Source organism: Erinaceus europaeus, chromosome 1 (genome assembly GCF_950295315.1).
Source record: "Erinaceus europaeus chromosome 1, mEriEur2.1, whole genome shotgun sequence".
NCBI classification, from domain to species: domain Eukaryota; kingdom Metazoa; phylum Chordata; class Mammalia; order Eulipotyphla; family Erinaceidae; genus Erinaceus; species Erinaceus europaeus.
The window spans coordinates 174174431-174701189 of NC_080162.1; the positions used below are offsets into that span (position 1 = coordinate 174174431).

At 40.1% G+C, this 526759-nt stretch overlaps 2 protein-coding genes and 1 non-coding gene across 11 annotated transcripts; 2 read left to right on the forward strand and 1 right to left on the reverse strand.

Annotated features, from left to right (window-relative positions):
- Nucleotides 1–29439: 29439 nt before the first annotated feature.
- Nucleotides 29440–29574, reverse strand: LOC132542939 (U11 spliceosomal RNA). The gene has a single exon (XR_009553909.1). It is a non-coding gene; the product is annotated as a U11 spliceosomal RNA (small nuclear RNA).
- Nucleotides 29575–34957: 5383 nt separating this feature from the next.
- Nucleotides 34958–264454, forward strand: TPD52 (tumor protein D52). Of its 7 annotated transcripts, none has more exons than XM_060199690.1 (8): nucleotides 34958–35330; nucleotides 134986–135101; nucleotides 140770–140918; nucleotides 143692–143793; nucleotides 144879–144905; nucleotides 150016–150057; nucleotides 152049–152097; nucleotides 157898–159583. In XM_060199690.1, exons 1-8 carry the CDS (start codon nucleotides 35312–35314, stop codon nucleotides 158015–158017), a joined length of 624 nt encoding a protein of 207 aa, XP_060055673.1. In that variant the 5' UTR covers nucleotides 34958–35311; the 3' UTR covers nucleotides 158018–159583. The 7 variants fall into 7 exon arrangements, 6 of the variants coding, with proteins under 6 accessions (XP_060055673.1, XP_060055662.1, XP_007520216.1 ...); XR_009552033.1 differs by lacking the exons at nucleotides 34958–35330; nucleotides 144879–144905 and adding exons at nucleotides 111047–111308; nucleotides 145971–146068 and having other exon boundaries at nucleotides 157898–157982; XM_007520154.3 differs by lacking the exon at nucleotides 34958–35330 and adding an exon at nucleotides 111050–111308.
- Nucleotides 264455–413392: 148938 nt separating this feature from the next.
- Nucleotides 413393–417617, forward strand: HEY1 (hes related family bHLH transcription factor with YRPW motif 1). Of its 3 annotated transcripts, none has more exons than XM_007520158.3 (5): nucleotides 413393–414004; nucleotides 414278–414353; nucleotides 414508–414603; nucleotides 414841–414922; nucleotides 415842–417617. In XM_007520158.3, the coding sequence occupies exons 1-5, from the start codon at nucleotides 413916–413918 to the stop codon at nucleotides 416420–416422; spliced, it is 924 nt and encodes a 307-aa protein (XP_007520220.1). In that variant the 5' UTR covers nucleotides 413393–413915; the 3' UTR covers nucleotides 416423–417617. The 3 variants fall into 3 exon arrangements, with proteins under 3 accessions (XP_007520220.1, XP_007520221.1, XP_007520223.1); XM_007520159.3 differs by having other exon boundaries at nucleotides 413713–414004; nucleotides 414508–414591; XM_007520161.3 differs by lacking the exons at nucleotides 413393–414004; nucleotides 414278–414353; nucleotides 414508–414603; nucleotides 414841–414922 and adding an exon at nucleotides 414934–415365.
- Nucleotides 417618–526759: the final 109142 nt, after the last annotated feature.

The following is a 526759-nucleotide window of genomic DNA, read 5'->3' on the forward strand; positions in this document are numbered from 1 at the left end:
CATTGTAGCACAATTTGTAATAGCCAAACCCTGGAAGCAACCCAGATGTCCAACAACAGATAAATGGCTGAGTAAGTTGGGGTATATACACATAATGGAATACTACTCAGCAATTAAAGATGGCGATTTCCCTTTCTTCACTTCATCTTGGATGGAACTTGAAGGAATCATGTTAAGTGAGATAAGCCATAAAGAGAAGGAAGAATATGGGATAATCTCATTAATAGACAGAAGTTGAAAAATAAGAACAGAAGGGAAAACACAAAACAGAACTTGGTAAAAGACTCTGGGGTGGGGGGAGGGTTCAGGTTCTGGAACATGATGGCAGAGGAGGGCCTAGTGGGGATTGAATTGTTATGTGGAAAACCGAGAAATGTTACAAATGTACAAACTATTGTATTTTATTATTGACTGTAAACTATAAATCCACCAGTAAAAAGAGAGAGAAAGAGAGAGAGCTATCATTCAAGAGAATCCTGTGATTCTGGAAATAAAAAGGGAACCTGTTATGGTAATTAAAAAAAGAAAGGAAAGAAAGAAAAAAACAGTGGTACCAATAACATGGTTGCCACCTCATTTCAGTTTCTAAATATTTTCAATACTACCTTCTTCCTAACCAGGGTCAAAATCCAGGCCATTATCTCAATATTCCCTCCCCCACACCAGCACTATCTGCTCTCCTGTGACTTAATATTAACAGCTCACCAAATCATGAATGGGAGTCCATGGCCATTATGACAAGCAAGTTTTATATAAAGATTGGCAGTGTGTCAGGAAGTGGCATTTTTAAAACAGATTATATATTATAGTCACTGTGGGACTAACTTCTGACATTAGAGAAACAACTTGTGAATTGGTGTAACTTCCTCAGAGGAAATTCTCTTGAGAATGTCTTGCAAATTGTACTGAGACAGCCAGGGGAGCTGGTGCCTGAACTAGTGGGAGAAAGTCTTTTGTTTACAGTGTAAATTGCCATTATTTCATTCCTACATGTCCAGATTCCTACTGAGCAGTAGAAAGATGAGTAAGTAAAAAGGAATAAAGTAAAAAAGGGGAGATGAAGCACTGTAAGTAAAGGGAAGGAAATTGAATATATGAAACCATTAATATCTAGAGACCTAGAAGAGACTAAAAAGGTAAAAGGTTGCATGGTTCAAGATAGTATTTCCAAATTCAAATTAAAGAATTTTTAAAAAAATTAAAGATTTTAATTGTTTATTAATGAGAAAGGTAAGAGAGAGAGAAAGAACCAGCTATCATTGGTACAAGTACTATTGGGGATTGAACTTAGGACCTTATATTTGAGAGTTTAATGCTCTATCCACTGTGCCAGGCAATGGCACAGAATTAATATTTTTAAGTAATTTAAATTGTAGAGTAAAAATAAACTGATCATCTTTAGCCAAAAACTATGTGTAATAGGCAAGTAACACATGTACATAATAGGACACATGAATATTTCAATGTATCTTAATATTTTACCAACATACTTCAATAGTACATTATTAAATATAAAATTAGAATATGCAACAGAATTTATCCTACATTAGGTCACATAAATGAGTAACAATGAATATTCAGAACAGTATTTCACAATAAAAAAATTAGGCAAATTAAATTCCTTTGACAAGGATTTAGTAGTCATCAATTCAGTCCTCACACTAAGCTTAGCCTGTTACCTGTGCCTAAGGTCCCATCCCTTCTCACAGTTTGAATACCTTGTCTGTTGCTATACTCTCATTGACATTACTGATTTGTTCCTGTTTGTATGCCATGATTGCCATTTAAAATAGCATAGTTTTGCTCAGGTTAGCCTTTTTTTACAATTATTTCATCTTTCTACTTAACGTTATAGAAAATTTTTAATTATATATTTATTTTTAATTTTTATTAGTGATATGATAATGATCAACAATATTGTAGAATAAGCAGGGTACAATTCCACACAATTCTCACCACATTTCTCACCTCATCTGTTCTATTGTAAGTTCTCCTACTCTTTATCCCTCTGGGAGTATGAACCAAAGATCTCTGTGGGGTACAGAAGGTGGAATGTCTGACTTCTGTAATTGCTTCTCTGCTGGATATGGGCATTGACCAGTCGATCCATACCTCCAGCCTGCTTCTGCCTTTCCCTAGTGGGAGGTGGGGTTCCAGGACTCATTAGTGAGTTCATCTACTCAGAGAAGTCAGGTGAATGTCACGGTAGCACTGCAACTTGGTGGCTGACAAGTATTAAGATTTAAAGCAGAACAAATTGTTTAATAATCATGAACCTAAAGGTAGGAATATAGCAGATGAAATTTGGTGTCTTCATGTTAGAAGGAGCTAGGAAGTCTATTTTAAGTGTCTCTCTCAGATGCATTTGTTTATTTACTTTCCTCTGTGAATATCTTTTAGTATCCAAAAACCAAGATGTGCCTCTGTATCAAGATTACAGAGATAGGCAGAAGTCTTTGTATTTTTAGGAGTACAATTTGCACCTCTTCAAAACTGACGTAACCATACCTCTATGCCACCAAAGTGCCAGTCTCCCTCCACTGTAGAACTTTGGGTCTTTCCCATCTCACTCTGTGGTATTCTGCAGTCTGAGACTAAAGGTTTGTTGATTTTAAGATTTATTTCATTTATTGCACATAAGTTAGGAAGAGAGCTTCACATAATAAAGAGAAACCAGGGGGCAGGGTGGTGTCACACCTGGTTGAACGCACATGCTACAATGAGCAAGGACCCTGGTTCAAGCCCCTGTCTCAATTTGCAGAAGGAAAGTTTTGCAAGTGGTGAAGCAGGGCTGCAAGTGTTTCTCTGTTTCTGTTCCTCCCTATAATCCCCTTCCCTCTCGATTTCTGGTTGTCTATATTTAATAAATAAAGATAATAAAAATAATAATGAAAAAGAGAGAGATGTCAGAGTACCAATCAAGTATATATGGCACAACTAGGAGCCTCAAACACACAAGTCCTACACTCTACCAACTGAGTCATTTTCCTGGAATTTAGGGTTTGATTATATGTAGCTTAGTTCTCTAGTCTTGTTTCTTTCTATCTTCTAAGTTAGGGACATCGTTCAGTGTTTATCTCTCTCCATCTGGCTTATTTCAGTTACTATGATTCCCTTCAGCTCCATCCGTGTTACAGTAAATAACAAGTAAATTTTGTCTTTTCTTATAGGTGAGTTGTATTCCATTGTGTAAATAAATATTCCTTTTCTATTTTTAGGTATTATTTTCACTTGTAATATACTTGAATGTATGTGTAGTTTGAAAACTATAAGGTAGGGTGAAGGAAGGTTACATAGAATTATGGATTTTAGCATGATATTCTTTAAAAAATATATATATATATATTTTATAGACCACTGCTCAGCTCTGACTTATGGTGGTATGGGCGACTAAACCTGGAACCTCAGGCATAGTGTCTATTTACATAACCATTGTGATATCTTCCCCACCTTTAAAAAATTTTTTTTTAATTTTATTTATTTATTAATAGAGATAAAGAAATTGAGAGGGAAGGTGAAGATAAAGAGGGATAGAGGCAGAAAGACACCTGCAGCTCTTCTTCACCACTCATGAAGCTTTTCCCCTGCAGACGGGGACCAGGGGCTTGAACCTGGGTCCTTGCTCACTGCAGTGTGTGTGCTTAACCAGGTTTGCCACCACCAGCCCCCCCAAACAATTTTTTTTTATTCAAAGTAGTATTTCATTAAAGCATTACATATGTTTCAGGTATAGATAATTAGAAAAGTATCTATAGATACTGCATTAATTTCACCACTAAAAGTTTACTTTTTTTTTTTTTTTTGGTCTAAATAGTGAAATGCTGACTTTGTTGTTTTATAAAATGGAAAAGGAATGATGGGTAAATATAAAATTATTTTTTGCAAGTACAACAATGATAATATTTCTGCAAGAACACTGTTAACTATATTGCTAGTTCTATAAGGAAAAAAAAGGCAACCTAGAAGGAAAAAAGCTTTCTGAATTAATGGCTTTATTAGGGAAGTAATGATTTACAAGACAGTTGTTGTCATATGAATACAATTTCTTATCTCCCCATGGTCCAAACTCTGTCTGTGAAGTACCTTTTGTACTACTGGAATGCCCAAGTCAATGAATTCAGTATTGATTTACTTCAAAGGCCTTAAGGCTTGAAGCTTTGAGAGAGAATAAAAAGAATGAAAGAACGATTTTTCATAGACTATATCAAGCCTCCAGGCATAGTAAATGTAAAAGCACATCAGAGACATCTTTGTTTCTTGCAAAAACATGTGGAAAACAACTCTGTGACCACAGTGGAAAGGTATATTACAGATTAATGAGAAGAATTTCAATTTAACCATTTCCATAAAAGTAAACCCAGACCACAATATTGTGACCACTGTCAGTAACACCGGGCATGTGGCGTCTCTTACCCTTTGAGCTGCGCACTGTGCCCTGTGTAACTGTGCAGGTCCTAGCTCTTAGCCTGCTCACACTGGGCATCGATAGCTCATGACTGACTGTTGAAGTAATGGGATACATCATATTAGTCTAAATGTCTTTTTGACAATATCCAACACTATTTATTCAGCCATGCTTAATTCCATTGTCTCTCTCCCTTTCTTCTTCTCCCCAACCCTTCCTCCCTTCCTCCCTTCCTTCCTCCCTTCCTTCCTCCCTTCCTTCCTTCCTTCCTCCCTCCCTTCTTTTCTCCCTTCTTACCTTTCTTATTTCCTCTCTTTTTCTCTCTCTTTCTTTGTCTCTTCCTTTCTTTCACTTTTTCACATATAAAGTTTTTCCACCTGCATGATTCCATCTCTCCCAGTAGACTTCTTCTTTAGAGAAGGAGAGAGACAGAGAAAGAATAACAAAGGAGAGACAACACAGCACTGCTCCACCATTTTTGAAGCCCTCACTCTGCATGGTGTTCCCATATGGAGGGTGGGGTCTCCACACCAGATCCTTCTGCTTGGGAAAGTATGCACTGTATCATCTCCCAGCCCATACACATTTTTGTTGTCTTTGTTTATTTGCTCTTGTTTTATTTGTTTACTTGTAGTCACTGAGGAATCATCACTCCAGGTCAACTTTTTCAGCTAGAAAGACAGAGAAGGACAGAGTAAAAGACACCACAGCACCAATGATTCCTTCAATGCACTTGAGGCTGGACTAGAACATGGGTTATGCCCATGATCAAGTAAATGCGGCATCTAAGTGAACTATCCTACAGGCTCCCAGTCCATGCATGTTATTTATTAGGAGTCCCTGTTTGCAATTACAGAGGTAAGTAGGATAGTAAAAAGTAATGAATTCCAGACTGTTTTGTTGTTGAAGCCACTTAAAACTTTTCTCAGTATAAAATATCCCTTCAGCATAAATTTAAAAGTGTGTCAATAGTTGATAGAAATAATACTTATCAAGTTCATACTCTATGCCAAGCAATGTGCTATGTCTTACATAAAATTTAAGTAATCTTTAGATGAGTATATTATTATTGCTTCACAGATGAGAAGACTATGTAAACTTTCTTAATGCTTGTAATATATATAACATTTTCTTGTTTGTACTGGAGGAAAAGAAAGATTTAAAAATCATCTTACAATTCTTTTTTTTTTTTTACCAGAGCACTGCTCAGCTCGGGTTTATGGCAGTGTGGGGGATTGAACCTGGGACTTGAGAGCCTCAGACATGAAAGTCTCATAACAATTATGCTTTGCCCCCACCTTCATCTTACAAATTCTTCATTGTGCATCAGGATTCCCTCTATTCTTCAAATGTAACAAATACTCCTAAAAACATTAACATTTTTTCAATTACAATAGTCTAATTTAAGTGCTTCTCAATTAACCCAATTCTTTGAGAAATTATAGTTTTGAGAGCCAGACTAAGAACACTGCATAATGGTTATGCAAAAGACTTTCAAGCTTGAGGCTCAGAGATAGAGGTTCAATTCTTTCCCAACTCCCACTCTGCCCCACACTCCCTCACAGCCCTGCCCCCACAAACCATAAGCCAGAGCTGAACTGTGCTCTGGTTGAAAAAACATGAGTACCACTTTGTATCTGAAAAGAGAATTCTAAGTTAGTGCTTCATTAATAATGTTTATTTATTTATCTATTTATTGTTTGTTTACCAGAGCATTGCTCATCTGTGGTTTATGATAGTGTGGGAGATTGAACCTGGGACTTTGGAACCTCAGGCATGAGAGTCTCTTTGCAAAACCATTATGCTATCTAGCCTCCAATAATGTTTTTATATTTGAACAAAAGTTGCTTAAACTTAAAAAGACACCAAGGCCCTACATTTTTTAAATGTTAAGTATACATGAAATAAATAATTATGATCTTTATCATGGAAAATATATAAACCATGCTAAAACTATGCCCAATTTCAAATTTTTCAAAAAATTTCCAGTCTACACACATACTTTTGAAATATTGGTAATAGGAAGATACTTTACTATCCAAACCAGGACACTTTTGAGAGTAAAAGAAGCTATTATCAGTAATTTCACCAATACAATCACAACGAGCAAGATTATACTGGGGAACCTGGGCATGTGGTCACACTAAGACAATTTACTTTTATAATCTTTAAGGTATTTAATAAAATACTCATACTGAGAATATATATAAGGCAAAATCATGCTGATGTCAAATAAACATCTGTCACTTGACAGTTTTTGATATTCATCATTGATATTTTGATATTTATTTTGGTTAAGTCCTTCAAAAACTCCTATGTCTGAAGCTCTATTCCCCAATGGTAGGGTATTTGGAAGTGCAATCTTTGAGAGTAATTGAATTATAAAGGTATATTCCTCCTGATGAGATTAGGGTGCCCATACTACCAAGTGCAAGGACCTGCTCAAGGATCCCACTCATGAAGATTTCCCCCTGCAGGTCAGGGTGGGCATCTCAAACCCAGATCTTTGCCACCACGCGGCCCCACATCCCTCACTGTTTTACACCTTTGCCACCTTCATGGTCTGTATCTCCCTTTCTCTTTTAACTGGTTTCCTGTTCTTTCTCTATCCATTTTCCAATCTACAACTGGAGAGACACTTCTAAAAGTAAAACAGGAGTGGGACGAATCTGAGCTACTTCCTAGGCAGAGCCCTCAGCACTCAGAGATCGCTTACAGTGAGGGATGTGGGCTATGGTGGATACTGTGACTATGAATATAAGGGTGCATTGGTTAAGTGTTTGTATGTCTTTCGGGTAAATACTTGAGTGGTTTTGTTGGATCACAAGGTAGTTCCTTTTATATTTGTTTAAGGACTCGCTTTACAGTCTTCTAGAAGGGGCAGCACCAGTTTGCATTCCCACCAGCAGTGTAATAGAGTTCCCCTTTCTCCACAACCTTGCCAACAGCTACCATTTCCTGTTTTGTTGATGTAGGCTATGCTCACAAGTGCTGTTCTCACAGGTGAACTGTTAGTGTAACTTTAAATTACATTTCTATAATGATAAGTGAAGTGGAACTTTTTTCCCCATATTTCTGGGCCATGTGTTTTCTTTCTTTAGAAAACTGCCTATTCAGTTCTCTGGCCCACTTTTTTTATTGGGTTGCTTTTTTTTTTTTTTTTTTTTTTGCTGAGTTGTACCAGTTCTTTATAGATGTTTGTTATCAATCACTTGTCTAATGTATGGTGTGAAAATATCTTCTTCCAACTACTGGGCTGCCTGTTTATCCTTATATAGTTTGCTTTCAGTATGCAGGAGTGTTTTAGTTTGGTATAGTCCCATTTACTTTTGTTTCCATTTCTTTTTTTTTTTATTATTATTTAAGAAAGGAGACATTAACAAAACCATAGAATAAGAGGGGTACAATTCCCATAACCCGATCTGCACATCCCACCCCCTCCCCTGATAGCCTTCCCATTCTCTATCTCTCTGGGAGTATGGATCCAGGGTCGTTGTGGGTTGCAGAGGGTGGAAGGTCTGGCTTCTGTAATGGTTTCCCTGCTGAACATGGGCGTTGACTGGTCGATCCACACTCCCAGTCTGCCTCTCTCTCTCTTTCCCTAGTAGAGTGGGGCTCTGAGGAAGTGGAGCTCCAGTACACACTGATGGGGTCGTCTATCCAGGGAAGTCTGGTCAGCATCTCGCTGGCATCCGGAACCTGGTGGCTGAAAAGAGAGTTAACATACAAAGCCAAACAAATTGTTGAACAATCATGGACCTAAAGACTGGAATAGTGCAGATGAAGTGTTGGGGGTATTCCCTGCATGCTCTTGTGTACTTCTGCTTTCAGGTATATATTTTTCCCCTAGTTTATGGGCACAGGTGAACCTATGCTCCATCTCAGGAGACCTGGACTATATCTAGGTTTGGGGACTTTATTGGGGAGTGGAACACCTGGAATGGAATTAGAGAATACTATGAAAGGAAAGGTCTCACCCGGTGATGAAGTTGAAGGGTTGTCATTCCACACTTGAAGTCTCTGGTCACAGTCTGAAGTGAAGCACGCTGGGGTGGCACTCGTTGTGTTGACTAGGTTGCGATCCGCGGATGCAATATTATTTGATTTGAATTGAGAGCAGCATGCAGAAAAGTGGGCCCCACCCTAAGGTTCCAGGACTGGGGAGATATAGGCTCTATAGTGGAAATGTGAGGTTCCTGTTGTCTTAGGGTGCAAGAAGACAATGGATAGTTATTGTTATCGTCACATTATTTGGTGATAGGGTTAACTTTGGAAAGTCCCTTTGATAGGGTTTGGGGTAGAGTACCAAGCATCTTGTATACAGCTGTGCTGTCGGTTGCTTCTGTTTCTTGTTTCCATTTCATATGCTCATGGGCTTGAATCTCCAAATACATCTTCCATGTTAAGATACTGAAATGTTTCACAGATATTTTCTTCTATATATCCTAGAGTCTAATATCCAGATCTTTGAATCATCTTGATCTGATTTTTTACATTGTGTTAAATAATGATTTAGCTTTATTTTTTCTATATGTGGCCATTAAATGTTCCAACACCATTTGTTGTGTTCTTTTTCCCATTTAGTAGTTTTGGCCCTGTATTATATATCAGGTGATTATAAATGTGTGGGCTTATTTCTGGTCTCTCAATTCTGGGCTTGTTGTTGTTGTTTTGCTTCCAGGGTTATCGCTGAGGCTCAGGGCCAGCACTGTGAATCCACTGTTCCTGGAAGCTATTTTTCCCATTTTGTTGTCCTTGTTGTTGCCCTTGTTGTGGTTGCTATTGTTGTCATAGCTGTTGTTGTTGTTGGATAGGACAGAGAGAAATAGAGAAAGGAGGGGAAGAACAGATAGGAGGAGAGAAAGATAGACACCTGCAGACCTGCTTCACCACTTGTGAAGTGACCCCCCTGTAGGTGGGGAGCTGGGGGCTTGAACCAGGATCCTTACACAAGTCCTTGCACTTTGTGCCATGTGCACTTAACCCACTGTGCTACACCCAGCCCCTTCAATTCTGCTTTATTGATCTTGGTGTCCATTTTTATTCCAGTATGATGCTGTTTTGATTATTACTGCTTTTTTAGTATAGACTCAAGTTGGGTTGTGACACTTTGAATTTTTTTCTCAGAATTGCTTTTGTTATTTGTGTTTTTTTATGATTCCACACAATTTTTATTTTTGGTAGAGTACTTTTCTGCTTTAGGGATTAGTGTGATATTAGTCTTATAGGAGTGGATCCCATCTTCAATTTTTTGCAACAATTCGAGCGAAATTAATATTAGTTCTTCTTTGAACAGCTTAGAGAATGTACTTGTAAAACCATTTGGACTTGGGCTTTATTCTTGGGGAGATTTTTGATTACTCATTCAATTTTTACATTATGACTAACCTGTTTAAGCTATCAGCTTCCTCTAAAATTGGCAGGCGGTACTTAGGAAAAAAAAAATCTTAGGAATTTATCCATTATCTAGTTTATTTGCATAAAGGTGTTCTTAATATCCTCATATAATTTTCTGTATCTCCCCATCTTCAATTGTTATTTCACCTCTCATTCCTGATTGGTTTGTTTGTTTTGTTTTTTCCAGAGTACTGCTCAGCTCTAGTTTACAGTGGTGTGGGAATCATTCCTGATAGTTTTTATCAAAGCCCCCCCCCCCCCCCGTGTGTGTGTGTGTGTGTGTGTGTGTGTGTGTGTGTGTTTCTCTCTCTCTCTCTCTCAGTAAGTCCAGCAGGCAGTTATCTATTTCGTTTACCCTTTCTAAGAACCAGATCTTGGTTTCAGTAATCTTCTGAATCATCTTTCTGGTTTCTATTTCATTAGTTTTAGCTCTGATTTTGACTATTCCCTCCTCCTGTTGGATTTAGGTCTCTTTTCTGCTTTTCTTTAAGTTGCTTCAGTTGTGATGTTAGACAGCGTATTAGAGATCTTTGCTGTTTGTTAATGTGGCCCTGTTTTGCTATAAACTTTCCTCTTAGAACTGCTCTTGCTGTTCCCCCACAAGGGCTGATAGCTGGTCTCTTCATTTTCGTTCTTCTCCAAGCAGTTTTTAAGTTCTCTTTGATTTCTTTTTTTTTTTTTTAATTTTTTATTTAAGAAAGGATTAGTGAACAAAAACATAAGGTAGAAGGGGTACAACTCCACATCTCTTTGATTTCTTCAGTGACCCCAGTGTTATTCAAAATCATATTGTCTAGTTACAGAGCTTGAAGGACACCTTAAAAACAACTCAGGCTCAGGTAGCAGGCCTAGAAAATAGACTATACCACATCTAGGAGAGAATGTCAGTGCTGTGGGATTTGTGAATTCAAAGATATTGGAAAGGACATATTTAGAAAAAAATGAAGCAAGCCTGTATGAAACTTCATATTTCATTAGAATAAAACAAATATAAGAATTGTAGGGATTCCTGAGAAAGAGAAGAAAGGCATAGTAAACATATACATAAATAAGATTAAAAGTGTTGATTCTTTCAACAATCTAGTGACTTATGATAGGTAATTTTTACTATTTCATGCTACTGCTTATAACCCTGAGACACACAAGCTACATTCCCTTTTTTATTAGTGCTTTAATAATAATTTACAAAATTGCACGTCAACAGAGGTATAATTCCATACCATTCCCACTATCGTCAGCTTTCTAAATCTCCAGTCCCTCCATTGTAAACCACTGCAGTTCTCCCAACTTTGTAGACATGGGTTAATTTTTATCTCTACAGCTATTTGTATAGATTTGTACATAGTTGCCTCCTTTTTCTTCCAGGTCCAGTCCTCTCTTTTTCTTCAAGCCATTCATGACCCTGTTACTACATCCAAATATTCTTCCCTGTTTCCTCCTTTCTCTGCGGGTTCTGATGGAGCCCTCTTATCCTCTTCCTCCTATCACTTCTCCCCCACTGGGAGTATGGATCATAATTATTTTTGGGGCAGCTGGGTGGTAGCAGCAGGTTAAGCACACGTGGTACAAAGCACAAGGACTGGCATAAGGATCCCAGTTCAAGCCCCCAGCTTCCCACCTGCAGAGGAGTCACTTCACAAGTGGTGAAGCAGGTCTGCAGATGTCTATCTTTCTCTCCCCCTCTCTGTCTTCCCCTCCTTTCTCCAGTTCTCTCTGTCCTATCCAACAACAACGACATCAATAACAACAATAATAACTACAACAATAAAACAACAAGGGCAACAAAAGGGAATAAATCAATATTAAAAATTTAAAAAATATATGTTCACACGTATCCATAAACTAGGGCAAAATATATACCTGAAAGCAAAAGTACACAATAGTCTGCAGTGAGTACCCCCCAACACTTCATCTGCACTATTCCAGCCTTTAGGTCCATAATTGTTCAACAATGTTTGGCTTTGTATGTTAATTCTCTTTTCAGCCACCAGGTTCCAGATGCCAGCATGATGCCGACCAGACTTCCCTGGACAGACGACCCCACCAATATTTCCTGGAGCTTACCTTCCCCAGAGCCCCACCCTACTAGGGAAGGAGAGAGGCCGGCTGGGAGTATGGATTGACCAGTCAATGCCCATGTTCAGCGAGGAAGCAATTGCAGAAGCCAGACCTTCCACCTTCTGCAACCCATAATGACCTTGGGTCCATACTCCCAGAGGGATAAAGAATAGGAAAGCTATCAGGGGAGGGGATGGGATACGGAGATCTGGTGGTGGGAGTTGTGTGAAATTGTACCTCTCCTATCCTACAGTTTTGTTAATGTCTCCTTTTTAAAATAAATTAATTAATTAATTAAAAAATTTTAATTGTTTTTGGGGTGCAAAAGATGGAATTTGTCCAGTTCCACTGGACTTGGGCATTGGCAGTTCGATTTATACCCCTAGACAGTGTCTACCTTTCTCAAGGCACATGTCTTATGATCAAAATTCCATGTCATGTTCATTACACTAGACTTTGAGTGTGTGCTTCCCACCATTGCTTCATAAATGATTTGTAGACTGTTTCCAGCAGTGTCTCAGCTGTGGTCAACTGGAAAGTGTGCTCTTGGGAGAGTGAATCCAGAAATAGTACCTTGAGCTCTGGAGGTATATTGTAGTCAAAAGCCAGATCTTGATATATATATTTGTGTTCATTGCCAAAAGTTGGAAACTTATTACCTACAATAGCCAAAATTTGTAAATAACCTAGGTACCTACTGACACACACACACACAACTGGATAGAGATATGGTAAATATACATACTTGACTATACAAAAAATATCCAAAAAACTGATATCCTGTTTTATGTAGTAACAATACATAATGATATTAAGTTTTGTGAAATAAGTCAGACAGAGAAAGATAAACTCAGTGTAATTTTGCTCATCTATGGTACATAAACAAAGGAATGAACTAAATAAAACAAAATAAACTTTTGGACAATTAGACCAAATTACTGTTTATCACAAGAAAAGGCACAGAGGACTTAGTAAACTGGGGAGAAGGGTCCAGCAATCTGATGATGGATGGAATTAAACTTCTAGTTGTGAACATAATGTAGCTATACAGATGTTGATATATAATTATGCTCACCTGAAACTTACATAGTGTTATAAACCAGTGTTACTTCAATTTTATAAAGCTGGATCTTCTTATGCTGTACCTTAGGTCTCCATAGAGGGAACGGAAACTGCTTGTAAGAGGTTTGGAGTAAAATTTTGCAGAAAGTCACTGAGCATTACAAGATGCTTGAAACTGTACTCTGTGTAATAGCTGTAAGAGCTTCCCATAATTATGGCTGGCTCTTGTATTTTATTTTCAATTGCACTGGTGTAAAAAAGGAAATAAACAGCACTTTCTTTGAAGTTATTATTATTATTATTATTACAAACAGAGAACTTTTTTTCCAAGTATAGTAGCCTGTGCTCATTTGTTTCCAGGATTTTTCTTTATACAATGTAAATTCATTCCCATAACCTTGAGGTAATTATAGTTAAGTCAGTTCCTTTCCCTTGTAACTATTTACCAGTTCCTATTCTTTTTCCAAAGTCATACATAATTAGTCACATAAACATACTGAGTCCTTCATTTTTCATGTAGATTTACATGCTTTTTAAAAAAAGATGTGGATAAATTGCTCAGAGAACTCCTATTTTTTGTATTCACTTGTCTATGATTATGTGTTATTATATGTCCCTATTTACATTGCCTGTATGTTTAAATTTTCATTTTTTTCTATTTATTATTATTATTTATTTATAAAAAAGGAAACACTGACAAAACCATAGGATAAGGGATACAACTCCACACAATTCCCACCATCAGAACTCTGTATCCTATCCCCTCCCCTGATAGCTTTCCTGTTCTTTAACCCTCTGGGAGTATGGACCCAAGGTCATTGTGGGATGCAGAAGGTGGAAGGTCTGGCTTCTGTAATTGCTTCCCCGCTGAATATGGGTGCTGCAGGTCAATCCATACTCCCAGCCTGCCACTAGGGAAAGGTAGAAACAGACTGGGGAGTATGGATTGACCTTCGAGTGCCCATGTCCAGCAGAGAAGCAATTACAGAAGCCAGCACTCCCACTTTCTGCATCTCAAAAAGAATTTTGGTTCATAGTCCCAGAGAAGTAGAAGTAAACAATAGGGAAATAAACCAGAGGGTTCTGTACCCCCATTCCATCAGGACCCTAAGCGTTTATGACCAGGATTCTAGTCTTTATACCACCAATGGAGGGGAAGTACCAGAAGAAGCCAGGCACTTTTTTTCTCTTATCTGAGAGAGAGAAGAAAAAAAGGAAAAACACTTGGAAGACACTTGGTAGCTGTAGGAGTCAACTAGAAAGGAGTGAAGGCAGAACTATTGGACATAGATATAGATAGTTAACTCTATCAGTGACCTTGGGAGAACTATTGCAGTTTCCAATGGAGGGGATGGGACACAGAACTCTAGTGGTGGGAACTGTATGGAATTATACCCATATTATCTTAAAACTTTGTAAAACAATATTAAATCACTAATAAAATATTTTTAAAAGTTGAAAAAATAAAGGAGGAGAGAAATGAATATTTCTTCAAAATAAAGTGAAATACAAAATTCAATGGCTTGAATTTCAAAACAGTTTTTAAAAAATGAAGATTTATCAGAATATTTACACAGCTGAGAGAGCAATTGACTCTGCAAGAAAGAAGGTACAAATGGAGACGTGTGTGTGTGTGTGTGTGTGTGTGTGTGTGTGTGTGTGTGTGTGTGTGCTGGCAGTCCCTGTCCCTACCACTGCTGCTCTGCAGTGAGCGCAAGGTCTTTTCCTTTCTAAGTCACACCTACACCTGTTACTACCTCCAAATCTCCTTCATTTTTTCCTCTTCTCTCTGTGTGGAAGTTGGGCATTACATTGACACCCCAACATGTTGTGACCTGTACATGTACATTAGAGACAACTATAGGGAGTCGGGCAGTAGTGCAGTGGGTTAAGCACAGGTGTCGTAAAGTGCAAAGACTGGCATAAAGATCCTGGTTCAAGCCCCCCGCTTTCCACCTGTAGGGAGGTTGTCTCACAGGCAGTGAAGTAGGACTGCAAGTATCTTATCTTTCTCTCCTCCTCTTTGTCTTCTCCTCCTCTCTCCATTTCTCTCTGTCCTATCCAACAACAATGACAACAACAACAATAATAACTACAACAATAAAAAATATATTGGAAAAAAAGAAGAAAAAAAGTAGAGACAACTATAAGAAACCTTCAGACATTTAAGAAAAAAATCACCAGTGGATCATGTAGACTTTAGACAACATCGTGGATATCAACTTCCTTTTCTTTCTGTAAGATTTAGTTTGTATTTTATTTTTAAAATAGAGATGAAGGGAGGAAGAGAGAGAGAGAGAGAGAGAGAGGGAGAGGGAGAGGGAGAGGGGAGGGGGAGGGGGAATGAGAGGGGGAAGGAGAGGGAGAGGGAGAGGGAGAGGGAGAGGGAGAGGGAGAGGGAGAGGGAGAGAGAGAGAGAGAGAGAGAGAGAGAGAGAGAATGCCAGCACCAAAGCTTCATTCAATATGGTGAGTCTGGGCTGGAACCTTGGTTTGCACACATGGCAAATCAGCACAAGTGAGCTATTTTGCTAGTCTCAGTGATTTTTTTTTTAAATGAGATTTTGTTTTTCTTGAAAACTTTTCAGAGGGATAATTAATTTACTATTGATGTTCACCATGTGGAAATATTTCTCTATGATGCAATCCATCTAATTAGAAAAAAGGTGATGTTTGTAATTACCTAATATGGACAACATCTGAGAGCAAAGGCTTCTGGAGTGACCCATGTAGCCTCCGAACTGGCTTGTAGGCTATGAGGTTCCCTGTCAGTTTGAATAATTGAGACTTACATTAATTTTAGAGGGACATTTCTAATTTCTATCAGTCCAACCTCTCCAGTTTTTTAAAAATATTTTTTATTCTTTTTCCCCTTTTGTTGCCCTTGTTGTTTATCATCATCATTGTTGTTGTTATTATTGTTATTGTTGTCATCATTGTTGGATAGAACAGAAAGAAATTGAGAGAGGAAGGGAAGACAGAGAGGGGGAGAGAAAGATAGACACCTGCAGACCTGCTTCACCACCTGTGAAGTGGAACACCTTGCAGGTGGGGAACCAGGGCCTTGATCCTGATGCTAGTCCTTGTGCTTTTTGCCATGTGCACTTAATCCACTGTCCCATTGCCTGGCTCCCTAAAAAATATTTTTAAAAGATTATTTATTTATTTATTTATTTATTTATTTATTTGAAAGGTAGGAGGAGAGAGAGAAAGAACCAGACATCACTGGTATATGTGCTGCCGGGTTTGAACTCAGGATTTCATACTTGAGAGTCCAATGCTTATCCACTGCACCACCTCCTGGACCATCTGTTCAGTTTGCACATACAAAGGTGGGCATTTTAATTATTTTAGAATATAAATGGGGAGGGAGAATGCATTCAATGGTGTCTTTAGTTTGTTTTCCCTCAGAGGTACAGAAACGAGGGTCATCTCTTGCTATTTCCAGCAAACTTCCTAAAAGGAGTAAAGGAAATTGTGATCATCTGGTGATTAGAGCAACCAGGTGACTTTGCTAGATACCACAGTCAGGTATATTTAAGGCACTTGCAATGGTTTGAAAGTGCTTTTGCCAGGAACACTCTTATCTTCTAAAAGTTAATGATCAGTAAGTTCCTTCTTGCACGTCTTAAGTTGATACCCTAATTTATTCCTCCAGAAAATCAGTGTGTCCATTTCAGTATCCGTAACACTACTGTTTCTTCTATTATCCTCTATACCTTTCATCTATTTTCTTTTTTTCAATTTTATATAGCTTTTATTTATACAAAGTGTTTTTTTTTAAACTTTTTATTTATAAAAGGAAACATTGACTAAACCATAGGATAAGAGGGGTACAACTCCACACAATTCCCACCACCAGAACTCTGTATCCCATCCTCTCCCCTGATAGCTTTCCTATTCTTTATCCCTCTGGGTGTATGGACCCTAGGTCATTATGGGTTGCAGAAGGTGGAAGCTCTGGCTTCTGTAATTGCTTCTCCGATGAACATGGGCATTGGCAGATCTATCCATACTCCCAGCCTGTCTCTCTCTTTCCCTAGTGAGGAAGGGCTCTGGGGAATTGGAGCTCCAGGACACATTGGTGGAGTTGAGTTGTCTGTCCAGGGAAGTCTGGTCGGCATCATGCTATCATCTGGAACCTGGTGGTTGACAAGAGCGTTAACATACAAAGCCAAACAAATTGTTGACCAGTCATGGACCTAAATGCTGGAATAATGCAGATGAAGAGTTGGGGTGTCCTCCATTTTGTAGATAGCTAGTAGGCATATTTTAGTTAAATTTCAAAGGGCCTGTGGCTATACTAGTTTTCTTGTGTTTTTTTTGTTTTTTTTTTTTTCCTTTTTCTTTTTTCCCCTGAGCCTGAAATCTGATATGCATGTGGATCCAAGTTATTGTCTGGGGAGATGATGTCATGGCTGGAAAAAGGACCAGAAATCTGAATCAGGGAAGAGAGTAGCTCCCTAATATGGGAAAGGGATATAAATACTGTTGACTATAAACCCCATCAATTTGATGTGATCTGGGGCCCATATCCAGCTTAGGAGCCTATGTGATCTCTGCATCCCTGTAGATCTGAGCTCACATTCTGTGGTCATGAGTAGGAACATTCCAGGCTGCCCCAAAATCAGGACCCATCTTCCTCAGGTGTAGCATAGAGTATGCTGTCCATCCTCCCTTCGAAGGATGGAACATTCTCTACCATTGTTGATCCAAGTTGAGGGCAAGGTCCTATGGGGGCCCACAAAGGGGTCTATTGTCTTGTTCCTGACAGAAATAACCAGTGACAATGGAGAGAGGTATTTATTTGAGGTCCAGACCCATCAAGTCTGTTTCGGAGACTCAGGACTCCCCGATTAAGGGCCCAGCTGGTGGAATGGCCTGATAGTGATTAAAGAGTCATCGTTAAAGTATGCCAGTCTCTTGCCCTTATTCAGCTTTTGCAGTCCTTTCTTTGCTAAGGTTAGCTTTGTAGTGAATGAGAGAAGTATAATAGGAAGTAGGTGAGGAGGGTATCTAAGTCTAAGTGGACACTATTTCATTATGAACTTGATACTGACTCACTAAAGACTTGTGTATTTTTGCTTTCAGGTATATATTTTGCCCTAATTTATAAATACATGTGAACATATGCTGTATCTTATGGGACCTGGCCTATATCTAGGTTTTGGGACTTTGTTAGGAAGTGAACCTCTAGGAATGGAATTAGAGAATACTATGAAAGGAAAGGTTTCACCCGAGTAATGAGGGTGAAGGGTTGACATTCCATGCCTGATGTCTCTGGACACAGTCTGAAGTGAAGCATGCTGAGGTGGTACTCGTTGCATTGATTAGGTTGACATCAGTGGATGCAATATCATTTTGCCTGACTTGAGAGAAGCATGCAGGGAAGTGAGCACCACCCCCAGAGGTTCCTGGACTGGGGGAAATATAGGCTCTATAAAGGAAGTGGGAGGTTCCTGCTGTCTTAGGATTTAAGAAGACAATAGATAGTTATTGCTATAATCACATTATTTGGAAAAATAATACTTTGAAAAATCCCTTTGTTAGGATTTGATGTACCATATACAACATCACCTTAATTTGTGTCCTTTGACATTATTTGTACATAGCTATGCCACCAGTTGCTTCTGTTCTCCCTGGGCTAAGCTTTTAAGAGTCCACATATCAAAGACAGCCTATGTAATAAAAAGACTCAGTCTGTGCTTTAAAAAGTTTGAGACATCCAATAAGTTTTTCCCCTCTCATATTACTTAAATAGTGATTTATATGACTACAGATTAATAGGAGTGCACATAAACACCATTCCGACCACCAAAAGATTGTGTCCCACCTCCCGCCCCCCTCCCCATGAAGCTGAACATCCACCCTCACCCTCAACCCAGGGTTTTTTTTTTTTTACTTTGGTGTCCTACTCCAAGCTTTTGTCTATTTTCATCTATAACTTTCATCAAGAAAGGTTAGATGATTTGGGGGAGATAGCATAGGGGTTATGCAAAGAGACTCAAACAGGGGTTATGCCTGAGGCTCCAAAGTTCCAGCTTCAATCCCATACACTACCATAAACCAGAACTGAGGACTGCTGTGGTAAAAAGAAAAAGAAAAAAAAAAGGATGACTATGATTTTTAAAATCATCTTATTGAAGAAATGTTGATTTACAAGGCTATATATTTTTAAGAGTAGTATTAGAGTCACAGAAAATTTGAGACAAAATATTTAGTTTCCTTATATACCTTCTACCCTGACACATGCATTACTTCCCTTACTATAATCATTTTTATGGGGGTGATTAATGGTTTACAGTAAATCATAAATACAGTTGTTGGTACATGTGTAAAATTTTTCAGTTTTCTGCAAGACACTCTAGCCTCCATCCTCTCCCCCTCCCCCACCTAGGACCTCCTCTACTATGTTAAGTGAGATAAGCCAGAAAGGGAAGTATAGATATAGAGTGACATACTCATAGAAGTTGAGAAATAAGAACAGAAAGCAGAACTTGGTTTGGGTTTGGTGTATTGTACCAAAGTATAATCATATTTGCACAAAACTTCGAGGCCCATTATACCCACTACTTTGACCCACATGTTTAATGTAGGGGACACAATAGATGCTGCGCTCAAATAAGTAGTTATTATCTTTACAATATTGTTCATGTCAATCTAAAGAGATAGGTGGCATTTTCTCATATAAATTCAAGATACCACAATGACCAGGCCAGCCACATTCTTCAATAATATGCCATTTACATTTGACCTATGAGGCTTGGCACACCCTGTCTTTAATTATCTTTGAGTCCATATTTGTCTCCCTCAAAAATGAGACTATTAGGGGAAGAGTCACAGAATCTAGGTCAGGCATCTTGTTTCTAGAGGGGCAATAATTGCTTCCAGCTTATTCTTTTCAGAGGGGCAACAACTCCAAAAGTCCAACAAGTGCCTCTATACAGAAGCTGCTTCCTTTTGTCACAGCTCCAGTTGGCAAGTCATCAGAGAAACTTCTGCATTAAAATTGTTATTAGAGCTATAAGATTATAAGGAAGCTGCTCTTCTGGCTCTTCTCCATTAAGATAATCCCCTCTGAACTTAATGATCACTTACAGTGCAAGTGTGTGAAATATTAATACCAATATGGCTGCTGAGGAAATGACTCAACTGGTAGAGCTTTGAACTTGCTTGCTTGAGATTTCCAGCTCAGTCCCCAATACTCTCAACTGCAGTGTGTTCTGGTTTCCTTCTATCTTCTGTCTCATGTGAAACTCTCTATTAGATATAAACAATAAATAAATCTTTAAAAAAGTTTAATTATCTTTATTTATTGGATAGAGACAGACAGAAATCAAGAGGAAGGGGGAGATAGAGAGGGAGGGACAGAAACATCTGCAGCCCTGCTTAACCACATGCAAAGCTTTCCTCCTGCAGGTAGGGATCGGGGGCTTGAATCCACATCCTTGTGCACTGTAACATGTGTGCTCAACTAGGTGATAGGGGCACCACCTGGCCCCTATCTATAAAATATACCAATTATGCATCGTTAAAGAGAAACAGCACAACAGTACTCAGTATATGTAAAAGATCACACTCACTTATTTTATCTACTTTAAGCCATACCCAATCCACATTAGTTCAATATAAACCCATTGTACTTATACTTGAATCCAACTTCACTCCTGTTATTTGCAATTATATAAACCAGTAATTTCCTTTTTTATACAGACTCTATAGAAAGTTGAGTTTTAAACTGCTTACAATCAAGAATACAGTAGAAACTCAATTGTGTTGAGAAGCATGGTTTTAATATTTAAAGTCATGTGTAGTCAATCACTAAAAAAGTTTTTCTTAGTCACATGAGTGATATGGTCAGCATATTGACATTCTCTGGTTGTTTCTTTAGCCAGAAATAGGCATGAAAAAACGGGAAGTTGTCAATCACTGACCAAGTCCTTCCTGACTGTTTTGGGATATTTGCTCAGAGGTTATAATTTGATTTCTTGGAGTGGTTATGGTTCAGAACTCAATTGTTACACGCTATTTGATCATTATCAATTTCGATATTCAGTCTCTCAGGTCTTTTATTTGGTCACTTCCTCACTTTGGAGAAGTTGTTCAACTCAGAATGCTTGAGATCCATCTTTACCAGTTGGGGATTGTACAGTTGTTTGCATAGCAGGTATATTGAGAGTTTTTCTTTTTTAACTTTTATTTGTATAATAATACTAAACACCTAGCAGTGAATGTTTGAGATGATACATTTAAAATTCTGGAGAAGGATCCAGCTGAGGCACAGCCTGTTGGGTACACACATTATAAGGTGCAAGGACAAGGTTCCACCCCCAGATCTCCACCTGCAGGGGAAGCTTCATAAACACTGAAGTAGTGCTGCAAATCTCTCTCTTGTTCTTTCCTGATTTATCTCCAATTTCTCTTCTCAATTTATGTCTCTCCTATGAAAAAAAAAATAGCTGTGGGGGCCGGGCGGTAGTGCAGCGGGTTAAGCACACATGGTGCAAGGACTAGTTTGAGCCCCCTGCTCTTCACCTGCAGGGGGAGTCTAACAAGTGGTGAAGCAGGCCTGCAGGCATCTATCTTTTTCTCCCCCTCTCTGTCTTCCCCTCCTCTCTCAATTTCTCTCTGTCCTATCCAACAACAATGACAGCAATAAAAATAACAATAGCAATAACAACAATAACAATGGGCAACAAAAGAGGAAAAATAGCCTCCAGGAGTAGTGGATTTGTAGTGCAGACACTGAGCCCCAGCAATAACCCTGGAGGCAAAAAATAAATAAATAAATAGTTATGAGGGGCGGTAGATTCATCACGCAGGCACTGAATCTTGGAGATAACCTTGATAATAATAAAAACAAATGCTGGAGAAAGAATACAGAAAACCCACACCATGAACGTTATGACTAAACCCAGAAAAATTAATGTTATCTGTAAAATGTTTCAAAACCAGGAACCAGGATTTCCCAGTGCCAGAAAAGAGAGCAAATCCTGTAGGCCTTGAAGGATGAGCTTTGGAAGTCAAGTAGTTTTATCTGTTCAGATGGTACATAGTATGTTTATCTTGTTTGCTTCATTGATATTATATTCACCAAGAAGCATTAGTAAGGATGTAAATGACCCCAGAAGCTAAACCGAGAATCTAGAGCTATGGTATTGTTTATTACTAATGAGTGATATCAATAATATATACATTAATTTTTCAATAATATATATATTTTTCTTGCTGCCAAGGTTATCTTTGGGGCTCTGGACTGGCACAATTCTACCTCTCCTGGTGGACTCCTTTTCTCCCTTCCTTCTTTCCTTTCTGTCTTTCTTTTTCTTTCTTTCTTTTATTTTTTAAGATATAGGGTAAGAGGTTTGACCTGCCAACGCCCATGTTCAGTGGAGAAGCAGTTACAGAAGCCAGACCTTCCACCTTCTGCACCCCACAATGATCCTGGGTCCATAACCCAGGATAATCCTGGGTCCATAACCCCAGAGGGATAAAGAATAGGAAAACTAGCAAGGGAAGGGATTGAATATGGAGCTCTAGGGGTGGGAAATGTGTGGAAATGTACCCCTCTTATCTTATGGCCTTGCCAATGTTTCCATTTTATAAATTAAAATGAAGATATAGGCTAAGAGATAGGAAAGGAGAGAGACATCATAGCACTGCTCCACTGCTCTCAAAGCTTCCCACTTGCAGGTGCTGGGCTTCTATGTCCTTGTACATGGTACAGTGTGTGCTTTATACCAGATGAGTTATCTCCCTGTCCCCTTAGTCTACACATTTTGACCCTAGACCTATCTATTTATTGGAACTACATCAGGCTTAAAATAGGAAATGATCCTGTCTGGTTTCTTATGTGTGTGTTTTCTTGAATTATTTGTGTTGATCCATTAATTCACAATTAATTCACAAATGCTGTGCAGATGATGTATTCAGAGCTCTAAACTAAAAGAGACATCTATGGTGAGTTAGGCTCTGATGTTTGGTAAATATATGATTTTTAGTATGTATGTATGTATTTATTTAATGGATGAGAAAAAAAGGAGGAAAGAAAGAAAGAACCAGACATTACTCTAGCACATGTGTTGTTATAGATTGAACTCAGTACTTCATACTTGAGAGTTCAATGCTTTATCCACTGTGCCACCTCCCATATCACAGTACCTTTTTTTTAAAAAAATTTTATTTCCTTTATTTTAATGAGAGAGACAGAAACCAGAGCACGGCTCAGCTGAGAATTAACTCTCAGATCTCAGGCATGGGATTCTTTTACATAACCATTATGCTGTCTTCCCAGCCCAAGTAAGTTTGCTTATCTCTGTGCATCTCAATGTCCTGATTTGCAAAATATCATTCTGTTACCTCAAAGTTGTAGAAAAAATTGTAGTGTGTAACCTCTTCTTGACCTTTGGCTTCATTAAAATGTCAATATTGAATATAATAAAGTGTGACTTCAGGACATGTGTTTGTTTTCTTTTAAGTGCAGAATTTAAAACCTTAAAGAAAACATTGAGAACCGTGAAAAATGTTTTTCACAGCATTCATTCATAGGATTCTCTAAATCCTTGAATAATGGGGAACACTTGGATGATTTACTAGTGGAGATTGAAAAGAGACTATTTTTCATTCCTGAGTGGGAACAGTAGCACTCCAGTAGGCAATTTCATATCTGCAACTAATGGTTTTCTTTGATGCCTCCCTCTTCTTCAGTATTTTCCCTGGGGAGGAAGTAAGTAAGAGCATAAGTGAAGGAAAGAGGGAATCTCTTTAATGATCCATCATTTTAATTTTGGCACTTTTGTGGAGGAAGGGCGCTTACCCTCTTGTGTATCTTATGATTTACAATTGAATACATGAAACAGCTTAGATATTTTCTTTCTTTCATGATTTGAAAAGGAAAACAGGTTAAAACACACTGGGATTAAAATACTTTACACTATAAGTGAAGCCCCTCCTCCTCCTCCTCCTCCTCCTCCTCTCTATCCTCCTTCTCCTTCTTCTTCCCCTCCTCCTCCTTCTCCTTCTTCTTCTCCTTCTTCCCCTCCTCCTCATTTTTGTGGAAATTCTTTAAATAGATATGAATGATAATGTCATAGTATATCATTACAATTCATTAAAAGTACATTTGATTTTTTTTGAGGAAGGTTCTAGATCAAGGTACATGCTACCAGGAGAGCTATCTTCCAGCCTCCTTTTACACACACACACACACACACACACACACACACACACACACACACACACACACACACTTTTATTTTGTTAGCTCTGACTGGAAATCATATCCTGTAGTATAGGGAAATATGTCACTTCATTGATGATTTGCTTCTTTCTGTTTCTTCTGTCTCTCTCAAGCCCTTTCTTGGAAATTGGACCTATTAGTCAGTCTCCTAATGTTTTCATATTTTTCTCACCTGTTTCCCAGGAACTTATTATTTTTTTGTTCAACTTCCCAGAAAATTTAATAGATTTTATATTCCAAATCATTCATGGAGTGAATTAAAATTAGTATGAATGTTTGATTTTTATAGCTAAGGGTCAGAAATTTAGTATGCTTTTGTGCTATCCGAAGGATGATGTTCCTTTCTGGAAGCTCCTGGGAAGAATCTTTCCTTAAATTACTAAAGCTGTTGGCAAATTCCAGTTTCATGTATTTAGAACTGATGGTCCTATTTTCTTGATAACTGCCAGTAAGGACTCCTCCAGCTTCTGAGATCATTCACATAACAAAGAGCCCCAGAATACCAGAGTTTCTTGCCTCCTGATCTAATAAGTATAGGGCCATAAGATTAGGGTGCCAAGGCTTCAGCACAACCCATCTTTCTGCTCCCCAGCATGAATTTTTCTTTTTTTCCCCCAGGGTTTTAAAGCTTTATTTCAACAAATCTCTCTTTATCTTTCTCTTTCTCTCCCTCTCTCTGTTCTTCTTTCCCCTTCCTTCTTCCCTCCTCCCCCCATTTTTGCTCCCTTCCTTCTTTCTTTCCTTCCTCCCTTCCTTCCTTCCTTCCTTCCTTCCTTCCTTCCTTCCTTCCTTCTTTCCTTCCTTCCTTCCTTCCTCCCTTCCTTCCTTCCATTGTCACCATTGTTATCACTGGGCTCAGTGCCAGTACTATGAATCCACAGCTCCCAGACACTTTTTTTCCCTTTATATTTTTGTTTGTTTGTTTGTTTGTTTTTTACTTTATAGAACAGAGAGAAATTGAGAGGGAATGGGGAGATAGGGAGAGAGAAAGATAAACACCTACAGACCTGCTTCACTGCTTGTGAAGATTCTTCCCTGCAGGTGGGAGGGGTGGGGGATCAAACCTGGACCCTTCTGCATAGTGATATGTATGCTCAGCCTAGTGCCCCACTGCCCCGCCTCCCAAGTCTCTGTTTTCTATCCCTAAGGAGCTAATTGTATGCTCCATGACAGTTACATGAGTTATGAGAGGCTGAACTCAATGATGTGAAGAAAAGAGTATAAATAAAAATTTTAAAGGAATATGTCCTTGCAATTTATATATATGTTAAAAAATAAAAACATAATAAAGTCTATTAATTAGACCCAAGGATAATTTAAATAAGTAATAAGTCTAAGTCACACATTATGATAAGAAAATTGCTTTAATGACTGCAATGAAATAAAGCAACTTCTGCAGTTGTTGGTATGCTTATAATTCTGCTTCTAAGACCCCTTCTGTTTTGATCATCACATTAGGTTCACTTGTATTGCTTAACGCTGTGGTCTATTTACATAATCACTGCTTTACCTGAGACCTGCCCTGCCTACAGGGCATTGGTTTAATCCCCACTGGTTAGATGCAAGCTTGATATGAGTGCTTTTTCCCTCTCCCCACCCCCTATCCTATGTACTTCCTCTTCCTGACACTTCCGCCTCAGGAGATAGAAAGGAACAGGATTTTCTAATGAATAGAGATTAGATTGATTGCACTGCATTCTCGCTCATCAGTAAAGATTGAACTGTGTTTCCAGCTCAGCCATGAGTCCCTGTTTGTCCATCTCCTGCCCGTGAAGCTAGCCCAGCATGCAGTGATAAAGTTATTACAAGTTTTATGTTTCTTTCTTTCTTTTTGCTAAATGGATAATTTATATCTTTCATCCTTCATCAGCTGTGCCCTGACTCTGTCCCACATTTGCTGAGAAATTGTGTTTTCTGAGAACTCAACAAGCGTAAAGCAAATGTCAGCCACACACCTAATTACTATCTGTGCTGTGGACCATTCCAGTTGATACAAACTTGTTACACAGCTCTCTAGAGTTTAACTTTTGATTGGGAGGTCATTAAAATATGTAAATAAGAATACACATTTATTTTTTTATATATACAATTATTTATTTTCCCTTTTGTTGCCCTTGTTTTTTTTAATTGTTGTTGTAGTTATTGTTGCTGTTATTGATGTTATCGTTAGACAGGACAGAGAGAAATGGAAAGAGGCGGGGAAGACAGAGAGGGGGAGAGGCAGATAGACACTAGCAGACCTGTTTCACCTTCTGTGAAGTGATTACCCTGCAGGTGGGAAGCTGGGGCCTGAAACCCGGATTCTTAAGCCTGTTCTTGCTCTGCGTGCCATGTGTGCTTAATCTGCTTCGTTACCGCCCTACTCCCAAATATATTTATTTATAATAACATTTAAAAATATTTAACCAGCACGAAGATGCTGCATTTCAGTATGTGCTTCCTGGAGACCGCAGGTGTAGATGCGAGGGCCTTCAGAAACTAGCAGGATGAATGTGGGCATGGGGCAAAGCGAAGTAAACCCCAACACTAGAGTGATGAACAGCTGGGGCACCTGGCTGGCCTCCGTCATCTTGGTGGGACTGCTGCACGTGATCCTACTCAGCATCCTCTTCATCAGTATTCCTGTTGTCTGGACTCTGCCCAATGTCATACATAACTTGGCTATCTATGTCTTCCCAGATATGGTGAAAGGGACACACTTTGAGACAGGCATAGCAAGTCAAAGAAATTTAAGTAACAAACAGGCGTGTGATGCTTTAAGTGATTACTACTTTTTTTTTTTTAACATCATTACCCTGTTCATTCTGTGACTGTGTTTTTTTTCTTGAACAGCAGGCATAGGCATTAATTAAAAGAAACGAAATGATTAAAGCTATCTTTTATGGCTAGTGCTATTCATACTCGAGATTTTTGCTTATCTTAAGAATCTAACAATATTCCTCTATCTTTTCTTCTAGGAGTTTTATCATCTTTCTTTTTGTATTTTTATCTCTTGATATATCTTCACTTAATTTTTGTGTACAGTTGAAGCAGGAATCAAAGTTTATTTTTCTCCATATGGACATCCAATTGACTCAAGATGATAGTACCATTATTTCTTGCACTGTGTTTCCTGCACTTTTATTACCACTTTCTCTTTTCTTTTCTTTTCTTTTTTTTTTTTCTTGCCACCAGGGTTATTGATCGGACTTGTCCCTCCATGGCAAATTCACCATTTTCAGCAGCCATTTCCCCCTTTTTCTCTCATCCCCATTTCTTATTATTTTTTCTTTACTTTTTTTTTCTTTTCTCTTCTCTTCCTTTTTAAAAAAATTATTTTATTTATTTATTTATTTGGTTTTGAGTGAGATGAAGAGAGAGAAAGACACAGAGAGAAACGCCAGAGCACTGTTCATCTCTGGCTTATGGTGGTGCGGGGGATTGAACCTGGGACTTTGGAGCTTCAGGCATGAGAATCTCTTTGCATAACCACTATGCTATCTACCCCCCCGCCCCTTCTTTCCCTTTTTTTCTTTCTTCCTTTAGTTGTCTCTTTCTTTCCTTCTGAGTTCTTGTGCAGGGTAATGTGTATGCTTTGTCTACCAGGTGTGTTACCACCAGATAGATCCTTATTTCTTTTTATGTGCTGGGGATTGAAACTAGAACTTCATATATGCAAAGCATATTCTCTACTACTACAAAATCATAAGATTTCTGGGATACAATGTCACACTAACACATGGTAAATACAAGTCACCATATTGCCCACCAAAGTTTATGCACAGTACTCTTTTAAAAATGTGTTTTTAGTTTCTTGAGAGAAAGACAAGAGCACTTTCCAGCTTGCATAATGTGCTTGTGATTGAACCTAAAATCCTTGGGACCTCCGGGTGGGACCTCAGGCATGAAGTCTAGGGTGAGATTTCCCAGACCCTTGTACATATTCTTTTTTAAAAGTATTTTTATTTTACTTTATTTTATTATTATTTTAATAAGGAGTGAGAGGAAGAGAGAGAGAGAACAGAGAGAAAGATACAGAGAGAGAGAGAGAGTGACCCCTGAACAGACTCTTGAAGATAGCAGAAATGCATAAGAACAATAATATTAGAGAATTCAGATGGGGCTGGGTGGAGGTGGTGGCAGTGGCACACCTGGTTAAAAGAACACATGATACAAGCATAAAGACCTGCTCAAAGTTCCGAATCAAGCCCCCACTTCCCACCTGCAGGTAGGACACTTCGTAAGCAGTGAAGTGGGTCTGCAGGTGTTTATGTTTCTCTCTATCCTGTCACATAAAATATAAAAGAAAAAATGAAAGGAAAAAAAATGGCCCCAGGGAGAGATTGATTTGTAGTGCCTGCACCTGTTGGTATGCTTCTAAAAACCCCTTCTGTTTCATTAGTTTAATACCCCCTGCTTAACACTGCATTCTATTTACATAACTACTGTATTCTATTTACATAACCACTGCAGGGCATTGGTTCAATCCCCACTGGTTCATGATATGTTTTTGCTCCGCCCCCTCTCCTTGTCACACTCTGATTTTCACCAGTCACCTTTCTCTCCACCCTCTCTATGTCACATCCTGTTCACACCCTACTTGGGAAGTATATATAAAGACAACATTGTTCGTTTTAGTTAGTTTTTAGCTTAGCTTGGTATAGATTGCGCTGCGTCCTGCATGAATAAAGAGATACTGTGTACAACCCAGCCATGAGTCCCAGGTCGTCTGTTACCCGCCCGTGAAGCCAGCCCAGTGAAAACAACATGCACCTAAGCCCAGCATTAAATAACACTTAATGTGGCAAAAGAGAGAGAGAGAGAGAGAGAGAGAGTTCAGGTAATTAAAGAGAACTTGATTCTCTCTGCTTCCTAGCTGTTTCCTATGACATAATTTGACACTGAATTCAAAGTAGCTTTAAAAAAATACAAGGAACATTAAATGGTCTATGGCTTTTCTTAATTTAGCAAAAATCAATAATGTGAAATTGGTTCCTGTTAATGTTTAGGGATTTACATGTCAAAGTTCCATTAGTATTAAGTACTCTTTTCTGCCAATAGTTGTTTTTACACATTTTTATAGTTGTCTGTTTCATTTAAAAATGAGAATATATAATTTGGCCATAGAATTTTCTTATGTAATTAGAAGTTGATTATCTGACATTGAATCAAGATTTCTCCAAAGCCTTTTCTTTCTCTTTCTTCCTTTCTTTTTCCTAGACTTTAACTAGTATATATACCTAGTTTACTTCTCTCATTTAAGCATCTTTCTCATGGATTATTATTTCTTTTGGTGGGGGAGGGACACAGAGGTCACTGATCATCAGCTGCCTAAAAACCAAAACAGTATGCTTCAAAAATTTTTTGATATCGGTTCTACATGCAGAGCAAATGAGCTATCCTACGTGTGTCACTCACAAAAAGCAGACATTTTTTACTATGGCTTCTTTGTCAAATTCGTGGAATCACATACCTTTAGTTGTTGGACTAATTACTGATCCAGAAAAGGTAGATAATTAGATAACAAAAGATTAGGTCCCTGTTAAGTTTTTCAGATAAACAGTGAATAGCCCTTGTTTAAATATTATTTTGCAAAGACATGTCACAAAAATTGAAGAGGACCTTCTTATACAGAAATTGCTGTTAATCTAAAATTGAAATTGAACTGAGTTCCTCATACTTTGTTAGGCAATTCCAGATCTAGGCTACTAGCAACTCCGTTTGGACTTGGACTTTAGAGACTGCCTACTGGTATCTCTCCTCAGGCTGAGGAGTCTTTGGCACCAAATGGGCATACCTATCCCTACACTCAATTTTGCAGCCCATGCACTAGGTGCCTACATTCTAAAAGCTCCTATTTAAATTGCCCAGAACTCTGTTTTCAGGACCTTCAGCATTTCCTCTCAGAATAGTAATTTGGAGTGTAAATCTAGGCTAAGGTATGACCCTGGTGGTCTAATGGGAAAGGGTGGGCAAAGACAGGATATGTAACTAATGTGTTCACCTTTGCATACAATAGAGCATAGTGGACCCAGATAAGTGTATGATAAAGACTAAGACAAAAGCTCAGTTAGGAGAGAGGGGGGAAAAAGGTCTATTTGTGCTTTTGCTTCAGACCTTATAGATATGATAGGCCTAGAGAGGGTATTTTGAAAGCTACACATTTTCTCTGTTCTTGTCCGACTATCCACTGAGAGATGGTACAACAGAAAAGAGAAAGTGAGTTTTCCACTTAAAATGTAGACTTTATATTTCTTTCTGTCTCCTATCAATATTTTCATGTGTCTCAACTAATCTGCTCTTGGAGAAATTTCACCAATGGACAGACAGTCTGGAGAAAGAAACATTTAGAAATCAATGTCACCACCAACTACAAAGTAAATGCAATGTCTCTCTTCTGTACTGAGCCTTTTAAGGGATGATTCAGCTAAGTGCACCCAGGTGTTCTGTTTAAGTGCTAGCTAGTCAGCCCCCAGAGATTCCTCAGAGTGCCAAAACATAAGCTCTGTTCATTTTAGAAATAACACCGTGTTAAGTTGTAAGTGCAGGTTCTGTTTGTCAGGGGAATAAAAAAAAAAAAAAGTAGAAGAAAGACACAAGAGAAATACCATGTTTAAGTGACCTGTAACATGAATAATACTTATTTAATCTCACCAAGAAGATTAATATTTGCCTAAAGTTCAGAATTGTATGAAGCCTCCATCGCCAGCACATGTGAGAAAAGGATCTTTCTTTTTTTAATGGCAAGTTGTATCAGTCAGCATTACATTTGGCTTTCTATAAAAAGAAACCAATTACAGTGGCTTGAAAATGTGAGGTGACTATTTTTCTTTTGTATGAAGCTCCATGATACTAATGAAAACCCAAGTTCTTTCTGTCTTTCTGCCTTACCATCCTCAACTTGCAGTTTTCTTCTTAGTGCTTTAGGGATAGCTATTTCCCCTACAATCAGGAAGCATAAGACAATTTCTTGGAGGCCCCAACTTGCAAACTTTGCTCATATGTCAATGGTCATTTATGTGTCAGAGAACCACAACCAGCTGCAAGGGAGTCCAGTGTTTTGGATCAGTGTTACAATCCCAAACATTACTCAATTCCTTTATTCTATTTTATTTTATTTTATTATTTATTTATTTATTTATTTTTACCAGAGCACTAATGAGCTCTAGCTTATGGTGATGTGGTGAAATGAACCTGAGGCTTTGGGGTCTCAGGCATGAGAGTCTTTTTGCTAACCATTATGCTAACTGACCCCCCACACACGATTTCTTATAGGAAGGAAAATAAGAAAGCTAGATGTTAACTCTCACAAGACTAGACATGGACCTTCCATATGACCCAGTAATTCCTCTCCTGGGGTTATACTCCAAGGACTCCATAACACCCAGCCAAAAAGAGGTGTGTACTCCTGTGTTCATAGCAGCACAATTCATAATAGCTAAAACCTGGAAGCAACCAAGGTGCCCAACAACAGATGAGTGGCTGAGAAAGCTGTGGTATATATACACAATGGAATACTATGCAGCTATCACGAACAATGAACCCACCTTCTCTGACCCATCTTGGACAGAGCTAGAAGGAATTACGTTAAGTGAGCTAAGTCAGAAAGATAAAGATGAGTATGGGATGATCCCACTCATCAACAGAAGTTGAGAAAGAAGATCTGAAAGGGAAACTAAAAGCAGGATCTGACTAAATTGAAAGTAGGGCACCAAAGTAAAAACCCTGTGGTAAGGGGTAGACATGTGGCTCCTGGGCTGGTGGGGGGTGGGGGTGCATGGGTGGGATGGGACACAGTCTTTTGATGGTGGGAATGGTGTTTATGTACACTTCTAGTAAAGTGAAGTCATATAAATCACTAGTTAATTAATATGAAAGGGGGAAAATTAATTGTATGTCTCGAAGTTTTTAAAACACAGACTGAATCTTCTTAATATATAGGCTATGTAGTTGATATGCGGACTCTCTCAAAAGCCTAGACCAAGTAGATCAGAGGCAACCATTGGCACAGCTATTTACAAGATACTGGGTACTATACAGCAAACCCTAACAAAAGGACTTTTCAAAGTTAACCCAATTGCCAAATATTGTGATGATAACATTAACTATCCATTGTCTTTTTGAACCCTAAGACAGCAGGAACCTCACATCTCCACTATAGAGCCTATATTTCTCCCAGTCCTGGAACCTTAAAATAGGGCCCATTTTCCCGCATGCCTCTCCCAATCCATATCAAATAATATTGCATCAGCTGATCGCGACCTAATCAATGCAACGATTGCCACCTTAACATGCTTCAGCTCAGACTGTCTAGAGACTTCAGGTGTGGAATGACAACCCTTTAGCTTCATTACTCGGGTGAGACCTTTCCTTTCATAGCATTCTCTAATTCCATCCCAGGTGGATCACTTTCTAACAAAGTCCCAAAACCTAGATATACACCAGGTTCTGTGAGAGAGAGCATATGTTCACACGTATCCATAAACAAGTGCAATATATACCTGGAAGCAGAAGTACACTAGAGTTTGCAGTGAGTACCCCCCCAACACTTCCTCTCCACTATTCCAACCTTTGGGTCCATGATTGTTCAACAATTTGTTTGGCTTTCTATGTTAACTCTCTTTTCAGCTACCAGGTTCCAGATGCCATCAGGATGCCGGCTAGGCTTCCCTAGACTGAAGACCCCACCTATGTGTCCTGGAGCTCCACTTCCCCAGAGACCCACCCTACTAGGGAAAGAGAGGGCAGACTGGGAGTATGGACTGACCAGTCAACGTCCATGTTCAGCAGGGAAGCAATTACAGAAGCCAGACCTTCCACCTTCCACAACCCACAATGACCCTGGGTCCATGCTCCCAGAGGGATAGAGAATGGGAAAGCTATCAGGAAGGGGGTGGGATATGGAGATTGGGTGGTGGGAATTGTGTGGAGTTGTACCCCTTCTACCCTATGGTTTTGTTAATTTATCCTTTCTTAAATAAAAAATTAATTAAAAAAAAGAAAATTAACAAAAAAAGAAAGCTAGATGTTGGGTAACCTATTAGCAGTCTCTTTTGTAGATGCAGAAAAGTATGTACATTCTGCATAAAACAAGACACTATTTCTTCCAGCAATCAAATTAAATAGCTATAAATAGGATAAATATTTTAATCAATACATTTTATTTATATTTACTTATTTATTTTTACCAGAGCTCAGCTCTGGCTTATGGTGGTACTGGAGATTGAACCTGGGAGCTAAGATCCTCAGGTACTAAAGCCTTTTTGCATAACCATTATGCTGTCTCCCCAGTTCTGGTTCTTTGTTAATTTATGTGGTCCTGGAAGGGTCCATTGTGTAGGAGTGATACCGCTGAGCCACTGCCCTAATTATTCTATATTTTCAGAAAAAGAGACTAGGAGAGAGGGACAGGGGTATACCAATGCATAGGTCTATCATCCATGGAGTTTAACCTGTTCTCCACATCCAAACCCCACTCCTGCCCTCCTGGAGTTTAAAAGTTGTAACCTAATAGTTGTGAAAAGTAAACCTATAGCTGTAGCAAGTTAGCCAGAGAAATGAGAGCCCAGGGTGAGTATAACAAAAGCACAGCCAAGTGCAGTTTAGGTAGGAGGAATCTGAGGAGAGATCTCATCCGGTTAGTGTAAACAGAAAGAGCTTCAGAGAGAAGACATTTGGAGATGCAAGCAGAAAGGACGACCGCTTTAAATAAAACTCAACAGAGCTACAAAATATGGAAGTGCTTCAGGTAACTATGGATAGTTTTAAAACATTGATAAAAAGCCTAGCGAATGTAAACTACTATGTAACACGCGGAGGTAAAGAAAAGGTCCAAATCTCCACACAGGACGAAAAAAGAGTTGCCTCAATTTTGTAGTCACCTGACATATAAAATTGAGATGCCACTGTGTAAGGGTACAAAGAGACTTCATGGCAGATAACTAAATAAATGCAAAGCGCCTTGAAAATGGATGGTTGTGAGGGCTGAGCGGTAGCTTAGTGGATTAAGCGCACACGGTGCAAAGCTCAAGGACCAAACTAAGGATCCCGGTTCAACCCCCCCGGCTCCCCACCTGCATGGGGGGGGGGGTAGACAGGCAGTGAAGCCGGTTTGCAGGTGTTTTGCTCTCCCCGTCTTTCCTTTCTCTCTGGATTTCTTTCTGTCCTGTCCAATAATAGAAATAGCAATAATAACAATAACAATGGAAACAAAAATGGGAAAAATGGCCTCCAGGAACAGTGTCTTCATGGTACAGACACTTCATGGTGCAAGGTTATCCAGAGATAACCCTGGAGGCAACAAAACAAAAGAAAGAAAGAAAGAAAGAAACAAAATAGATGGTTGTGGTAGTCACTGAAAGTTTTATTACAGGAACCTAATACTGTTAACGCATTTTCTAAAGAACCTTGTTTTAATTTACCCTTTGGTTAATTAAAATCACGTAATCGTTAAGTATTTCACTTCAGTGCTCTCCTCAATCTTGCCCTCAAAACAATTTCATTCATTTTACATGAATCTTCCCAATTTGTCACCCAAAATTCCTGTGAAAAGACAACAGGGCATAATTTTTCAAGAGACTATATGTAATTCTCTCGGCTTCTAGATCAATAAACTAGAAATAAGGTATTTTTGTGATAGAAGAATATGAAGATTATAATGTTCATTGACATTTCTAAATAAACTTTCCGCTTTTCTACTCAAGTCCAGAAGAACAGGTGCTCCTGGAGGCGGAGAAAGGGCCCCTTCAATGCTGGGGGGGGGGGCAACTTTTGGTATTAGAAATAATGTGAATGTGGAAAATGCAAACGCCATCTCGGTCCCCCAGCAGCTTCCATGGTGGCGTCCATGTCCTTGCAGTCCCCGCTCTCTCCTCGCCGCAGGTTTCCTGCGGGTGCCCAGGACGTCTCGCCCTGCCCCGCTGCTGGGGCGCCGCCCGCCTGCGCCGACGTGGCGGAGCGCACAGGTCGACCGGGTCAGGTGGTTGGGTGACGCCCCGGGAAAGCGCTCCCAGCCGCAGGCTGGTGGCTACGCCGCGCCCGACGCCTCCGGGGGAGGGGACTTCGCGGGCGGAGGCGAGGAGGAGCGCGGCGCGGCGCGGCGCGGCGCGGTGGTGGGCGGGCGATCGGAGCAGGAACAGGCTGCGGACAGCAGAGATACCGAGGACTGGAGCCATGGACCGCAGCGAGCAAGGTGAGGGAGCGGGCAGCGCCCGCGGAGCAGCCCTGGGATGGGGCGCAGGGGCGCAGGGGCGCAGGGGCGCAGGGGCGCACGCGGTAGTTCTGATTCGGAGAAGGGGTCGGGCAGCTGGACAGAGCGCGGCCCGGCGCGGAGCAGGTGCGGAGCGTCACTGGCCGCCTGCACAGCAGGTGCAGAACCTCCGGCGCTCGCGCAGCAAGTTGCATTTCCCGGATTTGGATCTGGCTCCCTGGGGCTGCCCTGCTGGAGGCTCTGGTGGCTGGAGCTGGCAGATGGAGGAGAGAGAGAGGGGGGGGGGGAGGGAGGAGAGACTGAGGTGTGTGTGTGTGTGTGTGTGTGTGTGTGTGTGTGTGTGTGTGTGTGACACAGACAGAAACCTAGTTGCGAATTGTGATGCGCTTTGGGTATTAGAAGGGTCAACTGTCCTGCTTGCTAGTCCCAATGACTGATGGAAACTGAGGAACTGGATGGTTTCGCCCCTTAAGATGGACACTTTTCCTTCTCTCCCCCCCCTGTACCCTCCCCCCCATGACTTTTCTGCCCTCTTCTAGTTAACGTGGTTGATGATACTGGGTAATATTTGGTCCTATGGCAATGGTTTTGGTCGCAGATTTCACATGGTAAGCCTTCCCCCAACTGCGTGGTGGGGTCTATGGGTTTATTTAGGTGGGTGGGGGTTGGGGTGGAAGGTTTCCTGCTAAAGGCTATCTTTTACCCAGTAAGGTGAAACCAACCCCAAAACATCTTTAGTCTTGTTTTAGGTGTGGATATATTTATTTTGTGGAAATAGTACCTTAGGTGAATTTTACTTCCACTATGGTTGTTTTCAAGAGATGTGAAATGTAATTGTAGGGCATGGCTTTCTGATTTAAATATTAATGCATCCTAGAGATCTTTGCTGATAATAATCCAGTAATTGTAATACATTCTTTAGAAAAGAATATGTAAATGGTAAAATAAAAACCCAGTTATGTTAAGATACTTATAGAACTAGGGATTAGGAATTGCTTCTGTATTGAGTTCTAACCCAAGTCTGTCTGTTTCTCTTTCTTTTTGCTGAGAGCATTCATGCTTATGTGTTTTTATGTATATAAAGCCATCTTTCATATAAACTATTTTGCCTTGATGCACTGTAAGAAAAAACTGTGGAGCCTTCCAGCCTTCCCTTTCTTCCTACTCCTGAACTTAACCCCATGCTTAACATATGAGTGCTTATATTATAAATACCGGTAAAATATTCAATATGTATTTTACACATATAAACATTCTCACATACTGTCTAAATCTTAAAGTTCTTGAGGTTAAAATCATAGACTTCATTTTTGTTCATAGTTGGGTAAAATGGTGGTTTGGGTACAGCAGACATAAATGTTTTTAGTCAAGAAATTCATCAGACTTAAAGGTACTGTTAGGAGAAGATCTGGAGACCATAAATAAGCTTCATTCTGTCTGCATTTTAATGGGAGTGATAGAATTGTCAAACATATGAACATGGATATTTGTAAATGTCTCACGTTATCATATTTAACATGATGTTTTTAGAATAATTGCTTGGCATATGTCAGGCTAGATTAATTGCTGTGCTCGATTTAGGTGAATGCAGTGACAGGTTTTTATTAGATTTTTGTATTCTAATTTGCCTGGTAAGAATCACAGCCTTAGCTTGCTATGACTGGTTTCTGCTTTGTATGTGCTTTAAAAATTCTTTAGGCTGTAAGTGGAATCTCCAATCTGGAGTTATTTTCCTAGGTCAAAGTATTTGTTAATCTTGTTAGTTCTTGCTTTTGATTGTCTTTCCTAGAGGGTAAGTGAAATCCATCCTCTTAATGTGAAGAGTCTGGGGATTCTGCTCACAGTGAAAAATGAGCCACTTGCCCTGGGAAGGTCAGCTGGCCCAGTTTTACTGTGTTAAAAGCCATGTGGCCATTCCTTCCACTTTTGGTTCCATCTCTTAATTTCTTTTCCCTTTTCTGTGTTTATGTCCCCATAGTATGTTCTCAGAAATGTGTGTTGATTGCCTGAGATGAAAGGGCAAAGTGACTAAGAGCCTTCTCCATCTGTGGGCACCTCTGATATCTTTCCAGGTTGGATTTTTGCTTCCTCCTTCTGTTCCTTTCCTCCCCTCCTCTCTATTTTTCAAGAAGCAGAACCCTGTGGTTAGGCAGAGAGTATTTCTGGTTAGGATATGTTCGACTTGGAGGCTAAGTGCAGCCTTGGTCTTTGATCTATAAGCGTAGATGCTTCCTATTGTTTGAAACTACAAGGTGATTCCTGGTCTAAAGTTGTTGTTTTCGACGGGTTATGTTGTTTTCGCCGGGCTGGCTTCATGGGTGGGTAACAGACGACCAGGGATTCATGGTTGAGCTGTAGGCAGTATCTCTTTATTCATGCAGGACGCAGCACAATCTAAGCCGAGCTAAGCTAAACTAAAGGTACCGTAAAACTCACAATGCTGTCTTTATATATACTTGCGAAGTAGGGTGGAAACAGGATGTGACATAGAGAGGGTGGAGAGAAAAGTGACTGGTGAAAATCAGAGTGTGACAAAGAGGGGGCAGATTAGGCGAGAATCCTATCACTGAACCACAAATGCCCTGGAGGGAGGGTGGAACTTGTTAACAGTGGTTATGTAAATAGAATGAAGTGGTTATGTAAATAGAATAGTGTTAAGCAGGGGGGATTTAAACCAAATGAAACAGAAGGGGTCTCATGCATACCAACATAAAGTGAGAAAGGAGGAACTTTCCGTTGTAAACCTGCATGTTCACTAGCAAGTCATGTTGACTAAAATAAAGTTTGTAAGAACTCTGGTTCTCTCTCTGTTAAAAAACTTTTACTATTTATTTTATTTGATAGAACAGAGAAAAACTGAGAGGAAAGGGGGAGAGAGAGAGAAAGAGATACCTGCTTCACTTCTCATGACCCTGAAGCTTTCCCGGTGCCAGTGGGGATGAGAATTTGAACCCTGGTCCTTGTGCACAGTAATCCTTCACTTAATCAGTGTGCCACCGTCTGGTTTCCTGTGGTTATCTCTTATGACTATGATTTTTGTTAAGTTCTCCACATCAAATCAGAAAACCTTAGGATTTAACTTTGTTGTTTACATGCATGGAGCTTGTTATATTTTTCCTTGCAAATCTAGATGCGAAATTATGCTTTTTTGTATAAATGCATTTATCTGTTGAACTCCTTTTCCATATAAAATTGTTCAACTCTATCCTCTGCCTACTTTATTTAACTGTGTTATAAAGTTGTACAAGGTGAAACTTTTTAATTTTAATTTATTTTTTAGTTAATTTTTTTTATTTTTGAGAGAGATGCAGAGAGAGACACACAGAGAGAAACACCAGAGCACTGCTCAGCTCTGGCTTCTGATGGTGTGGGGGATTGAACCTGGGACTTAGGAGCCTCAGGAATGAGAGTCTGTTTGCATAACCATTATGCTTCTCCCCTGCCCACTTTTAAATGTTTAATCATGTATTCTGCTCTTTAATATAAAGCCCAGAAATCTTGTTTCTCTCCACCTTCTCCTATAACCAGACTTTGAACAAAACTACTCTGCTTGTGTTGAAAGCTTAGTCAGTATCTAATGGCTTAAGACAGTCCTCATACCACTTAGTGACTCTCTGATGCTTCTAATGGTTAAGCTCAGCACCGTACATTTAATGTGTTTGGTATTTCCTTTGAAAGTGTAGTGCAACCTGCTAAATGGACCATACAGTGTGTAAAAAACCTCCTGCCTATCCTCCATGGGGCTGAATAAATATTTATATTCCTAGTACTCTCATATGTTAGTGGTAATCTGTTGTTTAGCACCGTTATATTGAAGTGACAGTCACCTAGCTATTAGGCAATTTATCTGTTTGGATTAAAAAAAAATGTTGCTACCGAAACTTTGTTAATTAAGAGGGGGCGAGAAGAAAGCTGCTGGAATGCACACACACACACACACACACACACACACGTGTTTATTTTTATTTTTTTTTGTGTGTGTGTATGTGTGGGGGAGGGCTGCAAGAAATTGTCCACATATCACCATAATTTCAGTGTTATAATTATACCTTAGACATAACAAAAATGCTAATGGTTTCTTATTAAAAAATAGACTTCAGAGTAAAAACTACATATCGGTAATGGGTTATTTAGAGGTCGCTTACTCAGGTTCTAGTGTCTGGTCAAGTTTTGCTTTCCATATGGTGCTCTTGTCTTTGTTTGCGCTCATATACTTCCTGCATTTATTTTTATGCAGCAGCCTGCATAGTCCCTAGGGGAAAAGTTAAGTGGTAGGCAGGGTTGTTATCTTTCAGCAAGGTTTTAAAACAGAATAATGTATGCATACAATAAGAACAAATATACTCAGCTCAAATTAAAAAAAAAAAGAATACCAACAACCTCTGAGTTTCTGTGCTGCTGATCCTTTTGTTCTTGGCCAAGTGTTTTATTTTCTTTCTTTCTTTCTTTTTATTTATTTATTTATTATTTATAAAAAGGAAACATTGACAAAACCATAAGATAAGAGTGGTACGGCTCCATACAGTTCCCACCATAAGAACTCTGTATCCCATCCCCTCCCCTGATAGCTTTCCTATTCTTTATCCCTCTGGGAGTATGGACCCAGGGTCATTGTGGGATGCAGAAGGTGGAAGGTCTGGCTTCTGTAATTGCTTCCCTGCTGAACATGGGCATTACAGGTTGATTCATACTCCCAGCCTGCCTCTCTCTTTCCCTAGTGGGGTGGGGTTCTGGGGAATCAGAGCTCCAGGACACATTGGTGGGTTTGTCTGTCCAGGGAAGTCTGGTTGGCATCATGCTAGCATATGGAACCTGGTGGATGAAAAGAGAGTTAACATATAAAGCCAAACAAGTTGTTGACTAAATATGAACCTAAAGGCTGATAAAGTGCAGATGAAGAGTTGGGGAGGAGGTCTCCATTTTGTAAATAGCTAGTAGGCATATTTTAGTTATATTCCAAAGGTCCTGTGATAATAATAGGTTTTTTTTTTTTCCCCTGAACCTGAAATCTGATATGCAGGTGGATCCAAGTTATTGTCTGGGGAGATGATGTCATGGCTGGAAAAGTACCAGAAAGCTGGATCAGGGAAGAGAGTAGCTCCCTAATATGGAAAAGGGGTATAAATATTGTTGACTGTAAACTCCATTGGTTTGATGTGATCTGGGGCCCATATTCAGCTGAAGAGGCTATGTGGCCTCTGAAGCACTGTTTATTTGTTTTCTTTGATCATTTCTGCTTTTATTGTTGACTTGTAAAATCTTTCTTGTGAGATTCTTCCAATTTTTATTCCAACAGGGTGGGTAACAGTTGTACAGAATTCACAATTTTAGCAATATGTTTTATTAGAAAAAATGTCCAAAGCATCTTAACTGTTTAATGGCACTTAAGACAAGAATGTAGAATTTAAAAATCATTTAAGTCATGCATGAGTTAAGAAAGACTAGAAGGTTGTTTATTTAGGAAAGACCAGAAAAGGTAGGTGGAGAAAAAGAAAATAAAATCATCTATAACTCTACTCTGAGAAATCACTATTAATATATTGATTTATGCCCACCCATATATTTCTCCTTGTAAACCACAAAATAATTTCTTAGTGAATGCTTGATTTTATTTACTTTTTTCTTTACGGGGGGGGGGTAATGGTTTACAGTAAATACAGTTGTTGCTACATGGGTACTTTTTTTTCAGTTTTCTGCAGAACACTCACCCTCAGCCTAGGTCCTCCTCCACCATCATTAACCAGGGCTTGAAAGCCCTGCTCCCTTCCCAGAGTCCTTTAGTTGGTGCAATACACCAAATCCAGTCTAAGTTCTACTTTGTTTCTCCTTTCTGTTCTTATTTCTCAACTTCTGACCATGAGTGAGATCACCCCATATTCAGTCTTCTCTTTCTGACTTACTCACTGCACATGATTCCTTCAAGCTCCATCCAGGATGAGGTGAAGAATGCAAACTCGTCATTCTTAATTGCTGAGTAGTATTCCGTTGTGTATATATATCACAATTTACTTAGCTGCTCAATCTGCTGGACATCAAGGTTGCTTCCAAGTTTTGGCTATTACAAGTTGTGCTGCTACAGACATAGGTACATACAGATCTCTCTGGATGAGTGTGTTTGGTTCCTTAGGATATATCTCCAAGAGAGGAATTTCTGGGTCATAGGGTAGGTCCACTTCTACCCTTCTGAGAGTTCTCCAGACTGCTCACCCTAGGGGTTGAACCAATTTACATTCCCACCAGCAGTGCAAAAGGGTTTCTTTCCCCCAGCAACCTCTCCAACATTTGTTGTTACTAAGTGAATGTTTTGTTTTTATAACATATGCTTTAAAGAAAACTCAGTTTATTTAAAAAAAAATACACTTCCCTAAGATGATTTTACAGTGTTACTAGATTGTGAGTGCACAGAGATACAAAAGTCAAAGTTGTACAATGTAAATCTTTCTCTCCATTCCTGTTGCTTGGAGTATAATTTCTCTTGGGTGCCAAATTAACCACAGATACCAACTTATTTTCCTCCCATCCAGAAAGCTTCTGTATTTATGTTATACATGCAGATTTAAAAATATATTGCTGGGTAGACCTGTAACTGTATGTAGAGCAGATTGCTCAGTACTTTTCCTCTTTCGTTGTATACAGTATTTTTTTTTTTTTTTTATTTTTTGTCTCCAGGGTTATTGCTGGGCTCAGTGCCTGCACTAGAATCCACTGCTCCTGGAGGCTGTTTTTTTCCTTTTTGTTGCTCTTGCTGTTTATTGTTGTTGTTATTATTATTGTTGTTGTCGTCATTGCTGTCATTGTTGGATAGGCAGAGAGAAACCAAGAGAGGAGGGGAAGAGAAAGATAGACACCTGCATACCTGCTTCACCACTTCTGAAGCGACCAACCTGCAGATGGGGAGCCAAGGGCTCAAACCGAGATCCTTTCACCTATCCTTGCGCTTCATGCCACATGTGCTTAACTCGCTGTGCTATCGCCCGACCCCCATATACAGTGTTTTCTAGAGATTATTTAGCATAATGCTATATAAAGATATTTTTTTTTCTTTCCTCATTGGAGCTTCATTACACTGGGTTAATATTCACACACACCACCACCACCACCACCACCACCACCACCACCACCACCACCACCACCACCACCACCGACCATCGACCAAGTTTCCTCTATTATGTTGGGGACTGGGTTAAGTCTGGGTCTTCCTCTCTCCAAGTGAAATCTTTTTTTCAGGCCCAAGAGACTTCATTTATAATGAAAATGTTCCAGGTTATATACCATAGTAAATAGTGATTTTTTCCTTTTTCTCCAGCCACATTTAGGTTTCCTCCCATATTTTGCTATTAAAATCAAGCTGCAGCAAAAACATTTGCATGCAAGTGTTTCATAAATGTGCCAACATGTCTGTAGGAACATGTCTTAGAAGAATATGACTGTTCACTTTGGATAGTGCTAAATGCTGTTCTGCAAAATTGGTGCCAGCTATACTCTGCCATCCATTTGTGCGCAGTGGCTTCCCTACGTCATGCAGCCAGGGTGCTGCCATGCTTCTGCATCTTTGCTTATCTGGTGGGGAAATAGGAGTTCTCAGGATTGTGCTTTATTATGCAGTTTTATTAATATGGAGCTGGCTGCTCTTCTTTTTCTATGTATAATATATACTTTTAAAAAAATACTTGATCATATGCTTGGCCAGGTTTTCTTCTCCTCCTCCTCCTTGTTTTATTTGGAGAATGTAATTCTGTCCTGTCCATAATATGAATTGCTTAAATCTATCTTCCCATAGTAAGTCGTTCCTTTATTGTATAGTGATTTCTTTCCAAGCAGAAATACTAATCATGGCTATTTTTATTTCTGGCGTTCAGATTTTGAGTCATTCCTAGAAATGCCCTCCTCACTTAAAGTTTATGGTTTTATTTATTTATTTATTTTACACTTAAGCCTATCATCCATCTGGAGTTTATTTTGATACTAAGTATGAGGCTAACAATAGTTAGCACAATAGTTACCTTAAATACAAGTCTTTAAGGTAATTATTGTGCTAACTATTGTGTTGTCATAAAAGTTGTGACACGTTTACATGGAAAAACAGAAAAAAAAATACGTCGTGACTTTTCTGGGAACTCAGTACCTGGACCTGTATAACTGATCTCTAGAATTTTTCTATTTTATATGACTAAAATTATTCATCGAACAACAATTTTACACCCCCCCCTCCATAACCAGTAATTTACTTTATCTGTGAATTTGACTGCATTGTCTCTTATAGGTAGAAACATGCAGTCTTTTTATCTTATGATTGACTTATTTCACTTACCATAACTTAAGGTTCATTCATACTGTATATCACAGGACTTTCTTCTTGAAGGCTGCATGATATTCCATTGCATGTATATGTCACATGCTTATTGTAAGGCATATTTATTTATTTATTTATGAAATGCTTTTCATTATTATTATTATTATTATTATTATTATTATTATTTTTTTTTTTTATCCAAACCATGGTGTAAGGTGGTGCCAAGGATTGAACCTGGATTGGGTCCTGTGGATGGAGACCTTAAACCTGACCTTCAGCCTGGATAATAAGTATATTGAAATGACATTAGCTCAAGGGTGCCCTTCAGCCCCGTTAGAACAGATCAGACAAGAGATATCTAGTCAGTCAATCTGTTGATAAACACAAAGATGTAAACAAAATGAATTTGTGTTTCTAAAAAAAAATCTTCTTAAAGATTTTCTTTTACATGAGATAGTTTCAGGAGAAGCCAGAGCACCTATCTGACACATGTCTGGGAGGCTCAGGTATACAGCTCATGAGCTGTCTCTCTCTCTCTTTCTTTTTTTAATTTCTTTATTGGGGAATTAATGTTTTACATCCGACAGTAAATACAATAGTTTGTACATGCATAACATTTCCCAGTTTCCCATATAACAGTACAACCACCTTTAGGTCCTCTGTCATCCTTCTTAGACCTGTATTCTCCCCGCCACCCACCCACCCCAGAGTCTTTTACTTTGGTGCAATACTCCAATTCCCATTCAGGTTCTACTTGTGTTTTCTCTTCTAATCTTGTTTTTCAACTTCTGCCTGAGAGTGAGATCATCCCATATCCATCCTTCTGTTTCTGACTTATTTTGCATAACGTGATTTTTTCAAGCTCCATCCAAGATGGGCTGAAACTGGTGAAGTCACCATTTTTTATAGCTGAGTAGTATTCCATTGTGTATATACACCACAACTTGCTCAGCCACTCATCTGTTCTTGGACACCTGGGTTGCTTCCAGGTTTTGGCTATTACAAATTGTGCTGCCAAGAACATTATGTGTACACAGATCTTTTTGGATGGGTGTGTTGGGTTCCTTAGGATATATCCTCAGAAGAGGAATTGCAGGATCATAGGGTAGGTCCATTTCTAGCCTTCTGAGAGTTCTCCAGACTGTTCTCCACAGAGGTTGGACCAATTGACATTCCCACCAGCAGTGCAGAGGATTCCTTTGACCCCACAACCTCTCCAGCATTTGTTGCTACTACTTTTTCTGATGTATGACATTCTCACAGGAGTGAAGTGGTATCTCATTATTGTCTTTATTTGCATTTCTCTGACAGTCAAAGACTTGAAGCATTTTTTCATGTGTTTCTTGGTCTTCTGGAACTCTTCTGTGGTGAAATGTAAGGGCTATTTAGATTGCTTCCACCTGTTGGTGGTTATAAGCAGACTGTGTATATATATATATATATAGCTCTTAATAGATCTTGGTTTCACTTTTTTTTTTTTTTTGCCTCCAGGGTTATTGCTGGGGCTCGGTGCCTGCACTATCAATCCACTGCTCCTGGAGGCTATTTTTTCTCTTTTGTTGCCCTTGTTTATCGTTGTTGTTGTTATTATTGTTGTTATTGCTGTCATTGTTGTTGGGTAGGACAGAGAGAAATGGAGAGAGGAGGGGAAGATAGAGAAGGGGAGAGAAAGATAGACACCAGCAGACCTGCTTCACTGCCTGTGAAGTGATGCCCCTGCATGTGGGGAGCTTGGGGCTCGAACCAGGATCCTTATGCTGGCCCTTGTACTTTGCGCCATGTGCGTTTAACCCACTGTGCTACCACCCAGCACCCTGGTTTCACTTCTTTTAGGTATATAACTCTACAGGAAAGTAGGATTGATGATCCATATGATAGTGCTGTTTCCAATTTCCTAAGGAACCTTCATAACTGTCCTTCATGGTGACTGAGTAGCAGCGCTGTTTTCTGTTCCCACCATTATTTCTCTGCATCTTTGGGAATACTTGCTACTCTAGGCTTTTTTTTTTCTTTGAAATTATTATTTATGTGCCGCGGACCACCACAGTGGATGAGCAGCAGGAGGGTCAGGGGTCTCGAAGGCAACCTCCCCAGTGGGTCAGGAGTCGGCGCGAGGGAGAACAGATAGACACCACACTCTATTGGAGGGTGAATCTGGACTCATTTTAATAGTGAAACTGCATTAGCTTTTATACTTTTTTCAGGTTACATTCAGGTTGCCTAAACAACCAGCTCATAAGGAAGTAGCAATAAGCATCATAGTCTTGTGGCTTTGGCAGGCTACATGTTACTCTTCAATAACTGTAAAGAATGGTATAATGCTTAGTATCGCTCTGTTCTCAGGGGAGGTCATACCCAGAATTGTTTTTGACTTTTGCGGAGGGCTCTTTCTATCATTAATCTTCTATGGGGGGAATATGGATCTTTGCCTAGTCGTGGACCACTGCTCATCTAGGTCTGGTACAGTTTAACTATTAGTCTTTCTTTGTTTCAATACGTCAACTTATACCAGGTAGGCCTCAATCTCTGCATTCTTTCTTTGAGGGGCAGGTCATAACACGACTTCTTTTTCCGTCTATGCTGACCCACCTTCCCCACTTTCATAATGTAACTTTCAAATAAGCCCCTGTGTAAGGGAGAGGGGGTGCTTCTGACTCTCCATTCCCACCAGGCACTGCCAAAGCATTATTAATCAGTTGTGACAGTATAATTATTTGTAGCAATAACGGGGAGAATGCGTCGTCCCATTCTTACCCTTTCTGCCCAGCTTCCTTGAAGTCTGAACACAGGTCCAGAGGAGATGACCCTGTCAGGCTCCCTGGTGATCGTGTTGGGGTGCCGCATTTATGCACTTATTAATTTTAATCACTTGATTGGGAAGCTGTTGCCATTCACACTGCCCAGGCTCAAACCTGACCCCTACCTCACTGGGAGAAAATGTGGTGCCGTGATATCTTTTCTCTCTGTTTCTCTACCTCTGTCTCTTTCTATCTGAAAAAGTCAAACTGTAGTGGTGAAATTCTCATGACAACAAAAAAATGAATGAGTGAACGAATTAATTAATTAATTAAAAAAGAATTATGACTTTTATCAGTGTGGAAAAAAAATCTACCTTTTCCATTTAGAATTGTTGTTCATGTACTACATAGTTTATAGATGACTGACAGTCATTTGTAGTCCTCTTAGGATTGCTTGCTACTTACTCATGTTTTCTATTTGGGATCTTAATGTGTGTTGGGATTTTCTCCCCCCCCCACTTCTTCATTTTAAATATCTGTGTTTCATTGGAGATGTTTATTCAATTTTTTTTTTAGAATTTCCATTTTGGTTATGTCAGATTATTCTGTGTTATTTTTACAAATAAAATACAGCATTATAACTATTCTGTAGGTGACATTTAAAACAATTATTTATTTATTTTTATAAGAGAGGAAGAAGAAGAGAGAGAGAGCAAGACTAGAGCACTGCTCAGCTCTGGCATTTTGTCAGTGCCGGGGGTTAAACCTGGGTCCTTTGGAGCCTCAGGCATGCAAATCCTGTGGGTTAACACAGAGCTGTTTCCCTGGCCCTCTTAGTGACTTTTACTTTGTTTTCTTTAGTAACTTAATATGGTTCTTAGCAGTTTTCTACACTTCCTTCTCTGTTTTTATGTTTTCTCTCTTTAGATACTTTTTAAAAATTCATTTATTTTCCCTTTTGTTGACCCTTTTTGTTGTTGTTGTTGTTGTTATTGATGTCATCGTTGTTGGATAGGACAGAGAGAAATGGAGAGAGGAGGGAAAGACAGAGAAAGGGAGAGAAAGATAAACACCTGCAGACCTGCTTCACCTCCTGTGAATCGACTCCCTTGCAGGTGAGGAGCCAGGGGCTCGCACCGGGATCCTTACGCTAGTCCTTGCACTTTGTCCTTGTGCTTTGTGCCACGTAAGCTTATCCTGCTGCTCTACTGCCAGACTCCCTCTTTAGATACTTTTATAATAAGCACTAAGAATATTGGTTTCGAGGAGGCTTATTAACTTTACAGGCATCAACTTCTAGGCATGGCATTTTGTTGTTACAGTCATGAAAAGGTAAATGTCAGTTTAAAGAAAGCATATAAAATGTGACCTAGATAATATTTTGGATTGAGAATTTCCTTAGTAGGATTAAACTTTACCAAGTGCATTCTGAGCTTTGTTGGGTGTGATATTGTATGGAAGAGGAGTTAATGAAGCAATTAGTAGGGCTGGATGAATAGAAACAATATTTTATTTGATCAGTTGGGATCTTCACTTGATTATAAATAAAATGTCATTAGAACAGCAGCTTGCTCTTTACATTTGTAACCTTAGCACTCAGTGTGTTTGTGGTGATATTCCACAGATACCTGTCTTGTTGCACAAACATTAGTTGGAAAGATCTCTAGCATGCATTGAACCAAGTGGGATTAGATGGAAAAGACTATGAATTAGATAGTGAACTCACAAGGAGACTAGGGTATATGTTCTACATATGCTTCTAGTTTTATAATAATCATAGAAAATATGATCTGTTCAGAAGAGAATACACAAGTAGAACCTGAACTGGAATCGGTGTATTGCACCAAACTAAAAGACTCTGGGGTGGGTGGGGTGCGTGGGGAGAATACAGATCCAAGAAGGATGACAGAGGACCTGGTGGGGGTTGTATTGTTATATGGAAAACTGGGAAATGTTATGCATGTATAAACTATTGTATTTACTGTCGAATATAAAATACTAATTCCCCAATAAAAAAATATCTGTAAGAAGAAACCCAAGTTGGCGTTTTACTTCTTACACATGCTCACACAGAAGAGAAGTGTTTTCCCCAGTATTACTGGGTGTAGTGTTTAGTAATTGCTTTTACAAATACATTTTTTAATGATGGTTCTATCAAAGTTAGTTACTTGCTTTTAATGTGTCTTGAACTTGGGCATGATGGTCTCAAGAGACTCCCCCACCATCATGCTGTTGGAAAGGGCAAGGTAATGTGCTGACCATCAATGGGAAATGCTTGTTACTGGTTATCTAGATGAACATATTTAAAGGGAAAATGTAAACATTTTGCCCGTCTGAGGCATTTCCCAAAGAGATGATCAACCTCTTATGTTGCTGTCTGTTCAGTATATATCACTCTTGGTAAAGCAGTTTATTAAAACTGAGGGTGATGATGCTGATAACACCTGACTGTTGTGAGTGGGCTCTTAGCTAACTTGTCTATGCGTTATCTCCTTTTTGTCTTTGAATGTCCCAGCTGGTAGGCCTGGTATTACTTTCACTGTATATATGTGGAAACAGAAACTGAATGATCACTTCCCCGTTCAAACTCTGCTGCATGTAGAGAGTGCCACAGAGGTTCACTCCGTTTAAGTCTCTGAGAGGATGCCATGGAATCCAAGATAAAAAATTAAACTCTTATTTACCAGTGAGTTTAAAAGTCTAAGGACACTTTATTCCCGGTTATGGATATTTGCCTTTCAACCAAATAAAACACAATTGGCATGTGTAGGGACACACCCTTATTACCATGTTCCAATTGTTTAGCTTTCCAGCTGGGGTTTTAGTGGGCCACCTTTCAGTTCTTCTGTTACAGCAGTACCAACATTTGTTGAGTTATTTCTATATGCTTGCTTTTGTTCTAAAAGCTTTTTAAGTTTCATTTTTGAAAATCATTACAAAAGCCCACTTTTGCTCATAACATTCCTGCTTTACCACTGAAGGAACAGGTGTGAAGGAATGGAGCAATAATTTCCCCAGGGAAAGTTACTATGACACAGACCAATCTGGGTTTTTTTTTTTTTTTTTTAGTGGGGAAAATAAAATATATTTAATACTTAAAATGCAAAACCAATTATTTCATTGCGAATAACTTGATAAACAGTGTTGACTTTTTAAATTTATAACTTCCATTTGCAAAATTTAAAATTTACAATAGATTAAGCCTTATAGCTTGAAGAATGAAATGGGTAAACTGTAGATATCAAGTTGATGGTAATAAAGAATGAATTATTTTAAGAGGCATTAGAAATAGTGAGTACATGAATTCTGAATTTTTTTTTTTTTAGTATTTTATTTAATTTTGATTTATAAAAAGAAAACACTGACAAAAACCATAGGATAAGAGGGGTACAACTCCACACAATTCCCACCGCCAGAACTATCCCATCTCCTCCCCTGAGAGCTTTCCTATTCTTTATCCCTCTGGGAATATGGACTCAGACGACCCCACCAATGTGTCCTAGAGCCCCGCTTCCCAAAAGCCCCACCCCACTAAGAAAAGAGAGAGACAGACTGTGAGTATGGATCGACCTGTCAACGCCCATGTTCAGCGGGGAAGCAATTACAGAAGCCAGACCTTCTACCATCTACACCCCACAATCTGGGTTTTAAGTCTGCAACTTTTGGATATAGAGTGCATGCTCTTATGCAATACAGTACACCTCCTTAAAGTTACATACAATCTCCCTTTGCTTTTCAAAAGTATTATTCAAGACAGCAGCTTGGTGCCACAATGGAAGAATGTACTGAATTGGGGGAACAGCACAAAAGTTATGCAAAAATACTTTTATACCTAAAACTCTGAGATCCCAGATTCATGACCTTAAGCCAGAGCTGATCAGTGCTATGATAAACAAAAAAAATAAATAAAAGAAAGGGAGTATTAAGACATATATCTGCCCACACCAGAATAAAGTGGTTCTGTCTGTATGCATCAAAAGCAATTGCATCTAAGAAAACTAATGGGCTTGAACTTCCATTTGGCCTAAAAATTTGGGCTTCATTATTTCCTAGCCCAATGACACTGAGTAGTCTCTAAAACTCCTTTCAGGCTGATAGTGGCTCAACTATTTGTAAAAATAAAATAACATTCTGTGGGTATACCTGATGTTGAAAAGGTACAGATTCTGAAATTGGATATTAGATATTTCTGTCAGATGCTTACTCATGGTTCCCAATTCAAATAAGATATTTTATTTGGAGGGGGGCAGAGCCAAGATGGCAACTTGGAAAGAACACCAGGCTTGAGCTCCAAAAAGAAGTGGCTTATAATCTGGGATTCTCTGGAGAGGGTAGGATATCTGGCACATCCGTGAAAGGGTGGACAGGGTGACATCAAAAAAGAGTCCTTGGCAAACAGAGGCCAAATGGACAAAGAAAGTAAAAATCTTTGGCTTTACTATTTTTGAACTCACCCCCCCCCCCAACTAGCCCCATGGGGCTGGCCAGCTGCTCCTAGCAGGCTTCCTATGGAGCTATTTTCTTTTACCAAGATTCCTGGCTCAGCAGGGGTGTCATTCCAGGCCCTTTCCTTTTTCTTTTCCTTCTCTCTCTCTCTCTCTTTTTTTTTAAGTGGCTGGAGCTCTATTTGAGTGACAGAATATCTGACCAATAAGAGCCTCAGTCCTCCCTGGGAAAGACTACCTAGAGGTTTTTTTTGTTTGTTTTTTTTTTTTTTTGCTATTTCTTGTAATTAGTTGTCTTTGCTCAGGCTGCGTGCAGCCACTCTGGAGTGGTCTAAGCTACAGACTGACTGATAGGGGTTTTTTACTCTGTTTTATTATTACTATCATTATATATGCATGTCCCTTTTCCCTCCTCTTCAGGTTGACCAAAATTAACTGCTGTTGCTTTTTACATAGATAGGTGACTGGGTGTCCTATCCATGATGAGAGGAACTTGCCTCTCTCTCCTTCTTCTCTCCACCCTCCTTTTTCTCTCCTCCTAGCTAATTCAAAAAACAACAACAGAAAAGAAAAAACACAACTCTTTCCTTTCACTGCTCCTCTTCTCCTTCTCCTTCTTCTTTCCTACATTCTTTTGCTTTCTGAATTCAGTGACACTCGTTTGTGAATTATTTTGTGGAAGAAATCTGACTTGGAGTGAATTCTGTGTGTGTGTGTCTGTGCGTGTGTATTTCTACTTTCCTGTCTCCTCTTGCTATCCCTAGAATTTATAGTGGATAGTAGATTTGCATAATTGCCTACTCTTGCTTCCCCTTTTTCCCTTTCTCTTTCTTTCTATTTTGATTTTGTTTGCTATTTTTTCTTGGACTGGAGGTGTTTGGCTCACTGGTATTGGTTGAACTTCATCAATTCTTGCTTCAGTTGCTATTATAATTTCTGAGGTTTGTGACTACATTTGTGAAAATTCTTTAGTATAGTGTGGCTAATACTCAAAACACAACAACTGAAGAATGACAGAACAGAAGAATACAAACCACATCAATAAAAATAATATGGTTAAATCAAGAGCAAATAAAGCTTCTACCACAATGAGTCAGGACAGGAGCCTAGAAGAAACTCCAAATCAGTCAAAAGTAACCATAGATAAGAAAAGTATGCAGTCCTTTTTATAAGTAAATAAGTAAAAAAAAAAAAAAAAGAAGAAGAAAGAAAGGTATGAAGGAAGGAGTTGGGCAGTAGCGCAGCAGGTTAAGCACAGGTGTCACAAAGCATAAGGACCAGCTTAAAGATCCCGGTTCGAGCCCCCAGCTCCCCACCTGCAGGGGAGTCGCTTCACAAGTGGTGAAGCAGGTCTGCAGGTGTATAACTTTCTCTCCCCCTCTATGTCTTCCCCTCCTCTTTGCATTTCTCTCTCTCCTATCCAACAATGATGACAATAATCAAACAAGGGCAACAAAAGGGAATAAATAAATAAATAATTATTTTTAAAGAAAAGTATGCAGGCAGTAGTAAACCTAATAATCACAGAAATGAAGACAATTATGGAGGAAGGTGCTACTAGAATTAGGGAAACGACAGATGAGATCCTCAAGGAAAATACTAGCTACCTCAAGGTAATTAGAGAACTGAAAGCTGAAATAGCTGAGCTAAAAGACCAATGAGCAGAACAGACTAATACTATAACTGAACTGAAGAAAGAAGCTGAGGGAAAGGAAAGCAGATTAACAGAAGCAGAAAACAGAATTAGTCAGACAGATGATGAGTTAGAGAAAAATAAGAAAGAGGTAAAAAAGCTAAAAAAGACATTTTATTTCTTTTTTTTTCAAATGATTTAATATTTTGAGCCTAATCATGGTCGTTAATTTCTTTTTTCTTTTACTTTTTATATTATAGAATTACATGTCGACAGGGGTTTGAATCCACACCATTCCCACCACCAGAGTTCTGAATCTTCATTCTCCCCACTGCAGTCCACCACTGTTCCCCTAAAATTGTAGACATGGGCCAACCATCTTCTCTACAACTATCTGTCCACATTTATACATAGTTGCCCCTTCTTTTTCTGATTTAATCCTCTCTTCCCTTCTAAGCCACTCATAACATCGTTGCTACCTCCACATGTCCCTCTCCTTTTCCTTATGTCTCTCTGGGTGCTGATGGAGCTGGAGTGCAGGGCCCTCTTGTCATCATCCTATCACTTCTCCCACACTGGGAGTATGGATCAAGGTTGTTTTGGGGGAGCAAAAGGAAGGAGTTCTGGCATCTATAGCTATTTCTCCACTGAGCATGGGCATTGACAGGCCTGTTTCTGTCTTTCCCTAGTGAACCAGAGCTCTGGTGATACGAGGGTCCAGGACACAAAAGGTCATGAGACATTTTATTTCTATGGAAACAAATATGCTCTGATACCGACTCACATGGCAGGCCAGAGAAACAAGGCCACAACTAGATCTTCTAATGATCTTCTTCTATAAGGACTGTGTAATTATGACCCAGGAGGAAGTGAGTAACTAATTCTTAGTCATCAGAAAAAGGGTTTTCATAGCAAACGGCTTTGAACCTGGACTTGAGGGCTAAGTAGGAATTTAAAAAATTTATTCATTTATTTATTTATTTATTGGATAGAGACAGAAATTGAGAGGAGGGGGGAGAGAGGGAGAGAGACAGATAGACACCTGCAGCACTGCTTCACCACTTGCAAAGCTTCCCCCCCTGCAGGTGGGGACAGTGGATCGAACCTGGGTCCTTATGCACTGTAACATGTGCACTCAAACAGGTGTGCCACCACCTGGCCCCTAGGAATCCTTGTAAGTGGTGAGGGAAAAGGGTGACAAAGGGAATTTATGAAGATGATTCAACATGTGCAAGGGCACAAAGATATAAAAAGGCAGAATAAAGGTGTTAGAGGGTCTTCAGAAATATCCATTGGCTGGCATTTGATGGTCCACTAGGATAGTGTGAGTCATTCTATGCACTGGTATCAGGAAGTGGCTCTGAGCTTTTGGATGATAAGCGGGTGGTAAGTGTGTGAGAATTCTGTTTTAGACTCTTGTCTGATGGTGAAGTAGAAGACACCAGCCCACAAGGTAGGGGCTTGTGTGTGTGCAGACTACCAGTGAGAAGGTGACGGAGGATAGAGATGCTGGATTACTGAGAGAAGAGATTGGATTGGTCAGATGACAGAGGCAGGCTGGGAGAGGATTCCAGGAAAAACAAAGAGTGGATACGGACTCTCAGAATGAATGGAGAACGAACTGAGAGCAAAAATAAAGAAGAGCACTTGTAGGGCAGGAATTCTGAATATAGATTGTGACATATCACATTGAGGGTACATTCTGGTTATTCAAAACTTTGTGTTAAGAAAGAAAGAATTAGGGCTGGGCAGATAGAACAATGGTTATGCAAAAGATTTTCATGCCTGAAGCTCTGAGGTTCCAGGTTCAGTTCCCTATACCACCAAAAGTCAGTGCTAAATAGTATGCTAGTCTCTGAGTATTTCCCTCTGTATATTTCAATAAAATCAAATAAGACAAGACAAAATAGAGTTCAAATTTCAAAGGCTACACAGAATTTAAGTAGTTTGGAGGGAAATAGAGATACTGGCTTTGATGATGGGACCTAGCAGATGCTAAAGATGAGAGAGTCCAACTTGTGGGTGGGGCTGGAGTTGAGGAGAAAAGGGGAAGACAAATCCACATGAGTGTATGATGGATTCTTGGCCACTGAGAATGGTAAAAGGAAGGCCATGAAAAAGTTATTTTTTTTAAAAAAATATTTATTTATTCCCTTTTGTTGCCCTTATTGTTTTTCATTGTTGTTGTTGTTGTTGTAACTGATGTCGTCGTTGTTAGATAGGACAGAGAGAAATGGAGAGAGGAGGGGAAGACAGAGATGGGGAGGGAAAGATAGACACCTGCAGAACTGCTTCACTGCTTGTGAAGTGACACCCCTGCAGGTGGGGAGCTGGGGGCTTGAACCAGGATTCTTATGCTGCTCCTTGCACAAAGCACCACTGCAAAAGTGTTCTTTACTTGAGAAGCCAAGCAGTATTTTGAAATGAAATTTGAATTAAGTGATGGTAATTTTCTAACCTATGTTGTGTGTTAGTGTATGTTTCTGAATATGAAGTGGGCACGTAAATTATGTTTGTATGTTTTTGTAAGATAAGAAATCAGAAGTAAGCGAAAATAAACTATATGCCAATGGTTTTTTAATTAGTGATTTAATATTGGTTAACAAGGTTGTAGGACAGTAATTCCCACCACCAGAGTTCCGTATCTCATCCCCTTCATTAGAAGTTTCCGTATTCTTTATCCCTCTGGAAGTACGGATTAAAATTCTTTATGAGTTGCAGAATGTGGGAGGTCTGGCTTCTGTCATTGCTTCTTTGCTGAGCGTGGATGTTGGCAGGTTGATCCATATCTCCAGCCTGTTTCTACCTTTCCCTAGTAGGTTAGGGCTCTGAGGAGGTGAGGTTTCAGGACACACTGGTAAGATTGTCTGCCCTGAGAAGTCAGGATGGTGTCATGGTAGCATCTGCAACTTGGTGGCTAAAATGTAGTAAGATAAAAAGCAGGACAAATTGTTTAATAATCAGGAACCTAAACGTAAGAATAGAGCAGATATAACTAAGGGTCTTCATGTGGGAAGAAGCTGAGAAGTCTATCAGGTGCAGGCAAAAATTACTAAAGTCTGGGCCCCTTGGAATATACCTAAAATAGACTTTCTAGTTAAGATGCTTTTTCCCCCTTTATTGGGGGGGGGGATTAATGGTTTACAGTCCATAGTAATATATAGTAGTTTGTACATGTATAACATTTCTCAGTTTTCCAGTTAAGATGCTTTTAATGCAACATGTATTTTAATAGTTGCATTCTGAAGTGTAACCTTTAAGGAGCTTAAGCCTATAAGCAATAATTCACTTTAATGTGTAAGTGCTTTTGCAGAAAGTAAGTCCTTAATCAATATTTGCAGAGTGAAATTATACATTCTTTAGGTGTCATGAAAGCTAGGGAAGCAAATCTAGCCATGAGGTGACATTTAAGCCAAATCGCAGAAAGGCTGTGATTTTTTTTTCCTTTTTTTTCTTTTCTACTAGTTATTTTTTGAACTGCCAGTGCTCAGTTCTTCATAGAGTATCTCTACCGCAGGATTGATTTGCGCAGTGATTGGACTTGTCATGTATTCTCACTCAAGTTCTCTTGAGAAATAATTTTCATTTCAGAGCTGAAGCTCCCCAACTGATGAGCTATTGTCTCAGATCTTTGTAGAAAAAGGCACACACCTTCTAATCACCTTACATGGTGTGTGTGTGTGTGTGTGTGTGTGTATTTATTTGGTCATGGCTTTAGGAATTAAATGAAAGTTTTGACTGGTAGTGAATAGAACTAGACAGATTTTTCTTGGTTCAGGAGTGGATTCTTGGTGAAAAATTGTGCTCATACTAAGATTTTGCCAATAACTAATTTAACATAGGTTCATCATGAGAATGATAATACTTCACAAGCTCATAGCGTACATGATGATGTTTCTAGAAATGACATATTCTAAGCAAGGACAGATTTATTACACCAGAGTTCCAAGCAGAGGGAGATGAAGGAAAGGCTGAATTATGTTAAGGTGAACCCTCCATAGAGTCAGTGTTGCCAACCAAGAGCTGATACCTGCTATCTTTTCTCCATCAGACTTCCATTTACTTTTTTCCTTTCCACATCTGGGAACCATAAACTAGAATGCAGTAGTTTCTTTGTTCTTATAGTTTTGTTTTTACTTAAGGAAATTCAAGTATTTATTTAATATGTTTTGCTCCCTTAAAAAAACTTTGAATATTTTTTTCTATATAAATAAATAAAACACTGAGATAGACTTTCTGCTGTGTTAATTTATTATTTCACTGCTGACTCAAAGTTAATTTTGATGTTGCTTCTGTGTGTGTATGCAACAATTAAAAGATTAGAAAAAAGTTCAAATTATTAATTGAGAGTTTCCAGTAATCATACTTTATAGTTTATTTGCATCTCTCTGAGTTCTGGGCAAAGTAGAACCACTTAAATTGCTATAACTTTCCTTTTCTTTGTTTAAATCTTATAAAAAAAAAAGCGAGAGAGAGAAAGGGGGGAGGAGAGAGAGAGAGAATGGGGAGGTAGAGAGGGGGAGAGAGATATCTGCAGCACTGCTTCATTGTGAAGCTTCTCCACTGCACACGGTGACATGAACCTGGGACCTGTGCACGCACTATAATGTGTGCACTCTCACTCAACCAATGTGCCACTGTCCGACCTAAGTGTTAATTGTAAGTTGATAATTTTGTATGGCCTGAGAAAGGTGTTATGCAGGCTGCTCTGGGTTCCCCACCCCGTTGTACACAAGGTACGAAGGTCAGAGCGGCTCCCCAGGGAGTCCCAGGGTAACTGCGTGTTGGGGGTGATGTGCGTGGAGAGAATCTCAGACTCATTCAACTCTGGGAGTAGCTTTGAAAAGGTGGGCAACCTGTTTATTGAAAGAAAAAGTGGGCAGATATATCCCTAACTTGGGGGGAAGGTTGAGGTAACCATTAACCCAAACACAGAGCCACACAATGCAGTCACATTTTGACCAAAAAACTGATCACAAGTAAAAGGTTACAATACGAGGTTTGGTCACAAGCTTTACAATGTACGTTTTCCAGAGGTAGATTGCAGGCACTTGAGGGCAGCGGTGAGGGGCAGCTGAGCAATCAGGATGTTTGCTGGCAGTTTTAAGGTTAACCATACACAGTAATTCATGGCTTTTAATTAAAGAAGGAAGGGGGGGAGGTGGCATGTGTAGAAAGGTAGCCCATGTCTGGTAGTCCAGCCGTCATAAATTCCAGACTGGGGGACCTGCCATATTTCAATCCACAGTGGGGAGAGTTTGGGGTCAGACCTGCTCAGACCTCATGGAAACTACAGCCTGGACTTTTTAGGACAAAGGGCTCATTCTCCAACAGTGTTATAAATATCCAAATGGCCCTTGGTAGAAATAAAGGTTCCCCACCCCTATTCTAGAGGTTGGGAAGGAAAGTGAAGGAATGCAAAGGGTGAGATGGGCATGGTTTGGTCTTCATGCATTGGAAAAAAAAATAATTTCTTAGTTCTTATCAACCATTATGAATGGAAAAAGAGCTATATTTGGCAGTCATTAGTGGGTGTGTTCTTGTTCAGGCTTCAGCCAAATATTTGTAAGGCAACCCATGCTTATTTGATCTTCAGCTCTTTTTTTTCCCCTCAGCTCTTTTTTTAAGTGTGTAGATTCTTCCTTGCTACTATACAGATAGGGACTTTGAAGTTTAGACAGCTTATCGAGAGTATTTGACTTTCTGTCATGTAGAGGCCTTATTTTAAATGGGTTTGTTTCATACATTTGTCAAAATGGAGTAGTTGTAATAATGCCAAGTGTCAAATGCAATTTTGCTTTTGAGTTCTTGCCTTAATCATTGATGAGGGGAACGTTTTGATGCCAGTGCTGTAAAAATCTTCGGTTGTACAAATAGCCTTGGAATTGCTGTTCCCAGATAAAGGGTGAGTTGTGGGAATGTTGGACAGGAAGCATCCCTCCACCACTGCCCAGTCTGTTTGGAGTTCCAATTGTGGAGTCAGCTTTTCCTGCTGAGGCAGTATATCTTTTCTGACTCCAGGAAAGTTGCTTGTGTAGACACTCTGTCTTTTGGTGGAAAAGCTTTGGCCTTCAGGAACTTCCATCAGTTGTTGGTTGTTGCAGAGTTAAAATTGCGAATATTGATATGTTTAGTGTTTTTTATGTATTGCAATTATTATTTATCTCATTTTTGGCCTACATTAAGCATAATCATAGTGGGGAAATGTATAAAACAATCTCTCCAAGTCAAATGATCTAAGTGCCCCTTGACATGAGTTAATGAGCAGATAAAGCGTGTGTGGTGTGGTGGGGCATCTGGTAGTGTGCACACATTATCATACTTAAGGACCTAAGCGACCCCAGTTCCAACCTGCAAGGGTGCAGCTTCACAAGCAGTAAAGCAGTCATGCAGGTCTACTTCTCTCTCCCTTTCTATCTCTGTCTTCCCTCTTGATTTTTCTGTCTCTATCCAATTAATAAAATATTTTAAGAAATAGATGTGGTATATTTATATCATAAAATACTACTCAGCTATAAAAAAATGAAACCTTACTATTTGCAGTGACATATATACATGAGAGTATTGTGCTTTGTAAAATAAATCAGATGGAGTAAGACAAATACCATATATGAGTTCACTCATTTTTTCCAAGTGTTTTAATTATCTTTTTTTAAAATTATTTTTTATTGCCTTCAGGGTTTATTGCTGGGGCTTGGTGCCTGCACTACGAATCCACTGCTCCTAGAGGCTATATTTTCCCCCCTTTTGTTGCCCTTGCTGTTTATAGTTGCTTGTTGTTGTTGTTGTTGGATAGGACAGTGAGAAATCAGTAGAGGATGGGAAGACAGAAAGGGGGAGAGGAAGACACCTGAAGACCTGCTTCATCACTTGTGAAGCTACACCCTTGCAGTTGGGGAGCCGGGAGCTCAAACTGGCATCCTTACGCTGGTCCTTGTGCTTTGAGCTGCGTGCACTTAATCCACTGTGCTACTGCCCGACCCCTTTTGTTACTGCCTGACCCCTTTTATTATCTTTATTTATTGAATAGAGACAGCCAGAAATTGAGAGGGTAGGGGAGATAGGAAGAGAGACACCTGCCGTACTGCTTCACCATTTGCAAAGCTTTCCCCCTACAGGTGGAGACCTTTAAGGGCTTGAACCTGGGTCCTTACACATTGTAACATATGTGCTCGACCAGGTGCTCCACCACCTGGCCCCAATTTCACTCATGTTTTTTTCTTTCTTAATCTCTTTTTTTCTTTCAACACAACACAGCTTTTTCTGATGTACAGTGGTGCCTAGGATTGAAACAGGAATGATTTCCCTCATTTTTTAGTAGAGAAACAAATGAACAAAGCAAACTAAACAAAAACTTTCAGACAGTAAGAACAAAACAGTGGTAGCCTGAAGGAAAGGGGGTCAAGGTTGTTCAGTATATTAGGTAAATAGGATCAGCTGTATGGTGAGGGATGGAAACTGGACATTTGGGCATAAGCAAAATGCAGTACAGACAGAAGTCGATATATTCATCAGTACATTTGAACCTTTACATATGGTTACAAACCACTGCTACTCTAGTTCAAAAGCAAAGAGGGCCCCTGAAGGTGGCTCAGTATATAGAGTGCATGCTTTCCATGCCTGAGGCTCTGGATTAAACCCTGTCACTATTTGAAAGCAGCATAGACAAAAAAAGGTGGGATCATGGGTAATGGAACAGTGTCTCTCCCCTTCTCTGTCCTGTCTGTCCATCTCTTACAAAAATTTAAAGCAAAGATTAAGCCAAGGATGCTGCTTAGGGGTAGAGAACAAGAGTTAGAATATAGGCGTGACATAAACAAATAAATTAGTGACCACAGTAGTCTAAACACTGTGGTTGCACATCTGTTTATTGGTGCATCTTCATTATTCTTTCACTGACTAGGCGTCAGTGTACTTAGTGGAATATAAACACATTTTTAAAAATATTTATTCCCTTTTGTTGCCCTTGTTTTATTGTTGTAGTTATTGATGTCTTCGTTGTTGGATAGGACAGAGAGAAATGGAGAGAGGAGAAGACAGAGAGGGTGAGAGATAGACACCTGCAGACCTGCTTCACTGCCTGTGAAGTGACCCCCTGCAGGTGGGGAGCTGGGGGCTCAAACTGGGATCCATATGCTGGTCCTTGCACTTTGTGCCACTTGCGCTTAATCTGCTGCACTACTGCCCCACTACCATATAAACACATTTTAATAAAACTTAAAAACTAAGGTGCTGACCTCATTTTAATTCTTCACTAATACTTGTCTGACAGCTCTTCTCTCCCTCCCTCTACACACCCTGTCGAGTCAATATTCATGTCGTTAATCTCAAGCATTTACTTGAAACACAGGCTTTTTTCTTTGGCAGGTTGTCAGGATATTATGTTTCTGCTGTGAAAAGGGAGCTCAAGACTGACTGACTTCTTTCATAACAAGACAGCCTTTCTCTCTTTTAAAGTATTGCATTTATTTATTTGATGGAGACAGATGAAAATTGAGAAGGAAGAGGGAATAGGAAAAGAGAGAGAGAGACCTCCATCACAGCGTCAACGCTTGCAAAGTTTCCCCCTTGCAAGTAGAGACCGAGGGCTTGTATCTGGTTCCTTATGCATGGTAACATGTTGAAGAAGTTTTGTGACCCCAGACATCCTGATACTTGTTATTAGAAATCCAGCTGACTCCGAAGTCGGACTGTAGTGCAGCGGGTTAAGCACAAGTGGCACAAAGCGCAAGGACCCGCGGAAGGATCCCGGTTGGAGCCACTGGCTCCCCATCTGTAGGGGAGTCGCTTCACAGATGGTGAAGCAGGTCTGCAGGTGTCTATCTTTCTCTCCTCCTCTCTGTCTTCCCCTCCTCTTTCCATTTCTCTCTGTTCTATCCAACAACGATGACAACAATAATAACTACAACAATAAAACAACAAGGGCAACAAAAGGGAATAAATAAATAAAATAAATATTAAAAAAAAAGAAATCCAGCTGACTGTTACCTTTGCTTCTTTGCTTGCTAAATATATATTATTGTCTGTCTGCCAGGTACATTCCTTTGACTAATATACCATAAGGTCTGTTTTTTAGGCTCTATCCCATTACTAAAAGAACCCTATTCTAGGACAAATTCTGGATACTTTGGAGATATTACTAGCCCACAGGCAGGAGAGGGGTGTATTGCCACATGTGATCACCCAGAACTCTGATGTCTGGCTGCTGCCATGAGGGTCTGGAGATTGTATGCGGGATAACCAGAATAAACTCAATATCTTATGGCATCGAAAGAATGTACCTGACATAATGACAGTTTTAATTACTCTTACTCTGATATTCCTTCCCCTTAGAAATGTATTCTGATCTTTACCTATGTGTTGTATAACCACCTGCTAATTGTGTCTTAACATTTACTCCTGGTGTATATTTTACTTAAAAACATTTTTCATCTTCCCCATGACTTTTTGATGTAATGCATAATTTTACAAATAACTACTCCTGGAAGCCTGGGATAGATGGACACACACTTGACACTGTCCCAGCTCAGGATATGCTGTGTGTCCCACCTGACCTCTTTTTTTTAATTTGTGATTAATTATTTATAGTCAACAGTAAAATACAGTAGTTTGTACATGTGTAACATTTCTCAGTTTTCCACATAACAATTCAACCCCCTCTAGGTCCTCCTCTGCCATCATGTTGCAGGACTTGAACCCTCCCTCCCACGCCAGAGTTGTACTTTCGTGCAATACAACAAACCCAGTCCAAGTTCTGCTTTGTGCTTTCTTATTTTTCAAATTCTTTTTTTTAAATAGTGATTTAGTAATAATGAGATAAGTGGTGAAATTCCATACAATTCCCACCACCAGAGTACCATATCCCATCCCCTCCATTGAAAGCTTCCTTATTCTTTATCCCTCTGGGAGTATAGACCAAAGATTGTTATTGGGTGCAGAAGGTGGGAGGTCTGGTTTCTGTAATTACTTCTCTACTGGACATGGGCATTGATAGGTTGATCCATACTCCCAGCCTGTCTCTACTTTTCCCTAGTGGGGCAGTGTTCTGGGGAGGTGGGATTCCAGGATATATTGGTGAGGTTGCTCAGGGAAGACTTGACCTCTTTTGATCAGCTGTATGGCAACTGGTTGTGACTATTCTTTTTTCACACTGGGATGTGCCTAGCCTCAGGACCCTAGCATCTGGCTACAGTTCTCCACCTGCATGTTCTCCATAGTCACATGTGCACTCTACTAGGTGTCACTACCCAGCCTAATAGAGCCTCTTCAAAGGCAAATTTGCAAGACACCCCCTCCACTTAGGTCCTTTTCCACCATCATACACTAGGACCCCAGTGCCCCTCCAACCTACCCCTTTCCCTCCTTGCAGACATCTCTCCTAGAGAGATGAGAGGTTGTACCTATGTGTCAACAACTGTACTGCAAATCATTGACTCCCCAATAAAGAAAAAAAAAACAAATTTTTAAAAGGTCAATTTTCCAGTGACAGTTTTGAGAATGTGACATGCAATGGACCTTTTGGTTTGGGTAAGTGTTGAGAAGGGAGGAGGTTTTCTTTTGACTCTTGTTATTTCCAGGGCTTTGCTCTTCTGGGCTGACTTTGTCAATAGGAAGAGAGACACACAGAGAGAATGGGAAAGACATCATTAGCATCAAGCTTCCCCTAATGTGGTGGGAGCCAGACTCTGACTTGAGTTGTGTGCACAGCAGGCAGAGCAGGCACCCTCCCATGTGAGCTCTACGAAGAATGTTCACAGGACAGCATTCCATACTTCTTCTTGCTAATGCAGCTGCATCCAGAGCCTAGGTGGAAGGTATGATTCCATCAGTGACTGTCCATGTGGCTGGCTGTGGGGAAAGGGCCCACTGTCTGGGAAATCCAAACCATTATTTCCGTGAGAGTCTGAGCGGGTTGACCCCGAGTTCTCTCCCTCCCAAGGGGAAGAGACAGTAGGCTGGTCCCTTCTGACCTCGTGAACCCGTGAGTCTTTTTCAGACTGGGAAATTTCCTGTACATGTTTCCCCATTCCCTCTGAACAAGGCCATAAATTACTGTATATGGCCAACCTGTAACCCACTGAAAATATCCTGGCTTTTCTCAAACTGCCCCCTTCCCCTCCTGCCTGCTGGCGCTCTGTTTAACTGCCCCCTTCCCCCCTCTGCCCGGAGGTGCTTGTAATCCACCCTTAGAAGAAAGACTTAACCTATACATTGTAAGCTCATGACCGAATCCTGTATGGTAACTTCTCAGCTAAGATCAGACACCTGACAGGTCAAGATTTAACTCTGCATTGTGTGTATGACTTAATGATTACCTCTACCTTCTCTCTGAACTTTGGTCATATCTGCCCACTTGTACCCTCCTGGTAAATGTACCCTTCTTCTGGAGCTGGTTGGTCTTGTGTTTCCTTTCTTCCTCTCCGCACACTTCACCCTAGTCCCCAGGCCCCCCCAGGTCCCCAGGTCTCTGCCACCAGTGGCCAGGGATGCCAGGAAGGCAAGGAGCCCTGTGACAACCCCCAGTTGGCTGGTTAGGCTCCTCCCCCATGGGAGGGCTGGTCCCTCCTCTGCTCTCTACCTCCAGGTCAAGGGAAGGGTATGTGAAAGGGGTAAAAGATGGCCAAGATCTGCTCCTACAACGTGGCCCTGGTGGAGACAGAGGCGGGTATAGTCTTCCTTTTTCCAGGCTCTTGCTGAGGATTTGGGTAGACCTATTCCTGAAGGTCACTCAGGTCCATTCCCGAGGAAGGCAGAGACTTCTCGAGGTGCAGCACTCCAAAACTGGACTGACCGAGAGAGGTTCAGGTCTGTTGTTTATATTGAAAGTCACTCATCAGTAACTACTTACACTTCCTCTGACAAATATTGACTTGAAGACAGTTCTATCCCGTGTCTTGTTTGTCACTTAGCATGCTTCTCAACTCAACGTAGGAATAGTATATTCCAGTGGATACTTTGAAAAATAATCTTCTAGTTTATGTTACATCTTGGCACTTTTTTCTTGTCAAGTTTTAAAACTGTTCTCATTTGTGGCAATAGATATTTCTTTTTACTACTCTTTGCCATGTGAGTGGCAAGTCTATTTAAAAAGTTGGGCATTTTTCTCATATCAGACAATAATATCCTGATTTTTGCTTCCATCTCAGAGCAAAGAATCCAAGCTTCTTAAATTAATATAATAATAAAATTGGTCTTGTTAGAGGAAGAGAAAAATGACGAATAATGGGGTATGATTTCAGGTTAAAAAAGAAAATTCTCTTCCTCTGTCCCATGGAGACAAATGGCCCAGAAAATTGAAGGGCATACAGCTGTTTCTTTGTAGCTAGTTCGTTTGTATCCAGAGCAGGATGGATGTGAAGACCTCTGCAGAGTAGCTGATGTTCTCAGAACCCAGGAGGGAGGATGTACCTTTATTCAGCTCCCTCTCTTCGGTGAAATTTGAAGAGTACTTGATCTAGACAACAAAACTGTTACATGATCTTTTATTGAAAAGTTAAAGTGGCAATGTTCAGGTCGTTTCAGACTTTGGCTTTTCAAATTGTTGTATGCTACGTCAGGGGGGGATGCTGTTCTCTTTTGACATCAGCTCAACTAAACCGAGTTACTTTCAAAATAACTCAGAAGGGAATAGTCATAATTTTTATAAAATATAATTTGTTTTTGTCACTAAATTTAAACATAGCTTGCAGCAAAAGTGGGGATGTTAGCAGTTAACTTCGCTGCCACTTTTGAACAGAAAGTTAAGTATAAAGAATTCTATTTTTAGATATATAGGTTTGAAATTTTATTTCAAAGTGCTTCCCCAACTACACTGAAGGTTATTTATTTATTTTTTTCATTTATCCACAAGGACATTTTAAAATTTATTTTATTAAATCATCATCATCTATTGTTATTATTATTACCACTAGGGTTATCATTGGGGCTCAGTGCTAGAACTACATATCCACAGCTCCTAGTGGCCACTTCTGCCCCCCTGCTTCTGTTTTGATAAGACAGAGAAAACTTGAGAGAGGAGGGGGAGATAGAGAAAGACAGCTGCAGTCCTGTTTCACCCACACTCTGCAGGTGGGGAGTAGGGGCTCGGTGCTGGGTCCATGAGCATGATAATGTGTACACTTAACTGAGTGGACCATCACTTGACCCCCCTCTTTCATTTTCATATGGTAATAATGGTCTGTTTCACTTCTGATGATGAGTTTAGTAGAAAATGAAGTAAAAAAGTGTGTGTATCTACACCTACAGGGGAAGCTTCATGAGCAGTGAAGCAATGCTGTAAGTGTCACTTTCTCTCCCTCTCTAGCTCCCCCTTCCCTCCTGATTTCTTGGTGTATCCAGTAAATAAACAAAATAAATAAAATTTTTTTAAAGAATTATGTGTAATGTGTGTTTTTTCAGTCTCAACATCCTTAAAGGAATAGTCAACAGTGAGAGGACAGTGGCTAGATAGCCTCACTAAGATTTCAGAGCTCCCGTTCTTGTCATTTTGTCCTTGTCCTGAGAAACAGCCCTAGCAAATTTGAGGATGACATTGGAACTAGCCATGATGTTGACCTCTGCACTGTGTTGCGCCAAAAAAAAAAAAAGTCAACAAAACAGGACTATGAAAGGTTAGCTTTCTTTTTTTTAATTTGTATTATTTTTATTTATAAAATGGAAATATTGACAAGACCAAGAGGGGTAAAATTCCACACAGTTTCCACCACCAGATCTCCGTATGCCATCCTCTTCCTTCAAAGCTTCCCTATTCTTGATTCCTCTGGGAGTATATACCCATGGACATTATGGGGTGTGCAGGATTGCTCCTGGATCCACTCGACTCCCCACTAGTTGGGAGATGGAGGTCAAGAGCAGCCACCTCCGGTCCTGGGGCAGCTCAGCATGCCAAGGGTGATGTGTGCGGGGAGACAATTACCCAGTCAGCCCCGGGAAAAGCCTCAGAGGGCGATTCGTTTATTTGGGAGAGAATGCAAGTACATATACCCATTGCCTAGTTAGAAGGTCAAGGTAATCATTAACCCAAACACAGAGCAACACAATGCATAGCCTCATGTTGACTTATAAACTATTTGATCACAAATGTGAAGAATTACCATACAAGGTTTGATCACAAACTTCACAATGCATATTTCCCCTGGGGTAAATTATGGGCAGCTTAGTGTAAATTACAGGCACTTCAGAGGAAGGGGGAGGAGGAGGGGGCAATTGAGCAAAAACGTATGTGGTGGCTTTCATGTTAGGCCAAACACAATGTACAGTAATTCATGGCCTTTGTTTTAAGGGCAGAGGAGAGGCATGTGCAGAAAGGTAGCCCCCTTTCCAGAGAAGCCATCCATCATTAGTACAAGAGGTCAGGAGAATCTGTCCTTGTCTTGACCTAAAGGGAGAGTTGGGGGTCAACCTGCTTGAACCTCATGGAAACAATGGCCTGGACTTCCTGGGACAGTGGGCCCTATTCTTCAACAGGGGCGCAGAAGGTGGAAGGTCTGGCTTCTGTAATTGCTTCCCCACTGAACATGGGTGTTGACAGGTCAATCCATACTCCCAGCCTGTCTCTCTTTTTCCCTAGTGGGGCAGGGATCTGGGGAGGTAAGGCTTCAGGACACGTTGGTGGGTCGTCTGCCCAGAAAAGTCATGTTGGTATCATGATATCATCTGGAACCTGGTGGCTGAAAAAATATATATATATATAAAGCCAAATAAGTGTTGACTAATCATGAACCTAAAGGCTGGAATGTTGCAGATGAAGATTTGGGATCTCCATTTTGGAAATACCTAGTGGGTCTATTTTAGGTAAATTCCAAGGGGCCCATGACTTTACTAGTTTTTGCCTAAGCTTGACATCTGACATGCAGGTGGACCCAAGTTATTGTCTGGGGAGATAGTGCCATGGTTGGAAAAAGGGCTAGAAAGCTGGATAAGGGAAAAGAGTAGCTCCCAAGTATAGGGAAAGTATATAAATATTGTTAATTGTAAAACCCATCCATTTGATCTGGGTCCCCTATTCAGCACAGGAACTTATGTAACCTCTGCATCCCTGTAAGTTTGAGCTCGCATTCTGTGGTCACGACTAGGAACATTCCAGGCTGCACTAATTTCAGGACCCCATCTTCCTCGGGTGGAAGGTAAAGTATGTTATCCAACCTCCTTTCAGAGAACGGAACAAGTCTCTACCATGGTTGATCCACATTGAGGGCAAGGTCTTATAGGGGCCTAAAAACAATGTCTGCCACTTCCTCCTCCTCCTCCTCCTCCTCCTCTTCCTCCTCCTTCCTCCTCCACCTCCCCCTTCTCCTTCTCCCCCTTCTCCTTTCCCTCCTCCTCTTCATTCTCCTCCTCCTTCTCTCCACTAGAGACATCTGTAAGACCAGCTGTACTCTGCTGAGTGTTCTGAAGCAGAATTCCTCCTGTGCTTGTTCTGTGTGTTATTTGTGACCTTCACTCATGAGCAACTTACGGGGAGTCTAATTCTCCCTCTCTGTCAGCTTTTTCTTATTCCACTGCAGCTGCATGGTTTGCTGTTACCACAATCCTTTCTTGGCACTCAGAATACCTAAAAAAAGTAAAGTAAAATATGCATTTAACTTATAGGAATAGTTCATGAGTACATTCTTTTTAAAGAAATATTTATTTATTCCCTTTTGTTGCCCTTGTTTTATTGTTGTAGTTATTATTGTTGTTATTGATGTCATTGTTGGATAGGACAGAGAGAAATGGAGAGAGGAGGGGAAGACAGAAAGGGGGAGAGAAAGACACCTGCAGACCTGCTTCACCGCTTGTGAAGCGACTCACCTGCAGGTGGGGAGCTGGGGCCTCGAACCGGGATCCTTATGCTGATCCTTGCGCTTTGTGCCACTTGCACTTAACCCGCTGCACTACCGGCCGACTCCCCATGAGTACATTCTTATAAACAACAACAACAGCAACAAAAACAAACAGTGAGGTAGGGCAAGGGAAAAGAGTTCTGGGTAAAGATAGTTGGTCAGGTTCCTCATTTAATGCAAACCTGTCAGGTCTTCCTGAGGTATTTGTTCATATATAGGAAGGTTCATACAGACCACGGCTTCTCAAGCTCTTGTGTGCCCCAGAAACTTGTTGAAACACAGATTAGATTCAGTCAGTCTGGGTGAGGTGTGAGAATGTACATTTCATAACATTCTCACGTGATGCTGATGCTGGTGGTTGACAGGAACCATGCTTTGGAAACACTCACAGGGTCGATTTTTTGTGTGTAAACCTTACAAAAGTAGCCAATGCTGTCATATTATATGTGCTTTTATAGTTTCTTCTTGATTCTGTCACAGAGAGATTTTTGTGCTCTCCCATATCAATCACTTCATTCTCTTTAGCTGCTATGCAGTGTTCCAGAGTATACATATACCTTAATTCAACTCTCTTTTGTTTTCAAACTATTTTCAGAAAACTATTATAGACTGGGAAGATAATAGTTACATGAAAAATAAAAAATAAAAAAATGTTACAAACTAATGCAGAATACCTTTGTATATTCCTCCTTTATGCAGTTTGTTAAGGATAATATGGAGACATAAAATTGCTGAACATGGATATTTTAATTGCACTTTTGTTCTAATAGATAGTGTCATTTTATTTTGTATTTTATGATCTCACCTCGTGAATGCCCAGTTTTGAATAATTTGTTTTATTCTTCTCCTCATCTGGGGCTGCACTAGAGTTGATAGAAAAATTGTAAAAATGTGCTGATTGGGCCTTTTACAGATTCAGTCTGAAATGAATTTTGGGCTATTTACCAATTTCTCCTCTCTGCTCACCAGCTTTCCCCTTGTCTCTCCTTTCTTTGCTCCCCTCCCCTCCATCTCCTCCCTCCCCTCCTTTTCCTCCCCGCTCCCCTTCTCTCCCCTCCCTTCCTTATAATGATATTCAGCTGTACACTCCCCTCTCCCCACGCCCCATCTGGTGGATCAGAATTGCCTTTGGTAACAGTGGTTCACTTAGGTAAAGTTTCTAGGGGATGTAGGTCCAAATGTATCTTTTTGTATGTGAAATCTTTGTTAGACTGCTCCAATATTTGTGTGTTCTTCCCTCATGCCAGACTCTACATATTTATAACCAACCAGCATGATTTCCACCTTATAAATTCCTTATTACCATGCTCAAGGGTGGGGTTTGAGCCCCTTCTCCCCACCTGCAGTGAAGCATAAGTGGTGAAGCAGGGCTGCAGGTGTCTCTCTTTTGAAACCCTCTCTTAACCCACCCCCAGTTTCTTTCTGTAGTCTTTAATTTAAAAAAGGGGGAAAAAAGCAAAAGGAAAAAAAATGGCCACCACAATCTGTAGATTTGTCTTATAAAACAATTAAAAACATAAAAGATAAAATGAAATAAAAATCATTATTCTTCACGTTCTGTTCTGTCTTGGGCAGTGATAATATGTTGTTGAGTCTGGAAGGTACTAGGCAGGCCTACAGTCTCAGGGCAAGTGTCTGACATCCTAGCACCACCATTCCTCACATTTTGAGTTTCATAAGTTGATAAAATTTAAATCAGGGGTAGGGGAGCTCACACTGGGTTGCCCATTCCTTGTTTTGTGAAACTATAAAAGAAAGTTGACAAAGACTCCATCTTTTTATAAACAGATCATTTCCAATAATTCCTAATCTCCTTCAAAAACAGGAAAACATTATCTCAATAAAGGTATTACTTTTAAATTTAAATTTAATTTCAGGCAGTGTTTTCCCCCCTCAGTTAAATAAATTGATAAGGCTATAGTCTAGAATTGTCCTAGTTTATTGGGGAGCCAGTTACTTCATAAGCAATACTGGTGGTGGTATTGGTCAGAAGACCAACTAATAGAAATTAAGGTACATTTTTACTCTGGAATATTGTTCAGGAGCAATTAAAATGAATGAAATGATTAGTATGTACCAGGATAGAAATGCTGTGTATCTCTATGGCACAGAGTTGAGGAAAAATATAGATGTCTCATTTGCCTTTCTAGTTTGGGGTATTAGTGATTTTTCATCTCTGATGTAGGTGAGGATAGTTCTGATGTGTAGCTTTCTTGAAAGAGAAAAATTACTAGGTTTCTTTTGCTATTGTTATGCAGAACCCAAGGCCTTTCACAAGTGCTATAACACCTAGAAGCCTTCTAATTTTCACTTCATATTCTGAGAGAGGGAGGGAGGGGAAAGGGGGGAGGGGGAGGGAGAGGGAGAGGGAGAGGGAGAGGGAGAGAGAGAGAGAGAGAGAGAGAGAGAGCCAGACAACAAGATAGCCCCCCACTATCCATGGAGTTCCCTTGGTGCTATCTGCGGTGTTTCCATGCAATGTTGGGTTCTAACACAGCATCATCTTAATTAGGTAAGTTATGTGTGCTTTACCCACTGAGTGATCTCTCAACTAAGCCTCGCTCTTGGAGACTCTGTGTATTAGGTGCTGTGCTTTACCCACTGAGTGATCTCTCAACTAAGCCTCGCTCTTGGAGACTCTGTGTATTAGGTGCTGAGTTAGATCCTGGAAAAAATGAAGTAGGTGAGGGGATACTTGCTCTTTAGCATCACCCTAAGGATTCAACTTCTAGAACACATGAACTACTCTGCCATGAAAATATATGTGCAGATGCTTATGAAGTCAGCAGCCATGTGTGTTCAAAGGCCACTTGCTTTCACAGTCTAGAATTACACTCTTGAATTCTGTCCACAGAGTGGCTTCAGTGTCTCTTAAGGTATCTTTGAACTTCTTTGGAGAGTTTGCCCTTTTCTGCCTCTAGGGAACCTCAGTTAATTAATTTTTGCTTGGATGTGTGTCACCAACATTTGTGCTTCTGTTTGGGGATATGAAAAAATTCCTTATACATTTTGACAATGAAATTCATGCTCAATTTATGCCTGGAATTTCTACGTAAGAGGCAATCTCCAGGAGTTCTTCTTTTGAATCTGCAATAGTTGTGCAATTTAAATCTTGTGTGGTGTGTGGAAACAAGCAAACAAACAAAAACCCACACAGTAACTCCTGGCATTTTTATGTATTTTTAGTTGAACTAATTATTTTAAAGATTTGTTTATCATGAGAACGAATGAGGAGGAGAGAGGAGAGCAGGACCAGAGCACTGCTCAGCTCAAGCATTTAGTGGTGCCAGGATTGAACCTCTGGGGCCTCAGGCTCACAAGCTCTGTGCTCTCACAGGCTGAGCTAGCTAACTGAACCTTAATATAATTTTATGTCTCTCCAAAAATGCATATAAACCTTTGACTTATTTCAGGTGGGGCCTAGTGGTGGGACACTGGTTGAGCATACATGTTACAATATGCAAGCCCTTGGTCCCTACTTGCAGGGGCAAAGCTTCACAAGTAGCAGGGTTCTTTCTCTTTAAATGTTATTAGTGACTTAATATTGATTTACAAAATTATAGGATAACAGGCATAATTCTACATTGTTCCCACCACCAGAGTTCTGTATCGCCATTTCCTCCATTGGAAGCTACAGTAGTTTTCCTAAGGCGCGCGCGCACGCGCGCGCACACACACACACACACGTTCTTCTCCCCCCCCCCCCCCCCCCCCGTGGTCCTGCACTCTCTTCCATTCCAATTCCCACCCAAATCTATTACTACTTCTGAGTGTCCGTCCTCTTTTCCTCTTCTTTCTCCAGGTCCTGAGGGAATTGGGACTTCAGAGCCCTCTGGTTATCTTCCCCTAACATTTCTCCCCTGCTGGGAGTATGGACCAAAAAATTCTTTTAGGGGTGCAGAAGGTGGGGCTTCTGGCTTCTGTATTTTCTTCTCCTTTGGACATGGGCACTGGCATGTCAGTCCATACCCTCAGCCTGTTTCTATCTTTCCCTAGTATAGGGGCTCTGGAGAGGTGAAATTCTGGGACATCCTGGTGAGGTTGTCTGCCCAGGGAAATCAGGATGGAATCATAGTAGCATCTGCAGCTTGTGGATGAAAGGAGATAAGATATAAAGGAGGACAAAATAATTAATTATCGTGTACCAAAAAGTAGGAATAGAGCAGATAAGACTAGGGATATCAGGGTGGAAAGAAGTGAGGTATGTTCCTAGAGACCCGTTACTTTAGTATTTTTTTACTTGAGCTTGATAGGTAACATGGAGACAAAAAGTAATATGTGGGAAGATGGTATCTGAATTGAGAGTAGGGCTAGAAAGTTAGATTAGGGCAGAGAGTAACTCCCAAACTTGAAGAAAATCTATGAATAAAATCAACTGTTTATCCCACCCGCCTGACCCTGGGTCCATATATATTCATACTTAGCACAGGAGCCTGTGTAGACTCTGAGACCCTGTCAGTCACAGCTGGGAACATGCTAGGTACTGCATTTATTTTAGGACCAGTCTTCCTCAAGTGCCAGGGTAGGCTGACCCAGCCTCTCTCTGGAGAGTGAAACAGTCCCTACCATTGCTACTTGATAAGGAGGACGAGTTCATGGAGTGGCCCACAAGAGGGCTTATGCTGATGTTCCTCATGGTAGTGACCAGTGATGGTGGAAAGAAGGATCTATTACAGGTCTAAGCTCATCATATTTGTGTGGGAATCCAAGGAATCCTAGTTAGGGATAATCAGGGCCCTCGAACAGGTGTTTCTTTTTCTTTTTTTTTTTTCTCTCTCTCTCCTATCATCTCCTTCCTTCTCAATTTCTCTCTGTCTCCATTCAATAAACAGTAATTAAAATAAAAAATAGAACAGTGATATGAATGAATACAGTTAAAAAACAAACAACAATAAAGAGCCCAGGGGGCTGGCAGTGACTCACTTTGTAGAGTGACTCATGGTACAGTGCACAAGAAACCCAGATAAAGCCTCTGGCTCCCACCTGTGGAGAGGAAGTTTCACAAGTGGTAGAGCAGTGCTGCTGGTATTTCTCTCTTTCTCTCTGTCTCTCTCTCTGCCTCTCTGTCTCTCTGTCTTCCCTTTCCCTTTCAATTTCTCTCTGTCTCTAGTTTAAATAAATAAAATATATTAAAAATAAACTGTTAACAAAGGCATAATTTAACAGACTATGAAAAATTGATGGGGAGAGAGCTATTTTGTCTCTGTCAGATACACTTCATTTAAATACAGGTGTGTGCAGCATTTAGGGAAAAAAGATGCATATCTATATCAGTTCAACACCCAGATTCATATCTTGTGACCACTGCCATCAACTGGAAGAAAAGATTGCAGGTGACTTGAAGGATGGATGTTTTAGATTGCTGTGCTTCTTTCTTTTGTAATAAATACTGCATTAAAAGAATGTAGTTATTTGATAGAGACAGAAATTGAGAGAGAAGGTGCAGAGAGAGAGGGAGAGAGAAAAAGAGACACCTGCAGCACTGCTTCACCCCTGGTGAAGCAAGGGCTTGAACCAGTGTCCTGTGCACGGCAATGTGTCTGCTCTATGAAGTCCATCACCCCTGGCCTTCAAATACTAAACTTCAGTGTTAACTTTGAGGTAATCTCTCTTCTTGGTTTAGTGGTGTTTATCTCTCTCTCTCTCCCCCTCCCTTTTTTTTTAAATAATGCAGAAAGGGTGGTAGATGATAAAAATGTCTTATTCTCATGGAGTGCAAAGTAGCTAGCCATTTTATTTTTGTTATATTGTTTAGGACTTGTCAACATATGTAACAATTACATAAAAAATAGAGTGCCTGCAGGGAGCATATTTGTGTGTGTACAGTGTGTATCCAAGTGGGTGTCAGTGCCTAAGTGTCTAGTGCTGTAGGTGTTTTCAATAGCTACAGGGAAGCTTTAACCATTGTTACTTAGAGTGGATTACTTTCGAGAAATTCGTTAATCTCTTTTAGGTCATTAAAGGCTTAGTGACTAATGAGTAAACCCACTAAATAACTACCTTATGGCTAAAAAGAAGAGTTAATGTTCTTGGAAAAAAAGCAAGCCATTTTCTCTAAGCTAACAAGGTGGAACAGGGTGTTCCCAGTGGTCCAGGTTATAAATAGGTATTTGATGAGTAAGAACTGATGGTATTCTGGAGACAGTTGTGAAGGTAATTAGAATGTTACCTCATTTTAATTAAAAGTTTCTAACTCTAACCTATTTCCCAGTTGTCTGGCAAGGCATAGGTTCCTTTCCTTGTTGATTAGTTTCCACTGCTGCTTTCAGGCTGACCTTAAGAGAACCTGGAGCTTGGGGCTTTTGCGAGAGCTCAGGGTTCTTCCCACTGAACAAAGAGAAAGCCTTTACTTAGGCCATCCAGCCCGTGTCTGGGTGTCACAGCTGGAGCAGTGCTGAAAAAACCTCCAAGGCATTAGCATTAACACAAAGACATGTTTTGTTGTGTGGAGAGCATAAAGAGGCTTCTTTTTTTCCCCTTGCCAGATATGAAATTAGAATTGCTCAGTGGTAACACAGTCTGCTCATTGAGTTTTTCCTGTGGTGAACAATGGAGAAAGTGTGGGTTCAGGAAAAAGACACTTTGGAAGAACTGGGATGGGGGAGCTACTTTGGTGACTGTGGAGTACTTGAACTTCAGACTCTTGTGAAGGCTTTGGACACACCTACTGAGACGTTTTTGGGAGGCAGAGAAAAGCTCTTGCATTTGAATACTTTTTAAAAAAATATATATCAGTATATAGAAACTGTCCTCATTCTTTTTTTTTAATTTCTTTATTGGGGAATTAATGTTTTACATTCAACAGTAAATACAATAGTTTGTACATGCATAACATTTCCCAGTTTTCCATATGTCAATACAACCCCCACAAGGTCCTCTGTCATCCTTCCCTCCTCATTCTTTTATAGTTTCTGTTGTATAGATATACAGTGATTTTTCTAATCAGATACTTTTTTTTTTTTTTTTAACCAGAGCACTGCTTAGCTCTGGTAGTGCAGGGGATTAAACCTAGGACTTCGGAGCTTCAGGTAGGAGAGTCTGTTAGCATAACCCTTATGCTATCTACCCCCCCCCCCATCAGATTCTTATTGCCAGCTCTTTCCTTTTTTTTTTTTTTTTTCCCTCCATGGTTATTTTTGGGACTTGGAGCCAGCACTATAAATAAAGTGCATAATATCCCATTGTGTTTGTATACCACAACTTTCTTAGCCACTTATCTGTCATGACATCTGAGTTGCTTCCAAGTCTGGGTTATTATGAACTGTGCTGCTATGAACATCAGTGTGCACAGGTCTTTTATTTATTTTTTATGTATTTTTAAATTTCTTTATTGGGGGATTAATGTTTTACATTCAACAGTAAATACAATAGTTTGTACATAACATTTCTCAGTTTTCCACATAGTAATACAGCCCCCACTAGGTCCTCTGTCATCCTTTTTGGACCTGTACTCTCCCCCCCCACCCACCCCAGAATCTTTTACTTTGGTGCAATACACCAACTCCAGTTCAGGTTCTACTTGTGTTTTCTATTCTGATCTTATTTTTCAACTTCTGTCTGAGTGAGGTCATCCTATATTCACCTCTTTCTTTCTTTCTTTCTTTTTTAAATTTATTTTATTTATTTATTCCCTTTTGTTGCCCTTGTAGTTTTATTGTTGTAGTTATTATTGTTGTTGTCATCATTGTTGGATAGGACAGAGAGACATGGAGAGAGGAGGGGAAGACAGAGAGGAGGAGAGAAAGATAGACACCTGCAGACCTGCTTCACCGCCTGTGAAGCTACTCCCCTGCAGGTGGGGAGCCGGGGTTCGAACCGGGATCTTTATGCCAGTCCTTGTGCTTTGTGCCACCTGCGCTTAACCCGCTGCGCTACAGCCCGATTCCCCCCTTTCTTTCTTCCTTTCTTTCTTTCTTTCTTTCTTTCTAAGATTTTGTTTATTAATGAGAAAGATAGGAAGAGAGGGCAATAACCAGATATCACCCTGGTACATGTACTGCTGGGGCTTGAACTCAGGACCTCATGCTTGAGAGTTCAGTCCTTTATCCACTGAGCCATCTCCCAGACCACCATCTCTCTGTTTCTGACTTATTTCACTTAACATGATTTCTTCAAGCTCTATCCAAGATGGGCTGAAAACGGTGAAGTCACTGTTTTTTTAAAATTTTTATTTAAGAAAGGATTAATTAACAAAACCATAGGGTAGGAGGGGTACAACTCCACACAATTCCCACCACCCAATCTCCATATCCCACCCCCTCCCCTGATAGCTTTCCCATTCTCTATCCCTCTGGGAGCATGGACCCAGGGTCATTGTGGGTTGCAGAAGGTAGAAGGTCTGGCTTCTGTAATTGCTTCCCCACTGAACATGGGCGTTGACTGGTCGGTCCATACTCCCAGTCTGCCTCTCTCTTTCCCTAGTAGGGTGGGTCTCTAGGGAAGCGGAGCTCCAGGACATACTGGTGGGGTCTTCAGTCTAGGGAAGCCTTGCCGGCATCCTGATGACATCTGGAACCTGGAAAGTCACTGTTTTTAATAGCTATAAAGACAACAATGAGATACCACTTCAATCCTGTGAGAATGTCATACATCAGAAAAGGTAGCAGCAACAAATGCTGGAGAGGTTGTGGGGGTCAAAGGAACCCTTCTGCACTGCTGGTGGGAATGTAAATTGGTCCAACCCCTGTGGAGAGCAGTCTGGAGAGGTCTTTTATTTTTTAATGGTTGTGTTGTATTCCCTCCTTGCCAAGGGGAAACTTTATTTCTGCTCTTTAAATTGTATTTGCCCAACAATGGTTTAAATGTATTAATCCATATCATCTACTGTACAGCCTTTGGATAACACATTCATTATATGAGTTTAAACATTCTCAAAGTTTGCAAATTATAAATTGACAATGAGATCACTGTCCTAGATATTAATGGCTAGGATATTCATTCATTCATTCATTCATTCATTCATTCATTTATGAGCGAGAACCAGAGCATCACCTTGGCACTTGTAATGCTGGGGTTGAACTTGAAACCTCTGGCTTGAGAATCCAACACTCTAGTCACTGCATCACCTCCTCAGCTACAGGTTTAGGAATTCTTTCTGGGATTTTGTAGTTTTCTAAAAATCACATCATCATGATGGTTTTCTGTTTGTGACTTGACTATACTAAAACCTTTTCTTAATGTGTGGTTTTATTATATGTGAACTATATCCTAACAGAGCTGTTATTTAAAAAAGAATAAAACTGTTGTTATGTGGAAAACTGAGAAATGTTATGCATGTACAAACTATCGTATTTCCTGTCGACTGTAAAACATTAATCCTCCAATAAAGAAATAAAAAATAAATAAAAAATAAAAAGAATATAACACTTTAGAGGGCCAGTACACATTTTACCATGTGCAAGGACCCTGGTTCGAGGCCCTAGTTACCTAGAACACTTTACAGGACAGGGGAAATAGCATAGGGTGATACAAACAAACTGTCATACTTGAGACTCCCAGGTTCAACCCCCACATCACCATAAACCAGAGCTGAGAAGTGCTCTTGGAGAGAGAGAGAGAGAGAGAGAGAGAGAGAGAGAGAGTGTGTGTGTGTGTGTGTGTGAGAGAGAGAGAGAGCTCTCACACACACACACACACACACACACAAAGGGGAACCTTCATGAGCAGTCTTGCAATGCTATAGTGTCTCTTTCTTTATCTCTCTCACTCTGTCTCTCACTATCTAGAAAAAAAAATCTGCTGGAAGTAGTGGAATTATGCAGGTTCAAAGTGCCAGTGAAGTTCTGGCAGCAAATAAGTAAAGCAAACTTAACTATTTATTATTGATGCATACTGAAAATCCCATCATTGCTCCCCTCCCCACCAGGATCTTGGACAGTGCATACAGGTGGATAATGCAGTTGAAAAAAATCCTCAGCACTGGTAGATGAGAATAGAAGTAGGGCCTGCAGGATTGGCAGATATCCTCCCGGGCCTGTGAAGTAGCAGGATGGGTCCCACTGGGAGAGGTGGGTGTATGTGTAGAGGCAGGAGGTGAAATGATGATGACATTGCCAGGGATGGTTCTGGAGGGAGAATATGTGCCTTCTGCAGATGAACGCTGAGGGAAGGGGCCACAAAGGATCCTGGATGCTGGTTAGACTTGAGGCTTCTATTTAAAATCGGAGGTAGAGGATCAGAGGATGGTTCAGCAATAGAGTGTGCCTCTTACTATTATCAGGCACCACGTGAGAGCACAAAGGTTAGTGCCAGGGGACCTCCAGGGATGGTACGGTAGTGCTCTGATATCTGTCTCTTCTTGCCTTCCTTTCTCTCTCTTTCTTTCTTTCTCTTTCTGTACAAAGAGAAGTAACAGTAGGCCAGCAGGTTGAACAGTAGAATGCACGAGGTCATGGTTGATTCCTCAGCATTGTATTAAATAAAAATTGGGACTGGAGGGTGGGGGGGGCAGGCAGGCTGTGGCATACCCTGTTAAGTCCAAGGACGTGGGTTCAAGTCCCCGGTTCTCACCTGCAGGGGGGATGCTTCACAAGTGGTGAAGCAGGTCTGCAGGTGTCTGTCTTTCTCTCTCCTCACCTCTCTCAGTTTCTCTCTGTCCTGTCAAATAAAAAAAAGTTAAAAGTTGGAACTGGCGGTATTTTATTTTTTTTAATTCAAATTTTGGCTACCATGGCCATCTAAATGAAGAAGTTGTATGATGACCAAGTAGACTTAAAACTAAAAGATTATTTTCTGCAGGGGAAGTTGGGGAGAGTCACAAGTTCTTAATTTTCAAATGCCTCTGTCTTTGAGTAGCCAGGTAAAGAGTCCAATCAGATACCAAAACTGACAGAAACCAAGAAATGAAGTGAGGCCAGAAGGCAGAACCCAGGCCTAAATCTAGGGAGGTACTGAAGATCCAATTACAGGATGTTTGGAGTGGGGTATTCCAGTGACATTTTAGGAATTATTTTCAGTTTTAACATTTGTGTAGTCTTTTTTTTTTTTTTCTTTTTTTAACTGTGACAGAACTTGATGAGGAATATCTTTTATCTGTGGAGTGTATTTACAATTCTTTGGATGTGTATAACTCTGTACTGGTAGGGAAACTATCAAATGGTTTTTCACATTTATAATTGAAGGCATGAACTCTGAACTTGCACCAGAAGCATCTGAATCTGCTAAAACTGCTATGACTGAAGAAACTACACTTTTCCTAATAAAGAAAAAACAAACAAATAAATAAATAAATAAAGCAAATAAAAGAAGAAGAAGAAGGAGAAGAAGAGGAAGAAACACTTCCTTTTCAATGCGTATTCACTGTCTCTTCCTACTCTGGGTTTTCTGCAGTAATGCTTCAGACAGAGATACCTGTCACTTGTCTTCTGAGAAATATTTTAAAGAAATTGAGATAAAATTTATTTATTTTTGACAGAGATAGAAATTGAGAGGCGAGAGAAAGAGAAACACTTGCAGCACTGCGTTACTGCTCAGGAGGTTTCCCCACTGTATGGGGGTACTGCAGGCTTGAACTGGGTCCCGACACATTGTAATGTGGGTTTTCTGCTGAGTGGGGGTCATTATGTGTCCCCCTAATAATTAAAATTTAAAGGACCAACCTTGTTGCTTCTCAGAGGGATAGTACTCATTTACAGTAAATAATGTGGAACTACTTATTGTGAGACTGCTGCTTCTGAAAGCATCAGATTAACCTGTTTTTATACTTAGAAAAATGAATTTATCCTCAAGGTAAGATAATTCAAACTACAAGGGAAACATAAGTGTGATTTGTCAAATTCTCTTACCCTCAACTAATTTTCTCAGAGACAAGTTGTCATTATGAAACTCCTTTCTAGAAATGTCCATACAGGTGATGTATGTATCTATTTAGAAAACACAAATGAGACCATGTCCCACATATTCTGTAATATGTGTATATGTATATACATATATACATATATATATGAAAAAAGTTTTACTGAAGTATATAACTTGTCACAAATTGGTAGCTATAATTAATCTTAAAATTTGTCTGTTCTAAGTGAATAAGACATTGACTTTTAGTAAACTTAGAACTGTGCAAATATCACCACAATCTAGTTTTAGAGCATTTCCATCATTACCTTTCTATTTACAGTCTTCATTTCTTCATTCTCACCCCCAGGCAACCACTGATCTGTTTTCTGTCTCTTGTAGATTGATTTTACTCATCTTAACTGCAACCGTTGGTCCATTTTCTGGAAGTACAAAAATGTGTTTACCTGATCTTTATTCAGGCAAACTTAGCTTTATTTATTTATTTTTGCTGCTGTTTTATGTTGCTGCCTTTCTGCTTTTAAGAATGTGACAGAACTGAAAATTTGCTTTTGAGTCAGACCTGGTTAAAGAGGTAAGAACATTTCAGTGAGGGTTGTTTGTGGATTTTCAGTTACTAGATGTAGGATTAGAAGAAGAACTTTCAGGGCTGGGTAGTTATCTACATTTTAATTGAAACTGCCTGAGGTTGTCCTTGTTGAGGCAGAAGTCCAAGCATTAGTGTGTATTTAACAAGTGTGAGGAAGTGAAACTAAGTATTTACACATGATTGGAACTGAGAGAAGTTTATTATTCTGACTTCTCTTTTCACTCTGTCTCTAGCTAAGAGGGTTTAGAAGTATAATTTAGAATATATATATATCATTCTCTTTGGTTCTTTTTCAAATAGTGAAGTAGAACAAAACCATACTACAGTGTCTTGTATTTTGTAATGGTAAACATTGTTTTTTGAAAAATTTGTTTTAATTATAAATGTATATGTTTATATGTTGGTGTGATTGTGATGTAAAGATGAAAATAGTCAGTGATTTAAAAGTTTGATTTCCTCAGTCAAGACAACAACCAGATTAGATTCAGACTTCTTTTCATTCTAGTTTTACTATAACACTTCCTAGGAGCAAATATGATGAGAAGATGAGGATATGATAGCTCATTGAAATTAAAATGTGTTGCTCATTGACTGGCTAATAAGTCAAGTTGTGTGAGAGAATGGGACATGCAAATGAAAAGGTTCATTGACCCTTTGTGTGCAACCACATTTTTCTTTCTTTTTTTAAAGTTTTATTAATTATTTAATATTGAGTTACAAAATTACATGTCAACAGGGTTTATAATCCCACACCATTCCCACCACCAGAATTCTGAATCCCCAATCCCTCCATTGCAAGCCACAGCAGTTCTCCTAAGGTTGCAGACATGGATTAACTATCATTTCTACAACTATCAGTCTAGATTTGTACATAATTGCCCCCTTTTCTTCCACATGCAGACTTCTCTTCCCCTCCAAGCCACAGATAACCCTATTACTACAAGCAAACATTCCTCCCCCTTTCCTCCTCTCTCTTCAGGTCCATATGGTGCTAAAGTTCAGAGCCCTCTTTTTTATTAATTAATTAATTAATTAATTAATTATTTTCCCCACTTGCCATTTGCCGGGCTAGCTTTGTGGGTGTTTCTTCCCAGGCACGTGCTCTCAGGGTTGGAGAGAACTCGACCGGAGCCAACCTGGGCTGCTTCTTACTCAGTGATGAGGGAGAGGAAACAGGAACTCATGGCGGAGTGGGAACGCAATGCAGTGCTTTTATTGATCAGAGACAAAGCCTTTATATGTATCTTTAACTGGAAGTGGCAAGTGGGAAAAGGAAATGGCTAGGAGAGGGGGTGGAGAAAAGAGCACGAAGGTAGAAAGCTTCCATAGCAACTGTTGTGAAGGTTCGTTATAGCCAGTGGGATTAACCAATACCCTGCAGGCAGGGTGGGTCTCAGGCAAAACAATGATTATGTAAATAGACCATAGCATCAGAGCAGGAGGGCTGCCTGAAAATTGTCCAACTGTACCTATGTACACTAATGTTGTTTTTGACGGGTTATGTTGTTTTCGCTGGGCTAGCTTCATGGGCAGGTAACAGACGACCAGGGACTCATGGTTGAGCTGTAGGCAGTATCTCTTTATTCATGCAGGACGCAGCACAATCTAAGACGAGCTAAGTTAAACTCAAAGTACAGTACTCTAAAATTCACAATGCTGTCTTTATATATACTTCCCAAGTAGGGTGGAAACAGGATGTGACATAGAGAGGGTGGAGAGAAAAGTGACTGGTGAAAATCAGGGTGTGACAAAGAAGGGATCAGGGTGTGACAAGGAGGGGGTGGAGCAGGTGAGAATCCTATCACTGAACCACAAATGCCCTGGAAGGAGGGTGGAACTTGTTAACAGTGGTTATGTAAATAGAATGAAGTGGTTATGTAAATAGAATAGTGTTAAGCAGGGGGGATTTAAACCAAATGAAACAGAAGGGGTCTCATGCATACCAACACACTAACAGTTATTAGCTATTTAAAAAAGTATCAATGGTCTCAAATTTCAGAACTTTAGGTTAGAAAATTGAGAGAGTTCACACATAATTTATTTAGCATTGAGGTGGTGATGTGAACTAGGCTTAACATGTGGTGGGAGGATTTGAAAGAAGGAGACTCAAGGAAGAATTGTTGGACCTCTGGTTGAATTGCTTGATGGCTCAAAGAAGTAGAAAGTATAATATAGAGATCTTAAGCCTGAATGATGGGAAAAAGTGTTGGTGCAGCTAGTTGGAAATCAGGAGGACACAAATGAGTACAGGAGAGAATAGATGGTTTGGGAGGGAAAAGTAAGAATTCAGTCTCAGTGTTGAATTTGAGGAGGTTTGGTGTCTCATAGAAGGTGACCTGTGAGTGGCTGGCCATAGTGCTCCTTGTTATCATCCCTGTAGCCTCTCTGGGTCAGACAGAGGATGTCAAGTCTGTTTGCCTGAGAGAGATGTGCCTTCAGTTAAAGTTAGTAGTAGTGCAGGGAGAGGGGCACCGGCAGGGATTAGAGTCTACATGGTCCATCATGTCATTGGCTACATGAAATGCGATAGATGTAGTAGTGCTTCCCTTCATTCTAATAGACAGACTCTGTGTGCTCCATGGTTTATGAAAGACAAAAATAAAAGAAGATGGGGCACACATACTGAACATTTTAAATGTCATGCTTCTGTTGATAGTATCAGAGATAAAAGTAATGTTTTACAAATATAGGAGAAATGGACTCGAGAGATCAGGTGGCCTAGTCCAAGTTCATATCGCTATTATAGGTATTAGAGCTAAGATTTGAACTTATCTCATAAATGGATGAATCTCTTTCCCATCAGCATGAAAGGACATTATGGTTGAGTAAATTGCTTGAATCTGAAAACGGTGAAGAAAGAAAGCAGATGTGTCATAGAGCCCCTGGTAATGGACAAGACACTAACTCTTCCAGGTTATCTCTTGCTCCATTAATTGTCTTCCAGCACATTGTTCCATTACTAGAATACTCCCTAATGTAGTAGAATTTCTGTAAGTGCACTATTTCCTTACATTATTTATGCAGGAAAGCTGTATTTGCTAATCTGATCCAATAGGGGGTGGCAGAGAATAGTAGAAGGCTTCTTTGCCTCCAACAACTTCCTTACCTCTTTGTTTTTTTCTTTTTCTCTCTTCCTCCCTCCTTCCTTCCTTCCACCCTCTCTTCGTTCCTCCCCTCCCCTTCCGTTCCCCTCCCCTTCCATTCCCCTCCCCTTCCATTCCCCTCCCCTTCCATTCCCCTCTCCTCCACTCCTCTCTATTCAGCAGAGAAAATGTATGTGAAAGTAACTGTCCCATGATGGCACATCCAGTTGGGTGTATTTGTACTTGTTGCCATGTTCAAGCCTCTCAGTCCCCATCTCTATGTGTGTCTCTCTGTGTGTGTGTGTGTGTGTGTATGTGTCTGTGTGTGTGTGTGAGAGAGAGAGAGAGATCTTCACCAGTAGTGAAACAATGCTGCAGGTGCCTTACTTTCTCCCTCTCCACCTATTACCCATATTCCTACTCTCCTATTAAATTAGAATAATAATAATAATAAGGAAACCATCACAGGGAAGCTTCTTTCAGTGTGGTGGGGGCTGAGTTCAAACATGGGTCATTCACATGGCAAAACAAGTGAGCAATTCCATTGGCCCAGAAGTCTACTTTCAAATCCTGTTCTTCAAACCTTCGTTAACTCCTATTCCTTTTTGGTATCACTCCTATCTTCCACTGGTATTGGGTAGTTGGAAAAGTTTTGATGTATTTTCCTGTGCATACCTATGCAAAAATGCATCATACATTTTCCAACAGTCCAATATACTATCCACCCAGGGAGCACTAGTCTCTGTGACCATGTACATTGTCTTATGTCAGTGTGAAGGTTGGCTTACAGAAAACTTTCCCTGTATGGTCTGGAGTCCTCCTTCACAACCATAAATCAGCAACCAGTTATGCAGCCTTTACCATCTATAGGATGAATGGAAAACAAAGAAAAAGCCACTCCTCACAGCAGCTGTATGAGACAGTTTTTTGTTATCTTATTTTTATTGATGAGGGACTTTGAGGTACAGAGTCCTAAGTCCGAGAATTTCATACATCTAGCAAGTAAGTTGGGCTTCATTTTCTTTCATCTCCTGATTCTCTAGCTATTTTTTTAAGTTTTTCTTTTCTTTTTTTTAAAAAAATTACCTTTTATCTATTAATTGGATAGAGACAGCCAGAAATTGATAGGGAAGGGGCTGATAGAGAGGGCTAGAGACCGAGAGACACTGTTTCACCACTTGTAAAGCTTTTCTCCTGCAGATGTGGACTGGGGGCTCAAACCTGGGTCCTTGAACATTGTAACATGTGCGCTTAACCAGGTCTGCCACTACCTGCCACTATGTTCTTTTCTTGAGTGAGAGACAGAGATAGGGAGAGACAGGGACGCTTCCCATCCCACAGGTGGGGGGAGACTAGGGGCTTCCACTCAAGTCCTAGTGTATTGTATGTGTGCTCTAATGGGTGAACCCAACTATGTCTTTGACTAGAAAATGTTTGCTTGTTTTTCATAAGAGCCCACTCTCCAAACAAAAGCTTTCTCTTCCACACCTGGTCTCATACCAAAGATATAAATAGCTGGTTGCCATATAACACAGCTATAAGGAAACTTGGGTTGTGACCAGACACTGGGTAGTTGGTAACTGAAAGATAAATCTCCCCACAGCTATTACTGTACAATAGCTAGTCCCTTGAGCCCACATGTTACAATGCACAAGGACCCAGGGTCAAGCCCCTGGTCCTCACCTGCAGGGGGAAAGCTTTGTGAGTGGTGAAGCAGGACTGCAGATATCTCTCTGTCTTTTCCCCTTCCCTCTTGATTTCTGGCTGTCTCTGTCCAATAAATAAGATTAAAAAAAATTAAAAGAGAAGATTTTTAGTCCCACGTTCAGAAGACTGAACGTGGCCAATCCCAACACTGTTGATGAGTTATGTATGGTATATATTATTTACCTGTGGCCTAAGAGCTCCCACTGTAAAAGATACCTGTAGCTGCTGTAACTTTATGTGAGCTTTCATGTAAAGAAATAGGGCTTTATATGTTATTTAGTCACTGATTCTTTTTTAAAAAATTATTTATTTATAAAATGGAAACACTGACAAGACCATAGGATAAAAGGAGTACAAATCCACACAATTCCCACCATCAGAACTCTGTATCCCATCCCCTCCCCTGATAGCTTTCCTATTCTTTAACCCTTTGGGAGTATGGACCCAGGTTCACTATGGGGTGCAGAAGGTGGAAGGTCTGGCTTCTGTAATTGCTTCCCTGCTGAACATGGGTGATGACAGGTCGATCCATACTCCCAGCTTGTCTCTCTCTTTCCCTAGTGGGGCAGGGCTCTGAGGAAGCGGAGCTCCAGGACACATTGTTGAGATTGTCTGCCCAGGGAAGTCCAGTTGGCATAAAGGTAGCATCTGGAACCTGGTGGCTGAAAAAGAGTTAACATATAAAAGCATACAAATTGTTGATTAATCATGAACCTTAAGGCTGGAATAGTGCAGATGAAGATTTGGGGTCTCCGTTTTGGAAATAGCTAGTAGGTCTATTTTAGGTATATTCCAAAGGGCCCATGACTTTATTGCCTGATCCTGACATCTGATATGCAGTTGGACCCAGGTTATATCATTTCTTTCCTCACCGCCTTGAATGGTTTTTATAAGACATTCTGTATGTGAGTGGGAAGGCAAAAAAAAAAAAATCTTTAGACTTGGGAAACATGTAGGGGAACTTCTGACTACTTCTCTCTAGATTTCCCTCTGGTTTTTTTCCATATATAAAATGGTCATTTCTTTTGACTGATAACAATTTAAATATGTCAAAATTGTTCCTCTGTTGATTAACAGAGCCATGAAATCGGATATTTATTTTTCATCCCACCTCTAGTTGGTATGTAGTCTAATGAAGACTCTTGCTGGGAAGAAAATGTCACCATTTATAGTCCTCATGGGGATAGAGTAAGGATGGTTGCAGCCCAACATCCCTGAGCCAAGAACCCTGGCACTCTGCATGTTCATGTCTAACTCTCATCACAGAATGCTGTGTCGGGGAGTCGGGCTGTAGCACAGTGGGTTAAGCGCAGGTGGCGCAAAGCATACGGACCAGCATAAGGATCCTGGTTCCAGCCCTGGCTCCCCACCTGCAGGGGAGTCGCTTCACAGGGGTGAAGCAGGTATCTGTCTTTCTCTCCCCCTTTCTGTCTTCCCCACGTCTCTCCATTTCTCTCTGTCCTATCCAACAACTACTACAACAATAAAACAACAAGAGCAACCAAAGGGAATAAATAAAAATAAATATTAAAAAAAAAAAAGATGCTGTGTCAAGCTATATACTTGTAAACTTTTTTCTCTCTTTTCCTTTTTCTTTTTTTCCTGCAGGGTTATTGTTGGGGCTCGGTGCTGGTGCTACAAATGCATGGCTCATGGCATCATTTTTTTGTTCAATAGGTCAGAGAAAAATTGAGAGGGGAGGAGGAGATAGAAAGGGAGAGAGAAAGATAGACACCTGCAGATCTGCTTCACCGCTTGTGAAGCTTCCTTTCTGCAGGTGGGGATCAAACCCGGGTCCTTGAGTTTTGTACTGTGTTGCTTAACGAGGTGCACCATGGCCCAGCCCCCTACACTGGTAAATTTTCTCCTAGTATCTGGCTTGTGATTTCTAGACATTGTGATAGTCCACCTCAATGTAGGTAGCTAGCTAAAAATTCCTGTGGTAGGCAATGTGAACATCCAGGAAGAAGCAGCTTGTATAATTATCTTGATGCGTTAGTAGCTCTGTAGAAAACCGCTTGCAGACCAGAATGGTCAGCATGTGGAGTGAAGATGAATTTGGTATGCAGGGCCAGAGGGAACTGGTGGACTAAAAAAGTCTTATCTGCCAAATTCAGAAGTAAACTTGGTCCTAAGGGTAGCAAAAAGCTATTGTGAAGTTTAAAATGGTTTCAGTGAAGTGGTCTAGACTAGTTTGAGAACAGGCATGGCAAAATGAGTTAGGACCTGTCATCCAGCCTACTATATGAACTTCCTATATTGAGTTGTTGGAAAAGTTATGAGGTAGTTTTAGATAGAAAAAATTTCATGACTTTTCCGACAACACACATCTCATTTTGCCATGCCTCATCTCTCTGACTCTATGCCTCCCTGTCTGTCATTATCTGAAAATTTTAGAAGGATAAAAATAGATCTGGGGGCCAGGTGGTGGCACACCTGGTTGAGCACACGTATTACAATGCGCAAGGACTCAGGTTTGAGCCCCTGGTCCCCACCTGCAGGGGGAAAGCTTTGCGAGTGGTGAAGCAGGGCTGCAGGTGTCTCTCTGTCTCTCTCCCTCTCTATCACCCTCTTCCCTCTTGATTTCTGGCTGTCTCTATACAATACATTTTTTTTAAAAAAAAAAAAAAGAAAAATAAGTCTGAGAATGATGGAATCTTATATGTGTGAAACTCTGGACACACACACACACACACACACACACACACACACACACACACACACACTTTCCCTTTTCCCTTTTCCCTTTTTCTTAGTGGTTTAAATGCTGAAAAACAAGACATTAGTTACCTACCCACTTTGTTATTTAACATTTGGTTGTGTTTTTTTTTGGAAGATGTTTCCAAATTGAAATCTCAATTTTTTATAAGATAACATTTTTTTTTTTTATAGCTAGTGATTTTTCTGGCATTTTAGAAAGTCCTTTCCAGTCTGTGATTACTTAAAAAAAAAAAGAGTAAGTTCAACTTTACTTTATAAATGGAAAAAACGTACAATCAAAAATATCTTCCATTGGTGTATTGCACCAAAGTAGAAGACACTGGGGTGGAGGAGAGGCTTCAGGTCCTGGAACACGGGAAGAGGAGGACCTAGTAGGGGCTGAAATTATTATTGGAAAACTGGGAAATGTTATGCATGTACAAATGATTGTATTTTACTGTCAACTGTAAACCATTAATCCACCAATAAAGAAATTAATTTTTTTTCTCCCATCTGAAATACTTGAGTGTGAGGACTTACTGAGATAGGGACTGGATTTATGATATATTTTTCCAGTAACTAAGTCCGTTGCTTCCAGATACCTGGTACCTGGGCCCAGTTGAGAACTGATGTCTGGTATGAAATATGGCCTTCCTGACCAAGCTCCTACTCACTCTCTCTCCCTCCCCCACCGTCTGTGTGTGTGTGTGTGTGTGTGTGTGTTTGTGTGTGTACATAAGCACATGCAAGCACACACTACTCTGGTATACAGTGCTGGGGGGTGAATGGCAGTACCTCACATATGCAATTCATGTTTTTCTGCCCACAGAGCTACCACCCCAACCCTTTCCAACAGCAAGTTTTGGATTAACTGCCGTTTTGTGAGTTTGTTTCTATAGTGAGCTAGCCTTGATGGAAGATACTAATAATTAACCTTCCTGTTAATTAACTTGGCAACACTCCTCTAATGAATATATGTAGGATTATAAGAATTTATTTGCAGCAAGTTGGAATTAATTTGAATAAACTGTGTGTCCAGGCCTAGGCTGATTCCATTTTTGTGAGAGGAGAATTTTAGCTGCAGAATTAGAAGGAAATAAGGGCTCTATATTCATACTGTCATACATATCTTTGACTTAATTAATTATATCTTGTGAAGATGTCAGAGTTACATCAAATTTTAGTTATTCAATCAATTTCTTTTTACAGTAAGCTCACAATATTTATAAGATGGTTGTCAGATAACTAAGATATATGCAAACTAGGTGAAAATGCAATAGGCAGAAATCATATGATTTATCAAAAACATTCTAGCCATCAAGTTGGAATTGAGAGCTGGAGAGTATTAAAATATTTTATATTTCATCAAAAGATTTTTCTAAATCTACAGTTGACTGGTTGAAACAATTAGGTTGGTTGACAACAGTGTCTAATTTCACATTTCTTGTATTTAAAATATCTTTCTTAACTTTTTAAATTATCTTTATTTATTAATTGAATAGAGACGGTCAGAAATCGAGATGGAAAGGAGGGATAAAGAGGGTGAGAGACCAAGAGACACCTGCAGCATTGCTTCATCACTTGTGAAGCTTTCCCCCTGCAGTTGAGGACTGGGGGTTTGAACCTGGGTCCTTGTGCATTGCAACATGTGCTCTCAACCAGGTGCACCACCACCTGGTCCCTAAAATACCTTTTAATGTGCTTTCTTAGAAGAAGACATTCTAAGGAATTAAAAGCCAAAATTATTGGAGCCAAGGAATTGATTCAGTGTATACAGCATATTCCCGGTGCAGGTTAGACTCTGGGTTCAATCCCTGGCACTACAGTAAACACAAAGTATTAGCTTTTCTTTTGTCTTCAAGTGCAGAAATACTATTTCAGTGTTTTAGTCAGAGAGTAGTAATAACTATAAGATCTGTTTGGATGCACAAAGGGTATTTGCAAAAAAAAAATCACAAAATATTTCAAAATAAAAATAGGGAAAAAAAAGGAAGAACCCTTTTAGAAGAGTACAATCACTAATAATAAATTCTGGTATTTAATATAGTTCATTTCTCATCAGTAGTCTTGGCGGCCAGGTGGTGGCGCACCTGGTTAAGTGCACACATTACCATGGTTGGAGATCGGATTTCAAGTCCCCACTCCCCACCTAGATGGGGGAAGCTTCATGAGTGAAGCAAGTACTGCAGATGTCTCTCTGTCTCTGACCCTCTCCATGCCCACCCCCCTCAGTTTTTCTCTGACCTATCAAGCAAACAACAGAAAAATAAAGAAAAAAAATGCTGCTAGGAGACTGGATTTGTGGTGCAGGCATCAAGCCCCAGCAATAACCTTGGAGACAATAAAACAAACAAAAAAACCCAGTCATTTCATGTTTGGATACAAACTTGTACTTGGGCTTTCAGAATGAATTAGAACAAAATAGAACCAATATCACAATTTAAATGAAACAAAGTATAATCGATTCTTAAAAATTATTTTACTTACTTATTGGGTAGAGACAGAGACAAGTTGAGAGGGAAGAGGGAAATAGAGAGCAAAAGAGAAAGAGCGACACTTACAGCACAACTTCACTGCTCTGGAAGCTTCCCCCCTGCAGGTAGGGCTGGAACCTTGAGCCTGGGTCCTTGTACAAGATAAGACTCGACTGAATGCACTACTGCTTGGCCCCTACAAATGCTAAGTAACACAAACAGAGGAAATATGCAGACTCTTGTATGATGTGTAGACATTTGATTTCATCAAAACCATACAGGACTCAGATTATTTATTATTATTGTTATTGCCTGGGTCCTAGAGCTTCATAGTATGTGCTCTTAACCTGGTATGCTACCGTCTGAACCCCTCCCCCCTCCACCTGAAGTGCTGTTGTCAATATTATAGATGACTGTCACTAATATTTTTCTTTCCTTATTTTGCTGGATATTTCTGTTGCATTCGACAAAATTGGCCTTTTTTTTTGTTTGTTTGCTTGTTTATTTCTTGAAATTCTGTTTCCCAGACGCTGAACTGTTTCCAGTGTTCCTCATAATTCTGTGACTTCTGGTCTCCTTTTGAATATATTTGTTTCCCTGCCGCCTATAACTTCTCCTTCAGAGAGTTTCTACGTTCTCAAGTTTCAGCTGCTATATCAATGCTAAATGTTTCCGTGCTTATTCCATCAGCATCATAATCTTGTTTCCAACTGCCAGTGCAACACGTGCTTGGCTATCTCATGAACCTGACCAAAATTAAGTTTAAATTCTCTGAACCTATTTAACTTCTTTAGTCTTCTTTTTTTTATATTTATTTTTATTTATTCCCTTTTGTTGCCCTTGTTGTTTTATTGTTATAGTTATTATTGTTGTTGTTGTTGGATAGGACAGAGAGAAATGGAGAGGGGAGGGGAAAGACAGAGAGGGAGAGAAAGATAGACACCTGCAGACCTGTTTCACCGCTTGTGAAGCGACACTCCTGCAGGTGGGGAGCCAGGGCTTGAACCGGGATCCTTATGCGGGTCCTTGTGCTTAGCGCCACCTGCGCTTAACCCGCTGCGCTACAGCCGGACTCCCAACTTCTTTAGTCTTCTAACTTGTAGCAACATTTACCGCCCAGTTTTCTATAATGAAAGTCTGAATGTTCCCCTCTGATTTTTCTTCCTTAGTATGTAGTCATATAATCAGGTACATAGATTTTTATTTCCTAACATTTCCACCACATCTTTTTTTTTTTTAATTCCTTTATTGGGGAATTAAATGTTTTACATTTGACAGTAAATACAATAGTTTGTATATGCATTTCCCAGTTTTCCATATAACAATACAACCCACACTAGGTTCTCTGTCATCCTTTCTGGGACTGTGTTTTCCCCCCATCCCACCCCACCCGCCCCAAAGTCTTTTACTTTGGTGCAATACACCAATTCCAGTTCAGGTTCTACTTGTGTTTTCTCTTTTGATCTTGTTTTTCAACTTCTGCCAGAGAGTGAGATCATCCCATATCCATCCTTCTGCTTCTGACTTATTTCACCTAACATGAATTTTTCAAGGTCTATCCAAGATGGGCTGAAACTGGTGAAGTCACCATTTTTAATAGCTGAGTAGTATTCCATTGTGTATATAGACCACAACTTGCTCAGTCACTCATCTGTTGTTGGCACCTGGGTGGCTTCCAGGTTTTGGCTATTACAAATTGTGCTGCTATGAACATAGGTATACACAAATCTTTCTGGATGGGTATGATTGGTTCCTTAGGATATATCCCCAGGAAAGGAATTGCAGGATCATAGGGTAGGTCCATTTCTAGCCTTCTGAGAGTTCTCCAGACTGTTTTCCACAGGGGTTGGACCAATTTACATTCCCACCAGCAGTGTAGGAGGGTTCCTTTGACCCCACAACCTCTCCAGCATTTGTTGCTGCTACTTTTTCTGACGTATGACATTCTCACAGGAGTGAAGTGATATCTCACTATTGTCTTTATTTGCATTTCTCTGACTATCAGTGACTTGGAGTATTTTTCCATGTGTTTCTCAACCTTTTGGATCTCTTCTGTGGTGAATATTTATGATCTCTCTCCATTTTTGGACGGGGTCATTTGTTTTCTTGTTGTGGAGTTTAGTGAGTCTTTATATATTTTGGTTATTAGCCTCTTGTAATGTGTGCTCTTAACCAGGTATGCCACTGCCTGGCCACCACATCTTTTTGAATGTCTGTTTGTTTGGTTTTTGGTTTGATTTTAGTCTATCACACATCACCAGGGCCTCACTAACTAAGGACCTCACCCTCCTTTGGTTATTGTAGTGGTATTCTAATTGGTATCCCTGATATCTTGGCTTGTGTTTACAAAATGATCTACAGTTAGCAGGCAGACTCATCTAAGATGCATCTCTGAATTGTCAACCCCTTTCCATTTGTGTCACCAACATTTATCTCCTTAGCTCCACTTTTTACTGTCCTCTTATTTCTTGCCTCTCAACTGTGTCTCTTGTCCAGAATATCTCAGTGCTGCTCCTATCCACCATGCTTGCTGTATTTTCTTTCCTCCTCATTCTGCTTTTTTTTTGCTTTTCTTTTTGCCTCCACAGTTATTCCTGGAGCTGGGTGCCTGCACTGCGAATCCACTGCTCCTGGAGGCTATTTTTTCCCATTTTGTTGCCCTTGTTGTAGTTATTGTTACTGTTGCCATTGATGTTGTTGTTGTTGGGTAGGACAGAGAGAAATCGAGAGAGGAAGGGAGATAGAGAGGGAGAAAGACACCTGCATACCTGCCTCACCACTTGTGAAGCGACCCCCCTGCAGGTGGGGAGCCGGGGTCTCAAACTGGGATCCCTAACCCAGTCCTTCCTGCGCTGCTGCCCTACCCCTATTTTCTCTCCTTTTAATCCTGCGCTCTGCTCTTGACTGGCTTGTATGCAGAGATCATTCAGCCTGTCTGGGAAGGTTTTCTAAATTTTCCTTTAAATCTAACTCCTTCACTTAATGCCCTTAGAATGGTCTTCCTTAATGCCTTGTGTATTGTCAGTCATTCAGCCCAAACATTGTTTCTGTTTCAGTGTTATATTCCCTCTGTGCATTCCAGCTTGCTTTAACATTATTTTTTTGTTTTGTTCTGAGCTTCCCTAGGTTGTAATAGAAAAAGCTGTACTTGGGCTTCATACAGGATTCTGATAGTTAGTTCTCTAGAGAGAATGCCCATGAGACTTTAGCTGAACTCACTTGATTTTTCATTTTCTCATCTATAAAGTGTTAATGGTGATAAAACATTATTTCCCAGAGCATTTCTTTCTAAAGGTCTAAGAGAGATAATATGTAGAAAACACAGGAGGGATATGTTAAGTAGAAATAATAATGATAAACCTGGTTTTATTCATATTAATTAATTACTACTAATAAGATAAAAACCTATAGCTCTAAGAACTCAATGTGAAAGCAATGAAAACCTTAAGAATGAATATGGGAAAAGATGAAACTGTTTCTATCATCTCTGGAGTCCTGTCGTCTATTTTTTTTTCCCCCTCTAGGGTTATCACTGGAGCTTGGTGCTGGTAGTATGAATCTACCACTCCTGGTAGCCATATTTTCCTCTTTTTTTTTTTTTCCATTTTATTTGACATAACAGAGAGAAATGTGAGGGAAAGAGGAGGTAGGGAAAGAGAAAGATAGATATCTGCAGGTCTGCTTCACCATTGTGAAGTGTACCCTTTACAGGAGGCCAACAGGGGCTTAACCAGGGGTCCTTGCTTGAGTCCTTGGCACATAGCAGCACAGTGTGCAGCACTGCCTACCCTCTCCCCCTCTTCTGTTTTAAAGGCAACAAAGGGTCACCACTAATCAATTCAGGCTTAATGTCTTCAAGGTTACCTGGTTTGGTTTGGGCTTGGTTTGTTATGTTGGTACTTTAAGGCATGTGTAGTTTAAGGGGAAGTGATTACATAATATTTTCCTTAGTAGCTGAGGCTTCAGAGGATAAAGTCCCCCAATTTATGGGGTTGACTGCTTTTACACAGTCTATTTTTTTAGTTTTATAATATGCTGTCTGTAGTGATGATGGCTGCATTTACTAAAAATAAAACATAAGACTTTCTAAAAGCTTGCTATGTAAACTTCTGTCAAACTCCCCAGTGTGTGTGTGACCATCATCTTAGAATTGAATTGAATTTCATGCCTCTTATACAGAGAAGATAGGGTCTTGTCATTGTAAGTGCATTGAAGTTCCTGTCACTTCTTGTCTTTTCACTTCTTCTCCTATGAAAGGTGGCCATTTTATGGTATTCATCTTAAATGATTGTTTTTTAAACCTCCTTAGTTTAGTGACTTTTTTTTTTTTTCAAAATTAGTTTTGGGATCGGGCGGTAGCACAGTGGGTTAAGTGCATGTGGCACAAAGCGCAAGGACCGGTGTAAGGATCCCTGTTCGAGCCCCCGGCACCCCACCTACAGGGAGTTGCTTCACAGGCAGTGAGGCAGGTCTGCAGGTGTCTCTCTTTCTTTACCCCTCTCTGTCTTCCCCTCCTCTCTCCATTTCTCTCTGTCCTATCCAACAACGAATGACATCAACAATAACAGTAGGGAGTCGGGCTGTAGCTCAGCGGGTTAAGTGCAGGTGGCACAAAGCACAAGGACCGGCATAAGGATCCCGGTTCGAGCCCTGGCTCCCCACCTGCAGGGGAGTCGCTTCACAGGCGGTGAAGCAGGTCTGCAGGTGTCTATCTTTCTCTCCCCCTCTCTGTCTTCCCCTCCTCTCTCCATTTCTCTCTGTCCTATCCAACAAGGACAACATCAATAACTACAACAATAAAACAACAAGGGCAACGAAAGGGGATAAATAAATAAATATAAAATTAAATTAAAATTTAAAAAAAAAAAAAAAAAAACAATAACAGTAATAACCACAAGGACAACAAAAGGGGAAAAAAATGGCCTCCAGGAGCAGTGGATTCATAGTGCAGGCACCAAGCCCCAGCAATAACCCTGGAGGCAAAAAAAGAAAAGAAAAGAAAAGAAAAAATTACTTTAGTTTATTTTTATTTATTTATTGGATAGAGACAGAGAGAAATCTGGGGGGGGGGTTGAAGACATAGAGAAGGAGAGAGACACCTGTAGCACCTTTTCACTGCTTGTGAAATTTTCTTCCTTTGAGTGGGGACCACCTACTGAAAGCCACCACAGTTCTCCTAAGGTTGCAGACATAAGTTATTATCATCTCTACAATTATCTGTCTACATTTGTACATAATTGCCCCCTTTCTCTTCCACATCCAGACCTCTCTTCCCTCCAAGCCACACATACCCCTATTGCTACATGCAAATGTTCCTCCCTTTTCCTCCTCTCTCTCCGGGTCCCAGTGGAGCTAAAGTTCAGAGCTCTCTTATCCTCTTCCTCTTATCACTTCTCCCCCACTGGAAGTATGGACCAAGATTGTTGTGGGGGTGCAGAAGGTAGGAGCTCTGGCTTCTGTAATTGCTTTACCTCTGGGCCTAGGCATTGGCAGGTTGATCCATACCCCCAGCCTGCTTCTATCTTTCCCTAGTGGTACTGGCAGGGCTCTGGAGAGGTGAGATTCCAGGACACATTTGGTGTGGTCATCTGCCCAGGAAGTTGGGATGGAATCATGGCAGCATCTGCAACTTGGTGCCTGAAAAGTGGCAGGATATAAACTGAGACAAAATGATTTATGAACAGGAACCCAAAAGCAGAAATAGAGCAAATGAGACCAGGGACCTTAGCATAGAAGAAAGCCTGCTGCTACCTCAGAAAAGCTGGGTTGGAACCACACAGCAACTCTGCTCCCTAGTACCTGGCCCTCAGAAACTTCGATATAGTGAATGATGGATGTTTTAAACTGTTGAGTTTAGGAATAATCTGCTAAGTAGCCTTAGATAACTAGTGCACATTATGAAGGTAACAGACTCTTTAATCCCAGTATTCAGGAACCCCCTCAGCTGTCATAGTCACCTGACTGCTTCACATATTCACTTATTACTTTTATTTGTCCTTTAGATAGCTTTTGCTCCATCCCTGTGCTGTGGACTGGGTCCCTGCGAGACATTTGGCAGTGAATATATTACTATTAGACTCAGTGCAGCATTCAAGGAACATCATCTGGCTGGGTGCCTGAAAGTCTCTGCCTTTATTACTCTTCAAAAAAGATCTGCTTATTTGTTAGAGAGAGAGAGCCAGAGCCTCTGTCACTCTGGCATATGATATGCTGGGCACTGAACTCAGGACATCATGCTTGAAAGTCAGTTTTACCCACTATATTACCTCCTACCTGCTGACTTGTATGCATTATCAGGAGCTGTTCGAGTCAGCTACCTTGATTTAGGTAGAGCTTCTCAGAAGGCATTCCACTTTGTACAGTAAGGCTTGTGGATGTATTTGGAAATGCTGAAGATAGCTGTTGTCATTTTCTTTGCCTCTTTCACCTTTCTTCCTTTCTTTCTTTGTGGGGGGGTGGGGCACCAGAGTTATTGCTAGGGCTGTGTGTGTACATTGACTACCCTGCTCCCACTGGTCTTTCGTCTTTTTTGTTTTTTAACCTGATACATAGAGTTGGGGCAATAGGAAGGAAACGCCTAGATCACTACAGGTGGGGAGGCAGGAGGGGGAAGCACTTGAACCCAGGCTCTAGCTGGTGGTAACACATGCATTCTGTCAGTTGTGCTACCGCCTGGACCCGCTTTCACTTCTTAAACAGCAAAGTAAACTCTATAAAGGGAAGCCACTTGGAATAGTCTTGTTTAAGAAAATCTGGCAGAGGACAGGGGAGAGAGCATAATGGTTATGCAAAAAAGACTCATCCCCAGGTTCAGTCCCTCACAGTACAGCCAGAGCGAAGCTGTGCTCTAATAAACAATAACAAAACAAAACAAAAAAGGCAGAGAAAAGTTGTGGGGACTTGCGTCAGCTTAACTAAAACAATAATCTTCCTATTAAGATAAGCACTACTGTGGTTTGGGAGATGGTTCAGTGGGTAAAATTAGGGCATGCCTTGCCACACATGGGACCCTGTCTGTCCCCACAGCACAAGGGAGCCCCATGGACAGCACCAGGGGAACCTCCAGGTGCTGGAGTTCCCTCTCTCTCAGAAGCACTGACAAGACAGCTCACATTATGAGGCCACCTGCTTTTCATGCGCAAAGCCCAGGTTTGAGTTTCTGATGCACCACAATAGGAATACTACAGCACTGAGGACACTTTGGTGCTTTGATGCTGTTATGTTACTCAAAAAAAAAAAAATGAAATAAAAATATAGAATAATAAATAGGGCAAAGCAAGTGACTCCACAACACCACACGTGTGGAGTTGTGGATATATTCCTCAACACTACATTAAAAGGAAAAAAAAAAGACTGTTGTTGTCGTAGGTTCCCCCATCCCCCCCAGTGTCACTGTGTCCTTCTGCAGTTCTGCCACGGTGATATCTACTTCTCAAATTCGGAAGTCAGAGTTCTCCAGGATTATCGTTCTAAATCAAATCCTCTTAGGGAGAATGTAAATTTGGCGTTGCTTTCTGTTATTATCAATGTGCTGGCTCGAATGTTTAGAAGACTGCCTAATGGAGATGCAGGAGCACGTCTGCCTTTTTAGAAATCCACAGAAAGGAATGAGGGCTATCAAAATCGATTTTATCTCTGGACGGTGATGAGTCTGTCACCTTACTAGGATGTTTTCATTGAATTTTGACCTGAAAAAAAGTTTAAAAACCCTCTTAGGAATCATGTATAGTCCTTGAACCCAGTGTCCTGCCTCTATGTTGAACAGAGAACTATTTGTTTGCTATTACAACAAAGTTAGAATTGTCAGTAGTTTTGTAATTATCCTCACCGGTGACTGACAGTTTTTTTTAATGGTAATCATACTTTTTTCCCATACATTTGCAATGTCTTAAGTTCGGAAGCAGATATTCAATTTTCTATGATTGAATTAAAAACCTGGGTGAGATTTCAATAGAGCTTCTCAGGTATCTACTTTGTTTTAGTGAAGCTCCATGGAATCATTTTCTCAACTGTAGTTTAGATCGGCCCATGAGACTGTATGTAAACCAACTTTCTCTCATGGTTTTCCAGACACTTTATAATAATTAATAATCCTAGTCCAGGCAGATTAATTTTAGTGCCCTGATTGTCATGTCTGTACCGCCAGCCACCCTGCCAACACACCTGGCCACAGGTAGAGTAGGTGATACGTATTTTTTGAATGACCACATTATTTCTATTTTATTAGTGATTTAATAATTATTAACAAGATTGTTAAGAGCGATACAGTTCCACACAACTCCCACCACCAGAGTTCCATATCCCATCTCCTCCATAGGAAGTTTCCCTATATCCCTCTGAGAGTATGGACCAAAATTCTTTATGAGGTGCAGAAGGTAGAAGGTCTGGCTTCTGTAATTGCTTTTCTGCTGAGCATGGACATTTCCAGGTTGATCCATACCCCCAGCCTGCTCCTATCTTTCCCTAGTGGAGCAGGGCTCTGGAGAGGTGGGGTGCCAGGACACATTGGTGAGGTCATCTTCCTAGGGAAGTTAGGATGGTATCAAGGTAGCATCTGCAACTTGGTGGCTGAAAAGCATTAAGTCATAAATCAGGACAAGTTGTTTAGTAATCAGGAACCTAAAAGTAAGAATAGAGCAGATATAACTAAGGGTTTTTGTGTGGGAAGAAGCTAGGAAGTCTATTTAAGGTATATTCCATGGGGACTATGACTTTAGTAGTTTTTGCCTGAGCCCAATAGCTAACATGCAGGTGGGTTAAAAGTATTATCTGAGAGACTACATAACTTATAAAAGAGTTATTAAAATAAATATTCACAGTGTTTAAGAACAAGTATCCTTTAATTATGGTTACCGTCTCCCCATATTTTCTGTAATGTTCCACTTTGAACTTACTGTAGTCTACCTGTTGTAACTTACATGAGTCCTTTTAACTCAACTGAAAACTCTAAGATCTCTTTTACTGTGTTAAAATATAGAACACATTTTTGTTATTTTTGCCATTTGTTTTTGTCTATATATAGAGAGAGAAGACTGAAAGGTAGACAGAGAGTGACCGAAACCATAGCACTGAAGCTACCTTTAATGAGGTAGGTCCAGGCTTAAACCTGGGTCTTGCACATGGCAAAGCAGTGCACTATCCAAGTAAGCTGTTTGACCAGCCTATATTTTACTTTTTTTTTTTTTTGCCTCCAGTGTTATTGCTGGGGTTCGGTGCCTGCACCACGAATCCACTGCTCCTAGAGGCTATTTTTTCCCCTTTCGTTGCCCTTGTGTTTAGCATTGTTGTGATTATTGTTGTTGTTGTTATTGATGTCGTTGTTGTTGGGTAGGACAGAGAGAAATGGAGAGAGGAGGGGAAGACAGAGAGGGGGAGAGAAAGACACCTGCACACCTGCTTCACTGCTTGTTAATTGACCCACCTGCAGGTGGGGGAGCTGGGGGCTCAAACTGGGATCCCTGTGCCAATCCTTGAGCTTTGCGCTATGTGCACTTAACCTGCTGTGCCACCGCCCGACCCTCTACTATTTTTAAGTATATAACTCAGTGGCATTAATTGAATCCACATCATTGAGTAGTCACCACTACTATTTGTTTGCAAAATTTTTCATCTTGAGGTATATGATCATCTAAAAAGAGAAATGAATAGTAGTTACCTGAAAAGGTTCTCGTGTTTGATGAAATAGTTTTGTCAGTGGGCTTTCTCTAAATTTTGTTGCTGTGGCTATCAAAAATATGCATGTAATTCTTCTTTGACATGTTATGTGCATTTAAGTTTCTTTTGGCTAGAACCTAATCACCGGGTAGCATGTAACTAACTGCAAGGGGGATTGGGAAGAATAGTTCAGTCATCTACATATGAATGAGAGGAAATCTATGATTAGTTAGCAGATTTTGCATATAAAATAAAATTATTACACTATACATACAGTTTCTTTTTTAATTATTTAGAAATAAATGGCAATAATTGTATGATTTCATAGTTCTAGATACTTTTCAGAAAGTAGTGTTTCAGTTTCCTTTCTATGGTATCTTAATTTATCCTGTCCATTTTCTTTTTTTTTTTTTTTACCAAAAAGGAAGCTTACCAGGATAAATAAAATTACAGGTGATTTCACTAATTACCTCTTTGGCATTTCATAGAACTGGGAAAAGTCAGCATGAGTTTGAAAATTCAGTATTTATGTAAATAAATACAGCTGTTATTATAGCAGATGTTTATTTTTAAAAAGTCAGGATGCTGTCTTGAAGATATCTAGCTATTAGTTTGATTTCAAGATAATGGGCTCTTCTTGAGTTTACTTGTACAATGGTGTTCTGTCTTTAAGAAGGAGAAAAGAGAGGCTCAAGCAGTGGCATACCTAGTCAAACACACATGTTACCATGCACAAGGACCTGGCCAAGCCCCCAGTCCCCACCTGCAGTGGGGAAAGTTTTTCCACTGGTGAAGCAGTGCTGCAGGCATTTCTTTTTCTCTCCCTATCTCCCCTTCCCTTTCAATATCTCTCTGTTTTATCCAATAAATAAGTAAATAAAATATTTTTTACAGAAGAAGAAAGCATGTGAAATTTGTAAATGAAAGTGCCATTTTCTACTCAGCCACAGGTTCAGATAGAAATGATTTCACTGGCCTGGCGAGATGGCATAATGGTTATGTAGAAGACGCTCATGCTTGAGGCTCCAAGATCCCAGGTTCAATTCCCAGATCCACTACGAGCTAGAGCAGTGCTCTCTGGTCTTTCTTTCTTGTATTATGTGCATTTAATCAGGTGTGCTTCACCCCCCACCCACCCACCATGGCCTTTCTTTCTCTGTGTCTTTCTTTCTGTATCTTTCTCTCTCATTAAAATTTAAAACATGCTTTAATTTAGGCATGATACTCTATTTTTTTTTTTTTCAAATCACCTTTGGGCAGGGCCCGTATGGTTTACAGTTTAGTTGATGACAAGTCCCTGTTAAAGATAGCTGTATATACAAACCCCTGAAACTTAGGTCCTTTTCCACTAACATGCAGCAAGAGCCCCAAATGTTAAAAAAAAGACTCTAAACAGTAACTCTGCTGTGTATTTATTTATGACTGGTCCAGTAAATACACCAAGTTAACTTACCCTACTTAAAAGCAGGTCCACTACCTAAATGTCTGACTTGGTGGGAGAGAATTTGAACATATTTAGTATGATGCAGCTTGCTGATGACTGGAATTAATGGACACTATTAATTTTAGATCAGTGCCTGCTTTTCACTAGAAATTCTCTTTCCCTTAAGGAAGTGTTTCACATGAGCCTCTAGTTGCTGAGAATAGATGTGTGAACATTCTGAAAGTTTTTTTCAAATTGAAATTGGATCCATCAGTTCATTTGTTCCTTTTAGGGTTCCGAGAGTTATGTTTATGCACCCCTACTGAGCTCTCTTTAAACGCAGCAAATTGGAAACACTTAGCTTGGATGAAAGCTCTTCATCTTCCAACAGTCTTATCCATCCTGCTTTTAAGTACATCTTAATACTCTTAGATAGAATGGCTTGCTTTTCTTCCCTTATTACTCAACCATTGTTGCAGTCTTTGTTTATATTATTATAATTCAAACTCTTAATTATCCTGTTGAAAGGACCCGGCTAGTTGTACCCCCTATTGTGATATAGCCAGCTTTGTCTCTTGTTTGAACTTGCTTGCTATGTGAACTATCAGAATAGCAGGAAAACAGAAACAAACACCAAAAAAATTGAAGCCTTCTTGGCTACAAAATATGTCTTTCATTGTTAACAACAACAACAACAACAACAAAAAGTGTATTTAGAAATTGGTGAGGCCCTGTAGAATGATCATTTAGTGTTTGCTCAATCTTTCATCCTAAGGGAAATTTAGTAGCTGCTGACACAAGCCTCACAAGTCATCTGTCACAAGTCCAAAAGACAGACTCTCAGGCCCCACTCCAGACATTAAGTCGGAAGCTGTAGTTTAGCCTGGTGCCCAACTGGTGTGTGCGTATGTTAAAGTTTGAGAAGCACATGTCAAATAACTTTTACCCGAGTCTGTAATCATGAAAAACCACAGTGAGAGGAGGGATGATTAAGACTAACTCTGGCTCATTTATTATGTAAAAATGTTGTACATCCTTATTTTCAAATGAATGGCAAATACCAACCTGTTTAATGGCAAATATCAAACTATCTTTCATTTGCTGGTATTCTAATGAAATAGCAGTGGCAAGAATGGATAAGAGATGAATTTACTGAAACAGTGAGATCTTTTGGCACATTTTGAAGTCTGGGCTCTTTGTGATATAGAATTCAAACATTCTTGAGATTTCTTGACAGGTTCAGTTAAAGGATCATCCAATAAATAAATAAATAAAGGTTCATCCAATAAACAAACAAACATTGGCTTGGAGATATAGAGTAAGAGAGAATGTCATCTCATGGCTATTGTAAAGGTAACTCTTGCTTTTGAATATGCTGAAAAATATTTCCTAAAAAATAAATACTTTGGACTGGTGATATAGCTCATTTGCATGGTAAGCTGCTTTGCTATGTGCATGACCCAGATTTGAGCCCAGTACCCACTGCATGGAAGGAAACTTTAATGCTTTACTCTCTGTCTCTTTTTCTGTTCCCCTGTCTCTAGCTTAATGTATATGTATATGTATATGTATATGTATATGTATATGTATATGTGCCTCTGTGTTCTTTGTCAGTGTACACACTTGTGTATGTTTATATATTTTTCTTTTTATTTATTTATTTATTCCCTTTTGTTGCCCTTGTTTTTTATTGTTGTAGTTATTATTGTTGTTGTTGATGTAGTTGTTGGTAGATAGGACAGAGAGAAATGGAGAGAGGAGGGGCAGACAGAGAGGGGGAGAGAAAGAGACACCTGCAGACCTGCTTCACTGCCTATGAAGCGACTCCCCTGCAGGTGGCGAGCCGGGGGCTTATGTTTATATATTTAATATGTAAGGTGTATTGTAAAGACTGGGAGATAGATCACCCAGTGGCACAAATTTTACCATGTATGAGGCCTCAAGTTAAGTCTTGGGCTACCACATGGGAGCATGGTATAAAAGAGAAGCTTTACAAATGGTAAAGCAGTGTTGTGGTGTCTCTCCATTTCTTTCTGCCTGTCTGTCACATTGATCTTTCACCCTATATCTGGAAAAAAGAAAAGAAAAGAAAACAGCAACAACAAAATCACTACAGAACAGTCCACCAGGAATGGTGAAGTCATGCAGATGCAATGCAGAAGCAAGGGAAAGGGCAAAAAGTATATATCTATAAAGAGATTTACTGTAGGGAATTGACTGCCTACTATCTATAGTTGGGAGTCAGGGAGAAGTGCAGTGGTAGCACATAGGAATTACATGTGAGTGTTTCCAGGCTTGATTTTCAATACAGATCTATAGACAGAGCAGAGTGCTACTCTGGCCAAAAACAGACAGACATAAATGCCCCAAGATCTGCAGTCAGCAAACTGGAAACTCAGAAGAGCTGATGGGATGATTTGTTTCTGTTTATTTCAGTCTGAGTCTAAAGATCTGAGACCCAAATCAGCTGATGATGTGAATTTGAGTCTAAGTTCAAAGGCAGAAGAAGGCCATTTTCCTAGCTTGAAGACCGTAAAGTGGAGGGAATGAATTCTTCCTTGTCTACCTTTTTATCCTAGTCAGACCTTCAACAGTGTCTGCTTTCCTTAGCCCACCACTTCAGATGTTTATCTCACCCAGCAACATCCTCATGGATGTAACTAGGATTAGGGTTATTGCTGGGGCTCAGTGCCTGCACCAGGAATCCTAGATGCCATCTTTTTTCCATTGTTGTTGTTGCTGCTGCTGTTGTTGTTGGATAGGACAGAGAGAGATCAAGAGAGGAGGGGAAGACAGAGCCAGGAAGAGAAAGATAGACTCCTGCAGACCTGCTTCACCACTTGTGAAGCAACCCCCCTGCAGGTAAGCGGTGGGGGAGCTGGAACCAGGATCCTTGCTCTGGTCCTTGTGCTTCTCACTATGTGCGCTTAACACAATGCACCACTGCCCGGCCCCAGGAAAAAATTTTAATGCCTAGATATCTAGATACCTTTTAGCCAAGCCAAGCTGACAGATAAAACTGACCATTACATATGAACGTTTGTATTCCTGTTCTTAATTATGTTGGTAGTCAGTTTTCCTTTACTTAGCTAAAGTTAGAGCTCTTCAGCTCCTTCAGATTGATGGCTCTGTTATGGTGATATATCCATAGTATTTACAATCTATGGCTGACCTGTCTTGTAGAATAATCATACCCTCTGTCTACTTACCCTGGCAGGCCCCTCCAAGTAAATTGTGTAGGTGCTGTTGAGCATTTATGCCAGAGAATCTCTTAAATATTTCCCCAAATTAGGAAGCACCTACCCAGGCACATCTGAGTGACATATTAATAAGCAGGTGAAACTTAATGTTTTTATACGTTTTTACACTGTTTCGATAGATTTTGCTAGCTGGGCTGTTAAGCTTCTGAGCTGCTCGTGGACTCCCTCTGCTGACACTGAAGAACATAAGCACTTTTTTTGGCCTTGGATGACATGGGTTTCTCTTTTTGTCAATTTTCTTTTCTTTTTAAAGATTTTATTAATTTTTTTATTTTAAGATTTTTAAAAATATTTATTTATTTCCTTTAGTTGCCCTTGTTCTATTGTAGTTATTATTGTTGTTGTTATTGATGTCATCATTGTTGGATAGGGCAGAGAGAAATGGAGAGAGGAGGGGAAGACAGAGAGGGAGAGAGAAAGATAGACACCTGCAAACCTGTTTCACCGCCTTTGAAATGACTCCCTTGCAGGTCAGTTTTCTTCCTCTTTCTTTGTTTTTCATGAATCAGTACTTGAAATACAGCTACAGAAAGTTTTTTGAATGACTTAATATACCCAGTACACTTTTCTGGGCCATGATGCTGGTGTTTGTATGATTTTCTATTATATACACCCTCTGCTTTGCATTTAACTAGCCCATATTTAATGGGAATTTGTATTGTTTATGTTTTCCAGTTGAAATGGCACAGAGATAAACACACTTGTGTACTATTTTTATGTGACTGATTAAGAGTAGCTTAGGTAGGGGGAGGGATTTAATAGGCAAAATATGTAGGGAAAAGTAAACCTACTTTGAGAAAATTGTCTTGGGCAGGTTGGGATGTATCCAAGAATAGGAAGATTCAATTTGGCTGAAACCTGGCTGGGTGAAAGCAGGAAATGACTGGAAAGTAGATGTTGTAGTACTCATTGTATTGAAAAAAATTACAGTGATGAGCTCAGTGAGTTGTGTACACACATGCACAAACATGGCTATAGACACAAAATTGTACTCCTTAATAAAGCAAAACAAAACAGAAAAAAATGAATAACTGGGAATTCCAGAGTAACTGGTTTGAGGAACTAAGATGCTGCTCCCTCCCTTAACTTCCTTCATCTCTCCTACTGTCCCTGATGCTTTTGCCTGGTGATGGGGTGGAGGACAGTAAGAGTCCCCCACTCCCTCATATAGACATCCATTAGCTCACGTAGGCAAAATTTTATCTTCCTATTACTCATTGAGTAAACACCAGGGAAGACCTGTAGTTGGTGCTATTTGGGTCAGAGTTAACCTTTAAAATTCAGTCCCTGTAAACAAAGGAATGAGATATCACAAGGGCCAGGTCTGAAGTATAAGCCGACACTTGAAACTAGGTAGGTACTGTGTGGACTCTCCACCATGAAATGAAATGAAGATGAAATCCCTGAAGGACAAAACAGGGTGTGGCTATGGAGTAAGGGCAGACAGTCTGGACTCAACCCCCAAACAACAAATATCTACAACTATCAGTCTTAACAGACCTCAGCAACTACAACTGAGACATCCGCAGACACACTGGCAGCCTCAGGTGGGTGCTAATGTGCCTGGTTGTGGGGAGAAAGGGGTGTGCACTGTGGGGTTAGAACCAAGCACACAGAGGTTAAGAGCTCTGACAGAGTACGGTGTCATTTTCCCTCTACGCTCAGCAAAGGAGTGCTGGTTGAGAGAGAGGAAAACCTATTAGCTTTAAATCTGTGACCTCAGGGGTGTCAGCCTACTGAACAAGGACACCGAACATTTCTGACAAAAAGCAGTCTGTTCTGTTGCCAAACTGAGGCAGATATCTGTAAAGGAAATTCGCAGCAGCTGTCAGCTAAATAGTAAATAGACAAAACAGCAGGTGTCTACCACAGTATCACTGGGCTAGGTAGGTGTGTGTGTGTGTGTGTGTGTGTGTGTGTGTGTGTGTGTGTGTGTGTATGTGTATGTAAGAAGAGAAAAGGGTTAAAAGCATATAATGTGAAATGCATAGATAGCTCTTGGTGATACCTTTTTATGAACCAGAATACATTGAAACAGTCATTCTGATGCAGATTTATGCGACTCAGAATAGGGAATTTTGGGCCAGGTGGTGGTTCACACCTAATTAAGTGCTCACATTACTATGCATAAGGAATGGAGGTTCAAGCCCCTGGTCCCCACCTGTGGGGTCAAAGCTTCACAAGCAGTGAAGCAGTGCTGCAGGTGTCTCTGACACCTTCTCTATCTTCCTTCCCTCTCAGTTTCTCTCTGGCTTATCAAATAGAGTAAAAAAAAAAAAGTAAATTTAGATAGTAACCTCTTAAGGAAACTGCTGCATAAGGTAGTACCAAGGTGGTTGAATAGGGAGGATCTGTGCTTACCTCCCTCAGTAAGAACAGCAAAGCTACATCCATATATGGAGCAGTCTGCTCTCAAGCAGATGAAAAACCAGATGAATAGTCTTCCATAGGTACAAAAAGGTCAGCATCCGGGTTGTAATAACACAGACATCCTCCACCAATAATAACAAAAAAAGATCTCACCAAATGACAACAAGCTACAATCAGGTAGATAACTTGTAAGGTGGGGAACTTTAACCTGGGGCCTGCTGGGGAAGCTAGCTGTACCAAACTTAGGCCTGTTATGATCCTATACTTGGACATTTTAACCAGAGGCAGGAAAACAGAGGTTCTAAAGGTGATGAGAGTCTGAGCAGCCACCATCCCAACAACCTCTGCAGCTTCACTGAAAGTAGCTCTGGTGGATGCTGTGCCAGTCTCCATAGTAACAGACCCTGGGGGAGGAGGATTCTGGGAGGAGAGCTCCCTAGCCGCCAGGAGATTCAGCTGTGGGCTGAGAGACATTTATCATGTGAGTTAACTCTTGACAGACAAAAAGACCTTGAGTTTGCCAGTCCACACTTGACTTCCAACAGTTTGCACTCCTACAGCCAACAGTTGCCTTTCGAATCTCCCAGCCAGCAAGGGGCCCCCACTCAGCTCCCTTGCTACCCTATAGCCTGCCTGTTTCTGTTCCCTGTAAGTCACATGTACATATTGTCTGTTTCTGGGACTGAGGACCCACGTTCTTCCAAACTTGAGCTCCCACCACAGCAGCTTAGTGACTGCTGAGAATGTACAGCCACCATGAACTGTTGGTGTTATAACCTCACCCAGGCATCTATGACCACAAGCCTCTGACTGTTACTCCAGCCTTGTTGAACCAGAGACCCTAACAGAGGACCAAACATAATTGAAAAAGAGAAAAAAAATCACCTGCAGTGATGGGTGAAATCAACCTGAAGAAAACAAATTCAGCAGAGCTGTTTAACCTTCTTAATGAAAATTTCAAAGTAGTGATCCTAATGATATTTATAAAAATGTACACATCAACAGAAGAGAAACTTAACAAGATCAGAGAAGAAATGAGTCATGCCCAAACAGATTTCATGGAGTTAAAGAATATGGTGGCTGAGCTTAAGAAATACAGTGATGTTCACCATCAGAAAGACAGAGGCCACCAGTATAAGCAGTTAGCTTTAGCTTTAGAATAGGTAGTAGGAACCTTAAAAGAAATTAACAGCAAAGAGAAAAAAGAACAGAAACAAATAAAGATAATATAAAAGAGTTAGAGGATAGCATCCAGAGGAAAAACATTGTCATAAGGGAGGGAGAGAGAATTATTAATTAGAATAAATAATAGCCAAGAATATATAGCAAAAATAATAACAGAAATAGGGGTCGTTTCAGACAGAAGTTATAGCGTGAATGTCAACACCAAAGGTTAAGGACACGGGGTTTCTGAGAGGCAGTGTGTATTGTGAAGGTGGCTGTGGCTTGCTTGGATTTGTGTGATCGTATTAATATTTTCTGTTTTAGTTAGTTAGGGCTGCTGTAATACATTAGAGACTGCTGTTTACAACAGCAGACACTTATTTCTCACAGTTCTAGAGGTTGCAAAGTTGAAGATCAAGGTCCAGTTGATTTGATTCTTGTTTGAGAACCCTTGTCAAGGTTGACAGATTGCTGTGGCCTGACCGTGTTCTTGTATGGTAGAGCTGGGGTTTGATCTTCCTACAAGCTACAGATCTCATGTTGAGACCCCACCCTCATGACCTCATCTGAACTCGATTACCTCCAAAGATCCTACCTCTTGTGCTTTGTGCCATGTGCGCTTAACCCACTGAGCTACTGCCTAACTCCCCGATCCCACCTCTTAATGACATCACATTAGGGATCAGGAATTTAAAATGAATTTTAAAGGAACACACTCAGTTCTATTATGTTTATTTATTTATTTATTTATTGCATCCAGGGTTATTGCTGGGGCTTGGTGCTTGCACTACGAATCCACTGCTCCCGGTGGCCACTTTTTCCATTTTGTTGGTGTTGTTTGTTACTGTTATTATTGTTGTTGGATAGGACAGAGAGAAATCGAGAGAGATGGGGGAAGACAGAGAGGGGGAGAGAAAGATAGACATCTGCAGGCCTGCTTCACAGCTTGTGAAGCGACCCCCCTGCAGGTGAAGAATCAAGGCCTCGAACTGGGATCTTTGCACCCGTCCTTGAGCTTTGTGCCAAGTGAGCTTAACCCAGTGCGCCAACACCTGGCCTCCAGTTCTATTCTTATTTATACTTGTGACTCTAGGAAGAAGCACTAGTATGGACCTTTTTTTTTTTTTCCCTACCACCTTTTGAGTGCTGAAAGTGTTGAGATGACCAGCTACCCCATTAACCATACTCTGGTCCAGGGATATAATATGCCTCTCACCTCAAGGTAAGAGATCCCATGGATTTCAAGAAAATAGACCAGTAGTAAAAAACCACTTGTTCTATAGAATAAACAGCATTTATAATTGTCCCAATTGCTGTATCTGTTAAGAGAAAAATACAGGTTTTTTAAAAATTTTATTTATTTATTTATTTGTCTGGGTTTCTTGCATGCAGGACCTCACCACTCCAAAGCTGACTTTTCCATTTTTCAAAAGTTCAGATGTAGAGAAAGAGGGAGACAGAAACAGTGGCAGACCAACAATAGCACCAGAGTTTCCCTTGGTGCCATGGCACAGCTCCGTGTTGCTGGCATCAGACCTGGGCTGGCTGGGGACATGGCAGGGCATTCGTTTTACCAGGTGGCCTGTCTTCCTGTCCTTTGGTTGTTGCTTTTGTTAAAACTGAAAACTTATCAAAAATGAGACAGTAAACATGAGGCAGGAAAAAATGTTTAATGTTAATTAAAAATAGCTAATCCCCCAACAAAGAAATTTAAAGAAAAAAGTATGTGAGGAGACTGGTCAAAGGAAGGAAACCTGACAATTTAGAAATTTTGTTTTACAAGCCAAGTGGGGCTCAGTCACCGTAGGGAATGTTGTTGAAAGGGAAACATATTCTTTGTGTACATTTGCACATGGGTTTATTGTAGCACATGCAGAGAAAGGCCTTAGAGGAGTTGCAGGAAAACCCAGAACATTACCTTCAGAATGGTGTTTCTTTTTTATAGTACCTACAATCAAATAAAACACCATCACTGCAGAAAAGGATAATCAGACTACCATTTTATTGTTGTTACACTAAACCAGTCACTACTTTAGATTAAAAAAAAAATAGTGGGAATATAGCTTTATTTCTATACCAATTTATACTTAGAAAGCTGACCATTTAACCAGGAAGAATGGCTTTTAGAACTCTGCTATAATCCAGGGTAGAAAAAAAGTATCCCCAGATGGCTTTTGCAGGGGATTACTGACCTGTAATCCTTCCTTGTCCTAGAAGATTAAGTCTGCACTGGTATCATTGTGGTCAGCTGACTGGTTAAAGAAATAAATAAATAAATTGTAGTTTCTTGTAATTCTGCCAATGCCTGGCATTTGCTTGGACTGTTTATCCATCTGGATGGTGTTGGCAGGTCCTGGCCCTCCTTTATTTGCTGAAGGAAGTTCTACTCCCCTGCCTCCTTGTTCCTTGTTGACCAAAATTAATAGCACAGGTGGTGAGTAAGGTTGCTACGGATAAGTCATTTATTAAACAGACCTGCTCATCAGGAGGGTGTGAAGGTTCTGAGAAGAAAATGCTACCCCATGGGCCAGGAAACTAGTGCTTTCAATCCCGGGCTTGATGTCTATGGCGGCACTACATGGTGCAGTGACTGAAGGGAACATGTTCTGAACGGCGCTCAGGTCAAGAGTAACAGGTGTTTGTAGAGCCATGCCTTCTACGTTTACCTGGAATGGACTGTAGTGAGATGGAGTTTTATGAAGATTATCAGTCCCCATTTGATTTTGATACAGGAGTGAACAAAAACTATCTCTACTTGTCTCCTAGTGAAAATTTGTCTCCACCTGGATCACCTAGGCTCCAGAAATTTGGTAACTACACATTTTCTAAATTTAATTTGTGTGGGTGGAGTGGGGTGGGGTGGGGTAATAAAACTTGAATACATTTGAACCTCTCCTGGCTTAAAAACTGTTGGTGTATTTGAGCCCACAGCTCCCCACTTGCACGGGGGTCGCTTCAGGGATGGTGAAACAGGTTTGCAGGTGTCTATCTTTCTCTCCCCCTCTCTGTCTGTCCCTCCTCTCTAGATTTCTCTCTGTCCTATCCAATAACAACAACAAATGGGAAAAATGGCCTCCAGGAGCAGTAAATTCATAGTGCAGGCACTGAACTCCAGCCATAACCCTGGAGGCAAGAAAAAAAATTAATGTTGTAAAGGTGTACCAGAGTGTTGCTGTATTGGAAGTAGTTAGTTTTGTGTCAGATTCTAAGCAGAGAGATGGATGGCTCCTGAAATAATGTAGAATATATTACAACAGAAATGTAGACTTTAAAGGAAGTGCTATTTATGTGATCATAGGAATCCCCAGTCATTTTGAATTAAATGAGTTAATATAGAGCATAAAAAGGCCTTTGTTTCTGGTCACCTGTATAATTTTTGAAGACCCTCCTGATTTCATCTCTGCTAGAATGAAGCTCAAGGATCGGAAACACTGGCTAAATTCACTGTCCTGCTAGGGGAAGTTTTGGATATTGTTCTGATACTGATTGCAATGTGTAAAACTACCTAGGCAAAGAGTATTAAGCAAAGAAAAACAAATCAGTGCACCTTAGGAAGTAGTCATTTCTTTATATGTGCTTTTGTTTAAAAATTTTGTTTTATTATCTTTATTTATTGGATAGAGACAGCCAGAAATCAAAAGGGAAGGGGAAGTAGGGGGAAAAAAAACAAGAGAGACACCTTCAGTACTGCTTCACCACTCACAAAGCTTTTCCCCTGCAGGTGGGGACTGGGGCTTGAACCAGGGTCCTTGTGCATTGTAACATGTGCAGTCTACCAGGTGCGCCATCACCTGGCTTCCCTTCACATGTGCTTTTATGAGATTGTTCTGATGTTTAGAAGCTGTATCAGAGGAGACTTTAGTTTTTCAGAGCCAGGAAATACAAATCTAGAAACAGCTCTGGCTGTCATTGAGGCCTTTATTTATTTATTTATTTATTTATTTATTTTATTGCCACCAGGGTTATCACTGGGGCTCAGTACCTGCACGATGAATCCACCACTCCTACTGACCTTCTACTTATTTATTTATTTTTACTTATTTTATAGGGCAGAGATAAATTAAGAGGGAAGGGCGAGGCAGAGAGGGAGAGAAACAGAGAAACACCTGCAGTACTTGCCTGACTGATCATGAAGCTTCTTCCCCTGCAAGTGGGGAGCCGGGCTTGAACCTGAGTCCTTGTGCATGGTAAAGTGTGTGCTTAACCAGGTGCACCACTATCTGGGCCCTCCGCCCCATTGCTTTTCTTTTATAGCTAATGCTTGCGGCACCTTAAATGACCTTCTCTATAACTTGCTTGAGAAGTGAGAGAATTTTTGTATAAGTTAATTTTTTTATTATTAATGAACCAGGTCACCTCTTGTTCAAGTTTTAAAACTTGGTACCTTTGGGGAAAAAATACAGCAAGAAATGCAGTTATAAGGATTTTTAGGTTGTCTATTTGCTGAAAATAGGGAGCTTGCTAAAGTAACATTCCTTTATTGGTTACAATCAGAAGCCAATTTTAGGGGAGTAGTTTAGTTTTCCAGGAAAGGAAAATGAAAATAACCAGACAGAACTGGTCTTTAGAGATTGGCGGTAGAGGGGCCAGGTGGTGGTGCACCTGGCTGAGCACACATGTTACAGTGCACAAGGACTCAGGTTGGAGCCCCGGGTCCTTACCTGCGGAGGAAAGCTTTGTGAGTGGTGAAGCAGTGCTGCAGGTGTCTCTCTCCCTGTCTCCCCCTTCCTTCTTGATTTCTGTCTGTCTCTATCCAATAAATAAAGATAATTTAAAAAATTAAGTTTAAAAAAATTGGAGGTAGAAAGTGCAGCTAGATAAATATCTATTTGGAGACATCCGGTTGCCAGGAAGCTCTCTCCTTTCCCTGTCTCTGGTGATCTACCTAGGATCTTTTTAAAAATTGTTTTATTATCTTTTTAAATTTATTGGATAAAGACAGCCAGAAATTGAGAGGGAAGGGGGAGATAAAGAGGGAGAGAGGCAGACAGACACCTGTAACACTGCTTCACCACTCTCAAAGCTCCCCCCCCCCCCGTAGGTGGGAACTGGGGGCTCGAACCCGGCTCCTTGCACGTTGTAACGTATGCTCAACAAGGTGCACCACCACCCAGCCCCCACCTAGGATCTTTTATAAGATAAACCCTTTCATGTATCTGGCCCCTAGGGAGATCATCTATCCTATTTTTTAAATCCTCTGTCTTAAAGGAAATACTTCAAGAGCTTTACAGTTTGGTGACCTACTAAAGCCTGAGTAACCTGAGGCCTAGAAACTCAGACTGGAGCTACATTACTTCAGGGAGATCTTAAAGATTTGTGTACCAGGGTTTGGGTTTTTTTCAGGAGTATTTATGCCACCTGTTTTAGTTCTCCATTGCTCTTTTTATATCTCTACTTCACTTCCCTTACTTTTATTGTCTGTGGATGTTTTCTGTTAAACAAAAGCATTTTGTGATTGGCTAGACCTAGGCAAATTTCTTGACACAGTGGAATACGACTCAGCTGTTAAAAATGGTGAGGTCATCACCTCTGCCTGATGTTGGAGGGAACTTGAAGACATCATGCTACGTAAGCAAAATGAGAAGGACAAATACTGGATGTTCTCACCTATAGGTGGAACTTAAGAATCAAGGATAGAAATGGAAACGCAAAGTGAAACTTGGACTGGGTGTGGTGTATTCTGGTAAAGCAAAGGACTCTGGGTAAAGATGGGAAGGAAGGGTGTAGAGATGGTATTGGGGTGCATGATGATGGAAAATGATCTAACAATCATACTGTGAAAACCACTACCCCTTCAATAAAATGATAACAAAAATCCCATAACCTTCCTGATTCCTAGTATGAGTCTGTAGGAATTTGGTCTCATAGAATTAAAACTAAATCCCCACCAATGTGTCCTGGAGCCTCACCTCCCCAGATCCCTACCCAACTAGGGAAAGAGAGAGACAGGTTTGGAGTATGTATCGACCTGCCAATGCCCATGTTCAGTGGGGAAGCAATTACAGAAGCCAGACCTTCCACCTTCTGCACCTCATAATGACCCATACTCCCAGAGAGTTAAAGAATAGGAAAGCTATCAAGTGGGGTGGGGGAATTGGATACAGAGTTCTTGTGGTGGGAATTGTGTGAAATTGTACCCCCTCTTATTCTATGGTCTTGTCAGTACTTCCATTTTATAAAAATAAATAAATAAATAAAATAAAAAAGAATTAAAACTAAAGCATAAAAAGTCAAATGAAAAATAGCAACTTATAAACAACTCATTAGTTCTTTGCTGCTTTAATTGGAAAAGAGAGAGAGAGAGAGAGAGAGGAGAGAACATTAAAACAAACAAAAACCACCATAGGCAACATCTAGCAAGAACACAGTGATTCTGAAATAATCCAATAAAAATGGGGGCATGGAATAGTAATCACCAGTTTCTGTGCTTGGAACTCCTCAGGTCTCAGGAAGCTTACACATTTGTTTGAATATCAAGTGTCAGGTACAGGCAGGACAAATTCTGTTTCCTCTGTGTGTTTGCACTCTTTGTAGGAGTCCTTAGGATGGATGCAATATGATTCCATTTAAAAGTTCACAGTAACGTTTGGCCTTTATGCATTTTCTCTCTCTCTCTCTCTCTCTCTGATTATCTCTGGGACTCAGTAATGGCACAAATCTACTGTTCCTGGCAGCTATTTTATTCAGGAGGACAGAGAGAAATAGAGAGGGAGAAAGGAAGACAGACACCTGAAGATCTGCTTCATCACTTCTGAAGCACCTCCACAGGTGGGGAGCAAGGATTAAACCCAGGTCCTTGCATGGGCCCTTGTGTATAGTAGTATGTGCCCTTAACCAGGTGCAGTAATGCACAGCCCTGGCTATTGTGCAATTTTCTTTCTTTTTTTTTTTAAGTCTTTTTCCTCCCTTTTTGTTGCCCTTGTTTTATTGTTGTTGTAATTATTATTGTTGTTATTGATGTCGTTGTCGTTGGATAGGACAGAGAGAAATGGAGAGAGGAGGACAGAGAAAAAAAGAAAGATAGACACCTGCTGACCTGCTTCACCGCCTGTGAAGTGACCCCCCCTGCAGGTGGGAAGCTGGGGGGGGGCTTGAACTGGATCATTATGCTAGTCCTTGCACTTTGCGCCACATGTGCTTAACCCACTGCACTACCGTCCGACCCCCTGCAGTTTTCTTAAGTCAATCAACTAGTGTAAAAATAAGCACAGATGTTAAAAGGAATCCTACACTGAAAGGCTGGAGCACTGACCTGAAAATTATATTCTTTGATATTTATCCAAAATGTCTTTATGGGACAAACAAAAAAGCCATAAGATATAATCTGTGGGCACAATGTTCTGGGAAGCCTTGAGTGACAGGCTGAAGGCCAGTGTGTAGAACAAAAAGGAGCTCTTTATCAGGAAGTTTTAAACTCTTTTGGTATGACCAGCCCACATTTGGAAATATCATCTAGTTTTTGACCCATGATCCTAATGACTACGGATATTAATATCGGAGAAGAATTTTAGGAAATAGAACTTAACCTTATGTGACTACACTGATTTCAGACTATTTCATGAGTTCTTTAAGTGCTTGTCTGATACTGCTAAATGGATTTTACAGTCCATAGATTGAAAGACTGATGTAGAATAGTTTCTTTTTGTTTACCGGTTTTACCCTGTCACCGGGAATAATACTTGACATCTATGGTACATTTAAGTATTTTTTGGATGCATAGGTGAATGAACATGTAGATGAATTAACAAAATGAAACTGGCAAGTATAAGTTCACCCTTTGGTTTGCTTTTTACAGATGTGAACATTGAGGCAAAGAGATGTGTTCTGAAGTTCCCAAATCAGAAGCTTTTTTTAGCTTGAATTGAGACTTAGAACTCATCTTCCAAGTCTTTTGAATGCAATACAGAGGCATAAACTCAGGAACTCACATATGTGGGGCCATCTTTGTCTGTCTGTCTCTCTCTCTGTGTATATATGAAAGAGATAAGAGATAGAGAGAGATATACCTCAGTATCATTGAAATACTCATGGCAATCCCTCCCTACCTGTTGTCCATGATGTTCCCACGTGGTGCCTGGGCTTGAACCCAAGGCCTTATGCATGGCAAGGCACATACTCTTCCAAATGAGCTATCTCTTGGAGTCTCTCTTTTTTAAATATTTATTTTAGGTACTGTCCCCCACCACCATCCCCCTTCTCTCTCATATACCACAGGACCTCTTTAACCATAAGTGTTGCTGGGATTCCGTCTCAGATTTGCAAAGCATTCCCTCAACTCACTGAACTATCTCCCCAGCAGCTCTTCTCAATTTTTAAGCCAGTGATTTTGTTTGTTTAGACCATACTATTTGGTCTTATAATAGTTTTCATAAAGCAGTTAACTATTCCAGGTATCACCTTTTCTTTGGTCAAGGGCTTTACTGTGGAGATTGTTGATTCTTTATATGCTGCTTGGATCTGAATGTTGAATTTCACTTTTCAGTTACTAATCAGTACAGTAGTTTCAAAGGATAATAGCTGGTGTTTTGCATTGAATTCTATCTCCCACACTGAATATCTGTAAGATGATTTCCCAACAAATATTTTTTAAAAGCTGTTCTTTATTTTTTTTTTCTTTTGATAGAACAGAGAGAAATTGAAAGGGGATGGGGAGATAGAGAGGGAGAAAGGAAGAGAGACACCCCCTGCAACTCTGCTTTACAGTCCTGAAGCTTCCCCCCTGCAGGTGGGACAAGGGCCTTGAACCTGGCTCATTCAGTGCACATTATGATATGTGCACTCAACCAGGTGACCCACTGCCAAGCCCCACTATTAATTTTTTTAAACCTAGGCCACACACCTGCATTATTCTACTGTCTCTTTGTTTTCCTTTTTAATTTTAAGCAAACCATAATACAGTGAGAAAGAGAGAGACATTACAGAACTGCTTCACTATTCACGGAACTTCCCCTGGATTTCTGCATGGTGCCTCCATGTAGCGCCAGAAAGTCAAATGTGGGTGCTCACACACAGTAGAGTGTGCCCAAGTGTTATTCATATAGAATCACTCTTCTTAAGAGTTATCTAATGAACAACAAGATGCAAACTTGGATTTTAAAAGAAATTCATTAATTTTCAAAAATTCTCGTGGTGTCAGAAAATAGGAGCCATCTTATAAAAAGCTGGCATTTTAGCTTTATGATGTCATATTTGGGAATTCTAAGACAGTGAAAGATCCAACTGAAATTCTCTAGCTCAGAGTTCATTTCATTCTGGGTTTTAACCTTTTTAAGCGCCACTGTGCTATTCTCACTCCTTTTTAGGAAAGAATTTATCATTTTCTTGAGAGTTTTTTTTTTTTTGTGATTGAAAAGGTCTTAAATAACAAACATATCTGTGGTTTTCAAAATAACAGAGCAGAATTATAGCGCTATAGAACCTCTTTATTCCCTAAAGAGAAAATTTAAGACTGGAAGTGACTAACTTCCTCTTGTGGAGGCCCTAATTTCCATACCTGAGTTTCATGTATCTTTTGTGGAGTGTCCTAGTGAATAGTTTTGCACTTAATTGGTGCTTGGGGACACAGAGGGCTCTGAAGTAATCGAAGATTTCCCCCCTCATTTTTAAAGATGAAAGGGATTTAAGGATTAATTTATGAGTATGTGGAGATAGTAAAGCATTGGGAAATAATTGATTTGACAACAAAGGAGGTGGTGTCGTGGAGAGACTATTAGACTCTCAAGCATGAGGTCCTGAGTGTGATTCTAGCACCACATGTGCCAGAGTGATGCTCTGAGTCTCTCTCATCCTCTCTTTTCATTAATAATAAACAAATTGCGAGAGACAGAGAGAGAATTCACGTGTTCTGCCTTTGCTATCTTTTCTTCCTCCTCTACTCTTTCTGTGAAGTTTGGGGAGGGTGACCTCTTTTCTTGGGTATAAAGTTAACTCGGGACTCTCCTTTCAGAACTGGGTCCCAGGAGGTCCCTTGGCTGATGTGACTTAAAGGTTTTTTTCTTTCTTAATGTTACCTCCCTCCCTCCCAGCCTGTTTCCTTTCTTCTTAAATGACCCTGCCCCTGCCTGATTAGTCTCTTAGGTTCACTCAAACGGAGCAGGTCAAATTTTCTCAGCTCTTTTGTTCCCTGTTTGCTTGGAGTACAGTTACTCTACTCATTTTTTTTTTTCCTAAGGTCTTACTGTACTTACCACAGGCAAATAAACAACTTAATTATAAAGTTTTCATGGCCTGTGGCTACTGAACCTCTTTCTGAGTCTAACAGCAGGTATCATCTGATCCTTTGCGTTAGGCCAGTGGATTTCAGTGCCTCCCTGCGGGCATTTGACCCCCTGAGGCAGTTTTGGTCACAGCTGAGTGTGGAAAGATCCTGCTCCTGCTCCTGCTCCCTGGTGGACGGCACATGATGTGGGGTGGGGGGTTAAGGGACAACTTTCTCCAAAGAATTATCTGACTTAAAATGTCCCTCATACTGCCGCTGAGAGCCCCTGCCTTAATTTCACAGCTGCTTTGCTTTTAGGGTCTTAATAAGGACAACTTTGGTGTGAGGGCCTCAAAACTTCCTGTCTCTACTGGGGTTTTGTTACATTAAAAACAACATAGCACAGAGAATAGGATCCTTAAGTATAGACCTGTAAGGGCAAATCTGTATCAACACTGATCTTTTTGGATGTTTCCACTGAAGGTATTTTGAACCATAAGTTGTATCTCTTTTTATGTGCCTATAATAAAGAAGGGGGGAGGGTCACACCATATTTCCTTTTGCCTGTGCTTAAAAATTGTCTCAGATTCTGAAATTTATTATTCCCACTCTGACCTTTGAACCATAGTTTTTTTCTTTGAAGACTGTGTAAGATGGTATATTAAGTTTATTTTCCAGAGAAGCTTATTTATTATTTTTAAACAATATTTTCATTTATGTTTATTATTAGATAGAGACGGAGAGAAATTGAGAGGGGTAGGGGAGATCGAGAAGAAAAGAGACAGAGAGACACCTGCAGCCCTGCTTCACCACTCATGAAGCTTTCCCCTTGCAGGTGGAGACCAGGGGCTTGAACCCTGGTCCTTGCGCACTGTAATGTATGCTCTAAACCAGGTATGTCGCCACCTGTCCTCCCAGAGAAACTTCTAGGACTCAACTGTACCCTAATAAATTGGGTAGACAGCAGTAATGTTCCGACTAAATAAGATATCTAAGCTGCCTCTTCTAGCATCTTTTCGCCTTACTAAATTTTCTTGGGGACAACTGGTATTCATCTTTTTTAAACATACCTGTATTTATTTTTTCTTTGTTGGGTAGAGACAGGCAGGGAGAAATTGATAGGAAAGGGGAGATAGAGAAGAAGAGAGAGAGAGAGAGACACCTGAAGCAGTGTGTCACAGCTCAGAAAGTTTCCCCCACTGCAGTTGGAGACTGGGGATAACGTGTGCCTCTCTAAATATGCCACTGCCTGGCCCTACCATGTTAGTTAATGCTTAATACAAAAAATGTTATTTCATATATTTTCCCCTTTAAAAAATTAAAAAGGCGAACTAATATGGAAGGTAAGATTTTTCTTTATCTTGTTAGTATGTTTTTCTTTTTTTTTCCCTTTTTTATATTATTGGGGGATTAATATTTTATAGTCAACAGTAAATACAATAGTCTGTACATGCATAACATTTCTCAGTTTTCTATATAACAATATAACCTCCACTAGGTCTTCTATCATCCTGTTCCAGGACCTGAACCCCCCCCCCCCAACCCCATAGTCTTTTACTTTGGTGCAATACACCAACTCCAGTACTTTCTCTTCTGATCTCCAGTACTTTCTCTTAAACTTAGTACTTTCTCTTCTGATCTTGTTTTTCAACTTCTGCCTCTTAGTGAGATAATACCATATTCATCCTTTTGCTTCTGACTTATTTCACTTAACATGATTTTTTTCAAGTTCCATCCAAGCTTGGCTGAAAACAGTGAAATCACCATTTTTAATAGCTGAGTAGTATTCCATTGTGTATATATATCACAACTTGCTCAGCCACTCATCTGTTGTTGGACACCTGGGTTGCTTCCAGGTTTTGGCTATTACGAATTGTGCTGCTATGAACATAGGTATACACAAATCTTTTTGTATGGATATGATTGGTTCATTAGGATATATCCCCAAGAGAGGAATTGCAGGATCATAGGGTAGGTCCATTTCTAGCCTTCTGGGAGTTCTCCAGACTACTCTCCACAGGGGTTGGACCAATTGACATTTCCACCAGCAGTGCAGAAGGTTCCTTTGTCTCCACAGCCTCTCCAGCATTTGTTGCTGCTACTTTTTCTGATGTATGACATTCTCACATGAGTGAAGTGATATCTCACTGTTGTCTTTATTTATATTTCTCTGACAATCAATGACTTGGAGCATTTTTTTTATTTTACTTTATTTTATTTATAAAAAGGAGACATTGACAAAACCATAGGATAAGAGGAGTACAACTCCATACAATTCCCACCACCAGAACTCTGCATCCCACCCCCTCCTTTGATAGCTTTCCTGTCCTTTAACCCTCGGGGAGTATGGGCCCTAGGTCACTGTGGAATGCAGAAGGTGGACAGTCTGGCTTCTGTAATTGCTTCCCTGCTGAACATGGGCGTTGACAGGTTGATCCGTACTCCCAGCCTGCCTCTCTCAATCCCTAGTGGAGCTGGGTTCTGGGGAATCAGAGCTCTAGGACACATTGGTGGGGTTGTCTGTCCAGAGAAGTCTGGTTGACATCATGCTAGCATCTGGAACCTGGTGGCTGAAAAGAGAGTTAACATATAAAGCCAAACAAGTTGTTCACTAATCATGAACCGAAAGGCTGGAATAGTGCAGATGGAGACTTGGAGCATTTTTTCATATGTTTCTTGGCCTTTTGGATCTCTTCTGTGGTAAATATTCTGTCCATGTCCTCTCCCTGTTTTTGGATGGGGTCATTTGTTTTCTTGTTGTTGAGTTTGACAAGCTCTTTATATATTTTGGTTATTAAACTCTTGTCTGATGTATGGCATGTGAAGATCTTCTCCCATTCTGTGAGGGGTCTCTTTAAAGAAAAAAGAAGGACATGTCTCCTTAGAAGAGCTGAAGGTTGCAAGATCCAGTGAAAGGGTTGGCAGTTTATTATCGGGAGAAAGTAGGTGGACTTTGTCTAAAGCAGCAAGTTATATCAGGAGGTGGAAAGCATGGAAGACTGAAGGCAAGGAGTGCAGCAGCGGTCAGCTATACTTTAGGCAGCTCTCTTTGCTCTTTGGTGGCAGGATGGTGAATGGATTGGTGTGAACAGAGATCACTAAGTGTTGGGAGTGAGCATCTAAGTAAGAAATGCTGAGGGCTTGAACCAAGGCAGGAGGGCTGGGATTGGAGATGACAAGCTGAATTGCTTGAAACAACAAAACTTGGTTTTCAGTTTGAGGACTAAGAATCCAAAATACAAGGCCACAGTTTGCCATATTCCTCTCCACACTGCCTGGGAATCCCTTCTTTGTATCTTCTTAGCTACTGGTGGTTGGTGGCAAAGTTTCCATGTTCCGCCTTCATTACATAGTGTTCTTTCCCCGGTGTCTTTGTGTACTTACATGATGTTTTCCTTTCTGGGCTTTTATATCCAAATTTCTTCCTTCTTAGGACAACATTAATTATTGCATTAGGGGCCACCTTAATCTAGTATAATCTTCTATTTCATCTATTCTAGGCACTGCGAGTACTAAGATGCAAAAGTAAAGAGGGTGACATAAGGACTTCATAGTCTAGAACTAGAGATGTGTCCAATACTGGGCTCTTTTTTCCTTCTCTTTTTATCCCATTTGTGCTTCTGTACATATTCATCACACATGCTTTCACTGGAACTCAAAAGTACCTCATTCTACTCAGATCACAAGTTTCCTGATCTTCCTTCCTCCCTTTTCCTTCCATCCATTTTTGCTAGATGACTTTTTAAAAATAATTTTATTGGGTTAATGGTTTACAGTCCAGTTGCTAACACACAGGTACAATTTCTAATCTTATGATAGGCATCTGTAAGACACTTCACCCTCAATTTGCTTTTAGTTACTGCTGAGCCATCACTCCACTACTCATGGAGCTCCGGGAACAGTGGATTCCTAGTGCTGCCACTGAGTCCCAGTGATAACCCTGGTGGCAATTAAAAAAAAAAAAAAGTTGGTGGATCATGATCCACCCTCTCCACCACTTTGTCAGCACTGGGGGCTGTCACATAGGAATCCAGCATTTTCTAGTATGTAAGATTTCAGGTACTCAGTTCCCAGCAGTATCCATACTGCTGCTGAAGAGACTGTCCAAAAGGCAAGTCAAGAGTTAGCATCTCCTGAATTTCAGGCTCTTCGGCGGGCATGTCTTGCATTGAATCAAAGATAGGGAGGCTATCTGTGTGGACACTTTAAAGAATTAACTGGGTAAAGACTTGAAAACATCACAGAAGAAATTATCCCCAATTTTCAGTCACTTAGACTGTAGTTAATAGTATCGTGGTTTTTGAGAAATACCAAAGGAGATCATCTGGGACTGCAACAAGGCAGGACTAGAATAACTTCAGGAACTTGCAAAATCACTGGTGAGTGCAAATATGTGTAGCTCCTGAACAGAGAGGAGCCTAGGGAGAGATTAAGTGGCTGGTAACAGTCGAGTAGTTTATCAGTTGAGGCACCATCTCCAGTCTGTTTCACCAACAAAATGGCGGCTGAAGGGAAGAGAAGACTCCCCTAAGACTCACCAGATGCAACTGTGAGTCTCCATTGGTACTGCCCTCAGAGGCTGGAGCAGCAAGGGGGAGGCTCTGTGCTGACACCAGAAAACAGAGAACTAACCAGGGTACTCAGGAGAAGATCTATACCTTGATGTTCCTAGCGGCGGACCTGTGTGGTGAGAACATAGTGAATAGTTGCCTCAGAACATAGAGACTATAAACGGGACTTGTTATAAACTCACAGGGCCTAGCAGTGCTGCCCAGCTTAGCAGAGTGGGTCCCAAACAGAATTAACCCAGACTTAAAGACACGAAGACACATCATATTTAGAATGGAAAGGAATAAGGATAAAGAAAGGATCCTGAAGGCTGCAAGAGAATAACAAAGAGTCACCTACATAGAAAAACCCATAGATTAGCAGCAGACTTCTCCACACAAACACTACAGCCCAGAAGAGAATGGCAAGATATCTATCGAGTGCTCAATGAGAAAAGGCTTTCAACCAAGACTACTGTATCCTGCTAGACTGTCATTCAGACTAGATGGAGGCATCAAACCTTCTCAGACAAGCAAGAGTTGAAAGAATCAACTATCACCAAGCCTGCCCTGAAAGAAGTTCTGAAGGGTCTCCTATAAACAGACCATCATAAATATGCATATATCAGAACACTATAAAGCTCTACAAGAATGGCATTAAAATATCTTCAGTCTTTGATATCAATAAATGTCAGTGGCCTGAATTCACCTATTAAAAGACATAGAGTAGGAAGATGGATCAGAAAACACAACCCAACAATATGCTGTCTACAGGAAACCCACCTAACTCAACAAGAGAAACACAGACTCAAAGTAAAAGGATGGAAAACTATCATACATGCCAGTGGCCCACTAAAAAGGGCAAGAACAGCTATTCTTGTATCTGACATGATAGATTTTAAAATAAACAAAATTGGGAGTCGGGCGGTAGTACAGCGGGTTAAGTTCATGTGGCACGAAGTGCAAGGACCAGTGGAAGGATCCCGGTTTGAGCCCCGGGCTCCCCACATGCAGAGGGGTCACTTAACAAGTGGTGAAGCATGTCTGCAGGTATCTATCTTTCTCTCCCCCTGTCTTCCCCTTCTCTCTCCATTTCTCTCTGTCCTATCCAACAATGATATCAATAACAACAACAATAATATCTACAACAAAAAAAACAATAAATAAATAAAATTTAAAGAGATAGGGATGGATACTACTTAAGGCTCAGAGGATCAGTCAATCAAGAGGACTTAATAATTATTAACATCTATGCACCCAATGAGAAGTCATCTAAATACATCAAACATCTGCTGAAAGGGCTAAAGCAATATAGTAACATCAACACAGTGATAGTAGATTACTTCAACATCCTACTCTCTCAATTTGACATATCATCCAGGCAGAAAATCAATAAAGAAAGGAGGGAGCTAAATGAAGAGATAGAAAAACTAGAACTATTAGACATTTTCAGAGTCATTCACCCCAAGAAACTGGAATATACATTCTACTCAAGTCCACATGGGTCATTCTCAAGGATAGACCATATGTTAGGCCACAAAGACAGCATTAGCAAATTCAAGAGCATTGAAATCATCCAAAGCATTTTCTCAGACCACAGTGGAATTGAACTAACACTTAACAATCAACAAAAGATTAGTAATAGTCCCAAAATGTGGAAGCTCAACAGTTCACTACTTAACAACTACTGGGTCAAAGAGGAAATAAAGGAGTAAATCAAAATGTCTTGAGAGTTCATTGAAAATGAAGACACAAGCTATCAAAATATTTGGGACACAGCTAAAGCAGTCCTAAGAGGGAAGTTCATAGCTATACAAGCACACATTAGGAAACAAGAAAAAGCACAAATAAACAGCCTGATTGCACATCTTAAAGACCTAGAAGAAGAACAACAAAGGAACTCTAAAGCAATGAGAAGGTCAGAAATCACTAAAGTTAGGGCAGAAATAAATAACATTGAGAATAGGAAAACCATACAAAAGATCAATGAAAGTACATGTTGGTTCTTCGAAAGAGTAAACAAAATCGACAAACCTTTAGCCAGACTCGCAAAACAGAAAAGGGAGAAGACCCAGATAAATCTGATCAGAAATGAAAGAGGAGATATCACAACAGACAACACAGAAACTCAACATATACTGTGAGGCTTCATTGAATGACTATATGCCACCAAGCGAGAAAACCTAGAAGAAATGGACCATTTCCTAGATACCTATGAACTGCCAAAATTAAATAAAGAGGAACTAGATAACATGAACAGGCCCATCACAGCTAAAGAAATTGAAACAGTTATCAAAACCTTCACAAGAAAAAGTCCTGGACCAGATGGTTTTACAAATGAATTCTACAAAACCTTCAAAGAATTAACTAATACCTCTATTTTTAAAAGTCTTCCAGAAGATTGAAGACACTGGAATACTCCCTTCCAGCTTCTTTTTTTTATATTTCTTTATTGGGGAATTAATGATTTACATTCAACAGTAAATACAATAGTTTGTACATGCATAACATTCCCCAGTTTCCCATATAACAATACAACCCCCACTAGGTCCTCTATCATCCTTCATGGACCTGTATTCTTCCCACCCACCCACCTCAGAGTCTTTTACTTTGGTGCGACATGCCAATTCCATTTCAGGTTCTACTTGTGTTTTCTTTTCTGATCTTGCTTTTCAACTTCTGCCTGAGAGTGAGATCATCCCATATCCATCCTTCTGTTTCTGACTTATTTCGCATAACATGATTTTTTCAAGCTCCATTCAAGATCGGCTGAAAATGGTGAAGTCACCATTTTTTACAGCTGAGTAGTATTCCATTGTGTATATATATCACAACTTGCTCAGCCACTCATCTGTTGTTGGACACCTGGGTGGCTTCCAGGTTTTGGCTATTACAAATTGTGCTGCCAAGAACATATGTGTACACAGATCTTTTTGGATGGATGTGTTGGGTTCCTTAGGATATATCCCCAGGAGAGGAATTGCAGGGTCATAGGGTAGGTCCATTTCTAGCCTTCTGAGAGTTCTCCAGACTGTTCTCCACAGAGGTTGGACCAATTGACATTCCCACCAGCAGTGTAGGAGGGTTCCTTTGACCCCACACCCTCTCCAGCATTTGCTGCTGCTACCTTTTCTGATGTATGACATTCTCACAGGAGTGAAGTGGAATCTCATTGTTGTCTTTATTTGCATTTCTCTGACAGTCAGAGACTTGGAGCATTTTTTCATGTGTTTCTTGGCCTTTGGGATCTCTTCTGTGGTGAATATTCTGTCCAAGTCTTCCCCTCATTTTTGCCCTTCCAGCTTCTATGAAGCCAACATCACTTTGATACCAAAAGCATACAGGGACACAACCAAAAAAGAAAACTACTGACCAGTATCTCTGATGAACATAGATGCTAAAATATTGAACAAAATTATAGCTAACTGGATACAGCAGTATATTAAAAAGATTGTTCATCATGACAAGTGGGGTTTATCTCAGGGATGCAAGGTTGGTTTATATATGTAAATCAATCAACATGATACACCACATCAACAAAAGTAAGACCAAAAACCACATGGTCATATCAATAGATGCAGAGAAAGCCTTTGACAAAATACAACATCCCTTTATGATCAAGACACTACAAAAAATGGGAATAGATGGAAAAGTCCTCAAGATAGTGGGGTTTATACATAGCAAACCTACAGCCAACATCATACTCAATGGTGAAAAACTGGCAGCATTTCCCCTCAGATCAGGTACTAGACAGGGCTGCCCACTATCACCATTACTATTCAACATAGTGTGGAAAGTTTTTGCCATAGCAGTCAGGCAGGAGCAAGCAATTAAAGGCATACAGATTGGAAGAGAAGAAGTCAAACTCTCCCTATTTGCAGATAACATGATAGTATAAATAGAAAAACCTAAGGAATCCAGCAAGAAGCTTTTGGATGTCATCAGGCAATACAGTAAGGTGTCAGGCTACAAAATTAACATTCAAAAGTCAGTGGCATTCCTCTATGCAAACACTAAGATAGAAGAAATTGAAATCCAGAAATTAATTCCTTTTACTATAGCAACAAAACAATAAAATATCTAGGCATAAAGCTAACCAAATAAGTGACAGACTTGTATACTGAAAATTATGAGTCACTACTCAAGGAAATTGAAAAAGACACAAAGAAGTGGAAAGATATTCCATGTTCATGGGTTGGAAGAATTAACATCTTTAAAATGAATATACTACCCAGAGCCATCTACAAATTTAATGCTATCCCCATCAAAATCCCAACCACATTTTTTAGGAGAATAGAACAAATGGTACAAAGGTTTATCTGGAACCAGAAAAGACCTAGAATTGCCAAAACATTCTTAAGAAAGAACAGAACTGGAGGCATCACACTCCCAGAACTCAAATTGTATTATAGGGCCATTGTCATCAAAATTTCTTGGTACTGGAGCATGAATAGACACACTGACCAGTGGGATAGACTTGAGAGCCCAGAAGTGAGCCCCCACACCTATGAACATTTAATCTTTGACAAAGGTGCCCAGACTATTAAATGGGGAAAGCAGAGTCTCTTCAACAAATGGTGTTGGAAAAAAAATGGGTTGAAACATGCAGAAGAATGAAACTGAACAACTATATTTCACCAAATACAAAAGTAAATTCCAAGTGGATCAAGAACGTAGATGTTCGACCAGAAACTATTAGATACTTAGAGGAATATATTGGCAGAACTCGTTTCCACATAAATTTTAAAGACATCTTCAATGAAACGAATCCAGTTACAAAGAAGACTAAGGCAAGTATAAACCTATGGGACTACATCAAATTAAAAAGCTTCTGTACAGCAAAAGAAACCACTACCCAAACCAAGAGACCCCTCACAGAATGGGAGAAGATCTTTACATGCCATACATCAGACAAGAGGTTAATAACCAAAATATATAAAGAGCTTGCCAAATTCAACAACAGGAAAACAAATAACCCCATCCAAAAGTGGGGAGAGGACATGGACAGAATATTTACCACAGAAGAGATCCCAAAGGCCAAGAAACACATTTAAAAAATGCTCCAAGTCTTTGACTGTCAGAGAAATGCAAATAAAGACAACAGTGAGACACCACTTCACTTCTGTGAGAATGTCATACATCAGAAAAGGTTGGAGCTGCAAATGCTGCAGAGGTTATGGAGACAAAGGAACCCTCCTGCACTGCTGGCGGGAATGTCAGTTGGTCCAGCCTCTGTGGAAAGCAGTCTGGAGAACCCCCAGAAGGCTAGAAATGGACCTACCCAATGACCCTGCAATTCCTCTCTTGGGGATATATCAAAGGAAACCAACACACCCATCAGAAAATGTCTGTGTACACATATGTTCTTGGCAGCACAATTGGTAATAGCCAAAACCTGGAAGCCACCCAGGTGTCCAACAACAGATGAGTGGCTGAGCAAGTTGTGGTCTATATATATATCCAATGGAATACTGCTCGGCTATTAAAAATGTGACTTCACTGTTTTCAGCCGATCTTGAATGGAGCTTGAAAAAATCATGTTATGCGAAATAAGTCAGAAACAGAAGGATGAATGTGGTATTAATCTCACTCTCAGGCAGAAGTTGAAAAAACAAGATCAAAAGAGAAAACACAAGCAGTACCTGGACTGGAGTTGGCGTATTGCACCAAAGTAAAAGACTCTGGGTTGGGGGTGGGGGGAATACAGGTCCAAAAGGGATGACAGAGGACCTAGTGAGGGTTGTATTGTTTTATGGAAAACTGGGAAATGTTATGCATGTACATACTATTGTATTTACTGTCAAATGTAAAACATTAATTCCCCAATAAATAAATTTAAAAAGAAATAGTGTTGTGGTTTTCAAACCAAGGTGCTCAGGCATTCGTTTTGTTAACCTCAGTGGCAGAAAAAGTGTGGCAATATATGGCTTTTATGTTCCACTTCTCCTTCTGTGGTTTGTCCTTTACCCTCCCTATCATTGAGTTTTCTTTCTCAAAAAAATTAAATAAATAAAATCATGTGTTGGTTCAAGAGTTGAAAGTGAGAAAGACCTGAATTTTAATCTCTGTGACCCTGGGAGTCATTCCTGGGCCTCAATACTATTAGCTCCTCAATGGAAGTAAATACCACTTATCTCTTATCTAGTGTTGACTATAAGATGATTTTTTAAATCCATTTTTTATTTGTAATCAATGGGGGTTCACAAGATAGTAAGATTACAGGATGTCCACACTGCCCTCAAGGTGGTGGTAGTGGTTTTTACATGAGATAATGTGTGTATCTCCTTTCATTGGTATATTAGGCCTCAGTAAATTTTAGTTTTTTCCGGCATCCTCATCCCTCGTTACTTACCAACAGCTTTCTGTCAGTTTCAGAGGAGGAGGGATATTAAAATGAACGGCTTGGGTTCAAGCCTCCAGATCCCAACTGCAAGGGGGAAACTTCCCGAGCGACAAAGTGCTATAGGTATCCCTCTTGCTCCTTTTCTATCTTTCCCTCCCCTCTCAACCTCTCTGTGTCCTATCAAATAAAAACAAAACAAAACACAGAGAATGTTAAAAATAAAAACAAAACATGGTAATATTTTACTGGTGATTTAGATATCTGCCATCCTGTCCTTTGTTTTTCAAGTTTTTTTTTTTCCATGTTGATTATCCTAAATCAGTGTGTGCTTGAATTCCAGTGGTGATAATTTGCTGCCATCTACAGGCTATGTTGGAAACACCCCCATACATAGTGACTAATAACTATTTTCAGGTTATCTTGAAAATCTTAAAGTCAACAGTGGACAGTGCTTCAGAGATTAATTGTATTAATGAAACACCAACAAGTCACAGATAAATGTTTTTGTAGATTAAATGTATTCCCGAGATCTTTTTCAAATTGCTCTCATACTGTATTTAATCAGCAATCAAAAGCAACAGAAAGGTTTTAAACCAAAAACACTTCAACATGAACACATGCTTGGAACTGCTGCTATGTTAAGTACTGTATATGGCTCTTAATAATAATAATAATAATTTTAGAAGGTACCTCATTTTAATATATGTGAGGACAAATCTCTAATCAAAAGCTGGAAGAAACATATATATTAGTGACTGCTTAAACTTTTTATTTTATATTTTAAGTTTAGTGTTTTTCTCATTTAAAATAATATGTAGTCTGTGGTATCTATACTGAACAAGCATGGAAGCGACGTAAAGACTAACATGTTCTGAGTGTGACAGTATAGACTCCAGTGAAGTGAGACTGCTGAATCAAATTTTAAAACATTAATTTAGCATTGTTGCGAAGAAAATAACAGAGCTTCTGAACAGAGTTAGAGACATAAAACCACTTTATGAAAAAAGCCAAGAGACGTTGCACATCAGTAGCAAATATCTCCATTGTGTATACTGTAGCTGATCAATGGAAATCTTTCTGTAAAAGGCAACTGATTATTTGAAGTTTTAAAAATCTGCTATATTGGGGGCCCGGTGGAGGCGTACCAGCTTAAGTCACACATAGTACAAAGCCAAAGCGCAAGGACCCCCTGCAAGGATCGCAGTTGGAGCCACCAACTCCCCACCTGCGGGGAGGAGGGGGAGTCAAGTCCCTTCACAAGCAGTGAAGCAAGTCTGCAGGTTTCTTTCTCTTTCTCTGTCTTCCCCACCTCTCTCAATTTCTATCTGTCCTAGCCAGTGGCTGACAGGAGCAGTGGGTTATAGTGCCCACCGAGCCCCAGAGATAATCCTGGAGGCAAAAAAAAAAAATCTGGTATATCAGTAACAACACATAATAACAATAATCTGTGTATATTACCACCTTTGGCTTTATCTTCCGTCTGCAAGTGAGAATCTCTAGACTAGTCAATCACCTATGCATATATGAAGAAATTAATTCACATATATTGTCAGTAAGAAAGAAATTTTATCTCTTCCCATCAATAAAACATAATGCAGATTAAAGGTATAATTTTATTTTTAACCCTGGGCACATGCATTTCTGACTCTTATTAGTAAGTTATTTCAAACTGGAATTATGTAGGGCTTGAGTCCAAGTAGTAAAAAAGTAAAAGTTTTCAATAAACTGTCTCTGGAAGTTATTTCCTTGTCATTACAATGTTATTCCCCATAAACTGAATTGTATTTATTTACTTATTTGTTTGTTTTTGAGCCAAATCTCCTTTGACTTACTCTTTTTTCAGAAATACATATGCACAGTGAAGTTAAATCCTGGCAATAAATAGAACAATTCAATTTTCCCCAGTAGATAAAAGATTTAGCTATCTATGTGTATACCAATACTCTTGTTTCTGCCTCTCTGCCTGGCATCTTGCTTATAATAGATGCCATAGCTCAACTAGTATTCCTTGGAATTTAACATGGGCTTTGTACAGAATAACTGCAGTGGCTTTAGTAATCACTGGCAATAAAAAGATGAAGAAAAAGAAGAGGAGACTTTTACCCTGTTTCCCCTCTGTTTAAAATAGTTTGTTAAAGGAGAGAAAGTCCCACGGCTGTGGTAGTGATGTGGGAGGGTAGAACTGTGACTTGTGTAAGAGTGTGAAGTAAGTTCATGAATTAGTTGGGAAACTTCTAGGAACACTCAGGACTTCAGTCATCAAATAATAAAATTGGTGAGATAGGTCACCTGGGACCGTGCCTGCTCTGTCATGTATGGAAACTGACTCCCATGGCACTGCGGGATGCTTTGGTGTCTCACTGTCTCGTATCTCTATGAACAGACCAGCCCAGGGTAAAGATGACAGTCAATTATAAAATTAAATATAAAAAATTAAAAGTAAGGAGTTTCAAAGTGAACAAAGTGCTAAGATTTTATTTTAAAGTGAATGTGCAGGAGACCAGGTGGTGGCACACTTGACAAAGGACTTTGGTTCCAGCCCCTATTTACCACCTACGGGGCAGGGAGAGGGGGAGCTTTACTAGTGGTGAAGCAGGTCTGCATATCTCTCCCTCCCCCCCCCCTCTCTCTTCTTACTGTTTCCCCCCTTCCCTCTCAATTTCTCTGTTCTGTCAAATAAAAGAAAAAAGGAAAAGGAAAAAATGGCTTCCAGGAGCTGTAAATTTATTCATAGTGTCAGCACCAAGCTCCAGAGATAACACTAGTGTTAATAGTAAATAAATAAATAAATAAATAAATAAATAAAGTGCATGTATGATTTCACTTAACATTCACACTTCATTCAGATGTGCAATATGGGGATTTTGGTGTGTGTTTTAACCCTACTGAGATACAAGATTGATTGCTAGGTGCATAGCAACAGAATCCAGTTCACACTTAGCACTAATTAAGTGCTTTATTGACTGACAGCAAAGTGCATTTAGCTGCTTTCTAAAAATAATGATTTTAAAGGCCTTTCTATTTAGGTTAATGACAAGCACAATAAAGGCAGATAGGCTACTTTTATATAATTGGCTGAGTTTCAGTAGCACTTAAATTTTTTAGTCCACAGGCATATTATTAAATGATTGAAAACATATAATACACTCTTTTCAGTATAACTAATGCTAAAGTTTTAAATAAAAGTAAGATTGGGGGGGCAATGGTGCACCCGGATAAGTGCACATATTATCAAGCCCAAGGACCTGGATTGGAGCCCCTGCAGGAGGGATGATGCCTCACAAGCAGTGAAGCAGGTCTGCAGGTGTCTGTCATTCTCTCCCATTCTCCATCTCTCCTTCCCCTCTCAATTTATCTCTGTCTTATCTAATAAAAATTAGAATGAAAAAAGGAGAATGAATTGGCCACCGGGAGTGGTGGATTTGTGTGAATGCACCAACCCCCTCCCCCCATAACCCTGGTGACAATTAAAAAAAAAAAGACAAGATTGGGAGCAGTACTGTACAAAGTCATTGTAGAGGCTGAGGCAAGAGGAAAGACTGGAAATCCCGAGGCTATTGAAAATGTTGGTATTTCATTCATTAATGAGTTTTTTAAGTCATTTTTTAAAAACACATTGTGGTAAGCTGCGACGTAGAGGGAGTTTGTTCATGCCTCCTTAAAATTTGCATCCAAGGTTTGGGGACCTCTGTGGCCTTGCTTTGTCTGTTGCTGGTTGATCAATGAAGAGGACTGAGTTTATAAGAGAAACTGCCTCACTGGTCATCCCCCAGAAACCCGGTCTTCCAATGGACTGCTCATCTTTGGCTTTATTCCAAGAGAATGGGTGCAATGGGGTTCTCTTTCAAATAATATGGACAGGCTGGGAAGACAGCATAGTGGTTATGCAAAAAATTTCATGCCTGAGGTTCTAACATCCCAGGTTTATTTCCCATAAGTAAAATAATAATAATGATAATAAGAATAATAACCTATACATGTATGTTGGCCATTTATCTGATTGTACTCATTGATAGTGTTCAAAGAGTATATGAATGATATATATATATATTTATTTTTTTAATTTTTAATTTTTTATTTAAGAAAGGATTAATGAACAAAAACATAAGGTAGGAGGGGTACAACTCCACACAATTCCCACCACCCAATCCCCATAACCCACTCCCTCCCATGATAGCTTTCCCACTCTCTAGCCCTCTGAGAGCATGGACCCAGGGTCGTTGAGGGTTGCAGAAGGGAGAAGGTCTGGCTTCTGTAATTGCTTCCCTGCTGAACATGGGCATTGACTGGTCGGTCCATACCCCCAGTCTGCCTCTCTCTTTCCCTAGTAAGGTGTGTCTCTGGGGAAGCTGAGCTCCAGGACACATTGGTGGGGTCTTCAATCCAGGGAAGCCTGGCCAGCGAGATATATTTTTTTGTTATTGAGGGGGTTAATGCTTTACAATGCAATCACTGACATTTGCATACCATCTCGTTATATAATAGGCCCTAAAGTTTTCTTCTTGTCCTCTCTCCCCAGAGTCCTTTGCTTTGGTGCAATACAACATGTGTAGTTCATGTTTCATTTTGTGCTCTCCTTCCCCATCCCTACTTTATTAAGTCCCACTAATAAGTGAGATCATTTGATATTTGTCTTTCTTTTTTTTGGCTTAGAGAGATACATTTTTAAAAAATGAGTAGATGAGGGATAGAGAGATAGCATGCAAGCAGACTTTAACTCCTGAGGCTTTGAGGTTTTGGTTCAATTCCCTACACTACCATAAACCTACACTACCATAAACAGCTGAGCAGTGCTCTGGTAAAAAGAAAGAAAAAAGAAGAAAGAAGGAAAAAGAAGAAGGAAGAAGGAAAGAAGAAGGAAGAAGGAGGATGAAGGAGGAGAAGAAGAAGAAGATGATGATGGAGGAGAGGAAGGAGAAGAATGAATGAATGAAAGAATGAATGAATACACAAGAAAAGAAAAAAGAAGAGGAAAAAAAGAAAAGAAAAGAGGATTGGATTTGCCAGAGGAAGCTAAAGACAGTTACCAACTCTTCCCTGTCTTGGTTAGTTTGAATTTCTGATTAGGCTGATAAACTGTCTCAGCATGTGAAGCCTTAGAAAGATCCTTTTCATAACCTCTTTAACTTTTCTGCTTTGCACTAACAGTCTTGTGACTGAGGGAATAAGTGCAGAGAGAATGCTATATTTTTCATAGCCACGCCTCCCAGAACTTTTCTAAATTTAAATTTTGACCATTTGGTGAGTGGCCTGAAACTACAGAAATGTGATGGGTAGGTTGAACTTATTAGGCTTTATTTTTGCTGAGGAAGAGAGGAGCCTAAAGAAGAATCTGACTATGGGCTCATACCTTGTGCACTTCCTATCTTACAGACTTAATTTTTTTAATCCCCAACAAGGTCTGCTGAGAACAGACCCAGTGCCTGAGGAAGGAGAAGACGTTGCTGCTACAATCAGTACCACAGAGACCCTGTCAGAGGAGGAGCAAGAAGAGCTGCGAAGAGAACTTGCAAAGGTAAAGCTTTTAATGGGGTGGGGATGAGGGAGTTAAGGGGAGAGAGGGATTCGTGTTTTGTACTTCACTGCTGTGTTTCTGTTGCACGTCACTGTCTTACAATATTTTTTTTTTTAGTATTTATTTATTCCCTTTTGTTGCCCTTGTTGTTGTTATTGCTATCATTGTTGTTGGATAGGACAGAGAGAAATGCAAAGAGGAGGGGAAGACAGAGGGGCAGAGAAAGATAGACACCTGCAGACCTGCTTCACCACTTGTGAAGCGAACCCCCTGCAGGTGGGGAGCTAGGGGCTCGAACCGGGATCTTTACACTGGTCCTTGGGCTTTGCGCCACATGCGCTTAACCCGCTGTGCTACCGCCTGACTCTCACAATCTTTTTTTTTAAAGTTTTTTTTGGTATAAAATTTATTGGATGGAGACAGTGAGAAATTGAGAGGGGAGGGGTGATAGTGAGAGAGACACCTGCAGCACTACTTCACCACTTGCAAAGCTTTCCCCCTGCAGGGGAGGACTGGGAGCTCGACCCAAGTCCTTACACACTGTAACGTGCGCTCAAGCAGGTGCGCCACCACCCGACTCCTGTCTTATAATCTTTTAAACCACTATTAAATCACTAGTAAAAATTAATTTAAAATATACGTATATCAGTTGCAGTTAGAGTGTTCACAACATGCAGTTACCACTCCTATACAGCTCCAGAGCATTTCCCTCACTCCCAGAAGTTGCCCCATATGCTAAGCTGGCATAGCACAGACTCCACTCACTCAACCCCTACAAACTAAATGTCTGCTTTTTCTATTCATTTACCTGTTTTAGCTAGTTCATATACATGGATTAAATAATATGTGGCCTTTTTGTTTATTTTATTGTTGTAGTTATTATTATTATTGATGTGATCGTTGTTGGATAGGACAGAGAGAAATGGAAAGAGGAGGGGAAGACAGAGAGGGGGAGAGAAAGATATACACCAGCAGACCTGTTTCACCTATTGTGAAGCAGCTCCCCTGCAGGTGGGGAGCAGGGGCTCCACCGGGATCCTTATGTGGATCCTTGCGCTTTGCACCACCTGCACTTAACCTGCTGTGCTACCGCCTGACTCCCGGCTTTTTTTTTTTTTAACCTGGCTTCTTTCATTTCTCATAAATGCTTCTGAGGTTCATTTCTATTTTAGCATGTATTGGAACTTCATTGTTTTTGTAGCAGAGTAGTATTCTGCTAGGCTGTGTATCTATCATATTTTGTTCATGCATTCATCCATTTCTAGACATATGGGTAATTTATAACTTTTGACTATGGTAGAACTAATGGACATTGTATAAAAATACTTGTTTGAATGTCTTATTTTTCAGTACCTTTGGGTACATACCTAGAAGTGAAATTGCTATGTAAATCCATGTTTATCACTTTTGGGGGGAACTGGCAAACTCTCTACTACAGCAGGGGCATCATTTCATATCTCCATCAGCAATTTCTCTACCTCTTCCCCAGCATTTGCTGCTTCCATTCTTTTCACTCTAATCATCCTAGTGACTGTGAAGTTGCATATTACTGTGGTTTGATTTGTATTTCCCTGAATATTAATGATATTAATCATATTTTCATGTGCCTATTAGCCATTAGCCATTTGCATGATTTCTTTAAAGAGAAATGTTCTTTTTTTTTTTTCTCCCCACTGGGACTTGGTGCCCTCCCTATAAATCCACTGCTTCTGGTGGCCATTTTTACTTTCTTTCTTTTTACTGGGGTGGGGGTGGAGGGTATTGGCTAGGACAGAGATAAATTGAGAGAAAAGTGGGAGATAGAGAGGAAGAGGAAAAGAGAGACACCTACAGGCCTGCTTCACCACTCTTGAAGCAGACCCCCGCAGGTGGGGAGTGGGAGATTGAATCCCAATCCTTGCACAAGCCCTTCACTTAGAACTATGTACGCTTAACGGGGCATGCTAATGCCGGCCCCAGAGAAATGTCTTTACAAACCCTTTGCCCAATTAAAAAAAAAATTTAACCAGAACACTGCTCACCTCTGGCTTATGGTGGTGTGAGGGGTTGAATCTGGGACTATGGAGCCTCAAGCATGAGAGTCTGTTTGCATACCCATGATGCTGTCTACCCCTGCTCCTCCCTCCAATTTTTTAAATCTTGTTAACCTAAATGTAAAAGTTCTTTAGTTTGGAAATTTGACTTTTTTCAGATAAATATTTGTAAATGTTTCCCATTTCATATATTGTCTTCAGTCTCCTAATACTATAACACACATTTTTCCAGTTTTATTACTTTATCTTACAAATATTATTAAATATTCCTAATTTTTATTATGATTTCAATTTTTTCTATGACATTTGTTAAAAGTTTATATGCTAGTATTGTGTAATAAGCACAATATATAGGACTTTTAGAACGTTTTTATTTCTTATTTTATGTGATAGGACAGAGAGAAATTGAGAGGGGGAGAGAGGAATAGAAATAGAGACACTTTTTCCCCATGCAGGTAGTGGCTGGGGGCTAGAATCCAAGTTCTTGCTTGGTAATGTGTGTATTCAATACTTTTTAAAAAAATTATGTGTGGTTTAATGTAGATTTGCAAAATTATAAATCAACGGGGGTATAACTCCATACTGTTCCCACCACCAGAATTCTGAATCCCCATTCCCTCCATTGTAAGGGTTTAACTATTATTTCTACAACTATCTGTCTGTATTTGTATATAATTGTCCTTTTTTTAAGGTCCTATTTTCTCTTCCTTTCCAAGTTACACATAAACTTTTTTTACTACATCCAAATGTCCCTCTGTTTTTCCTCTTTGCTCTCCAGGTCCTGTTGGATTTGGAGTTCAGAACCCTCTGATACTGTTCCCCCTGTCACTTTTCCCCCACTGGAAGTATGGATTAAAATTCTCTATGGAGTATAGAAGGTGGGAGTTCTGGCTTCTATAATTGCTTCTCTGCTGGACATAGGCATTGGCAGTTTGATCCATGTCCCCAACCTGTTTCTATCTTTCCTGATTGGAGTAGGGCTCTGGAGTGGTAAGGTTACAAGACACATTGGTGAGGTCGTCTGCCAAGGGAAGTCAGTATGGCATCATGATAGCATCTGCAAATTGGTGGCTGAAAGGAGGCAAGATATGAAGCAGGTTGATGAATAGGAACAAAAAGTAGGAACAGAGCAGATGTGAATAGGGACCTTAGGGTGAAAGGAAGTCCCTTTTAGGCATCTTCCTAGGGGACCACAACTTGTAATTTTTGCTTGAGTTTGATAACTAACATGGAATTGGATAAAAATGTTGCCTGGGAAGATGGTGTCAGAGTAGAGAAAAAGGGCTAGAAAGTTGGGTTAGAGCAGAGAGTAACTCCCATTCTTGAAAATAATCTATGAATAAAATTAAATGCCGACACCCATCCATCTGAACCAGGGCATATATATGTTTATGCTTATGTTTAGCACAGGAGCCTGTGTAACCTCTGAGTCCAAGCTGTTGGTTCAAGCTCAAAGTTCATGGTCACAGTTGGGAACACTGCCAGCCACACCCATTTCAGGATCAATCTTTCTCTAGTGGCAGGGCAAGATACCTTAGCCTCCCTTCAAAGATAGTCCCTACTGTTGCTGCTGTACGGTGAGGGCAAGGTACTGGGAAGGCCCACAAGAGGACTTATGATCATGTTTCTGATGGAAGTGACCAGGGATGGTGGAGAGAGGGATCCATTAGAGGTCTAGGCCCATATTTGTGTAGGAATCCAAGGATTCCCTGACTATCGGCCCATAATTTCTTTACCCACTTATCTGTTGATGGCATGTAGGTTGCTTCTGTATTTTGGCTGACATGAAAAGACGAGCTAGGAATGTAAATGTTCTTCATAGCTTTTGCCTGTTGTTTTGGCCTCCTCAGTTAAATTTAAGCTTTCCACAACATCTCGATTTCATTGTGTCTCTGTATCTCAGAGGTTTGTGTTTTCTTTCTCCATGTTGCTTTAATGCCTACTCCTAAAGTTAGCTTCTCAAACTAGATTCTGAACAGAGGAAGACTGATTAGTCTGACATCTCTTCATACAAGACACATCACTGGATGTTGACCTTAACACAGAAATTACTGACCTTTGCTCAGGGCTTAACTTCTTTTTTTTAATTTTATTTTTTTAATGTATTTTTTCTTTATTGGGGAATTAATGTTTTACATTCAACAGTAAATACTATAGTTTGTACATGCATAACATTTCCCAGTTTTCCATATAACAATACAACCCCCACTAGATCCTCTGTCATCCTTTTTGGACCTCTATTCTCCCCACCCACCCACACCAGAGTCTTTTACTTTGGTGCAATATACCAATTCTAGTTCAGGTTCTACTTGTGTTTTCTCTTCTGATCTTGTTTTTCAACTTCTGCCTGAGAGTGAGATCATCCCATATTCATCCTTCTGTTTCTGACTTATTTCACTTAAGGATTTTTCAATCTCCATCCAAAATCGGCTGAAAACAGTGAAGTCACCGTTTTTAATAGCTGAGAAGTATTCCATTGTGTATATATACCACACCTTGCTCAGCCACTCATCTGTTGTTTAGACAACTGGGTTGCTTCCAGGTTTTGGCTATTACAAATTGTGCTGCTAAGAACATAAGTTTACACAGACCTTTTTGGATGGGTGTGTTGGGTTCCTTAGGATATATCCCCAGGAGAGGAATTGCAGGATCATAGGGTAGGTCCATTTCTAGCCTTCTGAGAGTTCTCCAGACTGTTCTCCACAGAGGTTGGACCAATTTACATTCCCACCAGCAGTGCAGGAGGGTTCCTTTGACCCCACACCCTCTCCAGCATTTGCTGCTGCTACCTTTTCTGTTGTATGACATTCTCACAGGAGTGAAGTGGTATCTCATTGTTGTCTTGATTTGCATTTCTCTGACAATCAGAGACTTGGAGCATTTTTTTCTTTTTCTTTTCTTTTTTTTTTAAATTTATTTATTGGAGAATTAATGTTTTACATTCGACAGTAAATACAATAGTTGGTAAATACATGCCATTTTTCAGTTTTCCATATAACAGTACAATCCCCACTAGGTCACTGAGTTGGTGGGGGCAGGTCCACATGTACTTCTATCAGGCTGTCTAAGGGTAGTTGTTTCTTTACAACTGTGGATTTTGTAGTCACTCAGACTGACATTTCCAGTATGAACTCACAGGAAGAATGAAGAAAAGTTGGGTTTTGATTTGACTTGGATGACCATGCTTTTTGGTGGAGGGTAGAGACTTGTGGTGTGTGTTTTGTTTATTTTGTTTTCTCCCCAGATGTGGGCTTTTGTAGACTTTCAAATGAAATCTCCAGTTGAAAATTGTAGGTCCATGAGGCACAGATGTCGATGTTAGAATAATTAGAATGTTGTCATCGTAGAGATTTGATCTTAAGCTTGCTTGGGCATCAGGATAAAAAAGTATTGGGATATGGGAGGAGGCAAAGCACAACTCAAGACTGAAATATAAAGATGAAGAAAAGAGAAAACTGTATAGGACAGGTCAGAATAGAGCCAATTTACTTTAATGCCATGTCATTTGTAAAGTGAAAGAAATAAATCTTATCCATTTTTTAAAATAACTGTAGACTTTTGAGTCTGGTTTTGCATTTGTCATCTTAACTTACACAGTAAGTCTTGCATTCCTACATCAAACCCTTTTCTCACAGGTGGAAGAAGAAATCCAGACTCTGTCTCAAGTGTTAGCAGCAAAAGAGAAGCATCTAGCAGAGATCAAGCGGAAACTGGGAATTAACTCACTACAAGAATTAAAGCAGAATATTGCCAAAGGATGGCAAGATGTGACAGCAACATCTGCGTATGTTGTCTTTTTCAGTTTTGCCTCTTTTATTCAGGGAGGGGGAAAGAATGGAGAGCCAAACACTTCTGCAACTTTTGTCTTCCATTACACAAGGTGCTTCCCTCAGAATTGTCAGGTACACCTGACTTTTTTTTTATTGCTGGGGCTGAGTACTTGCACATTGTACTGCTGCTTCCGGTGGTATTTTTCTCTCCCCCCACTCCACTCCCTTACAAAGTTAGAGAGACGGAGAGAGAAAGAGATAGATGATAGGCAGACAGACAGGCAGACAAACCTGCAGCACTTCACCACTCTTGAAGCTTCCCCGTGCTTATACCCAGACCCTCAGACAGGGGGAGACATGTGGATTCTATTGTGTGTGCCACTGCCCATATCCTCCTGACTCTTTTCTAACATTGATCTTCCTTCTATTCTTAGGAATAGAAAGTAAATAAGCCTTATGTGTGAGTTGAAAACATGAGATTTAAGTTCCTAAACTATTACATTTTTAAAAAATTTAAAATATGTATTTATTTATTTTCCCTTTTGTTGCCCTTATTGTTTTATATTGTTGTAGTTATTATTGTTGTTGTTATTGATGTTCTCGTTGTTGGATAGGACAGAGAGAAATGGAGAGAGGAGGGGAAGACAGAGAGGGGGAGAGAAGAGAAAGATAGACACCTGCAGACCTGCTTCACCGCATGTGAAGCGACTCCCCTGCAGGTGGGGAGCCGGGGGATCCAACCGGGATCCTTACACAGATCCTTGGGCTTTGCCCCACGTGCGCTTAACCCACTGTGCTACTGCCTGACTCCCAAACTATTACCTTTTTAAAAATATTTATTTATTTATTCCCTTTTGTTGCCCTAGTTTTCTTCTTGTTGTAGTTATTATTGTTGTCCTCGTTGTTGGATAGGACAGAGAGAAACGGAGAGAGGAGGGGAAGTCAGAGAGGGGGAGAGAAAGATAGACACCTGCAGACCTGCTTCACTGCCTGTGAAGTGACTCCCCTGCAGGTGGGGAGCCGGGGGCTCCAACCGGGATCCTTATGCAGGTCCCTGCACTTTGCGCCACATGCACACATGCACTTAACCCACTGCGCTACCGCCCGACTCCCAAACTATTACATTTTAACTTACCAGATGCATACTTCTGTCATTTAGATTCCAGAATAGGTTGGATGATGAGGTAACTCCAAATGGCAAACAAACAAGTGAACAAAAGCAGGTTCAGATAAGCCCTAAGGTTGCAAACTTCTCAAAATGTGGAGGCAGGATCTGGATTCATGTTTAATAAGTAAGTGATAGACTATCATTTAGCCATTGTTTGCTTGTTTTTTATGAGAGCACACAAGCCACAATGAACAAGGACTGCTTTGGCATGTAGTGCCAGAAATCAAACCCAGGGCTTCACACCTGCAAAGCATGCTTTTTTTTTTTTTTTTTTTTTTTTTAATCCTTGAGTCCTCTATTTGTCTCTTCAGAGTTAAACATTTTGTTATGGCAGTTTCACAGTGTGGTTTTGTTTCCCAGCACGAGGAAGAAAAGGCTTCGTGTAAAAGATCTTGTCCTTTGTCTTCTGCATGCAGTCACATCTGCTAAGCTGGTGGCCTGAAGCAGCAGTGATGCCACTGCATTCTGACACGACAATACAGGACGCCCTCCACTTTCTGCCTATACTAGTAGGCAGTGGCTACACTTGATTAATGTTTTTATTTTTTTAATGTTTGTTTATTTATTAGATAGAGACAGCCAGAAATTGAGAGGGAAGGGAATGATTGAGAAACAGAAAGACACCTGCAACACTGCTTCACCACTCACAAAGCTTGACCCCTGCAGGTGGGGTCTGGGGGATTCGAACCCAGGTCCTTGCGCATGTTAACATGTGTGCTCCACCAGGTGTGCCACCACCTAGCCCTGGAAATAGCAACATATGTAGGAAACTATTCTTTGCCTTTGTCTCCATAAATTCTTTTTATTAGCATGTGATTTTGATGGGTTAAGTGAAAATATTTGGGCATTCCTTTCTGTACTGTAGGATTTTTCTTACCTCTTTGGCATAGGTAACATATATATATATATTTTTTGGCTTGTTAGTTGTTTTTTTTTTTTTCCCTGTACTAATCTCTGGCTAGATGGGGGAAGTGGTAAATCACACACTTGTATTATAGCAGATATCACCCAGAGCCATGTATGGTAGTGTACCTTTCACACACTCTATTGAGAGACCGTAAGTTCTTATTTGGTAGGTCTCTAGACATGAAAAAGAAAAACAAATTATGCTCATGAAATTCATTTGGATAATAAAATGCACTTACTTCTGGCCCCTTTTTAGGAGCTAAAATGACAAAAGGCTGGTGAAGTATTTTGATTTCATTATTGTTTTGTTTGGCTTAAGTGGAAATAATTTCTTATTGCCTCTGGTTCATTTTTTTTTTTGTTGTTTCATGATTGTTTTCAGCCCTTACCCTGTTTTTTTTTTTTTTTTGTGGGGGGGGAGGGAGCCAGCCTTTATAGGTCTCTGTCTTTCTAACTGTCCAAAGGCACAGAGATTTGTGTTTAAAGTGATGGTTAAGTCTAAGATGATGTGACATGTTGATGGTAAATGATTTTAGCTCAATCCCCTGCACTGTTAGAAGCCACAGCTGAACAGTCCCTGGTAATATAAATGAATAAATAAACAAACCAAAGATTTTAGATTTCTTCAAGAGATAGCGATCACTGCGCTTTCAATAATGGACACTAGAAAAGGTTGGCTTACTTCTCTTTCTCCTTTCTATAATTTAATGCAGATATAAGAAGACATCTGAAACCTTATCTCAGGCTGGACAGAAGGCATCAGCTGCCTTTTCATCTGTTGGCTCAGTCATCACCAAAAAGCTGGAAGATGTAAAGTATGTTCTTTTTTTTTTTTCCCTTGCTCATTAAGTAGTTGAGGCAAGTTAAAATAAGCAATTGTGCTACTTGTTTTCTGACTTTGAGTCTATATGATTATGACTTTCCTTCTCTATGAGTGAACACATTCATACTAGGACCTGAATTATTGTCTAAATTCCTTTCAACTTACGGCCTTTTCCTGGTCAGGCACGGCATTCAAAATGACCCCTGATGAGTACATTTAAGGTTGTTGAAAAATTCTAGTAGGAAACTCTCTCTTTTCAGTCCCTCTTATCACACATGGTAAGTATGTCTCTCGTGATTGTGAGTTTGTGGTTGTGGGCTGAGACCGGTGTCTTCTTGAGAAAGAGGCTAGGAGCAGGGGAGTGCACGCTGCCATGAGACCTGCCTTTCTTCTTCTACATCTTAACCATGGAGTGATGACAACATGCTTATTTTGGTTTGTAAACCTTTATCTCTGTTCATGCTTAGGTCCACATCTTAATTTCTGAGTTACTACCTTTTATTTTGCATTTACATTTCAGATTCTTCTGCAGATTTTTTTTTCCTGACCATTTTAATAACCTCTCTTCACAAGTGTTTTTGTGTCTGTGCTCCCATTTTCTACCCCCTGCCCCCACCCATATGAATTAGAGTAGCGCTGCAAACAACAAATGTGGCTTGACTCAACCTTGCTTCTGTTGGAATGCAAAAATTATGTTTTAAAAACAAAGCCCTTATTGCATGCCTTTGTGTTTTTTCATTTGTGGGAAAAGCAGATATCCAACCAGCATCTTGTTGGTTGAATATATCTGGTCAATAAGTATCTCATAGTTTCTACCAAAAAAAACAAAACTCTAGTAACTTGTTTGCATATTTGGACTGTCATCATTCTATGCATAATGCGATAAACATAACTTTCTTGAAACTTTTTTTTTTTGGCAGTTGTATGTACATTTCCTAGGTGCTGTTATTTTTGTATGCTAACTTAATTGTGTAGCACTTTAGGGTCCCTTCAGACTTCTAGAAAATAGATTATTTAATTGTTCTTGATTTACCAGCACTTCCTTTCTTTTTTAATGCTTACTCTGGCTTTTTACAGATTCCAAGCCTTTTCACATTCCTTTAGGTAAGGAGAGTCTGAACCATCTCTGCAGCTTCGAAGTTCTCTGAAACAAGTGTGCTTAGATTATTTTGCCCATTTGGATGGTCATGTTTGTTCACTACAAAATTTTCTTGTGTTCAGAATATCTTTTTCTCTAGTGCATTCCCATTTTCAAGGGAGGGTTTCTTGTATACCATGGGAAATGGATGTATTAAAAGAAGAAGTTGACACTGTGGTTTAAAGGATATGGAAGTGATTTTGACATTTCTTTTTACTTTTTGGAGGGGGATAAGAAGAAGCAGCTTCACCATGGCATGCAGAATTCCTCCCTTTTAATGTCTGACTTTGTTTGTTTTGTTTTTTGATGCTTCAATTTCTTTTGGTGCTTTTGTGAGGATTTTGGAATTTTCCTTCACCTGGGTCTCATTATGCAATTGTAATGTGTTGCATCTGTGCTGTTTCATGATGTTAGGGTGGGTTTTTATTTTTTTGGTTATTCCTAATTTTTTTGTGATGAAATATGCATAAGAAAAACATATATGATTACTCTGCACTTTTGAATACTTTTACTATTCTGTTATTCCTTCACTGTAGTTTCAGTATTTAAGTACACGAGGAACTTTAATTCTTGCAAAAGGAAAAGTAAAGTACTATATTAGGTGAAACAAGAATATACATTAATCTCTTTTTCAAACCATGTCTTTTAGAAGGAGTCTTTGTAGTGTTGATGAGGTTTTTCTCCTTCCTCACATAGAGATGTTCTTATTACACAATTAGAAAACTAGAGTGGAGGAAGGGCTGTAGAGTGTAAGTGATAAAGATAATAATACAAGAGTCTCCTCCTTAGTTATTGATAGCTATTTTCATTTTCCCCCTTTAGTAGTAATTTAATATTGATTTACAAAATCAAGAGACAACAAGGGTATAATTCCATACCGTTCCCACCACTAGAGTTCTGTGATTACGTTCCCTCCATTGGAAACTGCAGTACTTCTCCTAAGGTCACAGATAAGGGCTGATTATTATTTCTATGACTATATACATATTTCTTTTTTTTTTTTTCCTGTGGTCCTGCTTTCTCTTCCCAAGAAGAGGGAGTTTGGACAGACAGTTGATTGGTGCTGTTTCATTCCAAACAGCAAGCCCTTCCCTGCCATGGAGATGGACACAGGAGGCCTCTTTGCCAGGTGCTATAAATAGTTGTCTGATCATGTTAACCACGCTTTGTTCTGAGCCTTTGGTAACTTGGCTAACTTAAGGCAATGATTTTACTCAGACAGGACTGTGGATGTTTTGTTGACTTGAACCAGTATTCTTAACAACAGTTCTTTTATATCATCAATATGTGAATTACCATTTAAAAATGATATGTCTCTTAGGACTCACTTAGATGGGAGGAGCAGGAGGAGGATGGTGATGAGAAGAAGGATGAAAAAGAGGTGGTGGTGATGTGTGTTTGATGCCCTGAGACTTGGGTGTGACTTCAAGGTTTCGGGCAGATGCAGGGCTGATAAGGAGTTCTATCCTGGAGGTTCTTGGGGTATAGCTGGCTTTTCTCACAGGTGCCATGTTCTTATCCAGCCATGACCCACTATTTGCTTTGCTTTTTTTTTTTAAACATATAACTAGCATTTACTTATAACGGGCTTATTTATTATTTTTTTTTGATAGGACAGAGAGAAATTGAGAGGGGAGGGGAAGATAAGAGAAGGATAGAGAAAGAGACACCTGCAGACCTGCTTCACTGCTTGTGAAGTGACCCCGCTGCAGATGGGGAGCTGGGGACTCAAACCGAGATTCTTTCGTGGATCCTTGCACTTAGTACTATGTGTGTTTAACCCACTGCACTACCACCCGGCCCCCAGGCTTGTCTTTTTTATTTGTCTATTTGATAGGAAAAAGAGAAATTGAGAGGGAAGGGAGATAGAGAGGGAGAGAAAAAGAGAAATTGAGAGGGGAAGGAGATAGAGAGGGAGAGAAAAAAAAGAGAATTCCTGCAGCTCCTGAAGCTTCCCCTCTTCAGGTGGGGACCAGAGAGGCCTGGGTCTGCTCCTTGTATATGGTAATGTGTACGTTCAGCCAGAAGTACCACCACTCAACCCCCAACTTTCATTTTTTGAAGGAAATTTTAAATAGAAGCAACTTCTCATTTCACTTAGTGCCAGAGTTACACATATATTGTGGGGGGGTGGGGGAGGGATGCCAAATTTAATTGCATAAATAAAGAGATTTTTACATGGCTGTCAATTCTGGAGCAAAGGAGAAAGAAACACTGAGGGCATGAGGGATCAGGGAAAAGAGATGGGCCCGTACCTAAGGAGGAGGGAATGACTTCATGTTTATTCTTCAAATAAATGCAGGCTTTTCAGACAAATATAAACCTTTGGTCCCCAACTTCAAGGTGTAAGCTTTAGGAGTGATGAAACATTGTTGCATATGTCTCTCTCCCTTTGGTGGCATGCTCTTATCTGTCTCTCTCTCTCTCCCTCTCCCTCTCTCTCCCTCTCCCTCCCCCTCTCAGTTTCTGCCTCTATATAAAATAAATTATATATGTAATTATGCTCTGAATGATGAATTTACAATCAACTGAATGCACCTAGAATTCATTTCTGTGAGTCTTTTTATTCTTCCTTTTCTCTGAATTAGCTGGCTAATGCACAGAACTGGGTAAAATAGTCATTCATTGACATGGGTGCTTAGGGGGCAGTGACTACAATTAGCAGTGAATTTCTGAAGTTTGTATTTACTTTGCTCACTCATTTCATTTTATATTGTTGAGTTCAATATGTCTGAATTCTATAGACACACAATTTATCACTTTTGCTCATAGTTTCTTGCCAGAGTTTGGAGATTTCTGAAAGTAAAATGTTCTAGTGAAGAATTTTTTATTATAAGGAACAGAAAACTACCTTAAAAGGGGATTGTGTTGCATACAAAGTTATTTTGGAATATAAGAGAATTCCAGAACTTGTTTCTTTATACAAGTGCAGGTCCCACTGTGACTGGGTATTCTGGTTATACAGCCATTAAAAATCAAGACTATCTTCTAGAAACCAAGAAATTAGTTTCTCTCTCAGCTAGTTTTCTCCCCTGCATGGCCTCTCCGTCACTCCCCTATGTTTCTGCATGCTTATATTCAGTCTGTTCTTTGGAAACTGCCTTCCTCTGCATTCTTACAGCTGGTATTTGGTGGTCACAAACAATAAACAATATATTTTTCAACATTTTAGCCTACATTTAGGGTTTTTTTTTTTTGACTGTACATAAACACCATTCCTACCACCAAAAGACTGTGTCCCATTCCCCCCCACCACCGTAGGTTTTCTGCAATAGCTCAAGTACATAGTAAATAGTGGTTTTTGTGTCTTAATTAAAATGTCTCAGAGTGTAAATCGTATTGCTTTGAGTGCTTTTTAAAGACACATGACACAATTTGTAAGTCAGTAGATCAGTAGCAGTGATGGGTGGCGATCTACTGATGCAGTCGTCATATTGATGTTGGTGGATGGAAGCTGTGACAATGGTACTATACAGGTAGCTTCTTTTTAAATTAAATTAAATGTAGCTTTATTTATTTACTTATTGGATAGAGACAGAGATAACTTGAGAGAGGAGAGAGGGAGAGATAGGGAAAACAGAGAGACACCTGTAGCACTGGCAGGTAGCAGCTTTACAGGGAAGGAGTTGTGGATGATTCTTCAATCTCTACCCTTCCCACAGGAATGCAGTAAGCTACACTAGGTCAAGCAGGAAAAGAATTAGCACTTTTTCCTCAGAATGAATTATAGCCTTATATCCAAAATATCTACCACTATGATAAGATAGAATGCTAAACTACATGGATCTTTTGCTATATGAAGCATAACATACAAAAGTGTCCAGATATTTTACTGATTACCTTAACTACTTATACTGCCAGGGTATATTGATTTATATCTCTATCACAGAGTCTGTATTACTGAATGTTAATGCCAGAGTAGATTGGGGCCTTACGTTCAGAACAGATTGTCATTGCTAACAACTGAGTCTTTGAGGAAACTAAATCATAGACACATACCACTAAGATATAATTGAGAATTGAGACCTTGTGCTGTCCAATTTTTGCAAAAATGTGAGAGAGATTAGGAAATGATAAGAATACCAGGCTCAATAGGATACAGTGATTTTTGTTGAGTCTATGAAATTAAGATACTTTTGTCTTATGATGTGGTTTTGATGGGAGAGGGCGGAGATTGAACTTGAACAATTGGTGAAATACACAGTCATTTCATAAGAAGTTGGTTCTAGTAAATTAGACAAACATGTTATTTAGATGGACTTTAAGAGCATTTAGTATAGTTTAAATGAAGAATGTGTGTCCTTCATTAGAAAACTGTTATGGGGGTTAGATAGCATAATGATTATGCAGACTCTTATGCCTGAGGCTCCAAAGTCCCAGGTTCAACCCCGCCCACCATAAACCAGAGCTAAGCAGTGCTCTGTGGAAAGAAAGAAAGAAAGAAAGAAAGAAAGAAAGAAAGAAAGAAAGAAAGAAAGAAAAGAAGATAAGAAAGAAAAGGAGGAAGGAAGGAAATTGTTAAATTGTTATCACTAGTACTTCTAAGGAGTGATATGTAAATGACTCCAACTTGTCAAGTGGGTGATTTATTCTGAAACCTTCCTGTTCTGACCAGGTAACAAACATATGGGAGAAAGATGGCTTTATAAAGATTTATAATGGCTTTGCTTGTGTGTTTATGTATGTGTGTGCTTTATTTTTGAGTGGAGGTGGTAAATACTGAAGGAAGGACAGAGATCCAAGTTCCCTTCCTCATTCTCCTGTGACCCTGGGTAAATCATTTTAACATCTGAAAATTAATACCTTAAAATATAATTGAAAACACGCTACAGTTTTCAAAGTGCTATAAAAATGCAAGGTTGAATTAGTAGCTCTGTTACTGGGATACGGTTGGCACAGGAATGCAAGTGAATCATGTTGGAATAAATTTGATCCCCTCCACATCAAAAAGCAGATAATTTTTCATGATGTCTGAAGAGCAAAGCTCCTAGAAAGCTAAATTTTCTTTGCTTTCCGTAATGTCTAATCAGTACTGCACTAACTTCATTTCTATCTCTTCTTAATGCTGCCTCTTAGTATACGCTCCATTCAACATTCAATTAGCATGCCTGCTATGAGGTAAAGTATATTTTTACAAAATGTAGTTGGTTTTACACTTATTTTTTATTTAGCTGTTTAACTGTTTTTGATACAGTAGGAAAATAAAATTCTACTGTGCGTAAGTTGCATGTTTTCATTTACCCTTCCTCTAAGCTAGAATGGGTACAAGAGAGCCACTAAATGCTTGTGTTCTTTCAAAGGAATGGTTATTTCTGATTAATTTTGTAGGTTTATTAAGTTGTTTTACATCTGAAATCCATGTAACTGAAAAAGGCAACTTTTTTTTCATCTAATAAACTTCCTCCTCTACCAACTCTGAGTTCACTAACTTTAGTTAATACTCCTTTTTTTCTACCCCCTTCTCCTCCATTCTCCCAACGTCTTCCTTCTCCCATTCTTACTTTGGAACCAAGTGTGATTTAATTCTACTAGCCCATTTCACCAATAAACATTCGAAAGTGGTACATGTCTTTACGTCAGCTGATTTCTCTAGTGAGACAGATGATTTTCAACAATATACACCTGGCTTACACATTCATTTCACTTTACGTTCCTACCTTAAATGTTAGTACTTTAAAAAGTAGGTAAAGGGGGGAGTCGGGCTGTAGTGCAGCAGGCTAAGCGCAGGTGGCGCAAAGCACAAGGACCGGCATAAGGATCCTGGTTCGAACCCCGGCTCCCCACCTGCAGGGGAGTCGATTCACAGGCGGTGAAGCAGGTCTGCAGGTGTCTTTCTCTCCTCCTCTCTGTCTTCCCCTCCCTCTCTCCATTTCTCTCTGTCCTATCCAACAACGACAACTACAATAATAAAGCAACAAAAGGGAATAAATAAATAAAATAAATATTAAATATTAAAAAAATTTTTAAAAACTAGGTAGAGGGCTTGTTAAGTCTCAGCTCTGGGGGCAGGGGAGATAGCATAGTGGTTATGCAATGAGACTCTCATGCCTGAGGCTCCCAAGTCCCAGGTTCAATCCCTTGCACCACCATAAGCCAGAGTTGAGCAGTGCTCTGGTAAAAAAAAAAAAAAAAAAAGTCTCAGCTCTCTGGATCTCACTCCTAGAGTCTCTGATTTCATTGACCTTGAGTTGGGCCTGGAAACTTGCATTGCTAACAACTTTTCAAAGGTTACTTTAGCAATTGACCTGGAAACCACACATTGGTCTGACTGCCTGTCAGCACTGTGAGAAAGTGCAAACCCCTTTCATCATCTTTACTTTTTTCATCTTGGTAATAAGAAGGATGGTATTGGGTGAATAGTATAAAATCTTTAGAAATCTGTGTATGAGTGTCATAGCTGTTGAGATTGTTCATAGTTGATGAAGATATGGGCAGAGCTTCTGGTAGGCAAAGAGTGCATCATCTGTCAGTTAGGCCAGCTCTGTGAGATAAGCAATGTCACATATCTGTGCTCTTCCATCATTTTTAGTCCCTCTGTTCTGTGATGCTTATGCTAGTCCTGGGAATCATGATTCCTGTTATGGAAAGTCATATGGTGGGGCCAGGCCGTGGTGCCCTTGGTTAAGCACACATACTACAGTGCTCAAGGACCTGGGTTCAAGCCTCTGGTCCCCACCTGCAGGGGGAAGGCTTCATGAGTGGTGAGGTAGAGATTCAGGAGTCTGTCTGTCTTTCTCCCTCTCTATCTCCCCCACTCCTCTCAATGTCTTTCTGTCTCTATCCAATGATAAATTAAATTTAACTTAAAAAATAATACAAGAAAGCCATATGGTCTGTTTACATGTGAGCTCATGTAAGAACCTCACTAGATCATATCTGAATTTAAACCCAAAAACCTGAAGCATAAAATCATCACTGGTATTAAACTGATCTTGCAGTGACATTTGATTGAACCATGACTCATTAATTGGGAAAGTTGCAGAATTGATGCTTTAGATGATTTTGTTCCCTCTCTTCACGTATATCGACTAACAATGCTTTCAAAGTAGATGAGTTTTTTTATTCAACACTTTGTAATTTTACTTTTTTTTTTTTTACTCTCTCCACAGAAACTCCCCAACTTTCAAGTCATTTGAAGAAAAGGTTGAAAACTTAAAGGCAAGTTGAGAGATGGATAAGATCTTTGTGATATTTTGCTGGTACAGTAACTTGCTTTGATGTGGATAAATCATCCATAGTAGTGGTTTTTTAAAACATATTTAAAGAACTTTTGTAATTTATTCCTTACGTAGTGGATATTTAACATATCATATGTACTCTTTCAATTCAAGTATTTTGCATATATGTTGTAGTATGGTTACATGCTAAGTGCAGAAAGAAAACATGTAATTTAGAAGACAATAGAGCAAAACCAGTTTGTGTTGCTCTTGGCTTTTTTTTTTTTGATTCTTCATTATCCTTTTTTTTAAAATTTTTTATTTAAGAAAGGATTAATGAACAAAAACATAAGGTAGGAGGGGTACAACTCCACACAATTCCCACCACCCAATCTCCATATCCCACCCTCTCCCCTGATAGCTTTCCCATTCTCTAGCCCTCTGGGAGCATGGACCCAGGGTCCTTGAGGGTTGCAGAAGGTAGAAGGTCTGGCTTCTGTAATTGCTTCCCCGCTGAACATGGGCGTTGACTGGTCGGTCCATACTCCCAGTCTGTCTCTCTCTTTCCCTAGTAAGGTGTGTCTCTGGGAAGCTGAGCTCCAGGACACATTGGTGGGGTCTTCAATCCAGGGAAGCCTGGCCAGCATCCTGGTGGCATCTGGAACCTGGTGATTGAAAAGAGAGTTAACATACGAAGCCAAACAATTTGTTGAGCAATCATGGACCCCAAGCTTGGAATAGTGGAGAGGAAGTGTTAGGGAGGTACTCACTGCAAACTCTAGTGTACTTCTGCTTTCAGGTATATATTTTGCAGTAGTTTATGGATACGTGTGCACATAAGCTCTCTCTCACAGAAACTGGTGTATATCTAGGTTATGGGACTTTGTTAGAAAGTGAACTACCTGAGATGAAATTACAGTGTACTATAAAAGGAAAGGTCTCACCCGAGTAATGAAGCTGAAGGGTTGTCATTCCACACATGAAGTCTCTGGACACAGTCTGAGGTGAAGCATGTTGAGGTGGCAATCGTTGTGTTGGTTAGGTTGTGATCGGTGGATGCAATATTATTTGGTTTGGATTGGGAGATGCATACGGGAAAGTGGGCCCTATCCAAGGGTTCCAGGACTGGGGGAAGTAGGGCCTCTATAGTGGAGATGTGAGGTTCCTGCTGTCTTAGGGTTCAAAAAGACAATCGATAGTTAATGTTATCATCACATTATTTGTTAATTGGGTTAACTTTGAAAAGTCCTTTTGTTATGGTTTGCTGTACAGTATCCAGTATCTTGTATATAGCTGTGCTATTGGATGCTTCTAATCTACTTGGTCTAGGCTTTTGAGAGAGTCCGCATATCAAATACACAGCCTATATATTAAAAGGATTCAGTTTGTGTTTTGAGAAACTTTGAGACATACAATTGATTTTCCCCCTCTCATATTAATTAACTAGTGATTTATATGTCTACATTTTGCTAGGAGTGTACATAAACACCATTCCCACCACCAAAGGACTGTGACTCATCCCTCCCGCCCACTCCCACCCCTCACTGGCCCAGGAAGCTGTATGTCTACCCCTCACCACTGGGTTTTTACTTTGGTGCCCTACTTACAATTTGATCAGGTCCTGCTTTTAGTTTCCCTTTCAGATCTTCTTAATCAACTTCTGTTGATGAGTGGGATCATCCCATACTCATCTTTATCTTTCTGACTTAGTTCACTTAACATAATTCCTTCTAGCTCTGTCCAAGATGGGTCAGAGAAGGTGGGTTCATTGTTTTTGATAGCTGCGTAGTAGCTCTTTGCTTTTTTAACTTCAAACACTTCTGCAGTTGGACCAATTTTACTATAAATTTTATTGTAGAATTTTTTCCCCTTTTTTTGCCCTTGTTGTTTATCGTCATTATTGTTGTTGTTGCTGTCGTTGTTGTTGGGTAGAACAGAGAGAAATGGAGAGAGGAGGGGAAGACAGAGGGGGGAGAGAAAGATAGACACCTGCAGACCTGCTTCACTGCCTGCGAAGCGAACCCCCTGCGGGTGGGGAGCCTAAGGCTCGAACCGGGATCCTGATGCTGGTCTGTGTGCTTTCTACCATGTGTGCTTAACCAGCTGTGTAACCATCCGGCTCCCCATAGAAAAATTTTAAAAGTACAGAGAAACATACCAAATATCCCCAAATAGATTCTGTTGCACAATGATATATGTAGATACTTCAGAACTCTGCTGTTAAAAACAGTGAGTTGTATATATACGTGCATCAGTGTGAAACTAGACACTGAAATCTTATAATTTTGTAAAGCAATATTAAATGGAAATCATTTTAAAGACTTTTAAAATGTTAAACATACATTGTAGTGAATTTCCTGTATTATTAAATATGCTTCCTCTATTTTTGTTTGATGACTGGTAGCTAAATTTTACCTTATAGTGAAAATTGTCCAGTTGTCAGTTATACTATATAATACTATAGTGATTATTATTGATGGTTCACTGCTTTATTGTTTGATTTCTCTAATTTCAGTGAAATTTTCCCATAGTGATGTGCTTTATTAATTTGTAAACTATATCAGCTTTAAAATAAACTTATATCACTTTCCCATAGTGACTTGCTTTATTAATTTGTAAACTATATCAACTTTAAAACAGCATTCAAACTGTAAAGTCATCAACTCTTGAGAACACAACTAACGTGAAAGGTCTAGCTCCTTTACATTGCCTGGATCTCTCCATAGTTTGTGCCAGTTAGTGGTTAATGCTGTCAAATGTCTCCAGGGGGTGTATTGAAAAAAAATTAGAAGTTGGGAGTGAAAACCCATATACTCACGTCTTTCTAATCTCTTCTGATTATGGTAGATAATTTCAAAGATGAAAACTAATTTCTAAGTGTATTATATATAAATAAAATTAAAATGAATATTTAAATTTATTCTGAGGATTGTAATTAAGTCACTTATTTTTAAATTCATCTTTTAAATATTACAAAGTGTGTTTAAAGAAACCTAAATATTGTAGAATGATCTGGACCTTTTTCCTTGGCAAACATTAATACAGATTTTTTGCTTTCTACAAAAACAAACACATTTTTTTAAGAAATCATATTACACACAGTCCTCAACTAGTGTGTGTGCTCTGCGTCCCCATGAATGCAAAGACTTGGTCTGTTTCCTCACTAATACTTCTCAAGGACCTAGTACGTTACAGATATCTAATGCAAATATGGTGAACAACTAATTATCGTAGTTCTCATTATAGATCATTACATGAGAGCTGCTCTGCTTCTTTTAGTGCTTAGTCATATATTTGAAAACAAACTGTACATTGCAGAAAATCAAGGCTTACTATGACTCAGTTCTCAATACTAGGACATTCCAGTCTCTCACTGAAGCCTGTTTTCATTATCTTTATTTATTTTTTGGATAGAAACAGCCGGAAACCGAGAAGGAAGGGGGAGATAGAGAGGGAGAAAGACAGAGAAACACCTGCAGCACTGTGCCACCAACTTGTGAAGCTTTCCCCCTGCAGGTGGGGACTGAGGGCTTGAACCTGGGTCGTAGTGCACTGACTGTAACGTGTGTACTCAACCAGGTGCACCACCATCTGGCCCCCTGAAGCCTGTTTTCTGTGTTTGTTTTTGAAATGACTGATTAGAAAACCAGGCAACTTATGCCATTTTGACACTGAAATAGAAACTTCCGGGGGCCGGGTGGTAGCACAGCAGGTTAAGCGCACAAAGCACAAGGGCTGATGTAAGGATCCCGGTTCAAGCCCCCAGAATCCCACCAGCAGTGGGGTCGCTTCACAAGCAGTGAAGCAAGTCTGCAGGTGTCTAGCTTTCTCTCCCCCTCTGTCTTCCCCTCCTCTTTCCATTTCTCTCTGCCCTATCCAACAACAATGACAGCAATAATAATAATAACAACAACAAGGACAATAAGAGGGAAAAATAGCCTCCAGGAGCAGTGGATTTGTAATTCAGGCACTGAGCCCCAGCAATTACCCTGGAGGCACATATACACACAACAAAAAAAGGTAAAAAAAAAAAAAGAAATTTCATGTTGTTTACTATATACCCTCTTTCTGAGTATAGATTTAGACTCTTGGAATTGGGAAATCTGCTTTTGATATACAACTAGTTACATTCAGATAACAACACGTTATTTTGAAAAGTATGATATATTAAGCATATATCCCCATGACGGCTGTAAAACATATGCTTGGGATATAATTTTTCTAAATTAAACTTATATTCAATTAGATATTGGATTTTCACATACTTTCATTTAGATTTTGGGTTGATTCACTGAGCATCTTCTGTTTGCCAGATTATGCAGTTTAAAAACTGGAAATGCCAGGGTGACCAGAAAGACCATAATCTTTCTGCAAAATATTTAGATAGTTAGAAGACCCACGAAGTGCTATATAGCAAGAGTACAGTGGAAACCAGAAACAGGAACCTCCAAGTTGACAGGAAGGAAGTTCAGTCAAGGTTCCTCAGAGGATGCCTTTATGTTGGGAGGAATGTTTCAGGCATTTAGTAGGAAAGGAGGCTTAAGAGTGATATAGGTTGTACTCAAGATTTTGGGCTATAGGAAGCCTTTGGAGGATTTAAAACTACTGGCACATAATTCTGTGCATTTTAGAAAGATTATGAGATGCTCCACATTTCTTATTTTTCTTTTTATTTAATTTGATAGGACAGAGAGAACTGAGAGGGGAAGGAGAAGATGGAGAGAGGGAGAAATAAAAGAGAAACACAGGCAGCTCTGCTAATCTCCTGCTGGTGGGGACTGGGGACTTGAACCTGTCTGCTCAATCAGATGCACAACTGACCAGTCCCAATAGTCACAGTTTCTAAGGGGAGAAAGAGCCAGTGAGATTACTTGAGAAGAAGGTGCTATAATGTAGGCCTCAGATGATGGTGGAGTGAATTTAGTGGGATGAAGTTGAGTGATGCCTGTAATTTAGAAAAGGCAGACAAGGGACTGGGTGGTGACTCACCTGGTTGAATGCACACATTACCATATGCAAGGACCTGGGTTCAAGCGTCTAGTCCCCACACGCAGAGGGGTGAGGGGCGGGGCAAGCTTCACAGCCAGTGAATCAGTGCTACAGATGACTCTCTCCCTCTCCACCTTCCCTCCCCTCCTCAATTTTTCACTGTCCTGTCAAACAAATATGTTTAAAAACAGGAATGGCAGACAAACAGTGACTTGTCAGATAAACTGGAGTAATGCTTCACCAACTAACAGGCGAGAATTCTACTACTGAACCACCCATGTGACTAGTGCTTCACAAACTGTAACGTGTCAGTGAAGCACCTGGGAATCTTGTTTAAATGTAGATTTCAGTTCTACCAGTAGAGGTAGGGTGACTGATACTTGAAAAAGAATACTTATAATTTCTTCCTTATGTTGTACTCAGTAGTTTTCCTTGAATGAAATAACGGACAACTTGAGGGAATAAGAAGTTATCCAATCTCAACAGATATTTCTGATAGTTAAGTCTTACATAATTCTTCAAATGCCTCTGCGAAGAACACGAAACAGATAGGGATAAAGAGTTGGGCTGCAATTTACCAAGAGGATCATTTAAGCAGTGGAGACTACATACATTTTTCTGTTAACTACACTCAACAGTATAATGGTACTCAATCCCATACATATATAATTGTTACTGAGCTATTAAGTTCCTGATTTGTTTCTTCTTTAAAGTTAACAGTAGAATTACTTTATGCAGAGTCAGCTCAGCTTATATTTCATAACGTCTTTTCTTTTTTTTTTTTTTTTTTTTGAACTTTTTAAAAAAAAAAGTCTAAAGTAGGGGGAACCAAGCCTGCTGGTGGTGATTTTGGAGAAGTCTTGAATTCGACTGCAAATGCCAGTGCCACCACCACGGAGCCTCTTCCAGAACAGACACAGGAGAGCCTGTGAGATTCCTACCTTTGTTCTGCTCCCCACTGCCAGATGCTGGGAAGGAGATCCAAGTACATCTTGTCAACATTCATTGCCATGGATTTCTACCAGATGTGCTTTTTATTTAGCATTATATATTCCTCTTACCAAATACTTTGTGGATTGCTCAAAATAAAAAATATCTTCACCTCTGTTCCTGAGAAATAACCATTAATGTGCACTTAAGGCCCTTTATTTAAATATCACTCTGAAAATGCATGTAGTACCTGGGGACTCTCACTAGAATGATCGAAGAAACTGCAGGTTGTTGTAATTACTTTCCCACTTTAGTTGTTCTGGGTCTGGGATCCAGATCCATTTTGTCTTTGTCTTGCATATAATTTTTTTTTCTTTTTTATCCTTTTTGAACTTCTGAATATTTGATTTATAACTGAAGTTGTACTTTAATTTTTTTCAATCCTGGTTATTAACATTTTTGACATCATTTTCTTTATCTTGAAGGGAAGAATTGCCAGCAAGAAAAATATTTTTGAATAAGTATTATTTTAATATAAGGTGTCATAGATCTTGGATGTCTGAAGACACCAGATTAAAATAAATCAACTTGATATAAATTGGTTTTAGTTTTGTAAGTGATTAAAATGTACAGTAATTCAGACTTGTAGGTGACTTGAAAACGGAGCATTCATATCTTTTGTTTACCACCCATTTGTAAGAGTGACTATTTCAATGTACATTGATTGTTTTTCACCAGATTAAAAGTTACTTTCAGAGCAAGTTGACAACTCACCTAATCAAGCATATTTTATTAGTAATATTTTGAATACTTTCTTCAAATGGCCAGATGAAAAGCTTCTAAAAGGTCTTTTGTTTCTTTTCCTTTCCTTTTCTTTTTTAGATCTAGGTAGCTGTAGAAGTGTTAAAATTAATCATGTTAAGGGAAACATCACTGTCTTCATCTGATCCATTTAGCACTATCAAAATAAGCACATAAGGTTATTTGACTAGTATAACCTGAAAACATTTATACTAAGGGTTTGGTGGTAGCCCTTTAGGGTATAATTCACTAATAAAAACAAACTCATAATTTTCTACTTACTTGCTTTTAATATGTTAGAAATCACAACTTAATACTCTAGACATTGCCCACCTCACTCCCCTTCCTACTTTGAAAATTTCAGGGCTAAATGAACCAAGGTGTTTGGACATGTCTGCATTGAGATCATGGTACTCTCTTAATCTAGTATCTATCTACTTACTCATCACCACTACTTTCTTCTATGCTATGTATGGTTATTGCCTACATTGTATTTTATATTTACCGAGGTGTGATTGTTTTTATTATTGTTTATGCCAAATGTTTATTGCCAAGATGGGATGACATAAAGCATTTTTCAAAGCATGATTAGATTTACTTCAGGGTAAATTATCTTATAAAGAAACAGATTTGAAAAGCTACAAATGTCGACTGCTATAAATTAACATGTTACCACCCTGATGGCTAGAGCTTTTGTTAGCACTTTAGATGCAACTAGAACTATACTCTATTAATGTGAAAAACTTAATAAATTGTGTGTACCACTAGTATAGGTCTCAATTTTTATTATAGCACCAGTAGCCTGGAAACAACTTATTGTTTAAAGTATGTCAACTGGTGTCTATACTTAAATAAGGATAGTATTTTATCATGTGCTTTAAATCACTGTTTAATGGCATCAGACTAATGTCAGTTATGCTCTTGAAGAAGCTTTAAGACAACAGTTGTTGAAAGACTGTCCCAGAGGAATTGATATGTAGATCATTACCTTTTCATAGAAATCACTGTGATTGCTCAGCATAACTGTTAAATTACTTTCTCCACCAACTAGTCATGTGTGTATGTATGTGTGTGTGTGTGTTTTGTGTGAGTGGTTACTGGGACTTCACTGCTTCAGATGAACTTGTTCAGGTAGAAAGACAGTGACAGAGGGAAAGAAGGAATGACATGACAGCACCAAACCTTCCCTAGTCTATAGAAGCTTGACACAAATATGAGTCCTGCACAATGCATATCTTTCATTATTCTTACTCACATCTTTCCATAACATTGCTTCTTGCATATTCTGTTGGTTTACTACCTTTTCGTTAGGCAAAAATGGACTAAAATGGCATTTTTCTTTAGTTGAGTGAACCATTCTAAAAAAAAAAATCTCTTGATGAAGAAGACAGAAATAGGAGTGGTAAGTGAGGTGGGTATTTATGGATATGGGTGATGGTAGTGAAAGAAATTGATGAATCACTTTTCTAGATATCTAGCAACACTTGCTCTGAATAATGATTAAACCTATTGTAAAGTGTTCTCAAAAAGAGGTGTAAGTATAAAGTAGAGGGAGAATGAATTTAGAAAAATAAATGTGGGGTTAGAAATATTCATATTGGTCTTTGTGGAAGATTAATACTGTGAGTTCACATATAAGTAAGTTGGAACACAGTAATTATTAAGAACAGTAGAGGAAGATCTTGGTCATTTCACTGTGTTTTGTGCTTGGCATTGTAAGAACCCAGCAATTTGAGAGGGAAATCTCAGGTATTTAGGGTTTAAGAACTGTGAGAGAGAAAAATGACCCTTAACATTATTCAAAGGAATGCCCTTAATAGTTTGTAGGAAATAAAGCAAGAATCCTTTTGCTTGTACTAGAAGCCAAAGTAATAAGGAAGAGAGAATAGAAATCATTGGATTTTCCATTTTACTACTCAAAGAGACATGTTTAATTTGAAACCATTATTTCTGGTTCTGTTTATCAATAAATACACACTGTTTATTGTTTTTGTACAGTATTTGGAAACAATAAAAATTCTATAATTTGGGTATGGGTTCTTTTTGTCACCTGTCTTTTGAAGAAAGGGGTGAATTTATTATACAATTTCTTTGTAGACCATATCCTGGATATGGTTACAAAAAAAAAAAAAAAGCCATGTGATCAGTATGTAAAAAAAAAGAGAGGAAGAAAACCCTACATGCTGACTACCAAAACCATTTTTAAGCAACTATTTGTTCTGTTGGTGCAAAGGAAATGCTGCAGACATCCCTGTTCAAGATGACATGATCGCTTTTTATATTCAAAGAAAATACAGTTTTAGGTTTGGGATATGGATCAAGCTGCCAACGTCTACATCCTTCGAAGAAGCAGTTACAGAAGCCAGAATTCCTTCCTTTTGCACTCCAAAAAGAATTTTGGTCTATATTCCCAGAGGAGGGAAAAGATAGGGGAAGATGACCAAAGGGCTCTAGGCCCAAATTTCACCAGGACCCAAAACGTTTGTCAACAAGAATCTTTGTTTTTATACCATCACTAAAAGGGAAGCAAATCTGGAAAACACCAAAGGATGTCAGGCACTGCTTCACTGATCTGAGAAAGAAGAGGAAAAAGGAAGGACACTTGGATGAAGGTGTAGGTATGACTTAGAAAGTAAATGAAGGCAGGACCATAGAGAAAAAGTGAGCAAAAAAGGATAGATGCAAACATAAAATCAACCCATATCTGTGACCACAGGAGAACTCTGGCAGTTTCCACTGGAAGGGGGTGGGGACACTGAACTCTAGTTGTGAGAACAGTGTAGAATTACACCCCTACTATTTTATAATTTTTGTAAATCACTAATTAAAAAAAAAAGAAAAACCCAGTTTTTCCATAGTGAAGAGATCTTTGGCCATTATTTAGTGCCATTATCATTATAATCAGATTAATTATGGAGACCATGTTGGGTTGTGCTAAATATAAAGCATTGTCACTTTTAAGCAAGCCTGAAAACCTTAATGTCACAATTTCTGTGTGGCTCTGACTTTGAAAATCAAAATGAACCAAAAGTACTTGTTTTTAGTTTTTACGCCTGTAGAGAACAGGTCCTATTATGTCTCAGTTTCCTACTTTTAGAAAAATATAATTTGGTAACTAGTATTCTTGCTTTTCTAGTGGTGAAGTGTTGCAGGTGTCTCTATTACCCCTTCCCTCTCAATTTCTGGCTGTCTCTATCCAATTTATAAGTAAAGATATTTTTAAAAAAGATTTCACTAATGGTGAACAAAAATAATTGGTCTAATTGTCAGAGGGAGATAGCATCTAGAAAAGAGTTTTTTTAAAGCTCCCTTAGGATATAACCTGGCAGTAAGAGTCACCTCCAGTTAGTAATTATGCTATTCATATACTGTTGCATGCCATCCCAAGATTAAACTAAATAGAATATATATTTTTTTCAATTTTGTGCAATTGATTTAAAATCTACAGTCAAAGACATTTAAAAATAGGAATTGTACTAACATAACAACTCCTGTAGAATAATACTTGCAATTGGACTGAATTGGTGCTTCTTATTTCCCCCTAAAATAGAAGATTGATGTAAAAATGTTGGGTAGAATATGAGCATCTTAATACGCACTTTTTTCCTTTTTTAAATATTCTCTTTTGTTGCCCTTTTTTATTGTTGTTGTTGTTGGATAGGACAGAGAGAAATGGAGAGAGGAGGGGAAGACAGAGAGGGGGAGAGAAAGATTGACACCTGCAGACCTGCTTCACCGCTTGTGAAGCGACCCCCCTGCAGGTGGGGAGCTGGGGCTCGAACCGAGATCCTTACACTAGTCGTTGCGCTTTGCGCCACATGGGCTTAACCCACTGCGCTACTTCCTGACTCCTTAATAAGCAGTTATTTTTTTTTTTTTTAATTTTTTATTTAAGAAAGGATTAACGAACAAAACCATAAGGTAGGAGGGGTACAACTCCATACAATTCCCACCACCCAATCTCCATAACCCACCCCCTCCCATGATAGCTTTCCCATTCTCTAGCCCTCTGGGAACATGGACCCAGGGTCATTGAGGGTTGCAGAAGGTAGAAGGTCTGGCTTCTGTAATTGCTTCCCCGCTGAACATGGGCGTTGACTGGTCGGTCCATACCCCCAGTCTGCCTCTCTCTTTCCCTAGTAAGGTGTGTCTCTGGGAAGCTGAGCTCCAGGACACATTGGTGGGGTCTTCAATCCAGGGAAGCCTGGCCAGCATCCTGGTGGTATCTGGAACCTGGTGATTGAAAAGAGAGTTAACATACGAAGCCAAACAATTTGTTGAGCAATCATGGACCCCAAGCTTGGAATAGTGGAGAGGAAGTGTTAGGGAGGTACTCACTGCAAACTCTAGTGTACTTCTGCTTTCAGGTATATATTTTGCAGTAGTTTATGGATACGTGTGCACATAAGCTCTCTCTCACAGAAACTGGTGTATATCTAGGTTATGGGACTTTGTTAGAAAGTGAACCACCTGAGATGAAATTAGAGTGTACTATAAAAGGAAAGGTCTCACCCGAGTAATGAAGCTGAAGGGTTGTCATTCCACACGTGAAGTCTCTGGACACAGTCTGAGGTGAAGCATGTTGAGGTGGCAATCGTTGTGTTGGTTAGGTTGTGATCGGTGGATGCAATATTAATTTGGTTTGGATTGGGAGACGCATACGGGAAAGTGGGCCCTATCCAAGGGTTCCAGGACTGGGGGAAGTAGGGGCTCTATAGTGGAGATGTGAGGTTCCTGCTGTCATAGGGTTCAAAAAGACAATCGATAGTTAATGTTATCATCACATATAAGCAGTTATTTTTAAAGAATTTATTTATGTATGAGAAAGATAAGGAGGAGAGAGAGAACCAGACATCACTCTGGTACATGTGCTGCCGGGATTGAACTTGGGACCTCATCCTTGAGAATCCAGTGCTTTATCCATTGCGCCACCTCTCGGACCACAATTAATAAGCACTTTTTCAATTATGCAGTTAGGATCTATTTTGAAAAGAGTGAGCAGATCCTGGGAATTAACATTTGGGTTGAAAACTCAAGACGCTGGGATTTTCAGGATCATATTTAGGCATATTTCAGAATTTGAAATGAGTTGTGCTAACTAGAAGGGACGCAAACATCTTAGGAAGATCACTATTTTTGTTACATGCAAGGGCTGATGACAGGAGAGGCAAGCGCAGACCGAGGTCCAGGACTTCACAAATGTTATTTGAGCCCTACTAGGTGTCAGATATCCGACAGTTAAATCACTGTCATCGTAGTTTACAAAGTTGGGAGATTAGATGCTAGGCAAAATTAATGTTAAGTATAGAGCATATTAAGAAATGCTAAATGATGTAGAGAAAAACGTGGGAGCCCACAGTTCGCTTGGGATTCCGTTCTAAGGTAATCAAGAACCTTTTGTTTGAGCTAAGACTTGAAGAGCAAGGAGTTAGACTCCACAGGTAGCTGGGCAAGCAAGTGTCCTATTGTCAATTTTTTTTTAAAAAAATCACTCTATTGGGAGATTGATGATTTACAGTTCAGATGTTGACACATGGGTACAATTTCTCATCTCCAGTGACAGGTGTCTGCATGCACCTAGGTGCCCTTCCACCATCATGCACCAGGACCCCAAAATCCTCCCCCCTTTCTGTCGCCAAATTTACACCTGGATAAGGCCCAGGAGGTGAAGTTCCAGGAGACAAATGCGCTTTCAATGCAAAACTTTGTGCACGGCTTCTAGTAGTAGCTCTTCAGGCACTAAGAAATCAGCCAAGTAACATCTGCTGAAATCTCTCCCTTCCCAAACTAGTCCCCACTCAGGCTGCACAGGCTATTGCACAACGCCCTGAAGACGGCGGGCGGCGGGCTGCCGGCGCGGAGGGCGGGTCTCTGGTAGCTCCTCCCCGTGACCTGCGCGCTTGCGGAGAGGGCAAGGGTCAGAGGTGATTGAAGCAGATATGGCGGCGCTGTGTCTTACTCGTGCCGTGGCCCCGCAGAATGGATTTTTACGAGTGTTTCTCTTCTCGAGGCCCTATCGAGTCACAGGCACAGAGAGCGGCTCCAGGAGTGAGAGTTCCGATGCCACGGAGCCTCCGACGAGCCCAGGGGGGTTCGCGAGCGCTTTAGAGCGACACTCCAAGCTGCAGCGGAAAACTGGGCTGGGGCGGAGCAGAGTGAGTCGCGGGAGCTACGCCAGTGGTGCGGTGGGCGGGGCCAGGGCGGCGTGGGGGGAGAGTGGAAAGAGGCCTGAAATGGGGAGGGGGAGAGAGGGAGAGAGGGAGAAAGGGAGAGAGGGAGAGGGAGAGAGAGAGAGAGAGAGAGAGAGTGTGTGTGTGTGTGTGTGTATAGGGTCTTGGTGATTGTTGTTTGATGTGGGACAGGGAGTCGCATTTTTGTACTTGTGATTCAGCATTGACACCTTCCTATCTGTTGTCCACAAAGTCATCCTTTCGACGTCTAGGAGCGAGTACTGAAAGGCAGTAAAATCAACAAGGAGCAATGACTACGAGGCAGGCTGAGGCGACTCATGGATTCAGAGATGGGGCTTGAATTGCACAATACCACAGTAGGCCCTCCAGGGAACTTGGTGTTGACCCTTCAAGGGTCTTCATACATTCTTCTCAATTTTATGGATTAGTAAATGAGAGCATATCTGTCTCTAATTTTTCGCATATGAGTGATTTGTCTTGTCACTGCCTCATTTTTCTTTTATGTAGGAAATACAATAAAAATATCCACTTGTCTCGCATGTAAAATGATTAAGTTACCAAATATGATATGAAAGAAATAAAAATAAATACAAGCTAGAAGTTTTTCTTGTTAAATTTAACAGATATGAAGTTGAATATGTAACTATTAAAGTTCTCTTCTAGCGTTTGCCCTTCTTCCGTAGCCAGTCAACAGCGTCAGGTTGAGCCTGATGTAAAGTTGCGAGACCTCCTTTGAATCTGGAGAGGTGGCAGTCATTGACTATGTGGGTCATAGTCTGTCTGTAGCCGCAGGGGCAGTTCGGGTCGTCTCTGGCTCCCCAGCGATGGAACATAGCAGCGCACCGGCCATGGCCTGTTCGATAGCGATTGAGGAGGGCCCAGTCATAACGTGCTAGGTCAAAGCCGGGTTGAAGCTTGCAGGGGTCTGTGATGAGGTGTTTGTTCTTTACCTCAGCTGACTGCCAACTCTGTTTCCAAGAGTCTGGAACAGAGAAGTTCAGTGTAGGCATAGGGGACCAGATTGGGTGACGAGTCGTGAAGCTTTGGACAGGGTAGGCGAAGATATCCGCGTATATTGGCAGGTCCGGTGGAGCGTAGACGTGGGAAATGAACTTAGATGATGCCGCATCCCGAGGAATATCTGGCGGGGCGATGTTGCTAAGAACTGGCAGCCATGGAACCGGGGTGGAACGGATGGTTCCAGAAATTATCCTCATGGAGGAATATAATTTGGAATCGACCAAGTGGACATGGGGGCTACAGAGCCATACTGGGGCACATAATACATATAAACTCAGTTTCTGTTTTTATCTCTGTGGGCAGCTGTACTGCCCACAGAGATAACCACAGACTGAACCACAGACTGTAGGTTCTGGTTGTCGGAAATCCCCTGAAATTTTAGTAAGCAATCAGTAGTTATCATTGCTGATAAACTGGTAGGTCTTTTAAATCCAAGGGCTAGGAGAAGTCTGGTGTGTTTATAGTCTTATTTGTTGCCATAATAAATTGCTACAAATTTAGTAGCTTAAAGTAACATGGGTTTGTTATTTACAGTGCTCCAAATGATCTTTTGGGGGTAAGATTTTAGACTGAGCCAAAATTAAGATGTTGGCAGAATTCTAGGCCTTTGTGTAGGTACTAGGTAGGATTTCTTTTCCTTTCTTTTCCCATTTTGTAGAGAGAGAATGCTAGATTTCCTTGCTCCATGTACACCCCCCTTCCATTCTCAAAGCTAGTAACAGGGTTCAGTCCTCACCACAGTAACTTCCCATCTGCCTCTCTCTTTTACATTATCTGTTTACTTTGTACCCAATTCAGATTGTTCACTGTATTCTTATTTTAAGGTTAACTGATTAGCAATTCTAATTCCATTTGTAATTCCCCTTTGCTATGAAAGGTATTATATTAATAAATTCTAGGGATTAGAATCTAGACTTCTGGAAAGAGAACCTTACTATATCCAGTATACCTAAAGACATCATGAAGTCCTAACAGAATGCCAGTCATTGATGAAGTCATCAGTGGAAATGAATGACTTTTAGATCCATTCTTGGATCTTTGAGGATTAAGTAAATGCATTTTCAAGGTAGAAAGAAGCTGCCTAACAACAGGGATACATTGTAACAGGAGAAATTAATCATTAGATTTTTTTTTTCATGTGAACCTCAGAAACTGTAACTATATGCACTGTATGTAACTATATGTCCTAGTGACCACCTGCACTATATATATATAGTAAATATATATATAAATAAATATATATATTTACATATACACTGTATACTCTATGTATAAGCCATGGTATGTGTGAATCTGCCCTGGCCTCAGTTGTCATTATGGTTGCAGAGATACTCATTTCTCATCCTCTGAAATATTGATATTTTAGAATGTCTTCCACATTTGTAGTTACTTCCTCCATTTAAGTCTAACTCCTCAAAGTCATCCAGGAGGGTTGAAATAAACCTTTTCTAAGCCTTTGTTTTGACCTCTTCCCATGAATGAATTCCTTTTTTTTTTTTTTGGAGGGAGGGATGCAGAGCTGGAAACCAAAGCCTGGTCATGTAGAACATGTTCTCTTACCACCAAAATCCATTCCCAGCCAAGTCTTAAATGTTTGCAATGGCATCTAGGGTGGTCCATCCTTTCCAGAAAGTTTTCAGTTTATTTTACTATATTTATAAGAAGAACCACTGTGGCAGCTGTATAAATATGTTTCTTTTAAATGTTTTTTTAAAAAATTTCTTTATTGGGGAATTAATGTTTTACATTCGACAGTAAATACAATAGTTTGTACATTTAATGTTATTTTTAAAGATCTTATTGTCACGGGGGTTTTCCCTGGAACTCTATACCTATGTAATTCCTCCCATTTCCTGTGGATTCTTCTTCTTTTTTTTTTTAAAGAGAGTGACAGAAAAGAGAGAGAGAAAAAAACAAAAACAGAGACGCCACAGCAGTGCTGCACTCTGTGTGTTACTGCTTTCATGTGGTCACCCTGTACTTGAACCAGCCCGCACACAGGGTCAAGTGTATGCTTTCCCTAAGGGTTTTTGTTGTTTGTTTTGTTTTGTTTTGTTTTGTTTTGTTTTTGAGGAAGAGAGGCAGAGACAGTGAAAGAGACCATTGCATCAAAGCTTCCTTCAAAATGTTCATATGCTAACCTTGGTCATATATATGGACCTAACTGTGTTTCTTAATGAGACCCAAAAGATGAATCTGTGGATGCAGAGTGAGTGTTAGCAATATGAAAATAGAATTGGCCTGGTCAAAGAGCTCACTGGGGTAGTGTGCTGCTTTGCCATGTGCTCAGCCAAGGTTTGAGCCCAACTCCCTCTGCACTGAAGGAAGCTTCAGTGTTGTGCTCCCTCTCTGTCTGTCTGTCTGTCTTACACAACAACATTAATCTTGCACACCTTCATCAACGTTCTTGTGTTGACCAGGTGTACTGTCAATGAGAAATAATATTTTGAAAGAAACCATTTGGCTTCCAAACCATTGGTCCCAACCAATGAACTTAAAATATTCAATAAATCATGTTGGCAAACAGATCTAATATTATCCAAGTTTTGTTATTTCCTTCATAGAGGACAGACCAAATAGATTTAGCATTATTCTTAAGAATCCTGCGAATTTTGGAATGGTAAGTAAGCACTGACTTCAATTTAAAGAAAACAGCTGCATTGGCCTGCCTTCCTTCCTTCCTTCCTTCCTTCCTTCCTTCCTTCCTTCCTTCCTTTTCACGTGAGCTTCACCACTCTGATGGGGGGCAAGGGGGTTGGGAGGAGGAGGAATAAACCACAACACAAAAGCTTCCTTTAATACTGTAGGGACTAGACTTGGACACAGGTCTGGCAAAGCAGTCGACTATCCAAGTGAGCTATTTTGCTGGCCTGGCATTTGATTGTACTGAGAGATTCAGCCTATCTTTGGAAGCTTGAAGCTAGGCACTTAAGTCTCTCTAGTTTTGAAAAGCCTAGCTGACGTCTTCCTATGTAAGGCTGTTTCATCTAAATGGAAAATTGATTGTTTATTGTAACTACCTTCATCAATTGTATAAGCTAAATATTCTAGTTTATATGATATAGTTTCTATATCAGCGCTTACTGCTTCATTTGTTATGGAGATGACTTCTTAAACTGCATGAACCATTTATATATATTATATATATTATATTATATATATATAATGTATATATAATTTTTTTCCCCCTGCAATCTCTTCTTCCCTAGGTCTATAGAATTGGGGCCTTGCTCTGGATTAGACTTAAGTTATTTGATTCTCTAGACAAACCATTATTTTTTTTTTTACCTCTCCTTTTCCCTGAAATAACCTTGCTTTCTTACAAATTCAGTTGTAAAAGTTAGCTTTTATTAAATGTTTGTCATTTCACCAGCCAGGTAAAAAACTCCTTTTGGATATCCTAGGACTTTATTATTTTTTTCTCCTTTTGTTGCCCTTGTTGTTTATTGTTGTTATTATTGCTGCTGTTGTTGTTGGATAGGACAGAGAAATCAAGAGAGGAGGGGAAGACAGGGGGAGAAAAAGCTAGACACCTGCAAACCTGCTTCACCACCTGTGAAGCAAACCCCCTGAAGGTGGGGAGCTGGGGGCTCGAACCAGGATCTTTACACTGGTCCTTGAGCCTAGGTCTTTATATTTATTGGATAGAGGCAGACATTGAGAGGGAATGGGGAGATAGGGAGAGACAAAGAGAGACATCTGCAGAACTATTTCACTGCTTGTGAAGCTTTCCCACGGCAGGTGGGGACCAGGGGCTTGAACCCAGGTCCTTCTTCAGCGTGGTAATGTGTGCACTCTACCAAATGTGCCACTGGCCAACCCCCAGATGCCATTTTTGTTCAACTTTTTTTTTCCTATAGTGCCTTACACATGAATAAGAAATTAATATGTATTTATTGATTTGAATTAGGAAATTTTTTTGCAATTTGAGAACTAATTACAAATGAGAAAAATATCTCAGAAAATCTATTATTGGAATTTAAATTATATAAATGAAGTTGAAATTGTGCCGGTGATTTAATTCTTTTCCTCAAAGAGTAGATTTCTGTATACACCTTAAAAATAAGTGATATTCAGTGAGAACCAAGCAAATTATCCTTAAAAGTAACTTTCCCCTGCAGTAGGAATTTAATCAAGTGTAGGTCATCCTGAATTTCTTCCATTAAAATTTGAATGACATTATTAGTTGAAGGACTTTTTAAAAAAATTTTTTAAAATATTTATTTTCCCTTTCTGTTGCCCTTGTTTTATTGTCGTAGTTATTACTGTTGTTATTGATGTCATCGTCGTTGTTAGATAGGACAGAGAGAAGGGGAAGACAGAGAGGAGGAAAGACAGACACTTGCAGACCTACTTCACCGCCTGTGAAGGGATTCCCATACATAGGTGGGGAGCCGGGGCTAGAACCTGGATCTTTACGCTGGTCCTTGCGCTTTGCGCCACGTGCGCTTAAACCCGCTGCGCTACCGCCTGACTCCCTAGTTGAAGGACTTTTAAGTTACATGACCTCTCTATGGAGGTTTGTAGATTACATACTCATCCCATGCTTACTTCTCTTTTCCTTTGGTTCAGTACCCTTAGTAATGGCCCATGCATCAGTCTCTTCAACTGGTTGTGCTTAGGGACCTAGTCCTTTTCATTTCTGTTTAGAGGACCTGGGAAATAGCTGCTAAGTAAATTGTTTATAGTCAGATAGGTAGAGCCTTTCTGCTAGCTAGCCCCCTGGGCTCTCTCATGAATCTCCCCCCTCTTTCTTTCCCCTGTTCCTCCAACCCCTCTTCCTCCTCCTTCTCCTCCTCCATTTGCACAGGGTTTGTGCTCTTGTCACGCAGACTCCTTTTCTTTCAGTTTCAGATAGAAACAGAGAGAGAGGCTGGAACTACAGCGCCACTCCACAGTTCAGGACCCTGCCCCACATTGTGCTTCCACGTGGTGCTGGGCTGCGGTGGACATGGTGGACATGGGAGGATGACGGTGCTTGAACCCTATCCTCACGCCTGCTGGAATGTGTGTACCATCTTACCAGCCCTTCATGTATCAGATGGCGGCAATATATATATATATATATATAATTCAAAAGTTTCAGTGGCGTTGGCTAAAACTTAACGTTATGCTTAGCAGAAAGAGTGGTATATTAGTTAAACTTCAAAGGATAGTTAGGTTACGGGTGTGAAGATGGGTTACATCGGAGTGAGCAGAAGGAATCGTGGAGACATGAAAAGGGTGCAGTCTGGGCCTCCAGCACTTCACAGCTCCCTGGCCAACTTTTTCACTCAGCTGGGCAGAGATAAAAGCAGGGAAGCACAGTACAGGCATCCTCCCAGCTGTAACCCCTACGCCTCAGTGCCCTGTCAGGGTTTGAACCTGGGCTGTGTGCACAAAGCCTGTCGCCTTCCAGTGCCCTGGCTGGTGAACTGTCTCCTGGCCTAGCACCTCGATGACTCTTAACAGCTAGGGAATTCCGAGGCTTGGGGGAGGAGCTGTGTGGAGTCCTGGGCCCAGATGTTGTGAACAAAAATCAAATACGTATGAGCAACAAATGTCTTGGGCTGGGTGGTGGCACACTTGGGTAAGTGCACATGTTACAATGCACAAGGGCCCTGTTAGAGCCCCCAGTCCCCACCTGCAGAAGGAAAGCTTCATGAATGGTGAAGCAGCGCTGCAGGTGTGTCTCTGTCTCTCTCTATTTCCCCCTTCCCTCTAGATTTCTGGCTGTCTCTATCCAATAAGTAAAATAAAGAGAAAAAAAAGTCAGATAAAGTTTTCACTAAAGCAAAAACACATTTTGGAACCCTTAGCCCTCTTATGTCAGAGTCAGTAGTGTGTAAAGTGTGCTGAGCCCTGTGAAAGTTGTGCTCTAGCAGATAACCCATCTTATAGCCACAAGGTGGCAACAGTAGAGCAAAGAATTGATTTTCTGCCTTACTTAACATTGTTAGTGTTTTTTAACAGAAGGTGGTGACAGCATTCTTCAGCGTACTGAAAAAAATGGCTTACAAGAGGATTTTCAAGAACACAGTAGAACATTTTATTGTTTTAAGATAAGATATTGAATAACATTTTACTATTTTAGCTTATTAATGTCAAATACTGATGTTACGAGACAGCTTTTATTTTTATTTTAGCAGCATGTTAGATGTAACTATTTTAGTTTTATGCTTTCATGAATATATGTATATATATATTAATTACTTGTATTTATTTATTTATTTACCAGAGCACTGATCAACTCTGCTGGTACAGGGAATTGAACCTGGGACTTCAGAGCCTCAGGCATGAGAGTCTCTGCATAACCATTATGCTATCTACCCCAGCCCTTTTATGAATCTTTCTTATTAGTGTTTTTAGTTACAAAATGCTGCATGTTCCAGAAGACTGAAAATTTATATCAGATTTTTTTTCATTAGGATTATTGCTGTGACTCAGTGTTTTTGTAATGCTCACCACTACACCACCAATGCCATACTAATGCTTTTATAATGAATCCACCTCTCCTGCTGCCTTTTTTTTTTTTTTCCCTTTTCCTTTGATAGAACAGAGAGAAATTTAGAGGAGAGGAGAAGATAGCAAGGGGACTTGATAGATACATCTGCAACACTACTTTGCCACTTGTGAAGCTTCCTTCCCACCCCCCCACCCCCACCTTATTGGTGGAGACTGGGGACTTGAATCCAGGTTCCTTGCACATAGTAATGTGTCAGCTGGGTGCTCTGCTGCCAGACCCCTAAATCAGATATTTTGTCCTTTTGGGGAATACTCTAATAGGAACTCAAAATACTTAGAAGTTTTGTTTCAGTATAAAGGAAGGTATTCTCGTATTTTTTGTGTATAAGTCTACTAAATTTGTACAGTAGCAGTATTATATAGTATTGTTTAACCCTTTGCTTCACTGGTTTCATGACAACTTTAAAATATTACTTTTTTTTTTTTTAGAAACATACTTTATAAGGAGATATTGATATTTCTGATTTTAAACATGTCACTGGTTAGTTTTTGCATTATAGGTTCTTAGGAGTGTTTTGTCTGAGCTAGTAGCAAAAAATCCTCCCAAATGTTTAGTTTTATAGTAGAGTCACATTTTCGAAGAACAATTAGAAGAAATAACCAGCCAGTATAAAAAACAATGAAGGAGCTTATTGGGCCAGCAGTGTAGCTCACTTGGATAGTCAGCTTCTTTGCCATGTATGAGACCAGTTGAGCTCAGCCACCACCACACTGAAGTAAACGTGGGTGCTGTGGTCTCTTTTCCTCTCTCCCTTCTCCCTGCCCCTCTGTCTCTAAGAAAAAATATATATATAAAGAAAGAGAAAGAAGAAAGTAGATATAATTCTTTAGGAAAAGTAAGTTCTTATCAATCCCTATAGTATGTTTATACATGATACCATATATTTAAAAAAGTGAATATATTCTGCATGTGTTTTGTTTCATGAGTAGTCACATGATCTGATCATAGCCAGCAGACTCTTCTGACTTCCTGTGTCAGCACCTGACTTCCTGTGTCAGCACCTGACTTCCTGTGTCAGCACTCACTTTTACTATTTGTCTGTCTCTTGCTTCTCGCTTCCTTAGAAATCTCGCTCCCTTCTTGTAATGTGTTTGAAGGGTTTTTGTTTTATTTTTTTTTAAAGGCAAATCAAGTTTCCCTCTTTTGATTATATTAACTTAGGAGCATGACTATGCCTCTTAAGTTTGTTATTATCTATTGGTATCAAGTAACAGGAAAGACAGGAAACCATTTGAGTATAGCCCGATTTGTAGGGGGTTGAGATGAATTTAGCAGTATTGATTAAAATTTTTTTAAAAAAAATTCATTTTCATGAGAAAGAGAGGTAGAGAGAAATCAGACCGTTTCTCAGCTCTGCTATATGTAGTACTGGGGACTGAACCTGAGACTTCTGGGTCCTCGGGCATGTAAGTCTGATATGCTCTCAGCCCAAACAATATTGATGTAGTTGAAGTTTTCCACCCTTCTGAGGCTTTGGAAAATATGCTGTTCTAGTAGCAAGACACTACTAATCAATTTGATGGTTGAAATCTACTAGAAGAAGGAATACGTGTGCTTGGGGCCAGGTGGTGGTGCACCTGGTTAAGCACACACAGTGCTCAAGGACCCTGGTTCAAGCCCCTGATTCCCACCTGCAAGGGGGAAAGCTTCAGGAGTGGTGAAGCAGGGCTTCAATAGTCTGTCTCTTTCCCTCTATCTCCCCTCCACTCTCAAGTTCTGTCTCTATTCAATAATAAATAAAAATATTAGAACAAAACTAAAAACAAAAACAGGATTAAGTGTGCTCTAGGACAGAGAGAATTTTTTTTCCCCATAGAAATGAAAACATGTTCCTAAAACAAAAGAATTAACAATAAAAGAATACCTGTGCATATATGTTTATAGCAATCTAATTTGCAATTTATTCCTCCCACACACTTATTTATTATTATAACCTAGTATTTTTTCAGTCAGAGATCGGTTAAACCAGCTAGGACAACAATACCATAGAATACTACTTAGCAATAGAAAGGAACAAGTAGTTTATATATGTGATAACTTTAAGGCTTGTCAAGGGAATTATAGTGAGTGCAAAAAGCTAATTCCACAGTGTTGCACACTGAGGGATTATATTTATATGCTATGTTTTTAAACTTTGTTTAAAAAAAGACTTGATTTATTTTATTTTAATGAGAAATAATGAAAAGGAGATTTAGAGTGAAAGACCAGAACAGTACTCTCAGCTCTGGCTTATGGTGTGCGAGGGGATTGAAGTTGGGACCTTGGAGCCTCAGACATGAAAATCTTTTGCATAACCATTATGCTGTCTCCCCAGTCCTTATATAATTATTATTTTTTTAAATGATAGATTTACAGATAGAGAACAGATTAGTTGTTGTCCAAGAGTTAGGGACTAATGGGGAGACAGAAGAGGATAACTGTTGACACCCATCTTGAGGAGATGTGAAATTGTACCGTTGCAATAACAAGAGCCTTGTAAATCAACATGTCCTTAATTAAATAAAAATTTAAAAAAAGGATAACCCAGGCATACTTGTGGTGCTGAAATTGTCCTGTATCTTGATGAGTACACCAACCCAGACAATGATGAAACTGTGTCCGCATACCTAAATGACTACATGAGACTGACAAAATCTGAAAAAAATACTGTTAGGTTGCACCAGTGCCAATTTTCTTTTTTTTTTTTTTTTTTTTTTTTTGTGAACTTTTAAAAAAATTTATTATTGGATAGAGACAGAGAGAAATTTAGAAGGGAGGGGGAGATAGAGAGGGGAAAAGACAAAAAACACCTACAGTCCTGTTTCACCACTTATGAAGTATTCCCCTGTAGGTGGGAACCAGGGGCTTGAACCCAGGTCCTTGTGCACTGTAATATGTGTGCTTTACCAGGTGTACCACTGCCTGGCCCTTTCAGTGCCAATTTTCTGGTTGTAGCACAAACTACAGAGTTTTTAAGATGTTCCCATTGGGAAAACTGGGTGCAGGAGATCACTGTATTTTTTTTCCAAACACTTCTATGTGAGTCTACAATGACCTCAAGATCTTGGGCTGTCCGGAAAAGTCACGATATAATTGTGAATAGAACAACATAGAAAACAATACGTCATGACTTTTCTAACAACCCAATAGAATGTTTCATTTAAAAAAGGGTTATTTTATTAGTCTGCCAGGGTTAGCACTAGTAAAACCATTGAATTCCACAAGTGTAAGCTCATTATTCCACATCATTTCCTATAAAATAACGTTAAAAAACAATGCTGTGTGGAATGCCGTGACAGTGACTAAGAAGTCTGTTAAGTTTATGGGTGATGATTTTGTTACAAGTGTTGTGGTCAGGGAAGGCAAGTCCATGCTCAGGGTCAGTATCCAGGCCAGTCCTTTCGTGGACTGGCTTTAGGGTAGGTCTTTGCTGTTGGCAGAGAGGTCATTTCACAGTGGCTATAGATTGATCAACCTAGGTGAGTACATGTAGGTGTGCCTGAACTCATATATGACCAATTCCATTCTGCAAAAATTCAGGAGCCTGCCATTTTGTTGAAATTTCTAGTTGGCCAGTGACCTGGTGCACATTGAGATACTGCTGACAGACGCCACCAATCCAGATGCACATCCCTGTTGTCATGGCAGCTTTATTCTTGAACCCATTTGGGTGGCGTGTGATTGACTGGGGAAAGACATTGGCAGAAATCAACAGGACTGGCAAACTTATCCCCTTGACAAGTAAGATTCTTTCCTGAAGAAATCATTCACACGTGACTTACTTATCTCCATGCTCCATGTCCATTCAGAGTTCAGAAGGGACTTTGTACATAGCTCTTTCCTAGACTTTTTTTTTTTTTTTTTGGTAAAACAGAGATAGAGAAGGCAGAGACAGAGACACACGCATAGAGAGAGATACAACACCAAAAGGTCCTTCAGTGGGTGCCAGAGTCACACCTGGTGGTGCAGCACACTATCCAGGTGAGCTTTTTTTGCCAGCCTGCTTTCCTAGACCTTCCTGTTCTCTATTTGCCCAACATGTACCTTCCTAATCTCTGGATATACAGTAAATCTATTAACTGCTTGACACAATGTTTCAGATCCATCCCTTAGGCTACCTGCTAGTCCATGCAAAACAGTCAGGGATACTGTTTAAATTTTAGCCACTGGAAAGTGTGTGTGTGTGTGTGTGTTTTCTTTAGGGTCACCTTGATGCCACACTCTCGGGGTTCTTTTTTTGTTTGTTATGTTTTAAATTTTCATTTGATAGGACAGAGAGAAATTGAGAGGAGTGGGGAGATAGACACCTGCAGCACTGCTTCACCACTTGGGAAGCATCCTGCTTGAAGATGGAGATGGGGGGTATTGAACAGTGGTCCTTGTACAAAGGAATGTGTATACTCAACCAGGTGCGCCACCGCCTGGCCCCCCACACTGTGCTTTACATGTAGAAGTCCCAGTTTCCATTTTGCATCTCTACTATAGCCACTCTGAAGCGCTGCATCTGCCAAGTCGTAAAACTCAATTAGTAGAATTGAAGTTGCCTGACAGCCTGGACCTATTATAGAGCCTTGTCTTGTTCTGGCCCCATTCAAAACTAGCAGTTCACACAGTCCATTGCATGCTTTATTATCTTCAACAAATCTATTGGGTCAGCATGATGTCCAGTGGAATAGAGTTGCAGAGTTTCTGTAGACTAGATCATGACACAAGAACTGGAGAATTTCTGTAACCCGAAGGATACATTTTTTTTTTTTTTATTTGCAGATCTAGAAAAAAAAAAGTATTTGCCAGATTATTGCATACTATGTGCAGGGAGATGTTTGATTTGCTTCAGCCAGGAAGCCACATCTAGAACAACTGCAATTGGAGTTACCACTTCACCAAACTTATGATGACAAATTGTCAGACCCAGCTGTTTTCTTCAGAGCCACTTAGGCAAGTTGAATGGGGGTCTATAGGAGGAACAATCACCCTGTATTTTCCAAGTTCAGGGTAGTGGCACTAATTGCTAAGTCCCTCCAGCAGTGTAGTACTTACTGCCTTCCATCTACTTGTTTGGTAAGTAGAGGTGTTTCTGGTGTCTTCCATTTGTTGTTTCCTATCACAATAGCCTTCACTCCACAGATCCTAGAACTAGTAACTTGGGAGTTCTGCCCCTTCTGGGGAGTGGGTTCATGGGTGGACATGAATTAAAATATATCATGTGACTTTTATAAACCCTTGATGTGACTGCTAATGACTTCATGTGTCAATCAAAGTAGTTCCTGAAAAGTTTGATAATTTCTCCTCCTAACAATTGGCCATAGTTATTTCTCACTGGGGAAATCTAGGAGGAAGATTAGTGATACAAACATTTGACTGTGTAGCAGATTCTTCCTCATGAAACACAACCTGTTCGTTCAGTTTTGGCTATTGGTTGAGGGGCCATGACAGTCATTTGTGGTCATTCAAATCGGACTTCTTTTCACTAAAATTAGAATTTTCTAATTCATTTCTCAGGGCATCAGGATCAACCACTCAACACCAGAGAACTCTTACATGTCAAGTTGTTCTGATTACTGCCTAGACTCAGCTGCTTTCATAATCATGCCTACCATCTTGTTGGCTAATAAGTACTTAACTGGACTCCTGCCACTTCAGGATCTCATCTCATCTCATCTCATCTCATCTCATCTCATCTCATCTCATCTCATCTCATCTCATCTCATCTCATCTCATCTCATCTCTATTGAATTCCAAAAGCTTTTTTTTCTTTTTCTTGGCAGTTGTTCTACTGTAAACCCTGTTCCGATAGAGAGTAACACACAGCTCTCCAGGAATATTGGTGCTCCTCTCACAAATACTACTTTTTGGTTCATTTCACATCGTATAACAGCTCATGGTGACCTTACTAAGTGATAATGATGAACTCATAAATAACAAATGTACAGGGGCCAGCTGGTAGTGCACCTGGTTGAGCGCACATGTTACAGTCCGCAAGGACCCAGGTTAGAGCCCCCGGTTCCTGCCTGCAGGGGGAAAGCTTTACTAGTGGTGAAGCAGTGCTGCAGGTGTCTCTCTGTCTCTCTCCCTCTTTATCTCCCTCTTCCATCTTGATTTTTGGTTGTCTCTATCCAATAAATAAAGATAACGAATAAATAATTATACTGCAGCATTTCTTTCTTTCCAAGCCTTTAGATACTTTCCTCTATGGTGTATCACAGGTGTGATCTTTCAACTTCATCAAGCATCATCTATCTTTGTGTAATTCACCCAACTAAGTAAACAATTAGAAACCATTCCTAACCTCTAAAGCTAACATGCTGTGTCTGAATTTTTGCTTGGTGAGCCTGTATTAGTGAATTTATCCCAGGACCACTCTATCCTCTTCATTCTTATTCTAGTCCCTTGTGGTTCCTTCCCACACATAACTCCAGTTTCTGAATCATGACATTCTTTTGATATGTATTATATTTTCTCATTGACCTTGTCCAATACCTCAGCCTATGGAATATACTTAGCTTGGCTATAGGTATAAAATACTAGTATTAATATTAAATAAAAGTTTCTATAATGATGGAAATGCCATGTAGAATATATGCTATTTACATATGCCTTTTGAACATTTGAAATTTGGTTAGTGTGACTGAGGAGCTAACATTCAAATTTTATTTATTTATAAATAGCCACTGTATCTGATGCTTAATATTAAACACCACTCAGCTAGAAGCAATGAAAGAAGGTGAGAGTTGAGTGCCTAGGCAGATCAGCAGGACCTTGCAACGCACTCAGAGTAGATCACCCACCACAGGTTCTTCAGGAAAAAGGAAACTTGTCTCTTCAGATCTGGATGAAATCTGGCACTCGGCAGTTGACAGGTTTTAGCAGTTTAAAGTCCTCAGGTACACTAGTATTTGCCCATATGCCCCATCCTGGTTCCTGGACATCTCCCCCACACCCCCATCTTTCTAACCAGTGCTTTCACTTTGACATTATAGAGTCTACAAAATTGGGAATTCATTTTGTATTATCATTCAACCTTTTTTGAGAATTATGCTTTGGGTTTACTTTTTTGGAAAAATTAGGACTGAGGTTAAGCAAGTTAATTTTCTATTAAGGATAGTCACTTGCTTTCAGACCACTGTCTTGAAATTTAGCTGGAAATTTAAAACCCTGAAGGTTTTTTTGTTTTTGTTTTTTTCTTTTTTCTGTGTGCTTTACAATAGTCAGAACTTTTACACTTCTGTGTTTTGACCTGAGGTGCAAATAAATTTAAGCCAGCAAATATTTCCTTACCACAAAGCCTCTTTTTTATTATTATTACTTTCCATTCACTTTCTTTTTTTAAATTTTTAAAATTTATTTTAAAAAGACATTAACAAAACCATAGGATAAGAGGGGTACAACTCCACACAGTTCCCACCACCAGATCTCTGTATCCCATCCCCTCCCCTGATAGCTTTCCTATTCTTTATCCCTCTGGGAGTATGGACCCAAGGTCATTGTGGGATGCAGAAGGTGGAAGGCCTGGCTTCTGTAATTGCTTCCCCGCTGAACATGGGCTGAACATGACAAGTCGATCCATACTCCCAGCCTGCCTCTCTCTTTCCCTAGTAGGGTGGGGCTCTGGGGAAATGGAGCTCCAGGACACATTGGTGGGATCCTCTGTCCAGGGAAGTCTGGTTGGCATCATGCTGGCATCTGGAACTTGGTGGCTGAAAAGAGAGTTAACATACAAAGCCAAACAAGTTGTTGAACAATCATGGACCTAAACTAAAGGCTGGTATCGTGCAGATGAAGTGTTGTGGGGGTTACTCTCTGCAGACTCTTGTGTACTTCTGCTTTCAGGTATATATTTTGCCCTAGTTTATGGATACGTGTGAACATATGCTCTATCTCATGGGACCTGGTCTATATCTAGGTTTTGGGACTTTGTTAGGAAGTGAACCACCTGGAATGCAATTACAGAATACTATGAAAGGAAAGGTCTCACCTGAGTAATGAGGGTGAAGGGTTGGCATTCCATGCCTGACGTCTCTGGACACAGTTTGAAGTGAATGAAGCATGCTGAGGTGGTACTCGTTGCGTTGATTAGGTTGGGATTAGTGATGCAGTATTATTTGGTATGAATTGAGAGAAGCATGCAGCAAAGTGCACCCCACCCTAAGGTTCCAGGACTGGGGGAAAGCCTTTTTTTTTTTTATTTAAGAAAGGATTAATTAACAAAACCATAGGGTAGGAGGGGTACAATTCCACACAATTCCCACCACCCATTCTCCATATCCTACCCCCTCCCCTGATAGCTTTCCCATTCTCTATCCCTATGGGAGCATGGACCCAGGGTCATTGTGGGTTGCAGAAGGTAGAAGGTCTGGCTTCTCTAATTGCTTCCCCGAAAGCCTTTCTTTTTGTGGGCACTTGGTTATAGGTGTTAGGAAACTGCTTTGCCACGATGTACCGTATTCTATCCATGCCTCTTACCACTGGAAATAGGATCAGATTAAAGACTGGGATTGAATTGAATCAGTCCAGAGGAGTAGCCCTAGATAGTTCACAGTTAATTCAGACAACTCATCTTCAAGTTATATTCTCTGGAGTCAATTTAGGTAGTTTCAGTCCCTTGTGTCCACAGCCTCATCCTAGGGACTTTTTTGAGTGCCTCCTCTTTATAGACCAGTTCCTGTCTTAGAGACTTTTTTCCTAGGATTCATTTGTATTATCCCTGTGCTTTTTATTGTGAGTTAGAATAATGCATTGCAACAGAACAGGACTCTGGAGAAGGAGGGAGGGGGTAAAATGGAGGATGCTGAGAGGTTCTGATGCGTGACTGTAGAGAAGAACCTAGATCGGGGGAGAGAGTGACTTGCATAGACCTGTCATGGGGGAGATCCTATGTGTCAACTCCTGTACTATAGACCATTAACCTCTCAATTTAAGTGTGTGTGTTTGGGGTAGGAAATAATTACTGGAAGTAGATAGTAGTCGGTTTTCATGCAGATCTGTAAAGCACTATTTGTAGTTGCCTTTTATATAGGATCCCTGAAAGAACTTTTTGACTCTTAAGTACTGGGATGTAAATAGAAAGGAACTGTAGCACAAATACTACTCTATTTTGTGATTTGGTTTTTACGAACTAATACTAGGTAGCTAGATAAGTGTACACATACATAAACGCACCTATAGGAAAACAAGTATCCAGTAATTAAATTTTTAGAAATAATTATAGAAATTGTGTAGGAATGACTGGACTGTATGGGATGCTTAGAATATCATGCTTAATCTAGTTTTAGAAGTATCTCATTCCCTTGAATAATTGGAAATAAAGTACTTATATTAGCCATATAGCATCTATCTGATTAGTAATCTTAAATGCATCCTGGTTCCTGGGTGTGTCTGTTTCTCCCTTTTCCTACTAGCATCTGAGTATGTGTGACTCACAATTCTGTTTAGAAAGAGAAACAGATACCCACTGATTATCCAATTTCCCTTTGTAATTGTATTCCTCCCTATGTAGCCTAGCTCTTCTCCTGCTACTATTAAAAAGTGAAAAAATAATATTTAACTAGAAATTCCAGTGTTTTCTTTGTCTCCTAGGTTATCAGAGAGATCACCGTTCCTCCATAGCCCTGCCCTCTTTTCCTTCAGTCCTGCTCTTTATTTGTAGTCCTCAGTCCCAAGTCTCCTACATCTTTTTGTGACTTCTCCTTTACTGTTCTCTACAAGCATTTCTTGATTTCTTTTGACAGTACTATTTCCTTGAAGTTTTTCATCACCGTGATCTATCTCAACAAAGAGAAGAAAAGGGGTCATCTTGATGCCATTTTAGACCACGGTTCTTGTAGAAATGCTTAGTACTCATTTATCAACTTCAGTTTTTTTTTTTTTTTTTTCAGTTTCTTTTTCAGCATCTCACACACAGCTTTTCTCTTTTCTCATCATATTTACCTTTGTCAAGCAGAGAGGGGTATCCCCCATCCTTGGGGTTCTTCATCAATAGTGCACAGGGGAACAGCAATGATTATGTTGAGCCCACCATTGGTCTTGAAGAGAGAGACTTATATCCAGAACTAAGGGGTAGGTAGGGTAAATGGTTCTGGATGGTGAGGGATGAGTTGCACACTACAGACGGGGACTTGGGAGAAGGCCCTCATGGAGTCCTCCCTCATATGTTAAGGGAAAGACATTTGCTTAGGAATTGGTGGTCACTTCTTTGAGTAGGAAGAGGATATTGGCTTAGGGAATGTTTGTTGGCTCCTCAATTAGCTAAAAAATATTGACTTTTCTTTAGCTTCTAGGCCATCATTATCCTTGTGGGGGTGGAAAGAAATCATCCCGTGCTCCTCTGATTTCTATAAAGCTGGACAAATAAAAAAATAAGTAGGAAGCAGATTAATAAGATAAAAGTAAAGATAAATTTATTAATGAAAACATGTATACCTTCTGTACATAAGGGAGAGATCCAGAAATTCTGACTAACTCACCCATGTGGTTTTTGACCTCATTTTAAACAAAATACAAGAGAGAGAGAGAAGAGAGAGAGAGAGAGAAAAGAGAGAAGAAAGAAGAGAGAAGAGAGAGAGAGAAAGAACCAGAATCAGTATATCACTCTGGCACGTGTGGGATCAGGAATCAAACTTGAAACCTCACACTTACAAGTCCTGCATTTGAGCTTCTTGACACACAAGACTTTAAAAAGAGGGTCAAGGAGGCAGTGTGCAGATACAAGTTGCACCTTGCCAGGATGAAGGGAAATTCAGTTAAGAAGGCAAGTTACCCCAGAGGGGCAAGGGTAAAGCAGGGACAGTAGACTACCCTCTCCCCAGTTCACATCATCCAAAGGAGCAGTCTCTGTCCTGAAGGTGACTCTCATGTGGCCTCCAGGGTGCCGATACTCTTATTTTATTTTATTTATTTATTGGGGAATTAATGTTTTATATTCAACAGTAAATACAATAGTTTGTACGTGCATAACATTCCCCAGTTTTCCACGTAACAATACAACCCCCCTGGGTCCTCTGTCATCCTTTTCGGACCTGTACTCTACCCCCCCAACCGCCCCAGAGTCTTGCTTTGGTGCAGTACGCCAATTCCAGTTCAGGTTCTACTTGTGTTTTCTCTTCTGATCTTGATTTTCAACTTCTGTCTGAGAGTGAGATCATCCCATATTCATCCTTCTGTTTCTGACTTATTTCACTTAACATGAATTTTTCAAGGTCCATCCAAGATGGGCTGAAAATGGTGAAGTCACCATTTTAATAGCTGAGTAGTATTCCATTGTGTAAATAGACCACACCTTGCTCAGCCACTCATCTGTTCCAACACTCTATTTTAGTGGTTGCAGATTTTTACTCCTCTACTTCCTCAGTTTAAAATGATCTGCATACCAGAGAGAAGGATCTTGAGGAGATCAGTTTAACAGTTTAACGCTCGATGATAAGACCTTTTACCATCTGGATTGACTTCAGTATGTACATGGTGACTTCATCAACACTTTGGCTCTTATTCAGTATCATATTCTTTTTTTAATTTTTTTAACTTCTTTTTAAAATTTTAAAAAATTATTTTACCAGAGCACTGCTCAGCTCTGGCTTGTGGTGGTGAGGGGCATCAAACCTAGGACTTTGGTGCCTCAGGCATGAGAGTCTCTTTGCATAACCATTATGCAGTCTACCCCTGCCTTTTCAGTATCTTATTCTGAAAACCTTCATTCCCACTTGTCTTCATGTGCAGCTGTACAATAATTATATTTGTATATCATTATCTTACCAGGTTCTTAAATCCCTGAGCTCTTTCTGGCACCACAATTTTATGCTTGTCCTATTCTTTGGTTCCTTAATTTTAATCAAGCCTTTGCTAACCTTAAGTCAAGAGCAGCAAGATTAGCAGACAAGTCTTGTACTTTTTGTGCATGAGAGAGAGGATAATAAAGAATTGCAATTTTTCTTAGAAATGCAGACTTAGAAATCTAAAACATATCTGAAAGACAGACAAAAGTTAGTTTTTTATAGAGGGAAAAGAAGGTTGAGACAGTGGTAAAGTCACTATGAGATAAGTCAAAGGAGGGGTCACAAAGTAAAAGTAGATCAAAGTTTATTTTTCAGTCCTTTCAAACAGAACAGTCTTATTCTTACTGGCTTCTTGGAATGTTGGTGATTTGGCCCAGTCTCATGGTTTCAGCAATTAACAACAATTGAGTGTTTTTTTGTTTTGTTTTTGTTTTTATGGTAGCCGCTAATATTAACTTTTCATACCTTTATCTTTTCTGACACTACTTCCTTTTTTTCTTAATCCTTTTTTTGGTTTTGTTATCTTTATTTATTTATTCAATAGAGACAGCCAGAAATCAAGAGGGAAGGGGGTGATAGAGAAAGAGAGAGAAAGAGAGACACCTGCAGCCCTGCTTCACCACTTGGAAAGCTTTCCCCCTGCAGGTGGGAACTGGGGGCTCAAACCTGGATCCTTGAGCATTGTAGCTTGTGCGCTCCACCAGGTGCACCACCACCCAGCCCCGACACTACTTCCTTTTGAAGATTCTTTAGTCCGGAACTATTTGGCGGCTACTCCAGAATCGTAAAATCTCACTTGCTATGATCCTCTGATTTTTAATAAGAAACATCGTTTGATTGTAGAATCCAGCTCTGTCATAGCATTTCTATCACCCTAGGGATTATTTGTGTTGTTAGCCTTCTCTGAGTTCTATGAGCCAGTCTAGCTAATTAATTGAATCTAAGGAAGAGGTTATGGGAAATTCTTTTTTAACCATTCTGCCTCAGATAAGGTGACTTGTGCTTTTAATTGGTGCCTGAAGTTAGGATTGGGGGGACAATATTATAGGCTAGCTCTTAAGCCATGGAGTCCAATGCTGCCTCCTGGTAGACAGTGTCAGAATGAGTTAAACTGTGTGATACTCAACTATTCGCAGAAAATTGCTTGCTTGCTGGTGTGTGTGTGTGTGTGTGTGTGTGTGTGCATTTTCAAACCTTATCCATCTTTTTTGTTTGTTTGTTTGTTTGTTTGCTAAATTTATTAACCTTGGCACTACTGACCTTTTGGAGGAAAGATTTCTTTGTTGTTGGGACTGTTCTTTGCATTGTAAGATACCCAGCATCTCTGACTCTTACCCAGTAGACTCCAGTAAGATCTTCAGACATGGGCAAATAAATGTTCTTTGCATCACAAAATCATACTGGTTGAAAACTGTTAGGTTTATCAGTAAAATTTATTGGTGACAGGATCTATAAGAATACTGTTATTATTTTTTTAATTTCTTTATTGGGGAATTAATGTTTTACATTCGACAGTAAATATAATAGTTTGTACATGCATAACATTTCCCAGTTTTCCATATAACAATACAACCACTAGGTCCTCTGTCATCCTTCTTGGATTACTGTTATTATCATCACCATCGTTATTCTTTAGTAGTGCTTCACACTTCCAAGCTGACATTTTTCCAGAGAGAGAGACAGAGACAGAGACGGTGAGCAGGAGGGGAGTATACCAAGCCACTGAAACCTCCTCTGGTGCAGTGTCGGCCAGATTGGAACCTGCACCATGCAGGTAACAAAGCATACTCGCTATCTAAAGCGCCGTTTGGGGGAGCTGCCTACCTTACTTCAGGCACCGTTTGTGGATTTTACACTTGGCCACGCGTTCATCTAGTTCTCACAGTAGCCCAGTAAAATCGCTGTAATTAGTAGCTTTATTTTACAGATAAAGTGAATAGCAGTACTAACAATGTAGGTGTGTTGCCCAGCCATTTCACTGCTGAGTGACAGGGCCAGGAGTTGAGCCATAATGACCAGACCAAAACTTGCCCTTAAGAACCCTCAGACCCTGTGAACAACTGTCATTATGAAAGTTTTCTTTCCTATTTGAGTAAGATATCCCTGTTGCATAACCAACATCCCAGACCTAATTCGCCTCTACGTTTGTTTTTTTTTTTAAGAAGAAAAAAGATAGGATATTATACATATTTTGCCAGGGCAGTAAATGCCTTCTTACTGGGTATTATTTATTTGTCCTCACTGCGGGGTGTTTTGTGCTTCACAGAAAACTGACTTCCCTGCCTCTGTTGTTTTAATTTTCTCCTTTTAGTGTGTTAGCCTCTCCTCCTAGATTTCTATTATGCCTAGCATGACTGAGTCCCATGCTTTTGTGGGTTTCTTCAGAATAGATTGATATATTTTTACAGCTTCATTTTTCTGCATTTATTTTTAGTTGCCGTTTCTTTCACACTGCTTCATTAATTGCTGCTTTTTTGCATACTTACTGCCCACTGAAAAGATTTTCAAAATTCTCTCTCTCTTTCTCTCTCCCTCTTTCGCCCCCTCTCTCTGTCTTTGTTCTGTTCAATGTTGAGGATTTGTAGTTTTTCGTTTCATTTTCTGCCATCATTTAATGGTATTTCAGAAGAGATAAAAGTGCCAGCTTAGTTATCTTGAGCCACTAACTCATTTAGTTCATTTAAAGAATATTATTATTATGTAACATTTATTGGTTAGGGTTGAAGAAACTAAAGTTGTTGCAACATAATCATAGGAGCTTCTTCTTCTAGCCTTTGCCCTTCTTCCGTAGCCAGTCAACAGCATCAGTACGAATTAAGCTCATAGGAGCTTAATTCGTACTTCATGTTTTCTTTTTTATCACTGGATCATATGAAATATATTTGAGTGATATTTTAATAATGGGCAATATGACTTTTCACAGAAAGAAAAAAATGCAAGTAATGAGAGAAGACATAGTTCATGTCTCTTTAGCACTAACAGGTAGCACATTCTTTTTGTAGCCCTTGGAGTAGTACATATTACTAAAATGAAAGTATAAATACAGTTGTTTTTTGTTTTTTTTAGTTTCTTAAGTATATTATCAGACTCCTTTTTTTTTTTTTTTTTAACCAGAGCTCTGGTTTATGGTGGTATGGAGGATTGAACCTGGGATTTTGGAGCCTCAGTCATGAGCATCTGTTTGCATAACCATTTTGCTATTATCTACCTCCACCCTGTTATCAGACTCTTTAATATAGACTTTTCCCCCTTGTAATTTCAGCTAGAAGGAGACACAGGGAGAGAGACAGAGGAGGAGAGACACCACAGCACTGCTTCTCTATTCATGGAGCTTCCCCTTGTTGCCATGCATAGTGCTCCCACATGACGCTTAGTTCTTGAGCCCAGGTCCTCACACATAAAGGCTGCTTGCTCTCTACTGAGTGACCTATCTCCTGGCCCCAACATCTGGTTTGCATTTTTTGTTGTTGTTGTTGTTTTATTTTATTTTCATTTGTTTTGTCACCAGGGATTCACCATTCTAGGCTTAGAGAGAAGGAGAGGAGAGAGTGAAGGAGGGAGGGAAAAGAGATGGGATAGAGCTCAAACCTGGGTCATAGTCATGGCGAAGCAAGTACACGATCCAGGTGAAGGTGAACTATGTTGCTTGCTCTACTTGACTTTTTAAAACAAAATGCCATTTAAGTAATTTTATTGTTGTTTAAACATACAGGAATGTTTGAAAATTTTTTTTAAATATTTATTTTATTTATTTATTCCCTTTTGTTGCCCTTGTTGTTTTATTGTTGTAGTTATGAAAATTTTTTATCTTAAGATTTTATTATTCCTGTCTTGTACACTGAGCTATATGCATATAAATGTCTCTTTTCTTATTAAGGACTCAACAAAAAATGTGGAATCTTTCGCATCGATGCTGAGACATTCTCCTCTTACACAGCTGGGTCCTGCCAAGGATAAATTGGTTATTGGACGAATCTTCCATATTGTGGAGAATGATCTTTATATAGATTTTGGCGGCAAGTTTCATTGTGTTTGTAGAAGACCAGAAGTTGATGGAGAGTAAGTAGAATTATTTCAGAGTTCTCTTAAGCATGTTCATAAAAGTTGAGATACCTGAAAATTCTTACTGGGTTTAGTAATTTGAGTCAGAATATGATTTTTTTTAAAATTTTTTTTTTAATTTACTTATTTTCCTTTTTGTTGCCCTTGTTGTCTTTTTGTTGTTGTTGTAATTATTATTGTTGTTATAGATGTCATCTTTGTTGGATAGAACAGAGAGAAATGGAGAGAGGAGGGGAAGACAGAGAGGGGGAGAGAAAGACAGACACCTGCAGACCTGCTTCACTGCCTGTGAAGTGACTCCCCTGCAGGTGGGGAGCCGGGAGGCTGGAACCGGGATCCTTATTCAGGTCCTTGCGCTTTGCGCCACGTGCGTTTAACCCGCTGCACTACCGCCCAACTCCCAGAGTATGATTTTTGAACAGATAGAAAATATGCTTAATTCTCCTGATAATACTTACTATCTTGGGTGAGATTCGTATCTTCTAAAAGCAGAGAGGTCAGTTCTGGGAAGAGATTTGCACGTTCATCTTGATAGTGTCCTTCTCTACTGAAAATTCAAGCCAATTTTAGATAAAACATGAGAATGGAAAAAGGGGGGGGGGGTAGAGGTGAGGTGGGCATCTAGCCCATTTTACATGTGAACTTTTTGGTTGCCACTGGGGCTTCACTACCCCGGCTCGACCTTTTCAAGAGAGAAAGAAACATACATAGACAGAGGAAGAAAGGGAAAGACACCATTGCACTATAATTCCTCCAGTGTGGTGGCGGCCAGGCTCAAAACTGGGTCACATGCACAGCAAAGTAGCTTGCTATTTAGGTGAGTTACTTTGCTGGCCTATACTTTTTTTTTTTTCTTTTATTCTTTCTCTGTCTCAGAGTCTCCTACAGCTTTGAGACTTTCCCCCTTTTGTTGTTGTGCACGGGCCGCGGAGAAGAGAGAGGGGGTCCGGAGCGAAGAGGAAACACAAATCTTTATTTGCGCTGGCACCTCAGGTTGGGCCACGTGGAGGTAGCGAAAATGGCCGCCTCACGCAGTAACCTTTCCTGCGTCTGAACACTGGAGTGAAGCGCTGGCAAGAGAGCGAGGTGCGGAAGAAGAAGGGCTTTTATAGGAGTAGCTTTCGCGAGAATGGGAAGGGGGAGGAGTAACCATAGCACTCCAGGATAGGATAATAACTCTCGTGAGAATGGGAGGGGGAGGAGTAACCAGAGCACTCCAAATATCATGGGGATATAGACAATGCCCTGAGGGCACAACTTGGCTAAACAGGCACTCTGAGAATGTCCCAACTCTCGTGGGAACTAGCAGTAGCCTGAGGGGACAACATGGCAGATGTGACTGCATCGCACAATTTCCCAGCACCCTGTTGACTTTTTTATGCTCTTTTCTCTTCTTCCACCAAATTGCAGTGCTTTATTGTTTTGCATCTATTCTCGGGATTCTAATTTTTCATGTTATATTAACTGGTCATTCTATCCATAGTCTGTGTAGATAAAAGGTATTTGTGGAGCCAAAAAGAGAGCTTTACTGTGTAGGGCACATACCTTGCTATAAAGTACGAGAGTGCAGCCCAGGTTTGAGCCCCCACATCACAAAGAAGTTCATGACACCAGGGGAGACTTTGGTAGCATGATGTCTTTCCCTTTCTCTCTGTGTCTCTTTCTCCCATTCCATCTCAGTGAGAAATATGGGCCTCAAGAGTGATAAAATGACATATGTATGAGACACTGTCTCCATATACAAAATAGATAAAGATATTTAGGGATGTCAACATTTACCAGGGATGTCGCTAAGGTGAGTGGCCAAGGAATAGAATATAAAGAGTAAAATAATTTGTTCAACTACAGACTAATATTGGGAAAGAGCAAGTGGATTTGTGTGCTATCTGACATGGAAGGTAGTGGTATATGGCAGGACCTGCATTGGCATATCAAATAACCTATGAGTCTAGTCAAACACAGTAAGGCTTAAAGAAACATCTTTCGAGGATATGTCTGCCAATCCAGAATTTTATACTGCAATGTACTCTGTGGCACAATAAATTATCAAAAGGATTGAATTAGACAGTTTATGTAAAAATTTGGAGCCATGACTGGCCTATAGTGAATAGATGCTGCTACTCTTATTATTATTACTATTATTGAAATCCTAGCGACTTAGGATATTTATGAGCTAACGAAGATAATCCTCACCAATTCCTATTGAGAAATGTTTATGCATAAAACAGGTGTGAAGATAGGAGGCACTAAAGGCATCCCTCAAAGGAGGCACTTTTAAACTGTTGGATTCAGTAAGTAGGAGCTATAGCAGGTAATGTTTGGTTCATGGAAAATGTATCAGTAGTTTTGAAATGAAGTGGTATTTTCTTTCACACAGCTGCTAGCTACAGTTGAGAAGCTTTCATCTTGCAGCTGTGGGTGCTGCTCAATTGTAGTGGCATCCTTTTAAAAATATTTATTATTGGATAGAGACTGAGGAATTGGGGTGAGGGGGAAGAGATAGAGGGGGAGATTTCACCTCTTGTGAATCTTTCCCCCTGAAGGTGGAGAACAGGGACTTGAACTCAGGTCCTTGCACACTGTACTGTGTGTGCTTAACCAGGTGCACCACCACCTGGCCCTTGTAGTGGCATCTTTATTCTTACAAGTTGAGTAACATGCAACCAGAACATGAAGTGTTAACCTTATAGAAAGATGTATTTAACAATTCACTTTGCTGAATTGTGACTATTTTAACCTGCTCCGTCAAATTTAATATATATTGTAACTGCCAGCAATACATTTATGGATAGAGTTTTACTTTTGGCAACTCTTTCACAAGTACTTTTTTTTTTTAATCACTTTATTGCATTGGGGTGGGTATGTAATGTACTGTATTGACACATGGGTACAATTTCTCTTCTCTTTGTGGTAGGTGTCTGCAAAATACCTACAACCCCAGCTTGGGTCCTTTTCATGCACCAGGACTCCAGGTCCCATTCCAGCCCTTCTCACCTCCTCCTCTACCAGGGAGCCCTTTGATTTGGTGCAATACACTGGGCACTTATTTCTTTGCTGATTTAATTTTTTTTTTTTTTTTTAAGTTTTGGATAGAGACAGAGAATTTGGGAGGGAAGAGGGAGATAAAGAGGAAGAGATTCCTGCAGCACTGTTTCAGCACTTATTCCCCCTGCAGGAGGAGACCAGTTTTGTCATGTTCTATTCTTGTGTGTGTGTGTGTATGTGTGTGTGTTTGTGTGTTACCTTTATTTATTTACTGGACAGAGACAGTCACAAATTGAGAGGGAAGGAGGAGATAGAGAGGGAAAGAGACAGAGAGACACCTGTAGCCCTGCTTCACCATTTGCAAAGCTTCCCTCCTACAGGTAGGGACTGGGGGCTCGAACCAGTGTCCTCACGCATTCTAACATGTGCGCTCAACCAGGTGTGCTGCCACCCAGCCCCATATGTTATATTCTTTAGCATAACATTTCAGAATGTCATATAGATCCAGAATTTTGGATTTGAACATTGCATAAGTAAATGTTTATGAGAGGTGAATGGCTCAGTGGTAGAACACAGGATTTGCGCATGTGAGGTCCCAGTTGAGTTAAACCCCAGGCATCGCAGATGCTAAGTGATGCTTTGGTTCCTTTTCTCTCTCTAATTATATAAGTAAGTAAATCTTTTTGGTACTCTATTTATATTGTCTCATATATTCCTCAGAAGCAGAAAACATTGATGGCATTGCTGCCTGGGAGGTGGCTCAATAGGTGGGCACAGGACTTGCACGTGTAAGTTCCCAAGTTCAGACCCAGTACTATGTATACTAGAGTGGTGCTCTAGCTTTCTCTCATTCTTCTCTCTCATTCTTTTCTCTCATTCTTCTCTCATCAGATGAGTAAATCAATCTGGGTGAGGGGAGGTGGGAGCTGGCAACATTATCTTCACTTTCAAAATGAGCCTGTAGAGGTCAGACAGTGGTGCACCTGGCTGAGTGCACGTGCTACAAAATGAGCCTGTAAACATAACTAACATGCTGGAGTCACACAGGCGGAACTTTACAAGGCAGGGGTTCATACCTAGGATTGTGTGCATCCAAAGCACGCACGTGCTCCTGCATTCTAATATGCTTTTTCAAACTCTGCAACTTACAGTTACTTGAATGTCATCAGAACTTTCTAAAATGCTACCATTCCTGAGTCAAGTTCCTATTAGTGACCCTGAAGGTAGTGTAGTTGGCAGAGCTCTGTGGAGCCATGTTATGTGATGTGGTATTAGCGATTATAATAGCCTTGATATGGTGTCCATGATGTAATGTGTTTGCACCATGTTATCACCATAAGCTAATGACCAGTCTTTGGTCTGGAATGAATCATTATGAGACCTATAGTCACAGGAACTGGTTCTTATTTTTTTCGTAGTGATTTGCAAAATTATAAGATAAGAGTTCTGTGTCCCTACTCCCCCTCCAGTGGAAACTGCAGTGGTTCTCCCAAGGTCATAGATATGGGCTAACTTGATATATCTATATCTGTCTATATATCTATATTGGTATATAGCACAGGAACTAGTTCTTAGTTTAGAGTCAACATTTGGGAATGATATTTTTTTAAAGCTTATTTTGCAATAGGTCGAAAGGTAACTCCTTATACATGCAATAATTAATGTTTAATTCTTTTAAAATATTCAGTCTTTATAGAAAACATAGGAGAGAGTTTCACATGAGGCAGGTAGAAGAAGAGAGGAGGCGACAAGTCAGAACTTGGTCATGAAAATGTGATGCTCCACCAGTTGAGTCATTTCCCCAGCTGCTAATTGATTCTTTGTACAAAATGCACCAATTCCTTTGCTTGAACTTGCTAAGCTTAAAACAGTTAACCTGTCGGTGGAGGGAGGGTGCTCTTTTTTGATGACCCTGAGTTATGATTGCAAATACTATTTTCTATGTTATATCATAAATCAAATGTATAGAAGTATTGCTTAGGTTCATTTTACATTTGTCTGGGATATTTTTCTTCTGCTGTGTCTGTATCTGCTTTTTATACCTTTTATAAGATTCTTCATTTTCTTCTAAAATGCTCATGGCTAGGGAATTGGCTACCAAATTTGTTGTGCTTGAAATAAGAACTGTTGATAAATTAATAAGGGTCTTACAGCCTCTTCTGCAGAAGTGCATGCACTTACTATAGGGACTTCAGCGTGTATTTTGACAGTTCCTAAACTCTGATTCAACATCTTTGTAACTGGGTTCTGTGGAGACTTGATGTCACCAGATAGCAAATCCACTGATAAGTGAAGTGTGACTGTGCCAGGGTTTTGCCTGTGTTGACTGCCTATTCACAGATGCCCTTGATAGGGATTGTCACATATCAGAACAGTGTTTGTTGAGCCATTCAAGGTGCTGAGTGTCTCAGACATGAGCAGTTGTTTTGGTTAAGGCTTTAACACTTTCTATAGGTGCAGTAGTGAAAATAACTTGGGATTGTTGTAGCTTAAATACTATTAGATAGGTTGCTAATTTTTGTAGTGAAGTTATAAGCAAATGCGTAAACTCCTTAACAGCATTGTTAAGACCAAAGAATTGCTTTGTGGCATTAGTTCGGTGGACTTAGATTGTACTGCAGTGCATTCCAGCAGTTTTTCAGAATTAAACTGCTGATTTTATTAATTTTCTAAAGTAGCATCAGCTGGACCATGGCATGACTTTTCACTGAACCACCAAACATTTAATGAGAACTGATTTATGTGCCATCTTTGGGTGCAGTGCTAGCAATGTATAGACCAAAGACAATGATTCAAGTACAGGAAGATAGAAAAGCCAGTAAGTTTAACAGTATGTTAAGTTCTGTCTCCTTTATACCTGAGGAGTGGAGATGGAGGTGTTGATGGTTCAGAAGGTTTCCAAGAGAAACTAAAAATAGAACTGAGTTTCAAAGCATGAGTAGGAAACCCAAAAGTATAGCAGTTGAGAGAAGCTGGGAGCTATAATTGCAAAAGTTTGTCAATGAGAGAGAACCTGGCTCTTCTGGGAACTCAAGTGACTTAATGATAAAGAAATTGATAGAAACAGAAGTAAGATCATCAATGGATTTATTGATATATGCCATTTTAAAATTAGGACTTCATTTTCAAAGTGTTAGACATTAAATTATTATATAAAGTAACATGGGCCAGATTTGTGTTTCAGTGGGCTCATCCTGTCACTGGGTTGGAGCATATATTAGAACAGTGAAACCAGAGGAAAGGAGGCCAGTAAGGAAGCTTATGAAAAGAAGTGAAGAAGGTGTGAATTAGTGAGATTTAATTAAGGAGACATTCATTAGCAGTTGAGATGGAAGACAAGTCTTGGTGACTCGTTTCATTATGAGAGGTAAAGGGAAATTTTTCAAATGATCGTTGATTTCGGACATGAATAAGTAGCTAGTAAGTTGGGTTGTTTTGAGAGGTGAAGAAGGGGAATGTATTGTTAATAATTGGTCTGCTTCAAAAATAAGAATGAAAATACTCTACATAAATTAGCTTGATTCTTTCATTCCCACTCGTAATCCTAATACTGCTGATTAGGGTCAGTTAAGCAACATTTTTCTTTTTATTGACATATAAAATGTATATGTGGTTGAATCATGCTATCATTTTAGTTAGCCAGATAATCTTAACTTTTTTCATTTTGTGAAGCTATATTTAATTTGAGCTTTTAGTAATAATAAACATTTCTGTAAAATCTCATCAGATTTTACAAATCTATTTATTAATGTGTAGATGAGGATTATCTTTTAAAGCATTGTTTCTATACTAGACTTCTCACAACATACTTGATTGACAGTTGTGAAAATCAAACAGTTTCAAAACAAGCATGATTGGCAGTTCTAAGGTAACTAGCACATGCTTTGAATATTATCTGTACTTTTGTTTGACATTAAGGTGGAATAAACAAGCTAATTTCTCAGTCTTTGTTTCTATTTTTAGCTTTGAGATATATAGGGTCAAATAAAGAGTGGGGTTGATACTGAATGTTTAAAAAACTAGTTTCTCAGGTATATTGGTGGGAGAGAAAAGAATTTGAATTAAGTGGTTCTTTTTATTCCAGAGGATATGGTTCACAATTACAGAGTATCAATACATATTTTTAAATAGATTGTTGATTAACAAGCCTTCTATTTGGTTTTCTTTATTTTTCTCCAGGCCATTTTTTTAAATTTGTGATTTAAAGAGAAACAATTTGTGAGATTAATCATGGATTATAATATTACATGGTATTGTTCCACATTCCACCCATCAGATTTGGTTTTCCTTAACATTACTCTTTTTTTTTTTATTTTATTTTTTTAGGAAAAAAGAGCACCTGTTATATTTACCTTTTTCATTAAGAAACCTTAACAATATGTATAAATTGTAAAATATTATCTCTGAGTTCATGTAACACATGGCATTGAGGCTTTGAGTATCATTAGAGGCTCTCCCCCTCCACGCCTAGATATGGCATAGCAATGTTCTTGTGGAATAATTTGTTCTGTTTGGGTCCTATTTTGATTAATGTGTAAAATTGATTTACTTTGTGTAGCATATTCACACACGTGCTGCTGTCAGTCCAGAAATTGTGTACATTTTTATGTCTAGTAGGTTTGCCTAATATGTCTTTTCAGGACTTTAAAGGTTAAAAGTGAATCTGGAAACTACTATGGTGTCTGCCTGTTAAGGAATGCAAGCAATTAAGTCTTCCCACAAAAGCTTTGAAGTTAATATCTTAATAGGACGAAGAGGAGAAGTCAAGGCTGCATGCCTACAATTGGTTCAGGCTGCAGTCCTATTGACTTAGGAGTAGATTTTAGAAAAATTAAAAGCTGTCATGTTAGAAAATGTGATTCTATTTTAGTTTGTGGGATTTTGTATTCATTTAGTAAGATTGCCACTTAATAGCATCTAGAGACTTGGAGGAACGCAGATTTCCAGCCTGTGTTTTGTAATTGGTGATGAATAGGAATAGCAGTAATAGCTAACATTTGTTGAACACTATGCTAGTCACTTTGTTGAATCTTTTTATTATTCTAAGGTAGAAACTGTTAGAATTCTGTTAAAGCTCTGAAGAAACAGTAGCTTCAGAGCTTTTTGAGTAACTAGTCCATAGACAGAGGTAAGTAAGATTTGAAATAACTTCATGACTTTAGAAGGAAAGATACATAGAACATAATTACACATAAGAATATAGGAATTAGTATCTAAACAAATGAAATGTTCAGCCTAGAATGTTTCAGAGGGGAAGGTAGGAAAATAGAAGTGGGGGCTCTGGGCGGTAGCACAGCAGGTTAAGCACATATGGCGCAAAGTGCAAGGGTCCACGTGAGGACCGGTTTGAGCCCCCAGCTCCCCACCTGCAGGGAGTCGCCTCACAAGCAGTGAAGTAGGTCTGCAAGTGTCTGTCTTTCTCTCCCCTTCTCTGTCTTTCCCTCCTCTCTTGATTTCTCTCTATCCTATCCAACAACAACAGCTGTGACAACAATAACAATTACAACAACCTTAACAGAATGGGGAAAATGGCCTCCAGGAGCAGTGAATTCACCCCAGCGATAACCCTAGAAGCAAAAAAAGAAAAGAAAAATAGAAGTTAGAATTTTTTCTTTTTTTTTTAATTTTTTAAAATTTTTTTATTTAAGAAAGGATTAATTAACAAAACCATAGGGTAGGAGGGGCACAATAGTTAGAATTTTTTCTTTGTTTCATAAAAGGAGGGGGGCTCCCCAAAGAAAGGGGAACTTTATCTGAAGGTTAAGGTGGAAAATGGAAGGATAGTTGTGTGGGAAACCAACATAAATAACCACAGAGAATTGAGAATGAGTTTGAAGGAGCTTGAGTAGTTATTTTGTTTATGTCTATGTAGCATAATACTTAACACTTCATTGTTTAAAACAATAACCATTATCTCAAAAAAAAGAAAAATGTCCATGGGGTCAGGAATCCAGGAATGTCTTAACTGGGTGGTTTTGTCATGAGGTTCAGTGAAGATAAAGGCAGAAGCTGAAGGATTTTTCTCTTAAGGTGGCTTCCTCACAGGTCTGGCAAGTTGGTGCTAGCTGTTGGCAGGAAGGCTCAATTTCTTATCAAAGGGACCTCTCCATGAGACTGCTTGAGCATCCTTTTGACAAAGCAGATAGCTCCTCACTGAGTACATACCTAGAGAGAGTTTGAAGTAGTCCTAATGTTGTTTATGACCAAGTAACACATTATCACTTCTGTCATATTGAATTCAAGTCACAGCCCGCCCACCTGACACTCAAGGGAAGGAGAATTAGTCTCAGCCTGTTAGAAGAAGTATGGAGGCAGAGAGGTAGCTCACCCAGTGAGGTGTGTGCCTTTTTCTGAATCCCAGGCTTGAGCGCCAGTACCACAGGGGAGGTGCTAAGAACTGGAGAAACTCCTGTGCTATGCTTCCATTTCCTCTTTCTATTTATGTATCTGAATGACAGAAAGCAGCCCATACTGATAAAATCATTCACGTACAGGACCTATGTTCTAAAGAGAAGAGAAAAGAAAAGGATAAAAAAGGGAAATTTTTTATTATTTATTTATTTATAAAAAGGAAACACTGGCAAAACCATAGGATAAGAGGGGTACAATTCCACACAGTTCCCACCACCAGAATTCCGTATCCCATCCCCTCCCCTGATAGCTTTCCTATTCTTTAACTCTCTGGGAGTATGGACCCAAGGTCACTGTGGGATGCAGAAGGTGGAAGGTCTGGCTTCTGTAATTGCTTCCCTGCTGAACGTGGGCGTTGACAGGTTAATCCATACTCCCAGCCTGCCTCTCTCGTTCCCTAGTGGAGCTGGTTTCTGGGGAATCAGAGCTCCAGGACACATTGGTGGGGTCGTTTGTCCAGGGAAGTCTGGTTGGCATCATGCTGGCATCTGGAACCTGGCAGCTGAAAAAAGAGTTAGCATATAAAGCCAAACAAGTTGTTGACAAAAAGGGAAATTTTTAAACCTCAATAGTCAAAATTCTGTGACTTGACTAAAACTTTATTTTGTTTGATAGGGAAGGATTCTTATGGAAAGCTCCTGAATTTCAGACTAGACAGCTATGACAGTAGAGACAGAGGCATGATATTCGAGGCTTTGAAACTTCGGGTTGATGGCACTAGTAGTGATGTGTGAGATGAAATGGGCACAGTAAAACCTGTTCAGAGATTATTTTCATAGTCTAGCCAGTGTTTGATTTAGGGCCTAGACCAGAGTGCAAAGAGATGGGAATGGAAGGCTAGACGAGTCTGTTCAAAGAAATGGCTGATAAAATTTGATGACTAGTGCTAGAGACTTCTACCCCAGGTTATTAAGAAAATAGTAGAGATCTCAGCAGTAGCAATATTGGGTAGAAGATCTCTTCATAAAGCAGCGCACAGCACTCTGTTTTATGTACGTTGTGATTATTCTATAAACATAATGGATGCATATGATTGAAATTAAGGGAAATTAGGTTGAGGATAACATCTGTAATTAGCACATTCATATTGGGCTCACCTTTGTGTAGGCTCTGCCTTTTTTAGCAAAAAAGTGACAGAAACACAGGTCCTGGTGGCACACATGGTAGAGCGCACACAATTTACTATGCATGAGGACCGGATTCAAGCCTACCTGCAGTGAGGAAGCTTCACAAGTAATGGAGAATACTACAGGTGTCTCTCTGATCTTTTTCCCTCTCCCTCTCTAGCAAAAGAAAAAAGAAAAATAAATAAATAAATAAATAACTAATAAATAGCTGGCAATGGTGGAGTCATACAGGCACCAAATCCCAGTAAACTCTGGTGGCCCGTAAGAGGTAATCTGACACACAGAGGTGACAACATCAGTGCAGATTTGCTTGTGGAACCTTACAGTGCTCAGGCTGAAGCGTCCTACTAGCACTGAACCACAGCAATCCTAAAAGTGAGGTGCAAATGTAAAAATAACTAATGGGATCCTTCTGGAGAAGTGTAAACTTGATAGCTAAACTTAATAGAGGTTCATATCATCTATCTTCAACCAGAGCTCTCAAAATTCTTTCATTAATCTCTGGTAGGCTTATTATTTCACTTTTTTCTCTGAAGCATCTGGTTACCCTCTTCCATCTCTTTAGCAGATAACCTAATCTTCCTTTACTGAAATCACTAGATTGATAAGCACATATGGCACAAAGCACTAGGGCCTGCGTAAGGATTCCGGTTTGAGCCCCCGGCTCCCCACCTGCAGGAGGTCACTTTGCAAGTGATGAAGCAGGGCTGCAGATGTCTACGCTTCTCTCCTACTCTCTGCCTTCCCCTCCTCTCTCCATTTCTCTCTGTCCTATCCAATAACAAGTTATGACAACTACAACAAGTACAACAAGGGAAACAAAATGGAGAAAATGGCCTCCAGAAGCAGTGGATTCATAGTGTGGGCACAGAGCCCCAGCAATAATCCTGGAGGCAAAAACTAAATAAATACTAGATTGATCATATAAAATTGCTGTTTCTAAGTAAAATATTATTGAATATCCAAAGTATCGATTCAGATACTTGTAAAACATAGAGCCTTAGGCATGGAAGCCTTTTGCATATCCACTGTGCTATCTCCTTAGCTTCTCAACTAAAATATTTTATTTTAGATAGTGACAGAGAACAATTGAGAGGGAAGGGGAAGGGAGAGAATGGAAAGAGAGAGAGAGAGAGAGAGAGAATTGTAGAGCTGTTTCACCACTCATAAAGCTTCCTTTCCTGCAGGTTCAGGGGTTTGAACCTGGGTCCTTGAGTATGATAATATGTGCACTCTACCAGGTCTAACTAAAATAAATCATGATTCAGCCCATCTGCATTTTCTGTTCTCTGCCTTAGATCTTCTATATATCATCTCTAGAGAATTTGATAAAATTGGAATGTTTACCCCCCCCCTCCCTTCAAATTATTCTAGTCGTCCTCCACTCCTCACTGTCCTTGTTTTCTAAATGTCCGTTCATTCCTCAGTTCAGCTTAGGTGACTCTGCCCATATCTAGTATGAATTGAAAATGATCTCTTAAATTCATCAGTGACCTTAGGGTTGGCTTCCCAACTATTTTGCTGATGCTGTCCATAGTAGTCAAGGCTGCTGACAACCTCTTTTCTGAATTGGTGTATACCTTTACTTCCTTGGTTCTGCTTCTTGATTCTGGTTCTTACTTACTTGACTGCTCCTTTTCGATATTCCTCAGAAGGTTCTTTATGAAATTTTAGAGGATAAAAATAGTAGGGAGGAGATAGGCAGTTTGGGTCATATTCAGGAAACTTGGGGACTGCAACAGCTAGGAAGAACAATAAGCTTAGAGGACAAGAGACCTTTTTTCCTGACCCAACATCAATCAGCATATACATGAAGTTTATTCACCCAAAGATATAAACCATAGGCTAATTAAATCAAGGGAGTCGTTCAGAATGGGGTGTTCTGTAGCTTATTTGTTTATTTGTATAGTATGGTTAAGGCCTGTATAATTTCACTGCTTCTGGAAGATTGTCTTCCATTTCAGACAGGCAGATGGGGCAGAGAGAAAGTGAGTGAGTGAGTGAGTGAGTGAGTGAGTGAGTGAGTGAGTGAGTGAGGCACCACAGGACCACTCCATCTTTTCATAAAGCTGACAAGCATGATTCTCTCACATGCTGCCAAAGGCACAGCCCGGGTCTTCATGCATAGTAACGTGTGTGCTCTACCTGGTGAATTATCTCCAGGCCCCTAGAGCTTTCCTATTATAGAAACTATACTTTATATGTCTATAAATGACACTTGTAACATCTTTCCGTTTATATGTATTTTTTCTTTTCCCTTGGTGAATTAGAGATCATTCATTTCAGTACAGCCCTATACTAGAAAATATGATACTTTGTTTTTAACTTGTTCTAGTTTTTAAGAAAAGGTTTTGGTTTTTTTTCCATAAATATACTACATAGGTTTCTTTTAAAGTTTTAATTCAGATCTTTAGTTTAGGACCTAAAATAGAATACTTTGTGATTCTTTTTAAAATGTAAATTAGCTATTAAGAAGGTATAATTAGATCCTTAATTAAGTACTGATTGAACATATTATAATGTTCATGTGAATTTTATGCTATTGCCTGTGTCATTTTCTTAATTTATTAAGCAAATGAACCTTTCCTTGATGTATTTTCCTTGAAAGCATTTTCTTTCATGTACTGTATTTTTTTGAAACTGGGGTTATCACCTGTTATGATATGTAATTGAAAGAGCTGTACCTATTTAAATGTGGAATATATAATTTAAAATTAGTTGACTACCAAATATATTGCTGTGAATGTACATATTTTGAGACATGACATTATACTTGACTTAATCTCACTGCAGAACTTCTATGTTATTCATCACCCATTTCACTCTGTGTGTGTGTGTATATCTCTTTCATTCTGTCCCTTTTTTTGCAAGCTTATGCAAACAGATTGAACATTTCATGTGTTAATAGTGTTTCCTGTTATGTAAATTTTTTAAAATTATTTTTATCAGAGTGCTGCTCAGCTCAGGTTATTTGGCTGTGACAGAATTGAACCTGGGATCTTTGGTGCCTCAGGCAGGGGTGTCTTTTCGCATAGCCATTAATGCCATCTTCCCAGTCTCCAGTTTAGCTTATTTATCTTTTGGAATTAGAGTGTCTTCCTTTTCTTTGTACATAAATTCTTGATATAATTAAATGGTTCATCTTTTCATTTAAATAGACTTTATTACAAAAGCAAGTCAAGCTTATTATAACATACAAATTCAAATTAAGAGAAGAAAGCCAAGGTCATCTAATGAAAATATTTACTACACAGTAACCGTTTTTAAGAGAACAACTTGGGAGTCGGGTGGTAGCGCAGCCGGTTAAGCGCACGTGGCGCTAAGCACAAGGACTGGCATAAGGATCCTGGTTCAAGCCCCAGGCTCCCCACCTGCAGGGGAGTTGCTTCACAGGCGGTGAAGCAGGTCTGCAGGTGTCTTTCTCTTCCCCTCTCTGTCTCCCCCTCCTTTCTCCATTTCTCTGTCCTGTCTAACAATGACGACATCAATAACAACAGTAAAAACTACAACAATGAAAAACAACAAGGGCAACAAAAGGGAAAATAAATATTTTTTTAAAATTTTTAAAAATTAAAAAAGGAACAACTTAAGACTATGTCTCTATTCCCAAATGTACATCTGAATGTCATGTACTAATAGTGCATAGTTGACAAATGCATCACAACTTGAGTTTTCTTTATCAGTTACCTAGAAGCAAAAAACAAGAAAACTGTGTTTATGATCTTTCATTTTAAAATCAAGAACTTTCTAGTGTTGGCAAGGGTGGCAGTATATAGCACTACTATATATATGTTGGCAGGTTTTTAAATAGTTAGATGAGAACCAGGAGACAGCTCACCTGGGAAGAGCACACACCGCATGAGAACACCATGCAGATGGGAAGCTACAAGAGTGATGGAGCAGTGTCTCTCCTTTGTCTCCTTCTCTGTGTCTCACTCCTTATCTGGAAAACAAAAGTGGAGTTACAGCAGTGTGAAGCCCCAGAGAAGCCCTGGCAGTAAAGTTAGATTAATAATGATAATTTTAAAAATGCAGACAAACCCTTAAACAGGTTACCAACTAATTAACAATCCTACTTAAAGAGATACAGCCAATCTGAACTCCAGTTCCATCAGGACCTGGAGAGAAAGGAAGAAAAGGAAGGGGCATTTATATGTTGTAGTAGGGTTACGTATAGCTTGGAGGGGAAGAGAAGACTGGACCTGGAAGAAAAAGGTGGCAATTTTGTACTAATGTAGGTAGATAGTTGTAGAGATGACAGTTAACCCATGTCTGCAATCTTAGGAGAACTGCGGTGGCTTGCAATGGCGGATTGAGGATTCAGAACTCTGGTGGTGGGAATCGTGTGGAAGTATACCCCTGTTGACATGTAATTTTATCAATATTAAATCACTAATAACATGTTTATAAAAAGAGGAGATATCCAAAAGAAAGGAAAGTATATATCCTCTCAAAAACTTGTATACAAATGTTCATAGCAAAACTACCCATAGCAGACAAAAGGTGAAAATAATAACTTATAAATATAATGTGATATATATCATACAATGCTGTATCATACTATACAAGGGAATGTTGTTATTCAGTCATAAAAGGTAATGAAATAAGTACTGATACATGATGCAGCATGACTGAGTCTTTGATGTCTAGTGAAAAAAAGAATCACAAAAAAAAAGTATATTATATAATTTCAGCTATAGCAAAGTTTTAGGACAGCCAAACATATAGAGACCCAAAACAGATTTTTACATTTTTTTAAAGAATTAAAAAAAAATTATTTATTTATTTATTTATTTTACATTCAGGGTTATGGCTGGAGACTCTGTGCCTACACTACGAATCCACTGCTCCTGGAGGCCATTTTATCCATTTTGTTGCCATTGTTGTTGGATAAGACAGGGAGAAATGGAGAGAGGAGGGGAAGACAGAGGGGGGAGAAAGATAGACACCTGCAGACCTGTTTCACCACTTGTGAAGTGACCCCCCCCCCCCCGTAGGGACCAGGGGGCTCGAACCAGGATTCTTAACACCTACACCGGTCCTTGCGCTTTATGCCATATGCACTTAATCCACTGCGCTACCGTAATCCTCCCCCCTCCAAACAGATTTGTTGTAACCTAGGGCATGACATTGAGGGAGGGACTTACAGAATGATGACTAAGGGGGTTACAAGTTTCTTTCTGGAGTGATGACAATGTTCCAATTTTGACTGTGATGATGGCTACACAGCTCTTAGTACATACACTTAAAATCCATTGAAATGCCTGCATAAAATGTAAATCATATTTTGAACTTTCAAAGAACTTTTCTCTCTAAGATTGGCACCATAAAAGAGCCTAGAGACTCAGTTTTTATTGCTGTTCTGTTTTGTGAATGTGAGCAAGCTGTAGGCCTATTTTGTTCATAGTCCCACTTTTTTCTTCATCTTTTTTAGAATGTCACCAATTGTAAATTCTATGATTTTAATTTTTAGGGAAATTATCTGATTATGGCTGTCAACAAATATGCAGACACACTGATTGCTAAATCTAATTCTGTGGCTTCCCAAATTACAGGCATGCTGATTGAGTAGAACTAGTGCTACTGCCCTCTTCCCCCTTATCGTGGCTTCTAAAGGAAAGTCCATTGTTTGTTTATATTAAAGGCAGCATTTTTCTCAAAGTTACTACAGTGCAGTTCACTTCATTCCTTAACCCAAACAATACATGTGGTGCCACCAAGTCTGCTGTCAAATAGTTTTAGTTACTCCTTTATAAAGCACGCTAAAAGTAGCTTTTGTCGCTGCAACGTTAGTCAGAGTATCTCAGCAAATAACCACAGACTTTATTTATAGTAATGTATGTTTTGGATTTATAACATTTTATCTGTTATAGACATAGTATATTATTTGCTTGGTTACTTTATAATTGTGATAGTTTCATGCCACCCACTGTAGGTTGTTCTGCAGTGGTTATTCTAACCACAAATTAAGGAGTTATTTTTCTGTGGTTCAGTTATACACAAGGATTATATTGCAGGAGTTTCTGGAGCCCAAGTTCTATAAACAGTTTTTTTGGAAGAGGTCTTTGTCTAACATCTAACAGACTGACTAGGTTGTTGATACTTAGAACATTATGGTACAGACATTTATGAGCAAAATGTAACTTGCCGATCATAACATTGTTGAACACTGAGCTATAAAATGTCAGATGAAGAATTCACCAAGTGATCTTAAAGTTAGTATTTGACAGTAGCCTTTTCAGTTGAACAGAATTGTAGAAATTTTCCTATCTCTAGAGAAGTGATTGTTAATACTTTAGGAAATCATGCGCCCTCCTGAATATAGTGAAAGCTCATGTCTCGGAAATTCCGCACGTGTATGTACATCACACACTTTTCATCTAGTATAAAGACGGTTTTGAGATAACCCCAGCACATCCATTAACCTGTCACGATGTGGAGTCATGATCTGGAGGTCCAGAAATAAGACAAAAGTTGTTTTTCTGGAGTCATGGTAATGGTGATACTTTGCGAGTGGAATCATATGTTCCTTTATGGTAGTATATAATGTATACTAAACTTGGTGAATATGTAAGGCTATTTCCATGATAAACACCATCGTTTGCTCCTATATACATCAGGCATTTATAACTGTAAATTTTCAAATGTAAAATTTCATTTATAACTGTAAATTTTCAATGAATGGATCCAGAAGAAATGTTTATTGAAAGAAATGACTTTACTTTCCAGATTTCTTTGTATCCTATTTCTGTTCTTTCTTAATAGTAATTTTTTTGGGGGGTCAAATGAAGAATATAAGAATTCATCTAGTGACATTAAGGAAAGTAGCTCACTTTACATCTAGCATAAAAATGATTTTCTTAGTTACTTCTCACCTTGGATAGCCATAGTTATTTTACTTTGATTGCAGACGACATATTTTTAGTCACTTTTCCATTTTATTTGTTATTGTTTATAGATGTTTTGAAAGCCTACCTGATCTGTTTTATTTTGTCCAAATAGTTTTATTGGAGGGCATAATGGTTTATGGTACAGTTGTTGACATGCGGACACAGTTTGTTTCTTTTTAAAAATATTTTTAATGGGGGATTACTGGTTTACAGTAAATACAGCTGTTGATACATGTATAAAATTTCTCAATTTTCTGCAGATTACTCACACCTTCAGTCTAGGTCCTCCACCATCATGCACCGGAAGCTGAAAGCCCTCCCTCATCCTCCACCCCCACATGCCCCTCCCCACAGTCCTTTGCTTTGGTGCAATACAGGGAACCCAATCCAAGTTCTGCTTTGTGTTTCCCTTTCTGTTCTTGTTTCTCAACTTTTGTCTATGGGTGAGATCATCCCACATTCATCCTTCCCTTTCTGGCATATCTCTTAACATGATTCCTTTGAGGGTTCATCCAAGATGAGGTGAAGAAGGTGACTTCATCATTCTTTTTTTTTGGTGTTATTGTTATTGATGACATTGTTGTTAGGACAGAGAGAAATGGAGAGAGGAGGGGAAGACAGAGAGGAGGAGAAAAAGATAGATACCTGCAGACCTGCTTCACTGCCTGTGAAGCGACTCCCCTACAGGTGGGCATTCTTAACAGCTGAGTAGTTGTTCCACTGTGTATATGTACCCCAACTTGCTCAGCCACTTATCTATTGTTAGACACCTAGGTTGCTTCCCCATTTTGGCTATTACAAATTGTGCTGCTGGGGGGGGGTGGGGTTGGTAGATAGCATAATGGTTATGCAGACAGACTCTCCTGCCTGAGGCTCTGAAGTCCCAGTTTCAATACCTCACCACCATAAGCCAGAGCTGATCAGTGCTCTACTTTAAAAATAAATAAATAAATAAAGTGCTGCTATGAACATAGTTACACAGCTCTCTTTGGATGCGTGTGTTTGGTTTCTTAGGATATATCCCCAGGAGAAGAATTGCCAGGTCGGAGGGCAGGTCCATTTCTAGCTTTGTGAGAGTTCTCTAGACTGCTCTCCATAGGTGTTGGACCAGTTGACATTTTCACCAGCAGTGCAGGAGGATCCTTTACCCCCACATGGGTACACTTTCTTGTTACCCCATGACAGATGTCTGCACACCACCCCCACCCCCAACTCAGTTTCTTCTCTGCCATTGTGCACTCCAGTGTCCTCTCAACCACAGGATTTGTTAAAATATATTTTTAGCTAAAATTTTGTTTGATAAAATTTAATTGTCTTTTTTTGTTCTTCTTCTATCCATTTTTTAAAAGTACCCCAAAGCGGGAGTTGAGCGGTAAGGCAGCAGGTTACGTGCACCTGGAACAGGTGTGTGTGTGTGAGAGAGAGAGAGAGAGAGAGAGAGAGAGAGGGAGGCAGGGAGGGAGAGATGTCATGATATACTTTTTCTATGCAAAAAAATTTCTCATTATTTTATTGGGGGTGTCATTCACGGACTACAGTACAGTTGTTGGCACATAGGTAGTTTCTCTTCTCCTCATAACAGGTGTGTGCACAATACTCTTACCCCCCATCTCAGGTTCTTTCCCACCATCTTGCACCAGGACTGTACACCCGATCTTGTCAGATCTCAGAAGCTAAGCAGGGCTGAGCCTGGCTAGTACTTGGTTGGGAATAATAGACTATTACTATTCAGATAATAATAATAATTAAAAAAAGACTACACTAGTGTTGCTACTGCTTCTGACCTTATTTCACTGATGGAGTCTTGACTCACATTCCTTAAGTTCCCTATTTAGAATTAGTCCTGGTGTTTCTGCTCTTAACACCTCTGAAAGAGAAATATAACACAGAAGAAAAAAATTACATTCATATTATATTGATATTATATTGAGTTATATTGATATCAAGCCATTGATAACTTGTCTATGCCAGGCACTTTAAGTAATGCCTCTGCCTATTTTAACTCAGAAATTACTTTACTCATGTAAACTGGGATAGGAGGAGTTTTACTAGTGACTTTCCAGTTCTCACTTGACCTGTTATGTGCACATGGATACAACTGCTGGCCACAGGGAAGAGAGTGGAGCATTCTTCCGCCCTCACTTCCTCAGCTCTTTAGCCCCCATTGAGCTGTGAACAGTGGCTAAGGACAAAAGCTGTATACACTGTACAAACAGAGCACCACAGCGGCAGTACACTGAGTCATTCTTCACTCTGTGTGAGAACTGAGGGGGACTCTATTCATTTCCTTTGTGCTGGTGTCTGTCAACAGTGCTGTTTGAGGCAAGGCCTATTGTGCTGACCAGTGTTTCTTATTGACCTAAGTCTGTGCCTGCTATGTTCCCAGGGTCGAAGTTGTGAGTGAGAGAATGTTTGAAAAGGGGTAATCATAGGCTAAATGCATTTTGCTGCATTGTCATCTGACCTATTAAATCTAAACTGTGGTCTGCTTTAATGCAAACAGGTAATTATATAGTCACAGCTGCAGCCATTGACATCTGGTTACCACCCCCTTAGGGGGGAAAAAGTGGTTTTTTTGGGTCTTGTATCTAGGTTCTTATATGTTGAACATTAATGATTTTTAACTGAAAACTTATAAATTATTAGAAAGAATAGATCAGCAAGGTGACACTTTAAAATAGTTTCTGCCACAGCTGTTTGCATATTTTGCACATATTTTCTCTTGATGCTTTCTAGTCACTCCAGATTAAGTGATTTGGACTTTTATTTTTTTAAAAAGTATAAGCTAAAGATAACTTTGGGGTTTCCTTTTTTTTTTACACACTAATAACATACCATTTTGATTTACTGATTTGTAGGGAGAGGCTTATAACACTTATTTATTTATTTATTGGGGGATTAATGTTTTATAGGCAAAAGTGTTTTATAGGCAAAATACAATAGTTTGTACATGCATAACATTTCCCAGTTTTCCACATAACAGTACAACCCCCACTAGATAGTCTGCCAGGACCAGAACTCTCTCCCCCCCCCCACCCACCCCAAAGTCTTTTACTTTGGTGCGATATACCAACGCCAGTTCAAGTTCCACTTAATGTTTTCGTTTCTGATCTTATTTTCAACCTCTGCCTGTGAGTGAGATCATCCCATATTCATTCTTTTGCTTCTGACTTATTTCACTTAACATAATTTCTTTAAGCTCTATCCAAGATGAGCTGAAAATGGTGAAATCACCATTTTTAATACCTGAGTAGTATTCCATTGTGTATATATACCACAACTTACTCAGCCACTCATCTGTTGTTGGACACTGGGTGGCTTCCAGTTTTTGGTTATTACAAATTATGCTGCTATGAACATCTGTATACCACAGATCTTTTTGGATGGGTGTGTTTGGTTCCTTAGGATATATCCCCAGGACAGGAATTGCAGGGTCATAGGGTAGGTCCATTTCTAACTTTCTGAGAGTTCTCCAGACTGCTCTCCACAGACGTTGGGCCAATTGACATTCCCACCAGCAGTGCAGGAGGGTTCCTTTATCCCCACAACCTCTCCAGCTACCTTTTCTGATGTATGACATTCTCACAGGAGTGAAGTGGTATCTCATTATTGTCTTTATTTGCATTTCTTTGACAATTAGTGACTTGGAGCATTTTGTTCAAATGTTTCTTGGCCTTTTGGATCTCTTCTGTGATGAATATTCTGTCCATGTCCTCTCCCCACTTTTTGGATGAGTTCTTTTGTTTTCTTGTTGCTGAGTTTGGTGAGCTCTTTATATATTTTGGTTATTAAACTCTTGCCTAATGTATGGCATGTAAAGATTTCCCATTCTGTGAGGGGTCTTTTGGTTTGGGTAGTGGTTTTTTTTTTTGTTTGTTTTTTGTTTTTTTTTTTTGCTGTGCAGAAGCTTTTTAATTTGATGTAGTCCCATTGGGTTATTTTTGTTTGTAATTAGACTTGTAATTAATTTTAGCTTTGTTTGTAATTAGACTTGTTGCATTGAAGATGTCTTTAAAATTTATATGGAAAAGAGTTCTGCCAATATTTTCCTCTAAGTATCTGATAGTTCCTGGTCTAAAATCCAAATCCTTAATCCACTTGGAATTTACTTTTGTGTTTGGTGAAATATAGTGGTTCAGTTTCATTCTCCTGCACGTTTCAACCATTTTTTTCCAACACCATTTGTTGAAGAGACTTCCCTTCCCTCATTTAATAATCTGGGCACCTTTGTCAAAGATTAGATGTCCATAGGTGTGGGGGCTCACTTCTGGGTTCTCAGTTCTATTCCACTGGTCAGTGTGTCTATTCATGTTCCAGTACCAAACAGTTTTGATGACAACAGCTCTATAATACAATTTGAGATCTGGGAGTGTGATGCTTCCAGTTATGTTATTTCTTTTCAATATAGTTTTGGCAATTCTAGGTCTTTTCTGGTTCCAGATAAACATTTGTAGCATTTGTTCTGTTCTCCTAAAAAATGTGGTTGGGATCTTGATGAGGACAGCATTAAATTTGTAGATGGCTCTGGGTAGTATATTCATTTTAATGATGTTAATTCTTCCAACCCATGAGCATGGAATTTCTTTCCACTTCTTTGTGTCTTTTTCTATTTCCTTGATTAGTGACTGATAATTTTCAGTATACAAGTCTTTCACTTCTTTGGTTAGCTTTATGCCTAGATAGTTTATTGTTTTCATTGCTATAGTAAAAGGAATTAATTTCTGGATTTATTCTTCTTCCAGCTTAGTGTTTGCATAAAGGAATGCCACTGACTTTATAGCACTGATTTATTAACAAAGTAGAATACATTAGTACAAAGACAATCATAAAGAAACTTTGCACAATTAAATGTCTGAGATGTTGGGTTTCCATTCCACCCACCAGCATATTAAGTTGCTGTGAAAGGTCTACTTTTCTAAACCTCGTTTTGCTTGCTTACCTACCAGTTTTGTCCATTCTCTTTCACTGCCTATTGTCCCTGTGTAGAATTTTTGCCAAGACATCTGTATTCGTCAGTCAGGACATGTACACTGGAGTGAATTGAGGCCTGTGACTATTACTTATGTTAATAAAGCCTTAACTTTCTACTTTTCTTCCAATATTAGAGCAAAAGTCATTAATAAATTAGTACTGGTAACAGGACATCCTCAATGTCTTTTGGAGAACTACTTTTATACTGGTAGAAGAAATAATGTTTAGAAATGTTTTCCCACAAGCAATGGAAATCCATTTATGGAAAATTTGTTTGCCATATGTTTTATTCACCTCCACAATTCATTTGAATATTTATTTAAAGCCTGTGAGGCAGAAAACTCACTTTTGGGTATTAGAGAGCTACTTTAAAATTAAAATTTGTTATCTTTTGGTTCCTATTCATTAACAGCATTATGAAATGGATCAAAAGTATATCTGATGCAAGATGCAAAGGAAACTGCCGTAACCCTTTATAACCTCCAGTTCTTTCTATAATTTTGTCATTCAGTCACCTGTTTTGATGTAGTGTTTTCCTGAATATATAGTTACAAATCCTTTTGGTCCCTCAATGAAAATGTACTCAGAATGTCTATAAACACCCACCACCTTTTGAGCCAGTGGTCTGTCAGGCTGGTCCAGCTGATGACTTCTTGCTGTGTCTCTGACTATGCCAGGACTGGTTGCACTGTGCTCTTTGAGTTGGTAGTGGATAGGCAGAGGGTGGCCTTTTGCTATTATTAGTTCTTACTTCCTAGGTATTGAAACAGAGTGATGAATAATACTAAGCCTTTATTCTTAGAGCTTACATTAAATGCCTTCTCTTATTCCCCCATCCTTACTGCAAGCAGTTTGGGGGTTTTGTTTTGTTGTTGTTTGTTTGGTTGGTTTTTGGTCTTTTTTTGGGGGGTGGGGGTGGGGGTGGAATGATTGAATTTAACAGACTAATCAAAATAATCAAAAATGTGAAATGCATTTCTACTTCAAAATAATATCTCTGTCAGTATTTCTAAGTAAAGTTTGAAGTTTGTATTTTCTACATGGATCACTGTAGAATTAAAATATTTACTAAAATGTGTGCCAGCCTTTATCCTTAGAAATGAAAATTAGTTTAGGTACTTATTATTAAAACATTTTTTAACAAATAATCCTTTTATATTTTTTAGAGGTGCTCATTCATATAGACTTATTTTGACAGATACCAAGTAGAATCACTTCAAAAGGCTTTTCATATTTGTAAGAAATAACAAACCATATGCCATCTTGAAGAAGCTTTAATTTGGAAAGTATATGGCTCTTGGCCAGCAATTAATTAAGCCCCTCTTTTGTTTGGGCCATATTGTGGTGTTGTATAGGTGTGAAATTTTCTGTTTTCAACAGATAGGAATATTCCTGTGTATCTGTCATAGTCGTTTGGGAAAGCAGTCAACTTTGATGCCATTTTCTTACAAAGTAGTAGGAATTAGAAATATAAGTAACTGAAGCACAAAAAGAAAGGAGGAAAACTATGAGATTAAATGAGAGTGTGAATTTAGCACTGAACAGCTAAAAAGTGAATCCTTACTTTGGTCCATCTAAAAGTGCCTCATAGTTAAAGGAGGATGGAAGCTGAACATCTTTAACAGATGTCTGTTGCTTGACAATATAGAGTAAGAAAAGATTCCTTAATTATGTGCTGTGTGTAGTTGGGATACCTTGTTATCAAAAAAGAGAAAATAATTAGCCTGACTAATCGATTTCCTGCATTTCTCTTGAATCTAATTTAGATATTCTTAAATTATCTTCAAAAACAGATCTTTTCTGATATCATATTGTATGAGCTCAATTAGGTTACTCAGTGTTCTCATCATGCAACTTCACTTGCTTCTCATTAGAGTAGAATTAACTTTTATTCAGGATGTAGTATTCAGGACAGAGTTATGGGCCTTGGTCTAAAGATTGCAATCAGGGAAGGCTAGCCTCAACAGAGAGCTTCCTTTCACCCATTTTGACCATTGTCATTGCTTCCCCTTATTCATCCTCATTGCTGTTGATCTTAGCAAGAGACCCAGAGACACTATTGCTTTGCTTACAAATAAGGTTTTATGTTTGATCTTTTCATTTTGTAAAAGATAAAGCACCTACATTTTAAAAGGCTGCTTTCTTTTTTTAATGAACAGCAGTGGCTCTGGGAATTTCAAAAGCTCTGCAATGTTTTGTTCATATGGTAAAAAGGATTCACAACAGACACTATGATCTAAACACTTGTGTTCTTTTTCAGAATGAGAAGTTATTTCTCTAATATTAAACATGATTGAAATGTAGAATGCTTTCACATTTTTCTCCAGGTCCTAGCAAATAAAACCAAACTCTGTGTATATTTTGTAATGGTTTCCTGAAACCTGGCCTTAGCTGTTGAGTTTCTCTTTCTTTAGCCTAAGTACTGGTAGTAAGTTCTGCACTGTGTGTACCTGCATGGACCCACCCACACTTTCCCTGCTGTAAACTGGTGCAGTCTGGTATATCTTTATCTTTGAGAAAAGTGAAAGCATGTCAGAGTGCTTTGCAAATATTGTGGGAGGGTGTAAGACAGAGAGGGTTAATCATCTAGCATTTTTCAGTGGTTTAATTAGACTCTGGCAAAGAGCCGGGATCAGTAGAAAATGGGACAACCACAGATACCAGTGGGTCTCAGTGTTTTGGCAAGATCTGGAGCATTCAGCAGCAGGCTCTGCTTATGCCTACCTGTTACAGGGAAGTAAGAGGCCATATAGTAGGGGACAATTTCCCATCTAGCTTTCCTATTATATTTCTTCTCCTTTTTCTTCTCTTCTCCTCCTCCCCCTCCCCTTCCCCACCTTCTCCTCCTCCTCTTCTTCCTCTTCCTTGTCCTCCCCCTCTTTCTTTTTAAAGAAGAGAGCAAGAATACCTGTCAATGAATAGAAAATTTGCAGTGGTTCACTGCATGGTTCTTTGCTCTATCAAGGAAAGGGCAAGTTTAAACCTACTGAAGAATGCCCATTTATCTCTCTGAAGCTACCCTATGGGGAATGCAGTAGATTCCCTGTAAAATAAGATGTTGTCAGGACTTGAGGTTTGGGAATGAACTATGGGGAAATTAGCAGTATTGAGAAGCTCCAGTCACTCAGTGTTTAAACTCATTGCTATTTTAAGAAAGCAAAATACTATAGTTTTATTGTTGCTGTTAATGATAAATATAATATTATATCTTAAGACTAAGAGACTTTAAAATAAAGCATTGTTATAAATATGTAAATTTAAATGGTCACAGTTTATGATGTCACATTTTCTACTTATTAGCTAAGATAATATGATGCTTTGGGGGTCGTTCATAATTCATACATTTAGGGCAAAGGCTTCAGCAGTCACGTTTAGTGCTAAAAACCCTTATAAATATATTTGAAGTCTGTTGAAAAGTTTTTATAAATAAAATCATTTCAGATAAGGGAAAACATTTTGCATTCAAAAACTTCTGTCCTGTTAGAGTGATACTATTGGGTTGTTGGAAAACTCATGTTGTGTTCCTCTGTGCAGAAAATGTGTCATAACTTTTCCGACAATCCAACATTATTTTTTTCAGAATGAAGTTCAATTTTAAAAGCTATACACAATAAAAATTACTTCAAATCTTGTAGCTCTTAGAAAAGATTCCTTATAATTCTTATTTTAAAAATCTTTTTCTATAATTACTTAAAAACAACTAGAATGTCTCTCTGGGAAAGACAGTTCTACTTATTGTATAGCGTTTATAGAGCAAAGATCTCTAGTTCTTAACCCTAAACATAGTTTGGTTTCACTACCATAAGAAAATTAGTAACAGTACTTCACAGCTTGTTTCCTTGAAGTCTGAAAGACAGATTAACAGTAAAATGTTATTAGTTAAATAATCCTACTTTATTTAAAATGATGAAAAAAATCTTGTATATTCTAGTGTTTTATAATGTTTTCATTTTGAAATTGGTTGTATAGCTCCCGCTGTTACAGGGCACTCTGCTCTTATGTACACCATACTCTACATTGGTTGTCACTCGGAGAAAAAGCTTGAATTCTTTCCCTAGCTCATATAATCTCTAGATTTAAACTGGATTGTAATCCATGTCAGTGCATAAGACAGTACTGACACACAGAGTCACTCTACTTCAGTTGTATTAACTTGTTTGCTTCAAGTGAGTTGAGCAAATCTGAACTAGTTTTAGCATACTTGTGATGGAAAATTGAAACTTGTCTTCTAGATCTGAGAAAATCTTATCCAGACTCCTTATATCAGCAGGATCCAGTGTTATAGTGTTAAACACATTTTCAGTGTTACCCATTTTGTTACTATTCTAGCTGTGCAGACAGAGCAAAAGGACAGCTATCATTTTCTAAATCAATTTGTGTTGATAGATGCCCATTAGCAGAGTTCATGAACCTATCTTTTTTCATTAAAGAAAAAGAGCAATATAATCAATTAGTGACTCATTTTCTCAGTAACTGATTTTAAAAATTGCTGGTATAGCAAGTAAGATTAGTTACTAATAAAAATTAAAAAGTCTTTTAATTCCTCTGAAATTCAACATTTTCTCCTTCACTCAGGGATCTCTTCATATTGTGAGACTTAGATTTTCAAAAGTGATAATGCTCCTCTTTATGCTCTTACTGTTAAAACCATTGTAAAATGGTTTTTACATTGTAAAATGTAAAATGGTTTTACACTTAGTGGTAGAGCATGGATGAACCCTGACTGCATACTAAATGAAAGAAACTGGTTACAGAGTGGTATATGGTTATATTTATATGAACTCTTTGGCATGGGCAGGTCCATAGAGACAGAAAGTATATTTATCATTGTCGTGGCCATGAAAGAGAAAGAGAGAAAGAGAGAGAGAGTGAGAGAGAGAGAGAGAGAGAGAGAGGTCAGGAGGGTGCTAACAGAGACAGATTTCTTCTTAGGAAGATAAAAGTGTCTTAAAATTATATTGTGAAAATAATGGTAAATTTTATGATATATGCACTATGTCACAATAAGTCTGCTTTTTAAAAACTATAGTAATAGGAAATACTGTAGACTTAAAAATTCTGTGCTTATTGTTAAACCCATTATAGTGAATACGTTACATGTGAATTAAACCATTGGCCTACTTTTATAGCTTACTATGTTGACAGTTTAACATTTGGGGTTTTGGGGTTTTGTTTGTTTGTTTTTTGAGCCACAACAGAATTAAATTCAGTTATTCAGCAAATACTTGCTGGTTTTCTAGTGTTTACTAGATACTGTTCTAGATGTTAAATATACAAAGATGACCAGAATATAGTTTCTACCTTCTAACATCTCACCATTTATAGATAAACAAAAACAAAAATATGCCCCAATATGTGGAAGTGTGATATCAGTATAAAGACATACCCACTCTTTTATAAGCAGCCTGGGTGTGGAGGACGGAAAAAGAAAATGCTGTGCTGCGTCAGGGAGACAGTGTGATGGTTGTACAGGAGACTTTCGTGTCTGAGGCTCGGAAGTCCTGGATTCAGTAGTCATGCACTACCATAAGCTAGAGCTGAGCAATGCTCTAGCATCTGTCTGTCTGTCTGTCTGTCTGTCTGTCTATCTGTCATCTATCTTCCTGTCATAAAATAAATATTATTTTAAAAACAAACTTTCTACATTTAAAAAAACGCTGTGCTCTAGGTACTTCAAGATGTTTCTTCAAGGACAGAATTTGGTTCTCTGTTGGAAGAAAAAGAAGGCCAGGAAGATGAATGCTTCCTGGCCAGATAGACAACTAGCTCATGCCAAGGTACAGGGACTAGGCGAAAACAAACCAACCGTTGATGAACTGTAAGTGCTACAGATCACATCTGAGCTCAGAGTTCATGTGGGGGTAGTAGCTGCAGCAGGAGAGCTGGAGCCAGAGAGTGAGCACAGACCCCTTACCAAGCACCATAAAGGCTTTGCACAAGTCATTAAAGAGTAAGTCTGAGGGAGTCTGGCCATAGCTCAGTGGGCTAAGCCCACGTGGCGTAAAGCACAAGGACCGGCATAAGGATCCCGGTTTGAGCCCCAGGCTCCCCACCTGCAGGGGAGTCGCTTCACAGTTGGTGAAGCAGGTCTGCAGGTGTCTGTCTTTCTCTCCCCCTCTCTGTCTTCCCCTCCTCTCTCCATTTCTCTCTGTCCTAGCCAACAACAATGATGATATCAATAACCACAACAATGTTAAACATTAAGGGCAACAAAAGGGAAAATAAATTTTAAAAAAAATTAAAAAAATAAAAATAAAATAAAGAATAAGTCTGAGAAATTGTCTTTTTTTTTTTTTTTTTCCATTTATGCACTTAGTTTATAGTTACCCAGTATAGGATACATATATTCTGGGCCGGGTGGTGTACACCTGGTTGAGAGCACATATTGCAATATTCAACGGACCTGGGTTCAAACCCCCGGTCCCCACCTGCCGGGGGGAAGCTTTGCAAGCTACAGATGTCTCTCTGTCTCCTTCTCTCTTTGTCTCCCCCTTCCTCTCAACTTCTGGCTAGCTCTATCCAATAAATAAAGAAAGAAAAAAATTTTTTAAAGAATACATATATTCATGCATACATATGTGCAAATGGACTGTTTAGCCCAGTATTTTATTTTATTTTTTTTTTTTTTAGTCAAGGAAACTTAAAGTTCAGAGCACTTACTTGAAGGCCAATCACTATGAAGTAAAACCAGAAATGAAACAGAATTCTTGAGGCTCACTCCAACAACTTTGGTCCTATACTGTTTGCATTTGGAATGTGAGAAGTGAAAAGGTTTAGCAACACAAAGAACTGTAACTTTTTATCATTTTCACACATTTACCTAATACTGTCCAGTGATAGCTAAGAAGTGCTGAAAAAATTGTCATTCTTACCTAGTGAATTTATATTTAATGTTTTACACATAAAACAGATGTTTCTGCAGAAACAGTTTGAGCCTAATCAGACTTGAAATCTGACTAAGATTATAGATTTATAAACTGTATGATTTACTTTAGATCACCAAGTTTGGTTTTTGTTTGTCTGTTTGTTTTGTTTTTACCAGAACACTGCTCAGCTTTGGCTTATGGTGGTGCAGGGGATTGAACCTTGGACCTAAGAACCTCAGACATGAGAGTCTATTTGCATAACCGTTATACTATCTCTCCCTACCCAAGATCAAGTTCACTAAGTTTTGAAACTGTTCCTTTTAATATTGTTTTTATTTTTATCTTTATTTTATTGGGTGAAGACAAATCAAGAGGGAAGGGAAAGATAGAAAGACACTCGCAGCACTACTTCACTGCTTTTGTAACTTTCCCCCTGCAAGTGGGGTCCAGGGACTTGAACCCGTGTCCTTGTACATGGTAACGTGCATACTTAACCAGGTGCTCTTCCACCCAGCCCCTGAAATGGCTTCTTACACACCAGAAGAAAAGCAGCACAGATTTTAGCACCAGAAAGTAGAATACTAATATAAAGATAATTGGAAAGTGTGGTGTTGAAACTAGGTAGTGAATAAAATCTTAAGAAATGTGTTATATTAGCAGACACCTCAAGAAGCAAGTGCATCAGGGAGACTGTTGGTGAAAGCTTTCACATTAGTGCAAGTTAATGAAATGATATTTTCATTAGAAAATGGAAGGGAATTCAGTACTAAGGAAAATGAAAAAAATGGAGCTAATGAAACAGATGATTTTAGCAAAGGAGACTTCCAGGCAGAAGTGAAATATGCCACTAGGCTTCTTTTACCTGCCCGTGGCGAAATGAGAGGAGAGAGATGAGCTAACAAGAGCTAAATATAAACGCATATTTCCAGTCAGGGAGAAGCCCAGCTGATGTGGGAACACAGAGAAAGCTGGCAACGTAATGCAAAAGATTCAAACACTGATCACAGTTTAGGGTAGTGAGCTTCAACCCCCTAAGATGATGGAGTTGCTCCTATATCCCTTACTGTACTTGGAGTTGGAATCCCAACCTTGACAAGTGCCTGACATAGACTGGAAGATTTAGGGTTCTACTCAAAAAAATAGACATGCTGGTTTATGCTATCTATAACGGTTAAGAGTTCTCCAGAGAAATCAAACCAACAGGAAATGAAGAGATAAACAGAGATGATTTATTTTAAGGAGCTGGTTCACACATTTGTAACTTTGAAATATGTAGAGCAGGCCAGCATGCTGAAATCTCAAACAGAAGTTGATCCTACAGGGTTTTTTTTTTTTTTTTTTTTTTAAAGCAAAAACACTGCTGAGCTATTGCTTATGGTGGTGCAGAGAATTGAACCAAGGACTTTGGAGCCTCAAGCAGGGGTATCTTGAGGCAGAATTTGTTCTCTAGGAAATGTCAGTTGCTCTTAACACAGACCCTCAATCGACTTGGTGAATCTTTTCACAGCAACATTGGCTGAAATAATTGGTTACTACAGCCTGGCCAAGTTGATGCATTCAGCCAGTATAGAAGAGCATCAAAGTCACAGAAAAGTGTTCTTAGTAGCATTATATTATCTGTGAGATAAGAAAATGGCCTCTCCTTTAAGAGAGCAGCAAAACCTGGGAAAGAGAACCTTGAAACAGCCCTAGGTCAAGCAGAGGGCTATAGTTATACCAGGAAGAATTCATAAATAGGTGAACTCATTATTCTTCCCCATGACTTCCCTGTCTCCACCTCCCAAATAGAAAAAGAGAAGGGTAAGAAAAGGGCCATTAGAAATGTTACTGCTGGGGGAGTCCGGCTGTAGCGCAGCGGGTTCAGCGCAGGTGGCGCAAAGCACAAGGACCGGCATAAGGATCCCGGTTCGAACCCCGGCTCCCCACCTGCAGGGGAGTCGCTTCACAGGCGGTGAAGCAGGTCTGCAGGTGTCTATCTTTCTCTCCTCCTCTCTGTCTTCCCCTCCTCTCTCCATTTCTCTCTGTCCTATCCAACAACGACAACAACAATAATAACTACAATAAAACAACAAGGGCAACAAAAGGGAATAAATAAATAAAATAAATATTAAAAAAAAAAAGAGCCTCAAGCATTGAGTGTTTAAAAAAAAATGTTACTGCTGGGACTATGTCACCCTGTGCATTGTTGGTATACTTGTATGTAGTCAGCACAAAACATGAGAGGCTGTGTTGCCACCTCTCTACTACACTTCTTAGTAAATTATCGATGTCTCTATTAGTCTGTCTCCATATGCATATACATATATACACACACACACACGTCTGTTTGCATGATTTGCCTGCCAATCTTTTCATAGTTTTTACTTCATAAGTTCTCTGAAAAGGAAAATTTAAGGTCATTTTTTGTTTCTGTTTGTATAAATGAATGCGATGACAATCTGTAACTTCCTGGACAAAGGCTGATTATATTACCCCCACTAACCACATTCTGTAACTGTGTTTATTATAGCCGTTTATCCATACATAGAGATGTAACTCCAAATCCTACAGCAATTCTGGTAAGCACCCACCTTGCCCTTTACCTCAGTGGAATCGAAAGCCCACTGTCCTCTGTAAGCAATAAGGAAACTGCGCATTCCCCTCATATCATGAAATGTGCAACCAGAGAGGCATTGTATGTTTTTAAAGTGCGGGGAAAACGGCTGCAGCCTGCTGAGCACAAGCAGCTGCTGCTTGGTGTCTCCCACTGTGAGAGCACCTTTCTGACAGGTTCTCAGGCTCAAGTCTGAGGTCAGAGCAGGATTAGGACAGGAACCTACTTTGCACTGACAGCTGCTCTGTTAGTCAGTGCACTGACTTCAGCTCCATGGCTTCTGAAGAATGTTTAATTAATTTTCTCACCCTCAAAAGTTGTCTGTAAGAAAACCGTGATTGTGTGCTGGAAGTAGGTTTGCTGTTTGCAAGAGGTTATGAATTCTTCCTAAATCGGATGAAATTTTTTAGCACTGACCCACCTCTTGAATCCCCTCACCTAGCCAAACCGATCAAATTATAAATGTGAATATGCAATCTTCTCTACAGGAATTAGTTATTTGCCTTGTCAAAATAGGCAACTCTCAAAAGAAGCCCAGTTATACTGAGCAGCAGATTGCCTTTAGCAAGGATTGTGCTTGGGAAATCAGGGATGAGACCTGTTTCTGTGAGGATACTGGGGTGCAGAGGTAGTAAGGGTTCAGCTAGTAAGAACAGGGATGCATCTGCTGCTGTACTTTCCTGACACGATTTTACCATGTGGAGACGAGGGCCTAGCTTATTTGGATCTTGACAACAGAATGCTCCATGGGAAGACCAGCTCTGCCTGTTCACGACTGTTTAATGCCATTATTCTCTTGTCAGTTAGTGTGGTGAGGTTTCCGTTTCTGCTGAGAACGTTTATTCTCATTCTCCATTGATGTAGCATGTAGTTTACTGATAATAAGCTTGATTTTTGGAAGCTGGGGGTGGGAATAAAAAGAAAGCAGGCTTACAAAAGATATAATTTCCTTTTTAATGTCCCATGCTAAGTCCATCCGTATATCTCAGTCTGTATAGGTAAAATTGCTATTCTTGGCCTATTTGCCTTACCTATCTAAATCTATGACCATAGACATCACTGAAATCATTCTAACAAATCCTGATCCTTGATTTGGGGGTAGAAATGATTCCTCCCACTGAGATTGCTCAGAATACATGTGTTCACTGGGAACAGAAGGTGACAGTAGAGCATGCTCCTTCTCCAGTGATTATGAGGGGATGGAGGATGGTAGCTGAGAGCCTACCTGAAGAAGGACCCTCTGTTAGCCAAACACTTGCTTATTTTGAGCCCAGCACCATATGGGAGATACCATGGCACTAGGGGAAGCTCTGGTGTTGTGGTGTTTCTCTGTGTCTGTATAAGAGTGAAAAGTCAGCCTAGGAATTTCGACATGTGCTTGCTGAAGCCCAGATTACAGGAGGAAAAAGAAAGCAAAGTAAGTGAAGAGAGGAGGAAGGAAAGTAGGCCAAGTCAGTGACCAGAGTATTAAACTATGAAGACAGGGCTTTGCCAACCATGAGGTTCTGAATGACTGATGTGGTCACACTGATGGAGCTAGCTCTGAGCTTTCCTCTCAGCTGGGCCCACAGCCAGTCTGCTGAGAAATGTCAGGGTGGCGACCTGGACAGACTGGGGCCTTGTCAAGAAGGAGATGAAAGTAGCGGAGGAGAGTGCATGTTAGGCTGGGAATCAACAGTGTCTTTTGTGAATGCCAAGAGTAGAAAAAAATGTAGTGGTTTGGAATATGGATTCCAAAGTGAGACTCAAAGGCATATGAAAGTCTAAAATGGTGAGCAGCAGAGATCTACTCACTTAACATTGATTAACTAGTCAACTAGTCTGATATAAAAGGAAGTCCCTAAAAGAATATTTGGTTTAGGCAGTGAAAAGTACTTATTCATAAAAAATAATATGGGTATAGATGCTTTTAAATATTTGAAAAATTCTTGCACTTTTAGTCATAAATCTTAGACATTTTATAGTTGTGTTGTGTGTGCTACAACTTACAGATAGATCTTACCATCATAGTATCTACATTATTTTCAAAGAGCCATCATGTAACTATTTTCAACACAGACTCCACCATCAAATTAATACTTTCCTAAAGAGTGGGTGCGGGGAGGGGAGGGGGCTTGTTTTTCACTGGAGAGTAATCATTTTTGTATATCTGTAATTAGTGACTTGCTAATAACATTTTTCTGTATTAGAAAATTTAGAAATTATATAAAGGAAAACTAGTTATACTGTTCGGAATAACCATTGGAAATACAGTGGTAGGTGACATTCTAGGGATGTTTCCCAAGTAGGAAATCTTGAGTAGAGAACACATATTTTAATATGTAGTGGTTATTTTTAGTAGCTAGCTCTAATTTTGGCAAACTGGTTTTACTTAATATTTTGAATCTCAGAGTTCTGCAAAGTAGATTTCTATTAAATAAGCTTTTGGGTAGAAGGATTATATGGCATTTCACTCATTAAAACTGTACTTACATTCTGACATCTATTTCTTCATTTCAAATGTACACATATTATTAGTAATCTAAGACTGCTGTGGTGTGGTTTTATCAAAATCTGACTATCAGTAGGTCTTATTAGGGTTTCTACCTATGACAGTCTCTCTGAATTGCTTGAGTATTAGAGTGAAATATATAATAACTCTATTAACTTTAAAGCACTCTATTAACTAGAAAGCATTCTTTAGTTTATGTATCAATCTGTACATCAGGATTTTTAGGTTTAATAGTTTACTTTCAGACCAAGATATATTTCACCTGGTAGCATACACTTAACTGTTCATAAGGCCCCCCTAAAGGAAGTGCCATAGGTAGTGGAGTGGAGTAATGCTGTCGTATCTCCTCTCTCTCTCTCTCTCTCTCTCTCTCTCCCCCCCCACTACCTCTACGTCTACGTTTACCTCTACCTCTCCTCCCTCTTCCTACTTAATAAAAGGAATTTGTAAAAAGAGCCTGCAAGTAGTAGAATCACACATGCATGATGCTGCAATGCTACAAAAATAAATATATATCTTTGGGGCTTATTAATTTTTTATTTCAGGGTTAATGATTTGTAGTAGACACAGTTGTTGACACATGGGTAAAAATTTCTCATCTCACCATGATAGATATCTGAAAACACTCTCACCCCCCAGCCTAGGTCCTCTTCCACCAGGACCTGAAAGCCCCACCCTACCCCCCAAAGTCCTTTGTTTTGGTGCAATACACCAAACCCAATCCAAATTCTACTTTTGTGTTTCTGCTTTCTATTCTTGTTCTCAAGTTCTACTTATGAATAAGGTCATCCTATATTCTTCCTTCTCATTCTGACTGATCTCACTTAACATGATTCCTTCAAGTTCCATCCAAGATGAGGTGAAGAAGGTGACTTCATCATTCTTAAGAGCTCAGTAGTATTCCATTGTGTATATATATCACAACTTTCTTTTTTTCTTCTTTTTTTAAATTTCTTTATTGGGGAATTAATGTTTTACATTCAACAGTAAATACAATAGTTTGTACATGCATAACATTCCCCAGTTTCCCATATAACAATACAACCCCCACTAGGTCCTCTGTCATCCTTCATGGACCTGTATTCTCCCCACCTCAGAATCTTTTACTTTGGTGCGATCCGCCAATTCCATTTCAGGTTTTACTTTTTTTTTTTTTTTTTCTGATCTTTTTTTTCAACTTCTGCCTGAGAGTAAGATCATCCCATATTCATCCTTCTGTTTCCAACTTATTTCACTTAACATGAATTTTTCAAGGTCCATCCAAGATGAGCTGAAAACGGTGAAGTCACCATTTTTTACAGCTGAGTAGTATTCCATTGTGTATATATATCACAACTTGCTCAGCCACTCATCTGTTGTTGGACACCTGGGTGGCTTCCAGGTTTTGGCTATTACAAAATGTGCTGCTAAGAACATAAGTGTACACAGATCTTTTTGGGTGGATGTGTTGGGTTCCTTAGGATATATCCCCAGGAGAGGAATTGCAGGATCATAGGGTAGGTCCATTTCTAGCCTTCTGAGAGTTCTCCAGACTCTTCTCCACAGAGGTTGGACCAATTGACATTCCCACCAGCAGTGCAGGAGGGTTCCTTTGACCCCACACCCTCTCCAGAATTTGCTGCTGTTACCTTTTCTGATGTATGACATTCTCACAGGAGTGAAGTGGTATCTCGTTGTTGTCTTTATTTGCATTTCTCTGACAGTCAAAGACTTGGAGCATTTTTTCATGTGTTTCTTGGCCTTTTGGATCTCTTCTGTGGTGAATATTCTATCCATGTCCTCCCCCCATTTTTGGATGGGGTTATTTGTTGTCTTGTTGAGTTTGGCAAGCTCTTTATATATGTTGGTTAATAAACTCTTGTCTGATGTATGGCATGTAAAGTTCTTCTCCTGTTCTTTGATGGGTCTCTTGGTTTGGGTTAGTGGTTTCTTTTGCTGTGAAGAAGCTTTTTAATTTGATGTAGTCCCATAGGTTTATACTTGCCTTAGTCTTCTTTGTAATTGGATTAGTTTCATTGAAGATGTCTTAAAATTTATGTGGAAAAGAGTTCTGCCAATATTTTCCTCTAAGTATCTGATAGTTTCTGGTCTAACATCCAAGTCCTTGATCCACTTAGAATTTACTTTTGTATTTGGTGAAATACAAAATACAGTTTTGTATTTGGTGAAATACAAAATACAGTGGCTCAGTTTCATTCTTCTGTATGTTTCAGCCCATTGTTTCCAACACCATTTGTTGAAGAGACTCTGTTTTCCCCATTTAATAGTCTGGGCCCCTTTGTCAAAGATTAGATGTCCATAGGTGTGGGGGCTCACTTCTGGGTTCTCAATTCTATTCAACTGGTCAATGTGTCTATTCATGTTCCAGTACCAAGCAGTTTTGTATACCACAACTTTCTTAGCCACTCATCTGTTGTTGGACACCTAGGTTGCTTCTAGTTTTTAGCTATTACAAATTGTGCTACATTTATAGATCTCTGTAGATGGGTGTGTTTAATTCCTGAGGATATATACCCAGGAGAGGAATTTTTCAGGCTATAAGATAGGTCCATTTCTAGCCTTCTGAGAGTTCTCCAGACTGTTGTTTGGGATTTATTATTAAAGATATTCTATTTCTAAATTTGAAAGTAAATATGAAAATATTAATCTTATTACTTTCTCCTCATTTACTATAATGATTTTTTTTTTTTTCATACAGAAATGTAGAGGAGGAGAAAAATATCAAAGAATCAAAGCTTCCTCCAGTGCACTGGGGACCAGGCTCAACCTGGGTCACATGCATACCAAAACAGAAGCCCTATCTATCTAAACTTTATATTTTGCTTATCCTGAAACTTAGTTTTAATTTTTTAATAGGGAACAATTAAGTAGAAAGCAGTGTAATAATGATGAGAGTATGTTTTTCTCAGACAAATCTGAGATCAGACCTGCTTCCTGCCACTTACCAAGTTATTTCAGTTCATTTTAACTTCTCTGAAACTGTTTATTTCTTCCACAAGTCGAGGTTCTTAAATATTGCTTTTCATAGGCATTACTAACATTTCTGGAGTGTTTATGATATGCCAAACACTCTACTACACATTTTAATTCTGAGAAGGGAGTTTAATAATAATATGGCTAGATTCCCCTCAGTAAGCATGTCTTTTTGTTTTGGGGGATGTTGCTTTAGCAAACGACTGCTGTAGTAGTAGTGCAGTTTCATATCAAGTAAGCATTTTCTACAGTTTATTCATGTAGTATATAGGTGATCCTTCTCAGGTGGAGGGAAAGGTGAGCTAAGTTGAGAAGAGAGGGAACAGATTATTATTTTAGACGTTATGATATTTAACTTTAAGCAGTGGCATATGGAATATAAAGAATGGTTTTGTAAAATATTTAGTAAATGTTAAGTAGTAGAATTAGTGGTCATTGAAGTCAAGAAGGGTTTCTACATTTTATCCTAGAAATTTATATTTTGTATTAGTCCTTAATATAGCTTATTGATACAAAGTAACTATAGTAAGTTTAGGAAGATTCCTCACCAGTCTCTTTCCTATTTAGTACAAACTGGAGCTACTTTATAGTATGTACCTTACAAAGTTGTTTAAAGGACTTAATTAGTTATTACTAAGAATATTCCTATTATAGTACTTAACTGATAAGAGCTCAGCAAATGCCTTTCTTCTTAGTTTGTACAGGGATGCTTGTATGGGTTTACCTTTTCTCATCGTCCTTCACACTTTTTTGATGATATAATTTCTTCCTGTATAATATTTGGAAGTTTTTTTAAATCACTCATTATTTACTTCAATGATTAATGAAGTCTTACATGTCTTCAGATAAACATGGAAGTACAGGAGGACAGATCTAGACTTGTTTATTATATACATTAAGTTAATTTCTTGATATGAAAGCAGTATTTACAGTTAAGACTACTGGGATTGCCACAGCAGAAATTAAAACAACTCCCAGGAGTATGGCACAATGGAAATGTGGACTTACAGTAAATATGCAACATTGCTGCAAAATATTAGAAAAATGGACATCTTGAATCCTTCTTATGAAAACCTCTTTTTAACAAGAACTATAGGAAGTTACCATATGACAGCAGCCTGAATGCCCCCATTTATAATTAACTAACACTGACATTTTGATGTTTGTGATGATAGTTTTGTTTGTTGTTGTTCTTTCAGACTTTTCTTTTTAATCACTGAACCACAATTAATAGGTGAAGGGGAAAAAAATGAAGGACTCCCCTTTTGTATAGGTGGGAAAAGCTAGTTGAAACAGATTTCAAAATTCTTATGTCTTGTTGCTATTCCTCATTCATGTAGCAATGCTTTGTGGCTGTTCTTGGTTGGTGACTGATATTCTGTATATTGGTATAAATACCCAAATTCCTTACCACTTTTATTGATTTACCAACTTCAGTACATGATTTCCAAAGTCATAGTGTTCATTTATATCAAGATTATGAAAAAGGAAAGAGATTAGAAGGTACTCTTACTGTTTGCTTAATTTCCTTTGATAGTTCTCATTCTGCTCATAGTCTACTGGTGAAAAATACCACATGACTCCAATTAGATGGAAGCATGTCAAGAAGTATAATCTTTGGTCTCTTAGCAACAACTGTGAAGAGGGCACAGAAATCTTTGATGAACTACCAGTGTTCTCCAGTGTATTTATTTACTTTCCTTCCCCTGTATTATTTACCTTCTTCATCAGTTGTCATTTTGAATATATAACGAATCCTTGAGGTTTTTATATTTTTGTTATATATGTTTGTAATCGTAAAGATTATATAATTATGTATTTATTTAAAACATAATTTTAGCTGATTGAGCAGTGGTATGTCTGGTTGAGCTCACACACTCAAGAATTCTGCAAGAATTCTGGTTCAAATTTTTCAGTTACGACTTGCAGGGTGGAAGCTTCATGTGAAGTAAAGCAGTGAGGGTCGAGTGGTAGAGTATTGGGTTAAGTGTACATGGTTTGAATCGCAAGGGCCCCCGCTCAAGGATCTCTGTTCGAGCCCCTGGCTCCCCACCTGCAGGTGGGTTGCTTCACAGGCGGTGAAACAGGTCTGCAGGTGTCTGTCTCTCTCTCCCCTTCTCTGTCTTCCCTCCTCTCTCCATTTCTCTCTGTCCTGTCCAACAACAGTGATATCAGTAACAACAATAATAATAACCACGACAACTATAAAACAACAAGAGCAAGAAAAAAGGGGGAAAAATAGCCTCTAGGAGCAGTGGATTCAGACACCAAGCCCCAGCAGTACCCCTGGAGGAAAAAAGAAGAAGGAGAAGTAAAGCAGTGTTGCAGGTCTCTTTCTATCTCCCTACCACCTCCTCCCCCCTTGGCCCCTCTCTGTAGTAGTAGCAGATTAAAAAAAGGGAGAGAACTTTTAAAAAAGGAAAAATAGCTGTTGGCAATAGATTCATCATCCAGAGACCCATTCCCAGCACTAATGCTGGTTAACAGTGAAAAGAAAAAAAAAATCTGATGTTACTTTCATGTTTACTGTTTGTTACATTTTGATTTGAATTCTATACGTAATCTGAAATCTAGTTAATTCACTTTAAAATTGTATAGATTCAGTTCTGTAGATAAAGTCCAGTATTGATTTGACATTCCTGATTGGCAGTGCTTTGGGTAATGTATTATTTTTAACATTAGGAATATTTGACCATTAGCATTCTTATACACATCTTCAAGGATAATTCCATTTATTTCCCTATAATATCAAGAAGCTTAACTATTGGGTTGTACACTGTGTTTATTTCTTATTTTATTAGATACTTTCAAATTATTCTCTCACATTATTGCATTCTGCAGTCCAAGCTTATGGCAGCCTCATTTTCTTACATACTCATCAAGCTCTGCTTTTTCTTTTTTCTTTGTGTTTGTTTTTTATTTTTCAACCAGAGCACTGTTCAGCTCTGGCTTATGGTGGTGCTGGGGATTGAAGCTGGGACTTTGGAGCCTCAGGCATGAGAGTCTGTTTGCATGACCATTATGCTATCTGCCCTCCATCCTAGCTCTGCTTTTTCTTAATGTACTTTCCGTATTTTGGTCAGTTAGGTTTTTCTTCTCAAATGGTGATTCATAAGTTGTGTCTATTTTCTATTTGACTGTTAATCTTTTCTTTCTAATTTATAATCCTTTATGCTGTCTTAATAGTAAATTTTCTTACCTGTGCTGCATATTATTTTTTAAGATTCTCCTATTTTATCATATTTATGATGTTTGTTATGTAGTATTTTAAATTTTGTCATAGTCAGCTATGCCCATCTTTTCTTTTATGAGTTGTTATGATAGCCTTAAAATAGGCCCCTCAAGGTCTTTAACATTTTTCCTATCAATAAATTCTCTTTTTAAAAATTTTTTTCTTTTTTTACCTTTATGTACTTACTGGATAGAGACAGCCAGAACTCAAGAGGGAAGAGGGAGAAAGAAAGAGAGCCCCCTGCAGGGTGTGGGGGCTTGAACCTGGGTCCTTTGTGCACAGTGATTTGAGCACTTAACCAGGTGTACCCCCACCTAGCCCCCTTCAATGAATTCTCTATCACTCCATGAATTTTAGGCATAGGATTCCTTGAACAATAGAATATAGCAAAGGTGACATTGTGCCAGTTTGGGGATGGGAGATTGAGAAGACACCAAGGTTTTAAAAAGTTTGCTTCTTCTATTTCCATTCTCTTGGGACATTTTTAGAATGCACTCAGCGTCCTGTGAGGAAACTTGCGCAGTGCAGAAAGATACATGTGGACAACCACTAACTGTCATCTGTGTGAGTTAGCCAGTTTGGAAGTGGGTCCTCCAGGCCTAGGAGAGCACATAGTGTAGAGTAGATGAGCTGCTGTTCCTACACAGCCCTCTCCCAACATCAAATTCTTGAGCAAAGCAAATGAATGTTGTTGTTTAAGGCAGAATCATTTTGTTAGATCACTTTGTTAGAATCATTTTGTTATACAGCTGGAACAACATTGCTCTTATGTGTCTTTTTTTTTTTTTTCTTATGTGTCTTACTTAGAATCCCCTTTCTTATCCTTACGGATTTTTAAATAATCTATCCAAACCTTGGTTTTCCACACTTGGTTTCTGTGAGGTATCTGCAGTGTATTTTTATTATTATAAACTACATAGAACATAAAATATGTCATTTAAACAATTTTTAAAGTAAATAATTTTGTAGTACTTATTACAAAGTAGTATGCAACACCAAAACAGTTCATGACCCCTTAATAAAGAACTGTCCTCATTATATAGCTTTTTTTTTAATGTATGATTTGATACGGAGACATGATCTTTTTTCTATATATAAAGTCAGTTTTTCCAACGTATTGTTTTTAATAGCCCATCTGTTTTTTCACAAATTTAAAATGTTGTCTTTATCATAAAGTCCCTATATGTATATGATATTTCTGGACTGAATTTTCTTCTTTGTTAAATTGCCCAGGGATTTTTTAAAAATGAAATTTACATTTTCATATACTGCCTTGTGGTTAAACTTTTCATCAACATTGCTCCAGTTGTTCTCTCTATATATTCGTATGTAATTTTTCCTAAAAATGATGACAGGTGTCTGAATGACCTATCATGTAACCAGGATGTTAGGACTTTCCAGAATTACTTGTAGGTTTTGTTGTAAAGTGATATGTTCCTATGCATATCAATCATACCTTATTATTAACAATTGTACCTTGAGAGTAACAATCATATATTGATGTGAAATTTTGTATTAGTCAATATTATAGCTTTGAATAAGATTATTATGTGTTCAATGCATATCTTACTATTTTTCTTTTGTTGTTATTGTTGAATATATGTTTTTTTTTATTAGTGGTTTAGTGATGGTTTATAAGACCACAAGATAACAGTTGTACAATTGTACATTTTTTCCACCACCATTCTGTCCCCATTCTCTCCACTGGAAACTGCTCTTTTAGGGCCTGGGAATTGGTTTACTCTGTAGACTACACTTCTTCTTTTTTTTTTTTTAATTTTTTATTTATAAAAAGGAAACATTGACAATGAGGGGTAAAACTCCACACAACTCCTACCACCAGAACTCTATCCCATCCCCTCCCCTGATAGCTTTCCCATTCTTTAACCCTCTGGGAGTATGGACCCAAGGTCATTATGGGATGCAGAAGGTGGAAGGTCCGGCTTCTGTAATTGCTTCCTCACTGAACATGGGCATTGACAGGTAGATCCATACTCCCAACCTGCCTCTCTCTTTCCCTAGTGGGGTGGGGTTCTGGGGAATCGGAGCTCCCGGACACATTGGTGGGGTTGTTTTTCCAGGGAAGTCTGGTTGGCATCATGCAGCATCTGGAACCTGGTGGCTGAAAAGAGAGTTAACATATAAAGCCAAACAAGTTGTTGACTAGTCATGAATCTAAAGACTGGAATAGTGCAGATGAAGAGTTGGGGGGTCCTCCATTTTGTAGATAGCTAGTAGGCATATTTTAGTTATGTTCCAAAAGGGCCTGTGGCTTTACTCGTTTTTTTTTTTTTTTTTTTCCCCCTGAACCTGAAATCTGATATGCAGGTGGATCCTAGTTATTGTCTGGGGAGATGATGTCATGGCTGGAAAAAGGACCAGAAAGCTGGATCCCAAATATGGGAAAGGGGTATAAATATTGTTGACTGTAAACCTCATCAATTTGATCTGATCTGGGGCCCATATTCAGCTTAGGAGCCTATGTGACCTCTGCATCCCTGTAGATCTGAGCTCACATTCTGTGGTCATGAGTAGGAACATTCCAAGCTGCCCCAATATCGACCCATCTTCCTCAGGTATAGCATAGAGTATGTTGTCCAGCTTCCCTTCGGAGGATGGAACATTGTTGGTCCAAGTTGAGGGCAAGGTCCATTGTTACTAGCCATCTATATCAGGAACAACAAAACAGACCCCTTTGTGGACCCCCATAGGACCTTGCCCTCAATTTAGACTACACTTCTTACCATGCATGACACACTATACCCAAGTCGCAGCACCATATGGGAGTGCTAAAGCACTATTTTAATTTCCATAATGGTAGTGTGCTGCTGTGATGTCTCTCTCCTCTTCCTTTGTTTCTCCCTTGCCTACTTTCCCTCTTTATCTAAAAAAGAAAAGAAAAGAGAAAAAATCAAGAAAAATGTTGGCTTAAGAGCAATGCTATCACTTGGCCTAAGACCTTAGCACCACATTAAAAAAAAAAAAAGTCTTTGTAGTAGATAATGGCATCCTCCAAAGAAATGTGAAGTAGGTGAGACCTAGCTGCTTCTTACATGCTAAGTATGGAGAATCAAGTTTCAAACCAAATTCAGCTATACATGTAGAAACAGAGAAATGGACTAAGTGTTAACAAGCAGGCACAACATAGTTCTTGGAGTCTGAGGAAAACTCATGTCTGATTTCTCAAAAAGGTTCCAACCAACACCAAAAGGACCCCATTTTAACTACCCATCACCCTGGTTATAGCCCACCATTTTCACCATTGAAAGTTTTCTGACACTCTATATAATGTTAACAAAAAACTAATCATCGGGGACCAAGTGGTGGCACGCCTGATTAAGCACACACATTACAGTGCACAAGGACCCGAGTTCAAGCTGTGCTCAAGCGGTGAAGGAGGGTTGCAGGTGTCTTTGTGTCGCCTTCCCTCCCTCACTCCCCCTCCCTCTTCCTTCTCAATTTTTCGCTGTCTCTAATAATAAACTAATTAATTAAATAAAAAGGAAGAAACACTGATTTTTTTAAAAAGACTAATTGTTCATTGAAATACAAACGACAGGCACTTATAATTGCCATCTCAAAAAAAACATACTCCAGGTATGACAACAGTTGACTACCTCCTGCATTTTATATATTATAGCTAGCTCAAAGTAAAGTGAAGACATAGTGATCAAATATAGTCAGTATTTGTATTAAAGGGGAAAGATTCTGAAAGAGAAATGTAAACTTCTGCTTGGAAACTCTTTTATGCCAAAGTGACTATATGCAAAGAGGGTCATTTCCATATAACATAATCATCTCACAATTGTTTGTTCCCATTAGATTTCTGTCAGCCCCAAAGTTAGGTATATCCTCACGTGACTTTCATTATGGCAAAGCTTTATAACAGTGCTAGTAGTAGAAAACCATGTAATTGTTTCTAACAGTTAAATTTTTTGTATACAAACCTTTAAAATTTTTTTACTGCTTAGTTTATTAAAAGTAAGGTCGAAATCAAAGCAGTTTATACAAAGCAAGGTTTTGTGTCTGTACATAGAAGATTAGGGAGTCAAGAATTAATGTGATTAAAAGCAGCTTCATGTTCCATAAAGGAAATAATTTGCAAATATGATGTGTTATCAGTAAAAACTGTTAGTATTCTTTCTCTCGTCTCTTCTAGCTTTGTTACACAGCACACTCTACAGTAGTGTTAACAAGCAAGCAGCTGCCTTCACTGTCATTGCCAGTACTAGTAATTTTTCTAGGCCTTTAGCACTCTTCTTTCATCTGTAAGGATAGGCAAGGCAGCTGTCTTTATGTGTTGGTGTAGCTTTGGCATGGTTTACTAAGACAGCTGCTAGTCTGACTTCACAGCTGGGGAAGTAGCACTTGGTATTAACAACAAACGTTAACAGAAGTATGAAAAAGACAGCATGGGGGCAGTCTTAATTTTAGATCATGGCCATAACTAATGAAATAGGGCTATTGATTCCTCCTGAAATAAAGATAATTGGGAGGATATTGAAGCGAAGCAATTATAGAAGTCAGTGATCCTTCCTTTTGCACCCCAAAGATTTCTACACTTGCTTTCTGCTGAGAAGGGCATGTGGTCTGGTCAGCCATCCCACATTCTAGCTCTCTATACCTAACCTTCCCTATTGGGCTAGGGGTCTGGAGAGGTGAGGGCTTTAGACACTTTGGCATGTGGTCATCTATCCATGTTGGTCAGAATGGGACCTTAGTAACTTCTGGAACTTGGTGGCTGAGAGGTGACAAGATATAAAGTAGGACTATTGTTTAATACACCAAAGAGCCCAGGCGAATAGGAAGCCTAAAGTGGGAGGAGGCTAGGATATCAATTGCAAGTATAAATGTTCCTAGGAGCCTAGGACTTTTAACAATCATTGCTTGAACTTAACTAGATAACACTGAAGTGGACTAGAATAATATCTGGGAGGATAGTACTAGAGAGGAGAATGCAACTTGAAAGCTAGGTTAGGTTAAAGAATGACTCCCACATTGAAAAAGAAAAGAAGAAAAAATATATATTCAGAGACACATATATGCAATTAAGGGTTGGCCACATTGATCTGAGCTTGGGCCCATGAAGCACAGGCGAATGTGTGATCTGGTCTCTTTCAGCCCGAGCTCACTGTCCATGGTCACAGCTGTGAGTATTCTAGGTTGCGCACATTGCGGGACCAGTCCTCCATAAGAAGTAGAGTATGGTGACCCAGTCTCCCCTCGCAGATTGGGGCAACCCTGACCAGTGTTAGTGGGCAGTGAGCGTAAGGTCCTGGAGAAGCCCACAAAAAGGGCTGAAAGGCAGGCAGTAAGATAGAAAGTAGCACAAATGAGGGTATGCACACCTGTAAGGCATTTATTTTCCTCTTTTCTGTTCCTGCTTTGTTTCAGTAAACGCTCATCTCCATGGAACACAACTGAGTCTCCTTTGATCCTTCCATGTAGACCCACGATACAGAGGAGCTTCAAGGGGTCTCTCCACCCTTTGCCATGTTCTCTCCTGCCCCCCTGCAACACCAAAGATTATGTGTCTCACCTTAACCTTTATTTTGTTTTGTTTTTTGTTGTTGTTTGTTTGTTTCATCTTCTTCATTATTGCACTTGGTCAGCTTTTTCAAATAAATAGTGGCAGAAGGAAAAGATACCACAGAACCAGTGTAGTTCTGCTGGGGCTGGGTTTGAACTTGGGTCATATATAGGGCAAAAACAAGTGTATTATTCAAGGGAGCTATCTTGCCAACTCTCACTTTTTCCTAAAAAGCTGGCAAATCACTTCTGATTTAATTTTTGTTTTCAAAAATAGGCTTCTTGTCCCTGATTTGTCTATTAGAAGTGAAAAGGTTTACATATGTTCACAAATGGTGATTTGTCTTCAGGTATTTTAATACCTAGGTTCAAAAAATAATTAAATATAATCGATGTTGTCTGCTTCAGTACTTTTTCATGTCTGAGAAAACTCTTTCTACAAATCTTTGTACCCTAGGGTACTACAGATCACTTGTACTGTCAATACTTTTTTTCCTTTTCTTTTGTCCAGTACAATTCACCTCCCTGTCCTCTTTTTTAACAGGCAGTGGTAGAATTTCACTTGCCATTTAAAATGTAGATGATGGCATTGTTTGGAAAACTTGGCTTTGAAAAAAGGTAGTTTAAATCTAAGTGAATTATCACCTAGGTAGTATATGTACCTAGACTAGCAACCCGATACTGTGGGAAAGCTACTCTCCACCTTGGGAGATGCTGAAAGCTTCTGCTATGTCGGTCCTTGTGCTGTGAAATGAAGTCAAGCTTTCTTAATCACTTGTCTGTTGTTCTTTCCAAATTTATAGCACATATATTCTGTAGACTGGTATGAAAAGCAAAGCTTCTATGCAACTCTTTAAAAGTTTGTTGAGGTTAAGACAAATAGATATATATGTGACAGCTCTCCAAAACAGAGACTTTGAAAATAATTTGGAGTTTAAAACAGTAGACACAAAACCTCGATGGTAAAGCGTGGTATCTTCCTCCCAAGCACTTCTGCTTAATATTTTAATCCATTATTCTCGCTGCAAATATAAATCATCAAAATTTGCAGGGCAACACCCCAAAATCAGCCATCCACACATCTCCTACTAGTTGACTAAAAGTGAAGCAGCAGTGCTTCCAGAAATCATAAGAACCTTCATCAACTCTTATTAGCATATATTTCTTAATAAATTATTTGGTTTCCCAGCTAGGAGATTAGAAGTGGTATACTCCTCAAAACCTTATCAGAATTGAGGCAAATACCAGGGTGGCAAGAGGATAGTGATAATATTGTGAATTAAGTCCTGAAAACTGCAAGATAAATTTCTTAAATGGAATTTCTTGATGACAGATTTCTTTTTTTTTAATGATATAGAACAGGCTGATCAAGTAATTTAGAAACAGCTGAATGCACAGGTAAATTTTTAAATAAAACTACAGTAATCATTCTTGTACCCACACCTTCACTCATTTTGAATAAAATCCTAATAGTTGTATGGTGTGTATCACTCTAAATGTAAACCAAGTTTTGGAACTTTTTTCAGAATTAGATCAAATTTTTATTAGTATACCTTTAGGGATCTTCACATGTAAAGTTTACACTCTTCAGATGATCACAAGTGTATCTGTCTATGAAACCAAAAAATAAACTTTGCTGTGTTTTTAGAATGTGAACTTCAAACTAATAGTAGATGGCAGATATAGTTTACTGTCATATTAAACAAACAAAAGGGAAGAGAGAGAAGTGAAAGATTATTATTTCCTTGCTAAGTAATCACAAAGTTTATTGTCTCAAAAATAAAATAGAAGAAGAAAACAGAAAGGAGAAAAGAGCCAGTTTTGTGTACTGTTGAGCACACAGATGTTCCTCTTGGCAGCCTTACAGTCCTAGTCAGGACTGGGGTTTTTGCAGACGTAGAATGTGAGGCTTCTTTGTTGGAGACAAAGTGTTGCCTGTGGTGGGAATTTCTGCAGTGATGGGAAAGTATCGTAATGTATTGTTGGATTACTGTGATTTTCAATAGAGACAGTACATTAAAGTAGCTTTGTGGGCAGCGGATTGTTTCAGCCAAGTCTGGCTAATAACACACTCATCTTGGCAAACTCTGTTTAAAAGGTAGAGCTGGCAAAGTTTTGTGGTCATGGAGCCTGTCCCATCCTTGGGCATCAGAATTACTTTTGCAAGCACTAGTTTTCAACAACCAATTTATTTAATGTGGTCCAACAAAAGAGTTTGTGATTGTAAAGTTAGAACTGTAACCACGGTTCAAATGAGACTATTTCCTTTTCTTTTTTGATAATAACAAAAGTAGTCCATTTTAGAACTGATATAGAAAATGCCTTTTTAATTGTTGTCTCTTCCAACTTGCTCCCCTAGGATAACATTTTTTTACAAATAAAAGGTTTACAGTTTCATAGCTCTTTCAGCCATCTAGCTCTTTGTATATCTGGAGTGTTTGTTTTTCTTTTTATTCCTTTTTTTTTTTTTTTTTTGGCCACTGTGGTTATCACTGGAACTCTGAGCATACACAATTCAACCACTCCTAGTAGACTGCTTGTTTATTTCTATATAGATTCTGAGAGACACAGGGAGAAGAGACACTCCAGCACTGCTCTAACACTCATAAAGCTTCCCTCATGCAAGTGCTCCTATGTGTGCAGGGCATCTGAACCTGGTGTCTGGCAGTGTGCACTCTACCCCAGATGAGACGCTTCCCAACCCCTGGAGTATTTGTTTTTCAAAGATTTGTTTTTATGAGTAATAGAGATAGAAACATCAGAGCACTGCTCTGCTCCAGTACAAGCAACCCACAAATCAAATCCCAGACCTCACATGCAAGTCCTGTGCTCTTCCAGCTGAGCTAAAGAAAAAGAAAACTTATTATTTACATATAAATATTATATTTTGAAATGTTTAAACTGCATGTTTAAATCTAAATACTTGCTGAAAACAAGAGGTGTCAGTTTTGTCAGCCATATTTACCCCAGTCTTCTGTATAGTTCACTCTGAAGTAGAACGTTTAATTATGCTATATGAAATGTTAACCTGTATATTAACTATTTTAAGGTTAAAACATAAACTGAGTTTTCAGGAGTTCCCACCTAACCTCCCCTTCATGTAAAATGTAGTACTGGATGAATTTTATGACTGTCTAATTATGTAAAATTTGGACAAGGGAAAGGAAACTGTTAAAAAATAGTAAAAACTAGAACTTTCAAGAGCACTCCAACTAGATGAGATTGTTGAATGAAAGACTGAGTTAATATGGTTGTGGATGTTTAGAACTTGTAAGAAATAGAAGTATTCTTGCCAGTGTTTCCCAGAATCACAACTCTCCATAGTCCTACCCACCTAGGGAAAGATAAGAGACAAGCTGGGATTAAGGGTCAACCGGCCAACATTCATGTCCAGTGGAGAAGCAGTTACAGAAGCTAGGACTCTTTCCTTCTGCTCCCCAAAAATAATTTTGGCTCATACTCCCAGAAGGGGAAATGCTAGGGGAAGATAACCAGAGGGCTCTGAACCACCACCACCACCACCACCACCCCACACACACACACCACCACCACCTCCAGATTCACTGGGACCCAGACCTTTTATGACTAAGAACCTTTGTTGTTTTTTACCATCACTAAGAGGGAAAAGAATCTGAAGAACACCTGAGGAGATCAGCTCCTCTTTCTCTTTGAGAGGGAAGAGGAAAATAAAGGGACACTTGGAAGGTAGTAATAGGTATAGGTATGATATAGAAAGGAAGTAAAGGCAGGGCCTTATAAGTGAATAAAAATGGGCATCATCTTCCACATGGGGTCACCCATCTTTGTTCAAACAAGCCACATGTTTCTTTAGTGCTTACCTTTTCATTTTCCTGATTAAAAGTTTAAAATGTTGGGGCGGGGTGGGGGTGGAGGGCAGGCACACCTTATAGAAAATACTTAAGAGTTGTGGGTGGAGGAGCCTTTAACAATGGAATAAAAGATCAGTAATTTGAATCTTATAAATTAAAAAAAAATGTCATGGGACATGTGCTCAATGGAGTACTTACTACTCAGCAGTTTAGAAAAGACTATAATGTGTCCTTTGGGACTACATGGATGGGACTGACAGGGATTATGATTACTGAAGTAAGGAAGTAATGATTTCACTCATATGTAGAATATAGAGAAATGAAACAAATGTAGTTGGAAAAAAAGAAACATATGTTCATCCCATACCTGTGACCTTGGGAGAACTATGATGGTTACTGCTGGAAAGGGTGGGGGCACAGACCTTTGGTGGCGGGGGTGGTGTAGAATTACACCTTTTATTAATCTCATAAATTGCTATTAAATCACTAATGGAAAAAAAAAGAAATAGAGGTCTCTAGTCAACTCTCTTTTCATAGAAAACAAAAGGGGGGACCCAAAGGAATTAACTGCTGGGAGTTGGGCGCTAGTGCAGCGGGTTAAGTGCAATGTGCAAGGACTGGCATAAGGATCCCAAAGTAGGATCAGATCTAGATTATAAAGCTCGACATTCCCACATCTAAATTCCCTTTTTTTCTCTCCATTAGTCTCATCTAATGAAAGCCAACATTCACTTATTGAGCTCTTACTCTGTTGAAAGATTCATCAGATATGACTCTTATCTTGAAGAAACCAACATTCTAGCTTGGAAAAAAGGCGTGAACTCATTAAAAATTGTTGACAGATTTAAATAGTAGTTCAAAACAATAATAGAAGCTGATTTCAGAGCATTACTTCTTTAATAACTAAATGAATTTTAAATAATAATTATTCTTAAAGCTCAGTAAAAGGATACCTATCTTCAAACTGGAGTACTCAGAGGACATTTTTATGGAGATTGAGCTTTGAGGTGGGTCTGGATTTTCTTACCTCGCTCATGGATCAATTCCCACACACGCATTCTATAATAGTTAATACAAATGTCAGCTCTTTTTCCTCAGATTCTTTTATAATTATTTTCTAATAAGAATTTATGTTTACTTCCACCCCTTATATAATACTCCACATTTCATTATAGTTATTTGTCTCTCCTGCTAAACTCTAATAAATTTCTTAAGTTTACATACTTAATTTTTCATATCCTGAGTGTCTGCCATATGAGGACAGGGTGGAAGGGTAAGAGTCTATAAGATTTCTAGGGGGGAGTCGGGCTGTAGCGCAGCGGGTTAAGCGCAGGTGGCGCAAAGCACAAGGATCGGCATAAGGATCCCGGTTCGAACCCCGGCTCCCCACCTGCAGGGGAGTCGCTTCACAGGCGGTGAAGTAGGTCTGCAGGTGTCCATCTTTCTCTCCTCCTCTCTGTCTTCCCCTCCTCTCTCCATTTCTCTCTGTCCTGTCCAACAACGACAACAACGATAATAACTACAACAATAAAACAACAAGGGCAACAAAAGGGAATAAATAAATAAAATAAATATTAAAAAAAAAAAAGATTTCTAGGGTCCTCAGAAGAAATCCAATCAACTGGAACCAGGATTTTGAACTATCTCCAGAGAACTGTGAGAAAAAAGAATTTCTGACTTTCTTTTAATTTTTCATTGGGGATCAATGATCAGCAGTAAATACAGTTGTTGGTACATGTACTTCTCAGTTTCTGCAAGACATTTTAACTTGTCTACTAGGTCCTCCTCCACCATGTGCACCAGGACCTGGAAGCCCTACTTCCCCCCAGAGTCCTCTACTTTGGTGCAGTACACCAAACTCCAATACAAGCTCTGCTTTTATTTCTCAACTTCTGTCTATGAGCAAGATTATCTCATATGCATCCTTCTCTTATGGCTGATCTCACTTAACGTGATTTCTTCAATTTCCATCCAAGATGAGGTGAAGAAGGCAAACTTGTTATTAATAGCTGAGTAATATTCCATTGTGTGTATATATACCGCAACATCCACACCACTCATCTGTTGTTTGACACTTAGGTTACTTCCAGGTTTTGGCTATTACAAGACACCCAGTCTTTGGCATTTTGTTATAGCCATCCCAGCAAACTACTATATTCAATAGTTCCCACTACTTTGAAAACATTGTTAACTGTGGTCTACCTTCATAAGGATCCAGTTCTACAGACAAGTTAGTGAACCTAAAGCCAGACCAACATCAGTTGACAGAACTAAGTGGTTCTCCACTTACATAAGTTGTGAATAATGCAAAAAAGAAGAATGTAATAGGGTACTACACAGTATGCTGCAGTTTAAAGAAATTAGCTCAGTTCTGTTGTTATCCTGAATGAATTAGTACTGAGACTGGCAGTGTTACCAGGGCTGCAGTAGCCTGGAATTTGGTGTGCCAGCACAGCCTTTATCTCCTTGCGGTGCATTCGTTCACACCTCCCCACCCAGCACTTTATACCTCTGTTCCTTACCAGAATCTTTCCACAGGCACATAAAGTAAACACCAAGCAGGGGCCAGGTGGTGGTGCACCTGGTTAAGTGCATACATTACAGTGCATACGGACCAGGGTTCAAGCCCCTGGTCCCCGCCTGCAGGGGGAAAGCTTCATGAGTGGTGAACTAGGGCTGCAGGTGTCTCTCTGTCTCTCTCCTTCTCTCTCTCCCCCTCTCTTCTCAATTTTTCTCTGTCTCTGTCCAATAATAAATAAATAAAATAAAATAAACACCAAGCCTTTGACACTGGTGTATGAAGCACCTCATGACCACATGATTTCTTCTCTGATCTCTATCCCTCCCAACTGAAATGCTCCGCGGCCATCTTTACATTGCTGACTTAACTTCTGTGATTTTGGTTTCCACTCTTTTTTTTTTAATTGGGATACTCTGTTACTGTTTTGTTTTGTTTTGTTTTGTTTTACAACAATCAATAGCAATATATATGTTTTAGGAAAAAAAGTTTATACCTCATCAAATGTATGTTATCAGACCCACCACCAAAGTACCAATAACTCTCCACAGTCTGTTGGTCCTCTGTTTCTCTGTTCCCATTCCCACCACTCCCATCTTCCCTCAAAGCTTTGCAACCAGAACCCAAGAGTTTGTTTTCCTCTCTTACTTTGCTTTGTATCTTTACTTTCCACATACGGTTTAAGTCATCCAGTCTCTCTCTTTCTCCTTCAGATTTATTTCACTCACATTTCCATCCATGTTGTGGCAAATGACAATCATTTTTGTCTTTTTAGTAGCTAAGTAAGAATTCCATCTTTATCCAATCAGGTGTCACTCAGCAAGTAGGCTCTATATATGTCTTGGCCCTTGTAAATTGTGCTACAATGAATATAGGAATGCATATATTTTTTAGTCTAGTTTTTAAAATATTTGGATAGATGACTACTAGTATAAATTCTAGGTCATGTGGTGGCTTATTTTTTTTATTTTGAAAGATCTGCATGCTGTTTTCCACAGAAAGTGGACCCTTTCCATGTGCCCAACAATAATAGTACAGGAGGGTTCTATTTACTCCACACTCTTCTCAGAGCCAACATTTGTTATTGTTGTGATTTTTTTTGAATTTTTATTTATAAAGTGGAAATATCGACAAGACCACAGGATAAGAGGGGTATAATTCCACACAGTTCCCACTACCAGAACTCTTATCTCCTATCCCCTCCCTTGAAAGCTTTCCTATTCTTTATCCCTGTAGGAACATGGACCCGGGGTCATTGTGGGTTGCAGAAGGTGGAAGGTCTGGCTTCTGTATTTGCTTCCTTGCTGAACATGGGCATTGAAAGGTGGATCCATACTCCCAACCTGTCTCTGAGGTGGGGTTCTGGGGAGGCGGGGCTCCAGGACATAATGGTGGGATCATCTGCCCAGGAAAGTCAGGTTGGCATCATGGTATTGTCTGGAACCTGATGGCTGAAAAAGAATTAAGATATAAAGCAGAACAAATTGTTGACTAGTCATGAGCCTAAAGACTGGAATATTGCAGATGAAGATTTGGGGTCTCCGTTTTAGAAAAAACTAGTAAGTCTATTTTAGGTATATTCCAAGGGGCCCATGACTTTAATTTTGCCTGAGCCTGACATCTAATATGCAGGTGGACCCAAGTTACTGTCTGGGGAGATGGTGTCATCGTTGGAAAAAGGACTAGTCAGCTGGATCAGGGAAGAGAGTTGCTCCCAAATATGAGGAAAGTATATAAATATTGTTGACCGTAAATCCCATCGATTTGATCTGGGGCCCATATTCAGCACAGGAGCCTGTGTGACCTCTGCATCCCTGTAGGTCTGAGCTTGCATTCTGTGGTCATGGCTAGGAACACTCCAGGCTGCACTAATTTCAGGACCCATCCTCCTCAGATGTTATCCAACCTCTCTTCGGAGAATGGAACATTCCCTACTGTTGTTGATCCACATTGAGGGCAAGGTTCTGTAGGGGCCCACAAAGGGGTCCCCATCTCCATGTTGTTCCTGATGGATATAGCCAGTGACCGTGCTAAGAGGGATCTGTTAGAGGTCTAGGCCCATCATGTCTGTGTGGGAATCCTAGGACTCCCTGACTAGGCCCCAAGTGATGGGGTAGCCTGGTAGTGACTAAAGAGTCATCATTAAAGTATGCCAGTCTCTTGCCCTTATTCAGCTTTTGTAGTCCTTACTTTGACCAGGTTAGCTTTGGAGTGACTGAGGGAAGTGTAATAGGAAATAGGTAAGGAAGGTCTAAGTAGAAACTATTTGGTTGGTTACTTTATGGTGTCTTTTTAGGTCTTTCTACTTGCTTGCTTCATTTATTGACTCGCTGCAAACTATTGTGCACTTTTGCTTTAAGGTATATATTTTCCCCTAACTCATGGATACATGTATATATATGCCCTATCTCATGGGCTCTGGTCTGTATCTAGGTTTTGAGGCTTTAAGAAGTGTACCACCCACCCAAGTTCAAGCCCTTGGTCCCCACCTGCAGGGGGAAAGTTTTGCAAGTGGTGAAGCAGGGCTGCAGGTGTTTCTCTGTCTCTCTCCCTCTCTATCACCCCCTTCCCTCTCGATTTCTGACTATCTCTAGCCAATAAATAAATAAAGATGATAAAAAAATAAAAAATAAAAGTGCACCACCCAAAGTGGAATTAAGGAGTCCTATGAGCTAGGAAAGGTCTCACCAGAGTAATGAAGCTGGATGGTTGACATTCCACCCGACATCTCTGGACACAGTCCAAAGTGAAACATGCCAAGATGGTACTGGTTGTATTGATTAGGCTGGGATCAGCAGATGCAGAATCTGTTGATATGAATTGAGAGAAGCATGCAGGAAAGTCTCTGTGACTTTTGACTTAGGTCATGTTTGATATACATCCATAGGTGCAGAGTGATATCTCACTGCATTTTGACTTGCAATCTCCCTGATAATAAGTGATGATGAGCATCTTCTCACATGTTAGATCTTCCTTTTTTTTTTTTTTTTTTTAGTGATTTAATCGTACTTTTTGAGATTGTAAGATAGTAGGGATATAGTTCTACTCCATTCCTACCACCAAAAGTCTGTGTCCCTGTCCCCCTCCAGTGGTAACTACAGTAGGTCCCAGATATGGGTTGAATATATATATAATTTGCCTGTTTTTATTCACTTCTACAGCTCTGCTTTCACTTCCTTTTTAAGTCACATCTACACCTATTACTACTTCCAGGTGTTCTTCCTTTTTCCTCTTCATTCTCAGATAAGAGAAACAGTACCTGACTTCTAGATTTTCTTTCCTTTCAGTGATAGTATGAAATCAAAGATTCCTCATGACAAACACTTCTGGTCTCAGTAGGGGTTCAGAGCCCTTTGGCCATCTTCTAACACTTCTGCCCTTTGGAGTATGTATCAAAAATTGGGGAGTAGAGGGTGCAGAAGGACAGAGTTCTGGCTTCTGTAGTTACTTCTCCACTGGACATGGACATTGGCCAAGTTGATCTATACCCTCAGACTAGGAGGGTAGGGTTAGGGCTTCCTTTCAAGGCCACTTCTTCAGAAATATCTTCCTTACCATTATTTTTTCCCAATGTTTCTAAATTTGTTTATTATTGGTTAGAGACAGAGAATTTGAAAGGGAAGGATGAGGTAGAGAGGGAGAGAGACAGATACCAGGTGGGGACTCTGTGAGGACCAGGTCCTTGAACCTGGGTCCGTGCACACTGGAATGTGAATGTTTAACCAGGTGCACCACTGCTTGGCCCCTCTTCTTTCACCATCTTATCATATCATCTTAATTTTCTCCATAGCACTTACCACTATCTGATTTGTCTACTGTCTTTTTCTCTCCACAGTATAAGCTCTATGATTACTGCTGACCAGTAAATCAAATAAGCCATGACTTTCTTTAGTCTGCTATATTAATGTTAATAAATAACTATATAAATGTACAATATCAATCAGTTCTCTGAACTGTTCATTCACTTTTTATTTTTTATATATTTATTTCCTTTTGTTGCCCTTGTTTATATTGTTGTAGTTATTATTATTGTTATTGATGCCATCATTGTTGGATAGGACAGAGAGAAATGGAGAGAAGGGGAAGACAGATAGGAGAAGACAAAGATAGACACCTGCAGACCTGCTTCACTGCCTGTGAAGGAATTCCCCTACAGGTGGGGAGCTAGGGGCCAAACCAGGATCCTTACACTGACTCTTGCACTTTGCGCCATGTGTGCTTAACCTGCTGTGCTACCACCTAAGTCCCTCATTCACTTTTTCTTAGCGAGCTAGAAAGCTTTGGTATCAAAGGACTTGGGAAGAAAGGGTAGGCAGGGAGAGGCTGGGAAAGGGTATTGAATCCTGGTGTGTGATTATGAAAATTGAGCTAAACTGGGGGGTAAGAGTCCCTTGCATATTCATATCTTGGGGAGATGAGTAATTTTACCCATTTATCAACTGTACTGTAAACCACTAGCTCTCCTTCTCCCAATAAAATGATTTTAAAAATCAGTGATGGGGGCGGGGTAGGGGCACACCTGGTTGGTTGAGCATACTGGTTGCAGTGCACAAGGACCTGGGTTTGAGCCCCCGACCCCCACCTGCAGGGGGAAAGCTTCGCAAGTGATGAAGCAGGGGTGCGAGTGTCTCTCTGTCTCACTCCCTCTCTATCTCCCCCTTCCCTCTCAGTTTCTGGCTGTCTCTATCCAATAAATAAAGATAATTTTTTTAAAAAATTGGTGATAACCTGAGGAATTTTTTTTCTCCCTCCCACTTGTAGGCACCAATTAGGAAATCTATTTATGTAGATACAAAGTGCTAGATAGAGATGACTTCTGTACAGAAGAGGAAAAGTGGGCACTAGTCAAAATTAATAGTTTCTTATTAGAAATAATCACTTTCTAGTAGTAAAGAAAAAAATTGAATCATTTACTTTGGTAGCATTTCACACAATCATCAATCTGCTGAGCATAAGGCCCCTGGTCACTGTGTAGTCACACTCTTGTTTCGATAGGAATGACCCAGGGATCAGGGAATACTTGCAACATTCTGAGTAGCACACTGCCAACACCTAATCTAGTAATCAAGATTTAAAATAACAAATGCAGCTCCGAGACCAGAAGCCAAGTTAAGGACCATGTTTGACTAGGATGGAATGCAGAATTATCTGTTTTATAAAAGCAGTTAAAGAAGTTTTGTGGAACATTTGAGCATATAGATTTAGTATAAGTGTCTATAAATGTTCATCTCTTATGCACAATGCAGTACCACAAATTAGATCAAAAGTACCACATTACTAGACTTATTAAATAGAGTAACACAGGCAACATAAAATGGTAGAGCCAGCAAGATAGCTTTCCTAGATAGTACATTTCCTTTGTCATTCACATGACCCAGGTTTGAATCTGCCTCCACCACACTGGAGGAAGCTTCAGTGTTGTGATTTCTTTCCCTCTCTCTTTCTGTCTCTATCTGAAAAAGTTGATTTGGAGCACTGACACCCCAGTTATATGATATTTTACACAAGCACAATTTCAATGCTCCTGGGCCATTTTTTTTTTTTTTTTTTTTACCAGAGCACTGATCAGCTCTGGCTTATGGTGGTGCGGGGGATTGAACCTGTGACTTCGGAGCCTCAGGCATAACATATGTTGTTTTCACCGGGCTGGCTTCATGGGCGAGTAACAGACGACCCGGGACTCATGGCTGGATTGTACGCAGTATCTCTTTATTCATGCAGGACGCAGCGCAATCTATACCAAGCGAAGCTAAAACTAAAAACTACAAACAATCTTGTCCTTATAAATATACTAGCCCAGTAGGGTGGGAACAGGAGGCGACGCAGAGAGGGTGGAGAGAAAAGTGACTGGTGAAAATTAGGGTATGACAAGGAGAGGGGGCGGAGCAGGCAAGAATTCTACCATTGAACCACCAATACCCTGGAGGGAGGATGGTGCTTGTTAACAGAGGTTATATAAATAGAATACAGTGGTTATGTAAATAGAATGCAGTGTTAAGCAGGGGGGATTTAAACCAAATGAAACAGAAAAGGTTTTTAGAAGTAGAATTAGAAGCATACCAACAATTCCCCCCTTTTTTAACTAATGGCCATAGTATTAGGATTGCGGGGCACTTTGTGAGGCAGGGAGACTGATAAGAGGCACACCTTTTGGGGTTCTACTGTCCCTCGATGCTCAACCTCTCCGTGGAGAGAGAGACTAACAGGATTGACACACCCCTCAAGCTCAAGCCCTTCCAAGCTCAACCACATCCTCACAATTCCCCAACATCTCTCTCTTACTTTATGGCCATATATAACTGGGTCAATGTCTGTAAAAGGCTTCATCTCTGTCAGGGGAATAGCAGTGTAGGGGTGAACAGAAACCCATATCATACAGGTATTTTCAAAAGAACTGGCATATGACATGGATTAACAAAGTAGGAGAGCAGCAATAACCAGTGTGATGCCAAGGGGAACGTTTCTTGCCTCAAGGGGCAAGGCCTAGCAGGCGAAAGGGCATTTCTTGCCTCTGGGAGCGCTTCATGCCTCTGGGGGCATCTCTTGCCTCAAAGAGCGTTTCCTGCCTCTGTGGGCATAACCTAATAAGGTGGGGGAGTTTTCTGCCTCTGGGGACAGAGCCTGCAGGCTAGGGAACATGGTCTATAAAGTCTCAAGGCAATTGACTGGAGTTAGTCTTTGAGAAACACAGCAGCATGTACCAGTATGTCTGATGGAGGTGTCAGTCCAAAGTAGCTGACCACAGAAGAAAATGCCAAAGGATGAAACGTTGCATGTCTGTCTCGATGGGGAATGTCGGCCACCAGAATTCTGCTTTTCTGTAGAGAATGATCTTTGGAGTCTGTGAATCTGTTTCTTCAGGTCGTGCCAGGTCACATCATTGGTTTCCGGGGGTGTGTTGTAGTCATTCCATCTTGTGGGCGATGTCAGAGAACAGGAGTCCAAATGGATTTCTGGGAATTCCATTTGAGTAGATGCTTTTTCATGTGAAGACTTGACAGCTGAAATTCACTTACTTATCGAACTTGTAGCAGAATAGAAGTTTACTATAATTGATAACTCCATTATAATTGGAAGTCCTTTCTAGTATGATTTTAAGGTTGTTTAAACAGTTTAAACTCAATAAAATGTGGAAAGGTAAACAGAAGAACCATGGTAGAAGCCTCAGGCATGAGAATAATTAACATCATTGCACTATCTGCCCCACCCATAACTCATATCGTTTCAGGATTAAACCTTTCAGATTTATGCCAAGACGTAAAAAAAGAAATCAAAGGAGGAAAAAACAATTTTTTGGATTGTTTCTGGATGTCTCTAGAAATCATGGCTGCGTCTAGCATTTTTTTTTAAGTCAATGTCAAACAAAAATTCAGTCATTCAAATCACTCTTTTATGAAACAGATCTCACCAGGTAGCATTATGAGTCCCCGGAAGGTGTCCTAGTCCAAAAAGCTCCTCGAAATTCCATTTAGGGTGCTTCTGACTGTTCCTGCTGGATTGCTTCAGGCACCCATTTTTAAAAGTGTCTTCCCATTGAAGAAAGAATCCAATCAGGAGAGTAGAACTAACCACGTGTCTCCATTCTTGGGGACTGCCAGGGTACTGGAGAACGCTCCTCAAATTAGAGTAGTCCTTCATAAAGAACCAAATTGTGGCCCGGAGCAAAATATAGTCCTTTTCCTCAGGAAACATGGGAGAGGGAATCCAGAAAGTCCAAGGAGAAATCTCAGTGCATCTCCCAAGCTCTATGATTAGGGTCACAAGAAACCAAAGTTCCCGGTCAGGGAAACAAAGTGTGGCCCAGAGCAAAATGTTCCAGAGACAGAGTAACTGTCTCATGATGAAACAGTAGAGGCTTTGGCAAACCTCTTCATAAGTAGAAGAGAAGACCATAGTGCATAGGTAGGCAAAGTCTTCACTTATCTGGGAGTTGCACAGGTCCAGTCCCACATTGTAGGCGTCATATGTTGTTTTTGCCGGGCTGGCTTCACGGGCGGGTAACAGATGACCCGGGACTCATGGCTGGGTTGTACCCAGTATCTTTATTCATGCAGGACGCAGCGCAATCTATACCAAGCGAAGCTAAAACTAAAAACTACAAACAATCTTGTCCTTATAAATATACTAGCCCAGTAGGGTGGGAACAGGAGGTGACGCAGAGAGGGTGGAGAGAAAAGTGACTGGTGAAAATCAGGGTATGACAAGGAGAGGGGGCGGAGCAGGCAAGAATTCTACCACTGAACCACCAATACCCTGGAGGGAGGGTGGTGCTTGTTAACAGAGGTTATATAAATAGAATACATTGGTTATGTAAATAGAATGCAGTGTTAAGCAGGGGGGATTTAAACCAAATGAAACAGAAAAGGTTTTTAGAAGTAGAATTAGAAGCATACCAACACAGTCTGTTTGCATAACCATTTTGCTATCTACCCCCAAGATATTTTTTCCATGTTCATATTTAAAGAGGATTATTGCCTGCCTAGGGAAATGACTACTAGAAAGGTTAAGATATCAATTTTTCCCAGTCACTTAAATGTGTATTCTATCAGAAACAAAATTTAACTGCCTGTCTAAATAGCAGTCAAGTCAATAATTATCTTTCGCTTTAAATTTGAACCAGATGAGTAAATTGATGATGCATTAATAGATAATGCTATCTGGAAATAAGTCCGAGCAAATATGAGTATGATGAGTCATGTTTTGTGCTCTGAAAATTACATAATGAAAGGTAGACTGAAAGGTGATCTGATTTTTGGTTTTTTATTGCACACCTGACCTACCTTCTGACTATTTGGCTATTCTTTTTTTTTAACTGACTATCCAGCTTTTGTGTTTCCTGAGATGGAAGACCTAATTATCATTCTGAGTCCCAGAACTGTACAGTGTGAGATACGGGAAGTATCTTGGAAGTCATCTGATTCAGCCCTTGACAAATTCAAACTCCCATCATTACCACAGTGGTGAGCTATCTTAAAATTCCCTGTGTTTTCCTACATTAATATGCTAAACCAATTTTCTTCTTAGCCAACTCTGCTAAAAATATTTCTTCTTCATATTAAACTAAGTCTGCCACCCTGTAACTTCAACCCATTTTTCTTACTTTTAATGTTTGATGGTATACAAATACTGTCATCTCCCTAATATAAAAGCGATTCTAATGCTTCAGTTCTCATTCTCCTTTATTTTTTCAGCCTGTCTGATGCCTTCTCCCTTAAGCTCTTTTTTTCTGTCATAGGATAGCAACAGTTGGTTGGGTCTTTTTTTTTTTTTTTTTTAATATTTATTTATTTTCCCTTTTGTTGCCTGCCGGTCTAGCATGGAGGATGCCTCTTCTCGGGTGCATATTGTCTGGGTTGGAAAGAACGCGACAGGAGCCAGCCTGGGGTGCTACTCACTCAGCAATGCGAGAGAGATGACCCAGGAACAGAGCTTGTGGTGGCGATTCAATTCTTTATTGATCAGAGAGCCAAGGCTTTTAAAGGGCAGACCCGGAAGTGGCAAGTCGGAAATGGAAATGGCTAGGAAAGGGGCGGAGAAAGGCAAAAGGGCTGGGAAAGGTAGGAACTTCCTTAGCAACTGTTGGGAGGATTTTAACTGGTAGGATTAATAATACCCTGGAGGCAGGGAGGGTCTTGAGGGTAGAAAGAAGATAGATTAAAGGAATGGAATGCGTGGGGTCTTTCAGGCAAAACAATGATTATGTAGGTAATAAGGGAGCAGGCCATAGTATCAGGAATGCGCGGCGCTTTGTGAGGCAGGGAGTCTGATATGACCAGGCAAACCTTGGGGGGTTTTATCCCTCCTTTCTCGACCTCTCAGTAAAGAGAGAGAGACTGACAGGATGAATATCCCCTCAAGTCAAGCCCTGTGAAGCTAAACCATATCCTCACAATTTCCCAACAGTTGCCCTCGTTTTTTATTGTTATTGATGTCATCATTGTTGGATAGGACAGAGAGAAATGGAGAAAGAATGGGAAGACAGAGGGGGGAAGAGATCTGCTTCACTGTGGGGGAGCTGGGGGCTTGAAACAGGATCCTCACACCAGTCCTTGCACTTTGTGCCACATGTGCTTAACCTGCTGTGCTACCACGCAACCCCTGAGTCATTTATTATTTATTAGTCACCAGGCATAGGATAGGTATGGAACCTAGAATTGAAGTTGAACTATAAGTTAGAGTTGTATTTACTTAGAATATCTGGAGTTAGGACAAAGGTTAGAAATTATTTAATTAGGAATTATTTGATGGTTGAAATATATGGGCTTCACAATGTCCATATCTCCCAAACAGAAGCATTATTGTTACTGATCAGAGTTTTTCTATCTTGGAATTCTTTTTTTTTTTTAATTCCACTCCATCAATAAAGGTCTGTGTCCCCATCCCTACAACCATAGATAATCACTATAGTTCTCCCAGTCTTGAAAATTGGTTGACTTTTTCCGCTACATTTGTATATTTCTTGCCACACTTTGTAATTCTGAGAAAGGATAATTGTCATTATTGATGTCATTTGTGGTGTATTGGATGCATATTCCACATTATTTAAAAGTGAAGTTGTTCATTAAACATGTTTAAATTTTTTATCATATTTATTTTGGCTAAAGACTGAGAAGTTGAGAGGGGAAGAGGAGATAGGGAGTGAGAAAGAGAGACACCTGCAGCATTGTTCCAACACTCATAAAGCGCCCCCCTCCCCCGGCTAAAGCAAGCCCTTGTGCATGTATGCTCTTCTAGGTGTGCCACTGCCTGGCCCCCAGAACATTGCAAGTGTTCTGCTTTTGTATTTCTTAAAATAAATCATTGTTTGAATAAGAGTCAACAAATTGCTGTTTGAGCTTACACAAAATACTAACTTGCAGTGCAAAATTAAAAAGAACTAAGATCTCAGAGGGGAAATCCTATATTTACATTAGTATTACAGAAAAAGATTAAAATCTTCATCCAAGATTATTGCAACTTAAGGTCATGTATTCTGGTATTATAAGTAATAATAATCCTATGCTTGTTTACATAAAGACATGTAGGTTTCAGTTACCAGTTGACGTACATAGTTTATTTTGTCCCATTTGGTAGACACTCTATTTGAAAGGGACAATTAGTATTTCAAAGAATCTATGGTAATTGTACCCCTCCTACCCTATGGATTTGTTAATTTATCCTTTCTTAAATAAAAATAAATAAATAAATAAAAAAGAAAAGAATCTGTGGTAATAATTTAGGTTCCAGAAGTTATTATATTATAGTGATTTTAGTTTTCCATTTATATTTTTTAGTGGGATAATAAAGTAAGATTTAAGACTTGTGCTCTATTTTAAACTTTAGTGAGTATAAGTATTAGAAATTTATAGAACTTTATAAATACTTTATTTTGTTAACCATCACTACTAAGCTTGACAGTATACAAATCTTACCCATTGAACAGAAAAAAGCAATAGGGGTTGAGGTAGATAGCATAATAGTTATGCAAAGAGAGTCTCATGCCTGAGGCTATAAAGTCACAGGCTCAGTCCCCCTCACCACCATAAGCCAGAGCTGATCAGTGTGCACTGCGAAAGAAAGAAAGAAAGAAAGAAAGAAAGAAAGAAAGAAAGAAAGAAAGAAAGAAAGAAAGAAAGAAAGAAGGAAAGAAAGAAGCAATAGGATAGATAAGTCAAGGAAACGTCACAAATCCTGAATACAGCAAGTAGTCTACATATAAAGATTTCATTAACTGAGCATTATGTAATATTTAGGTACTATAAATGTTTGCATTTTGAATATGTATTTAATCAGTTTACATCTAATGTCACTCTACACAGTTTACAAGCACTTAAAATTATATAAAGGTAGAATAAAATAAAACTGTAAAAAAAAGCCTTCTATTCTAACAACATGCTTTTTTTTTTTTTTTTTTTAAAGATTTTATTTATTTATTCATGAAGAGAGAAGGAGAGAGAAAGAGAAAGAACCAGACATTACTCTGGTACATGTGCTGCCAGGGATTGAACTCAGGACCTCATGTTTCAGAGTCTGATGTTTTATCCACCGCGCCACCTCCTGGACCACACAACATGCTTTTTAATGATGAGGAAATTAAGACACACGGTTCATTTAAAGAACAAAATACACACATTTCCACTTGCACAAATGCACAAACAAGTTGCTGGCTTCATTATTGCAAACATTTGTACAAATTATAAATAAAAACAAATATGTTATCTAAACCAGTAGAATATTTTTGGTTCTCTTCAAAAAAGAAATTTTTACTTCTAAAATCTTAAAGCTTTAGGAAATCATAAGAAAACCAGGAAAAATTCTAAACTATTTCAATTTACTAGGATGATAACATCGATGGTTAATAATTTCAAAATAACTAATTTTAAAACCATTGAGCATTCTGATTACTAGACAGCTAAACTGACTAGCAAAGTCAGAATTCCCCCACAGTATTCTCTCTGGATACTTGTATTTGTTGGCTTTGTATTAATATAGTCATATCAAAGAACGACTCAGAGAGAGATACTCTATTTTAAGTCCATGAGAACCATCACCAGCATGCACTGACAGATGTGAAAGAATGTCTGTGGAAAGAATGTCAAAAACCTCTCCAAAGGAAAGGCTTTAAACCATGTCCTTAGTACAGAAATGCAAAACCAGATTTAATTGCCCTTTTCCTCAGCAGCTCAGACATGCCAAGCTCATTTACTGCAGCATATGGTCTGAGAAAGTTCGCAGTGGAAGAGAAGGCTGAGACTGAATCCATTTATGCTGGAGTTCACAAAGATCAGTCAGAGGCAAGCAGTAAAAACACAGGCTATTTTTATGTTGAATGTGCAAACTGGAAAGAAACATCCTATTTGCTTTAAAGATTCTAGTGTGAAATAGAATGTTTCTGAAAAACTATCTGGTGTTTATTTTTTTTTCTTCCTAATTAAAAAATTAAAAAGATGTCAAAAAATAGACAACAGCATGTGAGTGGTGAAGATATTTTCTGTGGTTTAATTCTTTATTTGTTACCAGTGTAAGCAGTTATTTTTTTCTAATGGGGAAGTTAACTGGATGGCAATAGCAAGGCTCACATTTTATTTCAAAGGACAGACATTTAAGACATTATGAAGTGGCAAATTCTTATTGCCTCTCAAGGAATTAAGTTTACAGCTCTCATAAGTCACAGCTAATCAAGAATTTATGAAATAGGGGTTGGGTGGTGGCCACCGAGTTAAGCCCACAGATCACCATGTTCCATGGCCCGGGTTCAAGCCCCAGCTCTCTGCCTGCATCAGGGACACTTCATGAAGCCAGTCTGCAGGTGTCTCTCTTTCTCTCTCTCTCTATTCTATTCTCTCCCCTCCCTTCTCAATTTCTCTCTGTCCTGTCAAATAAAAATAGAAAAAATAAATAGTGGAGTAGTGGATTTGTCATGCAGGCACCAATCCCCAGTGATAACCCTGGTGGCAAAAAAAGAAAAATTTATGAAAGAACAAAAAGAAAATCTGTGAATCTATCCTCATATATCATTTCATACTGTTAAACAAGAGACTAATTATTTGTTTGTTGATTTTATGCCCATAGCACAGGGGGAGCTAGACCTACAGAAAATTTAATTTAACTCTTAAATATCTAATAAAACAGTTTAGTTGCTATGTGTATAGCAACATGATAGATTTGAGGAACAAGACAGACATGGGGGGGGGTGCTTAGTAATAAAGGTCCTCCATTATTCCTGGACCTAGAGCTAATAGTTACTATAACAAGTTATTTCAAGATGCTATTTTTCATATAAGACAAACCTTTCTGTCACAATATGTACTTGTATTTATGAGACAAGTATATTTAACTATTTTTCTTGTTCATTTAAACTTGTCTGAAACTGAATATGCTTAATTAAAATCATATTTAATTATAAAATAATTCAGTCTCTAGTCACATTAGCCATATTCAAATTCTATATAACCTATTATATTATACAGTGTCTCCATGGCCACGCAAGTTCTGCTGGACAGTGATATTTTGATATCTCATTAAGTTTTTGTCACTCGCAATATAGTTCATTGAAAAGTGAGCAGCTTCCAGTACAGAGGTTAAACCAAAGAAGGTACACTTAACAGATGTGTAGCAAAGCATACAATGAAATGCTTCTGAGGACCTGATTCTTTTAACACCTACCCTCACTTATTAAGTGACCAATGATAATGTAAGGAAAATGTCTTCACATCATGAATATATCTAACAGTAAAGAAGAATGTGGTACTCTTGAGCATTGACCGGTGACCTTATTTGTTCAGGGTCATCCTTTATTTCTTTAAGAAGCACATTGGAAATAAAATGATTGAAATACTGATAATTATCACAAGGCTGTGATGTTTTGTGGATGGAATGAGAACCTATTTCTTTCCTTTTTTTTTTTTTTTTTTTAGTAAAAAGGGAACAATAGGATAAGAGGGCTACAACTCCACACAATTCCCACCACCAAAACTTCGTATCCCATCCCCTCCCCTGAGAGCTTTCCTATTCTTTATCCCTCTGCGAGTATGGACCCAAGGTCATTGTAGAATGCAGAAGGTGGAAGGTCTGGCTTCTGTAATTGCTTCCCCGCTGAACATGGGTGTTGATAGGTTGATCCATACTTCGCAGCCTGCCTCTCTCTTTCCCTAGTGGGGCAGGGGTGAACCTATTTCTTTTACCTCAAGAAAAGTAAACAGTTTTTTTCTTTGTTTATCCCTTTGCTTTGTCATCATCATCCAGGGTTTTACCACTCAGGGCCAATGATTTCACTAGAAAAAGGTAGAGAGGAAAAGATACCACAGTACCCAAGCTTTTTCCAGCAAAATAAGAGCTCAAACCTGGGTCATGCACATGACAAAGCAGGCATGCTATCCAGGTGAGCTGCCTTGCAAGCCCAGCAAATTTTCATGAAGAGGGAGACTTCTTAATCTTAGAGGTGTATAAATAACCTTTAGGCAGGATTGTAGCAAAAATGCTACATGCTTATGAGTATTTGTGCATTTTTAGAAGAATCCATAGATGTAGTCAATGAACTGAGGGAAAACTATATATGGAAAAATATCTGAAATACCATTATAATGGTCCAAGAGGTGGTGCAGTGGACAGAGCATAGGACTCTCACCCACTAGGCCACAGGTTGAGTCCCCAGCAGCACAGGTACCAGAGTGATGCTCCGGTTCTCTTTCCCCTATCTCTCTCATTAATAAACAAAATATTTCCTAAATAAATATCATCTCATCATAGGAAGAAAATATAGAAGAGATAGGTCCATGGGGAAGCAATTACAGAAACCGGACTTTCCACTTTCTGCAACCCACAACGACCCTGGTTCCATGCTCCCAGAGGAATAGAGAATGGGAAAGCTATTGGGGAGGGAATGGGATATGAAGATTGGGTGGCGGGAATTGTACCCCTCCTATGGTTTTGTTAATGTCTCCTTTCTTAAATAAATAAATAGGATAGGTCCAGGTTTATGAAATCATGAAAGGGGATGGTTGATTAGTTTAGATATCATGTTTACTACTGAAATTGCAAACTTTAAAAGAAGCTAAAAATAATGATTTTTTAAAAAAAATTTTTATTATTTATTTAAAAAAAGAAACATTAACAAAACCATAGGATAAGAGGGGCACAATTCCACACAATTCCCACCACCAGAACTCTGTATTCCATCCCCTCCCTTGATAGCTTTCCTATTCTTTAACCTTCTGGGAGTATGGACCCAAGGTCATTGTGGGATACAGAAGGTGTTTGACTTCTGTAATTGCTTCCCCGCTGAACATGGGCATTGACTGGTCGATCTATACTCCCAGCCTGCCTCTCTCTTTCCCTAGTAGGTTGGGTCTCTAGGGAAGCAGAGCTCCAGGACATATTGGTGGGGTCATCTGTCCAGGGACCTCTGGTCAGCATCATGCTGGCATCTGGAACCTGGTGGCTGAAGTCTCTGGACACAGTCTGAAGTGAAGCATGCTAAGGTGGCACTCATTGCATTGATTAGGTTGGGATCGGTGGATGCAATATTACTTGGTATGAATTGAGAGAAGCATGCAGGAAAGTGTGCCCCACCCTAAGGTTCCAGGACTGGGGGAAATATAGGCTCTATAGTGGAAATATGAGGTTCCTGCTGTTTTTGGGTTCAAGAAGACAGTAGATAGCTATTGTTATAATCACATTACTTGGTAATTGGGTTAACTTTGAAAAATCCCTTTGTTAGGATTTGCTGTATAATACCCAACATCTTGTATATAACTGTGCCACCGGTTGCTTTTGTTCTCGCTGGTCTAGGCTTTTGAAAGAATCAACATATCAAAGACTCAGCCTATGTATTCAAAAGACTCAGTGTGTTTTAAAAAGTTTGAGACATAGAATCAATTTTTCCCCTCTCATATTAATTAAATAATGATTTATATGGCTACAAATTAATAGGAGTGTACATAAACACCATTCCTACCACCAAAAGACAGAGTGGGAGCATAGCAGGCTTTTTTTTTTTTTTTTTTAAGAACAGTGAACTGTAGGAATTATAGTTTATAATTATTCCTCTTCTAGGAATTGGTATGTGTTAAAAATACAGGTAGTTTCATTAAAGACTTAACTCAAAAGAATTGAAGAACTGAACAGTGATAGTCGCTAGGTAAAGCTAGGCCACACTACCTGCCCCTCTGGCTTTCTGGGGCCACTGCTGGAAAGCAAACTAGAGTAGATAAATCACTGTGACCGCTCTGTGCCCGGCAATACATGCTACTTTCTCACTCCCAGCTGTATTGTGGTTAATGCTGGGAAATGTGGACTAGCAAATGTGTAATTCTCTGAATTTTATTTGCTTTTGTTCATTGCTATTTTGCCTCATATCCTCAACGGAAATTCAACATTCATTTCAAAAGAATTGTTTTCCTTTTCGCAGAACATTTGTGTTGGAATATATTTTTAAAAGGGGACTATTGATGCCATTAAAATAAGTCGGATTTGAGTCAAAGCAAATAGTGAAAGAAATCCCTCCCCCAAACTTAGCATCCACAGCTGGGAGTGCTCTTCTGCTCTGCATCACAGCAACAGTCGGATATCAGGTGTCTTTGGGTTTCTTTTGATGGTGGTGGTGGTAGTGGTGGTGGTGGTAGTGATTGATGATGATGACTAACGTTTATTGTGCATTCAGAAGGGCTTAGCATGTGTTAGCTCATTTCATACTCACATGAACCTAAGAGGTAGGTATCAGTGTTCATTTTACTAATGGTAAAGCTGAAACAAAAAGATCAAGTAACTAGTTCAGAGTTGCGTATCTGTAGATGTACCTCTGGTCATCTGGTTCTAGAGCACACACTCTTCAATCACTACCTCTCCTCTGGATTTTGATATTTAAGTCAAAATCTTCGAGTACATTGACCATTTAAAGACTGCACAATCAATCAGGGAGGGGAATGTTTACTAACATTCTTTTTTAAAAATATTTATTTATTGGCTAGGGATGGCCAAAAAATTGAGAGAGAAGGGGGAGATAGAAAGGCAGAGAAACAGAGAGACATCTGCAACACTGCTTCACCACTTGCAAAGCTCTCCCCCTGTAGGTGGGGACCGGGGGTTCAGACCCGGGTTGGTGTGCATGATAATGTGTGCTCAAACCAGGTGTGCCACCACCCAGCCCTTCATTTTTTTTTTTTTAATCTTGCTATGTGGAACCATAGAAACTCAAATTAACAGACTCGGTATTATCAGAGGTTATAGTACATAGACGTTTCACTTCAAAGTACATTGGCAGAAATAGAGTTCTCAAAAATACATTAGTTATTTCTTCCCTTCTTTTTAATAAAAAGTGTTTCAAATTCAAGATGAGGATTAAAGTCCATGTTGATTGTATGGTTGCTCTTCCTGCTAAGGAAACAATATGCTGACCTCTTCATGTCCTGATTTCCCACAGTGGACAGTTTGTGCACTGGAGAGACAGTCTCGCTCCAGGCTGTCACTGGGCTTTGTTGAAGGGAGTCTTCTTTTGGCCTGTTATTGCCTGGAATTTTTTGGTTTTTGGCCTATCTGGTTGTCATCACTGATCTTCCTCTGGCATGTTATTAATATGGCCTCAGAGTTATCAGAAGTCTTCATTTTACTGACTATGTTTGTGTAGGATGCCCTGGCCCCCTGCACCATAGTTCTAAACCATATTTTTTCAAGTGGTGATCAGAGAAGATCGCATCAAAATCACTTGAGGAGCTTGTGAAGAAGTTCTACGTCAGATTTATTGGATCACTCTTTGCTTCCTTCTGTTCTTTTTTTTTTAATATTTATTTTATTTATTTATCCCCTTTTATTGCCCTTGTTGTTTTATTGTTTATTGTTGTAGTTATTATTGTTGTTGTCGTTGTTGGATAGGACAGAGAGAAATGGAGAGAGGAGGGGAAGACAGAGAGGAGAAGAGAAAGATAGACACCTGCAGACCTGCTTCACCGCCTGTGAAGCGACTCCCCTGCAGGTGGGGAGCCGGGGTTCGAACCGGGATCCTTATGCCGGTCTTTGTGCTTTGTGCCACCTGCGCTTAACCCGCTGCGCTACAGCCCGACTCCCCCTTCTGTTCTTAACAAATAATCCAGGTGCTTCTGATTGACTGAAAAAAAGTATAACTGTTCAGAAGGCCATGTAAACTGAAATGCATTCATTATGATATTGTTAGATGCATAAATTTGGGGTCTGGGTGTTGGTAGCATAGCCAATTGAATACACACACACACTCTCTCTCTCTCTCTCTCTCTCTCTCTCTCTCTCTCTCTCTCTACCATGCTCAAGGACACAACCACTCACCTGCCACAGGGATTCTTCATCACTGGTGAAACAGGCCTGCAGGTGTTTCTCTTTCTCCCTTGTTAACTCCCTCACCCCTCTCAGTTTATCTCTGTCATATAGAATAAACTGGGGGAAAAGGGGGAAGGGAATAGCTGCCTAGAGCAGTGGATTCATAGTGCCAGCACTGAGCTCCAGTCAGAACTCTAATGCCAGTTAAAAGTTAATTTGCAAAAAGTTGAGTAAAATTGAGTAAGTCCCTCCCCTTAATAAGCTTACAGTCTAAGTGATTTAGGAAAACAAAATAAGGTTACAGTCTCTTAGGGAAGTTAGCAGTTAGATAGCATTAACTATAAGGAGAAAACAAATCAAGTATCATAAAAGGAGAGAGAAAGCAAATCAGAACCTTCTAGAATTTTGTCTTGTTTTCTTTAGTACACAGTCTGTGCATTTGTGTAATTATTCAGTTCTTTGCACACATAAAAGCCTACAGTTTGCTTTTCATCTTCTTTCTGAGCTTACTGGATAATTTTCATAGAGATGAAAGCAAAGCTTTTTTATTATTAAAGGCTATAGCACTTAAAAGGGGTGATAAGTTTTTTAGTATTTTATTTATTTATTTATTATTGGATATGAGAGAAATTCAGAAAGATGGGGGTATAGAGAGGGTGCAGCCCTGCTTCACCACTCGTGAGACTTTCCCCCTGCAGGGGACCAGGGGCTTGAACCTGGGTCTTCACACACTATAATGTGTGCACTTAACCAGGTGTGCCACCACCTAGCCCTGCCTGGGGTAACACGTTTTTGCTTTCCATAATTGTCAAATATATTGGGTACTCCTTGCATTTCTGTTGTATTTTTTAATTGGCTATTTCTAGCATTTATATGACACTAAACTGAGTGTTATACTGAGTGTCTCTTGAATGTGACTATGCACAGAACTTTTTTCCTGAGTGGCTGGCTATGACATGTTCAGCTCTTTTTATAAAAGTCATGGCTTCTCTTTGATAAGGTTAGCTTTGGAGTGACTGAGGGAAGTATAATAGGAAGTAGGTAAGGAGGGTATCTTAAGTCTAAGTAGACACTATTTCATTAGGAACTTTATGGTATCTTTTTAGGTCTTTCTACTTGCTTGCTGCATATATTGACTCACTAAAAACTATTGTGCACTTTTGCTTTCAGGTATATATTTTGCCCTAATTTATGGATCCATGTGAACATATGCCCTATCTCATAGGACCTGGTCTATATCTAGGTTTTGGGACTTTGTTGGGAAGTGAACCATCCAAAATGGAATTAGAGAATCCTATGAAAGGAAAGGTTTCACCCAAGTAATGAGGCTGAAGGGTTGACATTCCACACCTGACATCTCTGGACACTGAAGTGAAGCATGTTGAGGTGGTATTCGTTGCATTGGTTAGGTTGGGATCGGCGGATGCAATCATTTGGTATGAATTGAGAGAAGCATGCAGGAAAGTGAGCCCCACCCTAGAAGTTCCAGGACTTTGTTAAAAGTCCTTTGTTAAAAATCCCTTTGTTAGGATTTGCTGTGTCATACACAACATCTCCATAATTTAACATTATTTATATATAGCTGTGTCTTATAGAGTAATGCCACCGGTTGCTTCTGTTCTCCCTGGTCTAAGCTTTTAAGAGTCAACATTTCAAAGACTTAGCCTGTGGTCTGTGCATTAAAAAATTTGAGACATTCAATCCATTTTTCCCCTCTTATATTAATTAAATAGTGATTTATGTGAATCATGGTCAGTTTACAGTCCACCTATGAGTAATATTCCTAAGAAATAAGTAAAAAGCAATCACCCAACAATAAACAATGAAAAGAAAAGAAAACTAACATTGATTAACCACTCTATACCAGGCATTGTGCCAAGCACTTTTAAGAGAGGTTAAATAAATGTATTGGTTCACACAGCTGCTAAAGCTAATAAAAAAGAAATTCAAGATAATCTTTTATCAGCAAGCATCTTGTTAATTTATTGACAGGCACTGCACTGACACTGAAAAGATACAGAGGTAATTTCAGAAAGAAATATAAATCAGAGACACACAGAAATAACCGATGTCACTTAATGAAGAGCATCGCCATTTGCACTCACTGGGCTATGTATGCAGTGACAATATATTAGCCCTTTACATGGAGGAGGGCATTGCAGCTCAGAGAAAGCAAGTCACCCAATTGATAAGGTGTAGCAGGGTTGAATTTGCCCATAAGCCTGTATGACAGGACCCCCCCTTTTTTTTAACCTGTGAGAGACCATTCTGAAAAGGGGAGGCTCTCTAAGGCTGCATTTGATGTGTTCTCCTTGGTTGCTTAAGAACCAACAGGTTGGGGCTGGGCAGTGGCACACCCAGTAAAGTATGCATATATTAATTACCATGTGCAAGGACCCAGGTTCGAACTCCCCAACTGCAGGGGTAAGCTTCACAAGCAGTGAAGCAGGCCTGCAGGTGTCTATCTTTCTCTCTATCTCCCCTCCTCTCTTCAATTTCTCTCTGTCCTGTCAAATTAAAAAAGAGAAAGAAAGAAAGAAAGAAAGAAAGAAAGAAAGAAAGAAAGAAAGAAAGAAAGAAAGAAAAAGAAGAACCATCAGAATTTAAATAAGTGAAGAGTTCAAACTGCAGACAACAGAAGCAAGAGGTATACAGAAAGAGAAGTGCATGAAAGTGGATATTGTGCTTTTTCTACTTTAAGCATTTCAGATATGGAACTCATTTTAAGAAGCAGACTAGAAAGATAAGCTCCAGGAAGTTCATATTATATATACCTCAGTGGTGTACCTAGGAATGGTGAGACTTGAAGAATTAAGTTGATTGGATACATCACTGTGTTTCTTGTTGTAAGGGCAAATGAAAGACTATGTTGGAACATGCTGCATTAGAGAAATGCAAATAAAACGCCCATGTTCAGCGGAGAAGCAATTACAGAAGCCAGACCTTCCACCTTCTGCACCCCATAATGATCCTGGGTCCATACTCCCAGAGGGATAAAGAGTAGGGAAGCTATCAGGGAAGGGGAGGGGAGGGGAGGGGAGGGGAAGGGAGGGGATACAGAGCTCTGATGGTGGGAATTGTGTAATGTTGTACCCCCCTTATCCTATGGTTTTTGTCAGTTTTTATTTCTAAATAAAAATTAAAAAGAAAAGATGCAGAAGCAAAGAATAAATTAAATGAATAAAATCACAAATAATAATAAGATAGTGCCTCACACCTGTTAAGAATGCCATACATTAGAAAGGGCAGAAGTAGTCATGCTGGTGAGGATGTGGGGATAGAGGAGCCCTTCTACATTGCTGATAGGACTGTAAGTTGGGCCAACCCCTATGGAATACGATCTGCAGATTCTTCGTAATATTATGGATCGACCTGCCAATGCCCTTGTTCAGCGGGGAAGCAATTCTAGAAGCCAGACCTTCCACCTTCTGCACCCCATAATGATCCAAAGAATAGGAAAGCTTTCAAGGAAGGGGAGGGGATGGGATGTGGAGTTCTGGTGGTGGGAATCGTGTGAAATTGTACCCCTCTTATCCTGTGGTCTTGTCAATATTTCCATCTTATAAATTAAATTTTTTTTTAAAAAAGTAGACATACAATATGATTCAGCAAGTGCTCTCCTAGAGATTTACCTAAAGGACACAAAAACACCTAGCTAAAGAGATCTGTGTGCACCTGTGTTAAGTAACAAAATCTTCTCCTCTGCCTTTTGTGGTGTGGAGCTTGAAGGAATCATGAAGAAGGAATACCGGATGGCCTCACTCATAAGTAGAACTTAATACAAATTAAGTGAGGGAAACACAGGGTGAAACTTAGGCTAGTTGTATTCTATTATAGCAGAGCCAGGGACACTAATGGAGCGTGACAGATGGGAGTTGGGAGAACATTGGGGACCCAATGTACAATAATGGGGGAAGACTTAAATTGGCTGTGGGAGTGGTATTCAGACACCAAGCACACAGATATAGGAAATTGTGACCATGTGACAACTGTCTTGTAGATCATTTCCCCAATAAATTTTTAAAGGAAGCTATAAGATGAACAGTGACAATTTTATACTCTGTACACTGATAATTGTTTCCTGTCAAAAAAAAAAGTTCTTCAAATCAAATACTTTTGTCCCCATGTTTTATCTGTGATTAATTAGTGGGTTACAAGATTGTAGGATTATAGTGGAGAGCTCAATACTACACCCATCACCAAGCTCTGTGTTCCCACCTCCGCAGAGCGAACCACCACAGTTGTCACAAAGTCTTGGAAACAGTTTGCTTGCTTTTGTTTGTTTTGTTTTGCCTTTTACAAGTTCATGCATATCGGTTCTCCAGATTTTACATATGAGTAAAGCCATCTGGTAGTTGTCTTTCATCTCGTTACTTATTTCACTAAGCATAATCACCTCTAGCTCCATTCAGTTTGTCCCAGGGGGCACGATACCCTTTTTGATTGCAGAGTAGTATTACATGGAAAGTATATCCCATAATTTCTCTTCTAGTGCTAGCTTCTTACTTTTGAACTAACACATTAGAGTTTCATTTGATATATAAAATTAATTTACAAAAAAATTGTTTTCTTAACATGTAGGAAATACCAGAAAGGAACCAGAGTGCGGCTGCGACTGTTGGATCTTGAACTTACGTCTAGATTCCTGGGAGCAACCACAGATACAACTATCCTGGAGGCTGATGCAGTTCTCTTAGGACTCCAGGAGAGCAGAACCTAAGCCAGAAGAACATGAAAATAAATGAACTGGGCCGGGGGGTGGCTCACCTGGGTGAGCACACATGTTACAATGTGCAAGGACCCAGGTTCAATCCCCTGGTCCTCACCTGCAAAGGAAAAGCTTCATGAGTGGTGAAGCAGTGCTGCAGGTGTCTGTCTCTCTCCCTCTCTATCACTCCCTTCCCTCTTGATTTCTGGCTGTCTCTATCCAATAAATAAATAAAGATAATAATTTTTTTTTTAAAAAAGAAATGCACTTCTTTGTTGAACCCAGATATTCTAATTTGTAATAAAAAATTGTGCATACATGGAAGAAGACATGACAAATTAAAGCTATAATTACACACATATCACCAAGTACAAGAACCCAGATTCAAGTCCCACCCCTCACCTGCAGGAGAAATGCTTCGTGAGTGTTGAAGCAGGTCTGCAGGTGTTTACCTTTTTTCCCCTCTTAATCTCCCTGCCCTCTCAATTTCTCTGTCCTGTCAAATATAAAAAAAATAGTGGAAAGAAAAATGGCCACTAGGAGCAATGGACTCAAAGTGCAGGCGCAGAGCCCCAGCAATAACCATGGTGGCAAAAAAAAAAAAAAAAAAAAAAAGTTATAACTATGGTGCTGTGCAAGAATTTTCTTTGAACTGTTTCTGTCCTCTTCTATGTTCATTCTTTCCTTTAATAGAAATAATGTAAACTATACAGAGAAGTTCTGTCATTGGATAAATATGCTCTGAATGCTACCTATGAACTCTTAAAAATACGAAGGAAACAGCAGTGTACGAATTAGACAAAATGGTTTGCTTTTTGGAGCTTACCTTTGATGGGGGAAAATGGACAGCAGGTAAAGTATATCCTTTATTAGACTGATATACACAAAGCAGGGAGGACAGAGACTCTCAACAGACATTTTTTAAGAAACATGCAAATGGCCAGCATGTACATGCATTCAACACCATTTACCAGACAAATATATGGGGCTTTTGGAAAGATGCATTTTTACATAAAAAAAGCAGAAAAATACATCATGATTTTTCTGACAGCCCAATTCTTCTTCTTCTAGCGTTTGCCCTTCTTCCGAAGCCAGTTAACAGCGTCAGGTTGAGCCTGATGTAAGTTTCGAGACCTCCTTTGAATCTGGAGAGGTGGCAGTCGTTGACTATGTGGGACATAGTCTGTCTGTAGCCCAATAAATCAGAACCACAGTGAGATATCACTTCAAGTTAGTAAGAATGGCTATTATTGAGAAGGATAAGACATAATTGTTGGCAAGGATTCTAAGCAGAGGAAAAATATACTCTGACATTAGCAAAATCACTCAGAATATTGAAGATGAACTAGGGCAGGAAGACCTAAGGAGACTAACAGTGACTGAGGTAAAAGACTATGGCAACTTAGATCATTGCTAACTAACCATGGAAAAGCTGAGAACTGGTTGTGATCTGCATTTATTGTGAAGATAGAAGTAAGATATCTCAAAACATATGGGATATGTAGTTATAATAATGAGAAGAATGAGGAACGATGACCTGAAAGAATAAAATTGCCATTAACTTCTAGAAAGATCAGATTTGAAAGAACTACTAAAAACTCAGCTTAGACATGTCAATTCTGCAGTGAAACTAGTAGTCTAAGTAGAAAGGTTCTGAAGGCAATTGGGTATGTGCATCTGGAGTTAACAGGGTAAAGTCCCAACAGAAGAGAGAAACACACAAATGTCACAAATTATGTAAGTCAAGAATTCCAGTGTGCAGTTTTGTTCCTTGGAGCATCAAGTGATGTTATCAGATATGCCTAACTGGCTGCCCTACTAGGATTCAGACAGCTTCACTTAATCTAGAGTTTTGGCATTAGCTTCATATGGGGCTGTCATCCACAGTGCCTACATAAGACCTTTCCAGCCTATTAGTGGTAAGGTAGTTAGACAGTTTGTGTTTCTGAAGGCAACTGGGTATGTGCAAACGTGATAACCACTACACTACGGAAACTTTGTGGTTGTGTTTCTGACTGACTTTTCCAGAGTAAATAGTTTAAGGGAACTGGGGGAAAATACATGGTCTAGTCTATCTCACCTTGGGAAATGAAAAAGGCTTGTGTTACTCAACTTTTTGTAAACTAGCTACTAACCTTGTTCAGACTCGAAAGGAATGAAGTTGCACCTGAATAGAGGTATGACGGTCACATTGTAGAACAAACAGAATGAGAGATGTCCTGAGAGCTCTCTTTGGAAAATAGTCTACTATCGATATTTCCCTATATACTACCACCTCCGAAAATCTCAGATTTAAATTGCAAGTCATATACTCAGTATCATTCCTGCTGCCTTAATTTTTATCCTTAATTGAACACACACACCCCAAAATTTTGAGACTTATCCATTATCTTCATGTTCAAACTATATTTCTGACTCAACTTTAAATCTAAGATGCATCATATTATTACTTCCTTGCAAATCAGTGATAAGTCCCATCACTTCCCTCCTTTGCTTACTTGTCAAAACTATAGCCCTGACAACATCTGCCTGCTTAACTTTATGTCTGTAGCTAAGCAGTTCAACATTACAGGAAAAAAAGTCTTGTAACCATTGACTGGTATCACTTTAAATCTGAAATGACTTGTTAATATATCAGATCATTATACGCATCTAAATCTGTTCCCTCCAGAGCCTCGCTAAAAACTAATAAAGGGATGGATGGATGGATATAAATATAAACATGAATATCAAACACACCAAAAAAATGGAACAAGAAAAGAGACAAGATCAATAAAGTATGTGTATTATCAAAATAAAATTTAAGAAAAAATGCTAATTATTGACTGATGAGTAATAAATGGCCTGAGAATTTAACAAATTAAAACAACACGTATTTATTACATTGGCAGTTTAACTGGATTCTCTGACTCTGGGTCTGGCAAAAGATTTCATTCAGATTCTCTGCCATGTCTGTGATTTCATCTGAAACCTTGAGAAGAATTTGTTACCAAGCTCCTGTAGGTACTTGGCAGGTTTTCATTTCTTGGAACCTATCTGACCAAATGTCTCAGTTCAATGACTATTGAGGGGCAGTCATTCTCAGTTCATTTTAACGTGGGCTTCAAAGTAGTACTTTGCATCATCAAAATTAAAGAGAGACTATTAGCAAGATGGATGTCACAATCTTTTGTAACCTAATCATACTGATAACATCTCATTGTTCTATTGATTAGAGGAATTTACTCAAGAACAGAGGACAACAGAAGGCCATGAGCACTGGTGGAAACATTTGGGAGTCACATGAGAAGCTGCCATATTTAGGTGGAAGAAAATTTGCTAATCCATTAATATGTCTTTAGATTGATTGTAGCAAGAAATAGATCACAAGTTTCTTTATTTTTGTGAGATACCGTGATTGAATGGGGATGCAAATAGCTGTAGCCAAGAAAACAACTGCAATGGATTGAATCAGTCATCTCATTTTACCACTGTCTTGTAGTAGACCTTTTGCTATTAGTCTAGTGATGGGTAGCAGAACTCCTTGTTTTTGTAGGTGATATAAGCTTAAAGATATAAATAAGTTAAAAGAAAGGCTTAGTCTATGAGTGGTAAATCTAAATTTGAATACTAGAGGAATCCAGGGAGTTTGAAATAAATCTCAAAATTTTGAAGCCAACACTTATTGAGTATTACAAGGAGACTTTGAAACCACAGGCCAGTTGGCCATTGGATTGACTCAATATTGCATTTCTGATACTCATCTCATTTGGGTTTTTTTTTTTTAGATAAACATACATTTTTGTATAAATTCCTATGGGAGATATTTAGCTTATTTAAAAACACTATTGTTTCCCTCCATATGTCTTTTAAATTAATTATAAAGAATTCAGCAGTATTTTGAAAGGATGAAGAGAACTGTATGAATGTCTTAATTTTAAGTTCTTTTTTTTTTTAATTTTTTATTTAAGAAAGGATTAGTGAACAAAAACATAAGGTAGAAGGGGTACAACTCCACACAATTCCCACCGCCCGACCCCCAATTTTAAGTTCTTATACCTGCATTCTGTGCATGAGAAATGGAAAATGGGGGTTGGAACCTAGGGTTTGAGCCTCCAGGTAAGAAATTGAGTGGACCCTGAAATCATCCTCTGGGCCCTATGAAATCTTTAGAAACCAAAAAGTGGCTCAGATTACTACCATTTACTTCACAAAATTGCCAGCTTGAAAAAAACAATATAACCCCTCTACCGTTCTCCGTAAGTCTCGAATCATTATGGTTTAGGAAAAATGCACATGAGACTGATAGCAGTAATTACTTTAAATGAATAAAAAAGCAACATTTTCCAGGCAACATTAAAACGAAGAATCTTTTATTTTCTATGCAGAAACACCAAAGAAGCCAGTAGGTAAACATGATGTCCCAATTCTCAAGACCATACCAAAAAGAGTGGGGGTTCTACTTAGGCAGGCAACTGGGACAAGAATTGTGGGGGAAATGCTTTAAATCTAACTGGTCAGAAATAATGGTATATCGTGGGTAGTGGCATTGTGTAACTATATCTTAAATATATTTAGTGATGTTTAGTAGACTAGTAAATTTCCAAGACTGCACCACAAAATTTATGACAATTTAAAGTACTCTCATGCCTATAATTCTGTTTTTTTTTAACATCTCAGGTCTGTTAATCACCCCTGTCTTTGTTAACACCTTTCCCTGTGCTACTCTTCCGGTGCTGGTGTTAAAAAAATTTGAAATGATTAACTGACCAGAAAAAATCCTGGAAAATCTACTATAATCAGCTTTTGCATAACCTAACTTAGATGTCACCAGATAATGTGCAGAACAAGAACAAAAAAATAACATAATTCCACAAATAGCAAGGAGAGTCATTATAAAGGTGAATCCTCTGGCAAAAACAAAAATTTTAAATTTTTGAGATGAATATATAAGAAATAAGAGAATGGGAATGTGGGCGGTAGTGCAGCAGGTTAAGTGCAGGTGGCGCAAAGCGCAAGGATCGGCGTAATGATCCCAGTTCGAGCCCCTGGCTCCCCACCTGCAGGGGAGTCACTTCACAGGAGGTGAAGCAGGTCTGCAGGTGTCTGTCTTTCTCTCCCCCTCTCTGTCTTGCCCTCCTCTCTCCATTTCTCTTTGTCCTATCCAACAATGATGACATCAATAACAATAATAACTACAACAATAAAACAAGGGCAACAAAAGGGAATAAGTAAATATTTAAAAAAGGAAAAGAAGTAGAGAACGGGCAGCTAGAGAGGAAGTGAGATACCTGCAGCACTACTTCACTACTTGTGAAGCTTTCCCCCCCGGCAAGTGGCAGCTGGAGGCTTGAACCCTGCTCCTTGCACACGATAATGTGCGCTCTACCCAGTGTGCCATTTCCCAGCCCCTTACAAAAGTCATCTTATAACTAAGTCTCTAGGCCTGTCTTGGGAGATAAGAAAGAAACAGCCATGGCTATTTACAATGTGGACTAGATGGGTCTTGATGGAATGTGCAGAGAGGACCACAAAGTTTCCCTAATTCCTGAAGCAAATTGGCATATAATTTGCTTGTAGCTAAGAACTCTAGCTACTTAGGGAAGACTTTTTTCATCCTTAGGGGACCTTCAGGTGTATTATGACCTCTTTCCTGCCCGTCTGCCCCACAAACAAGTTCTGCTTTTGTTTCTTTCATCACTAATACTGTCCCCTAGCAGATCTAGTCAACTCCAAGCCAAGGAAGACCCAGGAAAGTGAGGCCCAGAGAAAGTTGAGCTTTCGGGAGCAGGTGGTGGCACACCTGGTTAAGCACACATCATCAGCATGCCAAGGACCCAGATTCAAGCCCCCACTCCCCACCCATAGGAGGTGCAGGCCTGCAGGAGTCTATCTTTCTCTCCTATTTCCCCATGCCCTCACTGCCCTATCTGATTAAAAAAAAAAAATTAAAGGAAAAAAAAGGGAGCCGTGGATCCATCGTACTGGCACGGAGCCCCAGAGTAACCCTGGTGGCAATTAGAAAGAGAAAGATAACAAGAAAGGGGAGCTTTCTCTCTACTATTGATGTGAGGCTTTGTTTTGTTAGGTTGGTTTGCTATTCCAAGGCCATCCTCCTCCAGATGAAGGGCCCTTCTTTAGACCCTGCCCAGGATTTACAAATCGGGACAAAACACTGTATTCTTCACATATATTCTAGAGAAACAGAAGCATGGGGTCAGTTACGTCCTCAAAACTTAGGCCCCATTTCCACCTTCCACTACAAAACGTGAATGTGCTGTCAGCAAAAGCACCACATCACCTTCTACTTTTCATCTCGGGCTATTTCTACTGTAGTCAGCATTCTCCCTAGCGTTTCTCCATCTATATGAATTCTATACAAAATGCTTTGCCCAGTAGAATCCAGGTTTAACGTTTCTTTTTAAAAGTTGGAGTATTACACCAAAGTAAAAAGACTCTGGAGTGGGTGGGTGGGTGGGGAGAATACAGATCCATGAAAAATGATGAATGAAATAGTGGGGGTTGTATTGTTAAATGGGAATCTGGGGAATGTTATGCATGTAAAAAAAAAAAAAAGAAGTAGAAATGCAAAGCAGAAATTGACTGAGTTTGGAGTATGGCACCAAAGTAAGAAAGCAGAAGTACACTAGAGTTTGCAGTGAGTACCTCCCTAATACTTCCTCTCCACTTTTCCAAGCTTTGGGTCCATGATTGCTCAACAATTTGTTTGGCTTTCTATGTTAACTCTCTTTTCAGTCACCAGGTTCCAGGTGTCATCAGAATGCCGGCCAGACTTCCCTGGATTGAAGACCCCACCAATGTGTCCTGGAGCTCAGCTTCCCCAGAGACCCACCCTACTAGGGAAAGAGAGAGGCAGACTGGGAGTATGGACCGACCAGTCAACGCCCATGTTCAGCGGGGAAGCAATTACAGAAGCCAGACCTTCTACCTTCTGCAACCCACAATGACCCTGGGTCCATGCTCCCAGAGGGATAGAGAGTGGGAAAGCTATCGGGGGAGGGGGTGGGATATGGAGATTGGGTGGTGGAAATTGTGTGGAGTTGTACCCCTCCTACCCTATGGTTTTGTTAATTAATCCTTTCTTAAATAAAAAATAATAATAATAATAATAATAAATAAAATAAAAGTTGGGGGCATATGAAAATATTCTATTTCTCTGACTGTTTCTAGTGATATGTTAACAGGCTTGATATTTATTAGATAAAATGCTTTAAATTTTTTATTAATCATTGTAGAAGTTTGGTCCACATAGGTTTTAGTCACTGTAACTATATAAATGATTACAAAACCAAAATGCCCATGAAACGCTAACAAAACAAATTACTCAGTTGCTTGCCCTAAGATGTTTCCTGCTTAAAAAGAGAGAGAGAGAGAGAACACTGAACAGGATTTAAAGTTTTTCCTTAATGACTCAGGGTCACCACTATGGAAAATAATGTTATAATTAAGTTACATCATGGTGATGTGATTTCCCAGAGATTATTAGCTGGGTAGAGCTACTAGCTCCCTGCTGGCCCAGAACCACTCCACTCTTTATTTTTCTTGTTACCTATTCTTCCCTTGCTATCAGTTACTTTTTTTTAAAAAATTATTAGGGATTTAATAATGATTTACAAGACTGTAAAAGAATTATCATATGATATTTTGTACTTAGATCAATGTGCCTACCTCCTCTAGTAACCTCATACTGCTCTTAATCTAGTTGTGGGGAGCTTTTAGGTTATGTACTGACTCTCAATAGCTAGTCTTTATTTCTTATGCTTACTATAAATATCTTTACTGCTTCTTTTCTCTCCCTTTAGCTGTTATTTTTACTGGTGTCATCCTGATTTTCTGTTTCTCATTTACAAGCTTGTTTTACAATAGTTAGGAGGAAGATTGAGAGCAATTTTATAGAATTATAAAAACTGCACAAATGTTATGATTTCTGTTTTCTGTTTTTGAAGTCTTTTATCCACTAATTTAAGGGCCAATACCTATATTATCTATCAATGAAAGTAAAAGTTTTATAGAAAAAAAAAATAAACAAGAAGTGAACTATTGTAAAAATCAGTCCTAAGGGTGTCCTGACACAGTTTCCTTCCTAGTTTTTATAACTTCCATAGATCAGTGGATGGAAATATGGTTGTTGATGATTTCTGCTCTGAAGGCAATTAGCATTTTATAGATTTATCTTTTAGTTAAAGTGTAAGTATCACCAAGATAGGGATTATGTTTTGTTTGTCTTTATATCTTACATGCCCAACATAGTATGTTACACTTGGAAATTTTCCACAAATATTTTTTTAATATGATTTAGTTGGTTCAGTGGTCATCACTGGCTAAAGAGGTAGCATAACTGCTAATCCGCAAAGACTTTCAGGCCTCATGCTTCAAGGTCCCAGGTTCAGTAACCAGCATCTCCATAAACCATAGCTCTGCTCTGCTTCAAAAAAAAAAAAAAAAAAGTGGCCATCATAAAGATTTTCTGCCAATAGAGAAGGATTAGCTGTTGTGCAAACTCACTCCCCAAAACAGGAAGCAGCTTTTTTTTTTTTTTTGGCCAAGAGTTTGGTACAAATAATCTGGATTATTTTGTTTCGGAGTCTTCACCCCGGCTTCTCACATTACTGCCACCTCAGGCTTTCAAAGTAAATTATGTTTCACTGCTTATTTCTTAAAATTTTCTTTATTGGGGGGATTAATGGTTTACAGTCAACAGCAAAACACAGTGGTTTGTACATGTGTAACAGTTTTCCACATGACAATTCAACCCCCTCTAGGTCCTCCTCTGCCATCATGTTATAGGACCTGAACGCTGCACCACCCCCGAGTCTTTTACTTTGGTGCAATTCTTACTGCTTTGTTTTACTGAATTTTTTTTTCTTTTTCTTTTTTGTGAAATGAAAAAATCATGCTGTAAGTGCTGTTTTGATTTTTTTTAAGATTTTGTTTTTTAATTTTGTGAGAGAAGGGAAGATAGTTTAATGATATGCAAAGAAACTTATGCCTGAGAGTCCGAAGTTCCAGGCTCAGTCCCCAGCACCACCATAATCCAGAGCCAAGCACTATTCTGGTAAAAATAAATAAAGAGAGAATAGTAAAATGATAAATAAGTGTGTGTGTGTGTGTGAGAGAGAGAGAGAGAGAAACACCTATGAGAACTCTCTCATATTTGGCTCAAAGATAAAATCTGGGGCCTCACAAATACAAGGAATGTGTTCTACCTAATGATCTACCTCCCCAGCCACAGACAGATTTGAAATCTCCCTTTTAGTCTGGTTCATATCTCCAGGTGATTCTTAAGCACAGAGGTGGCCACTGGGCCTGTGTCTCCAAGTTTGGCCTTCTGCTGGCCGAAAGAGTAGAGAGGAGGTGACTACATGTGTGGCTGGAAAGAATGTCTTAGTATTTTATGTTATCTGTACACTTTTATTTCTCTGTTGGCACAAACATTAGATTATTCAGTGTATTCACTGCAGCCAGGGAAACGTTTGTTGAGTCTAAAGACTGTGGGAAGTTTGAGGAGACTAAAAAAGGGAAAGGCAAAGAATTCCCTTTTTTTTTGTTTGTTTGTTTTTTGTTTTTAGAACACTGACTCATAAACTGCATGCAGATCTTGATGCAAGTCTGGTAGATGTTTAATGCCCACAGCTTCCCTGTCTGAGTACTTTGGATTCCATCTCTTCTAAATGTTGTTTACCTCAGTGTTGACAGGCAGCTTTGGCCTTAAGGATGCTAGAAAGATAGCCACATTGAAGCCAAGTATTGGTTCTCTGCTCAATGCCACAGAAATTGGACAAGGGCTGCCTCTTACTCAAAATTATCTGCACAAAGAGATAATCTCTGCTCTTTGGCTGGAGGACCACTCATGCTGACCCCCATTCACGTAGTTAATGGTGGCTTGTTAAACATGTCTCTGTGTATGGACACAAAACAATGTCATTCAGACAGAATGAGTAAAGAATTGTCTACACAGTAACATTTCCATCAGTCCCATCTGTGTTTTTTCTAGCCCAAGCTTCATAGATGAAACTGACACAACAGGTGAAAAATGTCTCTTCATTTAAGGGGAAAGTACTAGCAATAGGAGCTGTGAAAGAGTTCCATCCAGATTAAAAGTTCTAACATTAGGGAGTCAGGCTATAGCGCAGCGGGTTAAGCGCAGGTGGCGCAAAGCACAAGGACCGGCATAAGGATCCCGGTTCGAACCCCAGCTCCCCACCTGGAGGGGAGTCGCTTCACAGGCGGTGAAGCAAGTCTGTGGGTGTCTATCTTTCTCTCCTCCTCTCTGTCTTCCCCTCCTCTCTCCATTTCTCTCTGTCCTATCCAACAACGACAACAACAATAATAACTACAACAATAAAACAACAAGGGCAACAAAAAGGGAATAAATAAATAAAATAAATATTAAAAAAATAAATAAACACCTTTAAAAAAAAAGTTCTAACATTAGGCAGTAGTCTTACATACACTTTTTTTTTTCTTTTTTGCCTCCAGGGTTATTGCTGGGACTCGGTGCCTTCACTACAAAGCCACTGTTCCTGGAGGCCATTTTTCCCATTTTGTTGCCCTTGTCATTATTATCATTGTTGCCATTGCTGCTGTTGTTGGATAGGACAGAGAGAAGTCGAGAGGAGGGGAGACAGAGAAGGGGAAAGATAGACACCTGCAGACCTGCTTCACCCCCTGTAAAGTGACCCCTCCTGCAGGTGGGGAGCCGGGGCTTGAACCGGAATCCTCACACCAGTCCTCCGGCTTTGCGCCATGTGCACTTAACCTGCTGTGCTATTGCCCAACCCCCTACATATAATTTTGTGGAAAAGTTTTCAGAATTCATTTATCTACTAGGCCTTCACAACAGATAAATGGAATCATTTTTTAATGATTTATAGGATTATAAATTAACAGGTATAACTATACCACTCCCACCATCAAAGTTCTCTGCCCCGACCCTGCCCCACTTCAGTGGTAACCACCATAGTTTTCCCAGCGTCATAGATATGGGTGGACTATATATAGTTAAGGGTTTTTTTTGTTTTGTTTTGTTTTGTTTTGTTTATTCCCTTTTGTTGCCTTTGTGGTTTTATTGTTGTCGTCATTGTTGGGTAGGACAGAGAGAAATGGAGAGGGGAGGGGAAGACAGAGGGAGGAGAGAAAGAGAGACACCTGCAGACCTGCTTCATCGCCTGTGAAGGGACTCCCCTGCAGGTGGGGAGGTGGGGGCTTGAAGACGGATCCTTATGCCGGTCCTTCTGCTTTGTGCCACGTGAGCTAAACCCCTGCACTATCGCCCGACTCCCGTTTTTTTTTTTGTTTGTTTGTTTGTTCTTTTTTTACCAGAGCATTAATCAGCTCTGGCTCATGGTGGTTCAATGGATTCAACCTGAGACTTTGGAGCCTCAGGAATGAGAGTCTCTTTGCATAACCATTATGCTATCTACCCCACCCTCATGGGTTTCAATTCTCTGTATTCTACATATGGGTGAAATCATCTTGTAGTTGTCCTTCAGTAATATAACTGTTCTTTTCTGTGTTCATTTTAAATTGTAGGCAAAAGGGGGGGGGGGAAACAATAGTTTTTTAAAAAAAATTCAAACAATCATATAGTATGTATCTATAACTCATTAGCACTAAGGTAAATTGCATGCTGGAAGCTACTCATTTTGCTAAGATTGGCTTTCCAAAGCATTGGTAATAGAACCTACTATTTCTTATTCTCATGGATCTGAAAGTGACTTTATGCCATCATGACCTGGTAGGTAGTCAGTCTCCATCAGTTTTTTTAAATCTTCCCTGCAGTGGAATAACATTCAAAGACAATATTTCTGTCCTGGCAGGGGATCACATCCTCTCTGTATCTAAACCTATTAACTTTGTCATCGTGATGCAGAAGGTACAGAGGTCTAGAACTCACTACCTTAAGTTTACTAATTGCACAATTCTAGTATTTTCTGCCAGTTATTTGGGTCATCTTTCAAAAATTCTTGTATAAAAGAAACTGAAAAATATAATAGTATAGTTGGAGAGTGGGCCTACTGCCCAGGAAGTCCAGGCCGCTGTTTCCATGAGGTCCGAGTGAGTCAACCCCAGGCTTTCCCCACTCCAGGTAGAGACAATTGTAGGTTCCCCTGACCTCTGAACTAATGATGAATGGCTTCTCCAGATGGGGCTACCTTTCTGCACATGCCCCTCTTCTACCCTTAAAACTAAGGCCATGGGAGTCTGGCGGTAGCACAGCAGGTTAAGTGCAAGTGGTACAAAGCGCAAAGACCGGCCTAAGGATCCCAGTTGGAGCTCCTGGCTCCCCACCTGCAGGGGAGTCATTTCACAGGTGGTGAAGCAGGTCTGCAGGTGTCTCTCTTTCTCTCCTCCTCTCTGTCTTCCCCTCCCCTCTCAATTTCTCTCTGTCCTATCCAACGATGACATCAATAATAACCACAACAATAAAAAACAACAAGGGCAACAAAAGGGAATGAATAAATAAATATATTTTTAAAATAAATAACAAGGCCATAAATTACTGTACATTGTATATGGCCAAACTTGAAAATCAACGCAAACGTCCTGTTACTCAACTGCCCCTCCCACCCCCTCCTCTAAAGTACCTGTAATTTACCCTTGGAGAAAATTGCATTGTGAGCTTGTGATCAGATCTTGTATGGTAACACTTCACTTATGATCAAATAGTTTGTAAGTCAAAATATGACTATGCATTGTGTTGCTTTGTGTTTGGGTTAATGATTACCTTATCCTTCTCCCTGTGCAGTGGGTATATCTGCTTGCTTTCTCCCTCAATATACAATTTGCCCCACTGAGGCTCTCCCAGAGCTGACTGCTTGTCTCTCTGAACACTTGCCCTGGAGACACAGAGCTACCCCAGGACTCCCGGAGGGGGGGGGGGGCGGGTCCTGACCGTTGCCACCAGTGGTGGGGGTGGGGGTGGCAGAGAACTGGGAGTGGCAGCCCACAGAATGGGCCCCAAACAGAATTTTAAAATGCTGTTTTCTCACAATACTTTTACAGTTTTGAAATTCCTGTTTAGAGGGTCCCTGTCCCCTGTGGCATTTGAGTGGTAGGTAAGGTGTACTGGCACACAGTTTGGGGAAATGATGTTGAATCCGAGGCAACACTATTTCCTCAACACAAATGAATAACTTTTTTTTAAAAAAAGAATATACATAATATATATTTCCCATGTTCAAATGGGCACCTCTCAAAATAATGACTAAAGGACTGGTGAGTTGATTTGTTTACCTCCTTATATAGTGTACATTTAAATTAGCTTTATTCTTTAACTTTTATTAGTGATTAATATTGATTTACAAAATTGTACAATAATAGGGGTATAATTCCACACTGTTCCCACCACCACAGATCTTTATCTGATAATTTAAAACTTTTTTTTTTTGCCTCCAGGCTTATCTATGGGACACAGTGCCTGCACTCAGAATCCGCTGCTCCTGGAGGCTATTTTTTCCCTTTTGTTGCCCTTGTTATCGTTGTTGTTATTATTATTGGTGGTGGTGGTGTCATTGTTGTTGGATAGGACAGAGAAATCGAGCGAGGAGTGGATGACAGAGAGTGGAAGAGAAAGACACCTGCAGACTTCACCGCTTGTGAAGCGACCCCCCTGTAGGTGGGGAGCCAGAGGCTCAAACCTGGATCCTTACACAGGTCCTTACACTTCACACCGTGTGTGCTTAGCCTGCTGAGTTACCGCCCAGCCCCTAAACCATTATTTTTAAAGGTCTTTTTCTTAGTGTATTATCTCAAGTCTTAATTTTTAATATTTTATTTATTTTATTTTAATAAGAGAGAGAGACATAGAGAATCACCAGAGCACTGCTAAACTCTCGTTTATGGTGGTGCTAAGGACCCGGGAACTTAGAGCCTCAGGCAAGAAAATCTTTTGTATAACAGTTATGCTGTTTCCCTATCCCCTTAAGATATTATTTCTTAAATTTATCTCCTAAGTCTAGAAGAAAATTAAGCAACTTATAAAATTACTACTTTGAGTTAAATCACTGTGGAGTCAGAGACATTTATTTATTCTATAGAAAACCTTCTAGTTGGCTCCATTAGGACCTTTATAATCTGAATACTTAAGCACCCAAATAGTTCAGATCCCCTGTTTCTGGCTGACATGCTGTTAAGAAGTCTACAGTGTGGGGATTGGGTGGTAGGGCAGTGATTAAGCACACATGATGCAAAGCGCAAGGACTGGTGCAGTCAGTCCCCCGGCTCCCCACCTGCAAGGGGGGGTCGCTTCACAAGTGGTGAAGCAAGTCTGCAAATGTCTATCTTTCTCTCCCCCCTCTCTGATTCCCCTTCTCTCTCGAGTTCTCTCTGTCCTGTCCAGCAATAACAGCATCAATGGCAACAATAACAAGGGCAACAAAATGGGAAAAAATGGCATCCAGTGGATTTGTAGTGCAGACACTGAGTCCCAGGAATAACCCTGGAAGCAAAAATAAATAAATAAATTTTTATAAAGAAGTCTACAGTGTGAAGCCTAAGGATGGAAATACTTTTAATAGACCTCTACTTCTATCCTTCTGTCCCTCTTCCTGCTTCCATGTTGCCCATATCCTAAGTAGTTTGCTTAACTAGTCTTTCAGGTAGGCAAGACTCACTTATGGGCATAAGTATAATTCCATACACACAATTCCATGTAGTAGTGGTTTGAGGAAAGTAACAGAATAAGGAGTAAACAATCATTTGTTTTCCAAGCAAATAGTGTAGTTTGCACATGTTTTGATCTCCTTAAAATAACTTTTATCTCGAAATCTTAGCTTTCCTTTTGTATAGAACCCAGAAGGATAATAGCACCTTACTAAAAAGCCAAATAACTTTATGTCCTATTGAAAAAAAAAAAAAAAAAAGAAAGAAGGAAACTTTTCTTGGGAGCAAGAGTATCAACCCATAGTTAAAATTATCTCCAGATGTCTGTTTTACCACCAGCATATAAACATTTTTCTAGTCTATTTAACTCTACAGAATGCAGTCTTAAAAAAAAAAAAAAAAACTAACCCATTCTTGCCTCTAACTTGAATCATTAGTATTTTTCCTCCACTTAAGGTGACTTAGTGGGATAGAACCTGGCCTGTCACTCCCTGGAAAGTCTGTGGATTGGCTTAATGCCATGAGGACTAGATCTATTCCTGCATCTCACTGAGACAGAGGCATTCAGGGAGGAAGAATAAAACATGAGAAAGAAGCAGAGAAGCTTACCAATTTCATCGAGCAGAACCTAGTAGGGTAATCATCTCTGAGAGGTTTACATTCTATAAAATTCATGGAATAAGACCATTCCACTTGTACTTTGCAGAGGCCCTTTGAAAGGCAGAGTGGCCAGGGCTGGGTGGTGGCGCACCTGGTTAAGCACACGTATTGCAATGCGCAAGGATCTGGGTTCAAGCCCCTGGTCCCCACCTGCAGGGGGAAAGCTTCATGAGTGGTGAAGCAGGGCTGCAGGTGTCTCTCTGTCTCTCTCCCTCTCTATCACCCCCTTCCCTCTTGATTTCTGGCTGTCTCTTTCCAATAAATAAATATATTAAAAAAAAAAAGAAAGGCAGAGTGAATAATTTTCTACCTGGCAGTGTTTTTTGGGCCAAGAGCGAAATATAGCCCTGCTCTCACTGAACTCACTCTTCAGAAAGAAAAAATTACACACATACCCTAAAAATAAATATATTAACATTTATATGTATTTAAACCAGAACACTGCTCAGCTTTGGCTTACGGAGGTACAGGGGATTGAACCTGGGACTTGAAAGCCTCAATCATGAGAGTCTCTTAGTATAACTATTATTCTACCTCCCTATATTCACATAAATTCACATATATATTCACATGTATATATATTCACATAATATGTACATAATTCATGTATATATTCACATAAGTTCACATATATGAATATATTCACATATATTCAAGAACAACTTGGCTTGGGCTCTCATATGTGAAGACCCAAAGAAAAGAGATGCAAGAACATGACCAGTTATAAAGACCTAAAAAAAAAAAAAAAGCCATTATATAGACAACAGAACCTTTGTGGGGCTAAATCAGCAAGGGTGGTGTTACATATTTGATGAGTTTGAAACTAATTCTTCAAATATAATAAAAAGACTGAATATAACAATTGGTGCGGCAAAAGTATCACTTATTTTGACAACCTGGCTAAGTCAGTAGGTAGAGAGCATGAGACTGAAAATTATCACTTAGTTAGGGATGGACTATGGAGCACCCCGTAGAACACACATATTACTATGGACCCAGGTTCAACCCCTTGGTCTCCACTTGCAAAGGGAAACTTCATGAGTCCTGGAGCAGTGCTGCAGGTGTCTTCTCTCTGTCTCTTTCTCCCTCTCTTCATCTCACCCTCTATCAAAAGAAAAAAAATGAATGGAGTTTCCATACAGATACCAAGCCCAATCAATAACCCTGGGACTATCACTTAAGAATGATCTAAAAATTATTATCAGCTGTATTCATTAGAGATTGAGTTGAACTGTACATAAGAAAAAAGTCGACAAAGAAGCTAGAGTTATAAAGATGATTTCCTTTTCTTTTAAAAAATATTTTATGTTATATTTCTATTTACTGATGATTGGACAAAGAGAAATTGAGAAGTGGGAGGAAGTAGAGAGGGAAAGAGACAGAGAGACACCTGCAGCCCTGCTTCACCACTTGTGAAGCTTTCCTTCTGCAGGTGGGGACCAGGGGCTTGAACCTGGATCCTTGCACACTATAATGTGTGCACTTTACTAGGTGCACCACCTCCTGGTTGCCTATGAATTCCTTTTCTTAAACAAGAAGAGAGAACTAACAAGTGAGGGACTAGTTGTTTTGTGGTTCAAGGTCTCTGCGATTCTGTTGGCCTTTCTCTCATGAGCACGAGGTGGTTTCTGGGTCTCTAAACACTTAATCTTGACTGTTTAGGCTGAGCAAGATTAATATAACTATCAGATGTGGGAAGTGTTTTAAGGCAGGGCATCAAAACTGATTTCTGACAGTAAGGAAAAGGGTATGAGTGAATGTTGAATGAATAATTTGTTGTCTTTGGAACATAAGATTCTATAACTTACTCCATGGTGGACATGCTTTTTTATTTTATTTATTTATTTTTTTACATCCATGCACATAATCTTGTTACATTTGTTTCAGTAGTGGCAATAACTCTAGGGCACTGTTTATCATCCTCTATGGCTCAGTTTGTTGCAATGTTAGCTGGACATAAGCCAAAATGAATCTTCACATGATGAATGCTCTCAGTCAACATTTGTGTTTAACACAGATTTGTTCCCATTAGGGTTGTGTGTAACCCTGTTCCATAAAACAAAGCATCTGATGTTTTCTGTTCCTCACGTAAAAGGCAGACAGTCAGAGTTAGTTCTATACCCTGTCTGCTATAGCTTAGGGGCAAAAGAAAAACAAGAAGTAAACTTTCTAAATGATTTAATCATTCCAAGATGTATTCCATTTCCAGATCATCTTTTCTATTTTAGAACTCTAGAGCAGCTTTGTCCATCTTTTAACCAAAGAAATGATTGCATATAAGTGGCATAAGGCACTAAAGCAAGAATTTAAGCAAGCATCTGGAACACCATTGCTTATATCCTCATAACCTCATAGATTACTGACCAGGGTAGACAGTGTTCTGTCAGTCTTGGCACATTTTGTGCTGACAGTGCCTCTGAAGCAGATACCCATGTATGGCAGCCAATCTATGTAATTACTCCCAATTATTTTCACCTTTTAGAATTTCCATTCTTGTAAGGTCCTTTCCCACCTTGTATCAAGGTTGATCTGTGTTGTCTATGGCATAGATACTATTAACCAGGTCATAGAAGATGTAGTCACTTCTGCTTTTCCGTCTTGGCTCACTTTGGGTAAAACCTGGCAAGCTAGCAAGTACTCTCAAAGAGTCCTATGGAGAGGCCCATGTGCTGAGCAAATAGAGCCTCGAGCCAAGAACCACTCAAGAACTGAGTTCTTCCATTATCCAGTGAGTTAGCCACCTTAGAAGCAGATCCTTGAGGTCATTTTAAGCCTCAAGAAACCCAGTTTGACATATTTACTAAAATGTCATAAGAGATCTCGAAATAGAATTAACTAATTGCTCGTATATTCCTGACTCACGGAATCTGTGAAATAATAGCTTGTGATTTCTTGCCACTAAGTCTGGAAGTTATATTCTGTACATCAGTAGATATTATATCACATAATTTTGTTTCCTATTTTGAGGCACCACAGAGCTGACGAGTAGTCGCATGACCCAAGCATATGAATAGACAAGGAAGTTGATACTCCTGAGGCTGATCTTTGGCTGCTGGAAAGAGAGCTGATGGCTACTTGGATCTGCTTGTTTTTCAAGATGGCAATTCTGGAAGATATTAATTGGCTCTCTCAGGTGATCCTTGAAAAGAATCAAGCCTCTGCTTCCTAGTAGTATATTCTCCTCCTTTGCAGCCTTTCTCTCTGTCCTCCCCTAGGACTCCTGCTGTAAGGATTCATCTACACAGAAACCCTGTTAGCTCATTCTTTCCTGGAAACTCAAGCTCAGACAATGAGAGTGAGATTATCACATGCCACTAGGACTGTTCCAAACAAGTGTGGACATCTGACTTAATGGAAGAGTGCAAAGGCTTTCCTAGTTTGACTGGGATGTACAAAGAAGAAGTTCTTTTTATTGCAGGAATTCTTCATCTGTATAATGATAATTGCTTTTATTCTCTTTAAAAAAATGTGAGCATTTTGGGTCATTTCAACTTTTGACAGTTTCCTAATTAGATGTTTGGATTTCAAGCACTTTCTCATGGCATTAATGAGAAATGAAATAGCATTTGAGAGAGAAAAAAGGTAAATTGTGCATACTGCACTCTAAAGAATAAGCTTATTTGAAATAGGCATGATTGCCAAGTTCAGACACAGTTAAGAAGGTCCTTATGGTGTCAGTACCCATAAAAGGGGGATCCCATTTGCTTGTCTGCATGGTGGGCTGTAGGAATACTGAGAGCTTTTGGGAAAGAGTTTTCCTTTGTATAAGGAAGCCAAATAATTTTTATTGTGTAGGTATATCTTTGTTGATCTTTGTTAACACACAATCATTATGTATATGGCACGTTTGGGGGTTAATTACAGAATGAGTTCTTTCAGTTGCTTATTGATCAGGAAACCATAAAATAATAGGAGACAAGGATAGTTCCTTTGGCAAGGATTTATTCCATTTGTCTCTCTTTGAGAAAAAAAATTTTTTTTTCATGCACTAAGATTTAATTGTTTTAACCTAATTTTATTGATCTTCCAAAATCTGAAGAAGTAAGTACCTTTGATTTCAAGCACTAAGGAAGCTGTAATGACTGTGTTCCTTAGACTATGATATCACTGTTTACCTGTCTGAGTAGAGAAAGGCAAAGTATTGACCAAAGTCTGAGACCACTAGAAACAGACTCAGACCCAGGCTTTATAGGGATAATTTATTTATATAGGGATAATTTATTTATAGTCTAAACCCACCTTACAAGTTCAAGTTTAGAGCTGTGGTATAGATAAAAGCTCTTTAACCATAGCAAAGTCTTACTATTTGGGTTTTTAACACAAGGATTACAAAACAAGATTAAAAAAAAAAAAAATCAAGCAGTAATGTAGTCTACAGTCCAGGTTAGTGTGCACTGGAATTAGGAGAACTGAAGAACCTAGTGAAGGTCTATAAGTCAATCATTCAACTTTTATAGACTACAATGAGGTACTAACACCATGCTGAATGTGAAAGGTGAAGACACAGACTCTTTCCTCAAAGATCTCAACCCAGAAATGGGATTATGTTTTTTACAAACATATATGAGACTCTTAGCTAATGTCCGGTTTAAAATTTTTCCAATGGGACATTTAAAAACAACCCTCAGTAGTGTCAAAGACTGATGCAAGGGTAACAACCATGATTCCTATTTCAACATCCATCTTGCTGGTAAAATAATTTCACAAGACAATGTGCTTAGATGCTGTGGGGTAAATACCTGGAAACTGTTAAACCTTCACTAAGTGCATGCAATGGTTCAAGGTCCCTGATTCCAATTTGGTTACTTTCCTTCAGACACAAACCCTAGTTGCTTCAGACTTACTCTCTTTTCCATATTATTAGTGTTTTCTTCATGGCCCCTCCCCCACCCAAACACACTTGTTCCTTCTGGAGACAGAGGAGAAAGAACCACTGTGGAGTTTGCCCATAAACTGAGTCCCATTGAAGCTAATTCTTTTGACCAAAGTATCAAAGCAATCCTGCTGTGGATTAAGGAAGCAGAGGGCTCTGAATTCAGCTTTGGTTTAAGAGTCTGATCATGAAGTTAGTTGAAGAGCTTGAGCTTTTGGAGGGGGGGGAAAGTGTGAGGCAAGTTTAAAATATACAGTCTTTATATTGAGATAGAAAAAACAGGAACAAAAAGCAAGGTGATGAATTCCTTAGTAAATACAACAGAGCATACATATCTTAATGAGTATTGTCTCTTTCAGTACAAGTTACCATGGTAGGCAAAATAGTTCAATTTTGTCACTATAGCTCAAAGCAATTTTCTTTTGGAATTGCCTTCAAAGTTGGCAGAACATTCTTTTCAATATCCTCAATAAAAGGCAGTTTATCCTTTAAGAGAGGATTTAATTTTTGGTAAAGATTCAAAAGCCATTTGAAATCAAATATGATGAAAAAAAAAGGCCAGTGATCAAGCTGAGTAATAATAACTCTAATTATAAAATAACAAAACTGAGTTTGGTGCATGAGTTTAAACTAATTTCTGAGACAATTTTATAAAGCACCCCCAAATCACAAAATACTGCAGACTAAACAGCCTATTTGTTTTCTCATAGTTCTGGAGGTTGGAAGTCTAAGACCAAGGTATCAGCAAGTTTGGCTTCTTCTGAGACTGTTCTCCTTGTTTTGTAGATGTTTGTTGTCTTGCTGTGTCTTCCTGAAGTCTTCTCTTCTGTACACATGCATGCCCTAGTTGTCTTTCTGCAAGTACAAATATCCTCTTAAAAGAACACAAGTTAGATTAGATTAGGGTTCATTCCAATGGTCTCATTTAACATAATCACCTCTTTAGAGGGCCAATCTCTAAATATAGTCACATACTACATTACTAGGGTTAGGACTTCCAACATATGTATTCTGGGGAAACAATTCAGCTCTTAACACAAGCTATCACTGAGTAAATATATGACTTCCCAAGTAAATTATTTTGAAAGACAACATCACTTTTTACATATAGATACTAGTGTGCTAGCTAAAAATAATTACTTCACAGAAATAGAACAGTAAAAAGACAAACAAAAAAGCCTAAAAGCACATATATAACTACAATAGATCTAGAATAGCCAAAGTGATCCTGAAAAAGAGAACAAAATTCAATGTATTATACCCCCTCCCCAACAAACCATACTACAGAACTATAGCAGTCAAAACATCATGAAGGGCTGGGGAGACAGCATAATGGTTATGCAAAAGACTTTCATGCCTGAGGGTCTGAGGTCCCAGGTTCAATCCCCAGAACCACCAAAAGCCAAAACTTAGCAGTACTCTGGTATTTCTCTCTGTATCTCCCTCTCTCTCACTGAATAAAGTAAAAATCAATTAAAAAACAAACAAAAACCAGAATTGAAATAAAAACAGACATGGGCCAGTAGAACAGAAGGTAGAGCCTAGAAACAAACTCACATAGATGGGCAGTTAATTTATGAAACAGGAACCCCAAAAATACAATGGAGGAAAGAAAGTCTTTTCAACAATTGGTTTTGGGGAAACTAGATAGCCACATACAAAGAAATAAAACCAGACCACTGCCTTACACCATAAACAACATGGTTTTAACAACATGGTTTCTCATGGTTGAAAGTGACATGAATGTACTTAATGTCTCTCAACACTGTACTTGAAAATAGTAAGAATGCTTAATTTTATGATGTCATATATATATATATATATATATATATATATATATATATCTCACCACAATGAAAAAAATTTAAAAATTCAGTAATTACTCTGGAACTATTGGTCAAAAAATTAAGCTAAGTTTTTTTTTTCCAGTAAACCTGACCCATATATTGAAATAAGAGATAAATATATAGATCTGTAGGATTTTCAGGAACCTGAGAAAGTTTGTTAGGATTTTAGATATAGCGTCTTACTTATTTTTGAGCAATAGTTGTCAAAGTTCTAAGCGGTAATGGCAGTTAACCTGACTTAATACTTGCCCATCATGTCCCAGAGTTGGTGTACAATATTGCATGCTGTTCATCGATTTATCTAGTTAAAACAGAAAGCATTTTAAAGCTGCTTCCCAATTCCCTTTCTGTGCTTCTTATCCATCTGCTGAAATCTTAGTTCCCCATTCCATCTAGAAGTATGTACCTTAAGTCTTAAAGTTTTAAAGTCCTTAATCCTTTTACTACTGATCCCCAACTCTCCTCACTGAACACAGGTATGCCATCCAAAAACCAGGCACAATCCACAGGAATTATACCAATTTTCACTTTTATTCCATCCTAACGTTTTTTTTCAGTTGTCTGATAACAGACACTCAGAGGGGCTGTGGGCTATGGAAAAGTAAAAACAAAACAAAATGAACAACAAAAACACTATCAACTACATAGTGAATTGTAAATCACTACAAAACATATAGCAATTCATAAAAGATTGAACCATGAGAAATATGTATTGGTCCTACCCATCACTTAAGGGGGAAACATATTTACACTCAGACGTAAAAGACTAAAAAGTTTGCTAGCAGAGGGAAGCAATTATTTAGGATAGTACTGTAGTTGTCATTTCTTACTGTGTACTTGGCCTTCTTAGGTCCATTGCATCATTTTTCTTTTCCAGACATTGAAGTCAAAGAGGAATTTTATTAGAAGTTGGCAGTTGTAAGATCTTAGTTCATTACCACAGTCAAGCAAATCTACACACACACACACACACACACACACACACACACACACACACACACACACACACACACAGAGATGTTACTAAAAAATGAACAGGAAACCATTGCTCTTGTCTGTGTGGTTGACCAACATAAGCCTTTTCAATAGAGCTATTTTCCTATATATGGGGAAATGTTATCAGGTTCCTGATGAATCTGACTTCCTTGTGCTTACTTTTGCAGATACATACAAACCCACGCCCTTCATGGATAACACTGATGGCAATAAAAATAAAATAAATAAATAGATCTTATCCCCAAACAGCATTCCACTGAGTCATTACCTTGAAACAAAACTATTCTATTAAATACATGATTCTGGGCCTGTTAGTTTTTTTAAAAATATTTATTTATTTATTTCCCCATTTGTTGCCCTTGTTGTTTTCCATTGTTATTGTCGTTTTTATTATTGTTGTTATTGATGTCATCCTTGGTAGATAGGACAGAGAGAAATGGAGAGAGGAGGAAAGGACAGAGAGGGGGAAAGAAAGACAGATACCTGCAGACCTGCTTCACCGCCTGTGAAGCAACTCCCCTGCAGATGGGGAGCGGGGGGCTCAAACTGGGATCCTTATGCCGGTCCTTGCGCTTTGCGCCACCTGTGCTTAACCCGCTGCGCTACCGCCCAACTCCTGCCTGTTACATTTTGTGTCTTACTTTGTGTGTAACTCTGGGTTCAAATCCATATACTATGTGGAATCATTGTGGACATTAGAGGATTTCCATAAATGATGGGGTTGTGCTCTGATGTCTCTGCTTTCTCTCTCTTTCTCTCTCTTTCTTCCTTCGCTTTCTTTCTAAAAATAGTGTAATGAGGAAACTAGCTCAAGGAGGTAGGTCTATGAGCAGTGGTATTTAATAGGCAGTTTTTTGTTTGTTTTAACCAATTCTAATTTAATAAGTTTTTTTTTTTTTTGCCACCAGAGTTATCGCTGGGGCTCGGTGCCTGCACTATGAATCCACTGCTCCTGGAGGCCATTTTTCCCATTTTGTTGTCCATGTTTTTGTTGTTATCATTGCCATTGCTGTTGTTGTTGGATAGGACAGAGAGAAATTGAGAGAGAAGGAGAAGACAAAGGGGGGAAAGACACCTGTAGACCTGCTTCACCACTTGTGAAGTGACTCCCCCTGCAGGTGAGGATGGGGGGGGGCTGGAACTGGGATCCTTGCACAGGTCCTTGTGCTTTGCACCACGTGCATTTAACCTGCTGCACTACCGCCCAGCCTCCAAGTTTTTTAAAAAAAATTCTTCAAATCAGGTTACTGGTTCACAGTATAACTGTTGACATATGAATATAATTTCTCCTCTCCCTGTGATAGGTGTCTGCAACACAGGATGGTGGAAAAAGACCTAAGTTGGGGGGGAAGTTTATTTTTTTATTTTTGTCTTTACTTATTGGATAATGACAGCCAGAAATCAAGAGAGAAGGGAGTGATAGAGAAGGAGAAAGACAGAGAGACACCTGCAATAGTGCTTCACCACTCACAAAGCTTTCCCCCTGCAGGTGGGGACCAGGGACTTGAACCTGGGTTCTTGTGCACTGTACATGTGTGCCCAACCAGGTGTGCTACCACCTGGCCCTGGAGAGAGTGTTTTGTAAAAGCATTTGTATGCTTTGCTTCTAGTTATAAAACAATTGTTCAAGTACAGTTTTCTATGAAATGAATCTTCTTGAGCTTTTCTGAAAGAAGCTTGATTTGAAATGTCAGAAGACATTTGAATGCAACAATTCCATTGTGAAGATGATCTTAAATCTTGAAGATGGAATCACTGTATGTACATGCAAAATTATAGCTATAAAGTCACAAGTATTCCAGTATGTAAAACTATTTGACAGTAGTGATGAGAGTACTTTTTTTTGGGTGGGGGAAGATAGCATAATGATAATGTAAACAGACTCATCATGCAGGAGGCTCCAGGGTCCCAGGTTCAATCCCTTGCACCACTATTAGTCAGAGCTGAGCGGTGCTCTGGTAAAAGAAAAAGAGAGAGTATTTTATTGTTGTTGTTCTCTCCTTTTTATCCTGTGTAGATCAAGGCATCAGTTGCTGTTGCAGATATCACAGCTTTGAATTCTGGGTCTATTCTGAACTTCTAGCATTTCTCATCTCACTAGTGCTATGGATTGAATTGTGTCCCCTTAGAATTTTTTTTTTTTTAGTATTTTATTTTTGATAGAGAAGAGAGAGAAAGACACAGAGAGAAACACCAGAGCACTGCTCAGCTCTGGCTTATGGTGGGATCGAACCTGGGACTTTGGAGCCTCTGGCATGAAAGTCTTTTTGCATAACCATTATGCTATCTACCCTCGCCCCCCGCCTAGAATTTCTATGTTGAAGTCTAACCTCCAGTATGACTGTACTGAGATAGAATCTTTAGAAGGTAATTAAGGTTAAATGAGATCATAATTTGGAGTCTCACTATAATAGGACTGTGACCATATAATAGGAAGAGAATAGTCTGTCTCTTTTTTTCTGTCATGTAAGCAAACAGAGAGAACAGTAGAGAATCAAGGAGTCAGAACGAGTTCTCACCAGAAGCCAGTCATTCTGGCAGCCTGATTTAGGATTTCCAACCTCCAGAACTATGAGAAAATAAATTTCTTGCTTAAATCTCTCTCTCTCTCTGTCTCTCTGTCTCTTTCTCTCTCTCTCTCTCTATATATATATATATATATATATATGGCATTTTGTTATGATGGTCTCATCTGACTTTCACACTTTTCATTAGCTTATGTGAATTTTGAGTGAGGAACAAAAGATGGGGTCTCTCCTGTTGAGTTATTAAGAAACAGGCACCTCTGATGTTGGTTAAAACCTCAAGTGTTTGAAAAGAGTCTCTTGAAGAGAAAAACTAAAGCAGGATCTCTTCAGTGAGAATGTGGATGTTATTTCTGCAACCTGGATTTCTAAATTACCAGCTAATGAAAGTAAATTATCTTCTCCCTCCCCTTTTGTCTTTTTTGCTGCTTTACTCCAAACAATACAGATTGTACTCTCTGAAATCCAAGACTATGGGCCCATTCTGAGCATAGAGACAGAGAGACCTGACACCTGGGCAGGTTGGCCAACTTTCTGAACCTCCTTAAAATAGACTGCCAATGAGAATAAGTTAAGATAATAACTGTGTACAGGTAGGGACTTACTAACTAGTTCCACTGTTAATAGAAGTATGGAATCTGAAGCCTCTACTTGGGTGAACTTCTCTTCACTCACGACTACCAGCTGCGCCCTGATGAGGTCATCGCACAGGTTAGTAACTCCAGATATCACACAGCAATTAGCGGTGACCCCTTTAGCCCTGAAGAGTGAGTGAGGCTGAGAAGGGCAAGGACCTTGTTTCTTTCCCAGGAGCTCAAACTCTTACTCCAGAAGCAGAATAAGGGCAATGGTGAAAGCAGCCATTTTGCTACTGGGCAGATAAATTTATTTAGGTACGAATCCCTCCCTGTTGAAGTCATTACAGTGGAAATCACACATGAGCATGGATCAAGCTAAACACTAGCTCTAACCTAGACCTTTCCCATATAGTGACAAGGGAATTGCCCAATACTCACTAATTTATCTGCCCAATAGCAAAGTGGCTCCTTTCACCATTTATGGTAAATTCTGCACAAGTCTCTTACACTTTCTGTTTATTTTATATTTTAATATATATATATTTTTTTCTTGACTCACCACTGACTTACACTACTATGCAAGTTTCGGGAGTGCAGCACCACAATTTGACTTGTGCATGGTATATACCACAATGCACGTGGTACCATAGTTCTGGTGACCATTATCAGACTGACCCTGTATCCTTTCCTCTGACAAACACTATACTTTGCTCAGAGATGATGCTTTTCTCAGGGTTCTTTTTATTGTGTCTGATAATTTATAAAACACAGCCCTATCTCCTTGAAGAGAAGCAAAATTCCCCTTTAGGAGTATGCGTTAAGTAAAAGGAAAGAGCTTATACTCAATGAAGATAAATTTAGCTGCGCTTCTTTCTAGAGGTTTGACCTAGAGGGCTAGTTTGGGTTTTCTTCTATGGTTATCTTTCCAGGGTTTCATCTTGACCTGCACCAGGTCAGAAGAGCCTCTGGAGTTATGGGTCGACTTGCTAATATTCATGTTTAAAGGAGAAGCAAGTATAGGAGCCAGAACTCCTGCCTTCTGCACCCCAAAAAGAATTTTGGTCCATACTCCTGGAGAGGGAGAAATGTTAGGGGAAGATGACCAGAGGGCTATGAACCCCAATTCCATCAGGACCCTAGAGAGAAGAGGAAAAAACAAGGAAATTGGTAAATAGTAACAGGTGTAGGTGTGACTTAGAAAGGAAGAGAAGGCAGGTCCCTAGGAAAAAAGGGGAGGGGGCAAATATATGTAAATACAGTTATAGAAATAATAGTCAGCCCATATCTGTGAAAACTATTGCAATAGTTCTTGAGAAAACTACTGCAATTTTCAGTACAGGGATAGGGACACAGAACTCTGTTGGTGGGAACGGTGTGGCATTATACCCCTGTTGTCTCATAATTTTGTAAATCAATATTAACTCACTAATAAAATTAAATAAGTGAAAGAGTAGCAGAAGGAGAAGGGGGAAGAAGGGCAAAGGGTGGGGAAGAAGGAGAGAGAGGAGGAGGAGAAGGGAGGGGGGAAGGAGAAGAGGAAACAGAAGAAGGGGAAGGAGAGGGAGGAAGAGAAGGAGGAAGGAGGAGAAGGAGAGGAAGGAGAAGCAGGAGAACAAGCAGAAGTAGAAGCGGAAGAGGAAGAAGAGGAAGAAGGAGGGGAAGGGGAAAGAGGAGGAGAGAAGGAGAATGGAAGAAGGGTGAAGGGGGAGGAAGAGGAAGGGGAAGAAGGAGGAGAAATTGGGGGAAGAGAAAAGGAAGAAAAAGAGGAGAAAGAGGAAGAAGAGGAAGGAGGAGAAGGAGGATGAGGGAAAGAAGAAGAGGAGGAGAGGAGGAGAAGAGGAGAAGGAGAAGAGAAGAAGAAAAGAAGAATAAGGAGGAGGAGAAGGAGAAGGAAGAAGGAGAAGAGGAAGAAGAAGGAGAAGAAGGAGAAGAAGAGGAAGAAGAAGGGGAAGGAGAAGAAGACGAAGGAGAAGGAGAAGGAGGAGGAGGAGGGGAAAGAGGAGAAGGAGGAGAAGAAGTAGAAGGAGAAGAGGAAGAGGAAGAAGAAGAAAGGAGGAAGAGGAAGAGGAGGAGGTAGGGGAGGGGGAGAAGAGGGAGAAGAGGAAGAGGAGGAGGGGGAGGGAGAGGGAGAAGACGAAGACGGAGGAGAAGAAGAAGGAGCAGAAGAAGAAAAAGGAGAAGAAGGAGGAGAAGAGGAGGAGGAGGAAGAGGAGAGGAGGAGGAGGAGGGGAAGGAGGAGAAGAAGAAGAGAAAGAAGAAGAAGAAGAAAGGAGGAGGAGGAAGAGGAGGAGGTGGGGGGAGGGGGAAGAAGAGGAAGGGGAGGAGGGGAGGAGGAGGAGGGAGAGGGAGAAGACGAAGACGGAGGAGAAGAAGAAGGAGCAGAAGAAGAAAAAGGAGAAGGAGAAGGAGAAGAAGAGGAGGAGGAGAGGAGGAGGAGGAGAAGGAGAAGGAGGAGGAGGTAGGGGAGGGGGAGAAGAAGAGGGAGAAGAGGAAGAGGAGGAGGGGGAGGGAGAGGGAGAAGACGAAGAAGAAGGAGAAGGAGCAGAAGAAGAAAAAGGAGGAGGAGGAGAAGAGGAGGAGGAGGAAGAGGAGAGGAGGAGGAGGAGAAGGAGGAGGAAGAGGAGAGGAGGAGAAGGAGGAGGAGGGGAAGGAGAAGAAGAAGAAAGGAGGAGGAGGAAGAGGAGGAGGTGGGAGGGAGGGGGGAGAAGAAGAGGGAGAAGAGGAAGAGGAGGAGGGGGAGGAGGAGGAGGGAGAAGACGAAGACGGAGGAGAAGAAGGAGAAGGAGCAGAAGAAGAAAAAGGAGAAGGAGGAGAAGGAGAAGAAGAGGAGGAGAGGAGAAGGAGAAGGAGGAGAAGAAGAAGGAGGAGGAGGAGAAGAAGGAGAAGGAGCAGAAGAAGAAAAAGGAGAAGGAGGAGGAGGAGAGGAGGAGGAGGAGAAGGAGAAGGAGAAGAAGGAGGAGGAGGAGGAGAAGGGGAAGGAGGGGGAGGAGGAGGAGGAGGAGGGGGAGGAGAATGGGGGAAGGGGAAGGGGAAGGGAAAGGGAAAGGGGAAGGGGAAGGGGAAGGGGAAGGGGAAGGGGAAGGGGAAGGGGAAGGGGAAGGGGAAGGGGAAGGGAAAGAAGGACAGCCACTCTTCCTCTCCAGAGACCTGGAACTGCAGAGGCGCTGCGGGCAGGCACCGGGAGGCAGCAGCAGCCCCGCGGGCTGTGAAAGAGCAGCGCGCCCGGCGGGCCCCGCGCTCCCGGGACTGGGCCGCCGCGCCCGCGCCCGCGCCCGCCCCCCACACGCGGGATCACAGGGCGCTGACGCTCCGTTTCTCGACTGAGCGACTCTGAAAAAGGCCCCTGCGCCCAATTACGGCGGCGCGCCGTCTGCTCCGCGGGCTGCCCGGGGAGGGCAGGGCGCCCTGCGCTGGGGCCGCGGGGGCTGGGGGAGGAGAGCCTTTCAAGGGAGCTGCCGGGAGCCAGATTCTTGTGTGAAAAACAGCCGCCTCAATGCGGGAGTCGTCACCTCGTCACCCCTGACGGCCTGGGAAAGCCCCCGCAGGGCTGCGGCCGGGAGGGGAGGGAGGGGAAGGAAGGGGGCGGGAGGGGAGGGGGCGGCCTTCCGCGCACCCCCGGGCCGAGCTGCCAAAGGACACTTGTCTGCCTGGGGGCCCTGAAGTTCAAGCGCTGATCATTTCTCAGGACCTTTCCCTCCTCTTTCCCTTCTCCTCCCCCATTTTTCTTTGCTCTTTCTTCTTTCTTTCTTTCATTTTCTTTTTGTCTCTTTTTATTTTTATTTTTTAAGGAATGCGCCAGTGACATCTGAAAAAAAAAAAAAAGAACAAGTGAGATTTTATTTTAATGAAGTGATTGATATTTTTCACCCAAGCCAAGGGTTGCTGGATTTGACACTAAGCCTTCACAGAAGAGGCGGGTTTCTTCCCCCTCACAACCTCACTAAGCCCCACTGAGTTCCTGGCCAGTATTTAGCTTTTTTTTTTTTCCTGCTTTTTTTTTTTTAAAGCTGCCCGACTGGCAACACTCAGTCCACTTTGTATTATTCCGAGTCAGTTTTCTCCACCGAAAGATATTGGTTAAATCTGCAGCTTCATTGCTTTGGACTTAGTATTTTAAATATTTATAAAGACAGGCTACATTCCACTAGTCACTTTGCACGTAGGCAGGAGGCATTCTAATCAACAGATCAGCTAACCTGTTTACCAGACACCTGACAGGAAGGTGGCCTTGTTGAATGGGAAGGACAATGGCCTGTGCGTCAGGAGCCGTGGGTTATGTTTCCAGCTTTACCACAGACTTAACCTCCTCTGTTTTGCTTTGCCTCACTTTCTCCATTGAGAGAATCTGGATAAAACCTCTTTAAAAAAAAAAAAAAAAAGAAAGAAGAAAAAGCCTCATTGAGGATTAGTGAGATAATATCTGCGTGGCGCTCAGTGGTTCTTGAAGGAAAATGCTGTGTAAATACAACTTGCCAGCTTGTTATAATCATCACATTCTCATTGCTATTAATCTTGATTTCCCTCCCCTTGTCTATTTTGGCATCATTACATAACCCAACATGTTGATGCATGTGCCTGCGTGCTTGTGTTTCGGGAGGTGTGGTTGGGATTTGGATTCAGAATAAAAGTCAGCCTCTTAAAAAAAAATCTTTATGCCAGGTACATTTCAGTCCAGAAAACCTCTAATGCTTGACAGATGAAAGCAATGCTTTAGTTTCAGTTTTGCTGCTCCTCGCTTCATGTTCCCCCCTGCCCCTGGAAATCAGTACATTTCGAGAATATTTCATTAAATGATCAAGGACATCAAAATGAAACCTAACGGTTTGTTGTTCTTGTGTTTGTTCGTTGGTTTTGACTTGCTTGCCTCTGTCCAAGTGAATAGGTCTGTATTTTATATAAGACACAATTAAAAAAAAAAGTCTGAGGAAAGTGTTATCTTTGAGAAAAACATAGTGGTTGCCAGAGGGAGGGGTAGGGGGTCAGTTTGATAATGGTGAAGGCACCAGAGTGCGGTAGTGTCTGTATTGTGGTATGTACTACACACGATTCAAGCTGTGATGCTGCACTCCTGAAACTTCCATAGTATGGTAAGCCAGCAGTCAATCAAGGAAAAAAAAAAATCAAAGCTAATAGTAAGTGTAACATATTGGTACAGAATTACTGGCCCTCCTCAATTGCTATCGAACAGGCCATGGCCGGTGCGCCGCTATGTTCCATCGCTGGGGAGCCAGAGACGACCCGAACTGCCCCTGCGGCTACAGACAGACTATGACCCACATAGTCAACGACTGCCGCCTCTCCAGATTCAAAGGAGTTCTCGAAACTTTACATCAGGCTCAACCTGACGCTGTTGACTGGCTACGGAAGAAGGGCAAACGCTAGAAGAAGAACTGTAAGAGATAAATAATTGCATCATGTGAGGCTGACAGTTCACTAAATACTACCTTATTCTTTATGGATAACGAGGAGTTAACCAGTTCTTTTTGTCCAGTGCTAAAAGTTTAGCATCAGGCTGGAGACAGTGAGAGCCATTTGTCCAGACAGTACATCACTCAGCCAAGGAGCTCCTCTGACAGGGAGTTACCGTTATCATGCTTTCAGTCATTCTCCTAGGCCTGTAACCTGCTGTCTTCTCACCCATCTACTTCCCCAAAGCTCCCGTATCAGAGGAGTAAGAGGAAGGTAGAAACTTATGTGCTGATAATGCCTTTGGTATATTTTCTTGCTGTGGCTGTGAGGCTAGAGTTTGCTATATTTAGTTATTCATTTATTTTTAATACTGCTTGATAAATCTAGACATAGACACCTCTTCATTTATAATAATAAAAACTTGTGTTCTAAAGGTAGGCTAAAGAACTGTTGAGTTTACCCTTCTAAAAAATAAATAAGTAAGGGGGCGCTGGATGGTAGCGCAGTGGGTTAAGCGCACATGGAACAAACCTCAAGGACTGGGGTAAGAATCCCAGTTGGAGCCCCTGGATCCCCACCTGCGAGGGGGTGGGGGGTCATTTCACAAGCAGTAAAACAGGTCTGCAGGTGTCTTTCTCTCCCACTCTGTTTTCCCCTCTTTCGATTTTTCTCTGTTCTATCCAACAGCAACAGCAATAACAACAACAGGGCAACAAAATGGGAAAAATGGCCTCCAGGAGCCATGGCAATTTGTGAACCGATAGGGATGCTGTCTGATACAGACCTGAAAACTAGACAAGTATTTAAAACAAACAAACAAATAAATGTAGTACCTCCCATTCATCAGGTGGGATTATAGACACCTATCAAGAAACACTTTCACTTTATTACATGTCCCATGTAGAACACATGATAGACAGTTACTTTTGTTATTAACCAATCTAAATCTGCTTCACACCTCTGAATCTCAAGTGACAGGGACTGACATCATGAAGCAACTCGTCTTTTAATTCAACTTTTCTTTCTGTGAGATCACTCTCGGCGCTTACATTTATGAAGACAAATCACCAGGGAAATCAATATATACAACATTGTCATGAATAGGTACTCACTGTGTCCATAGCACTTGATAAAAAAAATTCTCAATGGGAGTTTCAGATAGGTTTTTAAATTATTAAAGAGTTTACTGAACTCAGATCAGAAGCATTTCAAAATGAAATTTCTGTATCTGGTTCTACCCCCTAGAGCTGCTAGCCTTGTGTGAGTCATGTGGACTACTTAATGTCCACCAACAAAAATCAAGAAATCAAGATTTATTTAAAAAGTTTAAAAAGTTTATAGAAGGGAGTTGGGCAGTAGTGCAGTAAGTTAAGCGCAGGTGGCACAAAGTGCAAGGACCTGCATAAGGTTCAAGCCCCCGGCTCCCCATCTGCAGGGGAGTCGCTTCACAGGCGGTGAAGCAGGTCTGCAGGTGTCTATCTTTCTCTCCTCCTCTCTGCCTTCCCCTCCTCTCTCCATTTCTCTCTGTCCTATCTAACAACGATGACATCAATAACAATAACTACAACAATAAAACAACAAGGGCAACAAAAGGGAATAAATAAATATTTTTTTAAAAGTTTATAGTCATACAGCTCCACCAGAGCCACCAGAGATCTGTTCCCATCCCATCCATGGAAACTTCCGTATTGTTTATCCCTCTGGGAGTATGGACCAAAATTCTTTCTGGGGTGCAGAGGTGGGGAGGAAAAGAACTTACGTGAATAAAAATCTAGCTTCAGAAATAAAACTCTGAAATTAATATTTCCTCATTTGGTTTAGCTCAATCACAAAGATGACTGAGAAATGTTTCTAGAATGGATTCTATTTTCTTAATGTTTATTTTTATTATTTATTTATTATTGGATAGAGAGAGAAAGAAATTGAGAAGATAGGGGGAGATAAAGAGGGGGAGAGACAGAGAGGCACTTACTATTTCACCACTCCTGAAGCTTTGCCCCTGCAGGTAGTGGACAGAGACTTGAACGTGGGTACTTGAGCTCTGTAGGTGTGCCACCGACTGGCCCCCAATTCTAATTTTTTAATTTAATTTTAAGCCTAGGCATGACTTTTCATCAATTTAAAAAAATGAAAAGGCTTCTCCTGGAGCAACAACCATAATATACAACTAATAATGTATATTAGTTGGTTTGGCAGTGCTAAGTTCTCCATCTTCTTCTTTTCCTCCTTCTTCTTCCTTTATATTTTTCTTTCTTCTTGTTTTTCTTCTTCTTCTTCTCCTTTTTTTTTTTTTTTGTTTTTAGTAATTTAATAATGATCAACAAGATTGTGGGACAAGAGGGGTACAATTCCATACAATTCCCAGAGTACTGCTCAGGTCTGGTGTATGGTGTTGCAGGGGATTGAACCTGGGGCTTTGGAACCTTAGGCATGAGAGTTTCTTTGCATAACCATTATGTTCTCTACCCCCACCCTCAAGTGTTTCTTTGCTTTAAGAAAAGATGATGCTGCAGGCACCGAGCTCCAGAGATAACGCCGGTGGCAAAAAAAAAAAAAAAAGAAAAAAAAAAGAAAAAGGAAAGGTGACTCAAATCAATATATAGTCATTTGAAAGTCAATGTTGTACATTGCCTTTAATAGGTGGTTTTTAAATAGTTATTTATTTGTTTATTTATTTTACCAGAGGACTGTGGAACTCTGACTTATAATGGTGCTGGGACTTGAACCCAGATACATCCGCAGGCATGAAAATTGTTTGCACAGCCATTACAGTATCTCCCTGACATCATTTTTCCCCTAAATAATCTCGAAATATCTTTAATTATTCCCGCTGACTATAGTTGAATCTATTTCTCTGCATTACTATCTAGGCACTCTATCAAATTTGTTGAGCAGAAATTCTGTTGTAGGTGTTTACCTATGTTATGTTGGTTAGTACTCCCCAGTAATCCAACAGGAAAGGTATTTATTATCTTACTTTTTTAGACAAGGAAGCGAAAGCTTAAAGAGGTAATGCAATGTGCCCTACTACATATGGGTAGTAGTGGTGGAGTTAATCTTCAAACCTAGGTCTGCATTTTTCTAAAGTCTGTTTTCCTCTGTTTGTCTCCTTATAAGAATGAAACTCCATTTGTATGTACTGGCTTTTTTTTTTTTAACTCTGAATTTTGGAATCACACAGGTTTTTATCTACAAACTTGTGGAACATATTTTGAGAATGTGAATATTAGCCAGGTGTTGGAAATATGGAGCCCACTTTTTCCAACAAAGACACAAACTTTTCAAAGTTATATATCAACCCAGAAGCTAAATTAGGTGTCTGCATCTCCTTGATACTGCCAGTTTGCTTAGAATGCAGTCAGAGTTTCCTAATGAATGTAAGTGCAAGTGAAGAAACATGGTGTGTTCTTCCTCCAGCTAAAAGAGGGGTAGCCAGCCCTGTGTGATTGGAATAGGACCTGGTATTGTATTCGGACTCACAAAAAGGATTTGGATTCTTTTGTAGTTATGTACTTTCTCCCCATTTGTTTAGAGGTTTGCGAAATTCTGAGAGGTACAATACAGTAAGAACACAATGTTTAGGCTTGTGAAAAAGAAAATTAGGAAGCATAATATCAAATTTCCTTCTTCTGAACACAAAAAAAACCAAGCAAACAAAAAAAGAAAATAACCTGCTTTCCGCATGATTTCTTTCCAGATGATAGTGTTTGTTCCTCAATGAGCTAAAACTTAACTGTTCATACTTTAGAAATACGACCATTATCTCCCACATCTTTTCTCAGTGTGTGGTGGGGAGATAAGGGCAATCAGAGAAAAAAAGTTTAAGTGTTTAATTTAATATACTACTCATATATATATATATATATGTATATATATATATATATATTTAAATATTTAGTGTTAAAGCTTCAAGTGTCAGTCATTAAATATACATGAAAAATTTAACTGAATGGACTGGAGAGCTATCTCACTGGTAGGGTATCTGCTTTACCATCAAAGAGGACTGGCTTTGAGCCTTGCCCTGCCACATCAGAGGCACTATCACACTGGAAGAATCTCTGATGTCTCTCCCTCTCTCTGGTCGCTGCCCAGAGTGGTGAAACCATGCATGGTCATGGCCCTGCCTATGGAAAAAAGAGAGAGAGAGAAAAAAAGGGAGTCAGGCTGTAGCATAGTGAGTTAAGCGCAGGTGGCACAAAGCGCAAGGACCGGCCTAAAGATCCTGGTTCAAGCTCCTGGCTCCCCACCTGCAGGGGAGTCGCTTCACAGTCTGTGAAGCAGGTCTGCAGGTATCTATCTTTCTCTCCCCCTCTCTGTCTTCCTCTCCTCTCTCAATTTATCTTTGTCCTATCCAACAATGACAGCATCAATGATAACTACCACAATAAAAAAAAATGTAATACAGAAAGGAAAAAAAAGGAGTAGGAGAAGAGGAGAAGGTGGAAGAGGAGGAGAAAGGATAAGAAAAGAGGAAGAAGAAAGAGCTTATATTGGATAATATAATAATTATAGTATTACTTGAGGAAAATAAATATCAAAACATGTCACCAAGAGCATGTAGAGATCTTAGGGTAGTATGGATTGTGAAAATATTTGCTATAGCACTCACTGGTCAAGAAAAACATGTAAGAGCAGACAACTGAGATGGTCATGGAAGCGTAGTAGGATTTGACAGGTGGAGATAAATACAGGTATCCCCATTTTAATTTTTTATATAGACTTTTTAATATTTTATTAGAGGAGAGAGAGAGAGAAATAAAATGGGTCATCAGGGTTTTTTTTTTTTTTTTTTACCATAGCTGCTCTTGGAATTCAGTGACCATGTGTTGCTTTGGGCCACTCCAAAGGCACAGCATTAGTGGTTATGATAGCGCTGTATTTTATTAGTTGGGGAATGGTGATGAGTCTGTCCATTGCTCAGACTTGTAGCAGGAAGACCTCTTTCATGTGGTAGAAGACTACTTTCTTAGGTCAAGCATCTGAGCCACTCTTCCTTTTGAGTCCCTGCCTTTTCCTTTTAAAGAAGCTGGCTGTATGCCTATTCCAGGCTGTGTTAGGTGTCAAACCCATCAACTAGAATAAACAGCTACAGTAGGTGAAGAGGGATTAAGAGAACCCAGGCAAATCCTGAGGCCCCACACTTCTAAGGCTGAACAGGAAAGTAGAAGGGAAAACATGCTGCCCAGTTCTGTATTAGCTGCCTAATGCTTTATCTATAAATTCATGCTTATCTTTTCATCTAAGTGTGGAAAACAAGTGTCTCCCAGCATAGAGTATAGTCTGTGCTCAGACAATCAAAGGTTGATTATTGTAGACGATTATATAAAAAGGCTAGTGGAAACAAACAAAAAAAAAAGAATCAAATCAGAGTCCTGTTTGTTCCTGTTGTCAAAGATAACATCCAGAAAGAGGAGGAAGGAAAGGCTAAATCCCTGTCAGATGGTATATGAGCTTCAGTGTGTGAGCCCCAAACTCTTTGATTGCCCTAAATAAGCTACTGTCAGTGCTTGTGCTTGAGGGGGAGGGCTTCTCTCAATATGTTGTGCGGGGCTGGATTGGGCAACTGGAAGAGCTTTAGAGACTGAGATTTATCTGTTTTGTGACTGGGGAAGTGGAGCCTTCTGTGTTTCTGTCTTACCTAACGGCATTTGTCTGCCCAGGTGCCAGTCCGTGACTGCTTCTTTCTCCTCTCCAACATCCTTTCCAGTTTCTGGTCTTGTCAGTTATTCCTGCTAAATCTCTTTCCAAACCATCTGCTTCTCCCCATCTCTAATTCCATATCCGAGTCCAAGTCACATTCATCACACATGCCCACTTCCTTAATACTCTCCTAGCTTGTATATATATTTTTATTTGGTTATAAGATTGTAGGATGACCTAGTTTCACACTACATCTAATATCAAAGTACTGTGTTCCCATCCTCTCACCTCCCTAAGATTACCCCCTTAGTTTTCACCAGTCTCAGAAACAGTTTGCTTGCTTTTGTGCTTTTGCAAGTTCATATGCATCACAGTTGTCTACACTCCACATGAATGAACTTATCTGGTAGTTTTCCTTAATCTCTTTGCTTATTTCTCCAACTATATTCATCTCCAGTTCCATCCATTTTGTCCCAAAGGACACAATATAGTCCTTTCTGACTGCTGAGCAATATTCAGTGGAATATATGTCCCAAAGCTTCTTTAGCTTGTCATCTGTGCAAACACTCAATCTTGACCAAGCCATTCTCCATTTTGCACACACCATTACCTTTCTGAAAGTGGTTAATCTAGTCTTCTTTTTAATTTTTTACTAGTGATTTAATATTGATATACATAATTATGAGATGACAGGGTTATAATTCGCAGTTTCCACTACCAGAGTTCTGTGTCCCCATTCTCTCCATTGGAAACTGCAGTTGTTCTCTCAAGGTCACCGATAAGGGTTGATTGTTCTCCCTCTCAGTGATTTTTCACTGAGCTCAGCATACAATACAAACTTCTTTTTGTTTGTTCAATAGATTTATTTTTACGAGAGTGTGTGGCTTATCTAGCGTATTTGGTGCCAGTGATTGAACTGTGGGGTCTCAGGCAGGCAATCCCTGGCCTCTACCACTGAATTACCTCCCTGCACAAAAATATATAGATTTTTGAACATGACCTTTCTTCAAAAGGTCAGCTGTACCTTCCTCCTCACTGACTGTATCATTCCCCTCAGGTTAAGGCAGTTACCTTGGCATCCTCTCATTTTCTCAAATACCTCCTTCTCTACTGTTTTTTTAGCCTTCAGCAATCAATTCTCTGAATCTGGCATTACCTGGCATAAATAATTCTTTGATAGCCCTTAGTCGTAAGAAAAAATTTGACTGTTATATATATTCTTATTTGTTTGGCCTTCATGGTTATCAATGGGGCTCCAGTATTATGAATCCATAGATGAAATTGTTTTCCTTTTTTTCTTTTTCATTCCATAGGACAGAGAGAAATTGAGAAGGGAGGGGGAGATAGAGAGAAGGACAGAGAAGGATAGATACCTGTGGAACTCTTCGCTGCTCATGAAGTGGGTGTGTCCCCTCCCCCGCTGCAGGGGGGGGGGCTCTTGCCTCTGTCCTTCCTAGGATCCTTGCGCTTCATACTGTATGTGCTGAACAGGGTGCACCATCTCCCTGCTATATACTCTCTAAGCGCTCAAACTCGATGCAAGTATAAAGCATTTATATGGCATTTTGGAAGTTTATAGTTAAACAATTGGTATATGCTTAATATCTGTCTCTTCTAAGAGACTCTTTGTCCTCACGATGAAAGCATATGAGACCCTTGTCTACAGCATCAAAAATAAGAAGTTTAGGGGCTGGGTGGTGGCGCACCTGGCTGATCCCAGATGTTACAATGCACAAGGACCCAGGTTCAAGCCCCCAGTCCCCACCTGCAGGGGGAAAGCTTTGCAAGTGGTAAAGTAGGGATGCAGGTATCTCTCTGTCACTCCCCCTCACTATTTCCCCCTTCCCTCTAAATTTCTGGCTGTCTCTATCCAATAAATAAGTAAAGATAATAAAAAATAAGAAGTTTGGCACACTGTAACACATAAACTTTGAATGAATAGACATTTTCCATTGTATCATTTCTAGTTGATGTGCTTATTGTGGTCAGAAGGTCTCTTACCCCAGACCTGGCATAGAATCGAGTATATCAGAAGGATAAGATAAGTCTTCCTAGATGGATTTAAAATCATCAAGTTACTTCTTTGGAAGTACAACTCCTGAAATAAAAAATATATACAAAGAAGTTTATATTTTTAGAAATTCAACTTAATCAGTGAAAACACAGAGACTTTTTCTTACTTGCTGGTTCAACCCAAATCTAATGATACTACTTACTAAATTTGTCTATTTTGCTAATTTGACTCTGTATATGCATCAGTTAAGATGCACTGGGGAGTCATGGGCCCCTTGAAATAGACCTAAAATAGACCTACTAGCTTCTTCCAACATGAAGGCCCCAAATCTCACCGGCTGTATTCTTACCCGTAGGTTCCTGATTATTAAACAATTTGTTCTGCTTGAAATCTTAATGCCTTTCAGCTAACAAGTTGCAGATGCTACCATGACACTAACCTAACTTCCCTGGGCAGACGAACTCACCGATGTGTCCTGGAACCCCACTGCTCCAGAGCCCTGCCCCACTAGGGAAAGACAGAAACAGGCTGGGAGTATGGATTGACCTGCCAAGACTGGACACCATCACCAGTGGAGAAGCAATTACAGAAGCCAGATATCCCACATTCTGCACCCCATAGTTTTCTTTGGTCCATACTTGCAGGGGCATAAAGAGTAGGAAAACTTCCAATGAAAGGGAAAGGATACGGAATTCTAGTAGTGAGGATTATATGGAGTTGTACCCCTCTTATCCCACAACCTTGTCGATCACTGTTAAATTATTAGTAAAAATAATGATGTATTGGGGAACATTTCAGGTGAGGTTAGCTGAGACACACGTAGAAAGTCACTAAGTGAGCTAATTGCAGGATAGTCCTAGCCACTTGTTCCCTCAATCCTCCTTCCTTAAGTCCTCAAAAACTTATTTATACACTTTTTATTGATTGGCTATATGGGGGAATGAGCCTAATGCAAGCATAGTACTTTGCATATCCATGATTCAATACTGAGTGGCCTCTCTGGGTCATTTTTTCCATTATTTTTATTTAATGAGAGCAGGAGAGAGTGAGAGAAAGAGGATCAGAGTATCACTCAGGCAAATGTAGTTGCCAGGAATCAAACTCAGGGTCTCAAGCTTACAAGTGCCATTTTCTTTTTTTTAAGAAATTTTTTAATTTAATTATTTATTTAAGAAAGGAGACATTAACAAAACCATAGGATAAGAGGGGTACAACTCCACACAATTCCCACCACCCGATCTCCATATCCCATCCCCTCCCCTGATAACTTCCCCATTCTGTATCCCTATGGGAGTATGGACCAGTATGGTCGTTGAGGGTTGCAGAAGGTGGAAGGTCTGGCTTCTGTAATTGCTTCCCCGCTGAACATGGGCGTTGACTGGTCGGTCCATACTCCCAGCCTGCCTCTCTCTTTCCCTAGTAACATGGGTCTCTGAGGAAGCGGAGCTCCAGGACACATTGGTGGGGTAGAAGTGCTGTTTTCTACCACTGAACCATCTCCTTGGTCATTCTTTTTATTTTAGAGAGAGGTGACAGTGAGAAACAGAGAAAGGAGAGTTGCTATGGCACATGTAGATGGAAGGCCTCCATCCACAGCACTCCTGTGTGATGCCAGGACTCAAACCTAGGGCCTTGAACATGTTAAAGTTTGTGTTCTATTGGCTGTGCTATGTCCCACCCCCACACTTGACTTTTTCAGTAGATGCTACTTATTAATGAGATGTATCAAGATGAATGTCTAGCTTCCTAATGTCTACTTCATTGTGGTCTTATCAATATTCTCTTCTTTATTCTTCATTTCCTCATCTTCTCCATTATCTGATTATCTAAGAATTAGTAAAAAAATTTTCATTTCCAAAATGCATCCTTCACATACACTATTAGTGTCAGCTGCTTTTGTTTACATTAGACTTTGGTCTCTTTATTTTTGTCTTCACTTTCATCTTCCATTTCTTTTTGATGTTTCCCTTCACTGGCTGCACATGTGTTCAGTTCTCCAAAATTTCTCAAGTCCTTTCTTTTATTTTTATTCCATATTTCACCATATTTGTTCTTGAGTGTCTATTTTTTTTTTTACAAATTCCTTAGAAGAGTTATTTTCTATATTATCATTGCTTCTCCCCCCCCTTTTAAAAATTCATTTATTTACTTATGTATATTCACCAGAGCACTACTCAGTTCTGGCTTATGGTAGTGACAGAGACTGAACTTGTGACTTCTGAGCCTTAAGCATGAAAGTCTATTGTGTAAACTGTTGTACTATCTCCCTGGCCTTGTTTCCACTTTCTATCTGTTTATTGCTGGGGCTTGATGCCTACGTGATAACTTCATCATCCCTGGTAGTCATTGTTTTTCCTTTACTTTGTTGATACAGAGAAATCAAGAGGGGAGAATGAAATAGAGAGGAAGAGGAGGTGAGAGAGAGAGAGAACATACACCATCAGCACTGCTTCATTGTTCATGAAACTTCTCCCTGCAGATGGGAATTGGAGGGGTGAGGGTCTTGAATCCAGGTCCTTGCACATAGGGATGTATTTGCTTTATTGGGTGTGACACATTTTAGCCCTGCATCTGCTTATTCCTATAGTCATTTCAATATTGTTTTTGAATTATGCACTTCACTTAAAAAATACAGGTCAATCATGTCCTCTAAATTGCTCAGTTCTTTGGATAGATATGTATAATATGTGTTATATACTCATATCAGCAGTGATATTAATTATACAATGAAATAGAGACATCATTCCTGCCCTCCTGGAACTGAGAGATAGAAAAGCTAGTGAGTATCTATAATACAAGGAATTAATTGCTTCAAAGAGTGATAAAATCACGAAGACTGTCTATCTAGGAAAGGTGGCACTGGTTCAGTTAAAAAGTCAGTTATTAATAAATGAATGAATTAAGACAGTTATGTTAAGTGAAATAAGTTAGACCACAGTCAATACTGCATATAGGTAATGTAAAGGAACAAAATGAACTAGTAGACAGAGCAAAACAATTCTGATAGTAAAACTGAAATTCAAAGGTGGCAGAGGGGACCTGAAGGACTTCAATGTAATGGTTAGTGCTTTTGTGGTGGATATGGCATGCTAACATACACTTGAAGGAGTGTATGTCTTTATTTTTAAAACACAGAGTTGTAAACCAGTGCTTTCCCTGTTAAAAAAAATCAAAACAAAGAAACGACAACAGAAAATAAAAACGAAACTGTCCTTCAGCTGGGCATTGCACAAAGAATGGGTGATCAATAAAGTTCAAAAACTTAAATGTGGGGCCCAGGCAAGTGGCACACTCAGTGGAGTGCACACATTGCCATGATAAGGTTCAGGGTTCAGGCCCCAGCTCCCCACCTGTGGGGTGTGGTGTGGGGTGTTACACGAGGAGTGAAACAGGTTTGCAGGTGTCTCTCCTTCTTACTCGTTAATCTTCCTCTCCCCTCTCAATTTCTCTCTGTTCTATCAAATAAAATAGAAAGGAAAGAAGGGTGGGGGAAGGAAAAGCAGCCACTAGAAGTGGTGGATTTGTAGTGCTGTCACCGAGAGCCCCAGTCCTAATCCTGGTGGGGAAAAAGAAGTTATAGGAATGTTAAGCATAGAGACAATGATTGAGGATAGTAAGAGCCCCTCCAAGGGGTGGAAACTAAAGAGATGGTTAGGGAATTCTTGAACAAGATAATACTTGACCTGGAATTCTGAAACAGGGAGCAGATGTGGGCATTTTGGAAACAATCAATAACCTGGAAAAATTCCATCTCCAAAATACACAAGATAAGAGAGTCTCATCTGAGAGTGGGAAAGTCTCACCGATTTTATGGAATTAAAGTAAATAGTACCTACCTGTACAAATGGTGTTTCCAAGGGATTATGAATTAGATTGTATTCTACCTTTAATCAATCCTATTAAGTGTTTTCACTTGTAATGTGGGGCCTGGTTAACACAGCTGAAGGTTATAGGGGGTGCACTAAGTGTTAGCTGCTCTCTGACAAATAGTCTCCATCTATTCCATGTGACTTCTTCTAGCGTTTGCCCTTCTTCCGTAGCCAGTCAACAGTGTCAGGTTGAGCCTGATGTAAAGCTGCTTGTTGCTGGCTTTGAAAGTGACTGGGATCCATGTGGATTCAGTCGGCTAGGAAGGATCGTCAGTTTCCCCAATGAATGGGTACTCACGGGATGCACCACGGGAAGGTCGATCCAATGCATATCTGCCCTAAATGCAAAAGGGCCAGTATAACCAAAAAAAAAAAAAATCTTTTTCTCTATTTCCTACATGGTTTACTTATAAAGTGAGGCATTTTGCATACCCTCTCCCTGTTCCATTTCTGATTCTCCCTATCCTCTACACTTTGGATCTGCTGGCAGAAAGAAAGGGAACAATATTCTATTTGTGAGTGAAAAGAGGACACTCAGATAGAAAGGTTTAGAAATGAAAACAATATCCCAAACAAAAGACCAGTTCTTGGCTTCTCCCTCCTAGCACCCTGCAGAGTTTTTTTTTTTTTTTCTGTTTGTTTGTTTGTTTGTTTTTCCCTGAATTTCCCTTTATCCACTGACCCAGGGAGCCAGGAATGTTTCTGCTGAGTGGTTTTAAAGTTTCGGCCAATGTTACTATCAATTAGAATGTCACAAATTAAAAGGCATGATTGCCCTTGGATACAAAAACAGAATGTCAACATCAGAATAAAACAGAGAGGGGAAATTAGTTTGATTTTTGCTTTTTGGTCCCAGGATCAAGACTGTGAGCATTTGGGGAGAACTGTTTTTATTAGTCATATAGTGACTGCTCTGGGATCAGGAATGAAAACATTACCCAGTGTTGAGTGTGGGGAGTACACAGAGGACAAGGGCCTGGCTTGGGCTGGCAGCCTTGGATAAACAGGACAAAACAATAAACAGTGGAGGTGAACACACTGGAGCAGGGAGAATTTAATAACCTAGAGCTCTTTTGCCAGAGGAAAATGGTCCACTTCACAGGCACCTGCCAAGTTATTTTAGTCAGCCATTAGAAATTGTGGAGAAGGAAGGTCAAAATAGGTTCTTTATTCTTCAGAAACTTCGTTCAGGTCATGTAGTGTGCCAATTTCATGGAAAACATATTATATATTTGCAGCATGCTGTTTGACTGAATGAGACTCCATAAATCTCTCTGTGGAACTTAATTTCTCTAATAATCTAAACTGGGCATTATTTTTGTCTTTAACATGGCTGCAAACCGTGTGTGTGTGTGTGTGTGTGTGTGTGTGTATTGAATTATGGTATTACTAACATATATGGCTCTTCATTGCTCAATTTGAGGGCTTTTAACAATGTGTATATGCTTGGGAACACCACCCAAAGAAAGAAATAGAGTATTGTTATCATTCTAGAAAGTTCCTTCATGCACCACTTCATTTTTATCCACTGTCCTCTATTATGAACAAAATAGGCAATTTCTATCTTCCACCATTGGAGAATAATTTAGTTTAGTTTAGTTCTGTGATTTATTGCTTTCCTGACTCTATTTATTTATTTATTTTTAACCAGAGCACTTATCAGTTCTGGCTTATGGTGGTGTGTGAGGCTGAACCTGGGACTTTGGAGCCTAGGGCATGAGAGGCTCTTTGCATAACTATTATGCTGTCTACCCTCTCCTTTTTTCTCTCTCCTTTACTCTCTTCTATTCCCCCCCTCCCCCCGCTACTCTAGACTGACTTTTTCATATAGATAGACAGAGAAAGAGGAAGAGACACCTCAATTCATCCTGTATCAAGGCCCAGGTTTGAACTATGCCACTGCTTGGAAGCACCTTACCAAGAAGCAGCTTGACAAGCCCTGGAGCAATGCTGGAAGTGTTTCTCCTTCTCTGTCACTCACCCTGTATCTAGAAGAAGGAGAAGAAGGAGGAGGAGGAGAAGGAAGGGGAGTGGGAGGAGGAAGGGAAGAATGAGTGAAGGTGGTGGGAGCAGGAAGAGGAAAAGGAGGGGGAGGAAGATTGAGTCTGCTAGGAGCAGTGAGTCTATGCAAGTAAGAAACCCAAGCAAAGTCTTAGCAACAAAATAAAAACAAACAAGATTTCTCATCAGATTAATGTGGCACTTAAATTTGCATGAGGTGCAGAAGGTGGAAGGTCTGGCTTCTTCAATTGATTCTATCTTTCCCTAGTTTCTTTTCTTTCCTTTTCTTTCTTTCTTTTCTTTTTTTGCCTCCAGGGTTATCACTGGGGCTCAGTGCCAGCACTACAAATCCACTGTTCCTAGAGGCTATTTTTCCCATTTTGTGGTTGTTATTGTTGTTATAGCTTTGTTGTTGCTGGATAGGACAAGGGAAATTGAGAGAGGAGGAGAGACAGAGGGGGAGAGAAAGATAGACACCTGCAGACCTGCTTCACTGCTTGTGAAGCAACCCCCTTGCAGGTGGGGAGCTGAGGGCTTGAACTGGGATTCTTGCCCAGGTCTTTGCGTATCGTACCATGTGCACGTAACCCACTGCGCTACTGCCCAGCCTTGCCCTAGTTTCTATCTTTACCTAGTGTGGTAGGGTCCTGGAGAGGTGGAGTTCCAGGACACATTGGTGAAGTCATCTGTCCAGGGAAGTCAGGTTGACAGCATGATAGCATCTGCAATTTGGTGGCTGAAAGGTGCTAAGATATAAAGCAGGATAAAATAATTAATGAACGGAAACTGAGAAGCAGAAATAGAGCATATGAGAATAGGGATCTTAGGTTGGAGAGAAGCTAGGAAGTCTATTTTGAGTATGCTGTTAGGGGCCCATGACTTGCATAGTTTTCTAGTTTGATAGCGAACATGCAAGTGGAGAAAAATATTGTCTGGGAAGAGGGTGTCAGAGTTGAGAAAAAGGAATAGAAGGTTGGATTAGGGAAGAGAGTAGCTCCCAAACATGAAGAAAATCTAGGAATAAAATTAACTGTTTACTCCATCAGCCTGACCCAGGCCTCATATATGTTTATATTTAGCATAGGAGCCTGTGTAACCTCTGAGTCCCTGTTGGTCTGAGCTCACAGTTAATGGTCGCAGCTGGGAACATTCTAGGCTGCACTCCTTTCAGGACCAATCTTCCTCAAGTGACAGAGTAGGATGACCCACAGCACCACATATACCAAAGTGGTTCTCTGGTCTTCCTTATAAAATTAATCAGTTAATACTTTCAAATAGCATATGCTAATATTAATAGTTATTAAATGCCTATAACACACTAGTATTGTTCTCTGTTCTTTCTATACATTTTCATGCAATTTTTAAAAACCCTTTTCTATTGATATTATCTCTTGTGCGTTCAACCAGGTGAGCCACTGCCCAGCCCCAGATATTATGTTATTGATGAAGTTACGTGTAGATTGAACTGTCCTAATTTACTTAAAACTACGTGATCAATCAATACTAAAGCTAGATTACAAACCAGCACAGTCTCCCTTCCCTCCCAGGTTTTCTCTGTCCTATCAAATAAAGGGGAAAAACAAACAAAGGCTGCCAGCAGTGGTGGATTCCTAGTGCTGGTACTGAGGGCCAGGCATAACCCTGATGGCAAAATAATAAATCAGTAAATAAATAACAAACCAGCTCTCTTGATTTTGCGTGTTTACCACTTCCCTCTACTATGGTATGATGCCATATTGTAATATACTTTTGACCAAGCTGTGCTTCTTGTAGAAAATTTTGAGTATGCATTATTTTAAGGTAAAGCCTTAATGGTTTGTGCGACTGCTTTCATTGTCACTTTGGTCGAAACCTTTCAGTTAATGGCTAAAAACTGTTAGATATGAAATCTAATGGCTTATTTCATAGCAAAGAGTAACTGGAGCAGCAAATGGGAATTGATGAAAAGTGGGAACTATCTGTATTTCTTGCTAATCTCCCTGCTGATGGGAAGTTGGAACAGTTTCTGTGAGTGTCCTTAGTTTGGTTCAGGGACTCCATTTCCCTATTCCGTGTTACCAGTCTATGGTTCAGTGTGACCAGGAAACAGCTAACTGTTCTGAACTCACCACTACTTTCTGGGTTTTACGAATGATTCTAGTGAGATGGAAGATGAAGATATTAGCAACTTCTTCTACTTCTTCTCCTCCTCCTCCTTGTCCTCCTTCTCTTTCTCCTCCTCCTTCTTCTCCTCCTCCTTTTCCTATTTAATGTCACTGGCTCTCAATGTCAAATTATTAAAAAGAAAACAGGAAGGAGTCAGGTGGTAGCGCAGTGGGCTAAGCGCAGGTGGCGCAGAGCGCAAGGACTGGCGTAAGGATCCCGGTTCGAGCACCGGCTCCCCACCTGTAGGGGAGTCGCTTCACAGGAGGTGAAGCAGGTCTGCAGGTGTCTGTCTTTCTCTCCCGCTCTCTGACTTCCCCATCTCTCTCCATTTATCTCTGTCCTATCCAACAATGACATAAGTAATAACAACAATAATAACTACAACAACAATATATATAGAAAACAGGAGTACCAAAAACATTTTCAGAGGTCATCTGCAATTACTGAAAGTATTTTCATCAAGAGTGTGTCTCCTTGTGTTCTTTGTAAATTTTGTTGCCCAGAGAAACAGCTTGACTACATCAGAGTTCAATCACTATGAACAAATAACATCTTGGTGGGATAGCTCACACCTCTCTGTTAGTTGCAGCTAGCTAAGGAGGCCAGGGATCAAGTGTCCAAAAGGAGAAAAAAACAAACCTAGTCAAACTAGTTTGGCTTTTTAAAAGAAGCTGAATCATACACTTCATGTTGAGAATATTTCTAAACTGTCATATAAATGCCACCTTAGACTAAGTTTGCTATCAGATTTGAAAACATAGAACAGATTTTAGCTTAGAATTTTTTTCAGCAGCAATCACAGCAGTTGAATTTCCATTCATTCATTCATTCATTCATTCATGTATTAGTTCATCCCTTCATTTTTAGTATTGCCCAAATTGCTGTATTGCCTATTATTAGAGGAACAATAGTAGAAATAATATTATCATCATGAACAGAATTCAAGGTGATTCAACAGTAAAATATAGTTAAAAAGTAGAAAATCCCCCCCATTTACTTATTTGCCACCAGGGTTATCACAGGGCTTGGTGCCTGCACAACTCCACCACACCTGGTGGCTACTTTATTTTTATTTATTTTAGAGAGACAGAGAAATCAAGAAGGAGAAAAATGCGGGAGAAGGGTGAGGAATAGAAAGAGAGATATCTACAGCCCTGCTTCCCCATTCCTGAAGCTTCTCGACTGGAGATGTGGATGAGGGACTTGAACCCATGTCCTTAGGCATGGCAATGTGTATGCTTTATGTGTTTACTCAGCTTCAATAAAACCATTCTTATGGCTCTATTTAAGTACTAGGTTTGGAATAGTATTCTGTAGATTTGATAACACATTTGCTTTTATAACTTTCCAAAATTTTTCTTGTTTTCTGAAGATTTAGTTATTAATTTTATGATAAAGTAAGGAGTGAAAAGGGACCAAAGCATGGCTCATCCCTGGCATGTGCAATCCCAGGGCTTAACCCCAGGGCCTCAGGTATGCAAATCAACTGAGGCATCTCTCTGCAATTATAATATTTTCTATTAAGCTGATCATTGTAGGTTGGGAGATTCAGGACAAATTACATTATAGTTTTTTACCTTTTGTGATATGGTATTAGAATATTGCAAGTTGAGTATTTATAAGTATTTTATTTTTCAGTTTAAATATGAACAATATTCTCAGTTTCATAAGCTGGTCAGCTGTGTTTATGAATGCAAGTCTAACTGATAAATATCTAATATTGAGGTGGCAGGGGGAGGTGGGGAGGAGCAGCATTTAAAATGGTTTCAGAGTTTATCTCAAGTTTCACCAAAGGAAAGTTTGTTGGTCAGCATTACTGTTTCTGGAAGAGGGTCAGCATTACTGGTTTGTGGAAGTAGCTCTACCCTCTCATATCAGCTCACAGTATTTTTCCAAAATATTTTTAGGTTTCTAGTTAAAATATTGTTGTCATGCCGGGACCCTGAATTATGGCAAATATCTGAGACCAGAACCAAGGTCTGCCAAGGCAAGGCTGGGAATGGAACAAAGGGAGAGCCAGACTCAGGAGCTGGCAAGATCTAGAAGTGCTTCAAAACTAGCAGTTAGAAATGGAGCCTAGGGAGGAAAGGATGTAGGAACATACATGATAGAGGACCCCTTGCCTGTGCAAATGGTCAGGAGAGTAGGCTACAAGGAGTCCTTGAACTGGAGTCAGTCTCTTCCTCTGACAGAAATTCTTTCCTAAGCTTCTCCTTGTGTCCGTGGCTATTCTGGTTGTGCAGAGCAGGGGAGCGGTCCAGTGAGTTAACCCCCAGAAGAAGAAACATGCATGGGAGTGCCTGTGGCTGCAGGGGCATGCTTAGGGTGGGCAGCAGCATTAGTCGTGTTCCTGGTTCTGGGCTCCTTCCAATATTCCATGCTGCTGCTTCTGAGCTGGAAAGCTTTTCTGCTACAATGGTGGCCCTCATCTTGGTCCAACTCTAAGTAGATTAGTTAGTTACAAGGCAGGAAGTTGAATAGCTTCAGGCTTTAATCTTCTGGTTGTTCTGAAGCTGTTTGATGTTAGCCCTTCCTTCAGACAGGGGCTTTGAAAAGGGCTTATTCTTTTTCTGTGATAAAGAATCAACTAGAGTACAGCTATATTTTGAGTTCCAAGGGCCCTCACATCTGTTTGCTTCATGCCTTTGTGTACAAACATACATGATTTTTAAAAGAGTACATCTTTCTTTATACTTTATCCCTTTTTGATACATTTTTTTGTTTCTTAGCTCATTTTTATTCCATTAGGTTATAACTGAGTTGATACTTCCATTGTGCTTACTCAGCCTGAAAGGCTAATATAGGATCCAGACCATAGGCAGAGCCTCACAGCTACTTTGTTTACTGCTTTTAACATAAAACACCAGCCCTACTACTGACTTCATAGGGGATAGTAAGGGATCTGATTTTTGCCACACCAGAAACTGCTGCTGAAGCCTCATTTGGGCAAATCCAATCTTAATTGTAGAGTTCTTTTTAAAGTGTGCAAAGTTAATGCTGTGATGAGTACCCAGCTGGAGTAGTTGAATATTATTTTAGGACAAATTCCTAGAGGCTTGAACTTAAGGAAAAAAAGAACAATCTTCATAATCAGCATATTCATTGTACTTAAACAGTACATCAATATTTGTTTGTTTTTCACCATCACTGTAGCTTCACTGCTCTGGGTCAGATAGAAACTTAGAATTGTCTCTTAAGACTTTGTGAGAACTGTAGTGGTTATTGTTGGGAGAGTGGGAGCACTGAATTTCGGTAGTGAGGATAGTGTGGAACTATAATCTTACAGTCTTATAAACCACTACTAATCACAAAATAAATAATTAAAGAAATAAAAATTTAAAAACTGAAATAAAAAGTTTCCGTATTTAGCCACCAGGTTTCAGATGCTAACATGATGCCAAACGGACTTCTCTGGGCAGATGACCCCACCAATGTGTCCTGGAGCTCTGCTTCACTAGGAAAAGAGACAAGCTGGGAGTATGGATCGACCTGCCAATGCCCATGTTCAGTGGAGAAACAATTACAGAAGCCAGACCTTCTACCTTCTGCACCCCATAACGATCCTGGGTCGATCCTTCCAGAGGGATAAAGAATAGGAAAGCTATCAGAGGAGGGGATGGGATGGAATATGGAGTTCTGGTGGTGGAAATTGTGTTGAGTTGTACCCATCTTATCCAGTGGTTTTTGTCAGTGTTTCCTCTTTATGAATAATTAAAATTTTTTTTAATTTACTTATTTATTTATTCCCTTTTGTTGCCCTTGTTTTATTGTTGTAGTTATTATTGATGTTGTTGTTGGATAGGACCGAGAGAAATAGAGAGAAGAGGGGAAGATAGAGAGGGTGAGACAAAGATAGACACCTACAGACCTGTTTCACCACCAGTGAAGCGACTCCCCTGCAGGCGGGGAGCCTGGGACTTGAATGGGGATCCTTAAGCCTGTCCTTGCACTTTACGCTACATGAGCTTAACCCGCTGCGCTACCGCCCTACTCCCTATAAATATTTTTTTTGAAAAAAAAAGGTTTCCAGGGAAACGCAACGATTGCCACCTCAACATGCTTCACTTCAGACTGTGTCCAGAGACTTCACGTGTGGAATGACAACCCTTCAGCTTCATTACTCGGGTGAGACCTTTCCTTTCACAGCATTCTCTAATTTCATCTCAGGTGGTTGACTTTCTAACAAAGTCCCCAAACCTAGATATACACCAGTTTCTGTGAGAGAAAGCATATGTTCACACGTATCCATAAACTACTGCAAAATATATACCTGAAAGCAGAAGTACACTAGAGTTTGCAGTGAGTACCTCCCTAACACTTCCTCTCCACTATTCCAAGCTTTGGGTCCATGATTGCTCAACAACTTGTTTGGCTTCGTATGTTAACTCTCTTTTCAGTCACCAGGTTCCAGATGTCATCAGGATGCTGGCCAGACTTCCCTGGACTGAAGACCCCACCAATGTGTCCTGGAGCTCAGCTTCCCCAGAGACACACCCTACTAGGGAAAGAGAGAGGCAGACTGGGAGTATGGACCGACCGGTCAACGCCCATGTTCAGCAGGGAAGCAATTACAGAAGCCAGACCTTCTACCTTCTGCAACCCACAATGACCCTGGGTCCATGCTCCCAGAGGGATAGAGAATGGGAAAGCTATCAGGGGAGGGGATGGGATATGGAGATTGGGTGGTGGGAATTGTGTGGAGTTGTACCCCTCCTACCCTATGGTTTTGTTAATTAATCCTTTCTTAAATAAAAAAGAAAAAAAAAAAGAAAAAGAAGGTTTCCAGGGAGTCGGGCTATAGCACAGCGGGTTAAGCGCACATGGCGCAAAGCACAAGGACCCGCATAAGGATCCCAGTTCGAGCCTTGGCTCCCCACCTGCAGGGGAGTCGCTTCACAGGCGGTGAAGCAGGTCTGCAGGTGTCTATCTTTCTCTCCCCCTGTCTGTCTTCCCCCTCCTCTCCATTTCTCTCTGTCCTATCCAACAACGATGACAACAATAATAACTACAACAATAAAACAAGGGCAACAAAAAGGAATAAATAAATAATAATAAAATAAATATTAAAAAAAATTTAAAAAAGGTTTCCATATAACTAAAAGTAAAAAAAGAAAGAAGATCTGCAGGCGTTTATCTTTGTCTTACCCTCTCTATCTTCCCCTCCTCTCTCCATTTCTCTCTGTCCTATCTAACAACGACATCAATAATAACTACAACAATAAAACAAGGGCAACAATACGGTACCACCTGACTCCCTGTTCAGTAAATTCATATCTTTGTTTAATGGGAGATACAAAGGAAGTTCAATCTGTCACTCAGGCTGAATAAACTTGTTACAATTAGAAAGAACACACGTCACACATTGATAAGAATTCAGAAGAGGAGAAATGACAGGCAAATTTGGTGTGACCTTGGAGTGGTCTAGGCTAGGGGAACTCTGCAAGTCTCACCACAAAAACCAAAGCCTTCGATTAATTTTCAAAGTATAGTCAATATCCCTCTTATCCAGAGAGAATACTGTATCATTCTAAGGAGGCAACCACCGGGCAGACCTTCTAGTTCAATTAAAAGGCAGATAGATCAGAGAATGCAGAACTCTTAAAGCTGTCTGATCTTTTGCCTATGATTTGTCTCAAGTGCAACTGACATCGCCAACTAGCAATTATAATGCAGAGACCGGTATAGCTGAAGACTGATCCTACTGTGAGGGAAGCTTTGACCATTTACATGCAGTTAATTATTAAGGGCTGTCAGATGTCAGAATGGGAATAGGTAATATTGTGGTTAAACACCCACCACATGTCTAATTTGAGCGGTACCCACTACCTCCAGCACCAGTTCAAATTAAGTCCACATTAATGTCTGATGACTCACAGCTGTGCACTGTACAACTCGGCACACTCTGTGGGATGGGAAGGGTATTTGCATACTAGTTAGTGCCAAATAATGATTATGAAAGACGTGTATCTCCCTGTGCTAGGCATCAAGTTAAGTGAGAAATCATAGTTATTAAAAAAAAAGCCATGCTCAAGAAAATGTTGATTTATAAATTAATTTGATACATTAGATTCAGTTTATGAAAGATAAAATTCCAGGTGAGACAATATACACATTGTCACTGAGTGCCAAATGGGTCCCCAAGAGACCAGAATATGGCCACATGAGAACTGGAGTAAAATCTGTCTCTGTAATAAGTCTCTGTTAAATCTGATGAGCATTTACACATGTGGCTGCCAAGTTCCTTTTTTAATTTTTATTTTGATGATGATGATTTTGAATATAGTGCTCTGAGTCAACCCATGGAGCAGTGGTCTTGGTGCCCACCTGGTTAGCATTTGGTTGAGGAGGTGTGCCAGGGGTCTTCCACTGTGCCAGTGATCTCACAGCAGGATTCACCCCTCCAGACAGTCAGAGAGCAGGTGTCACTCGGCTCAGACGGGTACTCTGAGGGCACCCAGGGACTTTGGAAGCTTTGAGAGTGATGGCCAATTTCCAGCAATCCAGAGGGCTGGTTGGGGAACCCCTCATGCAGAAATATTTGGGGGTCCTGGGTATACATATGGTTTTGTGATATGTGGTAAGTGGTAAACAGAGGGAGATGGAAATTAGTGGTTGGGAGCCAGGTGGGCACATTGGCATTCCTGCCCTTGGCCATCCTATGGGTTGACTGGCAAGAAATGCAGGCTTGCGACTAAACCCGTGATAGGCATTATTGCTTAAGAAAAATAGACATGTCAGAGAAGACCAAAACATGAATCTTTTTCTTTAATACATTTGATGACTTAGATTCTTTACATTAATCAGAAATCATCCCACCTCACCTCTTACAAACAGATTTGCATACATGCATTCAGTCTACACCAATAAGTAAAAATCATGTCCCCTCTTGGTACCAGAGGTGTTTTGTGTTTTACCAGAAAAAAAAATGTTTTGAAAGTGAGAAAGATGGAAGAAAAGTAGGACTTTGATTAGATTTAAGCATTTTCAACACTAATCAAAGAGGTATTTAGGAAACACAAGTGGATTTGAGCATGTCACATGTTTGGGTTTCTTATTAACACAGATAGCAGGAGTTGTGGAATGGAGAGCTCACTTGAGGCCAAGAGACTATCTTGCTGTTTCCATTGGCATGCCTAAAAAAAGCCTGCATGGGGAGGTGGCATTCAAACGGGAGCAGGGGGCCAAGTGCAGGCCACAGCCCGGTCACTCTGGTTAGTGTTCTCTTTCTGTCCCCCAAGTGGGTGATTAGGAAGCCCAAACATAATGATCTGTTATAGATGGAGATCACAGTGTCTGTGGTATCCAGAAGCTGCTGCTGACATTGTCTTGACAAGATCCCTGGCTCAGAGGTCACTCTAGTTAGAGCTATGGGCTTTGTGTCCTGAGAAAACTTCAGAACTAGAGCCTGTTGGGCATAATGTGGAATATGAGGTGGTTTTCTTTCCTTAGGCTTATGTGCTTGTGCTTCCCTATTCCCTTTTTATTTAAAGCAGACTTATTTGTGTTGGTGCCCAGAGATTTGGTTTTGAATGTGGAAACTGCAATGCTTCTTAAGTAAAAACCAGGAATAATGACTGTATAGTAGTAATTCGACTATTGGAATCACATATGAAATCAACTATGTGTGGAATGACTAACACTTGTATGGTGGTATGTCTCTTTACAAGTCTTTTTCTTTTTGGTTTTTTCCTTTGATTTCTTATTTTCAGAAAAAATGAACAGCCTCATCTTTCTCTGTCAATGGGATCTCTACTTTTCAAAACCATTAAGTTTGATGTGTTTTTCTGTTTAATGCCATGCTTCTTTAAAAACCTGGCTATTAATAGAAAAGTTGGAATACAAATTATATTTGTAAATATGGAGCAAAATCACGTGGTAGCACACCCAGACTAGCATACTTGAGTTCCCAGAGTGCCTTGGTTCAATCCCAGCACAAACCACCACAAACCAGAGCTGAGCTGTGCTCTAGTCTGCCTTCCTCTCTCATGAAAATATAATAAATAAATAAGTATTTACAAAAAGTGATCACATTTGTGTCAAAATGCTTCTGGACAGCCTTATGAAGAGAGTTTTAAGCTCAGGAAGAATGTATATTTTTCCCAAGATGATAAAACTTCCATCAGATAGAAAATTGGAGCTACCAATCCCACCTGCAGCAGAGAAGCTTCAAGAGTGGTGAAGCAGGTCTGCAGGTGTTTGTGTTTTTCTTGCTTTCTCTATCTCCTCTTCCCCTGTGGATTTCTCTCTGTCCTATCAAAGAAGAAACAGAAAGGACTGGGGGAAAGTCCACCAGGAGTGGTGGATTTGTAGTGTCATCCCCAAGCCCCAGCTATAGCCCTTAGCCCTGGTGGCAAAAAAAAAAAAAAAAAAAGAAAAAAAAAAGAGAAAGAAAGAAAGAATGAAAGAAAGAAAGAAAGAAAGAAAAGACCCGGAAGAAGAAGGAGGAGGAAGAGGAGGAAGAGGAAGAAGAGGAGGAGGAAGAGGAAGAGGAGGAGTGGTATCTTCAGGGGCTACAATACATTCTAGTTAAATTTGATCTGGCTGCTGAATGTGAATGTACTTCCATGCCTGGATGGGTCCTCATTCCTCACTTGTATAGAAAGAAGTACTTGCCTGAGGTTCTGATGGTGTTGCATTCTTGGTGGGTAGGGATGGAAAGAGACCGTCTTGCATAGTGCAAACCTTATGACTCCCTCCATTACCAGTTAAACAGCCTTGAACAAGCTGCCTCTAACTCTTTAGAATCTAGGTAACTTCATTTGCAAAAGAGTGAAAATAATAACACTCTCATGCTTATTAAAAGAAACCAGTAACATAGTACATGTGAAGTGCCAACATGAATTTAACCCTATTTTTCTTGTCTCCCCCACTACTTCACATCACAGATATCTTTTTAACATTTTTATTGATGATCTAACAGTAAATCAAAATATAAAATGATAGGAGTATAATTCTATGCTACTCCCACCACCAAAGATCTATGTCCCCCACCTCCTCCAATAGTAACTACTGTAGTTCTCACAGGTTATAGATATCAATTGAAAAAATATATATATGCTATTTTTTCTCTTTTAAAGATCATATGTTTCAATTCTCTGTATTCTATATGAGTGAAATCCTCCCATGGTTGTCCTTCAATTCTTTAGTTATTTTCCCTAAGTATAATAACTGCCAGTTTCATTCATTTTGTCCCCAAAGACACAATATAATCTTTTCTAACTTCTGAGTAGTATTCACTGAGTATATGTCCCATAACATTTTTTTTGTATTTGTAAGACTGAAATGATTGATATTTTTAATTCCATTGTTAAAGGTTTGCCCCTTTCCCTAACTCAGTACCTACATATTTCTCATAGGATTTTTTTCTGCTATTTTAAAACGTATAATCAGGAAAATGGCTAATAAGTCATTTGAGCAAAGATGGATGACCCAGTGAGGAAGCTGACGCCTATTTTATTTACTTCTAACATCCTGTCTTCACTTCCTTCCTAAGCTACACCTGCATCTATTATAGCTTCCAGTGAACTGTTGCTTTTGCTGTATGCTTTTATTTCTGCTTCTGAGATCCCTTCTGTTACATTGATTGACGTTATGGTCTATTTACATGATCATTCTGTTACATTGGTTTGGTCTCACTTCTCCTGCCTCCGGGAGATAGTGGTTTATTCTTTGCCTTTTCGTGCTTCTTGTTTCTCCCCGTCCCCTATCTTTATCCTTATCCTACGTACTTCCTGGGTTCCTGACTCTGACGCTAGAGAAGAAAAAGGCAGGACAGGATCGTGTTATGATTAGGTTGTTGGACTGCTTGCCCGCTCGTGAATAAAGATTAAACTGCGTTCTCAGCTCAGCCATGAGTTTCTGGTTGTCTCTGTCTCCCACCCGTGAAGCTAGCCCGGTATACTGGCGCCCTGAACTTTGACTGACAGTGTACTTTTTTTTTTTAGTCTCCTCTCAGATAAGGGAAATAGGGCCTGACTTCCTCATGTGTTTGCAAATTCTCTTCCATTTCACTGATTGGGGGAAAAAAAAAAAAGGTTCCTGGTCACAAAAATTCTGGGTCTCAGTGGATCTGGGATTCAGAACTTTAGTATTTCCCCCTCTGGTTGTATGGACTAAACTACTTTACTTTTTGGGGTGCAGAAGGAAGGAGTTCTGGCTTCTGTAATTGCTTCTCTGTTGTATATGGACATTGGCAGTTTAATCTATACCTCCAACCTATTTCTGCGTTGCCCTAGTAGGAAAACTCTGGAGAGGTGAGAATCTATGAAATATTGGTGAGGTCAGAATGGGAGGTTAGGATGTGATCGTAGCAGCATCTGTACTTTGGTGACTGAAAGGCAGCGTGGTATAAAATAGGACACAATGGGGAGTCCGGTGGTAGGGCAGCGGGTTAAGTGCAGTGGCACAAAGCACAAGAACCGGCCTAAGGATCCCGGTTCAAGCTCCTGGCTCCCCACCTGCAGGGGAGTCACTTCACAGTCCGTGAAGCAGGTCTGCAGGTGTCTATCTTTCTCTCCCCCCTCTGTCTTCCTCTCCTCTGCTAATTTATCTTTGTCCTATCCAACAATGACAGCATCAATGATAACTACCACAATAAAAAAAAATGTAATAAAGGAAAAAAAAAGAGTAGGAGAAGAGGAGAAGGTGGAAGAGGAGGAGAAAGGATAAGAGGAAGAAGAAGAATCCAGCCCCCCCCCACTCCCCCCCCCCCGCTCCCCACCTGCAGGGGGTCGCTTTGAAGTAGGTCTGCAAGTGTCTTTCTCTCCTCCTCTCAGTCTTCCCCTCTGCTCTTGATTTCTCTCTGTCCTGTCCAACAACAGCTATAACAACAATAGCAATAACAACCACAAGGGCAACAACAAGGGCAACAAAATGGGAAAAATAGCCTACAGGAGCAGTGGATTCGTTCTGGTATGGAGCCCCAGTAATAACCCTGGAGGAAAAAAAATGTTCTTCAGATACCATCATGGGAAAGTGAGGAATTGTGTCCATGTGTCAACAACCATACTGTAAATCATTAACTCTTCAATTAAAAAAAAAAAAAGAGTAGGATTATAACTAGTGAAAATAGGTACCTTAGGGTGGAAAAAAACTAAGATGTCTACTTTTAAGTATGTTCACCGGAATCCAGGACTTTCGTCTTTTCTTGAGCTTGATGGCTAACGTGAAAGAGGACTAGAAATACTGAGTATTATCTGGGGGGATGGTGTCAGAGTGGCGAATGGAACTTGAAAGCTGGGTTAGGGCAGAGAATAGTCCCCAAACATGAAAATATATATAAATAAAATTTCCAAGGTTCATGTCCTGGAACATGATGGCAGATGACAATGGGAGTTATGTTATTATGTGGAAAACTGGGAAATGTTATGTCTGTACAAACTATTGTATTTACTGTTGAGTGTAAAACATTAATCCCCCATAAAAAATAAAAATAAGTAAATAAAATTTTCATTTTAATTATTACAGTTTTACATGTATGATGAGTTTTGGTAATATACTTAAATATTTAGTTCTTATCACACATAACATTATTTTAACATTATTTCATGTCCATCTTCTCCTTAGAATATAGCAGCTTTTTGAAGACAAGTGTATGTCTACTTTGTTCACTTCAGTATACTTTGTGCCTCCTATCACTTGGCACAGAGAATACACCAACATGTGTTGGATAAATTAATCATTATAAAACAATAAACTTTCATATAATAGGGGAGAGTCCTATGAGAAAGAGGTGATTGGTGGGGGAAAAAAATCACAGTTGCATACTGCCCTAGGGCTTCTGATTCCTGTTTTCATACCTACCCAATAGCCTTGATTGCTTTTCAGTAAACCTAGGCTTTTGCTTCTTAGGGACTTTTCCAGCATGAAGTTACCTCAAATAATGCATGAAAGAGACTATCAGAGATGAATAGTGAAAAAGCTGACTATTAAACTAGAAATTTCTATTTGGGAAGTCTTATGACATATTTACTATAAAATTTAACTTAGGCACCAGCATCATCTAGGTTATGTCTAATCTAGACTTTCTGTATATGGTATTTCCTTTATCCTTTCTTTCAAAACAATTACATTTTTAGTGGTCCAGGAAATAGTACAGTGGATAAAGCGTTGGACTCTCAAGCATAAGGTCCTGAGTTTGATCCCCAGCAGCACATGTACCAGAGTGATGTCTGGTTCTTTTTCTCTCTCTTTCCTCATATTTTTCTCATGTATAAATAAAATCTTTTTAAAATATTACGTTTTTATTTCACATGAGATTATAAGAGTTTCACATGACAGAGACACAGAAAGACAGAGAGACAGAGAGGGGAAGAGAGAGAGAGAAAGAGAGAGAGAGAGAGAATCTGAGTACTACCCTAGTATTTGAGAATCTGGAGATTGAAGTAGGAGCCTCAGGCTTGCAAGTTCTCACTCTAACCAACAGAGCCATATATATATATATATATTTTTAATTTTTTATTTTAAATATAGATTTTTTTTTCTATACTCCACTGCCACACTCTCATCTGCTTAACGCCTGTTTATTCAGATATCAGTTTGGAAGTCACTTTTCTGTCCACAAAAATTTTGGTTATCTATTTTAGTTGTTTCAACATTGATTGAAGTGTATCATGTTACCTTGTAATTTCCTTACTTAGCTGTACCATTTTCTAGACCTTAAGTGTCCTAAGAGCTAGAAATATGTCTACCTTATACGTTCTAGGACTGGGAACAATGCCTTGCAAAAGTAGATACTCAAAAATTTGCTTACTCAACCCAGGTGTCCAACAACAGATGAGTGGCTGAGCAAGTTGTGGTATATATACACAACGGAATACTACTCAGCTATTAAAAATGGCGATTTCACCATTTTCAGTCCATCTTGGATGGAGCTTGAAGAAATTATGTTAAGTGAAGTAAGTCAGAAACAGGATGAATATGGGGTGATCTCACTCACAGGCAGAATTTGTAAAACAAGATCAGAAGAGAAAACAGAAGTAGAACCTGAACTGGAGTTGGTGTATTGCACCAAAGTAAGACTCTGGGGTGGGTTGAGGGGTGGGGAGTACAGGTCCTGGAAAAAGAAGACAGAGGACCTAGTGGAGGCTGTACTGTTTTGTGGAAAACTGAGAAATGTTGTGCATGTACAAACTATTGTATTTACTGTTGACTGTAAAACATTAATCCCCTCAATAAAGAAATAAATAAATTGCTTACAGACAATATGAAGGTGAAGTACTATATAAATGATTCTCCCCCATTTGTAACACTTTCACTATTGACAAGATCAAATAGGCATCTTAAAGACAACATGCCCATGTGGGTCACCTAGATACTTACTATATAGATAAATGAAAATTAAAGAAAATGCTGTAACATCATTCAAGGATTATAAAATTTTATTTGTAAAGTAATCCACTTATCAATTTTTTTTTGAAAATGGGATGTGTGTCCTTCTTGAGTCTCTAGTATCACACTTTAATGTTTCTGCACTATTTAAATTTTCTATATCTCCATTTATAAGAATGAATCCCACATTCTGAGATAGAAACAATTGACTCCAGTCTCCAAATCAGGTGAACAGCACAATACATGTGCATTAGATTTTAGAAAGGATATTTAGCAGCATGTCAGTGAAGTATTAGATCTTCCAGGTTTTCTGGGATCTAAGCAACCAGGAACAATCCCTCACTGTTTTCAACTAAGACAAACAGAAAGAAAAAAAGGGGTTAGGAGGGGTGGGGTGAGTGGGGGTTGAGAAAGAGAGAAAACCCTGCTTTCTGATAAATAACCTTTCCATATGAAGTGCACATCAGTCTGACAAAAGTAATTAGCTGTCAGGTGCAGGGCTTTGCTGTCAGAGGCCAATTTTCAGATTAGTGTTAATTGCAGGGGGGCTTGATGGCCTTTGCTCCCACCCTCTCACCCCTTCAGTGGACTCACTTCTCCAGCTTGCTGCCAGTTTGACTGGAGCCTAGAGTAATGGAGCTGGCAGGGTGGAATCAATTACTGGCCAATGAAGATTTTCCCACAGGTCTGGGCTTGGGAAAGGAGAGCTATTCCTGCTGCCTAGACAGCTGGCCTAACTGTCCACTGGGAAAGAAGCCTACAGAAGGAGAGAGAGAGGCCATACTCAGTGATCAACTGCTGACAGCCCATACATTATTGACAGGATTTGGCGAGGAGCCTTTGCTACCTCGACTTGGCAGCACTCTGTCTCTCTCACACAGTTCTGTGCCTCCATTGACTATTGGGTCACCCCCAACATCTTGCTATCCATTTGAAAGCACAGGCACAGGAACATCTAAGTCCACTTGTCCTGTGGGGCTTAATTTAATAGAAAAAGAAAAGTGAAGGTGTGTTGTTATAGTCTTACAGTAACATCTGGGATGCTCTGTGTACAATTTTCTTAATTAAAAACTTCCAGTTGTTGGAGTTGTGCATTGTACAACACTGTTTTATTTGGAATCAACACATAGAATTTGTGAACAAAACCTGTAATGATTTCATCTGATTTTTACTGTCATTTCCAAATTTTGAAGACATTTGGCACTTTAGCAAATTTATGATGTACTTTGGCATTGCAACTTGAGAAAAACGATTCTGCTAGACCTACCCCAAATGTTTTATTTATTTATTTTTCCTTAACAAAAATGGTAATATCTACATCAAATGTTTACTCTTAAATGCCTGATATTATTTATGCCCTTAACTGAAACTCTAAGCAACAACACTCATTTGAATGCTGAAAACCTGTGTCATATTCTTTTCTTTTGCCTATTCTCTTTTAAATAAATGCATCAAGATACAATTTATTGTGATTCTTAATAAAGATGGTTGTCTTTATAACATAGACGGGCTATTTCTGTCAGAAATAGCATAAATTTACTATGTTTTATTTGTGATTTAATAAAGTTGAACCAGACTGTAAGACTGCAGGGGTGTAACTCCATACAATTCCCATCACCAGAGTTCCATGTCCCATTCCCTCCACTGGAAGCTTCCTATTCTTTAAAAAAAATTTTTTTATTATCTTTATTTATTTATTGGATAGAGACAGTCAGAAATTGAGAGGGGAGGGAAGGATAGAGGGGTGAGATATGGAGAGACACCTTCAGCACTGCTCTACCACTTATGAAGGTTTCTCCCTGCAGGTGGGGACTGGAGGCTTGAACCTGGGTCCTTGTGCATTGTAACATGTGCGCTCAACCAAGTGCGCCACCATCCAGCCCCAAGGAAGCTTCTTATTCTTTATCCATCTGGAAGTATGAAACAAAATTCTTTATGGGGTGCAGAAGGTGGAAGGTCTAGCTTCTGTAATTGCTTCTTTGCTGGACATGGACATTGCGTATTTTTAATTGCAGGTTAATTCCAACTAATTTATTTAACAGTATTACTGACTATTCAAAAGCAACAAATTCATACTAGATAATGTACCCAAGTCATTTGGCAGTGATATAAATGTTTCAGAGAAATTTTGGTTTTAAAAGTAGCATTTAACCAGGATTTTGTTTTAACAAATATTCAAAAACAAGACCGAAAAATTGAAATACAAATAGAATTACAGTTTAAAAATTAAAATATACATGAAATATTTTTCTAATAACTACGTATCTAATTTCCCTTTCATCATTTTTCTTTTTCCTTTTAAAGAACTAACATCTAGACCAAATTCTCTCACTTCTTTCTCTTTCTTGTACTTCTCTTTCTCTTTTGTCTCTCTTCTATTTCTCTCTCTTTCTCATGCACACACCCACACAGCGTCTACGGACCATCAACGCAGTTTACCTGTGTAATTTAAATGATTTGTTATTATAATTAGTTCAACATTAAGGAGAAGTGAGTCAGTCTGAATTAAAGTGTCAAAATATATGATAAATGGGATGTTGCAATCAAGTCCAACCCTTTTATGTAGTGAGTTTCAAATACTAGACCTGAAAGTTTTTTAGGAAGCTTAAAAATAGGGGAGAAAAGTCTAAGGTCCACCTGGTCATACCATCAGTAGTCAAAGGAATATGATCATAGGAGAAATCATCTTTCCCTTTGTCATAATAAGTGGTTCCCTACTTTTTGCCCTGGAGGAAGACTGGAGGAAGTGGTTGAAAGACGTAGAGTTAGGAATTCTCATTCTTTTTGCCTCTAGGGTTATTGCTGGGGCTCCTGTCTGCACACAAATCCACTCCTATTTTTTCCCCTTTTGTTGCCCTTGTTTATCGTTGTTGTTGTTTTGCTGTCATTGTTGGATAGGACAGAGAGAAATTGAGAAAGGAGGGGAAGATAGATAGGGGGAGAGAAAGATAGATACCTGCAGACCTGTTTCACCGCCTATGAAACAAACCCCTTGCAGGTGGAAAGTCGGGGGCTTGAACCAGTATCCTTAGGCTGGTCCTTGTGTTTCATGCCATGTGCATTTAACTCCGTGTGCTACCACCCAGCCCCCGGGTATCCTCATTCTTATTTTGTGTATGGATCTAGGGTGAAAGAACTAACATGTGCTTTCTTTTAAACCCCACTTGTAGCAGTGTTAAAGGATTCTAAATTTCACAATGACATATTTATGATCAGAGTCTCACTGTGCAATGTCCTCATTAACATTTATTGAACTCTTGGCAATAAAAATTTAATATAATGTCAATACTTCTTACAAGTCACTACCTAATTAATTCTAACTTATTTGTAGCATGGCACAGTATTGTATAGTTAAGATATAGGATATCTGTACTATGATTTGTTTATTATTTCTTCTGTTGAAACATTTCCTAGAGTTGTTTCATGGATTTGTTTAACATATCATTCTCTCAGTCTTGAAAAGTGATGGTGTAACAGCAGCCAGAAGCTCCTCTTCTGTGCTGTTGTAATGACTTGACAAACTTATAAAAACATTTGTCACATTTTAAATTGATTTTCTGTCATGCCTTTGGACTATGAGATTCTCAAAAATAGGGATTTCCTTTTTTAAAAAAAATCTATAATACCTACCACATGACTATCAATAAATGTCTGTCAAAAGAAACAAGCAAGGATATGAATAATGGAGAGAAAAGACAAATGACATTAGAAGGCAGAACTCACCTACTAAAGAGTGACAACATGAAGAGAAGGACTAACACCATATGTTACCACTTCTGGGTGAAACTCAAGAAACAAGGGAAAACAAAGGTGGTCCTGGAGGTGGAGCAGTGGATAGAACACTGAACTCTCAAGCATGAGGTCCTGAGTTCAATCCCTGGCAGCACATATATCAGAGTGATGTCTGGTTCTTTCTCTCTCTCCACCTATATTTCTCATAAATAAATAAAATCTTTTTTTTTTTAAAGGGAAAACAAAGTAAAATCTAGCTTGAGTGTGGTGCATTACAACAAAGCAAAAGACTCTGGGGAAGAAAGGGAGGGAGCTTTACAGTCCTGATGCATGATGAAGGAAAGGACCTAAGGTAAGGTTGAGAGTGTTTTGCACATAATTATCATAGGGGAGTGACAGATCATACCTATATCTCACCAACTGTACTGAAAACCATTAAGTCCCCAAATGAAATGATAAAAAAAGAAGAAATTAACTTCCTTGTGGACTAGAGATAATATCTGTTGATTGCTCCCACATTCCTATCTTATCCCATCTGTTATTTCTATTGTTTTTTATTTTTATTTAATCACTCTTATTGTTTTTCAAGTTTATCGTCTTCCCTGCTGTGTGATAAGCCACTGGCTATTGTTTTTCTCACTGTCTGATCCATAGACTTTGCCGAGATCCTGGCATTTAATGGGTATTTGTATACTACTGTTGAGTAAATAAATAAATGAAATTGAAAAAATATATAGCATGTCATAATAATTTATACAGATCAAGTTGTCAATCAAGATTGAGATTCTTTTTTAAATTTTCTTTATTGAGGGTTTAATGTTTTATAGTCAACAGTAAATACAACAGTTTGTACATGCATAATATTTCTCAGTTTTCCACATTGTTAACAATACAACCCCCACTAGTACTCTGTCATCCTTTTCTAGGACCTGTCTCCCTCCCACCACAGTGTCTTTTACTTTGGTGCAATGCACTAACTCCTGTCCAGGTTCTGCTTAGTATTTTCTCTTTGATCTTGCTTTTCAACTTCTGCCTGTTAGTGAGGTCATCCTTCTGTTTCTGACTTATTTTACTTAACATGATTTCTTCAAGATCCATCCAAGATGGGTTGAAAATTATGAAATCGGGAGTCGGGCTGTAGTGCAGCGGGCTAAGCGCAGGTGGCGCAAAGCACAAAGACCGGCATAAGGATCCTGGTTCGAACCCCGGCTCCCCACCTGCAGGGGAGTCGCTTCACAGGCGGTGAAGCAGGTCTGCAGGTGTCTATCTTTCTCTCCTCCTCTCTGTCTTCCCCTCCCTCTCTCCATTTCTCTCTGTCCTATCCAACAACAACAACAACAATAACTACAACAATAAAACAACAAGGGCAACAAAAGGGAAAAAATAAATTAAATAAATATTAAAAAAAAAGAAAATTATGAAATCACCATTTGTAATAGCTGAGTAGTATTCTATTGTGCATATATACAACAACTGGCTCAGCCACTCATCTGTTGTTGGACACCTGGGTTGCTTCCAGGTTTTGGCTATTACAAATTGTGCTGCTATGAACATAGATATGCACAGACCTTTTTGGATGGGTATATATGGCTCCTTAGGATATATTCTCAGGAGAGGAATTGCAGGATCATAGGGTAGGTCCATTTCTAGTCTTCTGAGAGTTCTCCAGACTCCTCTCCATAGGGGTTGGACCAATTGACATTCCCACCAGCAGTGCTTGAGGGTTCCTTTGTCCCCACAATCTCTCTAGCATTAGTTGCTGCTACCTTTTCTGATATGACATTCTCATAGGAGTGAAGTAGTATCTCATTGTTGTATTTATTAAGACTGAAATTCTTAATGTTTGTTATGTCCTAGCATATACAATTAGCATAAACCTACATGAGAAAAAATCATCATAAAACAGTGATTTTAATAATAATAGCAATAGTAACAACACCATAAGAACTTCCAGGAGTATAGCAGTGGTGGAATAATTGCAAACAAATGTCCTCCTTAGTTCCTACACAGTCACAGTAGGAACATCAGACTACAGAAAATCTCACCAATACACAAGTAAGTTTGCCTAAAAGACACACATAATTCTGAAGGTAATCACCAAAAATCTCACCCAGATGAATAGAGAAAAACTACAAGCAATCCACATAAAAGTAAAATGAAGTGGTCCAGGAGGTGGCACAGTGGATAAAGCATTTGACTATCAAGCATGAGGTCCCGAGGTCACTTCCTGACAGCATATATACCAGAATGATGTGTGACTCTTACTTTCTCTCCTCCAGTCTTTCTCACTAATAAATAAATAAAACATTTAAAAAATTAAAATGACAAAAAAATAATCGTAATGGGAAGAAGAAAAAAAAAGAGAGAGAGATGAAAAGAAAAGCAGAAATTGTTTCTAGTAGAGATTTATGTACATTTTTATAGCTTGATCATACCACTCATAGAGCCCATCCGAATACAAGAGGTAAGACTTTTACCAGTATTAACATGGATGCATTTTAGTTTACTTCTTTGCATTTTAACTTTCTGATAACATTGCTCCTATAAGAAACTAGGTGAGGGCTTCCTGGGAAGTGGCACAGTGGATAAAGTATTAGACTCTCAAGCATGAGATCCCCAAGTTTAATCCCTGACATTGTATTTGCTAAAGTAATGTTCTGGTTCTCTCTCATACATAAATAAATAAGTCTTATAGCTCATATAGTTATGGAGATTATCAAGTAGCAAGGTCTGCAGAATGAGTTAGCAAGCTGGAGACTCAGGAGAGCTGGTGGTTTAATTCTAGTCTAAGTAAGGATTGAGAATAAAGAGTGGCTAGTATAAAAACAGCTCACGGAACACCCAAAATAATGTTTGGCAACCCCCCTGGGAGCCCATAGTCCAGTCAAAATGACACATGAGATTAACCCATCGGAGTTCCTTTGGCTTCCATTTAGTTTCCCAAGAACCAGCTTGGATGATCAGGTCATAAAGTTTTCAGCAAACTATGAACTTCTGCCTAAAACCCTAAAGCATTACATTCAAGAGGAATTGCCTGCTCTGGGATGGTAGATTTAGTATTGAGGGCAGATGTGGTGAGAGGGAGAGGGACAGGAAGAAGAAGAAATAAGGTGAGTGTTCCCACCTACCTTTTCTAGGTTTCTGTTCTGAGAGGGATAGTAAGTTAAATAAAATGGGGAACCACCTGAGCCTGGGATCTTTTTTTCTGCTTGTCACCCGGAATCTGGGAGCATGACACTTGACTGAGGTATAGCACCAGTATTCAGGCAGTGGGGCAGTGTGGCTAGATAAGGGCATCTTTGGTATAATGTAGAGCTGTTTTTGTCTTCCATATGCCATGGATATTGTGAGTCTGAGTTTCCACTGCCCGATGTGGCAGGCAGAGAGAGCCTTGTGGCAGAATGGCTGAGGCCTCAGACTGGAGGGACAGAACACCAGATGGACGATGGGACAGACACTCAAAGAGGTCAGCCATCAATGAAAGCCAAAGGGAGGCCAAGTCAGCAGGAAGGGGGCTCCATGCCCTAACTGGACTGACAAAGAATAGACTGCCTATCAGCTGCAGGATGTTAGCAACAGACACCAGCTGAATGCTCAGGAATCACTCAAGCCAATGATTCCCCAGTGGAGTTCCAAAGAGCCACTCTGCAGCTGGTCCAGAGAGCAGCAGGCCAGTCCTCAGACCCAGTCACCTTGCCTCCATGAGGTCACTGGGCTATGCAGAGATCCTGCTCACTCTTCTGAAAGGGATTGAGAAAGAAGCATAAAGAGGCTGGGCATCACCTATGCAAGCATTTAAGTGTGTTGCATTGGATTAAAAGCTTTAGAGAGTCAATGATTGTTGTCTTACTCTTAGCCAATGGGGCTAGATAAAAAAAAAAAAAAAGTAAGTGAATTTACTATCCATATCTGAGCTGCACTGTGAGTACATTTGTGGTTCCTCTATGCCTCTGACATTCTCGATAATCAAAGTGCTCAAGAGTGTGATCAGGCACAACCACTTTGCCCTGCTTTGGGAATGTGAGCATAGCCAGCCTTTCACTTCTTGAGGATTTGGTGTCCTCATTTGTAAGGTGGCAGTTGGGGTTATAGAGTTCTCTAATGTTTATTTAACACCCTAAATTCTGTAACTAACTTAAAAAAAAAGAAAGAAAAGAAAAGCTCATTCTGTGGTAGTGCTTTCCAAATCTTTCTGTTTTAGCTTTCTAGTAGCACAGAAGAGAGAGCTTGAGTCCCCTGGGCCAGCCAGAGAGTATGGCCTACAGCATCACTACAGGTGGGAAAGTCTCTTATAGTTCTATGTTTTGTCTTTCAAACAAAGGAAGGGGCAGGGGCTGGGTGGTGGTGCACCCGTTAAAGCCCACAGTACTAAGTGCAAGGACTTGTGCAAGGATCTGCGTTCCCTGCAGGGGAGAAGCTTCACAAGCATCAAAGCAGGCCTACAGGTGTCTATTTTTCTTTCTCTCTCTCTATCTCCCCCTCCTCTCTCAATTTCTCTCTGTCTTGTCTAATAAAATGGAATAAAAGGCCACCAGGAGTAGTGGATTCATACTGCAGGCACCGAGCCCCAGTGATAATCCTGGAGGCAAAAAAAAAAAAGAGGGATGGGTGGGAATTTTGTGGTCCTGGTGCATGATGGTGGAAAAGGACTTAAGTTGGCGGTGAGAATTCTTTGCAGACACATATGCTGGTGAGATGAGAGATTCCACTCATGTGTCAACAGCTGTGTTGTAATCCCTGAACCCTCCAACAGAGAAAGTTTAAAAAAGGGAATGTAAAGTTCGTATTATATTTGTTTTTTTATTTATTATTGGATAGAGATAGAGAGAAATTAAAGGAGAAATGGGAAATAAAGAAGGAGAGAAACACCTGCAGCCCTGCTTCACCACTTGTGAAGCTTTCCCCTTGCAGGTGGGGACCAGGAGTTTGAACGTAGGTCTTGGTGCACTGTAATGCAAGCATTTAACCAGGTGTGCCACCACCTGGGTCCCTGTATTATATTTCATGATATAGTTTTGTTTGTTTTAGTATAAAAGGACACTCTAAATTATTTACCAATAAGTAAACTTGTTGAGCTGGAAGGTACACTGTATTGATCCTGTGACATGCATCTCAGCCCTGCAGAGCACTTGTTAGAAGTCCACAATGAGAATAGTGTGAGAATTCACTTAGGCAGGCACACTTTGCAGTGTAGAAGTTCAAATTCTTGACCTAGCGATCAAAAAGAACCAACCCCCCAGCCCCAGCAAAGTCTTCAGTTTCTTCATGTAAAACTGACTGGACAAAATCCACAATAAAATATCACCTCACACCCACCAGGATGAACACTATCAAAAGAGGAGGAAACATCAATGTTGGTGAGCATGGGGGAAAGTTGGGATGCTTATGCACTAATGTAACGTGATGTAGACACTGTGGGAAATAGTCTGGAGTGTCTTTAGAAAGATAAAAATAGGGAGCTGGGCGGTAGCGCAGTGGGTTAAGCACACATGGTGCAAAGCGCAAGGGCCAGCGTAAGGATCCTGGTTTGAGGCCCCAGCTCCCCACCTGCAGGGGGTCGATTTGTAAGCAGTGAAGCAGGTCTGCTGGTCTTTCTTTCCCCATCTGTGTCTTCCTCTCCTCTCTCCATTTCTCTCTGTCCTGTCCAACAACAACAACAGCCATGACAATAATAACAACTACAACAAGCACATCAAGGGCAATAAAATGGCCTCCAGGAGCAGTGGATTCCTAGGTCAGGGATCGAGCCCCAGCGATAACCCTGGAGGTAAAAAAAAAAAAGATAAAAATAGAATTGTCCAGAAATTCAGCAATCCTCACCTCTAGGTATAAATACAAAAGATTGCAAAACAGGAGCTAAAGAGGTATTTGCATACCTATGTTAATTTCAGCAGTTTCCACATAGTCAAGAGGTAGAAGCAAATTAAATGCCTACCATCAACATACAAATGGATAAACAAAACATTGCCTATGCACACAATGGATTATTCCATTGTCTTTAAAAAGATGCAAATTCTGGAATGTGCCACAGCATAGATAAGCCTTAGGGGCAAGTACTAAATGAAAAATGTTAGTCACAAAGGACAACTAGTATAGGATTCTGCTCACATGATGTGCCAAAAGTAGTCAAAAGCATGGAAACAGAAAGAAGAAAAGTAGTTACTAAGGGTTGCCTGAGGTATGTGTGGGTGGGTGGGGATGTTAGAGGTGACAGGGAGGAAGATGATGTGGAGAAAAGGGAAGAACTGATAGGCTTAGATTTTCCATGTTACAAGATGAAAATGTTCTTCCCTGAACAGACGACCCCACCAATATGTCCTGGAACTCTGCTTCCCCAGAACCCCACCCCACTAGGGAAAGAGAGAGGCAGGCTGGGAGTATGAATAGAACAGTCAAGGCCCATGTTCAGCGGGGAAGCAATTACAGAAGCCGGACCTTCAACCTTCTGCATCCCACAATGACCTTGGGTCCATGCTCCCAGAGGGATAGAGAATAGGAAAGCTATCAGGGGAGGGGATGGGACACAGAGTTCTGCTGGTAGGAATTGTGTGGAGTTGTACCCCTCTTCTCTTAATGGTTTTGTCAATGTCTCCTTTTCATAAATAAAAAAAGAAAGAAAGAAAGAAACAGAAAATGTTCTAGAGATTTTTCTCACAGCAGTGTGAATATACTTAACAATGCTAAACTGTAAACTTAAAAATAGTTAAGAAGGTACATTTCAGTTGTATGCTTTTTACCACAATAAGAAAACTGGAGTGTCCTTGTTTAGATGGTGGGATTGCTTGGGAAGAACAAGCACAGAGATTCTTGCCTCCAAATTCAGGGTTAAATTTTCTTACCTGCTTTCCTCCCCCCACCTCAGCCCCCATGAAGTTGGGGGCCTGGTTCTCATCTCTTTTGAGTGTTGCTGGCTCCTGAGAGATTGCAATGCATATGTGCACAATTCAACAGGCAAGGCTAATAAGGACTTGGAGAACATTCTGCTGCCAATGTGACTTTTGCTTTTCTCCATTTCCCTTCTCTAATTTCCTTTATTTTGTTGGTTCCAATCATTTTAAAAGATATTGAGGGTCAATCTCACTAAGAAACAATTTAAGGACAGAGAGAGAAATCACAAAGTAAAACTTAGACTTGATTTGATGTACTGAAGCAAAGCAAAGGACCCTGGGGAGGGAGGACAGGAGGGGCTCACTGGGAGGGGAGGATTGTGGTCTTGGTGAATGGCATTGGAAGTGGACCTAGGCTGGGGGTGAGAGTGTTCTGTACACACCTATCATGGGGAGACAAGAAATTGTAACCACATGTTAACAATTGTACTGTTAAACCATAAACCTCCTCAGATAAAATGATAAAAAAAAGATAGTGAGGGTAAATAAAAATGAAAATCATGTTCCAGATTGTTAGTTCTCTTATCAGGGGTATCAGGGAATCTCTCTCCATCTCTCTGTTTCTCTCCTACACACACACACCTACCTTGCATTCACTGTCATATGCCTTTACCACCATCCAAGCTCAGCTCACAGCAAATATGATGAATTCACATCCTGAGGGGTGTGTGTGTGTGTGTGTGTGGGGGGTGAACCACCAACAAAATCTGACCAGAGGAAACAATTTCAATTCAATCAGAGGCCTCCTGCGGTTGAAGTTTACAAGGAGTGCTGCCAAATCCCACTCTCTTGGCAGACAAACTGTGCAGACTTTGGGCCTTGTTGGGAGAGTGAGGTAAATTTTGTACATTCAAAAGAGGGTCGATCCAAGATGCTTGTATTATTTCAATACTCTTTTTCCTGGGGAGCCCGGGGTTGGTGGGGTGGGGGTGGGCTGTTCTTTCCTTGTTGCTGATATTTTCCAGAGATCAGAATTAAAATACAATGTGCTAAAAGTAATCAGCAAGGTTTCAGAAGAATTGCATGTACTTTTGATTCCTATAAAAGCTCACACAACACTTCTGTAACCTTTAATTATGGGCAGAGGTACGTAGCTGAGCAGGGAGATTTAGATCCCAGCACAGATATCACCTTCCTAATCCTTCCGTGTTTTTAGTGGGTATTTTGGAGGATCATCAACACCAGTGTTTTCCCTTCATGCTCTGCATGGGATAGTCCTGTGAGGTTAATAAAAGCCAATTCCAGGTTGGTGAAATACCTCACTTGGATAGTCCACTGCTTGGCCATGTGCACGGCTCAGGTTCAAGTCTGGGCCCCACTACAATGAAGGAAATATTGGTGCTGTGGTCTCTCTCACTCTCTTCCTCTCTCCTTCAGTCTAAAAAGACAATGTTCCCACTCTGGGAGGTTTCTGTGTGAGAGGCATACCACATACCCAGTTATACCTATAAGATATTTAGTTTATGATGGACCCTTTCAATTACTCAAACTGCAAGTGTTAATCTCTGCTATGATTTATGCATTGTGCCTAGCGCTGGTCTCACTGAGCTACCACAGAAAACAGCACCATTAGTGAGTTTCCAGTTTAGATGAGGAGATGCACAAGCAGAGAGTGACAGTATGAGTTGGTCGATGCCAACCATTGTGCGTTGTATATATGAGATGATCCTTTGTGGCAAGAAGAAGAACGCCATGTCTATATCTCACATAAGGATAGCAGAGATCAGATAGAGCCAGGGCATTCTTCAATGGCAGGCCTCTGAGAAGTTGGGATACTGTGTAAAAAATGAGAGAGGTACAGGAGCTACAGGAGCCCAGCTGACTTGAATAATCACTCATCACTCAGCAATGCCACTTGTGGTAGCTCAGTTCCTCTCTGTTTCAACAACTTGTGCTCCATTATCTCACTATGTGTGTGTGTATATATATATATATATATATATAAAATGTATATATGTATATATATATATATATATATATATATATATACATGTTTTTTTTTCTTAACACATGGTTCCTGGCCACTCATCATAGCTGGTTCCTGTTTGTTTCCAACTACTTTAGAAAAATCTGAATATTGTCTTCTCTTTTGCATTTTTTCATTTCCTCCCTCAATATCTAGTAATTTGCTTCTTCCCCTAATGCTAAGATGATGCCCCCAAATGAAAGGATACTGTAGCCTAATAAAATTTCCTGTCTCTGTAAAGTAAACCTTCTCCTTCAGCCCACTTATAGATCAATTATAGATTGATTCTCCTTGTTTGATGTTAGGCTTGTTTACTATGGCATTTTGCATGACAAGCTTTCTACGGGAGCTTCCCAAATGGTTGCCTGTAAGGTACTCCTGGGATGGCAATCTGAGGGGACTGTCAGCAAGGTAATCACTGTGGCTACAGGTATAATCATAGAGGATTATGGGACTACCTAGGAGAATAAGGAACTCAGCCAGTAAAGTCAGACAATTCTTCACAGAGAAGGTCACCTTTAAACTGAGCTTGAGGGGAGAGAGAAGGTGTCTCAAGAGGCACACCTGGAGGTGATGGAGACAGAGGTGAAATAACAACATTCCAGATAACGGAAGTTGATGTGTATGGTACTAGGAAGTACTGTGTGTGCCTCCCCTGTCCCCTCTATGTGTGTGTCTGTATAATTGTGGTGATGTCCTAGTTGTTTTGGTTTGGCTTTAATTCAAGCTAAAAATCTCTGTCTTTATTATGTGACGTTAATGACCTATGCAGATTTAATGTAATTACTTACACCTGTGAATTTGTTCCTACCTGTTAGTCACATTTTTCATCTTAAGTCAATTTGGTCATTATCGGAGATACTAAGAGAAAAAAATTCTGACTAGTCTTTGTCCTTGTTCTTATACTCATTTTTGCAGTGTGCCCTCTTTCATAAGAAACAGTAATTCGAGTAAACACAACAAAGATCCCATAATGAAAAAGATTGTGACGTCACACTATAATTTGGGAAATGCCGGAGTGTCCCCATGGAAAGCAGAGCAAGAATTGAACTACAATGTGTTTGTCAAAGGTCTGGACATTTGCTATTGAAAGCTTTTTTTTGAAATAAATGTTATACATATGCATAGTTTAAAAGTCAACTAGGTTTGTAAAGTGTGGAAAGAGAAATAATGCAGGAGCAGGTGGTGATACAGTTGGTTGAGTGTGCGTTACAATGGGCAAAAACCCAGGTTCAAGCCTCTGTCCCCACCTGTAGGGGGGAAGTGTCAACAGTGGTGAAACAGTGCTGCAGGTGCCTCTTCTTCTCTCTCCCTTTCTATCTTCCTTTCCCCTCTCAATTTCTCTTTGTCTCATCCAATACGTAAGTAAATGATTATTTTAAAGAGGTTAAATTAAAAAAGTGAGAGTCCTCCAACTTTATTTCCTGATGCCCTGACCCAGAGGCACTGAACTCTCCCAGCTGACTTTGTGTCAGCTTCCATGTCTCAAGATGATAGATCCTTACGCTGGTCCTTGTGCTTTGCTCCATGTGCGCTTAGCCCAGTGCTACCACTCAGCCCCCTAGTTCTTTGAATATTAAAAAAAATTTTCTTATAATTTTTCCTTGTCGTCTGTGAATTATCTAGGAGTATACTACTTAATTTCTAAGTATTTACTGACTTTTAGATAGCTTTTTGTTATTGGTTTCTAATTTAATTATATTCTGATCACAAAAATACTGTTAATTTATTACTTTTTTCTTCATCATTTGAAACCATTTTGCTTAATTCTTCACTTCCCCTCTTAAGCTGACTTATTTAGCTTTAAAATGTTTGTGACATACTAAGACAATCTCAGTCTTGATTCAGTATTACCTCTCAATTCTAGGACCCAATGTTAGATAATCCCTCAGTCCCAACTCCAAATTCTCAGGACATGTTTGATTGTATCAGGTTGGATCAAGTCCAATTAGTAGTGATAAAGGAAGTTTCCCCTTCCCTAACTCCCCCCTACCCTCTCAATTTCTAGCTGTCTCTATCCAATAAATAAAATAAAGATATATATATTTTTTTAAAATTAAAAAATGGAACAGATTGTGTAGGTTCCTCATGAAGAACCATGAAAACCGCATGGATAACATCAAGAATTCTATGTAGAATCATGACACTCACCTTTTTCTAACTTGTAATAATAATTCCAGTATTGTCATTTATAGCCTATGTGGAGATGTGTCATTTATCACCACACTAGGCTTTCTAGGCCTTCTTGCTTCATAGACCCAAAGGGGAGTTAGATGGAATCATAAGGTTAATCTTAGGGGTTTTTTTCTTGTTTTTTAAATATATTTTTAATTTTTTAATTATATTTATTTATTTGATAGAGGCAGCCAGAAATTGAGAAGGAAGGGTTGATGGAGAGGGACAGAGACAGAGTGACACCTGCAGCACTGCTTCACCACTTACAAAGCTTTCTCCCTGCAGGCGGGGGCCTGGAGCTCGAACTTGGGGCCTTGTGCATTGTAACATGTGTGATCAACCAGGTGTGCCACCGCCCACCCCCAATATTAGTTTATTGTATACTTAAAATACTCTAGATCACAATTTTTGAGTATTTATTTGACCCCCTGAACAGAATGAGTTCGAACTGTTCCACTTACCCACTGATTTTCATATAAAAAGATGCTATAAATGTATGGTATCAATATAGTATATACTGTAAGTCTGTTTTACTCTTGAGATTTCCTTAAGAAGTTTCTTTTAACTTACTTTATTGTAAGAATAGAGAGAATACATAAACAGAAGTTGAGAAAAAAGAATAGATAGGGAAACACAAAGTAGAACTTGACTGACTTTGAAGTAAAAAACTCTGGGTGGAGAGTAAGGGTAGATTTTCAGCTTCACTATAAGGAGGAAGGTAGTAGGGACACAGACCTTTGGTGGCAGGAATCGTGTTAATATACACTCCTATTAATTTATAGTCTTACAAATCACTATTTAGTCAATATGAGAGGGTAAAAATAGATTGAATGTCTCATACTTTTTGATGCATAGACCACAGTTCTGAATATACATATATATATTCCTTCAGTCTAAGCACTCTCGGTTTCAAATTGGTAACCTGACAGAATTTTAATAGTTGGCTTAAATTGTTAATACATTTCTAATAATGAATATTTCTTTGAAATATTAAATCACCTATAATTTTAGACCAGGGAGACCAGAAGCAACTGGTTGTGTCATTATTTAAGAAAGAGCTATATGTAAATAGCATTAAATGACATAATCATGGTGAAGTCTTGTATGATACAGCAAATTCTGAACATGGGATTCTCAAAGTAAACCAAATTCCTAAATAACTTGGTTACAATACTAACTATCTATTGCCTCCATAAACTCTAAGACAGCAGAGAAGCCTTCCCTATTCTCTATAAAACCCATTTCATCCTGGAACCTCTTGGGTGTGGCTCATTGTCCTGCACACTTGCTTCTCTCAATCCATACCATTTGATACTGCATCTTCTGAGCTCAACCAAATCAATGCACCCAGTACCACCTCAACACATTTCACCTCGGATTCTGTCTAAAGATGTCAGGTGCGGAATGTCAATCCTTCAGCTCCAGTACTCTGCCACCAAGTTGCAGATGCTATCATGATGCCAACCTGACTTTCTTGGACAGATGACCTCACCAATGTGTCCTGGAACCCCACCTCTCCAGAGCCCTGCCCCACTAGGGTGCCAGGCTAGCGTGGAGGTGTCTTTTCCCAGGCATGTACTCTCTGGGTTGGAGAGAACTCAACCGGAGCCAGCCTGGGCTGCTACTCACTCAGCAACACAGGAGAGATGACTCATGAACCAAGCTCGTGGTGGTGGCGAGGCAATGCAATCAATATCTTTATTGATCAGAGAGCTAAGGCTTTTAAAAGATAGACCCAGAAGTGGCAAGTCGGAAATGGAAATAGCTAGGAAAGGGGCAGAGAAAGGCAAAAGGGAGCTGGAAAGGTAGGAACTTCCTTAGCAACTCTTGGAGGACTTTAACTGGTAGGATTAATAATACCCTGCAGGCAGGGAGGGTCTTGAGAGTAGAAAGAAGATAGATCAAAGGAATGGAATGGGTAGCAAAACAATTATTGTATAGATAGGCCATAGTATCAGGAATGCAGGGTGGAGCAGGGGGAGCTAACTTAATGTTTTAAGGAATGCCAGGCTCCTGGAGGTAGAAAAATGCAGGGTGCTTTGTGAGGCTCCTTACAATTTCCTGACACTAGGGAAAGATAGAAACAGGCTGGGAGTATGGATTGACCTGCCAACTCCCATGTCCAGCAGAGAAGCAATTACAGAAGCTAGACTTTCCACTTTCTGCACCCCATAATGACCCTGGGTCCGTGCTCCTAGAGGGTATGGAACTCTGGTGGTGGGAATTGTGTGGAATTGTACCCCTCTTATCCTATGGTCTTTTATTTTTTTTTTTAAAGATTTTTATATTTATTTTATTTATTTATTCCCTTTTGTTGCCCTTGTTGTTTTATTGTTGTAGTTATTATTGATGTCGTTGTTGGATAGGACAGAGAGAAATGGAGAGAGGGAGGGGAAGATAGAGAGGAGGAGAGAAAGACAGACACCTGCAGACCTGCTTCACTGCCTGTGAAGCGACTCCCCTGCAGGTGGGGAGCTGGGGTTCAAACTGGGATCCTTATGCCGGTCCTTGTGCTTTGCGCCACCTGCGCTTAACCCGCTGCGCTACAGCCCGACTCCCCCTATGGTCTTTTCAATCATTATTAAATAAATAATAATAAAAAGAATAGAGAGTATAATACATATAGTCTACAAAGTATGTGTTGGTTGAATATTTGCTATCCAAAAAGTTTCTAATAGTGGTGGTACAGTGGATAAAACATTGGACTTTCAAGCATGAGGTTCTGAGTTCGATCCCCAGTAGTGAATGTACCAGAGTGATGTCTGGTTCTTTCTTTCTATCCTTCTATCTTTCTCAGAAATAAATCAATAAAATATTTTTTAAAAAAGTTTCTGGTGGAGTCAGGTGGTAGCGCAGTGGGGTAAGCACAGGTAGTGCAAAGTGCAAGGACCGGCCTAAGGATCCCAGTTCAAGCCTCCCGCTTCCCACCTGCAGGGGGGGTTGCTTCACAGGTGGTGAAGCAGGTCTGCAGGTGTCTGTCTTTCTCTCCCAATCTGTCTTCCCCTCTTTTCTCCATTTCTCTCTGTCCTACCCAACAGTGACAACAACAATAACAATAACTACAACAATAAAACAACAAGGGCAACAAAAGGGAATAAATAAATAAATATTAAAAAATATATGGTAAGTATCAGGCTATTGGTAGTTGAGTTTGGGGGGCGGAGTTAAAATTTATACCTGGGGATGGAGATATAGCTTACTAGATTGGGCGTGTATTTTGCTACGTGCTAGGCTCAATATCCAACACCATATAGGAGATGTTATGACACTAGAGAAGCTCTAACTTTGTGGTGTCTCTATCTGAATGAAAAAGCAGCCTGGACCAATGGAATTGTGCATGCATGAGACTCTGACTCCACAAGAGAAATAAAAAGGAAAGTTATATTCAAATTCAGGGCTGTGTGAGGGGTGGGAAGTAGTGTTAGTGCCCGTAACTCTTGTCCTGTTCAAGAATCGGCTGTAGTTTCGTTTGCATGTGGCATAAGCAAAATGGCAAGAGAAGTGGGGAAGATAAGACTGAAAGTGGACAGGAATTGCAATGTTATTTATAGAATTCACACTCTTTACAGAAGAATGAATAAAAGGATGAGAAATGAGTTCATGTTCAAGAAGCAAAGCTTACTACCAGACATACTGACTCTCTTGTAGCCAGCTTCATCTGCTCAGAAGAAATCATTTCACAGTAGCTTGGCAACTACTAAGATGTATAAACAAACCTCCCCTGGGTCCAAACCCCTATCTGTAACTTCACCCTACATCTTTAGTCCCTCTTCCTGCTGAATTCTGTAGCTGAAATCACTAATTTGGCACCAGTGTACCAAGAACAACTGGAAAAGGAAATGAGAATTTCTTGTTTGCCTCAATTTTCTTTAAAGATGACTGCAATGCATAAGAGATTACAAGGCCCATATTACATAATGATCCCCTGGTCTGACATGGAGAGTGTAGTTGTGCTGTGTAGTCACTTGAGGGGTTTTCTTTCTTTTTTTTTTTTTCTTCCCCTCCAGGGTTATTGCTGGGCTCGGTGCCTACACCATGAATCCACCGCTCCTAGAGGGCATTTTTCCCCTTTTTGTTGCCCTTGTTGTTGTAGCCTCTTTGTGGTTATTATTATTGCCATTGTTGATGTTGTTCGTTGTTGGATAGGACAGAGAGAAATGGAGAGAGGAGGGGAAGACAGAGAGAGGGGGAGAGAAAGATAGACACCTGCAGACCTGCTTCACCGCCTGTGAAGCGACTCCCCTGCAGGTGGGGAGCCGGGGGCTCGAACCGGTATCTTTACTCCAGTCCTTGCGCTTTGCGCCACATGCGCTTAACCCACTGCGCCACCGCCCGACCCCCGAGGGGTTTTCATCTCCCGTGAGGAAGGCATTAATATTGAGTGGTTCAAGAGGCAGCGAAGCTTTATATAGATGTCCGATTCTTGTGATGTTGAATCCTGATGGGAAAAAAAAAGGAAGAAGGAGAAAGAAAGAGAAGAAAAGAAAGAAAGAAATGCATTCTAGAGTACGGAGCTTCATAAATAGCTAGCCTGCAAGTACCTGCTCTGCTTTGTTGTTGATCACTAATATCCCAGTATTTGAACTCAGCTGACTCGATTCTTTGAACCCTGTTAAAGTGTAAATATCCACTAGAAGGACAATGCTAATTTTTCTTTTTAATTGTGTGATTATGGAAGCGGAAATGGGTGTGGAACAAACACCACAGATGATCTTGGTTTTGGTTACAGCTCTGCTACTGGATTTCTATAACCATAGGCATAACACCCCTTTTAATTTCCATGACCTCATTTGTGCATAAAAGGGCCAAAGTAGATGTGGCACAGAATCAGAGAGAAAAAGAAAAAAAAATTTCAAGCATTTATACGTTTCACAGTCCTAGAAGTTGCTTAAAAAAAATCATCTCCAAGGCTTCATCTCTCTGGGCTAACTTTTTCAGAGGGAGGGAGGGAGGGAGGAGGAGAGAGAGAGAGAGAGAGAGAGAGAGAGAGAGAGAGAGAAAGTTATATCACAACACCAAAGCTTCCTTTAATGCTGTGGGGGCTGGGCTCAAACCTGGGCATACATAACATAGCAAAGCACTATCTAAATGAGCTATCTTTCTGGTCCAATGTGACTGCTTCTTATCAAACTGCTTGGAGGAAGGTTAAGCTAAAGTTTGGGTCGGCTTTCTGACAAGTGTAGCTGACTGCAATCCTTGTTCATGTGTCCATTTTTAGGGAATGTTCAGTTTCACTCCTGATTCCGTTAAGACAGAGTTCCCTAGTCAGTAGGGAATTTGGGAGGAATTTTCAAGGTATGGGGGATGTAGGCGCAAGTTTGATAGGAAAGCAAGATGTGGAGGTGGGGAGACACGGTGCCAATTTCTCTCTTCTTAGTAAGGATAGTGCTGGGCAATCTTCCCCCACATTCCTTCCCCACTGACATCTATAAGCTCCGGGTCTCCCTGCTAAGAAGCTAGAGCTCTCTGACAAAAGGTCTCCTGCTGACTTAGAAACACAGGAGGGGATAATTAACTGGTAGTTTCTACCAAGACCTGCTGACCATTGCAAGAGTAAAATGACTTGCTGCCTTTTTTTCTTTCTTTTCTGAGTGTCTCTGATGCCTGTAACTTTCATCATAGTAGTGACATTTGTGTTTATCATTAATATTCCAGCTGCAAACCTCTTCCATGCTCCCCTCTTGTCCTTGCCATGGCTCCTCTGCAGTTCAGGTTATCAGCATCCTCTGAAAACGCTCGCAGTAAAGCCCAAGTGTTAGCAGTTTATACTGGACCTTTTCCAGTAGCCTCTCTTCAACCCATGTATGTGTCCCCTTGCCTGCTTCCGATTCCAGTCTGAGCTGAAGGGTTGGGGGAGGATGTTTTAATGCCACAGATACCTCATTTATCACTGCTGTCTTCCAGATCTCCCTCCTCATGTCCATTATCACAGACCTTGAATAATTGTTTTCATTCAGCCATTTAGTGCATTACTTCTTTGGCCAGCAGGTTAAACCCCAGTATCTCTCTGACTCCTGTGCTGTCATTAACATGCTTCCTGTTTAACATGAAACAGCTGTCCCTCCTTCTACCTACTACCCTCGTCTTCAGTCCTTCTTCCTTAGACAAACCTTTCTTATCTGGTCATTTTGAGGAAAAAAAAAAAAGGTTATTTTTAAATAAGTGGTAGTTATGGAAAGATACATAGTTGTGACTTTCAATATGAAAATATCTTTAATTTAAACCATTTTAATGGAAGTCTTTCCAAAAATACATTTGCTTAGCAATTTCTTAAGTAGAAGAAATAACTTGTAGATATCTTAAGATCACTATATTGAATGGAAATTTTTGTACTTTGTTGTAATGTGTGAGGATCCTGTGGGCCTGGAGGGCATAAAGAAACTTAGGTGTCTATGATTTTGAGTTTACTTTATAAGATTTTAAATAGGTTGTCTCCCTGCTTTTTATCAGGCCATAACCTACCTACAGTTTTAGCTGTCAATGTACATACATTCAAAAATTCTATTTTCATTTTCACTGTATACTGTGGGCATAGACCAATGCATATACACATATACTATGTGTACATGTGTGTATATGTTAGAATTATGTGAAAGAATTGTGGAGAAGGACCTGGGGATTTTCTATGAGTAGACTGAATAGGTTGTGAGTTCTTTATGTTGCTATCTCATTTCTGTTCATTTTTTTCTTGAGAAAGGCAATCAAGTTTAACAGTGGTGAAAAGTCACCCCCAGATCCCTATATCTCAACTCTCTTCCTAGAAACTTCTCTATCAGCCTCATTCTTTGGTTTCACTTAATTCTAGAAAGGTTTCAAATGAGGAATACCTTTCATGTCAGATGTTTAATTTCAGTATCACAACTTCACCTACAAATATTCTTGCTATCTTCAAAAATATTATTGTGATGCTCTCAAACCATTGTCCTTTTAGAAAACCACAGGTGCAAAAACAAACTGCAACCACAAGAGCTAAATTAATCTCTCTCTCTCTGTCTCTCTCTCTCTCTCTCTCTCTTTTATTGTCCTCTTTGGCAAACTTTTGTGGAAAAAGAGCCATTTGAAAAAGTGTAACCCATACCAGTTCCTTGTGCAATGTCTTGAATGTTAAGTCCATTTCAAGTAAACAGAGGTATATTTTCTTTTATGTTGTTGACTTTGACACTGCAGCTTCGCAGAGAACACTTGTGCAACATTTTCTGGATCAGTTCATCATCCACACAGAATAGAAATGCGTTTCTTATCATTACAAGAAAACTAAACCCATCTACATAATCCCCCATTCTGGTTTGTTTCTTTCCAGGCCTTCATGGTGTAGGTTCTGAAATATTAATGAAGGGATGTGAAAGTTATATGTACTTTTCTCACTCCCAGGCCCAGTGGGAGTATGGGTATAGTGGGGAAGTGGGAGGATGAAAAATATCTTCATTTTGCAAAAAAGTCCTTCTCAGAGTTGGGTTGCTGAACTCTTTTTCCAGGATGCTTCCAATTGGTATAAAAGTACCTTTTAACAAATAGATTCCTTACCAATGTGTCCTGGAACCCCACTTCACCAGAGCCCTGCCCCACTAGGGAAAGGTAGAGACAGGCTGGGGTAAGGAATGAACAGTCAATGCCCATGTCCAGCAGAGAAGCAATTACAGAAGCCAGACCTCCCACCTTCTGCACCCCATAGAGATCTTTGGTCCATGCTCTCAGAAGGATAAAGAATAAGAAAGCTTCCAATGGAGGCGATAGGATATGGCACTCTGGTGGTGAGAATTGTATGAATTGTACCCCTTTTATTCCACAATCTTGTTGATCATTATTAAATCACTAACGACAATAAAAAAAAGAAGTTGGAAAATAAGAAAACACAGAGCAGAACTTGGATTCGGTTTGGTGTATTGCATCAAAGCAAAAGACTCTGGGCTTGGGAGAGGGTGCAGGTCGTGAAATATGATGGCACAGGAGAACCTAGAGGGGGTTGAATTGTTACGTGGAAAACTGAGAAATGCTACACATGTACAAACTACTGTATTTTACTGTTGACTATAAACTATTAATTCCCCCCATAAAGGAAAAAAAAAACAAAAACAAAGAACAGTGACATGAAATAGAAAAATCAACGGGTAAGGGAGTCAGATTGTAAAAAAAAAAAAAAAAAAAAGATTCCTGAGGGTGGGGGGGAGGTGGGGCAGGGGCACACCCAAAGAACACACACATTAACAAACATGTTCAAGAACCTGGGTTCAAGCCTGGGTTAGTCACCTTAGTAATGCGGGTTGCAAGTCTCTCTCTCTCTCTCTCTCTCTCTTCTCTCTCTGTCTCTCTCTCACCCCCACTTGCTTTTAATTTCTTACTGCCTTATCAAAAGTAAAGAAAAGAAAAAACTGAGACTGGGAATGGTGTATTTGTCATGCAGGCACTGAACCTCAGTAATTAGTGGCAATTAGAAAATTAAATTAAATTAAATTAAAAGATTCTGGGCCAGAAGAGCGGGGAACATGCTTGGCTATGCGAGTAGCCTGGGGTTGAGCCCTCATACCACTTGGCAGTGCCACACACTGGGGAAAGCTCTGTGTAGTTTCTCAGACTCTCTTTGTCTCTATCTCTGTCCTTCTCAAGCTCCCTATATTACATACAGAAAAAGAAAGTGTTGCGCTATAGCAGTGAAATGTAGAGGGTGGGTAAGATAGAATAATGGTTATGCAACGAGACTCTCATGCCTGAGACTCCAAAGTCATAGGTTCAATCCCCTACATCACCTTAGGCCAGAGCTGAGCAGTTCTCTGGTAAGCAAACAAATAAAAAACATATAGATTACTAGGCAGACTGACTGGAGGGTGGGAATTTGTAACTTGCATTTTTATTTTTATTTTGCCTCCAGGATTATCACTGGGGCTTGGTGCCTGCACTACGTATTCACTACTCCTGGAGGCCATTTTTCCATTGTTGTTGTTGCTATTATTGTTGTTCTTGTTGGGTAGGACAGAGAGGAATTTAGAGAGGAGGGGAAGACAGAGAGCGGGAGAGAAAGATAGATACATGCAGACCAGTTTCACCCCTTGCTAAGTGACCCCACTGCAGGTGGGGAGCCGGGGGCTTGAACTAGGATCCTTGTGCCGGTCCTTGCACTTCACACTTCATGACTTGCATTTTTAGAATTAATGAATTCACTAATTTACTGTAGGTCCAGGGAATGGACTCAGGGTCTCATGTGTGACACCTTTTAGCAGTTATCTTAATTTTCTATTCTTTATTTTTGACAGAAAGACAGAGAAGGAACAGGGAGAGACCAAGATAGGAAGGAAATCAAGACACTGCTTCACTATCCAGGGAGCCCCACGCCCTCACCCCTACCCCCAACCCCCCAACCCAGGTTAGAACCCGGGGCCTCCAACACAACAGGCATGTGCTTTACACGGTGAGCTAGTTCCAGGACCAGTGATTTGCATTTGTATTCAACTGGATCATGGCTAGGTTTTGTTGTTGTTGTTTACTCACCAAATTATATGTATCTGATTTTCTCATGAATATAGTAGTAATAATTAAGTTTATGTACTTAGAGACTTCTGATGACAGTTCAAGTTTATTATTGTACAACAATATCTTTCATTTGTATACTAGCATTTTTAACCTTTCAAAATGTTTTACTAAATATAAGCTTTGAAAGTGGGCATTTTAGAGGTATAATTGAGGCTTAATGATTTGGCCAAACTAACCTGTATCTATGTAGCCGGAAGGTAGGGCTGGCTCCATTTTCTACACATTTGCTGTAGACCTTAGACATGCAGCATTATTACAGGCCCCATTAAGAAGCAGACCTCAGTTACAGTCAGGGCTTTTCAAACTCCTTCACACACTGTTCAGAGTGCTGTACATTTGCCCCCCAAGAGATGAAAATATAGACAGAGCCCTGGGCACTGGGAGAGAAAAGGGAATCTTCAAAACAAAGAAAATCTCATCCCGCTTCTATTCATCCCCTTCAATTTTCTGATCTTTTCTCTCCACTCCCTCTTTCTTGTAAAGACTCAAACTCTGAAATAATTATATGAAATTAAGTCTGTAAAAACCAGGCTTGTTTCCTTAAGATTTATGTGTTAACATTTTGGGCAGCTTTCTCAGGACTCAAGGAGGCTATTAATTCTGAACTTGACTGTAGGAATCTTCCTCTTCCCCAGGCAGGAAAGAATCCCCTCCAAACCACCTCCACTCCCCACCCCCAAAATTGTTCTTTATTCCATGACACCTCTCTCCATGATAAAGTCTATCTGTAACAAGAACACAATTAAAAAATCTAAGTGCTAAAAAATGGAAGACTATTAGAAGACGTCTAGTCTATCTACTGTAGAGAGAGAGAGAGATAGAAGAGAGGGAGAAATGGAGAAAAGGAACCTTTAAATTCTCTCTCTCTGCAACTAATTAAAAAAAAAAAAAGAAAGAATAACAGAAAGGGTAACTCAAAGCAGGATCTGACTAAATTTGTAGTAGGGCACCAAAGTAAAGTAAAAACCCTGATGGAGGGTGAGGGTGGATGTTCAGCTTCATGGGGGGGTTTGGGGGGGTTGTGACACAGTCTTTTGGTGGTGGAAATGGTGTTTCCGTACAAAAAAGAAAAAAAAAATGGAGCGGAGTCCGACGGTAGCCTAATGGGTTAAGTGCACGTGGCACAAAGCTCAAGGACCTGCATTAAGGATCCCAGTTCGAGTCCCCAGCTCCCCACCTGTATGGGAGTCACTTCACAAGCGGTGAAGTAGGTCTGCAGGTGTCTTTCTCTCCTCCTCTTTGTCTTCCCCTCCTCTCTCCATTTCTCTCTGTCCTGCCCAATAATGACTACATCAACAACAATAATAATTACAACAACAACAACAACAACAAAATAAAGGGCAACAAAAGGGAATAAATGTTAAAAAAAAAAAAAAAAGGAGCACTTGTCTTATACTACACTGGACAGAAAGGTTTGCTCTTCCAAGATGGCTTAACCACACTCTAAAATTGGGATTGAGGGAAATGTTTCTCTTGCAATCTGCTATTCATATATATATATGGAGCGGGGGAGAGAGAGAACAGAACACTGTTCATCTATGGCTTATGGTCATGCTGGGGCTTGAACTTGGGACCTGGGAGCTTCAGGCATGAAAGTCTTTCACATAACCACTATAATGTCTACTCAATACCACCCTCTAGTTACTATTATATCATCAAAACAAACAAGAAAGTTGGTTATTAGCCAGATGGAATCTTTCCATGCAAACTGTGATTGCTCTTTGAAAAGGAATAATAGTAACATAGATGTAACCTTGTTGATCATTTTCCCACCTTGTGCAGAAAAGTGAATGAACAAAGAGAATGCTCTCTGAGCTTCTTTGCATTGCAGCCACTTAGGTGCCCCATCCAGAAATCATACCAAATTAATTATCTGTGTTCCTGAAGCAGCTCTCTAGGAGGCAGGCAGGGTCAGGTTCAAGAGGTGCTTGCGTGCCTTGACAAATCTCTCCTAATTATGACGCCTTTGTAAACCCTTTCCTGTTTGCTTCATAGGGCTTGTAAAAGACACTGGCAGACCTCGGCCTTCCTGTGCCACGCTGCTCCAAGGTAAAAATCCTCTTTTTGCTGGAAGTGCAAAGCAAAGTTCAAAGCTTTCTTGTCAAAAAAAAAAGTACACCTGATCAGTATAATGTGATTACGTGACAATTGGGGGAAAAAAATAAAAAGAGCAAGAGCAAAAGGGAGAAAAAAGAAGAAGGAAGAAAAAAAAAAGGAAGCAGGAAGGGAGAGAAGAAAGAAGGAAAGAAGGAAGGAAAAGAAGTCAGGACAGGCTATTGCTGACCAGTGCTGGCCTCCCTCCTGATTGGTTTTGATTAATTAATTAACTAATTACATAGAGTGGCAGAGAGCAAGGAAATGATGGAAGCTTCTTGCAGTGGTACTCCTATGTTCATAGCAGCACAATTCATAATAGCTAAAACCTGGAAGCAACCCAGGTGCCCAACAACAGATGAGTGGCTGAGAAAGCTGTGGTATATGTACACAATGGAATACTATGCAGCTATCAAGAACAATGAACCCACCTTCTCTGCCCCATCTTGGACAGAGCTAGAAGGAATTATGTTAAGTGAGCTAAGTCAGAAAGATAAAGATGAGTATGGGATGATCCCACTCATCAACAGAAGTTGAGAAAGAAGATCTGAAAGGGAAACTAAAAGCAGGATCTGACTAAATTGAAAGCAGGGCACCAAAGTAAAAACCCTGTGGTGAGGGGTAGACATGCGGCTTCCTGGGCCAGTGGGGGGTGAGGGTGGGTGGGTGGGATGGGACACAGTCTTCTGGTGGTGGGAATGGTGTTTATGTACACTCCTAGTAAAGTGTAGTCATATAAATCACTAGTTAATTAATATGAGAGAGGAAAATTAATTGTATGTCTCGAAGTTTTTAAAACACAGACTGAGTCTTCTTAATATATAGGCTGTGTATTTGATATGCGGACTCTCTCAAAAGCCTAGACGAAGTAGATCAGAGGCCTCCAGTGGCACAGCTATTTACAAGATACTGGATACTATACAGCAAACCCTAACAAAAGGACTTTTCAAAGTTAACCTAATTACCAAATAATGTGATGATAACATTAACTATCCATTGTCTTTTTGAACCCTAAGACAGCAGGAACCTCACATCTCCACTATAGAGCCTATATTTCCCCCAGTCCTGGAACCTTAGGATAGGGCCCACTTTCCCGCATGCCTCTCCTAATCCATATCAAATAATATTGCATCATCTGATCACAACCTAATCAATGCAACGATTGCCACCTCAACATGAGACTTCAGGTGTGGAATGTCAACCCTTCAGCTTCATTACTCGGGTGAGACCTTCCCTTTCACAGCATTCTCTAATTACATCCCAGGTGGATCACTTTCTAACAAAGTCCCAAAACCTAGATATACACCAGGTTCTGTGAGAGAGAGCATATGTTCACACGTATCCATAAACAAGTGCAATATATATACCTGAAAGCAGAAGTACACTAGAGTTTGCAGTGAGTACCACCCCAACACTTCCTCTCCACTATTCCAAGCTTTGGGTCCATGATTGCTCAACAATTTGTTTGGCTTTGTATGTTAACTCTCTTTTCAGTCACCAGGTTCCAGATGCCATCAGGATGCTGGCCAGGCTTCCTTGGACTGAAGACCCCACCAATGCGTCCTGGAGCTCCGCTTCCCCAGAGACCCACCCTACTAGGGAAAGAGAGAGGCAGACTGGGAGTATGGACCGACCAGTCAACACCCATGTTCTGCAGGGAAGCAATTACAGAAACCAGACCTTCTACCTTCTGCAACCGACAATGACCCTGGGTCCATGCTCCCAGAGGGATAGAGAATGGGAAAGCTATCAGGGGAGGGGGTGGGATATGGAGACTGGGTGGTGGGAATTGTGTGGAGTTGTATCCCTCCTACCCTATGGTTTTGTTAATTTATCCTTTCTTAAATAAAAAATAAATTAAAAGAAAAGTCAGGACAGGCTATTGCTGACCAGTGCTGGCCTCCGTCCTGATTGGTTTTAATTAAGTAATTAATTGATTAATTAATTAATCAATTAATTACATAGAGTGGCAGAGAGCAAGGAAATTATAGAAGCTTCTTGCAGTGGTGTAATGGAAGCCAGGCTTGAACCTGAGTCACATTTGTGTCAAAGTAGGCACCTTCCTAGATGAGCTATCTTGTCAGTCCACAAACTATTTCCTTTCCTTCTCTTCTCTTCTCTTCTCTTCTCTTCTCTTCTCTTCTCTTCTCTTCTCTTCTCTTCTCTTCTCTTCTCTTCTCTTCTCTTCCCTTCCCTTCCCTTCCCTTCCCTTCCCTTCCCTTCCCTTCCCTTCCCTTTCTTTCTGTCCCCTTCCCTTCCCTTCTCTCTTCCTCCCTCCTGCCTTTACTCCCTCCCTCCCTCCTTCTCTTCCTTTCTTCCTTGACTTAGTTGTCACTAGCGCCTGGTGCCTGTACAACTCCACCATTCCAGATGGTCATTTTGTTTTTTTTTTTCCCTCTAGTTAGAGAATGAAAGACAGAGATGCAGAATGAAAAGGAGGGGTACCATAGCTCCAGTCCACCACTTGTGCAACTTCCTCTCTGTAGGTGTTCTTATGTGGTGGCCCTGAACTTGAACCTGGGTGTTCAAGTGTGGTAACATGTATGCTCTACTGAGCTAGTCACCGGCCAGTCTCCTTCCCCCTAGTCTCCTCCTTAGAGGCATGTATCATTTCCTTGTTCAGTAGGAGGATGCACACACCGAGGCTCAACACCATGTAGAGTCACAACAACTGGTAATTTGGGGCTATCAGGGGACAGGGAGCTAGAAAGAGGTTGTGATGGAACCATCCTCACCAGACACAGACACTAGAGGCTAAAGGACTGAGTTTAAGGAAGAGAAGACAAAGAAGGGAAGTGAGTGTCTGTGGACCATAGGGCACAGGCCCTGTCACTCTGATTTTCTGTATGACTGCCAGGCTTGTTCGTGCACTATAAAACAAGCCCAGTTCAACCTATGTAAAAAGAGGATTAAAAGGGGTCATAAATCTTTCTTGGCATTGGAGAGCTACGGAAAAGTCAGCCTGATGTCTTTCACATCTGTTTCAGGATCTCAGTCTCATCTGGCTCAGCTGCCTGCGTTGCAGCAATAACTCACAAGCCCTATTCAAGCCGGTGAGTGGCAGGTATAGGGTGTCTCTCCTCAGAGCACTGGGGATGAGGGCTGAGCCTCCAGGCAGCAGGCAGGCCCCCAAGGCTGGCCCACTGACACAGTAAGTCTATACCCCGGGAGGCTGTGGGGCTGACAGTGCAAATGGGCAGTCCACACTGCCTGGAGAAGGGGAGCCTAGTGTCGGGTGGGAGAGCACAGGCTGAGGTTGGTCACACGGAGATTGAATTTCAGCGGAATTAGATCAGAGCTGTGGGAAACAGCACCTCCTTCACACACACACACACACACACACACACACACACACACACACACTGAGATGTGGGAGGGAGACTGGGGAGATGGAGGCAGGCAGCTGCGATGAAATACCAAAGTCAGCTCACAGAAGGTTGGGGCTAACTTAATTACTGTATACCTCTCCCCAGTGTGCTGGCCAGACTTCCAAGACTCTGGGGTTTTAGACTGAAAGGCTCCACCGTGTCAGGGAAAGAAGAGGTAGTTCACATTTAAAACCCACTCTGGGCTGGGAGTGAATCTGTGTGTATCTCTAAAAGGAGGACAAGTGTGATTATCAAAGTATGGGGAAGGCATGGAAATTTTTAGATCCACAGCTGCAGAAGGTAAACCCCAGGAGGGATTTGGGGGAGCTTTAACTGGTACCTTTAGGGTTTGATGTTTGATAGCACTTCACAAACATGAAACGTGAGCTTGCAAGGTCATAGTTGTGTTGCTGCCTTGAACTGTTCCTCTAATCTCTTTTTTTTTTTGTCTCTGCTTAATAATCTGCTGCTACTTCAGTGACCCAGAATACCAGTCTTTCCTGGGGAGGCACTGGAAAGAGCAGAAAATAGTGGGGTAGGGGGAGAGAGGTTATTTAGAATTAAAAAAATGGGAACACTTGCAGTCTTCTTTTAAAAAAAAACAAAAACAAAAAAGCAAGAAGTTAGCTGCTTTGAAATCCACCACCTCAGCAGGGGTGGGGAAAGGCCGTCCAGGAGACAGTGGGAACACATTTGTTCCTAAGCTGGCACCAGAGTGGCTTTCACCAGGGCGGCGAGGGCCTGGCATTCTGGATGCTGCTGTTTGAATGGGGTAGCCTCTAAATGATCCTTTTTCCCTTTTCCTGTCACTCAACAAGAGGCTGGAGGCAAATAAAATTCCTACAGTGGCTTTCCTTCAACCAGGCAGAGTGCAACCCCCAAGGCTGCTGAGTGCTCCCTAATTTTTTGGTTTACACATTAATTTCGGGCCCATTGCTGTTGATGAGAAAATGACCTCAAACAACTATTCACCAAAGAGCCCATGTTTATTTACAGTGCAGTGTGCTGCTGTCTACATAATGCTCCTTTTCGTGGGCTGAGAAGCTTCTAGAGTTTGGACAATGTTTGGGTCTGGGGAAAGTGACCAGGATGTCCTCAGCAGAACGAAAGAGAGAGGCACCCATAGGAGAGGCAGAGTTTGTAGTGCAGGGTTTGAATCCATGTTTGCATTATTGAGAGTGTTTTAATTTTATGGGGGAGGGGGGAGAAAAGAGAGAGAGAGAGAAGAAAGAGAAAGATTAACCCCCTAGTTTGTCATTCTCCTGGAAGTGAGTCAAGGGCTACATGCATGCAAAGTTTGTGCTCTACCTGCTAAGAACCTCCCTGGCTGCATAAACTATGCCTCACATTAAAGACTTTCTAAAAAGCAGTGTCTTTTTCTTCTCTCTCTCTCTTTCGTGTATGTGTTGTGTGTGAGTGTGTGTGTGTGTGTGTGTGTGTGTGTGTGTGTGTGTGTGTGTGTTTGTTGGGGAGGAGGAGCTGCAGGCTTCCCTCAATCAGGCTCAGCAAATTCAACATACTGTATAATGAGCTACAGTGGGGCTGACTGATTCATGCATTCAGAGGAAACAGTATTGAAGAGAAAATGACCAAAAGCAGGCAAAGTATGTTCAGAATGACTGCTTGAGATGGGAATGTGGAAAGTGGAATATAGATTTCCCTGAGAAGGATATATCCAGTTGCCGTATCAGTTCTAGAAGATATAATCCAAAAGCAGTATAGGGTACAGTAACACAGAAATAACATAAATCAGGTCATTGAAGAGCTTAGAGCATCATTCAGACTTGGAAATTTTCTTGGATATGGAAGTTAAAGACTTGGATCCATTACATGGGGAAATTATGCACTGACTTATGGCAATACACACTCCCCCACTTCTGCTAGAGTAGGGAAAGATTTTTGTAAGAGAGGTAGTATTGTTATACCATATCTTGGGGGGGGAAATGACAAAGATGACAGAGTCCCACAGCACTTCATTCCAGTTTCTATTTGGTTGCAAATCATAGATATGCCTTGCTATAAGAAAGTCCACTTTATTTAAATAAGCTAGTCTCTGAGGCTGGGCAGTGGCACACCAGGTTAAACGCACATTGTACAAAGCATAAGGATCCAGGTTCAGGCCCCCAGCTCCCCACCTGCAGGGGGGTCGCTTCACAAGTGGTGAAGCCGGTCTGCTGGTGTCTATTTTTCTCTCTCCCTCTCTATCTTCCCTTCTCTCAATTTCTCTCTGTCCTGTAAAAAAAAAAAAAATCTGGTCTCTCAAAACAGATAAATTGGAAGTGGTGATTCTTTGTATGAAATAGTAGTCATTATTGGTGCCAGACTTTTTTTTAAAGATAAAGACAGAAAGTGAGAAATATTACAACATTGAAGCTTCCTGTATTGTGGTGGAAGCTGGACTTGAACCTGGGCTATGCACATAGCAACCTTGCACACTGTCTAAATGAGCTATTTCATTGGCCCTTGATGCCAGATTTGAACAAAATTTTACATGCATCATCTATTTATCTCATTTTTTTTTCATAAAGAGGACTTAAGGCTTAGATAGCATAAGGAACTTCCTTGACATTTCTTCATCAAGTAGTATAGAGAATCAAGGCTGAAAAATGAAGGCCAGGTCCTTGTGTTCTCCACCAGACAGCTACTCAAAGCAATTGAATTTGATGCTTTGTCAGAAATGTCAAGACCCCAAATTCACCTTGAACACAGTTGGATTTTCAAAGATAGGGCAGAAAGAAATGGATGTTTACAAAGTGCCTACTATATCCCAGATATAATACTACAAGGATTTTATTCTACCAAGTATTAAATTTTATAAAAGATTAATATCCTGTGGAATATTTTCAACATATATCAGTAAAACTTAGGAAAACTCATGCAAATAAGATGCCCCAGGAAATCACAAACTAGTGAAAATTTCCCTGGGGCAGAGGGCAGACTCTACTCAATATTTTATTCCCTTTGCTTAGTACAATATTTTCTCCAAGTCAATAAATAACTTTCTGAATGAATGAACAAGCATATGAATGAACCTATTTTGAGGGCAGTGATTCGAAAGTCTTACTCATTAAGATGGAAGCAGATGACTATGAACACAACACATGAGGACATGGATGGAGCTCACAGTCTACCAAAAATGAGTTCATATACAGAGGACTAAGAAAGAGATAAGAGGATATGGAGATTACAAATTTGAAGCTTGAAAAATTCTGCTTTGTTTCTCTGACATTTCATTGTTTCTATTCAGACTAGAGAAATGAAAAGCTCTTACAAGTTGAAACTTCACTAATGAACACAATACCTACTGTTTTCAAAGATCTCATTGAATAAGCCCTTTTGTGAAAAATTTTTATTATTGCATTCTGGTCTACTTGATATTCAGACATAATACCACCTCCCTCTTCTCTCAGCTTGTTGTATTTGGTAAATGTTAATGTGCCTGAGGATTTTAGTACTAGAAAGGTAGTATTTCACTTGGGGGTGGGTGGGAATGCAAGTAGTTAATCAAAATGTAATGCTGTTGGTGAACCAGAGATTGAATAATAAACCTGTTTTGAGGAATGCAATTACTAATTTGAGTTAATTATAGCTTAGGAGAGGTCATTTCTGTTAAGAAGTACTTTGAAGAAAATTCTACGAAACACTTTCCAAATTTGAACGTTCTGAAATCTGTGGACAGCCATCCATCTTGAAAAATGCAAGCATTCATCCTGATTTCCCTGGTCAGACAACCTCACCAATGCATCCCAGAACCTCACCTCTCTAGAGCCCTGTCCTGCTAAGGAAAGATAGAAATGGGGTGGGGGTATAGATCGACCTGCCAATATCCATATCCAGTGAAGAAGCAATTACAGAAGCCAGACCTCCCACCTTCTGTACCTCATAATGATCCTGGGTCCATACTCCCAGAGGGATAAAGAATAGGGAATCTTCTAATGGAGGGGATGGGACCTGAAACTCTGGTGGTGAGAACTGTATGAAATTATGCCCTTCTTATCTTACAGTCTTGTTAATCATTATTAGATCACTAATAAAACTAAATAAAATAAACAAAAATTCAAGTACTCATGTGCTAAAAACCATGATTAGTGAAAAGGCTATCTTAATACTGTTTGCAGGTTTCTAGTGTGGTCAGAATTCATGGGTAGTAAAACCATCTAAAAAAGGTAATTGCCCTCAGTTTTAAGCTCAATTTCTGATGGTTCTTATAATTTCAGGCCAACAACATATTACTATAGGGTTTAGAAGAGGTGATAGCCAAAAGGATCAGAGCTCTCTCCACATGTTACAATAAAGTTTTCCAACGATGTTATTTCAAGGGTCCTTCCTTTTTCCTTCCTTCTTCCCTCTCTCCCTAATTCTCTTCTTTCACCTACTAATTGATTTAATAAACACTGATGGACCCTCTCCCTTCATTATAGCTCCAACTGGGCAAAAACCAAACCAAACCAACCAACCAAACAAACAAAAAAACAAACCTGCTTCACCGCCTGTGAAATGACTCCCCTGCAGGTGAGAAGCCGGGGGCTCAAACCAGGATCCTTATGCTGGTTCTTGTGCTTCACGCCACCTGCGCTTAACCCGCTGCGCTACCACCTGATTCCCCACCTGCTATTTTTTTCCAGGCACTGTTCTAATGATGTTATAGGCTTAGTTAATCCTTATAACGGTCCTATAAAGTGGGCATTAATACGACTTGTAGTTTACAGAATCAAGGGAAATCAAGAATTTTGCCCAAGAGTACACATCTAGAGAGTGAGTAAGTCAAGATTCAAACCTGATAGCAAGACTCCAGAGTTTGTGGTCTTAACAGCCATTCTGGACACTGCTCTGATACTCTCAAGTTTACCTTGACCATTGATAAATTAGATACTTTCCTAAAGATTGGTTTATGTTAGAACAGTAGTTACCTAGTTTTAGTTCATCTGACTGTTAGCTACCAAACTCAGGAAAAAACTTACTAAAATCATGGGACCCATAGAACATACCTAAGATAGACTTCCTAACTTCTTACCACTCAAGGACCCTTAATTTTATTTGCTCTATTTTTAGCTTTGGTTTTTGTTTATTAACAGTTTGTCCTGATTTATATCTTACTGCCTTTCAGTCACCTGGTTGGCAGATGCTACTATGAGTCCAATCTGATTTCCCTGGGCATACAACCTCACCAATGTGTCCTGGAACCTCATCTCTCCAGAGCCCTACCTCACTAGTGAAAGAAACAAACAGCCTGTAGGTATGGCTTGACCTGTCAACACCCATGGTCCAGTGGAGAAGCATTTACAGAAGCCAGACCTCCTACCTTCTGCACCCCAAAAAGAATTTTGATCCATACTCCCATAGGGATCAAGAATAGAAATTTCCAATAGAAGGGATGGAACACAAAACTCTGGTAGTGGGAACTCTATGGAATTGTACCACTGTTATCTTACAATCTTGTAAATCATTATTAAATTACTACTATTTAAAAAAAACAACAACAACAGTAGTTTCTGTGAAAGTGGACAGAGTTTCCTTAAACCAGTTATTTCTCTTTAGATCAAAAAGAGTGAAACTGCACATTTTTATTGCCTCCAGGGCTATTGCTGGGGCTAGGTGCTGCACTGGGAATCCACTGACCCCGGTGACAATTTTTCTAATTTTTTTAAAACATTTTTTTTGATAGGACAGAGAGAAATTGAGAAAGGATGGGGGAGATAAGAAAAAGATAGACGCCTCCAGTCCTGCTTCACCGCTCATGAAATGGACCCCTGCAAGGTAGGGAGCAGGGGATCGAACTTGGGTCCTTGCATTTGGTAATATATATGCTTGACCTGGTGCATCACCACCTGGCTCCCCTGCACATATCTTTTAATTTAATTTTTTACCTTGTGATTAATAGTAGGTTACAAAAAATAGTAGGTTATAAAATGGTAAGATTACAGTATATAGTTATACAATACATGCACCACCACCTCCCAAAGATAACCACCACAGTTCTCACAAGTCTTAGAAATAGTTTGCTTGTTTCTTCTGCTGCTGCTTCTTTTTTTCTTCTTCTTTTTCTTCTCCTTCTTCTTTTTCTTCTCCTTCCCCTTCTTCTTCTCCTTCTTCTTTTTCTTCTCCTTCTTCTTCTTCCTCCTCGTCTTCTTCTTTTTTCAAGTTCATGTGTATCAGATCTCTAGATTCTACATAGAAGTGAAACCATCTGATAGTTGTCATTCATCTCTTGTTTCACTATGCATAATCACCTCTATTTCCAACCATTTGGTCACAGAGGACACAATATCATCTTTTTTATTGCAGAGTGGCATTCCATAGAATATATATCCCATAGCTTCTTTTTAAAAATTTATTTCACTTATTGTTATTATTATTTTGTCTCCAGGGTTGTCACTGGGGCTTGCTGCTGGCACTATGAATCCACTGCTCCTGGCTGCCATTCTTTTCATTTTTTTTTAATTGGATAGAGCAGAGAGAAATTGAGAGGGGAGCAGGAGATAGGGAGAGAGAAAGATAGATGCCTGCAGACCTGCTTAGCGGCTTATTGAAGCTCCCTCTCTGACCCAAGATGGGAAATGGGGTGGGGTTGGGGGGCCAAGCACAGAACCTGGTCAGTATGTATTTACTAAATATTTGCAGAATAAGCAATAAGTGAATTCCTTGATTTATACCTATTAATCTTATGAGAAAGTGAATTCAGACTTCTTCAGGTTTATGCTTGCATATTTAAGATATTTTTTAATTTATTATTGGATAGAGACAGAGAGAAATTGAAAGGGAGAGAGACAGAGGGACACCTGCAGCCCTGCTTCACCACTTGTGTAGCTTTCCCTCTGCAGGTGGAGACCAGGGCCTTAAACCTGGGTCTTTGTACATTGTGTGCGCTTAACCAGGTGTGCCACAGCCTAGCCTTTATGCTTATATTTTGCATTTGAGATGTAAATAAACTTAAAAGCAATGCATTCCAGTGGCCTGGAAGGTGAGGTGACTGTCAGCTCACAGAACTTAGGACTTGCAGGTGGGAGACCATGCTTGATTCCCTGCACCATATATACAAGAGAGGGTTCCTGACTTTTCTCCCTTTCTCTCTCTCCCTCCCCCCTCTCATGAAATGAATAAATGTTTCTGAAAGCAATGTATTCTATTAAAACTTTGTAACGTATGATATATGTGTCTAGTAGTCTGTGAAACATTCAGTCCCAGATCAAAATTTACTTCTTCCAAAATGACCAAAGGATGCAGTGTTCCACCTGCATTGAATGAATTGACGCTTACCTAACTGAGTATGTGTGTTCTTTAACTCACAGATTATTCAAGCTTCCTATTCCTCTTTCAAATGAAGTATGTCAAAAGGAAGCTGCTACATGCCTATGGTTTTCATAAAATCTATATTAGTTCTTTTGAGGATGATCAAAAGTGGACCGTGCTTAGACTTTGGAGTGCCTAAGAATTGGGCAAGTAATCAAATTAAACTACACTGAGGTCCAGGATGGAGTTTACCCAGTGGCATGAGCCGTTTCCTACATATCTTAGTTCCATAAATGAAGTTGCTCTCTCTTTTACTAAACAAAAAGATCACAATAGACACAGAGAAGTGTGTTTTCTGTTTGGTCAGCAAGGCAGACAAGGCCTTATGTACTCTGTCCATCAACACTGATAAGCTGTGACACCAGGAGGCTAGGAGGATGTCCAGCTGTTCCACCTACGCTGAATCCCAGAGCACCATGATCCCTTTCAGAAAGCTAAAGGAGCCCAGGCAGAGAAAGATGAGTGTCACGAACACTAATAATCTTCTACTCAAATGGACAGCCATACATTCTTCAGCTTTTCATGTATTTTGAACTTTAAGCGGCTGTCTGTGTCTCTTCCCTGCAGCTTAAGAGTACATGAGTTGATTATGTCTGCTGGCACAACTTCTCTGTAGAAGCCTTTCTCAAAAAAAAGCAAAAGTTTTCCCCAGTCCCCACCTGTGGGGAGTTTGGGGTGGGGAAGCTTTGTGAGTGGTGAAGCAGTGTTTCAGATGTCTTCTGTTTCTCTTCTCTCTGTCACCCCTTTCCCTATTGGCTCAGGCTGCTTCTATCCAGTAAAGATAAAAAAGAGTAAAATTTTATATTATTTATTTATTAATGAGAAGAATAACAAGAGAGAGAAAGAACCAGATATCACTCTGGTACATGTGCTGTTGGGGATCAAACTCAAGACCTCATGTTTGAGAGTCCAGCACATTTTACTCAGCTATGAATAATACTAATGATTGTAACAAATGAGATTTATATGTCTTTTAATTTACAAAAACAGAAGTGTTCTTATAAGATTTGTATTTGTTCATTTGTTTCTCATTAGCTCTTTCTGAAATGAAGGAAGACATTATTATCCTGTTTTAAAGATGAGGAAACTGAAGTTCAGGGAAAATAAGAAGCTAAGGACATTATCTTTTTTTTTTTTTTAATAAATAAGTCTAACATATTTTATTCTAAACCAGACATTCTTTGGCTGGTTTTCTCTTTTTAAATTTTTTATTTATAAAAGGAAACATTGACAAAACCATAGGATAAGAGGGGCACAGCTTCGCACAATTCCCACCACCAGAACTCTGTATCCCATCCCCTCCCCTGATAGCTTTCCTATTCTTTAACCCTCTAGGAGTATGGACCCAAGATCATTGTGGGATGCAGAAGGTTGAAGGCCTGGCTTCTGTAATTGCTTCCCCACTGAACATGGACATTGACAGATAGATCCAAACTCCCAGCCTGTCTCTCTCTTTCCCTAGTGGGGAAGGGCTCTTGGGAAGCAGAGCTCCAGGACACATTGGTGGGGTTGTCTGTCCGGGGAAGTCTGGTTGGCATCATGTTAGCATCTGGAACCTGGAGACAAGATGACAAGAAAGTTAACATACAAAGCCAAACAAATTGTTGACCAATCATGGACCTAAGGGCTAGAATAGTGAAGATGAAGAGTTGGGAGGTCCTCCATTTTGTAGATAGCTAGTAAGCATATTTTAGTTAAATTCCAAAGGGCCTGTGGCTATACTAGTTTTTTTTTTTTTTTTTTTCTTTTTGTCCCTGAGCCTGAAATCGGATATGTCAGTGGATCCTAATTATTGTCTTGGGGACTTGATGTCATGGCTGGAAAAAGGATCAGAAAGCTGGATCAGGGAAGAGAGTAGCTCCCTAATATGGGAAAGGCGTATAAATATTGTTGACTGTAAACCTCATCGATTTGATGTGATCTGGGGCCCATAATTAGCTTAGGAGCCTATGTGACCTCTGCATCCCTGTAGATCTGAGCTCACATTCTGCGGTCATGAGTAGGAACATTCCAAGCTGCCCCAGTATCGACCCATCTTCCTCAGGTGTAGCATAGAGTATGTTGTCCATCCTCCCTTTGGAGGATGGAACTTTCTCTACCATTGTTGATCCAAGTTGAGGGCAAGGTGGGGGCCACAAAGGGGTCTATTGTCTTGTTCCTGATAGAAATGACCAGTGACAATGGAGAGAGGGAGTTATTTGGGGTCTAGGGCCATCAAATCTATTTGGGAATCTCAGGACTCCCCTATTAGGGCCCCAGCTGACAGAATGGCCTGATAGTGACTAAAGAGTCATCATTAAAGTATGCCAGTCTCTTGCCCTTATTCAGCTTTTGCAGTGCTAAGGACATTATCTAAGGGCACCTCATGAAAAATAAAATAACCAGAACTTGAACCCAGTTCAGATTCTAAAATCTACTTTCCTGTCTGTGAATCAATCAAATAAAGTGAATAAAGTGGGGGGATTTTTACTAAGCCTCCATTGTGACCAAGTTAATTCTACAATACTATCTTATTTACTATATGCTATATAGGAAGCACTATCTCATTTACTAACTACAGTGTAGGAAATTATTAAAGACAAATAAATTCAAGTTCAAAGATGACCATGGACTTATTAGATTATGAAGATGTTGAGTCCTTTAGTGAGGAAATAATAGGAAGAGAGGCATTGTCTCACTATCAGGCCACTATAACTTCTTCAGTGCAAAATCAGGCAGAATATTCACAAAAGGAAGGCTATTTGTAAAAGGAGAGCTGGGGAGATGCTTTTTATTCCCTGCCCTGTACTGAGGGATATTTTCTCTTCCTTTTCAGCAAATCTTTATCAGGAACCATATCTTTACTCAGCCACCTGCAAAGCTGACTTCAGAACAATGAAAACCACCCTCTTGGCAGGATATTGATTCTGATGGAGCAAATGTTGATTAAGTAGAATGGCAGCTTTTTTTAACTGGAGGAATTCCAGATCTTTCCTTAGGGCTGTCTCTCCAGGGAAATGAGCTCTATCCTCAACAATCTGCAGAAAACCTGAGTAAGAATGAAGATTTATGGTGGGAGACACTGGGCGGAAGACAGCTATCGGGTATGCTATCTAGAAGCTCATCTTGTGTTATTAGAGAAACACTCTCTCTCTCGACAGGATATAGTCTGGTTATCACATAATCTTCTCAAGTTTCATTCCCATTCTGCTTACAAACGCCCCCAAATATAAAGAGATGCATTTCATTAAGACAGCCTTTTAAGAGGCAGTTTATCCCAGCTGTTGCTGTCTATCTTAAACACCTACCTTTTCACCCTAGTGTGGAGTTTACATACCGATAAGGGATATAAAAAAAGGAGGAACTTAAGAAATCTCGGCAGAGGAAAAGCCACTAAAGCTGCCTGTGGGATTTGAAGTCAGTGAAGGAGCCCAGGAAACTTTAGGTTCCAGGATCCTCCCTGCCCCTCAGACAGGAGACCTGGGATAAAGCTTGCTTGCTTTGGGACTTTGAGCTCATATTAAACACCAGGCACTGTAAACAGTCTTCCAGCCACATAAACAGAAGGATTCTTGGCCTGCCCCTTTGGCATTTCCTTGTCAGGAACCAGTGGCAAAACAGAAATGAACTGTGCAGGTAGGAACTCAACTTAGGAAGCAGCCTAAGAAAATTTTATCTCACACCAGGACTTTCTTTCCTGATATTACTGCCTGTCCCACCCCCCTCCCCAAAGGTGAACTCCCAATATCCACTTTGACCATGAAGGCCTTTGTGGTCTCAGTATGCACCCCCCAGTCAGCTGAGTCGGATTTGCTGGCAAATGACCTGAGAGCTTTATCTCACTCCCAGGCCTGCAAACACCAAGAACCAAAAGCTCTTGAGGGTGATTGGAATAAGTCTGGAAGATTTTCATGGGTGGAGGGAATGTGAGAATTAAATATTAAATAGAGGGGACAAGGGGAGTGGTACCACAGCGCTTCCAGCTTCTCCTCCTCATTGTCCAGGTTAACTGATGGGGGTGGGGAGGTCCTCCTTTGTTAAGGTGGAAATAAACCTGGGACTCCAGCCCCCTGATCCTGCAGGATGGGCCAACTTTTTGAAGTCAAAGCTGGTGAGTTTCAGGAAGCTGGTTGCATCAGGTTCCCATTAACTCAGTCAGCCACACAGTGGGTTCACACCAAGACATGGTAACAATTAAGCCCCCTGCTACTGGTCCTTACCCTGGGGTGAAGCTCTTTTATTCCTTGCCCATGTGACTTCAACTCACCCTGGTTTCCTTATAGCTCCATTTCCTGCAGATTCCTGTTAACTTCATGTCTAATCTTCTGAGACCACTTATTAGACCACACAAATTGCAACAGTTGTCTCCAGCACGGGCAGACCCTGCTCCAAAACCCCAATGTGCCTAGGAGGAAGAGGCTATCTCTGAAATGTGAGAGGTATTTCCTATGTAAATAGGTCACCCACAATCAAGATTATAAATATTGAGGGGAAAAAACAATTTATGTATACATATTCTGGGGTATGCAAATTATCTTCTTTTCCGTTTTTAAAAAGGTCGTTTAAAACAATTACCTCCATCTTTAGTGATGACAGAGATGTAGCATGAATAAATGACTGTAATATGAAGTGGAAAACTAAAAAGAAAAATTTAAATTATGATATTTTTCCTCCAAGGATGAAACATAATTCTATATAGAGATACTTGTAGGTCACAGAAAGAACCATTAGAGAAACAGAATTTTGATACATGGAATTTGGGGGAAAGGCGTAGTGGGAGGGAAAACAATAGCCCTCAAAGCTTTAAGATTTCCTTAGGGCTTGCTGCTTAGTAATCACTGGTAGATAGATGCTACAGGAAGTGAAATACAGTGGAATATCAGACATTAGATGCATGAGATTTATACATCAGTGAGAGTGATAAATCAAAAATAGGCAATAATTTTTTTAGAGGACATTTGCTTAAATCACTTCAGGTATAGATAATATTTTATTGTGCTATCTAAATGTCGAGACCATTTCAAGTAATAGGGCATGTCAAAATGGCTAGGCCCAGTGGCTGGGGAAATAAATCAACTGGTAGAGCATCAATTCTCATGCCTGAGAGTCCCAGTTGGATCCCCAGCATTGCATGTACTGGGAATGATGCATTGGCCTCTCTCTTTCCACTCTGCCTCATGTGAAATTCTCTCTCTTACGTAATCAATAACATAAATCATAAAAAAAAAAATCAAAGAAATATATTACTGAAAGTAGGTCGGCCAGACTTGTGGAAAACTGGAATTAGCTAGATGGTTAAGGGTTGAAGAAAGAGCATGAATAGCAAGTGGGAAAGGGGTCATCAGGAAAGCCTGTTAAAATGCATAGTCTGAGCGCCCCAACAGAAGTTGTAATGTAGCAGGCTCTGTGTAAGGTATGGTCAAAATTGTATCTCTAGTAAGTTCCCTCATGATGCTGATGCTCTGGATTCAGGAAACAAAGCTCTGAGAATAGTATCTCCCTTCCAAGTACTAACCAGGCTTGACCCTGCTTAGCTTTCAAGGTCAGAGGAGATCCGGCATGTTGAGGGTGATATGGCTGTAGATGAGAATAATTTCTGTAGATAGATCAGTATGTTCAGCACAGGCATTTACTGAAGGGGTTAGAGGGTAATCAGTTTGGGATGTCTACTGAAAAGTATAGAAGACAAATATATTGTTCACTCTTTTTTTCCTCAGTGATGATTCTTTAGCTCTGTAGAGCAATAGATATTCTTTTTCTTTCCCTTCTTCTTTTTCCCCTTCCCCTTCACCTTCTTTTGCCTATTCCCAAATGGCCTCTTGGTTTAGAATGACTTAATATGAATGAAGAAAATAATGTTTTATGCCTCCCAGAGAAACTGCTATTAAAGCTGGATATCCTTTCTAAAGGCAGCTTCTGTTAATCCCTTCTCTAATGAGCATATTTCTTAGGTATGGTGCTGCTTGAAAGCATAGTCTGGTGTGGTATTGGTGTGAGGGAGCTTTATCTGCTTCACCACTTGCAAAGCCTCACCCCCTGCAGGTGGGGAATGGAGGCTTGAATCCAGGTCCTTGCAAGTGGTAACCTGCATTCAATTGAATGTGCCACCACCTGTTCCCTCTTCATCTATTTTTTTTTTTTTTTACCACCAGCACTATGTTGAGGTTTAACATTTGCTTGATTCCATCACACTCGGTGGGTTATTTTTTCTCCAGATAGAGGATGAGAGACAGAGACAGAGAAGGAGATACACCACAACCTGCTTCCCTGCTCCTCAACCTTGCCCTTTACATGGTGGCCCCATGTGGTTGCTTCAAGATTGCACCTGGGTCCTTTGTCTATGTTAAAGTGTGTTCTCTAGTGGGTGAGCTACCTTCCACCCCCCCGGTGTTAAGGAGTTTTAATACTTAATAGTCATTATCACAACCACACTCCTTAGAATCCGAGTATTAAGAACATTAGCCAGAGGCTCACTGGTAGTGAAGCAGTTAAGCGCACATGGCGCAAAGTGGAAGGACCTGCACAACAATCCCGGTAGGAGCCCTGGGCCCCCCACCTGCAAGGGGGTCGCTGTACAAGAAGCAGGTCTGCAGGTGTCTATCTTTCTTTCTCCCTGTCTTTTTGTCCTCTCTTGATTTCTCTCTGTCCTATCCAACAACAATAACAATAAAAACTCAGCAGTCTCTCATTTTAAGAAATAATTTACATTAATTAATCTAATGTCATTAATTTAAAAAATTAATCCAAGTTAATACAAACAAATCTAGATTTTGATGTTTATTTGATTATTAGATATATTTATTCATCTTGAGATGAAACTATTTCATAATTTTCTTTTACTAGATGAGTTGCTACTGAGGATTGTTGTCTTGGCTAAATGGGAATGATTTACTATGTCTTTTACTTAGTAGAAAGTCTTTCTTCAGGCTGGGAGTATGGATCAACCTGCCAATGCCCATGTTCAGTGGGGAAGCCAATACAGAAGCCAAACCTTCCACTTTCTGTACCCCATAATGATCCTGATTCTTATTACTGTGCTACAAAGAAGAAAACTAGTTTTTCAAAGTTTAGACTCATTGGCATTTATTACCCTTTTCCCTCCACTTTAGGTGACTCAGTAAAACAGTACTTTGTTTGCTAGCTGCAGGCATAGGATTTTGCAGCACAATACATAAAGTTGCCAGTGTAAAATATCAGGAGTTACTTTGAAGAAACGAGGCTAGATTTTATGTTTCTTCTTTTTCCCTCATCTTCCTTCTCTTTCTCTTATCTTTCCTCTCCCTTTTTCTTCCTCCTCTTCCTTTTCTTTCTTTCCATCCCCTCATTTTCTTCTTAAGCTTCCTTCAATGCTGTGGAGGCCAAGTTCAAATCTGGGTTATACACATAGCAAAGAAACACACTATCCAAATGGACTGTGTATTTTAAATGAATAGCTCAATTAATCCATTGAGATAATTGTCCCTTCTTACACAGTTATGTCTGGACACCTGAGGTCCCCCTATGCATATCAAACTCCCCAGATGTTCACGTACCTAAAACAGAATGCCATCTCATCTCTAGATTACTTTAACTACTTAATACAGTGTGGATGCTATATGCATAGCTGATGTACTTATTTTGTCTAGGGAAGAGAGACAAGAGAAAAATTCTATACCACCTTGTACTGGGTGGGGTACACTGCACCAAAGCAAGAACATTTTGGGGAGGAAGGGGTTGGGAGAGTATGAAAAGGACCTTGGAGTATGGATGTACCCATGTGTCAACAACTGCATTTTAAACCATTAACCACTCCCCCACCGAACAAAATGAAAACTTCTGTACCTGATCAGTTCTAGGTACAAACCAACACTGGTCTCACTACATGATATGAATTTTACACCTATGGTTATTTAAAACCAAAGATGTATAATTACAGAAACATAGGGTCAACTGTACTTAGTTCAGTCTGGAAGCACATACTCCTAATTTACATTAGTAGTGCTTGCTCAAAACTATCTTAGAACTCCTCCAGTGTTGATCCTCAAGATAATCTATGAGGCCCCTCAGAAATTGGGCTTCACTAGGTTATTGCCATTCTGTTATTGACTAAAAGCAAATTGTTCCACTTGGTCAACTATATCATCTATCAAACAAGGGTTAAATGGTTTTTGTTGCCCCCTCCCATGATATAAATCAAAAGCAGTTTGTACGGAAAGATTGGTAATGATGTAAAACTGAGGAGGTGCAAGGAAACCTGCCCAGAGAAGATTGAGTACGGAGGCAACAGAAGCATCTCTGGGTTAAATGCAGAGTTCCAGGAAGACTGCACTGCCCATACTCTGATCTTCATGGAAGATAGCACATCCTCCAAGTCACACTTTGTATTATCAGTGTGCACCATGTATTCTCAGCACTAAAATAGGACTATTAACTATCTACAAAACGGAGACACTTCCCTCCCCCCAATTCTTCATATGAACCATTCCAGCCTTTAGGTTCATGATTAGTCAACAATTTGTTTGGCTTTATATCTTAACTCTTTTTCAGCCACCAGGTTCCAGATACTAACATGATGCCAACTGGACTTCCCTGGGCAGATGACCCCACCAATGTGTCCTGGAGCCCCACCTCCCCAGAGCCCTGCCCCATTAGGGAATGAAAGAAACATGCTGGGAGTATGGATCAACCTGCCAATGCCCATGTTCAGTGGGGAAGCAGTTACAGAAGCCAGACCTTCCACCTTCTGCACCCCATAATGACCCTGGGTCCATACTCCCAGAGGGACAAAAAATAGGAAAGCTATCAGGGGAGGGGATGGGATACGGAGTTCTGGTAGTAGGAATTGTGTGGAGTTGTACCCCTCTTATCCTATGGTGTTTCCTTTTTATAAATAAAAATTAAAAAAAGAATTTATATTTATAATTTATATTTACAACAGGAGCCTGTTCGATCACCTTTTTTTAATGGCCTGATATTCAAATATAGTCCCCCGTTCGAGCCCCCCGTTCAAGCCCCCAGCTCCCCACTTGCAGGAGCGTCACCTCAAAAGCAGTGAAGCAGGTCTGCAGGTGTCTATCTTTCTCTCCCCCTCTCTACCCTCTCCAAGATTAGAATAGATCTGAAGTGTTCAGGGTGCTATGGCTGTAGACCTTACCTCCTCTCTCCGTTTCTCTCTGTTCCATCCAACAACCACAGCAGCAATAACAATAACAACAATAAGGGCAACAAAGATGGGGAAAATGGTCTCCAGGAGCAGTGGATTTGTAGTGCAGGCCCCAAGCCCCAGTGATAACCATGGAGGCCAAAACAAAACAAAACTACTGCGGAACACCATTGAGCCTATCTTTCCAGTGCTTAGAAGCTTAGAAGTCTCTATTTTTATAGAGCCCCTACTTCCCCCAGTCCTGGAACCCTTGGATAGGGCCCACTTTCCCGTATGCATCTCCCAATCCAAACCAAATAACATTGCATCTGCCGATCACAACCTAACCAAAGCAACGATTGCTACCTCAACATGCTTCACCTCAGAATGTATCCAGAGACTTCACGTGTGGAATGACAACCCTTCAGCTTCATTACTCGGGTTCCAGATGCCATCAGGATGCTGGCTAGGCTTCCCTGGATTGAAGACCCCACCAATGTGTCCTGGAGCTCAGCTTCCCCAGAGTCACACCCTACTAGGGAAAGAGAGAGGCAGACTGGGGGTATGGACCGACCAGTCAACGCCCATGTTCAGCGGGGAAGCAATTACAGAAGCCAGACCTTCTACCTTCTGCAACCCTCAACGACCCTGGGTCCATGCTCCCAGAGGGATAGAGAATGGGAAAGCTACCAGGGGAGGGGGTAGGTTATGGGGATTGGGTGTTGGGAATTGTGTGGAGTTGTACCCCTCCTACCTTATGCTTTTGTTCACTAACCCTTTCTTAAATAAAAAATTAAAAAAAAAAAAGAAGTCTCTATTTTATCATCCTGATTAAACACAGTCACTCTACTCCCAGTGGACTTTGTATTTCTTCCCTCCATCTTTCTCTGACATATACACTTTGCTAGTAGAAATGGTTTGTTCACCCTTAGTTCCCAGAAATGTAACAATAAATACTTAGGGCTAGCACCACCTTGCTTGGTGGCTAGTTGTAAGTGTGCCTACCTCTTCTACAGTGCTGGGAAATCTTGCAGGCAGGGGTATATTTTCCTTACTAGGAGATACCTCAGCAGTGGAAGATTGTATTAGTTTCTCTAGGGGTGCCATGAGGAAATAGCATGGACTGGCTCATTAGACAACAGAATTCATCTCCTTGGAGTTCTGGAGTTTCTAAGACTAAGAAAAATGTCCTAGCATGGGCAATTTCTTTTGAGGCCTCCCTATGACTTGTCTACACAGCTGCTTTCTCTATGTATCTACATATCATGTCTGTGTCCTAGTTTTCTCTTCTTATGTGGCCACTAGTCTTGCTGGATTAGGACCCACCAGTACAATTACATTTTTTATTAAAATTATTTTATTAGTGATTTAATATTGATTTACAAAATTACAAGTCAACAGGGGTCTAATTCCACACCATTCTCACCATTCTGAACCCCCACTCCCTCTATTATAAGCTACAGCAGTTTTCCTAAGGTTGCAGATATGGGTTAACTATTATTTCTACAACTATCTGCATATATTTGCTCCTTTTTATATTTATTTATTTATTTTCTCTTTTGTTGCCCTTGTTGTTTTTTATTGTTGTTGTAGTCATTGTTATTGTTGTTGTTGTTGATGTCCTTGTTAGGACAGAGAGAAATGGAGAAGAGGAGGGAAATACAGGAGGGGGAGAGAAAGACAGATACCTGCACACTTGCTTCACCACCTGTGAAGTGACTCCCATGCAGGTGGGGATCCGGGGCCTCAAACCGGGGTCCTTAGGCTGGCCCTTGTGCTTCACGCCACGTGCACTTAACTCACTGTGCTACTGCCCAACTCCCTCCTTTTTTAATATATATATTTATTTTCCCTTTTGTTGACCTTGTTGTCTTTTCTATTGTTGTTGTAGTTATTGTTGTTATTGATGTTGTCGTTGTTAGGACAGAGAGAAATGGAGAGAGGAGGGGGAAGACAAAGAGGGAGAGAGAAAGATAGACACCTGTAGACCTGCTTCACTGCTGGTGAAGCGACTCCCCTGCAGGTGGGGAGCCAGGGCTCGAACTGTGATCCTACTGGGCCTTGCGCTTTGCTCCACATGCACTTAACCCGCTGAGCTACCACCCGACTCCCCTTTTATTTATTTATTTAAAAGAAAAACTCTCACCTCCTCTTCCTTTCCAAGTTACACATATCCCTATTACTACTTCCAAATGTCTCTCATTTCCTCCTCTCTCTCTAGGTCATGATCGACTTGAAGCCCTTTGATTCTCTTCCCCCTATGAATTCTCCCCCACTTGGGAATATGGATCAATTATTTTGGGGGTGCAGAAAGTGGGAGTTCTGGCTTCTGTAACTGGGACATGAGCAATGGCAGGTCAATCCATACCCCCATAATGTTCCTATATTTCCCTAGTGGAATAGGGCTCTGGAGAACTTAGGGTCACTTTGGTGAGGTCATCTGCCCAGGCAAGTCAGGATGGAATTATGGTGGCGTCTGCAACTTGAAGCCTGAAAGGTGGTAAGATAGAAAACAGGACAAAATGGTTAATGAACAGGAAACAACAAGCAGGAACAGAGAAGATGAGAATAGGGACCTTAGGGTAGAAGGAAGATAGGAAGACCATTTTAGGCATGTTCCTAGGGGCCTATGACTATTGTAGTTTTTACTTGAGTTTGATAACTGACATGATGCTGGATAAAAATATTGTCTGAGAAGATGGTGTCAGAGTAGAGAAAAGGGCTAGAGAGTTGATTCAGGTAAAGAGTAGCTCCTATACTTGAAAAAAAAAAAATCAGTGAATAAAATTAACTGTTTAACCCCATCCACCCAACCCAGGACCCACATTTATATTCATATTTATTTATATTCATATTTGTATTTATAACAGGTGCCTGTTCAATCACCTCTTTTAATGGCCTGATATTCAAATATAGTCACAGATAACGGAGGGTTGCAATTCAGCTCATGAATTATGAGGGGTCACAATTCAGTCCATAACATTTCCTTTGAATCTCCACAAGAACTATCATGGTGTCTGTCACATTTAGGTGGTGAGTTAAAAACAAACAGCAAGGACCCAGGGGAGGGGAAATAAGGCAGGATACAGAAAAAAAACCAAAACTCTTAAAATCTGCTTCTGATAGGATCTTTGGGACATTATAGAGAAAGCAAGGAAGGTTAGTCATCACCTCTAGTGTTTTCTTTCAGTAGCATGTCCTCAAACAACAGGATTATGGCACTAGAGTTGAGTTTCATTCTTCTTGCAAAATGATACCCCTGGGAAGGATGACATAATAGAAAGACAAAGTGGAGTAAGACAGAGTCTGCTTTTGTTACTCATTACTGTGCAGCCTCCAGGGCCTGGCTCAGAGAAAGTACATGCTAGTGCTCCTAGTTGTATCATCCTCTTCCTCCTTTATCTCTTCCTCATCGACTCTAAGTTTGGTGAGGACAGGGACACTTCATAACTTGTTCGTTGCTATCTTCCCTCATCTCATATGGTGCTTAGCAAAGAACAGAAGCTCAATATATTTGTTCCATAAATGAAGATATTTAACTTCTGAATCTTGCTTATCTGTGTAAAGGACTAACATATGTTGATCACTTATTTATGAGGCCTTGTGCACATTGTTCCCCTTTTTATTTATAAAGACAGAGAAAAATTCATGGGGGGAGGGAAGACAGAAAGGAAGAGAGACAAAGAGACACCTGCAACACTTTCTTTGAAATCTTTATTTATTTATTCCCTTTTGTTGCCCTTGGTTTTTTGTTGTAGTTATTATTGTTGTTGTTATTAATAATGTTGTTGTTGAATAGGATAGAAAGAAATGGAGAGAGGAGGGGAAGACAGAGAGGGAGAGAGAAAGATAGACACCTGTAGACCTGCTTCACTGCTGGTGAAGCGACTCCCCTGCAGGTGGGGAGCTGGGGGCTTGAGGAAGCTTCACAGGCAGTTGGGGGCTGGGGGCTTGAACCAGAGTCTACACATGGTAGTAAGTGTGCTCAGCCTGATTTGTGTATATTTTCTACATGGGTTCTTCTCTTTTGTAGTGTCAAGGTTTCACACATCATCTCATACCCTGGCTGCTTTTTCAGTCAAATAGGGAGACAGAAAGAAAGATTAAGAGAAGAACAGATACCATAGCATTGGAGCTTCCTCCAACATGATAGCATAATAAAAAGCATGTGGTACCAGAACTTGAACCTGGGCCTCATACATGATAAGCCACATACTCTATCCAGTGAGCTATCTTTGTGACACTATGCAACACTTCTTTTAGTTATCACACAAATACATTTTATTTTATTTTATTCGCTTATTTATTTATTTATTTTTCTGCCACCAGTATTATCACTGGGGCTCGGTGATGGAACTATGAGTCTATTGCTCCCAGCGACCTTTTTTTTTTTTTTTTTCCTATTTTTTTTCTTAAAGATTGGATACAAACAAATTGAGAGTGGATGGGGAAATAGAAAGGGAGAGAGAGAGAAAGATAGATACCTGCAGACCCTCTTTACCACTCATGATGCACCACTCCTGCAGGTGAGGAGTGGGGGCTCAAACCCAGGTCCTTCTGCACAGTAATGGTTGCCTGCTTAACCCCAGGTGTGCTGTCACTGGACCCCCACCAATAAATTTATATAATTACTATTTTTTATATTTATTTATTCATTTTTCCCTTTGTTTTTGCCCTTGTTGTTTTTTATTATTGTAGTTATTATTGTTGTTGTTGATGATATCTTCATTGTTGGATAGGACAGAGAGAAATGGAGAGAGGAGTGGGAGACAGAGGGGGAGAGAAAGACAGACACCTGCAGACCTGCTTCACCGCCTGTGAAGCAACGCCCCTGCAGGTGGGGAGCCGGGGGCTTGAACCAGGATCCTCTGCTGGTCCTTGTGCTTTGTGCCACCTGCACTTAACCACTACGCTGCCGCCCGACTCCCATAATTACTATTTTTAATTTGTACTTTTCTGAGAGTTAAACTGAGACATGAGAGCTAATAGCTAGCCAGGTCACATTAACTAGTTCAGATTCTATTAGACTCAGTCCTGAAATACCACCCAATAAGTTACATTGCCTGCCTCCTATCCATACAAAGAGTGAAAATTTCCTACTTTCCAGATTTATTGAGAATATTAAACAGGAATTTGAAGAGCACCATTAGGAGGAGTTCAACAAATAGCAAACCCTCTATCTCATTCCATCTGATTTACTTGATTGTACAGAGGGGACTCTAAAATCTACAATTAAATTTCTCTTCCCAAATTCCCCATTTACCCAGTTATCTTGCAACCACTGCCCCATTTTTCTGCTTCTCTTCACAGCAGAACCACTCTGCATGTAAGATATTTTATACTCCATTTTCTCTTTGCCCATTTTTTCTCAAATCAGAATGCTGCCCCTAACATCAAATTAAAAAACTTCTTCACAACAAAAGAAGAAACCACCATCCAAACAAAGAACAGAATGGGAGAAGATCATTACTTGCTATACATCAGACAAGAAGCTAACAACCAAAATATATAAAGAGCTTACCAAACTTAGCAACAAGAAAAAAAAATGACCCCATCCAAATACAGGGAGAGGATATGAACAGAATATTCTCCATAGAAGAAATCCAAAAGGCCAATAAGCATATGAAAAAATGCTCCAAGTCATTGTCAGAGAAATGCAAATAAAGACAACAATGAGATAATACTTCATTCCTGTGAGAATGTCATACATCAGAAAGATAGCAGCAGCAAATGCTGGAGAGGCTGTAGGGACAAAGGAACCCTCCTGCACTGCTGGTGGGAATATCAATTGGTCCAACCCTTGTGGAGAGCCATCTGGAGAACTCTCATAAGACTAGAAATGGACCTACCCTATGGCCCTGCAATTCCTGTCCTGAGGATATATCCTAAGGAACCAAACAAACCCATCCAAAAAGATTTGTGTATACCTATGTTCATAGTAGCACAGTTTGTAATAGCCAAAACCTGGAAGCAACCCAGGTGTCCAACAACAGATGAGTGACTGAGCAAGGTGTGGTATATATACACAATGGAATACTACTCATCTATTAAAAATGGTGAATTCACCTTCTTTACCCCATCTTGGAGGAGCTAGAAAAGAAAACACTAAGCAGAACTTGGACTGAAGTTGGTGTATTGCACCAAAGTAAAATACTTTGGGTGGGAGGAGGATTCAGATCCTAGAACATGATGGCAGAGGAGAACCTAGTGGGGGTTGTATTGTTACGTGGAGATGTTATGCATGTACAAACTATTGTATTTACTGTCAACCGTAAACCATTAATCTCCCAATAAAGGAAAAAAAAAGTAGTGCTACCCCTACTCTTATGAAACTTCTCTTAGAAATATGGCAGGGGAGTCGGGCTGTAGCGCAGCGGGTTAAGCGCAGGTGGCGCAAAGCACAAGGACCGGCATAAGCATAAGGATCCCGGTTCGAACCCCGGCTCCCCACCTGCAGGAGAGTCGCTTCACAGGCGGTGAAGCAGGTCTGCAGGTGTCTATCTTTCTCTCCCACTCTCTGTCTTCCCCTCCTCTCTCCGTTTCTCTCTGTCCTATCCAACAACGATGACAATAATAACTACAACAAGGGCAACAAAAGGGAATAAATAAATAAAATAAAAAAAAAGAAAGAAATATGGCTAAGTACATCCAACCAGTGAACTCTAATAACCTCTTATTTGTCTTTCTGTCAGTTAGGCAAGTGTTTGGCTACAAATAAGAATAAATCTAATATAGGACTAGGTGATAACATCTCTACTTATCTCTCTTATCAAGACATGTAGGGTAATTACTTCAAGGTTCGATGATGCCATCTGGGACCCATGCTCTTTCTAACTTTCTACCTTTTTTTTCTTTTTTTTAAATTATGTTGACTTTCTTCCTTGTGATTCTCATTTGAGGGTTTCAAGACAGCTGCTGTTCCTTTGAAAACTGGATCTATGACTCAAACAAAGTGAACAGAAAGTTTAAAGGATCAAAGCCAATTGTTTTGGCAGAATAGTTCTTCTGGGGTATTTTGTCTGGAGTCAGGGCATTGTGTCACACTGCATCCTCAGGCAGTAAGGGAGGTTGGGGACACATTTTATCTTTCTAGTATCTATTATACAAGGGTGTGAGTGACCCGAGACAGCTAATCTCAGTCATCTGTCATATTGCTCTGTTAATTTGTTCACAGAATTCATTATTGTCTTTAATTACTTTATTATCTACCAAGTTCCCATGTGATGCTCTTGATTATTATAAACTGCATAAGAATAGTAACCATACTTTGCTGTTAATGACAACTAGAATTTAGTAGGTACTCAATAACTATTGATTGTTGAATAACAATAAATAAAAATGATTGTTCCCATATAGGACTGCACATTACAAATGGATTTTCATTACACATAAGACATTCACAAAGCACTAGATTATCAGCGTTTAGTTGTGATTGCACTATGAAAATTGACTGGCGGAGTCGGGCGGTAGCACAGCGGGTTAAGCATAGGTGGCACAAAGCTCAAGGACAGGTATAAGAAACCTGTTTTGAGCCCCCAGCTCCCCACAGCAGGGGAGTCACTTCACAAGTGGTGAAGCAGGTCTGCAGGTGTCTATCTTTATCTCCCCCTCTCTGTCTTTCCCTCCTCTCCATTTCTCTCTGTCCTATTCAACAACAACGACAGCAATAACAACAACAATAATAACTACAACAATAAAACAACAAGGGCAACAAAAGGGAATAAATAAATATTTAAAAAAGAAAGAAAGAAATAAAGAAAATTGACTGGCATGTCATAAAGACATTAGTGTCCTTATCTGGGGAATAATCGTTTTTTCTTTTCTACTATACTTTTGTTAGAAATGAAGGTGTCTTTCTCTAAGCTACCTTTTTACAGACCCACTGGCAGAATGTATCTAGATGGTTAGAGAGAAGCTAAGTGTATTTTTACAGAACTCAGGCATTGGCCATATTGTCAATATTCATGTTCCAATTCATTGAACTTCTTGAACACAGACAAATTCTAGAATATTATGTAAAGTATTGATGGAATATATGCAACTTGGCAAGGCTTATTCCAAGTCAGTCCACATTTAAATTCCAAAGATGGGATTTAGTGGTAGCTTTTGGTTAAGGTTGAACATGGTCACTTGTGAAGATATGTGTGGTAATAGCATCATAAAAAAGGAGGTTGTGACCACTTGGCGAGAGGCACCAAATCTCCTCATGGGAATCCCTCACTCTAACGAAGAGTAGGAATAATAAGTCAGCCTTCTCTCTGACCCACAGAGAGAAGAGGTTCTGAGTACTGCTCTTTGTCTGTAGAGAGCTCTTCATGAAACTTGTGTCTGGATCCAAGGAGAAATAAGGAACTATAAGTAATTGTGGGAAAAGGAATTTCTCATATACAAGGCACAAAATCACATTGCTTTGGTGTCTGTTAATAGGAATTCTATGAGGGGAGAAAAAGATGTTCTCACTTTTTCATAGCACAAAGTCAGTTGGTGAATGCGTGGAAGGCGTCAGAGAGCACAAACTCTCTTCAGCTTGTTGAGGTCTATAGAAATTTACTTCTGAGCACATTAAAGATGAATGTACAAATCACTAGAAATAAATTTTAAAAAATCTGGTGGAGGACAGGTATACTACAACAGTGGGGAGATATAAGATGCCTATCTCATTATTCGTAAAGGAAATTTGTTTTATTTTTTTTTGGTTGGACAGAAAAAAATTGAAAGGAGAGGGAGAAAGAGTGAGGAAGAGAGAGATCCACTATTCTTTTTGATTGCTATCTGTTGGTATGCATGAGACCCTTTCTGTTTCATTTGGTTTAAATCCGCCCTGCTTAACACTATTTTATTTACATAACCACTTCATTCTATTTACATAACCACTGTTAACAAGTTCCACCCTCCCTCCAGGGCATTTGTGGTTCAGTGATAGGATTCTCGCCTGCTCTGCCCCCTCTTTGTCACACTCTGATTTTCACCAGTCACTTTTCTCTCCACCCTCTCTATGTCACATCCTGTTTCCACCCTACTTCGCAAGTATATATAAAGACAGCATTGTGAGTTTTACAGTACCTTTAGTTTAGCTCAGCTCGGCTTAGATTGCGCTGCGTCCTGCATGAATAAAGAGATACTGCCTACAGCTCAACCATGAGTCCCTGGTCATCTGTTACCCGCCCGTGAAGCCAGCCCATTGAAAACAACATAACCTGTCGAAAACAACAGCTATCAAAGTTTACCCCCGAAGGTGGGGACCAGGGATTTGAAAGGGGATCCCTGAAGATGATAATGTGTACTTTCAACTGATGTGCCACTGCCTGGCCCATGAAACAATATTTTACTTTTTAAAAAATATTTTTTATTCCCTTTTTGTTTCCCTTGTTTTATTGTTGTAGTTATTGTTGTTATTGTTGTTGGATAGGACAGAGAGAAATGGAGAGAGGAGGAGAAGACAGAGAGGGGGAGAGAAAGATAGACACCTGCAGACCTGCTTCACCACCCATGAAGTGACCCCCCTGCGGGTGGGGAGCCAGAGGCTAGAACTGGGAGCCTTACGCTGGTCCTTGTGCTTTGTGCCATGTGCGCTTAACCCACTGCGCTACCGCCCAACTCCCAATATTTTACATTGTTAATTAAATAATTTTATGGAGTCAGGGCATTGCACATGTGTGACTTCACCAATATGCAGGTCAACATTTTCATCCAGACAGACATGCACAAAGAGAAACCAAAAGACAGGAAAAGATACCAATAGAATCAGAGATTTCCCTGGTGCCTTGGCTCTCATCTTTGTTATCACAGCTGAAATCTTTGTTGCATGCATGACAAGGCATATACCTTATCTGGTAAGTCATCTCTCTGTGCCCTCAAATTATTTTAAACACTGAACCCAAGCCCTCAGTTTAGCTTAGCGAAACCTAGGGGAAATGAACATTTTTTTTTTTTTTTACAGCCAGGCATTGTACTGGATATTGAACATAAAGCAGAGCTCACGTACATTATAGAAGGGTGGAGTATAAACAGATACTAACACCGGAATTGATGGAAATACTGAGTTTATTTTGTAAAAATTAACAGACTGTTTAACAGAAATTCAAAAGGAAGCATTAGGTTAAATTACTCTTAGGAGGAAGGCACCAACTATTGTCCATCTTCATCTTTACAGCTTCAAGGCATATAGCCTATGTCATTCTGAACCAAGTCAGACACTCCAGAACCAATGACATTTGTTTTTTTTCTGTACCTAGAGTTCCAATGCATTCTTCACACAAGTGACAACCTAGCATTAAGATTTATGAGCTTGGTGGACCTTCCAGCAGAGCTGTAAGCACTTGCAACCCAGTTTTTGCAAAATCTTAACCAGTGGTGAGCCCATGCGAGGGCACAGAAATCTCTCTGGACTGACAGTGAATGAATGAAGTGGAGTCACATTGCAACAGGTGAGGTTAAGGTCAAGCATAAATGCTTCTTGTCAGGTTCATGAAATGCTAAAGCAGCTGTGTGGGGGAGGTTGAAGTTTGTACCATGTCAAGCTTCAGCTCAGGGAGGATTAATCTGTAGATGCAGCAAAGTCGCCAAAAGTGGATAAATCAGCCACAGCACATGCTGGGAGGCCCTAAGTTAGCTCACCAGCCATAGAAAGCTACACAAATGTGCAGAGGGTGAAAGAAGCCTAACAACAGACAGCCACATGATGCATGGCATTCTGATGAGTCTAAGGACAAATTCTAAAAGCACTTTACTATTTTCTACATTGACCAGAAAGAAAATGTATGTGTATCAGTTTTCTAAGTTCGGCAACATTTTCAGAATTTTGGGGATCTTTTAGCTGCTCTAGACAAGTGTAGTCCCCCAGTTAACCTTAGGCCCAAAACCACACTGGGAGAAAGGTCAGAAGACATAGTCAATGGCCACCTCCTGCTGTAAGTCTCTCAGCCTCAACGTGTCTTTCCAACAGAGAAACTCCACAAGAGTGGGCCAGGCGGTAGCACACCTGGTTAAGCACACACATTACAGTGCACAAGGACCTACGTTTAAGCCCCTGGTCCACACCTGTACCCCACTACCACGAGTAGTGAAGCAAGGCTGCAGGGGTCTCTCTGCCTCTCTCCCTCTATCTTTCCCACCCCTCTCAATTTCTCTCTGTCTCTATCCAATAACAAATGAATAAAAAAGATTTAAAAAAAAACAACCATAGTGACAAACTATTAAAAGAGAGAGAGATCCCACAGCAGCTGATAGATTCAGACGATGTGGCAAAATAGAAGTTTTTTGTTATTGCATATCAATATTTAGAAGATTTTTACAGATGCTCAGTTGAGACACAGGCACATTCTGTTTCCACCCTACTTGGCGAGTATATATAAGGACAGGATTGATAGAGAGGGTGGAACGAGAAAAGACTGGTGGAAATCAGGGTGTACTAGGAGAGGGGGCGGAGCAAAAAGACATCATGAACCAGTGGGGATTAAACCAATGCCCTGCAGGCAGGGTGGTGCTTAGTTAACAGTGGTTATGTAAATAGAATACAGTGTTAAGCAGGGGGGATTAACCAATGAAACAGAAGGGGTTTTAGAAGCTGAATTAGAAGCATACCAACACCTCTCCTCTCAATTTCTCTCTGTCCAGTCCAACAGCAGCACCAACAATAATAACAGCAACAACATCGATGAAAAAAGATGGCTGCTAGGAGCAGTGGATTCCTAGTCCAGGCACTCAATAAAAAGTGACTGTGGATGGCTGGAATAATAGCTCATTTGGATAGAGCACATACTTTGCCCTGTGTATAATTTAGGTTTCTTGGTGCCCATTTCAATTGAGGAAGCTTCAGAGCTGTGGGGTTTTTTTCCTGTCTCATTTTTCTTTCTTTCTTTTTTTTATTTTTTATTTATAAAAAGGAAACACTGACAAAAAAACAAAAAAACAGGATAAGAGGTATACAACTCCACACAATTCCCACCACCAGAACTCCGTATCCCATCCCCTCTCCTGACAGCTTTCCTATTTTTTTCTTTTTTATTTATAAAAAGGAAGCATTGACAAAACCATAGCATAAGAGGGGTTATTTATTTTTCCTACTTTTAACAAACAAGGAAACTAAAATAGGGAGGGTGTAGAATTTAAATTAAAATTTACATTTTTGGCTAGTGCTCAAAATATTTTCTCTTGGCATGATCTCATTTAATAATAATAATTATCCTATAAAATAATACTATTATTATTAGTTCTGTTGAGGGAGGAACAATGACTAAGAGAAGCTAGAAGTTCCATGCTGCCTTGCCTCTGTTCCCAGATATGTGTGTTTAGGCCAAGGCAAAACTAATTCAAAGTCTTTGTTAGTACAAGGCTTTTGCCCCTAAACACCAGTGCATCTCCCAGGGAGCCAGGCTGGACTCTTTTGGCTAGCTCCTTGTGACCAGGCAGAGGCAGCAACATGAAAGTAGGTCAAGGGCCTTTCTTGGAGTTTGCCAGCAAGCTACACTTAATTATCAGTTCTTTTTTTGTTTTCTTCCTTACTCTGAGTCCAAGAGGGGTTGGACCAAGAAAATACAAGCCAACAGAGAAGTGCATGTATCCTTTTGAATTTGTGTTTCCATGTCTTCCAGCTGTATGTATACCTAGCAGTGGTACTGCTAGACTGTAGGGCATTCCCGCTTTTATTCATAACTCGACTGTTTACAATAGACACAGTATGGAAACAGCTTAAATACCTCCAAAAGAATGTCTGGGTATAGAGATTGTAGGGTATATAGTCAATGGAACACTACTCCACAATAAAATAGATGAGCCTTGGAACAAAATAGATAGAACTGGTAGTGATTATGCTAAACAAAGTAAGTGGTGAAGAACAGCTACTATACTGTTTCACTCATACTTAGAATATAGATGATGAAAGCAAATGAATTTGCAAGAAAAAAAAGGAAATGATAACTGAATTGCCTTAGACTTTGTGAGAACGATGGTAGTTGTAGTTATGGTGAGAGAGAGGGGAACGAACAGGAACTTTTTGATTCAGGTATCACATACTTTATTTAGGAAAATGAAAACATCATATGCATAGACATGCACAGGGACAGCACTTTGATGTAGGAAGTAGTGAGTTTTAAAAATTTATTTATAAAAAAACACCGATAGGGCCAGATAAGAGGATACAATTTCACACAATTCCCACCACCAGAACGCCATGTCTCTTCCTCTTCCTTGAAAGCTTTCCTATTCTTTATTCCTCTGGGAGTATGGACCCAGGATCATTATGGGTGCAGAAGGTGAAAGGTCTGGCTTCTGTAATTGCTTCTCCACTAAACATGGACATTGGCAGGTCGATCCATGGGAGTAGTGACTTAACATGCAATGTGTGTGTTTGTGTGTGTGTGTGTGTGTGTGTGTGTGTGTGTGTGTGTGTGTGAAGTTATACTTCTGAAATCTTTTGTAAAGCTGTTAAACTACTAATTAAAGAGAAAGAGAGAGAGAGAGAGAGAGAGAGAGAAATGAGAAAAATGCAATATAAGAAATGGAAAAAGAAAAGGCTATTCCTCGGACTTACCTCAGCTCATCAGAGCAGAACAATTCTCAGTCTACATTTTCTTGAGGGTCCTTTGACTTTTCCATGTTTCTGACCCGAAGGGAATTGCAGTTCAGAGAGAAAACTACTCCAGAGCGAAACCACAACATTCACCACTCAGTCTGCTAGTAGGTCCTTGATTTATTTCTAATATATCCTCATCCTTTTGGGGGGAACAAGCAGGAGGGAATGAAGGAAGAGGGTAAGCTAGACCTGAGTCTCTTCAAGGATAATAACCACTCCTATATTATAGTTGTAAGATTCTATGGCTAAATGCCTTACCCCAACTGGGACTGGGGCAGGCCCACTATAGCAACCTCATCCTTCTGAACCTGCTGTTTGGCTTGCAGAATTACATTGTTTGGTGTAGCCTACACCCCACTTCCTGCTGAGATTAGCCATACACTAAGCAAACTGTACATACTGAGCTGCTGCCACTCAAGAGCTACAAAAAACCAGGCAGGGAATTGTGTGTAGTTCTTTGCCAAGCAGTCAAAGAAAGTGAACAATGTGGGATGACTGAAAGCAACTAAACAGAGAAGACTGAGCTACTTGATGATTAGGATGGCTGTGTTGTGAGCCTGCAAATCTACAAAGGATAGAAACACCTGGAAATAATGAACTATTTACCATGGGATATGGTGAATGAATAAGCAATACAAAGCCAAAGTACAAGCTAGATAATAATAATTAAAAAAAGAAAAAAACATTTCCACTTTCTGAATGCTACTTTCTGTAATTGTTATGCTACCAAGAAGAAGTACTACCATCAGAAAGTAGTTACTGTAGACATTTGTTCCAAATGTAATGCTTAGTTTAAGGTGTATTTGTAATTCACAATTGGTAAAACACAGTCTTAGATCTCATTAAGTAGAGTAGTATAGGGTTTAGGGCCATAGGTAAAGGGCCCTGTAAGTGGAGTACCTGGTAGGACACACATGCTATCATGCTCAAAGATCTGGGTTCAAATCTCTTGGTCCCCACCCACAAGAGAAAGCTTCATGTGTGGTGGGGAACTGCTGCTGTCAGTCTCTCTCCTCCTCTTTATGTCTCTCTGTTAGCAACTATAAGAAAAGAACAATTAGATCAAAAGACAATTAAAACAAAAAAGAAAAAGTGACTGCCAGGAGCTGTGGAGTCATCTTGCAGGCACTGAGCCCTAGCAATAAAATTTTGGTGGCAAATAAAAATAATATAGTAATAACAAGGGGGCTGGGCAGTGGTACATCTGGTTGAGCACATACGTTACAATACACAAGGGCCTGGGTTTAAGTCCCTGGTCCCCAGCTGCATGGGGAAAGTTTCATGAGCAGTAAAGCTGTGCTGCAGGTATTTTTCTCTCTCTCTCTCTCTCTCTCTCTCTCACTCTCTGTCCCCTTCCATCTCAATTTCTCTCTATCTCTAATAAATAGTAAATTAAAATAATAAAATATTTCCTAATAATAATAGTATAGGGAGATAGGTGATGAAGTCAAAGTGCCCAGGTTCAAGTCCCAGCTCTGCTACTGCAAAGCTTGAGTCAGTTACTTATTTTTCCACCGTGCTTTTGTTTCCGATGCAAAGTGTAGTTGACTATTGTAGTACAAATATAAGCTAGTTCATAGACATAATAACAAGTTAATTACACACAAACTGTTTTTAAAAAAGTACCTGGCATATAAAAAGTGCTCTTTATTTGGTTGGCTGTGTATTATTTTTGAAGAAATAAATTATTATTCTTTTTAAATTCTACCCTTTTCTTTTATCAAGACATTCTAAATCAGATTTTGATTATAATATGCCTTTGCAACATAGTGTATATGACAATATTGAATCAAAATCCCATCAAAATTGGCCTTGTGGCCATACAACACAAAAACTGCAATCGCCAAGTTTACCTTCATTGCAGACATAGTCAGTCCCTCACTTTTCTAAATAATTACATCCAGTTAAAGAGAATAGCTAACTATGTCTTTTCTAGCATTTAAAATCAGCTAAAATGTTCAAGCTGACTTCCTGAAGCTAAGACCTGCTGCTTCCTCTTTCTTTCACAAGAGCCAAAAGAGAAATATACAAATATGGAAGAATTATCAAAGTCTTTTTAAGTTTTTACAGGAAGATGGACTTCACCTTCATTTTAACACTTGCCATATTTATAAATCACTTATACAATAATCTGTTGCAGCTTTAAACTAAATGAAAGTCTCTTTTAAAGTCATTGGAATCAGAACTTTTATAGAAAAATTAAGAAGAAAGTATTATATAGGCTATATTTCACATGAAAATCTAGAAAATAAAAATAACAAAATATGAAAAAAATCATCTATGTCTCAAACCAGAAATATCTGCTATAAATATTTTAGTGCATTTTCTTTCAGGCTTTCATTGTATGTATAGATTGACATTGTTGTGTTCAAGTATAAATACAATTCTGTGTCCTAAGTTTTGTTTTACTTAAGTTTTTTTCCATGTAGCTGCAAATTCTTTGTAAGCAACCATTATATGGTAGTTCAGCATGCCTAATTCCTTATTGTACTATTATTGAAGACATCATTTAAAATTACATCTTCTCCCCCACCCCGTATTTTTTGGTTTCTTATTGCAGATTCTTTCAGATTATGGAATAAATCGGCTAATGGGTATAAACATTTTAAGGCTCTTGATTTGTAAGATGTAAGATCTGTTTTATTTTCATTTGTTTGAATTTGTTTTGAGAGAGAGAGAGAGAGAAGGGAGAAGACAGTCACAGCACCGAAGCTTCTTTAAATGTAGTCGGGGCTAGGCTCAAAGCTGGGTTGTACATATGGCAAAGCAGTACATTATCCACTAAGTGACTGTGTTATTTAACTGTCAGCTATTTTACAGGCCTATTTTATCTATTCTAAAATGTCTGTGCAGGGGCTGGAGAGATAGTACAAAGGTTTACATCAAAAGACTTTCATAGCCAAAGCACCAGGGGTCCAAAATTCAATTCCTTGCATCACTATAAACAAGCCAGAACCAAGAAGTGCTCTGGGGGCGGGGGGAGTCTGTAAAATAAAACCTTCCCACCAAAAAATGAGTGAGATTCATAAATGGACTTCATGCTAGCGCTGTCCAGAGGAAGCTGGTGGGGTTATTATCTCCTGATACTATTTTTGAAAGTTACTACTGCAATTTTGAAGATAGGGAAAAGCCACCATCATAACCATTTTAAATGTACAACTCAGTAGTGGTAAGTATATTCACACTGTCATAATCTTTATCATATTTTACCTTGCTAATCTGAACTCTGTAACTGTGAAATAATCTGTCCTTCCTCCCAACCTCAGCAGCCAGCATCAACTTTCTGTCTCTGTGAGTCTGCTGTATTAAATAACTCATACTAGTAGGATTGTACAGTTTCCCAAGTCCTTTTATTTTATTTTATTTTATTTATTCCCTTTTATTGCCCTTGTTGTTTTATTGTTGTAGTTATTCTTATTGTTGTCATTATTGGATAGGACAGAGAGAAATGGCGAGAGGAGGGGAAGACAGAGAGGGGAGAGAAAGATAGACACCTGCAGACCTGCTTCACCTATTGTGAAGGGAGTCCCCTGCAGGTGGGGAGCCAGGGGCTCGAACCAGGATCCTTACACTGGTCCTTGTGCTTGCGCCACATGTGCTTAACCCACTGCACTACCGCCGACTCCCTCCCGAGTCCTTTCTAGAACAGACAAGGAGACTATTTGACAGAGGGGTGGTAACAGAGTCTGATCTGAGTGAGCTGTAACCCATGTTGCCTTCCTGTCTCTTGCTGCTCTCACTACTATCCCAGCTCCGTATTTGTATATCCACCTGTCTGTTGGCTTCCACTACTTAGCTACCTCACCATCAGTTCTGATTCAACATAGAATGTGGCAAGAGGGGTAGGGCGGTGGTGCAGTGGGTTAAGCGCATGTGGCGCAAAGCGCAGGGACCAGTGTAAGGATCCCGGTTCGAGCCCCCGGCTCCCCACCTGCAGGGGAGTCGCTTCACAGGCGGTGAAGCAGATCTGCAGGTGTCTATCTTTCTCTCCCCTTCTCTGTCTTCCCCTCCTCTCTCCATTTCTCTCTGTCCTATCCAACAACGAATTGCCTCAACAAGGGCAATAATAATAGCCACAACGAAGCTACAACAAGGGCAACAAAAGGGGGAAAAAAATGGCCTCCAGGAGCGGTGGATTCATGGTGCAGGCACCGAGCCCAGCAATAACCCTGGAGGAGGGAAATAAATAAATAAATAGTGGCAAGATAGCTCAGCTGGATAGTAACACAACACTTCACTCCATCTCATGCCCATTCTTCCTCCTCCAAGTTAGCTGTACTAATGAATCATTCATCCAGGTATACAAAGTAGAAACTGAGTCACTCTGGACTCTTTCCAGTTTCTTACTTCCAAACTAAGGTAGGCCCCTATGTTTTGTCAATCCTCCCTTCTGGAACCTAGTTTACCTCCTCAATCTTGCTCCTCATTTCAGTGTTTCAGGCTCTTGTTGGGCAAGATCCAACCTTCTTTCCCTGCCTAGACTGAGCTACCTCAGCCTGTCCTTCAAATGATCATCCAAGCTACCTTTGCAACAGATAAATCTAACAAACCCAACACTTTGCTTAAAATCTTCTGCAGTGTTCACAAAGAAGTTCAAGCTCCGCAACAGTATTTTTTATGACCCAAATCGAGTTTACTTATTCCTAGTACTCCAGCGCTGTGTTGCAACTCTGTAGACCTGTTTACAGAATACTTTATAATCCATTAAGACCAGTCAACCTTATCTTGAGAGGTAGCTCAGTGGGTAGAGTATGTGTCTTACATGCATCAGGCCCTAGCACTGGTCCCCAGCACCACATGGGAGCACAAAAGACCAGCACCAAAAGAACCCCATGGATGGTGAAGGGTACTTCAGGATCCTCATTTTCTAAAATTAATTAATTAACTTTTTTTTTTTTTTTTTTTTTTTACCAGAGTACTGCTCAGATCTGGCTTATGGTGGTGCTGGGGATTGAGCCTGGGACTTTGGATCCTCAGGCATAAGTTTCTTTGCATAATCATTAAACTATCTTCCTTTCCCTCTCTCACAAAGTTAAAAAAAAATCTTTAAAAATAGTTCTTACAGCATGATCTTTTCCTGTCCTAAAAAAAGAAAAAAAATCATTAAAACAAAGTAGTAAGCATTGCACCAAAGTAAAAGACTCTGGGAGAGGAGAAGGGAGGGGGGCTCAGGTCCTGGAACATGATGGCAGAGGAGGACCTAGTGGGAGTGGAATAGTTATGTGGAAAACTGGGAAATGTTATGCATGTGCAAACAACTGTATTTTACTGTCAACTGCAAACCACTAATCCCCAATAAAGAAATTCTCACACACACACACACACACACACAAACACACACACACACACACACACACAAACACACACACACACCATTAAACTAAGAGGGTGTTCAGAGATTCCATATATACACAAGACTCTGGGTTCATTCCTTAGCACCCATTAAGAAACCAAAAAGAAAAAGATATGGAGGCCACTTGTACATCTTGCTCCCCCCCCCTTTTTTTTTTTCAAAATGCTCAATTCTCTCTTCTTTTGGCCATTTGCTATGTGTCATTTAACTGTCAGATGAATCATCTTTTCTCCAGGAGGTCTTTCCAAATCTCCCCAACTGGAACGTTGTGTCCCTTTCCAACCCTCTTAGATCCCAGTACCACCCCCCATTTCTGAATCCCATTTAATTACTCGCTTCTATGTCTTCTCAACTAGATTTGTAAACCACTCAACACATTTTCATTTTCTGATTGTTTCCCCTGCTGCCTGCTGTAGCCCAGTGCCTGACACCTAGGAGATACTCAAAGCATCCTGGTTGAATGAAGTTGGTTTTATTGCTCCACTGCTTTGCCACTTTTCAAAGACAGAGCAGAATTTTTCTCCTTTTTGTTACAGTGAATAGAGCTGATGCAGTGAATCCTTATAGAATCCTTATGGAAGAAATAAGGATAACTTTGTATTTTCGAAGTGGTGAACTGCATTATGAGATTACAGTGTTACTACATCTTACAACCCAATAAAAGAACATGCAACATAGAAAACATAGTTTCTTTTAATTGAGCCCAATAATTTGAATTGTACTCAGTGGTCTTTAACACCTCACTGCACTCTTTCATTTATTAAAAAAAAAAAAAAATCAACATGACAGCACACAGAATTCAGATGCTTGGGTCCAAGAACTACAGACTCAAAGTCATGACACAGTTCACTTTTCTCTCTCCTATTGTACACTGACATATGTGCCTGTGTATTCAGTGTGAAAGGGACATTTTTTTTCTCCTTTAAACTAACACAATAAAGCACTTTCCTCCATTACCCGATTCTGGAAAAGAGTCAACTGGACAAAACTGTGAAAGGAATTTTATAAGACATCCCCCTTCCCCAGTTTCAGTATCACTTTATTGAGGGAATATTGCTTTACAGGATATTAGCCATTTCTTTATCACGTTGGAAATCCAGTGATCTTTTTTTTTTTTTTCTTTACTCCTGCTCTTTCCAGTATTCAGTCCCCACCACCCCCACGCCCAGCTTTTTGGTTGCACTATTGCAATTCAGTGGCATTTGCTCCATAATCAGCATTTCTTCCCACTCCCATCCTCCTGGGAGGCAGAAATGGAGGCATAAGAGAAAGAGAGAGAAAGACACCCTAGCAGCATTCAGCCTGTCGGGTTCCCTACAGGAAGTGATCTTTCTGCTTTTAGGCCGGCCACACGCCTCCCAGCCAGCCAGCAGTTCTAACTAATTAGCACACGTGATGGGAATTGGGAACAAAGTCGCTAACAATAGGAGCGTGGGAACCGGGGTTGGTCCGCAATTACAGCTCCCCTCCCCCACCCCACCTCCAACTCCCACCCTCACCCCCACCCCCGGTGCAGACGCAGGGCCGCCAGGGGAGGAGGCCGGCCCAGCCTGCGTTCCTCAGGAGGTCCCACCTCCGCTCTCTGCTTTGTGAGCACCAGCAAACAATAGGGGGGGAAACGTGTTTAGAGAACCTCAGATCTTGCTCGGTCACTTGGGAGGTCAGTTACCCTTTGTTGGGGGAGGAGGATGCTGGAGAGGAGAAGATGGAGAGGAAGAAAAGCTGTCATCCGATAGCCTCCTTGCTCCAGCTTTAGGGACCCACCAGGTTGGGAGCCCGCCTTGTTAGTCAGATCCTCCATTGGATATCTGCAATGGGCAGAGGGGCCACCGACGAGAGTGCACTGGGCTTGCATTTTCTGTAGAGTTAGCACTCCCATCCCCACTCCTCTACCATCTCCACACACTTCCTGTGGTCTACCGGTGAGAAGTTGACGCGCCAGCGCACCCAGCTCGGGTACCTCTGGCTCAGACTTAGCTAAACAGCCGCAGCAGGTGCTTCCCTGCGCATGTGCGCAAACCCATCTCCTACTCAAGTGCTTTCAAAGCTAAGCCATGGAAATTTGTTTCTGCATTTTCTCAGCACACATATTAACTTAATGTGCATATTATTCACTTGTCGTGCAGTATCTCCATTTAGAATAAAAGATTTCGTGGTTTTTAGTATATTCATACTCGAAATAGCCATTGCAAGTGTCAATCTTAGAATATTTTCATTTTTAAAAAAGTAAACGTGGTACCATATTTTAAATAATATTATTTGGGGTCAGGCGGTGGCGCACCTGGTTGTTGGAACATCCAAGTTACCATACGCAAGGACCCTGGTTTGAGTCTCCATTCCCTATGTGTGTGTTGGGGTAGGGCATCAAAAGTGATGAAGTAGGTCTGCAGGTGTCGATCTTTTTCTTTATCTCCCTCTCTGTTCCTAACTTCTCTCTATCCTATCTAATAAAAAAAAAGAAAGGAAAGGAATATATTTATTCATTTTACAAGAAAATGAGAGACTAAAGCATTACCCGGCTCCTGGCATATGTAATGCCAGAATAGAATTCAGAGCCCTCACACTCTGCAAGACCAGCTCTCTACTATGCTAAGTTACTTCTCTGCTCTCAATATTTTCCTTCTTTAAAAAATCCCACAAAATATCCATACCCTTTAGCTACTATTCGGGATGTATTGGATCGACCTTCTCGTGGTGCATCCCGTGAGTACCCATTCATTGGGGAAACTGACGATCCTTCCTAGCCGACTGAATCCACATGGATCCCAGTCACTTTCAAAGCCAGCAACAAGCAGCTCCTGACAGCTTTCAACCTGACCTGTTGACTGGCTACGGAAGAAGGGCAAATGCTAGAAGAAGAAGAAGCTACTATTCCACCACCACATCTGATGTCACAGCTCTAAGCAGTTCTGATTTATAGGTTTGTTCTAGACAACTCATGAATGGAATCATAGATTCTGTGACTTCTACTTTTGTGACCAGTTTATTTAGCATGTTCTCTAGAGTCATACCCATGCAACACATAATTGTACTTTTTGTCATTGCTGAGTAATATTCCATTCCATAGATTAGCAATGCTTTTTATTTAACCATTTATGAGTTGGTATCCATTTTTTATTTAACCATGTACCATTTTTATTTAACTATTTACCAGTTGATAAACATTTGAATTGCTTTTACCTTTTGATTACTTTATGATTCAAACTGCTATAAATGTTCACCTGTAGAGTTTTATGTGAACATATGTGCACAAACTCTTTTTGTTTTTCTCAGGGAGAAAAATGACACCACACAACAGAGTGCAACAACCCTGTTGTGTGGTGAATTTCATTTACCTCCTCAGAAAGCTAACAAATTGCTTCCATATTTTAAATTTTAGGTCCTCACCAATGTCTGCAACTGTCTTTTTATTGTTATTAAAGTCACTCCACTGGTTGTGGTGTGGCTCCTCAGCTGTAATAATAGGAAATGTCTATATTTCTAAAGCATTTCTGGCTGTAAGAATTGGACTTCGGGGGTCTGCTGGTAGTGCACCTGGTTGGGTGCACATGTTACAATGCACAAGGACCTGGGTTCAAGCCCCTGCTCCCCACCTACAGGGGAAAAGCTTTGGAAGTGGTGAAGGAGCATTGCATGGGTCTCTCTGTCTCTTTCCCTTTCTGACACCCCCTTTCCTCTCAATTTCTGGCTGTCTCTACCCAAAAAATAAATAAAGATAATAATAAGAAAAAGAATTGGACTTTGTATAGTATATTCTAGAAGAATCATAAAGGCCACTCTCTAAATCAGCTGCTAAATCACAATAGAATGGGTGTTTCCCGTCGGAACTGAAGTAGAAAGTAATTATTTTCAAACATGTATTTGACTGGCATCATATAACTGGCCAACAAAGTCCCAGTTAAGAGTTGACTCCATTTGCCACTTCCTTTATGTACAACCCCACTCCATCCCTAAATCTGAGCTTCTGAGGTTTGTAGCACACAGTTATCCTCATACTATGTGATTAAAAATGACCCTGTATATTCAAAAACTTCAACTGGCAGAGTAAAATTTTGCTCTGGTCTGTGTTGTCCAAACCCAAAGTTATTTTCCTGGAGCCAGGGTGTTTGATCAAGTTTCAAGTTTATTTAGATATAAACATAAATTCTCATTTATAGGAAACTCCTTTTATAATAACAGTTATAATGTTTCTGTTTACATGAGTAGATGCAGATCATGAAGTAGATGGGTTACCATATTACATTAAAATTTCAAACAGGGTCAGGCGGTAGCACAGCGGGTTAAGCGCACGTGGTGCAAAGCACAAGGACCAGCATGAGGTTCCCGCTTCACAGGTGGTGAAGCAGATCTGCAGGTGTCTGTCTTTCTCTCCCCTTCTCTGTCTTTCTGTCTTCCCCTCCTCTCTCCATTTCTCTCTGTCCTGTCCAACAATGAACAACAATAACAATAATAACCACAATGAGGCTACAACAACAGGGCAACAAAAGGGGGAAAAATGGCCTCCAGGAGCAGTGGATTCATGATGCAGGCACTGAGCCCCAGCAATAACCCTGGAGACAAAAAAAAAAAAATTAAACAGTAATGTTGTATTTATAGCAACAGAAAGTGGGGGTAGGGAGAGCATGCCATCTTGGCTTATCGTACTTGCTTCTTAAATGCAGAAGCAATTGTCATAATCTTTCATTTATTTCAATGCAGAAATTTATTTCAATGGAAGAAAAAGAGAGAGAGAAAGAGGGGGATAGGGAGAGAGAGAGAGAGAGAGAGAGAGAGAGAGAGGGAGAGACAGAGAAAGAGAGAGAGAAAAGAGAATCAGAAAACTGTTTGAATCTGGCATAAGGTAGTGCAGTGGATTGAACCTGTGCTTTCTAGGGCATCAGGCATGTAAAATGATGTTCTGTCAATGTAGTTCCTTAAGTGAGCCCTTCCCTTCCCCACCTCCCTCTACACACACACACACACACACACACACACACACACACACACACACACGTATTTTATAGTCGGAAAAGGTCACATTTAACTAGATTAGCTGAAGATGTTATAAACAGCTGCCACCCTAAGAGTGCCAATTCCCAGTTTATGTTGACTTGTGAAGGGTAACAACAAGGTAAGGGTAACTTGTGAAGGGTAACAACAAGGTAAGGGTAACTTCAGTATTATTTACTAGATTCCACCGCTGCTCCCCAAGTAGATTCCAAGTGCAGCTAGAGTTGAAGTTAGTCATATGATTGCCAAAGTGTGGTTCCAGGGCTACTATCATCATCACCTGGGAACTTGACTGGCATGCACCTTCTTAGGCTCAACCCTGATTTACTGAAACAGCAACTCCAGAAGAGGAGTTACAATCTGTGACTTAAGTCCTCCAGGTGATTCTGATGTATGCTAACATTTGAGAATAACTCATCTAACTAGAAAGTCTCCATTTCAGCTCTCCATTGGAATCAACACACACACACACACACACACACACACACACACACACACACACATACTTTTAGGTTTCCATCTCCAAAGGTTTGATTTTTTTAAAAAAATTGTTTTGAGGTGTGGTCTACAAAGGAGATTTAACAACGAAAGAAAAGGAAGACACAAGGCAAAGCTGAGAGTAGCTGTGGTCTCTACCGCAGCAGAGCTGGAGACTGTAAGGGGGGCAGGTGGGAAGAGACTGAGTAGGTGTACTGCATGATGGTGGAGGTGACTGAGTAGGTGTACTGCATGATGGTGGAGGAGACTGAGTAGGTGTACTGCATGATGGTGGAGGAGACTGAGTAGGTGTACTGCATGATGGTGGAGGAGACTGAGTAGGTGTACTGCATGATGGTGGAGGTGACTGAGTAGGTGTACTGCATGATGGTGGAGGTGACTGAGTAGGTGTACTGCATGATGGTGGAGGAGACTGAGTAGGTGTACTGCATGATGGTGGAGGTGACTGAGTAGGTGTACTGCATGATGGTGGAGGAGACTGAGTAGGTGTACTGCATGATGGTGGAGGTGACTGAGTAGGTGTACTGCATGATGGTGGAGGTGACTGAGTAGGTGTACTGCATGATGGTGGAGGAGACTGAGTAGGTGTACTGCATGATGGTGGAGGAGACTGAGTAGGTGTACTGCATGATGGTGGAGGTGACTGAGTAGGTGTACTGCATGATGGTGGAGGAGACTGAGTAGGTGTACTGCATGATGGTGGAGGAGACTGAGTAGGTGTACTGCATGATGGTGGAGGAGACTGAGTAGGTGTACTGCATGATGGTGGAGGAGACTGAGTAGGTGTACTGCACGATGGTGGAGGAGACTGAGTAGGTGTACTGCATGATGGTGGAGGAGACTGAGTAGGTGTACTGCACGATGGTGGAGGAGACTGAGTAGGTGTACTGCACGATGGTGGAGGAGACTGAGTAGGTGTACTGCACGATGGTGGAGGAGACTGAGTAGGTGTACTGCACGATGGTGGAGGAGACTGAGTAGGTGTACTGCACGATGGTGGAGGTGACTGAGTAGGTGTACTGCACGATGGTGGAGGAGACTGAGTAGGTGTACTGCACGATGGTGGAGGTGACTGAGTAGGTGTACTGCACGATGGTGGAGGTGACTGAGTAGGTGTACTGCACGATGGTGGAGGTGACTGAGTAGGTGTACTGCACGATGGTGGAGGTGACTGAGTAGGTGTACTGCACGATGGTGGAGGAGACTGAGTAGGTGTACTGCACGATGGTGGAGGAGACTGAGTAGGTGTACTGCACGATGGTGGAGGAGACTGAGTAGGTGTACTGCACGATGGTGGAGGAGACTGAGTAGGTGTACTGCACGATGGTGGAGGAGACTGAGTAGGTGTACTGCACGATGGTGGAGGAGACTGAGTAGGTGTACTGCACGATGGTGGAGGAGACTGAGTAGGTGTACTGCACGATGGTGGAGGAGACTGAGTAGGTGTACTGCACGATGGTGGAGGAGACTGAGTAGGTGTACTGCACGATGGTGGAGGAGACTGAGTAGGTGTACTGCACGATGGTGGAGGAGACTGAGTAGGTGTACTGCACGATGGTGGAGGAGACTGAGTAGGTGTACTGCACGATGGTGGAGGAGACTGAGTAGGTGTACTGCACGATGGTGGAGGTGACTGAGTAGGTGTACTGCACGATGGTGGAGGAGACTGAGTAGGTGTACTGCACGATGGTGGAGGAGACTGAGTAGGTGTACTGCACGATGGTGGAGGAGACTGAGTAGGTGTACTGCACGATGGTGGAGGTGACTGAGTAGGTGTACTGCACGATGGTGGAGGAGACTGAGTAGGTGTACTGCATGATGGTGGAGGTGACTGAGTAGGTGTACTGCATGATGGTGGAGGTGACTGAGTAGGTGTACTGCATGATGGTGGAGGAGACTGAGTAGGTGTACTGCATGATGGTGGAGGAGACTGAGTAGGTGTACTGCATGATGGTGGAGGAGACTGAGTAGGTGTACTGCATGATGGTGGAGGTGACTGAGTAGGTGTACTGCATGATGGTGGAGGTGACTGAGTAGGTGTACTGCATGATGGTGGAGGTGACTGAGTAGGTGTACTGCATGATGGTGGAGGAGACTGAGTAGGTGTACTGCATGATGGTGGAGGTGACTGAGTAGGTGTACTGCATGATGGTGGAGGTGACTGAGTAGGTGTACTGCATGATGGTGGAGGTGACTGAGTAGGTGTACTGCATGATGGTGGAGGTGACTGAGTAGGTGTACTGCATGATGGTGGAGGAGACTGAGTAGGTGTACTGCATGATGGTGGAGGTGACTGAGTAGGTGTACTGCATGATGGTGGAGGAGACTGAGTAGGTGTACTGCATGATGGTGGAGGTGACTGAGTAGGTGTACTGCATGATGGTGGAGGTGACTGAGTAGGTGTACTGCATGATGGTGGAGGTGACTGAGTAGGTGTACTGCATGATGGTGGAGGTGACTGAGTAGGTGTACTGCATGATGGTGGAGGAGACTGAGTAGGTGTACTGCATGATGGTGGAGGTGACTGAGTAGGTGTACTGCATGATGGTGGAGGTGACTGAGTAGGTGTACTGCATGATGGTGGAGGAGACTGAGTAGGTGTACTGCATGATGGTGGAGGTGACTGAGTAGGTGTACTGCATGATGGTGGAGGTGACTGAGTAGGTGTACTGCATGATGGTGGAGGTGACTGAGTAGGTGTACTGCATGATGGTGGAGGTGACTGAGTAGGTGTACTGCATGATGGTGGAGAACTTCAGCTGGTGTTGGGAATGGTGCAAAGACACCTACCACGGGGAAATAAGAGACTGTACTTAGTGAAAACTGTTTTGTAAATCATTATTTCTCACTAATAAGTAATTGGGAAAAGAAAAGAAGAAAGATTTCATCCTTACAGATGTCCTTCACCATTTGTATAGCTTTCCCCCTGCAAGGAGGGGTTGGGGACTTGAACCCAGGTCTTTGTGCATTGTAATGTGTGCACTTAACCACCAACCGGCCCTACACATTTTTTTATTATTTAAATAAAGAGTCTAAGACCAAAAAAGAATGAAAGTATAGTATTAAAAAATCCTTAGGTGATTTTAATGTTGTCAAGTTGTGAATTATAAATCTAAACTAGCAATTCCCATGGTATGATCCCATGCAAGCAGCAGTAGCACCACTTGGGAATTTGTCTGAAATATAAATTATGTTTTAAAAAGTATTTATTTATTTACTTCTGGAGTGAGGGGTGAGAGAACCAGAGCATCACTCCAGCACATGCAGTGCTGGGGATAAAACTTGGGACATCATGCTTGAAAGCTCAATGCCTTCTTTATTATGCTATCTCCTGGACCACTGACATATAAATTTTTAAGCTCACCTTAGTTATTAAATTAGACTTTTTTATTATTTTTATTATTGATTTAATAATGATCAACAAGGCCATAGGATAACAGGGGAATAATTCCACACAATTCCCACCACCAGAGTTCCGTATTCCATTCCTTCCTTTGGAAGCTTTCCTATTCTTTATCCTTTTCTGGAACTATGGCCCAATATTCTTCATGGGGTGCTGAAGGTGGGAGGTCTGGCTTCTGTAATTGCTTCTCTTCTGAACATGGGCATTGGCAGGTGGATCCATACTCTCAGTCAGTTTCTATTTTGTCCTAGTGGGGCAGGGCTCTGGAGAGGTGGGGTTCCAGGGTACGTTGGTGAGGTCATCTGCCTGGGGGAGTCAGGTTGGCATCATGGTAGCATTTGCAACTTGGTGTCAGGAAAAGCATTAAGATATAAAGCAGATAAGTGCATGTGGTGCGAAGCACAAGGACTGGCGTAAGGATACTGGTTCAAGCCCCCGGCTCCCCACCTGAAGGGGAGTCGCTTCACAGGCGGTGAAGCAGGTCTGCAGGTGTCTATATTTCTCTCCCCCTCTCTGTCTTCCCCTCCTCTCTCCACTTCTCTCTGTCCTATCCAATGACAGCAACAACAACAACAACAATAATAACCACAACAATGATAAAACAACAAGGGCAACACAAGGGGAAAAAAATGATCTCCAGGAGCAGTGGATTCATGGTGCAGGCACTGAGCCCCAGCAATAACACTGAAGGCAAAAAAAAAAAGATACAAAGCAGAACAGATTGTTTAATAATTTGGAACCTAAAGGTAAGAATACAGCGATGAGATTGGGGTCTCCCTTTTGGAAAAAGCTAGTAGGTCTATTTTAGGTATATTCCAATGGACCCATGACTTTACTAATTTTTGCCTGAGCAAAAAATTTTTTTAAAAATTAGCTAACATGTAGGTAGGATAAAGGTATTGTCTGGGGAGATGGTGTCAGAGTTGTGAATAGGACTAGAAAGCTGGATCAGGGAAGAGAGTAGCTCCCAAATATGGGAAAAGTATATAAATATTGTTAACTGTAAACCCCATCGATTTGATCTGGGGCTCCTATTCAGCACAGGAGCCTGTGTAACTTCTGCATCCCTGTAGGTCTGAGCTCACATTCTGTGGTCATAGCTAGGAACATTCTAGGCTGTACTCATTGCAGGACCAGTCTTCCTTGAGTGGCAGAAAATGTTGACCCAACCTCTCTTTGGAGAATAGAGCAATCTCTACCATTGTTGACCCACATTGAAGGCAAGGTCTTGTAGAGGTCCACAAGAGGGTTTATGATGTTGCTCCTGAAGGAGATGACCAGTAGCAGTGGAGAGAAGACTCTGTTAGAGGTCTAGACCCATTTTGTCTATGTGGGAATCCCCGACTAGGGCCCCAGATGATGGGGTGGCCTGGTAATGACCAAAAGAGCCATCATTAAAGTATGCTGGTCTCTTGCCCTTATCCAGCTTTTGTAGTCCCTACTTTGTCTGACAAGGTTAGCCTTGGAGTGAATGAGGGAAGTGAAACAGGAAGTAGGTGAGGAGGGTATCTAGGTCTAAGTAGAAACGATTTGATTAAGTACTTTATGATACTTAATTTTTTAAAAAGTATCTTTTTTTAGGTCTTTCTGCTTGCTTGCTGCACTTACTGAGTCACCGTAAACTATTGTGCACTTTTGTTTTAAGGAATATATTTTCTTTCCCCGAACTTTATGGCTACATGTGCTCTGTCTCATGGGCCCTGGTCTATATCTAGGTTCTGTGATTTTGTTAGAAAGTGCCCGCCCAAAATGGAATTAAGGAGTCCTATGAGCTAGGAAAGGTCTCACCAGAGTAATGGATTTGGTTGAGGTCAACAGGTGCAGCATCAAGGGGTATGGATTGAGAGAAGTGTGCAGGAAAACAAGCCACACCTCAGAAGTTCCAGAACTGGGAGAAAGATGGGGTTTATAGAGAATGGGGTAGGTTCCTGTTGTCTTAGAGTTTAAGAAGGCAATAGATAGTTATTATATTTGCTATTATTTTACTTTTTAAATTATCATTTTCTATTGAATAGAGACAGCCAGAAATTGAGAGGAAAGGAGATGATAGGCAGGGAGAGACAGAGAGACACCTGCAACACTGCTTCACCACTTGCAGAGCTTTTACCCCTGCAGGTGAGTACCAGGGGCTCAAACTTGGGTTCTTGTGCACTGTAACATACATTTAACTAGGTACACCACCACCCCACCACCCGGCCCCAGATAGTTATTATTGTAGCCAATTTATTTGGGATTTTGGTTTACTTTGAAAAGCCCATGGTTAGGATTTGCTGTATCATGTAAGACCTTACCATGATTTATGCCATTTAATGCAATTTACATATAGCTCTTTCTTATATATCGACACAACCAGTTGATTCTGGTCTCCCTGCTATAAGATTATAGGTGATTTAATATTTCAAAGAAATATTCATTATTAGAAATGTATTAACAACTTAAGCCCATTGTTAAAATTCAGTCAGATTACTAATTTGAAACCTTAAATACTTAGATTGAAGGAATATATACTCACAACTGGGGTCTATACATCAAAAAGTTTGAGACATTTAATCTATTTTACCCCTCTCATATTAATTAAATGGTGATTTATAAGATTATAAGTTAATAGGAGTGTATATTAATACTATTCCTCTCCAAAGGTCTGTGTCCCTATCCCCACCCCCCTATAGTGAAGCTGAAAATTTACCCTCACTTTCCACCCAGAGTTTTTTACTTTGCTGCAATACTCCAAATTCAGTCAATTTCTGCTTTGTGTTTCCCTTTCTGTTCTTCTTTCTTTAGTGAGGCCCAATAATCTGTATTTTGTTTAGCTTCCATGTCATTCTGATGATCTTTGAAACTGTAATGTATATCTATGTATGTGCTGAGGTCAATGGAATAGTCCCTGCAGGAACACTGTCTCTCTCCTTATATAATTAACAAATACTGTTAAGTTTTATTATGACTGTGGGAGAGTTCACCTAGTTTTTAGTTATTTTGCCTTTGTAGATTCGAAGGATGGTCTCTTGTATATTTTTAACTTATGTTTGCTCATGTATTTAGTTTTCAGAGGCCTGAACATTTCACTGGACATAGGTAGACAATGGCTCTCTTTCTTCTCTGTGGAACACTCCCCATGGGAAACTTATTTTGGGAGTCCATGGTTTCTCAAGATACACAATGACTTTCTTGAAAACAAATATCAAACCATTTCATAAACAACAGACTCACCCCATAATTTACACAGCTCAATTTGGGAATTTAACATATATCCTGAATTAGAAATCTACAAAGTTCTTATCATTGCAGAGAGCCTGGTTGATTTCAAAGTACATAGCAGAGCAATTGGGGAAGTGACTCAGTGACAGAGTCTAGGACCTGAATGTCTGAGATCCTGATTTAATCCCTGACACTGCATAGAGTACATTGCTTGAAATGAAAATAAATAAATAAATAATTAGACAAAGATACACAATTGAATACTGAGCTTCTCACCATGACTTTTGGTTAAAAGACTTGAAGCCAGCAACTTGTTTTCCTCTCAATTAGAGCCAGGTTTCTCTACTAAGAAGAAGAAGAAGAAAAAAAAGACAACCAATTTTCTAAAACAGCTGTTTTTTAAGTGTGGTCCGTAAATAAGCATCATTAGAAGCAACCCCGTTTTGCCCTTCAGATAACTGATGTATGCTAAAAGCTGAATCACTTTTAAAATTTTTATTAGTGATTTAATGTTGATTTACAAAATTACATGTCAACAGAGGTATAAATCCACTCCATTCCCACCACCAGGGTTCTGAATCTTCAGTCACCCCAGTGCAAGCCACCACAGTTCCCCTAAGACATGGGCCAACCATCATCTCTACAACTATCTGTCTACATTTATACATAATTGCCCACTTTTTCTTTCTGATCCAGTTCTATTCCCCTCAAAGCCACTCATGACAACATTAGTACCTCTATATTTCCCTCTCCTTTTCCGTCTCTCTCTCTGGGTGCTGATGGAGCCAGAGTTCAAAGTCCTCTTATCTTCCTCCTATCACATACTCCTCCTGGAGTATGGATCCAGGTTGTTTTGGGTGCAGCAGGTAGGAGTTCTGGCTTCTGTAATTGCTTCTCTGCTGGATGTGGGCATTGGCAGGTCAATCCATACCCCCAGCCTGTTTCTAGCCTTCCCCAGTGGGCCAGAGCTTTGAGAGGCGAGGTTCCAGGACACATTGGTGAGGTCATCTGTGCAGAGAAGTCAGGATGGAATCACGGCAGTATCTGCAACTTGGTGTCTGGAAGGTGGCAGCATATAAATTGAGACAAAATGGTTAATGAACAGGAACCAATAAGTAGGAATGAAGCAGATAAGATTAAGGATCTTAGGGTAGAACAAAAAGCTAAAAGTCCATCTTAAAAACCAGCATTTCAGAGCTAAGAAGTCTGGCAACGATTCTTGACACACTACGTGGCAGAGAGTATTATCTCCAGCCAATGACATGCCAAGTAATGCCCAATGTTATTTCAGAATTCTCTTTCTTTTTTTCTTTCTATTTTATTTTATAAAACAGAGATATTCAGAAGAAGGAGAGATAGGGTGAGAGAAAGAGAGACACTTGCAGAGCTGCTTCACTGCTTGTAAAGCTTACCCCCTGCAGGTAGGGTATGGGGGCCAGAACCTGGATCCTTGCACGTTGTGACATGTGCACTAAACCAGGTATAATACTGCCTGCCCCACTTCTTCCATTTCTTTTTTTTTTTAAACTTAAAAAAAAAATTTTTATTTTATTTTACTTCATTTATTCCCTTTTGTTGCCCTTGTTGTTTTATTGTTGTAGTTATTATTATTGTTGTTGTTGTCATTGTTGGATAGGACAGAGAGAAATGGAGAGAGGAGGGGAAGACAGAGAGGAGGAGAGAAAGACAGACACCTGCAGACCTGCTTCACCGCCTGTGAAGCGACTCCCCTGCAGGTGGGGAGCCGGGGTTCGAACCGGGATCCTTATGCCGGTCCTTGTGCTTTGCGCCACCTGCGCTTAACCCGCTGCGCTACAGCCCGACTCCCCTTCTTCCATTTCTAAAGCCATAGCTTTAATCTAAATTCTTTCTTAGTATATCCCCAATTCTATGGCTTCTTTCTTCTATATGTATGTATATATTTTTAAAATCTTACCTTGGTCCCACTACCCTTTGATCACAAACAAAATCACTTTAATGGTCAAATTATTAAAACAATGAGGTGCAAGACTTCCTTTTAAAATATTTTATTTATTTATTTATTATTGAATGGAGACAGAGAGAAATTGAGAGGGGAGAGACATCTGTAGCCCTGCTTTACCACTCGTGAAGTTTTCCCCTTTCTTAACAGTTCCTGCTGAACCTAGGCTCTTTTCTTAATCCTCAGCTTGTTGGGGCAGTGTCTAACTGGGACTGAGTGCCAAGTGAACCCCTGGCAGTTCCTTCTTAAGACTGCTGCTTTGCAGCACAATTTTTAATTGTCAGGATTTGGAACCCAGATGTCCAACATCAGATGAGTGTCTAGAAAAACGGTGGTATATAAACATGATGGTATACTACTCACCTGTCAAAAAGAATGAAGCTATCTTATTTCCATCATCTTGGATGAAACTTGGAGATATTATGTTAAGTGAGATTTAGCTGAAAGGAGAAAGACAAATACTGAATGATTTCATTTTTAAGCAAGACTTAATATATGGGGAAAGGAAAGGAAGGAACAAAATGAAACATGGACTGGACAAGATGTATTGTATCAAAGTGAAAGACTCTGGGGAAGGGGTGGTGAGGAATGAGTTCTCCTCTGTAAACCAAGTTCACGAAAGAAAAAAAAGTCAATATATTGTACTAATGTAACACAACTGTGTTGTCTTACTAAATCACCTGCCATCAACTCTTGTATTAAAATGTTGGATTTTCAGTCAACCATATTTATACACCTTTCCCGTACTTGGGAGCTACTCTCTTCCCTGATCCAGCTTTCTGGTCCTTTTTTCCAACCATAACATCTTCTCCCCAGACAATAAATTGGATCTACTTGCATATCAGAAGTCAGGCTCAGGAAAAGAAAAAAAAAGTAGTATAGTCACAAGCTCTTTGGAATATAACTAAAATAGGCCTACTAACTACCTACAAAATGGAGACCCCCCAAATCATCATCTGCAATATTCTAGCCTTTAGGTTCATCATTAGTCAACAATTTGTTTGGCTTTATATGTTAACTCTTCTTTTAGCTACCAGGTTCCAGATGTTACCATGATGCCAACCAGACTTCCTTGGACAGACAACCTCACCAATGTGTCTTGGAGCCCTGCTTCCCCAGAGCCCTGCCCCACTAAGGAGAGAGAGAGAGAGAGAGAGAGAGAGAGAGAGAGAGAAGAGCTGAGAGTGTGGATTGACCTGCCAATGCCCATGTTCAGCCGGGAAGCAATTACAGAAGCCAGACCTTCCACCTTCTGCATCCCACAATGTCCATACTCCCAGAGGGATTTAAAAAAAAAAAAGGAAAGCTATCAGGGGAGAGGAGGGAATGGGATACGGAGTTCTGGTGGTGGGAATTGTGTGGAGTTGTACCCCTCTTATCCTGTGGTTTTTGTCAGTGTTTCATTTTTATAAATACAAATTTTAAAAAAATGTTGAATTTTAAAATTAAAAAAGAAAGACTGCTACTTTGTCATTCTTCCCAGTCTTTCACCTCTAGAATATTAGTTGGTAGTAAATATGAATATAGGGGTGAAGTGGGTGGGGTAGCAAAATAACCCTGTCCTAACTTCTGGTAACATGTTGTTCCCTGATCAGGTGTTTTTTTCCCTCTCCACCAGAATTATCTATCATACAAGCAGTGTATCGTATCTATATCTACCACATCATGTCATATCATATCAATCATACAAGCAGTGACTTAAGTCATTACTTTACTGGTTCTAACTCTTCTTTCTTGTAATCAATCCCCTCAATTCCTCTCTGTTCTTTGCCTAGAGTTAAAGCTATCAAAACAATACACCACACACACACACACACACACACACACACACACACACACACACACACACGGGTGGGGGGGAGGGGTGACAACATTCCTTTCAACCTCAAAGCATACCTCTAGTGTGCATCAGTTCATGCAAAAAGACACCTAAAGGGGCTAGCGGCTCACTTGTTTCAAATATAAAGATTGTGTGAATTCCAGATGAAAGCATATATTGGACTTCCTGCTAGGCCTTGGAATTTAACAGTTTAGACTTATTTATAGTAAATCCTTATGAACATAAACACTAAATTATTAAATACCTGGAGGCAAAGTTGTATTAAAATAGTGCTATATGGGAAAATGGGAGAGGAAATAAAATTGTATGGCAGGCTGGCTGGCAAAATAGCTAGCTCATTTGGATAGTGCACACATTGAAAGAAGTTTTGATGCTTCGGCATCCCTTTCTCTCACTCTCTGCTTTCTCTAACAACAAAAATAAGAATTTGTATGACACAACTGTTGCGATATTATATGAATACGGAGACAGTCCAGGAAAATTAGCCCTTTATTGTATTGAATGCAACTCAGTATATTATGCCTGTTGAGAAGCAGCCTTTTGTGGCACTCTAGAATTTATCTCATTTTTAGCCTGAGCTGTCTTGAAAGTGTGGAAAAAAAAATAAGTAACTGAATTGGAGGCCAGGTGGTAGTGCACCGGGTTAAGCACAAATAACGTGAAGCACAAGGACCGGCTCCCCACCTGCATGGCGGTTGCTTCACAAACAGTGAAGCAGGTCTGCAGGTGTCTTTCTCTCCCCGTCTCTGTCTTCCCCTCCTCTCTCCATTTCTCTCTGTCCTATCCAACAGCAACAGCAGCAACAATGGAAAAAATGGCCACCAGGAGCAGTGGATTCTTTGTGCAGGGACTGAGCTCCAGTGATAACCCCAGAGGTAAAAAAAAGTAACTAAATTACTGAAATAATGAAAATAATATGATGCAAATTAGTGTTTGAATTATTTTCCCTGAGAAAATGTGTTTTAAGTTACAATGTGCATCATTTTAATTGAGGAAAAAATGTACTAAATTACTGTGTAAGGAAGAGGTCTGATAGAATCAGATCAATTACAGGGACCCAAGTATGACTTGGGGCAAATCTATCTCTCTTTACTCAGACTTCCTCTTCAATAACTGGAAAAAATAGTAATCCTACACTCCTGGGTTTCTGTGAGGATTCAACTAATTATATGTACAGCTCTTAAAAGTGTGTCTGACATACAGTAAGTGCTATAAAAATGTCTTCTATTAAGGTATTAGAGAATGTCTCTCCAATTTGTCAGTAAAGTTATTTCAAAGAGAAAGTCATATCCACAATCCAACTTAATAATAATAATATTTTTATTAATTTGCTTTTCACTTATGCCTAATTTTTTTTTACAGGTCAGTGATTTTACAACTAAAAGCAAAACATAACCACCCTCATGAAGTTAGGACAGTTTTTAAAAATTTGTTTCTCAAGGTATTATTTCAGTGAACTATTAGCAGATGTTATATTTAAAAAGATTTCTGTGCTGATGAGATTAGGAAATGCTGAGTAAGACAAATGTAAATGAAGATAATTTAGTAAGAATTTCTTAGAGCACTTTATGCTCTAATGGGTCTTGAGATCTCCAAGAATTTCTCAAATGTACTGGGAAACAGATTATTTTATCTACAGATAATCTTGAGTTGGATGTTCCATGGAGTATACTTTGGCATTTGAAATATTTCTTTTTATTTATTTATTTATTTTAGATGAAGCGATTGACCCATCCTAAAGAAATTCTATGACAGGAAGAAGAAAACCTATAGGAGCCTCATATGTGATCCAGCAAAACTCAAGGTGGCACAGTCCAATTTACTACCTTCACCATCATAAGCATTTGTTAAGTATACGGCATAATATTTTACAAAGTGTTTTATTTCATTTTACTCCCCACCCCATTTTATTTTTCAAAAGAGAAAAGCAAGGGTGAGGACTCTGGAAATAGCTCACTTGAATAACTGTGCTGCCTTGCCGTGTGTGTGTGACCCAGCCTAAAAAGAAAGACAGAGACAAATGGAGAGATTTTTTATATTTTACAGATAAGGAAACCAAGGCTCTGAAGAGAGAGGTCATGGGTTCAAGGTCAAACAGCTAGGAAAAGCAACTCGAACTCTTTTTTTCCCCCTATCACTTTGCTGCCTGTTGGGCTTCCAATGAAACAATTCCTTCAGGGCAGACACTAAAACACCCCCCCCATCTGACCTCAACTAGGAGTGTTGATAGTAGAAATGCACTTTTGCAGCGCATGCTTGCCCTAAGGCAATCTGGCTTTTGAGACATCTAGGGAAAGCAGTGAGGATGAGGGACAGGAAAACTGGCACTTACTCAAAATTCTGTGACAGTGGAGTGACTTGTGGTTTCTGATTTGGTGTCTTATAATAAAGGAATCATCTTTGAACTCTGTAAGCGCGCAACTTATTTATATACTATTTATAGCGCTACATGCTCAGGGGATGTTCCTTCATAAAAACCTCAAAAAGCAAAACTTTCACTAATGAGTAGCAGATGCTTAGTTTTTGGTTCTACCCAAAGTAATCTAGGGCTCTGAACAAGGAGCACTGGGTCTTTCTCATCATACTAAAAACCTTAACTGAGAGAATGAGGTAACTCCTTCCTTGGGGCTTCAGGTGTTACCTGTGGCCCTCCTGCATGCTCTTTCCAGTGCTTAGTGGGAATTAATTTCTCCGCACTCTGCACAAACTGAGAAAAAGGCGTATCAGGGGTGCCAAAGTAGGGACTTCCATAATGATCAACCCTCCGGTGGATGAGTGGACAATGTAAGTGTAAGAAAGAGCTCTTTTTCTTTCTTCCTTTTCTTTCTTTCTTTCTTTCTTTCTTTCTTTCTTTCTTTCTTCCTTCTTTCTTTTTCTTAATTTCTTTATTGGGGGATTAATGTTTTACATTTGACAGTAAATATAATAGTTTGTATAATCATAACATTTTTCAGTTTTCCACGTAACAATACAATCCCCACCAGTTCCTCTGTCATCCTTTTTGGACCTGTACTCTCCCCCCCACCCACCCCAGAGTCTTTTACTTTTGTGCAGTACACCAACTCCAGTCCAGGTTCTGCTTAGTGTTTTCTCTTCTGATCTTGTTTTTCAACTTCTGCCTGAGAGTGAGATCACCCCATATTCATCCTTCTGTTTCTGACTTACTTCACTTAGCATGAATTTTTCAAGGTCCATCCAGGATCCGTTAAAAACGGTCAAGTCACCATTTTTTATAGCTGAGTGGTATTCCATTGTGTAGATATACCACAACTTGCTCAGCCACTCATCTGTTGTTGGACACCTGGGTTGCTCCAGGTTTTGATTACTACAAATTGTATTGCTAAGAGCATATGTGTACACAGATCTTTTTGGATGGGCGCGTTGGGTTCCTTAGGATATATCCCCAGGAAAGGAATTGCAGGATCATAGGATAGGTCTATTTCTAGTCTTCTGAGAGCTCTCCAGACTGTTCTCCACAGAGGTTGGACCAATTGACATTCCCACCAGCAGCGCAGGAGGGTTCCTTTGTCCCTACAACCACTCCAGCATTTGTTGCTGCTACTTTTTCTGATGTATGACATTCTCACAGGAGTGAAGTGGTATCTCATTGTTGTCTTTATTTGCATTTCTCTGACAATCAATGACTTGAAGCATTTTTCATGTGTTTCTCTGCCTTTTGAATCTCTTCTGTGGTGAATATTCTGTCTATGTCCTCTCCCCATTTTTGGATGGGGTTATTTGTTTTCTTGTTAAGTTTTGCAAGCTCAAGAAAGAGCTTTCTACAGGGTGGTCCTCTACCTGGATGCTGCTTGTGTTCCTTGTAGACATAGGGCCAGCTATAGCCTCTTTTACACAGAAATGCTGGTGCTGGGGGATGAAGGTGAAGTCTCTTTTTTTAAAAAAAAAAATATTTAGGGAGTTGGGCAGTAGTGCAGCGGGTTAAGCATACATGGCACAAAGCACAAGGACTGGCATAAAGATCCCGGTTCAAGCCCTGGCTCCCCACCTGTGGGGGAGTTGCTTCACAAGCAGTGAAGCAGGCCTGCAGGTGTCTTTCTTTCCCCCTCTGTCTTCCCCTCCTCTCTCCATTTCTCTCTGTCCTATCCTACAACTATGACATCAATAACAATAAAACAAGGGCAACAAAAGGAAATAAATATAAAAAAAATTTTATTCATTATTTTGGATAGAGACAGAGAGAATATGAAAGAGAAGGGAGAGATAGAGGGGGAAGAGAGAAAGAGTTGAGGGGAGAGGGAAGAGACACCTGCAGCCTTGCTTCACTGATTTTGAAGCTTCCCCTTGTAGGTGGGAATGGGGGGAGGGTTGAACCTTGATCCTTACACCTGACCTGACTTGACACCATCTGTCCCCCAGAACGAGTTAGTTTTTCTTCTCCCTCTCCCTCTCCCTCTCCTTCTTCTTCCTCTTCCCTCTCTGGAGATCTCTCCTTTGGGAAGGTCTGGCCCTGGGAATGTATTCTTAGGTCTGGAGTATTTATCTCCTTTTAAATTTATTTTTATTTCTTTATTCTCTTTGTTAGGAGAGAAAGGAATTGAGAGACAAGGGGGAGATAGTGGGAGAGAGACACCTGTAGATTTGTTTCACCACTAGTTAAGCTTCCCCCCTGCAGGTTGTTGGCCAGGGGCTCAAACCCAGGTCCTCATGTATTGAAGCATGTGCGCTCAACCTGGTGTGCCACCACCCGCCCCTCTGGAGTATTAATCTCTTTGGGAACATCTGTAAGATCTGTAAGAGACCACAGAGAAAGGAACCTGCTGATATAACTAAATAAACCAACCAGGCAAGGAAATGGACCTGTGTACACATGTGAAAAGGCTGATAACCTTAGGATAGGGTAATTTAAAAAACAACCAAAACAAACAAACGAAACCAGTTCTACCCCTCCTCCCCACTGTACTCTGCTGGAAAATGTGTCTTTCTTGGGCTGTAAATGGTGTCACCTTTGCACTCTGTGCCATATATTTAAGGAGCGACTAACAGGTATTTAACAGTGCTCTGCTCACAGTCCCCAGGGATAAACCCCCTGTATGTAGCAGGTAGTGGAAAACCAGACCCAGCTGGGCTCCCAGTGAAAAACTTTCTTCTGATTCCACCCCCAACCCCATGATAAAGAGTGACCTCTTTATTGGCCAATTTCTCTGTCCTATCAAATAAAAATAGAAATAGAAAAAAAAAAAAAAAAAGACTGCTGTGGGCAGTGGAGTCATCGTGCAGGCACCAAGATCTAGTGCTAACCCTAGTGGCAGTAGTCATAATAACAACAAATCTTGAATGTCTGAGGGTTTTCTGTTGTTCTTGTTGTGTAGCTAGCAGTGTGGAGTCAGGAATCCTTATTCTACCTCATCCTTTCCCCTTTCACCCACCAAAGTGCAGTTACCTCTACACAGCGACAGGAGTAGGCCAAGCAGAACAGGCTGATTCACTATAGATTCCAGAGAAACTTACAGAGCCACAGAGGAGGCAGTGGAAATTAAGGCCTGGATAACCTGTTATTTTAGGGGCAGAAATGGAATGTCAGAGGGGCTTTGGAAGTAGGAAGGAAGAGATTAATGGTTTCCTTTGTCTGATGATCAGGTTCTGGGAGGCAACAGTGATAAGCTTCACTGAAGACTGCACTAGTTGGAAAGGAGCATTAGAGGCTGAACTTCTAGTTTTGTGGGCACATCCCATCCCCCGCCCCACAAACTGTTTATCTATGAGCTGGAGAAGAGGGCACATAGTGGGGCTGATCTTGAAGGGACAACTTGCAGGTGGTATGTGGTGGCGTATCTGAGAGCCAGGGCCCCTGGGGTGATAGTCAGAACTAATGGGTGATGACTGATGGAGGAACCCAGCACAGAAATGGAAGTCAGAAAGTATGGCTGAATCAGTGAAGCCGTGCTGCAGGTGTCTCTCTCTCTTCCTCTCTATCTCCCCCTTCCCTCTCCATTACTCTCTATCTCTAGACAATATGAATAAATAAAAACATTTTTAAAAATTATCTTTATTTATTTATAGGATAGAGACAGTCAGAAATCGAGAAGGAAAGGCGGGACAGAGAGGATGAGAGACAGAGACACCAGCAGCACTGCTTCACCACTTGTGAAACTTTCCCCCTGTAGGTAGGGACCGGGTGCTCGAACCTGGGTCCTTGTGCATTGTAACATGTGTGCTCAACCTGGTGCTCCACCACCCGGCCCGGCCCCATTAAAAACATTTTTAAAAATAAAAAAAAAAATAAATAAAAAAAAAAAGGAAAGAATGGCTGAAAGAGAAAGGTTTTAAGTTTCACCGAGAGTCAGGAGGTAACATAACATGCTTAGGGATGAGGGACTGAGAGACCAGTGTTCATAGTGCAGGCCCCTGAAGAGCGGATGGCCCCCGAAATATTAAGTTCTGCGACCAATAATCAAGGGCGAAACGTGAGAAGTTATTTTCAAAGATGAGAAAAGAAAAGTCATCCTCAAGAGTTAGTAAACGTTTCCTCATTGACAGGGCTGCAGGGTCAGCAGTCGCAAACGAGAGAGGAATACAGATTACTCTGCTTCTGAGTAAGAGGGAGACAAACCATGATTTCCAAATTTAAAATAATCTCTGCTACTTTTGCAAATCCTTAGAGCAAGGAATCAGTCCAAGACAGTGTCTTTTTTTTTTTTTTTGTAAATCTGTCATCTTGTGTGCCTGAGCGGTTTCACGCAGCTACCCAGCTTCCGCCCCTCCACCACTGCCACTGGAGCTGTGTTGTGTGTGTGTGTGTGTGTGTGAGAGAGAGAGAGAGAGGAGAGAGAGAGTCTCAGTGACAGAGACGTGCATTCCCACAGTTGCAGCAGCCATAGACATAAGCTCAGCCCAGCCCAGCCACCTCGTCGCCCGCTGAGAGGCTCCGGCTGAGAACGCCTAAAATAACAAAACCCAAAACCAAACAAACACAAAAAGCCCACAATGAATACCCCCAGGGACCTTTTCTTTTCCTTCCTAAGCCCGCAAAGAAAACAGGCGCTCCACTTCCCCGGAAATTAGGAACACAGGGGAATTCACACCCACCCCCCTTGGAGACTAGGACGCCCCTGCAGCGCGGAGCTCGGCTGCAAGAACCAGCAACGCGGCCCCAGCAGGCGCAAAAAGCACCTTGTCCCAGGCCGCGTGGGGCTGCTCCCCGCGCTCGGCCCCCGGCGCGGGCGGCCATCGAGGGCGGCGCATGGATGCCGCTTTCCCGGGCGCCCGGCAGCGTCGCCCGGCCAGGTGCGCGGCTCTCGGCGGCCCAGGCAGCGCGCTCCTCCCGCCGCCGGGCACGGGCGGCGCGGCCGCCGAGATTTACCGCGGCGCAGGGCGACGGCTTCCGGGGCCGCCCGGAGCCTGGGCTCCGATTACAGGGTCACACGGGGGGGCCCAGGGCTCGCAGCCGCCAGCCTCCGCCGGCACGCCCTCACGCGGCCCCGCTCCCCCGCCAGCCCATTCTACTCCATTCATGCGGACGCTCAGCGCCGCTGCCGCCGCCGCCGCCGCCGCCGCCAGCGCAGCCGCCGTCGCCGCCGTCCGCCGCCTGGATTGGCTGGCGGCCGCCGCGCCGGCACTTTCCCACGGCCCGCGGCGCGTGCGGCTCACCGGCGGCGCTGCAGGCGCGGCCCTGGCGTGCGGCCAGGCCAATCGGGGCGCGCGGGGGGGGGGGCGGGGCCGCCCGCGGCCGCCGGCGGGCTAGTGTCCCGGGCCGGCCTCTCCCGCCCGCCGCCGGCCCGCCGCCGCCTGCGCCGCCTCCTCCTCAACCCCCCTGCTGTCACCCCCGTGGAGGCCCCGCAGAGCCCCCGCGGAGACGGCGCACCGCCGCCGGGCAGGGGCGGGCGCGCAAGGCGGGGGCGCCGTCCGCCCTCTGCCTCAGCCGCGCCATTTCGACCCTCCCCGTGAGCGGCTGCCAATCAGCGCAGCGAGAAAGCGGATTGGCGGAGGAGAGGCTGTTGCCCGGGAGCCGGCGCGCGCTCTCCCCGCCCCCTCCCCTCGCCCGCCGAGTTCCACTCCCCCGCCCTCCCCTGGGCCCTGGGAAGGGGCGCAGCGTGGGAAAGGGATGCTTGGGTTTTAACCCGAGGCAGAGCGTGAGCGGGATCAGTGTGTGCGGCAGGCGAGCGGCCGAGCGCGGAGGCGTCGCTGCTGTGAACTCCTCCTTGCTCACCGCGCCGACCCTTCCCCCCGAGCACCCTCCCGCCCCCCTCACCCCGCGCAGCCAGCATGAAGCGAGCCCACCCGGAGTACAGCTCCTCGGATAGCGAGCTGGACGAGACCATCGAGGTGGAAAAGGAGAGTGCGGACGAGAATGGGTGAGTTGCAGGAGCCATCGGTGGAGCCGGCGTAGGAGGCGAGCGCCCCGCCTGACCTCGGTGACAGTGGGCGAGGGCCCGGGGTGCGCGGCTGCCCCGCACCCACCTGCGGCCCGGGGGGAGGGACTCGCGGGTGCTCGCAGGACCAAGTCGCCAAAAACCGCCCAAGTGCGGGGAGGGCGTGGGAGCGACCCATCAGATCACCTTGATGCACAGTGATTTCTGATTTTTTTTTTTTTTCCCCTTTTTCTTTCTCCATTCTCCATTCTCCAGAAACTTGAGTTCTGCATTAGGGTCCATGTCCCCAACTACATCTTCACAGATATTGGCCAGGAAAAGACGGAGAGGCGTGAGTCATTTTCCATTGCTTTTCTTTTTTTAATTATTATTATTGGGGGTGGCGTTGTTATATTACTAGTTAACAGAAAGAACCACCTTTCCTCTCTTTGGATCTTGTGGTTGTGATATGGAAAGAACTTCTTTGTGTTGCCTGCTTTTTGTAGATCATTGAGAAACGCCGGCGAGACCGGATCAATAACAGTTTGTCTGAGCTGAGAAGATTGGTACCTAGTGCTTTTGAGAAGCAGGTAATGGAGAAAGTAGGTAGAGCTCAACCTTCGCCTTTCTTGACCCGAGCCTCAATTCCTGTCTTGAGAAGTAATTATGTTTACGCGGAGACAAATTCATATGTAGATTCCAACATATTTGACAAGATAATTCACTTATTTTATCCCGTATGTTTACAACTAACAATGCATCTATTTGAATATATGTATTTTAAGTACTTTCTACTTGACGCGATGCTAAATTAGTCTTTTACCATTTTTTTTCTTTAGGGATCCGCTAAGCTGGAAAAAGCTGAGATCTTGCAGATGACGGTGGATCACCTGAAAATGCTGCACACGGCAGGAGGGAAAGGTACATCTCACTCACTTGCGTGGGGGATCTTGAGTGGGTTAGAAGGAGCAGCCGCAGCTTGTCAAGATTGGTGCAGTCGGTGCCTTATATTTACTGTGACTGTGGGGGTGGGGAGCCAGCAGTGTGTGCTGTGCCTTTGCCTGTCAGTACATTTTTCAAATGCGTATCGAATTTTCTCCAGTGAATTCACCTCAGCTCTATGCAAATGAAACGAATGCAACTTCTTTTGGGAAATAGCTCTTGTGCATGAGGTGCCCTAAAGCTGTGACAGCTCTTTCCACATTGTTTCTTGGGACTCTGAGAATGTTTATCTCTCTCTCACACACAAGTAGTATATGGTCTTGATTTCACCTTCTGAATTAAAAAAAAAAAAAAAAAAAGCTGCCACATGATTCTTGAGGAAAGAGACCTGTTGTGGTTAAGTAGAGAAAAACCAGCAGAAGGTGGGAGACCAAGATCTGTGTGTCTGTCTCCAGCCGGAAAATGCCTTACGAAGGACCCAGTGCCTAAAAGTTATGATGATAACTTACATCTGTGTGTCTAATGAATTTCACTGCTTTGTGGTTTCTCTGTCCTTGATGTATTTTTTTGTTGTTGTTGAGGGAAAACATTAAAGGAATGAACATAGTTTCATCTGCTGGTAGGGTATAATTCCAATTTCTGCTAGGCAGCTTCTAATTGGGCTTTGAACTTGCATTAGCAAACATACTTCTCATGTTAATGAATGTAAAGACTTTGGTCAACTCCATCATATTTGGACTTCCCGAGGAACTCGTGAGTGCCCTTTTTTTTTCTTCTTTCTTTTTTTCATATATAGGTATTAGCACAAAGGGCACTCTTTTGCATTGAAGAAATGAGCGAAGCCCTGAAGTTCTTTCTTTTGTTCTTTTTTTTTTTTCTTTCTTTCTTTTTTTTGCAGGCTATTTTGACGCGCATGCCCTTGCTATGGACTATCGGAGCTTGGGATTTCGGGAATGCTTGGCCGAAGTTGCCCGATACTTGAGTATTATTGAAGGACTGGATGCATCTGACCCTCTTCGAGTACGACTGGTCTCGCATCTGAACAACTATGCCTCCCAGCGTGAAGCCGCGAGTGGCGCCCACGCAGGCCTTGGACACATCCCCTGGGGGAGCGCCTTCGGACATCACCCGCACGTCGCGCACCCCCTGTTGCTGCCCCAGAATAGCCACGGCAACACTGGCACGGCAGCCTCGCCCACGGAACACCACCAGGGCAGATTGGCCTCGGCACATGCAGAGCCACCCGCCCTGCGAGCGCCCCCTAGTGGCGGCCTTGGACCGGTGCTCCCTGTGGTCACTTCTGCCTCCAAACTCTCACCACCCCTCCTCTCTTCAGTAGCCTCCCTGTCGGCCTTCCCTTTCTCTTTTGGGTCCTTCCATTTACTTTCTCCCAATGCACTGAGTCCTTCGGCACCCACGCAGGCAGCAAACCTCGGCAAGCCCTATAGACCTTGGGGGACGGAGATTGGAGCTTTTTAAAGGACTGATGCTGTAGAATGAGGGAGGGAGGGAAGCTTAAAGTCCCAGCTGAGCTGGGTTGTTGCCAACATCACCTTAAAGTCGTCAGTACAATTTATAAAAAGGTACACTTTCAGATACATTCTGTTTAAAGACTAAAGGTTTGTTGGTTTTCTTTTTCTTATTTTTTCCCCCATTCTTAATCATGTCATGTAGTAGCAGATTTTAAAAACCAGTCGCTAAATTTCGTTCCATACATTCAACTGAAGTAGTGAATATAAACCAACATTTGGTGTGATAGGTTTGTCTTGTGCCTGATAGACTTTGGAAACCTATCAAAGAATGATTCCATTATTGTCTCAAAGCTTCGGGAAATTGAACATTTAGTATTTTGGTCAGTTCATCTTATATAGCTGCAGTCTGTTTTTAGAATTAATTTTCAGAACCACTACGCTCAATATTAACATGATGATATTTGTTAATGTTTTGATAATTAAAGTGTTTATAAGTAATCTTTTGGGGGGGCAGGTGGGGAGCTAATGACTTTTTATATTTCTGAATAAAGCGTTGACAAATCAGATGATCAGCTTTATCCAAGAAAGAAGACAAATTAAGTCTTTGCCACTACCTACAACAGTCAGGTGAAATTATATAAGTTGCCAGGGACCCAGAATTCTTGTCACAGCTGTTGTCTTCTGCCAGGACTTGAAGTTCTGGGCAAGTTAGGAAAGAGCCATTTGTGTCACAGTTCCCCATTTGGAGTGGCAGGGAGGGAACTGAAGATAACTGCCTAGATTATGCCAGTGTGTATCAATGTCTGAAGCAAAGAAAAGGGCTTTTAATCTCATGGATCTGAAAATCACAGATGCTAACATGGATGCTGATCATGGTGTGCAAGTGGTCAATTAAGTAGCCCAGTGGAACCTGTTAAATTCATAACCCGATTCTTCTGCAACTGTCAGGTTTTTGCTGAACAGCAATTTTTATGTTGCATTTTCTTTCTTTTTTTTTTTTTTTGGTGCATGGAAATGTGGTTGTCAACAAGTAAAAAAAGGACTTTGCTGCCTTCTTTTTTGGTTTATTTAATTTGATTGGGACTATGAGCTTGTTGTTTTAAGGTTTATTCCCTTAGCAGGTGTAGTTTAAATGACCACTGAACCAGGCTTGACCTCTGTTGTACTGATGTGTTGTGACTAAATAAAAAGGAGCAAACTCGCTTGCTGTGTATTTCTTAGACATTTGGGCTCCTCCCCCACCCCGGTAGCTAACTGAAGATAAATTATTTTCTTCCATTTTTCTTAGTCATTGATTTTTATGTGTTCCATTATTCTTGGAATTCTAAACAAGAAAATGTGCTATTGAACATGGTTATTACAATGGAGAATTTTGACATCTTGTTCACAAGAAGACATAGTTACTTAGTTGTTATTTCAGTTTGCCTGGCCCTGAGCTAACTATTTATGAACTAGAAATCTCTTGTCAAGCTGGGAGTTGTGGGATGGGAATGATTCAGGTGAAATTTTTTTTTTTTAAATGTCCATTTGACAGCTAGCTATATAATTAAAGTATAGCATATACACAGTTCTATGCTAAGACGAAAGAAAATTCCTTCTTCCTCCTCCTCCTCCTCCTCCTCCTCCTCCTCCTCCTCCTCCTCCTCCTCCTCCTGCTTAAACCGCAAAGCAAGAAGAGGCAAATACTGCTATCTCTGTGACCCTGTAAAGGAGCTTGGAATCTGTGGAGTGAAGAGCAGTGGCAGGCTGTAATTCTGCACCTGCACAGCTCCAGGAGTCTCTCCTTGTTGAGTTCCAAGGAATTTGTTTAACCCTTTAGTTGTATTTAACTTCTGAACTGGGTAGTGAAAAAGCTGACATACGCTGCTTTAAATTAGAACAAAGCCCTGCTTCTTAAGAACTGGAGTAGTAATAAAGACCCAGAGGGTGAGGCGTTCCTTCCCCTTGCCATAAAAGTAGCTTTTCTGCCAAATGAAGTGATTTAGAGCATGAAAGGTAAGCATGAAAGGCAAGCATGAAAGCTTGCCTTGATACTGAGGGTGGTAGGAAGGGAAGGGGGTGGGGAGGGAACAGATGACAAAATGGAGCCTGCCTTTTTCTCTGCCCAACTACTGAGCTCTTCCTGCCTTCTCTGTTTAAAAAGACATGAACACAAAGAGAAGTTTGGACTTTGAACTTGAACAGCAACTTGTGTATCCCCGCGAAGGGAATGGAGACTGTGACATTTCTGTGATTGCGGGTTCCAAATGTTAACTCCCACTCAACCTTTTCCCTGGGTGGCCTCAGACGTTGGTCCCACTTCAATGCACAACGCCGTTCTTAGCACTGCCTGTGCCACCAGACACTCTGTCATGATGCTGTGATGGAAAGTGTTATGATAATTTCTGCCAAGTGTCAGTTTAATTTTAGCAACCTTAATTTCAAATGGCATTACAGCATTACTGAATAGCATTGTGCTTAGGCTGCTGTAGTCTCTCTCACTGTCTACCTAGGTTGAAATAGCTAATGTGGTAAGAAAGAAGCAAAACCTCTAATTTCACAGGCTCTGCTGAAAGAACAGTGGAACCAGTGGTATTCTCTCTGCTTGTGACATCAATGATCCTTTTATCGCAATCTGGTTTGTTTCTTTTTTTTTTTTTTTTTTTCTTTTCAAAGATATTAGGGAAAGAGAAGAGAGGCTGAGACCAGAGTTCCGCCCAGCTCTGGCTCACTTTGCGGCAGTGCTGGGGATGGAATCTGGAACCTTGTGCAAATGCTCAGGTCTACTGCTGCCCTACCATTTTTTTTTTGGTCAGTTCTTTTTTATGTTTTTTTCTTAAAGCCATTGATTTGGATATAGACAAATTGAGAAGGAAAAACAGAGAGACACCTGCGGCACTGCTTCATCACTCATGAAACTTCAATATGTAGCTGGAGACTAGAGCCTGTACCCTGGTCCTTGCACATGGCAATGTGCATCTCAACCAGGTACATCCGCATCTGACTCTCTTTCTTTCTTTCTTCCTTCCTTCCTTTCTTTCTCTCTCTCTCTCTCTTTCTTTCTCTCTTTTCTTCCTGAGAGGACATGGGGATCATTTTCAAGATCATGTACTTTTCCAAATACGCATTTTGATTTCTTCTTAAACCCCTCGGAGGCAATAGTTTTCTAGAAATGGTACAGGGGCAGACAGAGCTTCTTGGCAAAGTAGATGGACTTATAATAATGATAATTCTATAATATGTAGAAAAACATTTTTAAAAGCTTTATTTCTTTGAGAGGGGAGGGTAGGCAGGCCAGAGCACTGCTCAGCTCTGACATAAGATAGTGTCAGGTATAGACTATTTTACGTCCAGGGTCTCAGGCATGAATGCCTTGCATGCAAACTCTGTGCTTAGGAAAAATAATGTAGGGAAGCACTGATGTCTACTCTGAACTGAAGCATTAAGAAAAATAAAATTCGCTGCTAAGGAAACAGTCCAACTGGGAGAGATCAGGACTTGCATGTCTTAGACTCCTGTTATTACCTATGCTGACTTCCCTCTTTCTCTCCATCTTTCTCTCTCCTTCAGATGCAAAAAAAATATTTAGAAAAGTTTTATTTATATTTTTAATATGTATTTATTCCCTGTTGTTCTTGTTTTATTGTAGTTATTATTGTTGTCATCGTTGTTGGATAGGACAGAGAGAAATGGAGAGAGGAGGGGAAGACAGAGGGGGAGAGAAAGATAGACACCTGCAGACCTGCTTCACCACCTGTGAAGTGACCACCCCACCCCACCCCCCTGCCGGTGGGGAGCCAGAAGCTCAAACCGGGATCCTTACACCAGTCCTGAGCTTTGTGCCACATGTGCTTAACCTGCGGCGGCGCTACTGCTCCACTCCCTAGAAAAGTTTTAAGTAATGAAAAAGTTAATATTAAAGTCAATAGTCAGCATACTTGTATTGCATATATATAATGTTAATGTTCTATACATTTACCTTATCAGGAAAATGACATCTTGGATCATAAGGAATAGTGAAAGGTCTTATTAACTAGTCATTTATTTTGATTACCATGAATTGATAAAGGCTGGACAGAATTACTGCATTTAAAATATCTTCAGAAACAATATCCAAGAAATAGAATTTATTATTTATTCAGTGTAGTTAAATTATGATGTGATATTTTTCAACTTCTATTCCCCTCACTCTGTTACTCCCTAAAATCATGACAGTTGAAAGATGGATTCCTTGAATCCACTAGTTATGACTTTCTGTGTGTAGTCTTTCTAGTTTCTACCAGAGTCACAGCTTTGATGTCTTCATTAGTTTCCAATGTGATTTATAATTAAAGTTACCACAGAGATAATATCATCTGAGACGCTGTTTCAAACAGAGTCCAATTTCTTTCTCAACCAGGGCTCCGAGGACTTGAATTCTGAGTTCAGCTCTGGTTTTACCTAATTACATGGCCTTGGGTAAGTCATTTAAGATTCTCTCACCCTGCTTTACTGACCTAGCAGGCGAAATGTTTGGACTAAATGGGGATGCCAAACAGAGACAACGAAGATGGAGGAGAAAGCCAGGGTGGTGGCCAAGTGGGTGCCGACCCAGGGCTCACCTATTCCCAGCCCCCCTTCTGTCTGAAAGGTCTTGCCAGTTGTTTTAGTCCAATGTTGCTGAACTCAATTGCTCCAGTTTGCTGGGGCACTTTCAATTTCTGGAGTTTTATGGGAAGCTGTTCAATCTGTGTCCATTGGTAATTAATTAACCAAAACCTGCCTCCCAGCAGGACTGGACCCAGTGAGTAGTCAGTATTTCTCCCTTCCTAGGTTTCTCATCTCTCTCTCTGAGGCCTAAATCTTTTTTAAAATTTTATTAAATATTTTATTTATTTGATGAGAGAAAGAGAGAGAGAGGGAGAGATACGCTGCTCTGCTCTGCTCTGGGTTGGTTTATGGTGGTGCCTGGGATGGAACAGGAGACCTCAGAGCCTCAGGCATGAAAGTATTTTGCATAACAATTACACTGTCTCCCCACTCTGGGTTATATTTTTCTAACATCTTGCCATGCAGTGATCTTCACATATTCTCAATGGCTGAATGTAAGGCCCAAGTAAAATAAATATTGTAGCAACCGGCAGTTGTAGGTACTATGGTGTAAACATTATCATGTAAATAGAATTGGCAAGGCTTTTTTTTAGATGAGATTGGGCATGTTCATGATGATACGGTTGCATTTTTTTTCTCTTTCTTTCTTTCTTTCTTTCTCTCTCTCTTTCTTTCTTTCTTTCTTCTTTTCTTTCTATGACTTCTGGGTTGTCAAATTTCCTCAGGAAGAGAGAAGCTAAAACCATTCTTTTTTGTTCTAAGTCTGGACACCTCCCAGGAACTGCTTCTGAAGTTGCTCTCGATGTGGTCCTTGGATTCACTTTACCAAGGAGTAAGATGGGGTCTTAGCCTGGTGGCCTTAAATGAAAGAGCGAGTGTGCAGCTTGGGTGACTCAGCACACTGGAGTCCTGAAAGGCGCCATCTGATTTCAGGAAGTAAGAGGTTCCAGCAAAGAGCATGCTGTTTTGAACCTCCACTTGAAATGTAATGCCTGCCTTGATCTTGATGAGCTACAGGGCTTTTCACTCAGACACTTTAGTGTTCTGCCCCAGGGTGGGGGCAGGGAAAAAGGAGAAAAAAAGCAGAGGAAAACGAAACGCAGGCCTTTATTTGGGAGCTGTCTGCAGCTATTGTCACGTAGTTGCTGAACTACTGCCTGAGACTCACAAGTCCCAGAGAAATCTGAGATAAACAATTGTCCCTAGAGATGGGTCTGGGGACACGGACAGGTTACTGGATTTTATGTTAATAGATTGTAATATTCTGGTTCTTTAGAGCTACATTATACAGTTTCCCATCATACGATCTGTTATGTCTGCATTTTTTGTTTAGTGCTTTATGATGGATTTTGACATATACTCAGGTTGATTAATCACTCATAGACGGTTGTTAGGTGGTCTGTGGTTTGATTTATCAGAAGGGACTTAAAAACATATTTGGCAGAAAAACATTGGCTATTACCCTGAGAAAGTTGATTCCTGAAAATTTTCTGTGGCTACTCTTAGGGGTTTTTTTTTGTTTTGTTTTGTTTTTTATCATCTCCCCTGGGGCATGACTGTTTCTGGTGTGTAGGAATGTTCTATAAATGTGTGACTGAATCACAGAATAAAAGAATGTCATGTCTGAACCATTACCGGTCCTCTTTAACTTCTTCTCCTAGCCCCTCCCCATGAGTCCTGCGCTCTTGCCACAGTTACTTTACACTGTTGCTGTAACATGTTAGGTATAAGGTATAGAATCACTTCTAGCCCTTCATGCTGGCTTTCCCCTCTGCTGTAACATTCTCTGTCCAGCTCTTTGCTAATCTATTTGTAGTCTGTGATCCCCTTGGGGCTGTGTTCAGTGGTAACCTCCCCCACGTATTGAAACAGTTGCTGCATGTTCTCATTTTTCTCCCTTTCCTCCCCCCCCATGTGTATTTTACTGAGTGTTTATTTACTGTCTGTTTTTGCCTGTTTGTTCACTATTACAATTCTTTTTTTTTCTTTTTTCTTTTTTCTTTTCTCAGAGGGTGGAAGGCAGGTAGGGAGAGAATCACTGCTTGAGTGTTTTTGAAGCTTCCTCTTTTCATGGGTCTCCCATGTGGTGGCCAAGGGCTTAATAAGCTCAAGTTTTTGCTCATGGTGGGATATGGGCTCTACCAGGTGAGCCATTTTTCAAGCCATCTACTATTATTACAATCCTATCACTTATAATATGCTTGGCTTATAGGCGGCATCTAATAAGGACTTATTGAAAGAATGAGTGCACTCAGCCTATCCATTTGTTACCACTAAGTTGTCCAGCAAAACAGACTCCAATAGATTTGTCTCCGTTACCTGTTGTTCCCGTGCAGTCCTTTTTTCTGAACTACAAGCAAAGGTAATTTTCTGTTTCACTTTTGTATCTTCACTATTCTACATTTCTCTCATTCCCTCTCTTTTGCTCGCTCTCTGTTAAATTTGACTCAGTAATCATTTGTCAATCCAATTTTCATTTATCTGTGTATTTAGTGGGGAGATAGGGACATTGTCCATGTTTTCATATTCTTTACTAAAGAATCTACTCTTTCCTGACAACATTCATTTTCTTTTCTTTCACTTTTGTTTTTCTTTTTTAAAAGACAGACATAGAGAGGGGCAGAAAGAGAGAGACCACAGCACCAAAACATTTTTCAACAAACTGGGGGTCAAATCTGTGTGGAAAACATGGCAAAGCAGCACACTATCCAAGTGAGCTATTTCACCACCCCCAACATTCACTTAATTCATTTTCACTTCTGCCTTCTCATCAGTTAAGGGATCCTTGCATTTTGATTTGGCTACAGTTTAGTCTGAATTCTTGAGGTGGGGATGGGTGGAGCATAGCCTCTGCATTTATAAAAAAGAGGAGGATAAAATTTTTATCATAAATATGAGTTATATATCACCCAGTATTCAAAGGAGACCAACAGACATTAAATGTTTAGACTAAATGTGACATGTTGAAGGACAGGTTGGAGGGTGAAGGACTGAAAGGTAATGTTTTGAGTATGTAAAGAGAGGGCTTTATGAAAGTGAATACGTTCGTAGTACTGAAATGTGTATATATATCACAAATTTCATAACCACTCATCTGTTGTTGAATATGTGGGTTCTTCCCACATTTCTGCTGTTACAAATAGAATTGACACACACACACACAGTCACATTTCATATATATATATATATATATATATTATATATATATATATATATATCACATATATATTTACCAATCCTGTCACCAAAGGTTTGTGTCCACATGCCCACTTTCAAAGATAACCACTATTGTTCTCCTACAGCCTTAGATATAGGTTGACATTGTGTTTTGTTTTTTTCACATTCATATACTCAATTCTATACATCCCCAACATCAATGAAACCATTCTGTAGTTGTCTTTCTCCTTCTTACTTGCTTCACTAAGCATAATCTCGGGAGCCAGGTAGTAGCACAGCGGGTTAAGCACACATGGTGCAAAGCACAGGATTGGTGGAAAGATCCAGGTTCGAGCCCCCGGCTCCCCACCTGCAGGGGAGTCGCTTCACAGGTGGTGAAGCAGGTCTGCAGGTATCTATCTTTCTCTCCCCTTCTCTGTCTTCCCTCATCTCTCTATTTCTCTCTGTCCTATCCAACAACAACAACAATAACAACTACAATAATAAAAAAGGGCAACAAAAGGGAATAAATAAATATTTTTTAAAAAAGCATAATCTCCAGTTCCATCCTTTATTTCAAAGGCCACAGTATCATCTTTTATTATTATTTTTTTATTATTGCTGAGTACTCTGTTGCATTTATGTCCCATAGCTTTTTTATCCAGTCATCTGTCGAAGGGCATTTTGATTGCTTCCATATTTTGAATATGGCTATTTTGAATAAAGCTGCTATGAACATAGGGGTGCATATATCCCTTCAAATCAGTGTTATTATATCTTTTGGAAATATATATGTATCTAGTATTGAAATTGCTGGATCATAAAGTCTTTCCTTTTGTATTTGTTTAAGGAGTCTTCATAATGACTGCACCAATTTGCATTCCCACCAGCAGTGTCACAGAATTCCTTTCTCTCCACATCCTCTCCAACATTTATCTGCTCTTCCTTTATTGATGGAGCACATTCTCACAGGTGAGAGGTGGAATCTCAGTGTGGTTTTAATTTGCATTTCTTTGGTGATGAGTGAGTTAGAACATTTCCACATATATCTGTGGGCCGTGTGTATCTCTTCTTTAGAGAACCGTCTATTCATATCTTCTGCCCACTTTTTGTTGGGTTGTTCTTTTTCCTTTTTGTTGAGCTGTATGAGTTCTTTATAGATGTTTGATATCAACTGCTTGTCCGAAGTGTAGTGTGCAAATACCTTTTCCCATTTGCTGGGTTTCCTGTTTTTCCTTATGGAATTTTCTTTTGATGTATAGAAACTTTTTAATTTCATTTCCTTTATATTATGAAAGAGTTCCTCTACCCTCCACCCATCCTAAATCCAAAGACTTCAAAAATTTACAAAACACTAATGGTACAATTCTACTACTCAGTCTTAGGGAAGGTTTCCTTAATGATACCTGAGGGATTACAAATTTACTATTGGTTTTCTGGTTCTGCCTGGCTTACACCTATTTTTAATTTTTTTTTTCTTATGGATGAAACATAACCGTAAAATAGGGTATTTGGGTTGTGACAGGAATGTTCTGGTTTTACAAATGTTTCAAGGGGTGGTAGGAATGATGACAGTGATCATTGAATGACTATCCCTCTTTCATTCCCAATATACAATCCAAGATTACATCCTTCTCAAGAGTAAGATAAAAGCAAAGCGAAGAGAGAGCATCAGTAAGCAATCTGAGAATCTGAGTGCTAAAAATGACATTCTTTCAACTTCCACATATTTAAACTTAATTCTTTTCATTTATTCTTAGTACTCATTCCTTAGGTACCTCTAGATAGAAACTATTATACTTAATATTCCCTTTAATAAAGTGAGGTGAAATCCTTCTAGTGTGTTTTCCAGAAATTCAGAAAAGAACTAATGACAATGTAGTAAATGTTTTTTTTAATATTTTTAAAATTAATTTAATAATGATTGACAAGACTGTAGAATAAGAGAGGTACAGTTCCATATAATTTCCACCACCAGAGTTCCATATCCCATCCTCTCCATTGGAAGCTTTCTTATTCTTTATCCCTCTGGGAGTATGGACCCATATGGATCATTATGGGGTGTAGAAGGTGGAGGTCTGGCTTCTGTAATTGCTTCTCTGCTGAACGCGGGCTCTGACAGGTCAGTCTGTACCCCAAGCCTGTTTCTAGATTTTCCTAGTGGGGTAGGACTCTGGAGAGGTGGGGTTCCAGGAGACATTGGTGAGGCTGTTGGCCAAGGGAAGTCAGGTTGGCGTCATGGTAGCATCTGCAACTTAGTGGCTGAAAAGCATTAAAATATAAAGCAGAACAAATTGTTTAATAATCTGGAACCTAAAGGTAAGAATATAGCAGGTGAGATTTGGGGGGTCTCCAGTTTGGAAAAAGTTAGGAAGTCTATTTTAGGTATGTGCCAAGGGGCCTTTGACTTTACTAATTTTTGTAGCAAATATTTTTAAAAATTAAATAGTTTTCATTTCTTTGTTTGTGTCAAAATGAAGTCTGACTTAAATTCTCAAATATTAGAACATTACTAATAATTCAGATGACGCGTCATTAGAATGTGACATCCATCTACTTATACATGAATTAATTGGAGGGAAAGAGGTCCTATTCACTTTGTTAATATAAGATACATATTAAATAACAGTTTACTTTTCAAAAAGTTTTTATTTTCCCTTTTGTTGCCCTTGTTTTTTATTGTTGTTGTTATTGATGTCGTCGTTGTTGGATAGGACAGAAATGGAGAGAGGAGGGGAAAACAGAGAGGGAGAGAGAAAGATAGACACCTGCAGACCTGCATCACCGCCTGTGAAGTGACTCCCCTGCAGATGGGGAGCTGGAGCCTCGAACCACGATCCTTACGTGGTCCTTGCGCTTTGTGCCATGTGTGCTTAATCTGCTGTGCTACTGTCCGACTCCCCAACAGTTTACATTTTAACAATAAAATGTCAAAATATTATTTGACTCATTATAAGAATTAATACTTTTTCTTTTTTTATTGGGAAGTTAATGGTTTACATTACAGTAGTTGGCACATGGGTACAATTTCTCTTTTCACCAAGATAGGTGTCTGCAAAACACTCTTACTTCCCAAATTACATGGACATGTATCAGGACGTTAACGCTCGCCCCCGCCCCCGCCCCTGGCTTTTCCTGTTCTCCTTCATTAGAGTCCTTTGCTTTGGTGCAATATACCAAACCTGTCAAAGTTTTACTTTCTCTTCCCCCTTTCTGCCCACGAATGAGATCATCCCCTTTTCATTCTTCTCTTTCTGGCTTATCTCACTTAATGCTTTCAACTTTAATAACTTGATGTAGGATTTTTCTTCACTGATTTCTGCCCTCCACTTCTTTCCAACCCTTTGAATTGTATAGTTACACACAAAACACACACACACACACACACACACACACACACACACATGAGTGTATTGGAGAAAGCTACAATAAGGTATGAATAAAATACTTTCAAACATAAAGATGTTACTAGAATGACATTCTGTGGGTCAAGAAATGATAGTAGAAATTTAAAAAACAAAAAATTTCCTACTGTCCAATACAACTAGTTCTTTCATTTTCAAAAAGAATGATGATTAGTATCATGTAAGCTTAATTTTACAGTTTATTGACCGCCTTAAACATTTGTTAGGTATCAAAATTATAATATTTTTTTGTGGAACCAGAATTTAAACTTAAGCAAAATCTTATTATAAATGTTATTATTAGAAATTTTGTGGTGCTATGGAGGACTAAGTCTCTGATAGGTGAGTTTTTTTTTTCCACATTACTAAACAATTCTCCAACTCTCTGTGGACACTGACAGGGCATCTTGTGATTTAACTTAATTCTGAAACAATTCTGATGTTATTTACTCAGAGTGTTAAATCCTCAGAATAAAGGCTCAGTTCCACAAGATGGTATGTACTTCCAGCAAAGACTTCAATTGAGAGTCCCAATTATTACCTGTTTCTGGCCAACTGTTTTTTTTTTTTTTGGGGGGGGGGTCAGTTCATTGCTAAAAAAACTCACAGAACTCAGATTAACATTTATTGATGCATATCCATCTGTTATCAAGAATATCATTAACCTCAGAATTCTGTTGGCTGCTATAAAGGCCAAAGTGTTTATGTGACAAGAAAAGAGGATTGAAATTTGAGCAGCAGAGGTTCAGGTTAGAAACCAAAAAATGTGTCCTGAGGATGGGTAAAGGTCAGGTGGTTCTTACAGAGAAAAAAAAAAAAAAAACAAGGATGAGATAAATAAGTGAAAGTGGAGGGATAACAAAGTAAAGTAGATGAAAGTTCACTTTGATTGTGTCTTTCAGACAGGACAGTCTCATTCTGGCTGTTTTCTTAGAAATGTTGGTAGTTTGACCCAATCTACATAAGAGAGTACTTCTGACAAGGATTGCCCTGACTCCGTTTAAAATGACTCTATTGATGTGAAGGTCTGATAGTTTTGTAAAGAGTACCAATAATTAGTTAGACAAAAAGGTACATAAGGACCAGAAGGCTCCTGTGTTCAAGAGTTTCTGTTTCATGGTGTTAAGGTATGAGAATGTTTTCACCAACATGGATACTCTCTGAACCCCATCTGTTGAGGGTTTATATGGAGGCTTCATTGTATAGACATGATTGATTAAATCAATAGCTATTGGTAATTTAATTCAATCTCCAGACCCTCTCCCTTTCTTGGTTTTTGGGGAGATAGGACTGCAAGTTCAAACCCGCAAAATGCAATGTCAATTCCCCTGGTCACCCATTTCTTTCTTTAGAGACTTTCCAAGAGCCATCTGGTTAACATAAAGTCAGGTGAAGTTAAAAGGGGCTTGATGCCAATATTATTGAACAATTTTATTATACTTACCACCTGGGAAAGTACAAGAATTTTAGGAGCCTGTGCCAGTGACAAGGATTAAAATCAAATGTATAATTCTTATTTTAAATCAGAACATCACATAATCCAAATCTGATTTTATTGGTCTAGATGACCTCAAACCTGAAACTCCTTTTTTTTTTTTTTTTTTTTTTTAAGAGATGTGTTTAGAATTAATCTTGGTTAAATTCCAGATTACCAAATGAAGTCATGGGGAATGTCACTTAAGCTTTTTTTTTTTTTAAGGGGGGATGCACAGGGGGCTCAATTTTCATCTGAGAAATGGGGCATGAACAGAACTTCATGAGGCTACTGTGATATTAAGTAGGGATGGCATGTCTGAAACCTGGCACCCATAGGGATGCCAGGAAGAAAAAAGTAGTGGCAATAAACTGTTTGCAGTTTGAGTTGCATAGTTCATAAGAAACCCTTTCACATAGGAAAGGGTTCATTTTGGTGTGCAGAATATGCTGTGGATGTGTTTGACTATGTAAATTGAGAAATACTGGGCATAGTGGTTTAGATAAACTTTTTTTTTTTTATTGTTTCCAGGATTATCAGTGAGACTTCGTGGCTGCACTAAGAATCTACTGCTCCTGGTGGCCACTTTTTCCATTTTGTTGTTGTTGTTGGATAGGACAGAGAGAAATCGAGAGAGGAGAAGAAGACAGAGAGGGGAAGAGAAAGATAGACACCTGCAGACCTCCCTCATTTGGGGAGCCGGGGGCTTGAACTGAGATCCTAACTTTCGTCTTTGCTCTTTGCTTAATCTGATGCTATACCAGCCTGCCCCCCAAATAAACTTTTTATTATAAAGCAGGAATACTGTCTACCCACCCTGCTTTGCTCACCTCTCATTTTCACTAAGGGGCAACAAAGTTTTCAATTTCATTAGTGGAGTTTTTGCTGGGTGAGGGATTTGGGAATAAATAGGGTAAATGGAGTAATGGCAACAGATCAAACAGATCAGGAGTAACAGGCATCTCACTTTGGGATGTTAGCAGGTAGAGGGCTTGTTATGCACTCCAATCTTTGCAGATCTGATGCAAGGAAAGTTAACCAGCTACCCAAAGATCCTGTGATCTTGCTTCAGTACTGTAAGTCCTAGCCAGATCATACAGAGCTAGCTTTTCTGATGGATTAGCTGGAGAATTAAATCCCTCTTTAGGTGAAATATATTCCAATGACACAGCCAGCTTCATTCCCAGATGCACAGCTGGCTAACTAGATGTGCACTAGGATCACTTTGCACTTACAATAACTCCATTCTGCAGGTCCTCCTCCTCCTCTTTTTCCTCTTCCTCCTCCTCCTCCTCTCTCCTCCTCCTCCTCTTCTTTTTCTTTTTCTTCTTTTCCTTCTTCTTTTTCTTATTCTTATTCTTCTCCTTTTGCATACAAGTAAATACATTCTTCTTATACAGAATTTCATGTATAGAAATGCTAGAATTAGAAAAAAAAAACCCTGCTAGACTGGGCAGAAAAAAGATTTTGAGAAATATATAGTTTCCAGTTTACATGAGAAAAATTTGTAACTGGAGCTAATCTCTCTGTAACCAGGACTTTCCTTGGGAAGGACAGATTAGGATGTTTTAAAAATGAAAATACTTCAGATTGAAGTTGAAGTTGCTTTTCACCTTCTGCAATAACTATGTCTTCATACAACCCCCCCCCCCAACTTTAGAAAAAAAAAGTCTGAATACAAGATAGCTTTCCATTAATGATATTTAGGATGCTGGATATCAACTGACATGCCTGACAATTACTTGAGGAGATTTAGAAAATCTTGTCACTCCAGACCACAGGTCAACTCAATCAGAAACTCTAGAGGTTGTTGGGCAGTACGCTGGCTCTCCCCTGCTTAACACTGTGGTCTATTTACATAATCACTGTTTTACCTGAGAACTACCCTGCCTGCAGGGCATTGGTTTAATCCCCACTGGTTCGAACTTTCTTTTCACTTGGCACCCTCTCCTAGTCACACCCTGTTTTCCACCACTAGTTTGCACTCTCTTTTCGCTCCACCCTCTCTACGTCACATCCTGTTTTCCACCCTACTATTTCCTTCTTGGTGAGTATTAATACAGCTGTTCTTCTGATTAAACACACATGGAATTGTCTTCCGGCTCCGAGAGTCCCAGAGTCTCTCTCCTGCGATACTAGCCCAGCACGAGTTCCTGATCCCTCTCCCACACAGCAGCCTAGGTCAGGCTATCCCAGCAAGGGGTTACTTCAGTATTTTTCTATGGTAAAGGTGTACAAGTCCCCAACCCTCTGGTTTGCTTGCCATATTCAAGACAGCTTCCTTAGGAATGGCAAGCAGATCAGAAGTTTGGGGACTTGTACCCCTTTACCCTAGAAGTCTGTAAATGAGCAGCAGACTTGGTGCAACAATCAAAGAAAACTCTCCTCAACATCAACAGTGATTTTCACTGTCATTTTCTTTGGGTTGATCTTTTTTTTTTCCCCCCACAAATATGGAGCTTGACTCCATTCCAAAGACAATAAACGACTCTAGCTGCTGACCTGAAGCAGTCAAGCTGTGTCTCTTGCCCATCTCAATTCATGTGGTTACTAAATACCTTCTCTCAGGGAGATGGTAATCAGTAGGTTACCTGTGAAAGAAACACATCAGTGAAGTCTACTGTACGTAACAGCATGGGCATTAGAGTGAGAGCATGGCACCAAGCTGTAAACTAAAGAAGGACTTATATAGGATTAGTCCAACCCTAAGTGCAGTGTTGTGTCTACTATCAGTTCTTCTTTATTCAGCTTAGTAGGCATGCCTTCTTCCTTGTCAACTGCAGCGCAGTGACTTCATCCTGTTTGGAATTCCTATAACATTTAGATGTCCAGACCATGTTTTTGGTCTTCTAAATAGATACAGGAAAGTATGACTTGTCTAATCTACTACTTAAAGTAAATATTCTTTGTTTCATCACTGGATTGCAAAATTGATTTTCTGGGGACTTTTTCTTGCAAGGCCTCCGGAGGACATGAACTTATATATTTGCTGATAAGTATGTTTTGCTCTCTTTCTATTTATTCTCCTTCTCCTTTTTCCTTCCTTCTTTGCCACCAGGATAGTCTTATGCATTCAGCACCAATGAAATACTATTAAAAAAAAATGAAAGTCACCAGGGAAATAGTTCAACTGGTAGAGCACTTAGACTTAAATACTGGAGGTTCCCAGTTCAATTGGTGTGTTGCTTACAAGTGGTTTTCTGACTTCTTGCTCAAGTTAAAAACCTGTCTCAGGGGCAGTGGTATGCCTAATTGAGTGCACATGTAACAAAGCACAAGGACCCAAGTTCAAGCCTCTAGTCTCCAGCTGCAGGGGGGGAAGCTTCATGAGTGATGAATCAGGTCTGCAGGTTTCCCACTTTTGCTCTCCCTCTCAATCTTCCCCTTCCCTCTCAATTTCTATCTCTATTCAAAATAAATAAAAAATATTTTAAAAATAACCTTTAAAAGAACTCTGTATAATATGAACTAAGTAGAAAATAATATTTTTTAAAATGTGAAAGGAAAAAAATGGTACTTTGTGGGGGATTTTTCACAGTACAAATTTATGCCCCCTTTCTCTGTCCTGTCACTGGAGAAACTCCTCCTTTTTGCCCATGGGGGTTAGGTTGAATTAGGCAACTTCACTGCATAAAGCATGCTGAGAGAGGTGGGGGTGGGCAGAGTTGGACTAAGCTAGGGCGGTCACACAGAAAGACTGAAGAGTTGAATTATAGTCAAGAAGGGGCAATAAATACCATGCTTGGATGAAAGGTACTTGAGCTTTAAAGTACTTAAAGGGCAAGGTGAGGTCAGAATGGAGAGACTGAGAATGGGAGTTAGAAGTCAGGCCATTAGAAGCAGGGCAGAACTGTGCAGATGGGTGGAGGAGTGGGCTCAGTACCAGGGATGGAGAGGGTTGGAGGAGGGGAAGGATAATTCTCAGTTTTCCTAGGTATCTCCTTGGTGGGGCCATCAGGTTGTATAAGAAGAATCAACCCACTTATGGGGTGTTAATTAGCATCACTGGGAATTTGTTAATGAGTTAAGTAAATAAGACTGAAGGGTTTAGAATCACAAAAACTGGCTCTGGTTGCCACAAAGAAGGATCATGAGCCCATTATAGACCCAGGACTAATTTATAAATGACCTACTATAGAGGGGTGGGGTGGTGGTGCACCCAGTTAAGCACACATATTACCAAGTGCAAAGACCCAGGTTTGAGCCCCCCACTTCCCACCTGTGGGGGGGGGGCGCTTCATGAGCAGCGAAGCAGGTCTGCAGGTGTCTTTCTTCCCCTCTCTCTATCTCCCCATCTTCTCTCAATTTCTCTCTGCCCTATCTAATAAAGCATTAGGAAACAAAACAAAATTAAAAAAGGATGCCAGGAGTGGTGGATTTTTACTACTGCTACTGAGCTCCAGCAATAACACTGGTGGAAATAAAATAAATAAATAAATAAATAATCTACTATGCATTCTTTCTACCTGAGAGCTCTTCAAAAGAAAATCAAGCACTGAATAGTCAGCTTCCCCCTCTTTTTATTTTTGTCACCAGTGGGACTTCATTGTTCCATGTGACTTTTTTGTGAGTGACTAAGAAGGCATATTATTCAGATGAGTTATTTTGCTGATTCCCGTCCTTAATTTTGATTGACTATAATGTATATTTAGTCTGTGAGCAAAACTTGGAAAGGTTATTTTGTTTTTTTCTTTATATTTAGATACATTTTTAAATGTACCAATAAATAATCATATAAAGATAAATATATTTAGACTGCCTATTTTATATTAGACACTGATCAGCAATATAATTAGATCAAGTTAGTTGGGAGTTAAGTAACAATGTTTATACTTTTTTTTTAAAATTTGATTTAAGAACAGGAACTCTGAGTGAATTTGGGGGTGGGGGTTAAATGTCCTTAGAGTCTGCTGTAATCACCATCTCCCTCTTCCTACAGCTCAACGTCAGCCACAACAGTGTACTTGTCTTAAAACCTCCCAACACTTCATCTGCACTATTCCAGCCTTTAGGTCCATGATTGTTCAACGATTTGTTTGGCTTTGTATGTTAACTCCCTATTCAGCCCCTAGCTTCCAGATGCCAGCATGATGCCGACCAGATTTCCCTGGACAGATGACCTCATCAATGTGTCCTGGAGCTCCGATTCCCCAGAGGCCCTCCCTACTAGGGAAAGAGAGAGGCAGGCTGGGATCGACCTGTTAATGCCCATGTTCAATGGGGAAGCAATTACAGAAGCCAGACCTTCCACCTTCTGCAACCCACAATGACCCTGGGTCCATACTCCCAGAGGGATAAAGAATAGGAAAGCTATCAGGGGAGGGGGATGGGATATGGATATCGAGTGGTGGGAATTGTATGGAGTTGTGCCCCTCTTATCCTATGATTTTGTTAATGTCTCCTTTTTTAAATAAATAAATTAGAAAACCCCCAACAAATCCTGCATGTACTTACAGTGAAGAAGTGATAAACCAGACTGGTCAGATAAACTGCCTCGGTCACCTAGTGGGGTTTGTTAGAAGATAGAGCTCATCTAGATTAATCTCAGATCTGCTGAATTCTAATAGAGTGGCAATATGCTGATGTGTATTTGAAATTTGGTAGTTTAGGTATCTGACTAGTCCCTAATAATTTTGGAACACCTGTTCTTATAACTTCTCCAGGACTCTTGTTCCTGTGATCTTACCCCTATAACATTGGTGACTCATCTACTGCCTTTTTCTAGAATCCTGCCTGCATAAAGCAATCATAAAGATTACTGTGTATCCACAGCAATATTCATTCATTCTTCTTTTTTTGTTGTTGTTCAGTTTTTTAAACATTTTTTATATTTATTTTCCCTTTTGTTGCCCTTGTTGTTTTTCATTGTTGCTGTAGTTACTATTGTTGTTATTAATATCATTATTGTTAGATAGGACAGAGAGAAATGGAGAGAGGAGGGGAAGACAGAGAGGGAGAGAGAAAGATAGACACCTGCAGACGGGCTTCACCGCCTGTGAAGTGACTCCCCTGCAGGTGGGGAGCTGGGGGCTCGAACCAGGATCCTTACGCCAGTATTTGCGCTTTGCGCCACATGCGCTTAACTCTCTGTGCTACAGCCTGACTCCCTGTTGTTCAGTTTTTATACAAGGCAGCAGGGCCCAGCGCCTTAAGCCACCACTTTAGTTAGGTATTGTCATAAATTCTGTTCACTGTGCTATAATTAGAAGTGTTGTGCAGGATTTTTGAGAGTAAAGATAGAAGTGCAATCTTCTTATGCCGTTTCTGCTTCTTGCATGTGGATGTGTTGGCTGGAGCCGCACAGTCGTGCTGCATCGTGAGGAGATGAGCTCAGCAGAGTCATCACACCTGTAGTAAATCTTGTAAGGGACATATTGATCAAGCCTGTGTCAGGCACAATCTACATACAGGATATATATATAATTCTCATCAAGATCATTTAAAAGAAATTTTACCATTATTTCCAATTTAAAGATTTTAAAAAACTGGGGACAAAGCAGTAAAAAATCTTGCTTAAAGTGACTTGACTGGTGTGGTCTACGGGCAGTACTTGAACTTGGCAACCAGAGTTCAAGAGTCACGTCCTCATTTCTGCATACATATTTGAAAGGATTTATCATTTATTAACAAGTGAGGGAAAAGGGAGAGAGACAAGGTCAAGCAAGAGAGGACCAGAACATTAGAGCGTCACTCTGGTATATACAGTGCTAAGGGTTGAACTTGAGACCTCGTGGGTGCAGGTCTGGAGCTCTGCCTGTGGTGAGACGCTTGGGCTGTTCATTTCTGCATATTGAGGGCATCAATCTTACATGATTCCCCTTATATCAAGATTTGAGAAGGTGCAATTTCCTCCTGAATGAAGCATATCTCTATTTCTCTTATACTGTTAATGGAGTAAGACACTTGTGTTTAAAGTTGTTCTAAACTATCCTCCTCAGCCCTCCTTCCTCAGAGGAAGGTAGCAGAGATAATCAAGGCAATGACTGAAGGCAATAATCAAAGGTGATGTTCCCAGCCTTTTGAATGCAAAGGACAGTTGAAAAAAAAAATGAAGTGACTCAAATAGAGTTCAAAGTAAGGATGCTAATAAAAATGAACAACCACCGTCTGCCATAGATTTCATGTGGAAAGAGAAAAAAATGATAGTCAATGTAAAAAAATAACACTGAGTTTATTGGTGGTACCTGTTGGAGTGTGTACATTACCATGTTCAAAGGCCCAGGTTCAAGCCCTCTGTATCCACCTGTAGGAAAGAGGCTTCAGCAGAGGTGAAGTAGTGTTGCAGACCTCTTTCTTTCTCTCTCTCTCTCTCTCTCTCTTTCTCTCTCTCTCTCTCTCTCTCTCTCTCCTTGTATATCTTTTCCTATATCTTTTCCTTCTCTATCATATTTTTTTCTGTTTTTTCAAATGAAAGAAAAGAAAAAAGGAAAAACAATGGCTTCCAGGAATGGTGGACTCATCGTGCAGGCATGGATAATCCTGGTGAAAAAAATCACCCTAGTGATAATCCTGGTGAAAAAAATCTTTAGTTTTGTTTGAGTATTTCTTGATTCATATTGGATGACGCCAAACTAAAGGTGGCCAGGAATGTCCTTTTAACAGATGCCAAGGGAGTGACATAATAAAGTATGGAAATCAAACGATTACTGATTTGCTGTAGCTTAAAACTGAGTTGGCTATTTTTGACTGGTTACCCTTAGTGTTTTAGTTTTGTAATCTTGAGGCATTTTCAAACATAGCTTTTGGTATTAGAGTGACTTCAGTCTAATAGTCATCTTGTTTAATTAGTTTAATATCCCAGAATAAAGGGTCAACAATATGTCAAATAAATTTACTTATAAATAAGCTGAGCACTTGAAAAATATACTGCATTATCTTTCTTTTTCCTCTCTCTATGCTCATATTTTTCAGGCATTAGTGAACAGATATCAGTATTTGAGAAATTCTGAATATGTTGAAGAAGGGGTTAGATCATTAGAAAGTGAAACAGTAATCTCTGGATGCCAGCTCAGCCAAGCAGTGACAAATGAGTGAAATGGGAGTGGGCAGTAGTGCACCTGGCTACCATGTAGAAGGGCTGGGGCTCAACCCCCCACTCTCCACCTATAGTGGGGACATTTCACAAGTGGTAAAAACAGGCACTTCAGGTGTTTCTGTGTCTTTCCCCCTCTCTATCTCCCTCTCCACTCTCAAATTTCTCTGTGCTATAAAAGAATATTAAAAAAAAAGGGGGAGGTCACTGGGAGCAGTGGAGGCCAGCAAATGGCCCTGGAGGCAAAAAAAGTGAAACAAGATTACTATTTGATACCACATCTAATTTCTCTTTCCTTTGTAGTAATAGGAAACATTAATATTTAAAAGTTAATGTGTTTATTTTGGGTAGAGACAGAGAAATTGAGAGGGAAAGGGGAGACAGAAGATGAGAGGGAAGAGAGACATCTGGCAGTACTGCCTCAGTGCTCAGGAAACTTCTCCTCCTGCAGGTGGGGACCGGTGCTTGAGCCGTGTCCTCGTGCACTGTAGCATGTGTGCTCTACTGGCTGTGCTACCACCCAGCAAAACTTTAAGGAAAAGCTTTTAAAAAACTTGAGGTGATATTGTGCCCAGTTATACATATTCTCATTGATGTGATAAGCCAAGTGACTAGATTCTGGCCAATGAGGCAAAAGTAAACTACTGAGGAGAATTTCTAAGTGCTTCACTGAGGCTTCCCTATAAGGTGAACCCTTTTCTATTATCTTCCCATATTTCTTTCTGCTGATCCAGAAAGACGACATGGTGACTGAAAACTATAGCATCTTTTTGTCTTTATTTTTTTTAAGAATTTCATTGTTGGGGCTTCACAACTCTTAGCTGATTTTTTTTTTTTTTTGATAGAAAAACAAACAAACAGAGAGACAGAGGGAAGGAGGGGAAGATAACAAATCACTGAAGCTTCCTCCATGGGGTGGGGGTGGGACTTGAACCTGGATTATGTGCATGTGAAAAGCAGGCACACTGGAATACACCTCAAGCAGATCTGCTAGCTTTTTCCAAAACGGAGACCCCAATTTTCATCTGCAATATTCATGCCTTTAGGTTCATGCTTAGTCAACAATTTGTTCTGCATTATATCTTAACACTTTTTCAGCCACCAGGTTCCAGATGATACCATGATGCCAACCCGAATTCCTTGGGCAGAGGACTCCACCATATGTCTTAGAGCCCCTGCCTCCCCAGAGCCCTGCCCCACTATGGGAAGAGACAGACAGGCTGGGAGTATGGACCAACCTGCCAATGCCCATGTTCAGTGGACAGCAGTTACAGAAGCCAGACCTCCCATCTTCTGTACCCCATAATGATCCTGGGTTCATACTTCTAGAGGGATAAAGAATAGGGAAGCTATCAAGGGGAGTGGATTGGATATGGAGCTCTTGGGGTGGGCAATGTGTGGAAGTGTATACCCTTCTTATCCTATGTTCTTGTCAATGTTTCATATATATATATATATATATATGTATATATATATATATATGTATATATATATATATATATCAGGCATACAATCTGAGTGAGCTATCTTGCTGGCTCACTGACATTCTTTTTTGAATCAAAGCTGGCACGGATAATTTGGATCTCTGATGACATCTTGGAGCTCTGTATGACCCACTTTTGAACTTCACATATATGAGAAGGGACATTTTCACCTTATCAAAGATACAAAATTATATATTTCCTGTGCTATCAATCTGATTTTATTTAAGGCAAAGAAGTAAATGCAACTTCATTTTAGACAAAGGCAATCATAACAAAAATAGGGAAAATCATGAAATTTACTATCTTATTTATCATGGAGAAAATTAGAGTCAGATGTGTGAAGCAGTTTGCCCAGAGTGTCATCATTCAGCATTCATACTGAAATAAGTAATGAGTGTGTCCTAGGTGTGAGACTCTTGGAGGAGCTGGGCGCACACAGATGCAGTGAGCTGTGATTCTGGCTACCCTGAGATTCGCAGAATAGAGCAAGATTGGTTAGTCCCCCCTCTCTTCGTGCACTGCATACACAATCCAATATCTGGTGGGCTTTGTGACAGGGAATGTCAAGTGACCCCAAGTGGAGTCTGACTTGAAGAAAGAAATGTATTGACAAAGACATGGGTGTAGCACTAGAGCTGCTGATTACCTGAGTCAACCTTGTAACCTGGAGACAAACAAAGGAAGCAAGAGAAGAAACCATTGTATTTACTTTTGTTGTACTGAACACTAAGAAGAATGCACATAGAAAATCACACAGACATTCATTTTCCTTTAACATGCATGTGTGTAAAGAAATTGCCAGTCACACAATACACATTCACACATGAATAGGAAAATACACTGGAAACCTTTTTCAGGATTTTATTTCTTTTAGCCCTTTAAAAATGTGTGTTTGGGTGCTTGTTTATACGGAATAAGGTTGGTGTAGTGAGGGAGCCATGAAACAATGCAGTCTCTGGGGGCCCTAGGAGAGAATCTCTGAATTTCCTGGGATAGGAAGTTCCCTAAGAAAGCAGGAGTCACTTAAATTCCCACCAAACAACAAAGCACATGCAGCCAAGATAAAAGGAGAATGGGGAGGGGGTGGAAATCAAACAAAACACCTCACCCTGGTTTAGGGAAGCAGGTGCACCCAATACAAACAATATCATTATCATTTCTTCTATTATTGGTAGAGTTTAGGAACAAAACAATACTCTGTTCCTCCCCTTTTAGGGTGGAGGGACCTCCAGGGATACTCAGTGCAAAAGGATGAAAAAAAAAAGAGAGAAATTTTCTTAGCACATGTAACAGTCAAAAAAGGGAGAAAGAAACTCAAAATTAACAAATAAAAAATTTCCACAGATTACTGGAAAATTGGGAATTTTGCACCAGATCAAGTTAGAAATCACTCACACAGACACACACACAGACACACAGACACACACACACACACACACACACACCACTACTTGGGTATGTTTGTGGTTAGCCCCTTACATTGCCATCAGAAGTAATGAAATGTAGGTTCTGTAGGTTCTGAAACCACCATGCATAACTGCAATTTTAAAGAAGTCAACTGAAGGACTGAATTATTCTCTTTGTGTTTGTTTACTCAGGGGTGGCTGCAGGTGTGTGTGTGTATGTGTGTGTGTGTGTGTGTGTGTGTCTGTGTGTCTGTGTCTGTGTGTGCACCCAGAACTTGACAGCAAGGCCCACAGGCATAATGCAAGGCAGGACCTCAGGGCTTTCCACTTGTGTCATAGCCTTTCAAAAACTGGAGGGTGGTACAGTGGCTCTCATGGCTGTGCATTTTTGTAAGATTTGTGAAAATCATCTTTGTGCATTTCAAATGCTCCTCAAATTATGTATGTTTCGGTCCCTTCAAAATCTTGAACTGCTCTGAATGGGCTTTATTTAGATGACCACAAAAAATAAGTTTTCTTTTTAAATTTTTAATTTTATTTATTTCATATGAGGCAGAGAACAAATGAGGAAAGTTCAGTGTGTGTGTGTGTGTGTGTGTGTGTGTTAGACAGGGAGAATGTCTGAGAGCCACTCTAGCATATTAGGTTCTGGGGATTGAAACAGGAGACTCAGATATGCAAGTCCCATGCTTTATCTTCACTATGTGTAATTTCTACTGAAGAATCAATTCCTTCAGCTCTCAGGACACAAGGGTGAGATGCTAGCATAGTGTATTCAAAATAGGCTGGACGTTCACCTGATAGTTACCTTGGTACAAGTGTATTTGGAAAATGGGATGGTTAGAGAAAGACTTGTGACTGGAGAGCCCCAATGTGTTTGGGCCAGATGTCTCCTTGGGTAAGCACTGCAGCATTGACTCAAAGGCTTTTCTTTTCTTCTTGTTCATGTGCTTTATAGCATATGAGCATTGTAAGGTTGAGAGACAATTGAAGACCGAAGATTGTCAATAAACAGAAACAGGCCTCTTGATCTCTCATTTCTTATTCTGACTTGCTCCTGTCTCTTGGTCTCATGGCTCCTTGGTATGCAGGCTTGCTGCTGACCCTTCGCATTCTTGGTCTCTTGGTTTCTTGGTCTTTTGCTCTCCTGCTCTCCCAGCTCCCAGCTCTGCCCCTGCTTTTCTTGAAATCCATACGTTTTGGAAGATGATGACTGGAGAATGAACTACTGTCTGCTTAGGTTTTTCCTCTTTTACCTATTTCCAGTGGTACCTGAAAGTCAAGCCTTTAATGTGGTTTCTGTGACTTCATAAAATTGCTGATTTTCTTTTCATTCTTTCTTTTTTTAAAATTTTGTGGTGTATTTTGCTTATTAGCCCCTTGTCTGATGTGTGGTATAAAAAGCTCTCCCATTTTGTAGGGAGTCTCACTTACTTATGGTTCCTTTTGCTGTACAAAAGTTTCTTTTCAAATTGATGGAGTCCCATTGGTTTATTTTTGCATTTGTGTTCCTTCTTATTTTAGCAGAGCCACCATATATATATAATTATAATTATCTGATAGTTTCTGGTCTAACATCCAAGTCCTTGATCCCTTGGAATTTACTTTGTATTTGGTGAAATATAGTTGTTCAGTTTCATTCTTCTGCATGTTTCAACCCATTTTCTCCAACACCATTTCTTGAAAAGACTCTGCATTCCCCATTTAATAGACTGGGCACCTCTGTCAAGGATTAGATGCCCATAGGTGGGGGGGATTACTTCTGGGCTCTCAATTCTATTCCACTGGTCAGTGTGTCTATTCATGTTCCAGTACCAAGAAGTTTTGATGACAATGGCCCTATAATACAATTTGAGTTCTGGGAGTGTGATGCCTCCAGTTATGTTATTTCATCTCAAAACTGTTTTGGCAATTCTAGGTCTTTTCTGGTTCCAGATAAACCTTTGTAGCATTTGTTTTATTTTCCTAAAAATGTGGTTGGGATCTTGATGGGGATAGCATTAAATTTTAGGATGGCTCTGGGTAGTATATTCATTTTGATGATGTTAATTCTTCCAGCCCATGAACATGGAATATCTTTCCATTTCTTTATGTCTTTTTCAATTTCCTTGTGTAGTGACTCATAATTTTCAGTATACAAGTCTTTCACTTCTTTGGTTAGGCTTATTTCTAGATATTTTATTGTTTTGTTGCTATAGTAAAAGGAATTGATTTCTGGATTTCAACTTTTTCTACCTTAGTGTTTGCACAGAGGAATGCCACTGACTTTTGAATGTTAATTTTATAGCCTGACACCTTACTGTATTGCCTGATGATTTCCAAAAGCTTCTTGCTGGATTCCTTAGGTTTTTCTATGTATACTATCATGTCATCTGCAAATAGGGAGAGTTTGACTTCTTCTCTTCCAATCTGTATGCCTTTAATTCCTTGCTTCTGCCTGATTGCTATGGCAAGAACTTCCAACACTATGTTGAATAGTAATGGTGATAGTGAGCATCCTGGTCTAGTAACTGATGTGAAGGGAAATGCTTCTAGTTTTTCACCATTGAGTATGATGTTGGCTGTAGGTTTGCTATATATAGACTCCACTATCTTGAGGAATTTTCCATTTATTCATATTTTTGTAGTGTTTTGATCATAAAGGGATCTTGTATTTTGTCAAAGGCTTTCTCTGTATCTATTGATATGACCATGTGGTTTTTGGTCTCGCTTTTGTTGACCTGGTATATCATGTTGACTGATTTATGTATATTAAACCAACCTTGCATCCCTGGGATAAACCCCACTTGGTCATGATGAATAATGTTTTTAATATACTACTGTATCTGGTTGGGTAGAATTTGTTCAACATTTCAGCATCTATGTTCACCAGAGATATTGGTCTGTAGTTTTCTTTTTTGGTTGTGTACCTGTCTACTTTTGGTATCAAAGTGATGTTGGCTTCATAGAAGCTGGAAGGGAGTATTCCAGTGTCTTCAGTCTTCTGGAAGACTTTTAAAAGTAGAGGTATTAGTTCTTCTTTGAAGGTTTGTAGAATTCTTTTGTAAAACCATCTGGTCCAGGACTTTTATTTTTGGGAAGATTTTTTGATAACTGTTTCAATTTCATTAGCTGTGATGGGCCTGTTCATGTTATCTATTCTTCTTTACTTAATTATGGAAGTTGGCAGGTATCTAGGAAATCGTCCATTTCTTCCAGGTTCTCTCGCTTGGTGGCATATAGTTGTTCATAGAAGCCTCACATGATATGTTGAATTTCTGCAATGTCTGTTGTGATATATCCTCTTTCATTTCTGATCTGATTTATTTGGGTCTTCTCCCTTTTTTGTTTTGTGAGTCTGGCTAAAGATTTGTCAATTTTGTTCACTCTTTTGAAGAACCAACATTTACTTTCGTTGATCTTTTGTATGGTTTTCTTATTTTTAATGTTATTGATTTCTGCCCTAACTTTAGTGATTTCTGTCCTTCTGGTTGCTTTAGGGTTCCTTTGTTCTTCTTCTTCTTCTAGGTCTTTAAGATGTGCAATCAGGCTGTTCATTTGTGCTTTTTCTTGTTTCCTAATGTGTGCTTGTATGGCTATGAACTTCCCTCTCACTACTACCTTAGCTGTGTCCCAAATATTTTGATAGCTTGTGTCTTCATTTTCATTGCCCTCTCGAAACATTTTGATTTACTCCTTTATTTTCTCTTTGACCCAGTAGTTGTTAATTAGTGTACTGTTGAGCTTCCACATTTTGGGACTATTACTAATCTTTTGTTGATTGTTCAGTGTTAGTTTAATTCCACTGTGGTCTGAGAAGATGCTTGGGATGATTTCAATGCTCTTGAATTTGCTAATGCTGTCTTTGCGGCCTAACATATGGTCTATCCTTGAGAATGACCCATGTAGACTTGAGTAAAACATGTATTCCAGTTTCTTGGGATGAATGACTCTGAAAATGTCCAATAGTTCTTGTTTATCTATCTCCTCATTTAGCTCCCTCATTTCTTTATTGGTTTTCTGCCTGAATGATCTGTCAAGTTGAGAGAGTGGGGTGTTGAAGTCCCCTAGTTTTATTATGTTGCTGTTAATATATTGTTTTAGCTCTTTCAGTAGTTGTTTGATGTACTTAGATGGCATCTCATTGGGTGCATAGATGTTAATACTTGTTAAGTCCTCTTGATTGACTGATCCACTGAGCATTAAGTAGTGTCCATCCCTATATTTTTAAATTTTATTTTAATGTCTATCATGTCAAATATGAGAATAGCTATTCCTACCCTTTTTTTGTGAGCCATTGGCCTGTATGATAGTTTTCCATCCTTTCACTTTGAGTCTGTGTTTGTCTTGTTGAGTTAGGAGGGTTTCCTGTAGACAGCATACTCTTGGGTTGTGTTTTCTGACCCATCTGACCCATCTTCCTACTCTGTTCCTTTTAATAAGTGAATTCAAGCCATTGACATTTATTGATATCAAAGATTGAAGATATTTTAATGCCATTCTTATAGAGTTTTAGAGTGTTCTGATATATGGCCTATTTATGGTGGTCTGTTTATAGGAGACCTTTCAGAACTTTCAGGGCAGGCTTAGTGATAGTTGATTCTTTCAACTGTTGCTTGTCTGAGAAGGTTTTTATGCCTCCATCTAGTCTGAATGACAGTCTAGAAGGATACAGTAGTCTTGGTTGAAAGCCTTTCTCATTGGGTACTCAACAGATATCTTTCCATTCTCTTCAGGCCTATAGTGATTGTGTGGAGAAGTCTGCTGCTAATCTTAGGGGTTTTTCTCTGTAGGTGACTCTGTTTTTCTCTTGCAACCTTCAGGGTGCTTTCTTTATCCTTATTCCTTTCCATTCTAAATATGATGTGTCTTGGTGTCTTTAAGTCTGGGTTAATTCTGTTTGGGACCCTCTGGGCTTCTTGAATCTTTATGTCTTTGATGTTGTCTAGACTAGAGAAGTTCTCAGCTATTATGTCCTGAAGAATGCTTTCTTTGCCTCCCTCTCTTTCTTCCTCTGGTAAGCCAATAATGCGTATATTATTTCTTTTGAAGTCATCCCATACGTCTCTGTTGTTGTTTTCAGTATCTATTAATCTCTTTTTGAGATCTCTTACTTTTTTTTTTTTAGTTGTCTCTAATTTTTCCTCAATCTTGCTAATTCTGTCTTCAGCCTCATTTATTCTATTTTCTCTCCCCTCTACTGTTTTCTGGAATTCATCTATTTTTCTGTGGATGCCTGGACACATCCCAGGTACAACTTCCAGCAACCTCCAGACTTGAGGTGACTCCATTTTGCTTTGTTTTTACTTTCTTAATATCTCTCATCAGTAACACAAGTTATAGTGCCACTTGACTTCTATGGGCCAGGCATCAAGTTTAAATGGCTATACCTTTCTCTTAATGTGCTGAGTAGGCTTTGTGATTGCAGCTATTTTATAAATAAGAAAACTGAGTTTCCAGAATAACTAAGTAACTTGCCCCGGACTAACACACAGCCAATGAGTTTTGGGGATGAGATTCTAACCTGATTGTTTTGATCCATAAGCCCACACCCTTAACCTTAAAAAAGATGCCTTGGGGCTGGATGATAGCACAGCAGGTTAATCCCACGTGTGCTGTGGATGGGGTAAGGTTCCTAGTTTGAGCCCCTGGATCCCCACCTGCAGGGGGTTGCTTCACAAGCGGTGAAGTAGGTCTGCAGGTGTCTTTCTCTCCCCCTCTCTGTCTTCCCCTCCTCTCTCAATTTCTCTCTGTTCTATCCAACAACAATGACAGCAATAATAACAACAACAATGATAAACAACAAATGCAACAAAAGGGGAAAAATACTCTACCAAACCCCAGTGATAACCCTGGAGGGAAAAAAAAAAGTTGCCTTATTGGGGGACATACTGATCAACAGACAGTTGCTGTTGCACTTCAAGAGGCTTCATATCTCTTTGTGCTAAGTGTCTGCACACCATTCCTACCACCAACTGAAATCTTCTACCATTGTTCACTGCATCCCTGAAACCTCCTCAGCCCCTTCTCACTTCTCTCTCTTCACAGCCTCTGACTCTACCATGATAAACCACTCTAACTTGCACCTTGTACTCTTTCTTTCTTTGCTGTCTTCACTTTTTTATGGAGTGGGAACAAATGAAGTTAGGCAATGGCATTTCGTTGTTTATTCTGTGAATTTATTTTAACCAGTAGGTTTCTGGTGTGACCTGCAAACCAGTTAATAGTGCTGTTACAATAAATTCAATTGTACGTTCATTTCTCATATACTCATTCAAAAATGTGTTGTGAATACCTGTAACTGAGTTCTGGTCTATGCTGACTGGAACTATCCACTTTGTGCAATTACCCTGTTAAAAATCGAAAACAAAGACTTTTATACCTTAGTCTCTAAGCTGAGAGGTTCAATACTTGGTACCACCATAAGCCAGAGGTAAGCAGTGCCCAGGTCTCTTTCTCTGTATCCTTCTCTCTACATCTGTCATTAAAAGTTAATAGACTTCCTAGCTTTTTCCAAAATGGAGACCTTACCTTTACTTTCCTGATTACTAAAAACTTTATTATGCTTTATATATTAACACTGCCACCAAATTGCAGATGCTACCATCAAGGCAACCTGACTTCCCTGGACAACCTTACCATTGTGTCTTGAAACCCCACTTCTCTAGAGCCCTGCCACACTAGGGCAAGACAGAAACAGGCTGGGAGTATGGATTGACCTGCCAACGCCCAAACCTACTCAATAGAGAAGCAGTTACAGAATCCAGATCTTCCACTTTCTGCACCCCATAATGATCCTGGGTCCATGCTCCCAGAGGGATAAAGAACAGGAAAGTTTCCAGTGGAGGGAATGGGAACTCTGGTGGTGGCAATTGTGTGGACTTGTACCCTCTTATCCTATGGTCTTATTGATTTTTTTAATTATCTTTATTTATTGGATAGAGACAGCCAAAAATCAGGAGGGAAGGGGGAGATAGAGAGAAAGAGAGACAGAGAGACACCTGCAGCACTGCTTCACCACTTGTGAAGATTTCCCCTTGCAGGTGGGGACCGGGGGCTCAAACCCGGATCCTTTTGCACTGTAATGTGTGCACTCAATCAGGTGCGCCACCACCCAGTCCCTTTGTTGATCATTATTAAATCAATAATAAAAAAAGGAAATAGAATACTAACAATAACTCTAAAAAGTCTGTGTGGTGATGGGCTATTACAGGTTTCCTGATAACTATATATTGCAATACAGGTAGTCTGAGTTTTCATTACTGCAGCTTTTATTCAATTCAACTTAAAGTGGAAACAAATCTTCTGCATTAGATATGTTTACTTAATTGGACAAAAGAACAACCTTAGTTTATTTCTAGAAAGTCAGGCCAACTTGTGAAGGTTTAATTGTGCTGTTCTGACTGAAGGGAGGAAATTGGAAAAATGTCCTGCCAAAACGTGCTTACTTATTTACTGCTATTGTATATACAAGGGTCAAGTTTTATCATCTGTTTAGAAAGTTCAACTATATATAATTAAAGTCACCAGCTTTTCCAGGTATCTTGAATTGGTTAATATATATGGTTGTCAGAGAAGTCATAACATGTGTGTATGTATGTGTGTATGTGTGTGTGTGTGTGTGTGTGTGTGTCACTGTTGTAGTAAAGAGGTAGACATTTTAACTTTGTGAGGGCTGCATACCATTTTTTCAAATTTTTCTTCTTTTTAGATTTTTATTTCCACCAAAGTTATTGCTGGAGCTTGGTGCCTGCACTATAAATCCACTGCTTCTTATGGTCATTTCTCTCCCCCCCCCCCTTTTTCCTTTGTTGGTAGAGAAAGAAAAATTGAGAGGGAAGGGGAGCTAAAGAGGGAGAATGAGAGAGCTGGGGGTAGACAGCATAATAGTTATGGAAAAACACTCTCATGCCTGAGGCTCCAAAGTCCCAGGTTCAGTTCCCTGCACCATCATAAGCCAAAGCTGAGTAGTGCTCTGGTTAAAAAAAAAAATAGAAAAAGAAAAACTGAGAGAGAAAGAGAGAGAGAGCGAGCGAGCGAGAGAGAGAGAGGCCCGAAGCACTGCTTCTTCATGACCCGAAGTACTTCTTCATGCTTGTTGACGCTTCCCTCCGCTAAAGATGGGGGACTGGGACTTTAACCAACCATGGCCCAGTGGCCCCCACATTACCTTTTCTATGCACCATCCCTGCTGAGAAGATTAAATCCATTGAAAATGTAGTGGTTGAACCAGGGTTTCCATGATTCAAAGCTGGTAAAGATTTGCCTTCAGAGTTAAGAATAGTTTGGAATTTAAATTCTCCTCTTGTTTATAATTTATTTCACGGAAACAGTGACTTTGGAAAGGTACACTTTGTGATTTTGACTATATATAAGACAAGATGGGGGCTGGGGAAATGAAGGTAAAAGGAATCTGTTCTGTTCTGGGTAAAAATAGTTCCACGCACTCTACTGCTTTGCAAGGAAAACATCAATTAGATTGAACAATGTTCCCTGCAGAACCTCGATGCCATGTTGTCTCTGGACACCTCCTTTGAATTTGGTTTGGATTGCGTCGTGTCTTCTCTTAGGAGGAAATTATCAACAACAAGAGGAAATCCTGTACTAGTATTGAATAGTCCTTATTTTAAAGGTACTTCCCTTCTTGTGGGAATTGTATGTATTCAGAACAACACTATAAAATGTCTGAATTATTTTTACAAGGTTTGACTTTCAGCCCCATTTCTTAAAAAGATAAACTTATTGTGCTTAAGATGTAGCCAATTGTTGGACTAGGGAGAATTCTTTCAGCCACATGAATCTTAGCAGATGGGGTAGAGTTAAATTATTGGCCTCAGGAAGAAGGAGGTCCTTAGAGACACCAGTGTATTCTAGAGCACACAATGACTAATAAATGCTAAATTTACCCTGGAAAGAACCCTGAGTCACAAACATTTGCCCCTTTCTGAGCATAGCTGACCTATCTTCAACCCAGGGGGAACTGCACAAATCTGCCTGTAATGGTCCACATGCTTTGGAGATTACCTAAAGGATGAGGGAAACAAAGGGGTCTTGACTATCTGGGTTCAAAGCCAACCTTTCTAAGAGGAGCATTATCTGTGGACAAAGAACTACTTATAAAACTAAAGATCCTAAAGGGAATAATCTTTACCTTAAGATCTGACTTTTATTCTGGTTCCTGAAACCAGAAAAGAATGTTTGAAGCAATGTTCTAGATGCTGATCTCCAAGGCAACAGTTCTCAAATTTTCCTGCTGAGGCATGCCCAGTAGTAGTAGGACAAATTGGTACACTTGGAGTCCCAGAGGCTTAGCTCAAAGCAGCTAGATGTTGGGTGGACAAACTCACTAATATGTCCTGGAACCTGACCTCTCCAGAGCCCTACTCCACTAGGGAGAGAGAAACAGGCTGGGGTTATGGATCGCCCTGCCAATGCCCATGTCCATCAGAGAAGAGCAACTACAGAAGTCAGAACTCCCGTCTTCTGTATCCCCAAAATAATTTTGGTCCATAATCCCAGAGGGGGAGGAATGTTAGGGGAAGATGACTAGAGGATTCTGAAATCCAATTCCATCAGGATCCAGAGAGAGAAGAGAATAAAAAAAAGACATTCAGATGTATTAATAGGTGTAGGCATGACTTAGAAAGGAAGAGAAGTGGGGGCTGGGCGGTAGCACAGCAGGGTAAGTGCACATGGCACAAAGTGCAAAGACTGGCAAGGATCTTGGTTGGAGTCCCCTGGCTCCCTACCTGCGGCGGGGGGGGGGGTCCCTTCACAAGTGGTGAAGCAGGTCTGCAGGTGTCTATCTTTCTCTCCCCTTCTCTGTCTTCCCCTCCTCTCTTGATTTCTTTCTGTCCTATCCTACAGCAATGGCAACAACAACAATAAGGGCAGCAACAAGGGCAACAAAAAGGGGGGGGGGTGGAAGGAAGAAAAGGCAGGTCCATAGAAAAAGGGGGCAAAAAATAGATAGTTATAGAAATGATGGTTAGGGAGTCGGGCTGTAGCGCAGCGGGTTAAGCGCAGGTGGCGCAAAGCACAAGGACCGGCATAAGGATCCCGGTTCCAACCCCAGCTCCCCACCTGCAGGGGAGTGGCTTCACAGGCGGCGAAGCAGGTCTGCAGGTGTCTGTCTATCTTTCTTTCCTCCTCTCTGTCTTCCCCTCCTCTCTCCATTTCTCTCTGTCCTATCCAACAACGACAACAACAATAATAACTACAACAATAAAACAACAAGGGCAACAAAAGGGAATAAACAAATAAAATAAATATTAAAAAAAAAAAGAAAGAAATGATGGTTAACCCATATCTGTGGTCTATAAGAGAAGTTTCCACACAGAACTGCAGTTTCCACACAGAACTTTGATGGTGGGGATGGGGTGGAATTGTACCCTTATTATCTTGTAATTTTGCAAATCAATATTAAATCACTAATAAAAAAAGAATGAAAAAAGTAGCCAGGTGTTAGCACACACTGATTAAAAACTAGGTATTTAATCTTTAAGAAATCATACAATCCTTGCATTCTACTCCATTATATATCAGTGTTGGCTTCCAGGTCAGTTCATTTGAACTTTCTGCCAGGATGGAAATGCTCTGTATTTGCACTGTCTGCCACATTAACCACCAGCCACTTGTGGTTGTTAGTGCCTACATTGTTAGGCAATGTAGCAAAAGTGACTGAGGAACTGGGTATTTCATTGTAATTAATTTAAATAGCCCCGTGTGACAAGTGGCTGCCATATTGGCCAGCAGAGCTCTGGATGGAGAATTTGCATTTAGCTACTGGTTTCATGGATTTTCTGTTATGATAATTATTTCTGGGGACAGATGTTGCTATAACTGCAATCTCCTTGTGGTTATGTCTAGAGATCCACAAAGCAGCTGTGATTCATTAGGTGATTCTTTTTTATTTTTATTTAAGAAAGGATTAATTAACAAAACCATAGGGTAGGAGGGGTACAACTCCACACAATTCCCACCACCCAATCTCCATAACCCATCCCCTCCCCTGATAGCTTTCCCATTCTCTGTCTCTCTGGGAGCATGGACCCAGGGTCATTGAGGGTTGCAGAAGGTGGAAGGTCTGGCTTCTGTAATTGCTTCCCCACTGAACATGGGCGTTGACTGGTCAGTCCATACTCCCAGTCTGCCTCTCTCTTTCCCTAGTAGGGTGTGTCTCTGGGGAAGCTGAACTCCAGGACACATTGGTGGGGTCTTCAATCCAGGGAAGCCTGGCCAGCATCCTGATGGCATCTGGAACCTGGTGACTGAAAAGAGAGTTAACATACGAAGCCAAACAAATTGTTGAGCAATCATGGATCCCAAGCTTGGAATAGTGGAGAGGAAGTGTTAGGGGGATACTCAGTGCAAACTCTAGTGTACTTCTGCTTTCAGGTATGTATTTTGCAGTAGTTTATAGATACTTGTGAACATATGCTCTCTCTCACAGAAACTGGTGTATATCTAGGTGTGGGGACTTTGTTAGAAAGTGAACCACATTAGGTGATTCTTTGTTTTGTGTTTTGCTGTCAGAGTTATCATGGAGTTTGGTGCCTGCAGGATGACTCCACCATCCCCAAACGTCCCCCTTTTTCTCATAGAGACAGAGAAAAGCAGGAATACCTGCAGCCTCTCATGAAGCTTCATCTCTGCAAGTGGAAACTGAGGATTTGAACCCAGGTCCTTGTGCATTTGTTTGTGCTTTCTCTACCATGTGCAACACGCTGGGCACCTCTGTGTGAGGTTCTTACCTGTCTTGGCAGAGGCAAACAACACTGCTGCCCTGCACCACATATCTGCCTGTCGCTTCTCTGTCTTGGTGCAGCTCCAGGCCTGGTGATTTCAGGAACTTCACAAAACTATTTAGAAAAACCTGGTGTCTGCTCAGGATGCTGATTCCAAACTTGAAGTCTCTGAGGTCCTATTTTATGTTTCTCAGGAGGGTAGTACATTGGATTTCTGCCAAGGAAAGCTAAAGAGAGTAGCTCCTGCTGTCATGGTCCTCAGTAGAGTGCATCTCGGGGTTCCTACTGCAGGATTTACTCCATATGCAGCTCTGGCAAAAGAGCTTCTGACTTCTAACCCCTTTTTAGCAATTGTGCTGAAGTTTCCCTTTGCTAATGAAACTTGGCATACCTCACATCACATTATCTTTAGTCAGGTCTGTTTTCAAGTACTCTTAAGACAGATGCAGGGTTTATTTATTATAAACTCTATAATTTGCAGGTCTCATGTTATAAGGCTAACTGTAAGGGCTCCCATAGGGCTTTATATTTTCCAATTTCTGAACAAATGCTGCCGAATATATATATATATATATATATATATATATATATATATATACATATACATATACATATATATATATATGTATATCACACTCCAGTTTATGAAAAAAATTAGGGACCATCAAATCGATGGGGTTTACAATCAACAATATTTATACCCCTTTCCCATATTAGGGAGCTACTCTCTCCCCTGATCCAGCTTTCTGGTCCTTTTTCCAGCCATGACATAATCTCCCCAGATAATAACTTGGGTTCAACTGCATATCAGATGTCAGGCTCAGAAAAACAAGCAAAAAATAAAACAAGTATAGTCATGGACCCTTTGGAATATAACTAAAGTAGGCCTACTAACTATATACTAAATGGAGACCCCCCCAACTCTTCATTTGAACTGTTCCAGCCTTTAGGTTCATGATTACTCAACAATTGGTTTAGCTTTATATGTTAACTCTCTTTTCAGCCACCAGGTTCCAGATGCTACCATGATGTCAACCAGACTTCCCTGGACAGATAATCCCACCAATGTGTCCTGGAACCCTGCTCTCTCAGAACCCCACTCCATTAGGGAAAGAGAGAGACAGGCTGGGAGTATGGATTGACCTGCCACCACCCATGTTCAGCGGGGAAGCAAGTACAGAAGCCAGACTTTCTGCACCCTATAATGACCCTGGGTCCATCCCTCAGAGGGATAAAGAATAAGAAAGCTATCAGGAGAGGGGATGGGATGTGGAGTTCTGGTGGTGGGAATTGCACCCCTTTTTGTCAGTGTTTTCTTTTTATAAATAAAAATAAAAAATAAATAATTTAGGGACTAGAGCATTCTAATTAATAGACAATGTTAGCATACTGAAATTCACTATTCCTGTTAAACATACGCTAGCCAATTTCCAAATAATGCAACATAAAAATAAAAATAGTCTTGGGGCCAGGCAGTGGCACACCTATGCACAAGACTTGGATTTAAGTCCCTTGCTCCCCACCTGCTGGGGAGACACCTGCCAGTGGTGAAGCAGAAAGTAGCTCTGCAGGTCTCTGTCTCTCTCTTCTTTTCCTCTTCTCAATTTCTCTCTGCCCTATCAAAAAATAACGATAGTGAGAATAAAAAAGGGGGGAAAAGGAAGCAGTGGATTTGTAGTGCTCGCTCTGAACCATAGTGATAACCCTGGTGTCAATAAAACAAACAAACAAACAACCAAATCCAGTTATAACAGCAGTACTAGGGGTTGAAAGATAGTTTACCAGGTAGAGTATACATTTTACCAATTGCCCTGGGTTTGAGCACCTCCCCCCCGACCCCCACAACATGGGAGCAACATGCAAAGGAAAAGATTCATGTGTGGTGCTGTCTTGTCTACTCCCTTTTCCTCTCTCTCCCTCCCATGCTCCCTCCCTCTTCCTTCTCCCTCTCCCTCTCTCTTCCTCTATCTGGAAAAAGAAAAAAAATCTAAAGATTCTGCTGGGAGTAGTGGGATTATGTGACTATGAAGCTGTGGTGGCAAACAAAAAGTACTTATATGTCCTAGGAAATAAACTAAAAATCTGAAAACACTTTTAAATAAAGTTTATATTTAATGCATAGATGCAGTTCAGAAATGAGCATGAATCAGGTTTTTGAAGAATGAACTTAACTTTTACGACTATGAAGATAATATGTAATAAATACAGAAATCATAGAAATAAGATATATGAACTCGCTACAATAAATCAGTTCTGTGAATTTTCTCCCAGTTTTCTCTGTGTTTGTATATTTACTAAATAAAGTCATGTGAAAATTCCTTAATATAATTATGAAACATACTTTCATATTATGCTATTTAACTGAAAAATTTGTCATGTCGATGAAAAAATTTTAATTGAATCTTAAAATAATTATTTCCCTTCTTCAATATATAATTGCTTCTTTTTTATTTCACTCTATTATCAAATGTTGTGAACATCCTATTTGTTATTTTTGGAGAAAAATCTCAGGTATATTTCATCATCGTATATTCCTAGAGATACTATTTGCGAAGAATGTAACATTTTTAAAGCTCTTATCATGTGCTGATGCACAATTATTTTCTATAAAGATTGGACCCGCTTACTCTTCTCCCATTGACAATGTGTGACAATGTCTTCTAGCGCCCCCTGCAGGACCGGGCAGTAGGAAGCAATATTCTTGATGTTCAGAGCTGAAACTGGAATGAAGCTAAGATATGAGACCAGCCTCTATCTCTTCTGCCTCTGTGAAGCCTCAAGCTTTAACTTAGCTGAATCGTTTTTTCAAATGAAAATCATATCACTAGAGGCCAGACTGAGATGATAATACATCATTTAGTATATTGTTCAGTGTGTATAAGGGGCATAATAAATATTAATTACGAGTATGTGATATTAAAAAGTCTATTCTGCTACTTTATTGAGCAACGCGATACCTCATGCCATTTTATTTTGTAATTAAAAACAAAAAATGTTGAGGGTCCGGTGGTAGCGCAGCAGGTTAAGTGCAGCGAAGCGCAAGAACCGGCGTAAGGATCCGGGTTTGAGCCCCTGGCTCCCCACCTGCAGGGGCGAGGGTTCGCTTCACATGTGGTGAAGCAGATCTGCAGGAGTCTTTCTCTCCCCCTCTCTGTCTTCCCTTCCACTCTTTATTTCTCTCTGCCCTATCCAACAACAACACCAACAGTAATGGCAGTAATAACAGTAACAACAACAAGGGAAACAAAATGGGAAAACCGGCCTCCAGGAGTAGTGGATTCATAGTGCAGGTACCGAAACCCTGAGATGACCCAAGAGGTAAAAAAAAAATTAGGTGGCTTGGAGAGGTGGTTCAGTAGTAGAACACAGGACTTATATGTATATGCTACTAGGTCTTTTCATAGAACTTCATAGGTCAGTTTGGTGCTCCAGTTCTCTTTTTCGACTTGGTCCGGTTCACCCCTCCTTAGGCAACCTGGTGGTCCCCTACTCCCAGGAGGTCACCATATTAATGTCGACCTTAGTGTGGATACCCGATCGGCACAGCGCACTGCAGCCCACAACTCCAGGGCTCAAGCGATCCTTCAGCCTCAGCCTCCCAAGCTGGGACTACAAGCTTGCGCCACCACGCCCGGCTCCAGTTCTCTTTTCAAGTAAGCACATACGTCTTAAAATTAAAATACTTGGGAGTTGGGCAGTAGTGCAGTGGGTTAAGCGGATGTGGAGCGAAGTAAGGACCCGCATAAGAATCCGGGTTCGAGCCCCTGGCTCCCCACCTGCAGAGGCATCCCTTCACAGGCAGTGAAGCAGGTCTGCAGGTGTGTCTCCATTTCTCTCTAACAACGTCGACATCAACTACAACAACAATAATAACTAAAACAACAAGGGCAACAAAAGGGAAAAATAAATACAAAAAAAAATAAATGCTTTAAAAGTTTATGATGTGGAATATTTAAAAAAATAATGTGGAATATTTTATTATTACAAAATCAGTCCTAGAAAATCCAAATCAGCACAAGATGAACAGAACCTCTAATTACAACAGTCTCAGCTTTTGGATGTATTTGCTTCTGTGCTTTCTTTTTTTGGAGGGAAATGTCATCATTGAAACTTGTCTTAATTTATTCTATGGCTGCTCAATTCTTTTCATGCTACTATTGATGGTAGTTCTACTTCCGATAATTTGCATTTATGATCATGTTAGAGACCTGGAAGGTTAAATAAACCTTTCCTTATCTTCTTCCAGGTGGGCAGGTTGACTGTGTTTTAGGGGAATTTTATGTTTGTGTGCATGTTTCTGCATTTAGGCCCATTGCTCTTGAAGTACCTGAAAATTCCTCTCAGTTCTGTCAATTGTCCTAATCTCTGTGTTGTGCTTTCCTAGCCTTCCTACCCGCCTCTGCTTCTTTAACCCATCCCTATAATCCTAGTTCCCTAGCTACTTTCCTGAGAAGCAAAGAGAAGCTATTTTTTAATCAATTAATTATTTTATAAAAAGGAAACATTGACAAAACCATAGGATAAGAGGGGTACAATTCCACACAATTTCCACCACCAAAACTCCGTATCCCATCCCCTTCCCTTATAGATTTCCTATTCTTTAGCCCTCTGGGAGTATGGACACAAGGTCATTGTGGGATGAGGAAGGTGGAAGGTCTGGCTTCTGTAATTGCTTCCCCACTGAACATGATCATTGACAGGTCGATCCATACTCCCAGACTGCCAGAGAAGCTGTTTTTAACTGTAGCCAAACTGTCAAAGCAAAACGAACAAATAAACCGACAGCTACAGCAAACCCAATCTATCTTGTGATGATATTTTACAAAGGAAAAAAGGAAGATAGTATTTTTCTACAGCCTTAATTAATCCCAGATTAAATGCATATTACTATGGTTGCCACTTTGGAATATATAAAGGAATGTTCCCAAGAATTTTACAGATCAGTGGGAAAAAGAAGCGATTGTAATTCAGTGGAAGAAATGAAATACCCTCAGAAAAAAAAGCTAAGGGAGTTTAAAGGGACAGCTTATTTTCAAGTAGGGAGGATACGTTTTCATGAGAAAATGGTCTCTGCGTTGAACATCTAAGGATGACAGATCTGATCAAGCTGTGCATGGGGTAGGAGAATATATTGGGGAAATCTACCAGTAGGGACCAATCTCAACAATGATAACTTACATAGCAGGTGTGGAAGAGGCCCCCTCAACCATCTGGGAAGATATTCTGCACTTTACCTGGGGAATGATAGTTCACTTGCAGAGACAGTAGGTGTTTTATCTGTTTATCTGGGGAGATCTTTGTCCTTCTTTTGGCTTGAATGAAGGTTTTATAAAGGAACTGGACTGACTATAGAAGACCGTAAGTCAGGCTCTATACAGAGGTTAGTTCCTTTTTTTAAAATTTTTATTTCTTAATGTTTTACAGTCGAGAGTAAATACAATAGTTTGTACATGCATAGCATTTCTCAGTTTTCCACATAACAATACAACCCCCACTAAGTCCTCTGCCATCCTGTTCCAGGACCTGAACTCTCCCATCCACCCACCCACCCCAGAGTCTTTTACTTTGGTGCAATACACCAGCTCCAGTCAAGTTCTGCTTAGTGTTGTCTCTTCTGATCTTGTTTCTCAACTTCTTCCAGTGAGTAACATCCTCACATATTTATCCTTCTGTTTCTGACTTATTTCACTTAAACGTGATTTCTTCAAGCTCCACCCAAGATGGGGCGAAGAAGGTGAATTCATCATTTTTAATTGATGAGTAGTATTCCATTGGATATATATATATATATCCAATATATATATATATATTGGATATATATATTGGATATATATATTGGATATATATATACATATATCACAACTTGCTCAGCCATTCATTTGTTGTTGGACACCTGGGTTGCTTCCAGGTTTTGGATATTACAAATTGTGCTGCTAAGAACATAGGTGTACACAAATGGTTTTGGATGGGTGTGTTGGGTTCCTTAGGATATATCCCCAGGAGAGGAATTGCAGGGTCATAGAGTAGGTTCACTTCTAGCCTTCTGAGAGTTGTCCAGACTGCTCTCTACAGGGGTTGGACCAACTGACGTTCCCACCAGCAGTGCAGGAGGGTTCCTTTGACCCACAACCTCTTCAGCATTGTTGCTGTTACCTTTTCTGGTGTATGACATTCTCACAGGAGTGAACTGGCATTTCATCGCTGTCTTTATTTGCATTTCTCTGACAATCAGAGACTTGGAGCATTTTTTCATGTGTTTATTGGCTTTTTGGATCTCTTCTGTCGTGAACATTCATATTCTCTCCCTGTTTTTGGATGGGGTTGTTTGTTTTCTTGTTGCTGAGTTTGGCAAGCTCTTTATATATTTTGGTATAAATATATAAATATATATATATTTATATATAAATATATATATTTTATATATCTTGTCTGATGTATGGCATGTAAAGATCTTCTCTCATTCTGTGAGGAATCTCTTTGTTCAAGTAATGGTTTCTTTTGTTGTGGGGTGGGAAGGGGAGGGTTCGAGTCCTGGAACATGATGGCAGAGGAGGACCTAGTAGGGGTTGAACTGGGAAATGTTATGCATGTACAAACTACTGCGTTTTGCTGTCAACTGTAAACCATTAATCCCCCAATAAAAAGTTAAAAAAAATTCACCCATCAGTTAGTGGACATAGGTTGCTTCTAATTCTTGGCTATTGTTAATAATATTTCTACAGACATATATATATATATATATATATATATATATATATATATATATATATTTAAATTAGTGGTTTTGTATTTTGGAGGCAAACGCCCCAAACTGGGTTTGCTAAATTATATGCTATTTTTATTTTTTGATGGAATCTTGATATTGCTTTCCATAATGCTGTACCAATTTGCATTCTCACTAATATTTTATAAGGTTTCCCTTCTTTCTCTAATTTTTCCAACACTTGTTTCTTAAGACATGAGCTTAAAAATCTAACCTTAACTATAGTCTTAGTGCCATCAGAAGACATTCTAACTGCTTTTAAATTTCTTATCTTGACAACTGCCCCACAAGGTAGACACTATTATATTATTATCCCACCATTCAATGATTAGATTACTGAGGGGGCAAGGACATGAGGAAAATTGCTTCATGTGAAACTTATATTTAAAGTGGGAGCATCAATGCAGGCAGTGTCTATTTCTAGACCCCTTGTTCTTAATAATGTTTGATGGCATAGAGGATACAGAAAGCCATCTCTCATATAAAACAACAAATTCAGTAAACCCAAGGTTAAGGGGATGCTAATATTTGCCTTGAATGTCCTGAATAATAAAACTAAATAGATAAAATGAGTTTTCTGACACCCAGTATTTATCTTCTGTCATGTCATTTTCTTCCACCCACACACAGACTGGGCCAGCTACTAACAAGTGAGAGAGCTGGGGACTCTGTACATCTACATGTAGCATCAAGTTCTTAAGCACTAGGGAACGGGAATCTGTATCGTGGTGACAGATGTGGGGCTGTGGTTAATAAAGCGCACTGAGTGATGGCACACAGAGGCTAATATCATTGGAAGATGTTTATAATTTACATTTCACAAGACAGGGGTGTCCACCATGCCATGCAGGACCACACAGAGGAAATGCCAGCGTTGGCTAGGAGCCAGAAAGGACTGAGAGGGAAGGCATAAACCAGAGTCTTTGCCACGTTTTTAAGTGAGAAAGGTAGTCAGCAGGAGATAGAGCTCAAATGAGCCCATTTGAATAATTCTGACATCTTGAGGATTGGGCTGTCCTGAGTTTTCTGGTACTTGGCCCTGGACTGACTTGGTTGGGGTTTAGAAATAATAATTTACAAGTTAGATGATGGAGGCAGTTCGAGTGGTATGAAACTCAGGACTGGTTGGCTTGCATATGGAAAATGTGCTCACAGCTAAATTATTGTCTTGGAAATTGGTTAGTTGTGGGAGAGGAAGTCCTGTCTTGGTCAGTGAGATCATTTGCGATGTCAAAACATCGTAAATAAATAAAATGACAAGGCTAATATAGACTTTATTCTGGATATTTTTTGCACTTCCAGTAGCAGGATGGATGGACAAAAGGCTAATTTCCAACAAGGATCCAAATGTATTGTCTCTCTTGCAGGCCTTTCTTGATTTAGGTTAAATAAGGAGAAAGGATCAATTCTTGTGTCACTTGTATTAGGTTTTACTTCCTGGTTCTCACAAGCCAGGCTGACATTGTTGTGTTTGGATTCACAACATGGCCAGGGGATGTTTACATCTCCACCCAGACAGCTGTGCTCATTGAAATAGAAGGAGTGGTGATGATGTTTATTTCCAGGATGGTAAAACACTGAAACCCCTGGGCTCTAAAAATAGGTTACTGTTTTTCTTAGAGGTGAGCTGGAACTGTTTACTTAAATTCAGAACAGTCTGACAATAGTTCTCTGAAGTTAGTATAAGTTGAAAAAGCAACTGTTCAAACCTTATTTTGGAAATATCAGAAACAGTAGTTAATAAAAATTCTGTTTTTTTTAATTTCTGGAATAATCAGAAATCTTTGAATTCTGGCTAAGAGACTTATTGTTTACATTGATTTATTCTAAACTAATCCTCTCTGAGATATTATGCCTATAGTGGGCTCTGTTCTTACAAATTCTTTAAATCAGGATTCCTTGAATGATGGCTGCCCTTTGACCTTCTTGAAAAGTTTCCAAGGCTGCCTGAATTCTCAGCCATACTGACCTACTTAGGAATAAAATATCTGATTTTATTTTATTGAAGGTGAAGCAGAGTCTCCTTTACCAATAAGACATCATTTCTGAGGGCTCTGGGGAAGTAAGGTAATCCATTTTGGGGTGATTTAAAAAAATATTATGCTATTTTAACCTCCAAGTTTCCAGAAGAAACTTAATTCTATGGACAAGCTTAGCTATCAGGGAAGAGCCTCAGGTTGGTAATTATTTGAGTCACAGTGGCATGTTCTCACTGTTTAATGCTTCCCAGACACAGCATCAATATTCTCAAGCCCCAAAGCTGTAGTTCTCACACATCTTACATTGGTGTTTCAGCATTCCAACCTCTTATATTAAAATATAATAAGAGGGGGTTTGACAGGTTTCCAGAAACTAAGCTGATTTTACAGGAGCAAGGCTCTTTTATGAAAATACCAAAAGTCATTAAGCAAGTGAAAGACAAACACCTAAGGACCTTCAAATATGTTTTCAAACCTTTCCTTCTTTGGCTTGCAGAAAAGAGCTGTAAGAGCTCAGATTTTATTATTCACATGCAAATGGAATCCTAGAATACAGTCTAAATTTAAATTATTTTTTGGCTTCCTGGTTGATTCAGGTGATCTGAGTGGCATAACTGTTAGTTGCCTACTCAGTATCTATTCTCGCTTTTTCCCTGAGTGACAGGTTTTTTTTAGCTGAACACATTACTGTCTAGAATAAGACACATTTCTAGCTCCACCCTCCCCCAGTTTGTAATAATTAATTCCAGGTGGATTTTTTAAGGGATATTTTAAAAGTGCACTTTATGACAGGGACAGATGATGGTTGGAGATTTTTTTCTTGCTTGTCCTCATTTCCTTAGATGTTTACCTAGATCATGAACTTACTGGTTAGAGATGACCTTGAGATGATCTTGAAGATGGAAGCTTCGTGTTAAGGAAGATGGAGCAGGAAGACAGGAGGGTGGATGCTTGATGACCCTGTTCTGTTACTATTGCTGCACTAGCATATTTATTCTTAGACTTTTCAAGTAAGAGAATACAATTTAAAAAATCTCATTTAAGTCATTAATCCACTTTGATTTACTGTGCTAGTGCTGACTTTGTTCATAGAAATCGAGAAGGAAGGGAGTGATAGAGAGGGAGAGAGAGAGACATCTGCAGTCCTGCTTCACCACTTGGGAAGTTTTTCCCCTGCAGGTTGGGACTGGGGACTTGAACCTGGATCCCTGTACATTGTAACACGTGCACTCAGCCAGTTGTGCCACCACCTGGCCCCAGAAATCATTTATTTTTCAAATTTCCTTAGGTCACAAGAAAACTGTTCTCTTGCTCTCCTACACACACACACACACACACACACACACACAAACATGAACTCACTGATTTAGTCACTATTGGCTTTTGGCTTTGTCAGACCTGAATTTAAATTTAGGGCTATGCTTCTCATCAGCCTGACCTTGGGCAGGTGACCCTTCTATGGGCTCTTTGTCACCCATGAATTGCAGATATGAGTCTACACATTACATTTGTTGAGATAGTTGAATGAGATAAGGCATGTACTATAGAAGTCACTGTAATAGAATGGGCTTCATTTAAAGAGCCAGTTTTATTTGTGTGGGTCTGTTTTAGAAATGTGTTAGCTGCATGTTTGACCGAGGAACAACAATGGTGGATAGTTCATAGCCCAAGAAAGACCAGAAGGATTATTTGTAAAGCTGCTCATGGAGAGGGATTGCTGACAGGGATTTCTTTTTTTTTCTTTTTTTTTTTAAATGATTTTTTTTTTTTTTATAAATTAAGTTTTTGTTTATTTATTTATTTATTTTCTTTTTTGTTGCCCTTGTTGTTTAACATTGTTGTGGTTATTAATGTCGTTGTTGTTGGATAGGACAGAGAGAAATGGAGAGAGGAGGGGGAGACAGAGAGGAGGAGAGAAAGACAGACACCTGCAGACCTGCTTCACCGCTTGTGAAGCGACTCCCCTGCAGGTGGGGAGCCAGGGGCTCGAACTGGGATCCTCACGCAGGTCCTGGCGATTTGCGCCACGTGCGCTTAACCCGCTGCGCCACCGCCCGACAGGGATTTCTTATGGCTCAAAGGCTAACCTTCAATCCTACAGGTACCTAAACTTAATTTTATCCATTTGTTCACTCAGTAAATGTTGGTTAAATCTACTATAGATGCTGTGTTTTACATCAGACCCTGTCTTGCAAGGGTAGTTGTAAATTTAGAAACTAAGTTCATTTTTAAGAACCAAAACTACTGAAGGGACTAGATTGGTACTCCTAAGTCTTGCTTGGTGCATTCTTCCCTCATAGATCAGGAGGCTACCAGTTGCCTTCAGAAGTTGCATAATGAGTTAAAAGAGCCGTGCTTCTTGCCGTGGGCTGAAGGTACCTACTGCACTGGTTTTTCCATGGGCCTCTGCTTCTCAACCCAAGACTGAAAATTAACTATTTTGACTCTTGTAAGGTGACTTGGCCTTGCATTTACTTCAGTTTGTTTCTCTGAGGTCTGTCTTATTTCTTTGCTCTGAAGTGTCATGGGGTTGGCTTACTGCTGTTCTTTTTTTTTTTTTTTTTAAGATTAATTAATTACTGTTTTTGTTATTAATTTTAATTTTATTATTGTCTTAAATAGTTTTACAGAACTGTAAGATAACAGGGGTAAAATTCGAAACTCTTCCTACCACCAGAGTTCTGTAGCCCCATTCTCTCCATTGGAAGCTACAGTAGTTCTCCCAAGGTCACAGATAAGTCTATAACTATCTGTCTATATTTTTATACATTTGCCCATTGTTGTTCATGGTCCTGTTTTCTCTCCCTTTCCATTTACTAATTCACTGATGAGAAATATAGAGAGAATTGGCACATGCGATGCTTAGGCTCCAGCTCAGGATCTCATGGTTGCAAATTCTGCTCTCTAGTCATGACATAACTCCCAAGGTCACAGTGCTGCTGATTTGCTACATCTCCTGCCTCCCTAGGAGAAAATGAAGTCTTAATAAGCATTGATATTTGCCACTGAATTAAAAGCTAGGTTGAAAAAAAAATTTTTTTTTTTTTGGTTTCTTCTCCAGGAAATTGATTTTGACACTTCTGTCTTTATGGGAAGATTCAAAAGATTTATCCTGAAAGACATATTTCATCTAAAAATGAAAAAGCAGCAAACATTTTACAGGTTATTAGTCTATTTAAAACCAATGAACTATTTGAGTTGGATCAGGGCAGCTATGGTATAACTGCTCACTCCATTGAGTTTGGGTGTGTCTGGGTGTGTGTGTGGGGTCCCTCTTTATACTTTCAAATGCAAAAGGACATGGATGGAGAATAAAGAAGTCCCAGGCATCTCTTTATGGATTACTACATCTGTATTCAATTTCTAGGGGAAGACCTTGTAGAAACATCTGCAGCAAAAGTAAAATGTGCTTTAGTGACTGACATGGAAGTGGTTAGTGGTGGGTGTCTTTAAAAGAAGTGAGTAAGGGAGATTTTCAGGTTCACACTTCAGTCCAAGCCTAAGCTAAGACGGGACAAACACACTCCAAAACCAGAGATTGCAGCAGCCTGATCTCTGAGGGAGAGGCAGCACTCCACTCTCCTTGCTTGCTGTGGTTTCAAGCAGGAAATGGCCCTCAGTAATTTAAAAGCTGTTTTGAATTCTTCTTCCTCGAGGCAGCTCATTCTCTGCCTCTTGTGGGTTACAGTGAGGGATGAGAGAGGAAGGAAACAAAAAGAAAGCAGGAAGGAAGTTCTTCCATCACACGGAGCAGAGCAGATCTGCCTGGATCCTTCCCCAGGACTGTCAGGGGATTCATTTGCTGCTGGTCTTCTCTCCCACCTTCCTAGCATTTCCTTTGACTCAGCCTCCCCCCCAACTAGGTCACAACTGGTCACACAAATCTCCGCCTGCATCTTGTTCCTGCCTTCTTCCCTGAGCAATATGTGCTGGAGGCAGGAAACAATAAAGTCAAGCCCAACAATCCCTCTCCCAGTGTCAGATCTCCAAATTCAGACATTCTCACAGCCCCTGCTTGTCACTGAACTGTCACATTATATGGGGGGGCTCCCCTCTGCCTCCTCAAAGCTGAGATGGACATCTATGCCTGACTTTTGCAGATGGTATCTATACGCCCCATTCTGCTTGGAATTTTAGACCACTGAATTTACAGAACTCTGACTTGGGAAAACTTCTTCATTCTGCAGGTGGGGTGGCTTGCAGAGTGTTTTGGGAGGTTTCACATACTCTGCCAGTTCTCTATTGTACTTACATTTTTCTTTTTCTTTTTGATGGAGAAAACTGAATTTTTCTCAATTCTATGTCAAGTGTCAGTTTTCTCCATTTTTAGCTAATTTTGGTGCATGGTGTTAAGTGGTGGTCTTGTTTCATTTTTCCACATGTGGTTGTCCAATTCACCCAGCTCCATTTGTTGAAAAGATTTTCTTTTCTCCATTGGGCAGTTTTGGTCCCTTTATTGTATATAGTGTTTCTATACATGAGTTTAGTTCTGGGCTCTCTACGCTATTCCATTGCTCCACGTGTCCACTTTTGTTCTAATACCATGTTGTTGTTTTTTTAAGTTTATTTATTTTTAAATTTTTTTTCTATTTATTTATTTATTTTCCCTTTTGTTACTCTTATGGTAGTTATTATTGTTGTTGGATAGGACAGAGAGAAATGGAGAGAGGAGGGGAAGACAGAGAGGGGGAGAGAAAGATAGACACCTGCAGACCTGCTTCACTGCCTGTGAAGCGACTCCCCTGTAGGTGGGGACCTAGGGGCTTGAACTGGGATCCTTACGCCAGTCCTTGTGCTTTGTGCCACCTGCGCTTAACCTGCTGCACTACCACCTGTCTCCCATACCACACTGTTTTAACTACTATTGCTTTGTAGTATGAACTGCAGTCAGCAATTGTGATGCTTCCATTTTTTCTTATTTTTCCTCAGGAGTGCTCCTGCTATATATTTTTTTTATAGTTTCACATGACGTCTTGGATAAGTTGTTCAATATGTCATTGGGATATTGATAAGGTTTCTATTGAATCTATAGATTAATTTTGGCAGGACTGCCATTTTAATATTTATTCTTTCAATCCATGGAACAGGGTATGCTCTTCCATTTCTTTATGCCATTCTCTATTTCTTTTCTTTTAAATTTTTTATTAGTGATTTAATAATGATTAACAAGATTATAAGCTTACAGATTCCACAGTTACAATTCGATATAGTTTCCACCTCCAGAGTTCCATGTGCCATCCCCTCCATTGGAAGTTTCCTTATTATTTATTCTTCTGGGAGTATGGACCCAAGATCAGTATGGGGTGTAGAAAGTGGAAGGTCTAGCTTCTGTAATTGCTTTTCCACTGGACATGGATGTTATCAGGTCTATCTATACTCCCAGCCAGTTTCTGTCTTACCCTAGTGGGGAAGGGCACTGGAAAGGTTAGACTTCAGGACACACTGGTGAGGTCCTCTGCTCAGGGAAGTCAGGATGGCATCACAGTAGCATCTTCAAGTTGGTGGCTGAAAGACAGTAAGGTATAAAGCAGGACAACTTTTTTTTTTAATAAACAAGAACTCAAAGGTAGGAATAGATCTGATGAAATTAGGAGTCTTGGTGTGGGAAGAAGCTTGGAAGTCTATTTTTAAAAAATATTTATTCTCTTTTGTTGCCCTTGTTTTATTGTTGTTGTAGCTATTACTGTTCTTGTTATTGGTGATGTTGTTGTTGGATAGGACAGAGAGAAATGGAGAGAGATGGGGAAGACAGAAAGGGGGAGAGAAAGATAGACACCTGCAGACCTGCTTCACCGCTTGTGAAGCGACTCCCCTGCAGGTGGGGAGCCTGGGCTCCAACTCAGATTCTTATGCCAGTGCTTGTGCTTTGCGCCACCTGCGCTTAACCCACTGCGCTACCGCCTGATTCCCAGAAGTCTATTTTAGGTATGTTCCTTTCTTTCTTGCCTACAGAGCTATTGCTGGACCTCTGGTGCCTGTACCATGAATCCACTGCTTCTGGAGACCATATTTTTTTCCCCTTTTGTTGCCCTTGTTTTTTTTTTTTAATTGTTGTTGTGGTTATTATTATTACTACTGTTATTTGTTGTTGGATAGGACAGAGAGAAATGGCGAGAGAAGGGGAAGACAGAGATGGGGAGAGAAAGATTAGAAACCTGAAGACCTGCTTCATTGCTTGTGAAGCGCCCCCCGCCCAGGTGCGGAGCCAGGGACTCAAACCAGGATCCTCACGCTGGTCCTTGTGCTTTTCACCATGTGTGCTTAACCTTCTGAGACTCTGCCTGGCCCCTTTAGGTATGTTCCAAGGAGCCCATGACTTTAGTAATTTTTGCCTGAACCTGGTAGCTAGTGTTGTTTTAATTCAGGGGCTCCAGCAGGCCGGGCTAGCATCGTGGCGGTAGACAGAGACTCGAGGACACACGGCTGGGCAGGGAAGCTATATTTCTTTATTCAGGAACAACGATTCATAAACTAACCCAAACTAATCACCAAACAAAACTCTCCTGCCTCTTTCTCACATGGCGGCGCCAAGAACTCTGGAACTCTGGAACTCTGGAACTCTCTCAGGGTTCCTTGGGGCGGGGACAAGTGGTCCAAGAAACTAGCAGGACTGAACCAATTTTCTTGGCAGGGGGAGACCTAGAACAACCCAATGTAAAGCATACAACAGCTAGCATGCAGGTGAACTAAAAATATGTCTGGGAAAATGTTGTCAGGGTTTAAAATTGGGCTAGAAAGCTGTTATTAGGGCAGAGAGTAGCTCCCAAACCTGAGGAAAGTATATAAATACCATTAACTGTTTACTTTGTTGATCTGAACTAGGGTCTTTCTTTTAACAATGTCATATAGTTTTCATTGAAAAACTCCTTAACTTCCATTGTTAAATTTATTCCCAAGTATCAGATTTATGATTACTGAGTTTGTAACCTGCTACTTTACTGAATATATTGATGACTTCCATCCAGTATTTATTTTTATTTTTGCAGAGCTTTTGGGGACCTCTAGGTATAAAAGCATATCATCTGAAAATAATGATAATTGTACTTTTCCAGTTTGATCTCTTTTGAAATCTTTTTCTTGTCTGATTGCGATGACAAGGACTTCTAGGGCTAGAAGTGGTGAGAGTGGACATCTTTGCCTAGTTCCTGATTTTTAGGGGGAAAGCTTTTAATGCAAATTATAACCACACTTGTGGTTATAATTAAACCTCACACTTGTGAGAGTGTCTTCCATTAATAAAATGAGAGAAGATCAGTGTTGGAGAGGATGTGGATGCTGGTGGAGTGCAAACAAGTACAGCTATTATGGAGAACAGTATGGAGAATCCTTAAACAAATACAAACAGAAACACCTTATGATCCAGTATTCTATTCCTAGGCATTTACCCAGGAGATATAACAACACGTATTTGAAGGGGATGTATGCACCCCCAATTTTCATAGCGATATTATTCACAAATTGCCAAAATCTGGTAACAACCAAAATGTCCTTCGACAGATGACTGGATAAAAAAATACGGAGGTCCAAAAAATGGGGAGAGGATATGCACGGAATAGTCACCAAAGAAGAGATCCAAAAGGCTAATAAACATGGAAAAAAAATGCTCCAAGTCATTGATTGTCAGAGAAATGTAAATAAAGACAATGATGAGATAACACTTTACTCTTGTGAGAATGTCATATATCAGAAAAGGTAGCAGCAATAAATGCTGGAGAGATTGTGGGGACAAAGGAACCCTCCTGAAATGCTGGTGGGAATGTCAATTGGTTCAAACCCTGTGGAGAGCAGTCTGGAGAACTCTCAGAAGGCTAGAAGTGGACCAACTCTATGACCCTGCAATTCCTCTCCTGGGGATATGTCCTAAGGAATTCAACACATCCATCCAAAAAGATTTGAGTATACCTATGTTCATAGCAGCACAATTTGTAATGGCCAAAACCTGGAAGCAACTCAGGTGTCCATCAACAGATGATTGGCTGAGCCAGCTGTGGTATATATACACAATGGAATACTACTCAGCTATTTAAAATGGTAAATTCATCTTCTTCACCTCATCTTGGATGGAGCTTGAGTGCATCATGTTCAGTGAGATAAGTCAGAAAGAAAAGAATGAATATGGGATGATCTCACTCATAGACAGAAATTGAAATACAAGAACAGAAGGGAAAATACTAAACAGAACTTGGTCTGGAGTTGGTGTATTGCAACAAAGTAAAACTCTGGGGTGTGGAGGTAGGTTCAGCTCCTGAAACATGATGGCAGAGGAGGACCTAGAGGAGGCTGAATGGAAGTGTGGTATACTGAGAAATGTTACACATATACAAACTATTTTACTGTTGACTGTAAATGATTAATCCTTCAGTAAATATATATATATTTAGGGGGTGGTGCACCTGGTTGAGTGCACATGTTACAATGTATAAGGACCCAAGTTTAAGTCCCCGGTTCCTACCTGCAGGGGGAAAACTTCACAAGTGATGAAGCAGGGCAGCAGGTGTCTCTCTATTTTTTTCCCTCTGTATCTCTCCCTACTCTCTCAATTTCTGGTTGTCTCTATCCAATAATAAATGAAGATAATAATTTTTTAAAAAGCTATGGGGCATAGACTTAATAGAATAATATTCAGCAATGAAAAAGTAGATATTGTGTCTTCAGGGATAAAATGGCTGGGATTGGAGAAGATTAAGTGTTGGGATATGAATGCAATTAGCATATGGCCGATATCGGCTTGATTTATGCAAACCCACAAGGGATTGTGGGTTTATAGGAACTGATTTAAGCGAGTGTCTGTGGGAAATCACTCTCTGTTCCTGCTGCTCTTCACCTGCTCTCTGCCTGCACTCCTTCTCCTTGGGACCCACTATGCTGCTTCCCCCAGGACCTGAACATGTGCGTGTAGCAGAGCACTAGTAACATGGACTCATGGCTCCCAGCCTTCAAGACTAGCCTATCTTTGCCCCTTTTCCTATTTTGCTGTACCTAAACATCCTGCAGTGTAATAAACCTCCCATTTGTTAAATCCCCAGACAAAGCTGCACAGCTTGTATTTTTAATTACTATAGTGAAGGTAAAGGACAACTATAAAATGGTTTTAGTCACATGTGGAATATGAAGAATTGAACATACAAATGTGAAAACAAAACAAAAAGTCAGCTTATATATAGACTGTGGATGAACTATAGTGGTTATCTAAGGAGATGGGCATAGGGACACAGACCTTTGGTGACAGGAATGGTGAAAAACTATATTTGTAATAAGAGAAAGAAGGAAGGAAGAAAGGAAGGAAGGAAGGAAGGAAGGAAGAAAGAAAGAAAGAAAGAAAGAAAGAAAGAAAGAAAGAAAGAAGAGAATTCCTTCAAGATGATGACCTAAAATATTTTTTGGTCAAGGAGAGAGAGACCAGAGCACAACTCTATCATATGTAGTGGAATTGACTGTAGGATCTCAGACATACAAAGCAGGTACTTCTATGTCTCCTGGCAATCTTTAAATTTTATCTAGCCAGGCCAGCAAAATAGCTCACTTGGATAGTGACCTGCTTTGGTATGTACTTGATCCAGTTTCAGGCTTGGACCTACACAGTACTGGAGAAGGCTTCAATACTATGGTGTCTTTTCCACTTTCTTGCTGTCTCTTTTGTTCTGGAAAAACAAACAAACAAACATCACCTCATCCCAGAATGGTGATGCTCCAGTGACTGTGAAAAAGACTTATAATTAAAGGAATTCTAGCCAGCACTTGTTTGGTGGAAGGAAAGGCAGCATGACAGAGAGCAATTTCTCCTTACTCAAAAACGTGTCTTTTGTCGTTCTTCCTACTGAAAGCAAAGTGTTTGATTACTATACTTGACTGCTTCATTCTATACCAGCCAGGGGTGCTTGGTCTTATACATACTGAAAAACAAACAAAAACAAACAAGCAAAAAAAAAAAAACCCAAACAAACCACAAACCACTTGTCTCCTTTTGTGACAAAGATATATGTTTATTGTTGACATTTCTCAATGAGTCCTATATAGTGATTTCAGTTGCAATGGACCATATTTTAAAATGTACTTAAAAAAATTTTTTTTAGCATTTTTATAGATTGAAGATCCAGATAGTTCAACAAAGCATGGCTTTTCCAAGTATCTTCTCCAAATATACTTCACCATCACCAAGATTTCTGCAGTATGTTATACTAGTTTCTGTGTATGATTCTTGCTTGTTCAGGTTATCTGTATAAAATATATCTCCAATCCACTAGCCTTTACAACCAACACTCTGAAAAATAATTGCAACTGCTAGAAATGAGGAAGGGTTGACAAAATAGCTCATTTGGATAGTGTGCTTTGCCATGTGGCGGATCCAGGTTCCTGGCCAGCTCCCACTACATCGAAGGAAGCTTTGGTGTTATGGTCTCTTTCATTTTCTCTCTGCCTCTGAAAAAGAAAGGGGGGGGAGAGGAGAGGGAGAGATAGAGCAAGAAGGAGAGCTCCAACATGTAGCCTGATCTCTGGGGCTTAGCACAATTTCTCTGGGGTTTTCCTGGTCCCTTCCATCTGATTTCAAGGTCATCTTCCTTCATATATTAATTTGCTTTCAAGACAATTTTAGGGAATTTTGTTGTTTCTTCTCTAGGAAGTTAATTTTGAGACTTCCATCATGATGGGAAGATTCTGATGGAAGACTTTCTGGGCAGCTGAAACATTGTGTAAGTCCTTAAGAAAATAGATGAAGAGGCCAGAGTTCTATTTTATGACAGTCATCTGGAATGTGAAAATGGTGCATGTATGGCCCCAAAGGGGTCACAGCAATCTTGTCATCTTAGTTAGTGTTCAGGAACTTACTATAGAATGTAATGATGAAAAGTGGAGACCTTTGTACCACAATGTTTACTTCCAGTCTCCACCAGGAAAATGTCTCTGTGCTCCAAAGCGGTCTGTCTAACCTCAGTTAGTGTTGTGACGTAGTATACCCATTGACAATAGGAAGTTGGACACAGCACATGGCTGATATCAACCTGGTGACAGAGCATACTATAATATTCACAAACGCACAATGGATTGTGGTTGGATCAAATGGACTTAAATACAGCTAGCCGAAAGTCTGGCCCTTTTGGACTCTGCTTATTCTCCAGCTCAGACATTTTGGTATGCTTCTAATTCTGCTTCTAAAACCCCTTCTGTTTCATTGGTTTAATCCCCCCTGCTTAACACTGTATTCTATTTACATAAACCACTGTTAACTAAGCACCACCCTGCCTGCAGGGCATTGGTTTAATCCCCAATGGTTCACGATGTCTTTTTGCTCCACCCCCTCTCCTTGTCACACCCTGATTTTCACCAATCTCTTTTTGCTCCACCCTCTCTATGTCACATCCTGTTTCCACTCTACTTGCGAGTATATATATAAGGACAGGATTGTGATTAGGGATAGCTTGCCTTAGACTGTGCTGCGTTCTACATGAATAAAGAGATACTGCTTCCCAGCTCAGCCATGAGTCCCTGGTCATCTGTCTCCCACCCGCGAAGCTAGTCCGGCACAGACACATCTTGGCTGAGGGTGCTCAAGGTGCCCACCATGGCTGCCTCTCTTGGGAACTGAATACATGTGACTCAGCTAGCCAGTAAACCCCTCGGACTCCTCTACAGCCATACGAGTAACCTATACCTTTGCTGATAATTGTTATCTTGTGGTGCTGAACTTTGGGTAGCTTACTCATGGATTTATGTGACTAGCTTAATCTCAGGTGTGTCAATTTATTCTTATCTTGCTGTACCTAATCTAATAATACTCCATACTACAGTACCGCCATAGTAGAGCTTTGGTTGTTTAAACCTGCTCCCAGGTGCACCGCAGTAAAATCCTTTATGCACCACGCAGCCAAGTCCTCTTAATTTTAATTACAATAAGTTAGGACTTATATTACATTACAATTATATTAATTATAATTAGAACTTTTCACTTTTCCCCTCTGGATTCTGTCTTTTGAAATGATTTATCTGGACTGGGTGCACTTGATTGAGCACATACACCACAGTGTGTAAGGAACTGAGTTCAAGTCCCTGGTCCCCACCTGCTGGGTAAAAACTTCACGAGCCAGGTCCTTTGGAATATAACTAAAATATGTCTACTAGCTATCTACAGAACGAAGACCCCCCAACTCTTCATCTGCACTACTCCAGCCTTTAGGTTCATGATTAGTCAACAACTTGTTTGGCTTTATATGTTAACTCTCTTTTCAGCCACCAGGTTCCAGATGCCAGCATAATGCCGACCAGACTTCCCTGAACAGAGGACCCCACCAATGTGTCCCGGAGCTCCAATTCCCCAGAACCGTGCCTTACTAAGGAAAGAGAGAGGCAGGCTGGGTATATGGATTGGCTAGTCAATGACCATGTTCAGCGAGGAAGTAATTACAGAAGCCAGACCTTCCACCTTCTGCATCCCACAGTGACCTTGGGTCCATACTCCCAGAGGGTTAAAGAATAGGAAAGCTATCAAAGGAGGGGATGGGATGTGGAGTTCTGGTGGTGGGAACTGTGTGGAGTTGTACCTCTCTTATCCTATGGTTTTGTCAGTGTTTCCTTTTTATAAATTAAAAAATATATATTTATATATAACATAAATATATAAAAATTTATACATTAAATATATATATTCATATATTAATATATTTGAATGTATATATATAATTTATATATATATATATAAACTTTGTGAGCAGTAAAACAGTGCTGCAGGTATCTACCCCATTTCCTTTACATCTCCCTCCCCCCTCTCAATTTTTGTCTCTATCCAAAATAAATAAATTAAGAAGAAATAAATGTTTTTTTTAAAAGATTTATATATTTCACAGGAGAGCAAGGGTACATGCGAACATCGGTTTGGCATATACCATGTTATGACTCAAACTCAGGACCTGTGACCCACTCCTGAACCTCTGACCAGTAGACTTCGTGCTTTCAAAAGTAGTGACCATTTCACCCATCTCATGATAAGCACTTATAATGTTTTAGTCTTGTCCTAGTCTATGTACATTACTACATTGCAATTTAGATTCACAGTAGTCCCCTGAAAGAGATGTGATGAGCTCCATTTAATAGGGAAGAGACTGAGATTTCAGCATTTCACCCCAAGTCATACAGTCTGTGGGAAAGCCACAATAACAACCCACAATAAGAAACCAGAAAATAATTCCAAAATTTACTTGATTCTGAAAGTTAAGCTCTTAAACCTAGTGCTGTTTTGCTTGTCTAATCATGAGCAGGGCTTGGCAGGGATTCAAATCTTCTAGCTACATGATGTGATGCACTTCTTTATGAAAAGGCCACATGAAAGGATTTCATTCATTGTTTCCTACCATTTCTGATAATAAAAAAAAAAAGAATTTCTTTCATGCTGCTGTATTCTGAAATTCAGAAGTTTGTTTTTCCACCGAACTTATCTCTTTCCCAAGAAGTACTAAGTTACTAAGTAAAGGGTGTTCAGTTGTTTTCACATCTATGCTTCTGATTGTAGTGTACTATTTTTTGGAGTATTTCAAATCATTTCTGGATAAAAATATACAGTTCTGAGAAGTATGGCAATTTCAAGCCCTGTGGGAAAGTGTGACTTTGGCCCTAGTCATGTCTTTTATGGCCTCAAGGGGATGCTTATGTGGGAGGCAGTATGTGTTGTTGCTCCTGAAGATAAAACCAGGCACAAGTAGGAATTTGATATGACCATATTGTTCTTATTGTTTCCAGACCTCCAGGGATAGTTAGGCAAATTTTCACTAACAGGATCTGTTGGGATTGTGTGTTTTGGGAGACAATAGAATGCTGTGAGCCAGAGTCATCCATATCAAAGAGTGGAGTTTACAGATCCCACTTGCTCATCCATTTTAATGAGCTCAAAAGATTTCAAATACTTTGGCTTTGTGTGCTAACACCCAAGAGTGAGATATGGGAATATCATCACTGCTCAGTAGTTGGTGGTTTGAAAAGTGGAATGAGATGGACACATGGGAATCCCAGAAGCTATGGAGCTGAAAATGGTGGCATGCCAACGGAGGTTGAGTGTTAGTAAAGTTTAGGAGGTTGGGCAGGGAATTCTGTCACCTACTTAGTGATTCCAGCACTTGTAACTGGGTAAGCCATTAAGATTGTGTTAATCTTGGTAAATTAGGGTAAAAATAAAAATGTCTAGGGACTTTTGCTTGGGGTTTATCAAAATAGCAGGTTTATTAAGTACATAAAAACCATGGTGGGAAAATAGGAGAAAAAAAGAGGCTAGCTAGACATTTGGCAAGAGTCCTTAAACTTAGTTCACTGGGGTTCAGCTACAACATGCACAGGTCCTGGGAGAAGATCAGATAGGAACAGCAACAGTGAAAGAAGGCATAGGAGAGAGTGAATTTCAGCCAGTGGCTTGCTTAAGTAATCCTTTATATCCACAATCCCTTGTAAATTTACATGTTTTTCTATAGGTCATGAATGACATCAGCTGTATTCTAATGTGTTTATAGCCCATAATTCCTTTTGCTTACTATCCATGTATTCCCAACAGTAAGTATACTTACCAGTCTTCTTACCCAAAGAAAATTCACAGACTTCAGTTAATTTCTGAAGAAGAGAGAGAGAGAGAGAGAGAGAAAGGAAGGTCAGTATTGACACCATATGTGCAAATCTGTGAAGGGATGAATTACTTTTAGTCAAAGGACTTCTAAATTAAAACAATAGCATAGGGGCTGGTCCATGGTGTATAATGGCTGAGTGTATCCCCTTTCTGACCATACTTTTTCTTTCGATTTGATTTGTGAGGCTGGCTAAGGGTTTGTCAATTTTGTTCACTCTTTTGAAGAAGCAATATTTAGCTTTATTGATCTTTTATATGATTCACTTGTTTTCAATGTTATTTATTTCTGCCTTAATTTTAGTTATTTCAGTCATTTTGGTTGCTATAGGGTTTCTTTGTTCTTCTAAGTCTTTAAAGTCTGCAGTCAGGCTGTTTATTTGAGCTGTTTCTTGTTTCCTAATGTGTGCTTGTATGGCTATGAACTTACCTCTAAGTACTTCCTTAGCTGTGTCCCAAATATTTTGATATTTGTGTCTTCATTTTCATTGAATTTTTGAAACATTTTGATTTATTCCTTAATTTCCTCTTTGACCCAGTAGTTGTTAAGTAGTGTATTGTTGAGTTTCTGTATTTTGGGACTTTTACTATTTTTTTTTCTTTGCTGTTAAGTGTTAATTCCACTGTGGTCTGAGAAGATGCTTGGGATTATTTCAATGCTCTTAAATTTGTTGACACTGTCTTTATGGGCTAGCATATGGTCTAGCATTGAGAATGACCCATGTAGACTTGAATAGAATGTACATTCCAGCTTCTTGGGGTGAATGACTCTGAAAATATCCAATAGTTCTAGTTTATCTTTTCTTTTAGTTCCCTCATTTATTAATTCTCTGCCTAGATGATCTGTCACGTTGAGAGAGTGGGGTGTTGAAATCCCTACTATTACTATGTTGATGTTAATATATTGCTGTAGCTCTTTCAGTAGATGTTTGATATATTTAGATGGCCACTCATTGGGTGCATAGATGTTAATAACTGTTAAGTCCTTTTGATTGACTGACCCTCTGAGCATTAAGTAAAGTCTATCCTTATCTTTTTATTTTATTTATTTTGTGATCTATCTTGTCAGATATAAGAATAACTATTCCTGCTCTTTTTTTTTTTTGTGGTCCATTATCTTATATGATAGTTTTCCATCCTTTCACTTTGAGTCTGTGTTTGTCTTGTTGAATTAGGTGGGATTCCTGCAGACAATATATAGTTGGGTTGTGTTTTCTAATCCATCTTCCTACTCTGTGCCTTTTAATAGGTGAATTTGGGCCATTGACATTGGTATTATAGATTTAAGATATTTTAATGCCAGTATTCTGAACTGATATATGGTAAACTGTTCTGATATATGGTATGTTTATGGTGATTGTTTATAGGAGACCTTTCAGAACTTCTTTCAGGGTGTTAGTTGATACCATGGTGTTAGTTGATACCTTCAACTGTTGCTTGTCTGGGAAGATTTTTATGCCTCCATCTAGTCTGAATGACAGTCTAACAGGACATTATAGTCTTGGTTAAAAGTAATTTTCATTGAGCGCTCTTTATATACATATACACATATACATACACATACACATACGTATATATCTTGCCATTCTCTTCTGGCCTTTAGAGTTTGTATGGAGAAATCTGTTGCTAATCTTTTGGGTTTTCCTCTGTAAGTGATGACAACCTCCTTGGATTCTTTGTGGGAACTCACTATTCTCCAAGAGTCCTATTTACAAATGTTTGTATCCAGTGGTTTAAATCGACTTGGAATTTCTTCTTATTTTTTTGGTAGGGATTTCTTCATATATTATTAATTCTTTGGTTCAAAGCTTTAACTGAATGTAAGTCTAGAATCTGTTCAAGATATTCTTTTTTATTATTTACTTATTCCCTTTTGTTGCCCTTGTTGTTTTATTAGTGTAGTTATTATTGTTGTTGTTCTTATTGGATAGGACAGATATAAATGGAGAGAGGAGGGGAAGACAGAAAGGGGGAGAGAAAGATGGACACCTGCAGACCTGCTTCACTGCTTGTGAAGCTACTTCCCTGTAGGTGGGGAGCCAGGGGCTCGAACTGGGATCCTTATGCCAGTCCTTGCATTTTGTACCACGAGCGCTTAACTCTCTGCGCTACCTCAGGACTCCCTGATCAATATAGTCTTTTTTATTATTTCTTAAATTTATTTTTCCCTTTTGTTGACCTTGTTGTTTTTCATTGTTGTTTTAGTTGTTATTATTGTCATAGCTGTTGTTGGATAGGACAGAGAGAAATGCAGAGAGGAGGGGAAGACAGAAAGGGGGAGAGAAAGATAGACACCTGCAGACCTGCTTCACTGCCTGTGAAGCGGCTCCCCTGCAGGTGGGGATTGTTAAGCTGGTCCTTGCGCTTTGCGCCATGTACACTTAACCCGCTGTGCTACCACCTGACTCCGGATCAAGATATTCTTATCAACCTTTTAAAAAAAGATCAGGTGTGTTCTTAGTGACATGACTTGAATTAATCTTTTTAAAGTAGCTCAGGTCTTCTGCATCTGAATCAAAATTCCTGAATATTAAAGTTTCCATTAATGCATTTTTCAAATACTAGCCTGCCACATAGTAAAAAGTGGGTCTCCATGTATTGCATTAAATTTCATGGGTATTTTAAAACTTGAGTATTATTTACAACATCCACGGTAACTATGAAGTAAGAGTACCAAATCACAAATACTTTCTTGTTTAGATCTTTGTTTTGTTCTGTTGTAAGTAATATACAAGGGAATAAGAACAGAAACTAGTATAAAATCCACAATTTAATATTGAATATTATTCTGGGTCATCACAAAAAGTGGAATTTGTAAAATAATTGGTCTTTTTTGATAATAACAACCCTGCTTTGATTATCACAGTAAAAATGGCCAGAAGGGATTCATTGACCCCTTTTAGATGAGATCGGGCGTGTTCAGAGTAGTATGGCCATAGACCATTGACCTCTTATTTATAGGAACCCAGAGTTATCTTAAACATTTAATGCCATGACTGCTCACTGGAAGACCTAATGTAATAGATTTAGACAAGTAATCTCAGCTGAGGAAAGGCAAAATCTTAAGTATTTCTGCAGTTTCTGATCTGGCAAATGTGTCATGTGATCTGTTTTTAAAAATGACACATACAACACTTAATTCAATTTAACAACAAGGGTTGACTTCCAGGCAATTTCTTGTGTGTGACTTCAACAAGTTTTCTGGAGCTGACTACTGGCATTTGCAAGGAGTATCTTAGGAATTAATGATGGCTGTGAGCAGAAAATTAAGTGTTACCTTGCTATTTATGTTGCTCTATCCCTTGGAGCAAATTCCAATGGAAAAACTACATCTCTCTGAACCACATTAGCAGAATATCTTTCTAGTCCCACAGAAGAGAGAACTAGAGAGAAAACTTAAAACATATGAGAAAAAAATGCACACTTAAGACTTTTCCTTCTCTTATATTGGTGGAGTAGTCACAGCCTCCCCTTTCAAAGCCACAAAGCTTTTGCTGCAATGCAACTCCTTCCTGCCAGGTTGCTCAGCAACAGCTAAATCTTAGCAAATGACTGTGTCACACTGGCTACAAGGAAAGCCCTGTGCAGAATGAGGTGGTTTTCTTAAGAATTAACTGTTTTGTCTGTTTATGCAGATTCATAGTTTTAGCCTTAATTGGGCAGCAGAGGATATTGGAGTCAGTTCTGTCTGGTTTCCATCTCTGAGTTGGAGGCAAACACAGGTGAGGGTGCTAGGCCAGTGTCACCTGGGGAGCTAAATTGATAAGAAGGAAAATTTTGTGTTTACAGTGAGTTTAATTTTAATCTGTGATCATTTCTCCAAATAAATTTTTAGTTTCACGGCAATGCATGAATACACTATCTTTATAAAATTGAATTATATGGTCTGGAATCCCCTCATTACTTTTCTCAGCCTTTTCCATTTCCTGAGCTTCCTATGTTATCACAATACTGATAACTCTTCTGAGCATGTTTTGAATTTCCTTACTGCATGCATACATGCAGATAGATGGGTTATGGAACACTGCTTTGTGTCCATATATTTGTTTAACAAAAAGGAAAATCATAGTATGTGCTTTGACCTTTTGACAATTTATTCATTTATTTTTATTTTTGGATAGAGACAGAGAGAAATTGAAAGGGACACACACACACACACACACACACACACACACACTCCTACAGCATTGCTTTACCACTTGGGAAAATTCACTCTTGAAGGTGGGCCTTGGACCCAGGAGATTCTTGTGCATGGTAACATGTGTGCTCTACCACTAACTGTCCCCCTTGGCCATTTTTTAAATGAGCATATTTCCTTGAGAATATATACATATACACATATAAAACCCATATAAATAATGGCATGTATATGCATATAAACACAAGCACATGTGAAAGCATTGCAGTGAACTATATGCACATGAATGTATAGATCTCTATATGTGTCTTGAAATATCTGTACATTTGCTTTAGTCATCCATATTCCACATGAATGAAATCATCTAGTAGTTGTCTTCCACAAGCGGCAGGCCACAAAATCAATACTCATAAATCTGTGGCATTTTTATATACAGAAGATGAGTCAGAGGTGAGGGAATTAAAAGAAGCAATTCCATTTACAACTGAACTCAAAATGATAAAACACTTTGGAATAAATATACTAAAGGAGGTGAAGGACCTTTTCAACGAAAAGTATAGAACATTGCTAAAAAGAAACAGAGGATGACACAGAGAAATTGAAGGGGAGTTGGGTGGTAGTGCAGCGGGCTAAGTGCACATGGCGCAAAGCACAAAGACCCACATAAGGATACCGGTTCTAGCCCCCCCCCCCCCGCTCCCCACCTGCAGGGGAGTCGCTTCACAGGCGGTGAAGCAGGTCTGCAGGTGTCTATCTTTCTCTCCTCCTCTCTGTCTTCCTCTCCTCTCTCCATTTCTCTCTGTCCTATCTAACAATGACGACATCAATAACAACAACAATAATAACTACAACAATAAAAACAAGGGCAACAAAAGGGAATAAGCAGATAAACAAATATTAAAAAAAAGAAATTGAAGAACATTCCTTGTTCATAGGTTGTTCAAATGAGCATTATTAAAATGAATATTATTAAAATGGCTGTACTATCAAAAGCAGTCTATAGATTCAATGCAATTCCTATCAAAATTCCAATGACATATTTCAAGGAAATTGAACAACTTATCCAGAAACTGATGTGGATCTATAAAAAACAGAACAAGGGGACAGGTGATGACACACACCTGGTTAAGTACACACACTGCAGTGCGCAAGGACCCAGGTTTAAGCCCCTGGTCCCCACCTGCAGGGGAAATCTTCACGAGCAGTGAAGCAGAGCTTCAGGAGTCTCTTTGTCTCTTTCCCTCTTTATCTCCTCCTTTCCTCACAATTTCTCTCTGTCTCTATCAATAAACAAATAAAAATATAATGTTACATATATATATATATATATATATATATATGTTTTACCAAATAAAAACCATGAATAGCAAAAGCACTCCTGAGGAAAAAGAAGATAAATGGAAGTATCACAAGTCCTTACTTAAGTTTATTCTACAGAGCAATAGTAATTATAACAGTGTGGTACTGGGACAAAGTAAACACCAATGGAACAGCATAAAGAGCCCAGAACCAAACTCACACATCTATAGACACCTAATACATGACAAAGATGCCAAAACTGTTCAATTGAAAGTCTCTTCAACAAATGGTGCTGGGAGAATTAGACAGCCACATGCAGAAAAATGAAACTAGACCACCACTTAACAATGCACTAAAATTAGATCAAAATAAATCTAGATACTAGACCTGAAACTATAAAGTACATAGAAGAAAATATTGGTGAAATATTTCAGGACCTTAGCAGCAAAAATTTATTTGGAGACTCAACCCCATGGACAAGAGAAACTAAAGCTAGATTGAACAAATGGGACTATGTCAAATTAGGAAGCCTCTACACATCAAAAGAAAACTACATAATAATAAACATGCAACCCAGCATTAGGGAGAAGATACTTACACACAACTTATCTGACAATTGGTTGATATCAAACATCTATAAAAAAAACTCATACAACTCAACAAAAAGAAAAAGAACAACCCAATAAAAATGGGACATAGTTCTCTAAAGAAGAGATAGACATTACCCACAGGCATATGTGGACATGCTCCACTTCACACATCATTAGAGAAATGCAAATTAAAACTAGACTGAAATTCCACCTCATGCCTGTGAGAATGGCTTTCATCAACAGAACAGGAAAGGATAAGTATGGGAGAGGATGTGGAGAAAGAGGAACTCTATTCCATTTCTGGTAGAAATACCAACTGGTGCAGTCATTATGGAGAACAGTATGGAGAATCTTTAAATAAATCCAAATGGAAATACGTTAAAATCCAGCAATTCACTCCTAGGCATTTATCCAAAAGATATTAAAATACTAATCTGAAGGGTTATATGCACCCCCATGTTCACAGCTGCATTATACACAACAGCCAAAATATGGAAGCAACAACCTAAATGGCCTTCGATAGATGATTGTTTTATAGTTACATAGGGCATATACTCATTGCGGTACTACTCAGCAATAAAAAAAAGATGATACTGTGTGTTGAAACTTAAAAGGGGTTTGTGGGGCTGGCTGCTGCAGCACATAAAAGTATTCACAGCGGGGAGCTGGGAAATGGTTTAAACAATACAAGGTTTATTAGGATGAAACAGGTAAAAGGCAATATAAGCAATCATCATCAAGGGTTAAGAGTACACTAGGTCCATAAAGTCTAAGTATAGTTATCAAAAGTTTAGTCCATAAGATAAACAATTATCAGCTGAGGTATATGTTGCTCATGGCTGTAGAGTGGTCTAAAAATTTACCGGCTAGCAGTGTTCAGTTCCCAGGAGAAGTAGCCATGGCAGATACCTGGTGCACTGCCGCTGAGATGCTTCTGACCAGGAGAAGAAGCTGAAGCCAAAGAGCCCGACCTGCTCCAAGTCCCCTGCTTTATACCTTTCCTTCTCTGTGTGTCCCACCTCAGAGTGACGTCATTTGTATTCTAATAGTCCCAAACTCCTGGTGGGGTCACAACAATTCTCCACTTCTGATTATAGAAGTGGATAAGATGTATAGTCTGTATGAGCATAGAAGAAATAAGCAAATCTTCAGTTATTCTAGGGTTACCCCTGCAAGCTCTGCCTTCACCCCCAGAGTGCAGACACAATAACTGGGTATCAGATAAGGCCCTGTTAGCCTGAAGACCTGTGGTCTAGTTTCTGTGTCTAACCCAGAGATGGTCCATCACTCAGGGAATCTCAGAACAGAGACTTATAGAGGTGTCCCCAGGTTCAAGTGGCTCCTGGGTGGCAATTGTGGCATATCTAGGGTGTTGGACTGCTGCAATCCATGCTTCAGCGCCTGTTCTTGTGAGGAGTTCACAGATGAGGGGTTTACCTGCTCAGCGTGGGTCCAAACAAGACCTGTGAATGATAAACTAGAACAAACATACCCTATGCCTTAAGTTAGTAATTTTATTGATTTTAATCACAAAGACCACACAAATCATGAGGCATCTTCTGGTGAAGGAATAGCTCTGTGGAGAAAAGTAATGCTTAGCAGCTATCTTATTAGAGTTATGCAGTACAAAACTTAAAATACATAATGCTCTTTGTATTCTGTTCATGTCTGATAAATAGCCCTTAAAGCACATATGGTGCTCTACAATTAAGCTTTAATCTAGAAACATATTTAGGGTTGTAGTCAGTCTAATAAGGAATACCTCAGCAGCAAAGGCAGAGAAAGTGTTCACATACATGGGTTGCTTTTCTGTGTGACAGGTGCCATATATAAGGCCTATAACAGTGTCCACAGAGATAGGAATAAATTTCAACTTAGCAAACTGGGTGATGTGTGAAACATCCATTTTCAGAATCAACATGAAAAAGTCTACTGAGAAAAAACCCCATAAAGGGAGGAGTCACATCATTCTAGGCAATCATTCTAGAAACAATGGCCCGTGCTCTATCAGAGAAATATCCAATCATTTAACTAGAGCTTAGCACTTTGATAAAAGGACTGGGAATTAATATCTGGTATATGTCCTGCATGGTCAGTACCAATAATTCTAGAATGTGTTTGAACTAGAGAGGTTAAGTAGAACACAGTAGCAAAACAGCAGTAAAAGTTATGGGGAGAGGACACCAAAAAACTGGTGGATACAGTTTCTATTCTTTCACTTTTGGTTAAAAGACAAAAGTGTGTATAATAACATATCACAATCAACAATGGCTTTCGGATAAATTTGTGTCAACACATACATACATACCTCATATTCAAATAAATCACTTCTCCATAGAGAGACTGGAAGGTTAAAGACATATGTTACACAGTTAAGCAATCTATTCAGATTCATGCCTGTGATAAATGGCTATCCTAGAGTCCTCCAACAGTCCTCATTGCTATGCAGGCTGGAGGGCCAGGAACCCACTTTTTGTTATCTGGCAGAGAATTCTCTCCTGCGTAAGTTCTAGATGGACATTGGGTTGCCCAGTGAAGCCCTTTTTTACAGCATGGACATTTAGTAGATGGGGGGTTTGAATGTCTATCATTTTTATTTAATATATAACTTAGCTGTGAGAAATTAGCTTTGCAGTTTCTTTGGATATGACCCTCATTGTTGCACTTAAAGCAAACCAGCATAGCCTGTGCTGAGCCAGTGACAAATGTGGCATGATTTACTGCGACCATGATCTGTGCCTTATGGATTTGCGTCCCAATTGTACCACATGCCTTTATCATTTGAGGAATATTTAAGTTTTGACCCTTAAGTGGTCCAAGGAGGCCTTTACAATCTTGATTTGCATTATCATAAGCTAATTGTTTGATAAGGACTTCTTCGGTCTCCTTGTTATCAATTTGTCTGTCAATCGCCTCCTGTAATCTATCAATAAAATCCATATAGGATTCTGTAGCATTCTGGAAGATGGAACTGAAAGAACCAGCTGGAATGCTTGCATCAGGGATTTTATTCCAAGCTTTAACTGCTGCCTGGGCAGCAAGCCGCATCCCTTTGCATCCAAGGTTCATCTGCTTGCTGGTAGAGGCAAAATTACCCTCACCCACTAATTGAACGGGGGAAGTTTGTTCTCTATAGCTAGAGCTGTAGCAACCTCTTTGTATTCATGAAACCACAGGGCACTAGCAGAATTTGACATTACAGTTTTCATCAGTTGTTTCCAATCATATGGGAGAAGACAGTGTCTGCAGTATATGTGACACAGCCCTAGTAAAAGGAGCCTGTAAGTCATTCTGCTTAACTGACTGTCTAAGAGCTTTATAAACCCAATAGGGCAAGGCTTCATATTTCATCTCAGCCCCTTCCCCTGTAGTGAGGACAGGAAAAGCATTAAGTTCAGACAAACCTTTTTTCTTAAGTCCTTCTTCTAAACATCTCCCTAATGCAGTTTTGAAAGGGAATTTTCTGTTTTTATAACTGGTAGCAGGCAAATCTGAGTCTATAGCAGGTGAAGTCAAAGGAGAATGAGGAGGAGGAGGAGTAGTTAGGAAGGGGTTGAGTGAGTCATCTGGCACAGTAGGAAGAGGTGGTAGGGGTAAGAATGGGTTAAATGGTGTGGAGTCACAGGGGGTAGCCTGTTGAAGTGTGTGTGGAAGGGGGGATGGTGAACACACAGGAAGAGGGGTTAGAGGTGGGGCACCACAGGGGGTGGAGGTGGAGGCTCTAGAGGCTGTGTGGAGGAAACAGGAGGATATGGGCTAAGGAAAGGATTTCCATGGATCAAAGATTGTGGTGGTAGGTTGGTGTTTGGCATAGTAAGACAGTATAGATAAGGTCCATATAAAGGCAGGTTAGCTGGTTTAGGCTTAGTAGAAAAATGTGAGAAAGTTTGGGTTTCAGGCTTGACAAAAACAGTTTGTGTCTGAGAAAAGGAGGAGGAAAGAGAAGTGGAATTGGAAGTAGGGGGATTTAGGGAATAGTCCTGCAAAAATCCTGTACTTGATTTAGAGCAGAAAGGCAGAGCTTATAAACCTGAAGTTATTTTGCTGTGACCATACCAATATTTTACTTTTCTTTTTTATTTTATTTAAATTTTTTATTTATAAAAAGGAAACATTGACTTAAACCACAGGATAAGAGGAGTACAACTCCACACAACTCCCACCACCAGAACTCTGTATCCCATCATCTCCCCTGATAGCTTTCCTATTCTTTAACCCTCTGGGAGTATGGACCCAAGGCCACTGTGGGATGCAAAAGATGGAAAGTCTAGCTTCTAAAATTGCTTCCACGCTGAACATGGGCATTGACAGGTCGATCCATACTCCTGGTCTGTCTCTCTCTTCCCCTAGTTGGGAAGAGCTCTTGGAAATTAGAGTTCTAGGACACATTGGTGGAGTTGTCTGTCCAGGGAAGTCTGGTTGGCATCATGCTAGCTTCTAGAACCTGGTGATTGAAAAGAGAGTTAACATACAAAGCCAAACAAATTGTTGACGAATCATGGACCCAAATGCTGGAATAGTGCAGATGAAGAGTTGGGAGGGGGGTCCTCCATTTTGTCGATAACTAGTAGGCATATTTTAGTTATATTCCAAAGGGCCTGCGGCTATACTAGTTTTTTTTTTTTTTTTTTTTTCCCCTGAGCCTGAAATCTAATATGCAGGTGGATCCAAGTTATTGTCTGGGGAGATGATGTCATGGCTGGAAAGAGGACCAGAAAGCTACATCAGGGAAGAGAATAGATCCCTAATATGGGGAAGGGGTATAAATATTGTTGACTGTAAACCCCATCGATTTGAAAAGAATGTATTGCAGTTTTTTTTGGGGGGTGAAGAACTCTGAAAATGTCCAGGAGGTCTAGTTTGTCCATCTCTTCATTTAATTCTCTTGTTTCTTTGTTGATGCTCTGCTTCGTTGATCTAAGTGTGAGAGTAGAGTGTTAATGTCCCCTACTATTATTGTATTACTATTGATGTATTTTTGTAGTTCTTTTAGTAGGTGTTTGATGTATTTAGATGGTCCCTTATTGGGTGCATAGATGTTAATAATTGTTAAATCTTCTTGGTTGATTAATCCTGTAGTCATTATGTAATGGCTTTGCATATCTTTTATTACTTTATTTAATTAAAAGTCTATGGTGTCAGAGAGGAGAATGGCTGTTCCTGCCCTTTTTTGTGGTCCATTAGCCTGTATGATAGTTTTCCATCCTTTCACTTTAAGTCTGTGTTTGTCTTGTTGGGTCAGGTGGGATTCTTGCAATCAGCATATGGTTGGGTTGTGTTTTCTGACTCATCCTCCCACTCTGTGCCTTTTAATGGGTGAGTTTAAGCCATTGACATATATTGATATTATGGATTTAATGTATTGTAGTGCCATTATTCAACAATTTTTATTTCCTCTGGTATATGGCAAGTATTATGGTGATGTTCTTGTTTATAAGAGGTCTTTTAGTACCTCTTTCAGGGCAGGCTTGGTGATGGTTGCCTCCTTTAACTGTTGTCTGTCTGAGAAGGTTTTGACACCTCCATCCAGTTTGAATGAAAGTCTAACAGGATATAGTATCCTTGGTTGAAACCCTTTTTCATTCAGGGCTCAATAGATATCTTGCTATTCTCTTCTGGCTTTTAGAGTTTGAGTGGAGAAGTTTGCTGATAGTCTTATGGGTTTTCCCCTGTATGTGACTTTTCGTTTTTCTCTTGCAGCCTCTAGGATCCTTTCTTCTTTTCACTGTAACTATGATGTGTCTTGGTGTCTTCAGGTCTGGGTTGATTCTGTTTGGTACTCTCTGGGCATCTTGAATCTTAATGTCCTTTCTGTTATTTAGGTCTGGGAAGTTTTCTTCTACAATTTCCTCTAGAATGTTTACTTTCCCTTCCTCTCTTTCTTCCTCTGGTAGGCCAATTATACAAATGTTACTTCTTTTTTAAAATATTTATTTATTTATTCCCTTTTGTTGCCTTTGTGGTGTTTTATTGTTGTAGTTATTATTGTTGTCATCATTGTTGGATAGGACAGAGAGAAACAGAGAGAGGAGGGGAAGACAGAGAGGGGGAGAGAAAGATAGACACCTGAAGACCTGCTTCACTGCCTGTGAATCTACTACCCTGCAGGTGGGAAGCTGGGGATGAGTGTTACTTCTTTTGAGATCATCCCATATGTCTCTGTTGTTGTTTTCAGTGTCTCTTGATCTCTTTTTCAGCTCTGTTACTTCTTTCTTTGTTTTTTTTGTTTGTTTGTTTTGTTTTTGTTTTTCTAGCTTATCCTCTGTCTGGCTAATTTTGTTTTCTGCTTCTGTTAGCCTGCCTTCCCTTCCCTCAGCTTCTTTCTTCAGTTCAGTTATAGGATTAGCTTGTTCTGCTAATTGGCCTTTTAGCTCAGCTATTTCAGCTTTCAGTTCTCTAATTACTTCTAGGTAGTTTTTATTCTCCTTGAGTGTCTCATCTGTTTTTTCCCTATTTCTTATAGCCCTTTCTTCCATGATCATTTCTGTGATTATTAGGTTTATTATTGCTTATATACTTTTCTTATCTATGGTTACTTCTGACTGATTTGAAGTTTCTTTTGGGTTCCTGTCCTGATTCATTGTGGTTGCAGTTTTATTTGATCTTGATTTAACCATTTTTTTTTTATTGATGTAGATGTTTTTTATTTTTTTGTTCTGTCATTCTTCATTCATTGTGTTTTGAGTACAGGCCACACTATACTAAAGACCTTTATGACAAATGCAGTCACCAACAATATTACAACAATAGTAATTGAGGCAAAGGTTGATGCAGTTCAACAAATACCAGTTAGCCAAACAACACCTCCAGTCCAAGAAAAAATAGCAACCAAATCCAAAATAAAAAGAAAATGGGAAAAGGGAAAGCAAGAATAGACAATTATGTAAATCTACTGTCCACTGTAAACTCTAGGGATAGCAAGAGGAGAAAGGGAAATAGAGAAGAGACACCACACACAGAGAGAGTCCATTCTGAGTTAGATTTCTTTCTTTCTTGAAAAGGGGGAAAAATAGTCAACCATAGCCATGACCTTGGGAGAATTATGATGGTAACTATTGGAAGGGTGTGGGGTCACAGAACTTTGGTAGTGGGAGTGGTGTAGACAACACCCTTATCATCATATAAACTTTTAAATTACTATTAAATCAGTAATAAAATGGTAAAAAAATACATGTTCAATAGAATGCAATCCAAGTTACGACCTACAGAAGGTCTGCAACTCAAGTCTTGCTACAGTGGCACTCCAGAGCTGTCACAGCCTGCAACCAAAACCATCTGATATTTTTGTTAACTTCAGGTGATAGAAGGAGGGACATATTACTACTCACCTGACAAGAATGCCAGCAGCAGCAACAAACCTGACGAGAATCATCAAGGCAAATGGGAACCTTCTGTTCAGTGGAGGACAGAGCTGTATATGGCCAAGATCCCTGGAACCCAAGAAGAAGTTGTAACATGTTATATGTGGTTGTGGATTTTGGCTATGAGCTTCTGTACTTGCATTTGCTCCCAAGTTGTCTTCAGTTCATGTGAGGGTTGAGACAGTGTTGGTTTGACAGGTGTAATGCCTCAAAGCTGCCAACTCTGCTAGGTTACTACACTTTGGTAGCTTCCTTTCTTTTTCATTTGCCAATGGACTATTAAGCAAGAATGTAGGTGGCTACTTTAAGAGATGCACATGTGGGTTATTGGAGAGGAACTACTACTAGGTTTGAAGGAGGTTTTCTTTGGTTAGAAAAAGATAGGTTGGAGTTATATTAAGTTTTAGTTTCTCTCTCTCTCTTTCTTTCTTTCTCTCTTCCTTCCTTCCTTCCTTTCTTTCTTTCTTTCTTTCTTTCTTTCTTTCTTTCTTTCTTTCTTTCTTGTGGTGGTGTGGGAGGATTGATCCAGGGACTTTGGAGCATCAGGCACTAAAGTCTCTTTTCATAACCATTATGCTATGTACCCCCACCCAAGTTCCAGCTTTTGAACATAGGACTGCCTGCCTTTGAAGCTCAATATCCCAACACCCAGCTTGCTATTGTTATCTTGGATATATTTTAACCCTTCGTTCGAAAAGTAGGCAAAGATGGTGAAGTGAACATAAACAAATAAAAATGGAAATATCTTTTTTCTAGCAATACCACTCTTAGACATATATTCAAAAGGCAGGAAAACATTAGTTTGAAGAGACATGTATACCCCTATATTTGTAGCTGCACTATTCAAGCATAGCTAAGGAGTGGAAACAACCTAAATGCCCACTGACAGATAAAGAAGTTATGAGAGATATTCAAATTAAAACAATTAGATAGAATCCTTTGGGACAAAATGATAAGTGCTGAAAGATTACCGGATGGTTTCACTCATATGTGGGATATAACAAATAATATATGAACTTGCAAACAAAAGAAAGTAGCTAGGGGCCAGGTGTTGATACACCGGGTTGAACACACATGTTACTATGCACAGAGACGTGAGTTCAAGACCTTGGTCCTTATCTGTGGGGGGGGGGGTGGGGGGGTGGGAGAAGCTTCTTGAGTGGTGAAGCAGTGCTGTAGGCCCCTCCCTCTCCGATCAATTTCTTTCTGTCATATCAAATTAAAAATAATATATAAAAAGGAGAGTAACTACACTATTTCTCTATCTTTGTGAGAGCAATGGTGATTATGGGGATGGGGTAAGGCACAGAACTTTGGTGGTGTGTGCATTGTGGAACTACACCTCTGTAATCCTATAATTTTGTGAACCACTATGAAATCATTAATGAAAAAGCAAGGAAGAGAGGCTCCAAGGAGTTTGGTGATAGACTCACACTTTAAGAGCAGAATTTTCACACACACATCCAGGCTTGAACCTGGCCCCCAGTGCACTGGAGGAAGCTTTGATTCTGTGGTATCTTTGCCTCTGCCTGCCAATGCCCGTGTTCAGCGGGGAAGCAATTACAGAAGCCAGACCTTCCACTTTCTGCACCCCATAATGATTCTGAGTTCATACTCTCAGAGGGTTAAAGAATAGGAAAGCTATCAGGGGAGGGGATGAGATAAGGAGTTCTGGTGGTGGAAATTGTGTGGAATTGTACCACTCTTAACCTATGGTCTTGTTAGTGTTTCCATTTTATTAATACAAATTTTAAAAAAATTGTGAGAAAAAAAAAGGAAACGGGGGGTGGGGGGAGTCGTCTGCCCAGGGAATTCAAGTTAGCATCATGGTATCGTCTGCAACTTGGTGGTTGAAAAACATTAAGATATAAAGTCGAACAAATTGTTCAATAATCAGGAATCTAACAGTAAGAATGGAGCAGATGAGATTTGGGGTCTCCATTTTGGAAAAAGCTAGGAAGTCTATTTTAGGTATATTTCAAGGTCCCCATGACTTTAACAATTTTTGCCTGAGCCCAACAGCTCACTTCCACCTTCTGTACCCCATAATGATTCTGGGTCCATATTCCCAGACGGATAAAGAATAGAAAAGCTTCCAATGGAGGAGAAGCTGATGTGCCACTCTTTTGCTGGGGATTGCGTGGAATTGTACCACTCTTATCAAATGACCTTGTTGATCATAATTAAATCAATGAAAAGAAAAAAATGGAACACTGGTGATGATGACAGCAATAGCAACAACAATAGAAAATAAAATCAAATTTTGATTCCTGGTCTTAGAGCTCCCAAATCCATACTCTATAGAGTATGCTTTACTTCAATTTTTAAAAAATATTTTGTTTATTGACTAGAGACAGAGAAAAATCAAGAGGGAAGGAGGACAAAGAGAGGGAGAGAGACAGAGACATCAAGAGCACTGCTTCACAGCTTAGGAAATTTGTCCCCTGCAGGTCGGGACTGAGGACTTGGACCTGGGTCCTTGAACATTACGACATGTGTTCTCTACAGAGACACCACTGCCCCATCCAGCCTGTTGAACTTTACAGTAGCTTAATGTTGTAGCCCCAAATGATTGCTTCTTGGATTTGTTGTTTCATTAATTTTACTTTATATAAAACAACAATCACAGACTAATGTCAATTTAATGGAAAGATCGCTTACCCTGTCAGATCTCAGCTGTAAGCTACCATTGCATGAGATTTGAACTTGAAATTCTGCAGCACTGCCAAGGAGCAGGTGAGACACACAGGTGTGATCACAGTTTATCTTCACTGTGAGTTTGAATACTGAAGTGCACTTTGTAATTTTGTGCAGGATGTGCAGTTATCAAGGGCTACAATTCAGTGGTCAGATCACTTTCCTTACCAAGGGAGCTTTTTATTTTAACCCTTGCACAGTTCCATGTCCTATTCACATGATGTGTGTCTGCTCTGCATCGGTGGAACACTTCCTGCCAACCCCAGTGTCTGCCTGCTGCCACCAGGGCACCTCAGCCTCATGTCTGAGCCACATGGACTTGGGTGGGGGGAGGTTCTGCCCAGGGGCTAGGCCTGCAGAGAGTGAGCAGTGCCAAAGTCTCTGTAAACTTGACCAAGGCATACAATTCTCTGAAATGATAACAGGGCTGGGGAAATCATGGTGACAATGTAGAGCAACAAGCAAAACCAAGATGGAGGAACTGGTGCTCAGGTAAAAGGTGGAGTTAAGTACCTCCTTTAGGGGAGCACTCAGAGGCTTGAGCTTGGAACAGCTGAGTGTAGCAGGAGATTAGCACTGCAGTTATCAGGGATAGCTATTTATTTATCTATTTATTTCCAATAAGAGAGGAAAGGAGAGAGAGAGAGATAGAGAGAGAGAGAAAGAAAGGAGAGGAGAGAGGAGAGGAGAGAGGAGAGGAGAGGAGAGGAGAGGAGAGGAGAGGAGAGGAGAGGAGAGGAGAGGAGAGGAGAGAGAAAGAGAAAAAGACCACGGCACTGCAGCTGCCTTTGGTGAGGTGGGAGCTGGTCTCAAACCTGGGCTGCCTGCTTGGTAAAGTAACCCACCATTTTACCAGTCCTCAACATATTGTAGGTACTGACAGTCTTGAGGTGGGAAAGGAGGCAGACTGGATAGATGCTTGGAAGAGAAAGCAGTTTCCAAGTGGAAACTTCTATATTGTCTCAGTTCTCCCTGTGATGAGGAAGGTGACCTGGGCAGACAGATGGTCAGTCTGTAGGAATTACCCCCTGCACCTCCACCATGTTTGAGTGTGATTCTTTAAGGCACAAGTTACAGTACTGCATAGCTAGTCATCTGGAGAAGAACATGCTTTATACATGCTTTATACCTGATTCAAGTAAGTCACAATTGCCAACATCTATTAAGGAACTAGGTCTAGTCAGATTTAACCATCTTAGTGATTTCAGTTTTTTTACTTCAATTCTTTTTTCTTGGCTCATTCCTAAGCCTTGGTTCCCTAGGCAAAGCCTCTAAACCTCTTAGGTAGAAGAACCCACAGTTCTGTGGTGGTCTCTTCTTCCTTGGCTATCCCTGAAACAGCTGTGAAAAATTCACCAGTGATTGGGAGCTGATACTGTGTTAGTATTTCTTAATTTGTGATAGAATTGTACCGGTGGATTAAAATATATAATCCTTTATGGGAATATTCCCATGTGCTTCTTCCATGCACATTATTTAGGTCATGCTGGCTCCTCAGTTAACAATCAGATGTACTGTAAACTCAGTGAAAATCATATGTTGCAGGCAAATATATCTGCTGTCCCATTGTGCGCAGAGACTCAACTGGAGAAAAGTGGATTTGGTACACAAAGAGCACTTATAGCTTGAGTTATTTAAGTTCAAATTCTTCAATGTCTAATAAAGATATCTTTTTCACTAGGAATGTCATACTGTATGAGCATTTCCTCCTGTGAGTCTCAAAATCTGCACGGGACAGTTAAAAACCACTTTCAGGTTTTCTATATAGCGAGGAGTTTAGCAGAATATAATCTTAAGAGTCAATATTCCCCCTCCACACACACAGAGTTCATTGAATATTTTATTATTGTTATCAGGGTTATACTACCCTAGGCTGACTTTTTCAGGCTGGGAGAGAGATAGAGATAGAGATAGGAATAGGGAGAAAGAGAGGGAGAAGAAGAGGAAAAGGGAAAGGGAGAAGGAAAGAGAGAGAGGGAGGAAGAGGGAGAAGGAGGAGTGAAAGATTTTACAGTACTGAAAATTTCTCAAATGCATTGGGGATCAGTTTCAAACCTGGTTCACATGCATGGCAAAGCAGGCGCATTATCCAGATGAGATATTTGCCTTTCTGTTCTTCCCATTTTACCCACAGATAAATTAAGGGAAGATGCTCCATGGGTGAACCTGAACACTCATCTAGTAAGTCTTTAAGACTTCATTCTGTAAGATTTCATAGAGTGATAGCTTTAAATTACTTGGGGATATAAAAAGAATCCCTGGGGGCTGGCAAGATAGCTCACTAGGATAGGTCACATACCTTATCATGCATAGGGCCCAAGTTCAAGCCCCAGTACCACACAAGAGGTGCTGTAGCACTGGGAGGAAACAGGTCCGGTGGTGCTTTTCTTCCCACTCTATCATTCTTTCTACCTAAATGGAAAAGCAGCCTTGGAGCAATGAAACTGCATAGATTAGGCTCTGGAGGTCAAATTAGAGCCTCAGATGACACCTCTATGTTAGAAATTTTGTAGATGTTCTCTAGGGGATTCCAGCGTGCATCTGAATCTGTGACTACCGCTACAGAGAGAGTTAATATCTCTAAGGCCACTTCTAAATCCAAAGCAGGTCACGGTAGAGTGTTGACCTTCTCATCCCTGAACATGAGCAGAACTCCTGGGCAGAAGCACCTCTAGCCTCACACCTACTCATCTAGGCTGTGAGAAACATGATTGTTTTCTTTGAAATAGACTGAAAGTGACTGGTGGGCTAAAATCAAACCTTCCATTTACATGACATTAGCATGAGTGCTCTCAGGACACATCACTTGATGTCGGAGCCTCTTGCTCAGCCCTATGAGCTGACTGCCTCCTGCTGTGTATGTTCCATTCCCTCTTTCTCTGATCTGTCTGTCTCTGCCAGCCTGCCTATCTCCAGTATGATTTAATAACTTACATTGTTTAGCTAAGAAGGACAGTTAGAAAACTATTATTGCAAATATTGCTTGACAAAAAGGCAAACATATGAGAGGATTTTATTTATTTTGATGAGATAGATAGCTAGTACATGATTGATAGATAGATAGATAGATAGATAGACTAGAACAAGGCTCAGCTCTGGTTTATGGTGGTGCTGGGAACTAAACTTGGGACCTCAGAGCCTCAGGCACAAAAGTCCTTTGCATAATCATTATGCTGTCTCTCCAGTCCTATTTCAAATCTTTAAGTAAGTAACAGATACTAATGAGTGGTCATTTAGAAGACAAACCTTTGGATTTCTTTCCTCCTTTCCTCTTCCCTGTTCCATCCACCTCAGTCTCCCTTCCCTATCTTCATACCTTCTTTTCTTTGGGGGGGAGATTAATGGTTTACAGCCAACAGTAAAATACAGTGGTTGGTACATGTGTAACATTTCTTAGTTTTCTTTTTTAAAAATTTTTATTTATTTTTATTTTATTTATTCCCTTTTGTTGCCCTTGTTGTTTTATTGTTGTAGTTATTATTGTTGTTGTCATTGTTAGGACAGAGAGAAATGGAGAGAGGAGGGGAAGACAGAGAGGGGGAGAGAAAGACAGACACCTGCAGACCTGCTTCACCGCCTGTGAAGCGACTCCCCTGCAGGTGGGGAGCCGGGGTTCGAACCGGGATCTTTATGCCGGTCCTTGTGCTTTGCGCCACCTGCGGTTAGCCCGCTGCGCTACAGCCTGACTCCCTATTTCTTAGTTTTCTGCATAACAATTCAACCTCCCACCTAGGTCCTCCTCCACCATCATGTTCTAGGACCTGAATACCCCTCTCCCCCTCATGGCCCAATCCTTCTTTTCTTTTATGGAAATTCATGTGAGCAGAGGTAAGCCATCCCTGCTTAGGCTCTGTCCAAACTGTAGAATATGAATCAAAATTGTTGTTTTAAGCCACAGAGTATTGGATGATTTGTTAGGCTAATATGTAACTAGAACATTACTTTTCCTCCATCCCAGTACAATCCCTGTTTTTTTTCCCCCTCCCAACTCTCCAACCCTCTCTTGCCAGCTACTGGTATTTTCTAGTTCCATGGGATGGTTTTATTGATGCTAAGGATATTCATATCCATTTGGCAGTGATAGCTTCAAGTTTCAGTTGAGGGAAAAATATATAAGAGGAGAGGTCTTTTGAGAGCTTTTGATATGTTCTTTCTCTCCTCTGTGAAAACTCATGGAAAGTTCCTCCCCCCCCCCCTTTGGATTTTTGCCAGATATGACCCACTGTGTCTATGTCAGTCTGAGCTGAGGGAGATGAATCTTTCTCAGGGAAGAGAAAGGTGAAAAGTGTTATGGAGGAACAGAGTTAGAATCACTAGACCACACTATTCCTCAAGGACTGCGCAGTATGTGGGGATAATACTAGGGGTAGGCTTTGCCATGAGTCATGCAGACCTATGGTAAGGACGCTTTAAGCATGGTTGGTGATTAATTCTTTTTCATGTGATAGTCTGAGAGTACAGGGATAGGATGGTATGGCTGGTGTGAAGTCTTCAGGGACCCAGGACTATTTCAGATCATCACTCCAATCTATCTAGTGTAAGGTCCCAGATAATGGCATCTGTTTGTCAGGAGGCAAAGAGAAAAACATAAGGAATAAGAAGACAGAGTGTATGCACCATCTGTCTTCTGGGGAAGATTCTTAGAAGCTGCCAAACATATTTCTGCTTATATCTTGCTGTCTGAAATTGGTGTGAAGGAGTCTGGGAAAGTAGTTTTAGTTTGGGTGGCTAAATACTCAGGTAGTAATGAGGGCTATATGACCACAAAGGGGACACTGGAGACAATTCAGTCTGTGGCACAGTGATGTAGTGAATGTCTTTACCATTTTAGTTTATACATTAGATTTTCTGTCTTACCTACTACATCTTCTTTTGGGTGTATAGTTTAGAATAATAGTTTTTTCACGAGTCTATCACACTCCGAGGTTGAAGCTCTTGAGTCTTCAAATTAACAGAGTAACTACATCTTTCCCTCCCTCATTTTATACCATCTAAACAAAGAGATGTAAAGGCACATACATTGTTTAAATCAAGGATGGAAATATCTTTTGTATTAGATGCCAAGTTCATCATAGTAACTCAGCAGGAGTACATAGACTGTACTGTTCCGTACAGTTTGCCATTCTAGCCCAACATTTATTATAGTATTGGGCAGTTCACTACATACTTATTGAGTAAGTGAGTAAGAAGATAAATTACCATAGATTACTATAGATTGAGTAAGAAGGTACACTGAGGAGATTTCAGGGTTTTCTCTTGACTAAGTCATGATCAATTACAGATATATGCTGTGAGTTCATGATAGGGTATGCCAGTATTAGCCATTGTTGATTATTGATGAAGAGATGTCCCAAGATGATTATAGTGTCTGCTAATAACATCTTACACATTTTATCCATATTTGTTTATCTACTAATTATTTTTTAAATACATTTTAAAGTTTTTTTTATTAACAGTATGTTATCAGATTGTAAGGCTACAAAGTGTCATTCTGCCCCACACCTGCCAAAGTTCTATATTGACACCCTTCCAAAGATAGCCACTATTATTCTTACCGTGTTGTCCACATTTATATTTTAATTAACAGTTATTTTTTCTTATAACTGTATCTGTTTCTTTATAAAATTTTGTAATTGTAACCCGCACATGGTAACAATCCATCAATATTTATTATCTATTACATTCCCCCAAACAGTGCTGTGTACACAGTAGTCAATACATCTACTGCCCAGTGACTGATATGTTTTATTTCTATATACACCCTCATGTACATTAATCTATTGCAACTAGTACTTTTTAACCTAAAGAAAGAACTATGACCCACACAGCACAATTTATGAGTATTGATAACTTTTTTCCTTTTTAAATTTGTGATAAAAAATAGTGGATTACAAGATTGTAAGATTACAGTGTTTAGTTCTGCATCACACCCACCACAAAGATCAGTGTCCTCACCCTCTTGCCTCCCAAAGATAACTACCATAGCTTTCACAAGTCTTAGAAACAGTTTTTTTGCTTCTCTCTCTCTCTCTCTCTCTCTCACACACACACACACACACATTCATGTTATGAGTTCTCTAGATTCCACATATGAGTGAAAACATGCTAAGTATAATCCCCTTCAGTTCTATCCAATTTATACCAAAGGGCACAATATCAATTTTTTTTTTTACTATAGAATAGTATTCCATGGAGAAAACATTCTGTAGTTTCTTTTTAGCCAGTCATTTGTTGGTGGGCATTTATGCTGTGTCTACACCTTGGCTGTTGTGAATAATACAGCTCTGAACCTAGGGGTGCATATGTCTCTTTCAATTAGTGTTTGAGTGTCCTGTGAATAAATGTCCAAGAGTGATATTGCTGGATCATAAGGTAATGCCATTTGTATTTGTTTAAGAACTCTTTATAGAGTCTTGCAAGGGGCTGTGTTAGTTTGCATCCCCACCAGCAGTGTAGTGGAGTCCCTTTTTCTCCACAACCTCTTCAGTATCTGTCATTACCTGATTTATTGACATAAGCTATTCTCTCAGAATAGCTGAGATGGTATCTTAGTGCAGTTTTGAATTTTCATTTCTCTGTAGATAAGTGGAGCATTTCTTCATATGTCTGTGGGCCATGTGTTTCACTTCTTCAGAAAACTGTCTAGTTCTTTGGCCCACATTTTTTTTACTGGGATATTATTTTTTTTCTTTTGTAGAGTTGTACCAATTATTTATATATATTTAATATGAGCAGTACTGATAACTTGAGGGAGTGACAAATACTAATGAAAGTGATCTTCATTTATTTTCAAGAGAAAATATTTTTAAGAGGATATTAAGCTCTAGCAGCAATGATGAGAACAGGGATGTCAAAGTAGTCATGGTGATAATAGGAAGCTGATCCATGTGTGCAGTGTGACCTCCTGGTGGGAAAAAGTAGGGCTATTTTAGATGGAATTCCTCAAGAATGGTGGGGGGTAGTTCACTGAGAATATTTTAGGTGTCAGTGCACTTTGAATTCTAGGTCCAATTTTTTTAAAAGTATATTTTGTCCTATATTTTAAAAAGGCTGATGTGAATGGAATAAAAAGAGAAAGACGTGTATTTATGTGAACATAATTTAGTTCATCGTAGTTCTACATTGATAGAAGTCTTTCTGTGAAATCAGGCCCATTCTAAGGACTTCATATTTATGTTTCATTCAGTTCTTATAAAAATTTTAATCAGTGATTTAATAGATATTTAAAAGATTATAAGGTAATAGGGGTGCAGTTCCACACTCCCTCCCAATACCAAAACTCTCTGCTCCCACTCCCACATGATAACCACGATAGTTCTCCCAAGGTCTTAGAGGTGGGTTGACTACCATTGCTTTGTCACATTTCATTTAGTTCTCATAGAAGCAGATGGGGGGGATACTAATATTGTGAAAAAAAGGATTGATTTATGATGGAACAGAAAAAGAGAGGATTATGCACAGCTCAGTTGGGACAGAACAAGAAAGAGGTGAAAGCTGTTGACTCTGTAGTACACCGTAGTTACTTAAGACCAAACCGGAGATAAATTTCAGAAAAGGAACTCGGTTGCATCTGAATATAGCTTTATAACGTTGGTGGGATAGTCCAGAATGAGCTGTAAGTTCTTTTGAGATATCATAGATGAGATCACAGCCTTCCTGGGTGTTGAGTGTGTTGAGTTCTGCTTCAGCAGCAGTCACACATAAAATATGAATCCCTTGGCAGAAAAATGGTAGATAGGATACAGATAAAGGGAGGTGTTCCTTGAGAGGATGTGTTTCATGATCTTTCTAATTTTTAGAGGTGCTACATCTTCGGATTAGAACATTCCTAATTCTGGACATAAAAATCATCTTCGTTCTCTCCTTCCCTTCTAAGCTTTCATCTTCAAAAAGCCTTTATCCCTTTCTGGGAGTATGGCCCAATAGTTTTTATGGGGTGCTGAAAGTGGGAAGGTCGGGCTTCTGTAATTGCTTTTCCACTGGACACGGGTATTGGTATGTTGACATACTCTAGCCTGTTTCTATCTTTGCCTAGTGGGGTAGAACTCTGGAGAGGTGAAGTTCCAGGACACATTGGTGAGTTCATCTGTCAGAGGATGTCAGGATGGCATCATGGTAGCATCTGCAACTTGGTGGCTGAACGATGGTAAGATATAAAGTAACTTGTTCAATAAAAAAGAACCCAAATATAGGAACAGAGCAAATGAGACTAGGGGTCTTCATGTGGAATGAAGCTAAGAAGTCTCCTTTAAGTATGATCCATGTGGCCCATGACCTCAGAAATTTTAGGTTAAGCCTAATATCTAGCATGCAGGTGAACTAAAGATATTGTCTGGGATATTATCACAGTTGATAATAGGATTAGAAAGCTGAGCCAGAGTACCTCCCAAATATGACGAAAGTATATAAATATCATTAACTGTTAACCCCTTCCATCTGACCTGGGGCCCATGTCTATTCATATTTATCATAAGAGCTTGTGTAATCTCTTGTCAGTCTAAGCTTGCAGTCCATGGTCACAGCTATGAACATTCTAGGATGCACTCAATTTCAGGACCAGTCTTCCTCAAGTGGCATAGTAGGTTGACTCAACCTCCCATTGGAGAGTAATACATTCCCTACCATTGCTGCTCTACAAAGATGACAAGCTCTTGGAGAGGCTCACAAAAGGGCTTATGATGATATTCTTGATGGAAGTGACCAGTGATGGTGGAGCCAGAGACCCATGGGAGGTCTAAGTCCATCATATCTTAGTGGGAATCCAAGGATTCCCTGACTAGAGCCCCAAATGATGGGGTGGCCTGGTATTGACCAAAAAGGCCATCATTAAAGCGAACAAGTCTCTTGCCCTTATCCTTCTAAGTTCTTACCCCTTGTAGTCTTTATTTTATCTGATGAAGTTAGACTTTAAGTGATTTAAAGAAATGACATAAGGGGTAGGAGAGGAGGATTTCTATGCCCAAGTAGTAAATATTTGAGTAAGTACTTTGTAGTGTCTTCTTTAGTTCTTTCTACTTGCTTGCTGAACTTATTGTGTAAACCCAACTTTTTGCTTAAGAGAATGGGGAATTTATCCAGATGATTACAAGGATGTGAACAAGATTTTCAATATTTTGAGTCATCTGGTTTAAAGTATTATTAAAGGTCCTGGCAGGATGGTGCTGGAAACCCAGCTTCTTTTCTCAAGGGAGCTTTGTTACTCTGGGTCAGTATCTGAAAATCATTTGAGAAGGTTTAATTCATTTGCCATGAGATATCACATTGTAGAGAAGACTCTGGAGCGATTTAAATAATAGAAGAAATTAGGACACATATTATAACGAACAGAGAAATTTTATTAATGCCTTGCAGGTAACACGGGGGACACATTCAAAGTTTGCATTCATCCTTGGATTAATCATTTCTCTCTAGTGTTCTGGCATTTCTTTTGAGAGAGAAATTATCTGTTCCATACCTTTTACATAAAATAAAACTTATGTAAAGCGGAGACTAGTTGAGCACACTTGAGATTCCCAAATGAATAAAGAGAGATAGATTTTATACTAACGGGAATTCAATAACAGAGATTTGAATGGAACCTGAGAGCTGAAACTTTGCCTCCTGTGAAGGATATATAATGGGGATTCAGAAAGAAGACAAGTAGCTACCTAAATTATTTTGGGATCAATTCAACAGCTTAATTAGTCACCAAACACATATCAGGACCGTATTTCCCCTTTACTATTAGTTCCTCCAATATTTCAAGGTAAATATCTCTAAAAAATTGACTTGCAGGGCTCATCATTGGAGAATAAATTATAGCCACTGGCTACTTGTCCAGCTTAATATGTGTTCCTATGCTTTGGACACCAATCTATAACCTTTAATGCTTTCATGTTGACAGTGCCATGGGCATTCAAATTGGGTAATAGAAGTGCTTTCATCAACAAGTTTTTTTAATGGAAGTTTAGGAATTTTTTTAATGTCTTCAACACTGGGAATAAAATAAGACCTTGGAGACTGTAGTGGTTTCCCTTGGAATTTCAATTCTATGCCCAAGACTTTCTGAGTTTTCATTTCTCCTCCTGTGTCCTTTTATCTGCAGGCTCACCATAACCTGGGTGCTTTAGTTCAGGAATACTGCGCATGTCTAACAGGGAACCCTTGAGAAGTGTCAGGGCTCACAGGGCAGAGTTGAGTGCTGACCGATAGTCAGTTTGCAGTAGAGCCAGGGTCCATCTGAAATAGATATACTTTAACTGAAGTTGTTTCAAGAGCCTATTGTACTCACTCCCAGATTGTTATTTAAGTTCAGTTGTGGTTTTCCAACTCATTTAAATGAGAAGGCACCCACCCCATCCATGAATCCCTAGACAGGGATTCATTGGCTTCCCCTGTAGATAATATAGACCTAGACCTCTAATAGACCCCTCTCTCTGCCATCACTGATCATATCCATTGGGGACATCAACATAAGCCATTTTATGTGCTTTTTCAGGACTGTACCCTCATTATGGGACTGCCCCATTTTTTGAAGGGAGGCTGGGTCATCCTACTTTGCCATTCGAAGAAGATTTGTTCTGAAGTAAGTGCATGCTAGAATGTTCCCAGCTGTGACTATGGACTGAGATCTCAGAGTGACAGGGACTCAGAAGTTATACAGGATCCTGGGCAAAATATGAATGTACATGGGCTCTGGGTCAGATTGATATGGTAAACAGTTAATTGTATTTATATATTCTCTTCAAGTTTGGGAACTACTCTCTGCCCTAATTCAGCTTTCTATTCTCAACTCTGACAACATCTTCCTAAACAATATGTTTAGTCCACCTGCATGTTAGCTATCAAGCTCAAGCAAAAATTACTAAAGTCATAGACCCCCTAAAATCTATTTTAGGAATATACCTAAAATAGACTTTCTAGCTTCTTACCACCCTAAAAATCCTATTTTTTATTTGCTGTATTCTTACTTTATGATTCCTACTTATTAAACATTTTGTCCTGCCTCATATTTTAGCTGCCTTTAAGACACCATGTTGTAGATGCTACTACAATTCCATCCTGAACTCCCTGGGTAGAAGACATCACCAATGTGTCCTGGAATATCAACTTTCCAGAACCTTACCCCACTAGGGAAAGATAAAAATGGGCTAAGAGTATGGATCAACCTGCTAATACCCATGTCGAGCAGAGACTTACAGAAGTCAGAATCCCCACCTTCTGCACCCCATAAAGTATTTTGGTCCATACTTTCAGGAGGGTTAATTTTATGGGAAGATGACTGGAAGGCTCTGAAACCCAGTCCATCAGGACCATAGAGAGAAGAGGAAATAAAAGAAAAACATTTGGAAATAGTAATAGGTATAGACATGATTTAGAAAAAAAAGAGAAGGCAGGGCCATAGAAAGAATGGACAAACATACAGATGGATGGATGGATGGATGGATGGATGGATGGATGGATGGATAGATAGATAGATCGTTATAGAAATAATAGTCAAGTGGGCTGGGTAGTGGCATACCTGTTGAGTGCACATGTTTTTTTTTTTAAATTTTTTTATTTATAAAAAAGGAAACATTGACTAAACCATAGAATAAGAGGGGTACAACTCCACACAGTTCCCACCACCAGACGTTTGTATCCCATCTCCTCTCCTGATTGCTTTCCTATTCTCTAACCCTCTGGGAGTATGGGCCCAAGGTCATTGTGGGATGCAAAAGGTTGAAGGTCTGGCTTCTGTAATTGCTTCCCTGCTGAACATGGGCATTGACAGGTCAGTCCATACTCCCAGCATGTCTCTCTCTTTCCCTAATGGGGAAGGGAGCTCAAGGACACATTTGTGGGGTTGTCTGTCCAGGGAAGTCTGGTTGGCATCATACTAACATCTGAAAGCTGGTGGTTGAAAAGAGAATTAACATACAAAGCCAAACAAATTGTTGACAATCATGGACCTAAAGGCTGGAATAGTGCAGATGAAGAGTTGGGGGGGGGGGGCTCTGTTTTATATATATCTAGTAGGCATATTTTAGTTACATTCCAAAGGGCTAGTGTTTTTGGTCTTTTTTTTTTTTTTTTTTTTTTTTGCCTGAGCCTGAAATCTGATATGCAGGTGGATCCTAATTATTGTTTGGGGAGATGATGTCATGGCTAGAAGAAGGACGAGAAAGCTGGATCAGGGAAGAGAGTAGCTCCCAAATATGGGAAAGGTGTATAAATATTGTTGACTATAAACCCCATCGATTTGATGTGATCTGGGTTCCATATTCAGCTTAGAAGCCTATGTGACCTCTGCATACCTGTAGATGTGAGCTCACTTTCTATGGTCATAAATAGGAATGTTCCAAGCTGCCCCAATATCAAGACCCATCTTCCTCAGGTGTAGCATAGAGTTTATTGTCCAGCCTCCCTTCGGAGGATGGAACATTCTCTACCATTGTTGATCCAAGTTGAGGGCAAGGCGCTATGGGGTCTTACAAAGGGGTCTATTGTGCTGCTTCCAACAGAAATGACTGGTAACAATGGAGAGAGGGAATCATTTGAGCTCTAGGCATATCAAGTCTGTTTGGGAATCTCAGGACTCTCTGATTAGGGTCCCAGCTGATGGAATGGCCTGATAGTGACTAAAGAGTCATCGTTAAAGTATGCCAGTCTCTTACCCTTACTCAGCTTTTGCAGTCCTTGCTTTGATAAGGTTAGCTTTGGAGTGAGTGAGAGAACTGTAATAGGAAGTAGGTGAGGAGGGTATCTAAGTCTAAGTAGACATTATTTCATTATGAACTTGATACTGACTCACTACAGACTATTGTGTATTTTTGCTTTCAGGTATATATTGCCCTAATTTATGGATACACGTGAACATACGCTTTACCTCACAGGACCTGGTCTATATCTAGGACTTTGTTAGGAAGTGAACCCCAGGAATGGAATTAGAGAATCCTATGAAAGGAAAGGTCTCACCCAAGTAATGAGGGTGAAGGGTTGCCATTCCATGCCTGATGTCTCTGGACACAGTCTGAAGTGAAGCATGCTGAGGTGGTACTCCTTGCGTTGATTAGGTTGGGATCAATGGATACAATATCATTTGGTATGAATTGAGAGAAACATGCAGGAAAGAGGAACCCCATCCTAGAGGTTCCAGGACTGGGGAAAATATAGGCTTTATAGAGGAAGTGGGAAGTTCCTGCTGTCTTAGGATTTAAGAAGACAATAAATAGTTATTGCTATAATCACATTATTAAGCAGTTGGGTTAACTTTGAAATATCCCTTTGTTAGGATTTGCTGTACCATACACAATATCACCATAATTTATGTCCTTTGACATTATTTGTATATAGCTGTGCCACCAGTTGCCTCTGTTCTCCTTGGTCTAAGCTTTTAAGAGAGTCAACATATTAAAGACTCAGCCTATGTATTAAAAATACTCAGTCTGTCAATAACTTGGATCCACCTGCATATCAGATTTCAGGCTCGGGCAAAAAAAAAATACACTAGTATAGCTATAGGCCCTTTGAAATATAACTAAAATATGCCTACTAGCTATCTACAAAATGGAGGACCCTCCAATACTTCACCTGCACTATTCCAGCCTTTAGGTCCATGATTGTTCAACAATTTCTTTGGCTTTGTATGTTAACTCTCTTTTCAGTTATCAGGTTCCAGATGTTAGCAGGATGCCAACCAGACTTCCCTGGACAGACAACCTCGCCAATGTGCCTTAGAGCTCCGCTTCCCCAGAGCCCTTCCCCACTAGTGAAAGAGAGAGTCTGGGAGTATGGATCAACGCCCAGCTTCAGAGGGGAAGCAATTACAGAAGCCAGACCTTCCAGCTTCTGCATCCCACAATGATCTTGGGTCCATACTCCCAAAGGGTTAAAGAGTGGGAAAGCTATTGGGGGAGGGGATGGGACATAGAGTTCTGATGGTGGGAATTGTGTGAAGTTGTACCCCTCTTATCCTATGGTTTTATCAATGTTTCCTTTTTATAAATAAAAAATTAAAAAAATAGTCTGTGATTTAAAAAGTTTGAGACATTCAATCAATTTTCCCCCTCTCATATTAATTAAATAGTGCTTTATATGACTACAAATTAATAGGAGTGTACATAAACACCATTCCCACCACCAAAAGACTGTGTAACATTCCCCCCTCCCCCACCTTCTTACCCCCCACCCCCCACCCCGTGAAGCTGAACATCTGCCCTTACTCTCAACCCTGGGTTATTACTTTGGTGCCCTACTCCAAATTCAGTCAAATCCTGCTTTGAGTTTCCCTTTCTGTTCTTCTTGCTCAACTTCTGTTGATATGTGGGATCATCCCATACTTATCTTTATCTTTCTGACTTAGCTCACTTAACATAATTCCTTCTAGCTCCATCCAATATGGGTGGGAGAAGGTGGGTTCATTGTTCTTAATAGCTGTGTAGTATTCCATTGTGTATCTATACCACAACTTTCTCAGCCACTCATCTGTTGTTGGGCACCTAGATTATTTCCAGGTTTTAGCTATTATGAATTGTGCTTCTATGAACATATGTGTACACATTTCTTTTTGGTTGGGTGTTATGGAGTCCTTGGGGTATATCCCCAGGAGAGGGATTACTGGGTCATATGGAAGGTCCATGTCTAGCCTTGTGAGAGTTCTCCAGACTGCTCTCCACAGAGGCTGGACCAATTTACATTCCCACCAGCAGGAGTGCACATGTTTTAATGCACAAGAACCCAGATTCAAGCCCTGGGTCCCTATTTACAGGGGGAAAGCTTCACAAGTGATAAAGCAAGTCTTCAGATGTCTGTTTGTCTTCCTCTCTTTTTTTCCTTTACCTCTCAATTTCTCTGTCTTTCTCTAATAAATAAGTAAAGATAAAAAATAAATAATACCCAACCCATATCTGTGTCTTTTATAGAACCACTGCAGTTTGCAATGGAGGGACTGGGGAAACAGAACTCTGGTGGCAGAAATGGTGTAGAATTATTCCCCTGCCAGTTTGTAATTTTGTAAAACCAATATTAAATATTTAATAATAAAAAACCAACCAACCAAACAAACAAACAAAAAAAGAAATAAGGACAAAGAGGGAAATCACAAAGTGAAACTTGGACTGGGTGTGGTATATTGCACCAATGCAAAGGACTCTGGGAAATGAGAGCAAAGAAGGTGATGCAGGGAACCTTAAGGCCCTGTTGTGTGATGCATGGGGATATGAGAAATTGTACTCATGAATTTACAACTGCAGCTTAAGCCATTAACTCCTCAAATTAAAAAAAAATTTGCCCCGGCTCCCCACCTGCAGGGGAGTCGCTTCACAGGCGGTGAAGCAGGTCTGCAGGTGTCTATCTTTCTCTCCTCCTCTCTGTCTTCCCCTCCTCTCCACTTCTCTCTGTCCTATCCAACAACAACAACAACAATAATAACTACAATAATAAAACAACAAGGGCAACAAAAGGGAATAAATAAATAAAATAAATAAATAAAATTAAAAAAAAGAAGCCAGGAATCTGCCGTTTAAAAAAAAAAAATTTGGAGAGGACATGGAAAAAATCTTCACAAAAGATTCAGAGGACCTATATACATATGATAAAAATGCTCAGAGCCACTAATTATCAAAGAAATGTTTATAAAGACAACAACAATGAGATTTAAAGAAAGAGAGAGAGAAAGGAAGAAAGAAAGAATTTTGGTTCATACTCCCAGTGGGGAATAAATGTTAGGGGGAAATGACCAGAAGATTCTGAAACCTAATTTCCTCAGGGTTCATAGAATCCTAAAGGAAAGACATTTGGAAGTAGTAATAGGTGTAGATGTGACTTGGAAAGGAAGAGAAAACAAGACCAAGGGGGGAAATAAGCTGGTATGTGTGAGGAGTGCACAGGACTAGAACAAGTATAGGCATTAAACCCACAACCTCAAGACAGATCACTTTGCTTCATGAACTCACCGCACTTCTGAGTGAAAAGAAAACCCGTTGTCTTTCACCACCTGACCATACAGATGCTGCTGCTTATGCATTTAGCTCTTCAGCAACTCCAAAGAAACTGTTTTGCGGCTCTTAGAATTTGTTTTCCTAATATATACCTTAAAGTAAAAGTGTGCAATAGTCTACAGTGACTCAATATATACAGCAAACAAGTGGAAAGACCAAAAAAAAAAAATACTATAAGGTACTTAATCAAGTATTTTCTCCTTAGAACTAGATACCCTTCTTACCTACTCCCTATTTCACTTCCCTTAATCACTCTAAGTCTAAACATGTCAGATAAAGTAAGGACTACAAACAGGGGGTAAAGACAAGAAAGAGACTGCCACACTGTAATGATGGCCCATTTGACCATTAACAAGGCTACCCCATCATCTGGTCCTAGTCAGGGAATCCTTGGATTCCCATATAGATATGATAGGTGTAGACCTCTAACAGATCCCTTTCTTCACCGTCACTGGTCATCTCCCTGAGGAACAACATCTTAAATCTTCTTGTGGGCCTCGATAGGACCTAGACCTCAATGTAGAACAACAGCGGGAGAAATTGCCCCACTCTCCAAAGGGAGGCTGGGTCAACATACTCTGCCACTCGAGGAAGACTGGTCCTGAAATGAGTGCAGCCTAGAATGTTCCTAGATACGACTATGGAATGTGAGCTCAGATGACAGGGATGCCGATGCTACATGGCTCCTGTGCTAAATACGAATAGACATGGGCTCTAGGTCAGATCGATGAGGTTTATAGTTAACAGTGTTTATATATTTTTCTCTTATTTATGAACTATTGTCTCCCCTGATCCAACTTTCTAGTCTTATTTCCAACTCTGACACCATCTCCCCAGACAATACCTTAGCCCACCGCATGTTAGCTGTCAGGTTCAGGCAAAAATTAGTAAGTCGTGGGCCCCTTGGAATATACCTAAAATAGACTTCTTAGCTTTTGCCAAAATGGAGACCCCCAACTCTGACCTGCTATTGTCTTACCTTTAGGTTCCTGATTATTAAACAAATTGTTCTGCTTTATGTCTTAATGCTTTTCAGCCACCAGGTTGCAGATGCTACTATGACACCAACCTGATTTCCCTGGTCAGACGACATCACCAATGTGAGGACCTCTACCTCCCCAGAGCCCTACCCCTCTAGGGAAAGATAGAAACAGGCTGGGAGTATGGATCCAACTGCCAATGCCCTTGTCCAGTGGAGAAGCAATTACAAAAGCCAGACCTCCCACCTTCTGCACCCCATAAAGATCTTTGGTTCATACTTCCAGAGGGATAAAGAATAGGGAGACTTCCAATAGAGGGGAGGGGATATGGTGGTGGGAATGTACCCCTTTTATACCACAATCTTTTCAGTCATTATTAAATCACTAATAAAAGTAAGAAAATGAATTTGTTTTCCTAAAGCAGTAAAAGATAAGCTGCGTTTTACCAAGTGGGACCGGTAGCTCCAGGTTAAGCCTTTATTATACACACACTCTTCTGATTTTCTTTGTTTCAGCAGGGATCCCCTTTGGCCTTGCCTGAGGTTTGTCACATTCTTTCACACAAGCAGTGACTACTAAAGATATCAGGTTTTCCTAACAGTTCCTGGCAGTCTGGCGATTTTCAGCAGGTATGGTTTCAATTTATATTTAGTCTCTTAGATACGCTTAACATGTGTATTCTCACCATAAGGTGAATAGGGGTGGAATGTCCACTCTATAGATCTTCATCCTGAGTATGTTCCCAAGGAACAACTTCTAAGAGAATGGGAATCCATGGTAGTGCTTTCTGTTAACAAGTTCAAAGCTGTTGTAGATTTGTCTCAGCAATTGGTCTCAGCATGTGTTTTGGAGGCAACGAAGGTATCCTATTTAAAGAATGAGAAATTGAGACCCAGAGGTGAAGTTACTTTGTATGAGGTCCTGGGGAGCTAGTAGTAGGATGAGTCCTCTTGTAGGAGGCCTTCTTGACTGCAGCTTGTTTCCCTCATCTTGGAAATAGTAAAACTGATTTTCATTCAGAGGGTGTTTCCCTGATGAACTACATCTTTAACAATGAGAGCGAGCTCTCTTTATTTGTGCCAGCTTCAGAATAAACTACACTTCAGGGCTTTCCCTGGACAAAATATAATAGTTTGATTCAGGAGAACTGATTGCCAGGCTAGTGGCACTTCTTAGTTTTGTACTCTGAGATATACTTTTCCTGTGTATAAATGCAGAATGCAACACTGCTGACAGAATAGGGTTTCTGTGAGGGTAAAAAAGTGCTAAGAAGTGATTTAAACAAACAAACAAATAAAAAAGTATTGTCTAATAATTGTCCATTATTCTTATAAATGGAAAACTTCGTGTAATCAGAGAGCTATACCTACTAAATATTCAACAGTGTGGAGTATTAGCATTCTGTAAGAATCTATTATTCGGGAGTCGGCGGTAGCACGGTGGGTTACGTGCAGGTGGCACAAAGCACAAGGACGGACGTGAGGATCCCGGTTCGAGGCCCCAGCTCCCCACCTGCAGGAGAGTCGCTTCACAAGCGGTGAAGCCGGTCTGCAGGTGTCTATCTTTCTCTCCCCCCTCTCTGTCTTCTCCTCCTCTTTCCATTTCTCTCTGTCCTATCCAACAACGATGACATCAACAACAATAATAACTACAATAATAAAACAAGGGAAACAAACGGGAATAAATAAACAAATATTTTTAAAAAGAAGAGTCTATTATCCACCTTCTTTGGCATTTCTTAAAATCAAAGTCTTCTAGTTACCTGCTTTACCTGCTGATTTTCCTGAAGTGTTTCCCCTTAAAAATTTTTTTTTCTTTATTACCAAGCTCAGGGATTTTGTCTTTGTGTTCATTCTTTTAGAAGAATGTAGCTTGATACTTTTTAGGCCTTGATTACAATTATTTCTTGAATACAAAAATACCAATACATACACAACAGCAAATCAAACCATACCCAGGGATAAAGAAAAAGTCCATCTATTTCCCTTTCTTTAACCCCATCTCACTCCAGAAACCAAAGCTATCAACTCCTTGTACTTGCTTTCACCCACTTCCTTGTGATCATGTAAGCATACTTAACTATACATGCATTTTTCTTTAAAATATAGCATATTACTTCAGGCAAAAACACGATTCATTTTTTTATTCAATAGTTCATAGTTTGATACTTCATTACTTATTTTGTTATTTCCCAAGTTTTTCCACTTTCAACTATTGAAAAACACTGCAGTAAACAATCAAATACAAATATCTTGAAATTATACTGGTGCTTTCATTTCTGTGTGATACATTTTTTAAATGAGTTGTCATTAGGTCGAAGGGTGTGCACATTTTGGAATTCATTAGATGCTGCCTGATGATTGCCAGAAAGGTTGTAGCAATACACATTTCCATCTGTAATATCTGAAAAAGCCTATCTCCTCATATCCTGGCCACTATGGATGCTTTCAACATTTCTGATAGGTTTTAAGCTACATTTCCTTGGTTACTGAGAAATTCTATGTGTAAACTGGTCACTTTTAGTTCTATTTCTGAAAAATTACTATTTATATTCCTTGCTCTTTTTCTGTGCCAGATTCATTTCATATTTAAGCTCATCTACCATATGCATTTCATATGTTTTCTCCTAGCCTATCATTTGTTTTCTGCTCTTATAGCATTTCTTTTTTGCCACATAGAAATTTTAAAGGGGGCCAAGTGTTGGTGCACCTGATTAAACACACACGTTACAGTGCACAAGGACCCAGGTTCAAGCACCTAGTCCACCAACTTGCAGATGTCTCTCCTCAACCTCCTTTTCCCCTCTTAATTTCTCTCTGTCTCTATCCAATAATAAATAAATAAATAAAACACTGCTTAAAAAATAAATTTGGGGGGCCAGGTGTTGGTGCACCAGGTTAAGTGCACATAGTATGAAGCTCAAGGACCCACTTAAGGGTCCAGGGTTTGAGCCCCCAGTTCCCCACCTGTAGGGGTGTCATTTCATGAGCCCTGAAGGAGGTCTGCAGGTGTCTATCTTCCTCTCTCCCTCTCTATCATCCCCTCCCCTCTCAATTTATCTCTGTCCTATCCAATAAAAATGGAAAAGAAAATATCCACCAGGAACAGTGGATTCATAGTGCAGGCACTGAGCCCAGAGCAATAACCTGGAGACAAAAATAAATAAGCAAATAAATAAAATAAAAATAAAAAATATATTTTTAAGTAATCTATTCCTTTCAGAAATATTTTCCTTCCATGATGCTAAACTATCCTGGTTTCCTTTTTCTTACTTGAAGAATTTCATTCTCACTTATCTTCTTCGTTCTTCTTTTTCTTAATTTTGCCCTATGGCAATGAGCCCTGCACACCTGATCTCCCTTTCCTGCCCTATGAAACTTTGAAATGTTGTGTTTGAAAACTTTTTGTGTTGTGTGTGTGTGTGTGTGTTTCATCTTTACTCATATAACCCCCTTTTAAGATAATAACTCTAGTACTAAACTTCAGTCTTAGGTTTTCAGTTGCCCATGGCCATTTGTTCTTGCATCTTTTTAATTCACCTGACAGAGAAGCAAAGAACAAATGCTATGTTTTAATCCCTCCCTCCCAAACCAGTTCTTCCTACTTTCCTGACTTTCACTATACAATTGGTTCTCTGTCATCTGAACTTTTAACTTTGCGTTCACCTCCAACTCTTATAGCATGGCACTTATCTGAGTTTTGTAAAGACTAATCTTGTCCTCTTTCTCCTCTTTCCCTGGTTTAACACCGGTCACCTGAGGAAATACTCTCATTTTACTGGTGTGTGATTCTTTCCATTTGGAGACAGTGATCTAGTGTATTAGGAAATGCTCTTGTGATTGGAAAAGTAAAGACACACTTCAAGGTAAGCATTGTGACTGTGGGGTCCTGGAGAGGAAACCTCACTCATAGAATGAAGAAGTCATGTGTGATGTCAGTCAGAGTAGGTAAACCTTAAGTAAATCTTAAGGAAATGAGAATGAGTTCCACTAACAAAAGGACTTTTCAAAGTTAGATGGTTTAACAGTTACTCTATAGCACACTTTAAAGATGGGGTTAGAACGGCTTGAAAGTGATGGCTTTGTGTAAGACACATGCAGTTGCAGTTGGCAGTGGGTGTTGTATTGTGTGGAAAACTGAGAAATGTTATGCATGTACTATTGCATTTACTGTTGACTATAAAACATTAATCCCTCAATAAAGAAATAAAAAAAAGCCACATGGTGTTAGGGGAGGTGGCGCAGTGAATAAAGCTTTAGATTCTCAAGCATGAGGTCCTGAGTTCAATCCCCGGCAGAACATATACAAGAGTGAAGTTTGGCTCTTTCTCTCTCCTATGTTTCTAATTAATAAATAAATAAAATCTTTAAAAAAAGACACATGCGGTTATGTTAGCCTCTGTAACAAATACAAAGTTCAGAGGCAATCATGAAGAACAACAACAGTTATGTAAGGATTCAAGATTTGTGCTTCTTAAGTCAGATTAGTTTTCTGAGTACTTCTCACACATTCCCACTTCATCCTCCTCTATAATTATATGACTGAGTAAAGTGCTTTGTAAGTTTTTACCTGTACCAGTATTGCACAGAGACAGAATAGACCTCTTTGAATCAGCATGGTGGTAGTAGATGAGATCAAAAAACAAGAGAGAGCAGCTACTGTTCTTGAAAGACAATATAGGGAAGTAGTTGAAGATGAGAATGAATAGCCAGACTCCTGATCCACCACTTTCTAGCTATACAAACTTTCTTAAATGACTGGGTGCTTTTGTATTTCATTTTCTTTCTTCACTTCATAAAGTGGTGATGATTATATAATATTCACTCAATACAGTCACAGGGAAGATTAAATGAATGAATGTTTATAAGATGTTTAAGACATTACCTATATAATGTCTATTCTATCAGCTTATCTCTTCCACCAGGAAACTATTTTTGGCACAGGATTTGGAGGTTCTGCATTTCACTTTGTTAAGGGATATGGCCTTTACTTATATTTTCTATTCCAACAATAACAACAAAATAATACTAAACTGGCATCTGCTATTCTGATTCAGACTTTCTATTTCCTAAACCATATGTTGCAAATAATCAACTTTAAAAAAATTATCTTATTTATTGGATAGAGATAGCTAGAAATTGAGGAGAGAGGCAGAAAGACACCTGCAGCCCTGCTTCACCACTCATAAAGCTTTGCCCCTGCAGGTCTGGGTACTGGGACTCAAACCCAGGTCCTTGCACAATGTAACATGTGCATTCAACCAGGAGTACCACCACCCAGCCCGCATATCATCATCTGAATGATGTGAATATTCTTCCCTACAGTCCACTTTCACCATAACCTTAGATTCATTCTCTCTATGAAATAGTACTTTTTTTCCCCTTACACTTTGTTTGGTTTAGGTTGGCTTTTATATTTTTCTTGCGTCTACTTCTTTGACTTCATTAAGCATATCCTCTTACCTGAAATACACTCCGTTTCTGTCAATATCAGCTCCCATATGCCTCTCCTCTACAAAAGCTACCTAGTCTTCTTTAGCTGGATTAATCCAGGTGTTTCCAGGAAGTACTCTCTAACTACCTTAGTTTTCAATTATTTGTGATATTTCTCTACCAGGTTTCACATATACCTTAAACTCAGTCCCCTTAGTCATGAGCTCTTTACCTCTCTATTCTTCTCATTCATATTCCGCTGGCAGTGTCAGAGAATGAACTCACGAGCTCCTGTGTGCTTGATATGTAATTTCCCTGGTCTAATTTTTTATGAGAGAGGGAGGGAAGGAGGGAGGGAGAGAGAGAGGAGAAAGAGAGAGAGAGAGAGAGAGAAGAAAATGGGAGACACAGAAAGAAAAGACACCTTTCTATCTTTCTTCCATGCCTTCCTTCCATCCTTCCTTCCTTCCTTCCTTCCTTCCTTCCTTCCTTCCTTCCTTCCTTCCTTCCTTTCCTTCTTTCTTTCCTTCCTTCCTTCTCTTTCTCTTTTTCTTTCTTTTTTTCTTCTCCCCCCCGCCCCGGGTTTTGGCTGGGGCTTGATACTGGCACTACAAATCCACTGCTCCTGGAGGCCATTTTTCTTTTTATTGGATAGGACAGAGAGAAATTGAGAGAAGCGGGGGGAGACAGGGAGAGAAACAGAGAGACACTTGCAAACCTGCTTCACTGCTTGTGAAGAGACCTCCAGGTGGGGAGAAGGGGCTTTAAACCGGGGTCTTTGCGCGCGGATCACTGTGCTTCATACTATGCCCACATGACCAGGTACACCACAGCCTGCCCTGCCTTTCATTTTCTTACAGTTCTCCTATTGCTGCCAGAGAGTGATGAGTTGAAGATACCCATTATGAATTAATAGAAATTAAGGACATTTAATGGAAATATATCATTATTGACATTTTGCACTTCATATCCCAGTTACTAATTAATTACCAAGTTGGCTTGGTTCTATATTTTAAGTAAATCTTTATTTTTATCCTTCTCATTCACTGTTGAAATGGGGTACTATTTATTTATTTTCTTTTGTTGCCCTTGTTGTTTTATTATTGTAGTTATTATTGTTGTTGGTATTGATATTGTCGTTGTTGGATAGGACAGAGAAAAATGGAGAGAGGAGGGGAAGACAGAGAAGGTGAAAGAAAGTGAGACACCTGCAGACCTGTTTCACCACTTGTAAAGCGACTCCCCTGCAGGTGGGGAGCCGGGGGCTCGAATCTGGATCCTTACGCTTTGTGCTTGCGCTTTGTGCCACCTGCACTTAACCTGCTGCCCTGACACCCAGAAATGGGGTACTATTTATTTCCTTGTCTCAGATCCTTCTTCCCTCCCTTTCCTTCTTTCCCTCCCTTCCCCTCCCTCCCTCCCTTCCTCCCTCCCTTCCTTCCTTCCTTGCTTTCCTTGTGTTTTAGGAGCAAACAGGCTGGGCATATGGACAGACCTGCCAACACCCGTGTCCAGTGGAGAAGCAGTTACAGAAGCCAGACCTTCCACCTTCTGTACCCCATAATGACCCTGGGTCCATACTCCCAGAAGGATAAAGAATAAATAGGAAAGCTTTCAAGGGAGGGGATAGGATATAGAGTTCTGGTGGTGGGAATGGTGTGGAATTGTACCCCTCTTATCCTGTGTTCTTGCCAATATTTCCATTTTATAAATTTTTTAAAAAATTAAAATTAATGTTTTATCCCATCATTCACAAAATTTTAATATATATTGTCATATTTTCACAATTAGACTTAAATTCTCCTAAGGTAAGTGTTATATTTTATACATTACTCTCCCACAGTGTCTCTTGCAATACTTTTAAAGAATGCCCATAGGTTGAATAACGATATAGCAAAGAATGATTATTTTATTCCAAGTTTTATGACACTATTTTCTGGAATAATATCTGATCTCTTCTGTGATGGTTTCTAGTGAAGATGTTACTGAAACCTTTGGAAACAATTTTCTCTGGGGCAAGCAAGAATTCTAAACTCTTTACACTTATCTTGATGTGGAATCTCAAATTACAGACTCTTGAAAGCACCTGGTCATTGACTTTTGTCAGGAAATGGCAGGGCTCCAGGGCTTGTTCTCTCTGTCTGGTGGTGAGTTGAGTGAATTCTGGGCAGCTTGTCAAACTTGGGTGGCCATTTTCAATTCTGCCCCAACCAGCAGAGAGCTCCTCTGTGCTTCCTTACCTGCCAAGCAAAAATGATAATTGCCTCTTAACTATCTCAATGGGTTTTGATGAGACTAAACAAGACTATTCATTATGAAGGAAGCAGAGGTTGAAAATGCTTGAACAGCTTCAATGCTGCGTAGAAACCGGAAAAATTCCCACCTGATATTAATACCTGCTGTGACCTATAGCTAAGTGATGAAAATTATAAATAATTAGGAAGTAGAAATTTGTTTCATTAGATAAGGATAATTAGAGAATTATGAATATGAAACTTTTTTCCATTTAAACACATTTTAAGCCAACTATGATATTTGTCATCATTGAGGATTGTGTCTTTTATTAGTAATAGTGAAGGAATAAATAGCATGCTATGTCCAGGTACTCTATTTCTTAGCAGATAGGAGTCCACCAATACAAAATGCCTGGCTTTAAAGAACTGTGATTGCATATGATCAGATATTGCCCCCTGGTGGCTAAAATAATCTCACATCTCTCCAGAGGAAACGATCCAAATATAATTTACTCTGGTCCCAGGACTCCTGAGAAATCTCTCTCTCTCTCTCCCTCTCCCTCTCCCTCTCCCTCTCCCTCTCCCTCTCCCTCTCCCTCTCCCTCTCCCTCTCCCTCTCCCTCTCCCTCTCCCTCTCCCTCTCCCTCTCCCTCTCCCTCTCCCTCTCCCTCTCACTCTCACTCTCCTCTCCTCTCTTTCCTCCTTCCTCCCTTTTTCTCCTTCTGTATTTTTTAAAAATAAATTGATTTAATAATGATAAGCAAGACCATAGGATAAGAGGGGGTACAATTCCACATAGTTCCCGCGGTCAGAGTTCCATATCCCATTCCATCCATTTGAAGCTTTTCTATTCTTTATTTCTCTGGGAGCATGGACTCAGGATCATTATGGGGTGCAGAAGGTGGAAGGTCTGGCTTCTGTAACTGCTTCTCCGCTGATCATGGGCATTGGCAGGTTGATCCATACCTCCAGCCTGTTTCTATTTTGCCCTAGTTGGGCATGGCTCTGGAGAGGTGGAGTTCCAGGACACATTGGTGGGGTTGTCTGCCCAGGTAAGTCAGGTTGGCATCATGGTAACATCCACAACTTGGTGGCTGAAAAGAATTAAGATATAAAGCAGAACAAATTGTGTAATAATCAGGAATCTAAAGGTAAGAGTATAGCAGATGAAACTTGGGGGTCTCCTTTTTAGAAAAAGCTAGTAGGTCTATTTTAGGTATTTTTCCAAGATGCCCATGACTTTACTAATTTTCGCTTAAGCCCGAAAGCTAAAAGTATTACCTGGGTTTATGTATCTGTTTTCCTTAATGTTCTTCCTTGATTTATCTTGTTATTTTGCACAGACATGTATACTTCTATTACAATATTTTATCATTCATTTATTTATAATGAAAGAGAAATACAGAGAAAGAGAGACCAGAGCACCACTCATCCTTGACTTACTGTCTTGCTGGAGGTTGAACTCAGGACTTTGGAGCTTGTGGTCTGGAAGTGTTTTGCATAATAACTATGTTCTTTCCCCAACCTGACATGTATACTTACATTGTCCCAGTGTGGGTTTACTTACCCAGTGTGACAGTTAAAGAACATACCTGTGTCACACATTTGCCTCCAATTTAGAAATCTTTGACAGACTCTTACAAGTTTACCCCTTTATTCTAACAAGAGTGTGAATCTCACCATCCCCCCAATTGTGTAAAGGTGTGTGTCTGTTTATACTTATTTGTGGTTGATCTCATTGTCACCATGTAAAAATGATGAAAGCAAGGACCGTACTTATTTTTTCTCACTAACATTTATTTAGCAGCTGCCAGGCATTTGGCACTTAATAGCCCTTTGATAATGCTTTTGGTTAAACTTTTGATAATGAATGTGTAAAACTAAGAAATCATTTTAATTACATTATGGCAAATGTGAAGGGTTTTAGAAATAAATAGGGGAACCAGAAGGCTTGGGGCGAGTTGGGAAATACTGGAGGAGAGATAAGCCCAAAAGAGAAGGGTGAATACCAGATTGTCTCACTCATAGGTGGAAATGAAGAAACAAGGATAGGGAAGACACAAAGTAAAAGTTGGAATGGGTTTGGTGTATTGTACCAAAGCAAAGGATTCTGGGGAAGGAGAGGAATGAGTGGTGAGAGTGGGCTGTGGGGTCCTGGTGCCTGATGGTGAGAAAGGACCTAAATTGGGGGTAGAAGTGGGGCGATGAAGTGGGACTCATATGTTAACATCTGTAGTGTAAACCATTACAACCCAAATAAAATAATTTTAAAAAGTTCCCAAAGTATTCACCAGATGCTTGAACTGCAGAAAAAAGTCAACAAGGAGAGAACAGAGTGGGCAAAATTGTGCACCTGAGAAAAAGCAGAGTTGTATTAAGTTGCAATGATTATTTCAGTTTTGTTGGATGGTGCCATGCTTATGATGATCCAGTGGACAATTGAAAGCATGAGTTGGTTACATTAATTTAATAAATCAATTAATCAATTAACTTCTTTTTTTTTTTTTTTTTTTTTTTTTTACCAGAGTACTGGCCAGCTCTGGCTTACGGTGGTGCAGCTGATTGATTCTGGACTTTGGAGCCTCAGGCATGAAAGTCTCTGCATAACCATTCTGCTATCTGTCTCCACTCTCAGATTTGCTTTTAAGACATCCCACCATCTGGGTGGCTTTAAATGTTAGGATTAGGCTCTATTCATTCAAATGCAAACCACAACTGAAAGCAAACATGGACCAGCTAGAACAGGAGTTAAACGAGGACAGTCATGAGGATAGATGATGCGTGTAGAAGTAAAGAGATTGTCTACATTTTTATACATAGAAAGAAGAGTCAAAGTCACAGAATAATTTTTTCTTAGATTTTATAAATCCATGGACAAGTCTTCAATAAGTATCTGCTGAATTAATCAATGGATCTCTAGACCAGTTACCAGAGAAATAGTGAACTGAAATTATCGTAACCACGTTCTACAGACTGGACAGTTTCATTCAGCTTTTATCTAGTACTGGGCACTGTGCCAGATGGATAAGTCAGGTTTTACTTTTGTTCTAAGTTGATATCTTACTTATTTTGTGGCCCCTTAATTGTATGTGCCATTTCAACAAATAAACTGCTGATTTGCTTAGATTTTTAAAAATATTTTATTTTATTTTTAAATTAGCTCTTCTCTTTCTTTTAAAAATGTTTAATCCTTATTTATTTATTGGATAGAGACAGCCAGGAACTAAGAGTGGGGGGGTGAGATAGAGAGGGAGAGAGACAGAGAGACACCTACAGTACTGCTTCATCATTTGCAAAGCTTTCCCCCTGCTGGTGGGGACCGGGACTTGAACTGGGTCCTTGTGCATTGTAGCATGTGCACTTAACCAGGTGTGCCACCACCTGGTCCCTAATTTTATTTTTTTATTATCTTTATTTATTGGATAGAGACAGTCAGAAATCAATAAGGCAGGAGAAGATAGGGAGAGAGACAGACACCTGCAGCCCTGCTTTACCACTCGCTAAAGTTTCCCCCTGCAGGTGGGGACAGGGGGCTCAAACCTGGGTTTTTTTCACAAAGTAAAATGTGCGCTTAACTAGGTGCACCACCACCTGGCCCCTGATATGCTTAGATTTAACCAATGTTGTGTAAGATTTCAATTATGATGTGGTTAAATAGCCCTCAAATCTGTCTGTCACTATAAGCAATCAAATCAACCCCTTTCTCAAATTTTTTAGGTATTTTGTTCTGGGTGTACTGTCAAAAAATATCTTCTGGAATATTCATGCAATAGGTTTTTTTTTACCTTAAATGTATTGATAAAATGGGGGATCCTTCTTGGAGTGGTTTTCCTAATAGTTTGTCTCTTTGTGGAGACTACCTGAAATCTGTAAAGTTTTTAGTAAACGTATTGAGGATGAGTTTCACTATCTGGCAGACTCCTGAATTTATACAGTTTTGGGAGGAGCTGAACATTTAAAGATCACAACAATTTACAAGTATTCTAGATTTTGTAAAAATATTAGGAACAGGTTGCTTTCATAAGAGTTCCTGTACTCTTAAGTTTTTTTCCCCCTTAGTATTTATTATTTGATAGTACAGAAAGGAATTGTGAGAGGAGGGGAGGGAGAGAAGGAGAAAGAAAGAGAGACATTGGCGGTACTGTTTAACTACTTGTGAAACTTCCCCCCTTCAAGTGGGGACTGGGTGTTTGAATCTATGTCCTTGCACACTCAATTGGATGCACCACTACCCAGGCCTCAACATTACTTTTAAATATATTATCTATTTTTTATATTTTTTAATTAGCGACTCAATACTGACTTGCAAAATTACATGTCAACAGGTATAATTCATACCGTTCCTTCCACCAGAGTTCTGAATCCTAATACCTCTATTGCAAACCACCGTGGTTCTCCCTAGGTTGCAGACATAGATTAACTGTCATCTCTACAACTATCTGCCTACATTTGTACATAATTTCCCCCTTTCTCTTCCAGGTCCCGTCCTCTCTTCCCCTCCAAGCCACACATAACCCTGTTACTGTGTCCAAATACCTCTCCCCTTTTCTTTTCTTTTTTTTTTAAATTTATTTTATTTACTTATTTATTTATTCCCTTTTGTTGCCCTTGTTGTTTTATTGTTGTAGTTATTACTGATGTCATTGTTGTTGGACAGGATAGAGAGAAATGGAGAGAAGAGGGGAGGCAGAGGGGGAGAGAAAGACAGACACCTGCAGACCTGCTTCACCGCCTGTGAAGCGACTCCCCTGCAGGTGGGGAGCCGGGGTCTCGAACCGGGATTCTTGTGCTGGACCTTGTGCTTAGCGCCACCTGCGCTTAACCCGCTGCGCTACAGCCCGACTCCCAACCTCTCCCCTTTTCATCTTCTCTCTCTGGGACCTGATGGAGCTGGAGTTCAGAGCTCTCTTACCCTCTTCCTCCTATTATTTCTCCCCCACTGGGAGTATGGATCAAGGTTGTTTTTAGGGGTGCAGAAGTTAGGAGTTCTGGCTTTTGTAATTGCTTCTCTGCTGCATTTGCAGGCTCCAATACTACTAGGTTTTACTGAGTTACTTATATAGTGATAAGAATGTAGGAAGAGTGACAGGAGGCCTGAAAAGAAATCCAATTCGATTTTAAGATCTAAAGAGTTTCTCTTTATCAAGAACATAGGTTTTTGACATTTTTTAAAGAGTTCCAAATTGAATTGTAATGTAAACTATTACTGTTTAAAATTTAGCCAGGCCTTGTTCTTGTAATGGCAGACAGAAAGAGCTTTCTTGTTGCTGGGACTTCACTGCTTTAAGCTGATTTTTCTAATAGAAAAATAGAATAAGGAGACTTCCAATGGAGGGGAGGAGATATGGAATACTAGTGTTGGGAATTGTATGGGATTGTACTCCTCCTCCTCCTCTTCTTCTTTCTTCTTTTTCTTTTTCTTCTTCCTCTTTTTTTTTTTTTTTGCCTCCAAGGTTACTGCTGGGGCTCTGTGCCTGCACTATGAATCCACTGCTCCTGGAGGCCATTCCCCCCCCCCACCATTTTGTTGCCATTATTGTTATTGTTGCCATTGATGTTGTTGTTGGATAGGACAGAGAGAAATCAAGAGAGGAGGGGAGAAATAGAGGGAGAAAGAAAGATAGACACTTGCAAACCTGCTTCATCACTTGTGAAGCGACCCTTTGCAGTTGGGGAGCTGGGGGCTGGAAACAGGATCCTTGTACTTGGCACCATGTGCACTTAACCCACTGCCCTACTTGTCCTGACCCTCAGATTGTACCCTTCCTATATCACAATCTTGTCAATCATTATTAAAGCACTAATAAATAAAATAAAATAAAAAAGAGAAAAAGACCAGGTCAGAGAAACAGAGGGAGACATGGAAAGAAGTCTCAGCACAGAAGTTTCTTCTGGCATGAAAGGGTTTAGGCTTGAACTTGAGTCTGTGCATTACAAAGCAGGCACACTATTCACATGGGCTTTCTTTTTTTTTTTTTTTTCCTCCTCCAGGGTTATTGCTGGGCTCGGTGCCTGCACCATGAATCCACCGCTCCTGGAGGCCATTTTTCCCCCCTTTTGTTGCCCTTGTTGTAGCTTCGATGTGGTTATTATTATTGCCCTTGTTGATGCAATTCGTTGTTGGATAGGACAGAGAGAAATGGAGAGAGGAGGGGAAGACAGATAAGGGAAGAGAAAGATATCGACACCTGCAGACCTGCTTCACCGCCTGTGAAGCGACTCCCCTGCAGGTGGGGAGCCGGGGGATCGAACCGGGATCCTTACGCCGGTTCCTGCGCTTTGCGTCACATGCGCTTAACCCACTGCGCCACCGCCCGACCCCCCACATGGGCTTTCTTATTAATACCAATTCAAATGGAAAGAGATCTAAGGGAAATAGGTACTTACCAGGTGTGCCACCACCTGGCCCCTGATTTGCTTAGATTTAACTTATGTTGTGTATAATTTAAATTGTGAAGTATTTTGGAAATCCTGAAAGTAAAATTTAGAGATCTCTTTCCTATGGATTAGAAATTCGGAGACTTGATAATATTAACCAGATGCTAGGAGATGGCTTGTGGCCACCTTTGTCATAAAGTGATGTGTTGTCAGGGAAACATGATGTCTACAAAAGATTCTGTTTGCTGAAGCCCACACTGCCAATTCCAGAGGGGGAAAGATGGTCTTCTACTTCTCACTATCCAAACATGATGCAAGTGTTTATCACTGGAAGAATATTTAGACTATCCAGTGCTCTATTGGCAGGGATGATGAGGAAATGCAGTTCACCAACTACTAGTCTTAGGAGAGAATAACAAGGGGATGAAAAATACTAAGTAATGTTAGAAAATATCTAGTATATCCCAAGGGGCCTACCATGATGCCAACCTGACTTCCCTGGGCAGACCACCCCACCAATATGTCCTGGGACCCTAACTCCCGAGAGCCCTGCCTCACTAGGAAAGATAGAAACGGCCTGGGAATATGGATCGACCAGTCAATGTCCATGTTCAGCGGGGAAGCAGTTACAGAAGCCAGACCTTCCACCTTCTGCATCCCACAATGATCCTGGGTCCATACTCCCAGAGGGATAAAGAACAGGAAAGTTTTCAGTGGAGGGAATGGGATGCGGAACTCTGGAGGTGGGAATTGTGTGGAATCGTACCCCTCTTATCCTATGGTCTTGTTGATCGTTAATTAATAATAATATCAATAATAATATCTGGTATAGTTAATGATAATAGAATATCTGTGAATCCTACTGTTTTCTTTTATTGATGGAGTATAAATTGGAGTAAGTTTTTTCAGAAAGCAGTGACTTTTAAGAGCTATTTTTTAGAGGCATATTTTACTTATTTATTTATTTACTTAATTATGAGACACAGAGAGAGCCAAAGCATATACTATACTTGGGATCAAACTCTGTAATTCACACATACAAGTCTGGTGCTTTACCCACTAGGCAACCTTTTTGGCTACTCTGGGTTCTGTGTTTAAAAGTTGTTTTGTTTTGAATTATGATTTGATATTGAATTGAATTTTATGGTATTTTCTCAAGGCTTTATCTTTCAGTATGTACAGTTGCCAACAGGAAACCGAAGATAGCCTTAATTTTCAGACATTTTTAGGTAAATTGTTGTTTTTACCTATTTATTGTTTTTCTTTTTTTTTTGCCACTAGGGTTATTTCTGGGACTTGGCGCCTGCATAACAAACACACTATTGGTGCCCAGTGTTTCCTTTCTCTCTTTCTTTCTCCCTTCCTTCCTTCCTTCCTTCCTTCCTTCCTTCCTTATAATGACAAAAAGAAATTGAGGGGGAAAGAGTAAATAGACAGGGAGAGATACAGAGATACATGGCACATGTATAACAGTTCATGAAGCACCTCCCTCATGTGTGGGGGCTGAGGACTTGAACACAGGTCCTCATGGGTGTTAATGTGTGCGCTCTACCAGTTGTGCCACCACCAAACCCCCTACTATTTGTTGTTAAAGAACTGGATGTTTAAAAATGCTAGTATTTTTATAGGTGTAGTCTCTACATTCACTCTGTTCAGCACTGCAAATTTGTTTGTTTGTTTGTTTGTTGACTTGTGTTGCTCTATCACACTAGGGAATTTTCTTTTGTAATTTCTTTATATCCTATATGAGTTGTGCTTCCTGTCACCCAACTAATCATAAAGAGCTCTAGTAGAAATCTTCCTGAACTCAGTTTATTATTCTTTTTCTTAACTTTTATTCTGCTTCTTTTAATGCTATCCTAGGAAATTTTCTTGATTTTATATTCTAGCTCATTAATTTGCTTTTAGGCTCTAGTTACTTTGCTATTTGGATTATGTACCAAGGTTTCCTATCTCTATAGTGTTATTTTAAATTTTACGTGCTATTTTTAGTAACATTGGTAATTTTCTTGTGCAAATACATTTATGTGTACAACTTATGAAGCGGCATAACCTATTTAAGATGTAATAGTACCATAGCTATAATGGAAAAGGGAAGTATTATTGGGTCAGAAATTTTGAGCAGACTTTGAAGACAGATAATAGTTGGATACAAATCTGAAGAGAAACTCAGCTGGAGAGAATCATGCTCTTTTGAAAATGATGAAGAAAAAAAATTAAGCCAAGCAGAAAGATTCTATCTTCTCTTGCAATATGTTCTCATTAATGAACACATGCATTAACATTTTCAAGCTTCTGACCTCCACCAGAACAAGAGATTCCTCTTTTGCTACTGTAGGGAAATTTTGAGGATGTGGTTGAGCTTGGCAGGGCTTGATCTGAGGGCCACGTCCATCCTGTCAGTCTCTCTCTACTGAGAGGTTGAGCGAGGAGGGACATGACTCCTCAAGATTTGCCTAGTCTTATCAGACCCCCTGCTTCACATAGCACTCTGCATTCCTGATACTATGGGCTGCTCCCTTATTATCTACATAATCATTGTTTTGCCTGAAAGATCCCCACCCGTTCCATTCCTTTGATATATCTTCTTTCTACCCTCAAGACCCTCCCTACCTGCAGGGTATTATTAATCTTACCAGTTAAAACCCTCACAACAGTTGCTAAAAAAGTTCCTACCTTTCCCAGCCCTTTTTGCCTTTCTCTGCCCCTTTCTAAACCATGTCAAGCCATTTCCGTTTCTGACTTGCCACTTCTGGGTCTGAGCTTTAAAAACCTGGGCTTTCTGATCAATAAAGAATTGAATCGCCTCACTACCACTATCTCTGTCTCTGGGTCATCCCTCTTGCTTTGCTGAGTGAGTAACAGCTCAGGCTGGCTCTGGTCGTGTTCTCTCCAAACCAGAGAGTACACACCTGAGAAAGAGGCACCCCCACACTAGCCCGGCATTGTACATTATTTAAAATGATCACTACAGCACATGGAAGATTGAAGCAAAACTATTAGATTCTCTTTTTTATCAAAATAAACACTATCCGTTGTCATTGTCTTCCTTCTGTTCTAAAACAAAGTGGGTTGTGCTTTCTAAAAACTACTTTAGGACCTACTTTGGGCCTCCTCATCTCAACTCTCTAAAGCACTTTAATTCCTTCTTTTGAGGTCTTAGAGTAGCATGTGATTTAGGGTTACATTAAGAAATCTGATTATTCACTAAGAAGTAAAAGAAACTGTCTGCTGGGTTGGAAATATAAATTTCATATAACTGCATCCTTGCCACCAGTGAGTCTAACAATGATCATCTCAAACAAATCATGCACAGAATTCTAAATTCTAACTCAAAAACCCTCATGTATACATTACAAAAAAAAATCCTACCTCTCTTGTATTTAAGGGGACAATAATTTCTACATTTCCTCAAGGAGTTGGCATCTTTATATTTACATTCATTGTAAAAAGTCCCCATGGTGTCAACTTTGACTTTCTGTGCAGTGAGTATTGACCTGGTTTTTGGTAACACTAAGAAACATGCAATTGGGAAAAACTGAAGTCAAGAGATAACAATCTCTGGTTCAGTCAGGTATTAGTGTTTCAATGAGAGTATAAACCTCAAATGTGTGTCTGTTTAGTTGACTTCTTTCTCATTCTAGATGTTGATAAGCATTGCTAGATACCATAGTACACACTGGAGATCTCCTGTGTGGGAATCTCCTGAAAGGTATAGTGACTTTTCCAAGAAACAAACTGGTAGTAAGTAATGTGTCTGAAGGCATTTCAGTCTCATTAGAGTTGAGACCCTGGCTCTATTTCTAAGGTATGGTGAAAGGAGTTTGTTGCATACTCATGTACATTTAAGGAGAGGATAACACAAAGAAAGTGAGGTGTCAATTGCCCAGACGGAACTTTGCTTAGGTCTGAGTGAAGAAAAAACCCAAGTAATGGAGTCTTGAAAGCTAAGCTTACTTCCTTGATACCAGAACTTAGATCTCTGGTCACCAGGCACTTGCACTTTAATATTTTTAATTTTTAAAGATTACTTATTGTTGGGTAGATATAGAGAGAAATTGAGAAAAGAGGGGGAGAAGGAGTCAGGCGGTAGTGCAGTGGGTTAAGCACACGTGGTGTGAAGCACAAGGGCCTGTAAGGATCCCGGTTCAAGCACCTACAGGGGAGTCGCTTCACAGGCGGTGAAGCAGGTCTGCAGGTGTCTATCTTTCACTCTCCCTCTCTGTCTTCCCCTCCTCTCTCCATTTCTCTCTGTCCTATCTAACAATGGCATCAATAATAACTATAACAACAACAACAAAACAAGGGCAACAACAACAAAAAAAGAGGGTGGAGAAAGAGAAGGGAAGAGACAGAGAGACACCTTCAGCCCTACTTCACCACTTGTGAAACTTTCCCCTTGCAGGTGGAGTCCAGGGGCTTGAACCCAGGTCCTTGCACGCTGTAATGTATGCCTTTCATCAGGTGTGTCCCTACCTAGCCAGAGCACTGGAATTTTAAAGACAGCCTATGATCCTACTATCTTGAGTAGAGACACACAAGAGAGCAAGGGGCTTTCATACTGTGTCTTCACTTTCTGAGCCTCTGTAGTAAGGAAAGCTGACTGCAAGGACATTTATAATCATTGATAATATTGGCTCAAGCCTCAGTTCCAGTGTCTTTGTTCATTGGGCAGGAGGTACCATAA

What these genes read in the sequence shown, in the direction of transcription:
- TPD52 (XM_060199698.1), top strand. Translation starts at nt 111,170, where the DNA reads ATGGACTGTAGTGAGATGGAGTTTTATGAAGATTATCAGTCCCCATTT. An exon ending in ACCTAGGCTCCAGAAATTTG is followed by an intron (nt 111,309 to 134,985) that starts GTAACTACACAT and finishes ATCCCCAACAAG; the next exon opens with GTCTGCTGAGAACAGACCCA. An exon ending in AAAAGGTTGAAAACTTAAAG is followed by an intron (nt 152,098 to 188,156) that starts GCAAGTTGAGAG and finishes TTTCTTATTAAG; the next exon opens with GACTCAACAAAAAATGTGGA.
- HEY1 (XM_007520158.3), top strand. Translation starts at nt 413,916, where the DNA reads ATGAAGCGAGCCCACCCGGAGTACAGCTCCTCGGATAGCGAGCTGGAC. An exon ending in CCAGGAAAAGACGGAGAGGC is followed by an intron (nt 414,354 to 414,507) that starts GTGAGTCATTTT and finishes TGCTTTTTGTAG; the next exon opens with ATCATTGAGAAACGCCGGCG. An exon ending in AGAAGCAGGTAATGGAGAAA is followed by an intron (nt 414,604 to 414,840) that starts GTAGGTAGAGCT and finishes TTTTTTCTTTAG; the next exon opens with GGATCCGCTAAGCTGGAAAA.